This window comes from Salmo trutta, chromosome 12 (assembly GCF_901001165.1).
Source record: "Salmo trutta chromosome 12, fSalTru1.1, whole genome shotgun sequence".
NCBI lineage: Eukaryota > Metazoa > Chordata > Actinopteri > Salmoniformes > Salmonidae > Salmo > Salmo trutta.
Window position 1 is genome coordinate 7,706,698 of NC_042968.1, and position 576,716 is coordinate 8,283,413.

At 42.3% G+C, this 576,716-nt stretch overlaps 12 protein-coding genes, 1 non-coding gene and 1 pseudogene across 28 annotated transcripts; 6 read left to right on the plus strand and 8 right to left on the minus strand.

Moving 5' to 3' along the window:
* The first annotated feature begins 5,363 nt into the window (after positions 1–5,363).
* Positions 5,364–111,096, plus strand: LOC115202850 (tetraspanin-4). 3 transcript variants are annotated; one of them, XM_029766926.1, is made up of 8 exons: positions 5,364–5,751; positions 28,680–28,759; positions 71,150–71,341; positions 80,151–80,225; positions 100,105–100,206; positions 104,341–104,472; positions 106,876–106,959; positions 110,592–111,096. In XM_029766926.1, exons 2-8 carry the CDS (start codon positions 28,697–28,699, stop codon positions 110,658–110,660), a joined length of 717 nt encoding a protein of 238 aa, XP_029622786.1. In that variant the 5' UTR covers positions 5,364–5,751; positions 28,680–28,696; the 3' UTR covers positions 110,661–111,096. The 3 variants fall into 3 exon arrangements, with proteins under 3 accessions (XP_029622786.1, XP_029622785.1, XP_029622784.1); XM_029766924.1 differs by lacking the exon at positions 5,364–5,751 and having other exon boundaries at positions 27,154–28,759; XM_029766925.1 differs by lacking the exons at positions 5,364–5,751; positions 80,151–80,225 and having other exon boundaries at positions 27,152–28,759.
* Positions 111,097–123,437: 12,341 nt separating this feature from the next.
* Positions 123,438–156,665, minus strand: LOC115202851 (DNA damage-binding protein 1). Of its 2 annotated transcripts, none has more exons than XM_029766927.1 (26): positions 156,513–156,665; positions 155,439–155,587; positions 155,099–155,215; positions 154,720–154,941; positions 154,296–154,410; positions 153,956–154,053; positions 153,643–153,801; positions 153,192–153,275; positions 149,329–149,548; positions 146,496–146,571; positions 143,394–143,502; positions 141,887–142,065; positions 134,850–135,010; positions 133,826–133,933; positions 132,959–133,166; positions 132,563–132,658; positions 130,664–130,775; positions 129,988–130,111; positions 129,633–129,797; positions 129,040–129,134; positions 128,229–128,399; positions 127,781–127,890; positions 126,934–127,103; positions 126,021–126,123; positions 124,127–124,250; positions 123,438–123,939 (listed from the first exon to the last, which is right to left on the minus strand). In XM_029766927.1, exons 1-26 carry the CDS (start codon positions 156,571–156,573, stop codon positions 123,856–123,858), a joined length of 3,420 nt encoding a protein of 1,139 aa, XP_029622787.1. In that variant the 5' UTR covers positions 156,574–156,665; the 3' UTR covers positions 123,438–123,855. The 2 variants fall into 2 exon arrangements, with proteins under 2 accessions (XP_029622787.1, XP_029622788.1); XM_029766928.1 differs by lacking the exon at positions 156,513–156,665 and adding an exon at positions 156,324–156,421.
* On the minus strand, positions 124,891–124,998 carry LOC115204804 (uncharacterized; annotated as a pseudogene).
* On the minus strand, positions 128,606–128,740 carry LOC115204822 (small nucleolar RNA SNORA5). Its single transcript, XR_003880490.1, has one exon. It is a non-coding gene; the product is annotated as a small nucleolar RNA SNORA5 (small nucleolar RNA).
* Positions 156,666–157,805: 1,140 nt separating the features above from the next.
* LOC115202854 (transmembrane protein 138) lies at positions 157,806–177,149 on the minus strand. Of its 3 annotated transcripts, none has more exons than XM_029766933.1 (5): positions 177,086–177,149; positions 160,440–161,118; positions 159,956–160,127; positions 158,916–158,991; positions 157,806–158,533 (listed from the first exon to the last, which is right to left on the minus strand). In XM_029766933.1, exons 2-5 carry the CDS (start codon positions 160,631–160,633, stop codon positions 158,415–158,417), a joined length of 561 nt encoding a protein of 186 aa, XP_029622793.1. In that variant the 5' UTR covers positions 160,634–161,118; positions 177,086–177,149; the 3' UTR covers positions 157,806–158,414. The 3 variants fall into 3 exon arrangements, with proteins under 3 accessions (XP_029622793.1, XP_029622794.1, XP_029622792.1); XM_029766934.1 differs by lacking the exon at positions 177,086–177,149 and adding an exon at positions 176,805–177,061; XM_029766932.1 differs by lacking the exon at positions 177,086–177,149 and adding an exon at positions 171,379–171,584.
* Positions 177,150–177,178: 29 nt separating this feature from the next.
* LOC115202853 (CD151 antigen) lies at positions 177,179–226,656 on the plus strand. The gene is made up of 8 exons (XM_029766930.1): positions 177,179–177,379; positions 188,052–188,142; positions 198,016–198,207; positions 221,637–221,711; positions 222,812–222,916; positions 223,296–223,454; positions 224,948–225,034; positions 226,583–226,656. Exons 2-8 carry the CDS (start codon positions 188,053–188,055, stop codon positions 226,640–226,642), a joined length of 768 nt encoding a protein of 255 aa, XP_029622790.1. The 5' UTR covers positions 177,179–177,379; position 188,052; the 3' UTR covers positions 226,643–226,656.
* Positions 218,508–310,308, minus strand: kcna4 (potassium voltage-gated channel, shaker-related subfamily, member 4). Its single transcript, XM_029766929.1, has 3 exons — positions 306,995–310,308; positions 277,006–277,254; positions 218,508–218,819 (listed from the first exon to the last, which is right to left on the minus strand). Exon 1 carries the CDS (start codon positions 310,096–310,098, stop codon positions 308,143–308,145), a length of 1,956 nt encoding a protein of 651 aa, XP_029622789.1. The 5' UTR covers positions 310,099–310,308; the 3' UTR covers positions 218,508–218,819; positions 277,006–277,254; positions 306,995–308,142.
* Positions 310,309–327,978: 17,670 nt separating this feature from the next.
* On the plus strand, positions 327,979–333,551 carry fshb (follicle stimulating hormone subunit beta). 2 transcript variants are annotated; one of them, XM_029766935.1, is made up of 3 exons: positions 327,979–328,103; positions 331,467–331,688; positions 333,204–333,551. In XM_029766935.1, the coding sequence occupies exons 1-3, from the start codon at positions 328,020–328,022 to the stop codon at positions 333,429–333,431; spliced, it is 534 nt and encodes a 177-aa protein (XP_029622795.1). In that variant the 5' UTR covers positions 327,979–328,019; the 3' UTR covers positions 333,432–333,551. The 2 variants fall into 2 exon arrangements, with proteins under 2 accessions (XP_029622795.1, XP_029622796.1); XM_029766936.1 differs by lacking the exon at positions 327,979–328,103 and adding an exon at positions 331,173–331,205.
* A 612-nt stretch (positions 333,552–334,163) lies between these two features.
* arl14ep (ADP-ribosylation factor-like 14 effector protein) lies at positions 334,164–336,209 on the minus strand. The gene is made up of 5 exons (XM_029766937.1): positions 336,022–336,209; positions 335,678–335,867; positions 335,437–335,580; positions 335,219–335,280; positions 334,164–334,934 (listed from the first exon to the last, which is right to left on the minus strand). The coding sequence occupies exons 1-5, from the start codon at positions 336,090–336,092 to the stop codon at positions 334,706–334,708; spliced, it is 696 nt and encodes a 231-aa protein (XP_029622797.1). The 5' UTR covers positions 336,093–336,209; the 3' UTR covers positions 334,164–334,705.
* An 8,120-nt stretch (positions 336,210–344,329) lies between these two features.
* Positions 344,330–382,428, plus strand: LOC115202857 (oxysterols receptor LXR-alpha). Of its 5 annotated transcripts, none has more exons than XM_029766938.1 (10): positions 357,054–357,265; positions 362,426–362,509; positions 363,920–364,159; positions 371,251–371,517; positions 371,820–372,022; positions 372,414–372,593; positions 372,935–373,034; positions 375,026–375,187; positions 378,672–378,766; positions 379,035–382,428. In XM_029766938.1, exons 2-10 carry the CDS (start codon positions 362,467–362,469, stop codon positions 379,179–379,181), a joined length of 1,437 nt encoding a protein of 478 aa, XP_029622798.1. In that variant the 5' UTR covers positions 357,054–357,265; positions 362,426–362,466; the 3' UTR covers positions 379,182–382,428. The 5 variants fall into 5 exon arrangements, with proteins under 5 accessions (XP_029622803.1, XP_029622802.1, XP_029622798.1 ...); XM_029766939.1 differs by having other exon boundaries at positions 375,026–375,154; XM_029766941.1 differs by having other exon boundaries at positions 375,026–375,139.
* A 1,441-nt stretch (positions 382,429–383,869) lies between these two features.
* Positions 383,870–471,037, plus strand: LOC115202858 (MAP kinase-activating death domain protein). Of its 5 annotated transcripts, XM_029766944.1 has the most exons (40): positions 383,870–384,199; positions 411,836–412,052; positions 412,182–412,820; positions 417,084–417,387; positions 422,459–422,590; positions 423,056–423,169; positions 423,836–423,916; positions 426,445–426,501; positions 427,396–427,568; positions 429,441–429,676; positions 433,527–433,686; positions 433,940–433,975; positions 434,224–434,324; positions 434,687–434,907; positions 435,143–435,396; positions 435,666–435,805; positions 436,182–436,295; positions 437,479–437,517; positions 438,838–438,897; positions 440,836–440,950; positions 441,268–441,454; positions 441,574–441,724; positions 443,508–443,717; positions 445,233–445,289; positions 446,993–447,096; positions 447,441–447,524; positions 448,064–448,222; positions 448,444–448,576; positions 453,906–453,968; positions 454,596–454,716; positions 454,821–454,926; positions 455,066–455,176; positions 456,175–456,282; positions 456,521–456,685; positions 456,864–456,936; positions 457,211–457,317; positions 459,936–459,944; positions 460,535–460,604; positions 467,335–467,381; positions 469,304–471,037. In XM_029766944.1, exons 2-40 carry the CDS (start codon positions 411,994–411,996, stop codon positions 469,415–469,417), a joined length of 5,214 nt encoding a protein of 1,737 aa, XP_029622804.1. In that variant the 5' UTR covers positions 383,870–384,199; positions 411,836–411,993; the 3' UTR covers positions 469,418–471,037. The 5 variants fall into 5 exon arrangements, with proteins under 5 accessions (XP_029622804.1, XP_029622806.1, XP_029622805.1 ...); XM_029766946.1 differs by lacking the exons at positions 426,445–426,501; positions 433,940–433,975; positions 437,479–437,517 and having other exon boundaries at positions 443,511–443,717; positions 446,996–447,096; positions 447,441–447,521; XM_029766945.1 differs by lacking the exons at positions 426,445–426,501; positions 433,940–433,975; positions 437,479–437,517 and having other exon boundaries at positions 383,871–384,199.
* Positions 471,038–475,432: 4,395 nt separating this feature from the next.
* LOC115202859 (gamma-butyrobetaine dioxygenase) lies at positions 475,433–501,650 on the minus strand. Of its 2 annotated transcripts, none has more exons than XM_029766949.1 (8): positions 501,543–501,650; positions 499,989–500,471; positions 496,538–496,652; positions 488,541–488,739; positions 478,163–478,268; positions 477,642–477,838; positions 476,238–476,404; positions 475,433–475,970 (listed from the first exon to the last, which is right to left on the minus strand). In XM_029766949.1, exons 2-8 carry the CDS (start codon positions 500,412–500,414, stop codon positions 475,810–475,812), a joined length of 1,371 nt encoding a protein of 456 aa, XP_029622809.1. In that variant the 5' UTR covers positions 500,415–500,471; positions 501,543–501,650; the 3' UTR covers positions 475,433–475,809. The 2 variants fall into 2 exon arrangements, with proteins under 2 accessions (XP_029622809.1, XP_029622810.1); XM_029766950.1 differs by having other exon boundaries at positions 499,989–500,428; positions 501,543–501,648.
* A 984-nt stretch (positions 501,651–502,634) lies between these two features.
* LOC115202861 (fin bud initiation factor) lies at positions 502,635–504,661 on the minus strand. Its single transcript, XM_029766951.1, has one exon. It carries the CDS (start codon positions 504,197–504,199, stop codon positions 503,570–503,572), a length of 630 nt encoding a protein of 209 aa, XP_029622811.1. The 5' UTR covers positions 504,200–504,661; the 3' UTR covers positions 502,635–503,569.
* Positions 504,662–535,505: 30,844 nt separating this feature from the next.
* Positions 535,506–547,947, plus strand: LOC115202862 (flocculation protein FLO11). The gene is made up of 4 exons (XM_029766952.1): positions 535,506–535,626; positions 537,049–537,900; positions 547,455–547,628; positions 547,772–547,947. Exons 2-4 carry the CDS (start codon positions 537,072–537,074, stop codon positions 547,891–547,893), a joined length of 1,125 nt encoding a protein of 374 aa, XP_029622812.1. The 5' UTR covers positions 535,506–535,626; positions 537,049–537,071; the 3' UTR covers positions 547,894–547,947.
* Positions 547,948–576,716: the final 28,769 nt, after the last annotated feature.

Consider the following 576,716-nt stretch of genomic DNA (forward strand, 5'->3'; position numbering starts at 1 on the left):
GATATGGATTTATTGACCAAAGGTGTAATGATTGAACTTGGTAATTTTGCCAAAGAAGTATGTGGAGTTTACAAGCAAATTGTCATTGATGTCGTAAAGCACAATTTTGATCATGAGTTGCCTATTAAGAAAACCAAGCTGTCTACATATATTATTGCAAAGTTGAGACTAGTTGTTAAGAAAATGACATGCATGGTGCATAAAAAGAGACCTCCGTATTTAAAGGAAATATTCTCACTGGGGGTTGGTGTCACGACTTCCGCCAAAGTCGGGCCCTCTCCTTGTTCGGGCGGCGTTCCGCGGTCGACGTCACCGGTCTTCTAGCCATCGCCGCTCCACCTTTCATTTTCCATTTGTTTTGTCTTGGTTTTCCGCACACCTGGTTCACATTCCCTAATCAGACTAAATGTATATTACCCTCTGTTGCTCCTATGTCTGTGTGCGGAATTGTTTGTTTGTTACGTGTGGTTCGCATCAGGCTGGTTTGCACCGGGTATGTGTTTGACCCGTGTGTTTTGTTTATTGTACCGTTTGTGTACTTTGGGTGTTATCGCTGTTTTCCTTCGGCATGAATAAAGTGCGCCTGTTATCACCCATCTCTGCTCTCCTGCACCTGACTTACCTTCAACCAGTTGCGCACATCGTGACAGTTGGCACAAGACAGAAACCTGCAGTGATTTACAGTAAAATGCAGGTCATTAACTCAATCAACTCAATTGTATGGAAATATCAAGGACTGAAAAAAGTAACAGAAAGAAGACAATTAGATTTGAGAAGGAAAAGGGGAGAAAGAGCCACTTGCAAAGCAAGAGAAATTAAGGCAGAGAAATTTCATAGAGCTCGACAAGTAGACCTAGTTCTTCAGTCTGTGAAGAAATAGACCATCTCCAACGAGAGTGAACTCACAAAGGTCCTGGTCAGCAACATTAAACAGGCAAATGTGATGCCCTTTGCAGAGAAAGTGGTGAAAAACTGCTACCCCTTGTGCAAAAAAGTAGGTGTGGAACTTGATGTGAAATCCAAACCGGCATCCAAAACAAAACTTGACTCACAGTTACTGACTAATGTTGTAATGTATGAGGTTCATAAGTTTGCAAAAAATACAAAAAGGGGATATACTGGATGTATACTGTCTATGATATTCTGGATTATAATTTTAATCTAGATTTGCAAATAAAATAAAAACGCTGTCAACTTGCCATAAATATTTAATCTAAACTGAAACAAATGGCTAAACGGAAACATGTCACAAATTAAGAATTTTAAAAGTAAGTGTTTATAATACCTCTTGTGGCTATAGAATGCAAGAAAAAAGAAGCTACTCCACCTGCAAGATTGTCAAAAAGATTGGATTCGAATAGGATACAAGAGGCAAATGATACAGAGGAGAAGATGGTTAGCAAGATCGGTTTGAAATATCTGGTCGTTGATGCAGGAACTGTATGGTCTCTGTATGCTGAAGAGACCATCTCTATCGAAACAGATGAAACAGTCAAGCTTGGCCAGGATAATAGACCCACTGACTTCTGCTTAAAGGTATTGGGACTGGTTCTGAAAAGAAATTTGAACAAATCCTCGCTGAATACAGATCAGACATCCTACCACTGATAGTTGAGAAACATGTTGCCTTTAGTTCCACTGAGAAGACAATGATGTCCCTTGTAAGTCAAGCTATTCTGTGGATTACAATGGATTGATGGCTCAGTTCATTCACCAGGCAAAAACGACTCTTGTACTTTGGGAAAATATGATTTTAGGAGATAAAGAAGTAGGAGTCCATAGCTCCCCTAACATTGGGACAACAGAGTTGGAGTCTGGAACAGTGTGTTTGGTGAATTATGTGTGTGATGCTGTGCAAGAGCTTGGATGGGCAGAGGACGGTCAGCTCGTTGCGTTCCAAACCTTTTTGACCAGCAAAAGAGAATTTGATGAAGTTCCATTGTCTCTATCCATTGGACACAGAATTGATGGCCTGTTTCATAATTATGCTGGGGTGTATAGCATCCATGATGATTTGGTTGAGTTTACCAGTACGTACGGAGCTGAGAGTAGTTTGCTGACTTGGAGGTTCAACAGTTCAAGGCCGGATGCAGAGCTCTGGGTCTGGTGTCCAAGCTTATCATTGATCCTCTCTGGAGAGCCTTGACTTTGAAGGGAAATGTGTTGGAGACGGAAGAAAGATACCAAACCCTTGTTACCAAGCTCAAGGAATGGCAGGAAGATGGGAGAGACCTTGTTGAAGGAAATGCATGCTTGTTTGATGACATTGAGGTACCCAAGAACCTTGTGTTTGACAGGCTTACCATGTGGTCAGACACAGACTTTTTTGAGTCGACTGTTCAGATTGTTGAGTTGATCCAAGACAGTTTTCTGAAGGTATGCTGTATGATGCTTCCAGTCGATCTAGATCTCCTGTCAAAGAAAATGTATCGATTTAGGAAGGATTTGGCAATATTCGATCAATTAGAAAAAGCTAAGTCAAATGCAGTCAGTATTGCCATTGAAGGCATGGACATGTGCAAGAAGAATCACACTTGGGAATGGCTGTCCTTTTTGGATGAACCAAAAATTGGGTCAATGATGAAAGCATCCCAGACAGTGTAGGCAAAGGAAGAAGAAAAGCTCACTGCCACACCTGCAGAAGAATGGAAATTGTAAAGGAATGGACATGACAGACAGGATGAATGAGTCTTTTTTTATTTGTTTGTTATTTATTTATCTACTAATTAACTACTAATGAACCACAGTACAGAACATTAAATAACATGGCATTGCATAGACAGCTCTTTCAAAAAATGTGCATGAATATGTTTTTCTTTCTAGCACCTTAGCTTTTGTGTTCAGACTGGTGAAAGATAAATAGCAATGCAACCTCAGACAAGAGTTCAGACAAGAAGAGATGCAAGTTTAATATAGTTACATTACATACCTATTTTATGATCTACTGTATAGCCTAATGATGTTCAAACGTAGTGGCAGTAAGTGTTGAACGTCGAATAACGCTTGTCCATTTAGTACCACATGTAGTTGGGAATGTGAATGGTTCCACGTGCTTACCTGTTTTTATATTGTTTTAAAATCCAATACAGAGGTATTTCACGAAGTGTGCTGTCAGGAAAAGTGCTGGGGCTTAGTCTCAATAATTTGTAGATTCCCTTGGCCTTCTATTCACTTTTGATGCCTGGTCTTGTTTTTGAAAAGACTAATTGAATGAAAAAAAGAAAATGATCATTTTGAAAGGAGACCAGTCAATATTTAGTGTTGTTAGCTTATTTCTGGACATTTTTTCCCCTCACTTTTTTTGTATGAACATTTAATTTCCTACTTGAACGATCAACTTAAATAGAAACAAGATGGAGAGCAAAGCTCTGAAAGTGGTCAACTTTCTTTTCCACTGTCAAAATGAGAGAATCAATCTTTATTTACATTTTTTATGATTTTTTTTTAATCATATTTTGGTCATCCATTTTTGAGAGCTTGTTTATCTCTATATTTTTGTTGGAGATAAAGATGTTTTCATTAGGACAAATGCACAGTGGACTGCAGTGCTTTTCTATTTGCTGCAGCATTCAACCGTGCACATTACTGTAGACTTCTTGTCACTGTATCAGACTAAGCAGAGGTGATTTGATGTTGAAATGTTGAAGTTGAAATGGTGCTGGAATGGTGATAGTGGAGGCAGCTCCTGTTTTCTTCGCGACTTGCTGTAACTCTCTGTGGTTCAAAATCAATAGTTGTTTAGTGGTCCGAAAATGTCAAAAACTTAAACTTGCTTGACCATTCTGTAGGTCATGTACCTGTTCGTTACTGTACGTGCAATATGCTTTGTGGACTTCACTGGAAAGAGGTTGCTATCTGGTTTTGTGATAAAACAAAGGTGTGGTATAAGAATTGATTCTGCCACGGTTTCTTCTTATTGTCTCTGCTGTAGGCCTATATATCACAGTCGCAAGGCATATGAATTAACAGGTTATAGAGCAAACAACACAATTATCACAACACATAGGTTGTAATATGGGGGGCTTGACTTCCCCAGTGATTTTACCCACGCACCTCTACTGCCCAATAGAAACTCTCATTGTGACGGTTGGACTAATGATTGCACCCTGGTAGTGGTGGTATTGAATGTGTCACTGTCTGCCACCTTGATTACTCAAAATTCTTTCGACCTGTCTACCTACGTTGTAAACTTTCATTCATGGGCTAGGTTGTAGCAACCTCATGATGGGTACAGGGAAAATGAAGTAGCCTAAACCTATCAATGTTACATTGAGCTGGGCAAATGAATGACAGTCATCCAACATGCTGTAATAGAAATAAGGCCATGCTCATAAAAAATTTAAAATAAATCATCCTCCCTCATTTTAAACGGCACCGACCACCACTGAGGTGATTTGCATTGTGGCCAATGTAATGGGTGGAGTAAAAGGCCAGCAACACTCCGTATTATTATTGAAATGAAACCATATATAGAGTCTAGCTACCATATATAGAGCTACTGAGTATTCCCCACCCCACTTTTTTTACATCGGCACAAAGAATAGTTTTTCATGTACAGTGCTGTATTTGTATCATATACTGTCCAGGCACCTCATTTGACCACAGTAAAAGCCCAGCAACACTTCCTATGACTTAGTTTTTTTGTTCAAACTAATCTGATTTGTATTCTAGGGACTCTAGTGAGTAGACTGGACCCGAGTTTTATAGACACACAATCTATTGTTTTTCCTGTACAGTGCAATTTGTTTGTGCAATACAACAAATAGACAGACTTTTCATAAACATTACATTTCAAAATCTCATCCTTTAACAACAGCACCAGTAAATAAACACGAATCATACAATGCAAATAATGATTTATTTAAAAAATAATTAATTGCATATTTTTTTACCAGTAGGCTTTTATTATGCCATGATCACACCTACAGTTTTATTGCACAAAATGCTACACAGCATCATCTGGATATGTGTGCAACAAAAGTTGAACATTCAACTTCTGCTACCATTTCTGTCTTCACATACAGTTTGACACATATGTTCGATAAATCCAACGTACGCACCACAGAGAACGCAATGTAACTGCCTCTGCAAAGCAATGATGCAAGACAAACGCAGAGTTCCATCAGAAATGAATGTATTTCTGGTCGAACCAAAATGCAAAACACTGTCGGTGTGATACGAGGCGTAAGGGGGATACGGGTGTGTTCATACAGGAACCAATGGGATGCAATAGCATACACATGGCGTTTACAGCGTACTTTTATTTTGGAGGCTAAATCCAAAAACCGGAAGTATTAATGGTGATCCAGCTAGTGTTGCTAGCACGACGGTAATCAACACTTCCTGGAACTGCGTCGAGAACCACAGAGTAAAACAGGGGAACAGAAATGGTGTTACCGACACCTTCTGTACTGGAGAAGGAGTGCATGTGAACTGATTGAAATGTACTATTGCGGAGCTCCATAAACGTGTTCGCCCAAAGGGAATTCAAATGTGTAGGCTACTATTTCTACAGTACTGATATATTTTAAAGCGGTTCTAGTTTTACAACGGGAACCTCACGCACGAGAGAGAGACAACTAGAGAGAGAGAGAGAGAGAGAGAGAGAGAGAGAGAGAGAGACAACGAGAGAGAGAGAGAGAGAGAGAGAGAGAGAGAGAGACAACGAGAGAGAGAGAGAGAGAGACTGAAAGTTAGCCTACTCACCGAGTATCCTACAGGGAGGACCATTATTGACGTGAAAAGATAGAGGTAAGTCTACATTTCCCTGGCAATATAGCTATTTTCAGCCAATTTACAGATTACAGACCTAGCTAACATACTAATTGATGCTAATGTGCTGGGCAAACTATGTTAATTTTATATTTTCTGACACACACACATACAATAACTATTTATTATTATGACTGCAGCTTTAGTACTTTTTGGGAAGAGTTTTGGATACATGGTCATGGCAACAAGCAATTTCTTATCCTCATGGCAACATCTTCAAAATCACACCAATATTCCTTAGGAGAGTTAGCATTATAGTGGTATCTTTCCTTCACATAGTCTACTTAGGGCTACTAATTTACTAAGTCAATATTTATCCAATTCCATAGCAACCACGTGATGATTAAAATTTATTTCATGTATTTTTTTATTTTCAAATCAAAATCAAATCACATGTTATTTGTCACATGTGCTGAATACAACAAGTGTAGAGTGCTTACTTACAAGCCCTTAACCAACAATGCAGTTTTAAGAAAATATTTAGCAAAAAAAACAAAAACACAATCAAATAACAATAATGAGGCTATAATATACAGTGGGTACCTGTGGAGTGAGGAACAAGAACGGGTGTCAGAGAGAAACTTTCCCCTGGTTCCAGATAAAAGACAGAAATAAACTTTCCCTAGAGAATAACATTTCAGAATTCCAAGCATTCCTGGAGCTGTTCCCTCCCTTGTATTGGCTTTCCTTCTTTTGGAAGAGGAACATTGAGCCTCACTGACTGCCCAACTCATACCCACAGATAAAGGCAGGCTGATCAGCCCTACAGTACAATTTCATCATAGGACAAGAATACTTTATGTGGTCTTACAGGCTGGTATAGGAACGTAGGATTTTTTTCTATTACAAAGGTGTTAACTTCAATCTCTACAGTGCATTCGGAAAGTATTCAGACCCCTTGACTTTTTCCACATCTTGTTACGTTACAGCCTTATTCTAAAATTGATTTAAAAAAAAACAATCCTCATCAATCTACACACAACACCCCATAATGACAAAGTGAAAACAGATTTTTAGATTTGTTTTCAAACGAATTAAAAATTTAAAAAACAGAAATACCTTATTTATATAAGTATTCAGACCATTTGCTATGAGACTCTAAATTAAGGTCAGGTGCATCCTATTTCCATTGATCCTCCTTGAGATGTTCCTACAACTTGATTGGAGTCCACCGGTGGTAAATTCAATCGATTTGATTTGTTTAGTGTGTCCCTTTCCATCATTTGGAAAGGCACACACCTGTTTATATAAGGTCCTACAGTTGACAGTGCATGTCAGAGCAAAAACCAAGCCATGAGGTTGAAGGAATTGTCCATAGAGCTCTGAGACAGGATTTTGTCGAGGCACAGATCTGGGGATGGGTACCAAAACATTTCTGCAGCATTGAAGGTCCCGAAGAACACTGGCCTCCATCATTTTTAAATGGAAGAAGTTTGGAACCACCAAGACTCGTTCTAGAGTTGGCCGTCCATCAAACTGAGCAATCGAGGGAGAAGGAGGTGACCATCGGGTTCTTGGTCAGGGAGGTGACCAAGAACCCGATGGTCACTCTGACAGAGCTCCAGAGTTCCTCTGTGGCGATGGGAGAACCTTCCAGAAGGACAACCATCTCTGCAGCACTCCACCAATCAGGCCTTTATGGTGGCCAGACGGAAGCCACTCCTCAGTAAAAGGCACGTGACAGCCCGCTTGGAATGCCAAGCATCACGTTTGGAGGAAACCTGGAACCATCCCTACGGTGAAGCATAGAGGTGGCAGCATCATGCTGTGCGGATGTTTTTCAGCGGCAGGGACTAGGAGACTAGGCAGAATTGAGGGAAAGAAAGTACAAAAAGTTCCTTGATGAAAACCTTCTCCAGAGCGCTCAGGACCTCAGACTGGGGCGAAGGTTCACCTTCCAACAGGACAATGACCCTAAGCACACAGCCAACACACGGCTTCGCGACAAGTCTCTGAGTGGCCCAGCCAGGACTTAAACCCGATCGAACATCTCTGGAGTGACCTGAAAATAGCTGTGCAGCGACACTCCCCATCCAACCTGACAGAGCTTGAGAGGGTCTGAAGAGAAGAATGGGAAAACTCCCCACCTACAGGTGTGCCAAGCTTGTAGCGTCATACCCAAGAATACTGTAATCATTGCCAACAAAGTACAAAAATGTCTAAAAACATTTTTTTGCTTTGTCATTATGGGGTATTGTGTGTAGATTGATGAGGGGGAAAAAAACTATTTAATCAATTTTAGAATAAGTCAGTAATGTAACAAAATGTCTAAAAAGTCAAGGGGTCTGAATACTTTCCGAATGCACTGTATGTTTTGACCAAACAACTGAGGACCATCAAAGTGACTTGTCATTCAAATCAATGTAATTCTTGTTGTTGATGTTGTATATTGCAGCAATGTGCTTAAGAATGTGTTGGTGTTATACCAATGCCGAGCTTAGTAAACGTAGTGAGAGCGCAGACACAGCCTCCTCCATATGCGCTCCCACGCTTCAACAGGCCAATGCGGATGAACTGATGAACTCTGACTTCGCAGTTGGCTGTAGCCCACTGTTTACATTGACTTGCACAAGCCGAGAGCAAATGGAACAGGCGTACCCCAAGTTTGGGCTTTTATATTTAGCCGTGTTTTTCCTGTTGTGTTCACTAACAAGGCCAAGGTTTAGCGGAGGGAGTGTTTATGTTTTACTCCTGCAGCTGATGTTTTTTTTGTCCCTGAGAGTTTGGTGTGCGACTTGTGGCTCCCTCTTGGTGTGCCAGCATTCTGGTCGGGATAATTATCACAAACACTGGGTCCACTGAGAGTGGACATACCAACCCAACTCTGTATAGTGTGTGTGTGTGTGTGTGTGTGTGTGTGTGTGTGTGTGTGTGTGTGTGTGTGTGTGTGTGTGTGTGTGTGTGTGTGTGTGAGTGTGTGTGAAAGAGAAATAGAAGGTCTTAATAAATAATACATGTTTTGTATCATCAATTGCACACGAGGTCCAACCGAAACTTGACTTCTGCTTTCAACCGAACCCCTCTGAATTGGAGAGGTGCGGGGGGGCTTCCACATTGGGCGCCCGGGGAGCTGTTGTTGTGGGGGGTTAACTGCCTTGCTCAAGAGTAGAACGACAGATGTTTCACCTTGGGGATTCAAACTAGCAACCTTTTGGTTACTGGCCCAACACTCTAACCACTAGGCTAAAGATTGTAGAGCGTTTGTCTGTGTGCATACATGTGTGTGTGTGTGTGTGTGTGTGTGTGTGTGTGTGTGTGTGTGTGTGTGTGTGTGTGTGTGTGTGTGTGTGTGTGTGTGTGTGTGTGTGTGTGTGTGTGTGTGTGTGTGTGTGTGTGTGTGTGTGTGTGTGTGTGTGGTAAAAGCCCGTGTAGTGAGTGTGTGTGTGTGTGTGTGTATTCCTGGACAATGCACAGAGAAGCCCTTTTAAGTGGAAGGAAAGATTTGTACATACAGGTGCTGCCTTCTAAATGGAAAATATAAAGGGTGTGGGAGAGGGAGAGGGAAATGTACAACTAGCACTAGACAGGCACTGTACTGCATACATACACTTCACAAAATGTACCATTGTGCCTCTTGTCAGGTTGGTTGTGAGATCAGATGCAGATGTGATCAAGGCCATGTTGGACCGATTTTGAAGTGTCTTTTGTTTGTTTGCTATTGTGTGGGAGAGTGCTGACGTTAAGTGGAGGGAAAAACCAAATGCCTCAACCACACACTCTTCCTCCCTCTCAGTCTCACCAACACACCCTTAACACAACAATAACAACATCTGTCTCTTGTTCAGTCTCTCTTCTTTCACTCTCTATCTCTTGTTCAGTCTCTCTTCTTTCACTCTCTGTCTCTGGTTCAGTCTCTCTTCTTTCACTCTCTCTCTCTGGTTCAGTCTCTCTTCTTTCACTCTCTCTCTCTGGTTCAGTCTCTCTTCTTTCACTCTCTCTCTCTGGTTCAGTCTTCTCTCTCTCTCTCTCTCTCTCTCTGGTTCAGTCTCGCTTCTTTCTTTCTCTCTCTCTCTGTCTCTCTCGTTTTCAATTATATTTATTTTGTATTTCAGTGAGACTACATTGATTTACTCTTTGCTGCATTTCGAACTCTGTTGTCCAGAATGTCATGAATGAATGGTGGTTTGCCAACCATTCTGTGGGAAGTTCCCTCAAAATGAGTACACTTTGCAATCGAAGGCTCATTAATATTTTGATGGTTTACATGGGGCTATTTAGACCTCTGGAGAGTGACAGGGTATCAAGAGCTTATCTTGATACCCTGTAATCTGGCAGGGTAGTGTGATTGAGTGCTTGTAAAGATGGCGGCTTCATTCAGTCCACAACTCAATACTCCTATGGTAAAACTCTGTCACACATGAATGTGTAATCAGCTGACTGAGGAGATTTCTTGCATATCTGATCGATTTGATAAGGTGGTATTGTGTATACTGTGATAATGCTCTTATGCTATATTGTATAGCGTCTTTAATGAGCAAAAAGCTCTTTACTGTATGACATTAAGTATTATAACACTGAAAAAGCCTAACACGCTGCTGTGAATTTGAGGGATTGAGCCAGGAGCTGGACTTGAACCAGGGACCTCATGCATGTCAGCACAATCCACAAGCACTTTGTTGAAGAGCCTGCTCTTGATAGTCAGCAGGCCGCAGAGTGCTGTATTTAGCGACATGGTTGCTGCATTATCTATTTATTGCAAATAAGTCCTTTTTAAAGACTCATTTTCCACTCCCCTTTTCACCTCATCCTCCCCGCTGCTCTCCAGTTCGCAAATATTATAAATACAGCTGAAGTGTCACAGTGCAGCTAATATGACACTTCCTCATTGAACAAATATCCATTCCAGTTCAGGGTGTTTGATGTAATTATATCTTCAATTAGCTCCCAGTGTCTGTCGCACGTCGTTGGCATATAAGCATATTATACTGAACAAAAATATAAACACAACATGCAACAATTTCAAAGATTTTACTGAGTTCATAGAAGGAAATCAGTCAATTTAAATCATTTCATTAGGTCCTAATCTGTGGATTTCACATAACTTGGCAGGGGCGCAGCCATGGGTGGGCCTGGGAGGGTATAGGCCCAACCACGTGGTAGCCAGGCCCAGCCAATCAGGATTCGTTTTTTGTAGAAGCACCATTTAGGCGATTACAGTTTTGAGTCATTATGGGTATGTCTGTATCAGCTTTGCACATCTGGATTGGGGGATATTCTCCCATATTTCCATGCAGATTTTCTTAAAATCTGTTAAATTAAATGGGGAGCTGCCGTGAACAGCAATCTTCAAGTCTTTCCACATATTTTCAATGGGATTCAAGTCTGGGCTTTGGCTGGGCCAATTAAGGGATTTCACATTCTTGTTTTGAAGCCATTCCAGCATTGCTTTGGCTGTGTGCTTGGGGTCATTGTCCTGTTGGTTCTTATCAAGGATTTGCCTGTATTTGGCACCATTCATTGTTCCCTCTCTCCTTACCAGTCTCACAGTCCCTGCCACTGAAAAGCATCCCCATAGCATGATGCTGCCACCACCATGCTTCATGGTAGGGACGGTGTTCGACGGGTGATGAGCTGTGCCTGGTTTTCTACAGACATAGCGCTTTGCATTCAGGCCAAAGAGTTACATTTTTGTCTTATCAGACCACAGAGTCTTTTGCCTTATGCGCTCAGATGCTTTCACTTGCCTTTTTGCAAACTCTAGGTGTGCTGTCATGTGTCTTTTTCTCAGGAGTGGCTTCCGTATGGCCACTTTCCCATAAAGCCCAGATTAGTGAAGTGCTGTAGAGACTGTTGTCCGTCTGGCAGGTTCTCCATCTCAGCCAAGGAACTCTGTTGTTCTGGCAGAGTGGTCATTGGGTTCTTGGTCACCTCCCTGACCAAGGTCCTTCTTGCCTGGTTGCTCAGTTTGGTTGGATGGCCAGCTCTAGTCAGAGTCTGGGTAGATCCATACTTTTTCCATTGCCCAATGACGGAGACCACTGTGCTCTTGGAAACTTTCAACACTAGACATTGTTTTATACCCTTCCCCAGATATATGCCTCATCTCAGAGATCTACGGACAGTTCCTTGGACTTTGTGGTATAGTTTCTGCTCTGACATGCACTGTCAACTGTGGCACCCTATAGACAGGCGTGTTTCTTTCTAAATCATGTCCAAACAATTGAATTGGCCACAAGTGGACTCCTATCAAGTTGTAGTGACATCTCAAGGATGATCAAAGGAAATTGGATGCACCTGAGGTCAATTTGGAGTGTCATAGCAAAGGGGTGTGAATACTTATGTAAATGAAATGCAGTCTGTCATCTGGGGCTGAATTCCAAATGGCCCAGGCACACAAGGAAGATACAACGGACAATTCCCAAGGATCAGTCAACCCATCCCCCCTCTAAGGGGCCAAAATATATATCTCTCTCTACAGTATCCAGAGGACCGATTTAATGTGATATAATAATTCTACAGCAGCCATGTCTGGTATCTATCTAAACTTGTCCTCTGAGGATAACTTTTATTCCATCCAATATGGATGTAGGATCTCTATGGTAACTTGTATCTGTACCGGTGGAACTCTAAATTACTCTATACAAAGGGATTTTATTGTCTTCTTAGGAATTCTGTCTTATTTACGTTGGTCTCATCCCGCCACACAAGCCTTTATATGCTGTGACACCCTGTGGAGATTGGGCCTGGGTGTTCAGGTTACTGTAAACTTGGTATCCTTTGATTGGCCTTCAGATGTTAAAAATCGTTTGACCTTCAGATGTTATAAATGGAATGAAACACCTTTGTTCTGTCTCTTATACTATATCTAGTCCACGGAGGAAGGTTGTATGATCAATTCTAATTTCCTAGGCCTCTGGCCTAGTGGGGATCTCTTTGTTCATGCTTTGTCTTGTCAGTTAACCTTAGGATCTACAGTGCATTTGGAAAGTATTCAGACCCCTTGACTTTTTCCACATGTTGTTAGGTTACAGCCTTATTCTAAAATCAATTACATTAAAAAAAAATCATCAATCTACACACTGTACCCTATAATGACAAATCAAAAACAGGTTTTTATGAAAAAAATTCAAATGTATAAAAATAAATACCTTATTTACATAAGTATTCAGACCTTTTGCTATGAGACTCAAAATTGAGCTCAGGTGCATGCTAATTCCATTGATCATCCTTAAGATGTTTCTACAACATGAGTGGAGTCCACCTGTGGTAAATTCAATTGATTGGACATGATTTGGAAAGGCACACACCTGTCTATAAGGTCCCACAGTTGACAGTGCATGTCAGAGAAAAAACCAAGCCATGAATGAGGTTGAAGGAATTGTCCATAGAGCTCCGAGACAGGATTGTGTCGAGGCACAGATCTGGGGAAGGGTACCAAAAAATGTATGCAGCATTGAAGGTTCCCAAGAACACAGTGGTCTCAATCATTCTTAAATGGAAGAAGTTTGGAACCAGCAAGATTCTTCCTAGAGCTAGCCGCCCGGCCAAACTGAGCAATTAGGGGAGAAGGGCCTTGGTCAGGGAGGTGACCGAGAACCCGATGGTCACTCTGACAGAGATCCAGAGTTCCTCTGTGCATGGGAGAACCTTCCAGAAGGACAACCAGCAGTATACTTGCTTTGATATTCGTTTCTCATGACCATTCCTTGATCTTAGTCAGCTAAACGCATAATACTTGATTACACATGGTTTTTCTAGAATGTTAAATTTGGTCAGCTATTCAGTTTAATAGACTTTGTTGACATACACGTTACATAGTCTTATCATTTAATTTTTAAAATGTTACCTTTATTTTAACTAGGCAAGTCAGTTAAGAACAAATTGTTATTGACAATGACGGCCTAGGAACAGTGGGTTAACTGCCTTGTTCAGAGGCAGAACGACATATTTTTTACCTTGTCAACTCGTAGGTCGCATGTGAGGTATACAGTGCCTTCAGAAAGTATTCATACCCCTCGACTTATTCCACGTTGTTGTTTTACAGCCTCAATACAAAATTGATTAAATAGTGACTTAGTAGTGACTTAGTAGTGTGTGTCTACAGTACATTTTCATATGGGTGGCCCCAGTGGGACTCAAACCCACAATCATAACTCAGCAAGTGCCATGCTTTTCCAACTGAGCCACACCAGACTCCATGTAGGCTACATGCAGATCACCCGTCATGGATTGGTGTTTTATCTTGCGAAGTTGCTAGATGGTGATTTGCTGTCTTCAGAGAGGTAAATAGAGATCCATGGTTGAACAAATAAGCACACTAACACAACAAATCAATCAACCAAATGGAAACTTATGTAAATGTATTTGCTTCTATTAGTTTCACCCCTAACAAGGTCTTCCATTATATCATTAGCATGCATGGTCCGCCACACCACAGTCTACAGTGACTCGCTCTCTCATTGAGAAGTTCACAAGGTGCTGTTTAACTTGCTCAGCCCGGGTTTAGTTGCCATGGCAACTAATCTGTTGGAAATCGGGAAGAGTGTGTTGATGCTGAAGCTTCCCTTATCTCTGCTTTTCTTTCAAAAATACATTCCGGGTAAAGTTTGCGACACGGTTCACACAGCCATAGATTTTCCTAGATCAAGTATTCCCTCTGTTTTAAAAAAAAATTGTGAGCCTGATCAGAGTCCCAGGGCACAGTCTCTCATTCCTCCTTGTTCTCTCTCTCCTACTCTGACTCTATCTATCTACCTCTGTCTACTGCTTACTCTCAGTACCTCTCCTGCTCTCTCTGTCTACCGTTCTCTCTCTAACTTTCAGTCTCTCTCTTTCCCTCTCTCTCTCTGCTATGTGTTATACAGTATATGTGTTCTCAATTGTTTTCCGAACATTTAATACATTAGCCTGATTCGATATTGTTAATCTGCAGTAGTTGACTGACTCTCATTGTTTTTTTTTGTGTGCAGTTGAATTACTCTTCCTGGTGTCTTTTGGAGAGAGTGAAGATGCAATTAGGGATAATGACATGCCGGCTGTCAAGCGTTCCTACGCTAGGAGAGGGAGGCAGGGGACGTTATTTATGAAACAGACACATATATTTTGTGCTCACTCTGGCATTGTTTACTTCCTGGGTGACAGTGGTGTTATGGCTACTTTGATTTAAAAGCTGAATGAGGCCACAAAGGACTTACTGCATCAGCAGGTTTGACACTGTTGGGATATAGTGTACCATTTCTGTGAACGTGCGGTGTTTAAATTGACCACCAGTGGGAAAGATAGTCAAACAGAAGTGTGTCTCGCCTCGTCTAAACATTGTCAAGAAACATCATGGTAGTGTGTGTGAATGAACTAGTCTGAGGGATTGTATGTTTGGTAGTTATTTAGTGTTTTGCCCTTTTTGTCATTACATCAACTACTGGAGTTGGTTCCCTTGTCCCACAATTACCCTCTTGTCGATCTCATTCCCCAAACATAAATAGGTGTTCTACTCTACACTCCCCCTCTTTTCTCGCCTACTTTCATTTCCATATGTGCTCCAGTTTTCTTTCCTGCTATTTCTTTTCACCAGTCACCAGAACATTAGCATAAGTCAAATAGATATGCAGAAAAAAGAAAAAAATAGACCGACCAGAGAAATAAGCCAATTGGGACGTATTATGACTATCGATATTCTGTTGTAGCAAACTGTCTGCCGATTAAATAAGTTGTCCATCCTCCCCACCTCTCCCAGCCACCACTGTTGTGTAGGCCTACTGTTTAACATCTTTGTTTTTGAGTCATGTTGGACAGCAATGTCCTGGGAAATGTTCTTGTTACTTACAACCTCATGCTAATCACATTAGCCTATGTTAGCTCAACCGTCCCGCGCGGTTTTAAGTAACAAGAAGATTTCCCAGGACATAGACATATCTGATATGGGCAGAAAGCTTAAATTCTTGTTAATCTAACTGCACTGTCCAATTTACAGTAGCTATTGCAGTGAAATAATACCATGCTGTTATTTGAGGAGAGTGCACAGTTATGAACTTGAAAATGTATTAATAAACCAATTAGGCACATTTGGGCAGTCTTGATACAACATTTTGAACAGAAATGCAATGGTTCATTGGATCAGTCTTAAACTGTGCACATACACTGCTGCCATCTAGTGGACTAAATCTAAATTGCGCCTAACCTGGAAAATAACATTTTGGCCTTTCTCTTGCATTTCAAAGATGATAGAGAAAAAAACCACCAAAAAAACACATTTTTTTTCTTTGTAAACTCAGCAAAAAAAGAAACGTCCTCTCACTGTCAAGTGCATTTATTTTCAGCAAACTTAACATATTTGAATGAACATAACAAGATTCAACAACTGAGACATAAACTGAACAAGTTCCAAAGGCATGTGACTAACAGAAATGGAATAATGTGTCCCTGAACAATGGGGGGGTCAAAATCAAAAGTAACAGTCAGTATCCGGTGTGGCCACCAGCTGCATTACGTACTGCAGTGCATCTCCTCCTCATGGACTGCACCAGATTTGCCAGTTCTTGCTGTGAGATGTTACCCCACCCTTCCACCAAGGCACCTGCAAGTTCCCGGACATTTCTGGGGGGGAATGGCCCTAGCCCTCACCCTCCGGTCCAACAGGTCCCAGACATGCCAAATGGGATTATGATCCGGGCTCTTCGCAGGTCATGGCAGAACACTGACATTCCTGTTTTGCAGGAAATTATGCACAGAACGAGCAGTATGGCTGGTGTCATTGTCATGCTGGAGGGTCATGTCAGGATGAGCCTGCAGGAAGGGTACCACATGAGGGGGGAGGATGTCTTCCCTGTAACGCACAGCATTGAGATTGTCTGCAATGACAACAAGCTCAGTCCGATGATGCTGTGACACACTGCCTCAGACCATGATGGACCCTCCACCTCCAAATCGATCCCGCCCCAGAGTACAGGCCTCGGTGTAACGCTCATTCCTTTCGATGATAAACGTGAATCCGACCATCACCCCTGGTGAGACAAAACCGCGACTCGTCAGTGAAGAGCACTTTTTGCCAGCCCTGTCTGGTCCAGTGATGGTGGGTTTGTGCCCATAGGCGACGTTGCCGGTGATATCTGGTGAGGACCTGCCTTACAACAGGCCTACAAGCCCTCAGTCCAGCCTCTCTCAGCCTATTGCAGACAGTCTGAGCACTGATGGAGGGATTGTGCGTTCCTGGTGTAATTCGGGCAGTTGTTGTTGCCATCCTGTACCTGTCCCGCAGGTGTGATGTTTGGATGTACTGATCCTGTGCAGGTGTTGTTACACGTGGTCTGCCACTGCGAGGACGATCAGCTGTCCGTCCTGTCTCCCTGTAGCACTGTCTTACACGGGACCCAAACCGGCTGCGCGCCATTGTGCATAAATGGATTTTGCGACACGCAGGTTAAACGACACGTTCACGTTCACGACACGCAGGTTAAAATATCAAAACAAACTCTGAACCAATTACATTAATTTGGGGACAGGTCGAAAAGCATTAAACATTTATGGCAATTTAGCTAGCTAGCTTGCACTTGCTAGCTAATTTGGCCTATTTAGCTAGCTTGCTGTTGCTAGCTAATTGTCCTGGGATATAAACATTGAGTTGTTATTTTACCTGAAATGCACAAGGTCCTCTACTCCGACAATTAATCCACTCACAAAACGGTCAACTGAATCGTTTCTAGACATCTCTCCTCCTTCCAGGCTTTTTCTTCTCTGGACTTTCATAAATTAGGTGCATTACCGCCACCGACCTCATTCGTCTTTCAGTCACCCACATTTATTTTGCAACTACAGCGGTGTAGTCAGGGTATTAGGCGTCTCACAGTATGGACATTGCACTTTATTGCCCTGGCCACATCTGTGGTCCTCATGCCTCCTTGCAGCATGCCTAAGGCATGTTCACGCAGATGAACAGGGACCCTGGGCATATTTCTTTTGCTGTTTTTTAGAATCAGTAGAAAGGCCTCTTTAGTGTCCTAAGTTTTCATAACTGTGACCTTAATTGCCTACCGTCTGTAAGCTGTTAGTGTCTTAACGACCGCTCCACAGGTACATGTTCATTCATAGTTTATGGTTAATTGAACAAGCATGAGAAACAGTGTTAAAACCCTTTACAATGAAGATCTGTGAAGTTATTTGGATTTTTACGAATTATCTTTGAAAGACAGGGTCTTGAGAAAGGGATGTTTCTTTTTTTGCTGAGTTTATTATCTTTTTCCAGATCTAATGTGTTATATTCTCCTACATTAATTTCACATTTCTACAAACTTCAAAGTGTTTCCTTTCAAATGGTATCAATAATATGCATATCCTTGCTTCAGGTTCTGAGCTACAGGCAGTTAGATTTGGGTATGTCATTTTAGGCGAAAATTGAAAAAAGAGAGGGTTTTTAATGCAACTCAGGTTGTGAAGATATGAGTTATCTCACAAGCTATAGACCTGCCGTGCAGAGGTAAGATCAATGTTGGACTCACCACTTTTTTGTATTATTTCAAACTGAATCACACTCTTTTATATCATATGAAAATATATGCCATTTAGCAGATGCTTTTATCCAAAGCGACATACATTCATACGTGCATAATTTTTATTTTTACGGGTAAAGACAACATGACTGAAATGGTACTATATGTTTATTGGAAAAGATGTGTGGAGGAGTGGCCCACAATCTGTTGGAGTGCTTATCTCTCTATATTACTAAAAGTTACATATAAAAAATAAAAAATGCCCTTATGTTGATGACTTTTTTTCAAATCCAATCAGTTTTCCATGTTGATTGAACATCATCACATTAACTTTTCTTTTTTTGGGGGGGACACACTTTAATTCAACCTTTTTTTTTGCCCAGTGGGAAGTGTATTTGATTGTCTTCTGTGAGTAACTTTTTCGGACTCCTTTGAGTTAGTCTATTTTGTTATATATTTTTTTTAAGCGAGCTAAATTGCAAACACTCGCTAACTGAAGTGAACATAATTAGGGCTGGAATCTATCAGACCACTACTGCGAAACAAACATGATGTGTGTTTCGACCAGTCAGTCTGTTAGGAAATGTGGGGGAGCATATGCAGAGAACTATAATATAATTCCTACATTTTCAAACATGAATTACTTACCATCCGGTGTGTTTCAACTAGTAAACACGATCGTCCGGGTTACGGCACCAGAACACTTTTATGTTCCCACAGCGGGGAACATAAAATGTTCCCACATGACTAATTATATTTCTACGATTATTAATTCTATATGGTGAGAACCTCAGAGGAACTCTGCATTTCCCACTTAACAGTTTTAACTCAATGTCTCTAAGCTTGCACTGATTATAATGAGGCCAGCTTTACCACAGTTGAGCTACACCTGCAGTGAGAGTTTGATTGAATTCTACACTCTTAGATAAAGAAAGGGGCTCTCGACAACCTAATGGGTTCTTTGGCTGTCCCAATAGAAGAACCCTTTGAAGAACCCATTTTTGGTTCCAAGTAGAACCCTTTTCACAAATGAACCAAGAGAAGCAAAAAGGGTTCTCCTATATTCTGAGTGTGTAGCCCTATGCCATTCGCCATGTTGTTTGGCCTTAGCTCACCAGCAACACTGTCTGCATCAGGAAAGGCTTTCTAAGCTAGTAGCTACCGTAATCAAACAACAGCATATTGGTTCTCATTCTTTATACTGCCAGGTTAAGTGGATGATTATGTACCCTTGGGAACCGGGAATCCATTACACGTGAATGCAAGACAGATATGAGGCAGTAATGTGTTTGCGTCTGCTGAACTATCTAGTGCAATCTAACGTGGAGAGGGTAATGAGGAATGATCCTTTGGAAAGAAATGGCTTTGGTTATAATCAAAGACGAAGCAACGCACGTAACTGATATGCACACACACACACAACTGCCCGCTGACCTGACCCGACATGCGCCCCCAATACTCTCTGTCTTAATCTGCATTTACCACTCTCTTTCACCAGTGTCACTTTCCCACTTTCCTTGCTTCCCTCTTAATCAAGTTCCCTGGCTGTCGCCTACACCTGTCAGAGAAAGCTAGTGACGAGATTACTCATACTGCGATTTCAGTCCCTTCACCGTTATTCACCTGCTATACTCTGTTAACGCCATGATGTAAGTGAGCCCAGTGGCTTGTGTAGGTGTGTGTGGGGCTGTATGCATGCTTAGATGTGTGCTAGGTGCGTTCTGAATTGGCTTTCTGCATTTGTGTAAGATCCCTTTCATACTAAGATGTTTTTTCTGCCAACTTTACCATACCGCCAACTTTTCCTTATATCTGAAAGGTATTGCCGGGATCAAAGCTGAAACTTTTATTTCGACCTAACAACCTAGTAATCATCTGAATACTTCCCATCTGAAACAGTTAGAAAAAGTTTGTGCATATATTGATTGACGGCCTTTATGTGATGTTTTGGTCTGCAACAAGGGTTTTCGGGCTGTTCGTGCACACACAATTTTTTTCTCGCGGCAAGCCGAAGTAGGTACGTCCATTCGTTGGTGATTGGTCAACAGTAGGGATTATTCACCAAACATTTTAGTTAGATGTAAAATTACGCGACTAAAATCTCCTTGGCAAAAACGTCAAAATTAATAGTATGAAACATAGCCTTAATGCTGAGGTGGCATTGGCACGCACTATGCTCTTAAATGGTCTCTTGATGGTTGCTACGCAGCACCAGTTAACCATCCTCCTGCCAGTTCTAAACTTTGTCAAGCATGTCATGTCTCACTGCATAGCCCACCACTAAGCATGCACTGTTTTCTTAACCCCAACTGGATGGATCCATAAAGAATTACAGTGGGAATAAATATCACCGAATGGCAAAAATATTGGAATAAAGTAGGCTATTGAAATTCAAGGCATGTATCAAATTGTTGCTTACTGAACCTCCCGAAGTCATCCAAGCAATAGTGTGGTCAACTAGATGATGATTTCAGCACCGTTTTAATTGGGACAGATCCATCGTGCTGCTTTGAGACAAGCATGGGGACTGAATCTCCATTTTCATGTTGGTTAGGCTACAGTTACGCTGGGGAAATGCTAGCTAAGTTGAGGTGAGTGCTGCTCATGATCATCTTGTCTAGTTGGCTCATCTACTTGAACATTTTGCCAGCATGTTATGTAGTTTAACAAGTGGATTATTTTACTCTTCAGGCGCTTAGTAGCCTAGGCCTACTCCTGACCAAAAGCCTGAGACCACTGACTTGTCTCAATCAATGTGAGTTTGTTTCACTGAATCTCTGTCTGTATAGGCTATTTGGTTCATTGGTTTCTGGCTGGGCAAAAAATGGTTTCTGGTTGGGCTCCCGAGTGGCGCAGCGGTCTGAGGCACTGCATCTCAGTGCTAGAGGCATCACTACAGACCCTGGTTTGATTCCAGGCTGTATCACAACCGGCTGTGATTGGGAGTCCCATAGGGCGACGAACAATTGGCCCACTGTCGTCCGGGTTAGGGTTTGGCCGGGGTAGGCCGTCATTGTAAATAAGAATTTGTTCTTAACTGACTTGCCCAGTTAAATAAAGGTTAAATAAATAAAAAAAACAAGTGGAGGTGGTGTAGCTCATCTATTCGTTTGTTCATCTATCACTGCTCAGAGACTTTCAGCATGCAATAATGTAGCCCAAATCAAGTTTAGGCCTTTTATTTTGCTCGATCGCACATAGGCATCTACACAAGCCCGCGGAGGTTGAAATATTAACTCCAGAGTCCCATGCTTTTGAAAATAGGATTGCTATTATTTTCTATCAGTATCATGATGAAGATACTCTCAATGTAAGACCGTACGCCTGCTCCCTAACAAAGTGGGTAGGAAAAAGATGAGACATGGGCTTTTTATCACTTTTTTTATATGAAAGCTGTTCCACACCTTCCCGTGACACAAGGTGCATTTTATTCTGTTATGTTCCATTACATTCTTACTACAAAATATGTGTGTTCTGTGATCGAGGTAGGTGTGCCTTGTCTGTTTTAATGAACAAAATAATGAACTATTGATTTCATTCATTTGAACGTAACATAATTCAATTCAAAATATACTATGCTATTGTTTTAAAAATACATTTTATTAGTCTTGTAATGTTTCCTAGGACCCACCTAAACAAATTAATAATGGATTTATTACAATGAACACCCACCCACATCTGCTCACCACTACTACCACTTGTCACAGGCATACACACGGGAGGTATAAAAGGTGTATGCAGGCAAGAATGTAGTAAAAATGGGCCTGTTTGTAAGGGGGTCATATAAACATTGCCCAATTTTTTTTTATAGGCAAAATACCATAAATCCTATGTAAAAGCAGTATAAGTGTGTGCGTGTGTGTGTGTGTGTGTCAGGTGTCTGTCTGTGTGCATGTGTGTGGGGGGGAAGGATCTATGAGTGTGCGTATGTTTGCTAGATGGATTATGTGCTGCAATCCTTACACCCTGTCCTCAAAAGGGATTTTCTCCCCTAATCTCATCTAATTCCTCTGGAGACAATGGCTGCAGGATTAGACTTGCGATGAGCCAACACCTCCCCGAACCCCAGTTTTGTGTCTCTGTGTCAGTCTCACATACACCTCTACCCCGTCTCAACACCCATTCATTACAAACTCACTCATTCTCAATAATGTTCGTAATCTGCATGTGCTGATGCATAAAGAAAGCATTCCTCGACTCTGCATAGAAATTGAGTGGAGAAGATTATTATCATATAACAGGGAAATAAATCTGACGTTGGTGAATATGGATTAGGCTCATAACATCACTGAGAGATCTGACAGATATGCATACATCCTGATTATGGCGGGTGAAGAGGTTTTCACAGGGGCTGTTAGAAGGTGTGACGAGATCAGCATCAGGCTGGCAGCTTTTGACACTGTCCCCGGGCTGGGAAGTGTGATGGATGGATGGCAGGTGCCCTCTCACATATCACTATAGTTTATTTAGGGCCGAGACCGATGTTCTGTTTTGATGTTTGTTTCACTATTAGCTGTAATTAAGATGAGATAATAGACAATGTGCTCACTTACAAATTATTCTTTAAAAAAAGTTGGGTGCTGGATCCACGTTTGTAAAATTTAGTGCAGTGCATGGTTTCCTGCAGTGTGAGTTTGATTGAATACCACCCAGTGTTGATATACAGTTGAAGTTGGAAGTTTACATAGACTTAGGTTGGAGTCATTAAAACTCGTTTTTCAACAACTCCACAAATTTCTTGTTAACAAACTATAGTTTTGGCAAGTCGGTAAGGACATGTACTTTGTGCATGACACAAGTAATCTTTCCAACAATTGTTTGCAGACAGATTATTTCACTTCTAATTCACTGTATCACAATTCCAGTGGGTCAGAAGTTTACATACACTAAGTTGACTGTGCTTTAAACAGCTTGGAAAATTCCAGAAAATGATGTCATGGCTTTAGAAGCTTCTGATAGGCTAATTGACATTATTTGAGTCAATTGGAGGTGTACCTGTGGATGTATTTCAAGGCCTACCTTCAAACTCAGGTTCTCTTTGCTTGACATCATGGGAAAATCTAAATAAATCAGTCAAGACCTCAGAAAAACAATTGTAGACCTCTACAAGTCTGGTTCATCCTTGAGAGCAATTTCCAAACGCCTGAAGGTACCATGTTCATCTGTACAAACAATAGTACGCAAGTATAAACTCCAAGGGACCACGCAGCCGCCATACCGCTCAGGAAGGAGACACATTCTGTCTCCTAGAGATGAACGTACTTTGGTGTGAAAAGTGCAAATCAATCCCAGAACAACAGCAAAGGACCTTGTGAAGATACTGGAGGAAACAGGTAGAAAAGTATCTATATCCACAGTAAAATGAGTCCTATATCTACATAACCTGAAAGGCCGCTCAGCAAGGAAGAAGCCACTGCTCCAAAACCATCATAACAAAGCCAGACTATGGTTTGCAACCTTACATGGCGACAAAGATCGCACTTTGTGGAGAAATGTCCTCTGGTCTGATGAAACAAAAATAGAACTGTTGGGCCATAATGACCATCGTTATGTTTGGAGGAAAAAGGGGGAGGCTTGCAAGCCGATGAACACCATCCCAACCGTGAAGCACGGGGGTGGCAGAATCATGTTGTGGGGGTGCTTTGCTGCAGGAGGGACTGGTGCACTTCACAAAATTGATGGCATCATGAGGAAGGAAAATTATGTGGATATATTGAAGAAACATTTCAAGACATGAGTCAGGATGCTTGGTCGCAAATGGGTCTTCCAAATGGATAATGACCCTAAGCATACTTCCGAAGTTGTGACAAAATGGCTTAAGGACAGCAAAGTCATTGTATTGGAGTGGCCATCACAAAGCCCTTGACCTCAATCCTATAGAAAATTTGTGGGCAGAACTGAAAAAGTGTGTGTGAGCAAGGAGGCCTAGAAACCTGACTCAGTTACACCAGCAATGTCGGGTGAATTTTGGCCCATTCCTCCTAACTTATTGTGGGAAGCTTGTGGAAGGCTACCCGAAACGTTTGACCCAAGTTAAACAATGAATTTAAAGGCAATGCTACCAAATACTAATTGAGTGTATGTAAACTTCTGACCCACTGGGAATGTGATGAAAGAAATAAAAGCTGAAATAAATAATTCTCTCTACTATTATTCTGACATTTCACATTCTTTAAATAAAGTGGTGATCCTAACTAACCTAAGACTAGGATTAAATGTCAGGAATTGTAACGGCCGTCGTCAGAAAGAGACCAAGGTGCAGCGGAGGATGTGTTCATCATAAAGGATTTAATGAATCGCATGAACACTACAAAATAAACAAAACGACCAGCAACAGTTCTGTCCGGTTACACACTAAACAGAAAACAATCACCCACAAACCCCAAAGGAAAAACAGGCTGCCTATGTATGACTCCCAATCAGCAACAACGAACTACAGCTGTTCCTGATTGAGAGCCACACACGGCCAACCAAAGAAACAAACCAACATAGAAAAATAAACATAGAACGCCCACCCATGTAACACCCTGGCCTAACCAAAATAGAGAACTAAAAACCCCTCTCTATGGGCAGGGCGTTACAGGAATTGTGAAAAACTGATTTTAAATGTATTTGGTAAACTTCCGACTTCAACTGTAAGTGTGGACTGTGTGGAACTGTGTTTAGATACACACTGCCTGGTATGACTGCAAAGCAAATACAAATAAATTCTATGGAGGCTGTGTGTGTGTAGCCTTTGTGGTAGATTTGATGAATTATTAAAGTTTCATTTCCTTTTGTCGTTTCACACTAGGAGAGGTAATCTACCATTGCTCTTCAGAGGGGCACAAATATAGATGTCAACCGTTGTTTTTCTCTTGGTTTCTTTTACTGGGTTCGCACAGCGTTTGGTATCTGGTAATTGTACTGATCTCCGCTGTGTGGAAAGTCAACATTTTCCCCTGTCTCCTTCCAAAATAAAACCCTTGGATCTTCGTCCAATTAACATTTTCCACTACATGGGACTCACCATATTTTTTTTGTGCAGCTGAAAAACAGAGGCAATGGAAAAATAATATGTAGTAAAATAAATGAATCTTTGATGGAAAATTTGGACATTTTAAGGACATCTTTTGGCCAGTTTGAAGGAATTAACTACATCGTCGTATTTTTTATTTTTTTAATCCTTCAACCAACCTATACTCCAGTCATGATCCACCACTGGGTCTCCGACCCACAGTTTGGGACCACTAATCTATATCCTATTGAGACAGTCCTGCTCTCAATATTCAAGCGTTGATCATTAACATTGATCTAGCCTGCCGTTGACTTGGCCTCAGCATGAAAGTATTGATGTCACTCCACAACCATTATCATTAGTTCACTTCACAAAATAATAACTCCACGTCCCAGCGGTATAGACTACTCCTCCTCTATTAAAGAGTCCTTGTCTAGGACGTAGGGGGTCTGCTAGTCTATGATGACTACATAAGAATGTAGCCTCAGTCTTTTCCCCTACTTTAAGAATATTGTATTTCCTGGTCATTTAGTCTGTTTATTGAAGGTGGCTTCTAACGTATAGCCCATTTAACCACCTGCTGAGCCTCAGGGTTTCACTGTAAACTGTAAACGAGCCAACTGACCGACTAAGCCACATGTATAATAGGCTGGTACTCATTCATTCTCTGTGGGTCTGAAATAAAGCCAAGCCTACAATAGCAAGGTTATAGAGGTAGGACATTAATGTGTCTGTATGTGTATAGTATTTACGTTAAATTATCCATATTGTTGTCTAAATATGTTTTATGTATTTTCCCCAAATGTACAAAAGAGGTCAGTTTGCCCCTTCTCACCTGGACCAGCCTCCACTGCTATTTTAATGTATCATTCAATTGTGTTAATGTAGTTTATCATTGCTTGCTTTTGTATTTGAGATGGTGCTACCAGGCATGGTTCTCTAAGCCTGTAGAAGAGAGATTGTGCTGTAAACCTGATGGCCTGATAGGCATATCTACAGGGAACTGTGCTACATTCCAGGACGTTTATGCCTTCCTTATTTTGTATGTTCAGCAATATGTGAGGATTATGGAAAATCATTTTGAATAGGTATATTATACAGTATAAGATAGAGCTTTAAATCAACACAAACTCTATTTTTAGATGATCCACACAATTACCAAACATCAATAGCAAGCAATAAACAATTATAGGCTTATCGGTAACTCGCTGCCTTGCAGTCTAACATGTGCATGCATCTAAGAACAAACTGAAAGTTCAATATTCCGCTACTGGCATCTCGGTGAGAAAAATACAAGTTCAATCATAATTGACCTTTTTGTTATTAAAAACCAAGCCTTCATCACAATTCATTGTTTTGACCCAGATGGTCCCGGAGTTGTGGAGCGTGTTGTTGTTTAGTCTGATCGTCTGTCAGGTGCAGCAGTGTGAGGCAGTGCGTTTCCCTCTATATTAATGCATATGCATATCTAGGGAGAGTTGCTTGCAGCATGGGATTCTAGCTGCACTGTGTGGGTATGTTTGGTCCTGTCGGGGGATAGAGGTAGAAAACATGACTGTAGTCAAGTGTATATAGAGTGCAGGTTTGAGTGAGAGAAGGACCATAGAATGTGGAATGAGATGAAGAGAGAGAGGGAGAGGGAGCACTAGCTTCTTGCTGGTATGTTAACCAAGGAGCAGGTCCTCTTTTGTGTGGGGTTAATGCTCACGTGTTTGTGTGTGTCAGAGAGAGAGCGAGGGATAGAGGGAGGATGGGATGCAGGAAGCGGATTGGCTCAGCTCTGTAGTAGGGTGTGGCTATAGGCTGTGAATGACTGCTCCAACCCATCTCACTGTCAGGATTTGGGGACAGTTATCAAGGAGTAGAAGGGGAGTGCTGAAATAGTGTGAGTGAATGAGAGACAGTAAGTGAGAGCGGGAGGGAGGGAGGGAGAGAGAGAGAGAGAGAGGGAGGCAGGGAGAGAGAGAGAGAGCTCTAGGCAGGCTGGACGGTTGCTATGACACTGCAGTCTTTTTTTTTCCTCCAAGGAATGTGTCTCTCTTCTTCTTCTTCTTCTGGCCATGACCCTGGCGGATACTTTACTCTCGTTACCCACCTATAGAGAAAGAGGAGAAAACAAACCAAGAGGCGCACAGAAGGGAGGGAGAAAAGAGGAGGAGAGGGAACCTTGCCCTAATACAACGCTCTACTGGCTGGACTGTGGAAATTAAGGAAATGTGTCTACATCAGAACTGATAGACAGAAAGGGAGGGAGACCGAGGTGAAGAAGGAGAGAGGCAGTGAGACAAGTAGCAGGTAGACCTGTGAAACAGCAGCTGCGGGAAGGGGGAACAGAGGAAAAGCAGAGAGGGGGAGTTAGAGAGGAGTAAAAAGAACGAACCAGGACGAACAGGAAAACCCAGACAAGGAAAGTGGTAGAGCGTTCACCTAATGGAAACCAAAGAATGCTCTCTTCATTTCAGTTACCTATCCTTTTCTCGTGCATCTTTTCCCTTCACTCATCCTCACACATTCACCTCAGTGTTGTCTCTTGGTCTGCACATCTTCTCTCTTTTTAACTTTTCTGGTTCTGGTGTAAAAGATACTGATTGGCTAAAACACTGTCGTCGTCAACAGTGGCTGTTTTCTCTGCCAGAGCGCACCTGCTCCGGAATTTCTAATGGAACCAGGTGTGACATATCACTCAGCCGACCGACCAGATTAGAGCAGTTCGGGTAGTGCCAAGCGTCCCTGCGATTATGTGCGTCCGATTGATCTAAAGATTAGCAGGAATTGTAAAAACTAGAGCTTATTTTTTCAGGTGATAGACAGCTGTACAGTAGCTGTGGGATTCAGGAAAGGAACATATAACGAACAGGTATTGTAGGATTAAGCAAAGGGAAACCGGAATATACAGGTGTTGTAGGATTAAGCAGTGTAAAAAATTTGAGGTGATGTGTTTTAATCTTAGCTGGTCTATCACTGCAGGGGCACAGTTGGACTACATGCCTGATCGCGCTTCAGTTTCTGTGGTGAAAACACTGTAGGCTGGTTAGCTTAGAAACTATTGGGAACAGTTGCTATTCCACATTACTGGCACCACAACTCTGCACATTTGTCCCCTGAGGACACGTTATTTGGACTTTGTGTCTCTGTTCAGGTCTTAAGTGACTTTTTTTGTGGTGGGCTCTCAAAGATCTCTTGAAGGAACGGATTGAATTAAAACTTCAGCTGTTGCTAGCGTCTCACCTCCAGTTAGTCCATGAGGCGCTCGAGCACGGACGAGACGCCGTACCGGCGCAGTCCCTCACTGGACAGCAAGCCCGAGACGCCGCCCTTCACCTCGGGCTTCCACAGCTACAGTGGCGAGTACGAGTATAAACGTCCGCCCTTTGCGTTCGGCTTCCACACGGCGCCGGGTCCGCAGGCGGCTAAAGGCCGTTACACCACCTCGCAGGGGAAGAAGTATGTGGTGTTTTACCTGGACCTCTCCTTCATCTTCCTCCTAGAGCTGCGGCGCTGCAGGATGGCCGAGGGCTGCATGAGGGGCCTGCGCTACGGCATGGTCTTCTTCAACCTCCTCTTCTGGGTGAGTCAAGCTTTTTAGTATTTGGAGTGTGTGTGTGTGGTGGGGGTGTTTTTCAATGTGTGTGTGTCTGTCTGACTGTGTCTGTCTGTCTGTATAGGTGTTATATGAGTGATTGTGTGGGTGTGCTTCATTAAGTTTAGTTTTTGTATGTGGGTATATTTCTGCCTGTTTGTGTTCAGAATATGCATGCGGAAACCTGTTTGTATCGCGCATATCACTTTATTGAAATAGTCACACTCTAATTCGTTATCACATCTATCTTACTCTTTTGCAAAAGTGGCTGCTGTGAATTCGGTCCTTCTACTACACAATCTTATCTTTTTACACTTGGGGGCTCTCGACTGTCTGTGTCTGTTTGATCGTGTCAGTCTCGCGGTGATAACATCCGTCCCCTCACTCCTTTTTGACGCCTGCACAGCTGTCAAATGTGACCATTATGCTTCAAATTCACAGATGTCTATCTCTTCTTTAGCATTCTCTCTATACTCGCCCTTGATGACCTTCCTTTATCCTTTTCTCTGCATGCTCTGGGAATTTGGGTCTCTACAATGTGCTGATTCTATGGTCCCCTTTGACTAACTAAAAGTGCCTGTCCCCTTTGGTAATAAAATGAGGCCTTGTACATTGGAATGCAATCACTGCCAAGGCCCACTCCCTCCTGTGACCTCCAGACCCTTTTTCTATCAGCTTCCGCCAGAAAGGGGTCAATGTATTTGTGATTAGCAGCTGGCGTGTGTGTGTCAGTGTGTGTGTGTGGGAGAGTATCACTTACATGTGACAGAGGTTTTGTCATGGGGTATGCTTTTTACCTCTTCAGACAGCCTTAAGGTATTTATGCTCCTAATAAGATGAAACTGGCAGAGCTTTTCAACTGGAAATTGTTGGCCTTTTAAAAGTCTGGAAAGTCACTTGCCTGGTCCTTTGTCAGTACCCAGACAGTTATTAGGTCCATTGCTTGAGTATTTAGATGTAGGTAATAAGCTGATTCTACCCCTCCTTCCCCATAGAAATCCCATGCAACGTCAAAGTCCATCATAAATGCCTCCCAAACACACCGCTCTGGCCTCCCATGACCGCAGCAGCCTTTGTAATGACTTTCTCGGCCCAATTGTTCAGATAACTTAATTCGGTAGGCACATTTTATTTATGTATTTTGTTATTTTCGTATTGAAATCCAAGAAGTTGATTCATGCGAGTCGGGACCTAGGTCGGCGTGGCTGAAGGATGTAAGCAATAATTTTCTGTTCTCACTCCCTCACAGTATTTGCTGCCCTCGTCCAATTTTATTAGAGTGAAGAATGTCAGATCGAGAACCAAGAGGAAATTGGAGACCTGCCTTATTTTCAGAATGGTACTGTAGTGCCATATCGGTTTGAGCCCGGAGTATACTAAGGCTGAGTTGTTCCGTTTGCGGGCTGACCGAGAGAAAGAGAGAGACAGGAGCGAGCAGATGTTGAGGAAAACGCAGGCTCTTCCCAGAACGCACGGTGACTGGTGGTGCAGTTGCTGGACATACCAACAGACCGTGAATGTCTCGGCTGTCGAGAATGGGACCAGCCTTTTCCGATAATGGAGGAAATAGAACATCAGACTGACGATCCAGCTGAAGATGGCGTGTGTGTACGTAACTAAACTACTACGATTTCTTGTCTCGCATCAATCCCGGTGTGTTGGAGACTTTCTTCAGAATGCCCAGGATCACCTGGAAACGCCGTGCCACACTTCACGGTCCAAATGGGAAGCTCTCTGAACCGTAAGTGTTTTGGCCAATATTACTCACAGGATATATTTATATTACTCTCTTAAGATGAATATAAATAGCTGTATTTTCGAGTATCCTGCCTACACCCCATAATGTAACTGCATACTGTAGTCCCCTTCAAGTTTGTCTGACGATGATGACATGCTGGCTAGGTAAACAGTGTCTACAACGAGTGGATGTGCAACATAGAAAAAGAATGTATGGGACACGCACTTCAGAATCTGGGTCTACGTAAACTTGAATATATATTACGAAACAGTGTACTAAGTATAAAGTCAATAGTGGTAGTAGAGGAGAACATGTTGCTTGCAATTGCCAGTCTAGCTTTTATACCAATAATATCCTAATGAACCTGTAAACCCATACACAAGAGGAAGAACAACAGCCTCACACTATGACCACTAACACCCTTTGAGCAATGAGTTGGCTATACATTCTTCAAGTATACAAGACCAAGAGAGCCATCAATAGTATTGTGGCAGGTAGCCTTTCGGTTAGAGTTTTGGGCCAGTAACCGAAAGGCTGTTGGTTCGATATCCCGAGCCGACAAGATGAAAAACCTGTCTATGTGCCCATGAGTATTGCTCTTAATCTTAACTGCTCCTGTTAGTCGCTCTGGATAAGAACGTCTGCTAAATTACGTAAATGTAAATATATTGTGCCATCATCAATACGGCTAATTATCCCTTAGCCTGTAATATTTGATGTTTTATAGACCTAGGCCCATTTATTTTCTGAAATTCACTGAAGAGGATGGTCCTCCCCTTCCTCCTCAGAGGAGCCTCCACTGATGCCTATCCATGTGGTAGGCCCACCATTTTGTTAAACAGGCTGTTGCATTGGCTTTTCTTTGTCCAGATTCCTGTGACTAGTCAATTTGGCTATTTAACGCTATGATCAACTTGTCAAAAATTGTCGGATACAAACTTGAAACCACTGATAATGACAATGGGATGAAACTCCTGGACAACAGCTGTGATTGTCTATTCTATACTGGCCGTTTTACTTTGACCTGTCCTGTTGTTAGGATATGTTGTTTGTTAACATGACAGCGCATTTTTTATTTGATTGCGTGCCATTTAGATTAGGCTATTTGATCGGAGAAGCATGATGTTCAAAGTGTCCGCCTCATTACATTGTCATACATTTTATGTCCAGCCTGTAGGCTACAGAAAAGGCCACATACTCTTTCTACCATATCCCATATCTGCTACATGATTTATTATAGATATTATTTTTGACGGAACGTTGGTGGAGAGCCGCAGCGATGCATCTCTCCAACAGCGCCCTTGAGAGGAGTGCTGGGAACGGAGAAGCAAAATATTTTGCACCCATGCCTTTGACAAAGTGGGCAATGCTTATCACAGGGCAGCATCAGCGCTCACCTAAAAAGTCCATTTGCCACTGGTTGAGAGAAATTGTCATTGTTTTTAGGCAAAATTATGTGAGGTTTCATGTGTTGTTCGAGGTGCGTCTTGGTCAGTTTAGCTCAGAAAATGATGCCCTCGTCAATCAGCTGTCATATGCAGATTGACAGGATACGCAGTAGGAAAGGATAACATAACGCTAAGGACTGGGTAGAGAAGAGTGTCTGAACTGAAGACGTTCAACTTCAGAACACGATTGGTCCAGCAGGCGGGAAGATTAACAGGTCATATACAAAGTTGCCACACCAAACCAACCTCCCAACATCGCCACGGTTGAAAAACCAACCAAAGAGGAGCTGGTGGCAAAACCTTTCAGCCTAACTTTGGCTAGCCTAATGATGGCAGTGTAACATTGTGGAACGCCATCAGTAACATGTCATGCAATCATTGAAAATTCCACAAAATGATGTCATGGCTTTAGAAGCTTCTGAAAGGCTAATTGACATAATTTGGATGTATTTCAAGGCCTACCTTCAAACTCAGTGCCTCTTTGCTTGACATCATGGGAAAATCTAAACAAATCGGTCAAGACCTCAGAAAAAATGGTAGACCTCCACAAGTCTGGTTCATCCTTGGGAGCAATTTCCAAACGCCTGAAGGTACCACGTTTATCTGTACAAACAATAGTACGCACGTATAAACACCATGGGACCACGCAACCGTCATACCACTCAGGAAGGAGACGCATTCTGTCTCCTAGAGATTAACGCACTTTGGTGCGAAAAGTGCAACTCAATCCCAGAACAACAGCAAAGGACCTTGTGAAGATGCTGGAGGAAACAGGTACAAAAGTATCTATATCCACAGTAAAACGAGTCCTATATCGATATAAACTGAAGGGACGCTCAGCAAGGAAGAAGCCACTGCTCCAAAACCACCATAACAAAGCCAGACTGTGGTTTGCAACTGCACATGGGGACAAAGATCGTGGGGTGGCAGCATCATGTTGTGGGGGTGCTTTGCTGCAGGAGGGACTGGTGCACTTCACAAAATAGATGGCATCATGAGGCAAGAAAATTGATGAGGATATATTGAAGGAACATCTCAAGACATCAGTCAGGAAGTTAAAGCTTGGTCGCAAATGGGTCTTCCAAATGGACAATGACCCCAAGCATACTTCCAAAGTTGTGGCAAAATGGCTTAAGGACAACAAAGTCAAGATATTGGAGTGCCCATCACAAAGACCTGACCTCAATCTTATAGAAAATTTGTGGGCAGAACTGAAATCGTGTGCGAGCAAGGAGGCCTACAAACCTGACTCAGTTACACCAGCTCTGTCAGGAGGAATGGGCCAAAATTCACCCAACTTATTGTGGGAAGCTTGTGGAAGGCTACCCAAAATGTTTGACCCAAGTTGAACAATTTAAAGGCAATGCTACCAAATACTAATTGAGTGTATGTAAACTTCTGACCCACTGGGAATGCGATGAAATAAATCACTCTACTATTATTCTGACGTTTCACATTCTTAAAATAAAGTTGTGATCCTAACTGACCTAAGACAGGGAATTTTTACTAGGATTAAATGTCAGGAATTGTGAAAAACTGAGTTTAAACGTATTTGTCTAAGGTGTATGTAAATTTACGACTTCAACTGTGTATTGTGTATCCTTCACTATCTATTCTTTACTATCTATTGCATCTTAACCGCTCTGTCACTGCTCATCCATATATTTTATACTTATCCCATTCCTAGATTGTGTGTATTATGTTTTGTTGTGTAAAGCAACATCTCAAGACATCAGACAGGAAGTTAAAGCTTGCAAATGGGTCTTCCAAATGGACAATGACCCCAAGCATACTTCCAAAGTTGTGGCAAAATGGCTTAAGGACAACAAAGTCAAGATATTGGAGTGCCCATCACAAAGCCCTGACCTCAATCTCATAGAAAATGTGTGGGCAGAACTGAAATCGTGTGCGAGCAAGGAGGCCTACAAACCTGACTCAGTTACACCAGCTCTGTCAGGAGGAATGGGCCAAAATTCACCCAACTTATTGTGGGAAGCTTGTGGAAGGCTACCCGACACGTTTGACGCAAGTTTTAAACATTTAAGGCAATGCTACCAAATACTAAATGAGTGTATGTAAACTTCTGACCCACTGGGAATGTGATGAAAGAAATAAAAGCTGAAATAAATCATTCTCTCTACTATTATTATATGACATTTCACATTCTTAAAATAAAGTGGTGATCCTAACTGACCTAAGACAGGGAATTTTTACTAGGATTAAATGTCAGGAATTGTGAAAAACTGATTTTAAATGTATTTGGCTAAGGTGTATGTAAACTTCCGACTTCAACTGTATTTAGCAGTCTTATGGCTTGAGGGCAGAAGCTGTTCAGGGTCCTGTTGGTTCCAGACTTGGTGCATCAGTACCGCTTGCTGTGCATGATGCAATAATTTCCATGGTAATGTGGAATGTTTATTCAAATGATGCTAACTCATGTGGCTCATGCAATGGAATATATTTTCTGTAATGTCAGTTGAGTTGATTAAACAACCCACAGCACAGATTGATGGGTGCACTTCCTGCTTTTCCTTACCACACTGCTCCTATGGGTACATTTGCAATAGCCGGCAGTCCACCCATTATGCCATCGTTGTCTTGAATGGGATCACCGTTCTATTCAATGAGGGGATTAGATTAATCTGGCCCGAGCGTGTAGAATTCTGTGGGAAGATCTCAATTGCATACTCCTTGCGTCCTCTCTCGTCTCTTTATTTGGCAATTCGATGCCGAGACACCAGTCATTGTTTATGTAACATTATTAAATACACATCATTTTGTATGCATTTTTGTTAATTTCAGGAAATTCAGCATTTTGATATATAAATACAGAAATCGAAATACTCAAACAATGGAACTAGAGACTGTCTGGGGTACTGACAAACAGCAAGGCAAGTGTTTTATAAAGGACCCGTAAGTGTTTTGTGGTGAACTTCACCTTTAACGCATGGCTGTTTGTTTATAGTGTTGACAGTTGTAATAAACAGACTTTCACAGAAAAAAAGCATGCTCATTACCAGCAGACAGAAACTCAAACACGCACACATGCTTGCTCTCGCTCGCTCTCTCGCTCTCTCTCTCTCATATAAACACACACTACACCTAATACATTCTTATGAAACATATTTTCCTCATACACAGACAATAAAAAAAAGTCACAGCCAAGGTTATTATAGTTTGGGGTTTTTGTATTTGTTTTTATTTCTAATAGTTTTAAGAGTTTTATTTGAAATTATGTTTAGTTTCACTTAGATTTCAGAGCCTCTTTACTAGTTCCTATTTAGTTCAAGTTTTATAAAAACAAATGTATATTTCGATTTTATATTATTTAGTTTCAGTTTTAGTTTTCGTGTTAGGGACAGAAAGTAACCTATGCCTGGGAGGATTTGGGATGTATTTTGGGAGGCTTTTGGGATGTCACTTCTTGCCATTGTGGGGAAGTAATACATAAAGTGATGGGTCAGGTCATAGGTTAGGTTAAGTTTTTAAAGGTTTTTTATTTTTTTTATTTAACCTGTTTACTGGCTTGCCTTTCAGAGCCACTTTACTAGTTTCGTTTTATAAAAACAAATGTACATTTCGAGTCAGTTTAGTACTAATTCTTATTTACAATGACAGCCTACTAGGGAACAATGGGTTAACTGCCTTGTTCAGGGGCAGAACCACAGATTTCTAACCTTGTCAGCTCGGTGATTCAATCCAGCAACCTTTCGGTTACTGGCCCGACGCTCTAACCACTAGGCTACCTGCTGCCCCAAAGGTAGATTCAGTGAGGTGATGTAATGTACGAAGTAAACAGTGGTAGCGGTTCAATTTCCGCAACAACCAGGAGCGTTGAAGCGCGCCTCTAAACTTCTCCACTGTTTTGGTCCCGTAGCTACCACGTTGTAGCAGAATGAAGCACACCTGTGTACATGTGCAGATACTCTGTGGAAATGTGAAATCAACCCGACTGGGCACAAACTGGTTGAGTCAATGTTGTTTTGACGTAATTTGTCAACGTATTGTGATGTGGAATCTATGCTGGAAATTACATTGGATTTATAAAAAGTCATCAATGTAGTTTTGAGGGTTACATGTATGTTGAATTTGTACCTTTGAAAAAACGTCAGATCTTCAATGTAATATCCACTATAAGAAAATATAGGCAGGGCAGCACCCCCTACTGGAGAGTTGAACTATCTACAGCAGTGGTCACCAACCGGTCGATCACGATCGACTGATCGATCGACAAGGCATTCCTAGTTGATCACCAAACATTTCTGTAAAACAAACAACGATAAAGTCTTGCGTTCCAATTTTTTTTTTTACATTCGTTTCGCGCTGTTCGTGGTAGGTGCACTTGATTCAACAGCCCTAGCACCGGGAAGGCAAAATGTTCCCAATTCGAACCATTTCATGTGTCTGAAGGTAGAACTCCGCCCACCTGGTAGGCCCAGAGAGCAAATCAAGTGCACCTATAGGCATACCGCTGGCCAATCAGATAGCTCATGTCTGCACAGTTTTCTTTAGCCATAGACTGCAAAAAGAAGCCTCAAACGCACAGCGAAGTTGATACTGTAAGATTTCGAAACTTTTAAAACCATGACTAGAGAGTAAAAAGCATCTGTTTTATGTGTAAATTCATGTTTAAGTTGTTATTCACTGTCAACACTTTGTTCAACACCTTTATAAGCCGTAAAATGCGCATTCTCCCTACTTCGACACGCTACAACCAGCACTTCAGTGGCAGTGAATGAGTATAGCATAGTGTTAGCACAACTTTATGACCTTTGATCACATGAGTTTTGTACATTCAGTCGACATGAGGTGCAAGTCGGACAATTTTCTTACCCACGATGCAACACACTTTTAAAGGCGGTCACCAACTTGAACGTCCCCAAACTCAATGTGACCCACCAGATTCAGAAGCTTGAAAACCCCACTAAACCCATTAGGTTTTTGTCCCCCCAAAAAACTTAAACTGAACAGAATTTATGGTGGTTTTCATTTATTTTTAGTTACTTTTGGAGTCAAAGATTATAGTTTCAGTATAGTTTTAGTTTTTCAAACAGGATTGTTCATTATTTTAGTTCAGTGTACTAAATAGTTTTTTCATGATTAGTTTTAGTTTACTATTGTAAAAATATTTTAAGATAATACACAACACAGAGGACTAGAGGTCAATAGGGAATTAACAATCAATGGAAATAGTTGTTTTTCAGTTCAACATCTGTTTAGAATCGGTGTAGGAGTTTCAGTCCTGGACTCAGCTACATGTGGCAAGTTTTCATTGGTTCGAATGGTCTATACATTGACCCTGAAACAGGATACATGTTATTTGGCCATTGGCCCAATTTTACTGCATGGAATTCTAATTGGTCAACCACAGGCTAGGGTTGGGGGTTATAAATTGCATAATGTCGCTTTATTCTGTGGAGAATCACTGAGGACAGGGAAGAATGAACATCTACTTCCCAGCATAACATCTATGATTTGTTCTCATTGAATAAACCTATATTTCTCCCCCTGATTTGCTTTGGGGTCTGTGTTATTGAAGAATAACATCAACTGCTAACACTTGGTGCCATGACCCGGATGAATTGGTCGTGACCAACAACAAGGAACAACTCATCAACTGTGCGTTGATCCTGGGGAAAGAGAGAGGGCTGACGGAAACCCACCACGGGAGTCAACTCTTAATCTACTGATTGTTGACATATCATATTCCTGGGTGAGTCTAGACCTATGTAATTTAAAAGAACCAAAGCAGGTTAAAATTAGTGCATGCAATGAGGGATACGTATCTGTGATGTATAGGGGTTTGAGTCCTCTATTAAAGGTTAGTCCTTTTCTCTATTGAAGGTTTGAGTCCTTTTGTTAAAGCCCTATCAGTTAAATAAGCCATAATTGATTAAGGGTGTGAAACCTTCTTGTTGCATAGAAGTGAGTTGCTATTTGAGTAGCAAGTTTTTATGGTTAACCAGGCCCTACAGAAACAATTAGTGTTCTAGAAGATAAGAGGTTAGAGTCCTCAAGGGGTTGTATGTATGTATGTATGTATGTATGTATGTATGTATGTATGTATGTATGTATGTATGTATGTATGTATGTTGGGGTTAAATAAGTCTATAAGATATATATTATACAACTTGTAATGTAATGCCATTTTTAAGTGAGAAATCCACTCTGGAGAAGGGCGGAACGGCTGATACGGATGTGAATATAAAAGAGATTTTGAATTCACTGTCTAGTGATATAAAGAACCATTTCAAAGTAGAGGAGAGTAGGCAAGAGATGATACATTAATATTCTGTCATTGTTGACAAAGATGGAATATGTCTGATATACAAAAAGCTTGGGGAAAAATACAGAGAATATCTAACTCATTGACATTGCAGAGAGATAAAGAGAGTTTGAGGGCTCTTGGTGAACAGATAAAAACCTTAAAAGGAGAAATTCAACTATTGCAGGAGGAGACACGGGTGAAAAAGTAAGACTTGACCCCCACCTGTGGCCTCTCTGTTCTCTCCATCTATCCTCACACTGAATTGTGCAAGGCGGATCAGGTTTCAAGCATCTGGTCAGCACTACCTGGCTTTGAGTCAACAGATTCTGACAGCGGTGACGAACCATGTCTTAGGCCAACCAGAACACAGGCTGTAAAAGGTACTAAAGACAAACCCCCCAGTGACAGTAATCACACATAAATCAGCATCTCCAAAACAGTTGGATGAATGGTCAAAGACTGAAGCATCCAGGAGACGTCGGTATGAAGACGTGGCATTTGAAGCGATATAAGAAACTCTACAATCTATATCCTTTTGATGGGTTACAGTTATTAGCCTTTGTTTTGAACAGCCCGTGAACATGGTGTACTTGAAGAAAAGGTTTATAGAGCTGAGGTGGTTAGACATGGAAGATGAAGATGCACTCAATTCCTCCAAAAATGGGGCAATCACCCATCAGCTGGAAGAGACAAAACTACGGAAACATCATCGACAGGCTGTCACGACTGGACAGGGACATCAATCAACATAATAAACCAGCTGTCATCAGAGTTGTGCAGGTTCCGAGTGAAACAAACAACATTATTCGTTCAGCCAAAGAGAAACCTGGTATATGTCATTATTGTGGGATTTCTGGTCACTGGCAACGAGATTGTCGGGAAAGGAAACGTGTCCTTATGAGGAATGGACAGGAGAAGCAGGGTCCATTTAAGGGAAAATGGAAACAGGACAACAGCCCAAACGACACAATGCTGAGGCAGAAATATAAGAAGCTCTCTCCGGCTCAGCAGTAGAGTTTGCTGGATGCCATGGAGGTAAACTAACAGACCCCCTCTCGCCCTAAGAAGGCCCAACTCATGCAATCACAGGTTGTCTACCTTGGCCAACTGGTCTCACAGGGAAAGAGAGAGACGACACAAAGTCGTATGGCTGCCATACAAGCTGCCAAGGAGCCCACTACTATTAAAGAACTTCGCTCCTTCAAGGGCTTGTGCAACTATAACAGATGCTGGGTGGACCCCTTCGCCGAAATTGCACAACCCCTTAACGACCTCCTTAAGAGAGGCCCTGATTCAAAAGACTCTGTAGCCTTCACGGAAGAACAGAAAAAGGTTTTTGGCAAGTTTAAACTAGCTCTGTCATCAGTGCCGGTTTTGGGCATTCCGGACTCAGGCCAACCGTTCACCCTCTTTGTTCCTGAAAAAGATGGCTACATGACCTCAGTGCTGACACAAGACCATGGTGATTGTCAGAATCCTGTAGGCTACTATTCGAAGAAACTGGATGATGTGTGTTTGGGATGGGGTCCCTGTCTCAGAGCTATGCAGGCTACTTACGTCTCTGTGTCGATGGTGGCATCGCTTGTTCTCGACCAACATCTTACCATCAAGTGACCACATGCTGTTCACACTCTTTGACAATGAATCGAGCTGCACAGGTCACAGCTGCTCGTTGTAACAAATGGTCCATTTCCTTGGAGGCTCCTAACATCATCATACAACGTGGCACACCATGTAATCCAGCTACTCTGATGCTTCTTCCAGACACCACATTACTTGAACACGACTGTTGTGAGTTGGTTTTGGATCAGCTCTCTGATGGGTTTATTAAGAGTCATCCGTTGGAAAACCCTGAGTTTATCTCAAACACAGACTGTTCAAGCATTGTGAGGGGGGTGTGAAGAAGACAGGCTGGGCAGTTACTACAATGGACAATGTGATAGTGACAGGCACGTTACCTGCAGGAACATCAGCACAGGTGGTGGAATTGGTGGCTTTGACAGAAGCATGCAAACAGGCTGAAGGAAAAACAGCTAATATCAACACAGACTCAACGTATGCTTTCGGTGTTACCCATGATGGTTAAAAAAATATGTAACACACATTAGGGCCAAAATGGGAAGGTCCTTATCTAGTTTTGCTCACAACGAGGTCAGCATATTAGGGAAATCTATGTGAAATATCAATTTCTCTTGAAACCCGGACATGTTGCTTTCACTTTTTTGTTTCCTTCGTTTATAGATTATGAGAATCTACTGTCTGAAGCTGAAGCAATATCCCTTAACCCAAGGACTGTACTTGAAACGATACAAGATCACTGGTGAAGTGTTCATTGGAGACGTCCTCATCAACCAGTGGAACGGAAGAAGACTTCCTCACTACCGGCAGACTGTCAGAACATAATTTCTAATAGTTATCTATGTGGGACTGATACCAGTGTGGAAGAGCTGGTCACTTTTAAAGGACTATGTGAATGATTACCTTGACAATAGGACAATTGAATATTATTGTCTTGCAGATAAGGGAAAGATGTTTGAAATTATTTTCCTTGCGAGTTTCCTTCTAATACAGGATGTGTGTGGTGTTTCCAATTCGAACACAGAGATGCATCAGCAGGATGAGGGACACTCGGGCGTCAGTACGTTTCTAGCTCTTTCTCTACACTATGCCGCAGACAAACATGGGGTACATGTGCTGTTATTGGTGCCGAATGCTGTACTTACATTCCTGATAATTCTGAGGAAATAACTGACCTAATCCAAAAGATCCGGACTGAGGTCGCTAAATATCATGATTACAATCCAGATGATTTAGGTTCAGTCATGTGGTTGTCTTCCACATTTGGAACATGGGGAAGTTTTTTGGTGAGCATGATACTTCCAATAGTGGGAGTTGTTTATTTTTCTTATCCTCATCCAGGTTATCAAGTGTGCTATTGCCCGATGTTTGTGTGCTATTGCCCGATGTTTGTCTGCTAAAATCCGACGGTTACGTGATAGGGGATATCATAAGATTCATCAACCGTCGTTGTTATTAAAGAATAACATCAACTGCTACCACTATAATAACCTTGGTAACAGCAGAGATTTTTGTCCTTTTGACGTTGAAAGTATGTTGAAAAGGGGATTGTGTCAGGTGTGTGTCGAAGAGGAAGTGTATAAGAGAGACTTTGTGTGTGTATGGCCTTTCTGGCACTAAGACACTCCATTCAAATTGAAATCCAATAAGCATTCACTTACTCCGGGGCTAAATTCAGTTATCCTTATGTTAATTTTCTCCATTACCTTAACTGACTGAAATAAGCTTAATACATTCTCATTCTACCCTGGACTATTAGTGTCTTCTGAACTGCAGCGAGGCGCAAGGGGTATATCAGTCCTTCCCAGACAAGCTGTAGAAAAGACAGGAAAAAAAGCGACGAGCCCCCAAATGTTGCCAAAATGACTTCACAGAAGAATTACAATAACAGTGGGCCTCCCAAAATACGCCAGGATGCACGGCGCTAATCATATAGCTTTCGGCAGCCTCAGCGCACTTGAGCCACAAAGGGCACACACACACACACACGTACAGTAGCAGAAAAGTCCCCAATAAGTCACTTAATTACCGTCACTATGTAATAAATCTCATTAGTCCTGACTTGGTGTACTCATACTGCGGGGACCCACGGGTGAGACCCAGGCCTGGCGCCACGAGGGTGCAAAAAGTTGGAATATTGTGCCCCCTCAGTTTTGTACCCCTATTCTGTCCCACAATATGCCCCCTCCGTCATGCACAACCGATGTGTTGTGTATGCTTCATTCATGCAACTCCCTTGCGTGCATCATACGTACGTCATACACATTTTACCGGTTGAAAAAAACAATTGGCTTTGACAGTAGAAGGGCGGGGTCAATTTGACTGTTTAGGTTTACTTTCAAAGTTACTTACTACCAACAACAACAAAACAGTTTCACCGCACAGCTGGATGGGATTTAGCTAATGTTAACAGATAGTTAGGTAGCTGATAGCATGATGGATATTAGAAAGCACGACGGCAGCATCGGATCAAGGCGGCGGGGAGGAGGAGAAGCCTGCCACAGAGGCCAAGGCCGCTGAGCCGACGCTAATCGCCTTGGCCAAGGCCGTCGAGCCCAGCAGCAAAGGCACCTGCACAAACGTCTTGCAGCCTGGTGACATAGGAGGTAACCAACCCGAGGAGGGGCCTGCAGCCTCCAAGATACCCAACCCGCCTATACTGTGGGAGAAAACTGGCATTTTGTAGCACGTGGTTTAAAGGCAGAGTGGCTGGAATATTCCTGCAAGGAAATACAAGCACACGGACACCCCCGCTCCAAGCAAATGGCAAAGAGTAGGGAGTAGTAATCTGAAAGAACATGTGGTCGAAACAACAATGGGCCAGCAAGAAGAGGATCATGAGAGGGAGTGCAAAATACTGTTCATCAGCACTCTGGATGCTGTACTGGGAGAAATGTCAGCAAGATTTAACGAACGAAACAGCCAATTTGTTGAGGCCCTGTGTGCCTTGCACCCAGAGAATGAAACCTTTTATGGATGTGGAAAAGGTGAAACCACTGCTGGACTTCATCTCTGGAGATTTTGTGGAAATTGAGTTTACTGTCGCACGCCAGTTTCTACAGACTGAAATAGCCCGATCTGGAGAAGAAAATTGGACTAACATTATGCAGAGCATTTTGGATAGATACTCCGGGCCTCTAACAGCTATGCCTACTGTGATGATGGCATTGAAGCTGGGATTAACATTTGGAGCATCCACAGCAATTTGCGAGAACTCTTTTTCAACATTGAAAAATGTATTCAGTGAGCACAAACAGAGCATGTTGCACAGGAGGAAAGCACATGCTGATTCAGCTGGCATTTCAGAGGGATCTTACAAGCAAATTCCGTGGGGAGTGGAACGAGAGACTTCTGAGGAGGTTGAACACAGCGTCAAGGAGGCTGCAAATATTTTGAATCTGGGTAAGAACAGGCAGCCTGGCTGGCCTAGTATTATCTTGTAATTTGCTAGCTTTCGGAAAAGTGTGGCAAATGTCAGAAATGGGTGTAGACGTGATTTTCTTTATTGGCAGGTCTACTGCTTAATTTCTGTGATAGGATTGGAAATGTTTGGTTTATAGTATAATCGGATTGTTTTTAATGTTGTTTTATATAGTAGAAGAGGTGCTCTGCATTACATTGATGAGGGGTAGGCAGACCTTGACCAATGGTTGAGTAACAGTGTAGCTATAGTGTTTCTAAAAACAACTCGTTGCTATGGAATACACATTTCTCTTATCATATGCTGCATAGTACGGCACTCTTGTGGGAGGACAGCTTGGTAGCTGTGTCCAAGCTCCATTGTACTGATAAATCGTGGCAGTGCATTGCACATTGGAAATGCAATGTATTGGCATGTGGAAGTGTTATTGCGGTAATTAGCAACTGTTTTGCATTGCATTGATGGGTATTGTGCATGTAGCGTTGTCATAACTTGCAATTTCTCGAGACGCTTATGCATTTTTGTAAAGCGGTGCAGTGTTCTTGTGACAAGACAGCCGCGCGTGGCTGCAAATACATTGTGTGTAATTGTACTTTCGATTATTATCCATCCTGTGTTATCAGCAAGCGAAAATAGTTGTGCCCCCTTAGTCATTTCTAATGCGCCCTTGCCGAGTTTATCCTGCTGCCGGGCCTGGTGAGACCCACACGGAGAGAAAGGGAGAAATGGAGTAGGGAAAATGAAAAAGAGAGGCATTGAAGTTCCTAGTACTCAAAAGTTGTTTTTTTCCTGTGTTATGTAGGTCAGAACCCAGCAGTCTACAGGATCCATAGGCTCCGAATTCCTGGAGTTCTGATAGTTCTTAGCTCCACTCTGTCTTCCTTGATTTAGTCAAATCAATGGGAATCTCCCTGCCTTGTGAGCTGAGTTTCCCCTCCTCCAGGCCATCGATCATATTCAGTAGGAACATACAGTACCTTGCATTGTAGCTCAGGCTTTTATAGACCGCAGTTTGCTGTCTTGGTGGAGGTTGGTATGTTTGATGTATGCATCTGCATCTGTATGCGTTTTAAGCCAATCTCATGAGAAGAAAGACATCTCCTGGGTTGCATTTGTAAAGTGGAAATGTAAAAAATGTGTAGAGATGATTGTTGCAGCGCTGTGGTGTCAATGATCCAGAGCATCCCAAACTTGCTCAATGGGTGACATGTCTAGTGAGTATATAGGCTATGAAATAACTGGGACATTTTCAGCTTCCAGGAATTGTGTAAAGATCCTTGCGACACGGGGCAGTGCATTATCATGGTGAAACATGAGGTGATGGCAGTGGATAAAGGGCACGACACTGGGCCTCAGGATCTGGTCACGGTATCTCTGTGCATTAAAATTGCCATTGATAAAATGCAATTGTGTTCATTGTCCATAGCTTATGCCTGCCCATACCATAACCCCACCGCCACCATAGGGCACTCCGTTCACAACGTTGACAGAATCAAACCGCTCGCCCACACAACACCATACACGCTGTCTGCCATCTGCTCGGTACAGTTGAAACCAGGATTCATCCATGAAGAGCACACTTCTTCAGCATGCCAGTGGCCATCGAAGGTGAACATTTGGCCACTGAAGTCGGATCATGACGCCAAACTGCAGTCAGGTCAAGACCCTGGTGAGGATGACGAGCACGCAGATGAGCTTCCCTGAGACAGTTTCTGACAGTTTTTGCAGAAATTCTTCGGTTGTGCAAACCCTCAGTTTCATCAGCTGTCCAGGTGGCTGGTCGTATAGACGATCCCGCAGGTGAAGAAGCCGGATGTAGAGGTCCTGGGTTGGCGTGGTTACACGTGGTCTTCGGTTGTGAGGCTGGTTGGACATACTGCCAAATTTTAAAAAATGCCGTTGGAGGCGGCTTATGGTAGAGAAATTAACATTACATTTTCTGGCAACAGCTCTGGTGGACATTCCTGCAGTCAGCATACCAATTTTATGCTCCCTCAAAACTTGAGACATCTGTGGCATTGTGTTGTGTGACAAAACGGCACATTTTTGAAAGTACTTTTATTATTCCCAGCACAAGGTGCACCTGTGTAATGATCATGCTGTTTAATCAGCTTCTTGATATACCACACCTGTCAGGTGGATAGATTATCTTGGCAAAGGAGAAATGCTCACTAACAGGGATGTAAAAACATTTGTGTACAACATTTAAGAGAAATAAGCTTTTTGTGCATATTGACAATTTCTGGGATCTTTTATTTCAGCTCATGTAAAGTGTTGGTTCCATGTTTCACGTTGCGTTTATATTTTTGTTCAGTCTAGATCTGAATCAGATGGGATATGTATATGCCGTACGGTACAACTCGCTAACAAAAACTAGTCTTTAGGATTGATTGCCTTAATTTTGTCAGGATGTTATGTCAGGCAACATTATGTCAAACCTCAAGTTTCCTCCTGTTTACTTAGAACAGTGTGGTCCTGGACCTGGGTCCCAAAAGGATGCACATTTTTGTTTTCCCCCCTAGCATTACATACCTGATCCCACAAATCAACTCATCATCAAACCATTGAAGGGGACTGATTGTACTGCACCGTACGAATCTCTGGATGTCCAAACAAACAAGCCATGGAGTAAAAGTTATATCAATTTGAAGAGAAATTAGACAGCTGTTCCAGCACACTCGTTCATCTTTGGACGCGTAAAGGCAGACTCGTTTTATATTGACATTTCTCACCCCTTGTCGCTTTCCATTACCGCTGGTAGAGAAATTGTCTCACATTCTTACATTTTTTTTTTAGATCAATTGTTTTATTATATGTTCAAGCAATAGGCAGAATAAAAATAATTGGACAAATATCAATTGGCTTGTCAGCGGACGTCCAACACGAGATCACATCATAATCCATAATGCGGTATATTCATAGTACATGCACAGATTTACCATGCACAGACCTACCACTCTTGGTGAGCAAGGGGGTTTACTCCACCCAAAATCTGTCTACGTTAAGCAGATCATTAATTATTAAGCAAGTGAGGAGTTTTTGGATGGGGGGCAATGAGAGTGTGTCGAATTTAGTCATGATAAAAATGATTTGCTATTTTGATACATGAGGCTTATTTGATCTAATAGAACTGTATTCATAAGTTGTTACGGGTGTACTGATATACACTGAGTATACAAAACATTTCCCTCAGAACAGCCTCAATTTGTCGGGGCATGTACTCTACAAGGTGTCGAAAGCATTACACAGGGATGCTGGCCCATGTTGACTCCAATGCTTCCCACAGTTGTGTCAAGATAGCTGGATGTCCATTGGGTGGTGGACCATTCTCAATACACACGGGAAACTGTTGAGCGTGAAAAACCCAGCAGCGTTGCAGTTAACCCTCTGAATGGAACACACACAATCCATGTCTCAATTGTCTCACGGCTTAGAAATCCTTCTTTAACCTGTCTCCTCCCCTTTATCTACACTGATTGAAGTGGATTTATCAAGTGACATCAATAAGGGATCAAAGCATTCACCTGGTCAGTCTATGTCATGGAAAGAGCAGGTGTTCTTAATGTTTTGTACACTCAGTGTAAGCGTGATGCATTGTGACATCCCGGCAACTTTGAGAAGAAGCATTTTATATCGGAGTTGTCGCTGTTGAAATTTGTTGACGGTCTACACTCTTTGAAAAAAAGGTGTTATCTATACAGGCATTTGACATCAACACCCCTCATCGAATATTCAAAAAGGTATTCAAATAATGAGATGTATCCACTAATCCAAAGAGAGGAATAGGTGGGAGCTTGACAGCCCGCCGTTCTGCTCTGTCGACATTGTTAGGGAGGAGACACAAGCATCTCTTCACACTGGGCTCCCGAGTGGAGCAGCGGTCTAAGGCACTGTATCTCCGTGCTAGAGGCGTCACTACAGACACTGGTTCAAATCCAGGCTTTATCACAACCGGCCGTGATTGGTAGTCCCATAGGGCGGCGCACAATTGGCCCAGCGTCATCCAGGTTTGGCCGGTGTAGGCCGTCATTATAAATAAGAATTTGTTCTTAACTGACTTGCCTAGTTAAATAAAGGTTCAATTAAATAACCAATGAGACATGTTAGGGGTCTGTGGCCTTGGATTACACATGGTAAAGCTACAGACATACCATTGCTACTGGGAGCCAGTGGTAAAGGTACTGGTCCCCTTAATAATCCTACAACAAAATTACATCACTAGGGTTTACAGATAGTATTGTGTGTACTATACCTCCTCTAAACAAGAGCAAGAGCGACCGTGAGAGTAAAAAGAGAGAGCTGTTCCAAACGAACAAGCCATAGAGTAAAAGTAATGTCAATTTAAAGATAAATGGATTCTCTTTGATAAATGGGGTGGCTGTTCCAGCACACTCGTTCATCTCTGGACGTGTAAAGGCAGACACGTTTTATATTGAAATTTCTCGCCCTTTGTCGGTTGCCATTACCGCTGTAGAGAAATTGAGTATCCCATTCTTTTTTGGGGGGGGAATCAATTGTTTATTATATGTTCAAGCATAAGGCAGAATAAATATAATTGGAAAAATAACAATTGGATTGTCAGCACATGTCCATCACATGATTATCAATAATACGGTATATTCATAGTACATACACAGACCTACCACTTTTGGTCAGTCTCCCATTGTAAATACATCTGGTCTCTGGAAGTTGTGGTTTAGGGCTAATTCAGTGGGATTGGTTTCAATGTTTCACATAGAAAGGTAAATGGATAGAGTGGATGCAAATCTCCATTCTACACAACAGAGAATCATGGCTGATCTATACAATACATCTCTATCTGATCCTTCTATAATGTTCCATTCTGCTGAATAAGTACTATGGTTTGATTTGCTAATGTTAATCACACATTTACAACCTGAGAAAGGTTCTTTGTCACCGGCGGTTTCTGAACAAACCTTCACTGTTGTCACGGAAATACGTCAACCGTGATTGAATTATGCCAACGACATTCACCTCATGATTACATCCATCCAGCACCTGCCACGGTTGAGCTATTCTCCTGTCGCTCCAAAATCGCAGTGCTTTGGAGTCATAATGGAATGTACAGGCAAAAAGACCACTCCTGAAAGTGATTGAACTGGGATGCAGTGCCTAACTTTGTACTTTTTAAGGCCCTATGGAGAGAACAGTTTTTATATAATGACTGCCCAGCAAGAATGATTACCCCCCCAAAAATTGAATATATTTCTTGAAGGAACTCAGGCCGGCTTTCAACTTACTCTTGAAAATTGTAATAGTAGAAATTGTAACGGCTGTCGTTGAAATGAGACCAAGGTGCAGCGGAGGATGTGTTCATCTTGTAAGGTTTAATGACCGAAAGAACACTATACAAAACCAAAAAACGACCAGCCACAGTTCTGTCAGGAAACAAACTAAACAGAAAACATTCACCCACAAACCCCAAAAGAAAAACAGGCTGCCTATGTATGACTCTCAATCAGCAACAACGATCTACACCTGTTCCTGATTGAGAGCCATACACTGCCGAAACAAAGAAAACCACCAACATAGAAAAAGAAACCTAGAACGCCCACCCATGTCACACCCTGGCCTAACCAAAAATAGAGAACAAAAAACCCTCTCTATGGCCAGGGCGTTACAGAAATTGGGTAGTGCATAATCAGTTTTCCTCTTGTCACCTTAGAGAGCTATTTTTTTGCCCATAGATTTTGTTGTAATGTTTGAGTCACTCAAATATCACATGAATAAATATTAGACACGGCAAAATGTATAGAATTGCAAGAAAATGAGCTTTAAAACTGCAACATTTTCTCAGCACCCCATGACAAAATGTATAGAATTGCAAGAAAATGAGCTTTAAAACTGCAACATTTTCTCTGCAGCCCATGACAAAATGTGTAGAATTGCAGGAAACCTGCAAAAATGTTCTCTCCACCAACAAGAGGGGTGTGAACGGTTTGTGTCATGAACAGTGCTTGTGCCCATAGAAATAGTTGTGGCGTGCAGGGTGTTGCAGGATGTTCCCCAATGCTGGAATGGGGGCCTGAGTGGAAAAAGTTTGGAGACCCCAAACTTAATGGGTAGTCGTTTTGGAATGCATTGTGGTTTGTAGATCAGCTAGTCTGCCAAGGGTCTTGCTCAGGCATACCCTCTCGAACATGTTTGATTACCTTACTGGGTTTAACAGATGTCAACCAGGTAATGACATATGTTGAGCATGAGGCAAAGACTGCTAGTGGCTTGGTTGTAGGATAGAGCATATATTTGAGCAGCTTAGAGTTGTCAGAGCGTAGTGAAGAATCAGGCTTCTAATCAAGCAGGGAGTAGGATCGTCTGCTGAGCTTTGGAACATACGGTACAGTACCAGTCAATAGTTTGGACACCTACTCATTCAAGGGTTTTTCTCTATTTTTACTATTTTCTACATTGTAGAATAATAATGAAGACATCAAAACTATGAAATAACACATATGGAATCATGTAGTAACCCAAAAAGTGTTAAACAAATCAAAATATACTTTAGATTCTTCAAAGTAGCCACCCTTTGCATTGATGACAGCTTTGCACACTCTTGACATTCTCTTAACCAGCTTCACCTGGAATGCTTTTCAGGAGTTCCAACATATGCTGAGCACTTGTTGCCTGCTTTTCCTTCACTCTGCGGTCCAAACCATCTCCATTGGGTTGAGTTCGGGTGACTCTGCGTCTCAAAAGACACAGCAGTTGGAACCAAAAATCTCCAAATTTGGACTCATCAGTCCAAAGAACAGATTTCCACCAGTCTAATGTGTTTCTTGGCCCAAGCAAGTCTCTTCTTATTATTGCTGTCCTTTAGTAGTGGTTTCTTTGCAGCAATTCGACCATGAAGGCTTGATTCACGCAGTGTTCTCTGAACAGTTGATGTTGAGATGTGTCTGTTACTTGAACTCTGTGAAGCATTTATTTGGGCTGCAATTTCTGAGGCTGGAAACTCTAATGAACTTATCCTCTGCAGCAGAGGTAACTCTGGGTCTTCCTTTCCTGTGGCGGTCCTCATGAGAGCCAGTTTCATAATAGCACTTGATGGTTTTTGCGACTGCACTTGAAGAAACTTTCAAAGTTCTTGAAATGTTCTGGATTGACTGACCTTCATGTCTTAAAGTAACAATGGACTGTCATTTCTCTTTTCTTATTTGAGCTGCTCTTGCCATAATATGGACTTGGTCTTTTACCAAATAGGGCTATCTTCTGTATACCATCCCTACTTTGTCACAACACAACTGATTGGCTCCGCATTAAGAAGGAAAGAAATTCCACAAATTAACTTTTAACCATGCACACCTGTTAATTGAAATGCATTCCAGGTGACTACCTCATGAAGCTGGTTGAGAGAATGCCAAGAGTGTGCAAAGGTTTCATCAAGGCAAAGGGTGGATACTTGATATAAAATATATTTTGATTTGTTTAACACTTTTTTTGGTTACTACATGATTTCATATGTGTTATTTCATAGTTTTGATGTCTTCACTATTTTTCTACAGTGTAGAACATTTTTTAAGTTATGAAAAACCCTGGAATGAGTAGGTGTGTCCAGACTTTGACTGGTACTGTAGATATTTGTGTATGTTGCCTTCCTTTTCCCCTCTTGCTTTATTTTGTCTCTCGCTTTCTCAAAACTCGCGCACACACACACAAACACACTAGCAGAAGACATGGACCCTACTCCCCAGCCAGGCTATAAAAATAAAGGGTTTATTAACACAGATTAAAATTCCATCTTCTTCTCGAGAAAGGAAATTGAGAGATAGAGTGTTTTTTCCGGAAAGAAATAAGAGGGGCAGGGAGAGGGGAAAACAGAAAGAGAGAGGAAGCTGGAGTGGAGGGAGAGGGGAAGCAAGTAGGCATTAAAGTTTTATTCCAAGCAGGGGGAAAATTGTAAAGAAAGAGCAGGGGATCAGGGATGTAGTTGGGAAGTGGCTCAGCGTGGAGTGGGCTTTCAGCTCTGTGATTCTCCTGCCCTCGAGAGAGACGAAGCCTGGTTTTCGTCCCTAATGCCCTTGTTCAGTAATTGAGCCAGCCTGGTTCTGCAGAGCAGAAGTCCACAGAAAGCTGCCTTGCCTTACTGCCTGAGCAGTAAACACTGAGGCAGACAGCCCAGCCCGTGGGAGAAAGGTGACTCGTATTAGAAAGACAAACACTAAGCACACTGTGGCATAAATGAATTAGGACGACCCAAGCTATATAACGATAATGCATTAGGTTCAGCAGGGAGTCCTAATGGCATCGATATAGAAAGAGCAAATCTGTAAACACCGCGGGACCTGTGAGCGGAATACAGGGCCGGCTGCCTCGGGACGAAGGGAAAGAAGAGGGAGGAGACGAGGGATGAGAGAAGGATGCAGGGATGCATATCGGTGGGTCGAGGGAACAGGTGGAGTAACAGCAGGAGGCGTAGGGGGAGGGGGAAATTATGGAACGGGCCAGGCCAACTGATTCACAAACCACCTTGATGATCATGTTAGGACCGGAATGAGATTGTTAATTGAAAATGAGCTCCATGCTGTAATAAATGGAAGCAGACTCAATATGGATACAGATTTCTGTAGGAGTTTGCACCAGCCCATCCTAATAGCCGAAGCGCTGTGTTATTCATAATTAGTTGATGCGTCTATTGATCAGTATATCTAGTAGCGCAGGTATGAAATAATAGACAAGCATTTTGGTCTGATTTATTATTTATTAAAACCCATGATATATTGATACAATTATACATTCTGGGGCTATACACACTAACAGCATGCAGTAAACACTTAACATGAACTTGCTGGCTGCCACATAGGGAAGGTTTCTAATATTTAGTGGTCCCCTCCTAAGTTATGCAGTGTATCTTTCTACTCATTGGGAAGCCTCCCTTTCTCTCAATCTGTCTGTTTCTGCTTACATGGATGGGGCTCTGTCTGGCCTTACAATAATGTGCTTCAATGCTGGAGATAAAGAAACATGTTTTTCAAGGAGACTGGTCGATTTAATCATAACACATTCTTTTGAGATCCTATAATGATTTCAGGATGCTTGAGTCACAACTCAAAATACACCTCCTTTGTGGTTATCACAATGAAACAGTCGAGTATTGCCTCTTTTCCAAAATAATATTTTAGTTGAGGAACATAAAGAAGAATACAGCTGCCCATTTTTCAAGAGTCTGCACCAGAGAGAGATAATTACAGGGTCAGCCACGATGCAGCAGCTTTGGAGCGATGTTTAGTGGAAGTCGGAAGTTTACATACACCTTAGCAAAATACATTTAAACTCAGTTTTTCACAACTCCTGACATTTAATCCTAGTAAAAATTCCCCGATTTAGGTCAGTTAGGATCACCACTTTATTTTAAGAATGTGAAATGTCAGAATAATAGTAGAGAGAATGATGTATTTCAGCTTCTATTTATTTTATCACATTCCCAGTGGATCAGAAGTTTCATCATTTTCTGGAATTTTCCAAGCTGTTTAAAGTCACAGTCAACTTAGTGTATGTAAACTTCTGACCCACTGGAATTTTGATACAGTGATTTATAAGTGAAAGAATATCTGTAAACAATTGTTGGAAAAATGACTTGAGTCATACACAAAGTAGATGTCCTAACCGACTTGTCAAAACTATAGTTTGTTAACAAGAAATTTGTGGAGTGGTTGAAAAACAAGTTTTAATGACTCCAACCTAAGTGTATGTAAACTTCTGAATTCAACTGTAGCTGTTAGCCTAAGTCATTTAGGTGTTAAGTGCCTAATGGCAGCAGGGTAGTAGACAGTAGGCTTTCTAAGATTCGGATTCTGATATTTGTAGTCTTTTGCTTTTTCCCAACCCCAGTCCGGGCTTGAAAGACACCATGTATTGGTTGGAATCACAGGGTCAGCAACAGTGCAGTGCCACATAAGCAATTTAGGTGTTAAGTGCCTTGCCTTAGGGCAACAGATGTACTGTACATGGTAACAGCAACCATCAGCTTGTCAGTTCATGTCTCATTCCCACTGTTGCCAGGCCTGAGATTCAACTGGCAACCCTCTGACTGATCTAACCTCTAGCCTAGGCCTTGTTTTTGTGTGTTTTTAAATAGAGAATAAAATGGAAAGTACTCACTAGTGGCTTCCTTTTCTCTCTTCAAAATATTTGCTAGCAATGACATGGCTAATGTTGTTTGGTTAGCGAGTCGCTGGCATACACTAGTAGAGAGGATACTGCCAAGTATATTCCCTCAGCCTTTTACTGCCAGTCAAATGCCATGTACTCGAAGCATGCGCGGACCAACTGGCAAGTGTCTTCAGTGACATTTTCAACCTCTCCCTAACCGAGTCTGTAATACCTACATGTTTCAAGCAGACCACCATAGTCCCTGTGCCCAAGGAAGCATTGGTAACCTGCCTAAATGATTACCGCCCCATGGCACTGACATCAGTAGCCATGAAGTGCTTTTGAAAGGCTGGTCATGGCTCACATCAACAGCATCCACCCGGACAGCCTAGACCCAGTCCAATTCGCGTATCGCCACAACAGATCCACAGATTACGCAATCTCAATCGCACTCCACACTGCCCTTTCTCACCTGAACAAAAGGAACACCTGTGTGAAAATGCTGTTCATCGACTAGAGCTCAGCGTTCAACACCATAGTGCCCAAGAAGCTCATCACTAAGCTAAGGACTCTGGGACTGAACACCTCCCACTGCAAATGGCATCTGCCCGTCAGGCGTTACAGTGGGTAATGCGAACTGCCCAGTACATCACGGGGGCCAAGCTTCCTGCCACCCAGGACCTATATAATAGGTGGTGTCAGAGGAAAGCACATAAAATAGTCAGAGACTCCAGTCACCCAAGTTATAGACTGTTCTCTCTGCTACCGCATGGCCAGCCGTAACGGAGCGCCAAGTGTAGGACCAAAAGTCTCCAAAACATGCTTCTACCCCCAAGCCATAAGCCTGCTGAACAATTCATAAAATCACCACTGGACAATTTACATTGACCCTCCCCCCTCCCTTTTGTACACTGCTGCTACTCTCTGTTTGTTTGTTACCTATGCATAGTCACTTCGCCCCCACCTACATGTACAGATTACCTCAACTAGCCTGTACCCCCGCACACTGACTCGGTACCGGTGCCCCCTGTATATAGCCTTGCTATTGGTATTCTTATTGTGTTACTTTTTATTATAACTTTTTATTTTATTCTACTTGGTAAATATTTTCTTCTTCTTGAACTGCAGTGTTTGATTTGATTTGAAATGTACTGGCTCCCCCGTGGCTAGCTAGCTAGTTGATGCAGCAGCTGGTGATAGGGCTGTTAATTATGTATGGCTTTTCTAAATGCTTAGCAAAGTAAGCAGCCATGGAAAGTGATTTGTAAGTCAGACTCCAGCTGCGCACGTCCCCTATGCAGTCTCGTACTCATCCGCCGGGTAGCCAATGATGTGTCATTGTGACATCCTTAAGCTGTGACCGTGACAATGTTGATTGTTTCGTGCCGTTTAGATCAGCTCGTGAATTATGCTAGCTAAGCCAACCACCTGCCATTCCGCTTTAATAATGACTAGTTATTATCATGATAGCCCTAGTATAGCTCTGATGACGGTGGCTATAAGTGAAGTGTTATCATGGTTATTGATCAAATGTTATATTTTAAATCAATACACTACTATTAAGACGATTGGACAAATTCTGTCATTACAGTTCATCTGCGGTGTCTTGCTCAGTTCCGCCAAGAGCCACCTACCGCTTGTGTGTATGATCACTGACGGAGAGGAACGGAGTGCGTTTGATCAAGTCACATCTTCCGATGCGCTGGTTTTGTTCCTTAGCCGACACAAAGTTGTTTGATAAAGTGGAATGCAACCCCTCCCTTGCCATTTTGCTCCCACCTCATTCCGTTTTGATGCTGAACCCTGTTGAAATGTTCAACACTAACTAACCTCCCACTAGCCTGAAACCCCTTCTATAGTAATCCTCTTCCCATGCCACTCTCTTCAGAGCGGCATTGGCTGGTGGAGCTGCCCCTGCTACTTTATAAGCTATTCACCCAGGGCAGATTTGCCATTTGGGAAGAAAAAAATTGTGAACGTGGGATGATTAAGGCTGCAGTGGGAAAGATGGACTACCATAGGGTGGAAGAGAGAAAGGGAGGGAGAGGGAGCGAGGGAAAGAGAGAGGGAGGAATGGAGAGAAAGAGAGAGAGAGGGGAACAGGAGGAGGAGGAAGGAAGGACAAGGGAATTATGTCCAGTCTCACTCAAATTGAGCGTTAACGCACACACACACACACACACACACTCCCGAGATTGAACAAGGGAATATTAGCTGTCTGCACGCACAGAAACAGGCACACACACAGTGAGGTGTCGTGGTGGGGGTGTTTGATTGCTAGCTTATGAGTTGGAACACATTTTGACATATGATTTTCTTAGGCGCAGTGATTTAGTGCCTCCATGGAAGGGGCCCTTGGGGGAGTGCATCCATTAACTGTAAATGTAGGAAAATTGACCCATTTCAGGATAGTCACCAGCCTAATGAAACTCCAATGTGTGCTCTTCAGATTCGCTGAGTCCATTTTTCCTCCTGTCTTAACTCGCTCTCTAGCTTCCTCTATTTGAACCTATTTTTCTTCCCCTGTTCCTTCTGTGTTGCACCTGCTCTCTCTTCATCTTCTTCCTCCCTCCTTCCCTTCCTCTCACAGATTTGCTATGCTGCTACAGCCAGGCTGTTGAATAGTTCTCATGGGTCACTGTTTGCTTCTTTGTCTCTTTGCTCTCTCTCGTTCTCTTCTTCCTCCCTCCATTATTCATGTGTTATGCAACTGCCATTCTGCAGTACACTTCTCATTGGCAGTGGCGTGTATTCATCGATGTCAAGGGAAGCCAGGCTCCCACAAAACATTTACCAAGAAAAATAACATCCAATTATTTGATTTAGTGTCTGTGTTTCATAATTTTCCTTTTGAGTTTGGGTCCTTGTGCACCCAAAAAAGTGTCAAGGGAAACCAATTTAGATTTGGCTTCACACCAATTACATCACATCAAAAGCAAAAAGCCATTGACAGAAGAAAATGTGAATTGTTGCATCTCGTTGTGTTGTTGTCCTCCAGTGGCTAGCTAGCTAACTAAAATTGTCCATGTCCTAAATTAGCCATGGATGGAGATAGGGATTTGGACTTGTGGTTTTACTTAATTTTCCATACTAGCCAATGGTTATAACGGCGATTCTGATCGAACCATTAATTCATACATTGCTGTGCCCCTGGCCTGAGTGGATGGAAGGTCAATATGTAGCAAGATGTAGGCTACCATGGACAACCACATGATATTTAGCTTACGTTGATTGGACTAAATTGTTTTTGGTATCTTTTAGTTGTCACTGTATTAGACTAAGCACAGGTGATCTGATGATGTTGAAATGTTGCTGGAATAGTGGAGGCAGCTCCTGTTTTCTTTGCGACCTGCGGTAACTCTCCGTGGTTCTAAATCGAAATGTTGGAAACATTAACTTGCTTGACCATTCTGTAGGCCATGCAGCTGTTTGTTACTTGCAATATGCTTTGTGGACCTCACCGGACAGATGTTGCTCTCCGGTTTTGGGATGAAACACAGGTGTGGTTGAATTTATTCCCGGTGCGATTACATATAGTGTAGAACCCCTATTAATTTAATAGGATCTCTGTGGGCCTAGTCATAAAGATTTGTCACTAAACTTTTAAAATATATATTGTGTCATAAACACAAACAGTCAGGTCAAACAATCACTTCAAAGGGATCCTTTACTAGGCTGCCCATGCACGTTCATCCACTCACAAACTATTTCCAGTCTCCAGACAGTGGTCAATGGAAAGAGACATCTGTTACACTTTTCGATGAACCACATCACTGGACCGCCTTACCTTCACCCCTGCCTACATCACGATGGCAAGGCATATGAACTAACAGGTAATAGGGCAAACAACGCAATTATTTGAATATGGCTTTTTTCGCTTCCTGGCTTTCCCAATGATTTTCCCATGTACCGCTAATGCTCATTGGTCATTGTTAGCAAATCTTTTTTATAACTAAGAGCCTGACGTGTCCAATGGGAGCAAATTAATCACAATGGGCAGAACAAGCAAGGAGGTGGGCAGAGCCAAGCATGAGCTAGCAAGAGCGCATTGGTATTTGCATATTTCCGTTAGGGAACGTCTACTCTGTGAAGTTGCGCATCTTGCACTCCTTCTAAACAATGCAATTCTTTGAAACTTTGGCAAAGGGTAAAGTCTACACAACTTCATCCACTCTGTAACAGATTCAAGTTTTGTAAACAGAAAACTGTATTGAGTCCAAAATGTTTAATCGTTGAGAAAATTTGCAGAATGTCGGCCAAAATCCATCTCGGTCCATCATCTCCCACTTCCAGCCACTGGGGTTCCTCTCACCACCATATTTGGTAGTGAGTGGAAACGGAAACCAGATGATTCACATTTAAACATCTGGGGAAATATCTTGACTCATTGTTCTATCTGTGCTGATACTTCTTTCTTTCTTTCTTTCTTTCTTTCTTTCTATCTGTGCTGTTACTTCTTTCTTTCTTTCCCCCTTCCCTCCTCCTCACTTTCCTGCCTCCTCCTTCCTCTCCCACCTCTCTATCCCCTCTCTCTTCCCCTGCTGTTTTATCTCATACTCTCATTGTTGGCTCAACCCTGAGAAAATCGCATCCCCACCCCCCCTCGTCATGTCACTAATGTGTGTCATCCATGATGCCTTTATCTCTCAAGCACACAGAGAGTACGTCTGAGTCTGGGCTATATGGAACCATTATCCAAGAGGATGAAAGAAATATGGAAAGAAAGAGTGTCACATTTGTGTTAGAAATTGATTGGCAAGCACAGTAAAATAGCTTCTGATGTTACTTTTGTTTCGGGTTTTATTCAGTGTTGCTGGGTTTTTTTTTGTATGATTATTATTTTTTTTAAGGTTGTGTGGTAGACTATTGTAGACATTCTTCCATTCTTGGTGGGAAAAGATAATACGAAACGTCTAAAAACCTTGACATTGCAGACTTCTGTAAAGTGAACTGTGACGCTATACATGTACATCAACGGTTTCCCAGGCATTCATCATACATACCTAAACACCAGTCAAACGTGAAATAACAGCTCTGCGACAAGTTGTCGAAATGGACTAGCCTAGCATGCCTATGAAAAATGTTCGACACAGCACCGTTGGTTACTTGCGGCTGCTGAGTTGTTTGTGTGTATGTAGCGCTCATGTACGGTATACTCAACAAAAATATAAGCACATGTAAAGTGTTGGACCCATGTTTCATGAGCTGAAATAAAAGACCCGACAAATGTTCCATACGCACAAAAAGCTCATTTCTCTCAAATTTTGTGCACACATTTCTTTACTTCCCTGTTAGTGAGTATTTCTCCTTTGCCAAGATAATCCATCCACCTGACAGGTGCGGCATATCAAGAAGCTGATTAAACAGCATGATCATTACACGGGTACACCTTGTGCTGGGGACAATAAAAGGCCACTCTAAAATGTGGAGTTTTGTCACACAACACAATGCCACAGATGTCTCAAGTTTTGAGGGAGCGTGCAATTGGCATGTTGACCCATTCCAATTTGCATGCCGCCCCAACAGATGCGCATATGATGCAATCTCTATTGCACTCAACACTGCCCTTTCCCACCTGGACAAAAGGAACACATGTGAGAATGCTATTCGTTGACTACAGCTCAGCGTTCAACAACATAGTGCCCTCAAAGCTAATCGCTAAGCTAAGGACTAAACACCTCCCTCTGCAACTGGATCCTGGACTTCCTGACGGCCGCCCCCAGGTGGTAAGGGTAGGTAACAACACATCCGCCATGCTGATCCTCAACATGAGGGCCCCTCCTGTACTCCCTGTTCACTCATGACTGCATGTCCAGGCACGACTCTAACACCGTCATCAAGTTTGCTGATGACACAACACTGACAACGATGAGACAGCCTATAAGGAGGAGGTCAGAGACCTGGCCATGTGGTGCCAGGACAACAACCTCTCCCTCAAGGTGATCAAGACAAAGGAGATGATAATGGACTACAGGAAAAGGACGCCTCCATTCTTGTCGACGGGGCTGTAGTGGAGCAGGTTGAGAGCTTCAAGTTCCTTGGTGTCCACATCACCAACAAACTATCATGATCTAAACACACTAAGACAGTCGTGAAGAGAGCACGACAAAACCTATCCCCCCTCAGGAGACTGAAAAGATTCGGCATGGGTCCTCAGATCCTTAAAAGGTTCTACAGCTGCACCATCGAGAGCATCCTGATTGGTTGCATCACTGCCTGATACGGCAACTGCTCGGCCTCCAACTACAAGGCACTACAGAGGGTAGTGCGTACGGCCCAGTACATCACTTGGGCCAAGCTTCCTGCCATCCAGGACCTCTATACCAGGCGGTGACAGAGGAAGGCCCTAAAAATTGTCAAAGACTCCAGACACCCTAGTCATAGACTGTTCTCTCTGCTACCGCACGGCAAGCGGAACCGGAGCGGCAAGTCTAGGTCCGAAAGGCTTCTTAACAGCTTCTACCCCCAAGCCATAAGACTCCTGAACAGCTGGTCAAAGGGCTATCCAGACCCCTTTTTTACGCTCCTGCTACTCTCTGTTTATTATCTATGCATAGCCACTTTAACTCTACCTACATGTACATATTACCTCAATTATCTCGACTAACCAGTGCCTCCGCACATTGCCTCTCTACCAGTACCCCTTGTATATAGCCTCACTATTGTTATTTTACTGCTGCTGTTTAATTATTTGTTACTTTTATTTTCAATTTTTACTTATCACTTATTTTTTTCTTAACTTCTTAATGCATTGCTGGATAAGTGCTTGTAAGTAAGCGTTTCACTGTAAGGTCTACACCTTTTGTATTCGGCGCATGTGACGAATACATTTTGATTTGATTTGACATCAGGAATGGCCACCAGAGCTTTTGCCAGAGAAATTGAATGTTCATTTCTCTACCATAAGCCGCCTCCAACATCGTTTTAGAGAATTTGGTAGTGCGTCCAACCGGCCTCACAACTGCAGACCACATGTAACCACGCAGCCCAGGACCTCCACATCCGGCTTCTTCTGAGACCAGCCACCAGGACAGCTGATAAAACTGTGGGTTTGTGCAGAAATTCTGTGTCAGGGAAGCTCACCTGTGTGCTCATTGTCCTCACCAGGGTCTTGACTGGACTGCAGTTTGGCATCGTAACCGACTTCAGTGGGCAAATGCTCACCTGTAACTCAGTAAAATCTTTGAAATTGTTGCATTTTGCGTTTATATTCTTTTTCAGTGTACTTCCAATGGTTTACGAGCTAGCTTAAACACAACGTTAGCTAAATTAACCTAGCATATTAATGCCAGAGACCCGGGCCTTTGCTGAGTGACATGACTGTGAACAGAGTTGATTGCTGTTAAGGGGGAGTGTGACAAGGACTGATGAACTTGGCAGCTACAACAACAAATCACTCTCTCCAAGCAGAGTCGATATAATGAGCCTAGACTCTGGGGTACCTGTGTGTGTGTGTGTGTGTGTGTGCGCTTTTGCTTTTGCTTTTGCCATGTGTACAGTACATGCTATTGTGTGTGTGTGTGTGTGTGTGTGTGTGTGTGTGTGTGTGTGTGTGTGTGTGAGCCGTGAATGTGTGAGCCATGTGTGTTTGTGTATGGTATCTGCTATTGGAACAAGGGAGTAGGAGTAGGAGGAGGAGGAACAAGGGAGAATCCCCTAGAGATGCATTATTGATTACCATTTGCATGCTTCTCTCTTTCTCTCCCTCCCCTCTCTTTCCTTCTTTCCCTCCCTCCCTCGCTCTCTTTCCTTCTCTTCCCATCTCTCTCTCCATCTTTCTTCCTCTCAATCTCTTTCGTCCTCGCTCCCTCTTCCTAACAGCCACAGTTTATTTATAGGGTTTTGCAGGGGCTGTGTTATTTTGTTTGGTGCTGTGCTCCAAAGAGACAATCGTACCCCGCCTTCTGTAAACCATGCTTGCTGGAGCTCTTCCCATGTGCCGAGATCACAGCATCAGTGTAAAGAGATGAGCTTTCTTCTCGAATAGGCCTACAACCAACCACTGCATCAACGCAAAGAAGCTGTAGAACTCGGTGGAATTTCACCAGAGGCTTGACACATATTATGTACCACCGTTGTATACTTGTGTTCACAGAACCTGAAATGGTCTAACCACATGTACACCGTAGTGAAGAAGGCACGACACCGACTCTTCAACCTCAGGATGCTGAAGAAATGTGGCCTGTCCCCTAGGGCCCTCACAGTGTTCTACAGGATCACCATCAAGGGCATACTATCGGGCTGCATCGGAGCCTGGTATGGCAACTCCACCGCCGCGGACCGCAAGGCTCTTCACAGGGTGATACGTGCAGCCTAACGCACCATTGGGTGCACAGTACTTGCCCTACAGGACACCTACAACACCAGATTTCACAGGAAGGCCAAGAAGATCATCGAGGACCCCAGCCACAGCCACCTAAGCCATGACCTGTTCTCCCTGCTTCAATCACTCAGACGCACACAGTACAAGAGCATCATGGCAAAAACTGAAAGACTGGCCAATAGTTTATCACATCCGGCCGTGATTAGGAGTCTTATAGGGCGGCGCACAATTGGCCCAGCGTCGTCCGGGTTTGGCCGGGGAAGGCCGTCACTGCAAATAAGAATTTGTTCTTCATTGACTTGCCTAGTTAAATAAAGGTTACATTACATTTTTTTAAATTCTAGTCGGTTAGGACATCTACTTCGTGCATGACACAAGTCATTTTTCCAACAATTGTTTACAGTCAGATTATTTCACTTCTAATTCACTGTATCACAATTCCAGTGGGTCAGAAGTTTACATACACTAAGTTGACTGTGCCTTTAAACAGCTTGGAAAATTCCAGAAAATGATGTCATGGCTTTAGAAGCGTCTGATAGGCTAATTGACATCATTTGAGTCAATTGGAGGTGTACCTGTGGATGTATTTCAAGGCCTACCTTCAAACTCAGTGCCTCTTTGCTTGACATCATGGGAAAATCAAAAGAAATCAGCCAAGACCTCAGAAAAAAATTGTAGACCTCCACAAGTCTGGTTCATCCTTGGGAGCAATTTCCAAACGACTGAAGGTACCACGTTAATATGTACAAACAATAGTACGCAAGTATAAACACCATGGGACCTCGCAGCCGTCATACCGCTCAGGAAGAAGATGCGTTCTGTCTCCTAGAGATGAATGTACTTTGGTGCGAAAAGTGCAAATCAATCCCAGAACAACAGAGAAAGACCTTGTGAAGATACTGGAGGAAACGGGTACAAAAGTATCTATATCCACAGTAAAATGATTCGACATAACGACATATCCTGAAAGGCCGCTCAGCAAGGAAGAAGCCAGTGCTCCAAAACCGCAATAAAAAAGCCAGACTACGGTTTGCAACAGCACATGGGGACAAAGTTTGTACATTCTGGACAAATGTCCTCTGGTCTGCTGAAACAAAAATAGAACTGTTTGGCCATAATGATCATTGTTATGTTTGGAGGAAAAATGGGGAGGCTTGCAAGCCAAAGAACACCATCCCAACCAAGCGCGGGAGTGGCATTATCATATTGTGGGGGTGCTTTGCTGCAGGAGGGACTGGTGGACTTCACAAAATAGATGGCATCATGAGGCTGGAAAATTATGTGGATATATTGACACATACATCATCTCAAGACATCAGTCAGGAAGTTAAATCTTGGTCGCAAATGGGTCTTCCAACTGGACAATGACCCCAAGCATACTTCCAAAGTTGTGGCAAAATGGCTTAAGGACAACAAATTCAAGGTATTGGAGTGGCCAACACAAAGCCCTGACCTCAACCCTATAGAACATTTGTGGGCAGAACTGAAAAAACGTGTGCGAGCAAGGAGGCCTACAAACCTGACTCAGTTACACCAGCTCTGTCAGGAAGAATGGGCCAAAATTCACCCAATTTATTGTGGGAAGCTTGTGGAAAGCTACCCGAAACAACATAAGTTAAACAATTTAAAGGCAATCCTACCAAATACTGATTGAGTGTATGTACGCTTCTGACCCACTAGGAATGTGATGAAAGAAATTAAAGCTGAAATAAATCATTCCCTCTAGTATTATTCTGACATTTCACATTCTTAAAATAAAGTGGTGATCCTAACTGACCTAAGACTAGGATTAAATGTCAGGAATTGTGAAAAACTGAATTTAAACGTATTTGGCTGAGGTGTATGTATACTTCCGACTTCAACTGTATTTATTCATCACTGCCACAGTTACTGTTATGTGTATATAGTGCAATTTCTATTGTTGTTTGTGACCATTTTCATTATTTTATTTCACTAGTCCTGCATGTTGGAGCTCGAAGCCTAAGATTCTCTCTGTCTGCTGCAATTACACCCTGCCACCCTGTGACTGTCAAACCCTCCGAATCAGTTTCAAACCCCCACTTGGCTATTCTCTGAAAAAGCTATGGTCTCAAGATGCAATGGTCTCAAGATGCACTGCATCCTTCTTCTCCTGGATTGCGCTCTTGTTAAAGACAAGCGTTTAGATTTAGATTGAATTGGGACCACAGTCTTGATCGAACCGCCGACCTGAGTGATAAATTGCATTTTACGTTCGACCAAGGTCTCAAAACGCTTTACATTGTATGTAAAGGTAAATTACCCCATCCACCGCCAATGTGTAGCACCCACTGGAATATGGTGATGAAGAGGCTAGCTACCAGCTGAGAGCTCTCTATTCACCATGAAGGGGAAACGTTATAGTACTGGGGATGAGAGCATCTTAATATTCAAGACCCTTTAGCTTTTCAAGACAGTAGTAGGGGGATGTAAGCAAGCTCACCAGCACTACCAGGGAATGTTCAAGAGCTCCATTGGTTCTCAGGCTGTGTATTCATCAGATGATCTCCTGTGTGCCTCCATTTTTATTTTGGGGGGGTATGATTATCATAGAGTATTATTATTTATGAACCTTGGCTCTACTCTACAGGGAGTTACTGTATATTACTTTGCAACAACTGCAGAGTCTGTATAGTCATTGTTTTTTGTTTAAAACATTAAAATGCTGAGAGAGCTTTACTGGCTTTGCTTTCTTCTGGCATAAATTACCACCACACTTTTTTTTTGTATGACGACACCAAATCACATCCTGAAACACGTGCTCCTTCGGTGCTTTCTTACTTTGCTTGAGAATAGGAGTGTCTAAATTCCAATATCTGAGACCTGGATTTAAATGAGTGATTTACCCATTAGCACAACAAACCATAAATGCATACTTGAAAGCATTTTCCCTTTATCTATTCTAACTCCCACATATACAAACCGATTGTGGGAGATGTCACAGAGCGGAGGGCAACATTTGGCAGATAATAGAGCATTACTGTGGGGACTCCTGGATAGAGATCTCTAACACAACATCTGGAGGATAGAGATGATGTTATGATTACTGATATGTAAGAAGATACAAATCAGTAGCCTGGTCCCAGATGTGATTGTGCAGTCTTGCCAACTCCTATGGTAATTGTCATATAGGAGTTGGCAAGACCAAACAAACAGATCTAGGAAGAGGCTAAAAAAAACTGTTGTTTGGCCCAAGTCTTAGCTATAGACACCAGAAGGCCTCAGGGCGATTCAGCTCCCTCTTCCAACCCACTTAACAAATAATGAACAATCTGCTTAGACTCACTAATCATTTGTCTTAGTTTGGTGTTGAACCAACTCGCTGCTGGTGAGAGATTCAAAAAAACGAGTCCCTTACTGAGTTGATAAATTTGTCCAATTAATCACCGTTAATTGTGCAGAAGTTCTCCATAATTACTTAACACCTTTGCAATATTTTCCATGCCGAAAATGGAATAAACAATTAGTTTTAATACACATCTAAATCTGATTATAAGTGTACTATGTTTCTGTTGAAGTTACAGAACTGCTGAGATGTAGCCTGTAGTCTTTAAGTATGGTGAATTGTTCTTAGCTGCTGACAAGAAACGACTTCCGGTGATCAACAACTTCGACGTTTCATCAAGTTCAGATTGAACCTGATGATGTGGGACCCAACCTGTCCCGAATTGAATAGTCAATAAAAACCTTGATGTCATCTCGCATTGGGCTGTAAAACAGGCTATCATCCAATTCATTTATTTTATTTTTTATTTAACCTTTATTTAACTAGGCAAGTCAGTTAAGAACAAATGTTTATTTACAATGACGGCCTACCCCGGCCAAACCCAGACGACGCTGGGCCAATTGTGCGCCGCCCTATGGGACTCCCAATCACGGCCGGATGTGATACAGCCTGGATTTGAACCAGGGACTGTAGTGACACCTCTTGCACTGAGATGCAGTGCGCCACTCGGGCGCATGATGCATAATACCCCTCTGTAAAAATACTAATTGTTTAGACATGAATAGGGCCACATTTCAGTGCTGAGACCCTTTTGATATGCAGCTCGTTCACTTGCCACAACGCCTCTGTGATGTTATGTAAACAACAAAAACTCCCTACTGAAATTGAACTGAAAATCCGCCCATATTTCTTAGTGATGGGCATTCCGAGTCTTTTCGAAGAGCCGCATCATTTGGCTCTGTTCACGTAAAATAGCCACATCATTAGGCTCCCAACCGACTCGTGATTCAAAATTCTTGAAAATCTGTCATGTAAAGCACAAAAAGTAGGCTACCATTATGCCAGATTGTGATATGCACGTTCAAGTACATTTTTACCTGGACAAATTATTTGATTTTTAAATTTGTTTTTACACATAAGCGTGGACCAGAATGACTTGTTCTCTCACTATTTATAGTTTCTGCAGTGAGAATTTACAATCTTCACGTAATGATTTTGTAAGTTATTTGCAGATAATCGTTGTTTGAAGCTCAAAAGGCAGTAGTAGCAGTAAGTAAATCAGGGAGCCACATGAACGGCTCTTTCACGGATGCGATTCGGTTCCCAAAGTTCAGCAAAAAGAGCCTTTAGTTCGCAAATGACCCATTACTAGTATTTCTCCCATCAAACATTTTTGTCATGCCAATGTGAGTAGAAAAGTGGGCCAGTGTTTTAATAGTGCCATATTTATGCAAATGTCTGGAATTAAGTTGTCTTGCCAATTGGGACGTTTAATTACATACATTTGCCATGGGATATGATCTAGTTAATTGCCGATAGAGAGAGCGAGATGGTACACCATGAGGGAAGGAAGGAGACATGTTGGAGCTGATATTTTTTAAGCTCTGGCAAATTATGAAAGTATATCAACATTTTTAAACTGTCCTTGCTATCTAGAATTTAGCTTAATTCATTTAATCAATATTATGGTGTTTCTATTCCAAGAAAAAGGGGTTTCCGTTAGGAAAATATGGCGCTGTACAACGTGACCGGTCGGGAGTAGGCTACAGTACTAAGAGCAAAATAATCCTAACATTTCCACATCCTAATTGTAGTCTAACCAATACCCAAACGGAGATTCAGTGAAAATAAAAATCTCATTGATTTACAGTTGAAGTTGAAAGTTTACATACACTTAGGTTGGAGTCATTAAAACTTGTTTTTCAACCACACAAATTTCTTGTTAACAAACTATAGTTTTGGCAAGTCGGTTAAGACATCTACTTTGCGCATGACACAAGTAATTTTTGTTTACAGACAGATTATTTCACTTATAATTCACTGTATCACTATTCCAGTGGGTCAGAAGTTTACATACACTAAGTTGACTGTGCCTTTAAACAGCTTGGAAAAATCCAGAAAATGATGTCATGGCTTCTGATAGGCTAATTGACATCATTTGAGTCAATTGGAGGTGTACCTGTGGATGTATTTCAAGGCCCACCTTCAAACTTAGTGCCTCTTTGTTTGACATCATGGGAAAATCAAAAGAAATCAGCCAAAAAACAAGTCTGGTTCATCCTTGGGAGCAATTTCCAAACGCCTGAAGGTACCACGTTCATCTGTACAAACAATAATACGCAAGTATAAACACCATGCCAGCCGTCATACCGCTCAGGAAAGAGACGCATTCTGTCTCCTAGAGATGAATGTACTTTGGTGCGAAAAGTGCAAATCAATCCCAGAACAACAGCAAAGGACCTTGTGAATATGCTGGAGGAAACGAGTACAAAAGTATCTATATCCACAGTAAAATGAGTCCTATATCGACATAACCTGAAAGGCCGCTCAGCAAGGAAGAAGCCAGTGCTCCAAAACCGCAATAAAAAAAGCCAGACTACGGTTTGCAACAGCACATGGGGACAAAGTTTGTACATTTTGGACAAATGTCCTCTGGTCTGCTGAAACAAAAATAGAACTGTTTTGCCATAATGACCATTGTTATGTTTGGAGGAAAAAGGGGGAGGCTTGCAAGCCAAAGAACACCATCCCAACCATGAAGCACGGGAGTGGCATTATCATGTTGTGGGGGTGCTTTGCTGCAGGAGGGACTGGTGGACTTCACAAAATAGATTGCATCTTGAGGCTGGAAATTGATGTGGATATATTGAAGCAACATTTTTTTTATTATATGTTTTTATTTCACCTTTATTCAAGCAGGTAGGCCAGTTGAGAACAAGTTCTCATTTACAACTACGACCTGGCCAAGATAAAGCAAAGCAGTGCGACAAAAGCAACACAGAGTTACACTTGGGAAAAATAAACATACAATCAATAACACAATAGAAAAATCTGTATACAGTGTGTGCAAATGAAGTAAGGAGGTAAGCCAATAAATAGGCCAATAGAGGCGAAGTAATTACAATTTAGCAATTTACACTGGAGTGAGATATGTGCAGATGAGGATGTGCAAGTAGAAATACTGGTGTGCAAAAGAGCAGAAAAACTAAAACAAATATGGGGAAGAGGTAGGTAGTTGGATGGGCTATTTACAGATGGGCTGTGTACAGCTGCAGTGATCAGTAAGCTGTTCTGACAGCTGACGCTTAAAGTTTGTGAGGGAGATACAGTTGAAGTCGGAAGTTTACATACACCTTTGTCACAATACATTTAAACTCAGTTTTTCACAATTGCTGACATTTAATCCGAGTAAAAATTCCCTGTCTTAGGTCAGTTAGTATCACCACTTTATATTAAGAATGTGAAATGTCAGAATAATAGTAGAGAGAATTATTTATTTCAGCTTTTATTTCTTTCATCACATTCCCAGTGGGTCAGAAGTTTACATGCACTCAATTAGTATTTGGTAGCATTGCCATTTAATTGTTTAACTTGGGTCAAACGTTTCGGATAGCCTTCCACAGGCTTCCCACAATAAGTTGGGTGAATTTTGGCCCATTCCTCCTGACAGAGCAGGTGTAACTGAGTCAGGTTTGCAGGCTTTCTCGCACACGCTTTTTCAGTTCTGCCCACAAATGTTCTATCGGATTCAGGTCAGGGCTTTGTGATGGCCACTCCAATACCTTGACTTTCTTGTCCTTAAGCCATTTTGCCACAACTTTGGAAGTATGCTTGGGGTCATTGTCCATTTGGAAGACCCATTTGCAACCAAGATTTAACTTCCTGACTGATGTCTTGAGATGTTTCTATTTATTTCTATTTCTACTTTGCACCTTCTTCCACTACAAATCTACCATTCCAGTGTTTTACTTGCTATATTGTATTTACTTTGCCACCATGGCCTTTTTTGCCTTTACCTCCCTTATCTCACCTCATTTGCTCACATTGTATATAGACTTATTTTTCTACTGTATTATTGACTGTATGTTTGTTTTACTCCATGTGTAACTGTGTTGTTGTATGTGTCGAACTGCTTTGCTTTCTCTTGGCCAGGTCGCAGTTGTAATTGAGAACTTGTTCTCAACTTGCCTACCTGGTTAAATAAAGGTGAAATAAAATAATGTTTTAGGGAAGACCCAGATGCAAACAAAAGTGTATTACTAGAACAGGGGGCAGGCGAAATGACAGGTCAAGGGCAAGCAGAGGTCAGTAATCCAGATCAGAATCCAAAAGGTACAGAACGACAGGCAGTCTCAGGGTCAGGGCAGGCAGAGGTCAGTAATCAAGTGTGGTGTGGTGGGGCAAGGCACAGGATGGCAGGTAGAATTGTCGAAAACAGGAACTATAGAAAAGACAGGAGGCAGCAGAAAACCACTGGTAGGCTTGACAAACAAAACGAACTGGCAACAGACAAACAGAGAACACCGGTATAAATACACTGGGGATAATGAGGGGAGATGGGAGACACCTGGTGGGGGGTGGAGACAAGCACAAAGACAGGTGAAACAGATCAGGGTGTGACAATTTCTACACCACTAAGACATAGACTGGCAGATTATATTCCAAGCAATGAAACACCAGTTGAAAGTAATTTTATGGTGTGTTCATGATGCCATGCCCTTATCAAAACTTGAGTTGGCACAGCTCATCTGCTGGCTAAAATATGTCATAATGAAGGTTTCATCATTATTCTTTCTCTCAAGCATGTGCTTTTCAATTTAAAAGATTGTAGGCTACATTGACATTCTTTGGAAATAGATATAGAACTGCCATCGTTTACTTTTGATAGTTACTTTTTTTGTTGCTTTTTCCCATTTTACCACAAGGACGTCAGACATAGCATAACACCGTCAGCAGACCAATTTAACAAAAGTAAGTGCTCGAGTATAACCAACACACTGAATTATACTCATCTATTGAAAGGGATGGCAGTCTGGCTTCACAATGAATAGACTAGAGCCTTGGAGAGTTGTATTTTTCTCAGCAAATAAACTCTTGAAAGGATTACGGCACTGAGGTCGCATCGCAAATGGCACCCTATTCCCTATGTAGTGCACTACTTTTGACCTGGTCACATAGAGCTCTGGTCAAAAGTAGCGCACTATATAGGGAATAGCGTGCCATTTGGTGCGCAAGACGCGTCTCACATAGAACACCCATGGATTCATGAACCATGAAAAGAGGGAAGTGTAGTCTCATAAGGAGGGCAGACGGGAGTTCTTCGAAGGCTCCCGAGATAATTTCCCTATCATCCCTCTGGTGCTGTCAGGCGTTCTGATCTGTACATCTCTCTAGTCTCTCCATCACTGTTCAGGGTTAGAGGGCAGCCCACATACTGTAGATGTCAGTCTGAGGCCCTCTCAGCAACAGCATGTTATGGAGATGTTGTACTAACTGAGGCACAGAGCATGTGATATTTTAAGTATGACATTGTACCAACTGAGGCACAGAGCATGTGGTATGTACGTATGTAAAGCGCTATGTGTCGATAACATAGGGCCTTGGAGCATGTATCATATCCGTTTTACCTTGTCATTGTTATTTCATGTACATTACTGCAGTACCCTTGTCTGTCTGTCTGTCTCTGTGTCTATCAATTTCTTTGTCTTTTCTTTCCTCTCTCTCTCCTTTCTCTCTCTCTCTCCCTCTCTCTGACTATGATTCCCTTCTGACTTCTCTCTCAGGGGTATGATGATAGGCTTGTATGAGGAGAGACAGCCGTATAATCATCCTCTAATTTCCAGCTGTTCTAGTATTCTGATCATGGTGGAGGGTGATGGATGACTTGCACCAACCTGTCTAAGTGATTGGAGCGGCAGCACACAATGCTTCAGAGCAGTTTTATTCATGACCTGCCCTACTTTGACCTCAAGAGCTGATTAAAACAGATCTGGTGTGGTTCTACAGTTGGGATAGAAGTTAGGGAGAAAAACAATCACATATTTAACCACGCAAATCGAGCATGCCGGGCAATGCATTTCCTGGCATCGCCTTGGGATTTGTGTGTGTTGTGTTGTGTGTAAATGTATATGTGTGCACCAAATAATCCCAAAGTATTTTATGTTGTGTGTTTTTTTTATATGCTACTCACTTTTCTATTTTTTCTTTCCTTCTTCCTTTGTCTATCTCTCTCCTTTTTTCTCTGACAGTTGGGGGGTTGTGGAATACTGGGCGTGGGGGTATGGCTGTCAGTGACCCAGGGCAACTTTGCCACACTCTCCTCATCCCTCCCATCCCTCTCAGCAGCCAATCTACTCATTGCGGTAGGGACCATCATCATGGTGATTGGTTGCCTCGGCTGTGTCGGAGCTGTCAAAGAAAGTCGTCCGCTGTTGCTGAGCGTGAGTATCTGCCACTCTTGATGACAAAAATACCCTTGATAATTAGTATTTATAAACATTCACATTTCTGCTGTAAGCATCATGTTATATTCACACTTTTAAAATTTAGCAGATGCTTTTATCCAAAGCAACATACAAATGACAACATCAACAGACAGTGACACATTATGTATATTTGTCAAGTCTCAGGAGAAGACCCAGATGCAGACAGTTTTGAAGTAACAATGTTTTATTACAAAAACAGGGGGGCAGGCAAATGACAGGTCAAGAGCAGGCAGAGGTCAGTAGTCCAGAGCAGAGTCTGAAAGGTACAGAACGGCAGGCAGACTCAGGGTCAGGGCAGGCAGAGGTCAGTAATCCAGGGTGGTGTGACAAGGTACAGAACGACAGTCAGGGTCAGGGCAGGCAGAATGGTCAAAAGCCGGGAAAGCTAGAAAACAGGAACTAGAGAAAGACAGGAGCATGGGAAAAATGCTTGCCGAAACAAAACGAAATTGCAACAGACAAACAGAGAACACAGGTATAAATACACTGTGGATAATGAGGGGAGATACCTGGTGGGGGGGTGGAGATGAGCACAAAGACAGGTGAAACAGATCAGGGGATGACAATATTCAGTATATGTGGCCCATGCGGGAATCAAACCCACAACCAGCACAATGCTGCCAGCACCATGCTTCAACCCAGTCATTGGAGCCACACATTCATAACTCCAAACTCCATCTTCCCATTTAAAAACACTATTTCAAGTCAAAATTGTCTCTGGTTGATAAGAACAAGTCTCACATCGTATAACAAACCATATCATTTCATTTACTTCAAACGACTAACAGTCTGTTAATTTAGCCTTTAAACCTAGCTTTTAAATAAAGTTTATGACACCAGCGCAGCAGGTGGCTCAATTACTGGCCCCATGGGACCGACCATCAAACGTATCGCAGAGCTAAAGCCCATCATTAGAATCAGCCTTGACATTCTACCAGAACGCCTAGCCGGTTGGACCACTGTGTCGATGTGATTGGAAGACGATGTTCGCAAAGGCTTTTTCGTAGCGACTGACGAATCATCTTGAGCCTTCACATCGATTTCAAAAGAGACAGCTCTAACCCTCTGTTTTCATTACAAAAGCAATTAGGGGCCTCCCGAGTGGCGCAGTGGTCTAAGGCACTACATCGCAGTGCTAGCTGTGCCACTAGACATTCTGGGTTCGAGTCCAGGCTCTGTCGAGTCCAGGAGAGACCAATGGGGCAGCGCACAATTGGCCCAGCGTTGTCCAGGTTAGGGGAGGGTTTGGCAGGCAGGGATGTCCTTGTTCCATCGCGCACTAGCGACTCCTGTGGCGGACCGGGTGCAGTGCACGCTGAGTTGGTAGCCAGGTGCACAGTGTTTCCTCCAACACGTTGGTGCGACTTCCGGGTTAAGTGGGCATTGTGTCAAGAAGCAGTGCAGCTTGGCTTGGGTTGGGTTGTATTTCGGAGGACGCACGGCTCTCGACCTTCGCCTCTTCCGGATCCGTACGGGAGTTGCAGCGATGAGACAAGACTGTAGCTACCAATTGGATACCATGAAATTGGGGAGAAAACAGGGTAAAAAAAGCAATTACGGATTTGATAACAGAACTGATCATTGAGGGGGAAATATATGAAGATTTGACAGTGCGTGCTAATTGCTGTGGTGTTTCGTGCCTGATGTGTTGTGATTCAAAGTAATAAGGTTGAGTGGTAATTTGTAACATTGGTGGCATTGTTGTGGGTGGCATTTTACAACAGTTGTGTACTAAACGTCTTGTAAGTCTATTAGTGAGGTTATGTTTTCATGTTTTATTCCATTATCTCCATGAGATTCATTGGAGAATACAAAGCTTTTTTCCAATAGCCACACTAGCATATCACAAAAATATGTCATAATGGTTTCATCATTATACTTTCTGTCAAGCATGTGCTTTTCAATTTAAAAGATTGTAGGCTACATTGACATTGTTTGGAAAAAGATATAGAACTGCCATCGTTTACTTTTGATAGTTGCATTTTTTGTTGCTTTTGTTAGTTTTCATTTTACCACAAGGACGTCAGACATAGCATAACACCGTCAGCAGACCAATTTAACAAAAGTAAGTGCTCGAGTATAACCAACACACTGAATTATACTCATCTATTGAAAGGGATGGCAGTCTGGCTTCACAATGAATAGACTAGAGCCTTGCAGAGTTTTCTTTTTCTCAGCAAATAAACTCTTGAAAGGATTACGACACTGAGGCTGCATCGCAAATGGCAAATTCCCTAGATCAAATCAAATTTTATTTGTCACATACACATGGTTAGCAGATGTTAATGCAAGTGTAGCGAAATGCTTGTGCTTCTAGTTCCGACCATGCAGTAATATCTAACAAGTAATCTAACAACTTCACAACAACTACTTTATACACACAAGTGTAAAGGAATTAATAAGAATATGTACATAAAAATATATGGATGAGCGATGGCCGAACGGCATAGGCAAGATGCAGTAGATGGTATAGAGTACAGTATATACATATGAGATGAGTAATGTAGGGTATATAAACATTATATAAAGTGGCTAGTGATCCATTTATTACATCCAATTTTGAATTATTAAAGTGGCTAGAGATGAGTCAATATGTTGGCAGCAGCCACTCAATGTTAGTGATGGCTGTTTAACAGTCTGATGGCCTTGAGATAGAAGCTGTTTTTCAGTCTCTCGGCCCCCGCTTTGATGTACCTGTACTGACCTCGCCTTCTGGATGATAGTGGGGTGAACAGGCAGTGGCTCGGGTGGTTGTTGTCCTTGAGGATCTTTTTGGCCTTCCTGTGACATCGGGTGGTGTAGGTGTCCTGGAGGGCAGGTAGTTTGCCCCCGGTGATGTGTTGTGCAGATCTCATTACCCTCTGGAGAGCTTTACGGTTGTGGGTGGAGTAGTTGCCGTACCAGGCGGTGATACAGCTCGACAGGATGCTCTCGATTGTGCATCTGTAAAAGTGTGTGAGTGTTTTTGGTGACAAGCCAAATTTCTTCAGCCTCCTGAGGTTGTAGAGGCGCTGCTGCGCCTTCTTCACCACGCTGTCTGTGTGGGTGGACCATTTCAGTTTGTCCGGGATGTGTACGCCGAGGAATTTAAAACTTTCCACCTTCTCCATTACTGTCCCATCGATGTGGATAGGGGGCTGCTCCCTCTGCTGTTTCCTGAAGTCCACAATCATCTCCTTTGTTTTGTTGACATTGAGTGTGATGTTATTTTCCTAACAACACACTCCGAGGGCCCTCACCTCCTCCCTGTTGGCTGTCTCGTCGTTGTTGGTAATCAAGCCTACCACTGTAGTGTCGTCTGCAAACTTGATGATTGAGTTGGAGGCGTGCATGGCCACGCAGTCATGGGTGAACAGGGAGTACAGGAGAGGGCTGGCCCCAGTGTTGAGGATCAGCGGGGTGGAGATGTTGTTTCCTACCCTCACCACCTGGGGGCGGCCGTCATGAAGTCCAGGACCCAGTTGCAGAGGGCGGGGTCGAGACCCAGGGTCTCAAGCTTAATGACGAGTTTGGAGGATACTATGGTGTTAAATGCTGAGCTGTAGTCGATGAACAGCATTCTTACATAGGTATTCCTCTTGTCCAGATGGGTTAGGGCAGTGTGATTGCGTCGTCTGTGGACCTATTGGGGCGGTAAGCAAATTGGAGTGGGTCTAGGGTGTCAGGTAGGGTGGAGGTGATATGGTCCTTGACTAGTCTCTCAAAGCACTTCATGATGACGGAAGTGATTGCTACGGGGCGATAGTCATTTAGCTCAGTTACCTTAGCTTTCTTGGGTACAGGAACAATGGTGGCCATCTTGAAGCATGTGGGCACAGCAGACTGGGATAAGGATTGATTGAATATTTCCGTAAACACACCAGCCAGCCGGTCGCAAGACTGCCGGCCCAGACAGCATCCCTAGCCGCGTGGTTAACACGTTTAAATGTTTTACTCACGTTGGCTGCAGTGAAGGAGAGCCCGCAGGTTTTGGTAGCGGGCCGTTTCGGTGGCACTGTATTGTCCTCAAAGCGAGCAAATAAGTTGTTTAGTTTGTCTGGGAGCAAGACATCGTGGTCCCCGACGGGGCTGGTTTTCTTTTTGTAGTCCGTGATTGACTGTAGACCCTGCCACATACCTCTCGTGTCTGAGCCATTGAATTGTGACTCTACTTTGTCTCTATACTGACGCTTAGCTTGTTTGATTGCCTTGCGGAGGGAATAGCTACATTGTTTGTATTCGGTCATGTTTCCGGTTGCCTTGCCCTGATTTAAAGCAGTGGTTCGCGCTTTCAGTTTTGCTTGAATGCTGCCATCAATCCACGGTTTCTGGTTGGGGAAGGTTTTAATAGACGCTGTGGGTACAACATCACCAATGCACTTGCTAATAAACTCGCACACCGAATCAGCGTATTCATCAATGTTATTGTCTGACGCTATACGAACATATCCCAGTCCACGTGATCGAAGCAATCTTGAAGCATGGAATCCGATTGGTCGGACCAGCATTGAACAGACCTGCGCACGGGCGTTTCCTGTTTTAGTTTCTGTCTATAGGCTTGGAGCAACAAAATGGAGTCATGGTCAAATTTTCCGAAAGGAGGGCGGGGGAGGGCTTTGTATGCGTCGCGGAAGTTAGAATAACAATGATCCAGTGTTTTGCCAGCCCGGGTCGCGCATTCGAAATGCTGATAAAATTTAGGGAGCCTTGTTTTCAGATTAGCCTTGTTAAAATCCCCAGCTACAATAAATGCAGCCTCAGGATATGTGGTTTCCAGTTTACATAGAGTTCAATGCAGTTCTTTCAGGGACGTTGATGTGTCTGCTTTTGGGGGATATACACGACTGTGATTATGATCGAAGAGAATTCTCTTGGTAGATAATGCGGTCGGCATTCGATTGTAAGGAATTCTAGGTCAGGTGAACAAAAGGACTTGAGTTCCTGTATGGTGTTATGATAGGTAGCACCAGAATATTAGATTTCTTTAATTGATTGAGATACAGTCTATATGAATTCTAGCTACTTTAAGCACATGTTGTTCCCTAGAAAGAAGAAACTATCCACTGGGCACACTGGTTGAATCAACATTGTTTCCATGTCATTTCAATGATTTTACGTGGAATAGACGTTGAATTGAGGTCTGTGCCCAGTGGGTAATATGTGACACTGTAAAAGCATTTGTTTATTATAAAAGCTCAAATGTTGATACGAATACCTGTCATTGATATTAAAGTCGTTTGTGGAGTATTAGGTTTCTGCATTGTGTAAAAGCACTGTTTTCCTATTGCATTACATTGACAATTGTACACGGTCTCTTTAAAAACGTCAGGTTGGTGACGAAGAGATGCAAGCGATCTGTCATTTATTCATTGCTATGACCTTTTCCTTTCTTTCTTTGCCCCCAAATGTTTGGAGATACTGGTAATGTTACCAGGTTGTTAGCTAGCTAGCCAATGAGATGAAATGACTGAATAAAGTGTAAACGACGCGCGGGTTTTTAGAAATGCCCAAGACATGGCTTAGGAATGTAAAATGTGGTCTCTGCGATCCACTATAGGTAGATAAAAATATTGTGCCGGTAATATGGGTCGGATCTTTTGACCGAATTGGGCTATAAGCAAGCCGTTTTCGCTGTAGTAATGGTGCAACCACAATGCTATCGAATTTGCACTCGCCTTATCTGGGAGATTTTTTCCTAGGTCCACGGTTCTCCCAAAATAAAACTCTCGGTCGCACAGAAAAATATTTGGTTGCATATGCGAACAAATTGGTTGCACTTAACAGCCCTGCCTGCAGCTAAAAACAGCCTCTCTGGAAGCTTCTACCTCTACCGCAGACTCACTGCATTAAGTCACAGTCCAGGAGTTAAATCTCTACTAAATCTCTATGGGTGTAAAATGCGACGTGCAAGACTGGCCCTAGATCAAAGATGATGAGCTGGAGGTTGGCTTTTAGTTAGTGCACCAAGGCCAGATTCCGGCCCAATCTTTAAAAACACCACCGCATTGCTTTCGACCTAGCCAGTCCTTTCAGATCAGTGGTTACACAACAAAGCAAAGGGGCCGCCATTCAAGAGTAATTTGGGACCTAGCACAGCTGTAACCTCTCCGCCACCCCGAGTTAGTTAGTTACCGGTCCGACGCAGCTGAATTCCTCAAGGTATTGATTTGGGAGGCACCGTCTAACAGTGGCACGCCTTCAGTTTCTCCCTTGTCCGTCTATCAACAAAGAGCCTCGGTAGCTTTCATGCTGAATGGGAATCACAGAGAGTTGATAACCCCCCCCTCCGAGATCAATGGCAGACCAGCAGTTTGATTATAGTTCTCCTCATCGCTCTCCCTGACAAGGCATTGATCTCCACTAAACTGGGATATCAGCAAAGCCTGACGAGAGGAGAAACAAGTCATAACATAAATAACAGGGCTGGTTTGGCTAGTGTAGTGGGGGCTTCCCTCACAGCTACACGTCAATGTGCACACAGTACCAGTCAAAAGTTGACACAGCTACTCATTTCAGGGTTTTTCTTTATTTTGACTGTTTTCTACATTGTAGACTAATAGTGAAGACATCAGAACTATGAAATAACACATATGGAATCATGTAGTAACCTGAAAAGGGTTAAACAAATCAAAATACATTTGAGATTCTTCAAAGTATCCAACCTTTGCCTTGATGACAGCTTTGCACACTCTTGGCATTCTCTCAATCAGCTAGGCTGCCTGCCGCTCCATTTTTCTTTCTCTCTATGACCCCTTCAGCCTTGTGTTTTTAAAATGATTGTTTTCCCACACGGTTGCATAACGGTAATGCAGCATTTCCCAAACTTTGTCCTGGGAACCCCAATGGGTGCACATTTAGATTTTTGCCCTAGTACTACACAGCTGATTCAAATAATCAAAGCTTGATGATTAGTTGATTATTTGAATCAGCTGTGTAGTGCTAGGACAAAAAAACTAAATGGCCCCGAGGACTGAGTTTGGGAAACACTGGAGTAATGCATTAATCAAGCTGGCACACGCGGCCTGTGTATCTGGAAACAAAGGACAAGCTCATAGAACAGCTTCTTCCTGGTTGAGTCGAGGAGAGAGCAGAGGTAAGGTCTTAACTAAGTCAGCCATTCTTTTATAGTATAGATTTTTTTTTTATCCTCCCTGCTTTGATCTCCCATTCAGACAAGCTCTGCCAAGCAGTCCTTGAAGGCGACATCCGTCCAAACCTGACGAGGACTCTGAGAACCACTCTAACTAGATTTTCACATTTAGAAAGGCCTGAAAGTTACGCTTTAACAATTAAAAAAGATAAATGCACCATACACCAAGACTGCAGTAAACCAAAGTCTGTCTTCACAGACTTAGTCGCACTCTTAAACTCACACTTTCACTTCCTTTACATTCTAAAACTCGCCGTCATTCCATCACCCTCCCATGTTCTCTCCGTTTGAGATTAGTCAAGTATTTTTCTGCGAGAGGGACGGAACGATTGCTTTGCAAAAAAAATATCTTTTTCGAGCGCTCACGTGAGGCCCGTAGGGGGGAAACGTATTACTCAGAACTATCTCATCTAGCAAACGATCAAGGACGTACGGTTTGTTGATTAAAATATGTGAGCGTTTTCAAATCCGAAAGGCATACAGGTTAGGTTATATATCACGTCAAATATTGGGACAGTGACATTTTTTGTTAGTGTTTTGGTTCTGTACTCCAGAACTTTAGATTTGAGATGATCAATGACTATGAGGTTAAAGTGCAGACTGGAATCTTTAATGTGAGGGTATTTTCATCCATATCGAGTGAACCGTTTAGAAATTACAGCACTTTTTGCACATAGTCCCTTCATTTTAGGGGACCAAAAGCAATGACAAATTTATTTATGTGTATTAAAGCAGTAAAAAGTTAAGTATTTGGTCCCATATTCATAGCACGCAATGACTACGTCGAGCTTGTGACTCTACAAATTTGTTGGATGCATTTGCTGTTTTGGTTGTGATTTAGATTATTTTGTGCCCAATAGAAATGAATGGTAAATAATGTATTCTGTCATTTTGTAGTCACATATTCTATTCTTATTTACAATAAAGGTATCTAAACATTTCTACATTAATGTGGATGCTACCATGATTACGGATAATCCTAAATGAATCGTGAATAATGATGAGTGGGAAAGTTGCAGATGCACAAATATACACCCAAGACATGTTAACCTCTCACCTTTACAATAACAGGGGAAGTTAGCATTATTGGGGGGGTATGATATTTGTAGAGTCACATGATGTAGTCATTGCGTATTATGAATATGGGACCAAATACTTAACGTTTTACTACTTTAGTACACATATAAGTGAATTTGTACCAATACTTGTGGTCCCCTAAAACGGGGGGGACTATGTACAAAAAGTGCTCTAATTTTTAAACTGTTCACCTGATATGGATGAAAATTCCCTCAAATTAAAGCTAACAGTCTGCGCTTTAACCTCATAGTCTTTGTATCAATTGAAAGTGCTGAAATACGGAGCCAAAACAATAATAAATGTGTCACTGTCCCAATACTTTTGGATCTCCCTGTATCACGGCCCAACCTGTCTCTCTGAGTATTACTGTCCCACTCCTCTCCTTCTCTGTCAGTCATAAATATATATAAGGCGGAATGATCCAAAGGCGTTCGATCTCCCATGTCTCTTCAACTCACTCTTCCTGACACTTTGTCTCTACCGCTCTTTGTTTCTCAAGTTAAAGTTCTAATGCACGCTCTCTCCATCGATCTCTCCTCTCTCTCTCTCTCTCCACAGTTCTTCATCCTCCTTCTTCTGATCTTCTTCTTGGAGATTCTGTCCATCACGCTCTTCTTTGTTTACCAAGACCAGGTAAGGCGACGTCTCGCTCTTATTTATTTTATTGTGGTTGATTCCGGTACAGTTTTTAAGTATCACAGAATAATAATATAATATATATTGATTTAAACTAATCCAAAATGCTTTTCCCCCTGTACAATAAGCAAGTCTGATTGAAAAGCAGAGGAGCAATGGCTTTTCAACATAAATAAATCTCTACACATCAGAGCATTTCCAACTTGGGAAGGGATTAATAATACAATTCGCGCACACATCCTGCTCCTACATACGCACGCATACGCTGGCACGCACAGACACAATAATACAATTCACGGCATTCCAAATTCAATCCGTCTAAACAAGCCTTGCTCCAATGACGGGACACCCTCCAATTTATCGACCACGCCACTCCATTATGCATGACTTGTGGTGTCCTCGCTACCCCAGGGGCCAGGGCCAAGGCCGTTGGTGTCTACAGTCTCTGCCTGTACCTTTTAGTAAATAATGATCCTACCCTTTGATATTTTTCTCCACCCTCTTTATTTCCTTTGAGTGTATTACATTTTTCCCACTCTCGTACTGTGTATAGCCTTTTATCTGTGGTTATGTAATAAAACCCATACAGGCTCTGTTAAATCTGAATCCTCTGCCCCACAGCCATTATAATGCTTTGGTTTGTCTCACTCGCTGTGTAATTCTAGAAGAGTTCCTGGATTGGTAGCATCTTCCTGGGCTCTCAGCCAATATATCCCATCCGTTATGAATGTTCACTTACCTCAGTCCCCACCCTAGTCCCTATGTCTAACATTCCCCCGTTTCCCTATCCTCCATTCCGTGTCTGAATTATTTCGTTTCAGTTCTTCACTGTTCTACACGAAGCAGTGCAACGAGAAACTGAGTAAAAGAGCGGAGCACTGTAAGAGTCAGGCGTACTGTAGATGTACTGTAGATGTACCGTAGGACCTGTTAGGAAGGAAGACAAAAGGGCAATGGTCCTCTAGTGGCTATTTTAAATGGACTCTACGATGTTCTTGACCAGCAGGGAGTCATTCCACATGTACATAAGAGAGCTATATGTTAATGATATTGTTGGGAAGGCTATGTTATTTTTTTTTTTAAACAGTGTTTTCCATTCTGGGGAATGGAAGGGAGATGTGTGTGTGTGTGTGTGCTGGCTTTTATGGCAGCACTAACACACATGATTAAGCACAGTCTTGGTGATCCGATGAGTTGGTACGTGACGTTAATGGTTATGTCAACTTGCGTTATAGCCAAATGCATCAGTTCCCACTGCAAATCTGTTACAAAAACAGTGTACATTATGTTGTTGCCTTTTTCAGAAATATTCAACCTACCAGCAACATTGATTCAACATGATTGAGAAAGTACGAAATAACGAGGAAACTTTTCCCAGAGAGCCGATTCCCTGATCCTTCATCAGTATTCTGTTGCCGGGTCTCATTCCCACAACTCTGCTGCTCCACTGATGGCCTGGAACACTCCCAGCTGTCTCATCACCACATAAGCCCGTGCCACCTAATGCCAGCCAACAGCTGCCAACCTTGCCATCTTTGACTGACTTCAATCCCTGTAACTCCAGGCAGTCATGCCAGTAACACCTGTATTTCGAAATCCTGGTCCCGGGGACCACAAGGGGTGCATATTTTTATTTTTGCCCTAGCATTACACACCTGATTCAAATAATCAACTTATCATCAAACATTTGATTATTTTAATAAGATGGCGGCAGGGCAGCTTTGCTGAGCGTGTTGTGTCACACTGTTTGTTTCAAGTGTTACAAGTTTTTATTTCTTAGCAAAACCATTATAGGCTGCATTAAACAACAGGCGAAATCTCAAATCCTACAGGATCAAAGCAATTAAAGCATTAAATTGACGTCTGCTGGTTTCTACATGAGGAGATAAAGCCGGTGTGGTGCCCTCCCTGAAAGCCGAGAGAAGATACATCTGTGCCGTGACTGACGGTCTAGACACGTTGAGCCGACTAGCCTTAGATACTCTTCGACGGTCAGGTTTTTATATGTGTTTCGCCATTCTACCAGAGTCTCCTGACTCCTCTCCTGCACCGCTGTGCGGTGGAAGCCGGAGGTTGGTGCGCTGGGCTTCCCAGCCCAGGATACCCCTGCCGGGTGGACTAGCCACCAGTGATTGGCCGGTCTACTGGGCCCGCTCTGCCTCACTGTGTGGTAGCCTACTGCAAGGTGACTGGGTGCACTGACCAGACCCACACACTGGGCAAAATCCCTGTCAGTACATTCCTGCACCGGTTGTTGAACACGCTGACTGCTCTAACTAAGGCAACAATGCTCGGGCACACTTGCTTTCTAACTCTAGTAGACCTATACATTTCTGGGGAATTTTAAGGTTTCAAAAGATTGACTCAGTATATTTTAATTTTGTTTTCCTTTTGTTTTAGTGAACTGTTGGATTCAGTGGTTAGAAATGGGTATTTTTGTACAAATGGTTTTAATTGCTTCCTACATGGGTTATGGCATAGTCTAAATGATCAAAAACAAACCTCATCTCCCTAACCCAGAGATACCGCTAAACCCTACTTTGACTGATGGTATAGCAGCTTTTATCTTTCAGAGGGATCAGATTGTGTTACCATTTGACTCCTACTGTGACATGCACATAAAACGTTCTCATCTACAGGGTTTGGTTTGGCTAGAAACTGTTTGCTGTATCAGATGACTGTAGTTTGGATTATTTTAAATCATCTAAGTGCAGAGAGATTTTAGGAAGAAACAAATCGAGCTGTTTTATTATTCTTCTGGTGTCAGGAAACATTCACCCAAACCCAGGCTCATTGGCTATGGATCAGGAAACGTTCACCCAAACCCAGGCTCATTGGCTATGGATCAGGAAACGTTCACCCAAACCCAGGCTCATTGGCTATGGATCAGGAAACGTTCACCCAAACCCAGGCTCATTGGCTATGGATCAGGAAACGTTCACCCAAACCCAGGCCCATTGGCTATGGATCAGGAAACATTCACCCAAACCCAGGCTCATTGGCTATGGATCAGGAAACGTTCACCCAAACCCAGACCCATTGGCTATGGATCAGGAAACATTCACCCAAACACAGGCCCATTGGCTATGGATGAACTTCCCACTCCAAATGATTTAAAACTAGATCAGGGTTGGGACTGATGCATATTAATGTGAGGAGTTTGATGCCGAAATTGGACATGATAAAAGTCTGGGTTCACACTGCTGACCCAGATGTCTTAGTACTGTCCGAGACCTGGCTTAAGAAATCTGTTCTGAATCAGTCTATAGGCTTGGATGGTTAAAACATTTATCAATGTGACTGACAAAGTAAGGGGGGAGGTATAGCCATCTATATTAAAGACAGATATGTGGTTACTGAACTAAGGTCTTTATCTAAACCAAAACAGTGAGTTTTTAGCATTGAAGCTGCAGTTATCAAAAGCTGTGAACTTAGATTTTATAGGATGTTATAGACCTCCATCTGCAAAAGTAGAATCCCTAGATTCTCTGGCTGAACTGATGCGTGGTTGGGGGAAAAATGAAATGGTCCTTATGGCCGATTTTAAATTGGGATTGGTTGTCATAAGAGGACTGTGCAATACATTACATTTACATTTTACAATACATTACATTTTACTCAAATTATAAATGCGGTTACAAGACTCAATCCCAAAGACATCTCTAAGTCAACACTTATTGATGTTATTCTAACAAACAATCCGCATAAATACTCGGCCTTTGTGATTTTCGCTAATGATTTTAAGGTGATCATTGTGCAGTTGCTTGTATTAGAGACACAAAAATCCCCAAAGTGGCCTCTCGGTTCATAGTCAAACAAAATTTTAGGCAGTTCTGTAAGCATGCATTCCTGCATGAACTTTATGCATACAACTGGGACAGGATTGCGCTTATTCCAGATATCGAAGAGGCATTCTCCAATTTTCATTCTATGTTTTCTACTATCTGTGATAAACATGCCCCTCTCAAAAAGTACCGGGTAAGAGGTAGAGACAATCTCTGGTTTACAGGAGAATTGTCTGATTTGATCCATAAACGAAATACACAATGGGCCAAAGCCAGAAAGGGTAATTCCCAGGCTGAATGGCAGTTATTCAGGGCACTGAGAAATAAGTGCACCTTGTTAATACGAAAATGCAAATCTAGCTTCTATTACGAATCTACCAAGGAAAACCTCTAACCCGACAAAAGTATGGAGAACAATTAAATCCATGAATGTTAACACAAACTCCACTGGTCTTCTGCTGAAATTGACCTCAAATTCAATGGATGTGACTAACAAGAATAAACTGCTTGACACGTTTAATGAGCATTTTGCTAAAGCTGGGCATTTATTTGATAATGAACTCCTTCCAAACATCTCAAATTAGGTTGTGAACGAAACTGCCACATGCCGGCCTACGGTTCATTTATTTCATTTTACCGAGACTGAGCTTTCAGAAGTTGTAAAGGAACTCAAATCTAATGATATGAAGAAAGCAGCTGGCCTGGATGAATTGGTGCAGAGATCATTGCTGCCCCTCTCCCTCATATATTAAACCTTTCATTGGTGAGTAATACCATTCCAAAAGTCTGGAAAGCAGCCTATGTCACGCCTTCACATAAAGGTGGAGATCCGTCCCAGTTGGATAACTATCGTCCCGTATCTAAACTGTCTGCACTGGCAAAAGTTTTGGAAAACCTGGTGGACTCACAGTTCAAAGACTTTCTTTTATAATAACTCAGTTTTATCTCAATTCCAGCTGGGATTTAGAGCCAAGCATAGTACAATTACTGCTGTAAGTAAGATTGTAGGTGATATTCTAGCTCAGGACAAGAAAAATCACTTTCACTTTTTATTGACTTATCGAAGGTCTTCGACACTGTTGACCATGCCATGCTGTTGTATAGACTAAAAAGGTTGGTTTAAGTGTTGATGCATTGGATTGGTTCCAAAACGACCTTTCTGACAGAACAAAGTGTGTAGCTCAGGAGGGTATGAAATCTGAGTTTCGAAGATTTACAAAAGGAGTTCCCCAGGGCTCTATTTTAGGTCTGATCTTTTTTACACTGTATATAAATGATATAGGGAAGACTGTTGACTCTGCAAATCTCCATCTTTATGCTGATGACACATTTATTCTAGCGCATCTAATATTGAGAAGGCTTTTCAGGACTTACAGTTGGCCTTTGATGTTATTCAAAGGCAACTTTTCCAATTGAAACTTGTGCTTAATGAAAGGAATACAAAGATGATGGTTTCCTCTTCCCTGAAAGTAAACAGATGGAGTCACTTGCAGATTTTAAGTATAACAGGCCAGCAAATTGATAGGGTCACCTCCTATAAGTATCTTTGGATTTGGTTAGATGAAAAGTTGAATTTTAAACAGCACATTGATACCTTGACCAAGAAACTGAAGATGAAATGTGGTTTCTATTACGGGAACAAATCTTGCTTTTCAATGTTAGTCAGAAAATATCTTGTTCAAAGCACGTTTTTTTTATCAGTGCTGGATTATGGTGATATTGTCTATCATGGTGCTTTAAGATCTATTACAAATGCTAGATCACTCATCCATCACTGTGATCTGTATGCTATGGTGCAATGGACCTCTCTCTCCACCAGGAGGCGAAAGCACTGATACACTTTTGTGTACAAAGCATTAATGGGACAACTCCCTTTGTATCTCTTGTTCTTTACTGGCCAGATCAGTCTCTCAATATAGTCTTCGTTCACAGTCGCTGCTGACCTGGTCTGTTCCTAAGGCTAGAACCGATTCTTCTTTTTTTCTTTTTTTTCCCATAATGCCCCTTCATCCTGGAACATGCTTCAGAAGATTTTAAAGTTAGGGGAGGTAGTGTCTTTGCCTGTTTTTAAGACTGATCGACAACACTGTTTGTGATAACTGCAGTTGTTTCTAATCTCCAATTGTAGCTTTAACTTGTGACACTTTGTCTCTTGTGTGTATTCTGTATTTTCTGTAACGTTTTATGGACACGGTTTTATGCTGCTATTTCCCTGTTTTGCTTTCTTGCCAGGTCACCCTTGCAAAATAGGTTTTTCACCTCAATGGGTTTTACCTGGTTAAATAAAGGTTAAATACATTTTTTTTAAATAGGACAGACTCACATCAATGGAAGTTGTCAGTCATTTTCAGTTAGTTTACACATTATAAAATAAATAAATTATAAATTAAATTTCTCAATTCACTGAGACACCTGCCAATATTATTCTCATATATTTTTTACAATATGATTTAATGAATGAATATTTGTAAAAGCTTAAATGATGGCAACATCAGAATGTGACTTAAATGAAAGACAGTGATGTTTTCTTCAGTCACTGTTTCTTTTAGAATTGACGTTGGCACAACTCAGTTTGTTGTATTTAATCTTAGTATGAATCATATTTCTTAGATAAACAAGGTGCGCATTTTACCTCCGCAACATGGGACTTCTGAGGTTCAATGTAGCAATTTGAAATTGAGTCATGTAACCACTGCCTGAATGAATTTCAAGCATGGAAAGGTTTCATTTCACGCTGAGAGAAATGTTTCATTGGTAAAATGCACCACTAATCACATTGATTCACCCATTAAATGAATGGAAACATGAAATGACTAATTAATTGGACTACCCACAAAACATGTCAAATGTTCAGCTCTTTATGTGAAAAGGAGAAACCCATTGGTGAAATCCTGTAGTGGTGTTGACAGTAAAAAAAAAAAAAAACACCTGGGTTCAAATGGTATTTGTTTTGTTTCAAAAGCTTTAGCTGGACTTCTGGCACTCCAGGCAGGATTAACTGGCAGGCAGGTTCAACCAAACGCGCAAAGTACAAATACTAGCCTATTTGAACCCACATCTGGTAAAAGTAACTGTTGATTCAAACTTCATAGGCATAATGTTTTTTTTATTTTACTAGGCAAGTCAGTTAAGAACAAATTCTTATTTACAATGATGGCCTACACCGGCCAAACATGGACAACGCTGGGTCAATTGTGCACCACCCTACGGGACTCCCAATCACTCGGGAGCCCCATAAGCCAGAATGAGGGTCGTGTACAAACCGTCGGCTAGGAACACAGGGATTTTAGGTAACAGTCTAATTCAATATTGCAATCAGGTTGAGATAAAGAAAACATAATACAAGAACTAAAAAGGAGCAAAGCAGCATTGAGGAAAATAGGCTGTGGATAACAAAATGTGAACAGCTTCTGTCAATGTTTTCCTATGAATACATATGAATGAACATACAAAATTAAGGGGAATGACTCCAGAGAGAATAGAACCACAAAAAGGCCCCATTTTGACACTATTCACCCCTTGTAGGGGGCTATCACAGACGAGCATAGATAAGCAGTTTGCCATTTTGTAACGATGCACAGAGCCTTCCCTTTCTCTTTATATTTCCTGATTCCTTGTCCAATAAATATGTCACACGGTACAATGTCGGAAGTACAGTGCCTTCGGAAAGTATTCAGACTCCTTGACTTTTTCCACATTTTGTTACATTTTAGAATAAGGCTGTAATGTATTAAATCGTTTTTTCCGCCCATCAATCTACCCACAATACCCCATAATGACAAAGAGAAAACGGGTTTAGAAATGTTAGCTAATTTATTAAAATAAAAAACATAAATACCTTATTTACATAAGTATTAAGACCCTTTGCTATGAGACTCGAAATTGAGCTCCGGTGCATCCTGTTTCCATTGATCATCAAATCAAATGTATTTATATAGCCCTTCTTACATCAGCTGATATCTCAAAGTGCTGTACAGAAACCCAGCCTAAAACCCCAAACAGCAAGCAATGCAGGTGTAGAAGCACGGTGGCTAGGAAAAACTCCCTAGAAAGGTCAAAACCTAGGAAGAAACCTAGAGAGGAACCAGGCTATGAGGGGTGGCCAGTCCTCTTCTGGCTGTGCCGGGTGGAGATTATAACAGAACATGGCCAAGATGTTCAAATGTTCATAAATGACCAGCATGGTCAAATAATAATAATCACAGTAGTTGTCGAGGGTGCAACAAGTCAGCACCTCAAGAGTAAATGTCAGTTGGCTTTTCATAGCCGATCTTTGAGAGTATCTCTACCGCTCCTGCTGTCTCTAGAGAGTTGAAAACAGCAGGTCTGGGAAAGGTAGCACGTCCGGTGAACAGGTCAGGGTTCCATAGCCCCAGGCAGAACAGTTGAAACTGGAGCAGCAGCACGGCCAGGTGGACTGGGGACGGCAAGGAGTCATCATGCCAGGTAGTCCTGAGGCATGGTCCTAGGGCTCAGGTCCTCCGAGAGAGAGAAAGAAAGAGAGAATTAGAGAGAGCATACTTAAATTCACACAGGACACCGGATAAGACAGGAGAAATACTCCAGATATAACAGACTGACCCTAGCCCCCCAACACATAAACTACTGCAGCATAAATACTGGAGGCTGAGACAGGAGAGGTCAGGAGACACTGTGGTCCCATCTGATGATACCCCCGGACAGGGCCAAACAGGAAGGATATAACCCCACCCACTTTGCCAAAGCACAGCCCCCACACCACTAGAGGGATATCTTCAACCACCAACTTACCACCCTGAGACAAGGCTGAGTATAGCCCACAAAGATCTCCGCCATGGCACAACCCAAGGGGGGGCGCCAACCCAGACAGGAAGACCACGTCAGTGACTCAACCCACTCAAGTGACGCACCCCTCCTAGGGACGGCATGGAAGAACACCAATAAGCCAGTGACTCAGCCCCTGTAATAGGGTTAGAGGCAGAGAATCCCAGTGGAGAGAGGGGAACCGGCCAGGCAGAGACAGCAAGGGCGGTTCGTTGCTCCAGAGCCTTTCTGTTCACCTTCACACTCCTGGGCCAGACTACACTCAATCATAGGACCCACTGAAGAGATGAGCCTTCAGTAAAGACTTAAAGTTTGAGACTGAGTCTGCATCTCTCACATGGGTAGGCAGACCATTCCATAAAAATGGAGCCCTATAGGAGAAAGCCCTGCCTCCAGCTGTTTGCTTAGAAATTCTAGGGACAATTAGGAGGCCTGCGTCTTGTGACCATAGTGTACGTGTAGGTATGTACGGCAGGACCAAATCGGAAAGATGGGTAGGAGCAAGCCCATGTAATGCTTTGTAGGTTAGCAGTAAAACCTTGAAATCAGCCCTTGCCTTAACAGGAAGCCAGTGTAGGGAGGCTAGCACTGGAGTAATATGATCAATTTTTTGGGTTCTAGTCAGGATTCTAGCAGCCGTATTTAGCACTAACTGAAGTTTATTTAGTGCTTTATCCGGGTAGCCGGAAAGTAGACCATTGCAGTAGTCCAACCTAAAAGTAACAAAAGCATGGATACATTTTTCTGCATCATTTTTGGACAGAAAGTTTCTGATTTTTGCAATGTTACGTAGATGGAAAAAAGCTGTCCTTGAAACAGTCTTGATATGTTCTTCAAAAGAGAGATCAGGGTCCAGAGTAACGCCGAGGTCCTTCACAGTTTTATTTGAGACGACTGTACAACCATCAAGATTAAATGTCAGATTTAACAGAAGATCTTTGTTTCTTGGGACCTAGAACAAGCATCTCTGTTTTGTCCGAGTTTAAAAGTAGAAAGTTTGCAGCCATCCACTTCCTTATGTCTGAAACACAGGCTTCTAGCGAGGGCAATTTTGGGGCTTCACCATTCATCACTCCTCCCTGCTCCATTATCAGATAAGTTAACAATGTGGGTCGACACACAAGTTAACTTCTCTATCTTAGTACATGCATTTCACACTTACGTCAGTAACCGGTTATGGTATAAAGAAATAAACAGACAAGTGTTCATATTTAATATAAGCAACATTTATTATACTTAGATGTTATGGATGAGCGCGTTGTTTGTTTGTTTTGTTCCTCTCTCTCTCCATCTCTGTAGCTTCCGGGTATGCTGGATAAGGACCCGAGCTAAGGGAATTGGGCTTACTTTGTAGTGTCTGTCCGGAATGGCTCATTAATGTAAATGGGCATATTGAAAGACACTGTCAGTAGTGATGTAATTTTGTAAATGTTATATTGTGATATTGTTTCATAAAACGTGTTGCAATGAGTATGTTTAGTTGAATGGAAAATGTAGGTTTGAATAGGTAATTGCTTAACTTGCGGGACACAGCCAGTGAAATATCAGGGCAGCAAATTCAAAAACAACAAAATGTCATAATTCAACTTTCTCAAACATACAACTATTTTACACCTTTTTAAAGATACACTTCTCCTTGATGTAACCATATTGTCCGATTTCAAAAAGGCCTTACAGCGAAAGCAAAACATTAGATTATGTTAGGAGAGTACATAGACAAAAATAATCACACAGCCATTTTCCAAGCAAGGACGTGTCAATAAAACCCAAAACACAGCTAAATGAAGCACTAACCTTTGACGATCTTCATCAGATGACACTCCTAGGACATTATGTTACACAATACATGTATGTTTTGTTTGATAAAGTTCATATTTATATCCAAAAACAGCATTTTACATTGGCGCATGATGTTCAGAAAATGTATTCCCACCAAAACTACCGGTGAATGTGCACATCAATTTACAAAAATACTCATTATAAACGTTGACAAAATATATAACAATTATGTAAAGAATTATAAATAGACTACTCCTGGATGCAACTGCTGTGTCAGATTTTAAAATGGCTTTACGGAGAAATATTCTGAGTACATAGCTCAGCCATCACAGCGAGCTATACAGACACCCGCCAAGTTCGGGCCACCTAAACTCAGAATTAGTATTAGAAATACTCTCTTACCTTTGCTGATCTTCGTCAAAATGCACTCCCAGGACTGCTACTTCCACAAGAAATGTTGTTTTTGTTCGAAATAATCCATATTTATGTCCAAATACCTCCGTTTTGTTCGTGCGTTCAGAGCACTATCCAAAGGCATAACGCGCGAGCGCGGTACCAGAGACGAAAAGTCAAAATGTTCCATTACCGTACTTGGAAGCATGTCAAACGCTGTTTAAAATCAATCTTTATGGTATTTTTAACGTAAAATTGCTATAATATTCCAACCGGACAATAGCGTATTCATTCAAGGAGAAAAAGAAGGAACAGCGCGCTCGCGGGATCGAGCATATCCAATCCCTTTGTCCACTCAGTAACTGAGCTCCTATACTCTGCCCAGTGACAGGAGAATGCTGGAACAACTTTCTGAAGGCTTTTGACAGCCAATGGAAGCCTTAGGAAGTCCAACGTAACCCCACAGATACTGTAGTTTCGAAAGGGACTAGAAAGAACTACAATTCTCAGATCCTCCACTTCCTGGTTGACTTTTTCTCAGGTTTTTGCCTGCCATATGAGTTCTGTTATACTCACAGACACCATTCAAACTGTTTTAGAAACTTCAGAGTGTTTTCTATCCAAATCTACTAATAATATGCATATTCTAGTTTCTGGGCCAGAGTAGTAACCTGTTTAAATTGAGTGTTTTTCATCCAGCCGTGAAAATACTGCCCCCTAGCCCAGACAGGTTAATTAATTAGTGTTAATTGTTCTGAGGGGAGGGGCTACCCCTACAAAAGGAGCCTCTCTTTCTGTTCATCGAGAGGCATTTTGGATTGAGCTGTGGATGGGGCAGCATTGTTTTTAGCGGTCCCATAAGATATATGTTTGATGGCAGTACTGTTTTTGTTCCGGAATCACTATGTAAATAAACACCCTTGCACAGAAGAACTTTTGCCGCTCCGCCATCTTTTTATTTTGATAGACGTTAGGTTTTCCAGTTTAGCCTTCTGGCCTACTCTGTGACAACGAGGGAGCTAGTTTCTTATGACAAATGTTTTTAGTTTTTAGGGGTGCAACTGCATCTAGGGTTTTGCGCAAAGTTAAATTGAGTTCCTCAGTTAGGTGGTTAACTGATTTTTGTCCTCTGATGTCCTTGGGTAGGTAGAGGGAGTCTGGAAGGGCATCAAGGAATCCTTGGGTTGTCTGAGAATTTCTAGTACGACTTTTGATGCTCCTTGGTTGGGGTCTGAGCAGATTATTTGTTGTGATTGCAAACGTAATAAAATGGTGGTCCGATATTCCAGGATTATGAGGAAAAACATTAAGATCCACAACATTTATTCCACGGGACAAAACTAGGTCCAGAGTATGACTGTGGCAGTGAGTAGGTCCAGAGACATGTTGGACAAAACCCACTGAGTCGATGATGGCTCCGAAAGCCTTTTGGAGTGGGTCTGTGGACTTTTCCATGTGAATATTAAAGTCACCAAAAATTTGAATAGTATCTGCTGTGACTACAATGTCCGATAGGAACTTAGTGAGGAACGCTGTATATGGCCCAGGAGGCCTGTAAACAGTAGCTATAAAAAGTGATTGAGTAGGCTGCATAGATTTCATGACTAGAAGCTCAAAAGACGAAAACGTCGTTTTTTTTTTTTGTAAATTGAAATTTGCTATCGTAAATGTTAGCAACACCCCCGCCTTTGCGGGATGCACGGGGGATATGGTCACTAGTGTAACCAGGAGGTGAGGCCTCATTTAACACAGTAAATTCATCAGGCTTAAGCCATGTTTCAGTCAGGCCAAGCACATCAAGATTATGATCAGTGATTAGTTCATTGACTATAACTGCCTTTGAAGTGAGGGATCTAACATTAAGTAGCCCTATTTTGAGATGTGAGGTATCACGATCTCTTTCAATAATGGCAGGAATGGAGGAGGTCTTTATTCTAGTGAGATTGATAAAGCGAACGCCGCCATCTTTAATTTTGCCCAATCTAGATCGAGGCACAGACACTGTCTCAATGGGGATAGCTGAGCTGACTACACTGACTGTGCTAGTGGCAGACTCCACTAAGCTGGCAGGCTGGCTAACAGCCTGCTGCCTGGCCTGCACCCTATTTCATTGTGGAGCTAGGGGAGTTAGAGCCCTGTATATGTTCGTAGATAAGATGAGAGCACCCCTCCAGCTAGGATGGAGTCCGTCACTCCTCAACAGGCCAGGCTTGGTCCTGTTTGTGGGTGAGTCCCAGAAAGAGTGCCAATTATCTACAAATTCTATCTTTTGGGAGAGGCAGAAAACAGTTTTCAACCAGCGATTGAGTTGTGAGACTGCTGTAGAGCTCATCACTCCCCCTAACAGATGTTTCTACAACTTGATTGGAGTCCACCTGGGGTAAATTCAATTGATTGGACATGATTTGGAAAGGCACACACCTGTCTATATAAGGTCCCAACGTTGACAGTGCATGTCAGAGTAAAAACCAAGCCATGAGGACAAAGGAATTGTCCGTAGAGCTCCAAGACAGAATTGTGTCAAAGCACAGATCTGGGGAAGTGTACCAAAAAATGTCTGCAGCATTGAAGGTCCCCAAGAACACAGTTGCCTCCATCATTCTTAAATGGAAGACGTTTGGAACCACCAAGACTCTTCCTAGAGCGGGCCGCCTGGCCAAACTCAGCATTTGGGAGAGAAGGGCCTTGGTCAGGGAGGTGACCAAGAACCCGATGGTCACTCTGACAGAGCTCCAGAGTTCCTCTTTGGGGATGGGAGAACCTTCCAGAAGGACAGCTATCTCTGCAGCACTCCACCAATCACGTGTTTATGGTAGAGTGGCCAGACGGAAGCCACTCGTCAGTAAACGGCACACAACAGCCCGCTTGGAGTTTGCCAAAAGACACCTAAAGGACTCTCAGACCATGAGAAACACAATTCTCTGGTCTGATGAAACCAAGATTGAACTCTTGGGCCTGAATGCCAAGCGTCACGTCTGGAGGAAACCAGGCACCATCCATATGGTGAAGCATGGTGCGGCAGGTAGCCTAGTGGTTAGAGCGTTGGACTAGTAACGGAAGGTTGCAAGATCAAATCCCTGAGCTAACACGGTAAAAATCTGTCTTTCTGCCCCTGAACAAGGCAGTTAACCCACTCTTCCTAGGCCATCATTGAAATTAAGAATTTGTTCTTAACTGACTTGCCTAGTTAAATAAAGGTAAAATAAATAAATGGTGGTGGCAGCATCATGCTGTGGGGATGTTTTTCAGCTGCAGGGACTGGGAGACTAGTCAGGATTGAGGGAAATATGAACGGAGCAAAGTACAGAGATATCCTTGATGAAAACCTGCTCCAGCGAGCTCAGGGCCTCAGACTGGGGTGAAGGTTCACCTTCCAACAGGACAATGGCCTGTCCTTGTGTGGCCCAGCCAGAGCCCGGACTTGAACCCGATCGAACATCTCTGGAGAGACCTGAAAATAGCTGTGCAGCGATGCTCCCCATCCAACCTGACAGAGCTTGAGAGGATCTGCAGAGAAGAATGGTAGAAACTCCCCAAATACAGGTGTGCCAAGCTTGTAGCGTCATATCCAAGAAGACTCTAGGCTGTAATTTTTGCCAAAGGTGCTTCAACAAAGTACTGAGTAAAGGGTCTGAATACTTATGTAAATGTGTATAAGTTTATTTTTTATTTCTGACAACCTGTTTTTTCTTTACCGGGTATTCTGTGTAGATTGAGAAGGGAAAAAACTATTAAATCAATTTTAGAAAAAGGCTGTTACGTAACAAAATATGGAAAAAGTCAAGGGGTGTGAATACTTTCCGATTGTAATGTCTGAAATAAAACTTGGTTTTCTTCTCTCCCTTCACTGCACTGACTGGAAAAGCTTTGAAAGGGGGGAAAAAATATGGTGGAAGCTCGTCATTTGCGTGGCTTTCACCAGGTTCATTCTGTCAGATCAGTGCAGATGAAGGAGCAGAGGCGAGGACTAAGGAGAGGACAGATTTTTAGACAATGAGAAAGAGCAAGGGCTGGATTCAGACCTGGGACGCCATAATTAACTACCAGGAAGAAAATAAACATGACTAAACAGCAAACCTTAAGGCCTGGAGAAAAATTTGAATAGCTCTACTGCTGTATAATGAGCTGCTTTTGGAAGAGAGAGGTGTTTCTACATCTTCCATTTGATTACAACATGATTCAGGCTAATCCATAACGGTGTGTATAAAACAGTAGCTTCCTATAAGCAGCACCAAGTTGATTAGAATCACTCAAACCAGTGACATTCAGACTGTGAGGCCGCTGCGGTTGCCAGTTGCTGAAAAATGATTCAAAATCCTTCCTTGAATCTCTAATCTTATATGGCAGGTTTAGTTGTCTTGTGGTGACCCGGCATATTATGAGTCAGTGTGTTCCAAGGCAATACACAGGGGATATGCTAATGTCTCTCCCCCTACTGTATTTAAAGCCCCTTTTCCTTTCACTTATCTCTCACTTTCTATGTTTCTTCCTGACTTGAGAGAAAATGTTTATGTTTGTCTGTAGGGCTGGTTTCACTGGAAAGATACTTTTTCCACAAGTTCTCTCCTGTTGACACATTTTACATTTTAGTCATTTAGCAGACGCTCTTATCCAGAGCGACTTACAGTAGTGAGTCATACATTTTTTTTCCCGTACTGGTCCCCCGTGGGAATCGAACCCACAACCGTGGCATTGCAAACACCATGCTCTACCAACTGAGCCACAAAGGATCTGGGGCCTGGAAGATGATTGCTAGCTAGCTGGCCTAGCTAACCTATAGCCTGCAGGAGCTGTGTTAATTTTGCTTTATTCCGGGACAATGTGGACCGTCAGGACTTTCAATGTAGCAACTATTTGCTTGCAGAGGACTACAGGGGCGAAGTGGCTACTCTTAGCAAACAAGTGGCGAACCTACACAAGCTACTGGGGAATCCACGCCCTTCTACTTTTACTTTCTCTTCTAACCCAGTAGCCGGACGCCACGCTGTCCTGGTGGAAGTGTCGCCGCCGTGTCAGCTCTCCACAGCCGACTGGCCGGTACTCTGCAGGGATCCTTCCCCAAAAGGGTCTCTCCCTTCCCTGGAGAATGGAGTTAGTAGGATGCTCCTGGTGACTTGGTGGATTTTCCTGTTTTCGATCCTACCAACCAGCTATGGAGATATGTCACTCGCCGTGGAAGTCGAAAACAGCGACCTTTGGCAATGGGGGCCTCCTTTGCGAAGGTAAGCCCAGACCGGATACTCACTAGAAACAACTTCGCTACCCTGGATCCAGAGGTTCCGGTGCATTCCCCTGGGGGCTTCCGATTTGAGATTGGATCAGATCCTCAGAGTCAGGTGGTGCATTGGAGACTGATGTGTTCCTGTCCTGTCTTTTCACAATACTATTGCAGATCAACATAAAAGCCTAAAAGACAGCCGTGGTGTCGCTCTTCATTTCTTGGTTCTCCTGTGGTGCATAAGAAACCCGCTACACTGAGGCGGTGTGCCCTAGTAGTAAGTACACTGTTAGCACTGAGGCGGTGTGCCCTAGTAGGAAGACCACTGTTAGCACTGAGGCGGTGTGCCCTAGTAGGAAGACCACTGTTAGCACTGAGGCGGTGTGCCCTAGTAGGAAGACCACTGTTCGCACTGAGGCGTTGTGCCCTAATAGGAAGACCACTGTTAGCACTGAGGCGGTGTGCCCTAGTAGGAAGACCACTGTTAGCACTGAGGCGGTGTGCCCTAGTAGGAAGACCACTGTTAGCACTGAGGCGGTGTGCCCTGGTAGGAAGACCACTGTTAGCACTGAGGCGGTGTGCCCTGGTAGGAAGACCACTGTTAGCACTGAGGCGGTGTGCCCTGGTAGGAAGACCACTGTTAGCACTGAGGCGGTGTGCCCTAGTAGGAAGACCACTGTTAGCACTGAGGCGGTGTGCCCTGGTAGGAAGACCACTGTTAGCACTGAGGCGGTGTGCCCTGGTAGGAAGACCACTGTTAGCACTGAGGCGGTGTGCCCTGGTAGGAAGACCACTGTTAGCACTGAGGCGGTGTGCCCTGGTAGGAAGACCACTGTTAGCACTGAGGCGGTGTGCCCTGGTAGGAAGACCACTGTTAGCACTGAGGCGGTGTGCCCTGGTAGGAAGACCACTGTTAGCACTGAGGCGGTGTGCCCTAGTAGGAAGACCACTGTTAGCACTGAGGCGGTGTGCCCTAGTAGGAAGACCACTGTTAGCACTGAGGCGGTGTGCCCTAGTAGGAAGACCACTGTTAGCACTGAGGCGGTGTGCCCTGGTAGTAAGTACACTGTTAGCACTGAGGCGGTGTGCCCTAGTAGGAAGACCACTGTTAGCACTGAGGCGGTGTGCCCTAGTAGGAAGACCACTGTTAGCACTGAGGCGGTGTGCCCTAGTAGGAAGACCACTGTTAGCACTGAGGCGGTGTGCCCTAGTAGGAAGACCACTGTTAGCACTGAGGCGGTGTGCCCTAGTAGGAAGACCACTGTTAGCACTGAGGCGGTGTGCCCTAGTAGGAAGACCACTGTTAGCACTGAGGCGGTGTGCCCTAGTAGGAAGACCACTGTTAGCACTGTTAGCCCTAGTAGTAAGTCCTTTGTGTGAAGCTCGCCCCCCCAAAAAACATTTTTGGGGTGTTACTACATGATTCCATATGTGTTATTTCATAGTTTTGATGTCTTCACTATTATTCTACAATGTAAAAAATAGTAAAATTAAAGAAAAACCCTGGAATGAGTAAGTGTGTCTAAACTTTTGACTATTACTGTATGTGACATCAATAGAGAAGTATATTTTCTGGGTGATTTAAACATTGACTGGCTTTCATCAAGCTGCCCACTCAAGAAAAAGCTTCAAATGCTAACCAGTATCAGCCAACCTACCAGGGTATTTACAAACAGCACAGGAATTATTATTTTAATTAACTAGGCAAGTCAGTTAAGAACAAATTCTTATTTACAATGACGGCCTACCGGGGACCAGTGGGTTAACTGCCTTGTTCAGGGGCAGAAAGACAGATTTGTACCTTGTCAGCTGAGGGATTCTATCCAGCAACCTTTTGGTTACTGGCCTAACCCTCTAACAACTAGGCTACCTGCCGCCCCTTAATCATCAAGATGTATTGATCACATCTTTACTAATGCTGCACAAATTGGCTTTAAAGCAGTATCCAAATCCATCGGATGTAGTGATCACAATATAGTAGCCATATCTAGGAAAAGCAAAGTACCAAAGGCTGGGCCTAATATAGTGTATAAGAGGTCATACAATAAGTTTTGTGATGATTCCTATGTTGATAATGTAAATAATATTTGCTGGTCTGTGGTGTGTAATGAGGAGCAACCAGATGCTGCACTTGACACATTTATGAAAGTGTTTATTCCAGTTACTAATAAGCATGTACCCATTAATGAAATGACAGTAAAAACTGTTAAATCCCTGTGGATTGACAAGGAACTTAAAAATGGTATGGTTGAGAGGGATGAGGTTAAAGGAATGGCAAATAAGTCTGGCTGCACAACCGATTGGCAAGTGTACTGCAAATTGAGAAATCAATCAGTGGTATTGTTAACAAATACGCCCCCATAAAGAAAATGAGAATTGAAAACTGGTTCGACCGTGATCTTGCAGAGTTACTCCATCTCAAGAATTGCATTTGGCGAAAGATTCGGCACACGCATACTCAGGCTGATTGGCTCTCGTTCAGGCAAATGAGAAATAAGTGCACTCAGGCTATCCGGAAGGCCAAAGTTAGTTACTTTAAGGAGCAGTTCTCTCTCTGTGGATCTAACCCCAAGAAGTTCTGAAAAACGGTTAAAGACCTGGAGAATAAACCCTCCTCCTCACAGCTGCCCATGTCCCTTATTAACGTTGATGATGTGGTTGTTACTGACAAGAAGTACATGGCTGAGCTCTGACCCGATGCCATGAATGTCTCCATTGAGCGTTTTTGTTTTATTGAAATGGAATTTACCCCGCCTATGACAATGCGTTTTTTTTACCCACATAATGCCAACTTTGTTTATGTTTACTTTCAGGTCGCAGCTGCAAAAGCAGTAAATGGTCTTCCGTATTGGTTTTGGGGATTTTTTTGTGTACCTTGTCTTATGCTGCCTCTGCTATTAATTTATTTCCTGCTCTCTCTCCCCTTTTTCTCTATCCCATTCTCTCCTTCTCCCATTCTCTTGCTCTCTCTGCCCTTCACCTACACTCTCTCTCCTCCTAAGTAATTGATGCCTCCCTCCTTACCTTGCCTGGTGTAGTCAAGGAGGCGACGGCAGTCCGAAGGTCAACATCGATACTGAGCTAACAGTGAAACAGCAGTTCACACTCCCTACTAATGAGAGCCTATTAGGCTCAGCTTGAAAAGTCCAACTTTGAGTAGAAGTAAAAAAAAATATCAGATTCGATTAGTCTTTCGCCAGACATATTTGATCATGAATTTTTTAAGTTACAGCAGTGTCAGCAGAGGCATGATTGGAAGTCTGAGACAGTATCTGCTTCAGGGCCATATTCTGACTTGAGATAGCACTAAACTCATTTGTCTCCCATTAATGTCAATGAATGACGCAAAAGTCAGAGTTAAGTTGCTCCTGTTATTTTCAGAAGGGAATACAAGACGAGAACAAAGCTAAAATCATGAAATTGTAATTTTAGTAACTTCCCCTGAAGGCCTTACTCATGCTGTTTTATCCTTTGTGTTACCTTTGTGTTCTACATTGTACAAGTATATTATATTGCTCAGAAAAATATCAGGTATAGAGTCTATTATTTATGCTACATTGCAGCTGTGTTGAAACGGATGTAAACAGATGTGATTTAGTCGAGTGGGAGAACCCTTTTGACAGTGGCTTGAACAGACCACTGATGGTGTCAGCCTGTAGCCCTCTACACAAACATGCCAAAATACTACATTACCCTACTGGCACAGTTCTTGAGAGAGCAATGGCGATCAATCAGATTGATATCTTGTTTGTTGACTGTCTGAATGTGTAAATAAGGATAAGTCGTGTTTCGGAGACAGAGAGACAGAGAATGTGTGTGTGTGTGTGTGTGTGTGTATTTTGCATGAGTAAGGTGATTTATGTCTTCACCTTGATGTCTTTGTGTGTCTTGTATCCAGATTGATCACTATGCCCAGAGGGATTTGAAGAGGGGACTCCAGCTCTTTGGCACCGAGGGCAACGTGGGCTTGACCAACGCCTGGATGATCGTACAAACGGATGTAAGTCCTTAAGCAGAGTGTTTGTGTGTGTGTTCACAAGATGGTGCCGATAGAGATGGCAATGTCGCTTCTAGTCCTTAGGAAACTGTGCAGTATTTAGTTTTTTTATGTATTATTTCTTACATTGTTAGCCCAGAAAACTTTCAGTTTTCACGCTTCAAGATTGCTTCGATCACGTAGACTGGGATATGTTCCGGGTAGCCTCCGAGAATAACATTGATGCACATGCTGACTCAGTGAGCGAGTTTATAAGGAAGTGTATAGGAGATGTTGTACCCACTGTGACTATTAAAACCTTCCCTAACCAGAAACCGTGGATTGGATGGCAGCATTCACGCAAAACTGAAAGCACATACCACCGCATTTAATCATGGCAACGTGACTGGAAACATGGCCGAATACAAACAATGTAGTTATTCCCTCCGTAAGGCAATCAAACAAGCAAAGCGTCAGTATAGACAAAGTAGAGTCGCAATTCAATGGCTCAAACACGAGACGTATGTGGCAGGGTCTACAGACAATCACGGATTACAAAAAGAAAACCAGCCCCGTCACGGACATCGATGTCTTGCTTCCAGACAAATTAAACAACTTCTTTACGTACTTTGAGTACAATACAGTGCCACCGACGCAGCCCGATGCCAAAGACCTTGGGCTCTCCTTCTCCGTGGCCGACGTGAGTAAAACATTTAAACGTGTTAACCCTTGCAAGGCTGCCGGCCCAGACGGCATCCCTAGCTGCGTCCTCAATGCATGCGCAGACCAGCTGGCTGGTGTGTTTACGGACATATTCAATCAATCAATCCCTATCCTAGTCTGCTGTCCCTTCATGCTTCAAGATGGCCATCATTGTTCCTGTTCCCAAGAAAGCTAAGGTAACTGAACGAAATGACTATCGCCCCGTAGCACTCACTTCTGTCATCATGAAGTGCTTTGAGAGACTAGTCAAGGATCATATCACCTCCACCCTACCTGTCACCCTAGACCCACTCCAATTTGCTAACCGCCCCAATAGGTCCACAGACGATGCAATCGCCATCACACTGCACACTGCCCTATCCCATCTGTACAAGATGAATACCGATGTAAGAATGCTGTTCATTGACTACAGTTCAGAATTCAACACCATAGTACACTCCAAACTCATCATTAAGCTTGAGACTCTGGGTCTCGACCCTGCCCTGTGCAACAGCATTACTCATCTTATATGTACAGTTGAAGTAGTTTTGGCAAGTCGGTTAGGACACCTACTTTGTGCATGACACAAAGTCATTTTTCCAACAATTGTTTACAGTCAGATTATTTCACTTATAATTCACTGTATCACAATTCCAGTGGGTCAGAAGTTTACAAACACAAAGTTGACTGTGCCTTTAAACAGCTTGAAAATTCCATAAAATGATGTCATGGCTTTAGAAGCGTCTGATAGGCTAATTGACATAATTTGAGTCAATTGGAGGTGTACCTGTGGATGTATTTCAAGGCCTACATTCAAACTCAGTGCCTCTTTGCTTGACATCATGGGAAAATCAAAAGAAATCAGCCCAAAAATTGTAGACCTTCACAAGTCTGGTTCATCCTTGGGAGCAATTTCCAAACGGCTGAAGGTAACACATTCATCTGTACAAACAATAGTACGCAAGTATAAACACCATGGAACCACGCAGCCGTCATACCGCTCAGGAAAGAGACGCATTCTGTCTCCTAGAGATGAACGTACTTTGGTGCGAAAAGTGCAAATCAATCCCAGAACAACAGCAAAGGACCTTGTGAAGATGCTGGAGGAAACGGGTACAAAAGTATATATATCCACAGTAAAACAAGTCCTATAATCGACATAACCTGAAAGGCCGCTCAGCAAGAAAGAAACCACTGCTCCAAAACCACCATAAAAAGCAGGACTATGGTTTGCAACTGCACATGGGGACAAAGATCATAGTTTTTGGAGAAATGTCCACTGGTCTGATGAAACAAAAATAGATCTGTTTGGCCATAATGACCATCGTTATGTTTGGAGGAAAAAGGGGGAGGCTTGCAAGCCGAAGAATATCATCCCAACCGTGAAGCACAGGGGTGGTAACATCATGTTGTGGGGGTGCTTTGCTGCCGGAGGGACTGGTGCACTTCACAGAATAGATGGCATCATGAGGTAGGAAAATTATGTGGATATATTAAAGCAACATCTCAAGACATCAGACAGGAAGTTAAAGCTTGCAAATGGGTCTTCCAAATGGACAATGACCCCAAGCATACTTCCAAAGTTGTGGCAAAATGGCTCAAGGACAACAAAGTCAAGGTATTGGAGTGGCCATCACAAAGCCCTGACCTCAATCTTATAGAACATTTGTGGGCGGAACTGAAAAAGCGTGTGCGAGCAAGGAGGCCTACAAACCTGACTCAGTTACACCAGCTCTGTCAGGAGGAATGAGCCAAAATTCACCCAACTTATTGTGGGAAGCTTGTGGAAGGCTACCCAAAATGTTTGACCCAAGTTGAACAATTTAAAGGCAATGCTACCAAATACTAATTGAGTGTATGTAAACTTCTGACCCACTGGGAATGCGATGAAATAAATCACTCTACTATTATTCTGACATTTCACATTCTTAAAATAAAGTTGTGATCCTAACTGACCTAAAACAGGGAATTTTTACTAGGATTAAATGTCAGGAATTGTGAAAAACTGAGTTTAAATGTATTTGTCTAAGGTGTATTTAAATTTACGACTTCAACTGTGTATAGTGTATCCTTCACTATCTATTCTTTACTATCTATTGCATCTTAACCGCTCTGTCACTGCTCATCCATATATTTTATACTTATCCCATTCCTAGATTGTGTGTATTATGTTTTGTTGTGTAATTTGTTAGATATTTGGTTTTGTTGTGGAATTGTTTGATATTACCTGTCAGATACTGCTCTTCTGTCGGATCTAGAAGCATAAGCATTTTGTTACACTCGCAATAACATCTGCTAACCATGTGTATGTGACCAATAAAATGTTATTTGATGCAAGGCACTTAACCCTAATTGCTCCTGTAAGTCATCCAAAGCGTCTGCTAAGTGACTAAAATGTAAGTCAGCTTGTCCTGCTTAGACTGCCCCCTGGTGGTCAACATTAGAACAGTACAGTCGTCTTAAATGAGTCTGGTCCTAGATCGGTTTATGACACTGAATGACAATGACCATAGGAGTTTGCAAGACTGCACAATCAGATCTGGGGCCAGGCAGTTCAAGCTTGGAGAAATACAGTACTGCAGGCTAATTACATTATCATATGTACCACTTCATAGGGACAAAGGATTATGCAATCAAACCTGATTCCAACCAATAAGAATAGCCTTCGATTCTTTAAATAGGCTGTCAATCAGTAAGACGAATGCAAATTGGACCGCACGGCTCCCCGAAGAACAACACTGTTTGTTTCCACACTCACTTTGATGTGCTTGGCTTTGTATTATTCATGACCAAAATCCACAGCTCAAGTCATGGGCAAAGGAAAGTAGGAAACACAAGGTGAGGAAAGATAGTAGAGGAAAGATTGAATAAAAGGAGCTCGTAAAAATGCTGCAGGCACTGCTGGTGAAAGCTGCCGATAGACATCAAAAGATACCAGATACAAGATATCAGACTTTGGGCTGTTTATCACAGAAGGGGCCACTTTTACATTATAGAGTCCAGTTTGGTTGTTTGTAGTGGGCATTAGTTGTGTGACTGACAGCACGTGTGTGTGTGTGTGTGTGTGTGTGTGTGTGTGTGTGTGTGTGTGTGTGTGTGTGTGTGTGTGTGTGAGAGAGAGAAAGACCATGGGTTCAACGTGAAATTCTAGATTGAGTCAAATGTCAAAACCGCAGCAAGAAAAGTTCTCATTCCATAAAACCATGCTTACCCTCTCCACACCTCACTGAATCCATTACCACACTGCAAAATGCTAATCTATTTTCAATTCAGTAATGGCCACTTTGGAGTGATGAGGGAGAACTATCTAAATAAAAGATGTGACAGATATGTTTAACATGTCAGTGCCTGAGAACGATCTCTGTTTATGAGTCATGCATAATGGTTTTAGTGTGTAGCGTGTTCGCTTTTCCTCTCTGTTCTGTCATTGACGTGCAGTGTCCTTGTCTGGTGTAGTTCCGCTGCTGTGGCGTGACCAACCACACGGACTGGTTTGACGTGTACAACGCCAGCCGTGTGCCTGACTCCTGCTGTCTGGAGTACAGCGACAACTGTGGCCTCGAGAACCCAGGGACCTGGTGGACTGCGGTAAGATGCACAGAATCAAACATGCACGAACACAAACACATATGCGCACACACACACACACTCTCTCTGACATGAATACGCACACGCATGCACACTAGTTGTTCCCAAATGTTATTTTGTTGTTTTTGGTGCCCAAATGTAATTTTCTTTTTTTGTTCAAAAGCCTCCCTTGTGACCAACCAGGTAAACAAAACATTATACTGTGAAAAATCTCCGACAATCCACACAGTCCACTGAGCTTTTGCTAAAACCCTACCCACGCTTTGGGAAACACTGCTCTGCTGTGCTGAGGAGAACTACCTGTTTTCATATTCCTTATACCTGTGGTACAAGGCATATTCAAATATAAGGGGTATTTAATCCCTAAAAGTGGGGGGGAGCTTTACTGCACAAGTAATAACACATTCTTAAATGGCAAAACAGACAGTCAAAAAAATGTATCATAAAGAATAAGGTTTAGATCTAGGAGAAAGCTTAGGAATAATTGTGTATTTTTTTGGGACACGTTTAACCCCTTTTTTGGGGGCACAAAACTACTTCCATACTTTCATTCATTTTTTTAAACTGGTACCGGGTTACCTTTAGACTAGTCCCGTGACACTTGTGGGAGTCGTAGGAAAAAAATGGAGAACACCATAGTGGGGTCATAGACCGATTTTCGGGATGCCTCCTCGTCTGACAAACAGAGTAGTATCTCCGCCACTTTCCACAGATATATCTCTAGTTTAGACACATTTTGATGGAGATTTGTTTATGTTAATCAACTCTATGGGGTTTTTAAATCTAGGCTTTGAGGTCTGCAGCAGCAGTGCTGATTTTTCTTTCGCCCCTGGTAGTTAGTTAATATATAATTACTTGATTAATACCCGTGTTGGGCGAGAGAATCCACTCAACTGGTGTCCCAGGTCTAAATCCCTGATTCTAGGGAAGACTGAAAACCAGCAGTGTTATAGACTAACAGGCTGACTACACCACTCGCGTCGCGTGCGCGTTGCAAAATAAATAGAAATCTATGTTATTCAATTATTCAGCGCGCCAACGTTGCCAAGGGCTAAACTAGAAATCAGTTATATTTGTGACGCAGATCGCGCTGCAAGTCCTGCCTCTCCCATCTCCTCATTGGTTTATAGAAGCAGGTATCCACGTGCCATCTCCTCATTGGTTATACCCACATGGGTGACTGAAAGACGAACGAGGTCAGTGGCGGTAATGCACCTAATTTATGAAAGTTGCCGGTCGCAATATAAAGTCAAGAGAAGAAAAAGCCTGGAAGGAAGAGAGATGACTAGAAACGATTCAGTTGAACGTTTTATGTGTGGATTAATTGGCGGAGTAGAGGACCTTGTGCATTTCAGGTAAAATAACAACTCAATGTTTATATCCCAGGACAAATTAGCTAGCAATAGCAAGCTAGCTAAATAGGGCAAATTAGCTAGCAAGTACACGCTAACTAGCTAAATTGCCATAAATGTTTAATGCTTTTCGACCTGTCCCCAAATTAATATAATTGGTTCAGAGTTTGCTTTGATATTTTAACCTGCGTGTCGTGATCGTGTTTGGTGTGGGGGGACAAAATACATTTATGCACGATGGCGCACGCGTGCAGCCAGTTTGGGTTTCGTGTAAGGCATAAATTCTTTCTGCCGTGTACCATGCCAGGCTCATACAATCTGTGCCAGTCCCATCACTGTCTGCCATTGTCTATGCCACTATCTTTAATTATTACAACAACCACTTTGAGGATATACAAACTATTCACAATTATTTTTACATAAAGACTTGTAGGTCTCTAGTGGTACATCATCCTTTTCACTGTGTTACACGTAATGAATGTTGAAAAGGGAGAGTTGGATAAACTTTATACACTAAGTGTATATCCTGTTCGTGTTGGCCATGAAAAATTCAGCCCACTCGCTTGTTTAAATGTTGTCCCAGCACAGAGCGACGGTATCTGCAAGTCACTCCCATCCTTCTGCCCATTTCGCTAGATAGGGATGTTAGCTATCGCAGGGAACATTGGTTCAAAAGAGCAGAGGTGGGCGAAATGTGGAAGGCATCCATATGGGACCCACTTAGCTAACATGACAAGGAGCTGATTTGCAGAGTAAAAGGCATGTATGGGATGTGGGCAGTGTAGAAAAGGGTCTGGGCCAATACTCTTGTAAGTCCACCAAGACTAGCACCAGATGGAGTGAATGAGGAAACACATTAAATGTTTGTTTTTGTTTTCTCTAACCTTTCAAATAAAATCACTTTTTCCATGGCTGTTCTATTGACTGAAATGAAATGGAATTGATCCCAACCCTGCTGTAGGCTACACTTCGGGCACCTTATGCTATAAATGAGGGGGTTTTGTATAATGTGCTTTAAAATATTTCTTTCCATTCTTGTGTGTCTCCACAGCCATGCTACGAACGGGTGAAGGATTGGCTACAAGAGAATCTGGTGGCATTGTGGATCTTCGCCCTGTGTACGGCACTCACACAGGTACAGACACTGGTGGCACCATTGTACGGTTTACAAGCATTTCGCTACACCCCCAGTAACATCTGCTAAACACGTGGATGTGACCAATACATTTTATTTGGTCGATTTTGAAGTGCACATTAAAAGTCCTTTTGAATGCTTATGTTTCAGTGGGTAGCGTTTTATAGTGATGTCTATTGACAGGGAACCACAGCATCTTAGCTTGGCACCAGAAGATCGGCATTTTGCTTTTCCAACTTTGACCATTGTTGTCATTGCTATACATTCCAAATATCTGCACATATGAACGTTTTACGGTAGCTTGCATTGCATTGGGGTCAGACTGAATGGCATGATGACATATTGTACAGATCTGGAACCAGGCTAATATCGCTAATAATTGATAAGAAATTAGATGATTTGAAAGTAAGCCACTATTGTTAACTATTACAGTGAATTCAAATTCATGGAGACTGGCCGTGTCTGAATACCCATACTAGCTTACTACATACTTAAACTGCATACTATTTAGCACGCAGCATAGTAAAAAGTATACAGTATGCCGCGACCGCACCGTAGTAGTGGATCCTGACTGGCTGAGTACGTGGGGCGGGGCTGAGTGTGGGTGAATTTTTCTTGCATCGCATTATCCAACGGTAGTGGTGCGTGGGTAAAATAACTGTGGACCCATAGTTCTGATTTCTGTGTGCGTTTGTGCAAATAGAAAAACGTGTTGACTCACTCTACTTGTAGAGAAACGCCAATGTCATCCTCCTCTCTCATGTTGACGAACAGTCTACCACTCTGTCATAAAGTACACGCTTTTATTTTTTGTTGTCCTAGGCTACCTGGCTAAAATGCTTGCTCGCTAGCCTAACTTCCATTCATGGGCAACGTTAGCAAGTTAACATTAGCCTTTTACATCTAGCTACCTATTGAACTTCCATCCTCTCAGGCCAGGGGCACAACAATGTATGAATTAATGGTTGGATCAGAATCTCCATTATAATCATTGGCCAGTACCGAGAATTAAGCAAAATCACAAGTCCAAATCCCTATTTCCATCCATGGCTAATTTAGGAAAGGGACAATTTTAGCTAGCTTGCTATCTAGCCACCCGGAGGACAACAACACAATGAGATGCAACAATTCAAGTTTTTCTGTCAATGATGCAAGTTCTCAATGGGATTTGATAGCAGTGATGTCAAAATCCAAGCTAGTTTACCTTGGCATTCATGAATACAAGCCACTGTTAACCAGCCTGATAATAGCTAACTTCCAATTAGATTAATTTGTCTACACTCAATGGAGCTATAGGCCTACTCAGGGTGGTTATAGGCAGACTATCACATTCCACCTATACCGTAGCCCATATAGCCCTTCTATCCTATTTAAAAAGGACTGAAGACAGAAACAAATAATTTGGTCCCATTTCAACATATTTGTTAGTAAAATCAACTGAATCATATACATTAGCCTAGTACACACACCAAAACTTTTCAATCAAAAGGCTATTGCACAGAAAAATGTGGATAGTTGGGTGCATGGCAAATTCAGAACCGCTGGACAGCAACATAATAATCTAAAGCACTGATCATTGGGAAGGAGTTAAGGCTTGATCCATACATTAAATAATTAAACAGGTAGCCTACAAAACTAAAACAATCCATATGTTAAAAACAAAAAGCCTGATTACATGACATCAATAACGCAGCCACATCCCGAGTCCCCGGTGCCGACACATTCAATAAATCAAGATGTTTTAGTATTTAGTTTAAAAGCTCTGATGAAGGCCAAGAGAACAATAAACACTTTATGAGAAAACAGAAATCCACTTTGGGTAAAAAAAAATGTTTTTTAAAGATGCAGCCTACGATGCAATACTCGCAAGTTTTTGAACACCTACTCATTCCAGGGTTTTTCTTTATTTTTTACTATTTTTGACATTGTAGAATAATAGTGAAGACATCAAAGTTATGAAATAACACATGGAATCATGTAGTAACCAAAAAAAGTGTTTAACAAATCAAAATAATTTATATTTAAGATTCTTCAAATATCCACCCTTTGCCTTGACAGCTTTGCACACTCTTGGCATTCTCTCAACCAGCTTCACCTGGAATGCTTTTCCAACAGTCTTGAAGGAGTTCCAACATATGCTGAGCACTTGTTGGCTGCTTTTGCTTCACTCAATTTGGTTAAGGTTGGGGGATTGTGGAGGCCAGGTCATCTGATGCAGCTCTCCATCACTCTCCTTCTTGGTCAAATAGCCCTTACACAGCCTGGAGGTGTGTTGGGTCATTGTCCTGTTGAAAAACAAATGATAGTCCCACCAAGAGCAAACCAGATGGGATGGCGTATCGCTTCAGAATGCTGTGGTAGCCATGCTGGTTAAGTGTGCCTTGAATTCTAAATAAATGACAGTGTCACCAACAAAGCACCCCCACACCATCACACCTCCTTAATGTTTCCCAGTGGGAAATACACATGCGGAGATCATCCGTTCACCCACACCGCATCTCACAAAGACATGGCGGTTGGAACCAAAAATCAAATGTCCACCGGTCTAATGTCCATTTCTCGTGTTTCTTGGCCCAAGCAAGTCTCTTCTTCTTATTGGTGTCCTTTAGTAGTGGTTTCTTTGCAGCAATTCGACCATGAAGGCCTGCTTCACACAGTCTCCTCTGAACAGTTGATGTTGATGTGTCTGTTACTTGAGCTCTGAAGCATTTATTTTGGCTGCAATTTCTGAGGCTGGTAACTCTAATGAACTTATTCTCTGCAGCAGAGGTAACTCTGGGTCTTCCATTCCTGTGGCGGTCCTCATGAGAGCTAGTTTCATCATAGCGCTTGATGGTTTTTACAACTGCACTTGAAGAAACTTTAAAAGTTCTTGACATTTTCCATATTGACTGACCATGTCTTAAAGTAATGATGAACTGTTGTTTCTCTTTGCTTATTTGAGCTATTCTTGCCATAATATGGACTTTGTCTTTTACCAAATACGGCTATCTTCTGTATACCACCCCTACCTTGTCACAACACAACTGATTGGCTCAAACGCATTAAGAAGGAAAGAAATTCCACAAATTAACTTAAGACACACCTGTTAATTGAAATGCATTCTAGGTGACTACCTCATGAAGCTGGTTGAGAAAATGCCAAGAGTGTGCAAAGCTGTCATCAAGGCAAAGGGTGGCTATTTGAAAAATCTTAAATATATTTTGATTTGTTGAACACTTTTCCGGTTACTACATGATTCCATGTGTTATTACATAGTTTTGATGTCTTCACTAGTATTCTACAATGTAGAAGGAAGTAGGTGTTCTAAAACCTTTGAGCGGTAGTGTATAAACTATAAAACTTTCTATTTCCGCATACTGAGAATGCGTCTTATGCGATTGCATTGTTTTGTCTGATTGGTTCATTTCTGTAGCAAATCCCCATATCTTGATTATCAGCTGTTGTCAAAGCCGAAATGAGTATGACATCCGGGCATTTAAAGTAAACTAGATTTCAAATGTAAAAACATTTGCGTACTCAAACGGCCTACTATTTAGGACGCAAGTATGGGTATTCGGACACGACCACTTTTATTGATGATGTAGTTGTGTCACATTGATTTTGATTGTGTATGTGTTCCCTTTGTGTAGATTCTGGGTTTGGTCTTCTCTATGACGATGTTCTGCCATGCAGTCAAAGTGGAGACCTTCTACGCCTAGCTTTGCCCCAAAGGACTCTGGGAATGAGGAAGGCACACACACCCCTCCCCTCCCACAGACCCTCTCCCTCCACTCTTTCTCAGCGACACCCTCGCAGACCAATCCTCATGTAACATCTTCACAACAACCTGTACTGTTAAACAACCACCAATGTCATATCGGGAGCCGATGGATGGTTTTTGCTCAATAAAATGTTATTCGCTCATTTTGTGCTCAGCATATACATGTAATATATAGAAATACACATAGAGCTGTAATCCTTTTTTAAAGATGTTTTAAATTATTTTGAATCATTCTATAATCTTAAGTGTTTTGAAATGAGAGGAGAGCTAAGGAATGCAGGTCAAGAGGGCATTTAGTAAAACAGCCCATGCGAGTACTAAAAGGGCGTGGTTCTTATGATGGTGTTTAATAAAATGTTTGGCTCGTCCAAATCGATTTATCCTCGAGTTTTTTTTCTTCCACCATCAAGAAATACAGTAAATTAGAATCCATTGTTAACAGTGAATTCATAATAACTTATTTAATGAACTAGTTAATCTGGAGGGATTTATTACATATAAATGAATAGAAGTAGAGCAACTTCAATACGAAGAATGTCTGGATGTTCACAAAACCCATGAAAATAGACAATGGTCCCTAGGCCCATCTCGAGTGTTGCACAGATCAACGAGTCATCCTAGGCTACTAAATGTCTCGATCTCACAGAATCTGTCAAGATCCTCGACAACGTCTCCCTGCTATGGCCTAGGGGCATTTCTTTCTCACAGTTCTCATCAATGTTATTACATTCACATTCACCCAACATCTGTGTGACCCCCATGAATAACCATTCCTTTTTTACCCCCGTCTACAGTCGTTTAGCTATTTCTAGCTTGGTAGATCAGTCTTCCGTACCAAATGCATGAGAACATCAGAACTCCAAAACAACATTTGATTAGAAATGTGTTTGTGGTCACAACCGGCTGTGATCGGGACAATTGACCTAGCGTCATCTGAGTAGGTGAGGGTTTGGCTGGGGGGGGCTATACTTGGCTCATAGCGCTCTAGCGACGGGCCGGGCGCCTGCAGGCTGACCTCGGTCATCAGTTGAACAATGTTTCCTCCGACACATTGGTGCAGCTGGCTTCCGGGTTAAGCAGGCAGTACATTAGTGTCTAGTTTGAGAATCAGATGCCTCACAAGTCCTCAACTGGCAGCTTCATTAAACAGTACCCGCAAAACACCAGTCTCAACGTCAACAGTGAAGAGGCGACTCTGGGATGCTGGCCTTCTAGGCAGAGTTTCTCTGTCCCGTCCGTGTCTGTGTTAATCTTTTATTTTTATTGGCCGGGCTGAGATATGGCTTTTTCTTTGCAACTCTGCCTAGAAGGCCAGCATCCCGGAGTCGCCTTTTCACTGTTGACGTTGAGACTGGTATTTTGCGGGTACTATTTAATGAAGCTGGGTGTAGTAAGTTATAACACGCTTTGGTGATTACATTTCACTTCCTTAAGTTAAACTATATTTTGTTAAAATGAAACAATAAAAAAAAATTGGAGTTACAATTCATGTAAGTAAATCTGTCAATTGAAATAAATTCATTTGGCACTAATCTATGGATTCCACGACTGGGAATACAGATATTCATCTGTTGGTCATAGATACTATACCTTAAAAAAAAGGTGGATCAGAAAACCAGTCAGTATCTGGTGTGACCACCATTTGCCTCATGCAGCGCAACATCTCCTTTTGCTTAGAGTTGATAAGGCTGTTGATTGTGACCTGTGGAATGTTGTCCCACTCCTCTTCAATGGCAAAGTGGCTGGGTATTGGCGGGAACTGGAACACGCTCTCGTACACGGCAATCCAGAGCATCCCAAACATGCTCAATGGGTGACATGTCTGGTGAGTATTCAGGCCATGGAAGAACTGGGAAATGTTCAGCTTCCAGGAATTGCGTACAGGTCCTTGTGATGTGGTGCCGTGCATTATCATGCTGAAATATGAGGTGATGGCGGCAGATGAATTGCACGACAATGGGCCTCAGGATCTCATCACAGTATCTCTGCATTAAAATTGCCATTGCTCATGAAATCAACACTTTTACATTTTGCTTTTATATTTTTGTAAAGTATACATTTACTTTAGGGCCTCAACCCATTGCATGACCACCAAACTACAGTACGCCTAAACCACCCCCAGTCACTACAGGCACCCTAAAGGTCATACTAAAATGTTTCACATATTAAAAGGGCTATATGTTATTTCCTTTGAACAAGTGTCCACACATGCTTTTCTCCCCCCTACTCTCGCCACCTCTTGGAGACCGCTATTGCGCCTCGAGTTCATCATAGACCTACTTTCTGCAAACTTCTCCCTCCACTCAGCGGATCCATAATTCATTCCCATGTTCGCTTACTTTCTCCCTTCCCGCACTTGATCAATAAAACATATACGTGCGCTCGCGGTCATCCTCTTTCACCTCTCCACTCCCTCGTTTTCTCGTCTCTGAAGCCGCTGACAGTTAATGAAACATTAAAGACGGAGAGCTGACTCGGGAGTGCAAACATGACAATGGTTGAACTGGAGATATTTCACAGTCTGCTTGTATCTACGAAGATGATTGGCCTGGGAGTACATCCGCTGTATGGTCCTGGAGACTGAGGTCATCTAGTAAAGTTGCTTTCCCAATCTTTTGTCAGTGTTCGTTAATTACAACCACTTCATTTGTAAAAAGGTGTCTAAAGGTAGTATAGCCCTAAGCTACATGGCGCACAGCTCTGTTCCTTGATTGCTGCATGCAGATTTCCATCATTTGTTTTTTATAGGGACTGATTTATACATTGGAAACAGTGGTGCACACTCTCCGACCAATCACAATACAGTACCAATTAAGTACCAGATAGAAACTAAAATCACGATTTTGGAAACTAGACATATGTTATGTAGAACAAACATGCCTCTGACATGTAGAACGAGGAATCATGTCGGCTCTATTCGTGGCATTTCTATCGACAACGTTTGGCAATTGTACATGGTGCAGCCCTTGAGGATTTAAGGGTCTGAGTTGTGCACCCCTGCTATAGAATAATGACATTTCCAAATTAAGGCTTTAACCAGCAGAATATCTTATTGTCAAAATGTATATAAAATGTATATATTGCCATGGCTGAACTTCTGTAGTAAAATCCAGAGTGAAGTCTCAAAAGGTATATGGCAAGGTAAGCGAGATAAAATGTAAGGATTATTTAGGTCTGTAATAAAGCCATTTTGTGGGGAAAAACTCATTCTGATTGGCTATGCCCTACCAGGCCCAGCCATGTGAATGCCATAGATTAAGGCCTAATGAATTGATTTAAATTGACTGATTTCCTTCTAAGAACTGTAACTCAGTAAAATCTTTGAAATTGTTGCATGTTTACATTTGTGTTCACTATATAAATCTCAACACATACAGTGCCTTCTGAAAGTATTCATACCACTTGTCTTATTCCACATTTTGTTGTTACAGCCTGAAATCAAAATAGATTTCTCTCCCATCTACACACAATAACACAAAATGACAAAGCGAAAATGTGTTTTGACATTTTTGTAAATTTCTTGAAAATGAAATGCAGAAATATCTAATTTACATAAGTATTCACACCACTGGGTCAATACATGTTAGAATCACCTTTAGCAGCGATTACGGCTGTCTTTCTGGATATGTCTCTAAGAGATTTGCACACCTGTATTGTACAAAATTGACACATTATTTTTTAAATTCTTTAAGCTCTGTCAAGTTGGTAATCGTCATTGCTAGACAGACATTTTTAAGTCTTTCCATAGATTTTCAAGCCGATTTAAACTGTATCTAGGCCACTAAGGAACAGGTTGTCTTGGTAACCAACTCCAGTGTATATATGGCCTTGTTATTGTCCTGCTGAAAGATGAATTTGTCTCCTAGTGTCTGTTGGAAAGCAGACTGAACCAGATTTTCCTCTAGGATTTTGCCTGTGCTTAGCTCTATTTTATTTATTTTTATCAACAAACAAAAAAACATACCCATAACATGATGGCGCCACCACCATGCTTTAAAATATGAAGAGTGGTGCTCAGTGATGTGTTGTGTTGGCTTTGCCCCAATTTTTTTGTACTTTAGTGCCTTGTTGCATGTTTTGGAATATTTGTATTCTTTCACTTATCTTAGCATTGTTGTTGATCCATCCTCAGTTTTCTCCTATCGCAGCCATTAAACTCTGTAACCGTTTTAAAATCACCATTGACCTCATGGTGAAATCCCTGAGCGGTTTCCTTCCTCTCCGGCAACTGAGTCAATAAGGACGCCTGTATCTTTGTAGTCCCCCATATTATTTTTTGTATATATACAGTATCAGTCAAAAGTTTGGACACCTACTCATTCAAGGGTTTTTCTTTATTTGTACTATTTTCTACATTGTAGAATAATAGTGAAGACATCAAAACTATGAAATAACACATAAGGAATCATCTAGTAACCAAAAAGGTGTTAAACAAATCAAAATATATTTTATATTTGAGATTCTTCAAAGTAGCCACCCTTTGCTTTGATGACAGCTTTGCACACTCTTGGCATTCTCTCAACCAGCATATTCTGCGGTCCAACTCATCCTAAACCATCTCAATTGGGTTGAGGTCAGGTGATTTTGGAGGCCAGGTCATCTGATGCAGCACTCTATCACTCTCCTTCTTGGTCAAATAGCCCTTACAAATCTGGAGGTGTGTTGGGTCATTGTCCTGTTGAAAAACAAATGATAGTCCCAGTAAGCGCAAACCAGATGGGATGATGTATCGCTGCAGAATGCTGTGGTAGCCATGCTTGTTAAGTGTGCCTTGAATTCTAAATAAATCACAGACAGTGTCACCAGCAAAGCACCCCCACACCATCACACCTCCATGCTTCACGGTGGGAGCCACACATGCAGAGATCATCCGTTCACCTACTCTGCATCTCACAAAGACACAGCTGGTGAAACAAAAATCTCAAATTTTAACTCATCACCCCAAAGGACAGATTTACACCGGTCTAATGTCCATTGCTCGTGTTTCTTGGCCCAAGCAAGTCTCTTCTTATTATTGGTGTCTTTTAGTAGTGGTTTCTTTGCAGTAATTCGACCATGAAGGCCTGATTCATGCATTCTCCTCTGAACAGTTGATGTTGAGATGTGTCTGTTACTTGAACTCTGTGAAGCATTTATTTGGGCTGCAATTTCTGAGGCTGTTAACTCTAAGGACTCTAAGGAACTTAGAGTTATCCTCTGCAGCAGAGGTAACTCTGGGACTTCCTTTCCTGTGGCAGTCCTCATGAGAGCCAGCTTCATCATAGCGCTTGGTGGTTTTTGCGACTGCACTTGAATAAACTTTCAAAGTTCTTGAAATTTTCCGCATTGACTGACCTTGATGTCTTAAGGTAATGATGGACTGTCGTTTCCCTTTGCTTTTTTGAGCTGTTCTTGCCATAATATGGACTTGGTCTTTTATCAAATAGGGCTATCTTCTGTATATCCCCCTACCTTGTCACAACACAACTGATTGGCTCAAACGCATTAAGGAAATAAATTCCACTATTTAACTTTTAACAAGGCACACCTGTTAATTGAAATGCATTCCAGGTGACTACCTCATGAAGCTGGTTGAGAGAATGCCAAGAGTGTGCAAAGCTGTCATCAAGGCAAAGGGTGGCTACTTTGAAGAATCTCAAATATAAAATGTATTTTGATTTGTTTAAAACTTTTTTGGTTACTACATGATTCCATATGTGTTATTTCATAGTGTTGATGTCTTCACTATTATTCTACAATGTAGAAAATAGTAAAAATAAAACCTTGAATGACTAGGTGTGTCCAAACTTTTGACGGTTACTGTATATAGTGACTGAAGAAAGTATTTACACCCCTTTTACTAATAAGTCAAGGGATATGAACACATTCTGAAGACACTGTATATACTGTTTTACTTTCTTTGCTTTCAGGCCCACAGGGAAGGGGTGTTAAAATTATAATAATCAAAAGCTGTTCACAACAAACATTTGTTTTTCACCTAGGAGAATATAGGGACTTTAGGTTTAATAAAAATCTACTTACAGTTGATATGCCAGCTTGTGAGGATTAAAATAGCCCACAGAATGCTGCTATTGTAACACATACAGTTGAAGTCGGAAGTTTACATACACCTTAGCCAAATACATTTAAACTCAGTTTTTCACAATTCCTGACATTCAATCCTAGTAAAAATTCCGTCTTAGGTCAGTTAGGATCACCACTTTATTTTAAGAATGTGAAATGTCAGAATAATAGTAGAGAGAATGATTTATTTCAGCTTTTCTTTCTCTCATCACATTCCCAGTGTGTCAGAAGTTTACATACTTACTGAGTGTATTTAGTAGCATTGCCTTTAAATTGTTTAACTTGGGTCAAACGTTTCGAGTAGCCTTCCTCCTGACAGAGCTGGTGTAACTGAGTCAGGTTTGCAGGCCTCCTTTCTCGCACACGCTTTTTCAGTTCTGCCCACAAATGTTCTATAGGATTCAGGTCAGGGCTTTGTGATGGCCACTCCAATACCTTGACTTTGTTGTCCTTAAGCCATTTTGCCACAACTTGGGAAGTATGCTTGGGGTCATTGTCCATTTGGAAGACCCATTTGCGACCAAGCTTTAACTTCCTGACTGATGTCTTGAGATGTTGCTTCAGTATATCCACATAATTTTCCTACCTCGTGATGCCATCTATTTTGTGAAGTGCACCAGTCCCTCCTGCAGCAAAGCACCCCCACAACATGATGCTGCCACCCCCCTTGTTCACAGTTGGGATGGTGTTCTTCGGCTTGCAAGCCTCCCCCTTTTTCCTCCAAACATAACGATGGTCATTATGGCCAAACAGTTGTATTTTTGTTCCATCAGACCAGAGGACATTTCTCCAAAAAGTATGATCAGTTGCAAACTGTAGTCTGGCTTTTTTATGGCAGTTTTGGAGTAGTGGCTTCTTCCTTGCTGAGCGGCCTTTCAGGTTATGTCGATATATCATTATGGATAGTTTGATGTTGGGGGGGGGGGGGGTCAAAAATCTTGTACACAAAGCTGAAAAAACCCTACATCAAATAGATTAGATAGATCATAATCAAACTCTAAAATTATGGGTGTCATTGAGGATGTTTAAAAAGAAACTTGATACAAGCGTGGTAAATTCTGAAAATATGCCTATTATAAAGTGAGGTCCAAAAGCATTTGAAATGATAGAATTTATCGATATCGAGTGAACCGTTTAGAAATTACAGCACTTTTTTACATAGTCGTCGTTCCCCCATTTTAGGCAACCCAAAGTATTTGGAGAAATTCACTTATGTGTATTAAAGTAGTCAAACGTTTAGTATTTTGTCCCATAGTCCTTGCACGCAATGACTACATACATCATGCTTGTGACTCTACAAACTTGTTTGATGCTTTTGCAGTTTGTTTTGGTTGTGTTTCAGATTATTTTCTGCTACCATGATTACGGATAAACAAGAACTGTGAATATTTGTATTTATTAGCGATCCCCATTATCTGCTACTCTTCCTGGGGTCCAAACACATTAAGGCACTTACATCACACATAAAACAAAAGATAAAAACAGTACATCACATAACATTATTACGCCACTAAATATCTACAATACAAAATGTATAATACCACCATACAACAATATTACAATGTACGTGTGTGTAGAGTGGGTGTGCTAGCTTGTGTGTGCGTATTGTATGCGTGTGTCTATTCTTGTGTGTGTGCATCTCTTCACAAAAAAAATTGGATTCTACTTCTTGCATCAGTTATCTGATGTGGAATAGAGTTCCATATAGCCATGGCTCTATGTAGTCTGTTCTTGACTTCGGGATTGTGGTATGCATGAGTGTCCGAGCGGTGTGCTAGTAGTTTAAACAGATACCTCGGTGCATTCAGCTTGTCAACACTTCTTACAAAAACAAGTAGTGATGAAGTCAATCTCTCCTCCACTTTGAGCAATGAGAGATTGACATGCTTATCATTAATGTCAGCTCTGTGTACATTTAAGGGCCAGCCGTGCTGACCTGTTCTGAACCAATTGTAATTTTCCCGAGGTCCCTCTTTGTGGCACCTGATTACACGACTGAACAGTAGTCCAGGTGCGACAAAACTAGGGCCTATAGAACCTGCTTTGTTGTTAGTGTTGTTAAGAAGGCAGAGCAACATTTTATTATGGACAGACTTCTCCCCATCTTAGCTACTGTTGTATCAACATGTTTTGACCATGACAGTTTACAATCCAGCGTTACTCCAAGCAGTTTAGTCACCTCAACTTGCTCAATTTCCATAGTATTTATTACAAGATTTCGTTGAGGTTTAGGGAATAATTTGTCCCAAAAACAATACTTTAGTTTGAAATATTTAGGACTAACTTATTCCTTGCCACCGATTCTGAAACTAACTGCAGCTCTTCACTCGCTGTAGTAGCTGACTTGTATAGTGTTGAGTCATTAGTAAAGATTGAAACAAGTAAGGGGCCTAGACAGCTGCTCTGGGGAATTCCTGATTGTACCCGGATTATGTTGGGGAGGCTTTCATTAAAGAACACCCTCTGTGTTCTGTTAGACAGGTAACTCTTTATCCATAATATAGCAGTGGGTAGGCCTCCCGAGTGGCACAAGGCACTGCATTACAGTGTTGAGGCGTCACTACAGCCTGATCCCAGGCTGTGTCACAGCCAGCCATGACCGGGAGTACCATAGGGTGGCGCACATTTGGCCCAGTGTCGTCTGGGTTAGAGGAGGGTCTGGCCGGTGGCTTTCCTTGGCTCATCGCATTCTAGCGTCTCTTTGTGGCCTGCAAGCTGACCTCAGTCGTCAGTTGAACAGTGTTTTCTTCGACACATTGGTGCAGCTGGCTTCCAGGTTAAGCGAGCAGATGTTAAGAAGCAGCGCAGCTTGGCGGGTCATGTTTCGGAGGACGCAACCTTCGCCTCTCCCGGGCCCGTTGGGGAGTTGCAGCGATGAGACAAGATTGGATCGCAATTGGATATCATGAAATTGTGGAGAAAAAGGTGGTCAAATTTCAACAACCCCCCCCCCCCCCCCAAAAAAAAATGTACAAAATAATTGCAGGTGGTGTAAAGCAATAACACATACATTTTTCCAGCAGCAGACTATGATCGATAATGTCAAAAGCTGCACTGAAGTCTAACAGCTCCCACAATCTTTGTATCATCAATTTCTTTCAGCCAATCATCAGTCATTTGTGTAAGTGCCGTTCTTGTTGAATGTCCTTCCCTATAAGCGTGCTGAAAGTCTGTTGTCAATTTCTTTACAGTAAAATAGCATTGTATCTGTTCAAACACCATTTTTTCCAAAAGTTTACTCAGTGTTGGTAACAGGCTGATTGGTCAGCTATTTGAGCCAGTAAAGGGGGCTTTACTATTCTTGGATGGCGGAATTACTTTTTCTTCCTTCCAGGCCTGAGGGCACACTTCCTAGTAGGCTTAGATTGAAGATTTGGCAAATAGTAATGGCAACATCATCCACTATTATCCTCAGTAATTTTCCATCCAAGTTGTCAGACCCCAGTGGCTTGTTATTGTTAATAGACAATATTTTCACATTTTCCACACTCGCTTTACGTAATTCAAAATGACAATGGTTGTCTTTCATAATTTGATCAGTTATACTTGGATGTGTAGTGTCAGCGTTTGTTTTCTAATCTCGCCAATGCAAAAATCATTAAAGTAATTGGCAATATCATTATATATAGGTTTTGTGATGAATGAGCCATCTTATTCAATGAATGATGGAGCTGAGTTTTGTCTTTTTTGATTTCTTTTTGTTTCATAATATCATTTCTTCATTTTATTCAGTTTAGTCACGTGATACTCAATTTGCAGTACATTTGTCAATCGGTTGTGCAGCCAAACTTATTTGCCATTTCTTCTGCCTCATCCCTCTGAACCATACAATTATTCCTCATCAATCCACGGGGGTTTAACAGTTTTTACAGTCATTTTCTTTATGGGTGCGTGCTTATTAGTAACTGGAATAAGCAATTTCATGAATGTGTCAAGAGCAGCATCTGGTTGCTCCTCATTTCACACCACAGAACTTTGATTTCCCTAGATATGGTTGCTAGATTGTGGTCAATACATCTGATGGATTTGGATACTGCTTTAAAGCAAATTCCTGCAGCATTAGTAAAGATGTGCTAAATACATGTTGATTGCATTCCTTTGCTGTTTGTAACTTCACTGGTTATATTGACTGATAACCTGAACCAGTTTGAAGGTTTTTATTGAGTGAGCTTGATGAAAGCCAGTCAATATTTAAAATCACCCAGAAAATATACACTATATATACAAAAGTATGTGGACACCCCTTCAAATCAGTGGATTCAGCCATTTCAGCCACACCCATTGCTGACAGGTGTATCAAATTGACACAGCCATGCAATCTCCATAGACAAACATTGGCAGTGGAATGGCCTTACTGAAGAGATCAGTGACTTTCAACGTGGCACCGTCATAGGATGCCACCTTTTATGAAGTCAGTTCATAAAATGTCTGCCCTGCTAGAGCTTCTCCGGTCAACTATAAGTGTTGTTATTGTGAAGTGGAAACGTCTAGGAGCAACAACGGCTCAGCCGCAAGGTGGTAGGCCCCGTTATGTGAGCTTGTGTGACCACCGAGTGCTGAAGTGCGTAAAAATTGTCTGTCCTCAGTTGCAACACTCACCTCTGGAAGCAACGTCAGCACAAGAACTGTTCGTCGGTAGCTTCATGAAATGGGATTCCATGGCCAAGCAGCCGCACACAAGCCTAACATCACCATGCGCAATGCCAAGCGTCGGCTGGAGTCTTGTAAAGCTCGCCGCCATTGGACTCTGGAGCAGTGGAAACGCATTCTCTGGAGTGACGAATCTGGTTTTGGCGGATGCCAGAAAATCGCTACCTGCCAGATTGTGCCAACTGTAAAGTTTGGTGGAGGAGGAATAATGGTTTGGGCTAGGCCCCTTAGTTCCTGTGAAGGGAAATCTTAATGCTATAGCATTCAATGACATTCTAGACTATTCTGTGCTTTCAACGTTTGGGAAAGCCCTTTCCTGTTTCAGCATGACAATGCCCCTATGCACGAAGCGAGGTCCATACAGAAATGGTTTGTCAAGATCGGTGTGGAAGAATTTCACTGGCCTGCAGAGCCCTGACCTCAACCGCATCGAACACCTTCGGGATGAATTGGAACGCCGACTCCGAGTCAGGCCTAATCGCCCAACATCAGTGCCCGACCTCACTAATGCTCGAGGCTGAATGGAAGCAAGACCCCGCATCAAATGTACAAAAAGTGCTGTAATTTCTACGTTTTAGTCATTTAGCAGATGCGTTTATCCAGAGCGATTTATAGGAGCAATTCAGGTTAAGTACTTTGCTCAAGGGCACGTCAACAGACGTCGTTTCGGGTGATTCGAACATTTCAGTTACTGACCCAACGCTCTTAACCATTGCCACCCGATATGGATGAAAATACCCTCAAATTAAAGATGACAGTATGCACTTTAACCTCATAGTCGCTATCATTTCAAAGCCAAAGGGCTGCAATACCTCAATCAAAATGGATCAGTTCCGATTGCTTTCATCGGATGATAGACGCAACAAGGATAGGATCACCCACTCCGCATGTAACATGTAAAGCATGCTCGTCATCAAAACGAAGCACTGACAGACAAGGGAGAACCTGCCTAGAGAGAAAATAAATGAGGGATGCTGTTTGATTTAACAAGAGGTTTGGTCCTGGCAGAGGATGTTACGGATGTTCTGGTGTACAGCTGACATCGGCAGATAATGCCTCTCCGGGGTTTCCTAAGAGCCTGTGTAACTACATATACACTTAAGTGCCTCTGTTCAGCTACAGCGGACATGTGGTCCAGTTTCCTCTCGTGTCGGCAGTAGTGCGTCTCTGCTCTATGGCATCAGTTGGTTGCTGGCAGTCTGGCACCACCATCTTTCTAGATGTAATTCCGGCAAGGGTCTAGCCTGCATCAGGGACCGTATGTAATCAAGCGTCGGAGTGCTGATTTAGGATCCGTTTTTCCTTTTAGACCACATCAAAAATAGATGAGCCAAAATGCTATATGAATACGAGCCAAGTGCTAGTGCTATTCAATTCCAGCCTTCTCCCTGGCAGTTAATTAATCATTGGATTGACCAGTTACCACCTGGTAGCCCAGAAACTCTGTAGATAACCGTCATGTAATAATTATAGCTAAGTACTTATCTCATTGACTGAGCACAGCTCATTCTGGTTCCTTTGGAACCCCGAGGTCTCTTGCACACTGTCACAATATGCACCATGACTAACTACTTCTACTCTGACTTTGCTAATACATCTTTCACCCTTTTCTTATGCCTTGTGACATACTTAGTCAAAACAGAGTTAAGAGAAGAATTCAACTATAGGAGACAATGCAACAACAACAAAAAGTTCATATAGTGCATTGTGGTGATAATTTAGCACAAATGACCATTACTGCACTCAGTGACATCGTTTAAGTCACGCAGTGATGCAGATGCTCTAATCCAGAGCTATTTACAATAGTGAGTGCATACATATTCGATAATAGAATATATGTCATTGTTGGTTGGCATGTGCGCTTCTATGAATTGCTTTTGAAATTATACTGTGGTGTAGGACTTTGGACACGCTTTGAAACCGACTTAAGTTAATGCTCAGAAGTGAAAATGAAATGAATATCGTCATTCTGTGGAAAGATCGGAGACCTGAACTCAAGAGGTACACAGTACTAAAGCAACCTTTATTAAAATAAACATGGAGAAACGCCAATGACAAAATAGCGAAGAAGGTATCGTTATCCTACTTTTGTGGATCCCTGTCAAATCCATGAGCCATCTTTCCTCGTACTGCAGTGATTTGGCCGCCACACCCCCCCTCCCTCTCCTCCATAACTTATTGCCTTCTAACCAGTCCCTTTGCTTGTCATCGTTATGGTCGACAGGCCATTTTGTTTATCCAAGCATCTGTGAAGTATTTGTGATTTTAAAAAAACATTGTCAATTAATTTGAAGTCCGGAGGACGGTCATGCAAACACCTTTATATTTATTTATAAGTATTTACAGAGCCCTAGCCACCCCTCCTCCCGGTTCCCTCCCTCCACCCCCCTCCGTAATGGCCGGAGTCTGAGTGGGAGGGGCTAGTGGATCCTTGTCAGCTCCTCCACAATCTTTATGACCTCGTCCACGGTGGCCTCGCGCTTCATGCCGCTGCCGTCGTCAATCTGAAATGCAGAAGAGGGTGTTATGTCGGCTCACTGTCCCAGTAGTTTGCATTAACCCGCACGGCTATGGGACACATGCATCTAAGTGATACCTTTATCAAGCGTCACTGCAGTCCAAGAAGTGTGAGCGAGCGAGCTCGTGTGTGAGAGAGAGAGTGTGTGAAAGAGTGTGTATGCGTGTCCGAACCTGTAGCGTGCTGACCACCTCCTGCATCTTGGCGCGGCCCAGGTCCAGGAAGCTCTCGATGAGGTCCCCGTCGATGAAGCCCGTGGCCTGCTCAGTCTTACGCTCCGTATGGAAGGACCTCCAGGTGCCAGAGTCAAGGAAGACAAATAACACACCCCCCTACAGCAAAGCCACTCCTCTTACTAGGAACTCTGTCCTTTTGAGTACCATAACCTGCATTTTTGGGGGTTTGAGTACTCATAGAATGTTCACTCTAAAATATGAGCACCTGTACGGAATAATTTAAATGAGTAGCAGCCCCTAAAATGTGAACTGCACCTTTTTCAAAGGAAAGTACAGTGTAAGTGATTTTAGACCACTATAAGATTCTCTCAAACGTGTGATTCTTAGGGCTGGCACAATTACTGTATAACCGTGAAACTGACAGTTATGGATGAAGACTGTCTTGAAAATAAAACAAGTCATAAGAACGAACAGCTGACTGAAGACGGGACAGCCGGGAATTTGTGCGGTTGAGTCCGTTTCTGTGGTAACATGGACTCCAAACATGATGGAACTTTGTTGATCCTTGCTGAAACAAGCAAGTGTTGTAGCAAACAAGTATTTGGTTGCCTAGGCAACAGCCCCTCCCTGCAACAGCAGCAGGACAGAAATAGTGAACAGAAGTCAATATAACGGGCTTGGAAGCTCTAACCCTTGCAATTTGACTGGTAAAATGATGGGTACACGCAATGGCTGCCTGGTATTTTTTTCTTTTCTTTTTGAGCTTAGAGCACCTGGTATTCCCAGGCGGTCTCCCATCCAAGTACAAACCAGGCCTGACCCTGCTTAGCTACTGAGATCAGGTGTGTTCGGGGTGGTATGGCCAAAGCATTTATTGTTTTTACTCCATTTTCGCTCCGAATTACAGCCTTTGGCTCATTGCTGCAACTCCCAAATGAGCTCGGGAGAGGCGAAGGTTGAGTCAAGCATCTTCCAAAACATGACCTACCTGGCCGCACCACACCTTATCACACTGACCTGAAGTCAGCTGCACCAATGTTTCGGAGGAACACCGTTTGACTGAAGTCGGCTTGCAGGTGCTCGGCCCTGCCACAAGGAGTCACTAGAGTGCGATGAGCCAACAAAGGCCCTCCGGCAAAACCTTCCCCTACCCCGGACAGCTTTGAGTCAATTGCGCACTGCCCTATGGGGCTCCCGGTCACGGGATCGAACCCCCGGCTGTATTGGCACCTCAGCACTGCAATGCAGTGCTTTTGACCGCTGCGCCACTCACTGGTATTGTGATGCAATCATTTCCATGGTAATGTAGAATGTTGATTCAAATGATGTTAACTGATGTGGCTCATGGAATAAAATGTCATTTTTGTAATGTCAGCTGAGTTTAAAATCAACAAATCACAGCACATATTGATGGCTACACTTCCTGCTTTGCGCCTCACAATGGCCACCAGTCCACCCATTATGCTATCATTGACTTGAATTGGGACGCCCGTTCTATTTTTATGGCAGCACATGCAGTCAGGAGCGAAGGAGTGGCTATTCAAATGGTTATTACAGTGACAGCGGTCATTTGGCTGGCCAATTACCGTTATCCAAAATTCCAAGGCCGTCAACCCTATTGTTACTTCCCCGTATCACATACACACGGCTACTTGTCAACTTCAGGCCGTCGCTTCATTCACGCATGACACGGTAAAACACGGGGCCTTGTAATTCATTCATTCACGGGCTCGGCATGTTATGACAACCATTACCATAATGACAGCGAACGTCAAGGTTGGTGGTACCAAGTTCTGCCACCCATGACAGTACTGCTCACCGGTTCTGAAAAGGCACTTTCAATGTGATACACAGGGGCAGGGTCCACACACACACCACGAGGAAAGGATATAAGCTGTGCTCGATCTTGCCCACGCTCTTGATGACCTTGTTGAGTCGGTTCTGCAGGTCCAGCAGCAGGCTGTACCAGCCCTCGGACAGAGAGGTCACAAGACCTAGAGAGATAAGACAGGTGGCTTGTCATTTATGGGAGAAAATAAAAGGAGAACCGAAATAGATGTGTGCAGATCCGTACGCTCGTGGTGCTCGCCACTCATGCCTAGTGAAAGAGAAAAGATGGAAGATGAGAGGGAATTTGAGTCTGGGTTGTCTGACTGAGGGAAAGTGACATTTTTTTCTCTCTCCAATTTGTGCCTACTGAACATGTTGTCGTCCACGAACACAAATGTGTTGTGCAGCTTTTTGCGGGGGAATAGTCATTGCAGAACTTCAGTGAACACTCCAATCATCATTCCCCTTTCTTTAATATCACAGCTATGAAAGAAATTGAGAAAGTAGATTGACTTTGATTTTGGAAGTCACTTGGAAATGACTAAGAGATGCGCCCCCTCTCCACTGCTTCCCACCTCTCATCCTTAAGATGGGTGCTGACGTAGTTGAGGAAAATCTGTAGAGCAGACCACTTCACTATAACAGTACATAGCCTGAAATGGGCATCAGTACCGGTTCAGTAGGCACCAGGAAAACAACATTTTGAAACCCAAGTGCTGCTACAGAAACATGTCCAATAAGAACACAGATGTCTCTCTCGCGGTCTCAAAATGTTTCGTGCTAATGCATGCTCTACGACCCTGGGGTATATTCATTACGGCAAACTAACAAACCATAGCTAAATGTTTTGCAATGGGAAAAAAAACAAGTGTTTCTTATTGTACAAATTCAGGTTAGGCCCTCCCGGTTTCATCCCGTTTGCTTTCTAGTGAATATACCCCTAGCATGTGGCACTGGGGGGGGGGGGGCATTACCGATCATGCCGTTGACGGTGCCGAAGAGCACGGAGCCCTGCGTGGGGGTGGAGCTCTCGCCCAGGTTCTGCAGCACCAGCGACCCATGGGAGAAGACATTGACAAACTCCCCCAGGTGGAACACGCCCACCTCCTGCAGATGTTGTCGCTCCTCGTCTGTCGTGGCCGCGCTGCCAAAGGGAGAGAGAGCGCAACTTCTATTTTGGTCCTAATTATTTCATGCGTTGGCAATGTGTACCCATTCATTTCATTCTAAACGAAGCTGTGAGTGAGTGAGTGAGTGAGTGAGTGAGTGTGTCCCATTTATTTATACATTTCTGCTTTGGCAATGTGTACCCATTTATTTCATACCAATAAAGTAGCAGTGAATTTATTATAATTGAGAGAAAGTGATGAGAGAAAGAGATAAAGCGAACGATAGAGGCAGAAAAATATAGATGGGGAAAAGCAATAGCAACAGATGTAGATGAGCGGCAATGAGTAAGAAAAATAACGAGCGCGTGAGGGAAGAGGTAGTAAGAAATAAGATGGTGACAAACAGAATGCAAATGTGACGACAAAGCGAAACAGCACAGGAGGAAGAACGAGGGAGAGGAGACAGAAACGGTGGCGTCAACAAACACGTGAGGGAAAGATAAAGGTCAATGGAATTCAGTGATCATGGATGATTAACATGACGGCTTATGGATGATGGCGGTGAGAGTGTGAGGACATGTCTAGGCCGGGCTCCATCTCAATGTCTTTTTGCGATTCTATGCATGCTACTTATTTGCCTCCTAAACCGTATTAGAGGTCTCTTCCTTCTGAGGTGAGAGGATTCCAGAAAGAGGTCAAGACTCCACCTCACCTGTCTTTTTGACACACAAAGAGGTTGAAGGCATTCTCCGCCCCCAGGAAGTTGTCATCGTCCAGGATCTCCACAGCACTCATCCAGTTGGGATTGAAGTCACGGGCGATCTGAGAAGAGTGACAGGTGAAAAGCAGGCGTATCACCAGTGCCTCAATTCAATAAACTTTATTCATCCAAGAGGTGCAATTATTGATAACAAACAATGGTTCCAACTCATCACTCAAGTTCTTATTCATTGCAAGTGTTTGGTGTTGAATCCTCCTTAATAAAGCCCATGAGAAATGAGGGCGACAAAATAAAAGCATTCAAATCTATATTTTGGAGAATGCTGTATTCCAAGGGGGAAAAAACCTGTATATGAGCAAAATCAAACAAATCGTCATTTAGACCTTATAAAGCCTGTCCCCAGTCTGTGTTCCAATTCTCTCTTAGGATCATTCCTTACCTCCTCAAAGTTGCCCTCCATGGGTTTATAGGCCAGCAGCAGCACAGACCTCATCAGGTCTCCCACCAGGATGAAGTCTCCTTTGGTCTTTAGGTAGAGTGCCATGATGTTGTTGTAGTGGTTACACTCTGTCCTCAGCTCCTTCTCAGCGGTCCACTCGTACAGACGCACCTGGGGCGGGCGCACATTGATGATGCGTTGATATTGACATGCACAATTGTCGAGGAGTAGAGTGTGGACGCCGCAGTGCAGTTTCGGAGTAACAAGGACTCGAAAGCACCAAGGTTGTTTTTGTAGGAGACATGTATATCATACAATTACAAGAAATACCCCCTTCAACGTTCCTTTAGATTCCAACGTTCCATTGGAATGAATACTACTGGATGGACTTATATTATCCCTAACACCCTTTCTGTATGGTTGTGGGTCCCATAACTACAGTTTCACTGTGGCAGCCATTACGGGTCAGTACGGTCCATTGTAGAGGAAACACTGAATTTGACAAGGCAGCGACACCAAAGTGTTTCCAACTCATTTTAACGTCAGGATTGAGAAATAAAACTTAAACCGCGGAATGTCTCCTTAAATTTTTTTTTTTTTGGCCAAGTACCATGGGGCGAATCCAAACTTTCACTTAAATCAAATATTCACTTAGTGACGCATCAATGGCAATGAGAGACGCCGTGAAAGTTTTAATTTAAGTGGACGTAAACATTTCCCCTCCATGTGAGTATCTACAACTGCAGCCTGTAAAATAGGAGCTGGCCTTAAAAACATCTACTTTCAAAACCATCAAAGGTGAAATGCTCACTGTGCTGTTGATGCTGGCCAGCAGTTTGCCATTGAACTCCACCATGGAGTAGACGGCTCCCTTCACCTCCTTCTCTGCAACCGTCTGCAGCTTACCTGCACAGAAGAAGGAGAAATAACAGTCTGGGTCAGGGCTGGTGTCACAGTAGCCTGAAATCCAAACTGATATGTTTTGTTTAACCATTTGTTTCACTGTGAAAGAACGGTGAAACTGAGCATAAATGGTTTGGATTCCAGGCAATTCTTTTAAACAAATGGTGAAAAGCAGCACATCGGTTTGGTTTTCAGGCTCTTCTGACACAGTATTTCACAGCATCTGTTCACTCGGAGTGATTCGTCTTCATGACTGAGATGATTAGCGATAGGAAGGTGCTATCAGGCACCATCAAGGGGAGGAAGAGGCATGGAACGAGTGAGGAAAAGGTGAGAGAACGAGTGAGGAAAAGACGAGGGGGAGAAAGACACTGTAGAAGAAAGTGTGAGAGGGCGAGCAAAAAAAACATGAGGGGGTGAGAGAGAATAACAGGAGAAGAATGATGGGAACGAGAGAGCGAGAACAATGAGAATGGAAGAAAGAAAAAGGTTAGCCCTCACCGTCAGTGTAGTGGAAGACGATGATGCGGCCTTGCTTGGGCTCCGCCTCCTCTGGGTAGACCATCGCTGTGCCAACGATAAAGTAGACCGAGAGGTCCCTGCCCAGGCGGCAGGACACCATGCTAAGGGCGTACTCACTCTGGAGGAACTGGTGGGCGTGGAGCACTGGGAGGACGAACACACGTGAAAAATCACGCTATTGAGGACAAATCGCCACAAAAAGGCGAGAATTTTGTGTGCTCCTCAAGAGTACAATCACCAGCTTATCCATCACCAGCATAGCTACCAGTAACAGATCACATTAACTCACTTCAAATGTTCTCTTTAATCAAGACGTTTTAAGGGGGGAACTTACCTTCGAAGGTGTGTTGGTCGACCACCAGGAGGCTGTGCACCTCCACCTCCTCCCCGAAGGAGGTCTCGTGTGGGGAGGTGCTGCTGGGGAACAGCTTACTGGAGCTCACACTGCTAGACAGAGCCTGGGGAGAGGTAGGGAAGAGAGGAGATATGAAAGGTAGAGAAAGTGGGAAAATATGAAAACCCAGACTATGCACACCCACAAGGCTAGGGGAAAAAGGGAGTAGGTTCTTCCTCACCTACAAGTTCTTGTAAATAATGTCTCTTTTCTTATTTTTTGTGCAATAAACCTAGACTAAACTAAATCATCTGGACACATTGTCAGCCAAGCGATGTGCACCACTACCATTCAAGGCATTTCCCCCCCCCAAAAAAACATAATTGCACTAAAACGTCTAAATAAAATACAGTAACTCTGAATGCTGATGCTTCAGTTCATATAGAGCGAAGTTAACAGATATATCCGGACTGTTCTTCTACAAAACACGCAGTTGCACTTAAGTCACGATGCATCATGAAAACACCGTTGAATACGGGAAACAAGGCTCATGTCCCATATTCAAAAGGTCTTAATCCTTGATCAGCACTCCAACTCTGAGATTATTTATGACTACAGGCCCAGAACAGGAGATCTTGGCAGTGGTACACTGAAATACCAGATGGTGTGCAGCTACCTGAGTGCTAGCGCTGGGGCGCACTGCTGCCGTGGTCCCGCTGGCATCCTGCATCTCCACGCGGCTGGATAGCACCCCAAAACACTGAGATACTTCCTGGTAACAGATCCTCCTGAGAGGGATAGAGCGAGAATAAAATGGAGAGATAGAAGGGGGGAGTGAGTGAGTGACAGAGCGAAAGGAAAGAGTAAAAAGAAACTGAAGTAAATATTTCACTCTCGATTTACCTGAAGGTAAATCCATCGGATAGATATACAGTGGGGGGGAAAGTATTTGATCCCCTGATGATTTTGTACGTTTGCCCACCGACAAAAGAAAGGATCAGTCTATAATTTTAATGGTAGGTTTATTTGAACAGTGAGAGACAGAATAACAACCAACAAATCCAGAAAAACACATGTCAAAAATGTTATAAATTGATTTGCATTTTAAATGAGGGAAATAAGTATTTGACCCCCTCTCAATCAGAAAGATTTCTGGCTCACAGGTATCTTTTATACAGGTAACGAGCTGAGATTAGGAGCACACTCTTAAAGGGAATGCTCCTAACCTGTCCACAGAAGACACCTGTCCACAGAAGCAATCAATCAATCAGATTCCAAACTCTCCACCATGGCCAAGACCAAAGAGCTCTCCAAGGATGTCAGGGACAAGATTGTAGACCTACACAAGGCTGGAATGGACTACAAGACCATCACCAAGCAGCTTGGTGAGAAGGTGACAACATTTGGTGCGATTATTCGCAAATGGAAGAAACACAAAAACTGTCAATCTCTGCTAATATCCCTCGGCCTGGGGCTCCATGCAAGGTCTCACCTCGTGGAGTTGCAATGATCATGAGAACGGTGAGGAATCAGCCCAGAACTACACGGGAGGATCTTGTCAATGATCTCAAGGCAGCTGGGACCATAGTCACCAAGAAAACAATTGGTAACACACTACGCCGTGAAGGACTGAAATCCTGCAGCGCCCGCAAGGTCCCCCTGCTCAAGAATACATATACATGCCCGTCTGAAGTTTGCCAATGAACATCTGAATGATTCAGAGGACAACTGGGTGAAAGTGTTGTGGTCAGATGAAACCAAAATGGAGCTCTTTGGCATCAACTCAACTCGCCGTGTTTGGAGGAGGAGGAATGCTGCCTATGACCCCAAGAACACCATCTCCACCATCAAACATGGAGGTGGAAACATTATGCTTTGGGGGTGTTTTTCTGCTAAGGGGACAGGACAACTTCACCGCATCAAAGGGAGGATGGAAGGGGCCATGTACCGTCAAATCTTGGGTGAGAACCTCCTTCCCTCAGCCAGGGCATTGAAGATGGGTCATGGATGGGTATTCCAGCATGACAATGACCCAAAACACACGGCCAAGGCAACAAAGGAGTGGCTCAAGGAGAAGCACATTAAGGTCCTGGAGTGGCCTAGCCAGTCTCCAGACCGTAATCCCATAGAAAATCTGTGGAGGGAGCTGAAGGTTCGAGTTGCCAAACGTCAGCCTCGAAACCTTAATGACTTGGAGAAGATCTGCAAAGAGGAGTGGGACAAAATCCCTCCTGAGATGTGTGCAAACCTGGTGGCCAACTACAAGAAACGTCTGACCTCTGTGATTGCCAACACGGGTTTTGCCACCAAGTACTAAGTCATGTTTTGCAGAGGGGTCAAATACTTATTTCCCTCATTAAAATGCAAATCATTTTATAACATTTTTGACATGCATTTTTCTGGATTTTGTTGTTGTTATTCTGTCTCTCACTGTTCAAATAAACCTACCATTAAAATGATAGACTGATCATTTCTTTGTAAGTGGGCAAACGTACAAAATCAGCAGGGGATCAAATACTTTTTCCCCCACTGTACTTCTACTCTAACTATTTCTACTGGTGTTGCTCCCTCTTACCTGGGAGACTCGTAGAGGGGAACCGTGCGAATGTGGAGCTTCTGGATCTCGTCGATGGTCCCGATGGTGAGAGTGCTGTTGTTGGCCAGAGCCAGACTGTCAAAGACACAGAAGCGCAGGTTACAACCACACACACCGACGACAGATAAGTTACATATTTATTTCTAGCTTTGCAATCACTCCTGTTCTTTCTTTAGAGTCGTTGAATGAGAAAAATAATCAACGCACGACTCCGTCTCCTCTCCACCACGTGCACTGGTCTGAAAACACAGGACAGGTGACAGGGGAAAAAAGGGTTCCGTTTAAACCTGTTGAATTCGTCCCACATCAGTCCAAATGGAGAAGATGTGCTAAGGATGCCGCTTTGGACTACTGAGACGCGCGTGACTGACTGACCTGTCGGGGTAGCCCTCGGAGTTGAGCGGACACATGTAGTTGACCTCCTTGAGGTTGACATTGGAGAAGACCAGCTTGTGGTTGGAGGAGTAGATGACGGTGGGCCGGTCGGAGCAGGCAAACACGTTGGAGGTGGACAGGGAGCGGAAGGTCCTCAGCACCGTGGGCTGGGTGCCCAGAGTCACCTTCTTCCGCTCGCTCAGCACGCCTGTTGGCAACACAACAGGGTCGATGCCAACAGTTTAACAATGTTTGCAAACCTGCCAGGGTTAAGTGCACTTTCAATTCAGTCTATTCAGGAGATAAGTGGGAATTCCAATCCAAAACCCTTTCCATGTTCAATATACACCGAGTGTCAATAACATTGGGAACATCTGATCTTTCCATGACATACACAGACCAGGTGAATCTCTTATTGATGTCACATGTTAAATCCACTTTAATCAGCGCACATCAAAGGGATTGTGTATTTGTCCCATTCAGAAGGTGGAGTGAACATGAGCCAGCATCCCTGCGGAACGCTTGACACCTTGTCGAGTCCATGCACCCACCAATTGAGGCTGTTCTGAGGGCAAAAGCGGGTGCAACTCAATATTAGGAAGGTGTTCCTAATGTTTTGTACACTCATTGTATTTCAAATTTCGAGTTTGACATTTTTAATACATTTTCAGAATTCTGAAACAGAATCGAACTGCAGCTGTGAAGACACAATGAACAGGCCCTTATTTGACATATCTTAACCTAATTTGTTCTTTCAATGAATTAGATGATGGTGCAGTTAACTGTCTGGATTTCTTATTACAATTTGACTCTTTGACAATTTGACTCAAAAGGCAACAGCAGTATGTGTTTCTCCAGCAGTCTGACCTGAGGTCAGGTCCAGGCCGAAGTAGAAGAGCGCTCCGTCTCCCAGGGCACACAGCAGGTAGTAGCTGGCCTCGAATGTCGTCATCAGGATGGAGCGAGGGATAATTTCTGCACACACACACACACACACACACACACACACACACACACACAATTGTGTCAAATGTGTGAAAAGCTTCAGAATAGCAGCAGAATTCCACTGTCAATTCCAAACAACTATTATTCATCCTCCGAGAACAAATAAGAAGGCATTGACAGCTAGGTCCCACAATAACATCTTCCACATGGTTGTGCAACATTGCAAATGGATCTAGGACGTGTGGATCCAGCAATAGAGTGCTTCTGTCCCTTAGGATTCCCTCCCCCTTTCATGGCCAAGTTACACAGGCTTTGAATAGGAGGGGTTTATAAACACATCCAAAAATAATAACAGAAGGACAAAGAGAATGTCCAATACAGAGAAAAAAAAAAAAAAGAGAACGTGTGGCCAATTCTTTGCTGATCCCAATCATGATATCTTTATAAAAAAATGTTGATATTTGAGAAGCTTTATTAAAAGACCATGTTCGGGAGCAACAAAACAGGGATGGGCATTTGAAAGAACGTCTGGGTTCGAGTACTCTGGAAAATCATGTTGCATACTGGCATGTTAGCGTGAAATGGGGCTGCAATAACAGTTGCTCCAGTTACTGGTTGTTCTGATACTCAACTGAAAACTAAACTAATATTTTCAATGACAGAATCCAAACAACAAACGCATCGTAGCATTAGAAATGTTGTCAGCGCTTGTGAATTGAACCTGCTAAATAGTTGCATTTATTAAAATGTTATCAATTAATAGTTACCAAATACAAAACCTTGAACCGAGTACTCGTACCCATCCCCAGGGGAAATCGACTTTTTCTCAAAGTTACACAGACTTACCTGGCAACACAAAAGGTTCAAATCAGTTGCTCCATCTATCCATCCATTCCTCCCTCACTATCCCTTTAAGTACACTGTTGAATCTCCATCCCCCTCTCACCTCCTCCGAGCATCTCCTTGTGCAGGGCGGTGAAGCAGGGCAGCTTGAGGACCCGGGCCGATATGTCCGTCCACAGGCCCACGGCGCAGAGGGGCGAATCGCCGCCCTCCCCCAGGGGCGTGATGTCTAGGCAGGCCACCTCATGCTCCATCTCCACCGTGCTGAGGGGGGACAGTGAGAAGGGCATGGGATTGGATTCATTTTTGTATTTAATTATTTCAACAACAACAAAAGTGACTATAGCTAATATTTATTTATTTTATTTTTTACTCCAAATATAAAACAACTTACAGACACACACAAACAACGACTACATCTCACCTGGCCAGGCCGACAAGCTCACACCACCCCCATCCCTAATGTCTGCATTAGACACCTTAAATTGTACCAATTTGTTTTCCTCGGTCGCTCATGCAATTTCAATAATAAATCATTGGATTTTTCCATTGTGTTAATGATGCCGGATTGATTATTTTTTTTTAAATCAAGATGAGTGATTAAGAGAAAAAGTCCAACCCATCGGGTATCTCACTACATCCTCATATGGGATTGGATTTTTGAAGTGCTTTTATAGGTGCTCAAAGCACTTTAAGTTGCGTAGCTGAGTTTTACTTAATTGGAAAAAAGGAACGGCTTTTGCTGCAGCTCAGCATCAACAGTGTTGGCTGGACCAGACCACATCAGTAGAGCCTTCCTTGGCCAGCAGTGTAAGACTAGCTCAGGCATGGCGATGGCCTGTAGAGCTGACTCCAACTGGGTTCAATGTGGTGCGTGTGTACAGTGGGGGAAAAAGTATTTGATCCCTTGCTGATTTTGTACGTTTGCCCACTGACAAAGAAAGGATCAGTCTATAATTTTAATGGTAGGTTTATTTGAACAGTGAGAGACAGAATAACCAAAAATATCCAGAAAAACATGTCAGAAATGTTATAAATTGATTTGCAATTTAATGAGGGAAATAAGTATTTGACCCCCTCTCAAATCAGAAAGATTTCTGGCTCCCAGGTGTCTTTTATAAAGGTAACTAGCTGAGATTAGGAGCACACTCTTAAAAGGGAGTGCTCCTAACCGCAGCTTGTTACCTGTAAAAAAGACACCTGTCCACAGAAGCTATCAATCAATCAGATTCCAAACTCTCCACCATGGCCAAGACCAAAGAGCTCTCCAAGGATGTCAGGGACAAGATTATAGACCTACACAAGGCTGGAATGGGCTACAAGACCATCGCCAAGCAGCTTGGTGAGAAGGTGACAACATTTGGTGCGATTATTCGCAAATGGAAGAAACACAAAAGAACTGTCAATCTCCCTCGGCCTGGGGCTCCATGCAAGATCTCACCTCGTGGAGTTGCAATGATCATGAGAACGGTGAGGAATCAGCCCAGAACTACACGGGAGGATCTTGTCAATGATCTCAAGGCAGCTGGGACCATAGTCACCAAGAAAACAATTGTTAACACACTACGCCATGAAGGACTGAAATCCTGCAGCGCCCGCAAGGTCCCCCTGCTCAAGAATACATATACTTGCCCGTCTGAAGTTTGCCAATGAACATCTGAATGATTCAGAGGACAACTGGGTGAAAGTGTTGTGGTTAGATGAGACCAAAATGGAGCTCTTTGACATCAACTCAACTCGCCGTGTTTGGAGGAGGAGGAATGCTGCCTATGACCCCAAGAACACCATCTCCACCGTCAAACATGGAGGTGGAAACATTATGCTTTGGGGGTGTTTTTCTGCTAAGGGGACAGGACAACTTCACCGCATCATTTGACGGGGCCATATACTGTCAAATCTTGGGTGAGAACCTCCTTCCCTTAGCCAGGGCATTGAAAAGGGGTCGTGGATGGGTATTCCAGCATGACAATGACCCAAAACACACTGCCAAGGCAACAAAGGAGTGGCTCAAGAAGAAGCACATTAAGGTCCTGGAGTGGCCTAGCCAGTCTCCAGACCTTAATCCCATAGAAAATCTGTGGAGGGAGCTGAAGATTCGAGTTGCCAAACGTCTGCCTCGAAACCTTAATGACTTGGAGAAGATCTGCAAAGAGGAGTGGGACAAAATCCCTCCTGAGATGTGTGCAAACCTGGTGGCCAACTACAAGAAACGTCTGACCTCTGTGATTGCCAACAAGGGTTTTGCCACCAAGTACTAAGTCATGTTTTGCAGAGGGGTCAAATACTTATTTCCCTCATTAAAATGAAAATCATTTTATAACATTTTTGACATGCGTTTTTTCTGGATTTTTTTGTTGTTATTCTGTCTCTCACTGTTCAAATAAACCTACCATTAAAATTATAGACTGGTCATTTCTTTGTAAGTGGGCAAATGTACAAAATCAGCAGGGGATCAAATACTCTCCCCCCACTGTATATACAGTCCATTCGGAAAGTATTCAAACCTTCACTTTTTCCACATTTTGTTTCGTTACAGCCTTATTCTAAAACGGATCAAATAGTTCCACCCCCCCTATCAATTTACAAACAATACCCCATAATGACAAAGCAAAAACAGGTTTTAGAAATGATGGCACATTTTTTTTTTTTATAAATAAATAAAAATCACACATACATAAGTACTCAGACCCTTTACTTTGTTGCAGCACCTTCGGCTGCAATTACAGCCTCGAGTCTTCTTGGGTATAACACTACAAGCTTGGCAAACTTGTATTTGGGGAGTTTCTCCCATTCTTTTCCGCAGTTCCCTTCAAGTTCTGTCAAATTGGATCGGGAGTGTTGCTATACAGCTATTTTCAGGTCTCTCTAGAGATGTTCGATTTGGTTCAAGTCCAGGCTCTGGCTAAGCCACTCAAGGACGTGCCACTCCTGTGTTGTCTTGGCTGTGAGCTTAAGGTCATTGTTCTGTTGGAAGGTGAACCTTCGCCCCAGTCTGAGGTCCTGAGCAGGTTTCTCATCAAGGATCTCTCTGTACTTTACTCCGTTCATCTTTCCCTCAATCCTGACTTGTTTCCCAGTGCCTGCCGCTGAAAAACATCCTCACAGAATGATGCTGCCACCACCACCATGATTCACCATAGGGATGGTATTGACCAGGTGATGAGCGGTGTCTGGTTTCCTCCAGACGTGACACTTGGCATTCAGGCCAAAGAGTTCAATCTTGGTTTCATCAGACCAGAGAATCTTGTTTCTCATGGTCTGGGAGTTCTTTAGGTGCATTTTGGCAAACTCCAAGCGGGCTGTCATGTGCCTTTTACTGAGGAGTGGGTTCCTCAGTAAAAGGCTGGACACTACTATAAAGGCCTGATTGGTGGAGTGCTTAAGAGATGGTTGTCCTTCTGGAAGGTTCTCCCATATCCACAAAGGAACTCTGGAGCTCTGTCAGAGTGACCATCGGGTTCTTGGTTACCTCCCTGACCTTCTCCCCCGTTTGCTCAGTTTGGCCGGGTGGCCAGCTCTAGGAAGAGTCTTGGTGGTTTCAAACTTGGAGGCCACTGTGTTCTTGGGGACCTTCAATGCAGCAGAAATGTTTTGGTACCCTTCCCCAGATCTGTGCCTCAACACAATCCTGTCTCGGAGCTATGTCAATTCCTTCGACCTCATGGCTTGGTTTTTGCTCTGACATGCACTGTCAACTGTGGGACCTTATATAGACAGCTGTGTGCCTTTTCAAATCATGTCAAATCAATTGACCACAGGTGGACTCCAATCAAGTTGTAGAAACATCTCAAGGATGATCAATGTTAACAGGATGGGCCGGAGTTCAATTTAGAGTCTCATAGCGTCTGAATACTTCTGTAAATAAGGTATGTTGTTTTTTTTTTATTCTAAAAAAAAAAAAAGTTTTCGCTTTGTCATTATGGGGTAGTGTGTGTAGATTGATGAGGAAAAACATTTCTTTAATAAAGTTTAGAATAAGGCTGTTATGTAACAAAATGTGGAGAAAGTATTCACACCCTTTGACTTTTCCACATTTTGTCTAAGACAGAATTTAAAATTGATAAAAATGTAGATTTTTTTTGTCACTGGCCTACACACAATATCCCATAATGTATGTCAGTGGATTTTTTTTTTATTGGATTTATTTTTACAAATAATAAAAAATTAAAAGCTGAAATGTCTTAAGTCAATAAGTATTCAACCCATTTGTTATGGCAGTCCTAAATAAGTTCAGGAGTAAAAACAAGAAACATAATAAGTTGCATGGACTCACTATGTGTACAATAATAGTGTTTAACATGTTTTTTTGAATGACTACCTCATCTCTGTACCCCACACATACAATTAGCTGTAAGATCCCTCAGTCAAGCAGGGATTTTAAAACAAAGACCAAAGAGGTTTTCCTAATGCCTCGCAAAGGGCACCCATTGGTAGATGGGTAAAAAAAAAGAAAAAAAAGCAGACATCGAATATCCCTTTGAGCATGGTAAAATTATGAACTACACTTTGGATGGTGCATATATACACCTAATCATTAGAAAGATACAGGCGTCCATCCTAACTCAGTTGCTGGAGAGGAAGGGATTTCACCATGAGGCCAATAAGGACTTTAAAACAGTTACAGAGTTTAATGGCTGTGAATGGAGAAAACTAAGGATGGATCAACAACATTGCACAACACTAACCTAATTGACAGAGTGAAAATAAGGAAGCATGTAAGTAACACAAATACTCCAAAACATGCATCCTGTTTGCAACAAGGCACTAAAGTAATGTGGCAAAGTAATTAATTTTTTTGTCCTGAATACAAAGTATTATGCTTGGGGCAAACAACACATTACTGAGTAGCACTCTCCATATTTTCAAGCAGAGGTGGCTGCATCATGTTATGGTTATGCTTGTAATCGTTAAGAAATTGAGTTTTTCAGGAGAAAAAATAAAAAGAAGAAACCGAATGGAGCTAAGCACAGGCAAAATGCTAGAGAAAAAACTGGTTCAGTCTGCTTTCCACCAACACTGGGATATTAATTCACCTTTCAGCAGGACAATAACCTAAAACACAAGGCCAAATCTACACTGCAGTTGCTTACTTACCAAGAAGACAGTGAATGTTCCTGAGCGGCCGAGTTACAGTTGTTGATTAAACTTTTATAGGGACTGATTTCTACCTTGGAAACAGGTGTGCACACTTTCCAGCCAATTAAGTACCAGGTAGAAACTAAAGCCAAGTGTGCATTCAGCAGGACTCACCATTTTGGAACGTTCGTAGAGAAATATGTTATGTAGAACAAACATGCCTCTGACATGTAGAACAAGCAATCATGTCGGCTCTATTCGTGGCATTTCATGGCAACTCAATATGGCGCAGCCCTTGTGGACTTGAGGGCCTGAGTTGTACACCCCTGCTATAGAATAACGACATTTCCAAATGAAGGCTTTAACCGACAGAATATCTTATTGTCAAAATGAATATATTGCCATGGCTGAATTTCTGTAGTTCAATGCTTCCCTTGTCTCCCCCTTCTGGCTATTGGGATAAAATCCAGGGTGTGGTCTCAAATGTATATGGCAAGGTAAGCGAGATAAACATTTTAAAAATTGCAAAGAGGGAAAGAAGTAGGAAGACTATCCATACCAAACTATAAATTGTATTTCCAGGCACAAGCATTTCTTCCCATCCTAAATTGGTTTAGACATGATTCTTCTGCCCCCCACTGGCTGAGTATGGAGAGAAATATGATGTCTCCAATTGCACTGGAAGAGGAGGTCTTAACTGATATTTCCCTTAAACAATGTTAAACTACGCTTTATTATTGCTCACACAATTTCTCTTTAGCACAAACTTGAAAAACAATGCAACTGGTAATCGAAATGGCACGCCCATAGTCAATAACGCCTTGCGATCTGGAGGGCAGCATTTTGCATCCCCCCCAATGTTTCAAATGTGGAATCCGTACCCTTGCAGATATCACGGATAGCAATGGTTAGAGAACATTCAAAGATTTGTAAGACATACATTAACAGGTAACCCCCCCCATATTTTAAACTTAGGTCAGCTATGCTGGCCTATGGAGTCCCTTGGGAAACCCAACTACCGGACCATCCAATTATGGAATTTATAAATAATGTATCTAGTCTCCTGAAAGGACCAATCACTATAATATATTAAAGAAACTTTTGGAAAGCTCATATGCTGAGCTAGCCAATTTAAAAATAATAATTGAGAAATATGACCTTGGCATCCCGTAATACGAACCATCAACCTTTTTTAAAATTTGTTCACAGACCGTATTTAACACCAAGGAAAAGTTTCAGGATGAAAATGGTCCCAACTCCCAACTGTTCACTGTGTCCCCTAAATCAGGTAGGCACATTCCTTCATATTATGTGGGAGTGCCCTGCAGTTAAACGCTTCTGGGACAAAGTTACAAAATTCATTTTGAAATGAGTGAATGTAAATATTCATTGTGTTGCATCTGCTGTGTTACTTAAGATGATAGCTCCTTGAATAACCTAAAACACAAGGCCGAATCTACACTGGAGTTGCTTACCAAGAACACTGTGAATGTTCCTGAGTAGCCAAGTTACAGTTTTGACTTAAATCTACTTGAAAATCTATGACAAGACCTGAACATTTTTGTCAAGCAACGATCAACAACCAATCTGACAGAGCTTGAAGAATTTTTAAAATAATAAAAAAAACAGGCAGATGTTGCTCAATCCAGGTGTGGAAAGCTAGAGATTTACCCAGAAAGACTCCCAGCCGTAATCACTGCCAAATGTGCTTCTACAAACTATCAACTCAGAGTTGTGAATTACTTTTACTTACTTATATTTCATTTTCAATACATTTGCAAAATAATTATACAGAAATGTTTTACTGTCATTATGGGGGTGTTGTGTGTCGATCAATTTACACACAATACCCCATTCATTTAAATTATTTTGAATTTCAGGCTGTAACAAAATGTGGAGTAAGTCAAAGGGTATGAATACTTTCTGAAGGCACTGTCATTTCTTCTGTTGATTTAACTTTAATTCACACGTATTTACAATTCAGTTGGTATGGGGCTCACCAAGTCTCTGGTGCTGTTTAACAACACTGTAAATAAAGTTGAACTGGATTTGAGTTGTGTGTACCTGATCTGTTTGAGTTCCCCAGAGAGGATCTGGAGATAGTAAAGGGCGCGGCCCACGGCCAGCACGACCTGGGAGGAGTTACATGCGGCCACGCTGATGTTCCGGCCCTGCGGCTCCTTCCACTCAGACACCAGGGCCTTGCTGTCCTGCATTACCAGACGCACACCGCCCGACGTGATCTGAATCACACACACAAATATATCAGCCCCTTTGTACGATTCACTATTTGAAAACTTTGTGTTCACACGTGTATTTGCTTGATTTACAGCACATACAAAATAGATTAGATTTTTCAAAGTAAAAAATGATGTGGATTAAATTATTCAAAATTCTAATTAATTTGGTTTATGGCAAATGATTCTTGTCTATGTGTAATTTCTCACTTGTGGTAAGTGTCAGGTGCCTCTTGGGTAAAAGAAATTGCCATTCAGTCAGTTTTGCAGAGAAAACAGAAGATTCTGCTCCATTGAAAAATTGCAAGGGTGCCCTTGCATTTGTGTGCGTGCGTGGCACAGGTTTGTGTGTGTGCGTGTCTGTGGCAGACGCACGATGGAGCAGTGACTGTCTGATGAAGAACGGGCTGTCTTACCGTAGTGAGCTAGGTTATAGGCCTACATAATTGGCTGGATAGATCAGTCTGCAGTACTGGATAACATTTGCTTTATTTGCCTCAAAATAATAGAACAATAAATAATATTGTTTGTCCATCTCTCATAAAGCTGTGATTGAGAATAGCCTATTCCTAGGTTGAGGCAATCGACTTCCATTCTTGTTATTTTTGAAAGTCACAACTTTAGGGACATCTTCTTGGCTCGAATATTTGGGAAATAAGCTACTGTTCATAACTAACATATCTTTTACGATAGGCCTAGTAAGAGGATAGGTTATTGGCCATTTGGTGTTCAACCTCTCGTGGAGGATTTTTCCCGGCCAGCACGGATCCCAAATCCAGATGTGCAAAGCTGATAGACATACCCGAGATGACTCAAAGCTTTAAAACGGCACCAAAGGTGCTTCTACAAAGTAATGACTCAGCAGTGTGAATACTTATGTAAATGCGATATTTCTGTAATTCATTTTCAATAAATTAGCCCCAAAAATGTAAAACATGTTTTCACTTTGTCATTATGGGGTATTGTGTGTAGCTGGGTGAGAAAAACAATCAATTTAATCAAATTTGAATTCAGGCTGTAACAACAAAATGTGGAATAAGTCAAGGGGTTTAAATATTTTCTGAAGGCACTGTATTGCGAATCAATACTGCGATTGTATTGCGTTTCGATGTTCCAAACATATTGCTCACCATACGTCTGCCTCAGAGGGATAAGAGAGCTATGAGAAAAGTTGTGATCAGTCATGGAAATAAGAGTTTTGGTGCAGGTACATCCAATTAGCGAAAAAATTATATTGCGATAGTCAAAATTATACCATAAATTGTCAAAAATAGTATCCCAATATGTAACTAACAATTTGTTCCCTCATAACTAGTATGTGAGTGTGTGTATACCTGGATGAGCTGCTGGTGGGCCACGTTGCCACAGTAGAAGGTCTGCAGGTTGTCCACAAAGCCAGGCAGCTCAGTCTCCTCCACTTCCTCCCCGCTTAGCATCAGCACCCTGAGGACACACGCAAACACGGTAAACGTGTTGGAACCATGTTTCATGAGATGAAATAAAAGATCCCAGAAATGTTCCATACGAACAAAAAGGTTATTTCTCTCAAATTATGTGCACAAATGTGGAATGTCCACCAGAGCTTTTGCCAGAGAATTTAATTTTAATTTCTCTACCATAAGCCACCTCCAATGTCATTTTAGAGAATTTGGTAGTACGTTCAACCGGCCTCACAACTGCAGACTACGTGTGACCACGTCAGCCCAGGACCTCCACATCCAGCTTCTTCACCTGCGAGATGGTCTGAGATGAGCTACCCAGGCAGCTGACGGGTTTGCACTACAGAATAATTCCTGCACAAACTGTCAGAAACTGTCTCAGGGAAGTTCATCGGCATGTCCATTGTCCTCACCACGGTCTTGACTTGACTGCAGTTCGGTGTCATAACTGACTTCAGTGGGCAATGCTCACCTTCGATGGCCACTGGCACGCTGGAGAAGTGTGCTCTTCACGGATTACTCCCGGTTTCAACTGTACCGGGCAGATGGTGTGGGTGAGCAGATTGCGAATGTCAACTTTGAACTGAGTGCCCCGTGGTGGCAGTGGGGTTATGACATGGGCAGGCATAAGCTACGGACAACGAACACAATTGCATTTTATCAATGGGTTTTAAATCATCGAGGTCTGCAGAGCAACTCTGCTGTCGTCAGAACTTGATAATTATAAACTGATTCCCATTTTTACCTCATCCTCCTCTCTTATTAGGCCTAGACTACTATATGTGTTGTTGTAGGTTGCACATTGCTAGAATAATAATGGAAATTGGCCAACTATGCATTTCTTTCATTAGCATTCCTCAGCTGTAGCCTAAGTTTCCTTTTGACTCCTCATTTGATTTCTCCATCTTGTTATCGTTTGCTCAATTTCACTTCTTGTGGCCTAAAATATTTGTAATTCTAAATAAATATGACAATAGTATAGACTCCAAATTTCATAATTATTCACATTTAAAAGCTGCAAACTTTAGGACATGAAACACTTTTAGAATAATTCAGAAAATACTCTTCACAACTTTAATTTGTCTTAATTGTTTTATGATATTTCAGTTAGTAGGATTAGGCTTTTGTTCATTTCACATATATATTATTCTCTTGCTTTGTGTAAATATAACATTCATTGAAATGGGATATAGCAAATAGGAATATAGGCAATTTACTCAGAATGCCTAGCACGCACTGCCGCCGCCTGATCCAATTATGATCAGAGTAATTGTTTGATGTTGTGATTTTTTAACTTGTCCATCCGGACAACTGACATCTACATTCTGGTTGTCCGACTATTTATTTTACTGACCCCGGACAAAACTTAATGTCGAGCTCTGCATTCAACCGCTGCCATCACCTCATGTTTCAGCATGATAACGCATGGCCTCATGTCGCAAGGATCGGTACACAATTCCTGGAAGCTGAAAATGGTCTGCACACTCACCAGATACGTCACCCATTGAACATGTTTGGGATGCTCTGGATTGACGTGTATGACAGCGTGTTCCAGTTCTGGCCAATATCCAGCAACTTTGCATAGCCATTGAAGAGGAGTGGGATAACATTCCACAAGCCATAATCAACAGCCTGATCAACTCTATGCAAAGGAGATGTGTCGCGCTGCAGGAGGCAAATGGTGGTCACACCAGATCTACGTCGCTACTTTTTTTTTAAAAGGCATCTGTGTTCCCAGTCATGTGAAATCGCTAGATTAGGGCCTAATTCATTCATTTCAACTGACTGATTCTTAAATTAACTGTAACTCTTTGAAATTGTTGCATGATGCATTTATATTTTTATTCAGTGTAAATAAGCTATATACATTGTAAAAATGGCTGGCTCACTCAATATGATTAGCTTTCAGGCATGTCAATCATTTGGCTTTTCCAACCAATAAGGATGCTTGGACGCAATGCAGGGCTCCGCCCTAGACACCTCAAGTTAGAAAGTGTTTACATGCTGTTGCAAGAAAGAGGAAGTGCTGAACAACTGTTCACATGCTGTTTCCTAACTAAGTGTTGTGTGCGTCCATTGCAATTACAGTAGTTCTGTTATTATTTTTGCCACAAGTGTTTATTGAGTGCAACTAGCATAATCATTAGTATTGTATTAGCAATGTTTATATTACATGCATACTACCACTGCAATGTTTATATCTGCAATATATTTAGCCTTGTTACTTGTGTAGTAGCTGGTACCATTCTACAGATTCTAGAAGTTTCCAGCTCTTTCTGTACCCCAGCACATGCGCAGTAGCCCTAAATTAAGATCCAAGCCAGGCATGAAGCTCCATGGCCTTAGGCCTTCTACCTCTCTTGCCAAGTATATTCTTTAATGATGTCTAGATGCTATCCTATTGAATTCATTCATACGTTTATATTATGCCACAGTTTGCTCGTCTGCTTATTGTTATATTGCATATGTATTTTAATATCTTCTAATGATTGTATTGTTTCCCCTTTTAGAATCAGCTGTGTCTGTGTTTGCGTGGTGGTGACCAAGTGTTCAGTATGGGCCTCAACATGTTCTGACCAGACAGCACTATAGTAGGAAGATCTTAGTGAATCAGTTTAATTGTAATAGTAAGTGAGGACATTCACAGTCGACCGCTCAGACAAGATCCAGCTGCCTGATTTTTTCACGGTCCTAGTATTCGCCGGATTTAGCGACCAACAGCTTCTTCATGCATTCGATCATTTCAACCTTTGTAAACTTCTTATTTGTTATAATTGGTATAAAAATCAATCCATGTCGACAATGTCTGACGCTCGAAATTAAATGTTTTGTCTGTCTATTCTCCCTTTTGTTATAATAGGTGTCAAATCAACAACTCGATCATATAAACGAGATACTGTGGCATTAGGCAAGACTTCACCGTACTGGACAGGGAGTGATTGCATTGTGGTCAACACGTGCAGAACCTTTCTATAAGGCCACCACTGGTTGTCTCACCTTGTCTGGCCCACGAAAGACAGGACCAGCATATCGTCTGTCTCCCTCCCAGCCTCTGAGCGAAGGGGCCACAAACCTGGGAAGACAACAACAAAAATATGGAGGAAAATAAATGTCAAGTGTTCCACTGAACTAGAAAACAAGCAGCACTCTATTATCTAGGTGGTGTTTCATTAGGGCAAACAACAGAAAATGTTTCAAAGTATTTTGCAACAGAAAACAAGAATGAGCTTCTTATTTGGACTACTGTTGGATATTAAGTCCAGGTAGTCCCTCCCGGTGTTAGTCTGTTTTCTTCCATTTAGCTGCCTAGTGAACAGGACCCTGACCTAGAAAGGAGTCAACGCTGTAGCTTAATTGATCCGGGTCGTGGCCACAGTCCTGGTGGGCCACGATAGTTTCTTAAGGTTTTTGTTCTCTATCCGGGCCTCATTTATTGCCCAAGTAAACTAATTGCGTCTCATCAGCGTGTTCACGAGTAAGAGGCCGATAAAAAAAAAACGGCAAAGATTAGACAGATGCAAACAATATGGAGAAAATCCCACCGAAGCCCCATTTCCATTGGCACTTTGAAGTCAACCCAGGTTGGGCTGGCCTTGGTGGGTTAGCTCAAATTGCGTTTCCACTGCCTGCAGAAATTAGAAATGATGTCATGTTGCTAGGTAGCCAATATGTGACTGCAGCTGGCTTCGCTAATATTGCTTGCTAGCAAGACATTGAAGAATTGAATTCAGCCCCACCATGCTGTAACTAACATTATCCCATACTCCTGACAGTGCCAGCCAGACTCAGAGCCATGTATTTAGCTTGCTGATGTTAGCTAGCTAAACGGTTAGTGTCTTCGCTAGCATAACAGGCTAGCCTCTTAGATGTAATGGGAAAATGTATATTTCTGCATACATTTAGTTTTTTTTAAATCGACATACCCAAAAGTAACTGCTATTCATGTGTAATTACATGATTCTGACGTGCCAAAACTTGGTGTATTTGGAAAAAAGACATCTGGGAGATGAGGAAATGATCAGAAGATAGGAATTACATAGTTCAGAATACACAAGATCAAGCACATAAAATACAAATAAAAGTTTATTTTTAAACTAATCTTTCATTGACAAGCTGTAAGTGAATTATTGAAGCCCAGAGCTGGAAAAACATCACATGGCTTCCAAATCATGTGAACAATATCAGAAGAAAATGGGATTGATAGACCTAACAACTAGAAATGGGCAGATATTTTAGTAAGTGGTGTCAGGTGTGGTCACGGGACATTTCCAAGTGTCCCTAAACCTCTCCAAAGTGGCATATGTCTGTAAATGAGATAATTCCAGTGCTATTACAGATTTGTAATCCCTAAATGCTATTTGTTAAGTATAAAAACACAATTGCTACTGTATCAACCTCACTCAAACATTGTGGTGGTGTTATGGGGTATCAAGGGTACAAGTGTCCAAATGTGGTAATTGTACTTTTTTGGCACACTGGATGCACCTAAAAGCGATTGTTCACTATAAAAAACTACATTTCTAGAACAGCAACCTCTCTTAAACATTGTGGTGGTGTCAAGGGACATACAGGGGATATCCAAGTGTTTATCATATTTTTTATAAACAAAGATGGCAACATCGAATGTCCGAGTGACTATTAAGTCATTCATCATCAGATACCATTGGCAATAAGCTAGATTTGTTCCTACCAACCTAAGGATTAGTGTCATACCCCCCAAGTAGCTATAGCTCAAACACAGACAAAATCGAAGCTGATCTTGTAAGATGTCTCTCGGGGCTGGTGATCAATAACGGTAGGTCACAGGCAGACAAATAAGACATCCTCGTGAACTGTGGAGTCCCAGCTTTTGGTGTGAATCAACGTATTCCGTGTGTATTTCGTTAATGCTTCACAACGCTAACCGGATTCTAGGTAGCAACCATCTTGAAATGAGGTCATTGGCACAACCTGCCCTTATACATTTGTATGCTCATATATGGTAGTAAGTCACACCAAAGATTTTAAGGCATAGATCAATAGTCAAGATACTCAGCTTTCCGCAGACACCCTTATTTTGCAGATAGGGGCTACCGTTCTAATACCAGACTGAATTACATTTAAAAAATCTAATAGGGTCCCCAAATATATGGGATTTACATACAAGAGGCTAGTTAGCTAGCTAGCTTGCTTAATTCATACCTTGCTTACCATGGCATTGGCTATTAGCTAGCTAGCTAACCAAGCAAACCAGACGACAGCTTTGATATGATGTAGCTAACGAGCATTCAATACGACCTGGTCGGCTAAAATTCCTGCTAGCTCACGTTAGCTAGTTACAACTGATTTGCAAGCTAATGCTTTAGGTAGCTGGCATTCTAGGGCTGACTGTTCTCATAAAAGTTTGTGTAGTGCAAAAATGAATGAAGGATCCAGCTATGGTGGTAACTCGTCATGTCTGACTACTGCATGTCTATGTGCTAACTAACAGCAACAAGCCCAGACAAGCTAGCTAAATGTTGTGTCAGCATCAGGCAGTGATCAGCTTGGTGGTTGTATAGTAAAGGCGTCACCAGCCCGGATTCTAATTGAGCTGGCACCAGTTGTGAAACTGGGCTGCGCTGGCCTGGGTTTCCCTCTACCCAGCTTGAATTTGAGAATTCCATTCAAGCCAGCTCAAATTTGACCCTAATGTATCAGAGGTAGAGGCACTTCCATATATTGCTTATAACAATTCAACTCCTTCAACTGTCTAGGGGGATTAGGGGCTAGGGGTTGATTGGGTATTGATCCAGAGAGAGCAGCGTCCTCTTTTTTTCCCCCCAGAGGGCCCAGAAGCCCTCCTACTGACCTTTGATCCCTGGCAGGTCAATGCTGGCGTGCTCGTGGATTCCGATACCATTCCGGATGATCCTGAGGGAGCCCTCCTTGAATGCTCCAGAGCAGGTGACCAGCTGGCCCTGTCCCTGTCTCTCCAGGTCCACCACACACATGTCCACGATGGGCCCCAGGTTGGTGAAGGTCTCCATCACCGCCACGTACGACCCCGAGTCATTACTGTCCACGTTGAGCTGAAGGTGAATGAATAATAATTTCCATTACAAGCCATAACAATAATGTGACAACTCCAGATAAACAACAAGTGGACTTTGACCATACTTGTTTTTCTTTGAAACAAAGGGGATGATGTCCACCACTCAGTACAGAAAAAGAATAGTGAGGCTTGCTTATCCTTTCTTATACTCCTGATTTTCAAAACTGGTTTGATCTGTACCTTTCGATTATTGAGTTACTGAGGCCATTTTATTTTACCTTTATTGAACCAGGTAGGTTAGTTGAGAACAAGTTCTCATTTACAACTGTGACCTGGCCAAGATAATGCAAAGCAGTGCGACAAAAACAACAGAGTTACACATGGGATAAACAAACGTACAGTCAATAACACAATAGAGATAATCTGTATACAGTGTGTGCAAATGGAGTAAGGAAATAAACAGGCCATAGTGGCGAAGTAATTACAATTTAGCAATTAACACGGAGTGATAGATGTGCAGATGAGGATGTGCAAGTAGAAATACTGGTATCCAAAAAGCTGAAAAACAAAAACAAATATGGGGATGAGGTAGGTAGGTTGGTTGGGTAGGCTATTTACAAAAATGGGCTGTGTACCGCTGCAGCGATCAGTAAGCTGCTCTGACAGCTGATGCTTAAAGAGGGAGAGAAGTCTCCAACTTCAGTGATTTTTGCAATTCGTTCCAGTCATTGGCAGCAGAGAACTGGAAGGAAAGGCGGCCAAAGTAGGTGTTGGCTTTGGGGATGACCAGTGAAATATACCTGCTGGAGGTCGTGCTACGGGTGGGTGCTTCTATGGTGATCAGTGAGCTGAGATAAGGCAGAGCTTTACCTAGCGAAGACTTATAGATGACCTGGAGCCAGTGGGTTTGGCGACGAATACAGTGAGGGAAAAAAGTATTTGATCCCCTGCTGATTTTGTTTGCCCACTGACAAAGAAATGATCAGTCTATAATTTTAATGGTAGGTTTATTTGAACAGTGAGAGACAGAATAACAGCAAAAAAATCCAGAAAAACACATGTCAAAAATGTTATAAATTGATTTGCATTTTAATGAGGGAAATAAGTATTTGACCCCCTCTCAATCAGAAAGATTTCTGGCTCCCAGGTGTCAGGTAATCAATCAATCAGATTCCAAACTCTCCACCATGGCCAAGACCAAAGAGCTCTCCAAGGATGTCAGGGACAAGATTGTAGACCTACACAAGGCTGGAATGGGCTACAAGACCATCGCCAAGCAGCTTGGTGAGAAGGTGACAACAGTTGGTGCGATTATTCGCAAATGGAAGAAACACAAAAGAACTGTCAATCTCCCTCGGCCTGGGGCTCCATGCAAGATCTCACCTCGTGGAGTTCCAAGGATCATGAGAACGGTGAGGAATCAGCCCAGAACTACACGGGAGGATCTTGTCAATGATCTCAAGGCAGCTGGGACAATAGTCACCAAGAAAACAATTGGTAACACACTACGCCGTGAAGGACTGAAATCCTGCAGCGCCCGCAAGGTCCCCCTGCTCAAGAAAGCACATATACATGCCCGTCTGAAGTTAGCCAATGAACATCTGAAGGATTCAGAGGACAACTGGGTGAAAGTGTTGTGGTCAGATGAGACCAAAATGGAGCTTTTTGGCATCAACTCAACTCGCCGTGTTTGGAGGAGGAGGAATGCTGCCTATGACCCCAAGAACACCATCTCCACCGTCGAACATGGAGGTGGAAACATTATGCTTTGGGGGTGTTTTTCTGCTAAGGGGACAGGACAACTTCACCGCATCAAAGGGACGATGGACGGGGCCATGTAGCGTCAAATCTTGGGTGAGAACATCCTTCCCTCAGCCAGGTCATTGAAAATGGGTCGTGGATGGGTATTCCAGCATGACAATGACCCAAAACACACGGCCAAGGCAACAAAGGAGTGGCTCAAGAAGAAGCATATAAAGGTCCTGGAGTGGCCTAGCCAGTCTCCAGACCTTAATCCCATAGAAAATCTGTGGAGGGAGCTGAAGGTTCGAGTTGCCAAACGTCTGCCTCGAAACCTTAATGACTTGGAGAAGATCTGCAAAGAGGAGTGGGACAAAATCCCTCCTGAGATGTGTGCAAACCTGGTTGCCAACTACAAGAAACGTCTGACCTCTGATTGCCAACAAGGGTTTTGCCACCAAGTACTAAGTCATGTTTTGCAGAGGGGTCAAATACTTAATTCCCTCATTAAAATGCAAATCAATTTATAACATTTTTGACATGCGTTTTTCTGGATTTTTTTGTTGTTATTCTGTCTCTCACTGTTCAAATAAAACCTACCATTAAAATTATAGACTGATCATTTCTTTGTCAGTGGGCAAACGTACAAAATCAGCAGGGGATCAAATACTTTTTTCCCTCCCTGTATGTAGCGAGGAGCAGCCAACGAGAGCATACAGGTCGCAGTGGTGGGTAGTATATGGGGCTTTGGTGATAAAACAGATGGCACTGTGATAGACTGCATCCAATTTGCTGAGTAGAGTGTGGATGCTATTTTGTAAATGACATCGCCGAGGATCGGTAGGATAGTCAGTTTTACGAGGGTATGTTTGGCAGCATGAGTGAAGGAGGCTTTTTTGCGTAATAGGAAGCTGATTCGAGATTAATTTTGGATTGGAGATGCTTAATGTGAGTCTGGAAGAGGAGTTTACAGTCTAGCCAGACACCTAGGTATTTATAGTTGTCCGCATATTCTAAGTCAGAACCGTCCAGAGTAGTGATGCTAATCGGGTGGGCAGGTGCGGGCAGCAATCGGTTGAAGAGCATGCATTTCGTTTTACTAGCATTTAAGGGCAGTTGTATGGCATTGAAGCTCATTTGGAGGTTTGTTAACACAGTGTCCAAAGAAGGGCCAGATGTATACAGAATGGTGTCGACTGCATAAAGGTGGATCAAAGAATCACCCGCAGCAAGAGCGACATCATTGATATATACAGAGAAAAGAGTCGGCCTGAGAATTGAACCCTGTGGCACCCCCATAGAGTCTGCCATAGGTCTGGACAACAGTCCTTCCGATTTGACACACTGTCTGAGAAGTAGTTGGTGTACCAGGCGAGGCAGTCATTTGAGAAACCAAAGCTGTTGAGTCTGCCAATAAGAATGCGGTGATTGACAGAGTCGAAAGCCTTGGCCAGGTCGATGAAAACGGCTGCACAGTACTGTCTTTTATTGATGGCGGTTATAATATCGTTTAGGACCTTGAGTGTGGCTGAGGTGCACCCGTGACCAGCTCGGAAACCAGATTGCATAGTGGAGAAGGTACGGTGGGATTCAAAACGGTGATCGGTGATCTGTTTGTTAACTTGGCTTTCGAAGACTTTAGAGAGGCAGGGCAGGATGGATATAGGTCTATAACAGTTTGGGTCTAGAGTGTCTCCCCCTTTGAAGAAGTGGATGACCGCGGCCGCTTTCCATCATCCCCTTTGTTGTCGGCAAGTGCTATAGTACACTCTACCATACTCAAAAAGCACCTCGTAAAACCAGTTTTCTGGAGCTGTACAATTTTTACCCACTGGAGCACGCAACTGTTTTCTTCGAATGTATGTTTTTATTGTTAAAACCAACACTTTACGGGGGTTACATTCATCGAGGTGTTTCCTATATGACCGGTCCAGCCTTACCTTGACCAACTGGGAGTCGCCCAGTCTGGAACCCACAAACACCACACCGTTGTCCAGGTAGGTCAAGCACTCTGCAATGGACGTCTGGAGGGAGGGACGCACACAGACATTACTCGAGCCCATCTCATATATCATCAACTTACAAAAAGTGCCCGGTGTACACATTTTTTTTTACAATACACACTCAAGGATAATCCTGCCATTGAGACTCAATTGTGTAATGTAGAGGTTGAACGTCAAACAGGAAAGAAGCAGAGAAAATAGAGAGAGTTCGAGACATCATTGAAAGCAAGATATGAGACGACAGAGCCAGATAAAAAGAACAAGAGATCATAGGGAAACAAAAAAAGCAAAAAGCAAGAGATAGAAATGAGACAAAAAATAGAAAACAACCAGAAACACAGAGAGGAGACAGATCACGAGAAAGAGACAGAAGGCCTACGACACGTACCTCTCCAAGCAGCTCGACGCGGAGGTCCTTGAGCACCACGGCCCCGTCCATCAGCTCCTCCTTCTCCAGCAGCAGCATAAACAGGCGGCCCTCCATGTCCCCCAGCAGGTAGCGCGAGCCGTTGGGGTCCACCCGGTTGTGACAGACAATGGTGCTTTGCTGTTGGGGGAAACGAGAACAGAGGTGGTGGTTTGTGCTTTGAGCATCTGGAGAAGTGACCTAGTCTATATCCAACTCATCATTGCTATGAAGGTGCATGATGATGGAAAAGAGTTGAAAGCCTCTGCATTGTTTTGATTTAGGTTGACCTTACCTTGATGGTGGGAGGTGCGATGGCCAAGTATTTATCCCCGTTGTGGTAGGTGATGGATTCTTGTCCAATGATTATAGCCCCCCCAAATGGTTCTGGGACTAAAATAGATAGACAAATACATAAACAACCAAGTCAATCAACCAACAAGGGAGTCACATTCAAAAACGCTAGAAGAGGAAGAAGTAGAAGAGGAGCCTTGGGCGCTGCAGTTCCAGTGGAAGTGATCTTTAAACACTAATCTAAGAGTTTCGAAAATCAGAACACAGCGAATCTCCTGAGGATTGGATCACGGCCCTGATGATCATCGTCTAAACCCTGCCTGGACATTCTCTTTCCTCACCTGGGATGACCATAGAAGCCTCAGCCTCCACGTTCTCCTGTTTCCACGGCCCCTTGTTGAACTCCTTCTCCCTCAGCGACACCTCGTAGGTCTTTACATGCCGTCCCTGAGGATCCTACAGCACAAGCACACAGATACAAATCAGACTGACATTCGCAGATATTCACAAAACATTTCTGCTAACTAAAGCACACATTCCCCCTTTCACCGGAAAAGCACTACTGTCTCATATACACATCCCCTCTGACTCCCCAATGTTCTCCCAAACAGCATGAAATTCAGACTCGTGCATTTTTTCAACTCCTCCCCAACCACCCCTCAACATCCACCCATATAAATGCATACACTTCAACATCGTACCCCTTTCATCCACCACTTCCTACCTGTCCCTCCCCCACCCTATTTTACCTCCTCCCCTCCCTACCTGATAGATGAAGCAGACTGTGGGCGCCTGACAGCCATACAGGAAGTGGACGTCGATGACCTGCAGCTCCTCCAGGCGGATGTTGAAGGCCTTGAGTTCTCGGTTCTCCCGGTCCAACGGGATCACCTTGAATAGGCCGTCGTACAGCCGCAGGCCGATCATGCGGCACTCGGGGTCTACAATGCCGATGATGCCCGTCTCCGAGGGACGCCCGATGCGGTCCTATGCAAAAAATAAACAAGTTGGTCAAGTTAAGAGGAGTTTCACGGCATTCTATTGTTTCAGTCTGCAGAATGTTCCTGTTGTAGTTTTGCAGAACATACTTTGATCTCCAACAGTTCAAAGACACTGGCTACGCTCATATTTATTTTTCTCCTACCTGCACGTTGCCGTGGGCACGGGTGATGATGTCGATGCTCTCCCCATTCTGTTTGTACTCCAGGATGCAGGCGTTGTATTTGGCAGTGAGAATGAACAGCAGGTCCTTGCTTTCGCCCTGCAGTCAACACAGACAAAAGGTTCCTCTCCAATGAAGCCAGTGAAAACATATGTCCATGTTCAAGTTCTGCACCGAGATAAGTTTACAACTTGTATGGCAGTTACATAATTCTGTGTTCTTAATGAACAAGTTCAGGTAGTACCTCCCTGTTTCAAAATGTTCTCTCGCTATTGAAATGACTAACATGCACACACAAACATACAGGTAGTAGTACACTCACCTTTGGCCTGAAGAGCTCCATGACGGCGATCTTGCCGTACATGCCCACCTCTTTGACAGGCCGGAGCCCTTCCGCTGTGACCACATAGATCTCCAGGCGTGTGTTTTTAGCTATGAGCAGATTCAGGTCCTCCGCAGAGGTGAAGTGGCCTGGAGAAGAGAGGGGGGTCTAGTCAGTCGGACTAACTTTTTCTAATAGTTAAATGAGTAGTTCTTGGGAGTGCTTTCCGTATGACTAGCAGATCTCGTTCCTGTATTTTGAAAAGGCACATTTCTGGAGTTCAAGTATTTGTTTTTCTATCTACTAGGAATACAACTGGCATACTTATCTAGCTAAGCAGACCATTTTTACTCACAAAATATGCACAAAGTTGCACTGCATTGCCAACGTGATTTATTAAATTAATAATATGGGATTTGTTAGCCAGTGTCATAACGCCTTAAATTAAGTTTTGTTTTTAATCACACGTGATTTTAACCTAAAAAGCAATACAATAAATAGTTACCTAGCTATCACCAATATATTGCCAATCAAAATAAATGCAGGCAGTTAAAGGATAACGTTAGCTAGCTAGCTAGTTAAGTAAATGTCCCTACATCCCTAACTATGCAGTGTCCCTGATTGCATACTTTGCCAATGTATTATTTAGGTGGACATATTGACAGGCACTGCAGTGGCCTGTCTACTACCTGTGTAATTTAGCAACACTGAAGTTCCAAACCTGTCTTAAGATTCTTGGCAAACTGATAAAGAAGATAGCTAGCATTGGCTTCAAAACATCCTGGCTAAGCAGGAGCACACACTGGCCAGTGCTATTTAGTGTTGACTTGATTGACAATTGATAACAAGCCATATGACATTAGTCGAGCGAAACATGTCCCATACCGTGGATGGTTATTCAAAATTGAACAAAGCGCTATTTAACGAACTTGATAAGACTTGCTGGCAAAACAATATCAAAAGGGGGGGGCCTGTAGCTTGGCTTCTCGCGCGGGAGCTTAACGTTCTCGTGAGTGAGGTCGCTACGACATGTTGGTGCGCGAAGCTAACAAGAAACAAGAACAACACATTTACCGGTGATGCAGGCATTGACTGCCGTCGGTTTCTGCGCTGTTACCACGTAATTATACGACATGGCGTTCAAAGACAGAATAAGAACGCCAGCGATCACCAGTATCAGTCCTTCTCAAATGTTGAAACCATGGATATTAAAAATGATTATTTAAAAAAAACAAGCGGAAGTGGATTGCTATAAAGCTCTAGATCGATATTTACTTTCACAGCGCCCCATGTGGCTCGGAAGTCGATTTTTGTCGTTGGTGCATTTATTTGTATAATACGGTGCACTGTCCATCTGCATTGGACAGAAGAGGGTTCCATAACTTCAATTATTTGGCTTACTCCACTGTGATATGACGTTTTTTCACATCAGTCTTTAAATTGTCAACCTCAGCAACAGAGCGCCAAGTGACTGTTGAGGAGGACTAGAGAGCTTTCAGAGCCATGGGATTGTTGCTCACGGTTGATCAAGCAAAATGCCCCTGTAGGAGACACAATCTACTTACTGTATCAATTCAAATCGATAATGGTCAAAGTGGCAGGCATTCTAGTACTGTGTATGTGTGTGTGCACGCAGTTAGGTTAACATAGGACTGACACCAGAGATGGTAGAGAAAGCGAGACACCTCCCTCCTTAATTATTTCGGGGAGAGGCCACTCCGGTCTACTTATTGCCCCTGCCCCACGGATGGGATATCAGAAGCGAGACATCTCCCTGGCAAATTTTTTCTACTCAGGGTGTATGGGGAGAGCGGGGAGAGGACAATAAGTAGACCAGAGCCATTGGTCTCACACGGGAAAGTATACTCACGCGAGAGAGGGAACACCCACGTACACAGAAAGGAACCTTGACCATTTTTTCCAATGGTAAACTGCCTTAGTAAGACATCTTGGTTTATCCACCATCCTTGCTGACACCATCATAAACACGAGGCCTGAGGTGACATCACTGCTGTCAAAAACACTGGCCTGTGGACTGTAGGCTAAAGACTAAATCCCTGATTAATCCCAGGTATAAGAATAGAGCCCTGTCTGTGGCTCCTTGAAAGCAAGCATGCGTACTGTGTATTGGTGTGTATTTTTACTGCAGAGCACTATTTATGGGGTGGGTTAGGAGGCATGTCAATGCAATGACTGCATAGGGTCATAAGAAAAAGGTAAGCTCATTCACAATGCTGAGAGCTTGTGACGTAAATTGATGTGTCACATAAATGTGTGCTTATGCTGAGCGCATGTGTGTGCATGCGTGTGATATAGGATTAACATTGGAAGTATTTACCGAAAGGAATACTGAGCACATACAGGGTGTATCAGTGTATGCACTGTCTGGGTTTTGTTTAATACATTTGTACAAAAAACAGGAAAAAGTAAGCATTTTAAACACATAAAACATCATTGGTTTTTCTTTCCAGTCATCTTCACAAGAAAATATGTCACACAAACTCACAAATCATCCCACATAAAAAAAACAACACATAATAACTACATCGATAGATAAATGACACAGACAAACCCAGTTTCAAAGTGTGAAAAAAAAATACACCGTGTTGTGTCAATGCCACATCAAACTAGGAGTTCTCACATGTTAGCATCAAAGTCATCTTGGTATAGCATTCTGTCCATCAAGGCCCTAAACCAGTTTGCCTGTACATCTGGCTTGCTCTGCAAAGTGACTTGCTGTATCCAAGCAGAATCTAATTTCTGACCCTCCTTGTTAAAGTTGACCCATGTCTGATAGAGCACAGAGGTCTTCCCGCTGTTTTTTTCCCCTCCATATAAGCTCAGGCCTGTGCACTGTAGCGTCTATTTCAGCTCTGCACGTACTGTAGCAGTGTCTCTCTGTGTCCGGGGGACGTGGGAGGGGTTTATTTTGGATCTGTCCATACCAGTTTCATGTCCACACACACTGCTCTTTGCTCACTGGCGGGCCCTGGCGTTGGCAAAGGCGTCTCTGAGCCAAGGCGAGTCTTCATAGAGCCGAGGGTCACCCAGGTACTCCGTGGTGCGCTTGTAGAAGTAGTAGTACAACACGGACGCTGCACACAAACACACATCACACGCCAATGAAATACTGAAGTCATTTGGTTTTGAAACAGAAAAGACAACAACAATCAATTAATCCTCTTAACCAATTAGGACATAAAGGGAATGAAAATCAGACCCATATGGCCCTCAAGGGTCAACTTGGTACCTATCTACTACGCTATATAAATAAACAGTGTGAGAGCTGGGTGTGTGTGTGTTTGTGCATGTGTGTATGACTGATGTAGTACTACACACCTTCAATAAGTATTTACCATGTAGGGCTGATCTCCACCTTATTTGATTCAATGAAGGCACCCAAGATGGATTGCGTTTCAGGCCTAAAATGTTTCCTAAAATGTGTTTCAGTAAGTGTGTGATCAAAGACAGCCTCACCTATTCTTTGGAAGACAAAAAGCACTTGGAGACCATCAGTCCACACATAGCGGTTTGATTTTAGCCAGCGTAGATTCTGCAGAGATAGACACAACCCAATACACCATAAAGTGAGGGATAGCATTCTTTCACTAAAACATATAATAAACCATAATTTGATAGTAATACACATGTAATGTAGTAATACACATCCCAATACACATGGAATAAATGATTGAGGCCTACAGAAAACTTGAAGCCATTAAGCTCGTCATCTGGTCAACTGAGCCACGGACTAGTCACTCTGTGACCACCTGGCAAGCGGTATCGGAGCATCGGGTCTCAGAACAACAGGCTTTGAGACAGCTACTACCACCAGGCCATCAGACTGCTGAACAGCTAATCCTAGCTGTCCACCTGCCCAGACCTGCACCTTAGAGACTATTTTCACCTCAAAGATGATCTGCACTTTAGAGATTATTTGCACTGACTACCCACACACTCAACCCTTACACAAAAACGTACACACAAACACATCCATAAACACACGCACAAGCACCCACGCACACACTTGATATTGGTATATTTGAGTCATTTAGTAGACGCTCTTATCCAGAGTGACATACAGTTAGTGATGGTGGGACAACCACATATGGTGGGACAATCACATATCTCAGTAATATCGCAATCATAGTAAATACATTTTACCTCAATAAAGCAGCTAATCACAAAGTCGGTGCTAGTAGGGGGGAAGAAAGTCAAGTGCAACACACACACAGTCAATGCTGCTGTTCTATTAAATACTATTTATTCCACTGCTAGACCAAGTCCCTCACTGCCCACTTTATATTTGTAAATGCAGTATAAATACAGTCCATTATTACTATGCATATTATCTCTCTTACTTGTTATTTCTGACTTGACTCTTTTTGTTGTTGATATTGACTAATGTACTGCATTGAGGGAGCTAACACATAATCATTTCGCTGCACCTTTCATGCCTGCTGTAAACTGTGTATGTGACAAATAAACTTTGATTTTAATTGACACACACAGCGTACCATGATCCAGGAGTGTAGGGAGATGCTGAGGGTCAGGTAGAGGGCAGAGAGCAGCAGCAGGGCCCTGAAGCGCTCCAGCAGCAAGGACACCAGGCCCACCTGGAATACGTAGGTGTTGAACAGCATCAGCAGAATGATGATCAGGTTAAACAGGATGGCTATGTCCTGGATACTGAGAGAGAGAGAGAGAGAGAGAGAGAGAGAGAGAGAGAGAGAGAGAGAGCAGAGAGAGAGAAGAGAGAGAGAGAGAGATAGCAGAGAAGAGAGAGAGCAGAGAAGAGAGAGAGAGAGAGGAGCTTCCATTTAGTTACAGTCACGTTAAACAAATGAAGACACACAAATGAACACACACACACACTGCTTTTTACATTGTGTCAATCCCCTCTTTCTCCCACCCTTTTTACCTCTTAAATGAAGAAGCTTTGAATAATTCATTTACATCAGAGTCTACCCCCTGGCTCTCCCATCCTTCCCCGCGTCTTACATGAAGAGCACCAGCTGGACGACGGGCGCGGCCCTCAGCAGCTCGCTGAAGGAGTTGACGAACAGGTCAAAGGTCAACAGGCTCAGCTGGATCAGCAGCACCAGGGAGTAGTTGTTGGTCTGCAGCATCTCCGGACCGAAGGCTGGGCGCCCGGGCTGTGTGTGGCTCCGAGCAGGATCCAAGGTGGCGCACATTCACACACACATGCAGACAGGGAAACATACACACCAACTATACAGACACTGGTGCACACATGCAGAAGTGCCAGCTGCCAGCTGCCAGCTGCCGGCTTGAGCTTCTGCACGGCAGCTTGATGTGTCCAATAGATCTGTTTATGTGGAGCAGATGGCGGTGCAGTGCGTTTGTTGTTCCTAATTAAGGACTATTCCACTGACTGAGGAGCTCGGAGGCCTGCTATCGGCCAGAGACAATGGAAGAGCTCTCTGAAAATGCTATTGTTAGCTATCAGCATGTTGAAAGTGGAGAGGGTCCACTTTCCAGCCCAAAAGAATAGTTCTAGCCCACAGTAAAATTGTTGTAGCACACAGTTCTTTATGGCATGGTGTTAGCTTTGAACACCTACAGGCAAAGGTGACAGTCGATTTCCAATAGGGTGTTCTACCCGCATCATCTTTCTACTGGCTGTAAATCCATTCCACAGCTATAGTCAACAGAGACTCTGTAGTAGAGAAAAACAGAGTGAGCAGAGAGTAAACAATATACAGTGGTAAAAAATAAATAAATCAGTAATACCTTAAAAGAGCAGAATCAAATGATCCAGGTACAGTTTATATATATATATATATATATATATATATATATATATATATATATATGGAGAATGGAAATCTATCCTCCTTTCCAGATGTTTTTTGTGGAAATAATGTGAGAAGAAGACAAATGAGTGTAGTCAGCTCAGCGATCTCCACTGAGACCGTGTCTGTGCCTCGACCTAGGTTGGGCAGACCTAAACATGGCGGTGTTCGTCTTAGCAATCTCACTGGAATAAAGACCTCCTCCATTCCTGCCATTGTTGAAAGAGATTGTGATACCTCACATCTCCAAATAGGGCTACTTAATGTTAGATCCCTCACTTCCAAGGCAGTTATAGTAAATTAACTAATCACTGATCATAATCTTGATGTGATTAGCCTGACTGAAACATGGCTTAAGCCTGATGAATTTACTGTGTTAAATGAGGCCTCACCTGGTTATACTAGTGACCATATCCCCCACGCATCCCGCAAAGGCGGAGGTGTTGCTAACATTTACGATAGCAAATTTCAATTTACAAAAAAAAAAGAAGAAGTTTTCGTCTTTTCAGCTTCTAGTCATGAAATCTATGCAGCCTACTCAATCACTTTTTATAGCTACTGTTACAGGCCTCCTGGGCCATATACAGCGTTCCTCACTGAGTTCCCTGAATTCCTATCGGAGCTTGTAGTCATGGCAGATAATATTCACATTTTTGGTGACTTTAATATTCACATGGAAAAGTCCACAGACCCACTCCAAAAGGCTTTCGGAGCCATCATCGACTCAGTGGGTTTTGTCCAACATGTCTCTGGATCTACTCACTGCCACAGTCATACTCTGGACCTAGTTTTGTCCCGTGGAATAAATGTTGTGGATCTTCATGTTTTTCCTCATAATCCTGGACTATCGGATCACCATTTTATTACGTTTGCAATCGCAACATATAATGTGCTCAGACCCAAACCAAGGATCATCAAAAATCGTGCTATAAATTCTTGGACAACCCAAAGATTCCTAGATGCCCTTCCAGACTCCCTCCACCTACCTAAGGATGTCAGAGTACAAAAATCAGTTAACCACCTAACTGAGGAACTCAATTTAACCTTGCGCAATACCCTAGATGCAGTCGCACCCCTAAAAACAAAAAACATTTGTCATAAGGAACTAGCTCCCTGGTATACAGAAAATACCCAAGCTCTGAAGCAAGCTTCCTGAAAATTGGAACGGAAATGGCGCTACACCAAACTGGAAGCCCGACTAGCTTGGAAAGACAGTACCGTGCAGTATTGAAGAGCCCTCACTGCTGCTCGATCATGCTATTTTTCCAACTTAATTGAAGAAAATAAGAACAATCCAAAATTTATTTTTGATATTGTCGCAAAGCTAACTAAAAAGCAGCCTTCCCAAGAGAGGATGGCTTTCACTTCAGCAGTGATAAATTCATGAACTTCTTTGAGAAAAAGATCATGATCATTAGAAAGAAAATTACGGACTCCTCTTTAAATCTGCGTATTCCTCCAAAGCTCAGTTGTCCTGAGTCTGCACAACTGTGCCAGGACCTAGGATCAAGGGAGACACTCAAGTTTTTTAGTAATACATCTCTTGACACAGAGTCTCTGTTGACATGGCCTCTACATCTTCAAGCTGTATACTGGACCCTATTCCAACTAAACTACTGAAAGAGCTGCTTCCTGTGCTTGGCCCTCCTATGTTGAACATAATAAACGACTCTCTATCCACCGGATGTGTACCAAAATCACTAAAAGTGGCAGTAATAAAGCCTCTCTTGAAAAAGCCAAACCTTGACCCAGAAAATATAAAAAACTATCGGCCTATATCGAATCTCCCATTCCTCTCAAAAATGTTAGAACTGAAGACAATGTATACGAAATGCTTCAGTCTGGTTTTAGACGCCATCATAGCACTGAGACTGCACTTGTGAAGGTGGTAAATGACCTTTTAATGGCGTCAAACCGAGGCTCTGCATCTGTCCTCGTGCTCCTAGACCTTAGTGCTGCTTTCGATACCATTGATCACCACATTCTTTTGGAGAGATTGGAAACACAAATTGGTCTACACGGACAAGTTCTGGCCTGGTTTAGATCTTATCTGTCGGAAAGATATCAGTTTGTCTCTGTGGATGGTTTGTCCTCGGACAAATCAACTATAAATGTTGGTGTTCCTCAAGGCTCCATTTTAGGACCACTATATATTCACTATATATTTTAGCTCTTGGTGAAGTCATTCGGAAACATAATGTTAACTTTCACTACTATGCGGATGACACACAGCTGTACATTTCGATGAAACATGCTAAAGCCCCAAAATGTCCCTCCCTGGAAGCCTGTGTTTCAGACATAAGGAAGTGGATGGCGGCAAATGTTCTACTTTTAAACTCGGACAAAACAGAGATGCTTGTTCTAGGTCCCAAGAAACAAAGAGATCTTTTGTTGAATCTGACAATTAATCTTGACGGTTGTACAGTCGTCTCAAATAAAACTGTGAAGGACCTCGGCGTTACTCAAGACTGTTTCAAGGACATCTTTTTCCCCATCTACGTAACATTGCAAAAATCTGAAACTTTCTGTCCAAAAATGACGCAGAAAAATGTATCCATGCATTTGTCACTTCTAGGTTCGACTACTGCAATGCTCTACTTTCCAGATACCCGGATAAAGCACAAAATAAACTTCAGTTAGTGCTAAACATGGCTGCTAGAATCTTGACTAGAACCCCAAAATTTTATCATATTACTCCAGTGCTAGCTTCTCTACACTGGCTTCCTGTTAAGGCAAGGGCTGGTTAAGGTTTTACTGCTAACCTACAAAGCATTACATGGGCTTGCTCCTACCTATCTTTCTGATTTGGTCCTGCCGTACATGTACGCTACGGTCACAATACGCAGGCCTCCTTACTGTCCCTAGAATTTCTAAGCAAACAGCTGGAGGCAGGGCTTTCTCCTGTAGAGCTCCATTTTTATGGAATGGTCTGCTTATCCATGTGAGAGACAGAGACTCGGGCTCAACCTTTAAGTCTTTATTGAAGACTCATCTCTTCAGTAGGTCATATGATTGAGTGTAGTCTGGCCCAGGAGTGTGAAGGTGAACGGAAAGGCACTGGAGCAACGAACTGCCCTTGCTGTCTCTGCCTGGCCGGTTCCCCTCTCTCCACTGGGATTCTCTGCCTCTAACCCTATTACAGGGGCTGAGATACTGGCTTACTGGTGCTCTTCTATGCCGTCCCAAGGAGGGGTGCGTCACTTGAGTGGGTTAAGTCACTGACGTGATCTTCCTCTCCGGGTTGGCACCCCCCCTTGGGTTGTGCCGTGGCATAGATCTTCGTGGGCTATACTCGGCCTTGTCTCAGGATGGTAAGTTGGTGGTTGAAGTTATCCCTCTAGTGGTGTGGGGTCTGTGCTTTGGCAAAGTGGGTGGGGTTATATCCTGCCTGTTTGGCCCTGTCCGGGGGTATCGCCGGACGGGGCCACAGTGTCTCCAGACCCCTCCTGTCTCAGCCTCCAGTATTTATGCTGCAGTAGTTTGTGTCGGGGGGCTAAGGTCGGTCTGTTATATCTGGAGTATTTCTCCTGTCTTATCCGGTGTCCCATGTGAATTTAAGTATGCTCTCTCTAATTCTCTCTCTCGGAGGACCTGAGCCCCAGGACCATGCCTCAGGATTACCTGGCCTAATGACTCCTTGCTGTCCCCAGTTCACCTGGCCGTGCTGCTGCTCCAGTTTCAACTGTTCTGCCTGCGGCTATGGAACCCTGACCTGTTCACTGGACATGCTACCTGTCCCAGACCTGCTGTTTTCAACTCTAGAGACAGCAGGAGCGGTAGAGATACTCTGAATGATCGGCTATGAAAAGCCAACTGACATTTACTCCTGAGGTGCTGGCCTGTTGCACCCGACATCCACTGTGATTATTATTATTTGACCCTGCTGGTCATCAATGAATATTTGAACATCTTGGCCATGTTCTGTTATAATCTCCACCTGGCACAGTCAGAAGGACTGGCCACCCCTCATAGCCTGGTTCCTCTCTAGGTTTCTTCCTAGGTTCTGGCCTTTCTATGGAGTTTTTCCTAGCCACCGTGCTTCTACACATGCATTGCTTGCTGTTTGGGGTTTTAGGCTGGGTTTCTGTACAGCACTTTGTCACATCAGCTGATGTAAGAAGGGCTTTATAAATAAATTTGATTGATGAGAGGGATTAATAGTCTTGGTTGATCCAACTTTGTTTTTACATATTGTAGTGTTACACAAGGTCACTGGAGGGGAAAGACTGTTACATAGACAGACAGGCAGTCAGGAAGGCAAGCCGGCAAATGACAGGTGTAACCCACTGAGTGGAGAAATCTTCACTGTCTGAACTATTCCCCTTCTTACGGTCACTACCTGGCGCGTAGGTCTGTTTCCCAAACATAAACAGATGTACACACACACACGCACACAAAGGGTTACTCAAAATACTTGATATGACTATGTTCAGTGGCGGATTTAGGTATAGACAATATGGGCAGCCGCCCAGGGCGGCATCTTGCCAAGGGTGGCAAGATGCCAGGTTGACCTCAGGTCTCCCCACTGGAAGCCCGAGATAGGTGGAGCGGGTAATCTATCAAATAGCGCACCTCTAACTTTGTACAGTACTAATGCAATTAGTCAAATCCATCACACTACGAAATGCTACCAAATAAACCAGGTTCTCTTCTTTATAAGTGTGTTATTCTATTTGTGTATTTGTGTGATATAGGATTTGTGAAATTTAGTTATATTTGTGTGTTTTTTGTTAGCAATAGGGTAATAGTGTAATAATTCAATTCGCTTTTTCATTTGTATTTATATGCTACAATTTGTTCCTATTTGTCTTTGCTACTTCTTTTTGATATTTACGAGTCTTAATTTTGTATATATTTTTATGTTTATATAGTTTTAAAATGTTAAGATTATTTATTTGTGTTGTTCCAAATGTCTGAATAAAAATCACAGTTAGTGCAGAATGGTGCTGAAGGGGGGGTTCGCCCAGGGAGCCATACAGGCTAGGACCGCCACTGACTATGTTGCATGAACATCCAGGACAGTATCATTGAGTGGTCCAATCATACGCATCTTAAATCAGTCAGTTTTTAATTTCGCAAAATATGAATACCCTAAACTGGCCTAAATGTGACATGACATGTGTGGATGTAGAGCTATAAGGCCATGTCTAGACTTGACAATTCATGCAGCTTTAGTATTCTGATCATCGCGCTCTGATCACGGAATTCCGAACGTCATGCATCTACACCTATATTTAAAATGTGTCTACCGCGTCCAGATTCCCTTTTCCCGCACTATTTTCAAATGCCAGTATGCATTCTACAAATGGTGGAATAGGCTAAATACGATAATAACACAACAACTGATGGCAGTAGCTAACTACTGTAGCTAAATAGCCAGCTAACCTATGTAGCTAGCTAGCAAGCTAGCAATTCTAAAGGGATCGCAACAGGTTAGCATAACTCTAGCCAAACAAAACTTTTTTTTTTTCTTCTAAATATTCGCTAGTATTTGAGGCCAGCAAACACATTCCTCACACGCTAGGAACGTTTTTCCCAGAGAGATTAGTTGGCTACAGTAGTTAGCGGTACCTATCAGTTGTTGTTGTTATTATTGTTATATTTAGCCCATTCCACTGATGACGTCGCCCACTGTATGCGCTTTCGATAGCCTGATTGCATCCAGACTGAGGAGAAATCCACACACAATGCGTCCCTGACCAACTCCTGATGTGGTCAGCCAGATCTGAACACAATCAGACCACAAAGCGACTTTCAGACATGTCTTTTCAATGCAATCTTCGTATTCTAATTGCAGATGTCGCATGTAAGTGTCAAATGTAAACACGTGAGATACATATATGGCAAATACTTTATTTTGACGATTTGGCCCTAAATATTCCATGGCTGACAAGATACAAATAACAAGAACTGGCATCATATTTGGGTCTAAATTATGCTGTATTTCCATAGGTGTGTACAATACTTTAGGTGTGCCTGATTTGGCTTTCCAGGCACAATAGCACCCATGGGATAGTTCTAAATGTGCAAACCCTCCCCATCCGACACGGACTCCAGGTAAGCTAAACCAAGTGCACCTAAAGTAACTGAAAAAAAAAAATAATACAACTGACCCAGGTCTGACTGGCACTGTCTGTCAAAACTAAGATCACTTCTTAACAGGGTTGGTTTAGGCACCGCATACTGTAACTTAATTAGTTAAAGTAAACTGGCCCATCTCGACACAATTAACAAGGCCTGACCTTTTGCACCTTGTAATTGTCACTTGTCTGGTCTGAGTGGCACAATGGCAACCTCACCGCCGCTGTCACCCGCTGGGTGTGGTTCACACAGGTGAAAGGATTGTGACTGTGTGTTAAGCTGCCCAATGCCATGTTCCCAGAAGTAAAGCCCTGTCCAATACAGACACCGGGGCCTCAGAGACTCAATCAGTCATGCTGTAACCAGTCATTTCTGTAACCAGTCATTGCCATTGCCAGTCATTGCCTTTGCCAAAACTAGTCATCGCCAAAGCTAGTCATCGCCATGCAGTCTAGTTTACTTCCACCATGGAAACTGGAGTTATGGCCTTGAGTGTTTCGACTTAGAGATAGTGTTTAGTGCCTAAATTGGATGCCCCATTGAAGGGGAGAAGTAGTCCAGAAGTGGGAGCTTTCTTTTTTTGACTGACGATTAGGCAATTCTTATATCTTTCTCCTGAAGTGTGCACTCCTGCACTCCTCCCCACACATTTAAAATAATTGGATTGGTGTAGCTAGATAGGTTTCCTCCACCATTTTCTTACACCAGTTTCCCTTCAAAATCCATTAACAGAAGTGATCTAAGTGCTGAACATCATTGGGACTCAGAGATGGTCTGCTTCATGCTATAGCATGGCCTACTGGATTAAAACCATTGACCTAGCCTAGGCCACTCCAGCTCCATGACCCCATTGACCTATACATTAGTTATCCCTTTAATCAACGCCTTCGGTTAAAATGTGCAACATAATGATGATGTTGGCATATGACCTCTTACTTTACATAGTCATGACGTTCAGTACAATGATACCTAGAGTAGTGCTATTTAACTAGGATTTACACTGTAGTCTTGCATTCACTCTGCCTGGGAATCAAGGCTTCAAGTATTGTGGCCTCCAAGAGTAATAATAATGACCACACTGAGTCCTATCCATCACAGATTGACTGCTTGGCATAAATTGTGATTTAAACTGGTATGTTGCTGGCAGCAGTGGGACCAAGTCCACAGGCCACAATCAACAGCCTGATCAACTCTATGCGAAAGAGATGTGTCGCGCTGCACGAGGCACGCCAGATATTGACTGGTTTTCTGATGCAGGCCCCTACTTTTCTTTTTAAGGTATCTGTGACCAACAGATTCATATCTGTATTCCCAGTCATGTGAAATCCCTAGATTAGGGCCTAATGAATTTATTTCAATTGACTGATTTCCTTATATGAACTGTAACTCAGTGAACTCTTTGAAATTGTTGCGTTTATATTTTTGTTCAGTATAATAAGCCATTTCAGCATGGTATACCATGCCTATGACTTCACTCTACAATTGTCACTGAGGCTTCATGACCACTAACTCTATTGCCTCGATCAGACCAACAGCGCCATTGCATCAATGCTGCGTAAAATACATTTGTACATTTGTAATCCAACATTCTTACTGGATATGTATGCAACAGAAGTTCAACATTCACCTTTTGCTACTACTTCTGTCAAATCTACACATACCATTTGAACACGTTGGATAAATCCAACATATGCACCACACAGAACTCTGCAATGCAATGCTGCAAGGGCAAACACAGCGTTCCATTGAAAATGAATATACTTCTGATGTACCAAAACGCAATGACGCTGTTGGTCTGATGAAGGTGTATCTGTTTGTCTGTCAATTAGTCATACGTGTGTTTTACGCAATGTCTGGATTTTAACCTTTATTTATAGCTTTTCATGAAACTGTCCCGTATTCTTTTCAGACAATTGCTTTCGTTTTGTGGATAATTTCTGGATAAGGCTTAAAATACAGGATAACATTTTGCTATATCACATGATTGCGCAAAACACAGGGCCCTAGTCATATCACTCTTGGCCAGTCAAAAGCTGCGTTTACACAGGCAGCCCAATTCTGATCTTTTTCCCAATTAGTGGCAAAATAACCAATCTGATGGGACAAAAGACCAATCAAGTAGCACAAGATCAGGATTAGTCTACCTGTGTAAACAAAGCCTAATTGGTCTTTTGACCAATCACATCAGATCTTTTCAAATCAGATCTTTTTCGGAGCTGATCTGATTGGTCAAAAGACCAATTAGTGAATAAAATATCAGAAATTGGGCTGCTTGTGTAAACGCAGAGATGTCCGCTTGTTGAGTAGACAGGCAGCGTCCACTGTCTCTGTCTCATACAATTTACTGAGTGTTGGTGCTACTGCAGCTTGTGACAAAGCCAGGTAGAGTACTATAGTCCTTACACTTGCTGTGATGGCATCCTGTGAGGCTGGCTCACTGTCCCAACAAACTTCCTAATGACTCCACATGGACTTTAATGACCTGAGACGCAATCGACATATTTATAGCCTCACACTGTGGCATGTGTGATGTGGATTAGGACTAGTTTCACACACTGAAGACTCTAGGCCAAGCCTTGCTGGTCCGATGCACAAACTGTTGCTATAGTTGTAACCTAGTAAACTGACTCACAGTAGCTCTTGAACAGTGACATAGTCTAACTTCCAATAAACTGTGCCCAAGAATAATAATAGGCTGCACTTTGTATCATCATTATAATTTTATACATACGGAAAGTTGACGCCATAAGACAAAGATTGTAATTACATATTTGATGTATTGATTTCATTTATTTTCCCTTCTGATTGGAAGATGAATAGCAACTCTCATTCAAACAACCAAACATTTGACTGTGTAAATAGGGAGCCAAAAGCTGCTGGTTACAAGCCAAAAAACAAGCCATCTAGCCAAGCCAAGTAAGGTTTACTATTGTCATTGTGCTGTTAAACTATGTCGATGTATACTGAACAAAAATATAAATGCAACATGCAACAATTTCAAAGATTTTACTGAGTAACAGTTCATATAAGGAAATCGAAAATAAATACATTTGACCCAAATCTATGGATTTCACATGACTGGGTAGGGGTGCAGCCATGAGTGGGCCTTGGAGGGCATAGGCCCACCTACTTGGCAGCCAGGACCACAGACTAGGGAACAAGGCCCAGGCAATCAGAACGAGTTTTTCCCCACAAAAGGGCTTTATTACAGACAGAAATAATCCTCAGCACTCCCCAAACCTCCCCTTCCTAAAACAATCCCGCAGGTGAAGAAGCCAGATGTGGAGGTCCTGTGCTGGCATGGTTACACGTGGTCTGCGGTTGTGAGGCCGGTTGGACGTACTGCCAAATTCTCTAAAACGATGTTGGAGGCGGCTTGTGGTAGAGAAAATAACATTAAATTCTCTGGCAATAGCTCTGGTGGACATTCCTGCAGTCAGCATGTCAATTGCACACTCCCACAAAACTTGAGACATCTGTGGGATTGTGTTGTGTGACAAAACGGCACATTAAAAGTGGCCTTTTATTGTCCCCAGCACAAGGTGCACATCTGTAATGATAATGTTGTTTAATCAGCTTCTTGATATGCCACACCTGTCAGGTGAATGAAGGATCTTAGCAAAGGAGAAATGCTCACTAACAGGGATGTAATCAAATTTGTTTCCCTAAAACATTTTAGAGAAATAAGAGTTTTGTTCATATGGAAAATGTCTGGGATTTTTTATTTCAACTCATGAAACATGGGAACACTTTACATGTTGCATTTATATTTTTGTTCAGTTTAGTATATTTGAGTTAGTTAGGCCAACAACCTTATATTGACATTGTACCTGATAATGATGCTGTCAAATTTTGCTTTTCGGCTTCTGCCGTGTTTTCAAAGCCTTAGCAACAAAAAGATTGTGAGGGCTAGGTAGTTAATCTCCTTAAGAAGCAACCTGACAGCTTGTTGTCTACAGGAAATGGTGAGCAGTAGTGTCAAGTTTAAGATATTCTGAAAAGCACGATATTGAAATTAAAACATGATAAAATGAAGCTAGTACCTGAAATGTCCCTTTTTGAGATGTTGAAGATTTCTCTACGTAGCGTCTACCCACGCGTAGTTCTCTCCAAATTACGCAAGCTCTCCCGACCATCCACAACACAGCAGTACACAGACCGTTGGCACATACGCAACCTCCGCGTCTCCCTTGGTGACAGGTTTTTTCCGCGCTACATCCATAATAGAAGGGCGTGATTTTTTGTCCAATGGAACAAACCTCTGCAGCCTTTTTCTATTGCAAACATATTGCGCACCCTAGGCCCTTTTGTATTGCAACAGGAATAATTAGGCTATTATCATTTAATAGATCAAAATTAAAGTAAGATAAACAAAAGGGTATCTTCATGGGGATTTCAAATGTGATTTGGTATTTAAAGGTCTGTTTGCAAATATCTAAAACGTCATATCCTTACATTTCAGATGATGCTGACAGTAACTTTGCATATATAGCCGGCCGATATACAATATTACGGTAATACATAACATGAAACCGACCCAAAGGTAAACAATTGCCATCTAGTGGTAATACAACGTTTAGACTTGACGATTAGTAGGCTGTGTACAGTGCATTTAGCGTTCAAACATTGTTGCACATAGGAAATAAGTTACCCCATTTCAAGTCAGTCTAATTTTACAATAAAACAAAACAGTCAATCTGTCTCTTTCGAAATTAAATGAACATAGAGCATAATGATATGATATGGGATGTCAGCCTATAAAGAAAAAATAATGTGCACAAGGTCAGTCCCAATAATTATGAAGATGCCATCATACTCAGTTCCAACTGTTGGCTCCCATACCCGCTTGTATAATTTTCTTTATATGGTTAGGTGCATATGCTTTTTCGATTGATAGAAATGTATTTTGTGTTTGCCTGCTTACGTTTAGTATATCATTTATTTGTTTTATTTTACCTTAATTTAACTAGGCAAGTCAGTTATGAACAAATTCTTAATTTCAATGACGACCCAGGAACAGTGGGTTAACTGCCTTGTTCAGGGGCAGAACGACAGACCTTGTCAGCTCGGGGATTCGATATTGCAACCTTTCGGTTACTAGTCCAACACTCTAACCACTAGGCTACCTGATAGTATATCATATTTTGTTACCTTTTTGAAAGATCATAAATCAGTAGCAAGCAATTTCCATGTAAAATGACCCATTAGCACCAACACGTGAAGTTCCTAGGAGCATGTCAAATTTGGGTGTCAAATGAAGGCTACGAGTCTATATCATTAATAAATTAATAAATATACATTTTTCAACCATTTTCCATCCTAAAAATGTGGAATAAGCAAAGGCTTTGATTTCTGGTCAAACAGATGGAAACGGGGTCATAGAAAACATCTACCAGAAAAAGTATATACATTGCATTCGGAAAGTATTCAAACCCCTTCCCTTTTTCCACATTTTGTTACATTACAGCCTTATTCTAAAATGTCAGCTTTCCCCCCTCATCAATCTACACACAATACCCCATAATGACAAAGAAAAATCTGGTTTAGAAAATTTTGCAAATTTATAAAAAATAAAAAACAGGATAATGAAAGTTCACAGAAGTAACAAGTAAAGGTAGAACTATCAATTAGTTATAGTGTTTTTACTGATATCAATTTTGTTTATAAATTAATTAGTGATTAAAACTCAAACCAAAACGGTAATCAAATTTCCGAAAAATCTGTAATGGAATATCTGCAGTTAAATTGGCTACAATGGGAAATCATAGTAGTCACAAGCCACAGTTGTATTCACAAGTTTGGACAGCACAGTACAGTAAAATACTGCAAAGTAGAGTTCAGTAAAGAAAAGTAGAGTGTAGTTCAGTACAATAGAGTAGAGTTCAGTACAGTACACAGCAGGGCACACTGGAGTTGAGTACACTATAATGTACTGTATTGTACTGAACTCTACTGTACTGAACTCTACTGTACTGTTCTGTGCTGTACTAATCAAATCAAAATGTATTTGTCACATGCGCTGAATACAACTGGTGTAGACTTATCCGTGAAATGCTTTCTTACTAACCCTTCGCAATGATGCAGACTTAAAAAATAATAATGAAAAGAAAAATTGTGCTACACTGAACAAAACTATAAACACAGCATGTAAAGTGTTGGTCCTATGTTTCATGAGCTGAAATAATAGATCCCAGAAATGTTCCATACCGACAAAAAGTGCATTTCTCCATTGCCAAGATAATCCATCCACCTGACAGCTGCGGCATATCAAAAGCTGATTAAACAGCATGATCATTACACAGGTGCACCTTGTGCGGGGGACAAAAAAAGTGCAGTTTTGTCACACAAAACAATGCCACAGAAGTGTGCTCTTCTTGGATGAATCCCGGGTTCAACTGTACTGGGTGTTGTGTGGGCGAGTGGTTTGCTGTCAACGTTGTGAGCAGAGTGCTCCATGGTGGCGGTGGGATTATGGTATGGGCAGGCATAAGCTACGGACATCGAACACAATTGCATTTTATTGATGGCAATTTGAATTCACAGAGATACCGTGATGAGATCCTGAGGTCCATTGTCGTGCCATTCATCCGCCGTCATCACCTCATGTTTCAGTATGATAATAATAATAATAATAATACATGTTGCAAGGATCTGTACACAATTCCTGGAAGCTGAAAATATCCCAGTTCTTCTATGGCCTGCATACTTACCAGACATGTCACCCATTGAGCATATTTGGAATGCTCTGGATCGACGTGTACGACAGCGTGTTCCAGTTCCCGCCAATATCCATCAACTTTGTACAGTCATTGAAGAAGAGAGGGACAACATTCCACCGGCCACAATCAACAGCCTGATCAACTCTATGTGAAGGAGAGGTGTCGTGCTGCATGAGGCAAATGGTGGTCACATAAGACATTGACCGGTTTTCTGATCCCTTTTTTTTGCAGGTATTTGTGAACAACAAATGCATATCTGTATTCCCAGTAATGTGAAATCCATAGATTAGGGCCTAATGAATGTATTTAAATTGACTGAGTTCCTTATATGAACTGTAACTCAGTAAAATCTTTGAAATTACAGGGAATACCAATACCAGATCAATGTGCAGGGGCATGAGGTATTTGAGGTTCGGCTATTTAGCAGTTTTATGGCTTACTGTTTGCTGAACGGCAGCAGAGTGTACAGTATATGGCTTGGGTGGCTACCGTCTTCGCCAATTTTTCGGGCCTTCCTCTGACACCGGCTGATACAGAGGTCCCGGATGGCAGGGAGCTCGGCCCCAGTGATGTACTGGGCTGTCTGCATCCCCCTCTGTAGTGCTTTGCGGTTGAGGGTGGTGCATTTGCCATACCAAGCTGTGATGCAGCCAGTCACGATGCTCTCGATGGTGCAGCTGTAAAACTTTTGGAGAATCTGATGGCCCATGCCAAATCCTTTCAGTCTCCTGAGGGGGAAGAGGAGGTGGTTGAGACTTCTTCACGACTGGGCAGGTGTGTGTGTGGACCATGTTAAGTCCTTAGTGATGTGGACAACAAAAAACAAAGCTCTCGATCAGCTCCACTACAGCCCTGTCGATGTCGATGTGAATGGGGGCGTGCTCCCCCCTCTTTCTCCTGTTGTCCATGATCAGCTGCTTGGTCTTACTGACGTTGAGCGGTTGCTGTCATGACATCCCACTGCCAAGTCTCTGACCTCCTCCCTGTAGGCTCTCATCACCGTCGGTGATCAGGCCTACCACTGTCGTGTCGTCAGCAAACTTGATGATGGTGTCGGAGTCGTGCGTGGCCACACAGTCATGGGTGAACAGGGAGTACAGGAGGGGACTGAGCACACACCCTTGAGGGGTCCCCGTGTTGAGGGTCAGCGTGGCGGATGCGCTGTTGCCTATCTTCACCACCTGGTCCATCCAGTCAGGAAGTCCAGGATCCAGTTACAGAGGGAGGTATTCAGTTACATGTTCCCCAGGTTGGTGATGAGCTTGGAGGGGACTATGGTGTTGAACGCTGAGCTGTAGTCAATGAACAGCATTCTCACATAGTTATTTCCTCTCTTGTCCAGGTGGGAGAGGGCAGAGTGAAGTGCAATTGAGATTGCGTCATCTGGGGATCTGTTGGGATGGTATGCAAATTGGTGTGGGTCCAGGGTGTCTGGGTTGATGGTGTTGATGTGTGTCATGGCCAGCCTTTCAAAGCACTTCATAATTATAGACGTGAGTGCTACAGGATGATAGTCATTTAGGCAGGTTACCTTGGAGTTCTTAGGAACAGGGACAATGGTGGTCAGCTTGAAACATGTTGGAATTACAGACTGGGACAAGGGGAGATTGAAAATGTCCATGAAGACATTTGCCAGCTGGTCTGCACATGCTTTGAAACCGCACCCTGGTATTCCGTCTGCCACGGCGGCCTTGCAAGTGTTAACCGGTTTGAAAGATGTACTCACATTGGTCATGGAGAGCGAGATTAAACAGTCATCTGGAACTCAGTGGCTTTCACGCAACACTCAGTGTTGTATTCCTTGCATCGAGCATAAAAGGCATTTCGTTAATTTGAGAGTTCTGCATCACTGGGCATCTCACGGCCAGGTTTCTCTTTGTAATCCGTTATCGTCTGCTAGCTCTGCATGAATCCGGATGAATCTCGGAACATGTCCCAGTCTGTACTAACAAAACAGTCTTGTAGCCTTGCATCTGCTTCATAGGACCACTTCTGTATTGCGCTTTTGCTTGTAAACAGGAAGCAGGAGAATATAATCATGGTCAGATTTGCTGAAGGGAGGAGGAGAGAGGGCCTTATATGCGTTTCTGTGGGTACAATAAAAGCGGTCTAGAGTTTTAGTGCCCCTAATGGCACAGGAGACGTGTTGGTAAAAGTGAGGTAGAACGGATTTGACTCTCTGCATTAAAGTCTCCGCCCACCAGAAACACTGCTTCTGGGTGAGCGGTTTCTTGTTTGTTTATACAGTTTGTTGAGTGCCAAAGTGGTGTTGGCTTGTGGAGGGATGTATACAGCCGTGATGAATATGGATGACAACTCTCTTGGTAGATTAAAGGGGCTGCAGCTTACCACGAGGTATTCTATATCAGGTGAGCAAAAGGTTGTGATTTCCTTCACAATGTGTTTCTGAAGAGACACACTGTACTCTACTTTGCTGTACTTGGATGTCCAAACTTGTGAAACATAGATGTGTATCATTGGTTCAGATTTGGTCTGAACCAGACCAACCAAATTTGGTCTTGTTTGGGGGCAGAGCTCATTAAAATAATAGCCAGGGTGTAGAATAATACCCAAACATGCAAAGGAGGATATTGCATATTTTTACTTTTGTGTACCTATTTAGGATACATCACCATTAAGAGAATGACATTCATTCATAACTATGCATTTCTGTGTAGTACAGATCAGGGACCCATGATGAAATTCAGTTACCTCAATTATGTTACTTGGTGAAAATCCAGTTCACTTACTGTAGTACAATAAGCAAAATAGATTTTTTTCAAAGTAAATGCGTCATGTCACAGCCCGCGGACACCCCATTCCTTCTGCAGACATCCTTGAATCTTAATTCAGAGCAGATATTTAACAGATTTTTCAGAACAACGCAACACACAGAATGGAGTACACAGCTCTTCCAGTAAATATGTTTAAATAACATTTACAGTGAACATTATTAAAAGTAGTCCTTGTGCATAGAGTTGTAGCCCATGGTTTGTTAAACTTTGAAATCAATGTTTTTTGTTTGGCATACCTTTAAGTGAAAACTCTAACTCAGCGCAAATCCGTTTCCCGTTCGCAAAGCAGCAACCAGGAACAGAACTGCCCCAGGGCAGGAAAAAAAAGCAAGGTGATTGGGGTGGAGTCGACACGACCTACTGTTTAGTCATAGACTCTAGTGGACTTGCTACTCACAAGTTTAGTATTTTGCCCTTCCTCTCTTTGGTTTGGACAATTGAGGGAATCCCTGAAGAATAGAGTTTTAAACGTCTCTATCTATTATTTTGGATACGTCAACGCCTTGCTACTTGTAACAACACAGCCGCAGGTAGGTACGGAGCAGCAGCTTCACGCTTGTTACTTTGTAAAACATTAACATGTTCGACAGCCACAATGTTGCAATTCACAGAAGTTCATTTAAACGTTCCGTTTTGGATTATAAAGCAACCTATTTCTTTTTTCTTTTAGTGATACCAAGCAGGGTTTAAATGTCAATTTGAACGTATTGCTGCGGGAAAGTGATTGTTGTCTAGCTAACATGTAGGCTAGCTCACAGGAACACACTAATTATATTATTTGTGAATCGGAGATACGCAGTCAACTGCTGTGATTAGGTACGCCAAATATTCTCTAGAACAGGGATCATCAACTAAATCTCCCCCTGTCAGACTTGCTCGTTAGTGGAGATTTCCGCTCTTCACTCCGTTGTCAGTTTAGCCTACATTTCACTCATCTTAGTAGCACAAAGCATTTTATGTGTGTGTCCTTCAAGGCAGCTGTCAATGATCACGTTAGGCTGCGTTTCATTTACATTTTTTATGTCGGTTTGATCGCGGTGGAGGCACTAGTAATGTCTCCAGTTTTCGGTTTGGCTATTTGTTTCAAGTGTATTAGTCTATAAATAAATCTCGTCATCTCTCCCATGTCTTATTTGACTAGTAGTTGTTCTGAAATGTTTATTGCTTGCCTACATTTGAGTCCCTCCTCTATGGGCGGAACGTATAATTCGTAGACTGCAAATTGACCGCAAAAAGCCCAAACGGATATAATATTTGACTAAAACATTAAATCATTTCAAACCTTGCTCACATTTTGTATATGGTCACATACAGTGCCTTGCAAAAGTATTCACACCCTTTGGAATTCTTTCCATTTTAACGTGTTACAAAAGTGGGATAAAGATTTATATTATTGTCTTTTTTTTGTCAACAATCTACACAAAACAATGTAATGTCAAAGTGTAAGATTTTTTTGTTTGTTGGTGGGGTAAATACACAATTCATAACTAAAATATTGTCGTTGTGTAAGTTTTCAGCCCCTTTGTTTAGGCAAATTTAAATTAGTTCAGGAGTACAATGTGGCTTAACAAATACATTTGAATCCCACCATGTGACACAATAGAATGTGAAGAAATCCAAAGGGTCTGAATACTTTTGAAAGGCATTGTATATCTCTCTATTATGCGTGGTAATACTTTGGAATAGATTTCCAAAATAAAAATATGAGAACTTGGGGGGCCAAATAAAATCACCCGCGGTCCGCCAGTGGTGGAACTTTAGAACACTGTTTATTTTCCGACCTATTTTCTTTTGTTCTTTGTCATGTAGCCTATTTAGTATGACAGTCACAGTTGCATGCAATTCAAATGCTATGTTAAGTTATGGAGTTTCAATGAGGTGTTTCATTTGAATTCCCTACAACCCCCATCAAAATAAATATGTTTAGAATTGTTAACAAACTATTGTACACTACAATAAGTATCAAATCCAATTTTATTTGTCACATGCGCCGAATACAACAGGTGTAGACGTTATAGTGAAATGCTTACTGACAAATTCTTAACCAACAATGCAGTTTTAAGAAAAATACATTAAAAAAATAAAATAAAAGTAACAAATAATTAAAGAGCAGCAGTAAAATAACAATAGCGAGGTTATATACAGGGGGTACCGGTACAGAGTCAATGTGCGGGGGCACCAGTTAGTCGAGGTAATTGAGATAATATGTACATGTGGGTAGAGTTATTAAAGTGACTATGCATAGATAATAAACAGAGTAGCAGCAGAGTAAAAGAGGAGGGGGACAATGCAAATAGTCTGGGTAGCCATTTGATTAGATGTTCAGTAGTCTTATGGCCTGGGGGTAGAAGCTGTTTAGAAGCCTCTTAGACCTAGACTTGGCACTCCGGTACCGCTTGCCATGTGATAGCAGAGAGAACAGTCTATGACTAGGGTGGCTGGAGTCTTTGACAATTTTTAGGGCCTTCCTCTGACACCGCCTGGTATAGACTTCCTTGATATCAGGAAGCTTGGCCCCAGTGATGTACTGTGCCGTAGGTACTACCCTCTGTAGTGCCTTGCGGTCGGTGGCTGAGCAGTTGCCATACCAACCAGTCAGAATGCTCTCGATGGTGCAGCTGTAGAACCTTTTGAGGATTTGAGGACCCATGCCGAATCTTTTCAGTCTCCTGAGGGGGAATACATTTTGTTGTGCCCTATTCACGACTGTTTTGGTGTGCTTGGACCATGTTAGATTGTTGGTGATGTGGACACCAAGGGACTTGAAGCTCTCAACCTGCTCCACTACAGCCCTGTCGATGAGAATGGGGGAGTGCTCGGTCCTCCTTTTCCTGTAGTCCACAATCATCTCCTTTGTCTTGATCACGTTGAGGGAGAGGTTGTTGTCCTTGCATCACACGGTTAGGTCTCTGACCTCCTCCCTATAGGTTGTCTCGTCATTGTTGGTGATCAGGCCTACCACTGTTGTGTCATTGGCAAACTTAATGATGGTGTTGGAGTCGTGCCTGGCCGTGCAGTCATGAGTGAACAGGGAGGACAGGAGGAGACTGAGCACACACCCTTGTGGGGCTTCTGTGTTGAGGATCAGTGTGGCGGATGTGTTGTTACCTACCCTTACCACCTGGGGGCGGCCCGTCAGGAAGTCCAGGATCCAGTGGCAAAGGGAGGTGTTTAGTCCCAGGGCCCTTAGCTTAGTGATGAGCTTTGAGGGCACTATGGTGTTGAACGCTGAGCTGTAGTCAATGAATAGCATTCTCACATAGGTGTTCCTTTTGTCCAGGTGTGAAAGGGCAGTGTGGAGTGCAATAGTGATGCTTCATCTGTGGATCTGTTGGGGTGATATGCAAATTGGAGTGGGTCTAGGGTTTCTGGGATGATGGTGTTGTGAGACATAACCAGCCTTTCAAAGCACTTCATGGCTACAGACGTGAGTGCTACGGGTCGGTAGTCATTTTAGGCATGTTACCTTAGTGTTCTTGGGCACAGGGACTATGGTGGTCTACTTGAAACATGTTGGTATTACAGACTCAGACAGGGAGAGGTTGAAAATGTCACTGAAGACACTTGCCAGTTGGTCAGCGCATGCTCGGAGTACACATCCTGGTAATCCGTCTGGCCCTGCGGCCTTGTGAATGTTGCTCGCTGTTCTGATTTCTAGAAGCTGTTTTCGGTCATAAGACACGGTGGCAGAAACATTATGTTCAAAATAAGTTACAAATAACATGAAAAAACATGCACAATTGGTTACGGGATCACAAAACGGCAGTCATCTCCTTCAGCGCCATTTCTTAATATGCCAGTGGTTTGCAAAATACCCCAAAACCGATGTATTCATTATTATAATGGCTTTCATTTATCTTTAATCTAATTAATAATAGTTTGACTAAACACGTATAGGCCTATAGCCAATATGAAAGTATACGAATGTGAAGGAACATGGTTTCTTCTGCCAAGTCCTAAACATGTCTGGAACTGGAAGGGTTCAAGGCCTTCAAATACTTGAATGATCTGTCATGCACAGGAGACAAGTCAGTGATTACTCATTGGGGGTAAGTTGTGAGCCTATTTCATACAGGTGTGGTATGTCTGGGGTATTTCTGCTCGTCAGCGGTCTTGTATTGAGCGGTAGGCGACTCAATTAAGATTTAAGGAAAAAGGGGATTTCAGTGTTCCAAACTTGAACATTAATGTACGTTTCCAGTGTTGAACCCTGTGTATTGAAAGAGCCTTTGATTTTGTATGTCTCAGTTTAGGAATTTAAATTGGACCTCGTTAGTGCATTGTGTTCCTCCTGTACACATTTGTTTTCTTTACTCAGCTGCACCATTTATGTACATAATACAAGGATGAGTTCCTGTCAAAGGTTTGTTTGAATTTAATCGACAGGGACACACTAAAGGGGTGCACCCTAACAGATGGTCAACAGACACAGGGCAGGTTCAGTCGACAGACCCCCACACAAATATAGGTCCTGCACACACTGTAAAACCATGAATGCTTGATGAAGTAACCTCCATTGTCTGCTAACGCCAAATGTAAGCATGGTGTGCTTACTTAATGATTTGCTGGATATGGAGTTCTCTATATTAGATGCCAGAAAAGTTATTCCACCAGAAATAGCTTTGGCTACTGTACATATAACATTTTGTTTTTGGACACACACAAGTGTAATAGGGATGTTAATGTCAGCAAGTCCTATTCATGCCCACATCATTTTTGTGGGCCATGTGTGACTATTTTTTTTTAACTTTACCTATTTTTTTTTTGGTGACCATGAGCTCCTTTTGCCTGTGGATATAAACTCTGTATGATCTCACTGGTTTTATGCTCCTCAACCCAGCTGAAAGGGCATCCACAGACACGAATGAACTCAATGACTAAGCGTGTAACTCATTGGGGTGTTGACTATATATGTTCAGGCCAACTTTTGATCTCGTATATCGAGAGATAATGTTATAGATATTGCCTTTTCTAAAATAAATCCCCAAAATATTATTGGTCACATGAATGAAGTATGCCCTCTCAACAGTAAAAGACGGTAATGGTCGGATCATGCGGCATGAGAACGCATGACGCTGCTGTGCTCAGTGTTCTAGTGAATATAAGCCCATTCAAACAGTTCAGTACAGCACAATGCAAATGCGTCTTCATTCCACAGCTGTTGTTTGCTTTGTAACCTCTTCCCTTTGCTGGCTGGCAGTAGTCTGTTACAGTAGGCTCGAGAAGGCTGTCTTGCATTTGTATTAGTGTGTGTGTGTGTGCATGAGTGGTGTAGAGAAGGCAGTGAAATTACAGTAGAGAAGGCTCTTATAATAGTATTACAGAAAGCTTAGACTAGTACACTCTGGTACGGCCTGTGTGTGTGGGAGAGACAGACGGAGGAGGAGGAGAGGGCAGGTCAGGACTTGACTGATGAGTTAAAGGTGCTGTGTGGTCAATCCAACGTCTGCTTTGGCCGTGCAGCATTTACAGTGATACGTCCTAGGCAGAAGTCACGGTATTCATACTTCTTGCTCCTTCGGAGCAGCGCAGAGATGTTGTGAAGGAAGTTGTCATGAAGGTGAGTTTGTGTTTATACAGGACCTTCCGCCCCCACCTACCGTCAAACAATCATGTCAATGCGGAGCCCTCCGCGTTGTTACAAAATTTGGGAGGCGCACGGCGATGCGGTACGGAGCTCAATTTGGCCTTTGCATGCCTCCGGAGGCTCCGCAATTGCATCACACCCTCCATACGGAGCATCGAACTTCATTTTCGGATCAAGCATAAATTGTCTCGTAGCCTGAAAGGTTGGGTAGAGAGAGGATTATGTTGAACTTGAAATTAGTTTTTTGTCAGATTTTTGTGAATGTGCAATGCTTACCTTTTTAATTTTCTAGCACCATGGAGACAAACATGTGCACAAGCACATACAGTTGAAGTCGGAAGTTTACATATACCTTAGCCAAATACATTTACACTCAGTTTTTCACAATTCCTGACATTTAGTCCTAGTAAACATTCCCTGTCTTAGGTCAGTTAGGATCACCACTTTATTTTAAGAATGTCAGAATAATAGTTGAGAGAATTATTTTTTTCTGCTTTTATTTCTTTCATCACATTCCCAGTGGGTCAGAAGTTTACATACACTCAATTAGTATTTGGTAGCATTGCCTTTAAATTGTTTAACTTGTGTCAAACGTTTCGGGTAGCCTTCCATAAGCTTTCCACAATAAGTTGGGTGAATTTTGGCCCATTCCTCCTGACAGAGCTGGTGTAACTTAGTCAGGTTTGTAGGCCTCCTTGCTCGCACACGCTTTTTAACCTCTTATGGCTAGGGGGCAGTATTTTCACGGCTGGATAAAAAACGCACCCGATTTAATCTGATTATTAGTCCTGCCCAGAAACTAGAATATGCATATAATTATTAGCTTTGGATAGAAAACACTCCAAAGTTTCTAAAACTGTTTGAATGGTGTCTGTGAGTATAACAGAACTCATTTGGCAGGCCAAACGTGAGAAGATTCTGTACAGGAAGTACCCTGTCTGACCATTTCTTGCCCTTCTTTGTCATCTCTATTCATTACAAAGGATCTCTGCTGTTACGTGACACTTCCTACGGCTCCAATGGGCTCTCAGAGCCCGGGAAAAGCCTGAATGACGTAATTCAAAGCCCTGGCTGAAACACACGAACGCTTTTGCTAAGTGGTCTATCAGCAGACAAAAGGCTTAGGCTCGAGCACTGGCCGCCCCCGCCTTTCTGTTTTTCCCTCTGTTTACCGAAACGGAGATTCCCGGTCGGAATATTATCGCTTTGTTACGAGATAAATTGCATAAAAATTGATTTTAAACAGCGGTTGACATGCTTCGAAGTACGGTAATGGAATATTTAGAATTTTTTTGTCACGAAATGCGCCATGCGCACGACCCTTATTTACCATTTCGGATAGTGTCTAGAACGCACGAACAAAACGTCGCTGTTGGAACATAACTATGGATTATTTGGGACCAAACCAACATTTGTTATTGAAGTAGAAGTCCTGGGAGTGCATTCTGACGAAGAACAGGAAAGGTAAGACCATTTTTCTTATAGTAAATCTGATTTTGGTGAAGGCTAAACTTGCCGGGTGTCTAAATAGCTAGCCCGTGATGGCTGGGCTATGTACTTAGAATATTGCAAAATGTGCTTCATCCGAAAAGCTATTTTAAAATCGGACATATCGAGTGCATAGAGGAGTTCTGTATCTATAATTCTTAAAATAATTGTTATGCTTTTTGTGAACGTTTATCGTGAGTAATTTAGTAAATTGTTAGTAAATTTCCCGGAAGTTTGCGGGGTATGCTAGTTCTGAACGTCACATGCTAATGTAAGCTGTTTTTTGATATAAATATGAACTTGATTGAACAAAACATGCATGTATTGTATAACATAATGTCCTAGGTGTGTCATCTGATGAAGATCATCAAAGGTTAGTGCTGCATTTAGCTGTCTTCTGGGTTTTTGTGACATTATATGCTAGCTTGAAAAATGGGTGTCTGATTATTTCTGGCTGGGTACTCTGCTGACATAATCTAATGTTTTGCTTTCGTTGTAAAGCCTTTTTGAAATCGGACAGTGTGGTTAGATTAACGAGAGTCTTGTCTTTAAATAGCTGTAAAATAGTCATATGTTTGGAAAATGGGATTTTTCGGATTTTAGAGGAATTTGTATTTCGCGCCACGCCCATCATTGGATATTGGAGCAGATGTAGGAGGTTAAGTTCTGCCCACACATTTTCTATAGGATTGAGGTCAGGGCTTTGTGATGGCCACTCCAATACCTTGACTTTGTTGTCCTTAAGCCATTTTGCCACAACTTTGGAAGTATGCTTGGGGTCATTGTCCATTTGGAAGACACATTTGAAACCAAGCTTTAACTTCCAGACTGATGTCTTAAGATGTTGCTTCAATATATCCACATAATTTTCCTACCCCATGATGCCATCCATTTGGTGAAGTGCACCAGTCCCTCCTGCAGCAAAGCACCCCCACAACATGATGCTGCCACCCCTGTGCTTCACGGTTGGGATGGTGTTCTTCGGCTTGCAAGCTTCTCCCTTTCTTCTCTAAACGGCCAAACAGTTCTATTTTTGTTTCATCAGACCAGAGGACATTTCTCCAAAAAGTACGATCTTTGTCCCCATGTGCAGTTGCAAACTGTAGTCTTGCTTTTTTTATGGTGGTTTTGGAGCAGTGGCTTCTTCCTTGCTGAGCGGCCTTTCAGGTTATGTCGATATAGGACTCGTTTTACTGTGGATATAGATACTTTTGTACCTGTTTCCTCCAGCATCTTCACAAGGTCCTTTGCTGCTTTTCTGGGATTGATTTGCACTTTTCGCACCAAAGTACTTTCATCTCTAGGAGACAGAATGCGTTTTCTGTCTGAGCGGTATGACGGCTGCGTGGTCCCATGGTGTTTATACTTGTGTACTATTGTTTGCACAGATGGTACCTTCAGGCATTTGTAAATTGCTCCCAAGGATGAACCAGACTTGTGGAGGTCTACAATTTCATCACTAATCTTAGGGCCCTGGGTCTGAACCCCTCCCTGTTCAACTGGGTCCTGGACTTCCTGACGGGCCGACCCCAAGGGGTAAAGGTAGGCAACAACACCTCCGCCTCGCTGATCCTCAACACTGGGGCCACACGGGTGTGTGCTCAGCCCCTTCCTGTACTCCCTGTTTCGAGAGACAGCCTACAGGGAGGAGGTGAGAGCCCTCGCGGAGTGGTGCCAAGGAAATTACCGCTCCCTCAACGTCAACAAAACAAACGAGCTGATCGTGGACTACAGGAGACAGCAGAGAGTGCAGTCCCACCATCGACGGGGCCGCATTGGAGAGGGTCAAATCTTCAAGTTCCTTGGCATGGACATATCTGATGACCTGAAATGGTCCCTTCACGCCTCAGAAGGCTGAAGAAATTCTGCTTGGCCTCTAACCTCTACAGATGCGCCATTGAGAGCATCCTGTCTGGCACCGGTGTGACAGGAAGGCCAAGAAGATCATCAAGGACCTCAGTCACCTGAGCTACAGCCTCTTAACCCTGCTACCATCTAGAACAGGTATGCAACCCTAGTCATGTTTTTGATTGAACTGAGCTAGAAGATTAGGCGTGTTGAATTTAGGCAATTACTGAACTGATCAATTGGCTCAGTTTGGAACAGAACCCGGTTCCAAGATTAAAGTGATCACTGCACACGGACAACTGCAGCTGGTGGATCACTTCAGAGTTCGTATCTCCACCATAATCAAGATGTCGGATGGACTGCAGCTATGCCTGACACAAAGCTCTATCGCGGACAGGAAAAGAGTGGAAATTGGACGTTATTGCACCTGGATACAATGCACCTCATTTTGGCCAGATATTCTGCTTACTTACTTCCCTAAAGTGACTCAGACTCGACTACTATTCCCCTGTTACTTTACTTCAGAGATTGGAAACCACTAGCCTAGCTACTTGTTACTTTGTTTACGTCCTGTTGTCTTGACTTCCTTTCTTGAAGTCCAATAGTAATACGCTCCTTCATCCCGCCTCTTGTAATTATCAATCTTAGAACCACGAAGCAGCTTATCAACGGCTTACACACAATATGGAAGACCTTTTGTGCTAGAACGAAGTATGTCTTTTTTTACATTTTACATTAAACAAATTTATTTGGCAATTCAATGCAGAGACACCAATGGTCCCTCTCTGATGAATAAACATTGTTTGTAACGCATTTTAAAAATACAGAAACCTAGAAACTGTCTTGGTTAGCGTTACTGACAAATGTCCAGGCAAGTGTTATAAAGGGCCCAGAAGTGTTTTTGGGTCAACTTACTCTTTAAGCCCAGTTTGCATTGAAACGTTGGGATAGTGTGTTGATATCCCTAACATTTTAATGAACACAAGCATACATGTATTTTTGTTAAGATTTAAGTTGATTCAAACACAAACTACAGTTATGCATATTATGCATCTAGCCATCTGCCAAGATTAGGAACAATTAGAAACTTCTGTACTCCAAGACGTTTGGAGTGGATAGGTAGTAGTTGATGCAGAGAGAGAATAATTAGATCAGGGTTCAGGGAAATCAGGGATAGATGACCTACAAGTGGTGGACAAAAATGCAAACAAATGAGGGACAAGAAGATGACTATTGGATGACAACGCATGCACTTTTCCGGGTGATTCTGGTTTTACCTTTGTAACAGTAGAGAGGGAAAAGTGTGTGTGTGTGTGTGTGTGTGTGTGTGTGTGTGTGTGTGTTATGGTCTTTGTGTATGGCCTCTTATCCAGAAAGTATTTATTTTTATTTTTACCAAGCAATAACACCCAATTCAACTAATAATTTATTGATTTAAGTCTATGATTAGTTGAATCAGATGTGTACTGGTTGGCAAGAACAAAAGCCTAAGTCCACATTGATCTCTGCGGATACGATTGGACCCTGTTATGAGTGCTACTTTCATGATAAAAGTACTGATCAGTTTATTTTAGCTTTAGAATATAATCTAATTGTACATAAGAAATGTCAGTTTAAGTTTTGAACATTTGAAAATGAATTCAAATAGATTATTTAAGAGGTGGGCTTATTTGGAACACCCATGGGTTTAAAGCCCATTGCTGACTTTTCATATATTATTATCAAATATTTGTATGTCTTATTAAATAATATTGAAAGTAAAGGCACAACTTCCCACGAGGGCAGTATATATTTAAAAATAGATTTTGGTTGGCTTAAAAGGCACTCTTATACCCTATATTGCTCCAAACCTTGTCTAAAAATAAGCGAAATCAAAAAGGTCACTTTTGCGCTATTAATAATAATACTTTTTATATTGAATAAATCAATTTGACATGTTTTATTTCATAATATAGACATACTTCATATTTTAGAGTATACATAAGGACGCCAAGATGTTGTTCCTACCATGTATGGTTCACGGATCATAGGGCCTTAAAGGAGGCCTGTGTATGTCAAAAAAGGGATTTTCTCAATAATGGTTTGTGATACAAATGTAAAAAGCATGTTAAACATCCATACTCCAATAAAGTTTTTATTTGAGAATTGCCAGAACGATCTGTGATAGCAAAAATAGGATTATTCTGTGTCTGGGGAAACTGGCCCTAAAAGAAACAACAACGGATATAAGGTTAACTGTTTTGAACATTTTCAAATCCACCTCTCTCTTTCTCCTACAGCATGGGGGCAACAGAGTACGACGAGAAGAAGGAAACATGCGGGACCGTCTGTCTGAAGTACCTCCTGTTCACATTCAACTTCCTTTTCTGGGTGAGTCTGTCTGCCTGCATGTGACTTTCATGCTGGGAAGACAACCCCTCTGAGAAATATGGTCTTTTGTATCTTTCCGGTGTCCACAGACCAACACAACACCACCAGGTATTCCATCCCACGTTTCCTATCACACAACTGTGCTCCCCAGCCCGCTAGACTGAACAGCTAGTCAGCCACACTGGGGGGAATCCACTGGGAAATTGAGATTCCACCGGGAAATCTCAAATTCTACTACAGTTATGATTCTCTTCCTTTATAATGTTGTCAGTGTCAAGATAACATTATGTCGGGGCGATATTTAAGTTGGCAGCAGCTACTGTATTTCCTCTGTAAAATCTTATTTAATATATCTAATATATCTTCACACAGTATTCACACTCCTTGATTTTAGTTGTTGTTACAGCCTGAATTTAAAATGGATTCAATCGAGATTGTGTCGCTGGCCGACACCCAATACGCCATAATGTCAAAGTGGAATTATGATATTGGACATTTTTACAAATATATTAAAAATGAAAAGCTGTAATGTCTTGAGTCAAGTATTCAACCCCATTGTTATGGCATGCCTAAATAAGTTAAGAAATAAAAATGTGCTTAACATGTCACATAATAAGTTGCATGGACTCACTCTGTGTGCAATTATAGTGTTTAACATTACTTGTGAATAACGTCCCCATCTCTGTATCCCACACATACAATTATCTGTAAGGTCCATCAGTCAAGCAGTCAATTTCAAACAAAGACCAGGGAGGTTTTCCAATGACCCGCAAAAAAGGACACCTATTGGTAGATGGGTAAAAATATAAAAAGCAGGCATTGAATATCTCTTTGAGCATGTTGAAGTTATTAATTACGCTTTGGATGGTGTGTCAGTTCACCCGGTTACTTGATAGATACAGGCGTCCTTCCTAACTCAGTTGTCAGAGAGGAAGGAAACCGCTCAGGGATTTCACCATGAGGCCAATGGTGACTTTAAAACAGTTACTGCGTTTTAGTGGCTGTTAGGTTCTAATTAAAAAGAGTAAAAAAACTCACGGACAACTATGAAAAGCTCAGACCAAGACATATTCACACAAGTGCTGGTATTTAACCCGTTCTCCTATGCTGTCTCCCCTTACACATCTGAACAGCAATACACCTCTGTTGCTTGACAGAACTTTAGTGATATCTGTTCTTCCTCACTTCATCTGACCTGACCAAGTTCCTCACTACTCCCCAACACAGCTGTCCTGTTGACTTGTACCAGACTGTTGCCATTCTCCTTCCCATAGGATCCCTGATGTCTTAACAATACCATATTCTGACAGAACCCATCACTGTGATGGGAGAAAACTGAGGATAGATCAACAACATTGTAGTTACTCCACAATAACATCCTAAATGACAGCTTGAAAATAAGTAAGCCTGTACATAATAACATGCATCCTATTTGCGAGGCACTGAAGTAAAACTGCAAAAAAAAATGTGGCTAAGAAATGTACTTTGTCCTGAATACAAAGTGTTACGTTTGGCGCAAATTCCACACAACACATCACTGAGGACCACCCTTCATGTTTTCAAGCAGGGTGTTGGCTGCATCATGTTATGTTCATGCTTGTCATCGGCAAGGCCCAGGGAGTTTTTTGGGGGATAAAGAGAAACGGCATAGAGCTAAACACAGGGAAAATTCTTAAGGAAACCTGGTTGTCTCCTATCCAACAGACACTGGGAGACAAATTCACCTTTCAGCAGGACTTAAACCACAAAAAAAAAGAATAATGTGATAATATTGTTCAATCCAGGTGTGGAAAGCTCTTAGCGAGTACCCAGAAAGACTCACAGCTGTAATCGCTGCCAGAGGTGATTCTAATATGTATTGACTCGGGTATGAATACTTATTTAAATGAGAGATTTCAGTATTTCACTTTCAATAAATTTGCAAAGATTTCTAAAAACATGTCCTCACTTTGTCATTCTGAGTTATTTTGTGTAGATGGTTCAGAAAAGAATACATGTAATCAATTTTGAATTCAGGCTGTAACACAACTCAATGTGGGATAAGTCAATGTGTATGAATGCTTTCTGAAGGCACAGTAAATATTTATATTTAGGCAGTTTTCAACCGGAGAATAATTTTTGGTGGTTCAGTTCCTCTTTAATCTTCAAATGGTATTGATATTAAGCACTGTGTGTCCAAGACACTATCTTATTAAGCATGTGTTTATGCTTGTCTAAAATTACCTTTACTTCCAGTGCATGTGTGTGTGCCAGGAGAGAACAACTGCCCCCCCTCATTTAAGCCACAAAGTTCTAGGCCGACCGTGGTATTGCAGGCATTGTTTACAGAAAACAGGATCCCCCATAATAGTGAATGAGAAAATGGCAATCTTTGTGTACATAATTAAAAATAATTTAAGACAATCATGGTAGCAATAATTGCTTCTATTACATCAGGTGTATGTCCTTGAACAGATTTTATTTTAAAATCGCACACTGAAGAAGTTATAAGGATAATTTAGTTTCCAATGGCAGCCTGCAGTACCCCAGTCGGCCTTCAACTTGAGATACTCAATGAGAGGGGGCAGCACTGAGCTAGCCTGCAACGTCACTTACTGGAGTAGCTCAAACCGCACGTTATGTATCTATGAGACGACATCTTAACCCTACTTCAAATGTGCAATTGAGACTTCACGTAGGAATGAATTGTCACGTGATTGATGACTTTGACTATTCCTATATACAGTCGTTGGTGTGTGCGTGCGTGCGTGCAGGTATGCTCATGTGATTTCACATGCCCAGTCATGTGAAATCAATAGATTAGGGCCTAATGAATTGATTTCAATTGACTAATTTCCTTATGATTTGTAACTCAGTAAAATCTATACTGTATCTGTAAAACAACTGTTTTGTGACAGTTTTTGTAAGTGTGCTCCATTTAAAAAGTAATAATAATTTTAAAAAATGTACCGGTAGCCTACAGACTTCACGTGTGTAGCTTGTTATTGTTGGTCACCCTGGGGAAGAATGAGCCAGTTGGAAGCTGGGGATGATTAGGTGGCCATGATGATATGAGGGCTAGATTAGGAATTTAGGGAGTCAGGACAGATGCCCATTATTGTGTGTGTGTGTGTGTGTGTGTGTGTGTGTGTGTGTGTGTGTGTGTGTCAAAAGTTTGGACAGCTCATTCAAGGGTTTTTCTTTATTTTTACTATTTTAGTTTGATGTCTTCACTATTATTATATGAAATAACACAGATGGAATTATGTAGTAACCCAAAAAATTATTGTTGGCTGCTTTTCATTCACTCTGCGGTCCAACTTATCCCAAACCATCTCAATTGGGTTGAGGTCGGGTGATTGTGGAGGCCAGGTCATCTGATGCACTCTCCTTGGTCAAATAGCCCTTACACAGCCTGGAGGTGTGTTGGGTCATTGTCCTGTTGAAAAACAAATGATAGTCCCACTAAGTGCAAACCAGATGGGATGGCGTATCACTGCAGAATGCTGTGGTAGCCATGCTGGTTAAGTGTGCCTTGAATTCTAAATAAATCACTAAGTGTTACCAGCAAAGCACAATCACACCACCGCCTCCATGCTTCATGGTGGGAACCACAAATGCGGAGATCATCCGTTCACCTACTCTGCTTCTCACAAAGACACGGCGGTTGGAACCAAAAATCTAAAATCTCAAGATTGCTCGTGTTTCTTGGCCTAAGCAAGTCTCTTCTTCTTATTGGTGTCCTTTAGTAGTGGTCTCTTTGCAGCAGTTTGACCATGAAGGCCTGATTCGCTCTGTCTCTTCTGAACAGTTGTTGAGATGTGTCTGTTACTTGAACTCTGCAGCAGAGGTAACTCTGGGTCTTCCGTTCCTGTGGCGGTCCTCATGAGAGCCAGTTTCATCATAGAGCTTGATGGTTTTTGCGACTGCACTTCAAGAAACTTAGACATTTTCTGCATTGACTGACCTTCGTGTCTTAAAGTAATGATGGACTGTCATTTCTCTTTGCTTATTTGAGCTGTTTTTGCCATAATATGGACTTGGTCTTTTACCAAATAGGGCCTCAAACAGCAAGTATACAAAGTCTGTCTTTACATCCATTGCGAATGACCGTAGATCCTCAATGTAGCCTATTTGAACAATCTTTCCAGCTCTCTCCTTTTCGATAACCACTCAGCATGAACGCGGAAAGAAATGTCATGCTCTGAACAGTTGGAAACCATAAAATAGGACTAGCTGATTGCTTCTTATCCCTTGCGCAAATAGTCTACTGCTGTGTCTTTCTGTCTGGAACTCACTGGTGCAGGAAACTCTTTGAGGGCCCAGAATATTTTATACTATGTTTCAAGTTCCTTGAAGACAGGCCATGCATAGCCAATGTGATTTATAGAATATTTTATTATTGGGATATTATCTACCTGCAGGCTGCAATGTTCTATTTGTTGGCTTTATGTAGGCTATTTTTACATATTGACAATTTGCTCCCGAGTGGCGCAGCAGTCTAAGGCACTGCATCTCAGTGCTAGAGGCGTCACTACAGACCCTAGTTCGATCCCGGGCTGTATCACAACCGGCCGTGATTGGGAGTCCCATAGGGTGGCACAATTGGCCCAGCGTCGTCCGGGTTAGGGGAGGGTTTGGCTTGGATAGGCCGTCATTGTAAAATTAGAATTTGTTCTTAACTGTCTTGCCTAGTTAAATAAAGCTTAAAGATTTTTTAAGATTTTCATCGTTTTCATTTAGATAGGATTTTGATTAACCACATGAAATTGATTTTGAGATATGAAGACTTTATTCTAAAATAAATGAAAGTGTTCAATGAAAATGGGGCAGCAGGTAGCCTAGTGGTTAGAGCGTTGGGCCAGTAACCGAAAGGTTGCTGGATCGAATTACCAAGCTGACAAGGTAAAAATCTGTCATTCTGCCCCTGAACAAGGCAGTTAACCCACTGTTCCCCGGTAGGTCGTCATTGTAAGTAAGAATGACTTGCCTAGTTAAATAAAGGTCAAAAAATATAAAAAATCTGAACTTGCACTCCGATAACTAGAAATTGTACGATGACTTGGCACTCGAAATGGAAAAGTTGCCGACTGCTGGTGTAGCCTATTATACCGGGCAAATTCAGGAGCTTAATGGCAGAATCTGGAAGGGCAGTGGGAGGAGGGGGGTCGGGAACAGTCTTACAGTGTACAGTATCTAAACATCAGCGTGACTGACTGCGCGTGTGTTTGTGTATGTTTCACAGACTGAAAGTCATTGACATCGAGTGTATTGCCATCCATCTCCTCTGCTCCCTTCTTAGTGAATGAATGACCCTGCATTACAAAGAGATCAGTAGCTGTGTAAGTGATTGAGTTGGCACAGGGACACGTTTTCTGGCGCAGTGCTGCAACATCTGCTGACTGCACAGTACAAGTGTACAAGTGTAAATGTACATTATATAGTCGATTTTAACCGCTTGTCGTAATATTCAAACTGTGGATGAGGATGTATTTTCTAAGTTGATATAGGCCTACACTTCTAGAGGAAATGATTATGTTGCGTTTTAAAGAATACACACCAAATACTGGCATCTTAGTTAACACTCATGGGAACTATTCCACAGAATTTAATACTGCACAAGGATGAATGGCTATAAGGGTTGAAGGTGGCAGTGGTTAATTTGTTTGCCACTGTAGGTGGTGGGCTGTAGCAAGCTATCTGCCTTGGGTTTTCGAGATGATCGAGCTATGTTAAGGGAGGAGCTGGTTTTTACATATTGTTTATAGGGTTCATCCCATTTAGTCGGCTGGTCGATTGTTTGGTCAATAGGCTATTGGTCGACCGAGATTTCTTTAGTCAAGCAGTAGTGGACTGTTCCATTGTGAAGGTCGTGGGGATGGCATTGTTCATCAGTCTGAGACATGTATATGGTTATATTACATAAGAACAATGGTGCAACACTAATACAAATAATATATTTTTTTATAACAAATGCACTTTCTCCCGCAATGGATAGTGGTCGCTGTTGATTTGCCGCCTTTTCCTAGACCATGTTGCTACAGCGGCAAGAAAAAGTATGTGAACCCTTTGGAATTACCTGGATTTCTGCATACATTGGACATCAAATTTGATCTGATCTTCATCTAAGTCACAACAATAGACCAACATAGTGTGCTTAAACTAATAACACACAAATTATGGTATTTTTCTTGTCTATATTGACTACATCATTTAAACATTCACAGTGTAGGTTGGAAAAAGTATGTGAACCCCTAGGCTAATGACCAAAAGCTAATTGGAGTCAGGTGTCAGCTAACCTGGAGTCCAATCAATGAGGTGAGATTGGAGATGTTGGTTAGAGCTGCCCTGCCCTATAAAAAACACTCACAAAATTTGAATTTGCTATTCAGAAGAGGCATTGCCTGATGTGAACCATGCCTCGAACTAAAGAGATCTCAGAAGACCTAAGATTAAGAATTGTTGCCTTGCATAAAGCTGGCATGGGTTACGAAAGTATCTCTAAAAGCCTTGATGTTCATCAGTCCATGGTAAGACAAATTGTCTATAAATGGAGAAAGTTCAGCACTCTTGCTACTCTCCCTAGGAGTGGCTGTCCTGCAAAGATAACTACAAGAGCACAGCTCAGAATGCTCAATGAGGTTAATAAGAATCCTAGAGTGTCAGCTGAAGACTTACAGAAATCTCTGAACAGGCTAACAACTCTGTTGACGAGTTTTCGATACGTAAAACACTAAACAAGAATGGTTTTCATGGGAGGACACCACAGAAGAAGCCACTGCTGTCCAAAAAAAACATTGCTGCACGTCTGAAGTTTGCATAAGTGCACCTAGATGTTCCACAGCGCTACTGGCAAAATATTCTGTGGACAGATGAATCTACAGTTGAGTTGTTTGGAAGGAACACACAACACTATGTGTGGAGAAAAAACGGCACGCACACCAACATCAAAACCTCATCCCAACTGTGAACTATGGAGGAGGGAGCATCATGGTTTGGGGCTTCTTTGCTGCCTCGGGCCTGGACAGCTTGCTATCATCGCCGGAAAAATGAATTTCCAAGTTTATCAAGATATTTTGCAGGAGAATGTTAGGCTATCTGTCCGCCAATTGAATCTCAACAGAAGTTGGGTGATGCAACAGGACAACGACCCAAAACACAAGAGAAAATCAACAACTGAATGGCTTCAACAGATGAAAATACGCCTTCTGGAGTGGCCCAGTCATAGTCCTGACCTCAACCCGATTGAGATGCTGTGGCACGACCTCGAGGGCAGTTCACACCAGACATCCCAAGAATATTGCTGAACTGAAACAGTTCATCCTGACCGCTGTGCAGGTCTGATCCTCAACTACAGAAAATGTTTGGTTGAGGTTATTGCTGCCAAAGGAGGGTCAACCAGTTATTAAATCCAAGGGTTCACATAATTTTTCCACCCTGCACTGTGAATGTTTACACGGTGTGTACAATAAAGACATGAAAATGTATAATTGTGTGTATTAGTTTAAGCAGACTGTGTTTGTCTATTGTTGTCACTTAGATGAAGATCAGATCAAATGTATGCAGAAGTCCAGGTATTTCCAAAGGGTACACATACTTTTTCTTGCCACTATAACTCTGGGTCTTCTTTTCCTATGGCGGTCCTCATGAGAGCCAGTTTCATTATAGCGTTTGATGATTTTTGTGACTGAACCCTGAAAGAAAATGTCGATGTTCTTGACATTTCTGCGTTGACTGACCTTCATGTCTTAAAGTAATGATGGACTGTCATTTCCCTTTGCTTATTTGAGCTGTTCTTGCCATAATATGGACTTGGTCTTATACCAAATACAGACATTTTCTGTATACCACCGCTACCTTGTCACAACACAACTGATTGGCTCAAATGCATTAAGAAGGAAAGAAATTCCACAAATTAACTTTTAACAAGGCACACCTGTTAATTGAAATGCATTCTAGGTGACTACCTCATGAAGCTGGTTAAGAGAATGCCAAGGCAAAGGCTAGCTACTTTGAAGAATCTCAAATATAAAGTATATTTTGATTTAACACTGCTTTCTACATGATTCCATATGTGTTATTTCACAGTTTTGATGTCTTCACTATTATTCTACAATGTAGAAAATAGTAAAAATAAAGAAACCCCTGGAATGAGTTGGTGTCAAACATTTGACTAGTACTATATATTGTTGTGGAAATTCATGTATACTGAGAGACACTTGGACAATTATTCAAACAATACATTTTTTTTTATCATCGATTTGATTATTGCAATAATGAAGCTGGTCGCCCGCACACTCTGAAGTGTGTGTTGGCGAGAGCTTAACCTTCCAGAGGAATCCTGGTTATTATTTATCTGACACTAAAAATGCTTAATAATGGCTGGTCATAAGCCACTGGGTTCATCTCGTGGTTATCTGCACTTCGTGTTGTTTTACCCCCAGCCCAGGTACCAGGATGATTAGGAACAATGAGGGTTTTGTTCTTCTCCTCCAGGTTATCTCTATCGCAGTTCCACCCACCACATCTTGTCTATGGAATGCGGACTTTAGGTTTTTAACACCAAGTCAACTATCAGCTCAAGCCCCAGAGGCCCAACTCAGTCCCACAGACACAGATGAGTACTCATCATAGCTATTCGATGCATAAACGGTATTAAACAATATTCTAATAATTCTATTACAAATGCAGCTGTCGTTTTTTAAACCTCCATTCTAGCATACAGTGCATTCGGAATGTATTCCAACCCCTTTTTCCACTTTTTGTTATATTACAGGCTTATTTAAAAAAAAAAAATTTTTTAAATTCCCTCATCAATCTACATACAATACCCCATAATGACTAAGCAAAAACAGGATTTTAGATCTTTCAGCAAATGTATTTCTCACATTTGCAAAAATGGCCCTTGAATGTTTAGGTACACCTATTGGAGAGCACTTCTTTGTCTACACCCATTCACCATCGTTCACACCCTCTAAAGCTTTAGTCCCACACATCTCTTTAAGTATTCACATCTGGCCCAGGACTAGAATTGATCCAAGCATTCTGACCTAACGACAGCAGTCAAGCACCCAAGCTAACTGGCTGATGTTGGCTAGTTTGCTAGCTACTTCCAGACACAAATGAGAGAACAGCTCACTCTGACCATTTTACTCACCCTAGCAGAGCTTGTTAGGCTGTTTTTTTGTTATCCAGAGCGTTGGTGACTGCAACTGCTGCTGGCAACAATTTAATTACGCTTTTTTGGCCAACGTTTACCGACACTGGCCATATTCAATGGATGTTGATCGTTCGTAAATTTGTCAGTTATTCTGCGCTCTGGCACTCAGAAGAGAGTGCTCTGTAATCCAGAGTAGATAGCTAGAGCGAATTTACCAGCCACGTCTATCGGCAGTTGTCACAGTGACATCATGAACATTCTATTTGTATTAAAATGGTTACTTGCATAGTGGCGTCTTTTATTTAGACATGAACCATAATCCCAACTCATAACGTTAGTACCCTGCATGAATCTGCAGGTAGCTAACCAACCAGGTTCAATGTTAGCTAGCTAACATTAGTCTGTAACTAGCAATACAAATGGCTCTGAGATACGAATAATATAACTACACAGATCATACATGTAACTTTAGCTAGCGAGCCAGCCAGCTAACTTTAGCTAGCTAGGTAATAGTCGTTTTCATTTCAAGTTAAAGTGTACTATCTTAACTGTATACATGGATGGACACTTCTCCCACTCTGTCAGGGATGCCATGGTTGCCCTTAGTTTGAAGATATAATCTGGAGACAATCAAACGCCAGAATTTTGATTACATTGATTTCATAACTCAGTCTTCCAGAAAGTGGAGAGCAACACTTATGCAGTTCTACAACGTGATATCTTTGTCCTCCCAGCTGGCAGGGGGCGTAGTGATGGCGGTGGGCATCTGGACGCTGGTGGAGAAGAGCGACTACATCAGCCTGCTCTCCTCCGCGACCTACGCCGCCTCCGCCTACATCCTGATCCTAGCCGGGGCCATCGTCATGGTGACGGGAGTGCTGGGCTGCTGCGCCACCTTCAAGGAGCAGAGGAGGCTGCTGAGAGTGGTGAGTCTTGACCCTCAAATATGCACAGACATTTGCATGCACACACATTTACACACACACACACACGTGTGACAAGTGGAAATTCTGTCCCAACCTGGACGCAAACTTCCAACCCTCCACACCGTAACACATAAAAGTTTATTTGCCGCATGCACAGGATACAACAGGTGTAAAATTCTTACCTTGAGAGCTCTTTCTCAAAAATGTAGTGATAATGGTTTAGATAATAATCAAAAATATAATAAACACGTAAGAAACTCAAGAATGCAAGTATATACATGTCAGAGCCAGTACCTTATTCAATGTGCAGGGAGACTGGGGTGGTTGAGGTAGGTTTATACATAAGTGTCTGGTAGTAGGATATACATAGAAACAGGTCTGAAAAGCATCAGTAATGAGTGTGTGAGTATGTGAGTGACAGTGAACGTGTGTGTGTCTAAATGGGTAGAGACCTGTGGATGGTCATAGTAAGTGGGGATAGGCTGTGGGAGAGGGAGAGCAGTAGTTGTTAGCCATTTAAGTCTTGTGGCCAGGGGATAAAATCTGTTGGTCTGTGCCTTGATGCAGTGATACCGCCTGCCGGACGGGAGCATGGAGAACAGTCTCAAGTGGCTGGAGTCTTTGGCAATTTTTCAGGCCTTTTTCATATTTCACCTGGCATGTGCGTCCTGGATGACTGGGAGATCACCCCCAGTGATGTGCTGCGTCGTTCGCATCACCCTCTGTTGGGCCTTCCGGTCGAGGGCGGTGCAGTTGCCAATCCAGACGGTGTTACAACCAGTCTTGAGGATGCTGTCGATGGTGCAGCTGTAAAAGTTCCTGAGGATCTGAGGGGCCATTTCAAATCATGTCAGCCTCCTGAGGGAGAAGAGGCAGTGCTTTGCCTTCTCTACAACTGTGCTGGTGTGAGTAGACCATGTTAGGTCCTCAGTGATGTGGACACAGAGGAACTTGAAGCTCTTGACCCTCTCCACTGCAGCCCTGTGGATGGGGGTGTACACCCCCACTGTTACCTGTAGTCCATGATCAGCCCCTTGGTCTTGCTGACGTTGACAGAGAGGTCACTGACCTCCTTGCAGGCTGTCTCATGGTGATCAGGCATACCACCACCGTGTCATCAGCAAACTTGATGTTGGAGTTGTGCGTGGCCACACAGTCGTGGGTAAACAGGGAGTACAGGAGGGGGCTAAGCACACACCCCAGGACAGGCCCATGTTGAGGGTCAGCATGGCAGAAGTGTTGTTACTAGGACTGTTTTGGTGACCGTATTACCGCCACACCGGTCGTCATGAAGGCAGTCAAATACCACGGGATCGTTTAATTATGGTAATTAGGCTTCTCCAAGCTCTGATGCTGCTGATGGTCATTAGTAGCCTACCAAACTTGCTAACTGCCTAGTACTCAGCACTCTTGTCCTTCTAATCACTCTGACATCAATGCAAATGTCCTCGAAAATCGAATCAAACACTTCATGAGAGTCCATAAGCTCAGGTTGCGCAACATTTCAATAGGCTATGCAATTGTGGGAGAAAACAGAGTGATGGCCTCTCGTAAAAAGAGGAGGATCCGCTTTCTATAGGCTAGGACTACAATATTTATTTTTCAACTTTCCTAATATTAAGCACATATATTTACAAGAGGACTATAGCCTACCTGGCTGGCATGAAATAAACCAGGGGGAAAACCGTCCTCCATTCGCTATTTAACTGCATAGAAGACATGTATTTTTTTCCCGCAGCCCCTGTTTTGATACAGGTGCATGATAATGGTCCATTCTAAATCAAAACAAATTGTATATGTAAAGACACGATTAAATCAAGAATAGTCTGATGGGTGACAATATTAGCCTATCACTTGTGAATTATATATTATCACTTGTGAATGATGCCCAGCATAAGAAATAATGCCTTTTTTGCAACTTTTTCTAATCATAGTCACACACCTCATGTAGCCTAGCCCATAGGCCTCTGTTTTAATAAGGTTTGTATCACAACTAAAGTGGCCAAATAACTTCTTAAAATTAAGCACATTAATCTGCTTCACAAGGGGTGTTTTGCCTAACTGGCATATGTAAGCAGTGAGTGAGTTTGAAGTTTGGGGAAGATCATTTTCACCATTAAAATGCGCTTTTTAATAAGTATTACATGCATAATTGCATTTGCGGTCACTTTTGATAATGGTGTTTTGCGCTAATAAAACATTTGCACTTATAGCCTACTACCATGTGCGCATTGCAATGTAAAGAAATAGTTTATAAACATTTCAAGCTAAAAGTTCAGATCTGTTGCGTCAGCCACATTGCATATATTTTTTTTGGGTGCTTGTGGTTGTATTAATTTGGGATCTATCGCATCCCACAACTGTCGGTAGCTCTGTCCTTTAGCTTAGCACTTAGCCCTTTGTTAATCGAGGGCTTTTGATTGGGGAACTATCGGACCTTCACTGTGGGGACAACGTCGGCGATGCATTTCCTAATGAAGCCGGTGACCGAGGTGGTTAGCTCGTTGATGCTATTGGTGGAGTCCCAGAATATGTTCCAGTCAGCGATAGCAAAGCAGTCCTGCATCATAGCCTCCGCTTCGGTGGACCATTTCTCTACGGAGCGCATCACGAGTACTTCCTGTTTGAGCTTCTGTTTGCAAACAGTAAGCAGGAGTATAGAGTCATGATCTGATTTGCTGAAGGGGGGACGAGGGAGGGCCTTGTATGCTTGCTTGTGGGTTGAGTAACAATGGTCTAGGACTATATCACCCCTAGTGGCGAAAGAGAAGTGTTGACAGAAGTTGGGCATCATCTGTCTTAGTGATGAGGAATTAAAATCAATGGTAACAAAAAAGCTGCCTCTGGGTGCACGGTTTCCTGTTTGTTTATAGCCTCAGACAGTTTAAGTGCCACCTTGTTGTTGTCCTGAGGTGGAATACTGTGTATACAGCAGTCACGATAACAGATGAAAACTTTCTCGGGATTTAGAAGGATTGTGATTTGACCATCAGGTATTCCAAGACAGGTGAACAATGGGTCAAGACTGAACAACATATGTTGTTTATGAAAATACATACTCCTCCTCCCCCTCTGCTATCGGAGGTCATCCATTTTATTACCAAGTGACTTATTGGCCAATAGAAGGGAAGGAAGTGTTGACCGGTTTTCCCTTGGACTTAGTTTCATCAGGACGCCCTCTCTCCTGCGTTTCGTCTTGGCTAGCCTGAAGATTGGGTCGTAGGTACACAAAGAGCCCAGGGCAGATGAGTCGAAGTTGAAGCCTGAATTGAGGTTAGTAACTTCCCATCTGGTGTTCGAGTTGTTGTCGGTCATAAGAAATGATAGTGGATAACGCCGGTAAGCGACATATCGACCCTTCAGCCATCGGAGAGGTGCGTCAACTGCTGAAGCTTATGTGCAAACTCCTAGAATAGGCAAAAGCCAATGTATTGGACCTTATCAGAAAACATTCATTCTATAAGCTAAAATGACATGTAGATATAGTCAACACTTGTCACATATGTTATAATTTTATTGTTGACTATTTATATCATTTTTCTTTCCTGCTACCGAAGAATGCTCTTTGTTGAAACACACACAGCACATTTACTCTTGCGTTGGGCATGGTTGGTGAGCTTAGTCTAAGTATTGTGGGGGTGCATCAACCACACACTTAATACAAGAGACATATCATACTTAATATATCCTCTGAAACATCAACTGCTGGAAAACACACATATACCTCCCCCCCACACACAACCCTTTTTGTTTTATTATTGTTTTTATGTATTTCACACACACACACACACACCACAACCTTTTTTATTATTATTATTCCACACACAGACCTTTTTTTAACTTTTATTATATATATATATATATATACATACATACATACATACATACATACATACATACATACACACACACACACACACACACACACACACACACACACACACACACACACACACACACACACAAAGATTCTGTAGTTTTTTGGGGGGTTTCTCACACACACATTTGGATTGTCCTGGTATATATTTGCTTGTGTATTATTTTCCTTGTGTATTATTTTCTTATGGACTTTACTCTAACCAAATAATATATAGATATACAGTGCCTTTGGAAAGTATTCAGACCCCTTAACTTTTTCCAAATTTTGTTACGTTACAGCCTTATTCTAAAATGGATTAAATAAATAAAAATCTACAGCAATCTACACACAACACCCCATAATGACAGAGTAAACAGGTTTAAAGATTTTTTTTTGCAAATGTATTAAAAATAAAAAACATACTTTACATAAATATTCAGACCCTTTGCTTTGAGACTCGAAATTGAGCTCAGGTGCATCCTGTTCCCATTGATCATCCTTGAGATGTTTCTACAACTTGATTGGAGTCCACCTGTGGTACATTCAATTGATTGGACATGATTTGGAAGGTACTCACCTGTCTATATAAGGTCCCACAGTTGACAGTGCATGTCAGAGCAAAAACCAAGCCATGAGGTTGAAGGAATTGTCCATAGAGCTCCGAGACAGGATTGTGTCGAGGCACAGATCTGGGGAAGGGTACAAAAACATTTCTGCAGCATTGAAGGTCCCCAAGAACACAGTGGCCTCCATCATTCTTAAATGGAAGAAGTTTGGAACCACCAAGACTCTTCCTAGTATTGGCCGCCTGGCTAAACTGAGCAATCGGGGGAGAAGGGCCTTGGTCAGGGAGGTGACCAAGAACCCAATAGTCACTCTCACAGAGCTCCAGAGTTCCTCTGTGGAGATGGGACAACCATCTCTGCAGGACTCCACCAATCAGGTGTTTATGGTAGAATGGCCAGACGGAAGCCACTCCTCAGTAAAAGCCACATAACAGCCCGCTTGAAGTTTGCCAAAAGGCACCTAAAGACTCTATGAGAAGCAAGATTCTCTGGTCTGCTGAAACCAAGATTGAACTCTTTGGCCTAAATGCCAAGTGTCTCGTCTGGAGTAAACCTGGCACCATCCCTACGGTGAATCATGGTGGTGGCAGCATCATGCTTTGGGGATGTTTTTCAGCGGCAGGGACTGGGAGACTAGTCGGGATCGAGGGAAAGATGAACGGAGCAAAGTACAGAGAGATCCTTGATGAAAACCTGCTCCAGAGCACTCAGGACCTCAGACTGGGGCGAAGGTTCACCTTCCAACAGGACAACGACTCTAAGCACACACACACACACACACACACAGAAGACAACGCCAGAGTGGCTTTGGGACAGGTCTCTGACTGTCCTTGAGTGTCCCAGCCAGAGCTCGGACTTGAACTCGATCTAACATCTCTGAAGAGTCCTGAAAATAGCTGTGCAATGACGCTCCCCATCCAACCTGACAGAGCTTGAGAGGATCTGCAGAGAAGAATGTGAGAAACTCCCCAAATACAGGTGTGCAAAGCTTGTAGCATCACACCCAAGAAGACTTGAGGCTTTATTCACTGCCAAAGGTGTTTCAACAAAATACTGAGTGAAGGGTCTGAATACTTACAGTACCAGTAAAACGTTTGGACACACCTACTCATTCAATGGTTATTTATTTTTACTAATTTCTTCATTGTAGAATATTAGTGAAGACATCAAAACTATTAATAACACATATGGAATCATGTAGTAACCAAAAAAGTGTTTAACAAATCAAAAAATATTTTGGATTCTTCAAAGTAGCCACCCTTTGCCTTGATGACAGCTTTGCACACCTTTGTCATATTCTCTCCATTAACGTCAGCTGGAATGCTTTTCCAACAGTCTTGAATTTTCCACATATGCAGAGCACTTGTTGGCTGCTTTTCCTTCACTCGGCAGTCCAACTCATCGCAAACAATCCTAATTGGGTTGAGGTTGGGGGATTGTGGAGGCCAGGTCATCTGATGCAGCACTCCATCACTCTCCTCCTTGGTCAAATAGCCCTTACATAGCCTGGAGGTGTGTTGGGTCATTGTCCTGTTGAAAAACAAATGATGGTTCCACTAAGTGCAGCAAAGCACCATCACACCACCACCTCGATGCTTCACGATGGGAACCACACCTGCGGAAATCATCCGTTCACCTACTCGGCATCTCAAAGACACGGCGGTTGGAATCGAAAATCTCATAAGGACAGATTTCCAACGGTCTAATATTCATTTCTCGTGTTTCTTGGCCCAAGCAAGTCTCTTCTTATTGGTGTCCTTTAGTAGTGGTTTATTTGCAGCAATTTGACCATGAAGGCCTGATTCACGCAGTCTCTGAACAATTGATCTTGAGATGTGTCTGTTACTTGATCTCTGAAGCATTTATTTGGGCTGCAATTTCTTAAGCTGGTAACTCTAATTAACATATCCTCTTGTGACGACCCTCCCGGCTCCGCCCACCGACATCCTAATAAGGAAAACAAGAGCAAGGAGAGACTACGACAGACCGAGCGGGAGGGTCGTCACACTCTGCAGCAGAGGTAACTCTGGGTCTTCCTTTCCTGTGGCGGTCCTCATGAGAGCCGTTTCGTCATAGCGCTTGATGATTTTTGCGACTGCACTTGAAGAAACTTTCAAAGTTTTTGAAATCTTCCATATTGACTGACCATGTCTTAAAGTAACGTTGGACTGTTGTTTCTCTTTGCTTATTTGAGCTGTTCTTGCCATAATATGGACTTGGTCTTTTACCAAATAGGGCTATTTTCTGGACACCCCTACCTTGTCACATCACAGCTGATTGGCTCAAATGTGTTGAGGAATGAAATTCCACAAATTTACTTTAACAAGGCACACATGTTAATTGAAATGCATTCCAGGTGAAGCTGGTTGAGAAATTTCCAAGAGTGCAAAACTGTCAAGGCAAAGGGTGGCTAATTCCCTGTGGCTCAGTTGGTAGAGCATGGTGTTTGCAACGCCATCATGGTGTGTGCAACGCCAGGGTTGTGGGTTCGATTCCCACGGGGGGCCAGTACAAAAACAAAACAAAAAAAATGCATGAAATGTATGCATTCACTACTGTAAGTCACTCTGGATAAGAGCGTCTGCTAAATGACGTAAATGTAAAATGTAAATGTACTTCTAGAATAATTTCGTGGTGATTATAGATACTCAATGTCCTTCAGGCTATAGGGAAGTTCTACTTCCATCATTAAAACTTAAAAACATCAAACGGGGCACGGACTCGGGAGGAATTATCATATGGAGTAAACAGGACCTTTCACGGAGCCAAATCAAAAAGGGTGACACCCACATTTGGTTAACTCAACAAAAGAACAATCCTTAGTGACAATTATTTATATACAGTTGTGGTGTGTGCTTCCCCCTGATGATATTCACCAAAGAGAGACCAACCAGTTTTAAAGCTGAGGGAAATGTGCTTTTGTCTGGGGAGTTTAATGCTAGAACAGGTTCTGAACCTGAATGTGTAAACCCTGAGTGTAATAGACATACTGTATATTTGGACATTCCTCCTTATACCCAATTCCCATCCCTAGTAATGAAATAGCCCTGACCAGGTAGTGAACAAAAATGGAAAGGCGTTAGTGCATCTATTTATTTAGATCTTTGTCAAATAGAAAACATCACCAGCTACAAGATAGAGACGTTCGGCAACAATATTGTGACACATTGAAAGAATACAAATAAAACCTAAGATGTAAAAAACTTAAGAATTTTGAAAACAGTCAGAAAGAGGTTTGAAGACTCCATTGATGGAAACCAGTTCTGGGAGAAATGGAATGGTGAAAATGGAAAACAGAGAAATGACCTAGCTATTCAAAATGGCAACATTTGGAAAGATCACTTTGAAAGTCTCTATGGAATAATTCCATCAGAAGACTTTACTTTAAACCAAAAAAGTATGCAAGAAAAACTCGGCTCCCTAGAACACACAATTAAATAACAACAAGAACCAATTTGACCACCTTTTATTTGACAAATTTGATAATTTTTACAAAAACACAGAATAAACTAAATTGCTCAAAAGAGAATACAAATTGGAAGAATATCTCTACTATGTCACAGATACAAAATAGACGTCAACAGTGAAGAGGCGACTCCGGGATGCTGGCCTTCTGATCAATTTGATGTTATTTTAATGGACAAAAAATTTGCTTTTCTTTCAAAAACAAGGACATTTCTAAGTGACCCCAAACTTTTGAACTGTAGTGTTTATACTGTATTCTATACTATCTATTGCATCTTAGCCTATGCCTAGAGAGAGCTTGCAGAAGGAGAGCACAGAAGGAGAGAGAACTTGCAGAAGGAGAGAGAACTTGCAGAAGGAGAGCGAGCTCGCAGAAGGAGAGCGAGAGAGAGAGAGAGAGAGAGAGAGAGAGAGAGAGAGCTCGCAGAAGGAGAGCACAGAGAGAGCTCGCAGAAGGAGAGCACAGAGAGAGCTCGCAGAAGGAGAGCACAGAGAGAGCTCGCAGAAGGAGAGCACAGAGAGAGCTCGCAGAAGGAGAGCACAGAGAGAGCTCGCAGAAGGAGAGCACAGAGAGAGCTCGCAGAAGGAGAGCACAGAAAGAGAGCTCTCGCAGAAGGAGAGCACAGAAAGAGAGCTCTCGCAGAAGGAGAGCACAGAAAGAGAGCTCGCAGAAGGAGAGCACAGAAAGAGAGCTCGCAGAAGGAGAGCACAGAAAGAGAGCTCGCAGAAGGAGAGCACAGAAAGAGAGCTCGCAGAAGGAGAGCACAGAAAGAGAGCTCGCAGTAGGAGAGCACAGAAAGAGAGCTCGCAGTAGGAGAGCACAGAAAGAGAGCTCGCAGTAGGAGAGCACAGAAAGAGAGCTCGCAGAAGGAGAGCACAGAAAGAGAGCTCGCAGAAGGAGAGCACAGAAAGAGAGCTCGAGCTCGCAGAAGGAGAGCACAGAAGGAGCTCGAGCTCGCAGAAGGAGAGCACAGAAGGAGCTCGAGCTCGCAGAAGGAGAGCACAGAAGGAGCTCGAGCTCGCAGAAGGAGAGCACAGAAGGAGCTCGAGCTCGCAGAAGGAGAGCACAGAAGGAGCTCGAGCTCGCAGAAGGAGAGCACAGAAGGATAGAGAGAGTGCTCACAGAAGGAGAGGGAGGGGTTTGGTATGAGCACAGTTCATTGTTCTGGGGCAGAATTGAAAGGGAGGTGGCACAGAGAGTGGAGGGAACCTGTTTCCCTTCCAAACAGACACAATTTATACCACGGCTGAGTCAGAAAACCCCAGAGGCAGTGAATGGAGAAACTGACCTCATACTCTCACTGACCAGAGCCCGCAAGGCTGTCATAGACAGAGCTGAACTTAAAGGGGTAGTGCACCCAAATGACATTTGTTCTTCTTTTCCTCACCTTTGAAGTAATTCAATATGAATGACTGTAATTTACAATAACACTTTCATTAATTAGCCTGTGGTGGCCATGGCTAACATTCACATTGATTACTCTAAAGTAATAGTTGGTAAGGTGCCCTTGTCTCAGAATGAGAAGAATACCCTGTAGACTTTTTTTTATTTATTTAAACATGGTGCAAATTACGTCTACACCAATGCCTGCTGACAACATGTTGCCAAATAATTTTATTGGTTGGTGAGGAACAGAACTAGTGTTATGACGTTGCCCTGTTGGGGGAGGTTTATGACCCCCATAAATACCTTTCCCCCTTTTCTCTCCACTCTACAGAATGGACTCTTGGGGATGGGGAAAGGTACAATATTTCTGTAATCCAACCAGTTGAAAGAGTCCGTTGGTACTTAAAAAATATGTCAGATCAGTTGGTGTCTTGGACATATCTGATGATAGGACGACATAAATTGTATCATTGTAACATTCTAGTTATCAGATTCACATGGAATTATTTTGCAATTTAAATGTTTTAAATATGAAACTATTTGTGAAAAGATTAAATGTGATTTTAGCTTCTAAATGAGAGAATTGGTTTCATAAAGTAAACTATGCTCACTCAGTGGCCATGCCCAAGTGAACAGACATTGGTTGAGAACTATGAAACACGCCCTTCTCTCCCCCACTACAAAAGCCGTTGACGGAAGTCAAACCTTAGTTCCCGACGACGTGAGGACTGGTGTCCATACGTTTAAAAGGGCTAATTCCATTGTGGAGGTGACGATCACCACGCTGGAAGGATGAATTTCGACTAGACCAGCCAGAATACAGCACTAGCTGAGTATGGCAAAATGGTATGAACTTTGAACTCTTATTCACTAAAGAAGAATTGATACATCCTAGAAGTTATCAGCTGCAGCTGTAAACGTACGTGGTCTAGGAAAGGACAGACAATCTCCTGAGAAGACAGGGTACAACGTATCCGCCATACAACACTACGACCAGACAGATTCTGGGGGCGATCTCTGCTGGGCAAACCAGTCTTCCATCTTCGACCCATCTATCGAAGCGCAGCTCAGTGTGTGTATATATATATATATATATATATATTGCATTTTCCTTTTCCGCATGGGCGACTATTAGAATGCATAAGATTCTGTATTTACGTCAGCATAGCTTTTCAAGGTCCGATAGAGACCCAAACTCATTTGTACCTCAAGTCTTCCCGCTCTTTCATTCAAACCCAACCCCCTTTCTTTGTGTAACCAGCCTTCATATCGGTTCCATCCGCTAGGGACTTTTTATTTTATGACATGATTAGTAATCGATGTATGATCCATCCTGTGTATATGTAATTCTGTGTGATTTATTTAGGTAGTTAGTAAATAAATAATTAAGCCAATTTTTGAATTGCTGATTCAACTCATTAGACAGGGTTCGTGAAGATAACCAAGAATTTTACGACGTTCAGATGAGACTGAATAAGGTGACGATTAATAATTGACTGCTATTGATATAAAAGATCTTCAAGAGTGGATTCGGGAGATAGCCGCTTTATATAAACTAATGCTTCCGTGGTGCCCCAGGTTATTAACGAGTTAATTGTTGCATGGTTTAATTCAATCACGTAATCAATCAAATGTTAGGTAATCGATTTGATAAAATAGCATGTCGTATAATTTAATCAGTCAGAGACATGACACTAGGGAAACAGAGCCTGTATGTTGTGTATGGTTTTGGCATGCGATGACCTGCATGCCAAAATTTGAATTCAAGTGATATGTAGGTATTCACATAGGACAATCTGTTTTCCATATCAAATTGAACATGGACTTTTGAGGAAACCAATACTAAAACCTCAATGTGTTTAGTTATTTAGTAATAATAGGATCTCTATTCAGTCCTTACCCTGACCTTTTGTGCATTCTATTCCTTAGTGAAGGGACAAGGGAGGAGTAGTTGAAACGCCCTAATCCAGTATTATTCATTCACATTGGGTAAGGCTTCTCAAACTATTGTGTTATCTGCTCCTGTTCTAGATGGGCCTTTGCTGTATGTCCACTTTTGATCCCAAACGTATGCTGTGGCTTTTGTGTGCAAGTGTGTGTGTGTGTATGTGTTGGAATGCAGAGTGCATCCCAAGGAGTTAAGATTAGGCCGATGAATCATGCTGAAGGAATTAACTTGTCAGGAGGGAGGGAGGGGAGAGACGGTGAGGAAGGAGAAGAGGTGTGTGTGTAACTTAACCCTGGCAACGAGAGGCGAGAAGACTGCTGTCGAATCTGTGTGAACTACCTCCGATGTTTGCCTCAACAGCTATATCGGCGTTCTGTCAAACTCCATGTATATCACAGGTGTGTGTGTGTGTGTGTCTCTCTCTGTGTGCGTGTTAGAGTTGGCCAATATCAGTCTTTTCCTATCATGATTATGTACCAAAAAAACATTGATATACGATGCTATCGCCCCCTATTGGCCAACCTCCCCAAATTATATATTTATAAGTATGAAAAAATACTGCTAAAATTAACATAGGGCTACAGTGAGGAAATCGAATGCAACTGGACGAAAGAGAATGTTGTTGAAAGCCTGGGCAGAAGCTAAGTGCAGGCACATCTTTTCTAATGTTGCTTTCTGGTGGAGGAGTGTGGCACACTGTGATGGAGCAGTGACCGTCTGATGAGGAATGGGCTGTGTTACCGTAGTGATGTGGGCTGGATGGAAGCAATCTACCGCAGACCCATATCTACAGTATATATATGACTGGTCTACCGTCTTCAGAACTGGATAATAATTGCTTTATTTGCCTCATAAAATATATATATATTTTAAATATTGTTTTCAATAAGAAAAGAGAACCACATTTCTGGGATCTTTTATTTGAAACATGGGACCTACACTTTACATTGCGTTTTATTTATGTTCAGTGTATGAAATGTATGGCTCGCCAATTCTGACTATTTGGCCCACTTCTTCTATTCAAGGCTAGAACTACTTATTTTTTCCAGTGGTTCTAATGCTTCTGACCTTGATGTGCATTTTGATAATGTATTTTTTCACTTTTGAATGTATAGTGTTGTTTACTAGGTGTTGTGTAATGAATTTTGGCTGTTCTGTGACCACTCCCTCCCTCAATCAGGGGTGGAAAATGCTTTGTTCGAAAGAAGACTTTGTTTCATCGTATGTTCGGCCATGCAGCCGAACCGCGCTGGAGTTTTTAAATCTTTGTTCCATTGAACATGCCATACAAGTAAAGATATTTTAATTCATTATATGAAGTGCCTTGATTCTCCTTTCTTTTTGTTGACAAATTGACCCCTTTTACCAAAAAGCACCTTCTATCTACGAAGACCTATTATTGTGTACCCTAGCAGCACTTTCCTTATTTTTTTTCTACAAATAATTTAGTTTGTCCTATCATAAAGCTTTTATTGATAATAGCCTAGGCTATAGACTTTCATTGTTATTTTTGAAAGTCACAATTATAGGCTAGAATATTTGGGAAATACGCTACTGCTCATTGGGCTTGGGCGGTATGGAGATTTTCATATCGTCATACTGTCCTTTTCTCATCCCGGGATTTATGTTATTACCGGCATAACACACAAGGGGGCTCAAATAATGCAAGAAAAGTCCATTGTGCCTCTATTACCAGGATGCTAACAGAATTAACACAAACTAATAGCGAAATCACATAGACGCTGTTAGCTAAATACTAACGAGCGTAAACGAACATAAAGACAGGCAAATCCATCTCATAAATCCAGCTCAAAGTTATGCAAGCATAGCTAGTAGCTGCTGAATGTCATTTTCGGTGAGTGTGGACATTTTACAAATGAAATTGAAAGAGATACTGTAAATGATAAAGCTTTTCTGAAGGAAGCCCAGCATGTGTACAAGGAGCAGAGGAGAAAAGAACGGAGGAGGACTAAAACGCTAGTTGGAAGCACAGGGAAAGAATGGCAGCTGTGCAGAACTCATCCAGAGCTCTTTGACTTCTGGCAGAAAACCTTACAAGTGTAACTTCATCACCTCGTGCGCTGCACAACTGACTCCGCCATCTCCCTTTGTGCTATCTACAAGTCTCCCTTTGTGCTATATACAAACAAACATGACTGGCTCAACTGTTCTGGTGAACTATGGTAAACTTAATAATATAAAATACTGTGACAGGTGAAATGAAGAACGCAATCTGATTTATCTACTAACTTATTGCACAAATTGACTGGAGGTATTAACTTAAAGTAGCTACAAATATTCCAATTTATTGAAAAACTTCAAATAAGTTGTCTTGATAGTTTTGAAAAACTATCCCGTGACTTAAAAAAAAAAAAAACCCTTGTATAAGGTATATACGCCCTACCGCCCAAGCCAACTGTTCATAACTTTGACATGAATTAAAGCTTTTATGATAGGCCAGTAGGAGAAATGAGGATAGGTTATTGGCCATTTGGTTTTCAACCACACTTGGTGGGATTTTCCCAGCCCACAACTTGATTAAACTTGTCATTAGATTTTTCTATAGGCTATTGCTATTGTTTGTTCTCTACCATTATTAGTCCCCTGTCTACGTTACGTTTTTAGGCTATTCAAATAACTTTTGGGGAGAAAGCCATGCATAAAACGATGAAGCGTAGCCTTCAGTCATATTCATATAGCCTATCAAAATAATTTTGATGGCTTAACACAAGAGGGTTAAGGAGTGTCCATTTATATATAATAAAAAAAAGTTTAGGATGCATGGGCTTTAGACTATAGCCAACAGAAAGAGAAAGGAACAATATTTTCTGACTGGACATTTTGCGCTTCTTTGGTGGAATTCTCCGCTCTGTCTGGCCTACATTCCTCTCTAGCAATCTGTATCACCTTTTACAAAGGTAATAGCAAGTAGGAATAGGCAAATTACTCGGAATGTCACTTGTGTGCTGCCCTACTTTGCACTGCGAGACACCGTTCTTTACTGCAGGGCGCCAACCATCGTCTGGCATATCACGATGTTGTCACCATCGACGATGATTGACAGCCATTGTCAATGGTGACGACATTGTGAGATGACATGCGATGGTTTAGTCTATGCTATCGTAATATCGGCCAACCCTAGTGCGTTTGTGTGTTTCTTCAACACCATTGTGACCGCATCAACAGGCATTGATCAGTCTGCTTACTCAGCATTCAAGATCAGAGCCACTTTGAGAAAAGACAAAGACCAACTCCACTTAACACCAAAGATCAGCGGTGAGCCAGGAGATTTGGGTCAAGGTTTTCCCAGATTTTTATCTCCCTGTCTGTCTAATGCTAAAGGAACTTGGCAGCGAATGCAGACCTGCCCATGCCCTACCTCTGTGTCTGCTTAAATCAGATGGGAGATAAAACTGTAATCTAACTCTGTGACTGAAAGGAAATGGCCTCCCTTAAAGTACAAGGCATCCATACAAATTAAATGTAGTCCATTTGCAGGGCAAATGCAGAACATTGAAGGACCACATACAATATACTGCCACAGACCCCCTAGGATCTTACCCTTACCATCTTGGCTCTTGGGTAGATTTGATGGGTATCAAGAGAAAATTCCACTTAGCCTTTTAGAGGGCAAGGTAGAGCTAGAAACGTATTGCTAGTACCTAATCAATCCTTCCAGAGCTACACACAAGTTGATGGGATATTTTTTGTATCTACATTAAGCACTAAGGATTTAAAATTGTATTGGACCGCTACATCCCTAAATGAACAGACAAGGACTGTGCTTCCTTCTTAAAAGGGACAGGGGATTTGATTTGATTTATTTTTTTATTCCCCTATTAAGAGGGCAATCTGTTATTGCTACAGTGCCTTCAGAATGTATTCACACCCCTTGACTTATTCCACAGGTAATCTTGGGTTGCACAAGATGGCGACCGGCAAGTTCGGCATGGTGGTAGCACTTTTACTTTGTTTGTTTTAAATGTTACTGGAAATAACTGCATCTGCTATTTAGATGAAAGAATAGTAAATTCTCAGCAACTTCTCAGTCATGCAAACACTTTCGATGGCATCCAGCACTTCGGATTTGGAAGGAATGTTATATACCAAACTTTCATAGCACCTTGGCACAAACCAAAACGATCATCAAAATCCAGTCTGAAATCGCAAATTAATGGTGGAGATCTTATAATAACTCTATTCCATCTCTTATCGGGTGATATCCATCAATGCCCTGGACCTCACTTTATCACGAACCCCATCAAACGGCCTATCCACCCATGCTCCTCTTGCGAACGTTGGATAAAGAGTAACAGCAAAGCTTTGGTATGTTTGAAATGCGCGCAGTGGATTCATCTAAAATGCAGCGATTCTAGCTTTGGACACGGGGTCAATGAAGCTTACCGTTGCTGTCGGTGTGCTGTACCCGCGGGGTGTGTGAGCATTGAAGGTGGAGTGGGACCAAAGGACTTACCGAGGGTGGAGAGTGCACTGGAGGAGGGGGGGTCCACAGCGGAGCGGAGGCAACCAGAGGCGAGTGACGGGGGACACGGTGGTGAGGACGATGGAGTGGCACCTGGGGAGGGGTACTCCATGGCGACAGAGAGGCCACCGGACGCAGGGCAGGGGGAAGATGGCAGCGCAGTGGGAGGCGAATTACAAGTGGATCGGGAATTCAATGAGGCCTTTGGGAAGAAGGGCTTACATTTTGTGCACTTAAACGTCTGAAGCCTACTACCGAAGATAGATGAGATACGCCTGTTGGTTTGCAAATCAGAGGTGGGTGTCTTATGTTTTACTGAGACATGGTTGGATTCATCTGTTTGGGACTCAGAAATTGAGATAGGTAATTACTCTGTTGTCAGGAAGGATCGGAACGGTGGGGGGGGGAATATGTGCGTTGTAAGATCAGACATTGCTTTTAACGTCAGATTGGATTTAAATGCTGATCTGGAGATTGTCTGGCTGGATATCTGCCTTCCCAAAACCGAGCTGATTTTGTTGGGGTTGTGTTATAGGCCGCCCAAGCAGAATGCATTCTATGAAGGTCTTGAAATTGTGTTGTCAAACTGTAATGATTCGCTGTTGAAGGAAATCATTTTGTTAGGGGATACTGATGTCTGCAAAAAGAATAGCCCAACCCACAATGTATTTATGCACTTTTGTAGATCACTTGCTCTGACCCAAATGATAAAAGATCCCACCAGGATATGTGAAACAGTGCAAAGTACAATTGACTTAATATTGGTGTCTGATAAATCTAAAATATTGCAGAGTGGAGTAATAGTCTGTGGAATCAGTGATCATTTTATTACATTTTGCACAAGGATGATTTTTAAAGATATATTTAAGTGTCACAAAGCCGTTAGAATCAGAGGACTCAAAAAATACTGTGTTGAAAAGTTTAGGGAGGTAGTGGGTAAAATTGACTGGTCACCTGTGCTAGATAGTGTAGACAGTGCCTGGGAAGTCTTTAAATGTAGATTCCTTGATGTGGTGAATGTGATGGCTCCCATTAGACGGGTCAGGGTAAAGTAGAGATCCAGCCCTTGGTTTAATCATGAGATTCTAGAATCTATACAAGCAAGGAATAAGGCCTTTAAGAAATGTAAGAACTCTCAAGAGAAGCATGATTTGTCCTATATAAACGTCACAGAAATGAAGCACAGAGGAGGATGGATGAAGCTAAGAGGGGTTACTATGCTGAGAAAATAATTGAAAACAAAAATGACCCTAAAAAGCTTTGGAAATCATTTAAGGAACTAGGCTGTAGTAGTACTACCAAAAACAAACTAAACAGTATTGGACTGAACATCAGGGGGGAGATGGTATATGAAAAAGCAGAGGTTGCCAATGAATTCAACACTTTTTTTTTTTTACTTATGTTGCCAGCAAGCTGGTTAGCAAGCTGCCCACCAGTTCTGGTTTGTATGTAAGCAACCAAGTCAAGAAGTATTATGTAGAGTTAGGGGTTCAACCAAACGTTTTCTTTTGCAAAGGTAGCAACAGCCAAAATAGTCAGTATGCTGGCAGAGCTTAAATGCTCCAAAGCCACAGGCCTGGATAATATTCCTGCAAGGTTTCGAATAGATTCTGCTGAGCAAATTTGATGTTTTCTTTTTCCCCTCATCAATCTACATACAATACCCCATAATGACAAAGCAAAAACTGTTTTGTTTTTTTGTTTTTTTTTTGCAAATGGAAATATCACATTTACATGAGTATTCAGACCCTTTACTCACTACTTTGTTGACGCACCTTTGGCACTGATTACAGCCTCAAGTCTTGGGTATGGCGCTATAAGGTTGGCACACCTGTGTTTGGGGAGTTTCTCCCATTCTCTGCAGACCCTCTCAAGCTCTGTCAGGTTGGGTGGGGAGCATCACTGCACAGCTATTTTCAGGTCTCTCCAAAGATGTTTGATCAGGTTCAAGTCCAGGTTCTGGCTGGGCCACCCCAGGACATTCAGAGACTTGTCCCGAAGCCACTACTGCGTTGTCTAGGCTGTGTGCTTAGGGTTGTTGTCCTGTTGGAAGGTGAACCTTCGCCCCAGTCGCAGGTCCTGAGCACTTTGGAGCAGGTTTTCATCAAGGGTCTCTCTGTACTTTGCTCCATTCATCTTTCCCTCGTACCTGACTAGTCTCCCAGTCCATGCCACTGAAAAATATCCCCACAGCATGATGCTGGCACCACCATGTTTCACCGTAGGGATGGCGGAAGGTTTCTTCCAGACGTCACGATTGGCATTCAGGCCAAAGGTTTCAATCTTGGTTTCATCAGACCAGAGAATCTTGCGGGCTGCCATGTGCCTTTTACTGAGGAGTGGCATCCGTCTGGCCACTCTACCATAAAGGCCTGATTGGTGGAGTGCTGCAGAGATGGTTGTCCCATCTCCACAGAGGAACTCTAGAGCTCTGTGAGTGACCATTGGGTTCTTGGTCACCTCTCTGACAAAGGCGCTTCTCCACCGATTGCTCAGTTTGGCCGGGCCGGCAGCACTAGGAAGAGTCTTGGTGGTTTCAAACTTCTTCCATTTAATAATAATGTAGGCCACTGTGTTCTTGGGGACCTTCAATGCTGCAGAAATTGTTTGGTACCCTTTGCCAGATCTGTGCCTCGACACAATCCTGTCTAGGAGCTCAACGGACAATTCCTTTGACCTCACGGCTTGGTTTTTGCTCTGACATGCACTGTCAACTGTGGGAAGCAGGTGTGTGCCTTTCCAAATCATGTCCAGTCAATTGAATTTACCATTGGTGGACTTTAATTTGCAAACATTTCTACGAACCTGTTTTTGCTTTGACATTATGGGGTATTGTGGGTAGATTAAAAATGTAAAAAAATTCAATCCATTTTAGAATAAGCCTGTAACGTAACAATGTGAAAAAAGGGAAGGGGTCTGAATACTTTCTGAATGCACTGTATATGCATACAGAAGGTGGCTAATTCTAGTTTTTTATTAGAATATTTAATAACGATGAGCATTATATTGTTAGATTAAAGGAGTAGATCTGGTAGGCATAAAACATGTTTCCTCAAGTTCAACTGTAGGAGTCAGTTAGAGCGCTGGTTCGCACTGCCTTCATAGGCCTGCAGTAGTTAAGCCTAATAGCTGTACCACACCAAACTTTCACAAAAGTTTCTTACTTTTGATATTACCCTAATAAAATGAAATTGGGACAATAAGAACAGGTTATTATATTTCAGCATTAAATAAAGTTTTGCATCTCGCCATCTTTGTTTTTTTTCCCTTTTCATTACAGCGGGAACTTAATTTGGCCAAAGGAAATGGCTCAAGAATGAAACAAAACAATTGTTCCATATTTAAAGAACTGGTTTAAACCTTCACAAAAGTTTTGAACAGAGGCCTATATTGCAGCAATTAAACAAAGGCGAGTGCCTATAGGCCTACCCCACAATGACAACAATAGGCTAATTATAATTATATTTACAACAGGCCTAACCTAAGTACGTAGCACAAAATTAAAAAGACTGTTCAAACTTAATTTAGCCACAAATGTTTCGACAAAATAAAACAAAACACTTTTTGCATATTTAAAGAACTGCTTTAGTTTCTTAAATAGGCCTATAATAATGATAATTGATAGTAATAAAATAGAGTTAAATTGCATCAAAGCTGAATAGCGAGTTGCACACAATCCATTTGCCCACGCCAACATTCTTCTCATCTTTGTTCATCATAGTCACTTTAAGTATAGTCACTAACTATACATTCATGTACATACTACCTCAATTAGCACGACTAACCGGTGCCTGTATATAGCCTCGCCACTGTTATTTTTCACTCTTTTTACTGTTGTTTTTATTTCTTTACTTATCTATTGTTCACCTAATACCTATTTTTTACTTAAAAATTGCACTGTTGGTTAGGGCCTGTAAGTAAGTAAGCATTTCACTGTAAGGTCTACACCTGTTCTATTCGGCGCACGTGACAAATAAACTTTGCTTTGATTGTCCACTGCAATATTAAAACTTGTCCCTTACACAGGACAGGCCTCTTGTCTGCTTCTTTTCGCTATACTCTTTCTCTAATTTTTGTTTCACTTCAGTGAAAAAGAAGTCCATATTCACAATCAACAGTAACCTAGGCCAAGGCTCCTTTCACTCTCGTTCTCTCAATCTTTCCTCAGCAGCAGGCGCATGTGAGGTGAGCAGCCGGAACCAGTTTAAGCTGGACATAAGCTATGCGTTTTATTGAGTTGCAATTGGCTGACACAGACGACAAGCTCGCACAGTTCTCATCACCTCACACATTAAATTAACTGAGGATGGGTCCAGTCGGTAAATACATTTCAATTGCACATACCCGAGACCCGTGGCAATTATGGCAGACCCGATCCAGGTCTGAAACAAAAGTCATAATTTAGGACCCGGACCCACTCGGCTCCTGGGTCTGATCTTGGAATTTTGGGTCTGTTGGAATATGAGCCCAAGCTAACACCAAATATGTTCATACTTTAGCAATGATTTTACTTTTTTCAAATTACAAGGGGTCAATTCATTATTAGCCATATGGGCCTATATTGCATGAAAAAAAAAATTGTATAAAGAAGATGAGCGAATCCATTTAGTTTTTATTCAAAGTATACAGATGCACAACAATAGATCATCAACCCTCCACCACCTACAACTCAACATCCTAGTATTTCTGACTGTTTAGAAATGTTCTGTGCTAGCAGTAACATTTAGTCTTCCTGTCCCTATTAGTGTTGTTCAATGTGGCAGTAGATCTCCTGTCCTTGGCATAGGTTTGGCCTAGGCTTCTTCTTGGCATCTCCTGGTCAGATGTTCGCCAGCTCTTTTGGAGGTCTATGGTGTAGATGTAGTTATTTTGTCTTAGATGCATATACCCTCTGGTCTTCTGGACTGAAAGAAGATAAAACATATTTGGTGAAATATTAATTGAATCAAGGAAATGTCAATACCTTCCTTATGATTAGTTTCCATTGGAATTTTGCCTTGAGTCAGCAATAGTTTTGTTGCATGGAGTTCGGATTGCATTCAATTCGTAGGAATAGAATTTTATACCCAATAGCTTAGAGAGACATTTTGAATTCTATGTGGCTGATCTGTGGTGGTTATAATTCAACAGTGGCAGCAGTGAGGATAGAAGGCAAATGCAAACATTTAACACTTGCATAGCCAACATAGGGATCTGATTCTGGAATAAATAAATACCGACTCAAAATTGAATTACATTACTACATAGATCATCTCTTCACACATCAACACTTGCTATTCATGGCTTGCACGTTGGTCACAATGAATGTTATTTTGAAGACTGATGCCCGACTGAATGTTTGATTCAATGTAGATATTTCAAAAGGAGGAAAATAATATGAAAACCTTTTGTCATCATTGGGATGTTGCAAGATTTTCTGTAGATGCAGTATAACTTTAGCTAGCTTATGTTAGCGTTGCTAGCTATTTTTGACACACTTTGCCATCTCTCTAAAGTACATTTGACCACATCATAATGATGGCAAAGTTGTTTCCTATTCATTATTTGCATTCTTCAGCAATGTCATTGTATTTCCAGACCACTATAGCTAACTAGTGTAATTAGCCCCACTTGATTTTCATGCACCACTATGGCTGAGGCTAAGTATAAATGCTGAAGCTAGCTAGCTAAATACATTGCATGGGCTGAAATTGACCTAATGAAGATACAATTTGTCAACATAATTACACCGCAGACTGCATAACGAATTCATGTGGTGCTAAGCAAAGTAGGCTGGCTAACTTTCTACAAACTCAAAAATCACTCAACGTGTAAAGAAATGTATAGCCTAACGCTTTGCTGAAACAGTAGATGACTAGCTCGACATCTACACAGTGTACCAAACATTAGGAACACCTTCCTATTATTGAGTTTCTAAAGCGTTTCACATGGATTCTGGCACATATTGACTCCAATGCTTCCCACAGTTGTGTCCAGTTGGCTGGATGTCCTATGGGTGGTGGACATTTTTTTATATACACGGGAAATTGTTGAGTGTGAAAAACATAGCAGTGTTGCAGTGTTGCAGTTCTTGACACAACCTGGTGTTCCTGGCACCTACTACCATTCCCCGCTCAAAGGAACTTAGTCTTTTGTCTTGCCCATTCACCCTCTGGCACACATCCACAATCAATGTCTCAATTGTCTCAAGGTTTAAAAATACTTCTCTAACCTGTCTCCTCCCCTTCATCTACACTGATTTGAAGTGGGTTTAACAAGTGACGTCAATAAGGGATCATAGCTTTCACCTGGATTCACCTGGTCAGTCTATGTCATGGAAAGAGCAGGTGTTCTTAATGTTTTGTATACTCCGTGTAGAAGGTATGATTTATAACAGAGAGGAATAGCTAGTAAGCACTAATGCGCTAATGTTAAGGTCCATCAGTTCCCGACCGAAGTAGCTATCCACTCCATCCGATCACACCCTGGTCTTTCCACAACCTTCATCAAACTACCTTTTGGATGACCAAACCTTTTGGATGACCAAATTTTTCTGCAGATTATTGCTCTCTGAAGCGGCAGGTAGCCTATGATTAGGAGTATTGGGCCAGTAACGAAAAGGTTGCTGGTTCGAATCCCAGAACCGACTGTGCCATTGAGCAAGCTACTTAACCCTAATTGCTTTGCTAAATGACTAAAATGTAAATGTCTGTCTGATGTTGACAGCATAGTCCTTGGTTAAACTTTTTTTCCATCCTCTCCATAGCTAATGTCGTCCATGCTTGTTGGCCATGGCCGTCTTGATCTGGGGTCTAAAGATATCATGTTATCTTGAAAGCGTTTTATCCTCTAATCCTTGCCACTTTATTATGGCCATTTAGAGCTATTTGAATGAACAATATTGTACCTTTTGTCTTGGGAACAAATACACGCCCATTCAGGCAAAGGAATGTTCGCTCACACACTCCTTTGCGTAGTAACCCTGTGCACTTCCAGCCCGATAAACAGATGTTTCCCATGATTCTAACCATAGCTTGGACCCAGAAGGGTTGTGGTAACTTTATTCTTTTTCATAACTGATTTTGGATCATCTCCCTACCAACTTGTTAAACTTAGCTAATCATTATCATCAACTGTCTGGGCCAATTGTTCAGGGATACTTTGGGATTTTGCCAATGAAGATGAACTCATGGATACAATCTTTACAGTATGGCTCTGCATCCAGTGTGAAGGAAGTTGAGGCAATGACTGGAAGTCTAAGCTAGCATGCTAGCTGTTACCATCCATTGATTTCCAGTCATTGCGCTATAAATGTTACCATTGACTTCCTGTCATTGCGCTAACGCTAGTTAGCAGTTGCGCTAATGCCAGTTAGTTACTTCAAACTGCACGTAGGGACATAAAAATTGTATCCACAAGTTCATCTGGCTTTGGATCTTCATTGCCAAAATCCTGAAGCATTCCTTTAAGGGTGGCATACTGTTTGTACAGCTCCGTTGACATTTCACCACATAATCAATACGCCACAAATGAAAACTATGATTGACGAACATTCTTTGTCCATTTTCTCAAAATAACAAAATGACAACGGTGACCCCACTACCACCAATCGACTGCTCTGCTAAATTGAACTCCAGCTCGTCTAAATGAGATTTGCCTGTTTTAACTGTGAAGTCCATAAACAGAGGGCCAGGGGATATCCATTTCAACCTAATCCCCTACCTTTCATTGTCTCCCCACAGTACTTTGTCTTGCTGCTGTGCATCTTCCTGCTGGAGATCCTCGCCGGTGTCCTGGCCTACATCTATTACCAGCAGGTAATGAATGACTTGATTCACCACCTGATTCCACCGCCAGGAACACTATCTATACCCAGAGCCTGCCCAGAGACAGAAGAGTGTCTGTTTGTAAAAACTGAAACCCTAACAAGGGTAATTCCCAACTCTCGGATAATTCCCGACTCTCTTTCTCCATCTGTTGCATTTCTCTCTCTCTCCCGCTCTGCTTTCCCATGCCTGCCACATCTTGTTGTAGCATTTCTGTATTGTGATAATATCACTAAGATGTGATTCCCACTACTATCCTTATCACTACCACATACCCCTGCTGTGTAGATGTTAGACCTGAAGGAATGTTATCCTACCAGCTTGTTGTGTCATTTGAACTCTCTCTGTGTAATTGTCTGCTCATGTTCCTTTGGCCTTTCACCCTGTTTTCATCTCACTGCTGCAGTGTTTCCCACGCTGTCAACAGGTCAAATAAAAACCTATTATTTCTCTCTCTTCCTCTCCCTCCCTCGTTCATTTATTCCCTTTATCTCTCCTTTACGTTCTGACTTGGCTCTACATTCTGTGGTTGCCATAGAAACTGTGGACCAGCTAGATATAGGCCTATGCTCTTGCCTAAGTTGTGTGCTACTGTTATAAATGAATGAAAATGTACTTCTTCTTACCTTTAGGTATATCATTTCCCCTTTCAAGAGGAGTTCCTTCTGTAATTACACGTTTAGCTATTCTAGACCTTTGATACAGTGGCTCATTCCATTCGATTAAATCGACAATGAGAGGCATTACATTCCTTCAAGTATTATTTTACTGATAGAAGATTCACAGTCATTGGTGAGCTTACGTCTGCTTCTCCCACTACCTTCTTCTCAATGTACATGCTTCCTATTCAGAAAGACAATGTCCCTTTTTGTTCTAGCTTAGTGCTAACATACCTGATTTAAGTAATCAACAGGGTGTGTTAGAGTTAGGCTAGAACAAAAGCCTGTGCTCAAATACCATAGTTTCCCCTTCCTCGGAATTGTATATGCTTCTGTTTCTACCGTCTGCTGGATAGCTGTGTTGTAGTCTGACCAAGGTCATGTTTACTGTGTCCGTTCTCTCATATCCTGTGTCCTTGTCTTCCTCTGCAGCTCAATGAGGAGCTGAAACAGAACCTGCGGGAGACCATGGTGCAGAAGTACAGGCAGCCAGAGCAGGAGCACGTCACCAAAGCAGTGGACAAGCTGCAGCAGGAGGTAAGAGAAGGCACCGTCAGCAGACTTGAGGAGTTTGGTTGGAAGTTTTTGGAAATATTCATGTGGGAATTTGTCGATTTTCTCCAATGTGCATTAATATTCAGCTTTTTTATGTTTACTCCCATTGAATCTACTGTTATTTACACTGGCACTGTTATGTGTTTTCATTATGCATGGTTGCAGTATGTTATAGCCCTACATGTAACTCGTCGTTATGAAACCTTGTGATTTGAAAGATAACCCGTTGTTTCGTGTAAGGATTTGGTTCATGAACTGAATAGCGTTCAGCTCGTCTTCTGAAACAACTGCAAGACGACTGGAAAAAACATCCACCGCCCTGTTTGTGAAATGCCCTCTCCTCCTCTCCCTCTCCCGCCAGTTTAAGTGCTGTGGCAGCAACAGCTCGTCCGACTGGGGCGAGAGCGTGTGGATCCGCACCAATGAGGCGGATGGCAGGTTGGTGCCGGACAGCTGCTGTAAGACCCAGACGCTGGGCTGCGGCCACAGGGACCACCCATCAAACATCTACAAGGTGGAGGTGAGTGTCCGATACAGAGAGCAGCTGGTGTTGTTGAGTGTTATTGTGCTTGAAATTCATAGTGCAAATTCAGGTTTGTGTATCAAGATCATAGCTGCGGGAAGTAGTTTGGGGGTTGGTGTGCTGTCATTTTTTTCATTGGGTGGGGTGGGGGTTAAATATACCTAAGAATCAAAAGTAAAGGTATAAATAATTTCATATTCCTTATATTAACAAAATCAGACAGCACTATTTTTTATTTTTACGGATAGCCAGGGGCACACTTCAACACTTAGACAGTCATTTACTAACGAAGCATTTGTGTTTAGTGAGTCCGCCAGATCAGAGGCAGTACAGATGACCAGGGATGTTCTCTTGATAAGTGCGTGAATTGGACCATTTTCCTGTCCTGCTAAGCATTCGAAATGTAACAAGTACTTTTGGGTGTCAGGGAGAATGTATGGAGTAAAAAGTACATTATTTTCTTTAGGAATGTAGTGGAGTAAAAGTTGTCAAAATATAAATAGTAAAGTACAGATACCCCCAAAAAACTACTTAAATTGCACTTTTAAGTATTTTTACTTAAGTACTTTACACCACTGTAATCTGATAATACTTGTGGAATATAAAAATACTTGCCTGATATATGTTTTCCAGTTTCTTGAAATACTTTGCAAATGCAGCTTATTTCTATTTGTAAAATGAAATGGTCTATTCAGTCCTTTTTCATTTTAGTAGATGCTCTCATCTAGAGCAACTTACAGTAGTGAGTTCATACTTTTTCGTACTGGTCCCCCCCTGGGATCGAACCCACAATCCTAGCGTTGCAAGTGCCATGCTCTACCAACTGAGCCACGTCATCACAAACCACTTGATGTCTCATTGTACTCAATTTCTCTATTGTGCATTGTTCATGGTGATACAGGTACACACCTAGATGACCAGCCTATATAAAATACAGTAATTTACTTTAAGTGGTTTGTAAGGATGGTAAATTAATACTGCATAAAACGTGGTTGTTTTCCATGTTATGTGATCCTAGAAAAATATTTTATTCGATGTGGATGTTTTGTGTCTTTTGCCTATAACTTTGCACCTTTTGATGTAAACGTTTGAGGACAGGGCTTTGTTCTTTCTGGATACCATTAGAATGACAATTGCAGAGAAAGGGACAGGGCAATGACTATTACAATTCCAACTATTGAAACCTGCAAGATACTGTTCTTAATTATACAACCACCTTTTTTGACAAATCCCAGATGCTGAAAATATGTTTTTGCCCGCGCTACAGACATCTATATTGGTCCGCTAATACTAGTAAAGGCCCAGTGCACTACTTTAGTAAAACAGAACAGTTCTACAGTACCAGTATATCTTTTTTTAATGTTAATATATCTTTTTAAGTCAGATTTTTCAGGGGGGGCTGCAGCACCCTCAGCTCCCCTACTCCCCGCGGCTATAATCAAGATTGAAAGTCTTCTTGAAAGTCACACACGCCTTTCCTCTCTCTCCAGGGGGGTTGTATCACTAAATTGGAGAACTTCATTTTGGACCACCTGAAGATCATTGGAGCGGTGGGCGTGGGCATCGCCTGTGTACAGGTTAGCAAAAAGTAGCCATTTCACTGTTTTACAGCACAGAGATAAACCAAGATTGCCACCATAAACATCAGAATCCTTGCCCTGGTCTCTGGAAATTCAGGGGTAATGGTAGAAGTGTAAAGCAACCAAAAGTAATTTTTGAGTTTAGTTCTGAATTATGTGGACACTGAAACAGAGTGGGTCAGAAGTTTCCATGCACTCAATTAGTATTTGGTAGCATTGCCTTTAAATTGTTTAACTTTGCGTCAAATGTTTCGGTTAGCCTTCCACAAGCTTCCCACAATAAGTTGGGTGAATTTTGGCCCATTCCTCCTGACAGAGCTGGTGTAACTGAGTCAGGTTTGTAGGCCTCCTTGCGCGCACATGCTTTTTCAGTTCTACCCACACATTTTCTATAGGATTGAGGTCAGGGCTTTGTGATGGCCACGCCAATACCTTGACTTTGTTGTCCTTAAGCCATTTTGCCACAACTTTGGAAGTATGCTTGGGGGTCATTGTCCATTTGGAAGACCCATTTGCGACCAAGCTTTAACCTCCTGACTGATGTCTTGAGATGTTGCTTCAATATATCCACATCATTTTCCAGCTTCATGATGCCATCTATTTTGTGAAGTGCACCAGTCCCTCCTGCAGCAAAGCAGCCCCACAACATGATGCTGCCACCCCTGTGCTTCACGGTTGGGATGGTGTTCTTCGGATTGCAAGCCTCCCTCTTTTTCCTCCAAACATGATGATGGTCATTATGGCCAAACAGTTCTATTTTTGTTTCATCAGACCAGAGGACATTTCTCCAAAAACTACGATCTTTGTCCCCATGTGCAGTTGCAAACCATGGAGCAGTGGCTTCTTCCTTGCTGAGCGGCCTTTCAGGTTATGTCGATATAGGACTCGTTTACCTGTGGATATAGATAATTTTGTACCTGTTTCCTCCAGCATCTTCACAAGGTCCTTTGCTGTTGTTCGCACCAAAGTAAGTTAATCTCTAGGAGACAGAAGTCGTCTCCTTCCTAAGAGGTATGATAGCTGCGTGGTCCCATGGGGTTTATACTTGCGTACTATTGTTTGTACAGATGAACGTGGTACCTTCAGGCATTTGGAAATTGCTCTCAAGGATGAACCAGACTTGTGGAGGTCTACAATTATTTTCTGGGATCTTGGCTTTCTTTAGATTTTCCCATGATGTCAAGCAAAGAGGCACAGTTTGAAGGTGGGCCTTGAAATACATCCACAGGTACACCTCCAATTGAGTCAAATTATGTCAATTATCCTTTCAGAATCTTCTAAAGCCATGACATCATTTTCTGGAATTTTCCAAGCTGTTTAAAGGCACAGTCAACTTAGTGTATGTAAACTTCTGACCCACTGGAATTGTGATGCAGTGAATTTTAAGTGAAATAATCTGTCTGTAAACAATTGTTGTGGAGAAATGTGTGGAGCGGTTGAAAAATGAGTTTTATTGACTCCAACCTAAGTGTATGTAAACTTCTGACTTCAACTGTGTGTGTGTGTGTGTGTGTATTTATCTCCTCTCTCTCTTCTCTCTCTCAGATTGTGGGGATGGTGTTTACTTGCTGTCTATATCGGAGTTTGAAGGCAGAGCCGTACTGAGAGTAGAACGCGAAGAGAAGGAAGAGGGAGGGGTCTAGTCTCTGCCACCTAGTGTCATCATATTCCAGCGACCCGTTTAGCCATGGGGTCTACCACTGTGCCATGCAAACAGAAGAGGACGATATGTGTAATGGTCTAGGATGCACTTATGATAGTGTCTCTCAATCCATTTCTTTGGGGGACCCATTTGGTTCTAGGCTAGCACTAACTCCCCTGATTCAACAAATCAAGGGCTTGATTTGTTGATTCAGTTGTATTGAGCTAGAATTCCTAGGGGGTCCCCACTTGAAATGGAGAATCAGATTTATGCAAGCCGTTACTTGCTGTCGGATCCACAATGCTCTATATTTTGGTAGTGTGCAACAACAGAGCAGTTGGTGTAACCTAGTGTGATGTAAAGATCAGTGGACCAAAATGGCCCGTGTATGAGAACAGCTTGCCTTAACATTGCAATATTCATGACTGGGGCTTAATGAGCGAGAACTGACCTCTGGGGCCGATTACCATAGCAACACATGTTCTTTATACATCAAGTAGTTATTTATACATCTATACACGCCTTTTACACTGTTTCTCTCTCAACTTTTTAATTGTTAGTTTATTAGAATTTTTTAAATTTGTTTTAACACAAGGGATTTCTACACTTATGCCAAAGTTGTCGTCAACACTGACTTTGTGTAAAATCATATCAAACTGACTACTCCTGCAAGCCTTTTTCATGTGTACTGAACAAATATATAAATGCAACAATTTCAAAGATTTTACTGTGTTACAGTTCATAGAAGGAAATCAGTCAATTGAAGTAAATTCAACAGACCATAATTTATTAATTTCACATGACTGGGTAGGGGTTCAGCCATGGGTGGGCCTGGGAGGGCATAGGCCCATCTACTTGGTAGCCAGGACCACACACTGGGGAACAAGGCCCAGGCAATCAGAATGAGTTTTTCCCCACAAAAGGGCTTTATTACAGACAGAAATAATCCTCAGCACTCCCCAAACCTCCCCCTCCTGAGACAATCCCACAGGTGAAGAAGCCAGATGTCGAGGTCCTTTGCTGGCGTGGTTACACGTGGTCTGCGGTTGTGAGGCCAGTTGGTCGTACTGCCAAATTCTCTAAAACGATGTCTTATGGTAGAGAAATGAACATGTAATTATCTGGCAACAGCTCTGGTGGACATTCCTGCAGTCAGCATGCCAATTGCATTCTCCCTCAAAACTGGAGACATCTGTGTCATTGTGTTGTGACAAAACTGCACATTTTAAAGTGGCCTTTTATTGTCCCCAGCACCTGTGTAATGGTCATGCTGTTTAATCAGCTTCTTGATATGCCAAACCTGTCGGGTGGATGGATTATCTTGGCAAAGGAGAAATGCTCACAAACAGGAATTTAAACAATTTCAGGGATCTTTTATTTCAGCTCATGAAACATGGGACCAACACTTTACATGTTGCATTTATATTTTTGTTCAGTATATATTCTGATTGTCTTTGTGCCTTTGAAGATAACATTTTTTATGAAGTTTTGCTTTTATTCAAACCATGTTATTTTATTGTGTATTTAACAGACCAATAGGAGGATTTTATTATAAGCGTGCCTCAAAGACGCCACAAATGAATAAACTGCTGTGTTTCTGTCGGTTTTCCTCTATACATGGAAGTATTTAGCTGAAATAAACACAATTAAACCTGTTTGACTATGTTTTGGGGTAAATTCACAAGGTGTAGATAGCTATGGTATGTCAAATGAACTGCCAAAGGGAGTTATACATATATCGGTAGGAGCTACTGAATGTAATTTTTGGTGAGTTTGGACATTTACAAGCGAATGTGAACGAGAGACATTGAGCAAATGAACAGCACAGGCTCTGGAGCAGCATTTCTACATGCTGTGTCTGTGTGGAGTCTGGAGTCGCTAGGGAAAGGGGGGAGGTGCAGACAGGCTGAAAAGATAGCAGTGGCAGCTGTACAGATACCTCATCCAAAGAGCTTTGACTTCTCAAACATGGCAGAAAACCAACACAATATGATTCCCCCGTCACCTTATTAATCCAGCCACTTATAACTTAGTTTAACTTTCAGAATTAAAAATGCTTATTGTAATTTCTAACTTTAAGAAAAACATTAGGAAAAGTAGCTGGTTACATTCTTTCTATGATAAACAGAAATATGCAAAAAATACCTTGCTTTTTCATTGTAATCTAATTTAGCCTACTTGTGTGGCTGCCAGCCAAATAGCGTTGCACTTCTGTTGTAATCTGATAACTGAAGATATTTTCTCTCCAATGTGTTGCACTAATGTATTTTCTGTGAAGGAAAACTATAGTTGCATGTCCCTGATGACACGATGGAAGCGAAAACCGCTGGACTGTCAATACACAGCTGGACTCACCAGCTCCCGCTTTCTCCAGTTGAGATATTTACAAACAGACGTGACTAACTCAACTCTTCTGGGGAACTATGGTAAAATTCATAATGTATAATAATGTGACCAGTGAATTGAAGTACGCAATCTGCTTTATCTTCTAACATAATGCACAAGTTGACTGCAGGTATTTACTTAAAAAGTAGCTACAAATATTAAATGTATAGAAAAACGTTTTTTTTTTTTTTTTTTAATAGTTTCAACAGTATTGACGGTATTGAAAAACCATCCTGTGGCGATTTCCAAGTACCACGGTATACCGCCCAAGCCTAGTATGCGATGATAAGTTGACTGAAAATATATTTATTAGTCTTCTTTTTAAATGAAAGGTGCTGAGTTCCGGACCCCCCTTGGCATAGCAGCCTTCTTGTAGTTGAACCAGTTTAGCCTTTAGCCCTAATATCAATAAGCTCATGTGACTGCATTGTGCTTGTGTATTATTTGGCATTTAGGCCATGTCCCTCTTGTCTCCTCTGACAAGAGGGGAACTGACATGTAAGCCTACGTTGGCTGTATTACAAGTTGTTGACTCTTTCAGGCCATGCGATTTACTTGTACGACTCATAATTCATAACTGTGTTACTGTGGATGCGTTTACACAAGCAGCCCAATTCTGACATTTTTTTCCGCTAATTGGTCTTTTGACCAATAAGATCAGATATTTTTCAGAGCTGATCTGGTTGGTCAAAAATACAAATTAGTTACAAAAAATATCAGAATTGGGCTGCCAGTGTAAACACAGCCTGTGGGTCTCTGTAATGAACTCAGCAGCAGCCCAAAAAGCAATCACTCTTTCCAAACACCAGGAGGCAGCACTTGCCAGATAATTATCCTGGAATGGACTGTATTATTCTCTAGCTTTGTCCCTTGTGACACAGTCTGATGAAAACAACTGGAAAGATTGCCTCAATCTTCAATAAGAATCCTGTAGGTGAACAAGGATTTCCTCTGTTGAACCTACCCCCTGCGTAATATGACAAAACCTTAATTAAAGGTCAAATTACACTGCGCTAATGTCCAGAAAAATAACATCTGTCCATTATAAGCCAATTATGAGTCGAGGCCTTTTGAATAGCACACATTCATGTGAACACCGCAAGGTGAGTCATCGTTTGCTAATCAAGACTATAATAGTTTCTTAGAGGCAAAGCGTGTAAAGGGGGGAAAAAATGGTTTTACATTTTCATTGGATAGAAAGTAATGCAGCACATGGACCAATGTAGTTTAACAGGAAGCCTTCTGAGGCTGACCATCTGTAGAACCAGCCTGGACTCAGAGCCATACGAAATATCAGGGGTGCAACTTTGGTTTTAGAAGTGGGGGGGACATACAAATAAAAGGTTATTTTATTAAGTCCGATAAACACTCCACAAACAGCCTACCGGACCGCTCAGAGTCATCCGCATGGTCCTAAAGCATACCATTGCCTCGCTTTGTATCACATTCTAATGATAAAACTTGGGGGGGACAAAAATGCAATTTCGGTGAAAGTTGCACCCCTGCGGAATATACTATACATACAGTATTTCTGAGCACCTACATACAGCAAACGACTAGCAATCCAAAGGTTGCGTGTTTGAGTCACATTGGGGACAACTGTAGCGTTTTAGCTAACCCTTCCATTTTCACCAAACCTGCAACATAAATTCTACTATAATACTATACGTCACCAATTTATATGCTATTGTACGACCAGGTAAGGTGTGGTACTATACCTCCTCTAATTCGTATGATATTGTAAGACCACTATTCAATTCATAATGTGACCTAACAAATCATACTAAATTAGTGGTATTCAAAGGTTGGGTTGGGGGTGAACTGCAGTGTGTTCACCCACCCCCCTCAAAATAAACAAATCAGGAATTTGTTCCGGGAACAAAAAATTAACAGAACAGATTACTGAATAGGACAAGATACAAATGTTTTTAAGAAAGAATATTTAAAAAAAATTGAATTTGATTGAGTAAATGTATTTATTGGTTTCTGTTAATTTTGAAAATAGATTAGAAGGTTATTTGTTGATGTAAAAATTTACAGATTTTTAGGTTGTCATTAGATTTGGGATGGGGTTGAGAGTAATTCTTGAAGTTAAAATGTAGGCCCCAGAAATTCTGCCGGGAAAAATTGGGTCCCTGCTGAAAAAGTTTGAATTACACTGTACTTAATGGAGGGAAGAGATTAACATACCAAATCCTACGAATTGCCCTGAGACCAGGTTAGTGCTCACCATCCATGGGAGCTGCACTGAAACTGATCCTGTGGCTATCAAAATGTGTATCTGTCTGTCTCGGGATGTTGTGGAAAAGGAAGAAGACAATTGTCCATTCGATTCTATCTACAGTTGAAGTCGGAAGTGTACATACACTTAGGTTGGAGTCATTAAAACTTGTTTTTCATCCATTCCACAAATTTCTTGTTAACAAACTATAGTTTTGGCAAGTCGGTTAGGACATCTACTCTGTGCATGACACAAGTAATTTTTCCAACAATTGTTTACAGACAGATTACTTCACTGTATCACAATTCCAGTGGGTCAGAAGTTAACATACACTAAGTTGACTGTGCCTTTAAACAGCCTGGAAAATTCCAGAAAATGTCATGGCTTTAGAAGGTTCTGATAGGCTAATTGACATCATTTGAGTCAATTGGAGGTGTACCTGTGGATGTATTTCAAGGCCTACCTTCAAACTCAGTGCCTCTTTGCTTGACATCATGGGAAAATCAAAAGAAATCAGCCAAGACCTCAGAAAAAAAATTGCAGACCTCCATAAGTCTGGTTCATCCTTGGGAGCAATTTCCAAATGACTGAAGGAACCACGTTTATCTGTACAAACAATAGTACGCAAGTATAAACACCATGGGACCGCGCAGCCGTCATACCGCTCAGGAAGGAGACACATTCTGTCTCCTAGAGATGAACGTGCTTTGGTGCGAAAACTGCAAATCAATCCCAGAACAACAGCAAAGGACCTTGTGAAGATGCTCGAGGAAACACGTACAAAAGTATCTATATCCACAGTAAAAACGAGTCCTATATCGACATAACCTAAAAGGCCCCTCAGCAAGGAAGAAGCCACTGCTCCAAAACCGGCATGAAAAAGCCAGACTACGGTTTGCAACTGCACATGGGGACAAAGATTGTACTTTTTGGAGAAATGTCCTCTGGTCTGATGAAACAAAAATAGAACTGTTTGGCCATAATAACCATTGTTATGTTTGGAGGAAAAAGGGGGAGGCTTGCAAGCCGAAGAACACCATCCCAACCGTGAAGCACGGGGATGGCAGCATCATGTTGTGGGGGTGCTTTGCTGCAGGAGGGACTGGTGCACTTCACAAAATAGATGGCATCGTGAAGCTGGAAAATTATGTGGATATATTGAAGCAACATCTCAAGACATCAGTCAGGAGGTTAAAGCTTGGTCGCAAATGGGTCTTCCAAATGGACAATGACCCCAAGCATACTTCCAAAGTTGTGGCAAAATGGCTCAAGGACAACAAAGTCAAGGTATTGGAGTGGCCATAACAAAGCCCTGACCTCAATTCTATAGAAAATGTGTGGGCAGAACTGAAAAAGTGTGTGCGAGCAAGGAGGCCTACAAACCTGACTCAGTTACACCAGCTCTATCAGGGGGAATGGGCCAAAAGTCACCCAACTTATTGTGGGAAGCTTTTGGAAGGCTAACCGAAACGTTTGACCCAAGTTAAACAATTTAAAGGCAATGCTACCAAATACTAAATGAGTGTATGTAAACTTCTGACGCACTGGGAATGTGATGAAAGAAATAAAAGCTGAAATTAATCATTCTCTCTACTATTATTCTGACATTTCACATTTTTAAAATAAAGTGGTGATCCTAACTGACCTAAAACAGGGAATTTTTACTAGGATTAAATGTCAGGAATTGTGACAATGGAGTTGAAATGTATTTGGCTAAGGTGTATGTTAACTTCCGACTTGAACTGTATGATTGTATTGCCATTCTGCAGTTTCTCTGGATGAAAGCCGTACTAATGAAAGGTCTCCCTTCTTCTGGCGTAAGCCTGCTAAGCCCCCTGCCAGTAGAAAGCTGGTTACTTGTCCAACACTTTGAAGCCCTAAATCAATCACCATCAGCACGCTAGAAATGCCATGCATGACAATTCGCAAATATTTCCTCCGGAGAGAAGCATACCTCACTGGGCAGTTGTCCAGTAATTTGCTCCCACCACGCCAAACAGTGTATCTTGACCTGTGGGTCCAACGTGTTTGGAAATTATTTTTCTATACTTTCTATACTCCTCACCTTTGACCCTTATTGGAAGGTGTTTTTGTTTCCATAGCGACAGGTGGTGAAACAATCAGTGGTCGATAACATGCTTGTATAATTTGTCCTGGGGTTGTTGTCAGGGGTTGGTAACAGGGACAGAGACTCGGTGTCCCCACAGGCATTGCCCCTCAGGGTAACTCACCAGCAAGGGGGAGGGGTCTTGGGTTATGGTGTGCAAGAAGGTCGACGCAGAAGTGTGTGTCACCTAAGCACATCTTCCATCTTATTCAAAATTCTAAAAGCATTGTATTTTTTAAATGTATTTTTTTATATATACAGCTTCATGAATAGACCGTTATGAAAAAGCTGGCCATGTGTTAATTTATTTAGGATTTCTGGAGTTAAGGCCTACTGTTTAAGATACAGTACGTTTGCATAATTCAGTGGGGACTTGTGTATGGTTATCTTATGCCCTGTAGATGGCAGCCTTCAGTCTATAAAATGGGAAAAAAGGATGCTTTTGTTTTGGCTGTCGAGCTACAGACTTGAAATTGAAATTTAATTGAAATATCTAGCGTGAAGAAAATCTATTTCAACCTTAGTCGTGAAATAAATCTACATATCTGCAAGGCTCAGCCTGTCTAGCCTCATAAAATACATTCACATTGTACACATACATCACCCAAAGAGACGTTGCCATTGCTATTAATAGACACACACACACACACACACACACACACACACACACACACACACACACACACACACACACACACACACACACAGGCCCACATACACATGTGTTTATTATAGAGGCACACTATCCATCATTAAAAAGTTGAAATGTCCCTACATGTTATTCAGAACATACTCTCAATGTCCTATACTTAAAAACATACCAAATGCATTCACACACATTTAAAAACAAACTTAAATCACCAACACATAAACACATAAACAGACACACACACTAAAACAATCCCAGTAAGGGGTCCACTACACAAAGTGGATGATGAACATGAGACCGGGAATAGGATAAGCTTCATTATCCCTGAAAGAAGATACATCAGTTTCCTTCCACTCTGTCTGGTCCAGCTTCAATTGACTGCCTCAACATTAGGCCGACTTATTATATTTGGACTATTTTTACACTGTTATCAAGGGTGTTGTGAAGCGCTGACTTCACGTTTTGCTGCTGATTATGTGACTTGTTTACATTTCACCAATTGGAGAGTGACTGGTTCTGCTAAGTGTTCGAGTTTGAGCCATGATGGCAGCCCTCAAGCTCCCTGCAGACTAGCCAAAACACTGCTACAAAGAGGGTAGGGTGACATGAGGTATTTTTGTCTAGTGTGCCCTAGCCAAATGTGGCATAACCCTTATGTCACCTATGTATATGATATTTAATTATATTGTGAAATGTTCTGATTTAATGATTTGTGAAATATTTTGCTCATGAGTGGTGTAGTCTGGCCCTTTCTGTCCAATGAGGTAATTTCTGGACAATATTTGTGTCCATTTCAGAGTTTTGCAAGAGCACCCTCAGAGACAATAATTGTTCTTTATAGTATGTTTAATACAGCCTTCATAAGATGTACTTAAAGATGTTTAAAGTGCGACTCACTTTTCGAATTTACCAACTATTTATTATGAGAACTTCAATATTTCAGATGTTTTTTTTGACCTAGGTAGCAGAGAGCTGCTGAGATCTGACTATAGTGCTTCCCTTCTCTGTGCCATTGAGGGAGAAAGCGGAGGGGAGAGCGAGAAAGCCGCTGGGGCAGAACCCGTCCGCTTCTGTTTGTCACCGCCGACTCCCATGGCCGGCAGTGAGACGACTTGCGTCCGCCCGTTCTACCCACTGCTCTGCCCGAATGGACGCTGGGTTTCAGGGTTTCTGGGAGCCCGCACCTCCACCATTGTGTATCTGCCACACAGAACCCGGGCTGGGCCGACCTGTTGCACCATGATCACCCAACCCTAACCCTCTCCCCCCTTTTCACACACACATGCCAACACCCCACATGGGCATGGTACATGGGTACAAAGAAGGTGGTGAGGGGAAATGAGGGAGGAGGGGATTGGAGGTTAATGTAGTCAAGCAGGGCAGGCTGGCAAGGAGGGATGGCTGGCGGAAGGGAGGGAGGGAGCCCGCCTGCCTGCCTGCCTGCCTGCCTGCCTGCCTGCCTCCCCCTTACGCCAGTTCCTCCCCTTCCACATGAGTCACTCCCGAACACACAGGTCATCGGCTCCCTCAACATGGTAATGAATGAATTCCAAAGCATGCTGAATTAAACTGCAATCACAAGATGGGCCCGTGATGTCTTAGTCAAGCTGTCTCTTGCATTAAGGTTATATAATTGAGGCAGTGGGAGATGGAGGGCGACCGGGCTGTGTGTAGGAGGTGTAGGGTAGGCCTATAGACTAGCTCGACTTCTATCCCTCGGTTTATGGTTACGCCCCGATATTAGCATGCCCATTGGAGGGTTTCAAAGAACAAGATCAGAGGAGGAGGCAGGAAGCAACATAAATGGGATATTAGTGTTGATAATTTAATTGTTTCATTAAAGTCATTTTTTTAAGTTTGAGTTTTTTCAAGATGGTAGTGTATATATTAAATCTGTGATATTATATGTAAACAGACCATATTTTTGAATGGAGCAGCAGAGTGCATTTGAAAGATGAAAGAGGGTGATTTTCCATTCATACATTGGAAGCATACGATTTGAAAGGAAATTCAGTACAATCAAACTCCTAAACTGTTCCATGGTCTGAATTCAACCTATGGTAACTGAAAAGAATGGCAAGCTAGAAAAATGCTGGTATCTTTGTGTTGCACACAAAACTGTCTAGACACACTCCAAATAACAGCATTAGAAAACGGAGCAGTACGGTTCTTGTCATCTTCTGCTTGGAAAGCAGACAACAGATAAACACATGATATTCATTGGATAACGCCAACTCAATAGTGATGATGAGACATTTTAGATAGACCACAAACCATTTATCACGTGCTTATGTCCATAGCTTGGTTGCTGTAGTAGGGAGTCTGTCTGCAGTCAATGCAAGGCCCATGCTCACTTGTGCAGATGTGTTGTTGTTTGCGCCATTTGTCGTTTTCCTAGCTGGGGGGCTGGAAGCTGCCACTGCTCTGACTGCTATCAGCATAGACTGTGTGTGTGTGTCAGAATATGATATAATACAACTTTATTATCCAATGTGTGTATGTGTAGGGTATATGAGGTGACTGGGTTAGTTTAGTGGTCCACCTTTTGTAATGTGAATTTTGGACGAGATGCACAATGGAAACGCGACCACAGTTCCCCCAGATTTCATTTCACTCGGTCATGTGGCCTCCAGCACTCTACTCATGCTTGGTTGAAACTCATTTTTCTTTTTCAAACAACCTCGCTGTTTCCAACACAGTCATACCCTTCTATCGTTTTGGAGACCTACTTCAAAATGGGGGGAATGTCTGTTGTGAGTGCCTATTTTTATTCTTGAATAAGACAATTACTCTAGTAGAGTGAGCATACTGCGATGTCAATCAGTCAACGATGAAACACACTCACGCAAAGAAAGACACACAGCATACACAGGCTGTGCACCGGGGGAAGCATGCAACATGTTTGTCCTCGGCATACATCGACCCACACGCCTGGCTCATTAGGATAATTCATCAGGCATTATTTGAGTGTGCTCTTCAGGGTCCTGAGGGTGCAGGCGAGTTCTCACGCCTCTCTGTTTTATTTGCGTTTATTTTTTTAATGTAATTGATCAGTTAAATGAAACGAATTGCAACGTTGTGACAATTTCTCTGCGTATGCAGAAGGGGAATGATCTTATACATTTTTTTGTTGTTGCTGATTTTGATATTTTCCAACTCTTTGGCATTTAAGGTACAGTATTTCATAGAGGATCAAATCCTTACTTGAAATATGCACCAATTGACATTTGATGCATTACCATATTTAAGTTGGGAGTGAGTGAGCTGATCTCAAGTTAGATTTTAGACTCCCAAGAGTGATATTGTCGAGACTGCCTCTAAATGTTAATTGCATTTGAAAACAAGGTCTTCTCACATGCTATCTTACATTTTGAGTTGATTTGTTTTTGTAAAAAAAAAAAAAAATCATATTCCGACAATCAATCAGATTTTTAACTTGCAATGGTCATATTAATTTGGTACCAAATGGAAGAGAACGGACTGAAACAGGGCTGGATTACATTTCAAAGCGCTTTTCCATTGCCTGCGCTTTTACACTGAATACGACCCTGGTGATGGAGGATCTGTTGGCCTGCTGTGTTGGTTTGTTCCAGAACAGACTCATGGAATCAGCCCCTGGCGTCTCCCTGGAGAAGCCAAATTAGATGGCTGTAATTTTGAACAAGTGGAAGAGAGCAGGCGCTAATGATATCTAATGTAGGTCAGGCTGATTCATACAGGAATCAGCCTTGCAAAACAAAATCGCTCTGGCTGACTATATGGAAACGCCAGACATGTGAGGGCTGACTCTGACGGAGCAGCCTGACTGCCATCCTGTCGTCCGTCCCCAGCTCATTGAACTCTCCCTCCATCCATCCATCCATCCATCCATCCATCCATCCATCCATCCATCGCGTAGTGTTGTGCATCCTATCTGCACTGACAGTATAACTGCCTAGCCAGACACATGACTCACGTCATTATGGTTTTATGGCTAATTCAGTGGGAGATATTTAGATGCATTAACATTGTGCAATGCCGGTGCAATGCTGCAATGTTGTTGTTCATGTGTGTTTGATCAGGATTCAAACCTGGGTCTCCTGCTTGCCACAAGACTGTGTTAGCCTGCTGAGCTACAGTAGGTATGTTTTTAGGTCCCAGCCACGGTTACTCATCACCGGGTGTGGTTCCGCAACAAACCCCGCTATAATTCACCTTTGAACTTCTTTTTCATTTGCAACGCGTGTTGTGTGATTTGTAGGTTCAGATGAATAATTTGCATCATGATCACGATGAAAGCTCCATTTTTGACCAGACTCCTACCTTTTACTAAAGGCTACTGTCTCATGGAGTCAATGTATAGGATTCAACATTGTTAATGGACAAGTAATGTGAGTAGGTTGACAGCGTCGACTGGTTTAAACATAACAAACCGTGTTTTGATATGACAAAAAAGGAGCAGTTGGGATGTGCTAAATGATTTCTGGAGGTACAGGAAGACTGCAGTGCAGGTTTAAATAAATCCAGACGATAGTCTATGGGGCTTGTAGATTATACAGTACTTTGGTGAAATTTGAATTCATGCCACTTTTCTTTGTGCTATCAGATGTTATTGGCCCTGGAAACCAACATGTGCGATGATGCACGGTTGTCCGCGGAGTTTGTCTAGCGGGTGTGGTTCAACCAATGCATTCCTCTCACTGAAAAACATAATTGTCTGGTTTTTTTTTTACGAGTCATTTCTGTATTTAGGGGCCCTTGTCCTGTCTGCTCGTTTGTAACTTTTAAGCAGGGCAGCAGACTATTCTATGAACACCCCTGTCAGGGTCCATCAAATCAATTCGGCGTGTAGGCATTGTTTCGTCCCCAAAATACAGAGATGGCATCATCGTCGTGCAAAGTACAAGGGATGACTCTGAACGCCTTTGCTTTGTGTACATTTGCTTTTAGGGCATAGACAGCCAGAGGTTAGTATCTTTTTGACTTTGAATGTGAAATGTTTTTTTTTTTTGGAATGGATGCAGATCATTCAGTGTTAATATCATTTATTTCGAATTTTGTAAATCTAGGTGAAGGGCCTCATTTTTTAAAGTAAAGGAGTATGGGGCTTTACTTACTTTTCTCTTTCTCACTCACTCACGCAGGCGTGCATGCCGAACGCACCCATGCAGACACACACGCACGCACGCGCGCGCACACACACACACACACAGGTACTGTATATGCATCTCTGTGACCCTTAACCTGATCCTTTCCACTGAGCTCATTTTAAGCATCCCCTCTGACACTGAGCCAACCTGCACTGCTCAATATCCCTCTCAGCCTATGACCTCTAATACCTATCGCTCTCCTTTCCAGAGTGACCCCTGTCCCTTTGTGTACTGTATCCAGCTCATGGGATGTTTGAAGGACAGGCTTTGTGACAGTTATTTTAAGGGTTTGGTCATGTCATGCACTGTGAGGGCCCCGATCCCAAAACGGTTACACAAGCCTTGACCATCCCCGAAGGGATCATCGAACTGTAACCAAACACGTTGTTGTGTGTGTGTCTCTGTGTCCTTTGGTCTCACGAAACACAACAACACACAGTCGTCTCCTAATGCTCTTATTGTGATGCTGTGGATGACAAACGGATTTTGGTCACACCATACAAAGCTGCTTACTACGAATAAAACTGATCTCATCCAACAAGCAGCCTAGAGACTTAAGAGATGGCTTACTGTATAAATGTCTCTGAACATGCTTTGAAAAAGTAACCTGAAAATATTTATTTAGTTTGTACTCTACTCTTCGTGAGAGAGACCACTGAGCCTAAGGACCACCTTAAATCTGTCAAATCTGAAAGCCTGTGAGACATAGTCCTTCTCTGCCAGTACATACTACAGTCAACATATTGTATACATTAAATTACATCTTGTGTTATTAAAAAACACCTATCAGGCGCCTTGGCTAAAGAAGGGCTGGCATCACTAAGAATGGGGAGGAAGGATAATGGGGCCATCCATCACCTTCTGCTGCTGTTAGGTTAGACAGCAACTGATATATTTAAGCAATAAGGCCAGAGGGGGTGTGGTATATGGCCAATATACCACAGCTAACGGCTGCACTTATGCATGAAGCAACGCGAAGTGCCTGGATACAGCCATTTGCCTTGGGATATTGGCCATATACCACTAACCCCCGAGGTGCCTTATTGCTATTATAAACTGGTTACCAACGTAATTAGAGCAGTAAAAAGAAAGGTTTTGTCATAACCTTGGTATACAGCCATTTGGCTGTCAGCCAATCAGCATTCTGAGGTCGAACCACCCAGTTTATAATGGCAAATGACCAATATTGGTTGATTGTATCAGAAAGACTGATGATCGCATCTGCTGGCCGGCTCCCTTGGGGTGTTGGCAGTCCCCTGAAGTGGAATTTGTATCTCTTTCCTCCAAGATTTGAATGGCACTCCCATTTAACTTGGCAGTGGGCAATAGGGATGGGCATGGTTAATCGAATATCCGGATATCCGAGTGGACGTTAGTACTCGATTACTTGAGAGTGTTCATAAAGAATTATCCTTGTGACATTTTTACTGACAATGACATACCATAATATTTGAAATTTTTAATTGAATAAAACAACAAACTTTTGAATGTAGTTGTTATACTACCTTCCCTCCAGGCTGCCCTGACATCAGTATGCTATTTCCCCCACTTCAAATAGCAATTACAGGACGCTCACCTAACAGAGTTTCCACAAAACTTGACACAATGCAAAACACTCACCAGAAAACATTTTTGTAACAGAATCAGTTATATCATGGCGAAGATCAGACTTCTCTTTCGCTGTTGCTTTTCAAACTACCGTAAAAAAAATAAAAAATTATTGGTCACATACACATGGTTAGCAGATGTTAATGTGTGTGTAGCGAAATGCTTGTGCTTCGAGTTCTGACAGTGCAGTAATATCTAACAAGTAATCTAACAATTCCCCAACAACTACCTAATACACACAAATCTAAAGGGATGGAATAAGAATATGTACATATAAATATATGGATAGCCGAGCAGCATAGGCAAGGTGCAATAGATGGTATAAGGTACAGTATATACATATGAGATGAGTAATGTAAGATATGTTAACATTATTAAAGTGGCATTGTTTAAAGTGACTAGTGATCAATTTATTAAAGTGGCCAGGGATATGAGTCTCTATGTAGGCAGCAGCCTCTTTGAGTTAGTGATGGCTGTTTAGCAGTCTGATGGCCTTGAGATAGAAGCTGTTTTTCAGCCTCTCGGTCCCAGCTTTGATGCACCTGTGCTGACCTCGCCTTCTGGTAGCGGGGTGAACAGGCAGTGGCTCGGGTGGTTGTTGTCCTTGATGATATTTTTGGCCTTCCTGTGACATCGGGTGCTGTAGGTGTCTTGGAGGGCAGGTAGTTTGCCCCCGGTGATGCGTTGTGCAGACCGTACCACCCTCTGGAGATGCAGTTGCCGTACCAGACGGTGATACAGCCCGACAGAATGCTCCTTATCGAGGTGTGCATGGCCACGCAGTCATGGGTGAACAGGGAGTACAGGAGGGGGCTGAGCACGCACGCTTGTGGGGCCCCAGTGTTGAGGGTCAGCGAAGTTGAAATGTTGTTTCCTACCTTCACCACCTGGGGGCGGCCCATCAAAGGTGGAGGTGATGTGGAGGTGATGTGATCTTTGACTAGTCTCTCAAAGCACTTCATGATGACAAGTGAGTGCTACGGGGCGGTAGTCATTTAGTTCAGTTATCTCTGCCTTTTTGGGTACAGGAGCAATGGTGGCCATCTTGAAGCAAGTGGGGACAGCAGACTGGGATAGGGAGCAATTGAATATATCCGTAAACACGCCAGCCAGCTGGTCTGCGCATGCTCTGAGGACGCGGCTAGGGATGTCGTCTGGGCCAGCAGCCTTGCGAGGTTTAAATGTCTTACTCACGTCGGCCACGGAGGAGATGGGGGGGCGAAGTCCTTGTTAGCAGGCCACGATGGTGGCACTGTGTTATCCTCAAAGAGGGCAAAGAAGGTGTTTAGTTTGTCTGGAGGCATTATGTCCGCTGTTTACCTTTGCTGTGTGCATTTACAGTACATTATTCTGATTGCACGAGAGTCAGTAGCTATTTATTTATGTATTTTTTTGAATTTATATCCCAAAAAATGCAGTGGGCCAACTAGAGATATGTCCTGAAAATCAATATTGGTACAGTCTACTATTTTTAAGGCACTCCCAAGAATTGACTTGTATAATTCTAACCTAAATGTATTCCTTGTGACCAATATGTAAATAACATTACAATAACACGGAGTTCAGGTGGGCCTTCGCGCTTCAGCAAACAAAGGAAAGGAGGGGTGCTCAACAACAATGACAAAAATCATGAGAAGGGCTTACCAAGAAAAACTTCCAAAAGGACAAATTTGAGGTAAAAAGGAGTTGGAGCACTCAACACACAAAAAAAGGCAGAGATTGATTTCTTATTGCTCACTTTAATCCATTGTACAGGATGTGGACAGGTGACTGACGTTTCGATGTCTTCCTCGTCTTCCTCTGGGAGTCAGGAAGCAGGTGCAGAAGGTGAGTTAATAAAGAAACGATATCAATGAATAAACATGAGAAGCGGACAGAACGTGAGAGATAACAGTACTAATGACTGATGTCAACTTGAGGGCTAAATAAAGGGGGAGTAATCACGGAGTAAATGATGACCAGGTGTGTGTAATGATGGGGAACAATTGTGTATATTAATAGTTGCCAGGACCGGTGGTTAGTAGACCAGTGACGTCGAGCGCCGGAGGGAGGGAGGGAGCAGGAGTAAGTGTAACAGTACCCGCCAGGGGAGGCAGAAGGGTGTCGCGGGGGACAGCATCAGCCAGGGGACCAGGAACCACCGGCCTGAGGATGGAAACATGAAAGGAGCGTGAGATCCGGTAGTTTGTGGGGAATTTTAGGCGATAGGTTACCTCATTGACCATCCGAAGGACCTTGAAGTGCCCCGCAAACCAGGGGCTTAGCTTCCGGCAGGGCAGGCGGAGCAGGAGGTTCCAGGATGGAACACGGGAGCCTCACTGCAGTGGCGGTCCGCCTGATCCTTCTGCACTGGAAGGGAGTCAGCTCGGTGGAGGAGTGATGAAGTGCGTTCTGGGCGTATTCCGCCAAGGGAAGGAACTGGGCCCACTTCCCCTGCCAGTCCTGGCAGTGACTCTTTAGGCTCCTGGTTGTTCCTCCCCAGCTCCTGGTTGGTCCTGTCCCGCTGCCCGTTGGACTGAGGCCGATACCCGGATGTGAGGCTGACCGTGGCCCCCAGTTTCTCCATAAAGGCTTTCCAGACCCGCGACGTGAATTGGGGACCATGGTCGGAAATGATGTCCTCCGGAAGGCCATAGTGCTGGAAGACCTGCTGGAATTGTGCCTCAGTGACCTGGAGAGCGGTAGGTAGACCAAAGAGAGGGATAAAACAGCAGGATTTAGAGATTATGTCAGCAACAATCATAATAGTGGTAAAACCAAAGGGGGAGATTAATTACAAAGTCTATGGACAGATGTGACCAAGGCCGCTGATGCACGGGAAGGGGAAGTAGCTTCCCTGCTGGAGCGTGCAGGGGAGACTTTGATTGGGAACATACGGAGCATGAGTTGACACAGTGCGTGACGTCCTGCGCCAAGGAGGGCCACCAGTATTTGTCGGAGAGGGATTGGATGGTGCCGGTGATACCTGGGTGTTCAGGGGTGAGAGATGTGTGTGCCCAGGTCAACAGCCGATCTCTCACCTCATGGGGATGTAGATGCGCTCTGGAGGGCAGGTAGCAGGAGCGGGATCCCTCTCCAGAGCCTGGCGGATGTCCACATCTACGTCCCAAAACACGAGGCCAACTATACAGGAGGACAGATTGATGAGCTAGCGGACACTCACAGGACCCTCCACCAACGTGGAACCACAGGGTGTGGGCAAGCAAGTCCTCCGGCATCCTGGTCCACAGGCGGTGATTCTCATCCTTGACCAGGAGATGGTGGGGTTATGAAATTGAAGCCATGGGAGGCTGAGGATGATTTGTACGGGTGCGGTGATGATGAGGAAGGGAAGGCTTTCCTGGTGCATGAGCCCTACCATGAGGGTGAGTGGAGGTGTGATGTGCCGGATCCCAATGATCACTTATCTAGGGCTTGGACAGGAAAAGGAGAGGAGAGAGGGTATGAAGTTATGTTCATGGAGGAGGCGAGGGCCTGGTCGATGAAATTCCCGGCGGCACGGGAGCCCACTAGAGCTGTAGAAACAACACCTGAGGGACAGCCAGCCAGTGAAATGGGAACCAGAAAGGGTTTGGCGGAAAACGATGATGTTGAAATACTCACGCCTGCCCTGGGAGACGGAAGATCACAGGGCCGCCCCTCTGCTCTAGTGGACCCTGGGTTAGGACGCACTGGACACTGTTGAAGCTGGTGCTCCTTCTGGCCACAATAGGGACAGAGCCCCAGCTGTCTCCGGCGACGCTGCTCTGCCGCGGAGAGGTGTGTGTGGGCCCTACCTCAATGGGTTCAGTATCCGGACAGCCAAAGGAGGGAGGCGAGTGGCGAGGTGGGCACCGGCGCTCCCCGAAGAAGATTATCCAGACAGGCCATCGATGAGGGCGTCCATGGATAGGTTGTCATCCCGACATGCCTACACCGTCTGGACCTCTTCACGAAATCCTCTCCGGAATAGAGTGCGGAGCGCCGGCTCATTCCATCCTCTGGAGACTGCCACAGTACGAAAGGTGAGGGCGTATTCCGCAGGAGTTGGAGAAGTCACTCACCTCCCTCTCTGCCCTCTGGAGACCGCCCTGAACAGAGCCATGAACCTCCAATAGGAAAACAGCTCCTCCTCTCTCCCAGACGGCCATAGCCCACTCCAATGCCCACCAGGTCAGCAGGGAAATGACCGTGGCAACCCTAGACTTTCGGTAGTGGGGGCTCCCGTCTGATAGGCGAAATAGAGAGAGCACTGGAGTAGGAAGCCACAGCATTTTGATGGAGTACCGTCATACTTCTCCGGAAGGGACAGTCGGGCATCGCTGACCTGGACGGAGGGCTGGGTAGGCTGGAGGACTGGCTCACTGTGACGACTCGTGGTAGGAGGCCCTCTGTTACGGGTATGGAGAGCCTTGCTGGTGGTGTCGAGGCAGTGCAGAACGCAGAGGGCTTCCTCCATGGCCGTAACCAGTTGCGCCAGCTGGTTGTGGTGTTTGTGGAGTAGATGACCATGTTCCTTGACTGTCTGGAAGATGGTGTTATCCTCTTCTGCTTCCATTTTAGAGGTAGTATTCTGTAACATTTATGCTGTCAGGAAGCAGGTGCAGAAGGTGAGTTTAATAAAGAAACGATACCGATGAACAAACATGAGAAGCGGACAGAACGTGAGAGAAAACAATACTATCTAATGACTGATGTGATCACGGAGTAAATAATGACCAAGTATGCATAATGATGGGGAACAGCTGTGTGTAATAATAGTTGCCAGGACCGGTGGTTAGTAGACCGGCGACGTCGAGCGCCGGAGGGAGGAAGGGAGCAGGAGCAGGCGTAACATCCTCAGAGTGACCTGACCATTGCACTTAGCTCCTATTTATCGCCTAGTGGCTCATTGAGACACAACAATGTAAGAAATTAATAATCATGGGTTTCAAAACATGTATAATGATAATATGTTTCAAGGTTAAATGGCAAATTATAGCACAAAATAAAAATATAAATAATGTGTCTTGTTAATCAAAAGGCCATGTGAAAATATACATAGCTGATATTTGGGTGACTGTGAATCCGGAGACACAGAGACCCCAAAGAATCAAGGCAACACCATTATAGAAACGAGGACAGTGAAAAATCATTGTTTAGCCCTTTTGGGTCCACAGTGTCTGAGTACTGCCGGAATGCCTCTCTTTGTTTTAGTTTACGTACGATATCACCTCGGTGAAATGTGGATGTGTTCTATGGCTACAAAGCGCAGGGAGGAAGGTGGGCCTTGGTTGACTTTGATGAAGTGGCACACAATAGCATATTCTGTGTATTTGTTTCAAATAGCAGCCTTATGTTCTGCAATGCAAAGTTTAATTTGACCAATATGAGCATCCCCACAGTTGCATTTGAGGATGTACAGTATATGACATTTGTGGTGCTAAAATTAATGCAGCTTTGGATTTTGTATTCTTTACATTTACATTTACATTAAATTTACGTCATTTAGCAGACGCTCTTAACCAGAGCGACTTACAGTAGTGATTGCATACATTTCATACAATTTCATACATTTTTTCATACATTTTCTGTGCTGGCCCCCCGTGGGAATCGAACCCACAACCCTGGTGTTGCAAACACCATGCTCTACCAACTGAGCTACAGGGAAGCTTTACCTGTTCTTGTTTGGTTAAAAAAAACGTTTGTATTGGTCATACTATCATAATGTACACAGTGGCAACATTTCATTACAATAACACACATAGGTTAACAATTCAGTGTTCTTATTACTGTGTAATTACTCTCGTAAGTACTGTGTAACAACTACTGTAAATACTCATTTTCACATACAGCTGTAACCATAACCTGAGCTCTAACCCTTACCCTACCTAGTGTAAGGCAAGTGCAGTGTAACGAGTGATTACAATACTTTTTACACTGTACAAGAATAATAACACAGTAAAAAGAACACCGTAAAGTCTGACCCAGTTTATTCATCATTTAAGAACATGATACAAACCCCTACACTCAGAGCTGAGTGACAGAACCACACATGGCAATACACAGTCTGCATTGAGGAGTAATGCTTGTGTCACATCTACTCCCGCTCCCTCTCTCCAGCACTCGATGTCGCCGGTCTACTAACCACCGGTCCTGGCAACCCATCACTACGCACACCTGGCAACCCTCATTACGCACACCTGCGCCCCATCTTGAGGCACATCCGGACTCCATAACTACCGAGATTACTACCCCTTTATCTAGCACTCCCTAGCATCACTCTTCAGGCGGTATTGATTATGTTTCCTTGTCAGCCGTTTCTCTTGTTTCGTATCGTTCTACGTTCGTTATTATTAAACTCACTAACTGCACCGGCTTCCTGACTCCCAAGTCAAATCTCATTTTATTGGTCAAATACACATGGTTAGCAGATGTTATTGCGAGTGTGGCGAAATGCATCAACGTCACAGCTTGACTGTCTGTAACGTCCAACTAACACTTTGTGTACATAGGTTTAGCTCTTGCACTACACCCTGGACAGAAGGCAGATTTTGGGAGTGTGCCTCAATGGACACAGGACAGGGAATGTAGTTGGACATGTGTTGTTAATTGAGGCCATAATAAAATGAAATACAAAAATTGAAACATTAACCTCATTGTAAAGTTTCATTTGAATATTTCAGGCCTGTCCTATTCAATTATGGTAAACACGCCTGGGAATTGTGGGAAAGCCAAGCAGCTGCAAAACTAGCCAAACCCCCCCCCCCCCCCCCCCCCCCCCCCCCCGTGTTTAAAAGCCTATTAGTAAGTTTGTGACGTTTTCCCCATTGCCAAGTGTGGCTTTGGTGAAATAAAACTAATACGTCTTTTGTGTCTGGGGTAACAAGACACTAAGTACATAAAGGCACAAAACAAAGACCACAGATTATCCCTCATTTCAACAGCACTACTACTGACTCTTTCCAAAAAGTATTGACAAAAACAAAGCCTCAAATCTCCCCAAATACCGGCCAAAGTACACTGTGGAGAAAACACAGATTTTCTTGTTAGACCGATTCTGATTCACGCCACTTGAATGTATGTGCGTACTTGTAGAAATAACATTCAGGAGGACAGGTAAGGTCTACAGCTTAGACTAATCAGATGTAAGCATGGAGAACATCATGCTGGTCGATTCGCCCTTGAGCTAACACCCATCTTGAAATCAACGGACCGTGAACAATATAATGTGTTCTATTAATCCTAAACCCAACATCTGTAAACAAACACAACAAACATTTATTTGAGGTATAATGCACATCAATCTGTGGCATGTGGTGTTTTATTAAAGGATGCTTGAAAACCCTAAGAACATATGGGCAGATTTTGGCAGGAATTTTACAGCCCAGCAAACAATACCTCACCTCCACCCCTCCTATTCGACATCACTCATTACCTTTGTATGTGGACTTAAAACCATTATCCTAACATATTTTGCATTGTTCTACAGTAAGTTGTTGTACATTTTACAATGGGCAAAGCTTGTCATAAGTCAAACCTATGGTATAGAAAGGACTCCCTCAGCAGGTAAATCTACTTCCTCCCCTCCTCCTCCTCCCACCATGACATTGCAGGACTTGTCCTTAGGCCAATCAGAAACCCATCAACCTGGTCTCGCAATCCTTCACATTACATTTAGGAAAACACCTATTCAGTTTGATCTATTCAAAGGAATATGCTTGTTTTCCCTAGTAATGTTTAGTGTTTAGCGCGTCATATACTGTATGTGGTTCCTGCCGTTGACGTTCATTTGAGAGTCAGTACCTGACTTTGTCTCTAGTCTCCTCCACACACAGTAGTCATTGACAGGTGGTGTTTACCTCTCTCCTGCTTTACGGGCCCGCTCAAGTACTGCCAGGGTCCACGGAGTAGGAGTGGAGAGCGCTGGATGAGTGTGCTTCGTAGGAGGACACATTCGCAGCTAACTGCGCCTCGCAACGTCCGTCCATGCAGCCCTCTCTCTTTCTTCCAACAGTGTTGCATAATGAAGATTGTTTTCCCATGTTACATCTACAAATGTAGCTGAAGTAACAGTCACTATTAATCACATAATCAACACAACAGTGTTGCATTGTCAACACAACAGTCATGAGCTGTTAGGAATGTTTCTAGCAAGGCTCATAATGGTCTTCACCACCTAGGGGCCATGCACTAAGTGCATATATAGCTATGTGTTTATAAATGCCGTTAAAACAGCAACAAGCATTACGACTGCTTATAGCAAGCCGAATAATGCATGACGGTGTGCCAGAAGATGCTATTAATCCATTCACAATACATGATTACACAGATGGTTTGATTCGCAGAAATTGTTACCATAGAAAGTGCACCTAGTGAGAACACACAGGGTGCATAGCAGGTCAAGAAACATCAGAAGAGAAGCACTCAGTCAAGACAGAGAACATAATAAACCTGAACAAGGCCACATTTCATTAGATGGGCTACGCATATTAAGCCTGGTTAAACTAGACTAAACTTACCACTGTGAGCACAGCATTCAGTCTTGTTTAACCAGGCTAAGCACATAAGCAGCAGGCGTATTAATCCTCATGCAAGACCAGCCAGAGGGGAATTGAGCTGGACTTGGACACGATGAGGCGCTGCTGCCATTAACCTGTCCTGCCTTGTAATAAATAGCTGTGAGCATATGGCAAGATGCGTGCACTCAACCACTTTCATAGGCTGCCAACTCATTTCGTTGGGTATTTTTTTTATTGCTGGCTTATCTGCCTGGCCCTTGCTATAACACTATTCCTCAGCAATGAAAACAAGGAAACATTTATACTCGGATTGCTGGGCTGGACAACAAAAAACAACATACATTTTTTATTATTTGTTTTGGCTTTGGTTTGTGTTCTCGTTTGACAGCCACTTTGTGGGAAGAGACGGAAATCCAACTGCAGGATGGAAGGATGTCCTGGCCCAGCTTTGAAGAGTTGATTGATTAAAAGGATGTGACGTGAAATTGTCACTACGAACTAACACTTGTCGCCCTATGTGAATACGTTCCCCTTTATTGGCAGCAGGGCTAAAAATGAACAGCTTTCCAATTTGCGAATTGAATTTAGATTCATTTTCTAAACTGACATTGGTTCAAGTGGAATCGACACAAACTCTGCAACAGTATTTTCCGAGAGAGGGAGAGTTCTGTTGTTGAATGATGTGGTCAAATTCGGGGGAATTTTCAATTCCAATTGACCACTTATTGGTTTGGAATAAATTGGAAAATTCCAATAAGTTACTTAATTTTAGGTCTTGAAATTGAAATTGAACTGGATCGCTGTATATTAGATTCTTTTACTTATTTAATAGGCCAAATATTGTAGTTTGTATGTTTTGAGAGAAAATCCAAGACATCCTAGGCAAAAGCCCAAAGGTCCTATTCATAGATATCTAACTTAGGATAATTACACTTTTGGGTGGTATGTAATGCTGGCCTGATTGACAACTTGTGCCAGTTTACTCCTGTTCCTGATCAAGAGGTTCCCATACCAGGAGGAGATGTTGAAAGTGAGAACATGGACAGTGCGTGTTTGCTTGCATTAAAACTCCTAAGCTTCCCAAGTAGGAAGAGATGCTGCCTTGCTTTCTTGAAGAGGAGGTCAGTGTTTTCCTGCAAGTTAGGTTTGTGGTCTAAAATTGTCCTTTCATTGTGTCGAGAGAGAGAGAGGGGCTTCCGTTATTCCCCAGCTTACCAACAAGTTATAGTTCTTTAGTCTTGGACATTGAGGTCAAGGAAGCTATTGTCAAACCATGTTATGAGGCTGTCAATGAACTGGGAGTAGCTTAAACTGGATTTGCCCACCAGGCAATCAACCAGAGCCATGTTGTTCGCATATTTGATGCATGCCATTTCATGTGTGTATATGGAGAACAGGAGAACAGGAGATGTGACATGAGGTCTCTAAAAGCTTCGCATACCTGGATTGTACAATATTTTCACAATATATAGTTTTTTAAATTCTTCAAGCTCTGTCAAGTTGGTTGTTGATTGTCACAAGACAGCCATTTTCAAGTCTTGCCATTGATTTTCAAGACGATTTTAGTCAAAACTGTAACTAGGCCATTCAGAACATTCTATGTCGTCTTGGTAACCATTGTATATTTGGCCTTGTGTTTTAGGTTATTGTCCTGCTGAAAGGTGAATTTGTCTATCAGTGTCTGTTGGAAAGCAGACTGAACCAGGTTTCCTTAAGGATTTTGTAACTGCTTTAAAGTCACCATTGGCCTCATGGTGAAATCCCTGAGAGGTTTCCTTCCTCTCCGGCGACTGAGTTTGGAAGGACACCTGTGTCTTTGTAATGACTGGATGTATTAATACACCATCCAAAGTCTAATGAATATCTTCACCATGCTCAAAGGGATATTTTGTAATCATGCTTATATCATGCTCATATCGGAAGTAAAATGTTCTGGTCATTTGCCAAGTTAAGGGGGTCTTCACAATGAATGCTTGTTTTCTGTGGCCTGCCCATCATCGAGTTTAGTCCTCTCCAAGCCTCTCTTGCATTGCCAACACTGAATTTCTCCTCAACCTTGTTTTTGAAGTAAATTTAAGCAGTTGTTATCTTGCATCTGATGTCCTTTCCATTTCCCTGTGCCACCCTGGGCAAAGGTTATTCTCTTGATATTAGGACATTGTTTTGATTCTTTGTTTACCCATGTTTTGTTGTTGTGGAAAATTCTAACATCCTTCGTTTTGATGAAGGAGAACACAGAAGTTAACGTAGCAGGTTCGTGTCCAATAGTAATTATTGGTTTAGGGAACAGAGTACTCAGATCACTTACTTTTTATAGACAGGGGGAATGACCAGATAACTTTCTTGGACCCCCCCAGATAACATTTTTAGACTATCACAGATCACATCTAGTGACTGAGAGTTCATCAGGAAAACAAGTCTCACAGATCACATTTTTTAATCCCCATGGAGGTCTCAAGTGTCTTTTTGTAATCTTACCCATTTATATGTATGACCGACTGGCTATTGAGCCCAGGTTTTTAGGTAAGGTTAATTTGATGAGTGTTATGTTCACCCTTAGGCTTACAGTATTCCCCACTTCACATTGTCTACCAAGTCTCTTTAATTCCTTTTGAATTAGTTATTCAGTTTGCCGCAGATCATTTATAAACAAACTCTCAGAACTTCGGCTTCCTCATTGCCTGTATGTCTTCATGAATATTTGCATGCATTTGCATTGAGAGAAAGTAGCACATGTTGAAAGAAATATGGAATAACTGTAGGGGTGCATAAAAGCACAAATTGCTTTGAATATCTTGACAAGAAAGAGTATGTGACATGAAAAAGGAAATCAGAGCACTAAAAAGCTTCTCCTTGCTTTGTTTTTATGTAGGCCTACTCTTCCATACAAAAGAGCACACAGCTTCCACGTCGTTGTTCATCCTTTACTTGTACCAAAGATGTTTATAACTAACCCAAGATACACCACACTCTGTCGTTTCCAATAGGAACAAAGTCATAGTGGGCAGAACAAGAAAGGATGGGGCAGAGCCAAGCACGAGCTAGTAAGATCCTATTGGCGTATTCTAGCATGTATTTGCATTTTTCCGTTAGGGAACGCCTACTCTGTGAAGTGTGAGTTTGCAATAACTCACTTCACCCTTGCTCTCATTCTAAACAATGCAATTTTTTGAAACCTTGGCAAAGGTTAAAGTATACAAAACTTAGTCCACCCTGTTCGTAACAGATTCGAGTTTTGGGAACAGAAAACTTTGAGATCAAATGTTTCATCGATGAGAACGTTTGCAGAATGTGTGGCAAAATCATCTCGTTCCATCTTCTCCCACTTCCGGCCACTGGGCTTCCTCTCACCACCAAATGAAGTAGTGAGTGGAAATGCCAAGCGGATGCTTCGCATTTATACATCCGGTGTAATATCTGTCTCATTGTTCTATCTGTGCTTATACAACGGGTGGGTCTAATCCTGAATGCTGATTGGTTAAAACCAGATTCCAGCCGGTGTCTATTCCACAAGTTACCACTGGCTAAATCTATGACGTTAAAATTCCTATTTACTCTGTTCCATTTGATTGTGCATTCCACTGTCTCATCAGCCCAGCCAAGCAATTTATAAACTTGATCTCCACTTTAAAAAGTATCTAGACATTATCTCACATTTCTTTTAGACTAATATTTAGTTTTCAACAGCGGAGATTTGTATAAACCTCGCGGTCTGTCTCTCTGACATTTGCAACATTGTTTCAATATTGAAATTCGATCTCCAGCTGTCCCATAGTATTGAACATGTCGGGACGCGACAGACAGGCATGCAACGTTTCTCAGCAGGCATCATTTTTATGGATATATACAAAGAAATGTCAATTGAAAAAAGGTAAAACGAAACAAAATGCAGCTAGTTTGCAGTCTTTCCAGCTTCAGTTTGAAGTGATTGTGTTAGCTGTGTTGTTGGCTAGCTCCTCTGAACAATAGTGTGCTGACGAGTGAGCACATTTTCTATGCCGGGCGAAATCGTGCCTCATTAGCTCATTGTTATGGATGTATCAAATAAATGTCACTAGAAAACAGCATAAACAAATGCAAATGCAGCAACTTTTCTGTTATTCTGGCTGCACTTTTGGAAGTGACTGTAAGTTAGCCTTAGTTGGCTAGCTAGCAAGCAAGGGATAAGAACGTTGCCAGCCAGTATGGCAATGGAACATTTAGAGCGAACGACTACCTGTCTGTCTCATCCCAACTACCAACCCCTACACGTTCATTACTATAGGACTGTAGATCGAATTTCAATACTGAAACAATGTTGCAAATGTCAGAGAGACAGATGGCAGGGTTTATACAAATCTCCGCTATAGAAAACCAATTGCTAGTCTAAAAGAAATGTGAGATCATGTCTAGATGCTTTTTACAGTGGAGATCAAGTTTATAAATTGTCTGGCTGGGCTGATGAGACAGTGGATTGCGCAGTGAGATGGAAACAGAGGAAATAGGCATTTCAACGTCATAGATTTAGTCGGTGGTAATTTATGGAATAGACACCGGCTGGAATGCGGTTTTAACCCATCAGCATCCAGGATTAGACCCACCTGTTGTATAATTCCCTATAACGCAAAGTATATCAGCACGGTGCAATTCAATTAATTCAGTTCATTATTTCTTAAGCTGCTTTTGAAAGAAAAAGTTGAATTGAATTGTTCATGGTTTGGTTAGCTAAACTAGCAAGTCTGTTTGTTTGGTTACCAAGGCAAATACTGTCGCTATCTAGTAAACTACCTACTTCAGTGGATGTTGAACACATTTCTACCTGCAAATGAAAAAAATTTTTTTATGGCAAATGTGTTAAATTGTAGCCATGGTATGAAAGGGATAATCAACTCGGGGCTCTAAGCATTCTCTGGAAAATAATGCAACTCCGTGGAAGGTTAGAACCTTGTGTAACTAGCTAGCACCTTGTGTAACACACCTTCCACGTCGTTCATTATTTTCCATAGAATGCATTGCCCCTAGTTGATTATACCTTACATAGTGAATTCATATTGCATTACACGCATGGCAGTTAATATGAAGTGTTAACTTGCATTTGAGTATTTCAACACGAATCGTAAACAGTATGCGACAGGCCCACTTAATGTCATTTGGAAGCAGCATCTGCTGAAGCCAGAGGTCATGAGGCTTATGTACCCAAACATGTGGTGAAAAACAGAAAGGAAAGACATTTCCCCATCACATGTAATTAGAAACTCATTATGAAAGTGTGGCTTTTGGGAAAACGTTTCCATCTGTCTGAAAGAATTTGACATTCCGTGTCCTTTAAAATGCATCAGACCGCTTGGAGTGGCAAAGACGGGCTGCCGCTGCAGTGTTGTACTAACGTTTGAGTTGAGTTCATCTGGCACTTGGACTGTGTTAGAAAAACTTAAAGGTGAGTTAGGACATTGTGGTGTCATCATTTTCGTCTGAGTGTCATTTGATTTTGTGGACATTCATTTGAGCAGTGGGCATTCTAAAGCGATATAGTTTTTTTGACACCATTTTGACTTTGTTGTTGCCAAAAGGTTTTCTTACATCCTCCATCATCCTACTATTAAAATTGTCTTGGCCAACAGGATGAAGTGAATTGAATGACAGGAATGTGAATATTCGGTGGAATCGTTAGAATTTTTGGTTTATATCTTTCTTTTTGCTTAATTTACCCCAACATTTGAGCCTGTTCTTGCATGTGGGAAAGCCTGGAATACCAGTTCAAGCAGTTTTTCTTTTTTCGATATTATGTGCAATGAGAAGTGTTTGTGTTTTAGATTCGCTTTAATGACTCACAGTAGCATTCTACAAGCTTCAAACTTGTGGAAATTCTAAGAAACTAAATAATTCAAATGTGTAGCAAGGTGTGATAACATATGGCATATGTCGAACCATGTACAAGTGACTCCAAAATAAAACATCATGCTTGGTTGATTCACCCTTGCTTGAATCTTATCTCCATTCTCTACAATTTTCTTACAGGGCTATAGAATTGCTGAACAATAGGCGATGATAAGGGCCTTGGCTATGGAAGTCCCATATGTCCAAATGCCTATGCATTGCCCCAGATACAACTCCCATTCTTTAACGTTTGGCGCAGTGGTCTAAGGCACTGCATCTTAGTGCTAGAGGCGTCACTACAGACACCCTGGTTCAAATCCAGGTTGTATCACAACCGGTTGGGATTGGGAGTCCCACAGGGCGGTGCACAATTGGCCCAGCATCGTCCGGGTTTGGCCGGTGTAGGCCGTCGTTGTATATAAAAATGTGTTCTTAACTGACTTGACTAGTTAAATAAACGTCAAATAAAAACATTTAAAAAGAAAATGTATCCCATGTTGCTGCGGCCGCAGTGGAGCAGTTGGCATCTCTAAGAGAATCATTAAGGAAGCCTCCGCTCCTCCGTTTCCTGGCAGAGGCTCGGGGCTGGGCCACTGGGTATGAGACGACTTGCCATCTGCTGCATAACGCCAAACCTCACACGAGTCTCGTTAAGTCTTGCTAAGACTTCGAGCCACAGCCTCTCGGTATCACCGCTCAGTACTCAATATAGGGGTGTTCACAACTGGATATCCCTAAACACAAACACACACACACTCAGATCACTTTCCATTTGTAATAGAAATATCTACCAAGAGACTCATACGAAAACAAGCATCCTTTGTTTCTATCTCCGTTAAGTTCATGCCTCATCTCTCGAGTGACACAGTGGTCTAAGCCACTGCATCGCAGTACTAGCTGCGTCTCTACAGATCCTGGTTTGATCCCAGGCTGTGTCGCAGCCGGACGCTACCAGGAGACCCATGAGGCGGCGGACAACTAGCCCAGCGTCATCAGGGTTAGGGGAGGGTTTGGCCGGCCGGGTTGTTCTTGTCCTATCGCGCTCTAGCAACTCCTGTGGCGGGCCGGGCGCAATGCACGCTGACACGGTCGCCAGGTGTACGGTGTTTCCTCCGACACATTGGTGCGGCTGGCTTCCGGGTTAAGCGAGCATTGTGTCAAGAAGCAGTGTGGCTTGGCGGGGTCGTGTTTCGGAGGACGCACGGCTCTCGACCTTCGCCTCTCTCAAGTCCGAATGGGAGTTGCAGCGATGGAACAAGACTGTAACTACCAATTGGACATCACAAAATAATACTTTTTTTTAAAGTTCCTGCCTCATAAGTAGCCCTGTATAATCCACAACTCATTTGACTTCTGCTGTAGGCATTCCTCCTCCCCCTTCCCCAGTCCAGATTTGATAAGGGGGGTGGTCATTTTGCCAGGGGAACATTGGAAGAACCTACTGCGTGTTTCTTAGTCAAGATGGGGATGGTAGGGAGGATGAGTTGAACAGCAAGGTGACATGCAAGCGAGAGGTCATTTGAATATGTTTATTGGATCCTGGGTGATAATGAGGAAGGCTGACATTTACTTGGCGGCCATTCTGTTTCAAACCTTCTGGTCATTTTCCAGCAAGCACAGACACAAAGCAACTGTCTGCTCTTCTATTGACATTGTCTTCATTCTTCCTTTGATCTAATAGGCAGTTGCGACTTCAGCGTGTATATTTTGGAGGGGCAAACTCAACCAATTTTTTTGTAGATGCATGCCAGCGAAGCCACTACACAACACAACACTTAACAATACATGAAATGCAGTATAACGGTGACAAACGGTATCCACAAACTGTTACGGCCTACAAAAAGCTGTTCTGACAGCTGTGCTTTCCTTTCAGCATCATGGAGTGAATCATTACCACCACTACACCTGGCTATCAGTGGAGCCTCATCTGGCAATGAAACAGTTCATTCAGCTTGACTTCCTGCCTTTTTAAAAAATCATAGCTGATATGGCTGACTTGCTTAAATAAATATGGTTTCTACTGGCTCCTTGTGGATTTGTGTAACTCGATAAGAACCGCATTCTCCTTCAATAATAACGAACGCTGACATGAGTTTTGACTTGTTTTGAACCATACACAAACATTATTACATGTATGTTCAGAAAATGCATAATGTTTGTTCTTATATCATTAACACGGCCCTAATTTAAAAGCAAGTGCAAGCAAAAGAGCTGTGACGAGAGAGAGAGAGAGAGAGAGACGCGGACTCAGCGGTTAACCTACCATTTGAAAGGAAGGAAAATACAATCAAGAGGGTCCACTTTAATAGACAATACTGGCGCACAGACAGCGCATTATGCAAAGAAAAAAGAAACCCTCGCAACATGAACTGGAATTACATGGGTCTATTACTGAACTTTTTGTTAAACACAAATATTTGAATGGGAAGAGACTGTCACTGGCAAACATGGTTACAGACCCAATAACATTATATAGTATCCCCTCCTCGTGAAGAAAAGCACAGGAGCTAATTATAATACACAAAGTAAGGGGCATGGACTCTTCAAGGTATCGAAAGCGTTCCACAGGGATGCTGGCCCATGTCGAGCGAGAAAAACCCAGCAGCGGTGCAGTTCTTGACACTCAAACCAGTGCGCCTGGCACCTAGTACCATGCCCTGTTCAAAGGCACTTAAGTATTTTGTCTTGCCCATTCACCCTCTGAATGGCATCCATGTCTCAGTTGCCTCAAGGCTTAAAAATAATTATTTAACACATTCGTCTACACTGATTGAAGTGGATTTAACAGGTGATATCAATACGAGATCATAGCTTTCTCCTGGATTCACCTGGTCAATCTATGTCATTGAAAGAGCAGGTATTCCTAATGTTTTGTACATCCAGTGTATATACGCAATATAACAATAGAGATGTACAAACTATGGCATAAGGGAGCGATGAGCGGATAAGAGGAAAGCTGTAATTTCAATTAAGATATGAGTTAGCTGAGACGGATGTAGCCTATATGACTATTCGTTCAGCAATTTTGAAATGGACAGCGGGAGAATCCTGGACATGAGCCGTTCTTAAAGTATTCTCCCTGTACACCAAGTCAGAACAGTAGGCTAAATAACGGGTACACATAAGCAGACAATGAAATCTCTTACAATATTTGATGATTTGATTTCTCTAAAACAGGCTAAAGGCTACATGTGCACCACCAAGTCAAAACAATAGTTCTGAGGGGGAGAGGGACCAAATTCTTTGGGTGAGACACAGCTTACTACACAACATTCGGAAAGTATTCAGACCCCTTCACTTTTTCCACATTTTGTTACGTTACAGCCTTATTCTAAAATGGATTAAATAAAACATGTTCCTTATCAATCTACACACAATACCACATAATGACAAAGCGAAAACAGGTTTTTAGAAATGTTAACTAATTTATTACAAATAAAAAACAATACCTTATTTACATAAGTATTCAGACCCTTTGCTATGAGACTTGAAATTGAGATCAGGTGCATCCTGTTTCCATTGATCATCCTTGAGATGTTTCTGAAACTTGATTGGCGTCCACCTGTGGTAAATTCAATTGATTGGACATGATTTGGAGAGGCACACACCTGTCTATATAAGGTCCCACAGTTGACAGTGCATGTCAGAGCAAAAACCAAGCCATGAGGTCGAAGGAATTGTCTGTAGAGCTCCGAGACAGGATTGTGTCAAGGTAGAGATCTGGGGAAGGGTACCAAAATATTTCTGCAGCATTGAAGGTCCCCAAGAACACAGTGGCCTCCATCATTCTTAAATGGAAGAAGTTTGGAACCATCAAGACTCTTCCTAGAGCTGGCTGCCCGGCCAAACTGAGCAGTCGGGGGAGAATGACCTTAGTCAGGGAGATGACAAAGAACCCGATGGTCACTCTGACAGAGCTCAAGTTCCTCTGTGGTGATGGGAGAACCTTCTAGAAGGACAACCATCTCTGCAGCACTCCACCAATCAGGCATTTATGGTAGAGTGTCCAGACAGAATCCACTACTCAGTAAAAGGCACATGACAGCCTGCTTGGAGTTTGCCAAAAGGCACCTAACGTACTCTCAGACCATGAGAAACAACATTCTCTGGTCTGATGAAACCAAGATTGAACTCTTTGGCCTGAATGACAAGCTTCACGTCTGGCGGAAACCAGGCACCACTCATCACCTCTGCCAATATCATCCCTACGGTAAAACATGGCCATCATGCTGCGGGAATGTTTTTCAGTGGCAGGGTACTGGGAGACTGGTCAGGATTGAGGGAAAGATGAACGGAGAAAAGTGCAGCGAGATCCTTGGTGAAAACCTGCTCAGGACCTCAGACTGGGGCGAAGGTTCACGACCCTAATCACACAGCCAAGACAACGCAGGAGTGGCTTTGGGACAAGTCTATGAATGTCCTTGAGTGGCCCACACAGAGCCTGGACTTGAACCCTATTGAACATCTCTGGAGAGACCTGAAAATAGCTATGCAGTGAAGCTCACCATACAACCTGACACAGAGCTTGAGAGGATCTACAGAGAAGAAAGGGAGAAACTCCCAAAACAGAGGTGTGCCATGCTTGGAGCGTCATACCAATGAAGATTCGAGGCTGTAATCGCTGCCAAAGGTGCTTCAACAAAGTACTGCGTAAAGGGTCTGAATACTTATGTAAATGTAATATTTCAGTACATTTTTTTATATATTTTTTTGCTTTGTCATTATGGGGTATTATGTGTAGATTGATGAGGGGAAAAAACTATTTAATATAATTTAGAATACGGCGGTAATGTAACAATGTGGAAAAGGTCAAGCGGTCTGAATACTTTCCGAATGCACTGTACACTTAGTGTTACTTTCTTAGCTACACTATACACATGTATCTCCCTGGCATATTACATCACTTCTGCAGCAGCAGCATACGAGACATATTTCTGGACTCAGCGTTGTTGTGCTGTGCTTGAACAAGAAGGTGGTGCGACAGTCCTTCTTGTGGGCAAACTTCTCAATTACTTTGTCATCAAAGTCTGGCATTCTCTGGGTGAAGTCATGCTAGTTTGACAGCATGGCCAATACATTTAACCTTTTCTGGCCTATGGTGTAGCGTGTGGGTTGGTCGTCATAATGCCTTTGTAGCCTGTAATCACCTTCACGCATGGTCTAAAAAATTCCCCTGAAAATGCCTGGGCAGGTATTGGCCGACTCGTCATTGCCCCGCTGTGCTGTCTCACAATTGCCACACAATTTAATGCATGCTATAATTCTGGCAAGCATGTACCTATTATCCTCCATTCTTGGTTGTGAAGGTCAATGTTTGATTTCCCCAGTAATCTAAGTTTAACAGCGTTGTCTACATGTGATGCACAATTCTCATGTTTTGAGACCCTTTCAGACACGTTTTAAATCCTTAAACCTACTTGGATCACACACCCTCTCCACCGAATAGAAGGCAGGGGAAGCAAAATGGTGATTGCTTTGCGACGCTCGCACTGCTTCCTTCCAAACCACTCAATGTTGAATTACAAATTTCCGACTTGTTGTGTAATGTTTATGTCCAATGGCCGATCTTTAATTTCTCTTCATATTACAAGGATCAAAAATGATTTGCTAGTAGATTGTTGACATGATTCATGATGATGACTGCTTATCTAGCTAGCTAGCTTGCTAGCTAAGATTTAGAAAGTATGATGTTGACATGATCAGTTCAATCAAAGCTACAAGGAGATACAGCGATATTTGACCTCATTTTATCTGCGGCTAATGACCTTGCACTTCTACTGTAAATCTATGGCAGCACCCAAAGGGGTCTTGAACTGCCTAGCTCTCCCGTAGGTTCTGCGGTGATGTAGTGTACCCATGAGTGACAGAACCATGAGCCAATCACAGCGCTACCAGAGAAGATTAACAACGCCTACACTCTGTGCTTTCGCTGGCTGCCCCTCCACCACAGAAAGCACTGAGATAGTTTGAAACAGCTGCATTTTGGAGCTGCCTTACTCAAGAAAGAAAGGGAAAGGAAAAGGTCATACCTAGTCAGTTGAACAACTTAATGCACTCAATCGAAATGTGTCTTCCGCATTAAACCCAACCCCTCTGAATCAGAGAGGTGCGGGGGGCTTAAGAGACCAAGTTTGTATACTGCTTTATTAACTCAAGGATTTCTTTCTTTACATTGTTTGCTATTATGTGACAAAAATTTATGACAGAATTACATGCAAAACAGGACAACTTGTATTTATTTTAAACAGGTGTCATGTGTAATCCCTCTTCGGCCTCTAGGTCACCAGGCTGCTCGTTATGGCGCACACCTGTCACCGTCGTTACGTGCACCTGCGCATCGTCAGACTCACCTGGACTCCATCACTTCCTTGATTACCTGCCCTATATCTGTCAGTCCGTTTGGTTCCTTCCCCAGGCGTCATTGTTTCTGTTTCATGTCTGTGCGTTGTTCGAGGTTCTTGTTTTGTATTATGCTATGTTTATTTTATTAAAACACTCACTCCCTGAACTTGTTCCTGACTCTCAGCGCACATTGTTACAGAATGACACCTCACCTAAGCAGTGGCGGTTCTAGACCATTTCAACTGGGGGGCCAAGCTGGGGCCAGTTGTACTGTTAGAGGGGCCAGTTACATTAGACATTATTGTTGTCATATCGTTTTGTATGTGGTACGATACTGTTGTGTTCCGCCTAAAGCCGTCCCTCTACAAAATGTGTGGGTTAAATTAGTGTTCCGCGTTGCCACTGTCTAATAACGGATGTAAAAAAAGAACAATAGCAAAAATGAGTTATGTAAAAATTATTTCATACTTCACATTTATGGGGGCCACAAGGGGGTCCAAAATTGTTGTCACAGGGGCACTGCCCCCCCCCCCCCCAGAACCCCTAGTGCACCTAAGGGAAGCATCAGGGAGTGTTTTTTCGGGGGGGGGGGGGTTAGGTGGGAATGATGTTGGATCCGGGAGCCGCTACAGGCTCCATGCCTCAGCCGGATCGACAGGTTCCCCTGCCTCAGCCGGCTCATCGGGCTTTCATGCCTTCGCCGGATCGTCAGGCTCCCCTGCTTCCACTGGCTCGTCAAGCTCTCCTGCCTCAACCGGATTGCCAGGCTCCCCTCAGCCGGTCTGTCAGGTTCCTGCATCCCAGCCGGCAACAGGTTCCCACGCATCAGCGGGGGTGACCGGTCCGCTCATGATCCCCGGGATTGTCCCTTGGGTTGGCGTCCTGCAGCTGGAGCCGAACGCGCCGGGGAGGGGGTACCGTCAGTTACGCTCTCTCTCTGGCGCTCTAGGTCGCCATGCTCCTGCGTGTCAGCCGGATTGACAGGTTTCCTGCGCCTCAGCAGAGGTGACCAGTCCGCTCCTGTTCCCCGGGATCGTCATTTTGGTCGGCTTCCTGTGGCTGGAGCCGCGCGGTGGGAGGGGGTACTGTCACGTGCACTCCCTCTCCGGCTTCTAGGTCACCAGGCTGATCGTTATGGCGCACCTGGACTCCATCACTTCGTCAGACGCACCTGGACTCCATCACTTCCTTGATTACCTTCCCTATATATGTCACTCCGTTTGGTTCCTTCCCCAGGCGTCATTGTTTCTGTTTCATGTCTGTGCGTTGTTTGAGGTTCTTGTTTTGTATTATGTTCCGTTTATTTTATTAAAACACTCACTCCCTGAACTTGCTTCCCGACTCTCAGCGCACATCGTTACACTCTGCCCTGAATGGCGGGTCTACAAAAATAGAATGTCTATGTCTGTATTAATCATCAAACCTCTGTTAAAGGTTAAGATGAAGATTTGGACATCGTATTTGGGATGAATAACTGAGTTGCTGAAGACAGTTTCTGGGCCCCCCGGGTTAATTTGGTCTTGGATGCATGTCTTTTTCCCATCATGCATCAATGATTTGGAGCCTATATAGCCTCTGGATGTAAAGATGGAGAAAAAAGACCTGTCCTCAGAAACTGGCGCTGGATCCGTCTGGTAACTTACTTTGGTAAAGTTAGGTACATGTGCGCAAATGTAGATCCTATCCCAGTGCTTCGTGCGTACGTACCTGTTTAGGTAGGCACCTTCTCCCCGGATTTAGGAGCTTTCAGAACAGATGCTGAGAAGGCCAACAACGTCGAAGGCAACGTTACCATAACAGCATGAGTCTATCAACTTAGCTGCTCCCCAATGCCAGCTCCCTGTCAAGCGCGTCGCTGTCAACGCCGTGTGTCACGTCTGCAGCTTTACTGCAAATTCATTAGCTGAGCAACTCTGAGAAATTAAATACGTTTCACGTTTTTTTCTGCTTCTTCAGTATGTTTCAAATCGAGCGTGGTTACGTAAGTCCAAGCTAAATTTATCAATGCTCATTTTATGTAAAGCCTGAGCTCAGAAATTTCTCTGAACCAGAGGATTCTTTTTTGTTTCCCTTCGAGCCATTTCGTTTCTATTTTGGTCTGTGAGAAAAACAAGATTTAAAAAGGTCATGCTAATTTTAGTATGGGTTCTTGGAGGAGGAATGTGTATGACTTTCGGTTCACGCTCGTGCAAACAATCAAAGCAGACCTCAATCGTGTTACAGCTGTGCAGCGGATTACAGTCGAGTATGAGTGAATGAGGTGAACGTTACATCTGCATATGCTGCATGCCTCTGTGTGTGTGTGTGTGTGAGGTCTTTGATGAATGCATTTATATTCCTCTAGTGCGTGTGACTTGAAGAAGAAGTGCTCTGATTCTGCAGGAGCTGTTAGCATCCCTCTCCTCTCTTTCTCTCCTCCGCTTCTCCTCGCCAGTGAAGTCGGGACGATGTTAGACTGAAATGTATCTCAAAACAAGCAGTGACAGCAAACAACTGTGTCTCAGTTTAGCCAAGACTAGCGCAGACTGCTATCACTCTTTCAGGTGTTCAGTCAGTGTGCCACTCAATGGCCATTCAACTCTCTCTTTTTGACAGATTGCCAATCACAATTCCCAAGTTATCCACATTAAGGACATATATTTATTGATATATTTTTGTGAATAAGGTTGGACCATATGTTGCTTTTCCACTGTCATTTTCCACAGATAATGTATCTATTTAGAAGGACTTTCCTGATTATTTTACTGTCCTGTTCCCCTGTAAAGGGAATTAGCAGGTGATCAATGTCCAGATACTTCTCTTTTGTCGGGCTCATGCCATGGACTGAGAGACACCTTCAAAAGGCTTAATGCATTGTGCAAACCAAAGAGCATACAACAAGAATGGTGTGTTGACATGGTGAGTTGATATGCTCTGACATAAATGCAAGGGTACATATTGTATTCCCATCATTCAAAACATGTAGTTATTTACCATTTATGGCAGTTTAAAAGCGTTATTTGTCACCAAGGATCATCAACTAGATTCAGCCGTGGGCTGATTTTCTTGAGCGGATGGTCAGGGGCCGGAACATAATTATAATGATAAATAATTTGTAGACTGCAAATTGACTGCAAGAAGCCCAAACAGATATAACATTTGACTAAAACCTAATCATTTCAAACCTTGCTTACATTTGTATACGATCACATATACAGCATCTCTCTATTATGCGAAAAAATACTTTGGAACAGATTTCCAAAATGTAAATAATTTGGATCTGATTTTCTGGTGTTTTTACAGTCTTTTTTGTCACAAAAGTTGGGGGGGCAAACAAAATCACCTGTGGGCCGTCAGTCGGGGAACCCTGCCATAGACGGTGACAACTTGATACACAGGAGGATGGATTTTTATTGTTGCCCTGCTAACAATAATGAGTAGTTAGGACATCGCGAAATGGTCGCCTAAAGTCATCAGGACATTGTGTTATGAACCCGTGGAAGTTTTGTCTAGTTCCCGGTTGGTCCCGAGGACGTTTTTAGGACGTTTTTAGGACATTCTTGGGAAGTTGTGTCATGTTCCCCTTGAGGTTTTTTCTAGTTCCCGGTTTGTCCTGAGGATGTTTTTAGGACGTTCTTGGGGCATTATGTCATGGTCCCGTAGAGGTTTTGTCTAGTTCCCGGTTTGTTCATTTCGGACGTCCCCAAGAACAAACCGGGAACTAGAAAAAGGTCCCCCAGAGAACATTCCCTTGTGATCGTCACACGATGCCCTAAAGACTAGTCAAATGAACCTCCTGAGAACGTTATATAAAGGTCCTGACATGGTCCTCAGTGATGTCCCTGGGAACTTACAGGGAACTAGACAAAGGTCCCCCAGAGAACGTTCCCTTGGGACCATTATGCGACGTCCTAAGGACAAGCAAAATTAACGTCCTAAGAATGTCCTAAAAAGGGCCTGACATGGTCCTCAGTGACGTCCAGGGAACTTACAGGGAACTAGACAAAGGTCCCCAAGAAAATGTCCACCAGAGTGCTGGAATCAGGACGTTCTCAGGATGTTCATTTTATTAGTCCTTAGGACGTTGGAACTTACAGGGAACTAGACAAAGGTCCCCCAGAGAATGTTCCCATAGGAGCATCCCACAACGTCCTCAGGACTAGTAAAATTTAACATCCTGACATGGTCCTCAGTGACGTCCTGGGAACTTACAGGGAACTAGACAAAGGTCCCCCAGAGAATGTTCCCTTGGGACCATCACGCAAGGTTCTTAGAATGTCAGTCGAAACCTTTAAGGGACCTAATGGGAATGTCACTGCATGTCCTCAGGAAATCCCCTGTTTGCTGGGTATGCACTTTACCTGGAAATCCAGTTCCATGTTTTGATTGAACAGGGTCTTAGCCTTTAGTTCTTTAAATTCTGTGCACAATAAAACGTTTAGCCTTTTCAATAAGATGAACGTCTCTTTCAAAATGGAGGATATGGAGGAGAGCTCTCCTCTGAATCAGTGCTGGAATCAGACTAGCCCCTTGCCAGGGTATGTTTTTTGCTCCAGACAAACCATACCGGCAGTTACCATGACAACAAACAGAATTTTCCCTTCACACGTCACCCAAATGCATTTCGCTGCCAGAGCAACACAGCGCCCTCTCTCTACGCACAAACCGTTTCACTCCTGGCAGCGTCCTCAAGAGACAAGGGGATAAGCTCAGACAGAGCTCCTACAGACAATTGGAGCGAAACATCACGTGTTACATAACGCCTACTATCAAACTGATGTCTTATTTGCAGCCATTTCATTGACAGGCTGTGACGAGCCCAGAATATTACATAGTCATGGGTAAGTGCACACATGAATGGCTAAACATTTGGATCAACTACACTAGATCCTACACAGGCTCATTCTGTAGGTAACTGCTAAACATATAACTAGCTCAGCAAGGTGATCAGAGTGTAATGTATCATGATGTGTGTATTGAATATGCTTGTCTTTAACATAGATCTTTAATGATTTGCTTTTGTAAAAAGTCTGGTATATAGTTCAGCGAAGTTCATTTATTTGCCTTATTCAAGCCGCCATATATAAAAAAAAGGATCTTCTAAACATCCCTTTTTACTCCCTCTTTTCTTTTGCAATGGTAGACAGGGGGTTAAAGGAGTAAAGCTACCTCATCATAAGCACTCCTCACATTACCTAACAAAACATGCTTTTAATCCATCCAAGAATATAATTCTCCCCAAATTTGTGGTTATCTTGGATATGGTGGGATTATAGAACAGTAAAGACATAGCAACATGCTCCAAAGCTCTGGCTGGCATATCAATGCAATAGGCCAAGACCTCCTCACTGGAACTTGACCTCCCTTTGGCAGTTGACCTGTGACCACCTAACCCCAAACACACAGAGGTGCCATGATGAATGTACTGTTGTGAGTTGATTACAGATGTTATGAATTCAGTGTCATGGGTTCAACCACAGATATTGTACATTACTGGGCTTAACTGTCTGCCTGTTCACCCCATAGTACCAGTTTGTTCCAACTTTATATGAAGGATCACAATTTGTAAGTACTAGCAAAATACCAATTAACAATGTATACTTACAATGTCATTTAAATGTACTGGTTTATATAACTACCCTGTAAATGCATGATTTTAGTGCCATAAGGTGGGAGCACATTATTGTCTGTTATCTTGGGTACCACCTCTACCAAGTTAGGCGGTCCCAACATAAAGCAATTTCTCCCCCCCTCCCCCCACTCAAATTCAAGTCTTCTATTACATTTTGTGACACTTCTCATCTTCTCTCAAGTTTGCATTTCAGTATTCACAGTGCAGTACGTAAACACGGGGGAAATGCTTCCACTTCTCAGAATTAGACACGTGCAGGGTTAGCAGTCGTGTCAACAAAGATAATGCATGAACATTGCTAAAGCAGGTGTGATTAAATTCACCCTTAGGTTTGGTAAACAAACTTCTATTTAGTCTTTGCAGAAAAAGCACCTCACCGCAAACACTACCGCATCTCAAAACTTCCTGTTTACGTTATTCAGATGAAGGCGTTTAATGTGCTCACCTTAGCCGTCATACATTTATTAAATCACTACATTTGGCGAGTTGAGAGAGAAAGACAAATGCTATTGCTCCACATCCAAGGTCAGGGCCAGTCACGCTGTCTGCAGTGCTTTGTAAACACACCCTTAGGGAAGGTTGGTGCGTGAGTCATAGCACGGTTGTCTTTGACTATTATCGTTTTCAAAACAGTACAAGGACATCTTATCCATCAGCCTTATCCATCAACGTGACATGTTTTTTTGTCACCTGTTGACATGAGGGGTGATTTTGTAGGACATATACATACGTTATCTTCATGTCTTTGACAACCTGCTGTCCAATTGTACAGACCCCTATTGCAAATGGTAAGATAGCTCGTAGGAGGGAGGGATAGGAAGGAACAGTGGTGTGTAGAGTAGTAGACAGGTACCGTCGGGGATTTGGGGTGTCCCATTTCAGGGGCCGGTACCGTACAGAGGCGTTTTGTTTCCCAGTGCTCCGAGTGGAAGGCGGCAGAAAAGATGAGCGTCACATTTGCTGGCATGGGAACGTAGCGTTGGGCCTACCATGTACAGGGATATTGTTCCCTGTCGAGTCTTGTGTTACGCCTTTGAGTGATGGAGCCTATTCCTGGAAGACAGTGGCAGGCGCTAACAAAAGCTATGGAACCAACAACAAACATTACTCTATATGCGGTCTGGGGGTGTTTCTGTATGTGTTGCGCATGTGTGTCCTGGCATGTGTTTGTGTGCGCAGCAAGTGTATGTGGCCAGAACCTTTTGTATCCCCCTCTGCAGGTTCACCCAGTTTCAGAGGACAGCTGTGATGGGCGCCCGGCTATATATAACTCCACATAGGTCTAGTCTACGCACCCGTGGTCTTGCCCCAGTGTCACACACTGACCTTTGAGAGAGAAAACTATCACACACAATGACAAGTACATTATTTCCCCATTCCCTTTCTTAAAGGGGAGAGGACATTTCAAATACACCTGAAGCAAGGGTAACAAAATAATTGACTCCTTGATGATCAGTATGATAAGAATCCAGAATCATCAAGGAGACAATTATTTTGTTACCCTTGCTTCAGGTGCATTTCAAATGTTGTGTCCCCTTTAAAAAATGTAATGAAGTAATAATGCACTTATCAACATTTCAAATACTTTAGGTATTTGTAAGATTTTTGGCTTCAGTGATATTTTTCTAAAAACAGCTGGGTAAAATGTCCCTGTGGTGATGCGTGTGGTTTGGCTGCTGCGAACAGTGGCTGCTGCTGTGGACGTGTCCCTATGGAGCTAATTGTGAGAAGCACAGAGAGCAGGTACAGCTCAATGCCTTTGTCGAGGGCTTGACTGATGCGGCTGGCGCTTGTCCAAGAGTCAAGTAATTGCAGCACGACAGACCCATTTAAAATATTTAAACAGTGCCAAACATGAATGACTCGAGCATCAGGTTTCAAAAACAACAACCTAAAGACGCCTTTGGAAGAAAACGTCCTGTTATTGTGATCCTCAATCTCTAGTGACGGAGGTGAGCTGACATTGAGTGAGAGACAAAAGGGGCCAGTCATAAAAAAACATGCTGGATCCTTTTATCTAACTGAACAGTAACTGAGGGAGAGACTCAGAGCCAGCGAACCACTGGTTGGCGTCAAATGTTCCATGACATTAACATCCTGCTTTTATAATAAATAAATCATTAGGTAACCAAAGGGACAGTTCACATTCATTCCAACCAGCAACAGTTGATGGCTTACTTGCTGAAGTTGTGGACGATTATGAAAAACATGATTTCATATTTAGATGTGAGTTTAAGAGATTACACTGGTTATAGTCTCGCGTTGCCATACCTTCAAAATCACATCGTTGTCATGCCTCCCTTGGAGGACTGGACAATTATGTATCGCAAAAACAGTTTGAATGTTTATTGGATGTTACGTTTCAAGAACCCTCCCCCCACACGCCCATAGAAGGGGTGCTGTGTGTTATGTGCATCACTGTTTTCCATCCAGTAGGACACATTTTGTAGAGAGGAGTTGCTAGTTTCAAGTGCCCGCTTTGAAGTTCTCAAGTGTGGCCGATAGTCTGTGATTTATGTTTCTAGAAACTGAAAGTGGATTATGCTGGTAAAGTCAAACATCAAAACACATTCTAAACCTCTCTGGTGACAATTCCATTCATCCATTTGGCTGCTGGCTGCACTTTGCTATCACTGGAAAAATCTGGAAGATTATTATTTTGTTTTTTTAAGGATTCAAAAAACGGAGGAAGTGGAAGAACCTATTCAAGTAAGTAAATACATTTTGAAAATGTTAAACAATGTATTTCAGTACTAGTAATAGGCCACTTTGTAGGTTAACTCAAATAAGCTGCTTGCTAGCTAACTAACTTTATACACTGTTTAGCTATGTGAAATACATACATAACAATGGCTAACTGTAAACTTTAACACATTCTCACAAAGCAACTGTGCATACCAGCGGTATTTTTGTATAGAACATTTGCTAACATAGGTAGGTCTACCAGTTTATTTGATACACCACCCCGTTCACTAAATTTTGCTCCACGTAGCCGTGGCTTGCTATATAAAGCAGGCAGATAAGGCATTCAGTTACTGTTCGATTGAGTGTTAGAATGTGCAAAACGAGCGACTTTGAGCGTGGTATGATCGTCGGTGCAAGGCGCACCAGTTGCGGTATCTCAGAAACGGCTGACCTCCTTGGCTTTTCAAGCACGACAGTGTCTAGGGTTTACCGAGAATGGTGGGACAAACAAAAAACATCCAGTTTGTTGATGAGAGGTCGAAGAAGAATGGCAAGAATCGTGAAAGCTAACAGGCGGGCCACAAACAGGAAAATAACGGCACAGTACAACAGTGGTGTGCAGAACGGCATCTCGGAAGGCAGAACTCATCGGTCCTTGTCACTGATGGACTATTGCAGCAGACGACCGCAATGGGTTCCACTCCTATCACCTAGAAACAAGAAGAAGCGGCCCCAGTGGGTACGCGATCACCAACACTGGACAATTGAGAGTATCGCCTGGTCCGACAAATCCCGGTTTCTGTTGCGTCATGTCTATGGTAGAGTCAGGATTTGGCGTAAACAGCATGAGTCCCATCCTGCCTGGTGTCAACAGTACAGGCTGGTGGTGGTGGTGTAATGGTGTGGGGAATGTTTTCCGGGCACACGTTAGGTCCCTTGATACCAATTGATCAACGTTTCCATGCCCTGAAGAATTCAGGCTGTTCTGGAGGCAAAGGGGGTTCCGACCCGGTACTAGATGGATGTACCTAATAAACTGGACATTGAGTGTATATGCCATGGGTTATATGTGTATTCCTACCTAATGTAAGCACATGTTGTATACAGAAATACAGTTAAACATCATACATAATGTATAAACCTATGACAATTGGAGCAGGCCAATCCTGCTGGAGGTCTGCTGGGTTTGCAGGGTTATGTTTCAGCCCAGCAATAACACACCTGATTAAACTTATCCAAACTAATGAGTTGATAATCAAATGTGCTATTGCTGGGCCAGAACACCCAGTAGATCAGGGATCAGTGGAGCAAGGTTGGCCACCGCTGGTATGGAGTTGTATTTGTTCACCTGAAATGATGCTTTAGTAATAATAGCCTACTTGTTACTACTCAATGATCTATTGTTTTGTAGACCAGGGGTTCCCAAACGTTTTCACTCGGGGCCCACCTTCCAGCATTGGGGAACATCCGGCGCCACGTCTATTTCAATGGGCACAAGCACTGTTTACACCCCTCTTGTTGGTGGAGAGAATTGTGTAGGTTTAAAGTCATTTTCTTGTCTGTGTTTCTCTGTTGTATTCCCAAATTAACATTTCCTTTTTGTCTAGTTCTCCAATCTGTTTTGTTTGATTGTAACTGTCTCAGTATATCAGCTATCTGAATTCATTTAGCAGCTTATCATATGACATGCATCACCAATGCAACCATAGGCCTACAGTATGGAGGCATTACTGGCCTTATGGGGATCTGTCATCTGAAACAGAGAATAGCTAAACTTTACATGTTGAGCTATATGTTCTCAATTTAAAATGATACCAGCAGACAGTGTATATGAGGCAAACCATATACCAGATTTTTTAAGTGTTGACATATAAAAATGTTTAGTACAAATCCAACCCTTGTAATTTAGGTACAATATAAAAATAAGGAGATGACAATTTGGGTACAGGAGGTTAGCATTATAGGTAACATATTATGAGGTTTAATTTAATTCATTTTAGCAGTGTTGGTTGCAAAAAGGTTGCGGTTGTTCCCATAGTAGATAGACCAGGGGTATTCAACTCTTATCCTACAAGGTCCAGAGCCTGCTGGTTTTCTGTTCTACTTGATAATTAATTACATCCACCTGGTGTCCCAGGTCTAAATCAGTCCGTGATTACAGGGGAACAAAGAAAAAAAGGCTTCGAGGTTTGAGGGAGATAGACAGTACATGGTTGCTCTATGTAGGTCTATCACTGACCCTGGATAAGCTAGATACTGGGCTCACAGCTAACCTTTTATGTCAATAACATTCTTTCTTTTTTTTTTTAAGGGCTTTCTAATCGTGACAGAAATTGAACTAGCTAGTGGCTAACAATACAAGGTTAGCTGACTTTTCTCAAAGTGAACCTCATAGTGGCTAGCTACTTCCTGTCCCTCATGCTAGCCTGCACAGCCAAATATCACTCCAGAAACATATTTTTTAAATTATTGATATGGCCAGTATTGTAGACCATTTCTCCCGTGCTGCAGCTTCAGCTCATCTCGAAATAAAATATAAATTCCGTGAAAACCAGCGTGCTAAAAAACGTTCTAAAATGTTTTGTCACCAGTGCTTGTATTGTAGACCTCTTACATCCTCACAGCATTAATCTGGTGAGCACCTTTGGAGCTCTGCCCGAGCAAGGCATTTGAGTGGTTTGACGTGGTTTGACCCCTCTTTAGCTCATTTCTGCCATGGAACTTGTTTTCGGGAAGCCTGGTTCGCGACGAGGCTACACTGGTTATAGTCTCGAGGAATCCATGCAGCTCTAAGATTTTCTGAGGACATTGTTGTGGACTAACATATTTTAGAAACGGTGTACAAGGTCTTGTCAAGAATATCTTTCAAATGATGAGATAAGAGTAAAAGAAAATTGTCAAGAGTGGTTTATTCAGAATATTTCTAGTTATTGGGAAGCCTTCGAGGCAACTGGGTGACAGACGTAAGAAAGCTTGGAACATTCTAAAAGACCCTGGGTGACACTGTCTGTTTTCAAATTTGCAAAAACTAGGATGAGTCACAGAATGCCTACGGCAGCAATAAAAAAAAATTGGGAAACATCTTATTCCGAATTGAATTCATAAAGTCCTTATTTATTGTAATTGTCATATGCGTCTTTGGATTTTGGAATATTTTTGTACTGGTCAAGCAATGCTCTTGATGATGAAGTGCTCCTCAATGTTGTTAACATTGGAATCCTATGTCATTGTTTTAGAACTTTTGGTGCCAACATGGGTCCTATTACTGTAAAAGTCTAAATCTTGAATCCTGCCAAACACTATATATCAACGGCTATGGGAGAGAAAATAAGGCAAAACATGTCCAACGTGCTTCTTGCATAAGGACATAACCAGTAAATTACGAGGTGACATAGGAATACCACTCATAGATCACGTTGTTGCAATACCTTCGAGTCACTCTCGCAGTTGTTTTTATTTCATATATTATATTTTTCTTTATTCAACATTGCACATACTCCGTTTGATCACATCTCATATTGCTGCCTACAAAAATGATATTAATGTAGAAAATCAAAAAGTCTGAAGATTTACCTAAATAAAAAATAAATAAAAATATAGGTAGGAAATGAACGAGCTCCAAAGATAATACACAGAGAAGAAGTAACCGCAAGAAAAGAATACAAACATCTCAGATTAGGATGCACTTTTCAAAAACAAAGCATCATGCAGAAGAAAAGCAAGGCTGACCAAAACATGGGTACTTTATCACATTTGGACTGTAGAAATATTATACACTTCCTGAAATACACTTCACCGGAGTTGTTTTAATATCAAGTTCCATTTTGATTTCACTCCCTTAATGACCCTCCAGTGTTCATGAAAATGAATGGTTCAGACACACACACACACACATACGCAGACTGCATTAACATTGAGTTCCATTTGAACAGAAAAATAACCCATGTCATTATCCATGTAGATGTTCACGGTAAACGTACTTAGTGATGGTACAATGATTCCATGGCTGAAACATATTACTGTAACAAACACACACACCCTACATACGTCCACACGCACATAACATGCACACATATGCATACTGACGCAACACACACACACACTCACCACATACGCATGCTGCTACTGTATATTATCTATCCTGTTGCCTAGTGAATTTGCCCCTACCTATATGTACAGCACATAGCTACCTCAATTACCTCGTACCTCTGCACATCGTCTCGTTACTGGTACTCCCTGTATATAGCCATGTTACTTTTACTCTTTATTTTTATTTGTTATTCGCTGTGTATTAACTCCTTGTGTCACTATTTAAATGTCGTATTACATTTTTTATCTTTTAACTCGGCATTGTTGGAAATGAACCCGTAAGTAAGCATTTCACTGTTAGTCTACACCTGTTGACTATGACGCGTGTGAAAAATAAAACTTGATTTGATTTGTATATTTTTGTTATATTTATATATACACAGTGGACCCTTAGCAGCTCCCCAGTCTATACCTAAGAAGGCACTACTTTCAAATGTATACAACGGTTAAACATGTCTTTATAATGATATTGAAGTGATGAACTTGATTTGATTTGTATATATTTGTAATATTTGGGGCTGTATGTATCAAGCGTGTCAGAGTAGAAGTGCTGATAAAGGATCCGTTTTGCCTTTTATATTACAACGAATAAGATAACCTGGACAGGGGAACTGATCCTAGATCAGCACTCTGAGACACTTTGTGTGAGTACGGGCCCAGGTTAGTGTTCAAAGACAGACTAGCTACATGTACATTTTTTTGACCTTTTCACTGTAACTAGCCACACCTTGAAGCAGGCCTCATATCTATACTAAGGATACGTATAGATACTGTAGACAGGGCTAAGCCCCGTCTTTGATATTAGGGCATTGTAAAACGCCTTTTCTTTAACTTTGTCTTTTCAGTTCAGTCCAATCACAATTAGGCCATTACCATAATATGCTACCATAATGTAGTCAAATATCATTGTTGGGTTCTCAGGCTATACCAATTACTTAGAATGATTTTAGATTTTTTTTTAAATTTTCATCATTATGCAAAGTGCTTTAGGCCGGGACATAACACTGACTGATATTTTCAAAAGAAGCCACCACTTCGGAGTTGTACTACGGATTGGGTAGTTATCTAGGAAGAAGGTCAGCTTTGCTAACAGTATACACTATCTAACAGTATAGTGACATCGTAATATACTAGAAAAACTGGATTTTGAAAGATACATCTTTCTCTTTGTTTTCCCTTAAGTTACTGCTTATTCAACTACAATTTGGGAATCCAGAGTATTTTAGCTTAACTATGGCAAGACACAGCAACTTCTTGCTAGGCACACTAAATGATACCATTAATTGCCGAGGGATTTAGTTTTAAACTTATACACTGATTGACAGACATCAATTATCAGAATGTGCATTCGCTTTGTGTTTGCTTCAAAATGTAGAACAACGGGACTATGGGATCAGGGAATAAACAGCACTTACTCTTTCTGCAATCAAGGGTAAATAGCCAATGATGCTTAAGAATTTGATAACAAAGTCAATTTTAGCAGAGGCTAGCATGGTAAGTTTGATAGGGTTTTCTGAACATTGAGGAAAATCTTGACTACAGACCTCTAACTATTTTGTAATAGAGGGATATATCATAACCAATAAAAATAGACACATATTGGTGGAGTGGTGGTGGTGGTGTGTGTGGGGGGGGGCAGACACTGATATGAGAGGAATTTCCTTCTCCAGATTAAAATGTTCTGTCTTTTCAGACAGTACAATGAAATATGTTCATTTTCTTTTTATGGAAGAGAATAGAAATGCAATACATTGCCTATGCAAATAATACAGTATAAAATATTAGGTTGCACCCCTTTCAATAACATAAAAGGATTAAAGAACTCTGTAGTTGATGTTCTAAAGCACAGTCATCATGGGCTGACCTCACAATAATAGACAGTACGCCCAGGAGCGAGCATTACTAAGTTCTTGGCTGTTGACTGAATGTAAGAAGGATGGGGTTAAACATAACAAACATAAGATGGCGTTTATGTTTCAAAAAAGCAAACACTTGATTTGTCGGCCAAAGCTGCATAAAGCAAGCAGTGCAAAGAAATCTGTGTCTTTGAAAGCAGGCCAAAAGAGAGTGGGCGGATTTTCTACGAGCAGTTATATGAGAACTAGCACAAAAAAGAAATAGCCCACTTGTCAAAAAACTAAATTGAAGGGGAAAATCATGGACCTTGTTGGCGCAGCATCCACAACATGTTCAATGTACATGTAAATAAAAATGGAACATGACTTCTCAAGATCTGAACATTGTTAACAGTCAAACGAAATAGAATTGTCTCGAATGTCATGATTTGCGACACATTGTTGGACACAGAAATATAAACATCAGCATATGTTCTATTCAATGTGTATCTATTTTCACAACATCTCCAGAGGAAGTGTCCACCACGTACAATAAAATCAGGGTTTAAACTTTGGTTAAGTAATATAGTCAAGGCTAGGTTTAAAAAAATATATAACACACTTCCATGTTACTTTGCATACAGTTAACTTTAAATGGATCGAGGTTTGCGTCAACAAAGCAGCTGGTCAATTCTATCACTAACATAATACAATTTGCATCTTAGGGAAAACCCTTTGTGTCACTTCGGTAGATCATTCTGTGTGTGTGTGTGTGTGTGTGTGTGTGTGTGTGTGTGTGTGTGTGTGCGTACCTGACATCTTTTGTGTTTGAGAGTGTGTTAACAGATGCTTACAGTATGTGAAAAAAAAGAGGAGAAAAATAATCAGATATGTCATTTTGTCTAATTTTTGACTCCTTACTCCTTTCTGAGTTGGAATATAGTTGTCATAACACGATGTTGTGAATTGAAAGACATTGTAGCTGGTAGCTGAGTGAGCAGCTCCGCCTCAAGCCAGCCTTATTTTGGTTGACAATACGAAACGAGATAAAAATAGATCAACTCATTCTGCTGGCTGCAAGTAAGCAGAGAGCAGCTCCACCATTTGGTTATCAATGACACTTACAAAGCAGACCCAACTAAAACATTGTCGACATTACAACCAAACAATTTTTCTCTATCTTATTAAAATATTCACATCTGTTCCTTACAAGACACTGTTTCACACATAAAGAAAAACATATTTGAACTCAGATAAGTCTCTAGTTTCATCACTTCATATATAGGTATATATGTAATAATTAAGGCAATCATTTGGGCCATGACTTACTCATTTCCCTGCCTCCAGGTTTACTAGGAAAGATTTTCGTTCCTTGTGCACTCCGTATAGTGTCCCACTGTCTAATTTGTCCATTCAAACTTCCGATGTCCGATCGCTGGGTTCACTCTTGCAGTAGATCTGTGGTTATCGATGTCCGTTGTCTCACCCCCAGATGACCAGTCATAATATTTGCTCTTTCTCTGACAATTCCAAGAGTACCAGCCAGCACATCCTCTCCTAAGCCATCAACTGACAGCACTGTAACAAAAGATAAACAGCACATGAATACCAGGTTATCATTCCAGGTTATCTACAAATGGCAGGTTATCGTCCCAAGCTATCTTTCAAGGTTATCTACAGATACCAGGTTATCAGAGACCATTCCAGGTTATTTATGAAAACCAGGTTATCATTCAAAGTTATCTACAAATACCAGGTTATCAAAGACCATTCCAGGTTATCTATAAATACCAGGTTATCATTCCAGTTATCTATAAAGACCAAGTTATCATTAAGGTTATCATTACAGGTTATTTATGTGGGTACCAGGTTATCATTCCATGTTATCTACAAATACCAGCTTATCATTCCATGTTATCAACACAGTATATACAATATCTATCAGGTTAGCAACTGGTGTCAGCGTTTCTGAACATGAAACCATTCCCATATTAGAATCTCACGGGTACCAATACACTGCAGTCTCTTCTTTATTAAGGTCCAGTGGAATATCTACAGCATACCATAACAGATAACAATCGCCCTATCTCAGCCATTAAGTCTGAGTTATTGGGTCCCTGACACGCTTTTGCACGCCGTTCAGCTCGGGGCCAAACACCTCATGCAGTTCCAAGACATTAACCTGGACTGCCAGTGCCATGGGGTGGGAACTGGAGGTCAACGTGGAGGGGTTGCGTCGTGACATCCTGCCGACATCAGTTCCACTGCTGGTGAACTGCATGCTCCCTCTGAGGCTAGGGCCTCATTGGGAAAATAAACCCAGATTTAAACATTTGGATAGATTAAATGTATTAAAGATATTTTTTATTGCCCCGAGCATATTGTGAAAGTGGACACGTCTCATAATATCTATATATGAGACATTGAATGAATTAGCAGTACAATTCCATAGCATTTCTCTTCCTTTTCTATGTAATGTCAATGTACCTGATTTCATGTGTATTCATTTAATAGTAAAGACATTATCAATTCAAGACAGCCCTCTTCTTTGAATGAAATAGCTGGTGTTTCAGTATATCAGTAATTGCAGGATTCCCAGATTTCTCACACTATCTAGGCCTAGACCCAGACGTGCTGTGTTAACTCCAAGCTATGCCAGAGACTAGACAACTACAACTTTCTTACTGAGTGGTTGTGTTGTGAATGGTCAGGTTCAAGGACAGTCATGTCTGTCTTTAGGCTGCTCTCTGAAATAACTGAATTAGCATTGCATTTATGTGACATGTCCTGCTGTCTCATTTTACAACACTGAAGCCAGAACCACTAAATAGAAATAGGCTCCCATATTGACACATACAGACAATACATGAAACTCCTTCACATTCTCCTGCTGCATTTTGTTGAATTCAGGTGTCAACAATCAACATTTGTTAGCTTTTAATAAGTGAAACATACAGTAAGCTATAGAGAATGTTGTAGAGAGTTTCTTCTGATGACTTTACGGCTATTTTATGACGACTTTATGGCACTTATAGTACGGTTCGAAAAGTTTGTGGTCACTTAGATATGTCCTAATTTTTGAAAGAAAAGCACATCTTTTGTCCATTAAAATGCTGATTAAAGAAGCAAAAAACTGTCCTTCTTTAGACTAGTTGTGTATCTGGAGCATCAGCATTTGTGGGTTCGATTACAGGCTCAAAATGCCAAGAAACAAAGTACCTTCTTCTGAAACTCGTCAGTCTATTCTTGTTCTGAGAAATTAAGGCTGATCCATGCGAGGAATTGCCAAGAAACTGAAGATCTGGTACAACTGTGTACTACTTCCTTCATAGAACAGCGCAAACTGGCTCTAGGAGTAGAACATAGAACGTAGGAACATATGAGTAGCAAAAGGGCTTTTCACAAGTTGCACACTAGCTAGTGTAAATTATACAATGGATTATACAGTATCTCCCCTGTCTATACCTAAGAAGGCACTACTTTAAAATGTATACAATGGTTAAACATGCCATTATAATGATTTTCATGAGTTTTATGAGTGTATTCACTAATGTTTATGTGTCTCAAATCTTCAATACTGCCACAGGAGTTAGCGTAAATTAGAAGTGGAAATCCCAGTCTCAATTGAGCTAATTGTGCGTCCACAATACTATCATACAGCTACTGTATCCCCTGCCATGATATACCATCATTGTTGATGACAACACTTAAAACTATTCCCCTGAATAGGTAGAGGAGAGGGAACGTAAACCTCTGACATCACAGACTACTTTGTATTTTTCTCTGTGTTCCTTAAGTGTTGTATGTGACAAACCGATGCTGGCACTAACGTCGCACTCAATGAGCTGTATATGGCCTAAGGCAAACAAGAAAATGCACATCCAGAGGCAACGCTTCTCGTGGCCGGTGATTTTAATGCATGGAAACTAAAATTAGTTTTACCAAATGTTTACCAGCATGTCACCTGTGCAACTAGAGGCGACAAAACTCTAGATCACCTTTACTCCACACACACAGAAAAGCATACAAGGCTCTCCCTCCCTTTGGCAAATCTGACCATAACTCTATCCTCCTGATTCCTGCATGCAAGTAAAATCTCAAACAGGAAGTAACAGTGACGTGCTCAATACAGAAGTGGTACGATGAAGCGGATGCTAAGCTACAGGACGGTTTCGCTAGCACAGACTGGAATATGTTCCGGGATTCATCCGATAGCATTGAGGAGTTTACCACATCAGTCACCTGCTTCATTAATAAGTGCATTGACGATGTAGTCCCCACAGTGACAGTACGTACACATCCCAACCAGAAGCCATGGATTACAGGCAACATCAACACTGAGCTAAAGGCTAGAGCTGCTGCTTTCAAGGAGTGGAAAACTAATCCGGATGCTTATAAGATATCCTGCTATGCCCTCCGACGAACCATCAAACAGGCCAGCTTTTACCCCCAAGCCATCAAGATAGTATCCTACTACAATGGCTCTGAAGCTCGTCAGATGTGGCAGGGCTTGCAAATTACCACGGATTACAAATAGAAACCCAGCTGCGAGCTGTACATTGACGCAAGCCTACCAACGAGCTAAAAGGATTCTATGCTCACTTCGAGGCTAGCAACACTGAATCATGCATGAGGGCACCAGCTGTTCCAGACGAATGTGTGAACACCCTCTCCATAGCCGATGTGAGAAAGATCTTTAAAAATGTTAACATTCACAAGGCCAGACGGATTACCAGGACGCGTACTCAGAGCATGTGCTGACCAGCTGGCTAGTGTCTTCAGTTACATTCTCAACCTCTCCCTGACCCAGTCTGTAATAGCTACATGTTTCAAGCAGACCATCATAGTCCCTGTGCCCAAAAACGCCAAGGTAACCTGTCTAAATGACTATCGCCCTGTAGCACTCACATCTGTAGCCATGAAATGCTTTGAAAGGTTGATCACAGCTCACATCAACACCATCATCCCAGACACCCTGGACCCACACCAATTCGCATACCGCCCCAACAGATCCAATGATAATACAATCTCTGTTGCACTCCATACTGCTCTTTCCCACCTGGACAAAAGGAACACCGACATGAGAATGCTGTTCATTGACTACATCTCAGCGTTCAACACCATAGTGCCCTCCAAGCTCCCCACTAAGCTAAGGACCTCCCTCTGCAACTGGATCCTGGACTTCCTGACGGGTTGACCCCCAGATGGTGAGGGTAAGCAACAACACATCCGCCATGCTGACCCTCAAAACGGGGGTCCCTCAGGGGTGCGTGCTTAGTCCTCTCCTATACTCCCTGTTCACTCACGACTGTGTGGCCACGCACGACTCCAACACCATCATTAAGTTTGCAAAGGACACGACTGTGGTAAGTCTGATCACCGACGACGATGAGACAGCCTACAGGGAGGAGGTCAGAGACCTGGCAGTGTGGTGCCAGGACAACAACCTTTCCCGCAACGTCAGCAAGACAAAAGAGCTGATCGTGGATTACAGGAAACGGAGGGGCAAGCACGCCCTCATCCACATCGACGGGCTGTAGTGGAGCAGGTCCAGAGCTTTAAATTCCTTGGCGTCCGCATCACTGATTAATGTGATTAATGTGCACTATCCCTGTAAAAATAAAATAAATTCAAATTCAAACTAAGAAATGATCATGGTCCACACACCAACAGAGTTGTGAAGAAGGCACAACCATGCCTTTTCCCCCTCAGGAGGCTGAAAAGATTTGGCATGGGTCCTCAGATCCTTAAAATGTTCTTTGGCTGCACCTTTGAGAGCATTTTGACTGGCTGTATCACCACCTGGTATGGCAACTGCTTGGCATCCGACCGCAAGGCGCTACAGAAGGTAGTGCGGACAGCCCAGGACATCACTGGAGTCGAGCTCCCTGCCATCCAGGACCTCTATACCAGGTGGTGTCAGAGGAAGGCCCTAAAAATTGTCAAAGACTTCAGCCACCAAAGTCATAGACCGTTCTCTCTGCTACCGCACGGCCAGCGGTACCAATACAACAAGTCTGGAACCAACAGGACCCTGAACAGCTTCTACCTCCAAGCCATATAATTACTAAATAGTCCGGGTAGCTAATGGTTAACTCTTTAACTATCTGCATTGACCCTTTTTGGACTAACTATTTTGACTCATCATATGCGCTGCTGTTACTGTTTATTATCTATCCTCTTGCCTAGTCACTTTACCCCTACCTGTTTGTGTATATAGCCAAGTTATCGTTACTCACTGTGTATTTATTCCTTGTGTTAATATTTGTCTATTTTTCTCTCTTTCTGCATTGTTGGGTAAGTAAGCATGTCACTTACAAAGCATCTGACAAATACAATTTGATTTGAAACATACATAATAAATTATATCAAATATACCAATAAATGTGAGGAGCAACATATATCTCTGACTGGAATTCCCCTTTAAGGGTTCCCTTTACATTTTGTTGAAAATGAACTCTGTATTTGCAGGAAGTACAGGACTGAAGGTGACTAACGAGGGAAATGCAGGGCTAAAATACCTATCGTCAGTCCCTTTACTCTGACAGAGATTGATATGAATATTTTGCCAAGGGCACAAGGTCAAACAGGAGCCTATCAGCATGCAAAGAAGGGTGGATCGGTGTGCTCAACGACTTCAGAACCAAAGCTGATGCCATAAATATATCCTTAAGCACAATACCACAAATTCCACTTTGGTAACAGTTTACTTAAAACCTGCAGGTATAATGCACTATGATGCAGTTATCATCATTCACCACAGAATACACATGAACTGTGACACTTTTTTGTGTTTTCTTTTTGATTCTTCACTTTATTTATTCTTAGTTATTTTTATTCTGATGTTTCTCCCCTGTGTACTGCTTGTCTGTACTGCTTCTACGTTACCTTATACTTAATATAATACAAGATATTCGCTCACCCCAAAAAATATGCAGTTATCACGAGCATGAATGAACCCCACTTAAATCTATTCTAATCATCTCATAATAAACCCCATTAAATACCAGCCTGGTATTGGAGTAATCATTTCAGTAGTTCTAACTTCAAATATGAGACATTCTAAACTATTGGCATGTGTTTTATGATGCAGGCTAACTCCCAAACATAGCTTTCCAAGCAACGATGTAACCGCAGTAACACTGTAGCAGCTCCTTTTTAAATTGCTGTGGAAAAGGTCATGCATGGGCTCTCGTTGAGCTGCAGCAGTCTCACACAAAATGCTCCAAATAACACTAATAAAAAAGGAAAAAAACATTTCCTGGCCAGAGGAAAATCAAATAATAGCTTAATAGAATGTTTTCCCTGTGACATTTTATTTACAACATTACTTCCTACTTTCGGGAATCTGCAATACCAACAGCATTCTTCTCGGATGTTTCACCTGAGTCGAAAGTGTGTTGAATGCTGATTGTTTGTTAGATTTTATGGAATGGGCTTGAAGTAGGCTAGTTGTCATAGAAATGGAATGTGAATCAGGAAGTGTCAGAGTAAGGAGGGGTTTGGGGGGGTTAATAGATTGGAGAGGCCCCGCATGACGCATCACAATTTAGACAAAACTCTCATGTGCTTTCCAGTGGACTGTTAAACATTTTAGAATGCTAAAAGTAGTCTACAGTGGCCCAATAACAATTCTGGCTCCAAAGGTAAGTTAATGACTTCATGAAACGCTCGCCATCTTTTTACTAACAGACCAAGAAAAAAGCTTGTAAGGTGCATGAATGGAGTATGAAAGAAAAGCAGACCTTTGGTGAACCAAGTTCTGCCCAGGCATTGTGAATTCTGTCAGATCCGTGCTAGCCAACACCCGCATATCGGTTGTTTGGGGGTGTGGAACTGCATTAGAGATGTGAAATCATTGGATTACAGTTGTAACCCCGGTTCCCTGAAAGAAATGAGTGAGACCCCTCACTATGGGACACGAGCTCATGCGTGTCACTCGCTGAAGCCAATTCAATCACACCTAACAGGCTAATCAGAGCTTTGCCTATATAACCTCTGCAATGCTCTGGTTTCCTCCTTCTAAGAACTACCTCTTACACGAGTTGTGCAAGAGGGGCAATCTGGTTAAACGTCTCCCTCATCTCCTTCAGAGAACCAGAGGTAAAACCGTAACCCAAAGTGCTTTCAATTGACTCGGTTCGACATCTCACTATGGCACACTTGAAAAACGCCCCGATTGCCAATTGATCATTTCCTTAGAAGCCTGTGTGGTGGTACGTACAGTTAAAGTCGGAAGTTTACATACACCTTGGCCAAATACATTTAAACTCAGTTTTTCACAATTCCTGACATTTAATCCTAGTAAATATTCCCTGTCTTAGATCAGTTAGGATCACCACTTTATTTTAAGAATGTGAAATGTCAGAATAATAGTAGAGAGAATGATTTATTTCAGCTTTTATTTCTTTCATCACATTCCCAGTGGGTCAGAAGTTTTCATACACTCAATTAGTATTTGGTAGTATTGCCTTTAAATTGTTGAACCTGGGTCAAATGTTTCGGGTAGCCTTCCACAAGCTTCCCACAATAAGTTGGGTGAATTTTGGCCCATTCCTCCTGACAGAGCTGGTGTAACTGAGTTAGGTTTGTAGGCCTCCTTGCTCGCACACGCCTTTTCAGTTCTACCCACAAATTTTCTACAGGGTTGAGGTCAGGGCTTTGTGATGGCCACTCCAATACCTTGACTTTGTTGTCCTTTTTGCCACAACTTTGGAAGTATGCTTGGGGTCATTGTCCATTTGGAAGACCCATTTGCGACCAAGCTTTAACTTCCTGACTGATGTCTTGAGATGTTGCTTCAATATATCCACATACTTTTCCTCCCTCATGATGCCATCTATTTTGTGAAGTGCACCAGTCCCTCCTGCAGCAAAGCACCCCCACAACATGATGCTGCCACCCCCGTGCTTCATGGTTGGGATGATGTTCTTCAGCTTGCAAGCCTCCCCCTTTTTCCTCCAAACATAACGATGGTCATTATGGCCAAATAGTTCTATTTTTGTTTCATCAGACCAGTGGACATTTCTCCAAAAAGTATGATCTTTGTCCTCATGTGCAGTTGCAAACCGTAGTCTGGCTTTCTTAATGGCGGTTTTGGAGCAGTGGTTTCTTCCTTGCTGAGCGGCCTTTCAGGTTATGTCGATATAGGACTCGTTTTACTGTGGATATAGATACGTTTGTACCGGTTTCCTCCAGCATCTTCACAAGGTCCTTTGCTGTTTTTCTGGGATTGATTTGCACTTTTCGCACCAAAGTACGTACATCTCTAGGAGACAGAACGCATCTCCTTCCTGAGCGGTATGATGGCTGTGTGGTCCCATGGTGTTTATACTTGCGTACTATTGTTTGTACAGATGAACGTGGTACCTTCAGGCATTTGGAAATTGCTCCCAAGGACGAACCAGACTTGTGGAGGTCTACAATTTGCTTTCTGAGGTCTTGGCTGATTTCTTTTGATTTCCCCATGATGTCAAGCAAAGAGGCACTGAGTTTGAAGGTAGGCCTTGAAATATATCCACAGGTAAACTTCCAATTGTCTCAAATAATGTCATTAGCCTATCAGAAGCGTCTAAAGCCATGACATCATTTTCTGGAACGTTCCAAGCTGTTTAAAGGCACAGTCAACTTAGTGTATGTAAACTTCAGACCCACTGGAATTGTGATACAGTGAATTATAAGTGAAATAATCTGTAAACAATTGTTGGAAAAATGACTTGTGTCATGCACAAAGTAGATGTCCTAACCGACTTGCCAAAACTATAGTTTGTTAACAAGAAATTTGCGGAGTGATTGAAAAACAAGTTTTATTACCTCCAACCTCTGACTTCAACTGTAGTAATGTACCTGATCCATCCTACTCAGTTCCAGCGCCGAGGTCTGTGTGTGCCAGGAAGGGCGCAGTGACATCCAGACGATAGAACCTCCCAAAGGTGTGATGGGAAGCCCAACTAGCAGCCAAACAAATCTCAGAGACGGAGATACCCCTGAACAGTGGCCATAACGTAGCAATTTCTCTAATGGAAAGCGCCTTGACACCCAGAGGAGACTGCAGTCCTCGACAACTGTAGGCCTTGGTGATAGCCTCCACTACCCAGGCGTTGTTTGGACAAAGCCCTACCCTGAGCAAGTTTGGTACAGCAAACTAACCGTTGGTCACACCCGCGGAATGGCCACGTCCTGTCCATGTAGATGTGCAGGGCTTACAGTGGACACAATGTGTACAGGCGCCGCTGCTCTGGGGAAGAGAATGGAGGCGGATGGAAGGGAAAGAGATTAATGGCTTGACTACTATATGTCATTTAGGGCATATTGTAACCTTGGAGTAGATGGGGGCAAACTGAGCTCGTGAAGGATAAACTGAGAGCACATGAAGGTCGCTAACGTGCTCAGTGGCCACGGTGAACAACAGTGCCATCTTCTAAGATAGATTCTTAACTTCGGGATCAGTGTCCCTTACACGATACGGTTGAGCTAACGTAGGCTAATGCGATTAGCATGAGGTTGTAAGCAACAACAACATTTCCCAGGACATAGACATATCTGATATTGGCAGAAAGCTTAAATTCTTGTTAATCTAACTGCATTGTCTAATTTACAGTAGCTATTACAGTGAAAGAATACCATGATATTGTTTGAGGAGAGTGCACAATTAATATACAAATTAGGCATATTTGGGCAGTCTTGATACAATTTATTTTACAGAAATGCAATGGTTCATTGGATCAGTCTAAAACTTTGCACATACACTGCTGCCATCTAGTGGCCACAATCTAAATTGCACCTGTGCTGGAATAATACATTATGGCCTTTCTCTTGCATTTCAAAGATGATGGTACAAAAAATACATTTTTTTTTTTTTTTTAACGCTTGTTTTTTATTTTTATTATCTTTTACTAGATCTATTGTGTTATATTCTCCTACATTCCTTTCACATTTCCACAAACTCCAAAGTGTTTCCCTATAAATGGTACCAAGAATATCCATATCCTTGCTTCAGGGCCTGAGCTACAGGCAGTTAGATTTGGGTATATCACTTTAGGCAAAAATTTAAAAAAGGGGGCTGATCCTTAAGAGGTTGATGCACCGTCTCCAGGGATTCAAAACCAGCGGAAAGTGGCTTGGAGACCAGACGGATACCTTTATAAAACAACAAACCAGGGGGTGAGTCCTGGGGGGCGGGGTCAGGCCCATGGGAGGAAAGGCTATTGGCGCAGCGGTCTAAGGCACTGTGCTAGAGTCGTCACTACAGACCCTGGTTCGATCCTGGGCTGTATCACAACCTGTCGTGATTGGGAGTCCCGGGTTAGGGTTTGGCCGGGGTAGGCCGTCATTGTAAATAAGAATTTGTTCTTAACTGACTTGCCTAGTTACTGTAGAGGAGCGCAGTGATCTCTCATCGCGAAGAACAAGCGACAGTGTGCATTGTCCTGCGATGCCTACAGATCTGCCGTAATGTCCCCACACCTCCTCGACAACTTCAGGATGAAGTCGCCACTCCCCTAGTAGGAGGTTTCCCTTTCCATGTACCTTGCTCTACGTTTAAGGACACCTGAGCCCAGCTGGGCGCAATGTGCACATCTAGCGTGGTCCACGAAAGCTGCCATAGTGTGGTCCACACCGAGGCAGGCAGCACATAACTGATGGGAGGGGGGGATGGATACCCGCACCACAAGCTGTTTTCAACAAGTAAGTCAGACGAGGTAACATTAGCTGGAAGTCAGGTAAGGAGAAAAAGAGAGCTTTATTCACCAAGGGAGTGGGAAATAAAGTCATTCTATATACTTCCAGGTTAGTGAAAGTAGCTCTAAGAGTGATGCTACCTAATTAGCTGGCTATAACCACCACCATAGGTAGCTAGCCAAGCCAGCGTGTGTTAACACCATGTGCCGACTGTGTTTAAACCAATTAACTTGAGGTAAAATGCACTGCTAGGCTTATCCTTTACAAGGGAATCAAAAGGGGGATGGTGATTCAATGGCTGGGTAACAACTTTGAAGAAACAGCCCCGCTCCTTGTTAGCCAAACAAAACAAATGGCGGCTAAGCACGAGAGGTTGCTAGCTTTGACACGTGTGGTGCCGTTCGCTATCCATCTAGATAGGACACTCAACAGTTCAGCTAGCTAACTCTGAACGGTGGGAACCAACCCAATTTGAGCATCATTATTTCTATATAACCTACACTTTCTCGTTCTGAACTTCTAATGCGAGTGGGACGGGTGTGGCTTCGTGACAATGATCACAAGAGCAGCTGCTCACTGATTTAACACCTTCAACATTGCCAATGCCTCAAATTAATCAACAATACTATTTGGGGCCATACTTTCGAACATTAGAAATTGTTTAAATTTAAACCTTTTAAACCATCTCAAAATGCACATCAGCGAATTAAAGTCATTGACGTAGTTGCATGTGTGATCACACGCTATATGTTAGCTATTACCATCAGATAACCTGGCAGACAGATGGCTGTGATTATATCTGGTTCAAATTCCGTATCAGCCAATTAAAATCGTTGACCTAGTTGGATGGGATCCAACACTTGTTCATGAAAGCGTCCTTAAAAGAAGTCCAAAGGCACGTTCTGATAATCAAAGCAACTACAATATATCATGTATTTGACTGACTGGTCAAATAGCTCTCTGTGTGGAGTACCTAACTCCATGTAATTGTCGCAGATTGTGCCAAGGGTTTGATCTAATTTTTTCTCCCTTAGAAAATATAGGATTACATTTATTGTGTTAGTGTGTTGAGAAGAAAAGGGCAGGAAAACCTTAGAAATGAAGATTACGAATACATTTAATGAGGAGCTTCTAGTTGGAATACCTCTTGCAGGCTACTGGCACTGCTACTGTCACGACTTCCGCCGAAGTCGGTTCCTCTCCTTGTTTGGGTGGCGTTCGGCGGTCGACGTCACAGGTCTTCTAGCCATCGCCGATCCACCTTTCATTTTCCATTTGTTTTGTCTTGTTTTCCCACACACCTGGTTTACATTTCCCTCATTACTTGTCGTGTACCGACTTTACACTTGTCGTGTATTTCCGTTGGTGGTAGCACCAACGGAAACCCCTAAACACCTCCCCGATCACTCTCGCGACCACCTCGTGAGAGCCCTCTGTTGCCATGAAATGGTGGGGTCATGCCGAGCTAACCAGGGAAGGCCTTGTACCACGGGAAACGCAGGAGAGTCAATGAGGAAGAGACTGATTCTCTCCTCGTGACCCCCCTGCGTCACCATGGCCAGGGAGATGGTGGCTTCCCTGATTAGCCTGGACCCTAATGGTCGACTATCCAGAGCGTGTACCGGGAAAGGTCTAACCACAGGAATAATGGGGATCCCTAAACTAAGGGCGAACGCTCTGTCGATAAAATTCCCAGCCGCGCCTGAATCGACGAGCGCCTTATGCTGGGAATGCGGGGAAAACTCAGGAAAACAAACAGGTACAAACAAGTGGACAACAGAGGACTCTGGATGAGAGTGGTGCAGACTCACCTGGGGTGACGCCAGAGTGCCCTGCCTGCTGTCTCGACTCACAGAGGGACCGACCGGCAGTGTGCCCTCTGCGGCCACAGATGGTGCATGTGAAGGCCCCTCCTCCAGCCTCCCTAAGCGCAGCCCCTCCCAGCTCCATGGGCACCGGAGCGGGCGTGCTAGGAGATGGAACTGACAGAGCCCTCTCTGGACGTCCGCGGGTGACCAGCAGATTATCCAACCGGATGGACAGATCCACCAGTTGGTCAAAAGTGATGGTGGCATCCCTGCAGACCAACTCCCATCGGACGTCCTCGCGCAGGCTGCATCGGTAGTGGTCGATAAGGGCCCTGTCATTCCATCCTGCTCCGGCGGCCAAGGTCCCGAATTCCAGTGTGAACTCCTGGGCGCTGCTCGTCCCCTGCCTCAAGTGGAAGAGCCGTTCCCCCGCTGCTCTACCCTCGGACGGATGGTTGAAGACGGCCCGGAGGCGGCAGGAGAACTCCTCGAAGTGGTCCAACGCCGCGTCTCCTTCTCCCCACACGGCGTTTGCCCACTCCAGAGCTCTCCCCGAGAGGCATGAGACGAGGGCGGACACCCTCTCCCTTCCCGAGGGTGCTGGGTGAACGGTGGCTAGGTATAGGTCCAGCTGTAACAGGAACCCCTGGCACCTTGCTGCCGTCCCATCATACTCCCTGGGAAGGGAGAGACGCATCCCACTGGGACTGGATCCAGGAGGGACGGGTAGAGGTAACCCCGGTTGCGCTGGTCGAGGCGCTGGAGAGACTTCCTGTCTCTCCCAGCGGTCCATGGTCTGGACAACGCGATCCATCGTGGCACCGAGATGTTGCAGCATTGCCGAGTGTTCCTGGACTCCTCTGACCGGGGTACCTGCTCCTGCTGACTCCATGGGTGGCGTGAAATTCTGTCAAGGTTGTGCGCTACTGGTGGAGAAGTCAGGTGCAGGAGAGCAGAGAGTTGTGAACAGGCGCGAACAGGTAAAAAGTGCAAGGCGCGAAACAGTCACAAAAATAAGCAAATGTTTATTCCGTATACCACGGAATACAGGGGAAAAACCAGCCTGGCGCGTAACACGAAACACATATCAAAAATAATTTCACACAAAGACATGGGGGGGAACAGAGGAATAATCATTCCCACATGCAATGTGATTAGGGAATGTAAACCAGGTGTGCAGGGAACAAGACAAAACAAATGGAACAATGAAAAAATGGAGCGGCGATGGCTAGAAAGCCGGTGACGTCGACCGCTGAACGTCGCCCGAACAAGGAGAGGAGCCGACTTCAGCGGAAGTCGTGACAATTACTTCATTATAATCATCAACTTTGCGTTATTTGAATCAAGCATCGAGGACCAGCAGTGAACCGTGTTTTCCTTAACAGAAATGCTTGATGCGAGTGAACCACTTTAGCAGTGTGTGCTACCAGAATGCAGTGATGAAGTCGGTAAATTACAGCTATTTGACAAGTCCATAATGCTCTTCAAAAATGTTTTTAGGATGTATGATAACCTTAAATGTTGTAATAGACTTCTATCTTTTTTCCATTAAAGCACATGGATGTGTGTGAAATGGATTAGCAAAAATTGGGGATTTTTTGTCATAAGCTGTAGGTTTCCATCCAATTGGCGAGATATTTTCATGTGAATATTCTAAAATCCGCATAAAGGAAATATGCACATTTTCCCACCAGTGGTGTATTTCCAACAAACTGACTTGTTGCAGATAAAAACTGTGTGTGATGACGTGGTGCACACAAAATGTACCTACACAAGGCTGGAATGGGCTACAAGACCATCGCCAAGCAGCTTGCTGAGAAGGTGACAACATTTGGTGTGATTATTCGCAAATGGGAGAAACACAAAAGAACTGTCAATATCCCTCGGACTGGGGCTCCATGCAAGATCTCACCTCGTGGAGTTGTAATGATCATGAGAACGGTGAGCAATCAGCCCAGAACTACACAGGAGGATCTTGTCAATGATCTCAAGGCAGCTGGCACCATAGTCACCAAGAAAACAATTGGTAACACACTACGCCGTGAAGGACTGAAATCCTGCAGCACCCGCAAGGTCCCCCTGCTCAAGAATACTTATACATGCCCGTCAGAAGTTTGCCAATGAACATCTGAATGATTCAGAGGACAACTGGTGAAAGTGTTGTGGTCAGATGAGACCAAAATGGACCTCTTTGGCATCAACTCAACTCGCCGTGTTTGGAGGAGGAGGAATGCTGCCTATGACCCCAAGAACACCATCTCCACCGTCAAACATGGAGGTGGAAACATTATGCTTTGGGGGTGTTTTTCTGCTAAGGGGACAGGACAACTTCACCGCATCATTTGACGGGGCAATGTACTGTCAAATCTTGGGTGAGAACCTCCTTCCCTCAGCCAGGGCATTGAAAATGGGTCGTGGATGGGTATTCCAGCATGACAATGACCCAAAACACACGGCCAAGGCAACAAAGGAGTGGCTCAAGAAGAAGCACATTAAGGTCCTGGAGTGGCCTAGCCAGTCTCCAGACCTTAATCCCATAGAAAATCTGTGGAGGGGGCTGAAGGTTCGAGTTGCCAAACGTCAGCCTCAAAATCTTAATGACTTGGAGAAGATCTGCAAAGAGGAGTGGGACAAAATCCCTCCTGAGATGTGTGCAAACCTGGTGGCCAACTACAAGAAACGTCTGACCTCTGTGATTGCCAACAAGGGTTTTGCCACCAAGTACTAAGTCATGTTTTGCAAAGGGGTCAAATACTTATTTCCCTCATTAAAATGCAAATCAATTTATAACATTTTTGACATGCATTTTTCTGGATTTTTTTGTTTTTATTCTGTCTCTCACTGTTCATATAAACCTACCATTAAAATTATAGACTGATCATTTCTTTGTAAGTGGGCAAACGTACAAAATCAGCAGGGGATCAAATACTTTTTTCCCTTGTATGTAGCTCATTGAGTGCGGTCTTAGTGCCAGCATCGGTTTGTGGTGGTAAATAGACAGCTACGAAGAATATAGATGGTAAATAGACAGCTACGAAGAATATAGATGAAAACTCTCTAGGTAGATAGTGTGGTCTACAGATTATCATGAGATACTCTACCTCAGGCGAGCAAAACCTAGAGACTTCCTTAGATATCGTGCACCAGCTGTTGTTTACAAATATACATAGACCGCTGCCCCTTGTCTTACCAGAGGCTGCTGTTCTTTTCTGCCGGTACAGTGTATAACCCTCCACCTGTATGTTATTCATATCGTTCAGCCACGACTCGGTGAAACACAAGATATTACAGTTTTTAATGTCCTGCTGGTAGGATATACATGCTTTTAGTTTGTCCATTTTATTATCCAGCGATTGTACGTTGGCCAATAATACCGATGGCAAAGGCAGGTTAGCCACTCGTCGCCTAATCCTCACAAGGCACCCCAATCTCCTTCCCTAAAACCATCTCTTTCTCCTGTGAATGACGGGGATGAGAGCCTGTTTGGGTGTCTGGAGTTAAAGAAAAATGTAAGAAAAATTATTAGTCCAATTCAAGGTGAGTAATCGCTGTTCTAATGTTCATAATCTCTTTTCGATCATAAGAGATGGTAGTAGCAACATTATGTAGAAAATAAGTTACAAAACAAACAAAATAGCACGTTTGGTTGAGAGCCCATAAAACAGCAGCCATCCTCTCCGGCACCATCATTAATTATGATAAGTGTACTACTATATTACGTAATGGATCACTACAAAATACAACTTCTACATTACCATGTAGTTTACCAATAAAATGGTCTGATGGTGATGTGGATATACTCGGTATACATATCCCAAAAGAAATAAATGATCTCACTCCAATCAATTTTAATAGAAAGTTACAAAAATGTATAAAATCTTGCAACCATAAAAGGCAAATGCCTTTCTATTTGTGGAAAAATCTGGTTCTCTAGCAAATTAGTAAGAATGTCTCACCCTATGTTCAAGAAAGGTATTTTTCCCTTTATTCAGATTACAACCTCTCACTTTCAGTTATTTGAAAAGGAAATCATCTCCCAAATATTGCTATTTTTAACACAAGCCATAGAAAGTTGGCTGCAATTTCCATTTAATCCACCAGAAAAGACAGAACAAATAATACAACAAATATTGTGGTTAAACTCAAATATACAAATTGATTAAAATAATAATTTAAAAAATAATAATTATGTTTCTTCAAGTGCAGTCGAAAAAAACATCAAGCGCTTTGATGAAACTGGCTCCCATGAGGACCCCCACAGGAAAGGAAGACCCAGAGTTACCTCTGCTGCAGAGGATACGTTCATTAGAGTTACCAGCCTCAGAAATTGCAGCCCAAATAAATGCTTCACAGAGTTCAAGTAACAGACCCATCTCAACATCAACTGTTCAGATGAGACTGCGTATATCAGGGCTTCATGATCGATTTTCTGCAAAGAAACCACTACTAAAGGACACCAATAATAAGAAGAGACTTGTTTGGGCCAAGAAACGCAGAGTAGGTGAACGGATGACCTCCGCATGTGTGGTTCCCACCGCCAAGCATGGAGGAGGAGGCGTGATGGTGTGGGTGTGCTTTGCTGGTGACACTGTCAGTGATTTATTTAGAATTCAAGCCACACTTAACCAGCATGGCTACCAAAGTGTTCTTCAGCGATACGCCATCCCATCTGATTTGCACTTAGTTGGACTATCATTTGTTTTTCAACAGGACAATGACCCAACACACCTCCAGGCTGTGTAAGGGCTATTTGACCAAGAAGGAGAGTGATGGAGTGCTGCATCAGATGACCTGGCCTCCACAATCACCTGACCTCAACCCAATTGAGATGGTTTGGGATGAGTTGGACCGCAGAGTGAAGGAAAAGCAGCCAACAAAGTGCTCAGCATATGTGGGAACTCCTTCAAGACTGTTGGAAATGCATCCCAGGTGAAGCTGGTTGAGAGAATGCCAAGAGTGTGCAAAGCTGTCATCAAGGCAAAGGGTGGCTACTTTGAAGAATCTCAAGTATCAAATATATTTTAATTTGTTTAACACTTTTTTGGTTACTATATGATTCCAAATGTGCTATTTCATAGTTTTGATGTCTTCACTATTATTCTACAATGTCGAAAATAGTAAAAATAAAGAAAACCCTTGAATGAGTACGTGTGTCCAAACTTTTGACTGGTAAAATACATATATGAGGGATTGGAAATGATGCAGACTCGTACATTGATGGAAGCTACAATTTATCTGCAATATTAAAGCTGATCTACGTCCTAAAAAAATGGAATAATTATAATTCTCTACAGCCGCACTCAGATTCTTTGAATTAGATCTCTATTGATGTTCAAATGGCATGCATTTCAAGTGGCTACAGACCGATATGGAGAGGATTGAAAACCTGAACTAATGGAGAGGATACTGGCTGTCATGAAGGGCTTCAAGACAATCGAGAGACTATAATGGAACGCTATGTACTGTAGTATGGAGAGAATTCAAACAGACAGCTTTAGAGACCCAACAGACACACGTAGCTCAGGGGGGGAAGTGCAGCCTTCGCTTCCTGCACACTGACACTAATCCAAAGGCTGGGGGATTCTTGCCTCATTCCCCTGCAGGCACTGCTCTCAGATCAGTCCTGACATTCACAGTCACACAAAGCAGACTATAAATATGCAGGCCACACACGCACATACAAATAATCAACATTCGGTTCACCATTCTCAAGCTCGTTTTAAGCCCACAGCCACCAATTGTCAACTGAAAGTATTCATACGTCGTTTTGCTACGGTTCATCTATGCAGATTTATCAGCAATGTACTTTTTGCTGGCACGGTTGAGTGCCCACACAGACGCTGTTGTTTCTTTTTCTCATTGGCTGTGCTGGTCAGCTGTGCTGGCCAAGGCAGCCCATGCAAGCAAGCGTGGCGTATGTGACGGTTGCGCGCCTCAAGTTGATTCATAGCGACAAAGGGGGGGGGGGGCTCCACTCAGAAAGCACATGTGCAATGCACTGTGAGTCATTTTACACCATGACAGAACATCACAGCAAATTAAAGGCATGGCGCTGGCGGGGTGGCGGCGGTCAGAAAACATCATTAATGCAAAGACGCCCTCGTCCCCTCTAAACGAGCTCTGTGCACACGGATGGCAGGACTGGCAAGAACAGATCTACGAAATACGGTGTTTACGAGTGGATTCCCTGCAACTCAAATCACTTCAGTCCCACCAAAGCTTTTTTTTCTTGGGACATTGCTGTGAGGTTGAAGCACCTATGTTTAGACCCTATTCTACTGGCTTACAAGTGGAAAGCAAGCCTGGCTGCGGTTGTGATAGGTTGCTAGGCAGTGAGAAACGCCTCCAAAATGCACCGTGTTTATGGGACTTAGGGAGATCATCGCTGGTATAATAGAAGTCCATAGCAAATATATTGAAATAATCGCAAATAATGACACCTATACATGTGCAATTCTACCGTGATTTTGCCACATTGTACAAGTCCACAGACAACTTTTTAAAGGATCAGGGCATCATTACTGCCACAGAGCGAGAGGTTCAACCATGAATAACTAATCATTATTTGTGCACCAACTCACAAGGGCAAACAGTAGAAACAGTAGAATTACTTTGCATGTCTAACTTGTAAGCTTAGGAAGGATATACTACTAAAAAGGGCCATATTTATAAAGTGTTGACAACCAAGTACAAAGTTTACACTAATTTGCTCAGTTGGGGTTAAAACACCTCCCTAAAAACTAGAAACAAAACATCAAAATGTGAGGATAGAGGATGCACTAGCAGGACAACCCTGCATCGTGTGAAACCACAGCCGAAATGGGAAAGTCCAGCTAGCATGTCTGATTTTCAAGCCCCTACATCTAAAAGCAGGAACGGTAACGTGTCTGTGACTCCCTAGCAGAGGAGAAATGCCAGAGCGGTTGATTTATAGCCTCACTTCCTACATAATAAATCACACAGATACATCTGAAACAAAAATGATATCAGCTGTCATCTCTACCCAGTCTCCCATCCCTCCTCTCCGAAGGAATTCATACTGTCAATGACCTTCATCCATATGAGAATGATAAAGCCATTTGTTTCTAATGGATTGCGGCTCATGCAAATGATCTGTCCGCGAATGCCGTTGTTTATGTGTGTGTGTATATGTGTGTGTCAGCAAAGTATTGAGTTAGCGTGCAGTAGGTTCCTGGTTTTATCCCAGTTACAGTTAGGTAGCAAACCGCCCAAATATGCTACACTGGTGTCAGAAGTGGGATGGATGGCCGTGGCCAGGTATTTTACATGAGTGTTAGGTAACCAATTATGCCATGACCTTACTGAAGTCGCAAGGCTGAATCTTGGCTCACACGAGTGGCATGATCGTTATTGCTTTTCCATTCCTCTTCATTACCACAACTCGGACTGCCTTTTGGATCCTATTACACTGTGGTCACTAGACACAGCTTTCTTTCTAACGCCATTGGCCACAAGTGCCTTTCCTGACCGCACGGCACTGCTGAAGCTCCTTTGCCTAATCTTACCATAACACCTGAGAACAACTTAGTCCTCTTTCCTTCCCACAATCGCCTACCACAGAAGGCCAATGCAATTAACAACCATTTCTGTTAGTGATTCCAGTTGGTCACACTGTACATTAAGCATAACTTACAGTAAATAAAGCATGGATGTCTCTTCAAGAAATGGATGGATGACCCACCTACACGCATTAAGTAAATAGTTTGGGTCAAGCAAGAAACTCATAAGACATGACACACGTAAATAAAGTCAAATGCAAATGAAAAGTGCTTTGCACACTCCATTTGGCACGAAGAGTGAAAAATCGCATCACATAATTATCTTGGGCCAGGAATCCAGAAAGCCAGGGAACGCTGCCCAGGCTTCTGGAACTGACTGAAACATTTGGACTTCATTAATGAGAGGGAGAAGGTGGATGTGTGTGTTGGGGGGGGGGGGGGGGGGGGGGAAAGGGGGTGCTGAGAATGCGAACAGCTGAGAAAAACACAAACAGTTGGTTTGCTCTCTTTCTTGTCTTTTTCCATTGGTTAGCCAGTTTGGGTTAAATGCAAATGGACTAGCCAGTGTGATTGATTACACGATGACCGTTCACACAGGAACGTTCTTGAATTTTCTGTGTGAACGATGTGGTCTCACCTAACTATCTGAAGATGGATGCACCAACTGTAAGTCGCTTAGAGCATCTGCTAAAGGACTAAAATGTCAAATGAATCCGTTGCGGAATAAGTACCCTTCCCTCAACAGTAGCCCTTTGTAACAACCAAATGCTTTTGCTGTTTTACTCTAGAACTTCCCAGAAGTGATCCTGTTTGTCAGAACCACAGGTCTCCGGTGGCTATCCTATTTCCAAGGAACCAATCTGAGCAGCATTACTTGATTGATGGGCGGTAAGGAAAGTCGATAAAGGAGTGAACGAAGACATTTTGAAAACCAATACAAATGTCAATGTGGGTGATGATAGTATTCGTGATATCCCAATTAGGAGCTCAAAAATACAGACAGCCATGTGCAAGGAGGAGGTCAATAGGTGTTGACAGTGCCATGTTCAGGAGCTTTGGGATAGTTAGAATAGGATAGTTCCATCAGCCAGAGTGCAAAACACACTACATCGATATACTGTATCCCTAGGCCTAGGGAATACGGTTATTATTCCACTGTTACTACACCGTTACTCTAACCTTCCAATTCACAAATGTTGTGGGGGATACATGGGCAAAAGCAAAAACAAACACAAAGAAACGCAGGTACACACCCAAACAAGAACAAACGCACACTTCCTTTGCGTCCATAACTGTGCGGAATGTTGTTGCGCCACATTGAAATGATAGCAAAGTGCCACATTTTAACACGTGGCGTTGCAACTGGGAAAGTGTGATGAATAATGCAACCCCGCACTGAGAGTTAAACCACGCTCCCCAGTCAGAGGACAGAAACCACTTAAGGGCACAGCATGTAGCACATCAAAATGGACCAGAAAGGTGATCCGACGAGTTTCCCCCTCTATTGCTGACTTGCAGTTGGATTTCAGACTCAAACCCACAGGTGCTGTAAATGCCAGATGGAGTCGCAAAATAAATCTCTCGTATTTTAAGCGTTGTAGTCTGCCAGCGGTTTGTTTAGGGGAAAACTGCACTGTGTACTACCCAGACACATATTTTCCAAACAGAGGGTGAGAGTTGGAAAAACAGACTCTCAAACACTTAAAAATACACATATACAGATGAGCGTACACACACAAACACACACACGCACACACACACTTTACTAGCATTAATCACTCCACACTATGCATCAAAACATTTCAGTCACGGTTGCTATGACAATGCTTTCATTTACCACAAACATTCTCATCTGCAGCTTATCGTGGCCCCTGGCACCCTTGGGAAAAGTGTTTTTTAACTTTTATGCCTGGGAAAGCAACAATGGAAAAGCATAAGCCTTAACTGATTGATCAACTCTGATTTCCCAATCTGGGTTCCAAAGCTACACCGGAGAGCCTGGTATACAGTTAAACCTTCCAGATGTTAATATTCCCAATTATTTCAATAAGAAATTTGGAAATGACGTAATACTTGTTGATGAAAGTATGAAAATGTCATTTTGTTGGCATATGTACTGAGAGAAAAGCAGGACTCTCGTTGAATTGAATAGGAGCTCTTACAATGTATTACAGATCTTTATCCTCCTCTTTTGAACTTAAATTAAGACAAAGGTCATCTCGTGCCACAAGGTTCTCTCTGTTCTCTGTCATGACACCTCTTGGTGTGTCTATACAGAATAAAAATAGGCAATACAACAACAAATGGCATCAATACAGGTTATTTTCAAAATACAAAATCTCTCCCCAGTACAGCAGGAAATGCTATCAGCTATTTATAGCCTCAAACGTGCTGTTTTTGATCCGGCACTCAAGGGAGGGCACAAAACCCCAATTAACTCACCGGAAACTCACCAAGGCAAACAGTGAGATTACTAATGATAAGGCAGATGCTAGAATATTTCTATTTTCTCTCACAAGGCTGCCAATATCACCGCCTTGCAGATGTGCCGTACAACGAAGGTATTTGGCAATACTATTTTTAATCTCCTAAACAATAGCAGTGATTGAACAATAGCAGTAAACAACAAATGATTGTTGTTTAGTAGACTAAGCGTAATAGGCTGCGGCGAGGAAATTTGACAGTTTTTAAGTGGATAATGTGGAGAATGGAGAATCCTTTGGTGGCCTAGAGTGGGAAAATTGTTAATGAACAGCACTTAAGCCACTTTGTTCAGGATATTGCACATTTTATCATTTCTTTACAGCTCAGTAATGTTGTTAAATGCAGTTGTTTTGTCACTTTTGGAACATTGAAAGAGTAGGCCTAATTCTACGTAGGACATAGAGGGGCAGTTTCCCGAACACAGATTATGCTTAGTTCTGGACTAAAAATCCGTGTCCAGGAAACCAACCCAAAGAGCACTCTGTGCATCTTCAGTATTTCTTGACATGCAGTGAAAAGTACAGCAGACTAGCTATGTGATCAGTTAATCGATCTCAAATGGTTAGAACGTATTGCTAAAACCATTAACATCAATACACTTCAACTAACTACAGTACAACCAGCTACCCAGTATACAATAAAAAAACTGCTACGTTATCTGGAATTAAGGATCGAAGATCCCTTTTATAAAGCAACAATAAAGAAGAAACAAATGATACTTTGTCTCACATCATCGCTCGATAAATGTAGTTGCTGTATAATCATTTACACTAGAGATCCATCTTTAATCATTATCTTTCCACCTGCAGGTGCAGCAGAGTTGTTTCTCAAGTATGGGTAAAAAGGATTACGGAAGAAAATAAATAAACCATTTGTTATTTATAAAAACGGAGAGGGAATTTTCCATCACTTCCGAGCAGTGTTTTAACGTGCCAGCTGACGAAAGAGCAGAAAACCATGACTGTATAAAAACCAAGACTTGGCTTGAGGGAGAAAGGACTTACTGTTTGAGAAGTAAAACAAAATCCTAAAAGAGAACTTTGTTGTTTCCTGCTTAATCCACCAAAAAAAAGTGAAAGCCTTCCCAAAATAATTCTGTGGATCTGGTCCAAATAAAATTAAAAGACATACAAAGCCCTTGAGCACTGACTGTTACTTTTAAAGAGAAGTAGGATGTTTTTGCCAGTGGGCAAATCTGCAAGTCTCCATCAAAACCTCTGTGAGGAATCCAAAAACCAATGATATTTGACCATTCAAGGGCTTCCCGGTACATTTTTGTAACATTAGCTTTTATAAAATCAAAGACTAGGATAATAGTAAAGCAAAGATTCCACAATGGCTCCTTAGGAAAATATATCCCAAACATTTATGGTTGGGGTAACGACATGTCTATGTTATCAAACGAAGCCGTGAGAGACTCAAGAAGGGAATAAATCATTCAATTATGGATGTTATGACGTCAGCAATATAAAGTAAACAACCGCATTCTCCACCCCTCAGCAGTATTTCTGTAAATATGTACCTCGGTCGCTTTAAAAACAGCTCCCTTTGACTCTGTACTAGACCAATTACAACCATGAGTTTCAACTTTTTCTTTAAAACGGCCAATTGATTTTGGGTAACACTACATTTAAGCCTACTTTATAAAGGGTTTATAAAGGGATTATAAATAGCTTGTGGACTGTTCATGATTCATCTATAGATATAGATAATAAGCAGTTATAACTAATATTGGTCTCACAATTTGTCAATCACAATTTCAATGAATGAGTATAGCTATTTATTATAAACCAGCTATAAACGTAAAATACATAGTCTATAAACCACTTACAAACCCTTTACAAAGCACACCTTGATGATGTAAAGTGTTACCTGGTTTGAATCATTTCACGTTGAGAAAATATGATTCTGCTTGCTTCCCTTGACCTAACAATATATTTGAACAAAACCACGTGGCATGTCAAGCACTATAAAAATAAGGGTACTCTTTCATTTATCAGAATGTTCATCATTTTTTACTGAACAGCAACTCCCATGCACTTTATGCGGGGGATCTTGGTCTTTGTAGTCCTCCGGGCTGCCTTCTGAGTCATCAACAGTGAGTGGAGGCCCCTGTAGGCTGGCTCCTTGTGTCCAGCACACTCGCATGCACTCACACACGCACGCACACATGCACCGATACACCCAGGGCCATGGAGAGCTAGCATTAATCACTCCACATAAAAGCTTCCAGTCACCCCAAAGCAGGAGAGCACAGAGAGGGAGCGGGAGAATAGGTCTACGGGGTCTTCATTTATGGCAGCCATTTTGGCTCCACCTGGACTAAAGATGCCACTGCTTTGATTTTGGGAGGCTCTGATCATGTATCACGGCTCATCCAGGATTGATTGTTTCAACGTCCATTGGGGGTGGCCTTGATTAGTCATGAGTGAAAAAATTTGTGTGCTTGATTACATATATCCCTGACTAGGAACATGATCATGTTGCTCATTACATTTCATTACATATGGTATCCAATGCACAATGTGTGCTTTTAATCAACTTGTAAACCATGATTTTACTTCGGATCGAATCATGGAAAAACAAATCAATTAAGTGGTTTACATTCTTCACATATTTTGTCATTTTGTGGTTGGATTACACAAATAACCTTGTTGCATTATCTATAGGCCTTCAGTATATCAACTACTATTCAAAACTCCATCTACTTTACCTTTTTGCCTTGTTACTTTACCAGATTGTTCAACCTTGCATCTGAACATCACATGAATAGTTTACACTGTACAGCTCACATGATGTTGCTCGTTAGGTGTTAACGACAACCAGCGAAACTCCGCTTACTCATTCCTGACCTATCTCAACGCTCCGTTCAAGACTCCCACAGCTGATGACACATCTGGAGCCCTTAAAGTTTACCAGCAGGCCGCGAGCCTTCCAGTCACCAGCCCGCGTCGCCAGGAAGAAAAAGTTTCACGGTTGAGCAGCTGTTGCGTCGCATTAAATCCCCAGCTTGTTAATACACTACCGCTGCATCTCTGCAGGGCCTTCGCTTGCACCCCTAGGGACAACCAAGTCTGAGTAAGACTCCATGTGACATCTCTGGGAAGTGCTTACCTGTCTGTCCAGCGGTGTGCCGGGATTTAATTTCCTCCTGCCCCACTTATGTGTGTGACTCCAAACTTGAGTCAATTCTGTGGACTATATACTCACTTCCAAGCTCCTCTCACTAAGACTACAAATAATCATGAAGACAAAGACTCGTAGTCTACAAAGACTTGGTAGCGTTTTACGTCCCCTTACCATGAATCATGCTTTTTCATTCGTCTGTAATAAGAGTGTAACTACTGTCATTACACTGCGACTTCACGCGACAACCGTTATCTCCATACGCGTGGGTCAGGAAACCCTGAAACCCTACACTAAAGCGTATGTGTAACTAGCACAATTATCTACACGTCTAGAATGAGGTAACATAATCGACTCCTGTGCGCACTTGTCAGATTAATTCAGCTCATTGGAAATGTCGTGTTGTTAACAAAGACTTGGGTTGCTATCTTTCAATGGAGGCATATTATGTGACTTCAACATTAAAACCTCGAGGGGGGAGTTCCATTTACACAGAGGTCGGTCTCCTAAAGCTCCCACGTGTACATTAGTCAATCTCTTCCGCAATCGAGAACTACAGTAGAATTGTTTCCATACAGATTAGCCTTTCAGTTTCCATGCGCACGCAATATCTGTGTAACTTGGAATTGCAATGCAATACGACATAGCATAGTCTATAAATATGTCAGACGGAGGCCCAGACATACTGCACATGTCCAAACAGTTCGCTGTAGCTCAACTGGTAGAGCATGATGCTTGCAACACCAGGATAGTGGGTTTGATTCCTGGTACCATCCGTACGTAAAATGTATGCACAAATAAAAGATTTCATGCCCCTCGGATTTCTTCACATTTTATTGTGTTAAAAAGTGCGATTAAAATAGATTTGTTGTAATTGTTTTGTCAACAATACACACAAAATACTCTGTAATGTCAAAGTGGAAGAAAAATGCAAAAAATAAATACATTTGATTCTTAAAAACATAAAAATAGTTGTTGCATAAGTATTCAGCCCCTTTGTTTAGGCAAGCCTGAATTAGTTCAGGAGTAAAATGTGGCTTAACAAATCATATAAAAAGTTACATGGACTCACTCTGTGTGAAATAACTTCTCAGGGATGTTATCATGGGGCCATTTGTGATGTTATAACAGCTACAGAGTTCAATGGCTGTGATGGGAGAAAACTGAGGATGGATCAACAGAGTGAAAAGAAGAACACAAAAATACCAAATAAAAATTCCAAAACATATATCTTCTTTGCAACAAGGCCATAAACAATACTGCAAAAGGCAAAGGAAAACCTTGGGCTCCTGAGTGGCGCAGCGGTCTAAGGCACTGCAGCTCAGTGCTAGAGGCGTCACTACAGACCCTGGTTTGATCCTGGGCTGTATCACAACCGGCCGTGATTGGGAGTCCCATAGGACGGCGCACAACTGGCCCAGCGTCTTTAGGGTTTGGCCGGGGTAGGCCGTCATTGTAAATAAGAATTTGTTCTTAACTGACTTGCCTAGTTAAAAGAAGGTTAAATGAAAAGCCCTATGTTTGGGACAAATCCAACATCACTGAGTAACTGTTTCCTTATTTTCAAGCATGGTGGTGGCTGCATCATGGTATGGGTATGCTTGACATGCTGGGGAGTAAAAATAAATGGGACAGGGCTAAGCACAGGCAAAACCCTACAGCAAACCTGCTTCAGTCTGCTTTACACCAGACACCTTTCAGCAGGACAACAACCCGCAACACAAGACCAAAATCTAAACTGAAGTTGCTTACCAAGAAGACAATGAATGTTCCTAAGTGGCCAAGTTACAATTTTGAACTAAACCTGCTTGAAATACTATGGCAAAGACTTGAAAATGGCTGTCTAGCCATGATCCCCAACAATTTGACAGAGCTTGGAGAATTTTTAAAAGAATAATAGGCCAATATTGCACAATTCAGGTATGTAAAACTCTTAAAGACTTATCCAAGAAGACTCACAGCTGTAATTGCTACCAAAGGTGTTTCTAACATGTACAGTATGGACTCAGGGAGCTGACTACTTATGCAATGACTATATTGTATTTATACATTTTTCATTCATCTTAAATAAAGTTATAATTGTTCTTCCACTTTGACATTCCAGAGTATTTTGTGTAGATTGTAAAAAATGTTTTTTAATTAAATCCATTTTAATCCCACTTTGTAACACAATGAAATCCAAGGGGTCTGAATACTTTTGCAAGGCATTGTACATTGCTTTGGATAAAAGCATCTGCTAAATGGCATATATTGAACTCAGCAACCCTGTCTTTCAAAGATCATTTGTAAAAATCCAAATAACTTCTCAGATCTTCATTGTAAAGGGTTTAAACACTGTTTCCTATGCTTGTTCAATGAACCATAAACAATTAATGAACATGCACCTAGACACTAACAGCTTACAGATGGTAGGCAATTAAGGTCACATTTATGAAAACTTAGGACACTAAAGAGGCCTTTCTACTGACTCTGAAAAACACCAAAAGAAAGCTGCCCAGGGTCCCTGCTCACCTGCGTGAACGTGCCTTAGGCATGCTGCAAGGAGACATGGGGACTGCAGATGTGGCCAGGGCAATACATTGCAATGTCCATACTGTGAGACGCCTAAGACAGTGCACACGGAGACAGGACGGACAGCTGATCATCCTCGCAGTGGCAGAACACGTGTAACAACACCTGCACAGGATCAGTACATCCGAACATCACACCTGCGGGACAGGTACAGGATGGCAACAACAACTGCCCGAGTTACACCAGGAACGCACAATCCCTCCATCAGTGCTCAGACTGTCTGCAATAGGCTGAGAGGCTGGACTGAGGCCTTGTCCTTACCAGACACCACCGGCAACAACGTCGCCTATGGGCACAAACCCACCATAGCTGGACCAGACAGGTCTGGCAAAAAGTGCTCTTCACTGACGAGTCGCGGTTTTGTCTCACCAGGGGTGATGGTCAGATTCGCGTTTATCGTTGAAGGAATGAGCGTTACACCGAGGCCTGTACTCTGGAGCGGGATCGATTTGGAGGTGGAGGGTCCGTCATGGTCTGGGGCGGAAATGCCCTGGAACTTTCTGTTAGTCACATGTCTGTGGAACTTGTTCAGTTTATGTCTCAGTTGTTGAATCTTGTTATGTTCATACAAATATTTACACATGTTAAGTTTGCTGAAAATAAACGCAGTTGAGTGAGAGGTGAGAGGACGTTTCTTTTTTTGCTGAGTTTATATTGTATTATACTGTTGACTAGAGAAGGCCCGAAACATACATTTACTATGTTTTTGAATCAGAGCAAAGTTTGTACCTATTATTCTCCCAATGGAATAAAACATAAAAGGAAGAGATAACTTTGTGCTAAGTGAAGTGTTTTTATCTTTTTGATCAGATCTGACCCACTCTGTAGATTCACAGTGTTCCACACATGTAGTATGTAGCTTCAGTCAGATTGGTTGTAAATACAGCCTCAATGGGAAAATGCACTAAACCAAATTCAGTGTACACAAATTGACTTGCCAGGGTCACCAAATGTCGCCTATAGCAACAGTCACCCATATGAACAATGAATCCTTTGAATTGAATCCTGGAGATGAGGAAACCCCATGCAAATCGGAAAATTTTACACTAATTTATCCTACTCATCATATGAGGTGAGTGTATGATAACAATTGACACCGCAAAGACTGTCTTGCACGTGACATCAGAGGTCAAACACACTCATAACAATGTCAACTTATGACATCTGACTTAACATTGCCATGTGACGTCCCCAACCTCTTTTTAACCAAGCTTGATGGCAAGCAGTATCCGTAGCCGACACAGGCTTACCATTTCGTTGTCATAAGTCGGGTAGGGTAACCATTATGACTGCATGTGTCAAGTAAAACAAGTTTAAATTGAAGGCATTGATGCCATGCTGGGGACACCGCAAGCAGATGCCGGGTAACCTTTTTGATGAGGATTTGCTACGCAACAACTTTTTAACATAACTAATTACAGTGTATTGATGCAGTAACAAAACACATTAAGCCCCGCCGCTTTGTGTGTCTGGATGTACTTTCAAAAGAACAGTGAATACCAGTGAATGCATTTGTCTGACAGGCGATGACAGGTTTTCTGGATAAAGACACAGAGCTCTTGAGTGCAGAGAATATACAAATATTGCTTTGCACAACTCAGTTTTAGATATTTTATTATTATATCAGGCAGAATGTCAGGGCCCCAAAAGTATCAATGCTGTCAACATCAAGAGTGTGTGTTTGTGTGTTTTGTGCGTGTGTGTATTGGGGCTGTACAACCAAGTAGATTCCTGTGCAGCACATTATCGTTTGTTTTGATACAGTTGGCCTAGTCTATTCATATTTAATGGCATCACTGCCGTCAATGAAAAAAGCGCGTCAAATTATCCCTTTAACCACGCGCATATCTTACTTTTTGGATTGTTGCGTCATTGAATATAGTTCGAAATGTATGTATATCTTTCTATAAATGTGGGTGTAGTATGACAGTACCTGACCTGATTCAAAAACATGCAGCAAGCAACTAAGTCTTTCGTCACTTCATTTGGAACGTCTCCAAAAGGTTCCAGAGTGCGTCACATAATGTGTACGGTGACATCAGCGTGTGTATGTGTGTGTGTGTGTGTCAAGCTCATATACAGAAAAACCCACATCACATGGTGATTGTATTTAAAAGGTGAACATACCTTGGAAAACAACCGCCTGCTGGAGATCTTGGTGCTTTCTGGGATGACCAACAGACCTTCCTTTCTCATTTTAGAGAAATGTGCACTAGGTCCAGCGAACAAGAGATTAAGTTCACAAACCCAAAGTTTCCATGATGACAGTCATTTTTTTCCCCAAAATAAGTTTCAGTCAACGTCCGTGTAAAGGGATATTGTCCGTTAGTTTGAGGTGGTTTTAAAGGGACGGAGTTGTAGTCGCACGAGATATCCGTGCAGGACCTCTCGTGACTGCCAGTGTGGAGCAATTTCTCATGTCAGTCTGCACTGGAGCTAGTGTGATTCCTGTGCTTCACCTCGGTGGTCGGTCAATACAAGGCTTTATTTTGTCCTAATCGTTGCAAAGAATGTTGTTTGCCAAGCGTCTCGCTTGTTGACCTCAGTGTGCTGCCAAAATAGGCATCATGCTCATTTACTCAAGAATCTCACACATGATTTCGCTATTTCAATGTTTCCGATCGATATTGAATGATTATTTTATTGTGGACACAGAGGGGTTAGACCTACACCGAAACGCAATAACATGTGATTCTTGTTCAGAATAAAAACATCTCAATACTCATTATGTCAGACGAAGGGTGTCTAGGTTGCCATATGTCCTACAGTTTCTGTCTCTCAATATAACTTCCAAGTCGATCTCTCTTGAAAGTCAGCGTCTCAAACAAGCTTTTACAATAGTGCAAACTAGGCCTACTATAAACGTTGACTTTATCGCATAACAGCAAAACAATAACTTTATCTCCCCTTCCATTATCGACAAATGAAACTCATAAAGTGCATATGCATTAGCTTGTCCCTTAAATATTTTCGATTTCATTTGTAGGTTTACGAGGCCCATATAGGTAGCCGATATCTGATATCATCTGATTACATTGGTCATAATAGTTGTAAAGCTTTTGATTTGGGCGTCTATTTTCCGTGGGCCTATATTCCTCTAAGCAGCCACATGGCAAAATAAAACACCCATGTTAGAGCTTCCCAAGATCTAGCTAAATATAAAGTGTGTGTGTGCATGCGCGCAAGTGCGCACTTGTGTGAGTCTGACCACCTATGTGTGTGCGATATGACAGCATATCTTTTCTTCACGAGAATCATCTTCTTTTTTTGTGTCATCACACGTCAGTCTGTTGTGACTTTGAACTTGTACTGTTTTTCCTGCCAATGTCTGTCCCGTTTCCTTTACTCAGGCTTGTATCCACCCCACACAGCGACTCCGTTACCCCCTCTTCCATCTCCATGTACTCCGCTTTATCACCCAGCGAAGAGCCAGAGGGGGACCCTTTGAATTTCTTTAGAAAGTTGGGGAAATAGGGGCAGGCGGGTGGGGTTTCAACAACCGGTGGCGGGTCCGCTTCATTATCAGTCTCCCTGTGGTAGAAGTAATTGAAGTTGGATACAATGACGGGCACTGGGAGAGCTATGGTTAACACACCCGCTATGGCACAGAGCGAGCCCACTATCTTCCCACCGACAGTAATTGGTTTCATGTCTCCATATCCGACCGTGGTCATAGTGACGACAGCCCACCAAAAAGCGTCGGGGATACTCGTGAATTGAGACGCGGGTTCGTCTGCCTCGGCGAAGTACACTGCACTTGAGAACAAAATGACACCGATGACGAGGAAGAAAATCAGAAGCGCTAGTTCCCTCATACTGGCGCGGAGGGTATGTCCGAGGATCTGCAGTCCTTTGGAGTGCCTGGAGAGTTTAAATATGCGAAAGACTCTGACAAGGCGGATTATTCTCAAGATTGCAAAACTCATTGCCTGGTCCCCTTTGCCTTGCTGTTGGGCAAGATCTGTGCCGAGCGTGATGAAATAAGGCAAAATCGATACAATGTCTATAGTGTTCATAATGTTTTTAAAGAAATCCGTTTTACTTGGACTTGCAAAGAAGCGCACTATAATCTCAAATGAAAACCAAATAATGCATACCGTCTCCACAATGAAAAAAGGGTCGTTAAAAGGGGTCTGTCCATGAGGTTCTGTCGAATTGTCTCGTGGTTTAAGGTATTCTTTTTCGTCCCTGAACTCTGGCAACGTTTCCATACAGAAAATGACTATTGATATAACGATGACTAAAACGGACACGACTGCAATCCCTCTCGCAGGTTGTGAGCTCTCTGGGTATTCAAAAAGAAGCCACACTTGGCGTTTGAACTCGTCCTCCGGTAAGGGTTTCTCTTCCTCTTTGACAAAACCCTCATCCTCCCGAAACTTCAGTATTGCCTCCTCTCCGAGTTCATAGAATTTCACCTCCTCGGAGAAGATGTCAAAAGGTACATTTTGGGGTCTCTTCAATCGCCCCCCTGACTGGTAATAATAAAGAATGGCGTCGAAGCTTGGTCGGTTCCTGTCAAAAAAATATTCGTTCCTTAGAGGGTCGAAGTACCTGATTCGTTTGTCCGGGTCTCCCAAAAGAGTGTCAGGAAACTGTGTGAGAGTCTTAAGTTGAGTTTCAAACTTAAGTCCGGACACATTAATAACAACTCTTTCGCAGCACCCATACTCACTGTAAACATTTGCGTATCCTGATTGGGGACGTCTGTCTGTGAGCGAGACAGTATCTTCATCATCCATATTACAGAGAAAACTGGAACTCTTGCTTCCCCTGTCCTCCTCTTCTCCGCCTTCCGCCTCGTCCTCCTCTATCATATCCTCCTCGGATCCAAGTAGCGCCAACTCCGAGTGGCGCAAGTCCCCACCGAGAGTCTGGCGACTCCTTCTCCAACGTCCTACGCCGCGTTGCTTTTTTCTTTCTCGGAGAACCTGCTGCTCGGACTCATGGTGGTGCTGCTGTGGCTGTTGCGAGGAGGAGGGGCGCGAGGCGGTACTGCCGCTACTGTTGTTGGCATTTGATGAGGAGGCGGTGCGAGACTGATGCTGCTGGTGGTTGTTAAGGAGATGGCCAGAGGACTCTCCTCCCTCTCCACTTGCTGCACCTTCCGCAGCGGCTGTTGCCTGCTGTACCTGTCTCTCCCTCTCGTGCTCCCTTTCCCGTGCGCGAGCATACCCGTAAGGCAGTCGAGTTTTGCACCCATTATCTGCACCTATCATGGCAAACTCCATTTTGAGGAGGGTGTAGATTCAGTTCCCGGTGAATGATATAATCCCTTTAGCGACGACTCGTGTAGGACAATGGAAAGGAGCAAATTGTAGCAAAGGGCTCACAGGTTGGTTGATGCTGCTTTGACAGATAGCAGGCACCTGTTATTCAGTGAGTCTTAGGTGAGTTAAGAATGCGTAATTAAAAGTCCATTTTTGGAATATAGTTCACATTGTCTTTGACATAGAACACATGAATATATTTTTGTAAACGGACTCCTTATTTTATGACATCATTATTACAGCCAAGTGAATATAGGCTGTGGATGGGTAGGCCTTTTAGGCTTTTCAAATGTATAGCCTATTCAATCACCAGATATTGGACAATATATTGACAAAACCACCTAATTTGTCCCTCAGGTGTTTAACTCCAGTGTGAGTACTTGCAGAAATACGGCATTTTTGCCTTTTCGTGGTCCCTCCTGGTTGCCATTTTAGGTGATGAGAAAACCGTCCCTTTTATGCTGTACACCTTCAGTGATTCTGAATGACTTTATTCCGCTGACGTCTTCAGCAGCTGCAAGGGAGAAACAGCAGTTCGATTAGACAACCTACAAATGTATGTATTCGAATGCATGGCCCCTGTTTGGGCGATGCATGCACTGTAGCCGACGTACGCATCACCAACTTAATAAGAGCAGAAAACACAAGTCTAATAATAACAGTAATTATAACGACAATATTTATAACACGAATGAATAATTAATCATACTAATAATAACAACTAACATGGCAACAGGAGACAACGCATGATAACTGCAGCCTGTGTAAACATTCTTTAAATTACGCACGAAATTGTGTTCACTCTGTTAAAAAAAAAAAATGCCCCACCTTCGTTCATTTAGACATTCCACTTACATTTGATAAAGGCCGAGCGAAATCGTCTCAGCACCTTACACAATGTGCTGTAGGTGAGGATGCAATTCCTTGGTTTGCCCAATTTCGCATCTTGTTTTGGGAATATTAAAATCCCTCGACGTATCCAACCGGCGAACATATCACCTATACATCTGTGGTCGATTGCACTCGAGGGATTACACTTTTTGGACGCGTCTCGGCGTTGCCTTGTCTCAATTCAACAGGATCTATCTATTGAGTATCACCCCCATTCCCGAAAAAAATATCCACCGCTGCAACGGTGCTGACAGCAACAAAAAAAATATATAAAACGCAGGTCTAGCGAGTATCAATAGCTCAGCCTGGTCAAAGAAGCTGCGTCGGAGAGAGGACAAATTAAAGTTTATGTTGATATGTGAAATCGCCCACGGTTAAGTAAGCGCATCACACATCTGTCCGTTGCCTCTACCTCCCCAATTTCCCATTGTGCGTGTTATTGAGGAGTTGTGCCTCGTCCAAGTCGAGCATGTGCCGCAGCGCAGGCAGAACTCGATCATCCCCCAGTGGATAGAGCGGGTCACTACGCACCTTAGCCACCACCACTTCTAACACTGGGATGGTCAAATGCAACTGTTGCCATCTATCAAAGGTAACCCTCCAAAATGCCATTGATATCATTTGACCGTCTACTATGCAACCAGATCGAAAGACACATGGGGCACATGCATCCTGCACCTGATGAGCACCTCACCTAATAACATCTCAAAGCGAATGCAAAGCAAACAACTAATAAAACAGGCATAACAAATTATATAAAATGGAAAGCAAATCTGTGTCTCTATTCAGATTCAGATAGAAGTACAGGCAGATTTTGACCTGTCTTCAAAGTATTGACCTAATGGACTACTTGCAATTAACTTATGCCTACATTTAGAGAATTCCATTATCGAATAGAATAGTATATAGGCCAAAGTTAACCTGATGTTATGGTAACTGTATACTGATATTCTAATGGTTATTATTTATATATATATATATACAGTGCCTTCGGAAAGTATTCAGACCCATTTACTTTTTCCACATTTTGTTACGTTATAGTCTTATTCTAAAATGGATTAAATAATACAAATCCTCAGAAATCTACACACAATACCCCATAATGACAAAGCGAAAACAGGTTTTTAGAAATGTTTGCAAATTTATAAAAAATAAAAAAAATAAAATACCTTATATACAGAAGTATTCAGAACCTTTGATATGAGACTCGAAATTGAGCTCAGGTGCATCCTGTTTCCATTGATCATCCTCGAGATGTTTCTACAACTTCATTGGAGTCCACCTGTGGTAAATTCAATTGATTGAACATGGAAAGGCACACATCTGTCTATATAAGGTCCCACAGTTGACAGTGTATGTCAGAGCAAAAACCAAGCCATGAGGTCGAAGGAATTGTCTGTAGTGTTCCGAGACAGGATTGTGTCGAGGCACAGATCTGGGGAAGGGTACCAAAAAAATGTCTGCAGCATTGAAGGTCCCCAAGAACACAGTGGCCTCCATCATTCTTAAATGGAAGAAGTTTGGAACCACCAAGACTCTTCCTAGAGCTGGCCGCCCGGCCAAACGGAGCAATCAGGGGAGAAGGGCCTTGGTCAGGAAGGTGAGCAAAAACCCGATGGGCCCTCTGACAGAGCTCTGGAGTTCCTCTGTGGATATGGTAGAACATTCAAGAAGGTCAACCATCTCTGCAGCACTCCACCAATCAGGCCTTTATGGTAGAGTGGCCAGACAGAAGCCACTCCTCAGTAAAAGGTACATGACAACCCGCTTGGAGTTTGCCAAAAGGCACCTAAAGACTCTCAGACCATGAGAAATAAGATTCTCTGGTCTGATGAAACCAATATTGAATGATTAGGCCTGAATGACAAACGTCATGTCTGGAGGAAACCTGGCACCATCCCTACGTTGTAGCATGGTGGTGGCAGCATCATGCTGTGGGGATGTTTTTCAGTGGCAGGGATTAGGAGACTAGTCAGGATCAAGGCAAAGATGAACGGAGCAAAGTACAGAGAGATCCTTGATGAAAACCTGCTACAGAGCACCCAGGACCTCAGACTGGGCCGAAGGTTCACTTTAGGACAACGACCCTAAGCACACAGCCAAGACAACGCAGGAATGGCTTCGGGACAAGTCTCTGAATGGCTTAGGCAGAGCCCGGACTGGGAGAAACTACCCAAATACAGGTGTGCCAAGCTTGTAGCGTCATACCCAAGTAGACTCGATGCTGTAATCACTGGCAAAAATGCGTCAACAAAGTACTGAGTAAAGGGTCTGAATACTTATGTAAATGTGACATTTCATTTTATTTATTTGTTTTATTAAGAAAAATGTCTAAAAACCTGTTTTTCCTTTGTCATTATGGGGTATTGTGAGTAGATTGATGAGGGGGATAAAACTAATGAATCAATTTCAGAATAAGGCTGTAACATAACAAAATGTGGAAAAAGTCAAGGGGTATGAATACTTTATGACAGTGAACTTATTTTTTGACATTTTTACGAATTTTTAAAAATGAAATACATTCATATTTTATTTACATAAGTATTCACACCCCTGAGTCAATACTTTGCAGAAGCACCTTTGGCAGCGATTACAGCAGTGAGTCTTTCTGGGTAAGTCTCTAAGAGCTTTCCACACCTGGATTGTCCAACATTTGGCCAAAATTATTTTTTAAAATCTTCAAGTTCTTTCAAGTTGATTGTTGATTATTGCAAGACAACCATTATCAGGTCTTTCCAGAGATTTTCAAATATATTTAAGTCAAAACTGTAACTTGACCACTCAGGATCATTTACTGTCTTCTTGGTAAGCAACTGCAGTGTAAATTTGGCCTTGTGTTTTAGGTTATTGTCCTGCTGAAAGGTGAATTAATATCCCAGTGTCTAGTGGAAAGCAGTGTTAACCAGGTTTTCATTTTGTCTGTGCTTAGCTTCATTACGTTTATTTTTTAACTCGATGACAAGCATACTGTAACGCCAGTTGAAAGGAGAGGACCAAGGTGCAGCGTGGTGAGCGTACATATTCTCTTTATTAGACAAGACGCCGAACAAAACAATAAACTCTACCCAACAAACCGTGAAGCTAAAGGCTATGTGCCCTAAACAAAGTCAACTTCCCACAACCCAAGGAGGGAAAAAGGGCTACCTAAGTATGGTTCCCAATCAGAGGCAACGATAGACCGCTGTCCCTGATTGAGAACCATACCCGGCCAAAACATAGAAAATAAAGAACATAGAAAAAGGAACATAGAATGCCCACCCTAGTCACACCCTGGCCTAACCAAAATAGAGAATAAAACCCTCTCTATGGCCAGGGCGTGACACATACCCATAACAAGATGCAGCCACCAATATGCTTGAAATTATGAACTGTCATACTCAGTAATGTGTCGCATTGGATTTGCCCCCAAAATAAAACGTAGTATTCAGGACAAAAATTGAATTGCCTTGCCACATTTTTTTGCAGTATTAATTTAGTGCCTTGTTCAAAACAGGATGCTTGTTTTGGAATATTTGTATTATGTACAGGCTTCCTTCTTTTCACTCGATAAATTAGGTTAGTATTGTGGAGTAACTACAATGTTGTTGATCCATCCTTAGTTTTCTCCTATCACAGCCATTATACTCTGTAACTGTTTTAAAGTCACCATTGGCCTCATTATGAAATCCCTGAGCAGTTTCCTTCCTCTCTGGCAACTGAGTTAGGAAGGACGCTTGTATCTTTGTAGTGGCTGGGTGTATTGATACACCATCCAAAGTGTAATTCATAGCTTCACCATGCTCAAAGAGATATTCACTGTCTGCTTTTTGATTTTTTTTTTACCCATCTACCAATAGGAGCCCTTATTTTTGAGGCATTGGAAAACTTCCCTGGTCTCTTTGGTAGAATATTTGTTTAAAATTCACTGCTCGACTGAGGACCTTATACATAATTGTATTTGTAGGGTATCCTGTTAAACCAGCATTTCCCAAACTCAGTCCCCGGGACCCCAAGGGGTGCACGTTTAGTTTTTTGCCCTAACACTACACAGCTGATTCAAATGATCAAAGCTTGATGATTAGTTGAGTATTTGAATCAGCTGTGTAGTGCTAGGGCAATAACCAAAACTTGCACCCCTTGAGATCCCGAAGGACCGAGTTTTGGAAACCCTGAGTTAAACACTATAATTGCACACAGCATGAGTCCATGCAACTTATATGACTTTTTAAGCAAATGTTTACTCCTGCACTTATTGAGATTTCCAAAAGGCACCTAAAGGACTCAGACCATGACAAACAAGATTCTCTGGTCTTATGAAACAAAGATTGAACTCTTTGGCCATGAATACCAAGCCTCACGTCTGGAGGAAACCTGCCAACATCCCTACGGTGAAGCATGGTGGTGGCAGCATCATGCTGTGGGGATGTTTTTCAGCGGGAGGGACTGGGAGACTAGTCATGATCAAGGGAAAGATGAACGGAGCAAAGTACAGAGAGATCCTTAATGAAAATCTGCTCCAGAGTGCTCAGGACTTCAGACTGGGGTGAAAGTTCACCTTCCAACAGGACAACAACCCTAAGCACACAGCCAAGACAACGCAGGAGTGGCTTTGGGACAAGTCTCTTAATGTCCTTGAGTGGCCCAGCCAGAGCCCGGACTTGAACCCGATCGAACTTGCTGACGGAGCTTGAGAGAATCTGCAGAGAAGAATGGGAGAAAGTCCCAAGAAGACTCAATGCAGTAATCACTGCCAAAGGTGCTTCAACAAAGTACTGAGTAAAGAGTCTGAATACTTATGTTAATGTGATATTTCATTTCATTTTATTTATTTATTTTATTCACAAACATTTCTAAAAAACCTGTTTGATGAGAAGAAAAAGGTTTTAATAAATTTTAGAATAAGGCTGTGACTTAACAAAATGTGGAAAATGTCAAGAGGTCTAAATACTTTCCGAATGCACTATATACATACAGTACCAGTCAAAAGTTTGGACACACCTACTGATTCCAGGGTTTTTCTTAATTTTTTCTATTTTATACATTGTAGAATAATAGTGAAGATATCAAAGCTATGCAAATCAAAATATACTGTTGAAGTCGGAAGTTTACATACACTTAGGTTGGAGTCATTAAAACTTGTTTTTCAACCACTCCACAAATTTCTTGTTAATTAACAAACTATAGTTTTGGCAAGTCGGTTAGGACATCTACTTTGTGCATGACACAAGTATTTTTTCCAACAATTGTTTACAGACAGATTATTTCACTTATAATTCCCTGTGTCACAATTTCAGTGGGTCAGAAGTTTACATACACTAAATTGACTGTGCCTTTAAACATCTTGGAACATTCCAGAAAATGATGTTATGGCTTTAGAAGCTTCTGATAGGCTAATTGACATCATTTGAGTCAATTGGAGGTGTACCTGTGGGTGTATTTCAAGGCCTACCTTCAAACTCATGAGAAAAACAAAAGAAATCAGCCAAGACCTCAGAAAAAAAATTGTAGACCTCCACAAGTCTGGTTCATCCTTGGGAGCAATTTCCAAATACCTGAAGGTACCACGTTCATCTGTACAAACAATAGTACGCAAATATAAACACCATGGGACCATGCAGCCGTCATACCGCTTAGGAAGGAGACGCTTTCTGTCTCCTAGAGATGTACGTACTTTGGTGCGAAAAGTGCAAATAAATCCCAGAACAACATCAAAGGACCTTGTGAAGATGCTGGAGGAAACCGGTACAAAAGTATCTATATTCACAGTAAAACGAGTCCTATATCGACATAACCTGAAAGGCCGCTCAGCAAGGAAGAAGCCACTGCTCCAAAACCGCCATGAAAAAGCCCCACTACGGTTTGCAACTGCACATGGGGACAAAAATCGTACTTTTTGGAGAAATGTCCTCTGGTCTGATGAAACAAAAATAGAACTGTTTGGCCATAATGACCATCGTTATGTTTGGAGGAAAAAGGGGGAGGCTTGCAAGCCGAAGAACACCATCCCAACCGTGAAGCACAGGGGTGGCAGCATCATTTTGTGAGGGTGCTTTGCTGCAGGAGGGACTGGTGCACTTCACAAAATAGATGGCATCATGAGGGAGGAAAGTTATGTGGATATATTGAAGCAACATCTCAAGACACCAGTCAGGAAGTTAAAGCTTGGTCTCAAATGGGTCTTCCAAATGGACAATGACCCCAAGCATACTTCCAAAGTTTGTTTTACTAGGATTAAATGTAAGGAATTGTGAAAACTGAGTTTAAATGTATTTGGCTAAGGTGTATGTAAACTTCCGACTTCAACTGTATATATAAAATCACAAAACCCTTCAGATTGCCATTCCACGCCAATAACCCTGCAAAATGTATCAAAACCATTTAAACAAAGAATCCATCCCCTCCATGACAAGTTAGGACACAACAGTCTGCCCTCTCCACTCAATGTTAGACCCGTGACTGAACGCAGCGGTGTCTACCACTTAAACCCTCCCAATACCCCTGAATGTCTCACTCCATTGCCTAAATATCTTGCATTAACTGACACAATGGAGATATAAGAACGGCAAGAAATGCTCAATTAACTGAATGATTAAGCCTTAAATTAACGTAGCAAAAACGTGGAGTACTAACTTGCAAAATAATTCAGCGATGATAGTTGACTTCTCTAGCTACATAGTTGTTGTCATAGCAACATGAGACAAGTTAGCTAGCCAGCTACCACCAGACAAAGTTATCACACAAACATTGTAAACGTAACTTAGTTGTAAAATAAGATTTTAGTTTATAGAAGCTAGATAAACATTCAACAACATGTAGGTTATACTGAACACTAAATAGATAATCAGCTAGCTAGCTAACAGTTGTGATGATGACTTACTTAGCTAGCTGCTAACGCTATTAGCTGTAACATTTCTGTCCCAATCAACCAGCTAGCTGGAAAGCTAGTTCACTTGCTAGCTAGCATGCTGGTGCTCCGTTGATGAAGTTCATAATGATCACAAGTAATTAGATCAAATGTTCCTCAAAACTCCTTGGAGTTGTTGATAAATCCTCTTGACCAGCTGACTTATTCCATTGGTTCCGCGGTGCTTGCATGGCCCCGTTGTTGAGTCTTCTTCCTCACAACGGGACCACAATCACACCTCCTACTCCATGCTTCACGGAAGGGAACCACACATGCAGAGATCATCCGTTCACCTACTCTGTATCTCACAAAGACACGGCGGTTGGAACCAAAAATCTCACATTTGGACTCATCAGACCAAAAGACAGATTTCCACCAGTCAAATGTCCATTGCTCATGTTTCTTGGCCCAAGCAAGTCTCTTCTTATTATTGGTGTCCTTTAGTAGTGGTTTCTTTGCAGCAATTCGACCATGAAGGCCTGATTCACGCAGTCTCCTCTGAACAGTTGATGTTGAGATGTGTCTGTTACTTGAACTCTGTGAAGCATTTATTTGGGATGCAATTTCTGAAGCTTGTAACTCCAATGAACTTATCCTCAGCAGCAGAGGTATCTCTGGGTCTTCCTTTCCTGTGGCGGTCCTCATGGGAGCCAATTTCATCATAGCGCTTGATGGTTTTTGCGACTGCACTTGAAGACACGTTCAAAGTTCTTGACATTTCCTGGATTGACTGATCTTCATGTCTTAAAGTAATGAGGGACTTATTTGAGCTGTTCTTGCCATAATAGGGACTTGGTCTTTTACCAAATCTTCTGTATGCCAACCCTACCTTGTCACAACACAACTAATTGGCTCAAATGCATTGAGGAAATAAATTCCACAAATGAACTTTTAAGAAGGCACACCAGTTAATTGAAATGCAATCCAGGTGACTACCTCATGAAGCTGGTTGAGAGAATGCCAAGAGTGTGCAAAGCTGTCATCAAGGCAAAGGGTGGCTACTTTGAAGAATCTAAAATATATTTTGATTTGTTTAACACTTTTTTGGTTACTACATGATTCCATATGTGTTATTTCATAGTTTTGATGTCTTCACTATTATTAGAAAATAAGTAGAAAATAATAAAAATAAAGAGAAACCCTGAAATGAGTTGGTGTGTCCAAACTTTTGACTGGTACTGTAAATGCATGTTTATTTTCTTTCTGCCAGGACTGATGGAATGTCCGCTACCATTTTTTTTACATATTTATCAATGATTCTGTATCTCTTCCCTTTGAAAATGCTTTCTGAGGCAGGTGCTTTCTGAGGCAGGTGCCTCCCTTAACAACCCGGATCGGGTTGTTAAGGGAGCTCCCAAATTAAGTAAGGCCTGGCCATTTTATTTGCTTTTACCTGTTATTAATATTTGTTAGTGGTGTTAATACTGATTTATTGTGTGGGGTCTTTTTATTTTGGTTTTAGTGGGTTTTTCACGGGTTAGAAAGGATGCACCTTAAGGGGCACACAAATGAAATGTTCGGAAGTATCTAATGGCCGAGTTTTGGTTGCACACATTCTCTTGATAAGAAATGTACTGAAAAACCCAATATAAACCTGGTACACAAAATCTTGGGAATGTTTGAAATATCTTTATATAATGTCTGAAGTACAGGGAAAGAAAAGGGAAAGAGACACTCACTTAATACGGTTGACTGACCTCTCACCTCTGTTATGACTTTCTGGTGAGGCCTGATCACCCTCACTGGAAAGACTAGAGACATTGGGTGACATTTAAATGGGCTATGTAAACACTAATACTTAGGAAGAAGTTTATAATGTATCAATAGTCCTATGTGTGATTCGGACCACAAGAAGGACAGAGAGAGAGCCCTGCCCCTGAATGAGGGACACCTGTCGTCGGAAGAAGACCAAGGTGCAGCGGAGTTAGTGTTTATCATAATTTAATTCAGAAAGAACACTCTACGACTACAAAACAAGAAAAACCCGACAGCCAAACAGTACTGACAGCTAACACACTGAACAGAAACAATTACCCACAAAACCCCAACGGAAAAACATGCACTTATGTGCGACTCCCAATCAACAGCAACGAACATCAGCTGTGCCTGATTTGGGAGCCACACACGGCCCAAAACAAAGAAATACAAACACATAGACAGAACATAGAACGCCCACCCAATGTAACACCCTGGCCTAACCAAAATAAAGAACAAAAAACCCCTCTCTATGGCCAGGGCATTACAACCTGTCTCTAGTCTATTTTACTATTCCTTACCTTATGGGATACAATTAAGTTAAGATGGAGTTATCAATTGTTGGAATTCTAGTTTTATTTGTTATTTTGATTTAACAGGCAGTGTAGTTGTTTTTTTGGGATGCATGAATCACGATGTGAGTCGTATCCAAAGGGGGAATTACCAGCCCCCTGGGGCCTTTTTGTAAATATGCAAATTGGTTTTCTTCATATGCCTGCCTGTAAATGGAAAAAAAGGTATGTTGGTAATGGTTGACAGTTACTCCAAATGGATTGAAGTTTTCCCCACCTTGAGTGATATATGAAGAAGTGTATTGCTGTTGTTGTTTTGTTTTTGTCTTGTTTCAATACAAATCTCACCAGATTGGGTCTGCTGGATGGTTGGGATTTCTCCCTAAGGATTAGCCCTCTGACTTCCTGACCCTGTAACTCTGAGGTGAGATCGCCAAGATGATAGCTAATTTGGGAGAAAATAAAATTGTTTCAACTGTGTGTTGTTATTCTCTTTGACATTTGTCTTAGACATTTGTATTAAGAATATTGGTAGTAGTAATAATTTTTCATACAGTGAATAATTTGTCATTTTTCATACAGTGAATAGTTTGTCGGGATTTCCTGAATCAGAAATGCCCCAAACTAAACTGTTGTTCTGGTCTGTCCTCTCTCGAGGTTATGGTGAAGGTGACCACAGATGGTATCTAGATTTATGGAAGGGATAATTTGACCAAGAACAGTGTAAACCTCACCCCCTCTAACTGGCTGAAGTAATGGCAACAATGGCGTTCACTATGGCCCTGTCCGTCTCCACTTCTACCATGAGACTTGAGTCCGAGCCAGCAACCTGTACACAGCATTCAGTCGAAGCTATCAACTGCCTTTTCTCTCTTGTCTTTTCTCTCAGGAGTGCGACATGAGTCCACATGGAGTGAGCATGGAGAGAGATCCCGTCCAAACGTCTCTCATGCTGCTGGTGTACTGGTAGGAAAATGGACAAGACATAATGGACTGTAAAGGAGGGTGGCGGCTCAGGTGAGAGATTCGTCTGCTTTGAAATCGGGACATTGTCAAGGGCCATCCACTTTGAACATGTGCCATTGGGAGGACGAACTAAAACACTATCTGAAGAAGAAAATGAAGTAACGGCAGAAGAATGAGTGCCGTGAAGGAAGGGGGTGGTCAACCGTCCCCATAATTGATTGAAGCTTGTCCAAAATTATTTATTTGGGGTATCAGGTTGATTAAGGAGGTCTGCACACTGATAAATGTGTAGTAATTTAGACTAAGAACGCATTGAGATACCGATCTGTCATTACCACAAATGGGGGCCGTGATTAGAAAAGTTAATGATGAATATGGGATGAATATACTGTACGTCAATGTAAATGTACATTCTGCCAGTATCGGTGTGTGCTAAGTTGAGGGTCTTAAAATTTGAGTGAGAGAACCAACATGACGCACTAATGACTGTCATTCTAAATTTGGGTTGGATAATTTATCAATAGTTCTAATTATGATTCGGAAAGGCGAGGCTTCTAGAGACAGAGAAATGCCCCTAAAATGTGAGGAGAGCCACTAGATTGTAGCTTGGGCTAACCTTGCACCAATCTCATTCTTATCAAGGTTGGCGTGAAAGTGTTCTCTCATGTTCTCTCTCTTCCCTGTGAAAGTCAATATGGTTTCTAGGTCGTATGGAACATGTGAGTGATCATTGTTCCAGATGAGGGATTGTTGGAAACTGACACATTTTGTAACTGGCTAATTGACTTGAGCAAGTTTTTAGTAGGTTTCTAACTATATAAGTGGAGCAATTCATGTGTTATGGGTTAGATGGAATCATTTATGTGCAAATGTATTTGTATTTGGCAAATGTATTTGGCAAAGTAGAAGGAGTCCTGAGCGAAAGGGACCAATGCCGGCAAGGAGTAGAGGCCCAGAAGTAGATAGTCATCGTGGAAGGAGAGCCCTGCTGGGCCCTGAGTTGGGTCTGGTTAAGTGGTGAACTTAACAAAAATACTCTAGACAAATTCTGGAGATCTCTAGAGACGTAGAGAGAATTGGTAATGCTAAAATAATTTACTCTGCAAAACAAAGAGGCTCTTGACTATATTTTGGCAGATCAAGGCGGCACTTGTTCAATCATTGGCCCTGAACATACTTTTGTTCCAGATCACTCTTCTAATATGATTGATTTTGCCGAATACATTGTCACTGTTGCTAAGAATAATTCCCCACAACCAGAGTGGACGCCTGCAACTTGGTTGGAATCCCTGTTTGGAAGTTGGGGATCCCAAATTGCCAAAATGTAACATTCTGTGTACGTGTGTGTGTTTTTGATGAATTCACTCCCATTAATAGAAGTATAACCTTTATTATGATGACAGTATTACCATACTAATTAGATTGTATATGTCACAGTATCCATCGTGGATTTGAAAGGAGGACCAAGGCGCAGCAGAAGTGTGGACACTCATGTTTCTTTAATTAACAAAAACAAGTAAAGTATCCACTGGGAAAAACAATAAACAAAACAATGAACAGTACTCACGATACGACAGGGTAGCAGGCTAAACCAAAAAAAGCAGTGCTCACCACAATTCCCCACAACCCCAAGTGACAAACATACTCCTACATATATGACTCCCAATCAGGAACAACGATCCCCAGCTGTTCCTGATCAGGAGTCACAAGACACAGAGAACATTCAAACACACACACACACGACTGCCACGTCCTGACCCCCAAACTACTACAACAGCTCCATCTGCTGGTCAGGACGTGACAGTACCCCCCCCTCAAGGTGCAGACCCCGGAATGCACCTAACCACAAAACAAAACACCAACAAACAAAATCCCCAACAAAACCCATAAACACTAACCCTTAAACAATAAGGGAGGGAAGGGAGGGTGGCTGCCGTCACCGACGGCACTGTGCTACACCCTCCCTCCCCAACCCACCTATCCTGGAGGTGGCTCAGGTGCTGGCCGTTCCAGGCTGTCGGGGCGGTCTGGCAGCTCGGGGCAGTCTGGGCGGTCTGGCAGCTCGGGGCAGTCTGGGCGGTCTGGCAGCTCGGGGCAGTCTGGGCGGTCTGGCAGCTCGGGACAGTCTGGGCGGTCTGGCAGCTCGGGACAGTCTGGGCAGTCTGGCAGCTCGGGACAGTCTGGGCAGTCTGGCAGCTCGGGACAGTCTGGGCAGTCTGGCAGCTCGGGACAGTCTGGGCAGTCTGGCAGCTCGGGACAGTCTGGGCAGTCTGGCAGCTCGGGACAGTCTGGGCAGTCTGGCAGCTCGGGACAGTCTGGGCAGTCTGGCAGCTCGGGACAGTCTGGGCAGTCTGGCAGCTCCGGACAGTCTGGGCAGTCTGGCAGCTCCGGACAGTCTGGGCAGTCTGGCAGCTCCGGACAGTCTGGGCAGTCTGGCAGCTCCGGACAGTCTGGGCAGTCTGGCAGCTCCGGACAGTCTGGGCAGTCTGGCCACTCCGGCAGTTCGGGCAGTCTGGCCACTCCGGCAGTTCAGGGCAGTCTGGCCACTCCGGCAGTTCAGGGCAGTCTGGCCACTCCGGCAGTTCAGGGCAGTCTGGCCACTCCGGCAGTTCAGGGCAGTCTGGCCACTCCGGCAGTTCAGGGCAGTCTGGCCACTCCGGCAGTTCAGGGCAGTCTGGCCACTCCGGCAGTTCAGGGCAGTCTGGCCACTCCGGCAGTTCAGGGCAGTCTGGCCACTCCGGCAGTTCAGGGCAGTCTGGCCACTCCGGCAGTTCAGGGCAGTCTGGCCACTCCGGCAGTTCAGGGCAGTCTGGCCACTCCGGCAGTTCAGGGCAGTCTGGCCACTCCGGCAGTTCAGGGCAGTCTGGCCACTCCGGCAGTTCAGGGCAGTCTGGCCACTCCGGCAGTTCAGGGCAGTCTGGCCACTCTGGCGACTGTTGACTGGCGGGCAGCTCTGGCGACTGTTGACTGGCGGGCAGCTCTGGCGACTGTTGACTGGCGGGCAGCTCTGGCGACTGTTGACTGGCGGGCAGCTCTGGCGACTGTTGACTGGCGGGCAGCTCTGGCGACTGTTGACTGGCGGGCAGCTCTGGCGACTGTTGACTGGCGGGCAGCTCTGGCGACTGTTGACTGGCGGGCAGCTCTGGCGACTGTTGACTGGCGGGCAGCTCTGGCGACTGTTGACTGGCGGGCAGCTCTGGCGACTGTTGACTGGCGGGCAGCTCTGGCGACTGTTGACTGGCGGGCAGCTCTGGTGACTGTTGACTGGCGGGCAGCTCTGGTGACTGTTGACTGGCGAGGCTGGGTTCACGCACTTGAAGCCTGGTGCGTGGTGCTGGTACTGGGCGTACCAGATTGTGAACACGCACCTCCATGCTAGTGCGGGGAGCTGGCCTGGGGCTCCATTCTTGCCCCGCAAAACTCCCCTTGTGCCCCCCCCCCAAAAAAAATATTGGGGCGGCCTCTCGAGTTTCCTAAACTCCTCCATCGCCCTGGAAACGCTCCTCCTTAGCTCGGCCCACGTCCATCCTTCCTCCTCGTTCCTCTGCTGCTTGGTCCTGGTGAGGTGGGAGATTCTGTCACGGTATCCATCGTGGATTTGAAAGGAGGACCAAGGCGCAGCAGAAGTGTGGACACTCATGTTTCTTTAATTAACAAAAACAAGTAAAGTATCCACTGGGAAAAACAATAAACAAAACAATGAACAGTACTCACGATACGACAGGGTAGCAGGCTAAACCAAAAAAAAGCAGTGCTCACCACAATTCCCCACAACCCCCAGTGACAAACATACTCCTACATATATGACTCCCAATCAGGAACAACGATCCCCAGCTGTTCCTTATCAGGAGTCACAAGACACAGAGAACATTCAAACACACACACACACAAGACTGCCACGTCCTGACCCCCAAACTTCTACAACAGCTCCATCTGCTGGTCAGGACGTGACAGTATAACCCAGAATGAAGGGTTTGAAATGAAGTGTCTAGTTTTATGTGTTGATTTCCCTTACTTTAATAGAAGTATAGAACGTTTTGATAGAAGCTATAATCTAATGCTTACCTTAAAATGTAATAATAATTATCACAGATTCAGTGATAAGAGGAGGATGTGATGGAACATTTTATGTTTGTGCTTTTCTAATAACGAATTTCTGTGTTCTATTTTTGTGCTATTCTAATAACCAATTTCTGTGTTTATGCAAGTGACTGATTGAATGAATCCTCACTATCAGTATCAGCAATTTGGCAGTATGCCCAGAATCTTGTTTGGAGAACGAAAGAATATCTCAGTTTCAAGGTCTCAGCTTGGAGAGAAGATGCCTTGTGAGGTATTGGTCTGTCACATGCATGAACCAAACGTTAAGGATGAATTAATTATGATCAGCTAAATCATGCAAATTGTCACGTTCGTCGTAGGAAGGAGACCAAAGCGCAGTGTGGGTATCGTTCCACATCTTTATTATATTGTAAAACTTAGCCAAACAAACAATAAACAAACTATAAACTATAAACAAACAACAAACCGTGACGACAGAGGTGCAACATGCACTAACTGAAAATAATCTCCCACAAACACAGGTGGGAAAAACAACTACTTAAATATGATCCCCAATTAGAGAGAACGATGACCAGCTGCCTCTAATTGGGAATCATACAAAAACCCCAACATAGAAAAAATAAATTCGAACACAACATAGAAAAAATAAACTAGATAAACCCCCGTCACGCCCTGACCTACTCTACCATAGAAAATAAGAGCACTCAATGGTCAGGACGTGACACAAATATAACTTGTCTGTGTGTCACTTCAGACCAGTACTTTATGCATCTAAGTTTGACTGTGACTTCTCCAGTTAGGTGTTAATAAACAAGGATAATTTAAGATTGACTTCGAGTGTACCTGTGTAGAATTTCCACAACAGTCGCTACAACATGATTGGACTCCACCAATGGCCAATTCAATTGTTTGGACATTATTTAGAAAGAAACACACCTGTCTATATAAGGTCCTATAGTTGACAGTGCATGTCAGAGCAGAAACTATACCTTGAAGTCCAAGGAACCTTCTGTACAAACCATGGCTGCTGCTCAAAAAGTTACTGTTATTAGGCTGTGGTGTGTTTTCATGTTGAAACCTCCAGGACTGACTTTACTGAATGCAGCACAGCCTGGCCAGCTAGGGACATGGCTAACTTTCCCTACCATTGCTTCATTGGCAACATAAGCTCCATATATCTTTGCACCAGTGCAAAGTGTACATTTTGGTAACAATTTATTTGACAATATGGTTAACAATATGGTTAACATATTGTTTAGTTATTGTCCATCAGCAGACCTACGGACACTAGCCACCACCCTTCTTAGTTTGGTCCATCCAGTGTTGTAAAGCACTTTAGTAAAAGTACTTTAAAGTACTACTTAAGTAGTTATTTGGGGTATCTGTACTTCACTCATTTATATTTTTGACAACTTTTACTTCACTACATTCCAAAATAAAATAATGTAAGTTTTACTACATACATTTTCCCTGACACCCAAAAGTACTCATTACATTTTGAATGCTTAGCAGGACAGGAAAATGGTCCACCTCACTGACTTATAAGGAGAACATCCCTGGTCATCCCTACTGCCTCTGATCTGGAGGACTCACTAAACGCAAATACTTTGTTTGTATATTACGTCTGAGTATTGGAGTGTGCCCCTCGCCCTGGCTATCTGTAAATTAAAAAAATAAGAAAATGCTTTGCTTAATATAAGGGATGTGAAATGATTTATACTTTTACTTTTGATACTTAAGTATATTTTAGCAATTTCATTTACTTTTGATACTGAAGTATATTTCAAACCAAATACTTCTAGACTTTTACTCAAGTAATATTTTGCTGGGTGACTCATTTTTACTTGAGTCATTTTATATTAAGGTGTCTTTACTTTTACTCAAGTATGACAATTGAGTACTTTTTCCACCACTGGGTTTATCTTGTGTGAGCATGGTTGGTGAAGGTGTCAGAAATTATAAAATACTAGAGTCATTCACTAAGCATATTCCCCTAGCAAAGGATTTATAATTAACTGAAGAATGGCTTAGTCAGATTATTGCACTTTCTCATGAAAAATGACCTATGACAAATAAGATTCTTTAGAGATATGCCTCGAATTTACCCATTTTATGCATTGGGAACTTATAAAGGGAGCCAATGGTTCAGCGGGGAATGCAGTAATGATGATACACCACAGAATGGGATTGTCAACCAAGTGCTTTCATAGGCATTGGTCAAATAGACCAGAAGTGTTATTGTCAACCATTGGAGGCATTGGTCAATTACTGTATTTGTGACCGACAGAGTTTAAACCCGGGACTTCTACAAGTCTAGTCACACCACCATCTCTGTTACATATTAATGTATCCAAGGAATATCTATAGTGCGGACAACACTGTCCGAATCTTTGAAATGACACTGAAGATTTGGAGTGCTATCCTCTTTCTGAGAGGGGGCTGACAGGCACCTACAGTATGGAACATGCAGGCGTTATATGGGTTTTCCATGCGTTGGCAGTGTTGCATGTTGGTTCTAGTGGGAGCACACACATTGCTGATCCATTTAAGCCATTCTGCCTTGTGTTTTGATACAGATACTCTAAATACGTGAACTTGCTCCCCTTGTGTGGGTGTATTGACCTTGAGTTACAGACCTGAGCCTATCCACGTACCAAAGGAGCTAAACCACTATATTTACACTTAGACAGACAGGTAGGAAAAACCTCACTATTCCAAGGCAACAGAGCTTAAGAGATTTGAGTCCACCCCCATGCAAGGTTTAAGAAAGGTCCTTGTCGGATGAAAGCAATCAAAGATGGAGCAATACCCTTATGATAATATTTATAGGTGCAGAGAGGATAAAAGAGCTGGGGCAACCCTTCTTCATCACTAAATCAAAAGGGAGAACCCAACAGGTGAGCATGTTGGCTTTGCAGACTTCTGTGTACACTGCTGATTTCATTGACTATCTCTGCCGGTAAATTTCATTCCTTAGTGTGTGTGTGTGTGTGTGTAGCCTAGTGTATATCTGAATGGCGTGCGTGTTTTCCCTGAATCTTTATGTTTGACAGTAATGTTTGTATTTGTCATGCTCAAAATAGATGATGCAGCTTGTGGAGAGAGGAATAACTTGATCTGGAAGGGTTCAAAGACCGTATGCACTTAGAATAGTTAGAAAGCATTTTCATCACTTACTGAGATCTTTTCAACGTGACTAATCTGAATAGAAGAAAAATATGGGAAAACTACCATTGATAAATTGATATTGTAATGCTCATTTGAATTCTAATGGTTTTAAATTGCGTGAATGTTAAATTGTTACTATTGTTGAAAAGTTGAAAGCCTTTAACGAGATTGGATATTTAAACTAAGATTCTGATGTAATGTCATCTCTTAATTGTCTACCCTTTTCACCTTCTAATTTAATTTGGTACCAGGGCTGTAGCTGTTTCTAATACAATAATATAATAATATCAATACATTTTTCCTAATTTCAAAAGACTCAGTCTAGCACATTATTTTAGGGCGTTACAGATTATTTGATAAACTAATTGATGATTTAATCTGAACATTTAATGTAATCTAATTCAACATCATTTTGGTGATAAATTTGTCCTCCCTTCTTCCCTCCCCTGGATGCCTGCATTAAATTACATCAAATTAAGTTTTATAGACAATCTTATCTTGTCCATGGCAGAGTAACAATAGCCTTAAGCTCATTCCATTCATCCTGGCCACAAAGGTCTAAGAGGGCTATGTTGATGTAGAATAACATCTATTCTCTTTCTCAATGAGCGAAGTAGCTTCCAACGGCATACTATCTTTTTCCTCCCAAATCTACTATTGGTTTTGGCTCGTGACCAAATAGAAAATGACTCATCTGACCTTGTCTGTATTCTTTAGGTGATTTCAGTATATCTCAGATTTTGACGGCATTATCTCTGACAAACATCTTTAACAGATCAACAGCAATTTAATTATTTTTATTACATTTTTTACATTTAACGTTTATTTAACTAGGCAAGTCAGTTAAGAACAAATTATTATTTACAATGGTGGCCTATCCCGGTCAAACCCGGACGACGCTGGGCCAATTGTGCACTGTTCCAAACTCCAAATCACGGCCGGATGTGATACAGCTTAGATACGAACCAGGGACTGTAGTGATGCGTCTTGCACTGAGATGCAGTGTCTTAGACCACTGCGCCACTCGGGAGCAATGTCCTCTGAGTGGTTGTGAATCCCTGATTGAAATGGTAGATAAAATATCCATTGGGAGACCAAGAGGGAACGTTATGTGGTCTGAGAAAATCTCCGTAAGGAAAACATCCATTATGGCCATAATCATATTCAGGTTGTAAATGAATAAATAAAATGTACCATATAATAGAAGTGATACAACAGGTGAGGTACTTTGTCTGGTGCTTTGGCAAATGTGGTACACATAACCCTATATGCCACCCTTCATATAGGATTACATTTCCTTAATGATTTGGGGTGGCCTTAGAAAGGGAGTCTGAAGGCCTTATAAGATATACTTTGTTTAAAGTGTGACCTGACATGCTGACCAGACCGATCGCGCATGTCTATGTGCTCCATCGCACGCATGTTGATTTTGTCCACCCACACCAGACGTAATCAGCACATGCAGGTTGAAATATCACAACGAACTCTGACCCAACTATATTAATTTGGGAACATGTCGAAAAGCATTAAACATGTATGTCTATTTAGCTAGCTAGCTTGCTGTTGCTAGCTAATTTGTCCTGGGATATAAACATTGGGTTATTATTTTACCAGAAATACACAAGGTCCTCTACTCCGACAATTAATCCACAGATAAAAGGGTAAACCAAGTTTGTTTCTAGTAATCACTCCTCCTTCAGGGTTCTTCTTCTTCTTTGGACTTTATATGGCGGTTGGCAACCAACTTTAAGATGCATTACAACCACCAACTGGACTGGAGTGCGGACCTCAGTTCATCTTTCAATCACCCACGTGGCTATTTGCTCCTAAAAACCAATAAGGAGATAGGAGAGGCGGGACTTGCAGCGCGTCAAGCGTCACAAATAGAACCAAGTTCTATTTTAGCGCCTGGCTACGCAGACGCGCCCGAGCAGTGTGTGTGTGTGCAATGATTGAATAACATCAGTGTAAATGTATTTTGTAACGCTCGCGCATGTGCTGAGAGCGGTGTGGTCAGAATGTAACATGCCGACCAGAGCGCTAGCGCATGCACCATCGCAAGCATGTTGATTTTGTCCACCCACACCAGACGTGATCAGGACACGCAGGTTAAAATATCAAAACGAACTCTGAACCAACTATATTAATTTGGGGACAGGCTGAAAAGCAATAAGTATTTATGGCAATTTAGCTAGCTAGCTTGCTTTTGCTAGCTAATTTGTCTTGGGACTGGACTGTGGACCTCAGTTCATCTTTCAATCACCCACTTGGGTATATGCTCCTAAAAACCAAGGAGATGGCACATTGGTAACATGCTGACCACACCGCTCTCTTTACAAAATAAATGTACACATACATGTTATTCAATCATTGTAGCCAGGCGCTAAAATAGAACTTGGTTCCATTTGTGATGCTTGATGCGCTGCAAGTCCTGCCTCTCCCATCTACTCATTGGTAATATGCTTACCACACCGCTCGCGTCGCATGCGCGGGCGTTGCAAAATAAATGTACACATACATGATATTCAATCATTACACCCACACTGCTCGTGCACGTCTGCGTAGCCTGGCGCTAAAATAGAACTTGGTTCTATTCTGCTTGACCCGCTGCAAGTCCCGCCTCTCTCCCATCTCCTCATTGGTTTTTAGGAGCATATACCCATGTGGGTGATTGAAAGATGAACTGAGGTCCACACTCCAGTCGGTGGTGGTAATGCACCTTAAAGTTGGTTGCCAACCGCCATATAAAGTCCAAAGAAGAAGAAGCCTGAAGGAGGAGACAATTAATCTGTGGAATAATTGTTAAGAGTGGAGGACCTAGTGCATTTCAGGTAAAATAACATCCCAATGTTTATATCCCAGGACTAATTAGATAGCAACAGCAAGCTAGCTAAATTGCCATACATTTTTTATGCTTTTCAACCTGTCCCCAAATTAATATAATTGGTTCAGAGTTTGTTTTGATATTTCAACCTGCGTGTCCTGAACGCGTCTGGTGTTGGTGGACAAAATCAACATGCGAGTGATGGCAAACGCGGGGGCACGCGTGCGAGCGGTCTGATCAGCATGTCTCTTTCCCTGCTGTCCAGCAGATTCCTGAAGGGACCTGTTCTCCTTGTGGAAGCATTATGTACTGCACCCGCTTAAGGACGCTGCAGCTGGTCGTCATGGCAACGCTGTGGGTGACGCCAGTGTGGGCGGGGACAGACTGCAGGTATGGCTGCCGACTAAACAACATGACCATCACCGTGGAGAGAGAGGACTGTCACGGAAGCATCACCATCACCACCTGCGCCGGCCTGTGCGAAACGACGGTAGCTAAATAGGGATAGACAGTACTTATTTACGGTTGTGTGTTTATTAGGTACCAAACTGGACAAGACTGACTGAAACAGGGAGGGCCTACTTGGCCAATAGGACACACATTTTTATTTTCTGATGTACAACGTTTGTTGAGTGCCCTAATGAACACACCCCTGTTGTTTATAAAAAAAGGTTACAATTGTTTTTCATTACATTGCGTTATATATATTTTTGGTCTCAAGTGGCGCAGTGGTCTAAGGCACTGCATCTCAGTGCCTGGTGCCTCAGTGCCTGGTTTGAATCCAGGCTGTATCACATCCGGCCGTGATTGGGAGTCCCATAGGGCAGCGCACAATTGGCTCAGCGTCGTCCGGGTTTGGCTGGGGTAGGCCGTCATTGTAAATAAGAACTTGTTCTTAACTGACTTGCCTAGTTAAATAAATAACAAAATATATATATTCTGTTGTATGTGAGCTGTTGTGTAATATATTGTAGTGCAGCCATGCTACAGTTTCTGCTGTTTAATTTAATTGACTAGGACTATGTGCTAAATCATTAATTCTACTATTTGACGTTGCATCAGCAGGCCTTTAATATATACTGAACAAAAATATAAACACAAAATGCAACAATTTCTAAGATTTTACTAAGTCACAGGTCATATAAGGAAATCAGTCAATTGAAATAAATTCAATAGGACGTAATCTATGGCTTTCACATGCCTGGGCAGGGCTTAGGCCCATCCACTGAGGAGCAAGGCCCAGCCAATCAGAATTAGTTTTTCCCCACAAAAGGGCCCCCCCAGACGATCCCGCAGGTGAAGAAGTCAGATGTGGAAGTCCTGGGCTGGCGTGGTTACACATGGTCTATGTTTGTGAGGCCGGTTGGACGTACTCTAAAATGACGTTGGAGGCAGTTTATGGTAGAGAAATTAATATTCAGTTATCTGGCAACATTCCTCCAGTCAGCATGACAATTGCATTCTCCTTCAAAACTTATGACATCTGGTGGCATTGTGTTGTGTGACAAAACTGCACATTTTAAATTGGCCTTTTATTGTCCCCAGCACAAGGTGCACCTGTGTAATGATCATTCTGTTTAATCAGTTTCTTGACATACCACACTTTTCAGGTGGATGGATTATCTTGGCAAAGGAGAAATGCTTACTAAGAGGGATGTAAACAAAGTTGTGCATAACATTTGAGAGAAATATGCTTTTTGTGCATATGGAACATTTCTTGGATTTTTTTATTTCAGCTCATGAAACGTGGGACCAACACTTTACATGTAGCATTTATATTTTTGTTTTGTGTAGATCACAACGGCAGCAGAAGAGTAACACTATGAATCATGCAATCATTTAAAAATATGGTTTCCATTAGCCGAATCCCAGATCGGTTTGAGTTGTCTTGCCAAGCCATATGGTTATTGTCATGCCATGAGTTGACTATACATTACAACAGATCTGGGACCAGGCCAGTGTTCAGATGATTTCAACTTACCGGTATGAATGCTGTTGTTGGCAGGATCTGAACTATCAGAGCACATGGCTGCCGCGCTCCCAGGGGGCGTGTAACTTCAAGGAGTGGTCCTACGAGAAGGTCTACCTGGAAGGATGTCCATCCGGGGTCGACCCCTTCTTCATACCCGTTGCCAAGAGCTGCGATTGCATCAAATGCAAGACGGACAACACCGACTGTGATCGCATAAGCATGGCAACACCCAGCTGCTTAGGAAGCCCACTAGAAATGTAATACTGTAGAGTTAGGCTGTTGCAGCAGCCACAGTTTATGTTAAGCAACGGTTTGACTATTCTATGGTACCGTTTCCATTGTTGATGTGCTATCACAATAAAACACTACGGAAGTCTAAAAGTATTTGCTTTTAAAATATACTTAAGTATCAAAAGTAAATGTATAAATAATTAAACAAACCAGACTGCACTCACTTTTTTTATTTACAGATAGCCAGGGGCAGGGTCCAACAAGATAATTTACAAACGAAGCATGTCCTTAGTGAGTCCACCAGATCAGAGGCAGAAGGGATGACCAGTGATGTTCTCTTGATATGTGTGTGAATTAGACCAGGGATGTTCTCTTCATAAGTGTGTGTGAATTAGACCATTTTCCTATCTTGTTAAGCATAAAAAATGTAACAAGTACTTTTGGGTGTCAGGGAAAATGTATGGAGTAAAAAGTAGTCAAAAATATTTTTAAAAAGTACAGATAACCAAAGAAACTACTTAAGTAGTACTTTACACAACTGTGACTATAGGACATTTATCATTACCCAAAAATAGACCTAATAGGTCACAGAAAATAATTGTGAAATTGCACAGAAATACCCTGTAATGGAGATTATCTGTGGTAAAGCAGAACACTTGTTTTGACCGCTTAACACCTCGTGAACATTTCTAGGAAACTGTTGCAAAACCACACACATGATACTGAAGAAGTCACCAGTCATCACCGGTAATTATTATAAACTTTTTGTAGGGCTCACCACAAGGGTTGGAATCTGGACACACATTTTTTTATATGAATTAAGACCAATGTAATTGACAGCTGTGGGCACAAAAAAAAAAGATGTAATCACTAATCAAAACAAGTGGAGAATTGCAAAAACCATAATGAGGAAAGGCAGAAAATGAAACATGGAAAATTCTTCAGGCATTCATACTTTCTAAAAAAGGTGGAAACAAATCTCCGTCATATACCTCTTTTTCCTTGCATGAGTTCTCGTAGCGAGGTACCGGCGTAGTGCATGCGCACACACGTTCTTGAATTGATCCTCTCGGTACAGGAACTAAACTACATATACAATGTTTAGAACACTTGGTTGAAATCATTGTGGGAGTATTATTTCTTATTCATTTACTCTTGATACATCTTGTGATAACTTGATTTGATTATGTATCTTTTGGCAACTTCAGACCATTTCTTATTCTGTCCCTTCTCTCTCTACAGAAAATAAAAATGAGAAAAATAATTGACAACAGTCATAGTTCAAGGCCTAAGGGTGGGGGAGACTAGCCAGCGTACTTGTTGCGGATGATCTCTCCCCCCTCCACCTCAACCTGCTCGTAGAGCCACTTGCGGTCACAGCGGCACTCCACGCCACACCTGCGGGAGCTGCACTCGGGGCAGGGGTAGAAGCAGCCCATGCAGTCCGCGTCCAGGCAGTCACACATGTCCTTGCCGCAGGAGAGCAAGCGGCCTTTGTTGTCATACACTTTGCTCTTCGCCCCAATAGTCTGTCTGCAAATACACAAAAACAACGGGAACGTCTGACCTGTCGCCTGTACGTGACTATCGTCTGCGTCTTGCTTACTTGGTTGTGCATCATTTACGGAATGACACTGCTTTCTGCTGGTTTACCTTCTCCCAGATACACATTTTTACTGACTTGTCTCTCCAGTAAAAAAAAGGCAACCATTTGAAATGCAATAATGAAAACAAGCATACGTTGCAGCCTTCGAGGAAGGTAGCAGAGCAGTGCACCCATGCAGTGATGGATTCTGGAAACACGTTTCCACTCTTACCGGTCAGTGTTGGAGGAGATTCCTCCTCGTCCTCCACCTCGTTTTTTGCCATCACCTCTTCCCTGCCCAAAAAAATAGATAACTTTGAGTGAATGTTGATAGAAGAAACAGGGGAAGTATGCTCTTGTGCACGTGAAAAACAGCACTTAACTGTGCAAAAATTCACCAAAACTCTGCAACAGGATTTACACTAACATTCATTTAGAGGGGCGACACACCTTGCCAGTATCCCGGGTACTATGTCGTTTCTCCTTGACCTTGCTCTTCTCCAGCGTCTTAGCCCTCTCCCGGTCTGACGGTGCCCCGAAGCGGTTAGCCGCATTTGTGTCCTTGGTCATCATACCCCTTTTTCGTAATTCAGGCTGCAATGTTTTTAACATACATCTTGTAGTCTAGCTGAATAAAAACAAAAAGGCAGTAGGCTAAACTAGGTTGAGCAACTATGAAACCATACATTACCTTCGATGAATCGGCACCGAAAATGGTGGGCACGGCATCTTCCCTAAGAAATTGTTTGCCATTGTAGTCTCGGAAACAATCTGGGTTAAAATGCTCTGAGCAGAGGCAAGTGTTAGGTGTAGGGATGAAGTTTTTCATCCCCAAACTTTGTACCCATTGGTTGGCAAGCTGAGGCTTACTGATGGGGAACCTGAGAAGAATAGGACAAGAAACACTGCTTAACACAAGCATGCATTCTCTTGCGCACGCATAAACGCACCAAATGTAGCTAGCTTGCCAACTCAATAGCGGCTAGCTGACAACAACATTTGAAGAACGTTACCTTGTAGTCCTTTACTCCTTACCTGTAAAATCTTATTTCTGACCCCTTGATAAACTTGTTGGAGCAGCCGTTTACTGCACAGGTGACAGGCATGATGAACTTCGTGCTTGTATGGTCTGACGTCAATTTATTTAGTAGCAATATCAACTATCCGAAGCACCGCGTCCAGTCCAACGCCTGTGTTGGTTCTTCTTCTTTTATGATAAAATTGCGGTCTGCAAACCAACGTTAAAGGTGCATGCCGCCACCTACTGTGCTGGAGTGTGTCGTAAATCACGGTTTACAAGATCAGCTCAAAATTTCTAAATCCTCTTACCTAACTCAGTACTTCTGAGAAAATAAAAAATGAGCCCTACTAACTTCCAATACACCCTCCCACATCACCAAAATCCCTTCCAAACCCCACCATTCTCAATAACTCTACACTTCCATCTTTCCATCTCTGTTCCTCTGCATACACATCACAGACAAACTGAAATGGTCCACCCACACAGTGTGGTGAAGAAGGCGCAACAGTGCCTCTTCAACCTCAGGAGGCTGAAGAAATTTGTCTTGTCACCTAAAACCCTCAAACTTTTACAGATGCACAATTGAAAGCATCCTGTCGGGCTGTATCACTGCCTGGTACGGCAACTGCACTGCCCTCAACCGCAAGGCTCTCCAAAGGGTGGTGCGGTCTGCAGAACGTATCACCGGGGGCAAACTACCTGCCCTCCAGGACACCTACAGCACCCGATGTCACAGGAAGGACAAAAAGATAACCAAGGACAACAACCACCCAAGGCACTGCCTGTTCACCCCGCTTCCATCCAGAAGGCGAGGTCAGTACAGGTGCATCAAAGCTGGGACCGCGACACTGAAAAACAGCTTCTATCTCAAGGCCATCAGACTGTTAAACAGCCATCACTAACACAGAGGCTGCTGCCTACATACAGACTTGAAATCATTGGCCACTTAAATAAATGGATCACTAGTCACTTTTATAATGCCACTTTAATAATGTTTACATATCTGCATTACTCATCTCTTATGTATATAATACCATCTATTGCATTTTACCTATGCCGCTCTGCCATTGCTCATCGATATATTTATATGTATATATTCGTATTCCATTACTTAGATTTGTGTGTATTAGGTAGTTGTGGAATTGTTAGATTACATGTTAGATATTTTTGCACTGTCGGAACTAGAAGCACAAGCATTTCACTACACTCGCAATAACATCTGCTAACCATGTGTATGTGACCAATAAAATTAGATATGATTTTAACATACAACAACATTACAACACATGCGCCACCGTTTCATTGAACCTACACTCCAGACACATACCATTCACATGCTTGCCAACCAGCTGTAATGACGAGTTCAATGTACAATGTCCTAGGCACAATGAAGAAAACACCACCTCTTCCTTCCTAGTCTGACCTATGAATCTTGGTCCACCGACCTTTCTTTTGAGGACATATACTGTAAATGCCGGCCCTTTGGCTCAGAGTACCATCTCGTCTGCCACACATCTATCAAAATGGCTCTGATCTTACATTTCACCTCACCTCTAACCAGTGGAACATTAATATCAATTATATCTTGTTTTAAAGCTCTTTTGGCTAACTGGTCTACAATTTAATTCCATTCCACACCCGAATGGGCTGGGACCCAGCAGAATCTCACATCTACATCCAGCCTCTCAATTCTGCATTATAACCTTAATACCTCCAATAGTTGGTCACTCCTTTTAGATTTTCCAGATGATGAACTATTCAATACACAAAGGGAATCTGAGCCCACTATAATTCTGACAGGTTGTATGTCCTCCACCCACTGGAGGGCAACTACTATCGCCAACAATTCAACTGAGTATACTGACAGTTCTCTGTTAGTCTTCTACATATCTGCACATCAAATTCAGGAAGGTAAACACCTGCTCCTGTGCAACTCACTATTTGGGTCCTTGGATCCATCTGTGAAAAGCAGTAAAAATGCATAAAAACTTTTACCAATGTAATTGTCAACCAGTTTCACTATATGACTTCTGACCAATCTTTCCCTTTCTCTACCAAGGTTAGATCAACAACAGGATCTGGGAGTAACCATGGAGGAACATTCCCTATCACCACAGAAGGTCCAACCTCAAACCACTCTCATCAGCAAGCTTTCCAACTGTCCAACCAAAACCACTGCCTTGTCTACTAGTATATTCCCAACAGTCATCTAGAACAGTAGCAGTTGGATGGTAAACCTCACAGCCTAACCCAATAAGCTAATAACAATTTTTTCCCACTGTATATCCAAAGGAACCTCACCTCCCTCCACTAGTAAGGCACATACAGACGTTGATTTAAATGTACCATTACATATCCTTAAAGCTATATATAACACTATATACTGGATTCTGTCCAGCCTCTGAAGCCAAGTCGTCGCCACTGTTCCATAAACTATACACCAGTAATCAATTGTCGTCCTGATCAGAGCTCTATAAATATCCATCAACGATTGTCGGTCATCACCCCATTCATAACCAGAGACCGAACGCATAAGATTCACCACCTTCTAACACTTTGTTTGAACATTTATGACATGCTCCATGTAAACTCAGCAAAAAAACTGCGACAAAAGCACTTTTTGCCAGTCCTGTCTGGTCCAGCGACGATGGGTTTGTGCCCATAGCCGACGTTGTTGCCGGTGATGTCTGGTGAGGACCTGCCTTACAACAGGCCTACAAGCTCTCAGTCCAGCCTCTCTCAGCCTATTGCGGACAGTCTGAGCACTGATGGAGGGATTGTGCATTCCTGGTGTAACTCGGGCAGTTGTTGTTGCCATCCTGTACCTGTCCCGCAGGTGTGATGTTTGGATGTACCGATCCTGTGCAGGTGTTGATACACGTGGTCTGCCACTGCGAGGATGATCAGCTGTCCGTCCTGTCTCCCTGTAGCGCTGTCTTAGGCGTCTCACAGTACGGACATTGCAATTTATTGCCCTGGCCCCATCTGCAGTCCTCATGCATCCTTGCAGCATGCCTAAGGCACGTTCATGCAGATGAGCAGGGACCCTGGGCATCTTTCTTTTGGTGTTTTTCAGAGTCAGTAGAAAAGCCTCTTTAGTGTCCTAACTTTTCATAACTGTGACCTTAATTGCCTACCGTCTGTAAGCTGTTAGTGTCTTAATGACCGTTCCACAGGTGCATGTTCATTAATTGTTTATGGTTCATTGAACAAGCGTGGGAAACAGTGTTTCAACCCTTTACAATGAAGATCTGAGAAGTTATTTGGATTTTTACAAATTATCTTTGAAAGACAGGGTCCTTTTTTTGACTTTATATTGCTCATTGAAACATAGACCCAAATATTTGTACTTAAAAATGTGTACTTAAAAACTCTCCCCATAGGCTGTCCATACAGAAACAACGGTATATTATCAGCAACTTTCTTCTTTGAGAAGAACATACAGCAAGACTTCGCCACTGACAATTTAAAACTCTTAATCAATTTAAAATATCTTTCAACATCCATTATAGCCTGTTGAATAGAAGTTCACATGAGAGATATTCCTTCTCCTCTTCCAAATAGCGCCATCCTCAGCATATAGGGAAGCCCCAATACCCCTACCTACATTTGAAAACACATCGTTAATCATAATGTTTAACAAAATAGGACTGATAGCACTGCCTTGAGGAATACCGTTGTCAATTCCATAGGCATCAGATATATTGGATCCTATTTTAACGCAAAGAGCAATTAAATAAGGCCAAAACACAGTTATATAGTCTCCCACCAAAACCAATTATTTCTATATTAATCAGTGGGGCTCCCGAGTGGCGCGGCAGTCTAAGGCACTGCATCTCAGTGCTAGAGGCGTAACTACAGACCCTGGTTTGATTTCAGGCTGTATCACAACCGGCTGTGATTGGGAGTCCCATAGGGCTTTGTTCTTAACTGACTTGTCTAGTAAAATAAAATAAAATGCAAAGAGCGATTAAATAAGGCCAAAACTCAGTTATATAGTGTCGTGGATATTGTGTTACAGAGACACTCAAAGTCAATCTTATATGAATCATTGTTTATTGTCAGCGAGCTGGAGAGGTTCCAACCAACTCAATGCACCATAGTACACATCAATCAGGAGCTCTTCCTGGGCTGACCCAGCAGTTGTCTTATATTTTGGCTATACACAGACAAGTTATATTTGCATGATTTAGCATAACTAATGAATCATTACCGTTTTGTTTCATTCATGTAACCGACCAATACTGTTTCATAACATGTGACAGACCAATACCTCACGAGGCTTCTCCTCTCTAAGCTGAGACTTTGAAACTGAGATATCTTTAGTTTATTCTCAAAACAACGTCATTTGTTTTCAAAACACAGTCTAGGTGTACTGCCAAATTGCAGCCACTGATAGGGGTGATTTGTACAGTCAGCCACTTGCATAAACACAGAAATTGGTTATTAGAACAGCATATGAATAGAACACAGAAATGTGTTATAAAGAAAAGCACAGACATTAAAATTCCCATTACAATAGTCTCCCACCAATACCAAGTCTTTCTATCGTAATCAGTGGGGCCCCCCATTGGCGCAGCAGTCTAAGGCACTGCATCTCAGTGCTAGAGGCGTCACTACAGACCCTGGTTTGATTCTGGCAGGTAGCCTAGTGGTTAGAGCGTTTGGCCAGTAACCAAAAGGTTGCTCAATCAAATCCCCGAGCTGACAAGGTAAGGTAAAAATCTGTTGTTCTGCCCCTGAACAAGGCACTGTTCGTAGGCCGTCATTGTAAATAAGAATTGGTTCTTAACTGACTTGCCTAGTTAAATCAAATAAAGTAGGCCTGCTCTCCACATGGTGTCATTTGCCTTTCAATGCCAAAAACAGACAGTAGCCATTCATTCTTTCATAACCAGAGTTTTTTCAATTGAATTGCTCACCTTTACTAATGCATCCAAAGTAGATCTACCTTTACGGAATCCACTTTTACATTAACTCAATAAACCTCTATGTTCCAGGAAACATGACAATCTGTAGACTATCCCCTTTTCCATCAGTTTACACAAGTTAGAGGTCAGCACTATTGGTCTATAACTACCAGCACATGAAGGGTTCTTACCAGGCTTTACAAAAGGTCATATTACTGCACGCTTCCAACCAGAAGGTATAACCACCTCACATGAAATCATTCCAGAACGTGTATGACCTCATCAGGTAGATACTTAAACATCACATAGAACAACTGTTCATGAGCTGGATATCCAGAGCCTTTTAAGACTGAACACATCTCATGTACGGTAACAGTATTACATTTTAGCAGACAATCTTATCCAGAGCGACCTACAGTAGTGAATGCATACATTTCTTTCTCCGTACTGGTCCCCTGTGGGAATCGAACCCACAACCCTGGCATTGCAAACACCATGCTCTACCAACTGAGCCACACGGGACCACAGTATCCCTGTTCTTAAACACATTAACATGAGCATTTAAAATCTGACACGCTGCTTATACTTAATCCAAAGTAACCCCCACAATGTGCTCAAGCAAATGTCTTCCCCAACAAGTCAGCTTTTTCTTTATCATTTACAGACATTTTTTGACCCACAAACAACACCGGAATTCGAGTGGACTTGCTTATTTCAGTCATCTTCTTTAACATAGACAATACATGCCCCAGCTCAGTACCCCTGCCTATTGTAGAGCAGAACTATCGCCATGCATTTCTCTTGACAGACTTAATGACCCCACGTACTAAAGCTCTCTTCCTTTGGAAATCAAGTTGATTCTCTGGAGTCATATTCCTACACAACATTGTAAGCCCTATTTATTCCTCGAATAGCAGCAGTGCACTCTTCAGTCCACCAAGGAACCACCTTCCTTTTTGCTCCCGTTTGTTTTTCTTCAGAGAGGAAGAGGAGAATCAATAGGGTTTACTCCGCCCAAAATCTGTCTACGAAAATAAGACCATGAAGTGAGTAAAGGTCCATTAGTGTCGAAAATTATTAAACAAAAAATGTAATTGCTAATTTGTTCGAATAGAAGTTTCGTAATGGTTAGGTTGTTACGATTGCACTGATCTAAGTGGACACACACGTGGCATTTCGCCAAACCGACTTTATATCGGAGTTGTGCCTGTTCACACGAGCCTCCTCCCGCCTGCCTTCCATCTTTGAGGACATGTATTTCCATTGTTGGATCGGTCACTACTTCTTCTTCTTCTTCTTCTTCTTCTTCTTCTTCTTCTATGTTTAACGGCGGTTGGCATCTAATTTGTTACGTTACCGCCACCTACTAGACTGGAGTACAACTCCCTTATACTTGCTTGAAAAAATAACTAAATAATAACTAAATAAATACCCTACCATCTAAGACTACACTCACTCATTTCAAAAATGATCAAATAAAATGAACACCACCCTACTCCACTAATTAAATGTATTTATTCCTACCTCATGCCATCACCCTGAAAGGATGGGACATCACCACTTAACACATCCTGTAACTCTTCTGCTGTCAAGTCTGGCACATTCAAATACCTCTCTGCAGCTGCCACCACAACCTCCATTTTCTGAGACTTCAGATCCATGCCTGCAGTAAAATTAATAACCATTGTTATAAGTGCTATAAATCCAATCTTACCGAAACTTATTTCACTGTTTGGCCTATTCATCTGTACTGGTATATCTCTACTACTCTCACCACTCCTCCCCCTTAACCCATCTTCCTCTACTTTCTTCACTGCCTCATCATATGACAACTTCTGCTCTACTCTAACCATGGAAACCTTAACCTGCCTCTCTCACACGGGACATTTCTAATCCCCAGCTCCATGGACACCCCTACAGTTAACACATTCTACTTTCCCCAATGCTACACATTCCTTTGTCGCATGCCCTTCTGCACATTTCTCACACCTTGGACCCTCCCTCCTACACACTGCTGCCACATGCCCATCAGCTTGACACCTGTAACATGGTAATGTCTTCGGCACATAGGCTCGTAAAGGATAACTTATATATACTAACTTCACTTTGTCAGGCAAAGACTCAACTTTAAAAGTCAAAAGAACAGACAATGACTCTTCCATTTACCCACTCTCGCCACCCCGTCTGCGTCGCATCAAACGACGACCATCATGTACACCGGGAATCTTTGCCCTCAGCTGGTCAACGTTTATATCTACCGCTACCCCAGTTATCACTCCTTTCATTGGTGCCCTTTTCTTGAGAACGAAACGATTCACTTTTATTGCCCCCATTCGTTTTACTTCGAGCGCATTCTCCCTCTGCCCAACTGAAACACAAACAATTATCACTAGACCACTTCTAGTTAACCTCACCGATTCCACATGACCCGACTCTTTTTTCACCCACCGTGAAACCACAAATGGATCAAGCCAAAAGGCAAGGGTTCACTTTTTCCATAAACTTCACTCCTACGGTGACAGACTCTTCTTTATCCAGATCATCGGTGCATACCTCGGTCTCCGATAACTTTACCGCATTTACCACCTCTGATACGTCACCCTCATTCACTTCATTTCTCCTCCTGTCTTCAGCTCCCTCTGCTTACACTTTCTCCCCTTCTTCTATAACAAACCATCTCCATTTTCCCCACCATTCTTACCCGACTCAATCTCACCCTCTCTTTCTCTGTTAGACCTTCTCTCCCTCTCAATTTCCCTTCATTCCTCCTCCGTTTTTCTAGTATAAGTCTCCTCATGATAAAACTGCACTACTCCTGACCGCCTTCTCCAGGGACTCCATTCCATTTCCTCACCTAAGAGCGGTCACTCGACTATTTTATCAATCGAATAGATAATATTTGTTTCCTTTAGTGTGCACAACCAACCGGAAATGATATCGTTTATTCTCCATGGCCAAAATCTGTTCCAACTTCTATTCCAAAGCAGCAAGAGAAACATGGAAATACATTCTTTATGACCGTGTTTTCTTTCGGCTTGCATTTCTATTTTCTGTAATTTATGTAATCCAGGGCTCATATGTAAAAGAGACATTGGTCTCAGTATGACCCCCCGATAACGGTTAAATAAATAATGCATGAATGATATCGTTTGCAAAAGTGCCCACATCTTCCAGAAATACTGCCGCGCTCAGAACAACTGGGAGCTTGGAACTCCGAAATATCGGACTTCAGTGCGTTCGAAACAACTGGGAACTCTGAAAAAAACGAACTCGACTTGAACGAGCTCGATTTGAACGGTCATCCAACTTGGAATTCCAACTCCAGAACTCGGGCCTAATTCTAGATCTCCGACTTTCCGACACGGAGATCACCGAGGTCATGATTTGACCGTATTTGTCCGAGTTCACAGTTGTTTTGAACGCAGCATATATTGCGATCCCGCTTCAAAATGGAGCGAGTTTACAAATTGCCGTCGTGACGTCATGTGCAATCGATCAGATCAGTTTTGGTCAAGGCCGGGGGTGGTGCAGTTAAATATGTGGCATTCGCAATAATGTATTCCTTTTAGTCGTATCTATCTATGTGTGTCAACACTGACAAATATGTGTGGCTTCGGCTGAAATGTATTTAGGCCTAGCTCTACCTAGTTCCTGCTCAAGTCACATGATTGACTACACCGACCGTGCAGCAGGACTTCGTGGGATCTGTCTGGCTAGTCGCTACGAAACGGGGTGACTATCGTTTACAAACTCAGGCAAGCCACCCAATCTGACTTTTTGTGTTGCGTTGGATAGTTTTGTTTTCTTGAAATGCCAGTTTGGACATGATACAGTTGTCTTTTTCTACTTATGTCTACTGGAATAGCTAGCTGACGAACTTGGTAGCTAGAATCCACCACCAGCCAGAGTTAGCCCCTGTGCCATAGCCAACGTTAGCGTGCTAAGCAGGCATGTATTTGTTTACCGATGGAGCTAACATTAGCTAGTTAGCGCTTCCCATTAGCTAGTTATAGAAGAACAGCGTACGAGCCACATAATAACATGGCTAAAGCAATGCCTAACAGTTAAAATGTGAAGTGTTTATGAAGTTTAAATGAGTTGTGGCTAGCTTTCTGCGTTAAACAACTTGCTAACAAGTTAGCTAGCTACTAGTTACCTAGCAAACGCTACCTAGTTAGTTAGCTAACTAACGTCAACATCACTTATGGCATCAGAAAACAATATAGTTTGCTAGCAGTTAGCTAACTCCTTATCTAACTACCCCAATGGTCATGATGCCATGATTGCGAAATAATAAATTGGGATCTTGCCATAAGATTGCAACATAACTTCAATAGCTGGACAGTGACAGTGTTGTCACAAAGGCACATCGACTGATTGTTCACCTAGTCGGCTATGGGATTCGAACAAGCAATCTTTAGGTTACTGGCCCAACGCTCTTCACAGCTGGGCCACCCTGCTGCCCCGTGCTACATTTGACAACTTGATGGCGACTAATGAAGCCTGTGCTCAATTTGTCAGACTCAAGAGTTTTTACAAATGAGATTAGTTTTGTTTTTGATCATGGTTATTCAATGTGATTGTGATACATAGCTAGCAGATTACAACGGGCTAACAATGTTGTGATGTTCCATTTGCGGTAACAGGATAGGTACTGTTTGGCTTAGCACAGATACTTTGCAATCAACCTTAACTTGGCAACACTGTCTTAGTTCTCGATTTGGCCAAACATGTATATTTTAACATTCCAGGTGGTTCGTTTTGAATTTCGAAAATGCTCTGTTAATTTTTCTGGGCTCCATGAAGTAATCCAACAATGTGTTCACTGCCATCGTGTCTATTTCAAATCTTCTCTCATCAAATCAAACTTTATTGGTCACATACACATATTTAGCACATGGTGTAGCAAAATGCTTGTGTTCCTAGCTCCAACAGTGCAGTAATATCTAACAATACACACATCCAAAATTAAATAATGGAATGAAGAAATATATCAATATTAGGATGAGCAATGTGGGAGTGGCATTGACTAAAATAGAAATGTGTAAAGCAGTATGTAAACATTATTAAAGTGACCAGTGATTCCATATCTATCTATATAGAGCAGCAGCCTCTAAGGGGCAGGGTGGAGTAACCGGGTGGTAGGCGGCTAGTGATGGCTACTTAACATTCCTGATGGCCATGAGATAGAAGTGGTTTTTCAGTCTCTCGGTCCCAGCTTTGATGCTCCTGTATTTACCTTCTGGATGATAGCGGGGTGAACAGGCCTTGGCTCTGGAGGTTGATGATCTGTGACATCAGGTGCTGTAGATGTCCTGGAGGGCAGGTAGTGTGCCCCCCGGTGATGCGTTGGGTAGACCGCACCACCCTCTGGAGAGCCCTGTGGTTGCGGGCGACGCAGTTGCCGTACCAGGCGGCGATACAGCCCGACAGGATGCTCTCAATTGGGCATCTGTGAAAGTTTGAGGGTCTTAGGGGCCAAGCCAATTTTTTTTTTCAGCCTAATGAGGTTGAAGAGAGCTCTGTTGTCTTCTTCACCACACTGTCTGTGTGGGTGGACCATTTCAGATCGTCAGTGATGTGTACACCGAGGAACTTGAAGCTTTCCACCTTCTCCACTGCGGTCCCGTCTATGTGGATATGGGCATGCTCCCTCTGCTCTTTCCTGAATTTCACGATTAGCTCCTTCATTTTGTTGATGTTAAGGGAGAGGTTATTTTCCTGGCACAACTCTGCCAGGGCCCTCACCAATTTCCTGTAGGCTGTCTCGTCATTGTTGGTAATCAGGCCTACTATGGCTGTCATCTTTAGACTTGATGCTTGAGTTGGAGGTGTGTGTGTGGCTACGCAGTCATGGGTGAACAGGGAGTACAGGAGGGGGCTGAGTACGTACCCTTGTGGTGCCCCTGTGTTGAGGATCATTGAAGTGGAGATGTTGTTTCCTACCTTCACCACCTGGGGGTGGCCCGTCGGGAAGTCCAGGACCAAGTTGCACAGAGCGGGGTTCAGACCCAGGTCCCCAAGCTTGGAGAGTACTATTGTGTTGAAGGCTGAGCTATAGTCAATGAACAGCATTCTTACATGGGTATTCCTCTTGTCCAGGTGGGATAGTGCATGGTCTGTGGATCTATTGGGGCGGTAAGCAAATTGAAGTGGGTCTAGGGTGTGAGGTGGTTATGATCCTTAACTAGCCTCTCAAGCACTTAATGATGACAGAAGTGAGTTCTACAGGGCGATAGTCATTAGTTCAGTTACCTTTGTTTTGTTGGGTAGATGTGAAGGGTTATTGAGGTTGGACAGCGATGAAAGGGATTTTGGGATGGGGTTGGGTTTCTTGGGTACAGGACCAATGGTGGAAATCTTGAAGCATGTGGGGACAGCAGACTGGATTAGGGAGAGATTGAATATGTCCGTGAACACTCCAGCCAGCTGGTCTGCGCATGCTCTGAGGATGCGGCTATGGATGCCGGCAGCCTTGCGAGGGTTAACGAGCTTAAATGTCTTACTCAGGTAGGCCACAGAGGAGATCCCACAGTCCTTGGGAGTGGGCTGCGTTGATGGCACTGTGCTGTCCTCAAAGCTGGCAAAGAAGGTGTTTAGCTTGTCTGGGAGCAGGACGTCGGTGTCCGACGTGGCTGGTTTTCCCTTTGTAATCTGTGATTGTCTGTAGACCCTGCCACATACGTCTCGTGTCTAAGCCATTGAATTGTGACTCCACTTTGTGTCTCTACTGACGTTTTGTCTGTTTGATTGCCTTACGGAGGGAATAATTAAAATGTTTGTATTCAATCATGGTTAAATGCGGTGGTTTGCACTTTCAGTTTAGTGCAAATGCTGCCATCTATCCATGGTTTCTGGTTTGGGTAGGTTATAATAGTAATTGATTGAGACAGGTGTGTCCACCCCTTCTATAAGATTATGGCGGTCCGCAAACAAACGTTAGAGGTGCATGCCGCCACCTACTGTACTAGAGTGTGTAGTCAATCATCTATCCCTGTCCAACCTCAATAACTCTAAACATCAATCTATCCCTCTCTTCCACATACCGGTACTTAGAACAATACATTAACACATGCTTCACTGTTTCATCAGGGGGTACAAAAATGATCAGATTAATATTGCCATTGAGAAAATTCAAAACAAAACATGACCTTTTTCAAGGTCAGTCTCGCAAAAAGATGCGTTCTTCAAAACGCTCTGAACAAATGAAGGGAATCGTTCACAACCATTGGCACATTCTAAAATACGATGATAGTCTCGGTAATATGTTTTCGGACCTTCTCTTGGTCGTATTCTCACGGGGCAGAAATCTCAGAGACCAATTGGTACACTCTGATTTACCACCCCAAGATATTCCTGAACAACGTCTATTTGCGCCCCTACTGGATGGAAATTACCAGTGTAATGGCTATGCTCAATGCAATGGCACTTATAAATGTAGATCCTTCAAACACCCACAAACGGTGTTATTACGTGCTCCACTAAGGCAGTTATTTATCTTATAACTTGTCCTTGTGGTAAAAATGATGTGGGTAAAACAAAGCGTGAATTAAAAGTACGTATCTCAGAGCATCGTAGCACCATTAGGTGCAAAAACTTGACTTACCCAGTTATGGCCCACTTTTTGGAAGCAAACCACTCGATTTCGTCTCTGTGTTATATTGGCATCGAACATGTCACCCTCCCTAGGAGAGGGGGTGACCTTGATAATTTATTGTTAAACTGGAGAGGCTGCCTGGCTCTAACTTAAAGACCCTTGCTCCCTTCGGTCTCAACATAGACTTTGATCTGAAGCCATTCTTGTGATTGTGACTTTGCCATTGTAATTGTTTGTAAGCTTGTGTAGTCTAAAATGAATCTATGATCGTATGCTATCCATTTGTTTTTTTGTATGCTGTTCTTTGTATGCCATTTTTATATTTGAGAATTAACCAATGATATTAGGCCACACTTGGCCATGATTACAGACACCTGTGTGTCTTTTGACACTATATAAACGAGTCATCCCGCAGTGTTTGATGATACCCTGATGAAGACTGGATATTACATTTTTGCATCTGAGCTCCTAGAGTGTGCGGCTCTCCCTTATTTTCACTGTTTCATCAACCATAAAGTCCAGTGGGTCCACCCCAAAGTGCAGTATGTCATTATGACACTCACCTGTCTCGATAAATGAGAGAATATTTTAAATGGACAAGATGGCGGCGTACACATTGTTGGATTACTTCATGAAGGAAAACATGGATTTATTTTTAAATACGGAGCCTTTTCTAAATTCAAACTAACCACCTGCAACTGGATACTGACTTTTTAGAAGATACAGTGCATTGGGAAAGTATTCGGACACCTTGACTTTTTCCACATTTTGTTAACAGCCTTATTCTAAAATGTATTTGTTTTTTCCCCCCCTAAATCTACACACAATATCCCATAATGACAAAGCAAAAACAGGTTACATTTACGTAAGTATTTAGACCCTTTACTCAGTACTTTGTTGAAGCACCTTTGGCAGCGATTACAGCCTGGAGTCATCTTGGGTATGACACTACTAGCTTGGCACACCTGTATTTAAGCAGTTTCTCCCGTTCTTCTCTGCAGATCCTCACAAGCTCTTTCAGGTTGGGTGGGGAGTGTTGCTGCACAGCTATATTCAGGTCTCTCCAGAGAATTTTGATCGGGTTCAATTCCGGGCTCTGGCTGGGCCATTCGTTGTCCTGTTGGAAGGTGAACCTTCCAACCTCCAGTCTGAGGTCCTGAGCGCTCTGGAGCAGGTTTTCATCAAGGATCCTGACAAGTCTCTCAGTCCCTGCCGCAGAAAAACATCCCCACAGCATGATGGTGTAAGGTTTCCTCCAGACATGACGCTTGGCATTCAGGACAAAGAGTTCAGTCTTGGTTTCATCAGACCAGAGATTCTTGTTTATCGTGGTCTTAGAGTCCTCCAGGTGCCTTTTGGCAAACTCCAAGCGGGCTGTCATGCACTTTTTACTGAGGAGTGGCTTCCGTCCGGCCACTCTATCGTAAAGGCCTGATTGGTGGAGTGCTGCAGAGATGGTTGTCCTTCTGGAAGGTTTTCCAATCCCCACAGAGGAACTCTGGATCTCTGTCAGTGACCATCAGGTTCTTGGTCACCTCCCTGACCAAGGACCTTCTCCCCCCCGATTGCTCAGTTTGGCCGGTCAGCCAGCTCTAGGAAGAGTCTTGGTGGTTTATAACTTCTTCCATTTAAGAATGATGGAGGCCACTGTGTTCTTGTGGAACTTCAATGCTACAGAAATGTTTTGGTACCTGTCCCCAAATCTGTACCTCGACACAATCCTATCTCGGAGCTCAACGGACAATTCCTTCGACCTCATTGCTTGGTTTTTGCACTGGCAACTGTGGGACCTTGTATAGACAGTTGTGTGCCTTTCCAAATCATGTCCAATCAATTGAATTGGACTCCAATCAAGTTGTAGAAACATCACAAGGATGAAAAATGGTAACCGGATACACCTGAGCTCAATTTAGTCTCATGGAAATGTGTCTGAATACTATGTAATACCTTATGGAAGTAAGGTATTTCTGTTTTATGTTTAATACATTTGTAAAAATGTCAAACCTGTTTTTGCTTTGTCTTTATGGGGTATTGTGTGTAGATTACTATTTCTTTTATTTAATCCATTTTAGAATAAGGCTGTAAGGTAACAAAATGTGGAAAAAGGGAAGGGGTCTGAATATTTTCAGAATGCACTGTACATGTTTGACCGACTCGAGAATGAAGAATTTTTGAGCAACCATAAAAATACTTTCGGTGCTTCGCCAAACAGTACCTATCCTGTACCGGCTAATGGAGCGTCGCATTAGCCCGTTACTAGCTAGCAACGGTAATAATTGTGTCCATGTCCAATTCTATATGTGTGTGTGGGGGGGGGGGATGGTGAATTTTAATTTGAGGTGACTTTTCTTTCCTCAGTGGGTCATTAGAGGCCAAACTCATATAAATATAATGACTAGAACTCATACTAGTTCTGTACCCAGAATTCCTTGAAGTGTGATTATGGGTGGTCAGAATCTGCTAACGTTACTGCATCTTCCTTTCACACGCTGTTGTTGGTGCTGAGTATGGAAGACTTTTTGCTTAACCAGTAGAGTTACATCCGCTGATGTTGTGACATTCAGGAGAAAAAATAAAAGTTACACCCAATTTGCTTACTGGCACTAGATGTTCTACTGTGATGGAACTCGGTCTCCTGCTGCCTTTCACTGTGAGATTGTACGTACACACCCACTCCCATGCATGCTCACCATCAAAGGAGGTACTGAAACTTGGGCATAAGCAACATGAGTTTTCTTAAAGCTTTGTATGGCATCTTCACCATTGTTGAGTAACAATCCTATGTTTACAAATGAGGGGACCGTTCCCTATAGCTCTCATGACAGGCTTCGAAGAAAGTACAGAATAAAATGGGTTAAAGGGCATATTACTAATTTCCTACCTCAGAATGTCTGCTCCCCCTAGCCATGGAAATAAATGAATGTAATCTATTTATGACCAAAAGGATATTTTTAAGTAAGGTTTTTTAAATTAGGCCTCTTCAGGAATCAATGGGTGTATATCATGAAGAATAAAAAAAAAAAATGGATGTAGAAAATGCCAATATCCCTTTATTTTATTATTTAAAAAAATGATTTTATAATGTATTGGGAATGCCTCCTCTGATTTAATTCCACCAGTCTTTGAGAACAGTAGCACCCATTTCCTGGACATAGATTCCTGATGAGCTCTACAGAACAAGGGAGTGATAAGCTCACTCCCTTAATGAGTAAGGGAGTGAGGTTACTTTAGGTCAGTGGCCCACAGCCCAAAGATCCTCATTCACCCAGTCAACTCGAGCTTTCAAACCAGCTGCAGCTTTCATGTCCTCTAAAGTGGAAAATGTTAGCCTAGGACATAGTACATTTTAAATTGTCAAAAAGTAGTTTAAAGGAACACTCCTTTAGTTTTTCATCAACGGCAGCCCAGGCACTTGTTTTGCCATAACGCTAAGAAATGGGCCTGGAGAAATGTAGGCCTAATCTCACTTATATTCATAGATAGTACTATGGATACAACTGACAGTCCATGATATCAAAAATATAGTTTTAAACTTATTTTGAAGCTTGTTTACAAACAATGGAGTTGGGGTTGTGGGTAAAATCAGTAGTTACATATCACAATATTATATTGATAATTTGACTCCCAAGAATCGATTTGTAAAAAGCAGTGGTCTAATGTACTTAATTAAAAATACTTTAAAGTACTACTTCAGTAGTTTTTGTACTTTACAATTAATATTTGACAACTTTTACTTCACTACATTCCTAAAGAAAATATTGTACTTTTTACTCCATACATTTTCCCTGACTCCCAAAAGCACTTGTTACATTTTGAGTGCTTAGCAGGACAGAACAATGGCCTAATTCACACACTTATCAAGAGAACATCCCTGGTCATCCCTACTGCCTCTGATCTGGAGGACTCACTAATCACAAATGTTTTTGCTTGGTTTGTATATAATATCCTAGTGTTGGAGTGTGCAGTCTGGTTAGCTTAATATAAGGAATTTGAAAATATTTTTTACTTTTGATGCTTAAGTATATTTTAGAAATTACATTTACTTTTGTTTCTTGAGTAAAAGTATTTGGTTTTAAATATACTTAAGTAGGATTTTACTGGTTGTCTTTTACTGATTTTTTTTTGAGTCATTTTCTATTAAGGTATCTTACTTTTACTCAAGTATGACATTTGGGTACTTTTTTCACCACTGGTGCTAAGTAGCATTAGCTAACACTGGTATTTTTCATCCTATAGCTTGTTACCCATCCTCCTTTTTAAATAGAAAGCCAACACATTTTCAGCACTTTTACTTCCATGACTGATCAAAATACATTTTCTTATGCTCTCTTGTTTCTCAGCAGCAGAAATCTAGTCAGCAATATGGTTGGAACATCAAATTGCAATTAAATCGCAGTATCTAATCGCAATACATCTAGAATTCTGAGAATTGAAATGCATATCGCATCGGCACCAAAGTGTCTTGATCATATCGTGAGGTCCCTGGCAATTCCCTAGCCATCTTGGTAAGACGGTTGCACTAAGCTCATGCGGAGTCTAGCGTAGCTGTGGTTCTTCAAGAATCAATGAATTTGGAACAACTGATTCTCATGAAACCAGCTTTAACCATGGCTTAGCAAATGGAGTTAGAAAACCATGATGCAACGGTGAACTATAATTCTGAAGACTAAGATGCCTTATTTATGGCACTGTCTTTATTATAATAAAAAAAAAATGTCACCCCAAAGTCTCATGACCAAAAAGCGTCCGTATTAAATCTCCAGGTCATTTTATAAAATGTTACTTTAGAAAAACCTAAGTTTGGCCATAAATAGTTTACATTAAACTATAATATTTATTACTTAAACACCCGTGGACATGTTTCTCATTTAACACTTTTTGAAGTTGCTGTACAAAGTCTATTTTATTTTTTATTTTTTTTATACATTTTTATTCACCCATGATGCATCATCCATTGGAGTAGTCCTTAGTTGAGCACAAATTCATTTAATTTCTTCACTTATGTTTTCAGAATGAGGATATTTTTCTCAAAAATAACCTTTACGTCACTTGACCTTCTCAATACCGAAATTACTAAAGTTCCAATTGGGAAAAACTTAGAGAACCACCTTACTGAGATGGAGGCATGACACTAGTGATGCTGTCTCCTATTACTTTCCGTTTTGGTAAGGAGAACCTTCATTTTGGTAATGATGATTTACATTAACATTTAAGTCATTTAGAAGACGCTCTTATCCAGAGCGACTTACAAATTGGTGCATTCACCTTATGATATCCAGTGGAACAACCACTTTACAATAGTGCATCTAAATCTTTTAAGGGGGGGGGGGTTAGAAGGATTACTTTATCCTATCCCAGGTATTCCTTAAAGAGGTGGGGTTTCAGGTGTCTCCGGAAGGTGGTGATTGACTCCGCTGTCCTGGCGTCGTGAGGGAGCTTGTTCCACCATTGGGGTGCCAGAGCAGCGAACAGTTTGGACTGGGCTGAGCGGGAACCGTTCTTCCTCAGAGGTAGGGGGGCCAGCAGGCCAGAGGTGGATGAACGCAGTGCCCTTGTTTGGGTGTAGGGCCTGATCAGAGCCTGAAGGTATGGAGGTGCCGTTCCCCTCACAGCTCCGTAGGCAAGCACCATGGTCTTGTAGCGGATGCGAGCTTCAACTGGAAGCCAGTGGAGAGAGTGGAGGAGCGGGGTGACGTGAGAGAACTTGGGAAGGTTGAACACTAGACGGGCTGCGGCGTTCTGGATGAGTTGTAGGGGTTTAATGGCACAGGCAGGGAGCCCAGCCAACAGCGAGTTGCAGTAATCCAGACGGGAGATGACAAGTGCCTGGATTAGGACCTGCGTCGCTTCCTGTGTGAGGCAGGGTCGTACTCTGCGAATGTTGTAGAGCATGAACCTACAGGATCGGGTCACCGCCTTGATGTTAGTGGAGAACGACAGGGTGTTGTCCAGGATCACGCCAAGATTCTTAGCACTCTGGGAGGAGGACACAAGGGAGTTGTCAACCGTGATGGCGAGATCATGGAACGGGCAGTCCTTCCCCGGGAGGAAGAGCAGCTCCGTCTTGCCGAGGTTCAGCTTGAGGTGGTGATCCGTCATCCACACTGATATGTCTGCCAGACATGCAGACATGCGATTCGCCGCCTGGTTATCAGAAGGGGGAAAGGAGAAGATTAATTGTGTGTCGTCTGCATAGCAATGATAGGAGAGACCATGTGAGGATATGACAGAGCCAAGTGACTTGGTGTATAGCGAGAATAGGAGAGGGCCTAGAACAGAGCCCTGGAGGACACCAGTGGTGAGAGCGCGTGGTGCGGAGACAGATGGGTCTAGAAGGATGAGAGCAGAGGAGAGAGAGTTAGCTTTAGCAGTGCGGAGAGCCTCCGTGACACAGAGAAGAGCAGTCTCAGTTGAATGCCCAGTCTTGAAACCTGACTGATTAGGATCAAGAAGGTCATTCTGAGAGAGATAGCAGGAGAGCTGGCCAAGGACGGCACGCTCAAGAGTTTGGAGAGAAAAGAAAGAAGGGATACTGGTCTGTAGTTGTTGACATGGGAGGGATCGAGTGTAAGTTTTTTCAGAAGGGGTGCAACTCTCGCTCTCTTGAAGACGGAAGGGACGTAGCCAGCGGTCAAGGATGAGTTGATGAGCGAGGTGAGGTAGGGGAGAAGGTCTCCGGAAATGGTCTGGAGAAGAGAGGAGGGGATAGGGTCAAGTGGGCAGGTTGTTTTAGCAAAGAGCAATGCTGCCACATAAAGGAGGATATCCCCCATTTTGACATTTATACCTGTTTTAGCACTTACCTATACTGCGTGATATGCCAAGACAGTTTTTGGTCCGTATCCTGCATATTTAGATACTTTTTATAGGAATATCATGTTATGCCATTTGCCCATAGGATCTCATTCCATTTAGAAATGCATCTAAAATACCTTAGAACCACATACATCCACTTACTAATGCACCAATATTACCCTTCTGTAAAGACCTTGGAAAGTCACTTTTGAAAATACATACATGTAATTACAGTATGTGTGTTTTATGCTAAAATAAGGGGTGTTTTAGTAAATTGCATTAAGATTAGTGATTTTTAGTATTATGCAAGGCATTTGCAAGTCATGACACAGTCTAATTATTTATTGGGTTGCTGAATCTCTAGTAGAGATCAGTGCAGTTTTTCAATGGAAAATTATGCAACACTCATTAGTGAAACATGCATGCTCACCTCTGAAACCTTATTATTATATATATATTTTTTTACCCCTTTTTCTCTCCAATTTTGTGATATCCAATTGGTAGTTAGTCTTGTCCCATCGCTGCAACTCCCGTACCGACTCGGGAGAAGCGACGGTCGCGAGCCACGTGTCCTCCGAAACCCGCCAAGCCTCTCACTGCTTCTTGAAACACTGCTCGCTTAACCCGGAAGCCAGCCACACCAATGTGTCGGTGGAAACACCGTACAGCTGGCGACTGAAGTCGGTGTGCCTGCGCTTGGCCCGCTACAAGGAGTCACTAGAGCGCGATGGGACAAGGACATCCCAGTGGGCCAAATCCTCCCCTAACCGGGACGTCACTAGGACAATTGTGCGCCGCCTCACGGGTCTCCCGGCTGCGACACAGCCCGGGATTGAACCCAGGTCTCTAGAGACGCCTCTAGCACTGCGATGCATTGCCTTACATTCACTTATGTTAAAGCTTAGACCCTACTTTACATCATGAGGTTTTTGTGTTGTGCCTGCCATCGGTTGAGACATGCTCTTGAATACAAGGTGGGTGTCATTTCAATTATAGAAACATAATTCATAGAATGGACCTATTCTTCAGACCACTGCAATTTAGCTGGTACACCATTAACATTTCTATTGAATTGAAATGTGAGTAAAATGGTTGCACTGTGGAGCCCTGAAATGTGTCAACATGCCTAGGCTATTCTCGTTGAGCGTGGCGACGTACTGTTGACGTTTTATCCACCATCTGTCCATCGCTGTTGTAATCTGGGAAGACAATGTTCCCAAACTGGAGATTTAAACTAGTTCCTGGCTGCGCCTCACAAAAGCACAGTTTCAAATGTGCCAATTAAGATTAGAATTTTTACGGAATAGCCTGAAATGTTTTTCAGCTTAGATTTACTTGAGGCATAGGCCTACGTGGCATAGGTCTACAATATCTTATAGGTCTAGTGTATTTTTATTTTGTACATTTCTTTTTTTTAATGTGTTCAGTGCAGACAGACCTGAGGTCCCCATACCGAACGGTTCAGTACAAATAGTGTACTATTACACCCTAACTTGTGATTTTGTTAGTTCTCTGTTAACTAGCCTACTTTAGACTTTGAGAAGGCCCCTTTTTTTTGTATTGTATTTGTGAGAAGTGGCTGGTTAGATACACTCCAAGATGAAAATATTTGAGCAGCACAAGGCCCTGTGGGGATTTCAGAACCATGCAAACGACCAATAGTTACCTCGCCTGTGTTCCTGTTTTCACCTTGCTTCCCCTCCCTTTCCTCCATCTCTCTGTTTCTCTCTGTCTCCCACAGGATATTGGCTAGCAGAAGGTCTTGCGTTTCTCTCAAGATCTTCTTGAGTCATAAAACTTCCACGAGACAGAGGACAGAGGGATGTAGTATTTGTGGAACACAGGCCTGTTCTTAAAGCTGTTCGCCTGTCAACGCCAGGGTAGCAGCCACATTGAACGAGGTTTCAGTCTCACATGGGCAAGATGGTCGGATCATAACAAGACATTACTTCAAAGGTATGTTGAACACCAGATGGGCCATCTCTTAGTAACTTGTCAGTGTGTTTGACATGCAATACACTTGTGCCGCTCAGACGAATAACGGGACTATGCTAAGTAAATCTGTTTCTTTAATTTTGTACATTTTTTATTATGCCTACATTTGCCAAAATGGTTGAATTGAGTCAATGAAGGTAGGGCAGACGGCATTTTACATTTACATCGTAGGAATTTATCAGACGCTCTTATTCAGCCATTTACAGGAGCAATTAGAGTTAAGTGCCTTACTCAAGGGCACATCGACAAATTTTGGGCCAAATCGGCTCGGGGATTCAAACCAGTGACTTTTCGATTACTTGCGCAACGCTCTTAATATAGGCCATGTGCTGCCCTGCTTTTTTCTTAATTGTTCACGTTTGAACAAAGCTGATGTAGGACAAATACTGGCGTTTTGTTGCAGGTACAGCCAACTAGTTCAAAAATAAAATTGTGCCATTGTCAAAATTATACGATATCTCAAAAACAATATACTTAAGTATACTTATAACTAGCGATCTCTCCCCCCCCCCCCCATCAGTTTTGAGGCTATACAGTTTGTTTACACTTACGTTGTTTACAAACATTGGAGTAAAGCAAGCTTATTTTAGGTTCTGATGGGGACAGTTGGACTAAGCTCATGAGGCATTTATAAGTTATGTTCTTGAAAGAATCAATGGGTATCAGTCGTTCCACAAAGAGTACTCTTTGAATCCCTTGGATATTTTAAAGCCTGTTATAAGTTATTACGAAGTGCCCTTTTAATATAGACCACATGGACATTTCAATAAATCCGATTTAAAAAAAAAAATATTATATTTTTTTAAAAATATGAATAAAGACTAGCGAAAGTGCTAAAAAATCTGCATTTGTCATTTTTTTCCAACTTCTTCTAGGAAGATTTCAACCCACATAACCACAAAATGTCTCCTAGCTATGGACAATTCCACTGTAATAGAATTGCGCTGAAACACTTAAAATGTATACCAATCAATAACCATTTGATTTCAAACTCTATGCACAGACTACTTTTAAGATTTGACCCAGAACATTTTACAAAAACACATTTACTCGAAGAACTGTGGAGATGCAAAGTTTGGTAGCAGAATTTCAGCCCCCCCCCCAAAAAACAGTTAAATATCGGATTCAAATTAAGATTCAAAGATGTCTGCAGAAAGAATGGGGTGTCAACTATGAGATGTTGCGTTTGAAAACATCTAATTTGGTTATTAACCTCTCTGGGTTATGTCCCACCTGCGGGACACACTATTCAACAGCCAGTGAAAATAGCAGGGCGCCAAATTCAAAACAACAAAAACTCATAATTCATATTTCTCAAACATACAACTATTATATCCCATTTTAAAGATACACTTCTCGTTAATCCAACCACATTGTCCGATTTCAAAAAGGCTTTACTGCGAAAGCTTGACATTTGATTATGTTAGGACAGCGCCGAGACAAGAAAAACCACACAGCCATTTTCCAAGCAAGGAGAGGCGTCACAAAAACCATAAATGCAGCTAAAATTAATCATTAACCTTTGATCTTCATCAGATGGCACTCATAGGACTTCATGTTACACAATGCATGTATGTTTTGCTCGATAAAGTTCATATTTATATCCAAAAACCCCATTTTACATTGGTGTGTAATGTTCAGAAATGTTTTGCTTCCCAAAACTTCCGGTGAATGAGCACATCAATTTACAGAAATACTCATCATAAACGTTGATAAAATATTCAACTGTTATTTGAAGAATTATAGATACACTTCTCCTTTAATGCAACCTCTGTCAGATTTCAAAAAAGCTTTACAGCGAAAACACACTTTGCAATAATCGGCGCTCAGTCACAAAACCAAACCCGCCATTTTATGGAGTCAACAAAACTCAGAAATAGCATTATAAATATTCACTTACCTTTGCTCTTCATCGGAATGCACTCCCAGGAATGCCAGTTCCACAATAAATGTTCATTTGTTTCGATAAAGTCCATCCTTAATGTCCAAATACCTCCTTTTTGTTTGCGCGTTCAGTCGAGTAATCCAAATCATCTGTGCTCGCGCAGTGAGTTCAGACAAAGTCAAAAGTTATATTACAGTTCGTAGAAACATGTCAAACGATGTATAGAATCAATCTTTAGGATGTTTATCATAAATCTTCCATAATATTCCAACTGGACGATTCCTTTGTCTTAAAAAAAAGGAACACAGCTAACTCTCATGTGAGTGCGCGCCACTGAGCTCATGTCATTTTCTCAGTCATCTGATTCCAATGGCTCTTATTCCCTCCCCATTCACAGTAGAAGCATGAAACAACGTTCTAAAGACTGTTGACATCTAGTGGAAGCCTTAGGAAGTGCAAAATGACCCCACAGACACTGTATACTGGATAGGGAATCACTTGAAAAACTACCAACCTCAGATTTCCACACTTCCTGGTTAGATTTTCTCAGGTTTTTGCCTGCCATATGAGTTCTGTTATACTCACAGACATCATTCAAACAGTTTTAGAAACTAATACTATGCAGTTTTAGAAACTAATACTATGCATATCTTAGCTTCTGGGACTGAGTAGCAGGCAGTTTACTCTGGGCACCTTTGTCATCCTGATGTCAAAATACTGCTCCCTACCCTAGAGAAGTTAAACTACAGTAAGTGTAGTAGATTAACACCTGGTAACAGAATTGTGTTAACGGAATTTCATCATGGGTCCCTGATCTGTACTACACACACATGTATAATTATGGATATGAATGTCATTCTCTTTATGGTGATGTATCCTAAATGGGTACACTAAGGTTGAAATATTTGGGTATTATTCTATACTGGCTATTATTTTAATGAGCTCCACCACCAAACAAGACCAAATTTGGTTGCTTTGGACCGGACCAAATCTGAACCATTCATAGATGTCTGTTGCACAAGTTTGGACATCAAAGTACAGCACACTATAGCTCAGTAGAGTATATTCAAGTAAAGTGTACTACATTATATTGTACTCAACAGAGGTCGTGTTAATGTAGAATTCTGCATTTTTCAGACTTTTATTTGCAACACAAAGGGCATTTTATCAGCAGACCATGCTCTGACTAATGTGTAGCTACTTTTTTCAGTGTAACCTCCTTTTCTCTGGTAATATGCTAGATTAACTTAAAGCGAAAATTAGGAAATGTAGCTGGCTACATTATTTTCAAGATAAACATTAGAAATATGATGGCCATGTATCATTTTTGCAAAAAATACCTTTTTCCATTGAGCTCATTTAAATGTGGCTGCTATAAATAGAATTGCACTTTGGTTGCCATCCTGATGAAAAGGAAGCTATTTTCTGCCGAATGTGTTGCGCTAATGTATTTTCTTTGAAGGAAAACTATAGTCGTACGCCCCTGATCACTCTATTGAAGCAGGAAAAACACTGACTTTCAATATAAAACGCAGGCGATTATTTTTTTTAAATTTTTTTTTTAAAGGTCTGTTTTTAAAATGCAAATTTCTGCACTGCTCAACTCTAGTGTGCTCTACTGTGTATTAAACTCTACTCCATTCAATTGTACAGGACTGTACTGTTCTGATCTATACTCTAATACAGTAAAGAAAAGTAGTAAAGTACTATACTCTTACTGTGCTGTACTGTCCAAACTTTCGAAACCTAGACGTCGATGATTGGTTCAGATTTGGACCGGACCAAATCTGAACCAATCATCGACGTCTAGTTTTGGGCCAATTTAAGGACCAAAAAACGTTTGTGGACGTGGAAATTAAGGCCAGGTGACGGACCGACAATTTCAATTACAATACCTTCAGAAAGTATTCATAACCCTCGACTTTTTCCAAATGTTGTTACAGCCTGAATTTAAAATGAATTAAATTGAGATTTTGTGTCACTGGCTTAAACACAACACCCCATAATGTCAAAGTGGAATTATGTTTTTAGACATTTTTTACAAATTAATGAAAAGCTAAAATGTCTTCAGTCAGGTATTCAACTCCGAAAAATTAGCTCAAGTCTCATGGACTCACTCTGTTTGCAATAAGTGTTTTAACATGATTTTTGAATGACTACCTCATCTCTGTACCTCATACATGAAATTATCTTTGTAAGATCCTTCAGTCGAGCAGTGAATTTCTAACAGATTCAACCACAAAGACCAGAGGTTTCCTAATGCCTCGCAAAGAAGGGCACCTATTGGTAGATGGGTAAAAATGTAAAATGCAGACATTGAATATCCCTTTGAGCATGGTGAAGTTATTCATTCCACTTTGGATGGTATATCGATACACCCTGTCACTACAAAGATACTTCCTAACTCCGTTGCCAGAGAGGAAGGAAACCACTCAGGGATTCCACCGTGAGGCCATGGTGACTTTAAAACGGTGTTAAAGGCTTAAATAGGAGAAATCTGAGCGACAGCGTTGTACTTACACCACAATACTAACCTAAATGACAGAGTGAAAACAAGGAAGCCTATACTGAATGAAGGGTGAAAACCGCAGCCCTGGTCCCAGCAATTTTGCCACCTAGTGTACATTTCTAATAGGCTATTTTTTTCACAAGAAATAGGTTAAAATACTAGAGGTTCTTAAGTGGCCAATTTTCATATATTAGGCTAGCTGTCTTTTTGGGCTATCTCAGCCAATAGTGTAAATGTAGTTGGGGTGTAGGAGAGTGGACACTTACTTGACTAGAGCTACGTTTTGCATAACTTTTAGGAGCATTTTGTATAAGTGGTGGCGGCAGGTAGCCGAGCGGTTAGTTGGGCCAGTAACTGAAAGGTTGCTTGTTCGAATCCCTGAGCCTACAAGGTGAAAACTTGTCTGTGCCTTTGAGCCCTTGATAAGAGCATCTGCTAAATGACACATGTGAGCCGGATGATTTTTCAAGAACTGTAAAATGTATTTCCAGTCGATGTTGGAGTCTAAACTATAGCCTATCACATTTAGGAAGTTAAAGACGACTGCGCCGTGCTTCCCCGTCCCACAACCTAGTCTACAGGCTATTTAATTGAGACCACACGTATAGGCACACTTGATATGGCACGTTTTCTACCATTTCACTTCTTTATGGCGTTTTAAAGTACGGTCTATTGTGTGTATTGGCTCTCATATTCTAGTTCTATGATATTATTGTATTAACCCCAGGTGCGGATTTGATTTCGTAATGACAAGCTGCTGTGCAGAAGATGTCCACACTGTCTGGGACTGATATCACAGATGTTGGCCATGGTAAGAGCCCCGTGTTGTTTTAGTCATGATCTGACTGGGCACTTGTCCTTAACTCCAATTCATCAGCTGGGTTCTCAGTCGACCCCCCCCCCCCGCTTGTCATGACACTGACATTGTAGGTCACTCCACATAGTACACTACAGAATTAAAAAAAATTGTAGTGACAATTTTAAATAAAACAATCTGTATTCTTAAAAAAAATATTTGAACTGGCTTAGTCATGTATTGAAAATATTAAATGTTTAAAGAAGTGAATTAGCTTAGTATTACTTTTTTACCTTGTCGTAATCCAAAACCCATCCGTTTCAGGGATGTGAAGTATTATATTGTTTGTTTTCGACCTCCTAGAACCAACAGTGTAACAGGAAGACGTTGCTGTTTGTATACATTGTCATAGAACCAAGCGTTACCAGCCGATCGGCAGTAAAACATCTACTTTTCTAGCTTCAAGTTGTTCCAATTATAATTTTATTCTTTTACTACTACAGATAGGCCTATATCATGGACATTTTAGGACTGTTTTCAGGTGTAATTTTTGCATGTTGTCAGAGCACATTTAGGCCTAAAAGTGAACATCTCACAGTCTTGTCTTCAATATTAGAACTGAGTGTCATATTTGAAAGGTGATGTGGTCATGTATGATTTCAAAATTAAAGCCACCGTAAGTGACCGTAAAGTGGTCTAACATCTCAATGTGTAGGTTGTCCACCCACTCTGCCTATAGTGGGCGAAATGTTTTCTTGTGGTATAAAATACATTTTACCAAGGCAAATATGATTATTCTTGTTCTGAATCGTTCAGTGGGAAAAAATGAAAAGCTTGGCATACGCTCAGTGCTCGGTTGACATTTCAGAGATGTGCTCGTTTTTGTAAGAAATCTTTAAAAAAAAATGATAATGAACTTACATTAGGGAAACCAGGTATGTAGAATGATAATGAACTTACATTAGGGAAAAAAGTATGAACTCTGTAAGTCACTCTGGATAAGATAAATGACACTTAGATGTTTTAATAATTTAATCTGAACAATTGTTCATTCACAGTATTTTCAATATAGTGCTATTAGCAGTGCTATTTTTGGTAGATTATGGTCTTAAACCAGTGAGTTCATCAAGAATATGGGGAAATTGTATCCACAATGAGAGGTGGAAAGGTTGTTCCCTTGTCATATGATTGCTACATTTTACTATCAATATAGCATATAAAAAAAAGTTTTCCAGAATGTATTTTGGCAACAAAAAAATGTGTTATTGGGTCACGGCTGAGACAACCTGGTTCAATTTGGGTCCTGAGGCAAAACCCAGTTGAGAACCACTGATCTACACAATTAACATTATTATTTTACCCATTGGTCAAATGGGTAAAAAATGTGTTTTTGGACACTCTACAATGTGTGTTTCTGTATCACAGGTGAGGTGTTCGACGGGGCCCCAGAGCTGCAACTGGACTGTCTCTGCAGTGGTGACGACCACAGTAGTGCAGAAATGAAGCATGAGGGAAACCTCCTCCCCCTGGAACCACCCCGCCATGCAGGGTTTTCCAGCCCCCCCCAGAAAGGGCCTTCCTCATTAGCTGAGAAGAATAGCCCGCTGCTCATGGAGCCCAGCAACATCAAGGCCGACCCCGCCGGCGACATGCCTGCCAACACAGGTGCGCATGTTTTTGTATTTATTTAACCTTTATTTATCCACAAAGTCCCATTGAGGTCAAGATACCGATTTTGTGAGGGAGACCTGGCACCTGTGTTTTCAGTGATGTCATCAAACCAGTCGGACTGGTCCAAGCGTCAGGCTAATCCGTTTGTTTTCGACGAAGTCTCATCTTATACATTACCAGTCCAAAGTTTGGACACCTACTCATTAAAGGGTTTTTCTTTCTTTGTACTATTTTCTACATTGTAGAATAATAGTAAAAGACATCAAAACTATGAAATAACACACATGGAATCATGTCGTAACCAAAAAAGTGTTAAACAAATCCAAATATATTCTTCAAAGTAGCCACACTCTTCAAAGTAGCCACACTCTTCAAAGTAGCCATCCTTCTTTGCCTTGATGACAGCTTTGCACACTTTTTGTCATTCTCTCAACCAGCTTCACCTGGAAAGCTTTTCCAACAGTCTTGAAGGAGTTTCTACGTATGCTGAGCACTTTTCCTTCACTCTGCGGTTCGACTCATCCCAAACCATCTCAATTGGGTTGAGGTCGGGTGATCGTGGAGGCCAGGTCATCTGATGCAGCACTTCATCACTCTCCTTCTTGGTCAGATAGCCCTTAAACAGCCCGGAGGTGTGTTGGGTTATTATCCTGTTGAAAAACAAATGATAGTCCCACTAAGCGCAAACCAGATGGGATGGCGTATCGCTGCAGAATGCTGTGGTAGGCATCCTGGTTAAGAGTGCCTTGAATTCTAAATAAAGCACCCCCACCTCCATGCTTCACGGTGGGAACCACACATGGAGAGATCATCCATTCACCTACTCTGCGTCTCACAAAGACACGGCAGTTGGAACCAAAAATCTTCCATTTGGACTCATCAGACCAAAGGACAGATTTCCACCGGTCTAATGACCATTGCTTGTGTTTCTTGGCCCAAGCGAGTCTCTTCTTCTTATTGGTGTCCTTCAGTAGTGGTTTCTCTGCAGCAATATGACCATGAAGGCTTGATTCACACAGTCTCTGAACAGTTGATGTTGAGATGTCTGTTACTTGAACTCTGAAGCATTTATTTGGACTGCAATTTCTGAGGCTGGTAACTCCAATGAACTTATCCTCTGCAGCAGAGGTAATTCTGCGTCTTCCTTTCCTCATGAGAGCCAGTTCATCATAGTGCTTGATGGTTTTTGCAACTGCACTTGAAGAAACTTTCAAAGTTCTTAATGTTCCGTACTGACTGACCTTCATGTCTTAAAGTAATGATGGACTGTTTTCTCTTTGCTTATTTGTGCTGTTCTTGTCATAATATGGACTTAGCCCTATTTTGTAAAAGACCATCTTCTGTATACCACCCTTACCTTGTCACAACACAATTTAAGAAAGAAATTCCACAAATTAACTTTTAACAAGGCACACCTGTTCATCGAAATGCATTCCAGGTGACTACCTCAAGAAGCTGGTTGAGAGAATGCCAAGTGTGTAAAGCTGCCATCAAGGCAAAGGGTGGCTACTTTGAAGAATCTCATATTAAATATGTTCTGATTTGTCTAACACTTTGTTTTTTTTGGTTACTACATGATTCCATATGTGTTATTTCATAGTTTTGATGTCTTCACTATTATTCTACAATGTAGAAAATGGTACAAATAAAGAAGACCCCTTGAATGAGTAGCTGTGTCCAATCTTTGGACTGGTACTGTATATTTAGAGTACATGCCTATATTTTCCCAGATAGTTCCATGTAGTATATTAACTAGAGGTCGACCGATTATGATTTTTCAACACCGATACCGATTATTGGAGGACCAGATAAAGCCGGTTGAAAAAAAAAAAAAAAAAAAAAAAAGTCTTCAATATTCCCAGGTAAGAAGTTTTAGGTTGTAGTTATTATAGGAATTATAGGACTTTCTCTCTATACCATTTGTATTTCATATACCTTTGACTATTTGATGTTCTTATAGGCACTTTAGTATTGCCAGTGTAACAGTATAGCTTCCGTCCCTCTCCTCGCCCCTACCTGGGCTCGAACCAGGAACACATCGACAACAGCCACCCTTGAAGCATCGTTACCCATCGCTCCACAAAAGCCAAGGGGAACAACTACTTCAAGGTCTCGGAGCGAGTGACGTCACCGATTGAAACGCTATTAGCGCACACTCTGCTAACTAGCTAGCCATTTCACATCGGTTACACCAGCCTAATCTCGGGAGTTGATAGGCTTGATGTCATAAACAGCTCAATGCTTGAAGCACAGCGACGAGCTGCTGGCAAACGCACCAAAGTGCTGTTTGACTGAATGCTTACGAGCCTGCCTACCACCGCTCAGACTGCTATATCAAATCATAGACTTAATTATAACATGATAACACACAGAAATACAAGCCGTAGGTCATTAATATGGTCAAATCCAGAAACCTATCATTTCGAAAACAAAACATTTATTCTTTCAGTGAAATACGAAACCGTTCCATATTTTATCTAACGGGTGGCATCCCTAAGTGTAAATATTGCTGTTACATTGCACAACCTTCAATGTTATGTCATAATTATGTACAATTCTGGCGAATTAGTTAGTCTTTGTTAGGAATAAATGGTCTTCACACAGTTCGCAACGAGCCAGACGGTCCAAACTGCTGCATATACCCTGACTGCTTGCACGGAACGCAAGAGAAGTGACACAATTTCCCTAGTTAAGAAATTCATGTTAGCAGGCAATATTAACTAAATATGCAGGTTTAAAAATATATACTTGTGTATTGATGTTTATGGTTAGATACACATTGGTGCAACGACGGTGCTTTTTTTGCGAATGTGCTTGTTAAATCATTACCCGTTTCGCGAAGTGGGCTGTGATTCGATGAGAAATTAACAGGCACTGCATCGATTATATGCAACGCAGGACAAGCTAGTAATATCATCAACCATGTGTAGTTAACTAGTGATTATGTTAAGATTGATAGTTTAAAAAAAAAAAAAATAAGTTTAATGCTAGCTAGCAACTTACCTTGGCTTCTTGCTGCACTCGCGTAACGGGTAGTCAGCCTGCCACTCAGGATCCCCGTGGAGTCAATAATCGGCCACAATCGGTGTCCAAAAATGCAGATTACCGATTGTTATGGAAACTTGAAATCGGCCCTAATATTGACACTACATATATGCATTTACTTTCTCTGATATTTGTATATAATTTTGACAGTACATGTTCTTTTTTTAAAATATTTTATTTGAAAGGTTTTTCTTTTGCAATTTAGTACAAAACAAAAGCACACAACAAAAAACACAGCTGCCGACATATGAAATTAAGTATTGCTTAGGCAAGACATGGAACAAGAATGACAGTTACAACAACAGTAAGTGTTCCTCGTCAGTTTTCAGTCAGTCTCTGTCCAGAAACAGACCCCAAATCTTGAGAAATCTGCTGGAGGAGTTGGTTCTAAAAAAAACAACTAATCTTTTCTAAGTTAATGGTGTTAAACATTTCTGCTAGCCATCTACTGAAGCAAGGGGAGTGGGTGACTTCCATTCTGTGGAACTATTTAAACATTTTTTTTAAACTTTTTTTTTTACCCCAAGTCTCCTTGAGATGACCAGTAAAGGCCTGTGTGTAGTTGGAGAAAAAGGAGACAAACTGAGATGAGGTGTTTTGAATTGGGAGGGCGCTGTAGCAAATCATAAAATAAATGTTGTACAGGGAGGGTGTCAGCATTTTGACTTTTCCCTTTGCTATAGTGTCTGTCTTGTAAGTAATGTAAAAAAAGGTGAATGGGGGAGTGAATGTATTCTTTAATTGGACGAATGATGCGAATTGCTTATCTATGTAGAAGTCTTCAATTGTGGCCAGTCCCTTCTCCCTCCATTCAAGAAATACCTTATCAGACCGAGATGGAACAAAATAATGATTAAAGCATATTGGGGTGTATAGAGGTATCAAGCACCTTACAAACATGCTTAATCTGGTTTAAAATTCTTTAAGAAAAGTTGTCAGTTTGTTTGGGCACTCTGCTTTGGAGAAAAATAAGGCTGGAAGAGAGGAATTTGTGACGGACTTTAGTTGCATATTTAGCCACAGGGGGGAACAGTGTCCAACTTATCAGGGAAACCCAGTTGCCATTATGTTAATGCCCTGGCATTTGCAGCCCAGTAATAATGCTTAAAGATGGGTAGGCCTAAGCCGCAACTTTCTTTGGGCTTTTGCAAGTGGGCCTTATGAATACGGTGGTTTTTGTAACCCCAGACAAATGACAAGGTTGTTGAGTCCAAAGTCTTAAAAAATTGATGTAAGAATAATTAAGATTCTGGAAAAGATAAAGGAACCTGGGAAGAGAAACCCCATCATGGAAAGAGGCAATACACTCGTGCTCTGTTTTTTGTTGTAGCTTTGCAACCAGCTCACTGTAGTTAAGCTTGAAGATGAGCTTTGGATTTCTAGGTATTTTTAGTGCCAGGTAAGTTAAGTGGTCATGCACCACTAAATGGTATACTCTCTAGCTCACTTGTAACATTATCTGAAATGCACATGAGATCACTTTTTCCCCCAATTTATTGAATAGCCAGATAGTTTGCCAAATGAATTGATTATAAGTCTAGTGGGTTAGGGACAGAGGCTACTGGGTTCAAGATGTATAAAAGTCGCCTCACAAGTCCTCAACTGGCAGCTTCATTAAATTATTACCCGCAAAACATCAGTCTCAACGTCAACAGTGAAGAGGCGACTCCGGGATGCTGGCCTTATAGGCAGAGTTGCAAAGAAAAAGCCATATCGCAGACTGGCCAATAAAAATAAAAGATGAAGATGGGCAAAATAACAGACACTGGACAGAGAATCTGCCTAAAAGGCCAGCATCCCGGAGTCGCCTCTTCACTGTTGACGTTGAGACTGGTGTTTTGCGGGTACTATTTAATGACGCTGCCAATTGAGGACTTGAGGCGTTTGTTTCTCGGCCTCCCACTCCTCTTTCTATTCTGGTTATAGCCAGTTTGCGCTGTTCTGTGAAGGGAGTAGTACAGCGTTGTACGAGATCTTCAGTTTCTTGGCAATTTCTCACGTGGAATAGCCTTCATTTCTCAGAACAAAAACAGACTGACGAGTTTCAGAAGAAAGTTCTTTGTTTCTGGACATTTTGAGCCTGTAATCGAACCCACAAATGCTGATGCTCCAGATACTCAACTAGTCTAAAGAAGGCCAGTCTTATTGCTCCTTTAAATCAGGACAACATTTTTCAGCTGTGCTAACATAATTGCAAAAGGGTTTTCTAATGATCAATTAGTCTTTTAAAATGAAACTTGGATTAGTCGGAAGTTTACATACACCTTAGCCAAATACATTTAAACTGTTTTCCACAATTCCTGACATTTTAATCCTAGTAAAAAGTCCCTATCTTAGGTCAGTTAGTATCACCACTTTATTTTAAGAATGTGAAATGTCAGAATAATGGTAGAGAGAATGATTGATTTATTTCAGCTTTTATTTCTTTCATCACATTCCCAGTGGGTCAGAAGTGTGTGTGTGTGTGTGTGTGTGTGTGTGTGTGTGTGTGTATCCTATCTATCTATCTATCTATCTATCTATCATTAGTTTTTGGTAGCATTGCCTTAAACAATTTAAACCTGGGTCAAATGTTGCGGGTAGCCTTCCACAACCTAAGTTGGGTGAATTTTGGCCCATTCCTCCTGACAGAGCTGGTGTAACGGAGTCAGGTTTGTAGGCCTCCTTGCTCACACGCTTTTTCAGTTCCGCCCACACATTTTCTATAGGATTGAGGTTATGGCCACTCCAATACCTTGACTTTGTTGTCTTTAAGCTATTTTCCCACAACTTTGGAAGTATGCTTGGGGTCGTTGTCCATTTCGAAGACCCATTTGCGACCAAGCTTTAACTTCCTGACTGATGTCTTGAGATGTTGCTTCAATATATCCACATCATTTTCCTCCCTCATGATGCCATCTATTTTGTGAAGTGCACCAGTCCCTCCTGCAGCAAAGCACCCCCACAACATGATGCTGCCACCCCTGTGCTTCACGGTTGGGATGGGGTTTTTCGGCTTGCAAGCCTCCCCCTTTTTCCTCCAAACATAACAATGGTCATTATGGCCAAACAGTTCTATTTTTGTTTCATCAGACCAGAGGACATTTCTCCAAAAACTACGACCTTTGTCCCCATGTGCAGTTGCAAACTGTAGTCTGGCTTTTTCATGGCGGTTTTGGAGCAGTGGCTTCTTCCTTGCTGAGCGGCCTTTCAGGTTATGTTGATATAGGGCTCATTTTACTGTGAATATAGATACTTTTGTACCTGTTTCCTCCAGCATCTTCACAAGGTCCTTTGCTATTGTTCTGGGATTGATTTGCACTTTTCGCAACAAAGTACGTTCATCTCTAGGAGACAGAACGCGTCTCCTTCCTGAGCGGTATGACGGCTGCGTGGTCCCATGGTGTTTACACTTGCGTACTATTGTTTGTACAGATGAACGTGGTACCTTCAGGTGTTTGGAAATTGCTCCCAAGGATGAACCAGACTTAGAGGTCTACAATTGTTTTTTCTGAGGTCTTGGATGATTTTCTTTTTATTTACCCATGATGTAAAGCAAAGAGGCACTGAGTTTCAAGGTAGGCCTTGAAATACATCCACAGGTACACCTCTAATTGACTCAAATGATGTCAATTAGCCTATCAGAAGCTTCTAAAACCATGACATAATTTTCTGGAATTTTCCAAGCTGTTTAAAGGCACAGTCAACTTAGTGTATGTAAACTTCTGACCCACTGGAATTGTGATACAGTGAAATAATCTGTCTGTAAACAATTGTTGAAAAAATGACTTGTCATGCACAAAGTAGATGTCCTAACCGACTTGCCAAACTATAGTTTGTTAACAAGGAATTTATGGAGTGGTTGAAAAATGATTTTTAATGACTCAAACCTAAGTTTATGTAAACTTCCGACTTCAACTGTGTGTATTTTTTGCAAACTTGGAAATGAAACGGTAACAATTTAAAGATTTCAAAATAAGCGGAGAGGAGATCTGAATGAGCGATTCTACTCCATGCGCACTAGTGCCCCCTCAGTACATACATTTTCTATATTTTCACAGAGGGTCAGCCGGTGAAGAGGAAGAAGGGTCCAGCCCCCAAGATGCTGGGGAACGAGGTGTGCAGCGTGTGCGGGGACAAGGCCTCGGGCTTCCACTACAACGTGCTGAGCTGCGAGGGCTGCAAGGGCTTCTTCCGCCGCAGCGTCATCAAGAGCGCCCAGTACTCATGCAAGAACAATGGCCGCTGTGAGATGGACATGTACATGCGCCGCAAGTGCCAGCAGTGCCGGCTGCGCAAGTGCCGCGAGGCGGGCATGCTGGAGCAATGTGAGTTGTCTCTGAGCTGCAGTTCCCTGTGGCAGCCATTTTTCTTTTACATGTATTTTTTTATATACCCCTTTATCTTCCAAAACACCTGTGCTTTTTAATTTTTTTTTTACCTTGGATATGTAGTGGTTGTGCTAAAAAACAGAAGATGTACTAATATTAAATGTAGAGATACTGATTGGAGATGGCTTGGCAAGGGCTCTATGAAAAGCTGTAGTACATCATTGAAATTGACCTCCCAAACTGTCTTTTTCCTACTTTTCATTGCTTTGCTGATTTTGTGTTCCTCCTGGCGTTCCCAGGCGTTCTCTCAGAGGAGCAGATCCGAGTGAAGAAAATGAAGAAGAACGAGGAAGAGACTGCACGCACATCTGCCGTGGTGACCCCCACCCCGGTGCCGGAGGTGGTCCCGCTGGCGCCCGAGCAGCTGGAGATGATCGAGAAGCTGGTGGCCATGCAGAAGCAGTGCAACAAGCGCTCGTTCATCGACCGGCCCAAAGTCACGGTGATTGTCTCTGAGTGTCCCAATCCTTTTGACGCCACAGGGCAAACTACTAACATATGGCATGCTCGATATCTTAAACAGTTTTGCTTGTTTCGCAGTTGCACGAATGTAGGGATTGGTATGACATCTTGATATAGAGGTGGAATACAACATTTCTGCATTCCACAACACCTCCGCATGTTCAAAGACATGTTTGCCAAGAATACTGCACAAAATATTGTTACTGTTGAATTTTGGGCAAATTAACTGTTTGTCATCTAGCCAATTTTTAGTAGGTCTGCAGCTCTGAGCACATGGTGAAATCTCTGCATTGTATTAGGTGTTAATTTTTTTTATTGAATAATTTGTTAATTCATTAATCTATTGACGTCTGTCTCCATCTAATTTCCAGCCGTGGCCCCAGAGTCAGGACCCCCAGAACAGGGAGGTGCGGCAGCAGCGCTTTGCCCACTTCACCGAGCTGGCCATCATGTCGGTCCAGGAGATAGTGGACTTTGCCAAGCAGTTGCCTGGCTTCCTAGAGCTCACCAGAGAGGACCAGATTGCCCTGCTGAAGACCTCAACCATTGAGGTGAGTCATGGTTTTCCTAGTGTATTACTCTCTCCTCACCGTTTACCTTCTTTCCCCTCATATTCTCAGACAGGTTTGTTAAAGTGGTAAATACAGTAATAAGAAATGCCGGCTTGATATTGTCTTTTGCCTATTTTAAACACTCTTTCACCTATTTAAAAAAAATAAAAAATAAAACCACTTCTAGTCAAGACCACTGGGAAGGGGGGAAATCATGTCTGGCTCTATATCATTATGTTGGTTTTCAGGATCACATGTCTCAATATGTCAAGTAGATTATCTACTTTGCAGGATGTCTCTCAATTGATCCCCAGTCACTGATGTGCCTTGTCTTTCTGCAGATCATGCTGCTGGAAACATCGCGGAGATATAACCCTGCCATTGAGAGCATCACGTTCCTGAAGGACTTCAGTTATAACAAGGAGGATTTTGCCAAAGCAGGTACAGCATCATCTTTCCTTTTGTCTGAGATGTTCACGATTCACATTCAAACTGCAATCAGTCAAAAACAAGCTGCTTGCCTTCAACTCCCTCCTGTTCTGTACCCCATACTCCAGGGTCTCCCACCCTTTTTCCCTCAGGGCCCCCTTTTTAACATAAAAAAAAAAGTCATTTGTTGTTTTTGAAGCTCATTCCATGTAGTTTAACAAGATTCATGACATATTTTAGGTAGGCTATTTGACGATGATAATGGATAAAGAAAATTAAGTTTATACCCAATTAACCCCAAATGTTTTATTACTATAATTTATTTGAACCCTCAATTTATTTATACATATTCTCTTTTACAAAAAAGTGAATAGATTAATTGAAAGCGACAGTCACACACACACACACACACACACACACACACAAGATTACTAATCAAGCAAGGTCCAATTTCTTTGACTCCACTTTAGGTTGTAGCTCAGCTTCTGAATGTCATGGAGACAAACCAAAGATATCCCCGTGTGCTTCAGTTGCGTCTTCCTCTATTTTACAGCTTTTAAAAAAAAGATTATACAGTACTAGTCAAAAGTTGAGACACCTACTCATTCAAGGGTTTTTCCATCTGATGCATCACTCTCCTCCTTGGTCAAATAGCTCTTACACAGGCTGGAGGTGTGTTGGGTCATTGTCCTCTTGAAAAACAAATGCGCAAACCAGATGGGATGGCATATCGCTGCAGAGTGCTGTGGTAGCCATGCTGGTTAAGTGTGCCTTGAATTCAAAATAAATCAGTGTCACCAGCAAAGCATCCCCACACCATCACACCACACCCCCTCCATGCTTCACGGTGGGAAATACACATGCGGAGATCATCCGTTAACCTACTCTGGAGCCAAAAATCTCACATTTGGACTCATCAGACCAAAGGACAGATTTCCACCAGTCTAATGTCCATTGCTTGTGTTTCTTGGCCCAAGCAAGTCTCTTCTTCTTATTGGTGTCCTTTAGTAGTGGTTTCTTTGCAGCAATTTGACCATGAAGGCCTGATTCACACAGTCTCCTCTGAAGAGTTGATGTTGAGATGGCTGTTACTTGAACTCTGAAGCATTTATTTGGGCTGCAATTTCTGAGGCTGGTAACTCCAATGAACTTATTCTCTGCAGCAAAGGTAACTCTGGGTCTTCCTTTCCTGTGGTGGTCCTCATGAGAGCTTGATGGTTTTTGCTACTGCACTTGAAGACACGTTCAAAGTTCTTAATGTTCTGCATTGACTGACCTTCATGTCTTAAAGTAATGATGGACTGTCGTTTCTCTTTGCTTATTTGAGCTGTTCTTGCCATAAATGGACTTTACCAAATAGGGCATCTTCTGTATACCACCCCTACCTTGTCACAACACAGCTGATTGGCTCAAATGCATTAAGAAGGAAAAGAAATTCCTCAAATTACTTTAACTTAACAAGGCGCACCTGTTATTTGAAATGCATTCCAAGTGACTACCTCATGAAGCTGTTTGAGAGAATGCCAAGAATGTGCAAAGCTGTCATCAAGGCAAAGGGTGGCTACATTGAAACATTTCAAACATTTAAAAAAATGTTTTGCTTACTACATGAGTCCATGTGTTATTTCATAGTTTTGATGTCTACACTATTATTCTACAATGTAGAAAATAAAGAAAAACCCTGGAATAAGTAAGTGTCAACTTTTGACTGGTACTGTGTGTGTTTTATACATACATACATACATACATACATACATACATACATACATACATACATACATACATACATATATATGCTGGTGGTGTATATTCGCGCCAAAGTTCATTGAGTGGGTGCGGGACCTTCCTTTACTTCACACCCCTGAAGTCAAGGAAGGTCCCGCACTCACTCAATGAAACTTTGGCGCAACCCCTAGGTAGGGAACCCCTGCCATACTCTGGAGACATTGACCTCTTATCCTTAACCCATATTTGTATCCCTCTCTCGCTCTCATCCCCCTCAGGGCTGCAGTTGGAGTTTATTAACCCCATCTTTGAGTTCTCCAAGGGCATGAACGACCTGCACCTGGACGAGGCGGAGTACGCTCTGCTCATTGCCATCAACATCTTCTCTGCAGGTCAGAGGTCAAGTGGTATGCTAGTGTGGAACATAGCCCATATGCAAGGTACCTTTATTACGAAGGTCTGGACATCAACGTAATCGTTAGGGATTCACTGATGTGGATATTCTGGGGGGATACCAATATTAAATATTTCCTTTGCAATATCGATTTTTAAGCTATTATCGGCCTATACCAATATGGTCACTGACATTGTGCATCCCTAGTAATCATATGAGGAAGCTTCCAAAAACAAACACATTTATGGGAACAGCGTCGTTTTCAAAAATTCTACAGGGTTTGCAGTGAAAATATGAATTTAAGTAAAGGTGGCTGTAGATATTTTGAAAAACTTTTCAGTAAATGGAATGACAGTAAAACAGTTAATGATACGGTGCCTTCAGAAAGTATTCCTACCCCTTGACCTATTTAAAATTGTTACAGCCTGAATTCAAAATGGACTGAATAGATCATTTTTCTCACCCATTTACACATAACTCGCATAATGACAGTGAAAAAGTTTGTAGAAATTGTTGCAAATGTATTGAAAATTTAATACAGATATCTCATTTACATGAATATTCACACCCCTGAGTTAGTAACACTTTCGGCAGCGATTACAGCTGAGTCTTTCTGGGTAAGTCTGAGCTTTGCACACCTGGATTGTGCAAATATTTGCACATTCTTAAAAAAATTCTTAAAGCTCTGTCAAGTTGGTTGTTGATCATTGCTAGACAGCCATTTAAGTTTTGCCAAAGATTTTTAAGTCAAATCTGTAACTAGGCCACTCAGGAATATTCAGTGTCATCTTGGTAAGCAACTCCAGGTTATATTTGGCCTTGTGTGTTTATTGTCCTGCTGAAAGGTGAATGTCTCCCACTGTCTGTTGGAAAAAAGACTGAACCAGGTTTTCCTCTTGGATTTTACTTGTGCTAAACTCTTTCTTTTTATGCCCACAAAATTCCTAATTCTTGCTGATGACAAGCATACAGTTGAAGTCGGAGGTTTACATACACCTTAGCAAAATACATTTAATCATAGTAATAATTCCCTGTCTTAGGTCAGTTAGGATCACCACTTTATTTTAAGAATGTGAAATGTCAATAAGAGGGAATTATTTATTTCAGCTTTTATTTCTTTCATCACATTCCCAGTGGGTCAGAAGTTTACATGCAGTCAATTAGTATTTGGTAGCATTGCCTTTAAATTGTTTAACTTGGGTCGAACGTTTCAGGTAGCCTTCCACAAGCTTCCCACAATAAGTTGGGTGAATTTTGGCCCATTCCTCCTGACAGAGCTGGTGTAACTGAGTCAGGTTTGTAGGCCTCCTTGCTCTCACACTCTTTTTCAGTTCTGCCCACACATTTTCTATAGGATTGAGGTCAGGGCTTTGTGATGGCCACTCCTCCAATATACCTTGACTTTGTTGTCCTTAAGCCATTTTGCCACAACTTTGGAAGTATGCTTGGGGTCATTGTCCATTTGGAAGACCCATTTGCGACCAAGCTTTAACTTCCTGACTGATGTCTTGAAATGTTACTTCAATATATCCACAGAATTTTCCTACCTCGTGATGCCATCTATTTTGTGAAGTGCACCAGTCCCTCCTGCAGCAAAGCACCCCCACAACATGATGCTGCCACCCCCGTGCTTCACGGTTGGGATGGTGTTTTTCGACTTGCAAGCCTTCCCCTTTATCCTCCAAACATAACGATGGTCATTATGGCCAAAGTTCTATTTTTGTTTCATCAGACCAGAGGACATTTCTCCAATAAGTACGATCTTTGTCCCCATGTGCAGTTGCGAACTGTAGTCTCGCTTTTTTTAATGGCCGTTTGAGTAGTGGCTTCTTCCTTGCTGAGCGGCCATTCAGATTATGTCGCTATAGGACTTGTTTTACTATGAATATAGATACTTTTGTACCCGTTTCCTCCAGCATCTTCACAAGGTCCTTTGCTGCTGTTCTGGGATTGATTTGCACTTTTTGCACCAAAGTACGTTAATCTCTAGGAGACAGAACGCGTCTCCTTCCTGAGCGGTATGATGGCTGCGTGGTCCCATGGTGTTTATACTTGCGTACTATTGTTTGTAATAGATGAATGTGGTACCTTCAGGCCTTTGGAAATTGCTCCCAAGGATGAACCAGACTTGTGGGAGGTCTATGATTTTTTTTTTTTTTTTTTTTTTTTAGGTCTTGGCTAATTTTCCCATGTCAAGCAAAGAGGCACTGAGTTTGAAGGTAGGCCTTGAAATACATCCACAGGTACACCTCCAATTGACTCAAATTATGTCAATTAGCCTATCAGAAGCTTCTAAAGCCATGACATTTTCTGGAATTTTCCAAGCTGTTTAAAGGCACAGTCAACTTACTGTATGTAAACTTCTGACCCACTGGAATTGTGATACAGTGAATAAATGAAATAAATCGGTCTGTAAACAATTGTTGGGAAAAGGACTTGTCATGCACAAAGTAGATGTCCTAACCGACTTGCCAAAACTATACCGTTGGAAGTTTATATACACTTAGGTTGGAGTCATTAACTCATTTTTCAACCACTTCGCAAATTTCTTGTTAACAAACTATAGTTTTGGCAAGTCGGTTAGGACATTTACTTTGTGCATGACCCAAGTAACTTTTCCAACAATTGTTTACAGACAGATTATTTCACAATGTTGTTGATCTCCTTACCACAGCCACTAAACTAACGGTTTTAAAGACACCATTGGCCTCACGGTGAAATCCCTGAGCGGTTTCCTTCCTCTCTGGCAACGGAGTTAGGAAGTATCTTTGTCGTGACAGGGTGTATTGATATATCATCCAAAGTGGAATGAATAACTTCACCATACTCAAAGGGATATTCAATGTCTGCATTTTACATTTTTACCGATCTACCAATAGGTGCCCTTCTTTGCGAGGCATTAGAAAACCTCTAGTCTTTGTGGTTGAATCTGTTAGAAATTCACTGCTCGACTGAAGGATCTTACAATTATCTGTATGTGTGGGGTACAGAGACGAGGTAGTCATTAAAAAATCATGTTAAACACCATGCAACTTATTATGTGACTTGTTAAGCAATTTTCTTATTTTGGCTTGCCATAACAAACGGGTTGAATACTTATTTTCAATTAATCTGTAAGAATTTTTAATAACATTCCACTTTGACATTATGGGGTATTGTGTGTAGGCCAGTGACACAATCTTAATTGAATCAATTTTAAATTCAGGCTGTAACACACTAAAATGTGGAAAAAGTCAAAGGGTGTGAATACCTTCTGAAGGCACTGCATGTGTTTGTTGAGGAGTTCACTATGAATGTGTTTATTGTGAACTTTTCGTGCCATTCACTCAGTTATTTTCACTCGCCTTGCTGGTCCCTTCGTTTTAGAATTCTTCCGCATTTATGCAAAGTTATGGGATTTCAAAATATTAATGTCTTGACCTGGGTACTACAGAGACACTTCCTACATATGGGCAAGAACATTCAACAGATATCTATGCATTCTATTGTATTAGGTATAAAACGTTAAGCTGTATTTGTATGTTCCCCAGACCGGCCCAATGTGCAGGACCATGAACTTGTGGAGCGACTGCAGCAGCCGTACGTGGACGCACTTCGTTCTTACATCATGATCAAGAGACCAAACGTGAGTGCTCTAGTTCTGATTTAACTTGCACAAGCCACCATGTGTAGGTTTTGAGGATGTTTCAGTTTTCACATACACACTTGAGTCCGCGTCGAGTTGAATCCTATTTTCAATTCCAGTCCGTACAGAAAATGTATTGAAATTCAGGTCATGAGTGGGAAAATCCAAATTGAAAGTAATAGGAAAATGTTAGGTTTAAAAATACAAAATGTAATGGTCCCCGACCCTGAATGATGAGTGGGGTTACATTAATCTCTCTTCCTTCTAGGATCACCTGATGTTTCCACGCATGCTCATGAAGCTGGTCAGCCTCCGCACCCTCAGCAGCGTCCACTCTGAGCAGGTCTTCGCCCTACGCCTCCAGGACAAGAAGCTCCCGCCGCTGTTATCTGAAATCTGGGACGTCCACGAGTGACTTCGCCGACACCCTTGCGGAACTCTGCCGCGCTCCGCAAACCTGCGTACTGGGATGGACAGAAACATTGGGTTTGTCTTTCGAGTGTCGAAAAAAAGACTTGAATGAAGCGATGCCTCCCAGGATACCCAAACACGGCGGATCAAATCTACAGATCGGTTGCCAGATTGAATCAGTTGCCAGATTGGAGAATTTCTTTTTTTTCTTCTACATCTTCTATGCAGTTTGGGAGGATAATGATGGCCCTCTGTACTGCAGACTGGGACACTGTAATCTCCTGGGGAGGTTGGGGCAAAGAAATAGAATTACCAATTATATTCATTCTATTTCTATGGGTTGAGGATTGTGCACACCTGATTTCTATCCCTCGCCCATTTCGTTATTGAAGGTGAGACGGGCTTGTGGTGAGATTGTGCTGTCATGGTCAGTGTGGCTCAGACTTGCTAGCCAGTGTTCACCATTACATCTACTGATATCTGTTGATAGTCTCGTGATCGGCCTATCTATAATGACAATTGCCATGATGCTTTGAGAAGGTTTTGGCAATGCCCCCCCCGGCTCCCAACCCAAGTCCACATCATGGATGATAACCCCAAATAAACAGAAGACGTTATAGCCCCGTGTTGCAATGGGATAGGATACAGAGGTATGCTAACTGCTGCCCAATGTTAAGCAATGTGTCTTATTGGTGTCCACTGTCCAAATGTATGTTAGAATGGTAGGTCACCTGCTTGATTATTGTTGTGATTTAGCAGTTTAATAGTCAGCCATCTGATTTGTTCTCCTCGGTGAAGGAACAAGAAAGTAATTGTGTTGAATTATTTAAGGTGAAGTGTTGGTATAGAGATGCGTAGCCTACCACTTTCAAGTGCAGGACCCCCACCAACCATTTTGTAAATGCACTCAAACATTGATTTACATGTACAAAGTATATATTAATATGACAAAATATATATTCAGTATGCCCACAAGTGAAGACATCCATACAAAATGACTTGTACAATCACTCACTTACGCACAAGCAAGCAGTGAATTATTTAATTTTTTTAAAGCATCACTGGATATGTGAGGGCCAAGCTGAGGCCTTATACACTGGAACAACCTCAATGCTACGTTAGGGAGTTGTAAGCTTAGGCCAGGGGATAGGCTGGGGGCACAAAAACGGAACTCATCATGCAGTGTGTCTGCGTACCCACAATCTCCCCCGCCTACCTTGCGAGCAAAACATTTAAGTGACCGATTTCCCCCCCCCCCCCCCCCCCCCCCAATTTTGCCATAGGCTGGAAGAAAATGTTTGCGGTTTTTAAGAACTGATGGTCAATGGGCCCCACACTGGTCAGTAATTCGACCATGCTTACTACAAGCTTAGATAGTCTAGCAGCCAGCTAACTTAACAATTTCATTTAGCTGACATGAGCTAATTGACTGCTGATGCATAACCAAATTGCACTTTGTATATTCTATTCTAACTCTCAGCAGTAAGTTGAGACCCCGACTGAAATTAGTCCGAGGGGCCCGCCAGTTGCACATCCCTGGTCTAGTTGTATGTACGGTCCTCCCTTCCCCCAAACCAGCATGGTTCCAGACATCTGAGTGGCAATTTCATCCAGATGTTTAAAATGTGCTTTGCATCCCACAATAGTTGGAATAGCAAAATAAGTAAAACTGCGCTCCTTGTGTGGGCACTGCAGTACTTTCTGCAACGGTAACATTTTTGGGTTACACTATAACTTTCATGAATAAACCATTGTAAATGCTTACAAGTAATAATGAAATACTTAATAGTTTTACACTATTTATAAATGGTTGTTCGTGAATGGTATAGTCTTACCCATTTCTAATAAGATCATAAGATTTCACTCAACAGTCCCCCCCCATGATGCTGTTTCTATCAGTCCTTTGTATGACTTTGCTAATGTGACACTTAAGAAAACAAACGTTCAGAAGGAAAGCTGTTTTTGATGCGATTCCTGACCCCACTTTACAACTCAGATCAGTGTGAAATAGAGGAGAGTTGAGGACTCCAAGACAAAATGGGGAGATTATCATAACAGTTGCACAATATGTCAAAGTAGCACAGAGATAAGGGAGTAAGCTATATGGAACAATTACAAGATGGCGCTTTCAGTTAGAAGAAAATCAATGCAATTATTTAACAAATGTGTTATATTAGGGTTGATGGTCTTCTATTTGTAGTCTGATGTCATCCATCAGGTTTTTATGGCTATTTGTTTTATTCAGTTCGGTTGAGATTGATTGTCTTTGATGGAGCTGACTCATAACCTGAAGATGGTTCTTCTACACACTATGCAAAGGGTTTGCTCTTCCCTGGGCATGCGTGTGTGGAGCCATCTATTTTCAATTACTCTTGAGACTTAAGTTGCAAAACCATACAATCCCAGTTTTCCTATTTTTCCTTTCAATATGTAACTCATACCAGCAAATGATTGTCTACATTGAAATTACATCAGTATTTTCAGTCTGAATAGAAAACCTAAGCATTAACACAAGGTATGGGGTCTAAATTCTGTTTTCAGTTGTTTAGAATACACAATGTTAATACTGTAGGTAACTGAAAGTTGACTGTAATAGCATTTACGACCTTCTGGTGTGCAGAACTCATTTAATTCCCTTCTCTACATCTTAAAGGGTGAATCTGTAAACTATATTGACATAGAAATGCAAACTTATTTGAATATTTTTTTAACACTTTAAGACCATGTATATTCTGCTTTATATGTATAAATTAAAACCTGAAAGATATTGTAGCCTATTGCCAGATTATATATTTGTGTACCAACTGAAACCAAAAACCACTAATATTTCTGATTTGGAATTATTACAATTTCAAAGTGATTTGAGTTAAGCTTATACAAAATAAATGCTTTATTGTAATTAGTTCTCTTAAATATATCACAGCCAGTAAAATAAATGTATTGTGAATTTATTTACCCACTTGTTTGGGTGTTCTGTTGTCAAATAGAGCAGTCAACAGTTGTGGCTATTTATTCATTTTTATCAGAAGAGCTTGGAATCTCTACCTTGGCATTTTACTGCATTGACAAGTATTTACTTTATTACACAGCGGGCTTCATGCAATTTATAGTTCTAGTCCTTTCGGGGTCTATTTTCTTGTCATTTAAATGATATGCTTAGTGACAATTCCCAAATATACTGAACAGAAATATAAACTCAACATGTAAAGTGTTGGTTTCATGAGCTGAAATAAACGTTCCCAGAAATGTTCCATGCGCACAAAAGCTTATTTCTCTCAAATGTTGTGCAAAAATGTGTTTACATCCCTGTTACGGAGCATTTCTCCTTTGCCAAGATAATCCATCCACGTGACAGGTGTGGTATATCAAGAAGCTGATTTAACAGCATGATCATTACACTGGTGCACCTTGTGCTGGGGACAAAAGGCCACTCTAAAATGTGCAGTTTTGTCAACACAATGCCACAGATGTCTCAAGGTTTGAGGGAGTGTGCAATTGGCATGCTGACTGCAAGAATGTCCACCAGAACTGAATGTTCATTTCTCTAGCATAAGCCACCTCCAATGTTGTTTTAGAGAATTTGTCAGTATGTCCAATTGACCTCACAACTGCAGACCATGTGTAACAAAGCCATCCCAGGACCAACACATCCAGCTTCTTCACCTGTGGGATCGTCTGAGACTAGCCACCCGGACAGCTGATGAAACTGGAGTATATCTCTCTGTACTAAAGCCCTTTTGTGAGGAAAAACGAATTCTGAGTGGCTAGGCCTGGCTCCCCAGTGGTTGGGCCTATGCCCTCTGACTCACCCATGGCTGCGCCCCTGCCCAGTCATGTGAAATCCATAGATTAGGGCCTAATGAATATATTTAGTTAATTGATTTCCTTACGGACTGTAACTTAGTAAAATCTTTAAAATTGTTGCATTTATATTTTTGTTCAGTATATGTTGTAACGATGACTAAAGGTACACTAAGCAAGTTTTAGTTGCTAATAAATTCAGTGTTGGCGATGTTTTCTTAAACTATACAATCCTTGAATCAGTCCACTCAGTGACAACTGAAGGATTACACAAATATTAGTCTCGTAGCTCATATTGCGGGACTTTGACTGTGGGAAATCACCTCCCCTGTCAGCCTATTGTGCGTATTCACATTCATATTGTACTGAAGTGATTTCCCACAGTCAATGTCCTGCAATAAGAGTTACACCGCTAAAATCTGTGGCCCTGGATGTCACTGAGCAGACATACCACATTTCATTGATCCACAATCCATAGGTAAGACTGTACAGTGTAATATCATTATGAATATAAATATCCACAGTAGGCTGACTGAGCCCACAGTCAAAGTCCTATGATACTAATATTTGTGTAAACTATTCAGTTGTTCTGTGGGTGTCACTGAGTAGACTGATACCTATGGCTTGTGGATCAATGACATGGGGTAAGGCTGTACAGATAAATAAGTATGCCCCCAATGCAATTATGAAGTCTAATACATCCAGTGTGATTTCAACTGATTGTTATATACATTTAACAATGCCCACCTTGTTTAACATATTGTCCAAATATGACATGATTCAACTATTTGTATCCGTTTGCATTACTTTCAATTAGGGACTTTTATGTTGAAGACAAACCGCAAATTCCACTATTGTGGCTAGCTTCACATAGGTCTCACAATTGTACAGTCTGCCCCCACCCGCGGAACTCCAGTCCCTGCAGATGATCTGGAGGAAATGTTATGAAGACGGGGTTTATGCCAATAATCATACGTGTGCAAGCAAACTAGCATTTCACAGGCTAAAATTAGGTGTGGATTTAAAATACACATTGGAGAGGTGTTGAATCACCATCTCTGGAAAATGGATCCAGGATACTTATTACATCTCGCTATTTGAAATACGTCTCAATTCATCTCCTCACTGGCTTTCTTTCTACCACCAACAACATACCAGCCCGACGTCGACGACAGCTAGCGGGTATTGCTAGCCACCTAGCTAACACACTGCTAGCTACTGGTAAGATGGTCTTGCATTTTCCATTCGTATCTTGGTTGACCATTTCACAACTATCACAAATATGACAACGTCAATGAGTACAGATCGATCAAATATTGTTACTTGCCATGGTAAACAAACTTAAAGATCCAGTCAGCTACTTATGATAGCTAGCTACTTACGATAGCTGTTAGCTAATGCACTCGTGACGTACGTATAAGTGATGGTGTTGGGTTGATCTGTACCTGTCCAGAAGGACGCTGAATATAGATGGTGCTAAACACTGGAACAACAATTACATGCGGGTCGTTGTAGATAGAATATCCCACGTCCTTATTGTAATTAAACATGGGACTTGTCAACCATTTGGAGGTAACTTTCCCGTATCACATAATTAAGTCACCTTCACCACTGTCTTCCTTATTCCGTCAAGACAGCGTGAGGTAGTGTCATAGCCTGGTTTGCTGGCTAGATAGAGCTAAACTGTGTCGCTAGCCGAGAAGGGTGCCATTGCGACCCGCATTTTGAGGCGTTCCTGCATCAGCAGCACCCCTCTTTATACTTCTATTGGTCCGTTTTTTAAGCTAGGACTTTAGTTCACAGGAGGGAGTCGGGGGCGCTCCAGTACAGTAGGTGGCGGTAATGCACCATAACATTGGATGCCAACCTCTGATAAACCCCACGGAAGAAGTGACGGGGCAACAATCAGTAGCTAGTGATGGGGAAACTAAGCTTCCTGAAGCATTGAGGTTTTTCACCAAATTCTGTCAGATAGGTCCATTACTCGAGTCTTTGACCAACATGGTTACTATGGGCTGGTCAAAAGAATTTAGAGCAGCCAAATTATTCTAGGTGATGTCCCACATCCCGTAGCCTTTTTGTCTTCTACCAAACCGATCAGGTGGTTGTTTAACGAAACAAAGCTTCGGATGTCATTGATCACATGCTTCTGATAAATTGATACAGGCATCGGCACCCTGCTTTGAAGTACACTTATCTATTTCGACGTGTGCCTCTGAGCTCCAGTATCAAACATAGCATCACTAGGTAGACCGTGTCCTTTGCCCCGCCTATCGGCAGGGATGCAAACTAGTCACCTTTTGGCAAAATTCGCCGTTTAGAATCCAAAATAGGTGACCTACAGTGGGGGGAAAAAGTATTTGATCCCCTGCTGATTTTGTATGTTTGCCCACTGACAAAGAAATGATCAGTCTATCATTTTAATGGTAGGTTTATTTGAACAGTGAGAGACAGAATAACAACAAAAAAATCCAGAAAAACGCATGTCAAAAATGTTATAAAATGATTTGCATTTTAATGAGGGAAATAAGTATTTGACCCCTCTGCAAAACATGACTTAGTACTTGGTGGCAAAACCCTTGTTGGCAATCACAGAGGTCAGATGTTTCTTGTAGTTGGCCACCAGGTTTGCACACATCTCAGGAGGGATTTTGTCCCACTCCTCTTTGCAGATCTTCTCCAAGTCATTAAGGTTTCGAGGCTGACATTTGGCAACTGGAACCTTCAGCTCCCTCCACAGATTTTCTATGGGATTAATCAAATCAAATTTATTTATATAGCCCTTCTTACATCAGCTGATATCTCAAAGTGCTGTACAGAAACCCAGCCTAAAACCCCAAACAGCAAGCAATGCAGGTGTAGAAGCACGGTGGCTAGGAAAAACTCCCTAGAAAGGTCAAAACCTAGAGAGGAACCAGACTATGAGGGGTGGCCAGTCCTCTTCTGGCTGTGCCGGGTGGAGATTATAACAGCACATGGCCTAGATGTTCAAATGTTCATAAATGACCAGCATGGTCAAATAATAATAATCATAGTAGTTGTTGAGGGTGCAACAAGTCAGTAACACAAGAGTAAGTGTCAGTTGGCTTTTTCATAGCCGATCTTTGAGAGTATCTCTACCGCTCCTGCTGTCTCTAGAGAGTTGAAAACAGCAGGTCTGGGACAGGTAGCACGTCCGGTGAATAGGTCAGGGTTCCAGCAGGTCTGGGACAGAAGGTCTGGGACAGGTAGCACATCCGGTGAACAGGTCAGGGTTCCATAGCTGCAGGCAGAACAGTTGGAACTGGAGCAGCAGCACGGCCAGGTGAACTGGGGACAGCAAGGAGTCATCAAGCCAGGTAGTCCTGAGGCATGGTCCTAGGGCTCAGGTCCTCCGAGAGAGAGAAAGAGAGAAAGAGAGAATTAGAGAGAGCATATTTAAATTCACACAGGACACCGGAAAAGACAAGAGAAATACTCCAGATGTGACAGACTGACCCTAGCCCCCCGACACAGAAACTACTGCAGCATAAATACTGGAGGCTGAGACAGGAGGGGTCAGGAGACACTGTGGCCCCATCCGATGAAACCCCCGGACAGGGCCAAACAGGAAGGATATAACCCCACCCACTTTGTCAAAGCACAGCCTCCACACCACTGGAGGGATATCTCCAACCACCAACATACCATCCCGGGACAAGGCCGAGTATAGCCCACAAAGATCTCCGCCACGGCACAGCCCAAGGGGGGGCGCCAACCCAGACAGGAAGACCACGTCAGTGACTCAACCCACTCAAGTGACGCACCCCTCCCAGGGACGGCATGGAAGAACACCAGTAAGCCAGTGACTCAGCCCCCGTAATAGGGGTGAGTCAGAGAATCCCAGTGGAAAGAGGGGAAACCGACCAGGCAGAGACAGCAAGGGCGGTTCGTTGCTCCAGCCTTTCCGTTCACCTTCACACCCCTAGGCCAGACTACACTTAATCATAGGACCTACTGAAGACTTAGTTGAGACTGACTCTGCGTCTCTCACATGGGTAGGCAGAATATTCCATAAAAATTGAGCTCTATAGGAGAAAGCCCTACCTCCAGCTGTTTGCTTAGAAATTCTAGGAACAATTAGGAGGCCTGCGTCTTGTGACCATAGCGTACGTGTAGGTATGTACGGCTGGACCAAATCGGAAAGATAGGTAGGAGCAAGCCCATGTAATGCTTTGTAGGTTAGTAGTAAAACCTTGAAATCAGCCCTTGCCTTAACAGGAAGCCAGTGTAGGGAGGCTAGCACTGGAGTAATATGATCAAATGTTTTGGTTCTAGTCAGGATTCTAGCAGCCGTATTTAGCACTAACTGAAGTTTATTTAGTTCTTTATCCGGGTAGCCGGAAAGTAGAGCATTGCAGTAGTCCAACCTAGAAGTAACAAAGGCATGGATTAATTTTTCAGCGTAATTTTTGGACAGAAAGTTTCTGATTTTTGCAATGTTACGTAGATGGAAAAAAGCTGTCCTTGAAACAGTCTTGATATGTTCTTCAAAAGAGAGATCAGGGTCCAGAGTAACGGCGAGGTCCTTCACAGTTTTATTTGAGACGACTGTACAACCATCCAGATTAATTGTCAGATTCAACAGAAGATCTCTTTGTTTCTTGGGACCTAGAACAAGCATCTCTGTTTTGTCTGAGTTTAAGAGTAGAAAGTTTGCAGCCATCCACTTCCTTATGTCTGAGACACAGGCTTCTAGCGAGGGCAATTTTGGGGCTTCACCATGTTTCATTGAAATGTACAGCTGTGTGTCATCCGCATAGCAGTGAAATTTAACATTATGTTTTCGAATGACATCCCCAAGAGGTAAAATATATAGTGAAAACAATAGTGGTCCTAAAACGGAACCTTGAGGAACACCGAAATTTACAGTTGATTTGTCAGAGGACAAACCATTCAGAGACAAACTGATATCTTTCCGACAGACAAGACCTAAACCAGGCCAGAACTTGTCCATGTAGACCAATTTGGGTTTCCAATCTCTCCAAAAGAATGTGGTGATCGATGGTATCAAAAGCAGCACTAAGATCTAGGAGCACGAGGACAGACGCAGAACCTCGGTCTGACGTCATTGAAAGGTAATTTACCACCTTCACAAGTGCAGTCTCAGTGCAGTCTACCAGACTGAAGCGTTTCGTATACATTGTTTGTCTTCAGGAAGGCAGCTTTTTCAATTTTTTTTGAGAGGAATGGAAGATTCGATATAGGCCGATAGTTTTTTATAATTTCTGGGTCAAGATTTGGATTTTTCAAGAGAGGCTTTATTACTGCCACTTTTAGTGAGTTTGGTACACATCCGGTGGATAGAGAGCCGTTTATTATGTTCAACATAGGAGGGCCAAGCACAGAAAGCAGCTCTTTCAGTAGTTTAGTTGGAATAGGGTCCAGTATGCAGCTTGAAGGTTTAGAGGCCATGATTATTTTCATCATTGTGTCAAGAGATATAGTACTAAAACACTTTAGTGTCTCCCTTGATCCTAGGTCCTGGCAAGGTTGTGCAGACTCAGGACAACGGAGCTTTGGAGGAATACGCAGATTTAAAGAGGAGTCCGTAATTTGCTTTCTAATGATCATGATCTTTTCCTCAAAGAAGTTAATGAATTCATCACCGCTGAAGTGAGAGCCATCCTCTCTTGGGGAATGCTGCTTTTTAGTTAACTTTGCGACAGTATCATAAAGAAATTTCGGATTGTTCTTATTTTCCCCAATTAAGTTGGAAAAATAGGATGATCGAGCAGCAGTGAGGGCTCTTCGATACTGCACGGTACTGTCTTTCCAAGCTAGTCGGAAGACTTCCAGTTTGGTGTGGCGCCATTTCCGTTCCAATTTTCTGGAAGCTTGCTTCAGAGCTCGTGTATTTTCTGTATACCAGGGAGCTAGTTTCTTATGACAAATGTTTTTAGTTTTTAGGGGTGCAACTGCATCTAGGGTATTGCGCACGGTTAAATTGAGTTCCTCGGTTAGGTGGTTAACTGATTTTTGTCCTCTGATGTCATTGGGTAGGCAGAGGGAGTCTGGAAGGGCATCTAGGAATCTTTGGGTTGTCTGAGAATTTATAGCACGACTTTTAATGCTTCTTGGTTGGGGTCTGAGCATTTTAATTGTTGAGATTGCAAACGTAATAAAATGGTGGTCCGATAGTCCAGGATTATGAGGAAAAACATTAAGATCCACAAAATGTATTCCATGGGACAAAACTAGGTCCAGAGTATGACTGTGGCAGTGAGTAGGTCCAGAGACATTTTGGACAAAACCCACTGAGTCGATTATGGCTCCGAAAGCCTTTTGGAGTGGGTCTGTGCACTTTTCCATGTGAATATTAAAGTCACCAAAAATGTGAATATTATCTGCGATGACTACAAGGTCCGATAGGAATTCAGGGAACTCAGTGAGGAACGCTGCATATGGCCCAGGAGGCCTGTAAACAGTAGCTATAAAAAGTGATTGAGTAGGCTGCATAGATTTCATGACTAGAAGCTCAAAAGACGAAAACGTCGTTGTTGTTTTTTTTTTTGGTAAATTAAAATTTGCTATCATAAATGTTAGCAACACCTCCGCCTTTGCGGGATGCGCGGGGGATATGGTCACTAGTGTAACCAGGGGGTGAGGCCTCATTTAACACAGTAAATTCATCAGGCTTAAACCATGTTTCAGTCAGGCCAATCACATCAAGATTATGATCAGTGATTAGTTCATTGACTATAACTGCCTTTGAAGTGAGGGATCTAAACATTAAGTAGTCCTATTTTGAGATGTGAGGTATCAGAATCTCTTTCAATAATAGCAGGGATGGAGGTCTTTATTCTAGTGAGATTGCTAAAGCGAACACCGCCATCTTTAATTTTGCCCAACCTAGATCGAGGCACAGACACGGTCTCAATGGGGATAGCTGAGCTGACTACACTGACTGTGCTAGTGGCAGACTCCACTAAGCTGGCAGGCTGGCTAACAGCCTGCTGCCTGGCCTGCACCCTATTTCATTGTGGAGCTAGAGGAGTTAGAGCCCTGTCTATGTTCATAGATAAGATGAGAGCACCCCTCCAGCTAGGATGGAGTCTGTCACTCCAACAGGTCAGGCTTGGTCCTGTTTGTGGGTGAGTCCCAGAAAGATGGCCAATTATCTACAAATTCTATTTTTTGGGAGGGGCAGAAAACAGTTTTCAACCAGCGATTGAGTTGTGAGACTCTGCTGTAGAGCTCATCACTCCCCCTAACTGGGAGGGGGCCAGAGACAATTAATCGATGCCAACACATCTTTCTAGCTGATTTACACGCTGAAGCTATATTGCGCTTGGTGACCTCTGACTGTTTCATCCTAACATCGTTGGTGCCGACGGGGATAACAATATCTCTATACTCTCTACACTCGCCAGTTTTAGCTTTAGCCAGCACCGTCTTTAGATTAGCCTTAACGTCGGTAGCCCTGCCCCCTGGTAAACTGTGTATGATCGCTGGATGATTCGTTTTTAGTCTAATATTGTGGGTAATGGAGTCGCCAATGACTAGGGTTTTCAATTTGTCAGAGCTAATGGTGGGAGGCTTCGGCGTCTCAGACCCCACAACGGGAGGAGCAGAGACCAGAGAAGTTTCGGCCTCCGACTCCGACTCGCTTAATGGGGAGAACCGGTTGAAAGTTTCTGTCGGCTGAATAAGCGACACCGGTTGAGCATTCCTACAGCGTTTCCCTCCAGAAGCCATGAGAAAGTTGTCCGGCTGCGGGGACTAACGTTACTATCTGTACTTACTGGTGGCACAGACGCTGTTTCTTTCCTAACGATTGCGTCTGAAGCTGGGCTTGCAGCACAGCTATCTTCGCCGTAAGGCGATCGTTCTCCTGTATATTATAAGTACAACGACTGCAATTAGAAGGCATCGTGTTAATGTTACTTAGCTTCGGCTGTTGGAAGTCCTGACGAACCATGTCCAGATAAAACCTCAGGGGTGAAAAAGTTGAACGAAAAAAGTTGAGTGAGGGAAAAACTAAAAATATACGGTAATGAAAAAGTAAAAACCGTGAAGTTGTCAGGTAGCAAAGTAAGATCGGCAACAAAACGCACAGCAGCACGTAAACAAGTCTGCAAGTTGTGACCGGAAACAGTATTGACTCAGTGTAGAGGTTTTGCGGGGGTGGAGAGTTTGGATTAAGGTCTGGAAACTGGCTAGGCCACTCCAGGACCTTAATGTGCTTCTTCTTGAGCCACTCCTTTGTTGCCTTGGCTGTGTGTTTTGGGTCATTGTCATGCTGGAATACCCATCCACGACCCATTTAATGCCCTGGCTGAGGGAAGGAGGTTCTCACCCAAGATTTGACGGTACATGGCCCCATCCATCGTCCCTTTGATGTGGTGAAGTTGTCCTGTCCCCTTAGCAGAAAAACACCCCCAAAGCATAATGTTTCCACCTCCATGTTTGACGGTGGGGATGATGTTCTTGGGGTCATAGGCAGCATTCCTCCTCCTCCAAACACGGCGAGTTGAGTTGATGCCAAAGAGCTCCATTTTGGTCTCATCTGACCACAACGCTTTCACCCAGTTGTTCTCTGAATCATTCAGATGTTCATTGGCAAACTTCAGACGGGCATCTATATGTGCTTTCTTGAGCAGGGGGACCTTGCGGGCGCTGCAGGATTTCAGTCCTTCACGGCGTAGTGTGTTACCAATTGTTTTCTTGGTGACTATGGTCCCACTGCCTTGAGATCATTGACAAGATCCTCCCGTGTAGTTCTGGGCTGATTCCTCACCGTTCTCATGATCATTGCAACTCCACGAGGTGAGATCTTGCATGGAGCCCCAGGCCGAGGGAGATTGACAGTTCTTTTGTGTTTCTTCCATTTGCGAATAATCGCACCAACTGTTGTCACCTCACCAAGCTGCTTGGTGATGGTCTTGTAGCCCATTCCAGCCTTGTGTAGGTCTACAATCTTGTCCCTGACATCCTTGGAGAGCTCTTTGGTCTTGGCCATGGTGGAGAGTTTGGAATCTGATTGATTGATTGCTTCTGTGGACAGGTGTCTTTTATACAGGTAACAAAATGAGATTAGGAGCACTCCCTTAAAGAATGTGCTCCTAATCTCAGCTCGTTACCTGTATAAAAGACACCTGGGAGCCAGAAATCGTTCTGATTGAGAGGGGGTCAAATACTTATTTCCCACATTAAAATGCAAATCAATTTATAACATTTTTGACATGTGTTTTTCTGGATTTTTTTGTTGTTATTCTGTCTCTCACTGTTCAAATAAACCTACCATTAAAATTATAGACTGACCATTTCTTTGTCAGTGGGCAAACGTACAAATTCGGCAGGGGATCAAATACTTTTTTCCCTCACTGTACGTGTTTGTGTAGATCCGACGAGTGATGTGCCTTTGGTGCAACACAAGGCTCAGCCAATCGTTCACATAACAGCAGAATGCAGCACGCGACTGAAGAGGGAAGAGAACCAATTTGCTACAGTAGTTACAGCATCAGCGCGTGCTCTGGAAAGACAGCAGAGAGTAGGACGGCAGTTTGCCATTTACAGCAGCACGTACCCTGAATGATAACGAAGAGGTAGGTGTAAAGCCTGTCCATGTAGACAGGGGTGAGAAGGTGATGAAGCGTACTTCATGAGCTGTAACTGAAAAACAACTGGCATTTGGAAAGTTTGAGCTGAGGGAGAAGGTGTAGTGGAACAAGTATTGTTAGCATTGTTAATTATCCTGCTAGCTGGATCAAATTCTCCGTTAGCTAGCCAGAGAAATGTTGAGCAACATTAGCCAACTTAACTGATCAAATAATTGAGTTTATGGTGTGAAAATTAGCTGGCTAATGAAGTCAGACAGCTAACGTTACAACATCAGATGAGCTAACATTAGTAACCTAACCATTTAATTAGTGACCTGCACTTAATCGATATCTACTCTAGTGGCTACTATAATAGAGCAAAAATAGAATGCCTGTTTGTTTCATTCTACTTTAAGACGTTTTTTCCCCAAGTGCAATATTTAGATGTGTGTGGTCACAAGCGTTATATTATAAAGGCTGTCATGGCTAACTGCAATATTAGTGTATTGTTTGTTCTCAAGACGTGAGTGTCATTTGCAGTAAAGTCTATGCAACAAATAACATTTGGATTACTTTCTTTACATTTTTCAGCTGTGAGTTAGGTTCACATTACACACACAGACTGAGCATGTAGACCATATTCTTTGTTGTTTAATTAGCTAAAACCTGCATTTCTCCCTAGCAGGTATTTTGTTTTTGCATGTTTCAGTGCAACAACAAAAAAAGTGTCACCTTTTTGGGCCCTCACCAGTTTGCATCCCCGATCGGGCACTCCTTTCCGGCAGTTTTGTTATCGACGGCGAGGGCAGGCGGGAGCGAAGGACACCGTGTGAGCCCTCTAGCTAGCTAGGACTCCTGTACACAGCAGGTGGGAAAGGTAGCTAGCTAGCACACCGGTAGACTGTACTTCACTCCCGCCTGTCTGGCACTGTTTTCCCGCAGTTCTGTTAACAAAGGCGAGGGCAGGTGTTTAGTGAAGGACACTGGGTGCTACCTAGGTAGCTAACAATAGCTAGGACACTAGTAGAAGGTGTATTTGGCCGCCGTCTGTCGGGCACTGCTTTCCCGCAGTTCTGTTAACGACGGCGAGGGCAGGCGGGAGCAAAGGACACGGTCTTGCACTGTCTAGATACAGATGCACATCAGGCAAATTATGATGACATTGCAAGAATGAGAAAGAAGCTCAAGCCTATAGCTTAAATATTTGCATGAGTACAACTCAAGCAGTTTTGCTTGAACTAGTCAGTGTCTTCTTCATTTGATAGAAGGCATAATATTATGTATATTTTTTATTTAACCTTTATTTAACTATATTAGGCCTATGTCTGAATGCTGACACACTAGCCACAACATCAAGATCTGTCCCTTTAGGGACCAAGAGAGAGAGCCACATTTGTTTATTTACTGTACAGCACTTTTGTGTGCCTATGTTTAATGTTTCTAGGTGTCTTTCCGCAGTTTTAGCTTTGTTCACAGCAAAACTATCGAGACATTGTCTTGTCCAATAAAGGGACAATCTGGCTATTTTAAAAATGTGAGGCCACTGCAATAGGCTACATCCTTTCCATCTTGGTTGCAATTCAGTGTAACTGGTACTAGTTGGTTTGCATGTTGTGTGAATCATATCTCCCCTCCATGCTTACATAACCAGTCAGTGCCTCCTGGAGAGTAGACCGCTCAGACCAGATTCAGCTGTTGCCTTAACCTGGGCCATTATTTAGCCTGTGAAGATGATTCGATTTGTGGGGGCCTGCTTTCTCTCACATGGCTCAGTCATTACGCTAGCCTACTCTGATTTCCTGTTCTCCGAGAAAGGAAGGCTTTGATTGCTCGACCCAGATCTCACCTCTTGTCAGATGAGGCAGCTGAGAGGTTTACAGTGTATCTTGTGTTTTGCCAGTGTTGCTGTTGCATTGGTAAACTTTGACCTGGAGCTCTAGCTCTGTTACCCCTACCCTAAAATGTGTATTTTCAATAACTCTATTTCAATATGTCACAATGTTAAAATTGTGTAGCTATTGAAACCTGGCATGCAACGCATAGTGTACACAGTGACGTACACTATGCATAGTGAAGAAGGGTTATTGGTTTTGGTGGGGAAATTGTGTATGTTGTCAGCTCTGTATGTTTATGCTCACGTCCGGGGCAGATATAAAAACTCTGGTGTTGTCATTAATGTGGCATGCTGAAGGTGGCAGTTACAAATGTTTTGCTATATATTGGACAGAAATGACCGTCCTAGCTAGGCCCTAACTGCAAACATAAAACAATAAATTGCCCAATCAAAAGGACATTTCTTAATCAGTTTGGCTATGTGGCATTTCCAAACAGAATTTGCTAGTGATGGGGGGATTGATATTATTTTGGACTAATTTATATTGATACTTTGACTCCAAGTATCGATTTATTTTTATATACACTGAACAAAAATCTAAATGCAACACGTAAAGTGTTGGTTGTATGAGTTGAAATAAAGATCCCTGAAATTTTCCATATACACAAAAAGCTTATTTCTCTCAAATTTTATGCACGAATTTGATGACATCCCTGTTAGTGAGTATTTCTAATTTGCCTAGATAATACATCCACCTGACAGCTGCGGCATATCAAGAAGCTGAGTAAACAATATGGTCATTACACAGGTGCACCTTATGCTGGGGACATGATAGAAGGCCGCTCTAAAATGTGTGGCTTTGTCACGCAACACAATGCCACAGATGTCTTTTAAGTTTTGAGGTAGCGTGCAATTGGCATGCTGACTGCAGCAATGTCTACCAGAGCTGTTGCCAAATAATTTAATGTTAATTTCTCTGTTAATAAGCCACTTTCAACGTTATTTTAGATAATTTGGCAGTATGTCCAACCGGCCTCACAACCGCAGACCACATGTAACTACGCCAGCCCAGGACCTCCACATACGGCTTCTTCGCCTGCGGGATCGTCTGAGTGGGGAGTGCTGAGGATTATTTATTTCTGTAATGAAGCCTTTTTGTGAGGGAAAACTAATTCTGATTGGCTGGGCCTGGCTCACAAGTTGGTGGGGCTATGCCCATCCATGGCTGCGACCCTGCCCAGTCATATGAAACCCATAGATTAGTGCCTAATGAATTTATTTCAATTGACTGATTTACTTATAGGAACTGCAACTCAGTAAAGTCTTGCAAATTTTTACATTTTTGTTCAGTGTGTGTGTGTGTGTGTATATATATTTATTTATATTTGCTAGCGAGCGTTAGCTAGCGCTAGTCAGCTGTACCTGCTCCAGAACTATTTTTCATCTTATACCTTGTTATTCATCTTCTTTTTAAATGGTTAGCCAACATGTTTTCAGCACTTTTGTTTCCGTGACTGATCAAAACTCATTTTGTCATGCTCTCTCTCTCTGCAGCAGACATGCACAACATTTACATTTTACATTTTAGTCATTTAGCAGACGCTCTTATCCAGAGCGACTTACAGTAGTGAATGCATACATTTCATACATTTTTTTTCATACTGGCCCCCTGTGGGAATCGAACCCACAACCCTAGTGTTGCAAACACCATGCTCTACCAACTGAGCCACACGGGTGACCGAAAGTATGTGGCCACTTGCCCGTCAAACATCTAATTCCAAAATCATGGGTATTGATATGGAGTTGGTCCCCACTTTGCTGCTATAACAGCCTCCACTCTTCTGGGAAGGCTTTCCACTAGATGTTGGAACATTGCTGTCGGGACTTGCTTCCATTCAGCTATGAGCAGTAGTGAGGTCGGGCACTGATGTTGGACGATTAGGCCTGGCTCGCAGTCGGCGTTCCAATTGCTCCCAAAGGTGTTCGATGTGGTTGAGGCTGTTTCAGTCATAGCCACTCCAAATGGCAAACTGTTAGCAAATGAATGGCACGAACAGCCTGTATTTCATGTGTCCATCTCCGGGTACACGTACTATCCAGACGGTCTGGTGCTTTTACTCCATTCTCCGTGGCTATTTCTTTTTGCTGAGCACTTAGGCCTAGTAGGCTAATATTTGAGGATGCCTTTACCCATCAGATCAAACACAACCAACTTCAACATATAGGCTACTGGTAAGCTGATCAGGTTGTGGAGTGTTTGTCTTTCTGGGTGTAGTTTCAAAGGCACCACGTGCAGATGTATCTAGTTTCTAGTGCAGAATGCAGAATGCACTGAGTAGTCCAGATGTAGGCACTGGACTACTTTGTTAAATGATCACGTTGTCTGGCTCTAGATGTAGCCTAAGCCTAGTTTGAATTCTAGATGCTAGGTGGAGCTGACATTTTATCACCATTTTAAGAAGGCTACTGGGAACAAGATATAAGCGTGCACAGTTTTTTACATGGCCACATAGATTTGTTATTTGCTGACTCTTCACTGCTGAGGTCCCTAGTGCATTAGCGCCCACACATTTGTAAGTTAATTATGCTACTCCAAGAAGGAAGGTAAACAAACCAGTGAAGAAGGCTCAGGCAATATTTGCTCTGTTATTGATAGGGGGGAAAAAGCTAGGCCTACGTACATGCAGTGGCACCTTTTTAAAAGAAGATTCTAGACCGTTATAGGCCTAGTTGCTTCGTTGACAGTTCATAGTAGTAAGCCTGGTGGGCCTTTTTTGACAACTGAGAATGACCTTCCATGGACATTTGTTTGTACCAGCCTTTGACGTCTGCATAATATTGTAAGGGCATGACCTGAAATTGAGCACGCAATTAAGCTTTATCAATATCCGAGGCCTGTGGGTAGGTAAATAGGCTTTATTGTGAAAGGAGCAACTAAAGAAATAAGAGGAACTTGAATGAACTAGAGCTGCTGTAATCAAACATTAGGCTACCTTTCAGTGAATGGCCAGTTATGCCTATTTTAGATCGCAGCCTCACTTTTTATGAACCAAATCACATTATTCTTTGGGTCTACTTGAGGTCCTTGTCCTCTTCCGTTCTTCCGTTAATAATTGCCATTTGGTCAGGCCTTGTCCAGAGCCATATATAGGCTACATTCTTCCTGGTTTTTGCTTTGTAGCTGTCATGGTTAATTTCCTAATTTGACCTGATCATATTTTGTAAAACGGCCCATTAGCCTAGATAATAAAACCTTTGGTGCCACTGATAACATTGGTGCCCTGCTCACTAACGTTCTCTGAATAAAGAATAATCCGACACACAGCTGAGCAAGAAGAAAGCAGGGTTTTGGTTACTATGACGACTATGCTGAATGTTATTACCTCAGGCCGATAGGGCTGTAGGCGGAATAAAAAATGATCGACTGGGAAGCAAGTAGGTCACATGACCAGTTGCGCAAGGACGTTAGACTTCCATACCCTTCTATCTTTCTAGAGATTTTTCTCTCAGATCCACCATGTTTTTCACACACTCAGTAGGCTAATATTTCCTCTATGAATTCTGCCTTAAGCCTAGTTCATACCCTATGTACCGACGCATTGAAGAACTACAACTAGCTATACACAATTGTGTTGCGTAGGAAACCTATATGTGCAGCCCCACAATTCATAATTTGACACACGAATGCAGGCTCTCCATTTTGCGTACTGTTTTTGTGTTGCGCACGTAATTTATAAACCGGCCTTAATTTGTTTTAGATGGGAAAGCAAGACAGCTATCAAAGATTTGTGGATGAGTGTGTCATAGACTTTATTTTCACAAGGTATCCAAACGCTTTTTATATCTCATGCCAACGTTCATCAGTAAAGTTTCTCCCAATGCGAAGTTAACCGACATATGTTTAGACAGTGATTTTGAAGTGAAAGCCTAGGCCTAAAACAATGTTGTTGGGGGGGGGGGCAGTCAAATAGGCCTAGGTGCCTATACAGTGGCTTCAGAAAGTATTCACACCCCTTGACTTTTTCCACATTTTGTTGTGTCACAGCGTACATTTGAAATGTATTAAATTTAGATTTTTTTTGTCACTGGCCTACACACAATACCCCATAATGTCACATTTCTACAAAATTAATAAAAAATGAAAAGCTGAAATTTCTTGAGATAATAAGTATTCAACGTCTTTGGTATGGCAAGCCTAAATAAGTTCAGGAGTAAACATTTGCTTCACATAAGTACACTCTTTGTACAATAATAGTGTTTAACATGATTTTTGAATGGCTACCTCATCTCTGTACCCCATACATGAAATGATCTGTAAGTTCTCTCAGTCGAGCAGTGAATTTCAAACCCAGATTCAACCACAAAGACCAGGAAGGTTTTCCAATGCCTCGCAAAGAAGGGCTCCTATTGGTAGATGGGTTAAAAAAAACAGTCAATGAATATCACTTTGAGCATGGTGAAGCTATTAATTACATTTTGGATGGTGTATCAATACACCCAGTCACTACAAAGATACAGGTGTCCTTCCTAACTCCGTTGCCGGAGATGAAGGAAACCATTCTGGGATGTCACCATGAGGCCATTTGTGACTTTTTAAAACCGTTACGGAGGTTAATGGCTGATAGGAAAACACTGAGGATGGATCAACAACACTGTAGTTACTCCACAATACTAACTTAAACGACAGAGTGAAAAGAAGGAAGCCTGTACAGAATAAACTATTTCCAAAACATGCATCCTGTTTGCAATCAGGCACTAAAGTAATGTTCCAAACGTATTGCTCACCATATGTCTGCTACAGAGGGACGAGAGAGCCATGAGAGAACGAGTTTTGATAAGTCATGGTGGAAATAAGGGTTGAAAACAAATTGTGCTTCCTATTTAAAAGGAATATGGAGAACACGCTATGGCGGACAAATACTGGAGTTTTAATATAACATAATACAGAGCTGTGGTAAGTGTCCACTTTGAGAGCGCACACTACTAGATGGGGTTGGGTTGTCTGTCAATTAGGCTATAGTTTACCTTTGTTTGTATTGTCTCCTGACTCCAATTACTCCTCTGATGGATGCTGTAGTACTGGTTTTAGACTACAAACCTCGATTCCACATGTCAGACACACACCTCCATTAAGTTGATTCTGTCTCTTTTAGTATGTTAAAATCTGTCCTGTAGCCTAAACGGTACTTGGAGGCGTGTTTATGTCATGCGGTGTTTACTATCCAATTGGCCCATTACTGGTAACTTACTATGTCAGCCCAGCTATCAATCTCTGATCTCTGTCCACAGGTTGATTTGTGAGATATTTTGACTCTTAGCAAAAACTGCTTTTCGAGCAGAAGTGTCTGCTCTAATCACTGAATCATGCCTTCATTTCCACCTCATTGCCAACGAGGCAGATTGATAGTTTTGCTGGTTCGAGAGCTGCGAGAGACTTGCAGCCCGAGCGATTCTCCACAAGCAGGATCTAATCAGAGTATTTCATTATAGTAGTATTGATCTTATCAAAAGGTGTTGTATTGGAAGAGGAGAACTAGGTGTTTGAATGTGGCACAATGTGACCTATAGCCTATGATACAAAATAAACTCACTGGTCCATTTCCTGATTTTATGTTGAATTGCAACGTGTATTTTGAATTCCTACATCTTAGTCATGGGTTGTTAAGGTGGATGTGGAGAAAGCTTATTTCCACATTTCATTTCCCCTGTCCTTTGGGCTACATCTCCATAAATCCTTAGCTAGATTACTTCTCATGCTCTCCAAACACTTGAGTTTGCAGTCCTCACTACAGATTATTTGACAGACCTGATCTGTCTTCTGTGAGATAATTGCAGTACTGTAGCTCAGAAAATGCCCTCTCTAGGGTTAGATAAGTACCTCATCAGATGGGCCTATAATTCAACATCAGCACAGTTTTTCTGGGAATATCAGATATCTGTTAGGCATACCAGAATGACACGGGCCTTGCAGGCATCACTTTGTGGTTTCATGCACAATGAATTTAGCTCGCTCTATGAAATTTACAATACGAGTGAAATAGTTTTCCTTCCATTTACATATTTTTTTGTTAAACAGCTTTTCTGTGTTGGAATGGTGAGAGCGTACCACAACAACAGAATGGTGTGGGTGTACAACGGTTAGAAAAAATGCGAATGCGACTTAGCCCCCCCCCACACACACACACACACACACACAAAAATCCCCCAACCAAGAGTCTTCTGTTCTGTTACCGAAATCCTTCATTTGTTTAGGAAAAACATTCCCTATTCCCTCAACCCTTGTTCTTTTTAACGTGACAAATGTATGCATCACAAATACAAATTCGCGCAGGACAAGTATTACTAGCGAACGATTATAGATACAGTATTACAGTATATGTCCAGGTGATAGGGCTACACTGATAATTATTCCAGAGAAGACAAACAGCAGGACAATGACCCTAAGCATACTGATAAAGCAACACTCGAGTGGTTTAAGGGGAAACATTTAAATGTCTTGGAATGGCCTAGTCAAAGCCCAGACCTCAATCCAATTGAGAATCTGTGGTATGACTTAAAGATTGCTGTACACCAGCAGAACCCATCCAACTTGAAGAAGCTGGAGCAGTTTTGCCTTGAAGAATGGGAATAAATCGCTGTGGCTAGATGTGCCAAGCTTATAGAGACATGACCCAAGAGACTTGCAGCTGTAGTTGTTGCATAAGGTGGCTCTACAAAGTATTGACTTTGGGGGGGTGAATAGTTATGTACGCTCAAGTTTTCATTTTTTTTTGTCTTATTTCTTGTTTCACAATAAAAAATATTTTGCATCTTCAAAGTCGTAGGCATGTTGTGTAAATCAAATCATACAAACCCCTCAATCTATTTTAATTCCAGGTTGTAAGGCAACAAAATAGGAAAAATTCCAAGGGGGGTGAATACTTTTGCAAGCCACTGTAAGTATTCAGACCCTTTACTCAATACTTTGTTGAAGCACCTTTAGCAGCGATTACAGCCTTGAGTCTTCTTGGGTATGATGCTACAAGTTTGGCACACCTGTACTTGGGGAGTTTCTCCCATTCTTCTCTGCAGATCCTCTCAAGCCCTGTCAGGTTGGATGGGGAGCGTTGCTGCACAGCTATTTTCAGGTCTCTCCAGAGATGTTCGATCGGGTTCAAGTCCGGGCTCTGGTTGGGCCACTCAAGGACATTCAGAGACTCCTGCGTTGTCTTGGCTGTGTGCTTGTTATCCTGTTGGAATGTGAACCTTCGCCCCAGTCTGAGGTCCTGAGCGCTCTGGAGCAGGTTTTCATCAAGGATCTCTCTGTACTTTGCTCTGTTCATCTTTGCCTCGATCCTGACTAGTCTCCCAGTCCCTGCTGCTAAAAAACATCCCCACAAGCTTGGTTTCATCAGACCAGAAAATCTTGCTTCTCATGGTCAGAGTCTTTAGGTGCCTTTTGCCAATACCCAAGCCAGCTTTCCTCCAAACGTGACGCTTGGCATTCAGGCCAAAGAGTTCAAGCTTGGTTTCATCAGACCAGAGAATCTTGCTTCTCAGAGTCTTTAGGTGCCTTTTGCCAATACCCAAGCGGTCTGTCATGTGCCTTTTACTGAGGAGTGGCTTCCGTCTGGCCTGATTGGTGGAGTGCTGCAGAGATGGTTGTCCTTATGGAAGATTCTCCCATCTCCACAGAGGAACTCTAGAGCTTTGTGACATTTTTACATTTTAGTCATTTAGCAGACGCTCTTATCCAGAGCGACTTACAGTAGTGAATGCATACATTTCATAAATTATTTTCTCCGTACTGGTCCCCCGTGGGAATCGAACCCACAACCCTGGCATGGCAAACACCATGCTCTACCAACTGAGCCACACGGGACCATTGGGTTCTTGGTCATCTCCCTGACCAAGGCCTTTCTCCCCCAATTGCTCAGTTTGACCGGGCGGCCAGCTCTAGGAAGAGTCTTGGTGGTTCCAAACTTGGAGGCCACTGTGTTCTTGGGGGCCAAGGATGATCAATGGAAACAGGATGCACCTGAGCTCAATTTCGAGTCTCATAACAAAGGGTCTGATTACTTTCTGAAGGCAGTGTGTGTGTGTGTGTGTGTGTGTGTGTGTGTGTGTGTGTGTGTGTGAGAGAGAGAGACTACGAACACTTACTGTTGTTGTAACTGTCATCCTTGCTCTATTCTTGTTCCATGTCTTGTCTAAGCAATACTTCATTTCATATGTCAGGCAGCTGTGTTTTTTTTCTTGTGTGCTTTTGTTTAGTACTAAATTGCAAAATAACATTCTTTCAAATTAAATATTGTAAAAAAAGAACATGTACTGTCAATATGATATACAAATATCAGAGAAAGTAAATGCATATATGTACTGTCTATATACTACATGGAACTATCTGGGAAAATATAGGCATGTACTCTAAATATGCAGTACCAGTTTGGACACAGCAACTCATTCAAGGGTTTTTCTTTACAGTGAGGGAAAAAAGTATTTGATCCCCTGCTGATTTTACGTTTGCCCACTGACAAAGAAATGATCAGTCTATAATTTTAATGGTAGGTTTATTTGAACAGTGAGAGACAGAATAACAACAACAAAATCCTGAAAAACGCATGTCAAAAATGTTATAAATTGATTTGCATTTTAATGAGGGAAATAAGTATTTGACCCCCTCTCAATCAGAAAGATTTCTGGCTCCCAAGTGTCTTTTATTAAGGTAACGAGCTGAGATTAGGAGCACACTCTCTTAAAGGGAGTGCCCCTAATCTCAGCTTGTTACCTGTATAAAAGACACCTGTCCACAGAAGCAATCAATCAATCAGATTCCAAACTCTCCACCATGGCCAAGACCAAAGAGCTCTCCAAGGATGTCAGGGACAAGATTGTAGACCTACACACGGCTGGAATGGGCTACAAGACCATCGCCATGCGGCTTGGTGAGAAGGTGACAACAGTTGGTGTGATTATTCGCAAATGGAAGAAACACAAAAGAACTGTCAATCTCCCTTGGCCTGGGGCTCAATGCAATATCTCACCTTGTGGAGTTGCAATGATCATGAGAACGGTGAGGAATCAGCCCAGAACTTCACAGGAGGATCTTGTCAAAAATCTCAAAGCAGCTGGGACCATAGTCACCAAGAAAACAATTGGTAACACACTACGCCGTGAAGGACTGAAATCCCGCAGCGCCCGCAAGGTCCCCCTGCTCAAGAAAGCACATATACATGCCCGTCTGAAGTTTGCCAATGAACATCTGAATGATTCAAAGGACAACTGGTGAAAGTGTTGTGGTCAGATGAGACCAAAATGGAGCTCTTTGGCATCACCTCAACTCGCCGTGTTTGGACAAGGAGGAATGCTGCCTATGACCCCAAGATAACCATCCCCACCGTCAAACATGGAGGTGGAAACATTATGCTTTGGGGTTTTTTTCTGCTAAGGGGACAGGACAACTTCACCGCATCAAATACTTTTTTCCCTCACTGTATTTGTAACATTTTCTACATTGTAGAATAATAGTGAAGACATCAAAACTATGAAATGACACATGGAATCATGTAGTGACCAAAAAAGTGTTATACAAATATATATTATATTTGAGATTATTTAAAGTAGCTACCCTTTGCCTTGATGACAGCTTTTGACAGAGATTTCTCTTATCACAGCCAATATACCCTAACTGTTTTAAAGTCACCATTGGCCTCATTGTGAAATCTTTGAGCGGTTTCCTTCCTTTCCGGCAACTGAGTTAGGAAGGACGCCTGTATCTTTGTAGTTACTAGGTGTACTGATACACCATCCACAGCTTAATTAATAGCTTCACAATGCTCAAAGGGATATTCAATGTCTACTTTTATTTTTATTTTACTTATCTTGCAATAGGCGCCCTTTGCTAGGCATTGGAAAACCTCCCTGGTCTTTGTGGTTGAATCTGTTTGAAATTTACTGTTCAACTGAGGGACCTTACAGATAAATTATATGTGTGGGGTACAGAGATGAGGGTAGTCATTCAAAAATCATGTTTAAAGTTATTATTGCACTCACAGTGAGCCTGTGACTGACTTTCTAAGCACATTTTTACTCAACTTATTTAGGCTTGCCATAACAAAGGGGTTGAATACTTATTGAATTTGTAAAAATGTCTTAACATAATTCTGCTCTGACTTTATGAGGTATTCTGTGTAGGCCAGTGACAATCTAATCAATTTTAAATGCAGCTTGTAACACAACAAAATGTGGAAAAGTCAAGGTGTGTGAATACTTTCTGAGGCACTGTATATAAATGAAGGCATGGCACATTGCACAAGCCCTGCGGTTTTAAAATGGCTGTGTTCCTATCTGAATTTGCGCATGTTTTGAGCGCCGCCATTAGGTAAAAGATCAACAACAACAAAAATCACTTTTTTTTGTCCTTTTGAACAGTAATTGGCTTCCAAATCTCTTGTCTCTCTTAATTAAGACACAAACAAAACAATTTTTACATCTTAGTTTTGCGCTTTGTAGTAATCCTGTTGTTTCTGACACCTTTATCAGAATCTCACAGTTCTTCCCTTTCTAAATGTACTAGGCAGGTGTTTGTAGAAATTATAGTTTTGAAACTGAAGTGTACTTTATGAGGGTAGTATAGAATATTGGGGCTCTTGCTTTGTTTCTAGAGCAAGGCTAATCCCTGCAGGCTTGATTGCGTCCGCCCAGTTGACTGAGTGTCTCATGCTGATGCCTCATCCACTTCTGAAGGGTCTTGCCAGATTCGCTGGCTGTGCGCTCCTGAGCTAATTATCCACCAGTGGTACCTTTGGGGTAACGGGGTAACTAAAGGACACACACACACACACACACACACACACACACACACACACACACACACACACAGCAGTGTAGGTCTGTCATATGAGGATATAACACAGCCACAGAATCGTGCCTTTTTATTGGTTAGTTTGCCTCTATCAGTCACCATTGTTAGTTCTCAAAGATTTTATTATTTTCAAGTGTGTGTGTGTGCAGTTGAAGTCGGAAGTTTACATACACCTTAGCCAAATACATTTCGACTCAGTTTTTCACAATTCCTGACATTTAATCCAAGTAAAAATTCCCTGTTTTAGGTCAGTTAGTATCACCACTTTATTTTAAGAATGTGAAATGTCAGAATAATAGTAGAGAGATGTATTTATTTCAGCTTTTATTTCTTTCATCACATTCCCAGTGAGTCAGAAGTTTACATTCACTCAGTATTTGGTAGCATTGCCTTTAAATTTGTTTAACTTGGGTCAAATGTTTCGGGTAGCCTGCCACAAGCTTCTCAAAATAAGTTGGGTGAATTTTGGCCCATTCCTCCTGACAGAGCTGGTGTAACTGAGTCAGGTTTGTAGGCCTCCTTGCTCGCACACGCTTTTTCAGTTCTGCCCACATATTTTCTATAGGATTGAGGTCAGGGCTTTGTGATGGCCACTTCAATACCTTGACCTTGTTGTCCTTAAGCCATTTTGTCACAACTTTGGAAGTATGCTTGGGCTCATTGTCCATTTGGAAGACCCATTTGCGACCAAGCTTTATCTTCCTGACTGATGTCTTGAGATGTTGCTTCAATATATGCACATACTTTTCCTCCCTCATGATGCCATCTATTTTGTGAAGTGCACCAGTCCCTCATGCAGCAAAGCACCTCCAGAACATGATGCTGCCACCCCTGTGCTTCACAGTTGGGATGGTGTTCTTCGGCTTGCAAGCCTCCCCCTTTTTCCTCCAAACATAACAATGGTCATTATGGCCAAACAGTTCTATTTTTGTTTCATCAGACCAGAGGACATTTCTCCAATAAGTACGATCTTTGTCCTCATGTGCAGTTGCAAATCGTAGTCTGGCTCTTTTTATGGCGATTTTGGAGCAGTGGCTTCTTCCTTGCTGAGCGGCCTTACAGGTTATGTCGATGATAGGACTCGTTTTACTGTGGATATAGATACTTTTGTAACTGTTTCCTCCAGCATCTTCACAAGGTCCTTTACTGTTCTGGGATTGATTTACACTTCCTGAGCGGTATGACGCCTGCGTGGTCTCATGGTGTTTATACTTGCGTACTATTGTTTGTACAGGTCCATAATTTTTTTTTGTCTTGGCTGATTTTTCTATTTTTCCCCAATGATGTCAAGCAAAGAAGCACTGAGTTTGAAGGTAGGCCTTGAAATACACCTACATTTGACTCAAATTATGTCAATTAGCCTATCAGAAGCTTCTGAAGCCATGACATAATTTTCTGGAATTTTCCAAGCTGTTTAAAGGCACAGTCAACTTAGTGTATGTAAACTTCTGACCCACTGGAATTGTGATAAGTGAAATAATCTGTCTATAAACAATTGTTGGAAAAATGACTTGTGTCATGCACAAAGTAGATGTCCTAACTGACTTGCCAAAACTATAGTTTGTTAACAAGAAATATGTGGAGTGGTTGAAAAATTTGTTTTAATGACTCCAACTTAAGTGTATATTAACTTCCGACTTCAACTGTGTATGTATGTATGTATGTATGTATGTATGTATGTATGTATGTATGTATGTATGTATGTATGTATGTATGTATGTATGTATATGTATCTTTGAGAATTATCTGGTTTTAGTCATTTAAGTTTACACTGAAAGCACTTTTCCATCTCAGAAATTATCATTATTATTATTAACACTTAGGCCCAAGGATTTAAATGGTAGAAAAACATTGAAATATTCCCAACAATATCAAAAAGACTTTAACGTTATCTACCCACTAAATAAACCGCACAGCAGACCTGGGATAACTATATAGTTTTAACTATGCTTTATGGAAAGCGTATTTAACCTGGTGTGGAACAAATAGTTACAGATCTCAGAAAGTGAATACTTAAAAAGAAGAAGAAAAGTTTTAATACAGCTCTCAGGAAGTGACTACTTTTCATGAACTATTGGATTGGCTGCCTTCAACTAATGAAAGGGCCGTATCTGGATCTGCATGTTGAATGGAGCGCACACACAATGTCTTAAACTATTTACATTTACGTCATTTAGCAGACGCTCTTATCCAGAGCGTCGTCCATCTGACAGACATATTTGAGCTACACAATACATTTTCTATTTAAATATTCTGTAAATGTCCATTCAACCGACTGTCCATTGACCAAGGTGTACATTATCAAGTCAAACCAGTTATATTTATATATAATTATAAACAAATTGTGACGCTCAACTACTGTATGACTTTTTCAACATGCCACTGAATGTCGACGGCTGTAATTATTGTTATGATACCTGAAAATACTACAGAGAAAATGAAAGGCATTTGCAAACAGCAGCTTGGATGCTTAGCAAAAACAACGTTAACCTCTTTGTTCATCTGAGGGTAAGTGCTCTTGTTTCGATCACACTATGACATCTTTAAAGGGATAGTTCACTCAGAATACAAACTGACATTATTGGCTGTAGTTCAAGATGGCAGTTTTTGGATATTTAGTTTCTTTTCAACACTTAATAGACATTTTGTTAGCGTTCTCAGTAACACAACATGAAATTGTTATTATGCCTGTGTAATAAAATCAATTACTTTTGGAGCATCATTTTATTAACATGTTCCGTAATACTTTGGTAATTGCATTTTAATTGCGTAGCACTACTGTTCACGAGGAATAGTGGCTGTTCCTTATTCCACTTATGTAATAACTCCATTATTATGCATTATAAAGCAACTTCCAAAGGCCTTTAACAACCTTTTTGCTATTGTAATAATCAGTTACTACACATTAGTTACTACAAGAACTGGATGCCAAGTGTTACTCTATTACCTTATGTCTTGCTCATTATGAAAATATTTTTTGGGTCATTTTGAAGCTGCAAAAGTGGTGCTAGGTTCTTATTATCAGAGTAAGAACTTGACGGACACTATGAAAGCTTAAACCAAGTTTATTCTTCCCAAAGGATCGAACAGCTGAATCGACAAAAACATGTTAACAATAGTGCCGGCATTTGTATCATCTCCTTTGTTTTGTTGACGTTCAGTGAGAGGTTATTTTCCTGACACCACACTCCCGAGGGCCCTCACCTCCTCCCTGTAGGCCGTCTCGTCGTTGTTGGTAATCAAGCCTACCACTGTAGTGTCATCTGTAAACTTGATTATTGAGTTGGAGCAAAGAAGTTATTTAATTTGTCTGGGAACGAGACGTCGATGTCCGCGACGGGGCTGGTTTTCCTTTTGTAATCCGTGATTGTCTGTAGACCCTGCCACATACGTCTCGTGTTTGAGCTGTTGAATTGCGAATCTACTTGGTCTTTATACTGATGCTTTGCTTGTTTGATTGCCTTGTGGAGGGAATAGCTACACTATTTGTATTCGGTCATGTTTCCAGTGGCCTTGCCGTGATTAAAAGCGATGGTTCGCGCTTTCAGTTTTGCGCGAATGCTGCCATCAATCCACGGTTTCTGGTTAGTCACAGTGGGTACAACATCGCTGATGCACTTTCTAATAAACTCGCTCAACAAGTCAGCATATACATCAATGTTGTTGTATTAGCCTACCCGGAACATATCCCAGTCCACGTGATCGAAGCAATCTTGAAGCGTGGAATCTGATTGGTCAGACCAACGTTGCATAGACCTGAGCACGGGCGTTTCCTGTTTTAGTTTCTGTCTATAGGCTGGGTGCATCAAAATAAAGTCGTGGTCAGAATTTCTGAAGGGAGGGCTTTGTATGCATCGCGGAAGTTAGAGTAGCAATGGTCGAGAATGCTACCAGCCCGTGTCGCGCATTCGATATGCTGATAGAATTTAGGAAGCCTTGTTCTCTGATTAGCTGGAGATTTTAACAAAGCTACAATAAATGCAGCCTCAGGATGTATGGTTTCCAGTTTACATAGAGTCCAGTGAAGATCTTTCAGGGCCATCGAGGTATCTGCTTGTGGAGGGTATATCCTCGGCTGTGACTATAATCGAAGAGAATTCTCTTGGTTGATAATGCGGTTGGCATTTGATTATAAGGAATTCTAGGTCAGGAGAACAAAAGGACTTAAGTTCCTGTATGTTGTTATGATCACACCATGAGTCGCTAATCATAAGGCATACACCCCCGCCCTTCTTCTTACCAGAGGGATGTTTGTTTCTGTTGGCACGATGCGTGAAGAAACCAGGTGGCTGTACCGACTCTGATAACATATCCCGAGTGAGCCATGTTTCCATGAAACAGAGAATGTTACAATCTCTGATGTCTCTCTGGAAGGCAACTCGTGCCCTAATTTCGTCCACCTTGTTGTCTAGAGATTGTACATTGTCGAGTAATATGCTCTGAAGCGGTGTATGGTGTGCTCGCCTTCTAAGTCTACCAAGAAGGCTGCTCCGTCTGCCTCTCCTGCGGTGACCGCTTTGTTTTGGATCGGCCTCTGGGATAGGATCCCACGCCCAGGGTGGAGGTCCGAACAAAGGATCTGCTTCGGGAAAGTCGTATTCTCTGTCGTAATGTTGGTAAGTTGACGTCGCTTTTATATCCAATAGTTCTTCCCGGCTGTATGAAATAACACTTGAGATTTTCTGGGCTAACGATGTAAGAAATAATACATAAAAAAACAAATTACTGCATAGTTTCCTAAGGAACTGAAGCGAGGCGACCATCTCTGTCAGCAGTGGGTGATGGTCATGGTTACTCCTGTTTGCTGAGCCTGCCTTGTAATCATACTTCCATGTGCGACGTAGGAATCAAGCACCGGTTCGCACTATCATCAGTCACTAATGTCGTATATAGCCTTGGCCTTGTATTTTTTCACACAATGAAATGTGATTTCTTTCTTGCAATATTAGCTAGCTGTCTATAAGCGCTAAACATCATGCATTCGCCATTGAAAGTGCAGTGTTGATAGCTAATACTAATCAAATTAGAACAAAAGGCGAGTATATCTAGCTTTCTGTAGTGATTACCAATGTTAACAGACCTCTAGCTATGCTATGCTAACAGTAGTTGCTATCTAGCTACAGAGACAACTGATCATTAGGACTTAGCCTAAAGGCCATGATTAATTGTTGTGAAGATCTACATCATAGACTGCGTTTCTTGCACATACCCTCATCTTTTTTTATACATAGAGCACATATACTGAGTATAAAAAACATTAGGAACACCTTCCTAATATTGAGTTGCGTCCCTGCCCCTTTTGCCCTCAGAACAGCCTCATTTCGTTGTGGCATGGACTCAAGGTCATTAATAATACATCCTTTTTTTTAAACAATGGCAATGCTAGCTATTCTCTCTTGGAATTTGAAAGGCCTGAACTGTCCTATTAAATGTTCCAGCTGTCTTGATATCCTAGCAAGAAACCATGTTGATATAGCAATGCTCCAAGAAACACACCTTGTTCAAAAGGACTCGCATAGAATAGAGAACCATTTGTACAAACTGGCTGCTTTTTCCATCAGCCCCAAACAAAACTAAATGTGTAATCATAATGATGCATGAAGGTTAACGAACTAAAAAGTTGGTCACAAAAAAGAGACAACTGATCATAGATTCTTAAGATATTTACCCGGGGTCGACATATTTCAAATGGCAATTGTCCGCACTGCTGAGGTGGGGTGGGAACTCTCTTTTCTGTCTGTGAAACTGCATGGCGCACACTACCTCAAATTAGTCATTTTTAACAGATGTGTTCAAGTTGTCATAGCAGTATTAGCTAGACGAGCTTGAATTACAAAAAATGGTTAAACAAATAAGCCTTGTGTGTTTTAGCTGCTTTGTCAATTTACCGTCAGTTTTAGGCAATAGATTTCCATTCAAAACATTTACAATTACCCTTGCTACTTTAGCCTTGTTCACACTGCAGGCCTTAATGCTCAAATCAGTTCAGTTTTTCAAATCTGTTTTGGAATGCTGACTGTTCAAACAGTAAGTTTACAAGTGATCAAATTGCATTTGTGTGTATTCAGACCTCAGTCATTTGCTGACGTGGCTATGCTAGTTGTCATAGTAACGACGGGTGTGTGCGCAGTGTTGTAGGTTGATTGGTGGTGGTGATTGTGATTCCCATCACTCACAAGTGATGTAGCAAGCTAAGCTAACTTTCAAAACGAGTCCTTTTTTGCTAACCACTGCATTCAACTACCTAGCTAGGTAGCTGTTCAGCTTTCTAGCACATTCACACATTTTTTTGTAAACAATTAACAAGCAAGTTAGCTTCTGTTCTTGTCAAACTGTCAACAGAGTAGCTAGAAAGCAACAACATATGCCAAATAACAATCTAAAAAACACTTGAGGGCAAATAAATCGCATGGCCAGGAATCAGATTTGTATGTGGCTTGAAATATCCCATTCCATGGGCTTTTTGGCTGTTCAGACTGCAGGAAAAATAAAATATTTGAGTTGGATGTACCAAAAAATAGGTTGAGAGTCACTTCAAACTGCCAGTGTGAACAAGGCTTTAGTGAACGAATAAAGCTGAAAACCATAACCGTAACATACTACATTTTCTTGTTTTGCAGGTTTCCCCATTTTCTTTTCTCAGATGTCCACAATGACAGCGAAGGTCCTGCATGCTCTTCCCACACCTAGCCCTTCCTCTTCGTGATTGAACAGCTGCTGACTGACCAGAGAGGTGAAAAATGTCTGTGTTGCCATGACTTAAAGACATCAATCAAAGATGGAGAAAAAGAAAATGTGCCCCCGTCTACTGGACTACCTGGTGGTGGTCGGAGCCAGGTGAGGACTTAACAGTCCAATCCCAAACTGATTCTTACTACCTCACATTATATCGTTAGGACTTTGTTTTTTTGTTTTTTAATTCAAGACTGTTTCTGATGCCCATTCTCCCTCCATCCTACCTTCCAGGCAGCCCAGCACTGACAGTGGGTCCCAGACCCCCCAGCTCCTCCGCCGTTACCCGCTGGAGGACCACCCAGACTTCCCTCTGTCCCCGGACGTGGTCTTCTTCTGTCAGCCTGAGGGATGCCAGAGCATCCGGCAGCGCCGAGTCAGCCTGCGAGACGACGCCTCCTTCGTCTTCGCACTCACTGACAAAGACTCGGGCATCACACGCTATGGTATCTGCGTCAACTTCTACCGCTCCTTCCAGCGAGGGGGGCACCGCCGCGACAAGGCGGGTAGCAGTGGAACGGCGGCGCAGACAGTGGAAGCGAACAGCGAGAGTTCCGATGGCAGCGGTGGCTGCCCCACTGCCTCCACGTTGCCGACACCTGCCAGTGCTGACACAACGACCACATCTGTGCCAGGCACGGAGCCGGGACCACCCAGTGGCGAGCCAAATGCCGGCAGGTCCCCTCGGCACAAACGCAGCACTGCCAAGATGGTCAGTCGGAACCGCGACAGCACGCTGACCTCGCTGTGCATGATCAGCCACTACCCCTTTTTCTCCACCTTTAGGGAGTGCCTGTACATCCTCAAGAGAATGGTGGACTGCTGCAGCCACAGGTTGACCCAGCGCGCCGGCCTGCCCCGCGGAACTCAGAGGTGAGACCTATGCATAGTGCCAGGCGTATCAAACGATGGAGCCCCCTGGTTTCCATTTCTTTCAGGAGATTTAGTTGAGCAAACTCACAACGTTGCTAAAACGATCCTAAAACTACCCAGGCCAGAACACTTCCAACCGTAGTACTAACCCCACTCATGATATTTAATGGACAAGATGGAATTGCCCCACTCATTTATATTTTAAAACAACACTGTGGTCTGAAATGCCGGAGGATTCAATTCTTGGAGGTGAAATGGGACACTGGACAGTGAGGACCTTGTGGTAGTGTCATCAGTGAGTCAGCAGGGCTTTGCCTTATCCCCTATTGTGGGGTCTCCTAACAAATGCTGCAGGAAATGCACCACCCTGCTCTCGAAGACACACACACACACACACACCGGCACATGGCCTATCATGCTGCTGTCGGGTGGTGTTCATATAAGGCAATTGATGAAGATCTGTGAACATTGTGTGCATGCATCTTTACACACACGGGGTATTGAGACATTCCCATGCAAAAACATTTTACGTGCAATAACGTTTATTATTTTCACGAGTTCTATGATGTTTGCTTAGAGATATATATTGAAAATCATTATTTGAATAATTTTTACTTATTACAGTAACTTATTTATTTGCTTCAATTGGAAGTTTTCAAAAAACAACCCTGTCTCCTTTCCTCTATAACGATCAACACCACAATGGATCCATATATTGTCTGCCCAGACAATAGTAACAATTGTCCCTCTAGTAACAATTGTCGCTCAGCTCCAGGAAAAGCACAGTATAGCCAATTCCTGTGTGTAGTAGTAGCAGCAGATGTCGGTAAACAACAGTACCCTGTCAGAAGCAGAGGGGAATAAAGCACAGATAGAAGCTGTGAGATGCTTCTGCTTCGGGTTAATGAAGACCTCACTCGCTGTCGTGACATTTTCCCTGGTCTGTGTATAGCGCGGTGACGGAGACCGAGAGAGAGACCCAAGGATCGTGCTCAGGGATCTAAATTAAATGAATTAATTGGTAGCACTTGTGCTCCTAACTTCAAAAAGTTAGGAGCACCACATAAATCTTGGAAGCACCAGAAAAATAGATTTGTAATTTTTTTTAGATATAGCCTGCATTGGGCCTATATGAATCCTTACTTTTGAAGCACAGCTCCTGAAAAAGATATCACTTTTTCTTTCTTTCTGTGCAACCAAATGTTTGCATATACTGGTAAAGTTACCAGGTTGTTAGTTGGGCCGCACGATAATATGGGGCGAAAAAATATAATTGTGCTTTTTCAACCGACTCTTGTAATTTGACTTGCGATATACAGTGGGGGGGGGGAAAGTATTTGATCCCCTGCTGATTTTGTACGTTTGCCCACTGATAAAGAAAGGATCAGTCTATAATTTTAATGGTAGGTTTATTTGAACAGTGAGAGACAGAATAACAACAAAAATATCCAGAAAAACGCATGTCAAAAATTTTATAAATTGATTTGCATTTTAATGAGGGAAATAAGTATTTGACCCCCTCTCAATCAGAAAGATTTCTGGCTCCCAGGTGTCTTTTTATACAGGTAACGAGCTGAGATTAGGAGCACACTCTTAAAGGGAGTGCTCCTAACCGCAGCTTGTTACCTATAAAAAAGACACCTGTCCACAGAAGCAATCAATCAATCAATCAGATTCCAAACTCTCCACCATGGAAAAGACCAAAGAGCTCTCCAAGGATGTCAGGGACAAGATTGTAGACCTACACAAGGCTGAAATGGGCTACAAGACCATCGCCAAGCAGCTTGATGAGAAGGTGACAACAGTTGGTGCGATTATTCGCAAATGGAAGAAACACAAAATAACTGTCAATACCCCTTGGCCTGGGGCTCCATGCCTCGTGGGGTTGCAATGATCATGAGAACGGTGAGGAATCAGCCCAGAACTACACAGGAGGATCTTGTCAATGATCTCAAGGCAGCTGGGACCATAGTCACCAAGAAAACAATTGGTAACACACTACGCCGTGAAGGACTGAAATCCTGCAGCGCCCGCAATGTCCCCCTGCTCAAGAATACATATACATGCCCGTCTGAAGTTTGCCATTGAACATCTGAATGATTCAGAGGACAACTGGTGAAAGTGTTGTGGTCAGATGAGACCACAATAGAGCTCTTTGGCATCAACTCAACTCGCCGTGTTTGGAGGAGGAGTATTCCAGCATGACAATGGCCCAAAACACACGGCCAAGGCAACAAAGGAGTGGCTCAAGAAGAAGCACATTAAGGTCCTGGAGTGGCCTAGCCAGTCTTCAGACCTTAATCCCATAGAAAATCTGTGGAGGGAGCTGAAAGTTCGAGTTGCCAAACGTCAGCCTCAAAACCTTAATGACTTGGAGAAGATCTGCAAAGAGGAGTGGGACAAAATCCCTCCTGAGATGTGTGCAAACCTGGTGGCCAACTACAAGAAACGTCTGACCTCTGTGATTGCCAACAAGGGTTTTGCCACCAGGGTACTAAGTCATGTTTTGCAGAGGGGTCAAATACTTATTTCCCTCATTAAAATGCAAATCTTTTTATAACATTTTTGACATGCGTTTTTTCAGGATTTTTGTTGTTGTTATTCTGTCTCTCACTGTTCAAATAAACCTACCATTAAAATTATAGACTGATCATTTCTTTGTAAGTGGGCAAACGTACAAAATCAGCAGGGGATCAAATACTTTTCCCCCTTACTGTAGATCAAAACACTTGGGTGAACTGTTGGAATCATAAAAATACTATTCAAAATTCTATGGTTGGTGTTGTTTGGCATGACAACAAATCAAAAAGCCAGCTAGGAGTTATGACAGGGTGGGAACCAATGTGTTGGTCAGTGTTTCCCAGGGGACCCTAATCACATTTTAAATAGATGCTGCATTTGGACAAAGATTTTAGAATGGGCTATCTGATTCAGAACATGGCGTTGCACAAACAACATGCTGATCTACACCGCCACTGGTAAAAACCTGTATGAAAGCTAATGTTTGCTTTGCCCTAGCTTGAGCTTTTAGCTAAATGGCATTTTAGCTAGCTAGTTAGCGATCAGCATTAGCATTATTTTAGGCATATGCCAGCTTCCTTAGACTAACTTGGGTTTTGCAGAGAGCAAGATGCACAAAGTAATAGTATAATAGAGAAGACCTGTAGATTCATATTTAGAAACAGCCTGGAGAGCGCCATCGTTCTTGTTTTGGAAGAATATGTTGAGTGTATGAATTGACACCATGCTGAGGGGAAAAAAGGCTGTGGAGGAACCAAAGACAGTAACTCTGTGGAGGAATTGTGTGCTCTCTGCTTGATTAACAGGGGCCGGTGCTTGGCGTGTGTGTGGTTCGGGAACTGGAAGCAAGCAGATGCAGGAGGCAGTCTTATTTGAGCAGTGTAGAGAAGTGTTGCGGTGAAATACTGCTAGACATTTATTCATTTCTGATTTTCTTATAGTTGCGCTGGTGCTCCCAAAATAAAACCCCAGGTCGTACAGCAAAATATTTAGTCGTATATGTGTCCAAATTGCTCACACTTTAGAGCCCTAGCCGTGCTGCCTTACATAACTGTGAGGGTCTACTGCGTTGGAGGCTGCTGCGGCACACACACACACACATACACACAGGCGCACAGACAAACACGCACACAGTCACACTTACACACTCCCTGAAGCCTATGACATGCGCACACACATTCACACACAGCGCTCGCCTGACAGATTGAGGTCTCTGACTGCCTTCAGGGAGCAGCTGCAGTGGGCGGCGGCCCAGGGCGAGCTCTGACGAGCTAATGATTAATCTCCCTCCCTAGCCAACAGACGCCAGGCAATTGCAAAGAGGGTTTAATGCCGCCACGTTGTGTGTACAGGTGTGTACGTTCAGAGTGGAGGGCTGTCGACATATCGGCGGCTCATATCGGCGATCTTGTTTGCTCATTACACATTGACAGCGTACAGTGGAATGCAGCGGGAAGGGTGTTTTGGCTGTGTAAATGTAGTTATAAGGCTTTGATGATGTAGCACTCGCTTAATATTAGAATAATGTATGTGAACAGGTGGCGTCGCTGTGCGGTTTGATTGGGCGGATTATCTCGCAGGATATTATGCTTGAGCTTTTATCACCTGTTGAGAAGTATGATTGTAATATGATTTGTTGACTGTCTCCTGTCAGGGACACCATTTTCCTCTGCATGTAACAGAGGCCTCTACATGTGTATCTAAACTGTCAGTTTGTTGACTGACTTGTCATTCTGCCACCAGGGACACCATGTGGCGCGTGTTCACAGGGGCCCTGTTGGTGGAGGAGAAGGGCAGCCAGCTGCTGGCTGACCTGCGGGAGATCGAGTCCTGGGTCTACCGCCTCCTGCGCTCCCCGGTGCCCGTGGCAGGCCAACGGCGCGTAGATGTGGAGGTGCTGCCCCACGAGATGCAGCCGGCACTCACCTTCGCCCTGCCCGACAACTCTCGCTTCTCCATGGTGGACTTCCCCCTGCACCTGCCCCTGGAGTTGCTGGGTGTGGACGCCTGCCTCATGGTGCTCAGCTGCATCCTGCTGGAGCACAAGGTTAGGGGAAAGGGTGGGCGTTTTGAATGGAGTTTACCCTGAGAACTGAGTAGTTATTTAGGATGCAAAATGATTTGCAAATCAGTCAGTTGGTGCAGTCGGTGATCAGCAACTCAGGAGAATTTATGTTCTCAAACAACTCTGGGCTCCTTCGACATTTCTGCCGACTTTAAAGGCAAGTCGAGACTGACTGATCTACAAATCACCTTGCATCATAAATAACTGCTCAATATTATTTGTAGATCAGTCAGTCACAATTAACCCATGATACATCAAGCTTTTGACACTCGAGCACGGCCTCTGCCTTAAATAACGCTATTGCTCAGTCACAAATCAACCCATTTGCCTCCTAGGTGTGTCAGTGGAATGAGTACTGTTGTGTGTGTGTGTCCCTGTCCTCAACAGCTAAACTCAGCAAAAAAAATAAAAGTCCTCTCACTGTCAACTGCGTTTATTTTCAGCAAACTTAACATGTGTAAATATTTGTATGAACATAACAAGATTCAACAACTGAGACATAAACTGAACAAGTTCCAAAGACATGTGACTAACAGAAATGGAATAATGTTTCCCTGAACAGGGGGAGGGGGTCAAAATCAAAAGTAACAATCAGTATCTGGTGTGGCCACCAGCTGCATTAAGCACTGCAGTGCATCTCCTCCTCATTGTCTGCACCAAATGTGCCAGTTCTTACTGTGAGATGTTACCCCACTCTTCCACCAAGGCACCTGCAAGTTCCCGGACATTTCTGGGGGGGAATGGCCCTAGCCCTCACCCTCCGATCCATCAGGTCCCAGATGTGCTCAATAGGATTGAGATCCGGGCTCTTCGCTAGCCATGGCAGAACACTGACATTCTTGCAGTGTCTTGCAGGAAATCTCGCACACAACGAGCAGTATGGCTGGTGGCATGGTCATGCTGGAGGGTCATGTCAGGATGAGCCTACAGGATGGGTACCACAGAGAGAGAGGAGGATGTCTTCCCTGCAACGTACAGCGTTGAGATTGCCAGCAATGACAACAAGCTTCAGTCCGATGATGCTCTGACACACTGCCCCAGACCATGACGGACCCTCCACCTCCAAATCGATCCCGCTCCAGAGTACAGGCCTCGGTGTAACGCTTATTCCTTCAACGATAAACGCCAATCCGACCATCACCCCTGGTGAGACAAAACCACGACTCATCAGTGAAGAGCACTTTTTGCCAGCCCTGTCTGATCCAGCGACGGTGGGTTTGTGCCCATAGGCGACGTTGTAGCCATTCTTATTTTTATTTTTTTTTACCTTTTATTTAACTAGGCAAGTCAGTTAAGAACAAATTCTTATTTTCAATGATAGCCTAGGAACAGTGGGTTTACTGCCTTGTTAAGGGGCAGGATGACAGATTTTTTACCTTGTCAGCTTGGTGATTCGATTTTGCAACCTTGCGGTTACAAGTCCAACGCTCTAACCACTAGGCTACCTGGCAGGCTGTTCAAAACTTTTATGAGATTTGTTTTATTCAGTGTAATTTTCTTTGGCCAAATTAAATTCCAACTAATGCTGTTTGCTGCAATATAATATCCTGCTTGTATTTTCCATATAAAAGTTTGAGTGACTTACTTTTGATACAGTATTACATTAATGGAGTTTAGAAACTTTTGTGAAGGTTTGGTGTGGCTATTAGCCTTCAGGCCTATGATAAGAAGGCAGTGCGCACCGATAATCCAACTAACCCTTGACAGTTGAACTTGAGGTGAGGAAGAATGTTTTAGGCCTACCAGAGTTACTTCTATAATCTTACAATATAATGCCTATCTTTATTAAAAATATTGTAATAGAATATTACGAATTGGCCGCCTTCTGTACGCCTATACTGTGTAGCAGATCTAGTAGCCTAGCTTATCTGACAAGGATAATGAAATGCATGTGAACAAGCATTGTGATTGGTTGACAGGCTTTCTAAGCCAAACTAAAGATCCTGTTTGGTAAGGGTTAACCTATGACGCAAAAATGGGAATATTGCTTTCTGTTCAATCTGAGAAAGTAATTTCGAAGCGCCACTGAACGGGCATTTTACTTTAACCGCCATTGATAAAAAACAGTACTGTGCAGCCGTCTTCATCGACCTGGCCAAGGTTTTCGACTCTTGTCAATCACCGTATTCTTATCGGCAGAATCAACAGCCTTGATTTCTCTAATGACTGCCTCCCCTGGTTCACTAACTACTTCTCAGATAGTTCAGTGTGTCAAATCAGAGGGCCTGTTGTCCAGACCTCTGGCAGTCTCTATGGGGGTGCCACAGGGTTTAATTCTCGGGCCGACTCTTTTCTCTGTATATATCAATGATGTCGCTCTTGCTGCGGGTGATTCTTTGATCCACCTCTACGCAGACGACACCATTCTGTATACTTCTGGCCCTTCTTTGGACACTGTGTTAACAAACCTCCAGATGAGCTTCAATGCCATAACTCTCCTTCCGTGGCTTCCAGCTGCTCTTAATTGCAAGTAAAACTAAATGCATGCTCTTCAACCGATCGCTGTCCGCACCTGCCCGCCCACCTAGCATCACTACTCTGGATGGTTCTGACTTAGAATATGTGGACAACTACAAATACCTAGGTGTCTGGTTAGACTCTAAGCTCTCCTTCCAGACTCATATTAAGCATTTCCAATCCAAAATTAAATCTAGAATTGGCTTCCTCTTTCGCAACAAAGCCTCCTTCACTCATGCTGCCAAACATATCCTCGTAAAACTGACTATCCTACTGATCCTTGACTTTGGCGATGTCCTTTACAAAATAGCCTCCAACACTCTACTCAGCAAATTGGATGCAGTCTATCACAGTGCCATCTGTTTTGTCACCAAAGCCCCATATACTACCCACCACTGCGACCTGTATGCTCTCGTTGGCTGGTCCTCGCTACATATTCGTTGTCATACCCACTGGCTCCAGGTCATCTATAAGACTTTGCTAGGTAAAGCTCCGCCTTATCTCAGCTCACTGGTCACCATAGCAACACCCGTAGGACGCGCTCCAGCAGGTATATTTCACTGGTCATCCCCAAAGCCAACACGTACTTTGGCCGCCTTTCCTTCCAGTTCTCTGCTACCAATGACTGGAACGAATTGCAAAAATCACTGAAGTTGGAGACTTATCTCCCTCACTAACTTTAAGCATCAGCTGTCAGAGCAGCTTACCGATCACTGCAGCTGTACACAGCCCATCTGTAAATAGCCCATCCAACTACCTACCTCATCCCCATATTTATTTTTGTTTTTCTGCTATTTTGCACACCAGTATTTCTACTTGCACATCCCATCTTAACATCTATCACTCCAGTGTTAATTGCTAAATTGTAATTACTTCGCCACTATGGCCTATTTATTGCCTTACCTCCTACTTCATTTGCACACACTGTATACAGATTTTTCTATTGTGTTATTGACTGTACGTTTGTTTATCCCATGTGTAACTCTGTGTTGTTGTTTTTGTTGCGATGCTTTGTTTTATCTTGGCCAGGTCGCAGTTGTAAATGAGAACTAGTTCTCAACTGTCCTATCTGGTGAAATAAAATGTAAAAAAATCTGTAAAGTAATGTAGCTTTTGAAGTTTGACCAAGGTCCATAACTAGAACTGTCAATCAAATCTCTAGCTGCCTACCTGCTGCCTGCCCACAAACCACTCTCTCCAAAAAGTACTTTACAGTTTGCTAAATACCGTGACTTACCATGACATTTAGTAGAAAGAAAACACATTTTCATCTAGGAATCGACTCCAAAAATCCAGTATCCTTGGAACGAAGGAGACTGATTAGTTGGCTTACTTTCGAGAATATAAACACTCGCTTCTTTCATAGCTAGCTAGCGAGGGACGGAGAGAGGCACAGTATAGGAAGGTCGGCTACCAGGCAGACTGTTAGAACCGTGCACTAGGCCTACCAGCAATCAAAGCTGTATCTCACTGGAATGCTGTATCTCGCAACTTCAGTAAAGCAGGGCCTATCATCAATGAATAGGCTAGGATATTCTACACGCAACAGACTGAAGGCTGAACACACACCTGCACCATTAGTGAAGAGAAATAGCAGGCGAGCCAGCTGCACTGTGATTTTAATTTTGTAGAAAAAAATAAAAATAAACATTGTTTTTCCGTTGGGATCCTTAACGTTAAGAAAGAACCCTAATATCTTTTTAACGTTTAAACATTCTCACCCTACTATATATCCAACTCTTGATATTGAATAAAAGGGCCTACTCAAACATTTTGTTCAGTCTCACTAGATTATTAAAGACCAAGTCCCACACTACACATACACGCATTTTATATGTAGCAGGGGTATTCAACTCTTGCCCTACGGGGTACAGAGCCTGCTGTTTTTTCTGTTCTACCTGATAATTAATTGCGCACACCTGATGTCCCAGGTCTAAACAGTGCCTGCTTAGAGGGGAACAATGCGGAACAAAGCAGTAGAACTGGCTTTGAGGTCCAGAGTTGAGTTTGAGGGATATATAGTATACTACTCTTTACTTCTAAGCTAACATCCTGTGTTGTAAACTGCTTTAAAACTCAACTCTCATCCATTCTCAGTTCTTAACCCACCCACTCATTCAGTCACTGCTGGAACCCTCCTTGGGTTGAAGTCACCACTGTAATCGTCACACTCCCTTATTCAGTCCCCTTGTTTCGCTGTCTGAACACCTGCAGTGACTACGCTCTACCCCCTTCCCATTTACTGTAAGAACAATATGTCAGGTTAACCTTGAAGGACCTCGTTTCGCTGTTCAAGCTTAAACATGCCACTGTTTGTAGAGTGAAAACAGCAGATTTTGGTCTTATGTGGCTGTTGAAACAACCACACAACTAGTCAATGCTACATCTCTTATTGTGAAGGAATACAACTCTTTGGGAGAAAAATGAAGATACTTTCTCGGGTGGTAGTCAATGAATGTTATTGAATTTATCTTGTATGGAATAAACAGCATGTGATCACCTATGCCCAACAGTCTTCTCTCAGTATTTATTGTACATTTACAATTGAGACGTTTAAATGCACATCAAATAGTTTGTTTTGATTTGTGTCTTCCAGGTGGTCCTCCAGTCGCGGGACTACAATGCCCTGACCATGAGTGTCATGGCGTTTGTAGCCATGATCTACCCCCTGGAGTACATGTTCCCTGTCATTCCCTTACTGCCCACCTGCATGGCCTCTGCTGAACAGGTACATCAATCAAACCAATAACTGCAGTACTGGTAGTTGTAGTACTATTAGGAGAATAAATGGAGGGCTTTTTAATAGCTGGAACCAGAGGTTGTGGATGGATTTTCTTTTAAAGGGATGCACTTCTACACCAATGTTTTTAAAAAATGGAGGAATTCCTGCGGCGTAATTGATTGCCTTTGAAAGTTTCACTTTTTTATTTGGTTCATTTTGTCAGTTTTATCATCCATTGCTTTTGTTTTGTCAAGGCATTTGTGATTGTAGTTGTTGAAGAAGAGATTAGTCCCTGTATTATGTTGGGGGGTTTTACCTGGGAGTTGAATCCATGCCTAGTGGAGTTCTAGCCCACTAGCTTTAGTTCTATGGTGTGAGGCTCCTCCTTATTGGAGCTATTCTTGCTTGTGTGCTGGTTTGATTTTGTCTGATCGTGACGTCATACAATGTCCTTTCTCTCTCCTTTTGTAGCTTCTCCTCGCCCCCACCCCATACATCATAGGTGTGCCTGCCAGCTTCTTCCTCTACAAATCCGATTTCAAAATGCCCGACGATGTGTGGCTCGTGGACCTGGACTGTAACAAGGTAAGTGCCCCAAATTGGAGGTGCGCTTCAGCGTCCCCGCAAACGGTCTCTGCAGATCTTTGCTATTCTTTGGCACATCTATGCTATTATTCTGCACATCTATGCTATTATTCTGCACATCTATGCTATTATTCCGCAGAGCTATGCTGTTCCTTCGCAGACAAATGCTGTTCCTTCTCAGATCTATGCTGTTCCCTACTCCATTTGCGTTCCATACAGCATTATCTCTGATTTGGAGACAAGATTCTAGACACTTGCTTGAGATGTCTTTATTTTCACTGCTAAATCCCTTTTGGGGTTCAGTTCTCTCATTGTGACCGATATTGTGTTAGGCTAGATATCGACTTGATGCAGGAGGGAAAGGCCTGGCTCTTGTCATCCTCATTTCAGACCTGTGCAGAAACTGACTTCAACATAAAAGTCCTCCCTCTCTGTGAGACAGAGAGGGCATCAGTGTTTTCAGTGCTAAAACACCCACCCACATCCCAGTCTGTCTTTCTAGGGGCAAATTCCTTCCCTCTCATCTACTATTTAGTAGGTAATGGCGACCGATGTATGCTTTCATCATTTGAAGGGGTATTTGTGTACTCTTGTATGTGTGTAGTGTACATGTTTTGTTTTTTTTGCTAACATTTGACAGTTTGAGCATGCTTTGTTGCTCCACAGGTCAAAGCACCCACCAATGCAGAGCACCTACCCCCTCTTCCCGAGCCAGAATCCACAGAACTCAAGAAACACCTGAAACAGGTAAATATAGCATATAGCCTGTCGCAACAGCACTATTTTCAGGGGTCGTTCATTAAGCGTGTATGTTAGCACTGCCAACCGTTAACTCTGTTTATTTCTACCTCCTTGTATTGCTTTATTACATAAAAAAAACCTGCGATATTACCGTATGTGTTATGTTAACTATTTGTTTTCAAGTGATCACCTTCTCTTCTTCCAGCTTTTAGATATGTTTCAAGAGAGGTTTGATGAATTGCGCCAGGCACATCAGTGTCCTTGTTCTCTTACCGTGTTCTATGTACTAACTATGCATATAGTGTGGGAGCATTGTGGCGTTAAGCATCGTAATGTCCTAACGACAAGTGTTTTATTTTTTTATGTATTTTTTTCCCCCTCTCTCTTTTCTTTGCATGCGCTAGCTCTTGGAGGTAAAAGCAGCTACTAGGTCTTACTCCCTGGGACCTCAGTAACAGCTGTAGCAGTAGAACTAACCAAATCCTCTAAGCCCAGAACCTCAAATAACAATACGTTGATTCGAAGCTGGTTCTGATTCACAAACCTCTCTTACTCGTGTTGTGAAATGCCAATCAAACGTTCCACTCTAGTACCACGTCACAGCTTAGCATTGGAACTAAAACCACCTTGAATTATCAGCGAGTATCTAGTTACCCCCAAGCTATCATTAGTACATTTTGCCATGAACTATTCCTACCCAACATTGTCATCGTCTAAGTTTTGAGTTTATTTGATTTGAAAGTGTATATTAAGCACAAGATGCTTTATGAAGAAAAGTTACATGAAAAAAGAACAACAAAACATAAATCCGCCATATGAACAAATGTCGCATTTAAACATTCTAGGCATAATTCCTCATCGCCATTTAAAATGCGTCTCAACTCGTCACCAAATGTTCTTCAGCGGTTGTTTTTTTTAACATCCAAACCCAGTAACCCCAATTTGAATCCCCAGTCATACCTCATCATGTTGAAAATCCCTGCATATCATAGTATGTTGATATGCTTTGAATCAGAACCAGTGTAGTTATTTGTGTGTGATACACTTGGCCCTATCCCAGAGTGTGTGTGCGATTGATTAAGATAGACCTGTGTGTTGGCAGAGCCAAAAATCTGTTGTGGTAACAAGCCATTTGAGTGAAAAGATATGGGTAAAGGTGAGTTATCATAGGTTCTATTGTTGTAAGGGTTAAAGCAGTCCTCAAAACAGTAACAAACAAGTGGTAGCTGGTAGGTCCTTGCAGTCCCACACAGAGAATGGGTTAGTATACACTGAGTGTACAAAACATTAGGTATACCTTCCTAATATTGAGTAGCACCCCCTTTTGCCCTCAGAACAGCCTCAATTCATCGGGGCATGGGATGCTGGGCCATTCCAATGCTTCCCACAGTTGTTAAGTTGGCTAGATGTCTTTTGGGTGGTGGACCATTCTTGAAAAACCCAGCAGCGTTACAGTTCTTGACATACTCAAACCTGTGCGCCTGGCACCTACGACCATACCCCGTTCAAAGGCACTTACATTTTTTATCTTGCCATTCACCCTCTGAATAGCACACATACACAATCCATGTCTCAATTCTCTTACAGCTTAAAAATCATTCTTTAACCTGTCTCCTCCACTTCCTCTACACTGATTTTTGAAGTGGATTTAACAACTGACATCAATAATGGATCATAGCTTTCACCTGGATTCACCTGGTCAGTATATGTCATGGAAAGAGCAGGTGTTTTTGTAATGTTTTGTACACCTAGTGTATGTCAGAATCTCACAGGTTAAGAGATGGGAGAATTTGAGTCGAGGGGTGGGGGTGGGGGTGTATGGACAGTGTAAACAAAAAGCCAAAAGGTTTTTAATTTAAAACAATTATTGTCAAGAGATCTGCTCCCTTCTGTGTCTCAGTGTCACCTCTCCATCGCAGCCACTGGTTATCCTCCCAGTTGGTAACCATCGATAGGCTCTTAAGTCTTCAGTGGCTAACTTGTGTTGTGTGGTGAATTACTGTTCCTTTTTGTGTGTTGTGTTGTCGCACTCATGTTTGTTTGTCTCTCTCACTTGTCTCTGTCATGGTTTGTTCTCTTCCGCTCTTGCACCTCTTCTCTCTCTCTCTCTCTCTCTCTCTCTCTCTCTCTCTCTCTCTCGACTTCACTACATCATTCTCTCTTGTTCTCTGGCTATGTCCCAATTCTCTAAAACTGCCCCTTTCCTGTTCTCCCTTCTTTTGCAACCACTTAGCTGAAAGGACTGTATGTGAAAGCAACAAGGAGGCATCTCCATCTCCCCCACTAGCCCACTTATTGGCTAGTCAAGGTTCCGACGTCGCTTTCAAGCATCCCGTCCTTTCAGCTGTTTAGTAGTCAGGATTGAGAGGAGATGAGGAAAGGAATCCATTTAAAGGGAATTGGACCACACAGCCTCCTATCTTGACCCTTTTTGTCATGTGTGGTTTCAATTCTGCTCAGCAATTGGTCAGCTCAGCCTTTTCATGTGATCCTCTTCCTGGCATCTCTCTTGTCCCCCTCCTCCCCTTCCCTAGTGTCTGGTTAGGTTGACCGTGATCACCCAAAAGCAGATCTTCTCCTCTGACAATAAGGTTCCTAATTTCTCCTTCTGCGGAATGTGCCCATGCTCCTTGCACGAATATTCTTCCTAACCAAACTTAAATATTTTTGTTGCTGCTTGTTATTGTTTCAGTTTTCTCAAGTGTCATACACTATTGTTGAGATGTTGTAACATGGCGGCGTAGAGAGATATTTCGTAAGACCCGCCACTGGCTGCTTAGTTTTGGCTTGATCATGCCTGAATGTATGCACATCTATCTTGTCATCAGTGAGTGTTTTTGTAAGCAAACAGTGGATATGCAGATTTTTGCTGTAACTCATAGGTTGCGCCCAGGACTGAACCTGGCCATCAAACGATCCGCTGTGCTAACATCGTGCAAAACCCTGAATGAGTCTGCAGCAATCCCAGAGTGCTAGTGAATTCCCTCTGCTGTTACTTCTTCCGCCGACCTTCCCGAAATGACGCTCCCATTTCAGGCATCTGCAAAAACATGCACTCTTCATATTCATTTGCTGGGGAAACGGGCTTCCTCATTTTATCCCCCACACTCACCTGTCAGCTAATAACATAGTCACATTGTGAGTCCTCCTAGCTTAGTCCTCGTGTTTTATTAATGATTTATTCTCAAATGAGAACTTACATCATACAGACAAAAAAAATATAAAGCAGCACAATACATAAACAAATAAATGATCAGTTGTAACTCATTTTTATCCAATTTTGAGGTCTCCGAAACCCTGTACTATTCTCTTGCTCTGTTTTGAACCTCAAACAGACAGTTCCACACTGGTCCTAGTGAGACCATTCTGTTGCACTACCCTTCAGCTGATGCCTGAGGTGAGAGTGCCCCCTAGTGGGGCTGAGTGACCCATCATCTCCACGACAGTGTGTTGATTAAAACCTTCCTCACCTCTACCCGCTCCAGGCCCTGGCCAGCATGAGTCTCAACACCCAGCCCATTCTGAACCTGGAGAAGTTCCAGGAGGGCCAGGAGTTACCCCTGCTCCCCCCCGGCCAGAACAAGGCGTCGCCCTCCTCCACCGAGTTCAACCCCCTCATCTACGGCAACGACGTGGACTCTGTGGATGTGGCCACCAGGCAAGGCTTGACAAAGTTTCTCTGTCCCTTTTTAAGTAGATCTCATATTATCCATGCAAGGCAATTTGTGAGATTGGTTCAATTTGAACTTTGAGCCTAGCAGAATAATCCAGTCAGGACCTAGACACTCCTCCATTTGATTTAGTTCCTGAATATTGTAGACAGTCAATAGATGGATATGAAAGGTTATTTACATAGGCACAATTTATGGATTGACCCCCATTCCCACTTGAAGTTCCTAAAATCTGTAGTGTCTATTTCTATTTGTATTTATTATGGGTCCATCAAAATTAAGGCAGTTAGTTATATATCATAAAAACGTTACAATACATTCATAACAGATTTCACAACATTGTGGGCCCTCAGGCCTTTACTCTACTACCATATATCTATGACACAAAATCCATGTGTACATATGCGTATGTTATCGTGTGTTTGTATGCATGTGTTTATGTTTGTTGATTCACAGTCCCTGCTGTTCCATGAGGTGCATTTTTATCTGTTTCTTAAATCAAATTTTACTGCTGGAGTTACTTGATTTACTGCACGAGTTACTTGATGTGGAATAGAGTTCCATGTAGTCATGGCTCAATATAGTACTGGTCGTCTCCTATAGTCTGTTCTAGACTTTGGGACTGTGAAGAGACCTCTGGTGGCATGTCTTGTGGGGTATGCATGGGTTGTGTGCCAGAAGTTCAAACAGTGCATTAAACATGCCAATACTTATCATAAATAAAAGTAGTGATGAAGTCAATCTCTCCTCCACTTTGAGCCAGGAGAGATTGACATGCATATTATTAATATTAGCTCTCTGTGTGCATCCAAGGGCCAGCCGTGCTGCCCTGTTCTGAGCCTGTTGCAATTTTCCTAAATCCCTGAAGATCTTGTACAACACTGTATACTACTCCCTTCACAAAACAGCTCAAACTGCTCTAACTAGAATAGAAAGAGGAGCGGGAGGCTCCGGTGCACAATTGAGCAAGAGGACAAGTACATTAGAGTGTCTAGTTTGAGAAACAGACGCTTCACAGGTCCTCAACTGGCAGCTTCATTAAATAGTACCCGCAAAACACCAGTCTCATCGTCAACAGTGAAGAGGCGACTCCGGGATGCTGGCCTTCTAGGGAGAGTTGCAAAGAAAAAGCCATATCTCAGACTGGCCAATAAAAAGAAAAGATTAAGATGGGGTAAAGAACAGACACTGGACAGAGGAAATCTGCCTTATCAGAAATACAGCAAAAGGGTTTTCTAATGATCAATTAACATAATTGCAAAAGGGTTTTCTAATGATCAATTAGCCTTTTAAAATGATAAACTTGGATTAGCTAGCACAACGTGCCATTGGAACACAGGAGTGATTGTTGCTGATAATGGGCATCTGTACGCCTATGTAGATATTCCATAAAAAAATCTGTTTCCAGCTACAATAGTCATTTACTATATTAAAAATGTCTATGCTGTATTTCTGATCAATTTGATGTTAATTTAATGGACAAAAAATGTGCTTTTCTTTAAAAAGCAAGGACATTTCTAAGTGACCCCAAACTTTTGAACAGTAGTGTATATTTTGATTTAACACTTTTTTGTTTGTTCCATATGTTATTTCAAAGTTTTGATGTCTTCATTATTATTCTACAATATAGTAAAAATAAAGAAAAACCCTTGAATGTGTTGTTCTACAACTTTTGACCGGTAGTGTATGACTCAACAAAGTCATAATGTCATGTGAAACAATGTGATTAATTTGAGCCTCATATCAAAGACGCATGTCTCTCGTATGTAAACTTGATAAACAAGAAAGCTTTTTGAATTGAATTAAATATGACTCAATTGAAGCGTTAACACACTCACCTTTCCTTCTTTCTCCAACAGAGTTGCCATGGTGCGGTTCTTCAACTCCCCCAACGTGCTCCAGGGTTTCCAGATGCACACACGTACGCTGCGCCTCTTCCCCCGGCCTGTGGTGGCATTCCAGGCCACGTCCTTCCTGGCCTCACGGCCCCGACGCTCAGGCTTCGCTGAGAAGCTGTCGCATACCCAGGCCGTGGAGTACTATGGCGAGTGGGCCCTCAACCCCACCAACCTGGCCTTTCAGAGGATCCACAACAGTAAGTCCCTTACCCTATCCTACACACCTGCTGTACTGCATATACCATGCACTGACTGACAATTGGTGTATTTGTGTTTAGAGCTGACCCGAACCATACTGGGCTAGCTTGGATATTTATAGTGTGAAGTAAAGTGTAGCCCTTTACACTCGTACCCGTATACGAGTTGAAAATTGCAGATTTGTGCACTAATTGTCTAAATTGGAACATAGTACAGTAACACGCTATATATGAAGTTAGAGCTCTGACTCTGCGCTTCACAGATGACGCGGATGCTACACTACAGGACTGTTTTGCTAGCACAGACTGGAATATGTTCCAGGATTCATCCAATGGCATTGAGGAATACACCGCCTCAGTCATCGGCTTCATCAATAAGTGCATCGACGACGTCGTCCCCACAGTGACTGTACGTACATATCCCAACCAGAAGCCATTGATTGCAGGCAACATCCGCATCGAGCTAAAGGCTAGAGCTGCTGGTTTCAAGGAGCGGGAGAACAATCCGGACGCTTATAAGAAATCCCTCTATGCTCTCAGACGAACCATCAAACAAGCAAAGCGTCAATACAGGATTAAAATTGACTTCTACTACAGCGGCTCTGAAGCTCATCGGATGTGGCAGGGCTTGAAAACTATTACGGACTACAAAGGGAAACCCAGACGCGAACTGCCCAGTGACGCGAGCCTACCAGACGGGCTAAGTACCTTTTTTATGCTCGCTTCAAGGCAAGCAACACTGACGCATGCACGAGAGCACCAGCTGTTCTGGATGACTGTGTGATAACGCTCTCGGTAGCCGATATGAACAAAACCTTTAAACAGGTCAACATTCACAAAGCCGCTGGGCCAGACGGATTACCAGGATGTGTACTCAAACCATGCGCGGACCAACTGTCAAGTGTCTTCACTGATATTTTCAACCTCTCCCTGACCGAGTCTGTAATACCTACATGTTTCAAGCAGACCACCATAGTCCCTGTGCCCAAGGAAGCGAAGGTAACCTGCCTAAATGATTACCGCCCCGTGGCACTCACGTCGGTAGCCATGAAGTGCTTTGAAAGGCTGGTCATGGCTCACATCAACGGCATCCTCCCAGACACTCTAGACCCACTACAATTCGCATACTGCCCCAACAGATCCACAGATGACGCAATCTCAATCGCACTCCACACCGCTCTTTCTCACTTGGACAAAAGGAACACCTATATGAGAATGCTGTTCATCGACTAGAGTTCAGCGTTCAACACCATAGTGCCCACAAAGCTCATCACTAAGCTAAGGACTCTGGGACTAAACACCTTCCTCTGCAACTGGATCCTGGCTGTAGTGGAGCGGGTCGAGAGTTTCAAGTTCCTTGGTGTCCACATCACCAACGAACTTTCATGGTCCAAACATACCAAGACAGTCGTGAAGAGGGCACGACAAACCTTTTCCCCCTCGGGAGACTGAAAAGATTTGGCATGGGTCCCCAGATCCTCAAAAGGTTCTACAGTTGCACCGTCGAGAGCATCCTGACCAGTTGCATCACCGCCTGGTATGGCAACTGCTTGGGCATCTGACCGTAAGGCGCTACAGAGGGTAGTGCGAACGGCCCAGTACATCACTGGGGCCAAGCTTCCTGCCATCCAGGACCTGTATAACAGGCGGTGTCAGAGGAAAGCCTATAAAATTGTCAGAGACTCTAGTCACCCAAGTTATAGACTTTGCTCTGCTACCGCACGGCAAGCGGTACCGGAGCGCCAAGTCTAGGACCAAAAGGCTCCTCAACAGCTTCTACCCCCAAGCTATTAGACTGTATTAGAACAATTCATAAAAATCGCCACCGGACAATTTACATTGAACCCCCCCCCCTTGTTACCTATGCATAGTCACTTCACCACCACCTACATGTACAGATTACTTCAACTAGCCTGTACTCCGCACACTGACTCGGTACCGATGCCACCCTGTATATAGCCTCGTTATTCTTATTCTGTTACTTTTTATTATTACTTTTTATTTTAGCCTACTTGGTAAATATTTTCTTCTTCTTGAACTGCACTGTTGGTTAAGGGCTTGTAAGTAAGCATATCACGGTAAAGTCTACACTTGTTGTATTCGGCAAATAAAGTTTGATTTGATTTGTATGGGTTTTGACTGACAGACGTTCTGAACTTGAGCATCAAGCGACTAGAAGTTGCTCCCTTCCCTCCTGGTAATTGGACAACTTTAGCACATTTTTGGTTGTCTTAGTGAGGGAAATGCTGTAAATAAAGATGACTCGATGTGTTTTGAAAGATGAGACGTTGAGGATTATAATAAGTACCGCTTTAGTGTCATAAAAGCAACCCAAACAACCGTGAGTCCAAATGTGCATATCACATTTCCAAATTCTAAAAATCATATACGGTGTCAATGTTAATGGTCACTATGTTTGATATGAAGACATGGCATCATCCCCTAGGTTGTTCTGATCAGAATGAGCCTACGTTTGTTTATTGTCAAGGAAATGTCCTTTCTATGCGCACCAAAATGATACTCTGTTTCTTGTGAAAGCCTGATTAGTATTTTAGAACTTAGCTAGTCATGTCGGCAATGGAACAAGCTTTCAAATAATGCACATCTGGCCCAGATTGCGATTTTTATAACGGGCTGTTTCTGCATTGAGTTAACAACAACAGGAATTGTGTGATTGCAGGGGTTGCGTTCCATGCGATATGACTACCAGGGTTCTTGCTACAGTTCCTCAACAGCACAGCAGGAGAGCTCGAACAAAGTACCTGTATAGTTGAAGGCTCTTCTTTTGAGTCTTAAAAGTGCATTGAAATTGCTTAGGAACTGTGCACACTTTAGAAAGGTGTGTAGCCACTCAAACCCTTGTCATTTTTTTTGTCTTACAGTATGTTGGACCTACCCCACATTTTCCAGTAATAGTCTCATGTTACTGAATGTATCCAGAGTGTTTACAAATGCGGCAAAAGTACAGTAAATGTAAAATGCACATGAAATCAACAGTGTTATGTTTGGATTCAGTCTTATGAAGTGAACTGTTGTGTACTCACCTTTCGTCTCATAATTTTCCAATTATCTCCAAACTGTTCCCTTTCAATTGCTCCCATTGTTATGTATATGCTTGTCATATTTCTTCTGTAAGAAACATTTCAATTTAGCCCTATCCATAAAAGCCAATTTCCACGTGTAAAGGGGTTAAGTAAAAAGTGAATTATGTTATCAATTATTGCACTTTCTTTAGGTCAAATGTGAATATACTCTGTGTACAAAACATTAGGAACACCTTCCTAATATTGAGGTGCACCCCCTTTTGCCCTCAGAACAGCCTCAATTTATCGGGGCATGGACTCTACAAGGTGTTCGACGCGTTCCACAGGGATGCTGGCCCATGTTGACTCCAATGCTTCTACAGTTGTTGGCTGGATGTTCTTTGGGTGCTGGACCATTCTTGATACACACAGGAAACTATTGAGCATGAAAAACCCAGCAGCGTTGCAGTTCTTGACACAAACCGGTGTGCCTGGCACCTACTACCATACCCCGATCAAAAGCACATAAATATTTTGTCTTGACCATTCACTCTCTGAATGGCACACATACACAATCTATGTCTCAATTGTCTCAAGGCTTAAAAATCCTTCTTTAATCTATATCCTTCCCTTCATCTACACTGACTTGAAGTGGATTTAATAGGTGACATCATTAAGGGATCATCGCTTTCACCTGGATTCAACTGGTCAGTCTGTCATGGAAAGAGCGGTTGTTCCAAATGTTTTGTGCACTCAGGTATAGTTCAATGAGCGATACAGGCAGTTTGAAGGTTTCATGTTTCTGAGCATACCTCTGTGTTCTACAGACGTGTATGACCCATCTTTAATCGGAGACAAGGGCAAGTGGTACGCCCACCAGCTGCAGCCAGTGTTCTACCGTGTGTACGACGGCAGCTCCCAGCTGGCCGAGGCCATGAGCGGACCCCTAGAAGATGAGGCCAACGACTCGGACCCCACAGACGACAGGTAAAAAACAGGACCTCCACAGTTGGAAGGTATAATGTGTTTTTTGATACTACTGTGATAATATAATTGACAATGTTAAATTAAAGATTTTTTCAGTGCCAGGTACTGTCAACGGTCTAAAAGCAATTTTACAATGTGGAAAACATGTTAGTGCGCCATTTAGCTGCATAAAAAAACTAGATCTGAAAGGAGGTCCTTTCCAGTGTTTGATCTGTGTACGTGTGCATCATTTGTGTGTTTGTGTGTGTGCAAGTGCGGCCGACGGAGACATAGCAGAAGAAACAGCATGGTAGGCTATGGAATGTTGATAGACAACACATTAGCCACTAGATGGCGAACTCTAAACATTAACCAGTAGATTTGCTGGTTCGCTCAATAGTTAGCTTGCTAGTCTTGCTAGAAATGATGTATGAGTTGAGGTTAATTTTAGTCTGAGAAAGGTTTAGTTAGCGTTTTTCAGTTAGCCTTCTGTAGACGTGTAAGATGTCACCAAGATGGTGTCCGGGGTAATGCTACTCTGTTTTGTCTCCGTGACAGCGACAGTGAGGCTGGCTACGATGACTCCAGCTCTTCCTACTCGTCACTTGGAGACTTGGTGAGCGAAATGATCAAATGTGACATCCAAGGGGACACGCCAAGTAAGTATCTGTGCCATTTCACCAAGGCTGCATTTACCCAGGCAACCCAATTCTATTATTTTGCCCAATTTATTGGCAAAAGAGCTGATCTGATTGGTCAAAAGACCAATAAAGTGAAAAAAAGATCAGATTTGGGCTGCCTGTGTAATTGCAGACCAAGAACCACCCAGCTTACACATACTTATTGTTATTACAAAAAAACGGTAAATTCCCCTGATTATAATAACCGACAATTGTTTTCATCTTGAAAAATGGCAACCTAAAATGACCAATTCCTTTCAGAAACAGTCACTAGCTAAACATTCTGTTTTGTGACCCTTTGGCCATCAATACTAAGTAATATCTGTCTTTTGATGTCGTAGACCTGGATCCCCCTACCCACGCTGCACTGGGAGACGCCAGCGAAGTGGAGTTCCAGGACTTCCAGGAGTTCAAGGGAGGAGACGGTCCCCTCCCCCAAGAGAAGGCACTGCCCGAGGGGGGCGACGGAGCTCCTGAACCTCCTGATGGACAAGCCCTCCGCTCAAGCTCCAGCACAACCGCCAGCTCCAGCCCCAGCACAGTCATCCAGGGAGTCAACATTGTCAGTGAACCGTTCAATTTACACCAGTTTAAAATTATGCAGTTAACACGATATATGTTTTTAGCAACTGCCATTTTTGGCAACTTAGGGTTTGAATTTGAGAACATGAGAACATATTGGCAATAATTATATCTTTGCTTGAGTTTTTTTTTTCTTTTTCTGCCTCATAAAGTGGCAATCTCATGTATTTAATATCAACCATTGGTGTCCATTGATTGATGTTCATTGTGTCCAGGAGCAGGCAGAACCAGTGGAAATGGAGGCATTGGCCAGTGCAGCTCTACAGAACCCTGTCCCGGGATTGGGAGCTCCGCCCTTCTCCAGACCTCCCTTAGACGCCGCCCCGGTGGGACCAGCCAATAAGAAGGGAGAGTACGACAACCCCTACTTTGAGCCTCAGTATGGCTTCCCTGCTGAGGAGGACCCTGAGGCAGAAGACCAAGAGGAGACGTACACGCCCCGGTTCAACCAGAACCTCAATGGCAACAAGTACATTACAACACACCTACGTTACAACACACCTACGCCATAACGATGTACACACAAACAAGCATCATAAGCCACACATTCTGCAAACATAGTTTTAAAAAAAAACCAGTGATTGTATACATCTCTTAAACACACACACCCAATTAAGTCTCAGCTTCTGAATTCTGCATCTGTGATATGCCTCTGGTGTAGCAGTCGAAAAACTAAGCTAACAGAGCGTGACAGACCTCTTACAGACCCAGACCTCGAACACTTTTTCTGCTCCACAGAGTCCAACGCCCCCTGAGGCCCAGCAGCCTAAAGCTGCCCGGAGAGTCGGACGGAGAGGGCGACTCCCGCAACAGTTCTCCAAACTCCACCATCTCCAACAACAGCAGCGATGGCTTTGGGGGCCTCATGTCCTTTGCCAGTGAGTCTCCTTAACCAGGGTCTATTTCAGTTGTGTGATAATCACAGATCTGAAAGGGCTGGATAGGTGACGGTTACACTTTGTCCTCCAAAGCGGAGCTTTTTTGCCCTTCTGCTCGTCTATCCTGTCCTATGGGATCTTTGAACACTGAAGGGGGGAATGTGTAAGGGTTACCCAGCGGGGAATACTGGTTGCTGGTCTTCTCAAACAGGAAGACAACCAGAAATGTACAATATTTGCCAGCTAGGTAGGGACTGAAATGGAACTTGACGTTGGGCTGCTAATCATCATAGGTAATACTATAGGATGGTGAGACATGGTCAAATGTTGGTTTCTTTGATCGACTTCATCAGTGACTCTCTCTCTTTCACTGCAGGTAATCTGTACAAGAACCACGGCACCAGCTTTAGCCTCTCCAACCTGTCTGTACCCAACAAGGCGGGGCTGAGGGAGAAGGCCGCTGGGGCTGGGCCCTTCCCCAATCTCAAAGGTACAGGACTAATGCAGCCCTTTGCCCTGTTTTGTCCACCTTTCACGTTATCGTCACTCATCCTTCATCTCTCTTTCTATCTCTGACTTTTATCCATCTCATCTCCTTCTCCATTTCACTCTCTGGGGCTGTATTCCCCTCTTATCTGTTTTCTGTACAATTTTTGTGCCCTACAGCCGATTGTGATCAGGTTTGTCAGTTGAAGGCAGTAGAGGCAGGCTGTCTACTAAAACAATGCCCTTTCAAAGTTCAAAGGGTTGTCATACAGCTCTTGCAGTGGTTACAAAGTGTAAATGTTTTTGTTTAGTCATGGGCATTAAAAATAATATTTGGAGTGCAAATTTCTACAATATTTTATACACCGTATCGTGTCTGCTATTTATCTTGATAAGACACATTGCGCATAAGCTACAGTAAACTTAATCATTTAAAGTAACTGTCCAGTGTTTCCAGATTTCTTAGAAATTTGACCAATTATTAATTACAATATGAGTGAAATAGTTTTCATTCAGTTTTTTAAAATGTTATTAAGTGTGTTTTAAAAGCAGCTTTTCTTTGTTTGAATTATGTGGGCTTACCCCAACAACAGAATAGTGTCGGAGTATACAAGTCATTAAAACCACTGTAGACCACTGATTGGCCAGCTCAATGAGCCGACATGATGTCATGTTCTATGAGGAAATAACAGGCATTTTTTGAAACGCCAAACATTTTTTAAACTGTTTGACTTTGAGGTGGGGTTTTTGAAGTGTTTTTTTCTCCTCCAATGTATACTTTGGCCACAAATACAAGTATGGGATGTGTTAACAACATGATTCGGGTATAAGTTAACAGAATATTACTTTTAAAAGTAAGATTTTCACTGGACAGTTAGGCCTACTTTAACCTGGTGTGGAGAAGGAAGGAGAGTAGATGACATAATAATGTGTAACTCTGACTGACATGTTGAACTTCTTTAACATCAGCATATTTCTTCCTCAGAGACTGTTGCTTTGTTTGCACTAAGTAGAGTTAGTATTGACAGTATGTCAAGTAAGCATTCAGTGCTCATGCTGAAATGTCTGGCAAGCCAGTTTAGGCTGGCTACACAGTATTAGCATTTATGCAACTTTACATTGTAGATTTTTATTTTCTTTCCTTTTGCCTTTTCCCCTCTAATTATTTTTAATTTACAAAAATATAGAATATTTTAATTTTGACATAGAGGAGGAAATTGAGGAAGGTTTGTAGAAATCTTTAAATTGATTTTTTTTTAGAATGAATAGACTTTCATTCTAAATTTGTATTTGTCCGTCTGTGGACTGTCATGTTGATGTAAGTCAGGCAATAGGTGGATATTGAGGACCCCGTTTTCAATGTTCCCAATCCCACATGGTTGCCTGATTTTGTTATGGGAACATTTGTGAAAGAAAAGAAGAAATGCATGTGTTAAATTCAATAGCTCCACGCTGTGTGGGACAGCTGCCATAGCAACCCAACGTTTGTTTCCTTTTTCCTTTTGATGGTGGTTTTGTTTCGTCTTGACTGTTCAGATGACAGCCCGGCTAGTACCCCGGGTAGCCCGGGTCCAGACAGTCCGGGTATGTTATTGTCTGGTGTGGTAGTTTGTTTTGCCCTACAACTAGCTCCACCTTTGACCCTTATTCGATCCTACCTATCTGAGTCCATGTTACTCAGGTTGCATACTAGGAGATATACCTGTGTTTTCATTTATGTATATCCATATCCTTCCCTCTGTTTCCTTGTTATTCCTCTCTGTTTGGTGGGAGTCTGATGCGCTACGATGCACACATTTATATACGACAGATCTCTTAATTTGCATACATATTAGCCCCTTTTTATGTGGCATTTTCACATTTTGTGTTTTTCTCTTGGTTTCCCAGCAGGGTTGGGGTCAAGTCCGTTTTCAATTCCACTCAATATTTGAGGATGAATTGACATTCAGTTCCTGAATGGCAAATTACCCATTGCTTTCGATGAGGCTTTTTCATTTCATCGACTGAAGTACAATTGATTACCCAAGTGGACTGGAATTGAAATGAAACTGGCATGACACCTGATCTCCTTGCTTCTGTGCAGTCTGTTGCCTTGCTTGCTCGCTTGTTCGGTGGCTCTTCATCGTTCTTGTGTGTTCTCCGTCGTTCTTGTGTGTTCTCCGTCTGAGGTCTCTGTGGTCCGAGAGCCCGTAAACTCGCTCTCTTCTGGACATAGACACTTAAAATTGGCAAATGCTTTCTCCCACCCCTAGATGGTCTAAAAAGATATAGGGGTCCTAACAATCACCACATGTAAGATTGGTCATGAAATGTAATGGCTATAACCTTTTTGAGATTAAGTCACAACCTTTTTTTTGTAAGAAATGTCTGTCTCCCTCGTTCTTTGTTTTTCTTCCTCTTTTTATTTTCTGCACTCTGTGCGCTCTGTCAATGTGTTGCTGTGCATGTGGGTTGTGGGTTGATGTTCAGACTGGTTCGGTCTGGGCCGGTGTCCCTCTCTGTCCCTCTTTCCACTTCTCTGCACTAATTCTGGGTTTTGTGTCCAGTATTTGGACTAAATTCTCTAATGGAGATTATTACAGAGGCCGGTCCGGTGAGTGGAGAAGGTGGGTTCCGCCCTTTTAAAACTGCGTGGGCTGCATGCTTCTCCTAGCCAGTCAACTACATCTCCCAGCATCCTCCTCGCTCACCCTCTCACTCCTCTGTCACCTGACGTGCACCATCGAGAGATCATTCATCGTCATACGTCGAGTCTGTCCTGTTGTCTTTCGCCATCCACAGTGACTGTTCCCCCCCAATCACTAACCTTTTGCCGAGTCACTCCACCCATCCACACGTCTTTGTGTTAGTTTGGGTTGGGCCTTCACGATCTTAAGCTTGTTAGAAGCTGTGCATCCCATATTGACAATTGTGAAGATGCCATTCTTTTTTTTTGTGTGTGTGCCAGTCTAAGTCTCTGCATTCTACAGTATTGTATGGGACCTGACACGATGTTGATTCGAGTTGGTCAACATCAGCTTTCCCATTATTCTCCAAGCCAAGCAAGAAGCTATATTTGCTTGTTTGGCCACCTCTTTGGTCTCACACATACACACCTAGACCTCCCATCACTTTGCCAGTGGAGGCAGGCCTTAGCCAATCAAAACTGCTAACCTGTAGGTAAGGCATGACATCATTCTTCCAGTGCTGTGAGTTAGTTTTAAACACTGTTTCATTGATAATTGAATTAAGGAGTGCGGTCTCGCAGCACCAAGAGTGTTGTTCTGTCTTGCTTCCAAAACTCATAGTCACCCGTTTTGATTGGAGTTGTCATTGGACACTTAGCTGGCTTTGTGGTTACTGAGCATCTGTACCAGTACCACAGTGATCAACTGGAATGGAATTGTTTGAAGTGCTTTGATGCATGTTGTACAACTTATGGACGTTGCCTCGGAAAATGTGGGGCAAAATGGCATCGTTGTCAGGTGAGGTCTTTGGTAACATGCGGTCATAGAGCCTACAATAAGGCCTACGTAATGCCATGGCAAAATTGGATATACCGGTAACAGCCGGTGTCTGTTTATGACAAGGACCCAATGCATTTTTGGTGGATGTATTTATTTGTATCCTCACATTCCAGACATTAGCTTAAATGTTCAAAGTGTCAAACAGGCTACCCACTGGGCAAAAACTGGTTGAATCAACATTGTTTCCACGTCATAAAAAAAAAGTGTGATGTTGAATCACCGTGGAAAACTGATTGGATTTGCAAAAAGTAATCAACGTAAGGGGAATACATTTTTTGTTGTTGATTCTCTTTAGTTGACAACTCAACCAAATGTAAATCAAAAATAGACATTGAACTGAGGTCTGCCCAGTGGGTAAGCTACGTAGGCGCAACAATATTATAATCAGTTTGATAATAATAGTGTTCACAGGCCAAATCTCTGCAGGGGATCCACCATACTAATGTATGCCATGGCACTGTGTGTTCATGTGAGTGTCTGTCAAACTGTACAAGGTGACTAATAGTATGAACACTACAGTGTGGAGCTCTCCGTTAGCCGTGTGTGTGATTGTCGACCCATCTTTCTTTTTTGTTCTTTTTCTGCATGACACACACCTTGTCTTGTTGCCATGCAGATCCCGCTCCAATCTGACCTCGCCTCTGTTCTCTGCCAATGTGTGATGCCCAAACGCAGCGCCATTTTGACTCCTTCTGTGTGACGTCCCAGTTGATCTGTCCCTCACCTTTTAGTGTCTGAATATGAAACCTGTAGCTCAGCTAGTCATTAGCTAGTGTCCCTGCCACTGAAATTGTATGTGTGTGAGTGTGTCCTTTCATGTATGCAGGATGTGTCCCATCTTTGTCTGTTAGTCTTTGATGTGGTTTTCTAATTAGTACATCGTAGACTGTGATTTGGGGGCTTTGTAGTGAAGTGTATAAGCTCCTCCTGTATCAAGTCGGCTAGTATTTCTGTTTGTATGTCTCCGACTTGTCGTTGGTTTTGTGTTTTCCATGGTATTTACTATAGAGACCTCACTGTTCTATATGGCTCCTGCAGGAGGCTCCCGCGGTCCCCCCAGGGCCCTTGTTGACCAGAAGTCATCAGTCATTAAGCACAGTCCCACGGTCAAGAGAGAGTCCCCTTCGCCCCAGGGTCGTGCCAACAACACCAGGTAACAGACCCCTATGAGACTGTATTACCAGGACTTTGCTGTCATGGCATTCTTTGACAACTCACGCTGACTGCCATATTTGAATTAGTTTACCACCTTCATGGCATAATGTCTTCATGGTATCACGTTGGCCATCAAAAAACAAAAGCTGGTTGTCATCAACTTTCTTGCCAATATAATGTCCAATGACAGACCTGGATAGGTGATATATCAATCCCCCTTTAGGAGAAGGGTTGTCTAACTTAAGAGCCAATGGTGACATATACAAAAAGGGGAGTGTGATCGGAGTGACTGAACCAGAGCTTTGTCTGTCCCAGTGAGAACCAGCAGTTCCTGAAGGAGGTGGTGCAGAGCGTGCTGGAGGGCCAAGGCGTGGGCTGGCTCAACATGAAGAAGGTGCGCCGCCTGCTGGAGAACGAGCAGCTGCGCGTCTTCGTGCTGAGCAAGCTGAACCGGGCCGTCCAGTCAGAGGAGGATGTCAGGCAGGAGGTCATCCGTGATGTGGTGAGTGTAGGAAGGAATTGGGCATGAGAGAAGTTGTAATTGTGTTTTTAACCTTGATTTTGAATTAAAGCTGAATAACACCTTTCAATTAAACTGTGCGTGTGTGTTCTGCTCTTCAGGAGATTAGCAGGAAGGTTTACAAGGGCATGTTAGACATACTGAAGTGCACCGTTTCTAGTCTGGAACATTCGTACACCAATGCCGGGCTTGGAGGCATGGCCAGCGTCTTCGTTCTGCTGGAAATCGCACGCACCCACTACCAAACCAAAGGTAACGTTCAGAAAACCTATACTCGACTGAAAGTGTCAACATTTTCTCTCAAAGGACACATTCAATCAGCATGTCATGCCCCCTCCCAAAACTACGACTTAACTATTTCCTCTGAAAAAATGAAAGTTACTGATGCTTGATTCTTGTTTGAAACCGAAGAAGTGCTTAACAGCATTTCATATACTCCACTTAAAGGCAACGTAAGTATTGGATAGGAAAAGGAGTGCAATCTGGATAATTTCTGGGGCCAGCCTTTTTTGTCTTTTTCTTTTATCAACTCATCTGAAAAGTAAGCAATATGTTTTTACAGCAGTGAGTTCAGGTTTAATCTCTCTGAGTCAGTACCGCCAACGCATCCCTCATTTTTAGGTGACCTTTGCAGTTTAATTAAGCATTCACTGAGCGAATTTGGGTCATAAGAGCAGACAACTAGGGATGTGACAAACAATAAAAAAAAACTCAAATTAAAAATGCTGCTTTGCCACTGCCAGCAACGGGTTGGGTCTCGGTGCATCCCTTTTAGATGGGTAAGCATTGCACCTCTACTGCCATTACTGTACCTCAATTCCACCTTGCAAAGTTGACATTTCCTTCCTCACGTAACTTCTTAAAATATTGCAATACAGGACTTCGCTGCTGTTGCTTGCCTTTCTCTGCCATTTTTCCAACCGTTAACGACGATGACGTAGTGTTAGAGCATCGACTCCAAAATAATCGATTCTTCCACTCCTTGCATGTCGACTCCCATTTCTAAGTGCTAAGATTCGATTCCGCTAGGAATCACTCCTAAGATTACCATTTTTTGGAACGGAAGAAACGGATTAGTTGCCGTACTTATGAGAATACAAACACTCACATCTTTCATAGCTAGCTAGCAAGGGACAGAGGGAGGGGAGGGGCACAGTATAGGCATGTCGATCACCAGGCAGACAGTCAGAACCGTGCACTAGGCCTACCTATCGTCAATCAAAAGCTGCATCTCGCAATTTCTTGGCTTACAATGTCTCGCAACTTCAGTAAAGCAGGGCCTGTCGTCAATGAATAAACTAGAATAGTCTAAACGCAACAGACCGAAGACTGAACACGCACTCGCATTGCGAAGAGAAAGAGCAGGGGTGTGTGTAATCATTAGTCTAAATAGTTGCAAAACGTTTTGCGGAATGGGCATAATGAATACGCCCCCAGGCATCCAGAAGAAAACATGTGCATAGACGGGTTGGTTGTTTAGCAACAACGCCGATGCGTGCGCAGCTATGGGGCTAAACAGACTGGGCTGGCTTAGATTGTTGACATGTAAACTATATTTGGTCTCCAATGTTTATCGAAAACAAACACATTTGCACAATGAGCACTTGCTGTCTCTCAAATACATCTTTACAGTTGTTGATTAGCTAGCTAGTGAATTATTGCCATATTAGCATTGACATGAAATCAGTCAAAATACCTCAAAACAAAACCTGGTATCAAGAACAAGATGAAACTAGCTGAAATGTGTCACTTACGATTCCCCACATGGCAGTTTCTTGTCAGTTTTGGTAGCTATCTGGCCATCCAGGATCACAACTCACGGACTTCTGCCCAGCTGATGTATGCATATCATTTTCTTAATGTTAAGGATCCCAATTTCGTTTTTAGCGTTTGAACGTTCACACCCCTACAAACAACCGTCTATTCTAACCTTCAAACCTCCTACTGCAACTCTACACTGTTTCTGTCTTCTCTCGCTACTATCTCTTTCCCTTCTTCCCTATTCTTCTCCCTTTTTCCTTCTTGATGGCCCCAGTAGAGCCAGAGAAGCACAAGAGGAGCCCCAGTGATGCTGCAAGCAGCCCGGGCAGCAAGGAGAGCCCATCTGCCCGCATGGAGGGCACCAGGCCCCCGGTGCTCCTCCTGGTGCCCCGTCTCCAACTGCCGCACCCCACCTCGGGGGGCAAAGGCACCCACCACTTTGACACCCGGAGTCTGAACGAGGAGAATTTTATTGCCTCCATTGGTGTGTAGCCCACCCCATCCCCCCCTTGCATGCGCTCTGAGAGCACCCCTTGCCCCCCTGCTCACCAGTCTAAACCCTGCCCTACCCCTTGACCCACCTCTCTCCAACCAGGCAACAAGGGGAGTTCCCCTTCCTTAGAAAAAGAGCCTCTTATGATATTCCATCCACTTTGACCCACACCACTGATGTGGGCCCAATGGGTCAGCATTTAAAGCTGTAAAACTGAAATATATTTACAACATAAATACACTATGCTGGTTTGCCGTAATATTTGTACACAGGTTGCATATTTGCACATCACGCAACTCCAACCAAATTTGACAAATAACCACATTTGAATTCCAGATCTGGCCTTGGATAATATGTTGCGTGAGATTGGAACAGCTTTGAGCGGTGTAGGCGTGTGTGAAATATTGCATTGAGACACCCCCCCCCAGCCTGGATGTGTTATGTGTTCCTCCCACCCTTCTCTGAATGTTGAGTGCCCCTGTTTGCCCGCCACCTCTCGTGGAGTCCTCCTTTGTTTGCCTTCTAGCACCTTGACTGTGCATGTCTTCGTTTTCTGTTGTCTTCTCGGAAACTCCAAATCTGCAGTACCGTGCTAAGGAGTCTGACCACCTGTCTCTGCCTTTACTGCAGGTTTTCTTAAAGCGTGCTGTACAAGTAGAAGTTCTCTCAGCTCTAGCATGGAGGGTGGAGCGTCACTCCCCAGTAAACAGGCCCAAGGAAGAGACAAATGTCATGCTCACCGTTAGCAAGCCACGGTTGGCATTTAGCTTAGGGATAGGGCTAATTTAACACTGAACATCGTGGAAAAGGAGTGAAGCATTGCTTCTCCTTTCGACCACCATTCTACTATCTCAAATGTTACTTTGGGTCTGTATACAGGGGACAGATTCACCCAACTCCCTCAATCTCCCTACCTACCAACCTACCCTCACTTCACCAGCCCCTTTTCTCTCTTTGGGAAGATGCAGCTTCAATTCTACAGAATGTCTTTTTGAGACTTGCACCCCTGCTTCTGCAACAGCTCCATTCAACCTGCCTGCTAGCTGGCTGGCCACTCCATCCCCATTCCATGCCCTTCACCAAGCCCTGCTGCCTCTGTCACCCTGGTTCTGGAGAGCCACACACTGCTAGCCAATAAGTTAACGCCTCGGTCACAGAACATTTTCAAGGAACCCCGGTATTCCCCCCTTGTGTGGTTCTCCAGGACCATGGTCCAGGAGTGTTGGGTGTGTTGTAATGTTACACCTCAGTAGCAGTAACTGGCAATGGATCAAACTCTGCATACAGATGAATTATGTCATAGTGTTCCATATTGCCAAGCTGAAATGTGACTACTCTCAGACATTACAAAACATCCTCAATTGTTAAAATAACATATTTTTTTTATGCTTAATTTTGTTTTATGTTATGGTTTGTCTAATGCTCATCGTCCATACCTGCCTACTCAACCAGCTCTCTGACACTCTCTCTGTCTTTCTCTCCTTGCTTGCAATGCATCTTGGGTAGAATTGTGGAGCAGGCACCATGAAAAGGATAAGCAAAAAGCTATGGAAAAACAACAGAGTAAGATATTTTTTCACACACAAAAAAAGACTGGGGTATTGCATAACTGCCAGCTCTTTAACATTTCCACGCCCTTTTCTCCACCTTTCCCCAACCTACCTGTGTTGATTAGTCACAAATGATTTAAATAGTTAATATAAGCGATCATGTTGACATGGATAATGATTCTAGGACTATAGGTCTGTAATCTTGATTTGAGGTGTGTACGTAACGTTTTGTAAATTTGGGGTGAATCATGTCTTGATATCAGTGGAATAACTGAGTTACGCTTGCATATCTCAAATCGGGAGTCATAATATAGGGAGTTCCTCTTTCTTTCCATAGAGCTACTCTGTCATATGTTTGCCAACAACTTTTTCCATTCCTATTCACTGAGTTGTGAAATAGTCATTGGAAACGTAGTCTGTCAGACCCATACCTACTCCCAAACATTCTCTATTTTCCTGGGCTCTTGAGGTTCTATCGAAGTTAAGACAGTTGTGGCATTTTAATTTAGCAAATGTGCTTTTCTGGAAAATCACTACATGGCAAGAAGTTAAATTGTACAACAACAACAAAAACATAACCGAGCCATGAATGAATACACAATAGTTTGTTAGAGTACAAACATCTCTTGCAGGTTTGTTGGCTGTATGACCAAATGTATCACAGAAGTCAAGTCATGGTTACATTTGCATTGAACATTTGTACATTTGCACCATTGTAATTGACTGTACTTTCTTCCAATGTAAAGGTTTGATATCCTGGACTCTTCAAAATGTACAGATTGCAGGCCAGCATTTGTTTAATTGTAGTAACATTTTCCTAGAGGTGCATTATGTGAGTCATAACAAGGTGTTTCTGCAACAACTGACTGGTATATTAACAACAGCGCTGTTGGTCAATGCTTGTCTAAAAGCAAACTTGTGCAGAAAATGGTCTCCTATTTTGACTGTCCCTCAGTTTGTCTGCATGCCTAACTGCCTGAGTCTGTATGTCAATTTTTGTGACTTTGACCTCTTTTATATTGGCATCTGCCTTTGTCAATTACAGTTTGATGTACTATCTATCAATATTCCTACTGATTTTGCGCTCTCCACTTGCCTCTGAATAGTCACATGCTTGGTCTATTGAAATCTGACAGCTGGGTCATGTTCATTAGGGCACACATAACAATGTTTTGCAACAGAAAACAAATGAGATATGATCTCTCTGTTTTGAGCCATTTTCTTCTGTTTTGGCCTACTGAACATGACCGATTTATTGTACATTTTTTTTGCTTCCTGAATATGAAAAAACAACATAGCTGTTGTAACTGTTCATTGAATTCCACAACAAAAAAGGAAAGGCAAGATCCTCTGGCTAAATGAAGTGTCCCTATTGTAAAGGCCAGTATTTCCTGTCAATCCCAAAGTGATGTTATTAGAGGTCAAACACACCAATAGCGTTTGCTGGCCGAGAGTACCTTGCACATCTGAACGTAATTTGCGAACCGAGTGGGCACCAATTTTACATGGAGAATCGTGTGAAAAGTGTCGTCATTCAGATCGGAAGATGAACGCTAAATCCACATTCAGTGCGATGTGTGCGAGCCTTTCAATAGCAGTTAGGTCACCAGCCCCCTCCCCCACTTTTCTGCCAGTTGCCAATCATGTGACACTCAGTAAGGGGGCAGTGTGGAAGTGCGTATGGCACCCGTGCTGACAGCAACATGTATCCTGCAGGAGCGGAGGGGGCTAAGAAACAGCACCCTGAGCTGACTGACACAGAGGAGAAGAAGTCCCAGATCAGTGCTGACAGTGGCCTCAGCGTCACCTCTGGATCCCAGGTCTGTTCTTTTCCAAAGCCAGCTCTTGTAACTAAGTGAAGAATGCACACGTTGAATCTGACACTTGTTTCACGTTGGTTATCCCCCAAATCTGGTGCTTGTCTGCTGGTTCTCATTCTTGTCAAAATGTCGGACATTTTCCTGTCGAAATGTAACGAGTACTTTTGGGTGTCAGGGAAATGTATGGAGTAAAAAGTACATTATTTTCTTTAGGAATGTAGTAAGGTACAAGTTGCCATAAATAGTAAAGTACAGATACCCCCAAAAACTACTTAAGTAGTACTTTAAAGTACTTGACACCACTGTCTGTCTGCTCACCTCTCTTTCTCGGTCTTGCTTTGCAGAAGAGTGACACAGAGTCTGTGACCGGCACTGAACCGCCAGTCCTTACCAGAAGCACCAGCCAGGATTCAGAGGCCAGCACAGTGGTAGGGCGCGGCCAACACAGCGAAACAATCTCAACCCAATCCTCAGCCCCTCTCAACCTTACCTCAGTGTGACTCATCCCAAGGCCCGCTTATCCCAATGCTCAATTTTTATCCTTAGTCTTACAAGGTTTACACTCAAGGTTCTACAGACTCATTTAAGCTCAAGCCATACATCCCCAGTAACACTTACCCCAAACCAGGTTGCTTCCCAATCTTACTAAATTCTGAGCTTGATTAATTTCTAGTCTTTGCTAACTTTAGTCCTACTCATCTCTTGTCTTGCTTTGTCTCAGCCTGGCACAATGGCTGTTGCCAAAACCGTACGTGTCATACTAATCTACTTCTTCCCCAGTGGTTCTTAGCCTTAGTGTAACTCAGTGATCCTCAAAAAAACCTGTAGTACTTGAGCTCTCCAAGAGCAGGGTTGAGGAGTACTGATCTAACTCTTCTCTTTTAGCCTTAGTCAGTGTGAGTTCTCTGTGTCTCAGTATGCCTGATATTCACTAGTCTCCTGACACTTTGACCCCTGACCCCTCCAGATAAGTAACAGCTCAGGGGAGACGCTGGGAGCTGACAGTGACTTGAGTAGCACCGCTGGGGAGGGCTTGGGTGGCAGGCAAGCCCCCCACCTCAACCTCTCCAGGGGAACACTGTCCGACAGCGAGATTGAGACCAACCCGGCCACCAGCTCAGTGTTTGTGAGTGGAAAGTCCTTCCTGGCTGATCACACTGCTTGATTCACCAGTTAATATTAGTGCAACTGTTTTATTTTTTGGGGCGTTTTCGATAAGTGCAAATGCATTCGCTGCGGGACATGAAGTCTGCCCGTGGATGTCAATTTTGTGAATGCAGGAAAATCTTGAAAATCTTTGGCAAGACGAATTTATCCCGTGATTTATGTTTTTTGGTGTTTTCCCAGGGTAAGACCCAAAAGATGAAGCCTGGTGTGAAGGAGGCGAAGGCTAAACTTGTGCCTGTCGTGGCTAAGGGGCCTCCCACCCAGCCCTTGGAAGACATCAGCATGAGGATTTACCTGTGTGACGGCCTGCTGGGTACGTTCCAGATGACTGATGTTTTAGAAAGGCTGTGGTTTAATATCTATTCCAGTGCCGCCTTTAGTCTCCCTCTGTTCAACTTTGTGGTAAAAAGTTACAGTAAATATCTAGTAGCCTCAGCGAGATGTTGCATGCACAAAGTAAACACAATATCAGGTCAATTTCCCCAACATCAAAAGAACGTTGAAGTGCGAGGCTAAATGTCCCTGCTGTCTTGCATTGTGCTCATCTCACATTTGCGGTGCTGCTCGGTGTAATGTCATCTTGCTGAGTGAATCCTTCCTACAAGGCTACATACATACATACATACATACATACATACATACATACATACATACATACATACATACATACAGTACCAGTCAAAAGTTTGGACACATTTTTTTTCGTTGTAGAATAATAGTGAAGACATCAAAACTATGAAATAACACATGGAATCATGTAGTAAGAAAAAATGTCTTGAACAGATAAATATATTTTTGATTCATCAAAGTAGCCACTCTTTGCCTTGATGACAGCTTTGCACACTCTTGGCATTCTCTCCGTCAGCTTCACCTAGAATGCTTTTCCAACAGTCTTGAAGGAGTTCCCACATATGCTGAGCACTTGTTGACTGCTTTTTCTTCACTCTGCGGTCCAACTCATCCCAAACCATCTCAATTGGGTTGAGGTCGGGTGATTGTGGAGGCCACGTCACCTGATGCAGCACTCCAATCTCCTTCTTGGTTAAATAGGCCTTACACAGCCTGGAGGTATGTTGGGTCATTGTCCTGTTGAAAAACAAATGATAGTCCCACTAAGCGCAAACCAGATGGGATGGCGTATGACTTAAGAATGCTGTGGTAGCCATGCTGGTTAAGTGTGCCTTGAATTCTAAATAATCACAGACGGTGTCACCAGCAGAGCACCCGCACACCATCAAAACTCCTCCTCCATGCTTCACGGTGGCAACCACACATGCCACGTCTTGCTTCCGGACAGGCTAAACACATTCTTTGCATGCTTTGAGGATAACACTCTCCTTCTCCGTGGCCAACGTGAGTAAAACATTTAAATGTGTTAACCCTCGCAAGGCTGCCGGCCCAGACGGTATCCCCAGCCGCGTCCTCAGAGCATGCGCAGACCAGCTGGCTGGTGTGTTTACAGGCATATTCTATCTCTTCCTATCCCAGTCTGCTGTCCCCACATGCTTCAAGATGGCCACCATTGTTCCTGTACCCAAGAAGGCAAAGGTAACTGAACTTAATGACTATCTCTCCGTAGCACTCACCTCTGTCATCATGAAGTGCTTTGAGAGACTAGTCAAGGATGATATCACCTCTACCTTACCTGCCACCCTAGATCCACTTCCATTTGCTTACCGCCCCAATAGATCCACAGACGATGCAATCGCCTGCACACTGCCCTATCCCATCTGGACAAGAGGAATGCCTATGTAAGAATGCTGTTTATTGACTATGGCTCAGCATTCAACACCATAGTACCCTCCAAGCTCATCATTAAGCTCGAGTCCCTGGGTCTGAACCCCGCCCTGTGCAACTGGGTCCTGGACTTCCTGACGGGCCGCCCCCAGGTGGTGAAGGTAGGAAACATCACCTCCAGTCCGCTGATCCTCAACACTGGGGACCCACAAGGGTGCGTGTTCAGCCCCCTCCTGTACTCCCTGTTCACCCATGACTGAGTGGGTGAACACGCAGTCATGGTTGTGTCGTCTGCAATCATCAAGTTTGCAGACGACACAACAATAGTAGGCTTGATTGCCAACGATGACGAGACAGCCTACAGGGAGGAGGTGAGCGCTCTTGGAGTGTAGTGCCTGGAAAACAACCTCTCACTCAACGTCAACAAAACAAAGGAGATGATTGTGGACTTCAGGGAACAGCAGAGTGAGCACCCTCCTGTCTATATCGATGGGACCGCAGTGGAGAAGGTGGAAAGTGTCAAGTACCTTGGCGTACACATCACTGACAAACTGAAATGGACCACTCACACAGACAGTGTAGTGAAGAAAGCCCAACAGAGCCTCTTCAACCTCAGGAAGCTAAAGAAATTTGGCTTGTCACCTAAAATCTCACAATCTTTTACAGATGCACAATTGAAAGCATCCTGTCGGGCTGTATCACCACCTGGTATGGCAACCGCACCGCCCTCAACCGCAAGGCTCTCCAGAGGGTGGTGCGGTCTCCCCAATGCTTTACTGGGGGCAAACTACCTGCCCTCCAGGACACCTACAGCACCCAATGTCACAGGAAGGCCAAAAAGATCATCAAGGACATCAACCACCCGAGCCACTGCCTGTTCAACCCGCTTTCATCTGGAAGGCATGGTCAGTACAGGTACATCAAAGCTGGGACCGAGAGAATGAAAAACAGCTTCTATCTCAAGGCCATCAGACTGTTACACAGCCATCACTAACACAGAGAGGCTGCTGCCTATAGGCATAGAAGAGAAATCACTGGCCACTTTAAGGAATGGAACACTAGTCACTTTAATAATGTTTACATATCTGGCATTACTCATCTCATATGTACAGTTGAAGTCGGAAGTTAACATTGCCTTTAAATTGTTGAACTTGGGTCAAACATTTCAGGTAGCCTTTCACAAGCTTCCCACAATAAGTTGGGTGAATTTTGGCCGTTCCTCCTGACAGAGCTGGTGTAACTGCGTCAGGTTTGTAGGCCTCCTTGATCGCACACGCTTTTTCAGTTCTGCCCACAAATGTTCTATAGGGTTGAGGTCAGGGCTTTGTGATGGTCACTCCACTACCTTGACTTTGTTGGCCTTGAGCCATTTTGCCACAACTTTGGAAGTTTGCTTGGGGTCATTGTCCATTTGGAAGACCCATTTGCGACCAAGCTTTAACTTCCTGACTAATGTCTTAAGATGTTGCTTCCACATTATATATATATCCACATTATTTTCCTCCCTCACGATGCCATCTATTTTGTGAAGTGCACCAGTCCATCCTGCAGCAAAGCACCCACACAACATGATTCTGCCACTCCCGTGCTTCACGGTTGGGATGGTGTTCTTCGGCTTGCAAGCTTCCCTCTTTTTCCTCCAAACATAACGATGGTCATTATGGCCAAACAGTTCTATTTTTGTTTCATCAGACCAGAGGACATTGCTCCCAAAAGTACAATCTTTGTCCCCATGTGCAGTTGCAAACTGTAGTCTGGCTTTTTTATTGTGGTTTTGGAGCAGTGGCTTCTTCCTTGCTGTGCGGCCTTTCAGGTTATGTTGATATAGGACTCGTTTTACAGTGGATATAGATACTTTTGTACCTGTTTCCTCCAGCATCTTCACAAGGTCCTTTGCTGTTGTTCTGGGATTGATTTGAACTTTTCGCACCTAAGTACGTTCATCTCTAGGAGACAGAATGGGTCTCCTTCCTGAGCGGTATGACGGCTGCGTGGTCCCATGGTGTTTATACTTGCGTACTATTGTTTGTACAGATGAATGTGGAACCTTCAGGCGCTTGGAAATTGCTCCCAAGGATGAACCAGGCTTGTGGAGGTCTGTAATTCTTTTTCTGAGGTCTTGGCTGATTTTCCCATGATGAAAAGAGGCACTGAGTTTGAAGGTAGGTCTTGAAATACATCCACAGGTACACCTCTGATTAACTCAAATTATGTCAATTAGCCTATCAGAAGCTTCTAAAGCCCTGACATCATTTTCTGGAATTTTCCAAGTAGTTTAAAGGCACAGTCAACTTAGTGTATGTAAACTTCTGACCCACTGGAATTGTGATACAGTGAATTATAAGTGAAATAATCTGTCTGTAAACAATTGTTGGAAAAATTACTTGTGTCATGCACAAAGTAGATGTCCTAACCGACTTGCCAAAACTATAGTTATTTAACGAGAAATGTATAGAGTGGTTGAAAAACAAATTTGAATGACTCCAACATAAATGTATGTCAACTTCCGACTTAAACTGTTTATACTGTGTTCTATTCTATGGTATCTTAGTCCGTTCCGCTCTGACATCGCTCGTCCATATGTATATAGTCTTAATTCATTCCTACTTCGATTTTTGTGTTTTGGGTATATGTTGTGTAATTTGTTACATAATTCTTGTTAGATATTACTGCACTGTCGGAGCTAGAAGCACAAGCATTTCGCTACACCCGCAATAATATCTGCTAATCATGTGTATGTGACCAATAAAAGTTGATTTGATGAGATAATCTGTTCACCTACTCTGCGTCTCACAAAGACACGCGGTTGGAACCAAAAATCTCAAATTTGGACTCATCAGACCAAAGGACAGATTTCCACCGGTCTAATGTCCATTGCTCGTGTTTCTTAGCCAAAGCAAGTCCCTTCTTCTTATTTGTGTCCTTTAGTTGTGGTTTCTCTGCAGCAATTCGAACATGAAGGCCTGATTCACGCAGTCTCCTCTGAACAGGTGATGTTTAGATGTGTCTGTTACTTGAACTCTGTGAAGCATTTATTTGGGCTGTAGTTTCTGAGGCTGGTAAGTCTAAGGAACTTATCCTCTGCATCAGAGGTAACTCTGTGTCTTCCTTTCCTGTGGCGGTCCTCATGAGAGCCAGTTTCATCATAGCGCTTGATGGTTTTTGCGACTGCACTTGAAGAAACGCTCAAAGTTCTTGAAAGTTTTTCGGATTGACTGACCTTCATGTCTCTTTGCTGATTTGAGCTGCTCTTGCCATAATATGGACTTAGCCCTATTTGGTAAAAGACTATCTTCTGTATACCACCCCTACCTTGTCACAACAGAATTGATTGGCTCAAACGCATTAAGAAGGAAATACATTTCACAAATGAACTTTTAACAAGACACACCTGTTAATTGAAATGAATCCCAGGTGACTACCTCATGAAGCTGGTTGAGAGAATGCCAAGAGTGTGCAAAGCTGTCATCAAGGCAACGGGTGGCTACTTTGAAGAATCTCAATATAAAATATATTTTGATTTGTTTAACACTTTTGGTTACTACATGATTCCATATGTGTTATTTCATAGTTTTGATGTCTTATCCTACAATATAGAAAATAGTAAAAATAAAGAAAACCCTTGAATGAGTAGGTGTGTCCAAACTTTTGACTGGTACTGCATATCTATCTGATTCATCTAACTCTTTCTCACTATTTGACTAACAGTGCATGAACTGTACTATAAAGCGTGAAGGTAGGTCTGGAGTGAATGAGGTTGGGTCTATTTATTTGTGCTTTCACCCCTTCCTGTGGTCTGTCTCTCTTCTCTTGGTTTGTCATTAACCCACTCAGCTCTGAGCTTAACCCTCTTTGCTCTGCTGCTCCTCTTCCTCCCTACTGCGTGTCCCGGGAACACCTTGCAGGGCGCGACAAGAGCTCCATGTGGGACCAGCTGGAGGATGCTGCCATGGAAACCTTCTCTCTGAGTAGGGCAGACCTCTTTCACCTTTTGACCTTCTATGTTTTTGCTTGAATGAAATGCCCACCTGGGCTCTGGTGCTCACTTATGTATTGTCTGGTGCTTTGATGTGCTGCTTTGATCTTTACCTCCACTGGATTTCCCATCACACTGAGTGGTTGGTGTTGTAAACAATGTAGCAAGGCTCCTATGGACAAGTAAACAGGAGACAATGTCTCTTGGTTGACAAAACATTTTCAACAGTCACATGATCAGGTGTGTGTGTTCGTATGGATGTGTGTTCGTATGGATGTGTGTTCGTATGGATGTGTGTTCGTATGGATGTGTGTTCGTATGGATGTGTGTTCGTATGGATGTGTGTTTGTTTGGATGGGTGTGTTCGTTTGTGTGGGTGTTTATGTGTGTGCAGTTATGTAAGGTCCTGTGGGATCATGTGTATGTTAATGCATGTCTACTGGTGAGTGTGGGGTGACATGTACAGTAGTTGTCAGTGTGAAGGTGATTTTGACCTGGAGATGATTTTGTAGACTAGTTTTGTGTTTTTGTGTGCCCTTGTGATTGTGGTCATGATGTGTTTTGTGTAAGTGTGTGTCCTTTTGGACACAGATAAGCAGTGTGTGTTGTATTTATGTAGGTAAGGAGCGCTCTACACTGTGGGACCAGGTCCAGTTCTGGGAGGATGCTTACTTGGATGCTGTCATGTTGGAGAGGGAGGGGATGGGCATGGACCAGGGACCTCAAGAGATGATTGACAGGTACAGGTTGCCTATTAGAGTGGATCTGTATTTTTGAAATGACAGGCATCCTTGTATAGCTGTGTTTCCTGTTTAGAGGCTGATGGTTACCACTGTTTACACAGATACCTGTCACTCGGGGACCACGACCGTAAGCGCCTGGAGGACGATGAAGACAGGCTGCTAGCTACTCTACTGCACAATATGATCGCCTATATGCTAATGGTTAAGGTGGGTCTATCACACACAATGTTTCACTCCGTAACCCCCGTATGTCAACTGCAGCAACTACGAATGTTCAGATAAGTAGGCATCGCATATTTTCTGACATCTCTTGCTAAGTTTGCCTGTATATCCTCTGTCTGTCCAGGTGAACAAGAATGACATCAGGAAGAAGGTGAGGCGTCTGATGGGGAAGTCCCACATCGGCCTTAGCCACAGCCAGGAGATCAACGAGTGTCTGGACAAACTGGCTAATTTGGTAAGAAAGAACCAAGGGTTCTCTCTCTTCAATAAAATAGGAGCCACTAAGGCAGTCAACTGTTCTACCAAGTGGCATAAAGATTCAACGTTTTATGTGGTCCTTCGAGCCGGATCCTTTTATGCAACACATGTTTTTAGTGTGTGTGAGAATATCAGTGTTGCTGATACAGTATCTCTGTTTAACCCTCTAGATTCTAAGCCCTGTCTAAGCCGGGGGTGAAACATTTGATTTGGCATTATTGCTATTAGCCCATAGAAAAGCGTTGAATAACAGATTCAATACATGGAACAACAATCCCCCCCCCCCCCAAAAAAAACATCTAAAGGAAATTCTGTCGTATATCGGAGAGATATAAGAAAGATCATGAAATGTATTATTATATTTTTTCACATGTATTTAACCCCTTATTCAAGGCACTAAACAATGTCCATATATACTTCCATAGATTTTTTGTTTTAAAACTGGTACCGGGGACCTTCAGATGAGTCTTGATGCCTTGTGGGTATCCTAGAGCAAAACAACCAACATGAACGTGTTTGTGAGAGACTCGCCTTTCCACAGAGAGGGGTCATATTACTGTGTAGCCCAAACTGTTCGGAGGCTACAGACAGAAAGAAGTTGGCAGAAGGGAATGTACCAACTTCGTAGAGCAAAACGGAGAACACCATTGGGTTCATGAGTCATCTTTCCACAGAGGGGTCATAATAGTTTTATAGGCCAAACCGTTCAGATGTTAGACGTTTTTGTGAGAGGACCGATTTTCTGGATATCTCATGGTCTGACAAACACCGTTCTTCTAATTCTGCCACCTTTCACCACAGATATGGGAGGGCGATCACGGCGGATGCGGTGGATTGAGACGCAGCCCATGCAAAAAAAAAAAAAACATCTCTAGCTTAAACGGATGCATTTTGATGGGGATTTATTATGTTAGATTTCCACGGGGGCCGCAGAAATTGTAGAAGGGTAAAAAGTCTTGTTCACTCACATTTCAGAATGGCCGCGAGCTGTCCATCAGACCTAGCGGAAGCCGTCACATCAAGAAGCAGACCTTCGTGGTGCACGCTGGGACAGATACCACGGGGGACATCTTCTTCATGGAGGTACTTTCAGCGTTCACTTTCCCAGCCCTTCCTTGTACATACAGTAGGCCTAGTTCATGTTTTTTTTATTGTGCCCCCAGAAGATGGCCTGACGAGTATCTGAATAGATCAAATTTACAAATCATCGTCAAGAACTGTCAAAACTCTGCAATTTGTAGTTTTAGTAGATCTAGCATTTAGCTCTACAGTGGATATCAAATAATTGCATCCTTTGCCTCTGTCCATTTCCCCCATTCAGGTGTGTGACGACTGTATAGTCCTGCGCAGCAACATCGGCACAGTGTATGAGCGCTGGTGGTACGAGAAGCTCATCAACATGACCTACTGCCCCAAGACCAAGGTCCTGTGTCTGTGGAGACGCAATGGCCAGGAGACCCAACTCAACAAGTTCTACACCAAGAAGGTGAGCCCCTACCGTTAGCGCTTCGAGTACTGAAAAGCAACTAGCAATTATGAACACCATGATATCCGTGTTAGTGGAACCTGTGATTAAGGTGACTGTAAATTGTGACTTTCGTGTCAGACTTTGTACAGCCACTTTTTGTATTCTATAATCTGAATTCAAATGTTTTGTTGTCTAGTGTCGCGAATTGTATTACTGTGTGAAGGACAGCATGGAAAGAGCTGCTGCCCGACAGCAGAGCATTAAACCAGGTATGTGGGTGTGCACGTTGGCTGGAGTCTCTTTCTTTGAGGCAGCACCAATGTATTCTTGCTCTGCGTTTTGAAAATGGATAGCCCTAGGGCAGTGGTATTCAAAGTCTGGGTCGAGACCTAGAGGAATTGCAGTGGGGTCAGCAAAATATATTTAAAAAATGAAGAGTACAGATTCTGTCTGTCATCACTAACACTTTTCGAAAGAAGATGTACAGCGGAATGGATAGGGGAGGGATCCTTTGGTTTGAGCGATCTGCCCCTCTCTCCGTAGGGCCAGAGCTGGGTGGAGAGTTCCCTGTGCAGGACATGAAGACTGGCGAGGGCGGACTGCTGCAAGTCACCCTGGAAGGCATCAACCTCAAATTCATGCACAGCCAGGTAGGAGGCCTGTATTACCACATATACACATACACATACACACACACACACACATACACACACACACACACACACACACACACACACACGCAAAACCATTTAACCTCCTCCCAACCACCGCAATTCTTCTCCTCGTTTTCTGTTTTCTTTCTCTCTCTCTCACACACACACACAACAGTGGCTCACTTCCTCTAAGGTCCCTTTTTAAAAAAAAAAAAGAGAATAGAAGGCATTTATGGTTGTTTCTTTGACATTGATACATTTTTATAGCCTACTGAATTGAGTGAAAAAGCAGAGTACATTTTAAAGGTACTTCAGTCACTGTTTTGATCAGGACCTTAGAGGAATAACTCATTTTTGTGCTTTGTCTTTCTATGATTTAAAATATGTTATGATTTATTTGTGTAGTCACTAAGATGTATGTTTCAAGATGAAAACACATATCCACTTCTGTTAAAGGCCTCCCGAGTGGCGCAGTGGTCTAAGGAATTGCATCGCAGTGCTAGAGGCGTCACTACAGATCCGGGTTCAATCCCGGGCTGTGTCGCAGCCGGCTGCGACCGGGAGAAACATGAGACGGCGCACAATTGGCCCAGTGTCGTCCAGATTAGGGGAGAGTTTGGCCGGCTGGGTTGTCCTTGTCCCATCGCGCTCTAGCGACTCCTTGTGGCGGCCGGGGGCATGCACGCGGACTTCAGGTCCCCAGCTGTACTGTTTCCTCCGGCTGGCTTCCGGGTTAAGGCAGCAGTGTGTCAAGAAGCAGTGCGGCTTGGTAGTCGTGTTTCGGTGGACGCGTGGCTCTCGACTTTCGCCTCTCCCGAGTCCGTATGGGAGTTGTAGCGATGGGACAAGACTGTAACTACCAATTGGATACAGTCTGGGGAGAAAAAAGGGGTACATTTTTTAATGTTTTATATAATCATAATTGGACATAAAAAAATATATATATATAAATACTAAAATATTCTGTTAATACTTAGCATTCTTAGTTGTGGTGCCCAAACCTTGTCGTTTGTGGGGGAAGGCGAGTGTTCTGTTTGTGTAAGAGAGATTTGTGCATCAGAGGTAAGACAGATGACCTTGTGCAAAGACTTTTCATTAATAATTGCCATTTTATTTTACCCTTCTTTTAAAGTTTTGTCCCCTTGACCTGTGTATTAAAGTTAGATGGAAAAATACCTCAAGTATTCACAACTTTTGGGGTTGGGGCAATTCCATTTCCTGAATCAACTTGAGTAAGAATATACTTGACCTTAGTCCTCACCACTGTCACAAGTAGATATTTTTGGACCCAAAGGAAATGCTTGGATCTGAAATAACAATTATACAATTGCTCCACCAATGATTGAGGGTCATAGGAGTGGCACTCATTTAATATAACCATAGTGAAGAAACACACTGGACATATCACACTAGGATTGAGGCAAAAACGCATTGAATCAACACATGGGAATGCCTACTCATAAAGTAATACTCGATTGTAGTAGAATAGAAAACAATGTTTTTGACCACTACATTCTTTATGAAAGGTCCTAGCTCTTTGAACTGCTTTCTTGATTTCTTTAGATTACGCAGCGTACCTAATTGAAAGGAATTAAGGCTAGACATTGCAGTGGCCAATCGAGAGTGTATTTGATTGTGCCTTCTTTTTGAAGCAACACCAACCGGTTTGAACACATTGCTATGGTTGAAGAACAGTTACATCATCATATAGCATTTAACAAGGGTACAACAGTAATACCCTTTCCCTACTACAGACACTTAGCCTAATTCGCGTTTTAGGAACAACACGTATGTTTGTGCAACCTGATTGTACGATAATGGTCATAGTTCTCATTGAGATGCTGCTTGGAGAATTCAAACCACCTCTTTTTCCACCGTCAGCTCTGCAGGAGCTTATGCACCCGTAGTAGATGTCATATTCATAGACCTCATTCATGCAATAAAACACTTAACTGTCTTGTTGTGAAGAACTTTTTCATATAATAGTTAATGCCAACCCATTACATTTTGCCAGTGCAGGCCCACCCAAGCTTCCAGTGACAGACATGGGTCACCGTAGGGTTAAATACGTGGGCATGTTACAGAGTGGTGAGGTTGTAATAGGTGGCAGCCTGTTTTGTTGGGGAGGCGATGTGGCTGACTGCCCTCTTGTACCTGTACTACTGAGCTGTTGTTGCCAGCCCTCGTTGCTGGAGGAGGGGGCATGGAGGGCATTGGGGGCGGGAATGGGTTCCCAGCAGTCAAAACTGGTTGAAATTATGTAATTACAACCAGAGTATTGGTTTTGGTAAACTGGTAGTAATTATGTCATTTCTGGGTTAGGCCCAGGAACGAACCCCCAAAAAAGTCCAGCTGTTTAAAGTATAGACTAGACCAACTTTCAGTAGTTATTTTTCCACCTTTACTAGTTTAGTTTAGCACTTCATCATTCCAGTAGAATTTTCTGTGACAGGTATATTGGCATTGATAGCTGTTAATACGTCAAGTCCTGTCCATTAGGTTGATTGTATTTGGGGGACAGTGCAGCGCCCTCTTTGAGCGCCGTCCAGTGTTTGTGCTCTTCTGTCCGATAATAATCCAAACCGTTTCTCTTCCATGCTCTCTCCCCCTGCAAGGAGCGGAAGGTACACAACCTCTGCCGTGTTTGCTTGTTAGCGGTTATGACTTTTTTTGTTGGGTTCTTTTTCCTCAATTTCTTTAGCTGTGTGTGGTAAACTTTATTTTATGTGTCCTCATCTCTGTTTTCATATGGAATTTCCATGTATGCTAAGCATTACATGGGCCAAAGTGCATTTGCATTAGTAGGGAAAACAGAAATTAATTAGCAGTCGCCATTGCTTCACTGTTGACAACAAATGGCCACAATAGCTTTGCTGATGCACACTTTAGCTAAGGCACTATAGTGCGAACAAATTGCCATATTATAGTTTCATTCAGCAAGTAATCATTAATAGCACTCACTTCATCATAGACCTTCCCACAATGCATTTCTACTCACCTAACCCCAGCCCATGTAAGCATTCAAACATGGAAACTTCTGTTTTGTGTTTTCCTATTTCATTTTGGTAGCGTTTACCATCTTCTGTATTTTTTCCCTTTTAGTATTTACTAGATGAGAATTTGACGTTGTTAATTTTCTCTCTGAAATGTTTAATTTCAGCATGTTGTCATTGAGTTACTAATGTTCTGTCTTGTTGTTTTTTGTTTGTTTTAGGTTTTCATAGAGCTGAATCACATTAAAAAGTGCAATACTGTGAAGGGAGTCTTTGTCCTGGAGGAATTTGGTAATTACCACATCTATTGATTCTAGGTCTGTACTCGACACGGCAGTAACTCAGCTTCACGACAAACGCAACGCTGACGCACAGAGTTAGCAACGGCAACGACTCAGGGTTCAGTGGATTCACAACAGCTCTTGCTTTACCTCAGGGCAAATATAATCAGTGCTAGAGTTAGCTAGTTTCATTTGGCAATTTGAGAAGTACAGCCCTCACAAATATGAATGTTTGCTTATTTTCATATTTATTGCGGATTTATAAAATAAGACAAAACAGCCCTATTTGTGAGATTTCTGTCTTTATTCGCTGTGTTTTTAGTTTTCAACCATGAGGTCTTAGGAGTCAGGCCTGCTGTGTTAAGATGGAAGACTTGATGCGCAGCTTGTTTTTGCATCAGACTTTTGTAAGGATCAAATGTTGGAAATTAGAGCTTTAGGGTAGGAAATCGTTTTAGGGTTCACTCGACCAAATAAGATGCTATGTGCATGAGAGGGAAATTCATCAAAGCCCAGAGCAGCGAGAAGCGGACCCACAGATCGTATTTGAACTGTTTTAAACGCTATTTAAGAATAAATGACACATACGTTAATATCTGAATTATCTTCCTCGATCTTCAGGATAGAAGGATGCTAACTTGTTGGAAATGGCCACATTTGGGTTGCGTTGAGTAGGCACAAAAAACATGTTTTCAGAAAGAAAAGGAAAATGTACTTTCTTAGGCACGTTCGGGTAGTATCTCAGCCATTTCAAAACGTTCTCTCTCAATGGTGCCTACTAAATGGGATTGGGGATTCCTTTCCTGAGACCAGGGCTAGAATTTAGATATTTAGAACATTTCCTTCAAGATGTGTACAGTAGATGGTTTATCGTGTCTGTTTATAGTGTCATATTTGAAACAGACAACCAGTGACCAATGAGATTGTTAGGAGAGGCCTAGATCTGTGAGGTTATAGCCCCCATTTATATCAGCGCTGGACTGGGTTACTGCCGTGTCTCTGTGCTGCTTTTGTAATACGTTACCCTCATCCTTGCCGCTATGAAAACCTTCATTCTCCAGCAGGTAAAGTGCTGTCATCTTTCTCTTCTCCTTTCCTTACATATGAGCATTCCTCCTCTCCGTTCCCACCTTCTCTCATGCCCCTCATTCTTTATGCAGAATCCCCCTCGTTCCTTTCTTGTAAACCTTGGCTGAGTTTCTTCCTGCCCTGACCGTTTATTAAACTGAAACTTTCTGCTCCTCTCCATCACTTTAAAAAAGCAAACCCCTCTAGTGTTGTTTTTTCCCTCAAAGCTTTGTGGTTTTGAGGCCAAGAAACCTGGCTACTTGACTTGACAATGTGGGGAGCAGAGGGCTTTGACTGCCCCTAGAAGGCCAGCATCCCGGAGTCGCCTCTTCGCTGTTGACGTTGAGACTGGTATTTTGGGGTACTATTTAATGAAGCTGCCAGTTGAGGACTTGTGAGGTGTCTGTTTCTCAAACTAGAGTCACTAATGTACTTGTCCTCTTGCTCAGTTGTTCACTGGGGCCTCCCGCTCCTCGTTCTATTCTGGTTAGAGGCATTTTGCACTGTTCTGTGAAGGGAGTAGTACACAGCGTTGTACGAGATCTTCAGTTTCTTGACAAATTCTCGCATGGAATAGCATTCATTTCTCAGAACAAGAAGAGACTGACGAGTTTCAGAAGAAAGTTATTTGTTTCTGGCCGTTTTGAGCCTGTAATCGAACCCACAAATGCTGATGCTCCAGATACTCAACTAGCCTAAAGAAGGCCAGTTTTATTGCTTATTTAATCAGAACAGCAGTTTTCAGCTGTGCTAACATAATTGCAAAAGGGTTTTCTGATCAATTAGCCTTTTGAAATGATAAACTTGGATTAGCTTGCACAATGTGCCATTGGAACACAGGAGTGATGGTTGCTGATAATGGGCCTCTGTACGCCTATGTAGATATTCATTAAAAATCTGCAGTTTCCAGCTACAATAGTCATTTCCAACATTAACAATGTCTACACTGTATTTCTGATTAATTTATTGTTATTTTAAATGGACACAAAAAAATAGCTTTCTAAGTGACCCCAAACTTTTGAACTGTAGTGTATATATTTTTTAATCAGGTGAGAAACTGAGCCAGCTCATACAGGTATACTGTTTGACATGTACCACAAGGATAAAGCTGGCGGCAAGCTAGAAGCGAGGTCGAAGTTTGGGTGGTTCTCGGAAACGAAGCTAAATAAACAAACTAGCCAGCTGTTTGTCAGAGCTGTTTGCAGTTGGCCGCTTGCTGTGGACTGGGCAGACTAAATTCTCTAACTTTGCGAACTCATCTCAGGTGAACTATGCAGACAGTTATCAAGATGGTAGTCCGGTATGCAGACATGGTGGAAACATAACCAAACTGTCCCCAAGTTATATTCACACAAGCAGTTTTCCATAGTTAGCTTGAAAGATGATGGCTAGCTACCTAACGTAGCGTTGGCTGTTTGCCAGTCAGCATAGCTTGTAGAATACTATGTGTGTTATGCCCTGGGAGTGCGACCCTAGCCCCTGTGTCTTCGGTCAAAAAGACGATGAAAGCTGTTGATTCACTGTGAACACTTTAATTCCACAGTAACCAGAATAATGGGGAATATGTAGTAGTACAAATTTCTACCAGAGAAAAGGAAGGATAATACAATATTAGTAATGTATAGTAATTCTGTAGTTATACAATAGGAAATAAGCAGGGGAAATATGCATAAACATACAGAAAAGAATATGCATAAATAGTCATAAGAAATGTACTCAAACATAATGCAAGAATACCTAAAGAATATGCATACATGATAAGTGGTTGGAATATATACATAATAGGTGATACACATGTAAACAATATGTATATATTGTTTGCAATAATAAACTGTGCCACTAGGCAGCAGGCGAGCCCTGTATTAGCTCTAATTGCAAAGGCTGACTGACATCCGTGAACATGCCAGAAAGGGCGGTGCTAGAAAATGACAACTCTTTAACGGCTGCGTTTGAAACTCAAAGTAGACAGCCCTCGGCCCTGAACTCTAAGCCCTTGAATGGCATTTTACATCGTTACGTCCGAGTGTTCCTTAAATGTCCCTTGCCCAAGCGAGGGAGAGTGTTGATCGAAGAGGCAACGTCCTTGGTGGAAATCTTGAAGTTGAGCTTAAAAACAACCAACCTAAGGCTATTAATGTTAACGACGCTGGGCCAATAGTTCGTTGCCCTATGGGACTCCTAATCACGGCCGGTTGTATATACAAATTTCATAATTCCCAAAAATATGTTTATGAATCTACGGTTTTATAGGCTCCTCACTATGAGACTAAGCCAATTTTACAACGCTAAAATCAATGTTGTCTAGATATAATTTTTATCAAGCTAGGTTCATAATTTTTTCTGGCATGCCGAAAATGCAGCCTTGTTGATTAAATGTAAAACTTTGCGGCCACCAGAGTTTGACATGTGACTACAGTTTGTATTGAATTGTGGGTCATATCAACCCTGCAAGTGACAAGTTCTTCACTCGCTCCGTCGATCAAAATCGAGGGCAACGTTTGTGAATTGGACCTCCATTTAAGGTAGCAATAAAACTACATCCGGTTTCAATGAGGATTCCCAGAGGGAAAGTTACTAGACCAAGGGCTGAGGGGTAATAATCATGTATTTGGACTGCAGCCTAGTGAGTGCCTTATTTCCCCATAGAGATTAACAGACACAAATGGTGAACTGCCTAAATGGCCTACAGGTACATACAACAGGACTGTACAGGCACAAATAACATGCAGGGTGTAAGCATACATGGTAACAAAAGAGATAGAAGTAAGATCGTCTGCTAAATGACTTAAATGTAAACCTGTACATGGCTGTAATAGATATAACAAAATTCTGTTCTGACCACAGTTTACCGCAACGGTGAATAGACCAGTCAGAGGAACAGTAATGGAAGCCTACATAATATGCAGCTAAACAAGGAACGTGAACTATAGGTTGTAACCGAATACTGATATATTAATTTGTAATAGACAATATATAAAGGTGAGTAGCAAGGCTATATTAACTGGGAACTAGCATAGGCTGACTGGGATAAGTTAGCAAGGCAAGATGGCAATGACGCAGTAGAAAGTTATCTGTGGGGATATACAACAGGCATAGCAAAAATATTGTAATCAGATTGTAGATACTTTTTGGATTACATGTAAGGTTATTTGTAGGGGGGAAAATATGACACCGTTTTCTCTCAATTCAGCTTTGGAAAAAAGACACATTTAAGTTTGTTCCACCTGAGTGAGTCTGACTACCAGTCAGAGACCACTATGATAATCACCAAATGCATTTGGAAACTTTTTGTCTTCTCAGTAGCGGTGCATGGGTAATATCACTGGGAAAGCCAAGCCAGGACCATGCGGACTCCTCCGAGCGATCGGGTAGGCTGTTTTGGAATATTTATCCGACTGGAATAAAAAAAGTGTCACCCCTACTTCTAAAACCAAAGTTGCGCCCCTGAATTCAACCACACCTTTGTTTCATCACAAAACCGGAGAGCAACATCTGTCCGGTGAAGTCCACAAAGCATATTGCAAGTAACAAACAGTTACGTGACCTACAGCATGGTCAAGCAAGTTAATGTTTAATACATTTTCGGACAACTAAACGACTACAACTAAACTATTGATTTAGAACTAAGTAGAGTTACCGCAAGTCACAAAGAAAACAGGAGCTGCCTCCAATATTCCAGCACCATTTAAACTTCAAAATTTCAACATCATCAAATAATCTATGCTTAGTCTAATAGTGACAACTAAAATATACCAAAAACAATATAGTCTGATCAACATGAGCTAAATATGATGTGGCTGTCCATTGTTCTGATTTGTGTGTGCATGCAGGAAAAAAAAACATGTTGACTCACTCTACTACAAGCTTTTCACTACACCCGCAACAACATCTGCTAAATATGTGTATGTGACCAATACAATTTGATTTGATTTGTAGAGAAACACCAATGCCTTCCTCTCATTCATGTTGACGAAACGGTCTATGACTGTCATACAATATACACTTTTTTATTTTTTGTTGTTCTAGGCTACCTGGCTAAAATGCTTGCTCGCTAGCCTAACTTCCTTTTGTGGGCAACATTAGCTAGTTAACATTAGTCTTCTACATATACAGTAGCTACATAGCTATTGAACTTCCTACCTCTCAGTCCAGGGGCACAATGTCTGAATTTATGGTTGGATCAGAATTGCTTTTATAATCATTGGTCAGTACGGAGAATTAAGTAAAACCAAATCCCTATCTCCATCAATGGCAAGGAAAGGGCCAATTGTAGCTAGCTAGCTAGCTAGCTAGCCACTGTAGGACAACACGAGATGCAACAATTTAAGTTGTTTCTGTCAATTACATATTTTTCTTGAAGCGATGTGAAAGGAGTGAAGCCAAATCCAAACTGGTATCCCTTGACACTTTTTTTTGGTGCGCCAGGAGCGTTCACAGTTGAGCTCACTCAGTTCAGCGCAACGCTGATTGGCTATTATTTTCTTTACAATATTATCAAGGGAGGCCAAATGCTCGCTGGCTTCCCTTGCGTTCAATGCTACGGGGTGGCAACAATGTCATACTCTTTAAGACTGTGTAACTGTGTTGTTTTTTGTCGCACTGCTTTGCTTTATCTTGGCCAGGTCGCAGTTGTAAATGAGAACTTGTTCTCAACTGGCCTACCTGGTTAAATAAAGGTGAAATAACATTTTTTTAAATGAAAAAGACCAGACAGCATCAGATAGATGGCCTACACATATGGAGACAGAGGGGCACTGTGTTGCTCTCTCGGATGCTTTCTCCATGATATACATTCAGCCTCTTGCGAATTGAAGGAAAATTATGGAAACACAAAGAGACGAGATATATATATATATATATATGTCAATTTTTCAAGGAAGCCTGGCTTCCCTTGGTATCCATGACTACACACCACTGCTTCTAATGCCTCATAAGGGGTAAGTAATCCAAAAGTAACTGAAAGTAATCAATTATGTTACTGAGTTTGGGTAATCCAAAGGCTACTTTACTGATTACAACTTTGGACAGGTAGTAACAGATTTCATTTAGAAAGTAACCTACCCAAACCTGCTGGTGACTGAGTGAGGGAGAAGGGGATTCTTCACCTAGCTAGAGCACTAGCTAGCTTATTAGCTGGCTAGCTACCTACAGTGGCATTGTTAGCGCATTATTGAACTTCGCTTTGCAAAGACTATAATTTGAGATGGTTTACGAAGAATGTATTTTGCCTGCAAGAACCACCCAAAGTTGCACTTCGATTCTACTGTCCTTCCCCCTTAAATATCAAATATATTTGCTAGACCTAGCAGTGGCAGAAAGGTAATTTTGAAAATGCCACACATTTTCCGACAGTATATGAGAGTATCCACCATCTTAGACTTGAGATTTTCATCATGCCCAAGTGAAGCGTGTCCGTGTTTTTGATTCAGTGCAATCTAGCATATGCCCAAAGCAAATCAGGTAGCATCATTTTCGAGCTAAGTGTGAACTCTGAACTGGTTCAGTGCTTGTGTGGACTCTTGGCCCACAGCCTCTTTTGCGTACCCTCTCATAGTCTGAAAACTCTTATCACATGCTACACCCGCTGCAACCCCCAGCTCTAACACTCTTTCTTAAAGGGGGGTTTCAACCTCTTGAATCCTTTGTTTTGTCTCTTGCACCTGCACTTGTAGTTCCTGAAACTAAAGAAGTGGTGATCCACAAGTACAAGACACCCATGGTGAGTTAAACTCTTCCGCTCTTGTAGCTAACGCCATACTCTTGGCATTCAATAGTTACCAGATCTGTTTTAACAGTACTGCATTGCATATACAGTTGAAGTCGGAAGTTTGCATACACTGGAGTCATTAAACTCGTTTTTCAACCACTCCACAAATTTCTTGTTAACAAACTATAGTTTTGGCAAGTCGGTAGGTCATCTAATTTGTGCATGACACAAGTCATTTTTCCAACAATTGTTTACAGACAGATTATTTCACTTATAATTCACTGTATCACAGTTCCAGTGGGTCAGAAGTTTACATACACTAAGTTGACTGTGCCTTTAAACAGCTTGGAAAATTCCAGAAAATGTCATGGCGTTAGAAGCTTCTGTTAGGCTAATTGACATCATTTGAGTCAATTGGAGGTGTACCTGTGGATGTATTTCAAGGCCTACCCTCAAACTCGGTGCCTCTGCTTGACATCATGGGAAAATCAAAAGAAATCAGCCAAGACCTCAGAAAAAAAAATTGTAGACCCCCACAAGTCTGGTTCATCCAAACGCCTGAAGGTACCACGTTCATCTGTACAAACAATAGTACGCAAGTATAAACACCATGGGACCACGCAGCCGGCATACCGCTCAGATAGGAGACACGTCTCCTAGAGATGAATGTACTTTGGTGCGAAAAGTGCAAATCAATCCTAGAACAACAGCAAAGGACCTTGTGAAGATGCTGGAGGAAACGGGTACAAAAGTATCTATATCCACAGTAAAACGAGTCCTATATCGACATAACCTGAAAGGCCGCTCAGCAAGGAAGAAGCCACTGCTTCACAACCGCCATAAAACAAGCCAGACTACGGTTTGGGGACAAAGAAGATCGTACTTTTGGGGACAAAGATGATCGTACTTTTTGGAGAAATGTCCTCTGGTCTGATGAAACAAAAATAGAACTGTTTGGCCATAATGACCATCGTTACGTTAGGAGGAAAAAGGGGAGGCTTGCAAGCCGAAGAACACCATCTCAACCGTGAAGCACGGGGGTGGCAGCATCATGTTGTGGGGGTGCTTTGCTGCAGGAGGGACTGGTGCACTTCACTTCATAAAGCTTGGTCGCAAATGGGTCTTCCAAATGGACAATGACCCCAAGCATACTTCCAAAGTTGTGGAAAAATAGCTTAAGGACAACAAAGTTAAGGTATTGGAGTGGCCATCACAAAGCCCTGACCTCAAACCTATAGAACATTTGTGGGCAGGACTGAAAAAGCGTGTGCGAGCCAGGTGGCCTACAAACCTGACTCAGTTACACCAGCTCTGTCAGGAGGAATGGGCCAAAATTCACCCAACTTATTGTGGAAGCTTGTGGAAGGCTACCCAAAACGTTTGACCCAAGTTAAACAATTTAAATGCAATGCTACCAAATACTAATTGAGTGTATGTAAACTTCTGACCCACTGGGAATGTGATGAAAGAAATAAAACCTGAAGTAAATCATTCTCTCTACTATTATTCTGACATTTCACATTCTTAAAATAAAGTGGTGATCCTAACTGACCTAAGAGAGGGAATTTTTACTAGGATTAAATGTCAGGATTTGTGAAAAACTGAGTTTTTAAATGTATTTGGCTAAGGTGTATGTAAACTTCCGACTTAAACTGTATGTCCTGACATGATCATGAAGAGTAATCCCTTTGACATAACTGCAAAAATGCATGTAATATAAAAAATTTTCAAGGAGCCTTTTTATTTAATCTCTAAGTATTTTAAAATAATGTAATCCCCTTTTTGTTCATAATATGATTAGTGTAAGTTCTACAGAGCCATGACACCAAATAATAAAGTGAAAGGCGGCAGAAGTAGTATAACTACGCCACAAGTAGATTGGTCAAAGCTACACTTTCCTCATGTTCCCTGTTTTTTTTCTTGCTCTCAAACAGGCACACCAGATCTGTTACTCCGTCCTTTGCCTTTTCTCCTACGTGGCTGCAGTGAAGGGGAAGGAAGCAGAAGGCAAGCCCAAGCTTCTATCTCCAAGACCCCTGGCCAGCTAGTCTACGACCCCTCCAATCTACCCCCCCCCCCCCCCCCCCCCCCGTTCCTCTCACTCTGCAACAGTGAAATCTCGGTCCTACTATGACATTGAGTTCTGACAATCCTTGATCCTACACACCTCTTTACTCCTCTTTGCACCCTGTAAGTACATCTCCAAGAAATACCCTCTACTCTTTGCGCCTTGCCATGTAAGTAAAATCCCTATGGTGTGTGTGTGTGTATGTATGTACATGTGAACCCTGGTCTGTGGCATCGTGCGTACACCCTTCCCAACCATGGTCACGTCCACTAGGCTCCTCTCCTCCTCCCCTTCCCAACCATGGTCCTCCCATGTTTTTAATGGGATGGAGACAGCAAGGGGGAGGGATGTGAGGCACAGCTCTGCAAGTCGATAAGAAAGCAACCAACCGCCGCGTCCACTCTCTGCTCCACTCCCTATGACTGTGTGATGAATATTCTATGTGCTACTACTGTAAAACTCCAGTCTGTCCAAGTCCAAACCGGTGAAACGTTTAAAAAGCACTCTAGTACTGACGGTTGTCACTTTGTTAATAAATGCTACTTCTGCATGGTACATCAAACACTGCACGTAAAAGCTTTTAAGGTTTCATTCCTTTTGATCCCAAAATATCTTGTGTGGTCCAAGATGTGTGCATCTCTCTTCAGCTTGCCCAGTGAGGCTAAACTACTGTAGTAGTTCAACTGTCAAATGTCTTGTCTGTGGTCCTCTGTATTGAATTGCATGTTGCTATGGAGAGATAAAAATGCTGTACATTTCACCATGAGAAGATGTTTTGCAAAGTGTGGTTTATTCACTAGATGTGCAATACTTTACGTAGTTAGCCAGAGGCAGATCATTGTTCTGATTTGAAAAAATCTTGGCAATTCTGGCTTACACAGAGCAAAGATTGTAAAAAAGGACTTCATTGTCGTACATATTGAAGTAAATAAATATGATGACCTATTATTTATATGTGCGAAATCACTATTTGGAAATTCTAGAGATGTGTAATCCTACTGCTGTTATGGTTTTGTCTGTTGGGGAGGTGTGTTAAGTCTTCAAGTTGTGTCTGTATTGTAGTAAGATAAATAAATCCAATCTAGCCCCCATTTCAGCCCAACTGTAAGTGGTGTGTATCTGAGTGTATACATGCAGTGTAGTGTTTTGCCAGATCAGCAATACATGAATAATACAGCTATATGATCAGGATATTGTTTTTAATGTTTGTGGCTTTTATTTTTTTAGAGATGAAATGCGTGTGTAAGGAACATATTGTTACAACTTCCATGAGAGGTAGTTATTTAAGGTATTTCATTCTTGACAATAAAAACACTGCTGTAAATATGAGAGTAACTGGATGAGGAGCGTCTCAAAACAGTTTGAAGACGGTAACAGAACATAATAGTATAGTTTGTTAGACTAGTTACATATAATGAGAACATTACGAAACGGGAGTCTGAAACCAACCAACCCTATTGTGCTAGCTCGCCTACTGCTGTTGAGAGAGAAAGTGATGGAATAATTGAAATCGTTGTAAATATTTGTGTTTGAAAAAAGTATTTATAGAACATGTACAGCTTTGGCAATATCAAAATAAAAGTTGTCAAATAAAGCCCTCCATTTTGTCTCAAATCATTATTTTGCCACAAAGTTTGGATGAACACCAAAATGATGTAGCACATATCCAATGTGCATACATGTATTTGGAAAACATAAGAATGAAATCTAGAGTAATATTTGTGAAGATTTAATGCAATACTAGCATGGTCTAAGACAATACCCTTTTATTAACACATTTGTCAAGGCACTGATTCACATATCACCACAAATTATTACAATGAGTCCTGTTAGCATTAACTATATATGTGATAAAGAATAGACAATTGTAACTGAATAGCAAATATTTGTTTGTACTGGAACTACAGTAAATGCCAAGTTGCACAATGCGGCTTTCAACATGCACATGTACTGAAGAGGACGAGTTGTTATTGAATGTTATTTATAATAAGGGTTACATGGAGAAAATCAAACCTCTTTAAAATGAAAATGGATGGCCCTCCCTTCAGCAAAATATATTGTACCTGATATGCAGTTTTACAAACTGTTCTTCATCCTGTAAGCATTACATGGCAACGCCAGAATTTTGATATCGCACTGGGCTGCAGGCCAGAAGCTTGCAGACCACCATGGACAAGAGTAGCCTAGGGGTGGAAATATCTCCTTTATAGTAAAAGCATTGCATTAATCGATCATAATTGCCGGTAAAAAAAAAGAAGCCTTTTATAAAAATGTCATTAAATTCATAATTTCACATATATTTTTAAATACCACACAAATTACCGAAATTACATTCTAAACATTGACAGAGAGATAGGCTTAAGTGTTAATCTTACAATATTTCTCCAATGCCAAATCAGTGTCTTGTTTGCAAATAATTACATCTGAGACGTCATTAGGAATCTAAACATGGTACTTTCAAAAGTTAGGCCTACCATTCCACCCCAGACAGAGTAGGCTTACCGACGCATAAAAATGTAAGCTTTAACTGCTGGCTTCTGCACTTCCGTGGTTTTATGTTTAATCCAACAAGGGAAGGTCAAGTGTTTCCTTAAAAGCTGTCTGGGTTTAAACATGATTTTAGCCTACAGAAAGTGAATAGCTTAATCAATTGATAGTGACTTCTTCTCAATTGATAGTGTTTCTAGAAACAAGCATAAAGCATCTCGGGCCAAGGCACTGTTATACATCACTTTATATACTGTCCCGTGTGGCTCAGTTGGTAGAGCATGGTGTTTGCAACGCCAGGGTTATGGGTTCGATTCCCACGGGGGGAAAAAGTATGAAATGTATGCATTCACTACTGTAAGTCACTCTGGATAAGAGCGTCTGCTAAATGACTAAAATGTAAATATAAATCGGATCAGTTAAATTTTATTCCAAATCTTAATTAAGCGAACAAAAGTTGGTGCTTTTTGCCATTTTCTTTAATAAAAGGTAGGCCGATGGCATCCCCTTTCATATCCCGTCAATTCGAGTCTTGGTTTTAACTTAACAGCCTGTCATTGACATGGAGGTTGGATATTTAAAGAGCGGGTGGAGGAATTGAGCGACAAATACAGTGCCTTGCGAAAGTATTCGGCCCCCTTGAACTTTGACCTTTTGCCACATTTCAGGCTTCAAACATAAAGATATAAAACTGTATTTTTTTGTGAAGAATCAACAAGTGGGACACAATCATGAAGTGGAACGAAATTTATTGGGTATTTCACATTTTTTTAACAAATAAAAAACAAAAATTGGCTGTGCAAAATTATTCAGCCCCTTTACTTTCAGTGCAGCAAACTCTCTCCAGAAGTTCAGTGAGGATCTCTGAATGATCCAATGTTGACCTAAATGACTAATGATGATAAATAGAATCCACCTGTGTGTAATCAAGTCTCCGTATAAATGCACCTGCTCTGTGATAGTCTCAGAGGTCCGTTTAAAGCGCAGAGAGCATCATGAAGAACAAGGAACACACTAGGCAGGTCCGAGATACTGTTGTGGAGAAGTTTAAAGCCGGATTTGGATACAAAAAGATTTCCCAAGCTTTAAACATCCCAAGGAGCACTGTGCAAGCGATAATATTGAAATGGAAGGAGTATCAGACCACTGCAAATCTACGAATACCCGGCCGTCCCTCTAAACTTTCAGCTCATACAAGGAGAAGACTGATCAGAGATGCAGCCAAGAGGCCCATGATCACTCTGGATGAACTGCAGAGATCTACAGCTGAGGTGGGAGACTCTGTCCATAGGACAACAATCAGTCGTATACTGCACAAATCTGGCCTTTATGGAAGAGTGGCAAGAAGAAAGCCATTTCTTAAAGATATCCATAAAACGTGTCGTTTAAAGTTTGCCACAAGCCACCTGGGAGACACACCAAACATGTGGAAGAAGGTGCTCTGGTCAGATGAAACCAAAATCAAACTTTTTGGCAACAATGCAAAACGTTATGTTTGGCGTAAAAGCAACACAGCTCACAGCATCATGGTTTGGGCCTGCTTTTCTTCAGCAGGGGCAGGGAAGATGGTTAAAATTGATGGGAAGATGGATGGAGCCAAATACAGGACCATTCTGGAAGGAAACCTGATGGAGTCTGCAAAAGACCTGAGACTGGGACGGAGATTTGTCTTCCAACAAGACAATGATCCAAAACATAAAGCAAAATCTACAATGGAATGGTTCACAAATAAACATATCCAGGTGTTAGAATGGCCAAGTCAAAGTCCAGACCTGAATCCAATCGAGAATCTGTGGAAAGAACTGAAAACTGCTGTTCATAAACGCTCTCCATCCAACCTCACTGAGCTCGAGCTGTTTTGCAAGGAGGAATGGGCAAACATTTCAGTCTCTCGATGTGCAAAACTGATAGACATACCCCAAGCGACTTACAGCTGTAATCGCAGCAAAAGGTGGCGCTACAAAGTATTAACTTAAGGGGGCTGAATAATTTTGCATGCCCAATTTTTCAGTTTTTTATTTGTTAAAAAAGTTTGAAATATCCAATAAATTTCGTTCCACTTCATGATTGTGTCCCACTTGTTGTTGATTCTTCACAAAAAATTACAGTTTTATATCTTTATGTTTGAAGCCTGAAATGTGGCAAAAGGTTGAAAAGTTCAAGGGGGGCGAATACTTTCGCAAGGCACTGTATATGGATATAGCATTCTATTGCCTCATTTCATCTATCTAACAGGTAGGCCTACCTCATTTCTTAAATGGGAAGAAATAGGTTCCAACGCAAAGTCTCATTCAAATGAAGACTGCTGAAATGAATTGTCTACTTTCAGCACCATGAGCTGTCTATTTCTGATTGATTGTGCCGCGGCTGCTGCTTCAAGTTTCAGCAACACGATGTAAGTTACTAGAGTTACTCATTCTTGTGAGGTCAATGACTCTGATAAATACATAATGGGTGAGAAACATATCTCAAACTGAACATAGGCTAGTCCATGCGCAAGATTTTTGTGGGACATTTGTCGAAGCCTCCTGAACTGCCACTGTAGCCCTACACAGCACAGCCATTGGTTAGGCAGCACACAAAACGTGTTTGATCAGCAAGAGCAGAGCAGGCAAGGGCTCCGGGTTGGAATATCCATTGCGGTGTGTAACGCAGCCAAGTTGTATTTACACCATCATCAGCTATCTTAGAAATATAACTGTGCTCTGTGCTTCTCTGAGCATGCACTTCGTAGCCTATAGACTATGGATCATTTGGTTGAGACTACACTAGAGTCTATATGCACACTTGATATTGAGCAAAGGGGCGGCATCCGGCACACATCAAAATAGAGCCTAATAAGCAACTCATTCTAAAACATTGATAAATATTGAAATTTCATAAATTACAAAATTACATGACCCTCCCCCTGGACTAGATAACAAAAAAATACTAAACCCTCCCCTTGACTGAAATTGAAAAAGCAAGACCCTACCCCAATTTCCTCCAGGTAACCATTCTGTACATTTAGATTAATCCCTTAGCAGATGCTTTTATCCAAACGTGCATGTGCATACATTTTACGTGTGGAGAGTAACTGTAAAGAGAGTTATTAAAAAAAGGATTGATTTGTGGGGCTGATACTAGTGCTATACACTATTTGTTTCTTAAGGTTAGATGGCTGAAACTGAACTATACTACTGGATACAAGAGGTAGAAAATGTCAAAACCTTCATCACCTCTTGTTGACGTGCCACCCTTAAGACATTGAGAAGTAGATGTAGTAAAGTGCTACCCAAATTTTGACCAGCAGAACACAGGCCGATAGAAAAATAGATTAGAGCAAAGGGAAAGATAGCGCAATATTTTCGCTTACGCAACCCTAAGAACAAAGGCACTATAGTCTACCGGCTTCATACAGTAAAAGACAGATTCTTCATAGCTATGCTACTCATAAACAGCTTCTATGTCTCTGTTAGCACTTATAAAGGGGAGTGTTTATCATTTAGGAAAGTGCTCAACCCTTTTCCCCATCTTCTTGCACTTTGCCCACTTGTCACTCTGTTCAAAAGACTGGCAGCCATCTTGACCCACACACGAGTAGCCGTAGCCCACTAGACAATTAGCCTCTGCCTCTTTTGGCCGCTCAGAAATTCTGTAGATCAGGGCTCTCCAACCCTGTTCCTGGAGAGATACCCTCCTGTAGGTTTTCACTCCCAGTTGCAACTAAACTGATTTCATTCAGCTTATCAACAAGCTAATTATTAGAATCAGGTGCACTAGATTAGGGTTGGAGTGAAAACCTACAGGTCGGTAGCTCTCCAGGAACAGGGTTGGAGAGCCCTGTTGTAGATTGATGCGGTTCTATATAGTTGGAGGAGGCTTCGATCTGGGAGCTTGGCGGGTCTAGCTCTCTCCGTGGACAGACTTGCAGAGTATCCGCAGGCGAGACATGACTTCGTCCCAGTCCAGGTAGGCTCCCTCCAGGTGTCTCACCCGGTCTGGGTGGCTCTGAAAGCTCTTCCGCCCATGGAGCAGGCGCCAGTTGTCAAAGGTGACCAGGTCGCCTGCAGGAGGAGGTGGAGGGATATGCCGACTCAGTACTCGAGATGAAAGTTAAAAGGAATAGGCTACCTCTCATGTGCTAGTACAGTATGTCACATAGATAACGAATAGTTATAGACGGTAAGTCTACCACCTCTACAACATTTGTAACTACAATGAATTAAATATTTTACAATACAATCCTATTCATATTGCCAACTTCTTATCCAGGGAAGCTTCACTTTAACTGCTAATGTTGAAGGGGCACACTCATGCACACACACACTAACCAGGCTCCATCTTGTAGGTGAGCATGTTTTCTGGTCGCGTCATCAGCTGGACGTAGGCCTTGAGGGAGCTGTAGAAGGCCTGGACCTGGTGCAGGGGAAGGTCCAGCACAGAGTCCCTGGTGGCATTGTTGTAGTTGATCCGGACCACCCGCCCATCACTGTCAACACTGCTCAGAGAGAGGAGGGGTGCGTGTCAACCTTATTTCAACTTTAGAAAACGATGAAAAGGGACTGCATGTTGGACATCTAGGTGTTGTTGCATAATAAGACTCAGCAGTTGTCAAGTGTCAGATGTACATATCTGATACAATCTTATAAGAACGATCAGTAGCAGTATATATCAATTCCCACAGTGACCTTGCTTGCTCACTTAAAATTATCTTCTTTCCCATCAGTTGCAGGCTATGTTCCCTCAAAGAATGTTGGGCACTGAGCAACATTCTGTGCAACTTCCGGGGCGCGTTTATGGTGAACAGAGGCTGTACCCGCTTTAAGTTACAGTTTTAACAGTGGCCAAGTAGGCTACTGTGGCTATTTGATCATAATGTAGGCCTGCTAGAGTGGCCTACCGTCAAAAACAATGAAGAATAATGCATCCCATAACAGCCTACAGTAGCAGCAAATGTGTGATGTACAAAGTAGGTCTACATTCCATGAGACTTTTGAACAAAAAGGCTTGATATTAACCTGTTTAGCGAACTTGTCCTTCAGACAAGGAGGTGACTGAACATGTTGTGTGATTTGATGCAAGAATCCACAAAATTCATTATTATTACCTGACTAGCTTTTCAAAGATGGCTAGAAATGCACACATTTTGTGGTCTTGTAGGAAGCAACCACTCCACCATTGTTGACAAAACATATTAGCTATAACTGGGCTAATAACTCACTAACTAGCAAAGAATATGAACAAATGTGCACAGGTGGCTACATGCAGCCCTCGCTTTGATCTCAAAACAAGCGCATCTACTCACAACCACTCACGCTGTAAACACTGTCCAGTTCAAAGTGAATGGCACAGATCCATATATGGTAATGCGTGGGCTGATATTTACTCTGCGCAGCAGTGCAAGGGGAGCTGCGCGCCTGCGCATAGCTTAGAGTGAACATTGGTTGAAGGTTGTGTATTATACATTTGTACTGCCGTTTACATTCTGAGCAGCAGATGGCGACACATATCCATCAAGCTCCTAAATCACATCCATGTAGCTTTAAGATAATCCTGAGAATGTGACAGACAGTCAGTCAGTCAGTCTGTCGGTCCATGTGCTACCTGGAGCAGTTCTAGACTGACCTCCTGTCAAGTCACATTAATATGTAAGCTGAGTGATGGCTCTTATGTGTGCAAAAAACAAGCCAATGCATCCATGTCTTATGTATTTTAATGGAGTGGCGCTCACTCACTCTATGATGTGGTTCTTGGACTGCACCATGAAGTCGCAGTAGTCGGACCCTGTGTCGGTGAAGTCCACCCGCAGGGAGGTGAGGGTCTTGAAGGCCTCGGGGTCTTCTCTCCTCAGTTGATCTGCCATGTGGAAGCCGTCCACTGCTTCACTCTCCCCGCCCTCGCCAGCTTGGCTCAGGCAATGCAGGAACTGCACCTGCAAACAGCCATACAGGATATTAGTACCGTTGCTAACAGCCATCCCATACAGGATACATACATCTTACAATATGGGGGGTGGGGACTGTGTGCAGTAAACTACTTACACACGTGTGTGTGTGTGTGTGTGTGTGTGTGTGTGTGTGTGTGTGTGTGTGTGTGTGTGTGTGTGTGTGTGTGTGTGTGTGTGCGTGCGTGCGTGCGTGCGTGCGAGGGCGCAAGAGTGTTTTATCCAGATATGACTCAGGTGTCTGACTGATAGTGGGAAAGTAGAGGATTAATGTAGATTTCATGAAGATGACGGTGGATCCTGTCTACTCACTCCAGGTGGGTAGTGCAGTGCTGGATAGTCAGTGTGGAGACCGAGTTTGCCAGAGGTGTAGGCCACATTGTTAGCCTGGGATTTGTCCTGCACCTGCCATGTGTGCCTGAGGAAGGAATGAGAAAAGTTGAGAAAGGTCCATTATTAATGATTATTAACTAATTATCTAATCACAAAGGTGTTGAGCACTAATGACCAAGGCATTCTCTTTGGAAACATTAAAAAGGTTCAAGAGCAACAGGACATGGAAAAAGTTACTCATCGTCCTACATTTCTAGTATTTTGTTAAATGGATACTGTTGAAATAGTATGTCAATTGTGACCCGATTCAGGAAACTAGGCGTATGTCGCAAGTCACGACTTCACAGGAGAGCCGTTTGAACGTAAAAATGTTTTTAAATCAAAATGCGTTTTCAGCCAGAAATGCCTTCTCGAACATGTGAACTTTCATGCCATCTGTAAATACGAATAAAGTTGTTAAATTAAGAGCCTAGTTGGTTTAGCCAAAGAAAAAGTCAGGAACCTTCCCGCTAGCCAGGATTGGCTGAGATAATGAGTGGGCTGGACATACCGAGAGATGAGTTTCAGATTGTTCTGCGGTGTAGCATCTTGTGTCTATAAAATGAGCTGATCGTTATGTGTAGATAATCCTTTCTACTGCAGTTTTTTTCTAAAGATATAACGTTAGCCATGGAGAACTGCAAATATGTTGCTACTGCTCAATAACATTGCTGCTCTGAATTTATCAGGTGCTATCGACAAAGGTCAGTGGGAAAAAGTTGTGAAGGACTACTTTCTGGAGGACGATCGTGCCATGCTGACTCTCCCGGACTCAGAAAATGAATCAGACAATGAAGAAATCCCTGATTTAGGTAAAAACATTTTCATTGAAGAAGACATTCTAGAGTCTTCTGATGACAGTGATGGCGAAGAAACGGCGATCAACAGTGTTGTTATCACGGAAGAAGAATGAGTTTTGAAATCAGTGGAACATAACGGGCCAAACAAGCTGTGCAAACTAAACGGAAACGACACAGGACGTCTTATTTAATGAAACGGGTTGCAGTCTGCCGTGAAGGTCTCATCCTACCTCGTCTATCACTGATTTTATTTGATTTATTTTTTATTTCACCTTTATTTAACCAGGTAGGCAAGTTGAGAACAAGTTCTCATTTACAATTGCGACCTGGCCAAGATAAAGCAAAGCAGTTCGACAACATATAACAACACAGAGTTACACATGGAGTAAAACAAATATACAGTCAATAATACAGTAGAAAAAAATAAGTCTATGTACAATGTGAGCAAATGAGGTGAGATAAGGGAGGTAAAGGCAAAAAAAGTCCATGGTGGCAAAGTAAATACAATATAGCAAGTAAAACACTGGAATGGTAGATTTGTACTAGAAGAAAGTGCAAAATAGAAATAGAGATAATGGGGTGCAAAGGAGCAAAATAAAATAAATAAATACAGTAGGAGAAGAGGTAGTTGTTTGGGCTAAATTATAGATGGGCTATGTACAGGTGCAGTGATCTGTGAGCTGCTCTGACAGCTGGTGCTTAAAGCTAGTGAGGGAGATAAGTGTTTCCAGTTTCAGAGATTTTTGTAGTTCGTTCCAGTCATTGGCAGCAGAGAACTGGAAAGAGAGACGGCCAAAGGAGGAATTGGCTTTGGGGGTGACCAGAGAGATATACCTGCTGGAGCGCGTGCTACAGGTGGGTGCTGCTATGGTGACCAGTGAGCAGAGATAAGGGGGGACTTTACCTAGCAGGGTCTTGCAGATGACCTGGAGCCAGTGGGTTTGGCAACGATTATGAAGCGAAGGCCAGCCAACGAGAGCGAACAGGTCGCAGTGGTGGGTAGTATATGGGGCTTTGGTGACTGTGATAGACTGCATCCAGTTTGTTGAGTAGGGTGTTGGAGGCTATTTTGTAAATGACATCGCCAAAGTCGAGGATCGGTAGGATGGTCAGTTTTACGAGGGTATGTTTGGCAGCATGAGTGAAGGATGCTTTGTTGCGAAATAGGAAGCCAATTCTTGATTTAACTTTGGATTGGAGATGTTTGATGTGAGTCTGGAAGGAGAGTTTACAGTCTAACCAGACACCTAGGTATTTGTAGTTGTCCACATATTCTAAGTCAGAACCGTCCAGAGTAGTGATGCAGGACAGGCGGGCAGGTGCGGGCAGCGATCGGTTGAAGAGCATGCATTTAGTTTTACTTGTAATTAGGAGCAGTTGGAGGCCACGAAAGGAGAATTGTATGGCATTGAAGCTCGTCTGGAGGGTTGTTAACACAGTGTCCAAAGAAGGGCCAGAAGTATACAGAATGGTGTCGTCTGCGTAGAGGTGGATCAGAGACTCACCAGCAGCAAGAGCGACATCATTGATGTATACAGAGAAAAGAATTGAACCCTGTGGCACCCCCATAGAGACTGCCAGAGGTCCGGACAACAGGCCCTCCGATTTGACACACTGAACTCTATCAGAGAAGTAGTTGGTGAACCAGGCGATGCAATCATTAGAGAAACCAAGGCTATTGAGTCTGCCGATGAGGATGTGGTGATTGACAGAGTCGAAAGCTTTGGCCAGGTCAATGAAAACGGCAGCACAGTATTGTTTCTTATTGATGGCGGTTACGATATCGTTTAGGACCTTGAGCGTGGCTGAGGTGCACCCATGACCAGCTCTGAAACCAGATTGCATAGAGGAGAAGGTGCGGTGGGATTCGAAATGGTCGGTAATCTGTTTGTTGACTTGGCTTTCGAAGACCTTAGAAAGGCAGGGTAGGATGGATATAGGTCTATAGCAATTTGGGTCAAGAGTGTCCCCTCCTTTGAAGAGGAGGATGACAGCAGCTGCTTTCCAATCTATGGGAATCTCAGACGACACGAAAGAGAGGTTGAACAGTCTAGTAATAGGAGTTGCAATAATTTCGGCAGATAATTTTAGAAAGAAAGGGTCCAGATTGTCTAGCCCGGCTGATTTGTAGGGGGTCCAGATTTTGCAGCTCTTTCAGAACATCAGCTGAATGGATTTGGGAGAAGGAGAAATGGGGAAGGCTTGGGCAAGTAGCTGTGAGGGGTGCAGTGCTGTTGACTGCAGTAGGGGTAGCCAGGTGGAAAGCATGGCCAGCAGTAGAAAAATGCTTATTGAAATTCTCAATTATAGTGGGTTTATCGGTGGTGACAGAGTTTCCTATCCTCAGTGCAGTGGGCAGTTGGGAGGAGGTGTTGTTATTCTCCATGGACTTTACAATGTCCCAGAACTTTTTTTAATTTCTGTTGCAGGAAGCAAATTTCTGCTTGGAAAAGCTAGCCTTAGCTTTTCTAACTGCCTGTGTATATTGGTTTCTAACTTCCCTGAAAAGTTGCATATCACAGGGGCTGTTTGATGCAAATGCAGAACGCCATAGGTTGTTTTTGTGTTGGTTAAGGGCAGTCAGGTCTGGGGAGAACCAAGGGCTATATCTGTTCCTGGTTCTAAATTTCTTGAATGGGGCATGCTTATTTAAGATGGTGAGGAAGCCATTTAAAAAAAATAACCAGGCATCCTCTACTGACGGGATGAGGTCAATATCCTTCCAGGATACCAGGGCTAGGTCGATTAGAAAGGCCTGCTCACTGAAATGTTTCAGGGAGCGTTTGACAGTGATGAGTGGAGGTCGTTTGACCGTAGACCCATGACGGATGCAGGCAATGAGGCAGTGATCGCTGAGATCTTGGTTGAAAACAGCAGAGGTGTATTTAGAGGGCAAATTGGTTAGGATGATATCTATGAGAGTGCCAGTGTTTACGGCTTTGGGGTGGTACCTGGTGGGTTCATTAATCACTTGTGTGAGATTGAGGGCGTCAAGCTTGGATTGTAGGATGGCTGGGGTGTTAAGCATGTCCCAGTTTAGGTCACCTAGTAGCACACGCTCTGAAGATAGATGGGGGGCAATCAGTTCACATATGGTGTCCAAAGCACAGCTGGGGGCCGAGGGTGGTCTATAGCAGGCGGCAACGGTGAGAGACTTGTTTTTAGGGAGATGGATTTTTAAAAGTAGAAGTTCAAATTGTTTGGGTACAGACCTGGATAGTAGGACAGAACTCTGCAGGCTATCTCTGCAGTAGATTGCAACACCGCCCCCTTTGGTCATTCTATCTTGTCTGAAAACATTGTAGTTAGGGATGAAGATTTCAGAGTTTTTGGTGGCCTTCCTAAGCCAGGATTCAGACACGGCTAGGACATCCGGGTTGGCAGAGTGTGCTAAAGCAGTGAATAAAACAAACTTAGGGAGGAGGCTTCTAATGTTAACATGCATGAAACCAAGGCTATTACGGTTACAGAAGTCATCAAAAGACAGCGCCTGGGGAGTAGGAGTGGAGCTAGGCACTGCAGGGCCTGGATTCACCTCTACATCACCAGAGGAACAGACGAGTATGAGGATAAGGGTACGGCTAAAAGCTATAAGAATTGGTCGTCTGTGACGTCCGGAATAGAGAGAAAAAGGAGCAGGTTTCTGGGGGCGAAAAAATAGCTTCATGGTATAATGTACAGACAAAGGTATGGTAGGATGTGAGTACAGTGGAGGTAAACATAGGCATTTAGTGATGATGAGAAAGATATTGTCTCTAGAAACATCATTGAAACCAGAAGATGTCATAGCATGTGTGGGTGGAGGAACTGAGAGGATGGATAAGGTATAATGAGCAGGGCTAGAGGCTCTACAGTGAAATAAGCCAATAAACACTAACCAGAACAGCAATGGACAAGGCATATTGACATTAAGTCATGCTTAGCCGAGTGATCAAAGGGTCCAGTGAGAGTTAGATAGCTAGCCGAGCCATAGGTAGCAAGCTGGTAGAAGATGGAGGAGGTCTGTTTTTAGCCACCTCGTGCGATTCCGTCTGTAGATTAGTGGGGTTCCGTGTGGTAGGGGGGACCAGTCCAATTGGCAAAATAGTTAGTTATAGTGGCCCAAGAAAATTGTCCGATAGACCTATTCAGATAGCAGCCGATAAGACAGCTAACGATTAGCGGGCCGCAGATGGGCATTCGGGTTACGTCGCGACGGAGGGGCCAGTTGGATAACTCCCTCGGGCAGATAACGTCAGTGGTCCAGTCGTGAAGGCCCGATGGGGTCCGCATCGGCAGTAAAACGGGTCCGGATAGGTGATTGTAGCCCAGGAGAGGCTGATGGAACTCTTCAGCTGGCTAGCTCCGGAATAGCCCAGGAGTGTCTGATGAAACGCTTCAGCTGGCTAGCTCCGGAATAATTTATGTTAACTCCGGGACCAACGTTGCCAATAGTCACTCAGGTAGCAGCTAGCTAGCTGCAAGATCCAGGTGTAAATGTCCAGAGCCTGTGGTAGAAATCCGGGGATATGGAGAGAAAATAGGTCCGATAAGCTCTGGTCTGAGTCGTGCTGTACAAAAATTGGCGATAGCTTTTCGAGCTAATGGATAGCTGAGGACCGCTAACCATGGGTAGCTGAACTACAACGTTAGCCAGTGAACTGGAAGGAGACGCCTTCTGTCTCCTAGCGATGAACATACTTTGGTGCGAAAAGTGCAAATCAATCCCAGAACAACAGCAAAGGACCTTGTGAAGTATCTATATCCACAGTAAAACAAGTCCTATATCGACATAACCTGAAAGGCCGCTCACCCAGAAAGAAACCACTGCTCCAAAACCGCAATAAAAAAGCCAGACTAGTTTGCAACTGCACATGGGGACAAAGATCATACTTTTTGGAGAAATGTCCTCTGGTCTGATGAAACAAAAATAGAACTGTTTGGCCATAATGACCATTGTTATGTTTGGAGGAAAAAGAGGGAGGCTTGCAAGCCGAAGAACACAATCCCAACCGTGAAGCACGGGGGTGGCAGCATCATGTTTTGGGGGTGCTTTGCTGCAGGAGGGACTGGTGCACTTCACAAAATAGATGGCATCATAAGGAAGGGAAAATTATGTGGCTATACTGAAGCAACATCTTAAGACATCAGTCAGGAACTTAAAGCTTGGTCACAAATGGGTCTTCCAAATGGACAATGAGCCCAAGCATACTTCCAAAGTTGTGGCAAAATGGCTTAAGGACAACAAAGTCAAGGTATTGGAGTGGCCATCACAAAGCCCTGACCTCAATCCTATAGAAGATTTATGGGCAGAACTGAAAAAGCATGTGCGAGCAAGGCCTACAAACCTGACTCAGGAATGGGCCAAAATTCACCCAACTTATTGTGGGAAACTTGTGGAAAGCTACCCAAAACGAAAGACCCAAGTTAAACAATTTAAAGGCATTGCTACCAAAAACAAATTGAGTGAATGTAAACTTGACCCACTGGGAATGTGATGAAAGAAATAAAAGCTGAAATAAATAATTCTCTACTATTATTCTGTCATTTCACATTCTTAAAATAAAGTGGTGATCCTAACTGACCTAAAACAGGGAATTTTTACTAGGATTGTCACGGCTGTCTTCGTGAAGAGAGGACCAAGGCGCAGCGGGTTGCGTGCTCAACATTATAATTTATTAAATGTGAACACCAAAAAACAATAAACAAAGAAACGACGACAGGAAACAGTTTTGCAGGCTACACCAACACAATGCAAAAACAACTACCCACAATAAACAAACAAAACACATCCCTAATTATAGGACTCTCAATCAAAGGCAACTACAAACACCTGCCTCCAATTGAGAGTCCAACACCCAATTACCTAACATAGAAAATACTAAACTAGAAAGAACATAGAAATACAAAAACATAGAACATAACCCAAAACCCGGAAATAATAAATCAAACACCCTTCTAAACAAACCACCACCCCGAACCACATAAAACAAATACCCTCTGCCACGTCCTGACCAAACTACAATCACAAATAACCCCTATACTGGTCAGGACGTGACAAGGATTAAATGTCAGGAATTGTGAAAACTGAGTTTGAATGTATTTGGCTAAGGTGTATGTAAACTTCCGACTTCAACTGTATGTATGGAATTCTATGTGATAAGTGTGCGTGTAACAGTATATAAAGTATGTTAATGTACACAGCATTTTGGCAGTGGTCAAAAGTACTTTAAAGTATTTTTACTTAAGTATTTTTTGGGGGTATCTGTACATTACTTTACTATTTATATTTTTGGCAACTTTTACTTCACTACATTCCGAAATAAAATAATGTACTTTTTACTCCATACATTTTGACATCCAAAAGTACTTGTTACATTTTGACAGGAAAATTGTCCAATTCACACACTTATCAAGAGAACATCCCTACTGCATCTGATCTGGCAGACTCACTAAACAGAAATGCTTCGTTTGTAAATTATGTCTGAGTGTTGGAGTGTGCCCCTGGCTATCTGTCAATAATACAAATTAAAAAACATCTGGTTTAATATAAGGAATTTGAAATGATTTATACTTTTACTCAAGTATGACAATTTAGTACTTTTCCCACCACTGGATGTGGCTGGGGGTTATAGCATTTATTTCACATCAATTTGTGAATGTGTGATCTAATATTTATAAAATATTTTTAGCATCTGGACACTTTCTGTTTACCTGAAATCTTTCCTTATTGTAGGCTACTACCACTTTTAGTCTTACTCTCTACTACACTACTCACTGTTTAGCACATGACCTCACATGTGAATCCTTAAAGAGATGGGTGGGGCTGGCTTAAGAGGGTGTGAACAATGCTGAATGGGTGTAGACCAAGTATTCCCAAACGCGCAAAATAAAAAAATTATTCACATTAAATAAAAAGTTCCAACGGGGCTATACATTTGGGTGAGGTTTTTTTCTTGTCTGAGTAGCCTCGTTTCACTGACAAAAGTAAAATTAAACCATCTAGTGTTCAGCAAAATAACAACACAATGTCAAATACAGGTAGCCTAGTCAAATAATTAACATCCATGCACATTAACAATTACTCTCTCGCGGGAATTCCACTAACGGTCTGTATGTAGCCAAACGTAGCTGCTGCTCATGTTGGTATCTGTAGTGATGGCGCAAAAGCCATGACAGGGAGACATAGTGGAATGGTAAAGCGCGTGCAAGTAGTTGCTCCCGACGCCACTTGGGTACACTGCAGCATCCACCGAGAGGCTCTCGCTGCCAAGGGAATGCCTGACAGCTTGAAAGACGTTTTGGATACTACAGAGAAAATGGTTAACTTTGTTAAAGCAAGGCCCCTGAACTCTCATGTATTTTCTGCACTATGCAATGATATGGGCAGCGACCATGTAACGCTTTTACAACATACAGAAGTGCGCTGGTTATCAAGGGGCAAAGTATTGACAGGTTTTTTTTTTTTTAATTGAGAGACGAGCTTAAAGTTCTCTTTACTGACCATAATTTTCACTTGTCTGACCGCTTGCATGATGACGAATTTCTCACACGACTGGCCTATCTGGGTGATGTTTTTTCTCGTCTGAATAATCTGAATCTAGGATTACAGGGACTCTCCGCAACTATATTCAATGTGCGGGACAAAATTGAGGCTATGATTAAGAAGTTGGAGCTCTTCTCTGTCTGCATTAATAAGGACAACACACAGGTCTTTCCATCATTGTATGATTTTTTGTATGCAAATGAACTCAAGCTTATGGACAATGTCAAATGTGATATAGCGAAGCACCTGATGGTGTTGGGTGCACAATTACGCAGGTACATTCCCAAAACGGATGACACAAACAACTGGATTCGTTATCCCTTTCATGCCCTGCCTCCAGTCCACTTACTGATATCTGCGCAAGAGAGCCTCATCGAAATTGCAACAAGCGGTTCTGTGAAAATTTAATTTAATCAGAAGCCACTGCCAGATTTCTGGATTGGGCTGCGCTCAGAGTATCCTGCCTTGGCAAATCGCGATGTTAAGACACTGATGCCCTTTGCAACCAGGTACCTATGTGAGAGTGGATTCTCGGCCCTCACTAGCATGAAAACTAAATACAGGCACAGACTGTGTGTGGAAAATGATTTAAAACTGAGACTCTCTCCAATACAACCCAACATTGCAGAGTTATGTGCATCCTTTCAAGCACACCCTTCTCATTAACCTGTGGTGAGTTATTCACACGGTTTTATATGTAAGATGGTGAAATAAAGAGCTAAATTATTGATTATTATTATATTATTATTTGTGCATTGGTCCTATAAGAGCTCTTTGTCACTTCACACGAGCCGGGTTGTGACAAAAACTCACACTCATTCTTATGTTTAATAAATGTATCGTATAGCGTGTGTGTGGCAGGCTTACAATGATGGCAAAACAAATTTGAGAGTGTACTGACCCTGGTGCTAGAGGGGGTACGCAGCTGGAGTTTGAATGTTTGAAGGGGTACGGGACTATAAAAAGTTTGGGAACTACTGGTGTAGACAAAGGAGAGCTCTCCAGTAGGTACCAAAACATTCAAAGGCCCTTTTCTCAAAAGTGAGTGTATCAACTTTCAAAGCAGAATTACTTTCCCATTGTTCCTCAAAAATGCTGTGTATGATACACTATTTTGTTGCACTGAGTCTCTACTTTTATCCAATGTAAAAAAAACAATTTCAAATGTTGCTACATAAGACCGAATCCAGCTGATGAATCACAATTATACTAGGTCTCTTCTTTGCTCTTGGCATGGAGTATCTGTGCTCAAATATATGCAAATATGTGCCCTGGTATTTTGTTGTGTCTCTTGGGTTGTTATTTGTGGAAGACATAAATACTGCAGCTTCTTTGTTTTTTTATATATAAACAAAAACTGCAGCTTCTTTAATGACATGTCTCTTGCTTTGGTTCGCAGCTGTTAGCTTCCACCGACCTGGGCTTAACTGCTGGCTGTGGGATGCTTGTTGTTCCAACCTCAGCTTTGATTATTGACCAACATGCAATCATTGGAAAACTAACTGGATGATCTACAATTAAGACTATCCTACCAACGGGACATTGAAAACTGTAATATCTTATGTTTCACCGAGACGTGGCTGAACGACGACACGGAAAATATAGAGCTGGCTGGCTTCTCTGTGCATCGGCAGAACAGAGCAGCTGCGTCACCTACCAACAGTCAATTAGGTTGCATGTCCATAAAACCTCTAGTTAATCCAGACTGAAGGTAACAATAGTAAGTTTAGCGTTCAGTCTGGTTTAACCAGGCTGCCCATGTTATCCTCAGTATACAAAGGAGCAGATAGCTGAGAGTAGCAATGGTTTCTATAATTAGGATGTTTAGGAAAAATTGGACATGATGGCAAAGTTCAACAAACGCACCTTAGTAAATCTACTGCGGTGGAAATATAAAGCTGTGTGGAAAATGCAGATCTTTTAGAAATGATATCACAGTGGTTTGGTTTAAGATTATATGACGCTAATAAAGTCAGATGGCATGGTTTCTCACCCATAGAACGTCAGTCGGAGGTATCCGATCCTCTGGCTGAGGCGGGCCACCTGACCCTGCTCCACCGGCGCCCCCTTCAGGTAGACAATGCCCACGCGGCGTAGAGCCAGCAGCCAGGCCAGGGCGGCCTTGTCGTCGTGGAGGACCTCCTCGAAGTTGGCCGTGGGGATCCGCAGCTCTGAGTCCCAGTACGCACGCTCTGAGAGAGCCAAGGAGATAGATGCACTTCATTAAAGTATTGTATCATCCTGTATGGTCTGTATCATACCGTCCTGTATAGATAGTATCAGTTTGTCAAAGTTCCCAGGTTTTTCCGAAATTCCAGTTGGAGGCTCCCCAGAATCAGGAGGGAATAAGCTGGGAGGGAAGGAATCCTTCAACTGAAAATCCTTGAAGCAGGATTTCTGAAAAACCTGGTAAATTTCCGGAATTTTGCAACGTCAGAATTTTGCAATGCATAGAGAGTGCAACTTCTAACTCTAGAGATACAAATTTCGGCCATTTTCTACCAATATTGACAACTGACAGTTTCTGCTCTGTGAAGTGATTGAACTGCCTGGGGTGCAGGTCGGGGACAAAATAACATGTCCTGGTTTGTTTGCCTTGGTTTCAGGACAGCTCAGGTTGTCATAACCACATGGACAGACACCACAGCCTGTCAATGAACAATGGACTCTAATGGCAATATGTGTAACGCTCCCAGTCACAGTCTGTACTGTCTGTATATAATGTGTCTGTGTGTCCATGAAACGTTTCCTCCAAGGGATAGGAGGGAGGGAGGCCAGCTCGCTATGGTTGAATACTCTGTGAGGAGGAAGGGGAAGGGGGAGAGAGGGGTGAGAAGAGTACATGTCTCGACTGACAGCAGTGGAAAAAGCCTCCCACTGCTTCGCTTTGCACCAAGCTGGCTTCAGCCCTTTTTCCATAGAGGCTCTCTCCAGTGGCTCCTGCATTGCAGACGCAGCTGCCGAGCTCATTTAGTGTGTGGCTGTGTGTATGTGTGTGGGGGGGGGGGGGGGGGGGTTACAACAAACCTCTTCAGTAGCAATTCATCAGGATTAAGTGGAGAGAAAATCCAAGTCAGATGTTAGAAAGCTTCACTTTGCATCAACTCAGTTGATGTAATTATTTGTGTGGCGTAGTCAATGGATTTTAATCCGTGAGTACAGCTATGGTAACACATGGAGTCTCTACGTGTCTAGGGGCTTTACAGGAATATGCTGCAGCTTGATTGTCACTCTGGGGGATGACCCTGACCCTTTTCACCTGCAACAATGAGTCATCGAGATACAATGATATCTTTCACTGATATTGATGACTTAACCCACAGCAGGTTTTTACATCCCCTTTCGCGCTGTCATCTCCAAAACAACTCTCTGTCAAAAAGTCAAGAAGAACCCCCCTCCCCCAATCCAAACTCTGTAAATGAAGAGGGTTGAACAATGTTTGGAAGGGAAATAAAATCTTTATTAAAGGCTTGCTATTCTTGAGGGTCACCGACAAAGAGAAGGTTGAAGTATGAGGAACTTCTATAATAAAGGCTAGTTCCTTCTGTTACAAGTACTCCCATGAAATCAGACTAGCCCATAGACACCATTTGACCAGCCGGTATGTATCTGCACACAAAGGGGGACATAAAGTTCTTGGCTAGAGGCAGAACGGTGCTTCAAGGACAGAGCCCTGAGGTTTTGGATATCACACATGACGGAGTAAGCCATAACAGCAGAGGTAAAAGCATGTCGTATCGAATTAGGGGTTTTGGCTGAACTTGCCTTCCCCCTGTAAATTGACATTTTCTTGTCTGGTAAACTTGTCATGTTCGGCTAACATCACTGGTTATCTCCTGATTGACTCAAGATCAGTATTAACTACCGTCACTGTTATGTTTTAAACCAAGGACCGTTATGTTTTGAACAAATCGATTTTCAATCCTTGAGGGCCAAGAAAAATGTAGAGAGCGAGAGTAAGGAGAGGAAAGGATAGGAAGGCAGAGACAAATGGAGACAGAGAAAAAAGCGAGAGAAAACGGAGAGTGGAAAGGAGCATAGAGAGAGTCAGAACAGATAGCGCTAAACCCGGGTAGGCCCTTTAGTGGGTGATGGATGGGGTAAGAGAGCGGCTGGCTGGGCAGTGGGCCCGGGCTGGAAGGGTTCAGATGGTGCAGGGCCCAGAACATTCGGCTTGGTTATTGGTGTGTAATGCTCGACACTCAAATTCTCACCAAGCGCAAAAATCGCTGCTCCGATTTCCTGGAACGTGTAGCGTTAGTCCACCAAGCCAGTCAGCGATTAGTCTCTCTGACTCTTGCATCGTTTCCAGCCGGGGTTAACTGAGATACGATGTCAGGCTGTGTGTGTGTTTGAGAGAGAGCTAGTGCCTGTCCTAGTACGTATGTGTCGAAGAACGCAGGAGTTTTAATGTGACACTATTAAGCTTGTGTATGTACGTGTTATCTAGTCTGTTTGATGGGAGTGTGTATTTGTAATTCCTTTCCTCCCTTCCGTTGGTCTTCTGCGGCTTTTCCAGACGAGGAACTCTCTCTCTCTCTCTCGTTGTGGAGTTCCCCAAAAAGCTGCTCTGTGTGTAAACAGGGTCTTTCACAATTCAATTACACTAGATCAACTTCCTCACAAGGTCAACTGTGGAGGTCAGTTCTTTTCGACTGGAGGTATTAGACGCCGTATTGTATTTGTTGTGAAGGCCTTCACAAACATGGTGGCATTCATCAGTGCTTTCATTGCAAAGGGGGCTGATGCCAGTGAGTGTGCCCACTACAACAATCAGGACAAGCCTGCAGCGGAACTGAAATTTTAGATGAATGGAATTGGGTGTTATAATCAGCCAGAGAAATGTTATCTAGTTGAATACAGAGGTTTCCGCAAAATAACTACAATCCTGTATCCAATCATGTGAGAAGTGAAGTCGCATAAACACACACACACACGTCACCACATTGTAGCTGTTGAAGTCCCGTTTACAAAGAGCCTGTGTCTTAAACTGACGTGGCACAGCTAGTCCTTCTCTGGAGAAGGCTTCTCACCCTCCATCCAGTACAACAAACTAACCTTTCTCTGTTTAATGGAGAAACCTGCACCACAGAGCCACCTCTGCCTTCTCATCTTTAATAAGGAGTCTGGTGACCAATTCCAAACCGACCCCCTAATCCCTACCTCTACCCCATAGTACTTTTCATAGATCTGGAAGACTTGGATAGGAGTCATCAATAATAGCTTTCCCCTCGTTATAGCTCGACCTAACCCTCAGATGGGCTGGATGGAATTTCCCCATGTTGCTTACACCTATTCAATCTATTCAGATTTTGAATATCATCACTCTCCTGAGCAGTAAAGCTGAACTGAGCTGTGCTGTGCTGGCCTGGTTACACATCCGCCGAAGCAAACCATACGCATCCAAGTGTGTGTGTCTGTGTATGTCCATGCGTGTGTGGCGCTGTGTGTGTGTGTGTGTGTGTGTGTGCGCATGTGCTCAGCGGGAGAGATTCATCTCCTTGATCGACAAATCAGTGTGTGTACATGGAAATGGTGAGGTTTGGGGGAAAGATGCGTGTTTTTCCATTGATGCACCAGGGCAGCTATGTTTTTAGGAGCCTTGTTTTTTTTCCAAACTGATCTGTTCTCACGTATCGGCCACAAGAGCACGTAGGTCCAGAGGGTGTCTAAATTCATACCAGATGAGTCAAGGAAGACACAGACTCCCATTAAATCAAAGGAAAGACATATCAGCTGCTGCTTGGATGAGCTGGAACCAATCAAGTTCCATTAGGACTAACTGAGGCCAATTTGGGGCAAATTAACGTAACATTCAGACAGTTTGCTAGTTGAGCTGATGAGAGTACTTTAGACAGCGAACCTAGCGAATGCAATATGTATGCCGTTAAGTAACTATTTAAAAAAAAAGAATTCATACTTGTGTTCATCTCTAAGCCAAGCTAGTTATCAATTAGGTCCTCATTAAAAAGTGATAAAGAATTCTATCCTATTTTATTACGATTTACAAACATGGCTTGCTTGCTAAAACTACATCAGAGCAAAATGTTCCATTCCTTGGTGGCCAAACAGGGACAGTCTTAAGTATCTATCTCATTATACCACTAACAACTGGCCCAGAGTCAGATTAGGCCCGTTTATCTCATGAAAGGATGCTTTAAACTGATGCAAGGCGAGCTGATCCAAAATCTGCGCCGCAGGGAAGAGAGTGACTCAGTAGGCACTATGGTAGTGACTAAGCAGACAGTGAGTAAAGGTGTTGACACATATCAAATCTTATTTGTCACATGCGCCGAATACAACCTTACAGTGAAATGCTTACTTACAAGCCCTTAACCAACAATGCAGTTTTAAGAAAAATAAGTGTTAAAGTAAAAAATAGATAAATAAAAAATACAAGTAAAAAATAATTAAAGAGCAGCAGTAAAATAACAATAGCGAGGCTATATACATGGGGTACCGGTACAGAGTCAATGTGTGGGGGCACCGGTTTAGTCGAGGTAATTGAGGTAATATGTACATGTAGTTAGAGTTAAAGTGGCTATGCATAGATAATAACAGAGAGTAGCAGCAGCGTAAAAAGGGGGGGGGGGCAATGCAAATAGTCTGGGTAGCCATTTGATTAGCTGTTCAGGAGTCTTATGGCTTGGGGGTAGAAGCTGTTAAGTATTTTGGACCTAGACTTGCCGCTCCGGTACCGCTTCCCGTGCGGTAGAAGAGAGAACAGTCTATGACTAGGGGGCCTTCCTCTGACACCACCTGCTATAGAGGTCCTGGATGGCAGGAAGCTTGGCCCCAGTGATGTACTGGGCCGTACTCACTACCCTCTGTAGCAGTCGGTAGAGAAGAGTCCAGAGGAAGATGTGTGAGAAAAGACTGTGGCCTCTTGGATAAGCCAGCCAACACTGCTTCGTCACCTCACGGTAGGTAAAAGGCTCAAAGTACGCTAGCCAGAAAGTGAGAAAACACCACGTCATTCACCGAGGATAATCCTCATCCTCCTCAAGCATTCAAAGAGAGCTTAAGGACACGGTAGTGACAGTTTACAGGCTTTATTACTGTTCACAGGATGCGGCGAGTTGGAACAGTTGATAAACATACAGAAGATAATGACTACTACACTTAGAAGAAAAGGTGCTATCTAGAACCTAAAAGGGTTCTTCGGCTGTCCCCATAGGAGAACCCTTTGAAGAACCATTTTTGGTTCCATGTCGAACCCTTTAGGGTTCCATGTAGGACCCTTTCCCCAGAGGTTTCTACATGGAACCCAAAAGGGTTCTGCGTGGAATCAAAAAAGGGTTCTCCTATGGGAACAGCCGAAGAACCCTTTTTTCTAAGAGTGTACTGATAATGTTAATAATGTAGGCCTAGAAAGATAATGCCTAATAATAATGGGAATAATAACCACACTACTGTTGGAATATAACGAGTGCTATCCGATATTTCTCATGGAGGGGTGATTGAAACAGATCCACAGCCCCCCAAAGCCACATCTCCCAAGACAAGGGTTTTAGAAACCGAAAATGACTATAGTACCATTCCTAGAATGCCATTGGAATAAGAAGGCAAAACAACTCACGGTTGCTAAGGTCCTCGGTAAGATACACAGGAAGTGGAAACACTAACAAATATAATGATGACAAACACTCCTTGTAGATTCCAATCTCCCTGTGCACAAAACAAGTCTTTGAGTGTTTGCTTGTATACTACACACACTATGGCTTCAAGCTCCAGCCTGGACGATTTAAGTGAGGTCAGAACCAGACCTGGTTTTAAAATAGTACTTGAAAAATGTAAATACTTGTGCAACCCCACTCGCCTGGCACTCGAGACAGGCTCAAAAATGCCAAATAGCCTACTATTTGAATCCAAGACTGGTCAGAACAAGGTCCCCTCAGTTGCACGGGGTGGATAAACAACAGGGCAAATTGGTTCAACGACTTGAGTTTGGCTTAAAAATGGTGTCTCTAAACATCCACTTCCATTCAGCTTGCCTTTAATTAGTATTCCATATGGCAGAGGCGGGGGGTTGAACAGGACTGCACACAGACTCCACACCTTGCCGAAGGTCTCAAGTTATTAAGCTATTTCACATACGGCCACTGCATACCTCAGTGATGTAGTCTGGTCTATATGTGTGAGAGCGACATCCTCTGGGCTACAGATTGACAGGCTGCACACTTTGACAGCAGCAGTGTCTGGGGAACCCCATACAATTACAATTGATTGGAGGCATGTGGTCCTGGAGGTGGTCAGCACAGCCGCCTCCGGACTACACGTGCCCCCCAACAGCGGGGGTTCAAATCCGTTGTGCCAGTTTCTGTACTGTCCCTTCTCCCACTCATTTCCATGCTTTTTTTTTAGGTAAATGGTTAGGGGGAAACTCCTAATTCCTACAAACCTCAAAAGGCAAATAACAAGTGAGGAGTGATTCAACTCATATTATCATATTAACCTCGGCATCTCCCGCGTGTGCTACACTTTGACAATCTGACCGGTCTTCTGGGAAAAAAGGAAAACTTTTACAGATATTCCAAACTAGGTCTGTCTGTGAGTGGAATAGAGAGAGAGAGAGAGAGAGAGAGAGGGAAAAAAAGAGAGGGGCCTATAGGGAGCTAGGTAGGGATGTGAACAAAACTTGAGTAACAAAACTTCCAGATGTGAACATTGTTTCACCATCCATTCATCTAAAAGCGTAAACTTTTCCAGGGTTTTTGGCAGGAGGAATTTCAGACCAGACCTCAGGAGGATATAATTAAACCCAGAGACAGGGGGCCTGGTGTGTGTGTGTGTGTATGTGTGTGCGCGTGTGTGTGAAAGAGAGAGCCAGACAGAACATGAGCTAAACTCTGTCTGGTAGGAGCACTCCTGGTGCTGAGCTAGCAACAGTTGAAGAACAAAAACCCTGCACGGACAAAGTGTGTGTGTGTGTGTGGGGGGGGACCTCTTACACCTGTACTAAAGGAGAGAAGGAAGGGGTGGGTGGGAAGGTAGCTATCCACACACACTGTCTTTAATCACTCTAGAGTGGAAACAAAGCAGGAGCCACTGAAACCTGTGGATCCTTCAGGACCAGGTGCAGAAACACCATCTAGTCTCTCCTCAGTTGAAATGCAGCTAGAGCCTTCATTTCACCTTCAATACTGCCTTGTACACTGCTCTTTCCATGACATACAGTAGACTGACCAGGTGACAGCTATGATCCTTTATTGATGTCACTTGTTAAATCCACTTCAATCAGTGAAGGGGAGGAGACAGGTTAAAGAAGGATTTTTAATTACGACACGGCATGTGGTGCATGAAATTTATTCTTGGATGTTACACATATTCAAGTTTAACAGTCTGTGCTCAACACTTAGCTAACCAGCTGGCCATTTAGATCACTTGTAACAAGCAAATACTGATATACAGTAAATACGCTTATTGGTATCAATAATGTTTTTCTAAAGTACTTGTGGCCTGCAGCATATGTTTTCTTTAAAGAACTGAAAATTCAGTTAGTGTGGCACAAAGAAAATATCAATCAAAAAGTAACATTGGAATTTGCACAACAGGATGCTTGGTTTAAGTACTGTATGAGGGCACAGAATCATACTTTTTTTCAGATAAATTCTTCAGGGACATTTTCAAGAACAAAAAGCATTTATCTCATGGGTCTTCAGAGCACTGTAGCAGTCAGCTACTGTTAGACTAGACAAAAATAGAATGGACACTGTCAGCATGGGTGAATTGGCATTGTGTGTGTGTGTGTGTGTGTGTGTGTGTGTGTGTGTGTGTGTGTGTACTGTAGCAGTGAATTTCAATATACAGAGACACATGATCAACACAAACTAAGGGCTATGAAACTACGTAGGCCCTACCAGTTTGGGATTGGATCAAATTCAATAATTACATTTAAAAAAATGATTTATCCTGATTTATTCCAGAATTTCTACTTTCAGCGACAGTGGGGAAATTTCCATATAGCAGTTCTTGGCATAATAGTCTTACCGTTTAGGAAGAGCTCCTCTTGTAGGGCTTGTCTGGCAGCAGGAGAGAAGCACCGTTTCCTCAGCCATTCTGGGTCAAACTCGCTGGTGTGCTGGTCCGGCCACACTATGGACACCTGAGGACAACCACAGAGGTTGGTTAAGGGTTTGCGTGAGAATCCCAAACCTTTCCCAAAGGCAGCTCACACTAGTGTAGCACATGTGGATGTGTGAAACTTGCTCCTCAGCCTGAAATGTCCCCACTTGCACCAGCTAATAGCTAGCTTTTCACGTGGCGGCGACTGATAAGACGCTTCAGGAAGAGTTCGCGCCAGGTATGGGCTGAAAGTGGTACTCGCTAAGCAGCGTGGTGTCCTTTACACTCAACAATATTGCCATCTACACTGAACAAAAATATAAAAGCAACATGTAAAGTGTTGGTCCCATGTTTCATGAGCTGAAATAAAAGAGCCCAAAAATGTTCCATAAGCACAAAAATCTTATTTCTCTCAAATGTTGTGCACAAACTTGTTTACATCCCTATTAGTGAGCATTTCTCCTTTGACAAGATAATCCATCCACCTGACAGGTGTGGCATAGAAGCTGATTAAACAGCATGAACATTACACAGGTGCACCTTGTGCTGGGGACAATTTTATTTTTATTTTATTTATTTCACCTTTATTTAACCAGGTAGGCAAGTTGAGAACAAGTTCTCATTTACAATTGCGACCTGGCCAAGATAAAGCAAAGCAGTTCGACAACATACAAAAACACAGAGTTACACATGGAGTAAAACAACATACAATCAATGATGCAGTAGAAAAAAATAAGACTATATACAATGTGAGCAAATGATGTGAGATAATGGAGGTAAAGGCAAAAAAATGCCATGGTGGCAGAGTAAATAAAGTATGGCAAGAAAAACACTGGAATGGTAGATTTGTAGTTTGAAGAAAGTTAAAAGTTAAAATATAAATAATATGGTGCAAAGGAGCAAAATAAATAAAATAAATAAATACAGTAGGGGAAAAGGTAGTAGTTTGGGCTCAATTAAAGATGGGCTATGTACAGGTGCAGATAATAAAAGGCCACAATAAAGGCAGACAATAAAAGGCCACTCTAAAATGTGCAGTTTTGTCAGAGAATATAATGTTAATTTCTCGATCATACCTTACTCCAACGTCGTTTTAGAGAATTTGGCAGTACGTCCAACCGGCCTCACAACCGCAAACCACATGTATGGTGCTGTGTGGGCGAGAGGTTTACTGATGTCATCGTTGTGAACCGAGTGCCCCATGGTGGCAGTGGGGTTACGGTATGGGCAGGCATAAGCTACGGACAATGAACACGATTGCATTTTATCGATGGCAATTTGAATGCACAGAGATACAGTGACGCGATCCTGAGGCCCACTGTCATGCCATTCATCCCCTGCCATTACCTCATGTTTCAGAATGATAATGCATGGCCCTATGCTGCAAGGATCTGTACACAATTCCTGAAAGCTGAAAATGTCCCAGTTCTTCTTTGGCCTGCATACTTACCAGACATGTCACCCATTGAACATGTTTGGGATGCTCTGGATCACGCGTACGACAGCGTGTCCCGCCAATATCCAGCAACTCTGTACAACCATTGAAGAGGAGTGGGACAACATTCCACAATCAACAGCCTGATCAACTCTATGCAAAGGAGATGTGTTGCGCTGCATGAGGCAAATGGTGGTCACATCAGATACTGACTGGTTTTCCTATCCACACGCTTACCTTTTTTTTAAGGTATCTGTGACCAACATAATCATATCTACAGTACCAGTCAAAAGTTTGGACACATTCTCATTCCAGGGTTTTTCTTTATTTTTTACTATTTTCTACATTGTAGAATAATAGTGACTACATCAAAACTATGAAATAACACACATGGAATCATGTAGTAACCAAAAAAGTGTTAACAAATCAAAATCTATTTTATCCTGTTGAAAAACACTAAGCGCAAACCAGATGGGATGACGTATCGCTGCAGAATGCTGTGGTAGCCATGCTGGTTAAGTGTGCTTTGAATTCTAAATAAAATCATTGACAGTGTCACCAGCAAAGCACCCCCACACCTCCTCCTCCATGCTTCACGGTGGGAACCACACATGCAGAGATCATCCGTTCACCTACTCTGCGTCTCACAAAGACAAATATGGACTCATCAGACCAAAGGGCAGATTTCCAGCAGTCTAATGTCCATTGCTAGTGTTTCTTGGCCCAAGCAAGTCTCTTCTTCTTATTGGTTCCCATTAGTTGTGGTTAATTTGCAGCAATTAGACCATGAAGGCCTGATTCACGCAGTCTCCTCTGAACAGTCGATGTGTCTGTTACTTGAACTCTGTAAAGCATTTATTTGGGCTGCAATTTCTGAGGCTGGTAACTCTAAGTAACTCTGTGTCTTCCTTTCCTGTGGCGGTCCTCATGAGAGCCAGCTTCATCATAGCGCTTTATGATTTTTGCGAATGCACTTGAAGAAACTTTCAAAGTTCTTGAAATTTTCCAGATTAACTGACCTTCATGTCTTAAAGTAATGATGGACTGTTGTTTCTCTTTGCTTATTTGAGCTGTTCTTGCCATAATATGGACTTGGTCTTTTACCAAATAGGGCTATCTTCTGTATACCACCGCTACTTCGTCACAACACAACTGATTGGCTGAAACGCATTAAGAAGGAAAGGCACACCTGTTAAGTTAATTGAAATGGATTCCAGGTGACTACCTCAGGAAGCTGGTTGAGAGAATGCCAAGAGTGTGCAAAGCTGTCATCAAGGCAAAGGGTAGCTACTTTGAAGAATCTCAAATATAAAATATATTTTGATTTGTTTAACACTTTTTTGGTTACTACATGATTCTATGTGTTATTTCATAGTTCTGATGTCTTACTATCATTCTACAATGTAGAAAATAGTAAAAAATAAAATAAAAACCCTTGAATGAGTAGGTGTGTCCAAACTTTTGACTGGTACTGTACATTCCCAGTCATGTGAAATCAATAGATTAGGGCCTAATGCATTTATTTCAATTGACTGATTTGTGCAAAGGCACTGCATCTCAGTGCTGGAGGCGTCAATACAGACCCTGGTTCGATTCCAGGCTGTATGACAACCGGACGTGATTGGGAGTCCCATAGCGTAGCGCACAACTGGCCCAGCATCGTCCGCTTTAGGGTTTGGCCAGGGTAGGCCGTCATTGTAAATAAGAATTTGTTCATAACTGACTTGCCTAGTTAAATAAAGGTTAAATAAAAATAAATAAAAAATATGAACTGTAAATCTTTGAAATTGTTGCATGTTGCGTTTATATTTTTGTTCAGTATAAATTAACTTAAGTGGAGTAGGATGAGTGCCATTAGATTGACACGGATATAAGGTCAGTTTTACATTTCCCTCCTTATGGTTAAATTGAGGGAAGATAAGTTCATCCAAGATATGTTACCTTGTTGTTGTCAGTGACCTGGACCCGGTCGACCCCAGTGTGGATGTCCAGCTGGGAGAGCAGCAGGCTGCGAGCCTGGGCCGACTGCAGGGTACACAGTGGGCATTGACAGTTGTCCCTAAGCCATGTGTACGGGTACAGGCTCTGTCCGCTGCCCTCCCACTCAACCTCCAGTAGCCTTTCCTGCTCCAGCGCCCGGACCTGCCTCACCCCAGGGCTGTCCCCCAGGGCGGTGGAAGCGAGCGGGGCGGGTGCCTGGGTCCCGTGCCCACGGAGCTGCCTCCAGGTCAGGTGAAGAGAAGGAGATGAGGAGATGGCGGCTGCCCATCCAGGCCTACCCCCAGCCCTCAAGACATGGCAGGCCAAGACGGAGCTTCGCTTGAGCATGGTCGGCAGGGTACATCGTGCTATAGTGGTCGTCCACATCCTCGAACCGAGACCTCCGGATGAGAGCCGAAGGGTTGTTGGAAAGGACAGTACACACTGGGATCCAAGTCATCATAAATATGCCAACAGTTAATAACAGTACAGGTCAAGACACATGTATGCATGTATTACTTGGTTTTTTAAAACTTTTATTTGGAAGTTATTTTTTAATTATTGTTTTAAATGTATTGTATTATCTAGACATATTTCACCATAAATGGAATTGAGATGTTTAAAAAAAAGTCACTAATTCAAATAGTTCTATTTAAATAGGCTAGTTTGAGGCAAAAGGTGTAATAATACAAAATGCGCCTTGCTACCACACTGATGAGGAGAATAGGACCTTGCTATTTTTTGTATCCAAAATTGCTTTCATTTGTTATTTACAAGCGCGACAACATTAGGTCGTCCCTAGACACCACAGACAAAGTCATAAACCCCGCCAAGTTCTACAATTTATCTTCTTAAAATGTGATTTTAAACATTACCCTAACCTTAAAAACACAATGCTAACCCTAATCTGGAAACCACAACATTGCGCGATACAATTTTTGTCGTAGTTGTTATTATACTGTTCCGTGATACTTTGCATGTTTCCGCTTTGGAATCTAGATGAAAGGTCAATACATGGGCAAGCGTCCCGGAAGCAGCTCGCACCACAGCTTTAGAAAAAGGCTAATATATATAATAGATTGCCTTATTTTGTGAAACCTTACAAACTATATATATTTGTTGAACTATTTGTACTTATGCGAGTCTGAACTGCTAAGCTAGGTTTACTGTAGCTATCTGCCCAGGCTAGCTCTCGTTCTACTACTAGCTAACGTTACCGTAGCTAGCTACGATTACCATTTAATTTAGCCTCCAACGACAAAATAGTTGACATTAGACGCTCCCTTGCTGATATTAATTGAATGATTTACGAAAAGCCAGTGTTTGTAGCGAGCTAGCTAGCATATATCCCATTCATTTATGTGGAGACAGCGAGCTAACGTTACTGTATAACTTATTTAACGTTACCTTGCTTTCCCAACGCAACCAGACATTCCAGTCACAACACATGCTATATTTACCGGCAACATTACAATATGTAGTATCTAAAAAAAGAATTATGAAAAATGGATATACCTGTATTATTTTGGTAGGCTTCTAAACTTTTGAATGTTCTTTGTCAACGAAGCGTCTATCAAAAATGCAGTGCCGACTGTCAAACTAGGGGAAAGGTTAACACGTGGGTGAATGACATAACCACTGTGGTTGTGGGAGAGTCGGTGGACTTTGCTGACATGATATCAACAGACCAGGGTTATAGTGTCCCAATATCAAGGCTGGGAACTTAGGAAGTCGATCACAATTACAATAGCTATTCATCATTCTCCCACTCCATATTACAGAATATGGCAGAGCAATCTCTTACCTCTCAACTCTTCAGTTGTGTCAGTGAGACAGTTTGGATTTGTCCAGTGTAGTTGGTCAGTAACAGGTTGAATTAAACTAGCCTGTGGTCTGGAACTGGGTGCAACAACTGCTTAAAATGATATTCACACTACTCAGAACCCTGTTAGTGGAGAGTGACAGTATTCTAATTATTTCCTTAATACTGTCTGCTACTTACCCGGTATTGACTTAGAAAATACTTTTAAACAATAATAGCTACATTGTAATAGAATACTAATTATCTTCCGATACAATCTGTTGCCAGGTAGTTTTCATTTGTGTTGAATTATTTTATGAAAGTGCTAGATGATTAACTGTTACCACATGAGTAGTGTAATTCTGCAAGGGAACATGTTAACTAATCTCCCCTCTAACCTACTCCTCAATGCCACAGCAGACAAACTATGTAATCCAAGGCACATGACTGTCTGTGAGACCAAGACTGCTTTAGTCCACTGAGCAAAAGCCTAGGCGTTTGATCTGGAAGCTAACACAAGTCTTCAGGTTACAGTTATGAGGTATCATTTCCAGCAATTCTAGGCTATTCCTCCCTCTTGCCTGGCTCTCCTCCTTGCAAATGCACAGACTACTTCCTCATGGGAAAACACAGTGGTGTGTGTGTAATAAAACACTTATTGTTGGGCATGTAGGGACACTTTGAAGTATGTCCTTAGAATCTTTGTAAAGTTGCTAACTACCGTTTGTCCTAGAAAGCTGTGCAAATCACTGGTTTCACCAGCTGTAGTTCAGTCTTGTCTATAATGAGGTGTCCAAACCCCTGAGTAGAATGTCAAACACAAAATCTTTATTAAAAAACGGAACACACAAAACCTGTTAGGAACATTGCCACAGACAGTGTTTGAAGTCCATGAGTGCTGCCTGCAGTCTTAAGTGTTTATCATACTTGTTGCCACACATATATATCATTTCGAAAAGAAAAACAATAGATATTGCAGATATTGAAACATATTAGCCTAAACAAAAATAACGAGTACAATTAAGCTCTTCTGTCACATAGATATTGACATGCACAGCATTTATTCCCATAACATGCTCTGAACATTTCCCCAAACTATATTGCATCCACAAAATGGCAAAGGGATACACACATTATAACTCACAACCTTATACGTTTAAACAAGGCAAACATTGTTCCAAGTATTATTTAAAACTCTTGTTCAATGGCCTTACTGTAAAAAGAAAAATGCAAATTGTTATGCATTGTAAACATTTCAATAATTTCCAGCCAAATTCACTCAACTGAAGGCAAGATCTCAGAGATACAAGCTGCCAAGTGGATTCTGTAGGTAGGCCATGACACATACTCTATAAATAACACCTGTTGCGACTGTTAAGACAACGTCATCGCGATGAATGAATAGTCATCTTTGAAATCCCGCGTCAGAGCAAGGCATCGACAATTATCAATTGCAAAAGCATTTTAACGCAATATTGCAAATGCCCAATTTTTTTTGCCACAAGTAAACCACAGGCAAACCCAAAATGAACTGACAACATTGTCAATGAATTACATTTCACCCGACATGCGAAACCCCACTAGGCTTATTGTATTATTTTTTTAAATAAATAAAACACTGGTATCATTTCTATCTGCATGTTTTATCTCTCCGTTAATATAAATATGCAATGAAATACGACATGATTTCGCCACTATTATTTTCCTCATAGACTACTTTTAGAACTCGGCTTAAACTAATTTACCCGAGTTTAACCTTCATGTATTCATTTTTCAATCGGCTCAATCTGGTCCCGTGACTTCGAATTATGAGAGAAAGAAGCTCGTGTTTATCCTTCAACCCCACCGATGTGTACAGCGTGTCCTTCAGCACGTCTCTTGTGTGGACCACCATGTTCAGAAAGTCGTCGTTGATGCGGTGCTCCTCCTTCAGCTCGTTCTCCTGACTCTGTTTGAATTTCACCTCCAGTTCTAACAGAGACTTTTCAGAGTTTGTAAAAGCCTCGCCAATCTGAGTGGTCTCCCTTCTCAAATATTTCCCATAGCTGTCCTCTCCGTCCAAATCAAAAGAAATGCTTTTCCCGATCCCCTCTAGCACCCTGGCCGAGTCTTCGATGTGTCTCTTGATGATCGTGAAATCGTCTCGGATTACCGAATCGTGGTCCTCGTCGAGACCGCATTTTCGGTCGTCTGTCATCTTAAAAAGCATTTGACATTTTTCCGGATCATCGTTATCCTCATAGTCGCCGTCTGGCACAAAGTAGTGATGGAACGTGCCGTTAGACATCTCGGGATACAGAGGTCCGCTAAAAAACGCACCGCAGAGCGGCAATGAAAAGATCCCAATAGCGAGTAAGTGTAGAAAAGCCATCCTACCCACTTATTGGCAATGCGTGAGCAATAGAAGTTACTTTCCTTTATAGCGCTAAAAAAATATTATTTCATTCGCTCACCAATCAAACATTTCCAAACGTGCAATGCATGTGGTATCCATGAGGTAATATACCGAAAGTAACTAGGTGTCCAGGCAGGCTTTGTGATATCTGTAAATCTTCTTTCAGGTCGCTCCTCGTTTAGCCTATGCAGCAAGTGTTGCCAACTATTTTTCAAGGAAAGTAGCTGTTGGTTCAGCCACAGACAGTCACGTGAAGGTTTGAAATACTTTCCCTTAGTTTTACACATAGAAACCACAAAGATTTCACGCAGGAGTAGCCTATCAAACGCATCAAACAGAGAAATTTGAAAGTGCCTGACCGTAGCTTTGTGACTCAATTTCAAGTTCAACATCTGGATTGCTCAAGCACCGCGTTTGGTTTTGACTAATGATAGCCTACCCCCTCTCAACTCTCAAATTACATCCATGCTCCGTTACTTAAAAGGAAGCGCAGTTTCAATTGACTGCAGGCCCGGTCCTGGCCGAAATGCAGCCTAGACAAGACAAAGTAGAATACAGTCTCGGCCCACAATGCATTTTAATGAATGCCTATCCATCTGGTAGCCAACTTTTGTAAAACAGGCACGTTACATTAGCTTTATAGTCCTGATACCTGACAGACTGGAGACTAATTATACTGATCAAAAATGAAATGCAACATGCAACAATTTCAAAGATTTTACTGAGTTACAGTTCATAGAAGGAAATCAGTCATTTGAAATAAATTCATTAGGCCCTAATCTATGGATTTCATTCATTAGGCCCTAATCTATGGATTTCACAACTGGGCAGGTGTGCTGCCATGGGGAGCAAGGCCCACCCAATCAGAATCAGTTTTTCCCTACAAAAGGGATTTATTACAGACAGAAATACTCCTCAGCACCCCTGCTCTCCCTCCTCAGACGATCCCGCTGGTGAAGAAGCCGGATGTGGAGATCCTGGGCTGGCGTGGTTACACATGGTCTGCGGTTGTGAGGCCGGTGGGATATACTGCCAAATTCTCTAAAATGATATTGGAGGCGGCTTATGGTTGAGAAATGAACATTAAATTCTCTGGCAACAGCTCTGTTGGACATTCTTGCAGTCAGCATGTCAATTGCACACTCCCTCAGGACTTGAGACATCGGTAACAAACTGCACATCTCAAGGTGTCCCAAAAACAATGCACTCGCCCTCCCCAACTTTTAAAATATTTTCACATGACACTCCCCTTGTACTGTGAAATACATTGAACACCCCCCCCCCCCATATAGAATTAACTGAAAATAATGTTTACAACCACAAATAATAACTTTAGTGACCCTGTGTTAATAAACATGGATAGACTTTGCCACTTCACCATGCTTTTGTGGCAGTCGACATTACTACAGGCCAGAAGGTTGAGGGTTCACGGACTTATGTTCCCCAGCAACAAAACCAAAAATGTTGCTCAAACAGAAGGGGGAACCAAGAATGAGTCACTGACAACAACCAGAACGAAACAGGTGGGGTTTTAGGAGGGGATCTAAAAGACACTCATGGGTCTTTCCACTGAAAGTTGCATAGCAACAACAACTGGGACCTAAAAGACACACACCATATGGGTGCCCACTAAGAGGCAAAAAAAAGAAAAAACACACCAAACTTAAAGACAGGAAGCAAACCAAAAAGGTAGAGCAAAACAACATCATTGTTTGTCTAGAATTCAAAATAGGGAGAACCAACTAAAGGTGTTAACCCTCTGCATCTATCAAGACAATTGGAGCACTGGGCAGCCACTCTTGAATAGATCCTGGGCCAGCACAGGTGAAACATCTTCCCACGAACAAGACGGCAACCAGCACAGGTGTAACACATACTGACTAACGAGGTGACGCCAATCGGCACGCCCTACGTGCTAACAAGTTATATGTACGAAAGTCCAACCTCAAAACATAAATGGAGCCGGCAAGAGACAATGATCAGCTTGGAGCATCAGATTTTCAACATTTTTATGCCATATTTATAGTTATATAAAATACAGTATATGCAATGACTATTCCACCAACAGGTTTCTGTGCCAATGCACCACACAACCAATAAACAAAGCATATCAACTTCGGGCACTTAATATCATGGTTTGCGTTTTCAACACCACAATAAATAGACTATGTCAATCTCGACAAACAGAAAATACATCCCTCCCTACCTTGTTGGCTTGTTGGCTTGTTGGATTGTTTTGACAATCTCGGAATGTCATTAAACTTTTTGGTGTTTTGTAACAGATGTCTCTTTCCATTCATCAATTGGCCACTGCACAGTTTGGATTGATTGATTGATTTATTGGTTGAATTTTTCAGCCAAAAAAATACACCTTTCCTTTTTTGAAGTGACCTGGATTGCACAATAAAGTCAGGGACTTTCCATTTCCATTGTGGTCTCTTTTTATATAAATACATATACAATTACACTGAACAAAAATATCAACGCAACATGTAGTGTTAGACCCATGTTTCATGAGCCGAAATAAAAGATCACAGATATTTCTTGCAAAATTGCACAAATCTGTTTAAATCCCTGTTAGTGAGCATTTCTCCTTGCCAAGATAATCCATCCACCTGACTGGTGTGGGATACTGAGAAGCTGATTAAACAGCATGATCATTACACAGGTGCACCTTGTGCTGGGGACAAAAAAGGCCACTCTAAAATGTGCAGTTTTGTCACACAACACAATGACACAGATGTCTCAAGTTTTGAAGGAGCCTGCATTTGGCATGCTGACTGCAGGTCAGAGCTGTGGCCAGAGCTGTTGCCAGAGAATTGAATGTTAATTTCTCTACCATAAGCCGCTTCCAACATTGTTTTAGAGAATTTGGCTGTACATCTAACAGACCTCACAACCGCAGACCACGTGTAACCACACCAGCCCAGGACCTCCACATCCGGCTTCTTTACATTCGGAATAGTCTGAGACCAGCCACCCGGACAGCTGATGATACTGAGGAGTATTTCTGTCTGTAATAAAGCCCTTTTGTTGGGAAAAACTCATTCTGATTGGCTGGGCCTGGCTCCCCAGTGGGTGGGCCTATGCCTTCTCAGGTACACCCATGGCTGCACCCCTGCCCAGTCATGTGAAATCAATAGATTAGGGCCTAATACATTTATTTCAATTTACTGATTTTCTTATATGAACTGTAACTCAGTAAAATCGTTGAAATTGTTTCATGTTGCGTTTATATTTTCGTTCCGGTGGAGATGTGGAATCAGGAGCAGGAGACAGAGGGCCGGAGCAACAGTGTTTTAATGATAAATGCAGAACGCAATAGCCGTAGGGCACAGGGCGCGTGACGAAGTCCGCCAGGGCATAACACATTCCCCAAAAAATAACACTTTGGAAAAAGCGCACGGGGCGCAGCCCGGCAATACACTGGACAATAATCAGCGAAAAAAGGAACAGCTACACTCAGACTGTCTAGAGTAGACAATAAACAATCCCGCACGAGAATCCCAACTGAAAATACACACTAAATAACCCCCCACTAATTACAGACACAAAACAGGTGCGGGATAGACAGACAAAACCAAAAGACACAGAAACAACGATCGGTGGCAGCTAATAGGCCGGCGACGACGACCGCCGGGCACCGCCCGACCGAGGAGGGGCGCCACCTTCGTTAGATACTGTGACAGTACCCCTCCCCTGAGCCGCGCGCCGACGCTGGCCTCGGGGACGGCCCGGAGGGCGAGGCGCCGGCCGATCCAGACAGCGACGGTGGAATTCTTGTAGCATGGGTGGATCTAGAATGTCCGCCGCTCTTCAGAATGTGTTCAGCTTGTCTCCCGCCAATTCTTGCACATTGTTTCACAACCAAAACAAACAGCAAATGCATCCAACAAGTTTGTAGAGTCACAAGCTTTATGTAATCATTGCGTGCTAGGAATATGGTACCAAATACTAGAGCTCTGTAGAGCTCCAAGACAGGATTGTGTCGAGGCACAGATCTGGGGAAGGGTACCGAAACAGTTCTGCAGAATTTAAGGACCCCAAGAACACAGTGGCCTCCATCATTCTTAAATGGAAGATGTTTGGAACCACCCAGACTCTTCCTAGAGCTGGATTGAACTCTGAATGCCAAGCGTCACTTCTGGAGGAAACCTGACACCATCCCTGTGGTGAAGCATGGTGGAGGCAGCATCATGCTGTGGGGATGTTTTTCAGCGGCAGGGACTGTGAGACTAGTCAGGATCGAGGGAAAGCTGAATGGAGAAAAGTACAGAGAGATCCTTGATAAAAACCTGCTCCAGAGCGCAGACTTGAACCTGATCCAACATCTCTGGAGCTACCTGAAAATAACTGTGCAGTGACACTCCCCATCCAACCTAACAGAGCTTGAGACAATCTGCAGAGAAGAATGAGAGATTTTCCCAATTACAGATGTGCCAAGCTTGTAGCGTCATACCAAAGAATACTCGAGGCTGTAATCTCTGCCAAAGGTGCTTCAACAAAGTACTGAGTAAAGGGTCTAAATAATTATGTAAATGTGATATTTCAGTTGTTTTATTTTGATAAATTTGCTAAAAATTCTAAACCTGTTTTTGCTTTGTCATTATGGGGTATTGTGTGTAGATTGAGGGGGAAAAAACAATTTCATCCTGTTTAGAATAAGGCTGTAACATAACAAAATGTGGAGAAGGTCAAGGGGTCTGAATACTTTCCGAATGCACTGTAGGTGAATTTGTCCTAGTACTTTTGGTCCCTTAAAATGGGGGGACTATGTACAAAAAGTTCTGAAATTTCTAAACGGTTCACCCGATACAGATGAGAATACCCTCAAATTAAAGCTGACCATCTGCACTTTAACCTTATAGTCATTGTATCATCTCAAATTCAAAGTGCTGGAGTACAGAACCAAAACAACAAATATCTCCCTGCCTAATGCGCGGGCCGGTCCTGATTGACTGTCTGGCAGGACTTGTCATCATAGCGGGAGAAGCCAAGTTCTCTTGAAAACCTAACAACAAATTAATATGCACCGTCCAAAATAGTACACAGGGTAAGATGTATAACATCAATAATTTGCAATGTAGCCTTGGTCAAAAAGGTAATTTAGCAACATATTTTTGTTAAACTAGAATTGGTCTTTTTTTTAAAGAATAGCCTATTTTAGCCTACATGATTTTGTAGGGAACTAATTCACAATATGTGCGCTTTGAAGTGGAACATTGAATGTGCCAGTCTAAATGAAAACATGTAGGCATGCATGTCCTTTTTATGACGGCTAAATTGAAGTGGCCACAATACGTGTTATAGCACAAAAAGTTAAATAATAGATAGGCTTACATGAAAACCACATTTTAAATGTAAGCGTTAGTGCTGAGCGATTAGTTCTTTCTGAGGTCGGTTCGGTTTCGGATAATCACGGTTTTCAATTGCATTAGATGTACTATGTATTATGTGGGTTGAATGCTGTAACAACAGAGAATAAAAGTCCCATGGTGGTAGTGACTGCCCATTACTGCTTAACACTTATTAACCATCATTTGTTCACATTTACTTTAATGAAATATTTCAGTTGTTGTATTTATTACGTGTTTAATTTGATGACTTTATTATTTTATTCCAAGTCATCATCTCATCTCTATAGAGCTGCTGCCTCTGCTTTCTGACAAAATCTCTATTTTAGTAGTTCTTCAAAGTAAATAAGGCCTACTTTTATGACTGCTTGAATACCAACTATCGAAAAGAAACACAGACTGGACAAGTAGGAGCGCAATGGATTATGGTCATTGTTGTTAATTCCCACATTTTATGAGCTAAACTATGCAGAATATTGGCCTGTTGGAAACTACATCTCCCTACTACATCGCACAGTTCGGGCTTGATCTGATTTATGTCTAGAGAGATGTGTGCATTGCACCTGTCAGTACTGCACATGTAGCCTAAAATGGGCACAACTGGTTCCTATTTTTGAGTGAGTGTAATAAGACAAAACAGTTTAGTTTATGCTTGTAATACATGTTACATAAAGAGTACATCTGACAATAATTGTGTACATTTTGAACGTTGAGTAGTGTATGAAAGGTTTTTGTTGACATACTGCTCAACATTTGATGGCAAGTAATCTATATTTGAAGACAGTTATCCTCAACTATACACTGTTCCTCTATCACTTTCCTCAATCCTATTTATGGTAGTATTGTTTTAGTAAAATTTCTACACAAGGTGAATAGACCCATAGCAGCCTGGCTTTATTTCCTTCTTATAAATCAAATCAAAGTTTATTTGTCACGTGCGCCGAATACAACAGGTGTAGACCTTACAGTGAAATGCTTACTTACAGGCTCTAACCAACAGTGCAAAAAAGGTATTAGGTGAACAATAGGTAAGTAAAGAAATAAAAACAACAGTAAAAAGACAGTGAAAAACAGTAGCGAGGCTATATACAGTAGCTTAGCTATAAAAGTAGCGAGGCTACATACAGACACCAGTTAGTCAGGCTGATTGAGGTAGTATGTACAGTAGATATGGTTAAAGTGACTATGCATATATGATGAACAGAGAGTAGAGGTAGCGTAAAAGAGGGGTTGGACGGTGGTGGGTGGAGGTACACAATGCAGATAGCCCGATTAGCCAATGTGTTGGAGCACTGGTTGGTCGGGCCAATTGAGGTAGTATGTACATATGTACATGAATCTATATTATATTGGTAAAAATATGTACGATAAAAATATGTACCATATTAGACTGTGCAGATTCTAATCAACAATGTCCAGGGTTTTTCAGTTAAAAACATGCTGAAGCACATTATGGTGTTTCAAAGACTTTTTTATTTTGCCCAAATGTTCCAGCTATAGGCCTATTAATTGAAATAATATGGAACCACTCCTCTCCAAAAATGTGTGCTTTGTGAGGGAGAATTAGGAGTGGAAAAGTGGTGAACCACAATTTTTCAAGTTGGAACATTTTCATTCAACATTTTTGTACCAAGGTGTCATTCACTGAAAGTAGCATTGTCAAGATGGCTGTAAAGCCTTGACCTATGGCTAAAGGTGGTCACAGAACTTGAACCCAACAAGTCCTATTCATGGTGACATGGTATTTAAGGAAATTCCGACTGCTTATTGCTTATTTAAAGCAGGAAATTACTATACATGTAGCACCCTTTGTGCCCCAAAAGGAATCCAAGATGGGGTGCTATTATTGTATTTGCAAACTTAGTGAACGGTCTTGATTGAACAGAGTATGAATATATATAGTATTTAGCGCTACCTAAGTCCCTTCGCTTTATACTGAAGAAGTCCTTCTGTTTTTTTAAACGTCATATCCCTGTGCAGTCTAAGCCCTCCACCTGATGATATTCTAGACAGGCCTAGTGAGTGATGACTTCGATGTTATGATCCCCAGGAATGGAGCCTGAACAGACCCTGGTCTTGCATTTACATCACCACGTCTTTGCTATGGCCTCTCACTTCATATCCTCCACGAGAAAAAGTGTCAATAGTGGAACTAAAAGGGGGTCGCCAAAAAGGCGAATTCATATATTCCAGCAGATGTTTAGTTTAGCGTGAAGTTTGTCTCCAGTCCAAATTTCTCATGGACTTTGAGAGGTGTTTGAGGCTGCCACTACTGCACAATGATAGAGGCAGATGTATTATTTTCACACAAATGGGTAATTTGTATTATAACATTCTATTATCATCTGACAAACAGCTTATGGGTGATTTTGAAATTACGGGCACTTTTGGCATTTCTATTTTTTTTCTGTTTCTATAAGAAAATGTATAGGCACATCTCAGAAATACTTTTCTCATTTTGTCATGAATCACAAACTGGTATTGGCTGTGACCATTTTAATCGACAATACATGGATTTTACTCAGTTTTCTAATACCACCTTCTGCAGATGTGGTTACCATCAAATCCTAAATGTTTTTTGTTTAAAACTGATTGACATACCCAATAGTTTTTTTGATTATTTGGTTAATCTGTACATACCACATTAAGGAGTAATTATTTGAATTCCTTAATCCATAAATATGGGCCTGTGCTGGCATTGCTGTATACCTGCACGTAGGCTACCATCAACAGTGCAAGTTTCTTGTAAAAATGTATATATGCTAAACAAATATATAAACGCAACAATTTCAAAGGTTTTACTAAGGAAAATCTGTCAATTGACAAATTCATTAGGCCCTAATCTGTGGATTTCACATGAATGGGAATACAGATATGCATCTGTTGTTCACAGATACCTTTATAAAAAAGTAGGGGCATGGATCAGAAAATCAGTCAGTATCTATCTGGGGTGACCACTATTTGCCTCATGTAGCGCGACACATCTCCTTTTGCATAGAGTTGATCAGGCTGTTAATTGTGGCCTGTGGAATGTTGTCCCACTACTCTTCAATGGCTGTGCAAAGTTACTGGATATTGGTGGGAACTGGAACACGCTGTCGTACACGTCGATCTACAGCATCCCAAACATGCTCAATGGGTGACATGTCTGGTGAGTATGGACATTTTCAGCTTCCAGGAATTGTGTACGGATCCTTGTGACATGGGGCCGTGCATCATCGTGAGACATGAGGTAATGGCGGCGGATGAATGACACGACAATGGGCCTCAGGATCTTGTCACGGTATCTCTGTGCATTCAAATTGCCATCGGTAAAATGCAATTGTGTTCGTTTTCAGTAGCTTATGCCTGCCCATACTGTAACTCCACCACCACCATAGGGAACTTTGTTTACAACGTTGACATCAGCAAACTGCTCGCCCACACGACGCCATACACGCAGTCAGCCATCTACCCAGTACAGTTGAAAGCTGGATTAATCTGTGAAGAGCACACTTCTCCAGCGTGCCAGTGGCCATCAAAGGTGAGCATTTGGCCACTGAAGTCGGTTACGATGCCAACCTGGAGTGGTTATATGTGAGGCCGTTTGGACGTACTTCCAAATTCTCTAAAACAATGTTGGAAGTGGCTTATGGTAGAGAAATTAACATTAAATTCTCTGGCAACAGCTCTGGTGGACATTCCTGCAGTCAGCAATTGGCATTGTGTTTTATGAAAAAACGACACATTTTAGAGTGGCCTTTTATTGTCCCCAGCGCAAGGTGCACCTGTGTAGTTATCATGCTGTTTAATCAGCTTCTTGATATGCCACACCTGTCAGGTGGATGGATTATCTTGGCAAAGGAGAAATTGTCATTAACAGGGATGTAAACAAATTTGTGCATATGGAACATTTCTGGGATCTTTTATTTCAGCTCATGAAACATGGGACCAACACTTTACATGTTGTGTTTATATTTTTGTTCCGTGTAGAATTGTAAACTTAAGTTTACAAAAACAAATTTGGTTCTGCAATGTTGACAATCCAATAACAATTTGTGGGGGACCCAAAGTTATTTTTCTATTTGAACTTGTTTTAGAAGAAATGGGGAATTATTTAAGAAAAGTGCAAGTGTGCCAATATATTTGTATATGTAAAATAAAAACATCTAAATTAATTGTGTTTGTCTTACCATTCTACCCCTTGAGACACAAAAAAGGCTGTTATTGCAAAATTGCCCTGAGACAATGCAATAAGATGCATTACATCATTTTCAAAATCCGGTCACACATCCCGATTTACTTAGTCCCATTATGGTGGAATAAATGTACTGTATAATGAGATTCAAGGTTGTGTCCCTCTGCCTTTTTATTTATCCAAACCCTACTGTGTGCCACTGTAAGGTAATGGCAAAACCCCTTATAAGTCTGGAGAAAAACAACAACTTCCACTCGAAAGGCTTAGTCTGGCAAAGGAATTCCAGTCTGGTGTCTGTCAAGATGAAATCCCGACAGGAACATTTGAAAAGGGAGTCACAAAATACAAGGGTGTGTCTGCTTAACCTCGTTAGAACCCTGTTGTGGCACACAACATATTGCATATGAAGCATTCAGGATTGACTCATAAAATCCTACAAAGTGGCACATGACCTCACTGTCATTATACTGCAGAGAGTGGAAAAGAGGTTTGGGGTGGGGATGTGTTGTCCGTGATGAGTTTTGCAGTCAGCCAGAGTGGCCTCCTCCAGAGACTCTTTTGAACTTTTATGATAGAGCTAAACACAAGATACCCTTTGGCCTCTTTACTTCCCTTTAGGTCCGGGCCCCTCCTGAGATGTCCTTGTATCTGTGCAAAGAGGAGGTCCTGGCCACACTTACATTATATAGGCCTTAGACCAGAGTAACCACCATACCCGTTAAATAATCTATTTAATAATCCTGGAACAAGTTAGAGCGTTCATGCAGGTAAGGAATACTTACAAAAATATAACATTACTGTAGTTTGTAATTGCCTGTAGGCCCTACTGCCTGTACATACAAGCATTTCGCTACACTCGCATTAACATCTGCTAACCATGTGCATGTGACCAATACAATTTGATTTGACATTACAAGTTACCTTTCTTGGGTAAATACATTTTGAGAACCTTCAACATATCTAAATTCAGGATTTATAGTCTTGACTGAAGTTACAGTACTAGATCAATGGACACTTCCAATGTTTCTACTTCACCAAGCGTTCTTCTCAGCAAAATGTCACTGACTGACGCTTTACAAAATTATGATGCACCCACATCTCTGTACAGAGCCCAGTGTGAGGTGTGTGGCGAGGCTGTAAATCCAGCCTTATGCAACACCAATGTGAAACGTACCAACTTTGATCTCCTTCCCTCGCAGATGGCCATGAAAATGTATTTTGACTTTAATATACTGTAGTCTCAAGCTCACCTCACCACATCCTTATTGGTCACCTCCTCTATATAATATTAAAGACCATATGACTAATCAAGTTTTGAAGGAAACACTTGTAGAACCAGTTCAATGCATCAGAGGTTGGACCGATCTCACACAAGTTACAACATAGCATCTCAGGAGAAGCAGGCAACATTTCATATACTCACGAACTTCACATGAACTTGTACCTATGCCAGTTGAACTGATCTGGACTACATTTATCGTTATTTATATGGAACCCGATAAAGCATACTGTAGCTGTTTTCAGCCTCGCAGAATTTTCCTTGAAATAAAAGTTTCAATTATTTGCAGCTCTCTTTTAAGCACCATCGTATTGGACGGCAATGAAATCCTTAGATGCCAGAGAGGCTGTCACTGGAAATAAAAAGGCCAATGAAACCCAGCAGGACCTCTTTGGGCTTTATTTACTTTGCCTTTACAAGATATGATGGAGATTAAGTCGTTTTAGGATTTATTGGTTTCTCGCAGTCGTACACCAATTTACAATCATAACATCAATCATGAATAATGATCAAATAGTAAAAACCTAAACTACCAAATCACTTTTAATATAACACAACGCTAAACATTTTTATAATAAAAAACAACAATACTACAAAGACAAGGTTTGGGGTGGCAACTTTAGAAACTACATCTTTAGAGTTCTTAGGAAGGCATTCTAAGGCCCCTGGGCTATATGGTGTGTGCGTTGATCAGTTTAGTGAAGAATGGAATGGGAGAGTTCTGGTAGCGGCCTGTGCGTGTCATGGGAGTGTTCAATTCGTGGCTGTTGTGGGTTGCCCGTCTAGGAATCTGCTGTCTGGTTTAGGGGAGCCAGTCTGCAAACTGGGAGTTCTGCAGGGATTTAGCAAATGTCAGGCAGATCTGTTCCCGTCTTGCTCTCCAAGGACATGATTCTGAGGGTTTCGAGGGCTTCCTGGTAGCGAGTGTATAACCAGCCCAGAATTATTCTGCAGGCTCTCTTCTAGACACGCTCCAGCTGAGCAGTCAGGGTTTGAGTGAGGCCACGGTGTCAGGCAGGGACAGCATGCTCCAGAACTCGTCTGTCATAGCCAATGTACACTGAGTATACAAAACATTAAGAACACCTGCTCTTTCCATGACAAGGACTGACCATGTGAATCCAGGTGAAAGCTATGATCCCTTATTGATTTAATTTGTTAAATCCACTTCAATCAGTGTAGATGAAGGGGAGGAGACAGGTTAAAGAAGGATTTTTAAGCCTTAAGACAATTGAGACATGGATTGTGTATGTGTGCCATTCAGAGGGTGAATGGACAAGACAAAAAAAATGGGGTATGGTAGTAGCTGCCAGGCGCACCGGTTTGTGTCAAGAACTGCAACGCTGCTGGGTATTTCCACGCTCAACAGTTTCCCCTGTGTATCAAGAATGTCCACCACCCAAAGGACATCCAGCCAACTGGAGTCAACATTGGCCAGCATCCCTGTGGAACACTTTTGATACCTTGTTGTGTCCATGCCCCGATGAATTGAGGCTGTTCTGAGGGCAAAGGCTGGGGGTGCAACTCAATATTAGGAAGGTGTTCCTAATGTTTGTTATGATCAGTGTAGATGGATTGTAGATCTGCTGTGGTTACATAGAGCCGCTTAATGTACTTGAGGAAGAACAGCTTCCTGCTGGTGCTTGTGGTCATGGTGTCAACCTGGCTGCTCCAGCGCAGGTCCTGCTGGACAGTGAGACCCAGCACAATGGCCTTTGATGTCTCTGACAGGGGGACACCATTGATGAAGAGGGTTGGTGTAGGGGGTGGGTTTTTAGAGATGGTGATATACATCACTAGAAATTGTTAAAACGAGTGGCTGCCTGGATCTTTAATTTAAAGACTCTTGCTCCCTTCGGTCTCAACGTAGACTTGGATCTGAAGCCATTCTTGTGACTATTGTGATTTTGCTATTGTAAATGTTTGTAGGCCTATGTAGCCAAATTGTATCTGTGATCGTATGCTATGCATTCATGTTTTTGGTATGTTATTTTTATATCTGAGAATTAACCAACGATATCAGGCCACACCTGGCCATGATTACAGATACCTGTGTGTGTCCTTTGACATTATATAAACTAGTCACCCCGCAGGTCTGTCATTATACCCTGATGAAGACAGCTTGTCTGTCGAAACGTTTGTTATCAGGTTATTAAATTATTGCATCTGAGCTCCAAGAGTGTGCGGCTCTCCTTTCATTTTTTCAAGTGTTTCCCGCCGCTAGCCAGCACCTCGCCTAAATTGGTGTGCGTTTCTTTCGCCTCTAGATATGCATCACTAAACATTTATTTTCATTAAAGAGCATGTCATTGGTAGCAATCCAGGTGCTGAGCTCGTCCAGTTGCTTCTGCATTGATGATGGTTGCTGCAGTTTCCTGGTTTCAAGCGGATTCATGTCATCACACAGGGTTGGCAGCTGCATGTGCATCATCATTGATGGGGGAAAGAAAAAGGACAGGTCCAAGGGGGGTCCCCTGTGAGGGACTCTCATTTATATAGGGCACCACGATTGCGCACCCACCAGTTGTCTCCTGCTAGAGATAAAGTCACAAATCCATGGGACTATTTCAGACCTCACCCCTATTGATAGGATATTTTTGATGACAGTAAGCTAGACATGCGAACACACACGTTTACACATTAAACACACGCTTAGAGAATGCCAAGGGTGTGCAACGCTGTCTTCAAGGCAAAGGGTGGCTACATTGAAGAATCTCAAATATATTTTGATTTGTTTAACACTTTTTTGGTTACTACATGATTCCATATGCATTATTTCATAGTTTTGATGTCTTCACTATTATTCTACAATGTAGAAAAACCCTTAAATGAGTAGGTATGTCCAAACTTTTGACTGGTACTGTACACACACACGTTCTCACACACAACTACATAGGCTACACGACATGCTACATGACATTCAACAGCCATACAAGCACTTATGGATAAATGCAAACAAATTTTACAAATCACATGGTAGAAACATGATTGCTATGTATGAGCAATTAGAAAGTGGATACCATTAAAAGGGTTAAATCAGACCGTTAACAACAGTGAGCTTGTACAACACAAATTATAGTAGATTGCACCACTGTTTGCTTTCCTATACAATATTGATGTTTACCCGGAAGATTCAGCCTGGCAGCCATTATAATTACAAATGTTGATGTTCAAAGAGAAGAAGCATGATCCATCCCTACTGTACCTATCCCCCTTTTGCAGAGGATGCATGTGTATCCTTTGTGGAAGCAAAGAATGCATAGCACCAATATTGATGTCTTCAAAATGTATCAAAATTGAGTATGCTTAAAATGTCAGGATACATTTTTTTGTCATCCACTCTATTCCACATTTCAGCAAAGGAACATTGGTTCACAGTGAAAGTGTTTCACTGAAACAATGTGTACATTTCCCCTGGGGACAGGTGTGCACAGAGACAGCTTGATCGTGTCCCAAAAAATGAGCAAATTTATTACAGGACAATAAAAGGCCTTTTCGTTGGGGTAGTTGAGCGGAAAATGGAAGTCGGGTGATTACTCTGGTAACATTTGGCTAGCAAAGCTGTCAGACAGCATTCCAAGCTATAAATTTAATAAGATGTGTGTTTTTTACAGCGCCAGATCTCTTACATAAATTGATCCATAGCACAGAACGCAGGCATTGCTGCAAATGAAGCCCGACAAAACCCTCTTTATGGGAGCTTTTAAGAAGCCTGGTACAAGTCAAATTAAACCTACGTCACCATCCCGTCGTTTTCTTCTAATTATCAGACACATGTGCTCAATGTGCACTGTCCAATGGTGATCTCAGCGGCCTTTGCTGTCAGATATGATGGCCACTATAAAACGTGACCAGAGGGACTTTTACTGGATCACATTGTTGGATAGTGCAATGACTTTGGGAGTAAACTGGGGTGTTTGTATATATATACAGTTCCACTCAAAAGTTTGGACCCACCAACTCGTTTCTTTATTTTTTACATTGTAGAAAAATAGTGAAGACATCAAAACTATGAAATAACACATATGGAATCATGTAGTAACCAAAAAAGTGTTCAACAAATCAAAATATATTTTTGATTTGAGATTCTTCAAAGTAGCCACCCTTTGCCTTCATGACAGCTTTGCACATTCTTGGCTTTTTCTCAACCAGCTTCTTGAGGTAGTCACCTGGAATTCTTCAGTTAACAGGTGTGCCTTGTTAAAAGTTAATTTGTGGAATTTCTTTCCTTCTTAATGCGTTTGAGCCAATCAGCTCTGTTGTGAGAAGGTAAGGGTGGTATACAAAAGATAGCCCTATTTGGTAAAAGACCAAGTCCCTATTATGGCAAGAACAGCTTGAATAAGCAAAGAGAAACAACAGTCCATCATTACTTTAAAACATGAAGGTCAGTCAATCCGGCAAAATTTCAAGAACTTTGAAAGTTTCTTCAAGTGCAGTCGCAAAAACCATCAAGCGCTATGAAGAAACAGTCTCTCAGGAGGACCGCCACAGGAAAGGATGACCCAGAGTTACCTCACTGCAGTGGATAAGTTCATTAGCTACCAGCCTCAGAAATTGCAGCCCAATGATTCACAGAGTTCAAGTAACAGACATATCTCAACATCAACTGTTCAGAGGAGACTGCGTGAATCAGGCCTTCATGGTCAAATTGCTGCAAATAAACCACTACTAAAGGACACCAAAAATAAGAAGAGACTTGCTTGGACCAAGGACACGAGCAATGGACATAAGACCGGTGGAAATCTGTCCTTCTCAGCAAATTTGAGATTTTTGGTTCCAACCGCCGTGTCTTGACGCAGAGTAGGTGAACGGATGATCTCTGCATGTGTGGTACCCACCGTGAAGCATGGAGGAGGTAGGTGTGATGTGTGGAAGTGCTTGGCTGGTGACACTATTAGTGATTTATTTACGCACACTTAATCAGCATGGCTACCACAGCATTCTGCAGGGATACGCCATCCCATCTGGTTTGCGCTTAGTGGGACTATCATTTGTTTTTCAACAGGACAATGACCCAACACACCTCCAGGCTGTGTAAGAGCTATTTAAACAAGAAGGAGAGTGATGGAGTGCTGCATCAGATGACTTGGCCTCCACAATCACCCAACCTCCACCCAATTGAGATGGTTTGGGATGAGTCGGAACGCAGAGTGAAGGAAAAGCAGCTAACAAGTGCTCAGCATATGTGGGAACTCCTTCAAGACGGTTGGAAAAGCATTCCAGGTGAAGCTGGTTGAGAGAATGCCAAGAGTGTGCAAAGCTGTCAAGGCAAAGGGTGGCTACTTTGAAGAATATAAAATATATTTTGATTTGTTTAACACTTTTTTAGTTACTATATGATTCCATATGTGTTATTTCATCGGGGATACCTTCCAGGGGTTGCTGGCTGTCAATGATCCCAGTCAACAAGTCTCCCAGCTCATCTGTCTCTGGTCTTACTGGAGGTCTGCCACCAGTCTTGAAACACTCCCTACGAGCAACAGCATTTGTCTTCTTTAAAACTTCTTTGGGATGGGGGCAGTATTTTGGCATCCGGATGAAAAGCGTGCCCAAAGTAAACTGCCTGCTACTCAGGCCCAGAAGCTAGGATATGCATATAATTGGTAGATTTGGATGGAAAACACTCTAACGTTTCTAAAACTGTTAAAATAATGTTTGTGAGTATAACAGAACTGAAATGGCAGGCGACACTCCGAGGACAAACCATACATTTTTTAATAAAAATCAGCATACAACTAATTTCAATGCCTGGCACTTTTATAATAGGGCGAAATCGTCCCCGATTGCAGTTCCTAGGGCTTCCACTAGATGTCAACAGTCTTTAGAAAGAGTTTCAGGCTGGTTTTTGGAAAAATTTGGGAGAAGTTGTAGTTTTTCTAGTGGCTCCCATTTTGGCTGTAGTGTTTCCAAGTGCATGGCCGAGAGAGCATGTTCTTTTTGTTTATCTCCGGTAAAGACAATAATGATTCTCCGTCTTAAATTGTATTGTTTATTTTAGTATTAGGGTACCTAAGGATTGATTATAAACGTTGATTGACTTGTTTGGATAAGTTTACTGGTAACGTTTGGGATTCATTTTGTATACATTTTGAAGGAAGGAAACCGAGTGGATTATTGACTGAAGCGCGCCAGCAAAACTGAGTTTTTATGGATATAAAGAAGGAATTTATCGAACAAAAGGATCATTTGTAACGTAACTGGGACATTTTGGAGTGCCAACAGAAGAAGATCTTCAAAGGTAAGGCATATATTATATCGCTATTTCTGACTTTCGTGCCGCAACTCCCTGGTTGAAAATTATTTGTTATGCATTTGTGTGCTGGACTCTGTCCTCAGAAGATCGCATGGTTTGCTTTCGCCGTAAAGCCTTTTTGAAATCTGACACCTTGGCTGAATTAACAACAAGTTAAGCTGTATTTTGATATATTGCACTTGTGATTTCATGAAAGTTTAATATGTATACTAATTTAATTTGAATTTCGCGCTCTGAAATTTCACCGGCTGTTGGCCACGTGGGACGCTAATGTCCCATCTATCCCAAAGAAGTTTTAAGTAGATTTGAATGTTTTTCCATAGGACCTTAGAAAGACAAGACAATTTAGAAATTATATTAGTAATTATGTATGATATTGTTTGGGTTACATTTCTGTCACACAAATATATTTAGGCACCACTGTGTAGTGTTACGCAAGAAAACAAACATTTAAAAGTGACTCTGATTTGTAAAAGTGGGCCAACAATAAATACAGTATCTTACCTGAAGTTGTTGTAGCGTCCTTTTGTTTACTTTTTCATTTGAGTTGAATTCATTACAAATGGTAGTCCAGGCATTCTTTTTCTTGTTTTCTGTTGATGAATCATGCTGTTTGTTCTCAATGATTGTTTGGTTTGACACAATTCGCTTCAAGAGGGTTTTTTCACTCACTGAAATTCTTTGAACGTTTTCTTTTACCTACGTCCATTGTTTGGTTTACGTGTTTTGCTCCAATTCCACACAATACTTATGTATTAGTGTCCCATCCCAGTTTTTTTAAAGCATCCTCAGGTCAGCACCAAGTGTACATCGTTAATCTGTTTAGGCTTCACAAAGATGAACTGGTTACTCCTTACTTACCTTAGTCTGGGACTCCCTAGTCTAGAACTAATTAATCTGAAGTTAAGCAACATTTAACTTTTTTTTTGTCATTTTAGCAGACGCTCTTATCCAGAGCAACTTACAGTAGTGAATGCATACATTTCATTTCATGCATTTTTTTTTTATTTTTTTGTACTGGCCCCCCATGGGAATCGAACCCACAACCCTGGCATTGCACACACCATGCTGGTGTTGCAAACACCATGCTCTACCAACTGAGCCACAGGGAAGTCATTTTTTTAAATTTGGATTAATTTAAGTAGAATTAGTCTATTCCGGACTGAAATTAAACTCTGTCTCCGAAACCGCCCCATAGTGTGGAAACGTACATTATAACACAGGAAATCCCGTTTTTGACTACACTGGGCCTTTAAGTGAGGATGCTGCGGGATGTGTAATTGGTGCGCATGTTGCACACCCTCCTGTTCTTATGTAGCTACAATAGAAAGATTGGGTTGGAACTTGCTCCATTTTCTTGATTATGCAATCACTTTAGTAAATACAAGGATCCATCTTCATCTTACCTACTTGAACTCCTTCTTTCCTTTCACACACACACACACACACACACACACACACACACACACACACACACACACACACACACACACACACACACACACACACACACACACACTTCCTGTGACATAACCATGACTTTGAGTGGTGATGCACAGGTTTAAGAATTCTGCTTCGGGATATATGACTCACTGTCATTATGGAAACATTGGAAGAAAGTTCTATCTTTCAAGCTGAACAGAATGTTTCTCATGTAGGGCCACTCAAAGCAAAGCAACATTGAAGCAATTACACTACCATTACCCTGCAGGAACAGAAAGGACACAACACAATTACAATATCATTATCCTAAAAGGATGTGGAGGGAGTATGATTACCTCTCTTACTCTTTGAAAATGAGTTTCACATTGCTGAGAGGAAAAGAGACAGAGAGAAATGGAGAACCTTAGTTTTACCACTTTACCCCCAAAAGATTACCTCATTAGTGAGACTAGTAACCCTTAACCATTCTGTTTCTTTGGGAGAGCCATAATCATAAAAATATAATGGTTTGCATATGGCTGTCTTTAAAGGATGTCATCGCTCTGCAATGTGACCTTTTCACAATCATTAGATGACAAGCGAACAAGCGTTGTGGCATAGGAGTAAGAAAAGCCAATAAAGGACACAATGACTTCATTCACAGCAGGAGAAAAGGAGAACATTTTATAGTTTATAGTCTATTTTAACATAGATCTCTAGAGATTATAGGCATTAATCATGCAGCCAGGTGTTGTTGTTGTGCCAAACTACAGTATTAGTACATTTGCATTTGAGTAATTCACAGTAAGAAAAGGTTGACTGGTCACTGATGTGTTCAAAGCTGTGCACAAAGCCCAATCTGTTATTAGCCCATATCAACTACTGGTACTGCTAGGACATCTGTCAGTCAATGAAAAGATAGCCATTCCCCCTACACAACGCAATATTATATAATAGCAGGGAATGGGTCATACCAGTTCACGTTTTTACTGAATGTCCTCCAACAAATATCCACATGCTTTTAAGAGTTCCTTTTAACAGCCTGTTGGTGTTTTATGACCCTCCAGGGCTGCCATGGCGAGAATCCGAGCCCAACATCCAGTTCCAGCCTCCAACATGCCATTTAATATTTAGGGGAGAAGCCATATCTCCCTCTTCGAGAGGTAAAGAGAGGAAAAACAGACTTTAGAACAGATTGTCAGACCCTTTAACAAGGAGCATTTGCTTTGGCCAAGTACCACCAACCACACAACGTGGCTAGAGAGGGAGAGAGTGAATTATCAGACGCCAACTGGTGTTTATAACGACGCTAGACACAGTAGATAGAGAGCCAGCACATTTCAGAATGGAAAGAGCAACCAGAAAAACAAGGCATCCATCTTTTTTTTTTTATGAACTGAATTGTAGGAGTAGCTAGACAAGCAGAATATGATATCCTTAGGAGAAGCACATTTTACATCCCGACTGAGGCTGAGTGGAATCTTTCTTACCCATTCATCATAGTCGACAGAGGGAACAGATTAATCACGAGAACAATTTGTTCTGACTTGTGGATACTGGTTCAATGGTGCACCTGATCTCCCTTCTGATCTTTCAGTTAAATGAAAGCAGACATCAAGTGGACATCAAAAACGCTATAAAAAAAGCTATTAACGACTTTGGCTCTCCCATGATCAAGAGGGATATTTCTACTTAAGTTCCCTAGGCACATAGCTTATAGCATGTTTAAATACTTATTCTACAGCAACATCAATACCCTTTCCTTAATAGTCCCAATTGATATGTGAGAACTAAATGGGTGCATGTGATGATAAATACAGTGGGGTCTGAAATTGACACCCTTGATAAAGATGAGCAAAAATGACCTCATAAAATAAATAATAAATACATACATTTTATACTAATACAATTGCTCAGAGAAATGTATATATTTTTTTCAAAAAAGGTAGGTGCCAAAGTTATTGACACCTCGGTTTTCAATACCTTGCCTTTGGAGAACACATTATAAGGGATCTTAGTCCATTCCTCCATATAGAATCCTTCCAGATACTTGATATTGTTTGTCTATGCTTATGGACTCCGCTCTTCAATTCAAGCCTCATATTTTCAATGGGTTTCAAGTCCAGAGACCAAGATGGGCATTGCAAAATGTTGATTTTGTGGCCAATTAGCCATTTATTTGTGGATTTTGATGTGTGTTTGGGGAAATTGTCTTGCTCCAGGATCCACTTGTGGCCAAGTTCTCTTCTGGTTATGCATTCTAAATTCGACGCAAAACCCACCACTGCTGTGCACGGCAAAAGAGCACTATCTTCATGTCATCTGACCAAACCTCAAGTTTACATCCCTGCTCCTTCTTCTCCCATCTCCTCAACGCCATGGAGAGGAACTACGATGTGAGGAATCATGTGCTTCTCGCGGTGAAGATGGCGTTGGAGGAGTGGAGGCACTAGCTGGAGTGAGCGGAACATCCATTCATTGTTTGGACGGATCACAAGAACCTGGAATATCTCCGCACCGCCAAGCATTTCAATTCCAGGCAAGCTAGGTGGGCCTTGCTTTTTACCCGGTTCAACTTCTCCCTCTCATACCGACCGGGATCCAAGAATGTCAAGCCGGATGCACTGTCACACCGCTATAGCCGCACGGCTACAACCCCGGAACCCGAGACCATCCATCCCACCGGGTGCCTGGCGATGGCACTCAGCTGGGGAATAGGGAAGCAGGTTCGTGAAGTGCAGCGGAACCTCGGTCCTGGAGTGGGCCCAACCCTCCAGGCTTACCTGCCACCCGGGCTCCTGTTGGACACTGGCCTTTGTGCAACAACGCTTTTGGTGGCCTACCATGGTTCCTGACGTCTCCGCGTTCGTCGCCGCATGCATGGTCTGTGGGCAGAACAAGACTCCTCGGCAAGCTCCAGCTGGTCTCCTTCAACCTCTGCCTGTCCCTCACTGTCCCGCAATGCGTCCAAGGCTAGGTCGTGACGTTCGGCCACAGCCTGGAACCCTTCCATCAGACCGTGAAGCAACTCTTCGTGCCTACCAACGGTGGCTCCTTGGGAGGAGATGGTGTTGCGGAGCTGGTCCTGGTCTGCTGGGTCAGTCATGGCCAGTTCGTACTATCAGGTACCAAGGTAAGACCCAAGTGTAGACTGTGTGAAGTAACAATGTTTATTGTAACAGGGGCAGGCAAACGACAGGTCAAGGCAGGAAGGGGTCGATAATCCAGAGTAGAGGCCAAGGTACACGACGGCAGGCAGGCTCAAGGTCAGGTCAGGCAGAGTTCAGTAATCCAGAGGTGGAGCAAAGGTACAGGACGGCAGGCAGGCTCGGGTACAGGCAGAGTTGTCAGGCAGGCGGGTACAGGATCAGGACAGGCAAGGTTCAAAAACCAGATGGACGAGAAAAGAGAGACTGGAAAAAGCAGGAGCTGAGACACAAACCGCTGGTAGGCTTGAACAAACAAGACGAACTGGCAACAGACAAACATTAAACACAGGTATGAATGCACAGGGGATAATGGGGGAAATGAGCGACACCTGGAGGGGAGTGGAGACAAGCACAAGACAGGTGAAACAGATCAGGGTGTGACAATCTATTGATAATAGCACCTAAATACAACAAATCCTTGAAACAGTTATTGCATCTACAGAATGTAACATACGACACACATTGTTCTCTAATTTTACTGTGCTGTTCCCAATTTCATGAAAATTCTCAGGAAATTGCAATGCCAATTGGACAAATAGACTAATGTTAAAGACTTGGTAAATGCGAACTGAATTCATATGTTAATAATTTTAAGTAACATAAAAGAAGAGCCATTTCACATTCTGTTAATGTTTTGTTCTTCAAAAGGTTTGCAAGTTAGGATATTAGTACTGTGGTAGCCATCCCTCCATGGTCATTGAATCCCAACACCTGAAAATAGGCTGTAATTGCAGACCAAACTGTGTCCTTTTAAAAGTGTAATTCAGACACACAATGGAGTGTTTGAGTGCCTTTTGAAACGCAGCCACGAGGCATGCTTATTTTAGCCCGGTGAGTAGTGAGCACACATGCTTTCCATATGCAGTAAGCATTTTGTGTGGTAGTTGGCAACACAGCTGAGCCGGTGCGGTAATCGTTGGACTGTTCTGTTGGTGAATTGTGGCAGTGGTGCAAAACTCTGTGCTGCCAAAGTACCCACCACAGGAACGGACTCGTGTCCTCAGCGTCTGCTGGCACCATTAATACCCCTATTGTGCCCTGATGCTGGTCCTGGCATCTTTATGGGCACAGAAAGCTCTCCTGGGCAAATGTTACTCAAGAGAAAAGGTGCTAACTGAAATACAGTGGGTAGTTTCCTGATTGGAGAGACCTATTGGAGATACTTTCATGGTAATAATACCATTCCAAGTAAGAGAAGTCTTTCTCGCAGACTCTCTGCGGTGATGCTCTGATGGACTGTATTTGAAAAATGTCATTTCAGAGTATTTTGCATTGTCAAGAGTCAATGTGCAGCAGGTGGGACGGAGTCAGGCGCAGGACACCGAGAATGAGTAATAAAGGTCTTTACTCAACAAAACAACAAAATATTCCACGTAGGGAAACAAACTCGGCTCACAAACATACGCGACAGCTTAACACGGAACAAACACGCACAAAACCAATGGGGAAAATAGAGGGTTAAATAGGGAACAATAATTAAGAAATGGAAATCAGGTGTGTACAATGAAGACAAAACAAATGGAAAAAGAAAACGTAGATCGGTGGCAACTAGAAAACCGGTGAAGACGACCGCCGAACGCCGCCCGAACAAGGAGAGGGACCAACTTCGGCGGAAGTCGTGACAGTACATAAAATAACATATGCGCAGAACGTGATCCAGATCCTTAACTTTGAGAAAGAGATTTCTGGAGGGAGGGAGGGTGCGGGGTGGTGGAAAAAAACTGTATTCGCAGCCACGTGCTTAAAAATAATAGAGCCTGCATATCACTTATAAGTTGTCACGACTTCTACCGAAGTTGATGCCCCTCCTTGTTCGGGTGGTGCTCGGCGATCGACGTCACCGGTCTTCTAGCCACCATTGATCAGTTTTTCATTTTCCATTGGTTTTGTCTGGTCTCCTTACACACCTGTTTCTTATCCCAGTAATTACATGTTGTGTATTTAACCCTCTGTTTCCCCTCATATCCTTGTCGGTGGTTGTTTGTTATGTACGTGTTGTTTATGTATCGGTGTGCGACGGGTTATTTGTTTACCCAGATTATTTTTCTACGTTGGTTTTGGAGTTAGTTTATTGTTAATAAATACTCCATTTTTTAAACCACTCTGGTTCCTCCTGCACCTGACTTCCCTGCCACCTACATACACGGATTATGACATAAGTACACACATTTATTTGACACTTCTCAGTTTAACTGCTGACCACATACCTATACAGTGGTCAATTTAACCTAATGAACCTTTAGTTTTTTGTAAAACCACCTTAGTTACATTGACATTTTGTGGTTGTAGTGCCTTTCACCTTTTTAAATCCACCTTGAATCCACCCTTCCAGATTTTTGGCATCAAGACAATCCTAATCACTACCTGTGAGTTTTGAAAAATGCAAAAATTGACATTTAATCCTAATTAAAGGCCAGATTCGATTACCAAATCCGAAAAAAATAAAAAAAGTGTTAAAAAATAAAAACATTTTATATTTGAGATTCTTCAAATAGCCACCCTTTGCCTTGATGACAGCTTTGCACAATCTTGGAATTCTCTCAACCAGCTTCATGAGGTAGTCACCTGGAATGCATTTCAATTAACAGGTGTGCCTTGTTAAAAGTTAATTTGTGGAATTGCATTCCTTTTTTTAATGCGTTTGAGCCAATCAGTTGTGTTGTGACAAGGTGAGGGGGGGTATACAGATGATAGCCTTATTTGGTAAAAGACCAAGTCCATATTATGGCAAGAACAGCTCAAATAAGCAAAGAGAAACAACAGTCCATCATTTCATTAAGACATGAAGGTCAGTCAATACGGAAAATGTCAAGAACTTTGAAAGTTTCTTCAAGTGCAGTCGCAAAAACCATCAAGCGCTATGATGAAACTGTCTCTCATGAGGACCGCCACAGGAATGGAAGACCCAGAGTTACCTCTACTGCAGAGGATAAGTTCATTAGAGTTACCAGCCTCAGAAAATGCAGCTCAAATAAATGCTTCACAGTAACAGACACATCTCAGCATTAACTGTTCAGAGGAGACAGAATCAGGCCTTCATGGTTGAATTGCTGCAAAGAAAACACTACTAAAGGACACCAATAATAAGAAGAGACTTGCTTGGGCCAAGAAACACGAGCAATGGACATTAGACCAGTGGAAATTTGTCCTTTGGTCTGGAGTCAAAATTTGAGATTTTTGGTTCTAACCGACGTGTCTTTATAAAACGCGTGTGGGTGAACGGATGATCTCCGCATGTGTATTTCCCACCATAAAGCATGGCGGAGGAGGTGTGATGCTGTGGCGGTGCTTTGCTGGTGACAATGTCTATGATTTATTTAGAATTCAAGGCACACTTAACCAGCATGGCTACCACAGAATTTTGCAGCAATACACCATCCCATCTGGTTTGGGCTTAGTGGGACTATCATTTGTTTTTCAACAGGACAATGACCCAACACACTTCCAGGCTGTGTAAGGGCTATTTTACCAAGAAGGAGAGTGATGGAGTGCTGCATCAGATGACTTGGCCTCCACATTCCCCCGACTTCAACCTAATTGAGATTGTTTGGGATAAGTCAGACCGCAGAATGAAGGAAAAGCAGCCAACAAGTCCTCAGCATATGTGGGAACTCCTTCAGGACTGCTGGAAAAGCATTCCAGGTGAAGCTGGTTGAGACAATGCCAAGAGTGTGTAAAGCTGTCATCAAGGCAAAGGGTGGATATTTGAAGAATCTCAAATATAAAATATATTTGTTTAACACTTTTTTGATTACTACAAAAATGTATTATTTCATAGTTTTGATGTCTTCACTGTTATTCTACAATGTAGAAAATAGTACAAATAAGAAAAACCCTTGAACGAGTAGGTGTTCTAAAACTTTTGACCAGTAGTGTAGGACGTACACTTCAAAACACTTCCTTTTGATACATTTCTGTACTGCCATGTATGAAGGACAGTGGAAGTAAGGCCAAATTCAATGTTTCATCAAATAATAATAATAATAAAAAAATGTATACCTCCTAAAATTCAAAATCAAATAGCTAAATGATCCATGGTATGACCGTCTTAAAACAATTCCGTATGTTATCTTAGTAGATATCGCCTTCTAAGGGCTTAGACCTGCAGGGGTTAAGCTTCATCTTCAGAGTGGTGGACCAACCCATTGACTTGAGAGATCTTATACAATTTCTTTATGACATTATATGCCTCAGAGATATGACGTATTCTCAAAATAACCCAAATGGGAAAAGCTAGAGTGAAAATTTGCCATGACTTTCCATTGTAGTTACGTGCGCTCATACTCCAAGCCTCACAAACAAACCCTTCACAGTCCAACTTGTCCACAATGCATTAGGAGCGGTGCCTATTACACAACTCTTTCCACATTGCCGTTGACACAGCGGTGTTGTCATTTGCAGCATCACTTGAATCTAGTTTCAGTTGTGATGGAAAGGAAGGACCCTTCTGCAGCGTACATTGCAGTAACCTAACAAAGATCTAAGAAACGGTGCCAGTCACGGCATGATTGGGTCAGCCCAATCATGCCGTGAAGACAAAGCTTAGGCATTGTTGTCAGGGCCAACACAAGTCTACAGGTCTCAGGCAAGGTTACTCATCACTTAGCATTGTTCACCGCCCCTCTTCTGTTATATCTGCAAGGGTAAGTTAGGTAAAACACTGTCCTGTACTAAACTGCATTGAAGTATCCAAAACACATTGTATTTGCCAATACTCAAAATCTCTGATCATGTGGTGAGGAGTAGAATAGGGAACCAGTGACTCACTTCCACAACAAGAGAAATATCTTCACAAAATAATTTTGAAAATTAGGTCACTGGAATCCTTTGCTGGATAGTTTGTCATCTTTCCCATCTTTCAAAATCACTTAATCCCTTTTCTTAATGTTTTGACTCAGTTTTCCCTTCATCTCTCTCTCTCTCTCTCTCTCTCTCTCCCTCAAACGGTCTGATTTCAGATAATGGCTAGGCGGTGATGTCATCGCCGAGGAATTCCTCTCCCTCTCTAGTCCTCTCTCTCTCCAGGCCTCTCTCTCCAGACCTTGCTGCTCCACTCCACATGTTGTTGTTGCTTAGTGGTCTGTTCTCACCATGTTGACAGGCCTGCTCTGTGTCTGCTAAAGTCCTTCTGGAGAATCCTGGGTCGTATTCATAAGGCACCATATGGAAGAAAACGGACTGAAACAGGGAGGAACTACCTATACCTATCCAATAAGAAACACTCATTTTTGTTTTCCGTTGCAAAATGTTTTAAAACGTTTTCCATTGCATGCCCTTATGAATAGGACCCAGTTTCATCTGCTCTAAGATCACCACAAGCTGTTATATGAAGACATCCCAGGAGACACTCCAAAACACAATAAACAGGATATTAATTTAACGGTTGTTTATTTTACAATGATATTTAGATGTTTATAATGATTGTAACTCAACATGTTCATAATGCTACAGTTAATCGCAGATCGGGGACTTGTGGAGCTTAATACTTAGCCTATGATGTTTCATTATATTTACCCACAGAAGTTGAATTATGTTATATGAGGATAACACATTAGTCTTACAGCAACAAAAACACTATTGTTCAACAGGAAGACTGAAATGTTAGATATAACATCAGTCTATTTTAGACTGAAATATGTTTAAAAAGGAATTCACAGCATGCTTCTACTAGGAATATCAATCCAAAGGGTGTCATTCAATTGAAGAAAACATTTGTGCATGACTGACTTAGTAATAGCGCAAGCATATTACTTCTAGAGAGCCATGACCATGCGTAGAGCACCAGCGAACAGTTCTACTCAAAAACATTGGGTGATAAGTTATCTATTAACTCTTTCAAAGACATGAATCTAACCGAAAAGTTATTTGTTTTCCTTTGAAATGTGAATAGGAAATGAAATGGATCAATGCGTTTGAAAAGTGTACAGTATGCTGACGTCCAGCTAACAGATATTTCCCTTGTCTATTAGTACATTGTTTAGTGCTGACATCTGGTGGCAGTATAGAATTTCATACTGGTGAGACTTGGGAAAGTAGGCATTCATACTGCAGAGGACATGGAAAATGGTGACAGTTATTATACAAAGAGACTATGTAGAAAGCAGTAAACGCTTAGAAACTGTATAATAGAGCAAGCCAGTATTTCAGGACACCTTATACGGGATCGGTCCCCCCGCGGGACGGTTGAGCTAACGTGCGCTAATGTGATTAGCATGACGTTGTAAGTAACAAGAACATTTCCCAGGACACAGACATGTCTTATATGGGCAGAAAGCTAGATGTGTGAAGGTTAGTGTCTTTTCTGTAGCAAATTATCCATAATTTATGAAATTCCTGGGAGTGTGTAAACTAAACATTTTTATTACCTTATCATTTCTGTATGTTCTCTCTAGTTATGTACTTGAAAATGTATCAATTGACCAATTCGGCACATTTGGGCAGACTTGATACAACATTTTGAACAGTAATGCAATGGTTCATTGGAGCAGTCTAAAACTTTGCACATACACTGCTGCCGTCTAGTGGCCAAAATCTAAATTGCACTTAGACACCTAAGTGATATAACGGCCTTTCTCTTGCGTTTCAAAGATGATGGTGTAACATCTGCTTCCAACTCACACCCTCAAACACCTAGATCCCCTGAACGCAGCTCACTCTCCAGATCCCAATCACCTGAATTCTAATCATGTGTTTACACACCTGTATGTCATTATCACACACTATTTAGTTCAGTTCTTTGCACCCCATCACTGTGAGGTATTGCTTGTTTTGTGACACACGTCTTTCGGAGCTCTGTTTTCCAGTGATAGTTTTTGCCTGCCTCACTGATGACGCCTTTTGCCTATTCCCTGCCTGTACTTTAGCCTATTGGATTTCCTGTTATCAACCTATTGCCTGATCTCCCGGACTACATTACTAGCCATTTCCCTGCCTGTACTGTTGCCTTTTTGGACTCCCTGTGTATGACCTTCTGCGTGCCCCTGGACCCAGCTACCTGCCTCCTCCTGTGGTCCTTTACAATAAACACCTGCTGCGCCCTGCGCTTGAAACCAGCTCTCTGTCTCCCCTCGTGTTCATTACAGATGATTTAAAAAAAAAATGAAAGCGCAGGTTTTGTCTTTGTATTATCTTTTACCAGATCTAATGTGTTATATTCTCCTACATTAATTTAACATTTCCAGAAACTTAAAAGTTTTTCCTTTCAAATGGTATCAAGAATATGCATATCCTTGCTTCAGGTCCTGAGCTACAGGCAGTTAGATTTGGGTATGTCATTTCAGGCAAAAATTTAAAAAAAGGGGCGGATCCTTAAGAGATTTCATCAGGTAAACTGTAAATGACACGCCTTCACATACATACATGTCCATGCACACAGACACCCACCCACACAAAAGTCAATGAGTCAATGGAAGGGACACTGACTCCATGGTCAGTTCTTCATGATTGTAGACATTTCCACATGATTTCAGATGGTTGCCTAATGTCCAGGTTCCAGTTACTCCAGTCTCACTTTATCCTACATCTAACCTCTCTATCGTGATGCTTAGCAACGTCACTTTGGTGATGCTCATTTTGATTGAAATCACTATCTTTTAACCTATTGCAATATTGTTGTATTATATGATTTGTATTATGTGATATATTTCATGTGGAAGCCTCAGCACTAAGACAAATGACCCCTCAGGGACAATAAAGTGAATCTTATCTTATCTTTATCTTTGGGTGAGACAAGGCTGAAAAATTCATCCCACCAACCCTTTCATTGATTCCATGCCACTTTTCATCAATACTGACATGGAAATCATGTGAGGGCAGTTTACGGAGATAGGTGGGATGGACTGAGAGTAGGTGAGGTGTGGGTTTAAAAGCTCATGTTCTGTAACAGTTCTGACTTAAAACCCGATTTATAATGTATAAATACTATCTATCTAGATGTAATGTATATCAAATTACTTTATTCTTGCCATGTAACTACTGTAAATAAAAAAAGCCATGTAAGTTAAAATGTGTGTAGAATGTATACGTAACAACATCCCATGGCAGGGTTATGAGATATTTCTGCTTCATAGTTGGACTATAAACGTCACGTGACTTCCAAAAGCAATTTACAGCTCAAATTGAACATATTCACTTTCACTGACTATATGCCAGATGTTCAAAACCTTTATAAACACACTTGACAACCCTTGGATAAGGCTACTATTGTGAAATTATCTTACCTCTAATATTCTTCATTTTATTCTATTCAACAAAAGCATATTGATTTGTAATTACACTCTTTGTTACACTTGTGTAATAAGCTATACTCTATTACTTAAACTCTATTACCATGCAATAATAAAGCTATTATAACTAACTCCAATGTTGTTGCTACAGTTATTACTGTGTATTTACATAGGTATAATAATGGCAAATTAAGGTGTTACCAGAATATTATTCACAGGCAGTATTTAAATATAGAACTCAATGTACTGCCTGTTTCCTGAAGCAGTCTCCTTTTGTTGCTGAATGTTTTCAAGTAAATATGCCGCTTAGAACTTATGAACACAGTCTGGGGCGTCATGCTCCCCAAAAATCTTATCAATGGTTGTGGCGTGGTCCTGAGGGAGAATTTAGTATTTTCCTGCCCTAATCATTATGCTTAATGTAAAAAAATGTGTGTTTTTCTGCATATTTTTATTTATTTTCTAGGCAAGTCAGTTAAGAACAAATTCTTATTTTCAATAACAGCCTAGGAACAGTGGGTTAACTGCCTGTTCAGGGGCAGAACAACAGATTTGTACCTTGTCAGCTCAGGGAATTGAACTTGCAAACTTTTGGTTACTAGTCCAACGCTCTAACCACTAGGCTACCCTGCCACCCCTTATCTGAGCATACCTCTTGTGCTGTCTACATCCTCCTGACTCGTGGTTATTTTTTTAAAGAAACAAAATATGCTTCTCTGCACAAATCAGGGTAAAAGATTGAAAGGAAAGTGAATGTTTTTTTAAATGTAGTTATTGCTTGCTTTTCTAGTCTACCAACCTTGCAAGCAGGCATGCCAGCTAAAATAGTTAGACTAGCTACTAGCTACTCTAGGTTCTATTTGCTCAGTTAGCAGAGGCCTACTGTATGTTCCGCCGTGTTCCTCCCTGAATAAAACGACAACAAGAATACCAGGTTGTGACGTACAGAACCTGTAACGACACAAGAATAGCCCTACACCAATTGTTGCCAAATATAAACCAGAGACAAGGCATGGATGAAAGCTGTACTGTCCTTTTGTATCCGTGACGACAGCAGACATTCCAAAATCACAAGGGAGGAATGTTCCGAGGACCTGGGGGCAGATGCTCTGCCCAAAGGGGTAATTCAGGTGCTGCATACCTGGAAACCGAACTGAACTGAAATAAACTGATGTGTAATGTACATCTCAGGAACACAGAAGATAAACCGTAAAACCATGACATGTCTAAATAACCTTAGTTACCCTAGAGCCAGTACCATGTTACCATTTAGAGATTGGCTGGATGACAGGGTGTTTGTGTCAGGTGTAAAATCAGGTAGAACAGGTTCCTGGTTATTCTGATCTGAATTCCCTGCACTGCACTGCCCCTTCCCTGGCCTATTGTTCCCTCTCTCTCATACTCTGGCTGTTTCGCGGAGAGATCTCACTGCCTTCCTCACACCTGTTAGCTGTAACCACCTGACCGAGCACCAGAAAAAGGTATGTGGCGATGGTGATTTTAGTAACGTAGCGCTATTTCACCATTTCTTATGTGTAGGAGATGTACGGTAGACGTTGAGTTGTGTGACACTTATATGTGTTTGGTATTTTTGTAAGGTTACAGTCTTGCCAGAAATCTGATTAGTTCAATGATAACGCCACAAAATCCGATTTGTTAATGTCATACCACTTTCAAATGAAACAGAATGATCATATTGGGGTGTCGGGGTTTAAAGTTGCTCTTAGTAGTTGTCCACCAGTCAGGCAAACCAATATACATGTGTCATCCCATCCAGACTATTCTTTTATCAATGCAGATTCAAGGAGTTGTCAAGCGTATATGTTTTTTTTTTGCTTAATTTCTGAGGGGACTCAAATGGTGTTATTAACCCAACTTTATTTTTACCAAACCAAATATGTAAAGTTGGAAGAGGACACAAACCTAACAAAAAGATGCTCAGAGTGATTGAAGGAGGATAACATTTCACCAAATGGATGATCTACAATGGTGGTCATGACACTTTCTCTATGCTTAAATTTCAATAAAATAAAATAATGTAAGATAAGTAGTCCGAACGGACGGAATACATTATTTCAGATATGTTATTTTATTTCTATCATGCTATCAAAACCTATTCAACCCTTGGCTTTGAGGATATTTCTGAAGGGGAAATGCTAGCCAGACATTCATGTGTGCTTTGACAACCCTGCAGAATGCATATTTAGTATGCTAACAGGAAATATCGCTGTTCATCCCCAGATTGACTCAACTAAAGTACATGGGAGTCTCCCCATAGTTACACCTTGAATGATTATTGCATTGACATTAATTTAGTCTATTGTCCCCAAAACTGAGTTGGCAGACTCTTATAATACAAGTTCTGGGAGATTTGATTACAAAAACATTGGGAGTTTGCTTCCATTCAGGGGAAATAATTGTTCTCCTAACCCTGACCAGGCCTTATAAAAATTGAGGTCAAAGCCAAACTGATAGCATCAACACTTTATCTCCTGGATTGGTATGAATAGATTATAATTCTATTAAAAGATAACGATAGAGTCAAGTCAGCCAAACCCCCATTGAGAGCTTGCTTTTTTTGTATTACAGGGTGAGCATTTATTTCAGAACATGGGGAATATGAAATACTTTATGGGAATCTTGGAAATTCATAAAGTCCTTGTCTCGCCTTAATCAATTTAACTATTCATACATTTAATTCATTCTTGGTGACTGGTTGCCTAAGAAAAATGATGTACAATACTGTATATTCTCTACTTATAATCAATGGTGGCCTGCAGACCATGGGACATTCGAGGCCAAAATGGGATAATTTTTTGTTGTTGTTGACATTTGTGCAGAACCAACCTTGACTCAATGTATCTAACAAAAATACTTTTGTTTACGTGTTGATTGTTGTTTAGAACACGAACGAGAGAGACGGGATATGGACCTTTATTCAATCATCACTGCTGTTTTGCTTCTGCAACTGCAAGGTTTTCATGTGGCCTTGCTCCAGGCACCAACAAACTCTCCAGGACGGACGATTGATCAAAGTTGGCTTCGTCGATGGTTCAAATCCAATCTCAACAAGACGTCACAAGCTCAGTCCAATGGCATTGTTGATATGAACCAGGAGGGTACTGAGTCAACAGATAACTCTGCTTGGGGTATCGCAGATGGTTCCATGTTCTTTAGTGGGGAACAGGACACAAACGAGACTTCAGGTGATGTGACGATTGGCACCACAATGCCACCAGGGTTGCCAGATGCTACAGCAGAGGACCCTGAATTGCCAGCGACCGCTGTTGAATCTCCAGAAACCACTGTTGCACCAGAACCCCCAGTGAGTGTTGCCTTAAACTCGAGCCAAGTTTCCAACGCGACTGGAGAGGACAGTGGACTCCAAACTACCACCACCACTCCAATCACAGAAAACTCAAATGGCTCTAATTCCATGTCCAATGACACTGAATTGAACGAGACAACCACAGCTCCAGACACCAATAGCACAGAGGAGGCCGGTCCAGATCCTGATGCTGAGAACCGGGTAACCAACAGTACAGAGGACAGCCATAATGTAACGACTGCAGTACCAGAAGGACCAGAGTCATCAAGTGAACCATCCACAGCTTCCCCCACCACAGAGCTCCCCTTGGACTCACCTGGGACTACAACTGCCAAAATCATCCCAGAAACTACAACAACCACAGGTCCCAGCACAACGACAGACATGATGGAAACTGGTGCCGCTTCAGGGAACAACTCTGCGAGAGGTGAGGAGACAGTGTCTAAGTATCTGGTACATTCTTTGTCTCAAGGGTACTGCTGTGTGCACCTGTAACCTACTTACTTGCTTGGTCAAGGGAGCCTGTAACAACTTTTAGGGAAATACCAAGAGACCACAACAATGTTTAAATTTGGGTGTGTTCACTTCACATAACCATTGTGATATTGTTTTAAATGTTTTGGGAGAGGCACTAATGAATGAGTCAGCAGCCAGACAAAGACAGAGCAGTCAAAAAGTTACAAATAACCACCGAGTATCAGATTTGAACATCGGAGGGACCTAGTTAGAAGGTAACACAATATCCAACAACGCTCAAAGGGCAGTTATGTTATATCACCATCGTCTTTTTTACAAACCGCTCTCTTTCCGGTCTCTCCCTGACCCACATTTGACAGATCTCTATTTTTTTTCATTGTCAAAGCACAAACTCCCTTTCTTTCACCGGCTGGGCTGGGTTGAGTTTCAGACACTATCTGCATGCCCATAAGTGGAGGCTTCCATTACAAATGCCTTCTCCAGGGGACAAAATATCCCTTGTGTTAGCCTGTCTACAGGAAGGAGGAGGTCAGTAGCTGAGGTTCATTACCGCAGTACAGGGCGTGAGAGTACTACTCTCCAGTTTCTAACATACTAAACGAGGGAATTTTTGAGTGGGTGATTGGTGACATTCATTAAAAGGAGGATATCCCCAATTTTGAAAGCTTATACATTATTTACGAGTATTTCTTCTTGTAATTCAAATTCAATTGCATCCTTTTCAAAAACGTACACATGATTTGCCAGGTACAGTCATGGATTTGAATATGTAGTAACTACTTCTGTCAAACTTGACTATAAATACTTGGAAAAGTGTGCTGAAAAACATTGTTACCATTGGGAAAAACCTCATACATTTCAGCCAGTGATTAGTTTATACTGTGGCTTGTTTGACCTGTTTGTTTACCTCATTTGCATGTTGCTTTACATATTTTCCATAGTTAGTACAGCATGCTAGTTATGCATCGCAGTCTTTTTATGCAATACTTATTCATCAATTGACAACACGTACTGGCTATTACCTTTTCTTTAGGGAACATGGAGAGAAAAGGTGTAGAGTTTCACACAACCATGTAACACAAAAGTACACAATATCTGGACCTAGATCATATTTTCTCTATTCATGGGTTGCACCGCCGTCACTTGGTAGTGTCACGCCATTGTTACACTAAAAATAAAAGATTCCAGGAGGATCCTTTAGGGATTCTTCAAAATGAAATTGTAGGTTAACCCCTATAAGTTATTCGAAGAACCCTTTAAAACGAGTCTGGCGTGTTGCTGTTGATGTCCTCTGTAGGCTATGAATAGCCAGAATGATTTTGCAATGCATGGTGATCTAACAGGTTTCCTGTTATATTCATCAGAGGTGTAGGGAAGGTGAAGTCTGTGAATACAATAAATATATAATTATACAGATGATTAACAAAGTGTGCACACAACAGTATTCATACCATGGTTTTTGTGGTAAATGTGAATGAAAAAAAACCGGTTAACTTTTGACAAAGGTTTTCATACACATACCTTGTCCATAATGAAGAGGGCTCTGGGATCTTCATTGGAGAGGTAAGGGAGGAGGAAGATGGCTGCTGTGACAGAGTCCTATGAGGTTTTAGAGAATTTAAATTAGCTGTTGAGCATACATGTGATCTGCATATCATTATGAGGCAAACCACTACTAATTGTACATACAAAGGCACACACAAATAACTGAGCAGTTCAGGCATCTGCGCACAATGCAGCTATTTTTTAAGATATTTTTACCTCTTTGTTGATGGATATCCATTGAATTGTGTCCATTTTCTGTATTAGAAAGAATTGTAAAAAGGGACAAAGTGCCCAACAACAGCCATTTGAACAAATATGAAAGATAGATGGTATAATCATGAAACAATATCAATTTAGATCATACAAGAGAGAAACCTGACCTTAAATTGAGGAGATCTTTCAATTTTCCAGTTAAATGCCTGCACCTGCTGTCATCTCAAATGCAAATGTTTCAGTTGGGTAGTTAGGTTCCTGCAAGAACCACCAAGAACTAAAAAGGTTCTTCGATGAACGTTCTTCGATGAACTTTGACGATCTTAGAAGAACCCTTGATGAACCCCACATTTTTAGAGTGTACATTCATTCTAAAGACACCTCAGCCACAGTAGCCCCCAAAAGTTGAGTGGTGCCGAGTCATTCCAAACGGTGACTAATGACTGTTTCATCTAAATTACACTACATTCTTAGAAAAAAAGGTGCTATCTAGAACCTAAAAGGGTCCTTTGGCTGTACCCATAGGAGCACCACTTGAAGAACCCCTTTTGGTTCCACGTATAAATAACTATTTTGGGTTCCATGTAAAACCCTTTCCACAGAGGGTTCTACATGGAACCCAAAAGGGTTCTACCTGGAACCAAAAATGGTTCCCATATGGGGACAGCCGAACAACCCTTTTGGAACACTTTTTTCTAAGAATGTATAGTGGCCAGGAAATACGATGACATTGCGTAACAGTCGGAAAATAATTAGTAGGAAACAACTTTGCCATTGTTATGATGTCGTCAAATTTGTCCTTCAATGCACACAGAGGGCTAATGTCAACAGTATGCGTGTCAGTCTTTCTTGGCTCAAAGTAGAGAAGAGATTGACTGGATCAATTTCTGTTTTTGTGAGAAATATTAATGTGTTAAATTCCTAATTGTCTGTATAATCAACTTACATAGCTCTGACAGACGTACTTACCCCACCAGGGGTCTCTTCACAGTCCCCAAATCCAGAATGAATTAAAGGCAATACACAGTATTATATAGAGCCATGATCACATGGAACTCCATTCCGTCTCAAAATGTTCTTTAAAAAACAAATAAAACACCACCTCACAGCACAGTGTTCTTATTTTGTTCTTATTTTCTTATTTCAAAATAGTGTAGTTCAGTCCTTGAGCTGTTCTTGTCTATTGATGTTCTGTATAATGTCATGTTTTGTGTGTACCCCAGGAAGAACTAATGGGGATCCTAATAAAATACAAAAAAATTCCAAATACCAAATTTACTTTAGACAGATGGCAATGTTGCCATTAGTTAGCAGTTCGTAAAAAATACCTATAATTTCTAGAGTTAGCTAGCTAAAATCCGATGCTCTCCCCACAATCGTAGCTAGCTAGCTAGCTAACGTAATACTACAGTGCCTTGCAAAAGTATTCGGCCCCCTTGAACTTTTCGACCTTTTGCCACATTTCAGGCTTCAAACATAAAGATATAAAACTGTAATTTTTTGTGAAGAATCAACAACAAGTGGGACACAATTATGAAGTGGAAAGAAATGTATTGGATATTTCAAACTTTTTTAACAAATAAAAAACTAAAAAATTGGCCGTGCAAAATTATTCAGCCCCCTTAAGTTAATACTTTGTAGCGCCACCTTTTGCTGCGATTACAGCTGTAAGTCGCTTGGGGTATGTCTCTATCAGTTTTGCACATCGAGAGACTGAAATTTTTGCCCATTCCTCCTTGCAAAACAGCTCGAGCTCAGTGAGGTTGGATGGAGAGCGTTTGTGAACAGCAGTTTTCAGTTCTTTCCACAGATTCTCGATTGGATTCAGGTCTGGACTTTGACTTGGCCATTCTAACACCTGGATATGTTTATTTGTGAACCATTCCATTGTAGATTTTGCTTAATGTTTTGGATCATTGTCTTGTTGGAAGACAAATCTCCGTCCCAGTCTCAGGTCTTTTGCAGACTCCATCAGGTTTTCTTCCAGAATGGTCCTGTATTTGGCTCCATCCATCTTCCCATCAATTTTAACCATCTTCCCTGCCCCTGCTGAAGAAAAGCAGGCCCAAACCATGATGCTGCCACGACCATGTTTGACAGTGGGGATGGTGTGTTCAGGGTGATGAGCTGTGTTGCTTTTACACCAAACATAACGTTTTGCATTGTTGCCAAAAAGTTTGATTTTGGTTTCAGGCTTAAACATTCAAAACAATATTGTGATGAAACGTGTAAGCCAGGAATATGAATGCTCCACTTTACGCTAATGTAAATGCAGGGTGTGCTCCTTTAACATTTTTTTTAAAGTGTTGTGAGAAAATAGAAACGCAACTGAGGTTAACAAGCTTAGTCTTCAGATAAGGAAATGTCAGGGAAGTAAACATTTGAATTTCCAAATGTGATGACCGAGATTATGAAAGCTTATTCGAAGAGGGGAAATTGTTGTTCGTGGTAAACATGTTGTTACTCTTATTAGCATATTGACTAGTCTGGTACTTTTCATTTAGTTGTATAAAGTTCTATCAAAACTGCCTTGGAGTAGTTAGATCTCGTCTTTGCATACCACAAACCACATTACAGTGCATTCATAAAGTATTCAGACCCCTTGACTTTTTCCACATTTTGTTACGTTACAGCCTTATTCTAAAATGGATTAAATTGTTTTTTTTCGTCATCAATCTACACACAATACCCCAAAATGAAGAAAAAAAATGAAATATCACATTTACATAAGTATTCAGACCCTTTACTCAGTACTTTGTTGAAGCACCTTTGGCAACGATTACAGCCTCAAGTCTTCTTAGGTATGACGTTACACGCTTGGCACGCCAGTATTTGGGGAGTTTCTCCCATTCTTGTCTGCAGAACCTCTCAAGCTCTGTCAGGTTTGATGGGAAGTGTCTCTGCACAGCTATTTTCAGGTCTCTCCAGAGATGTTCAACTGGGTTCAAGTCCGGGGTCACTCAAGGACATTCAGAGACTTGTCCCGAAGCCGCTCCTGTGTTGTCTTGGCTGTGTGTTTAGGGTCGCTGTCCTGTTGGAAGGTGAACTTTCGAGGTCCTGAGCGCTCTGGCATAGGTTTTCATCAAGGATCTCTCTGTACTTTGCTCCATTCATCTCTCCCTCAATCCTGACTAGTCTCTCAGTCCATGCCACTGAAAAACATCCCCACAGCAAGATGTTGCCACCACCATGCTTCACTGTAGGGATGGTACCAGGTTTCCTCCAGACGTGATGCTTGGCATTCAGGCCAAAGGGTTCAATCTTGGTTTCATCAGACCAGAAAATCTTGTTTCTCATGGTCTGAGAGTCCTTCAGGTGCCTATTGGCAAACTCCAAGCAGGCCGACATCTGCCTTTTACTGAGGAGTGGCTTCTGTCTGGCAACTCTACCCTAGAGGCCTGATTGGTGGAGGGCTGCAGAGATGGTTGTCCTTCTGGAATGCACTCGCATCTCCACAGAGGAACTCTGGAGCTCTGTCAGAGTGACCATTGGGTTCTTGGTCACCTCCATGACCAAGGCCCTTCTCCCCCAATTGCTCAGTTTAGCCGGGTGGCCAGCTCTAGGAAGAGTCTTGATGGTTCCAAACTGCTTCCATTTAAGAATGTTGGAGGCCACTGTGTTCATGGGGACCTTCAATGCTGCAGAAATGTTTTGATATCCTTCCCCAGATCTGTGCCTCGAGCTCAATTCCTTCAACCTCATGGCTTGGTTTTTGTTCTGACATGCACTGTCAACTGTGAGACCTTATATAGACAGGTGTGTGCCTTTCCAAATCATGTCCAATCAATTGAATATTTATGCAAATAAGGTATTTGTTTTTTATTTGTAATAAAATGGTAAACATTTCTAAAAACCTGTTTTCACTTTGTCAAGGGGTCTGAATACTTTCCAAATGCAGTGTATGCCCAAGGAGACAGGGGTTTTATGTTAATCAGGTTTCCATGGGTAACAAACAATCCTTAGTTCTCTTTGATTTATCTTTTAGTCCAAAAAGTAATGAATACAACCTGGATGCTGAATCCAAGGCTTAAGGAAGGTATTTCTCCACACTGAATTGAAACAGTACATTATCAGAACTAACGCAACCTGGAACTGCATTTTAGCCATAATCCTTTTCCTCTTACAGGGGTTGGTTAACGTAATTCAATCAGGGATTCTGGGAGAGCAGGGATTGTCTCCCAGTGTCTGGTGGAAAGCAGACTGAAACAGGTTTCCTCTAGGATTTTGCCTGTGTTTAGCTCTATTCCATTTATTTGTATCCTTAATAACTCTGTAGTCCTTGCCGATGACAAGCATACCCATAACATGATGCAGCCACCACCATGCTTGAAAATATGAAGAGTGGTACCCAGTGATGTGTTTTGTTGGATTTGCTCCAAACATAATACTTTGTATTCAGGACAAAAGCTAATTTCTTGACCATATTTTTTTCAGTATTACTTTAGTGCATTATTGCAAACAGAATGCATGTTTTGGAATATTTGTATTCTGTACAGGTTTCCTTCTTTTAGCTTAGTCATTTAGGTTAGTATTGTGGAGTAACAACACTGAACAAAAATATAAATGCAAAATGCGACAATTTCTTATTTAGGCTTGCTATAACAAAGAGTTTGAATATTGACAGTAAAATGGCGCCAACAGATAGGGCAGCCGTGCTTCTAGTTGCTAGAAAACTTTGCAGTATTTTTTTTTTTTCTGTGTTATTTCTTACATTATTAGGAAGATCTTTTGGATATCAGAGTGCCAGTAACTCACCAACATTACCACTATTATGACCAGGAATTAGACTTTCCCCAATCGGATCCTTTGTTCGTACCCCCAGGGCAATTTAATTGATTCCAGAGCCTGATCCAAAACACACTCGGCGGAGAAGAGGTATTTGGAGTGGACTTCTAGTCCGACTCAGGAGGCGCGCACACCACCCACTGCTTCCAAGTATAGTACTCGCTAATGTTCAGTCTCTGGATAATAAAGTTGACGAGCTCAGGGCAAGGATTTCCTTCCAGAGAGACATCAGGGATTGTAACATACTCTGTTTCATGGAAACATGGCTCTCTCTCAGGATATTCTGTCTGAGTCCGTACAGCAGTTGGGTTCTCAGTTCATCGCGCAGACATTAATAAATATCTCTCCATGAAGAAGAAGGGCAGGGGTGTATGTTTCATGATTAACTGGTGTGATTGTGATAACATACAGGAACTCAAGTCCTTTTGTTCACCCAACCTAGAATACCTCATAATCAAATTCCGACTGTATTACCTCCCAAGAGAATTCTCTTTAGGTACAGTCATAGCCATGTATATTCCCTCTCAAACCGATACCACAACGGCCCTCAAATAACTTCACTGGACTTTATGCAAACTGGAAACCACATATCCTGAGGCTGCATTTATTGTAGCTGGTGATTTTAACAAAGCAAATTTGAGGAAAATGCTACCAAAGTTCTATCAACACATTGACTATAGTAGTCACGCTACTCCAACTTCCGTGATGCCTACAAGGCCCTCCCCCGCCCTCCCTTTGGCAAATCTTATCACGACTCCATTTTGCTCCTCCCTTCCTATAGGTAAAAACTCAAACAGGAAGTACCCGTGCTAAGGACTATTCAACGCTGGTCTGACCAATCAGAATCCACACTTTAAGATTGTTTTGATCACGCAGATATGTTCTGGGTAGCCTCTAAGAATAACATTGGCGAATACACGGATACGGGGACTGAGTTTATCAGGAGGTTTATAGGAGATGTTGTACCCACTGTGACTATTAAAATCTACCCTAACCAGAAACCGTGGATAGAAGGCAGCATTCACGCAAAACTGAAAGCATGAACCACCACATTTAACCATGTCAAGGTGACTGGGAATATGGCCGAATACAAACAGTGTAGCTATTCCCTCCGTATGGCAATCAAACAGGCAAAACGTCAGTATAGAGACAAAGTGGAGTCGCAATTCAACGGCTCAGACACAAGACATACTGTATGTGGCAGACAATCACAGACTACAAAGGGAAAACCAGGCACGTCGTGGACACCGACGTCTTGCTTCCGGGCAAGCTAAACACCTTCTTCGCCCGCTTTGAGGATAACACAGTACCACCGACGCGGCCTGCTACCAAGGACTGTGGACTCTCCTTCTCCGTGGCCGACGTGATAAGACATTTAAGCATGTTAGCCCTTGCAATGCTGCTGGCCCAGACGGCATCCCTAGCCGCATCCTAGCGTGCCACTTCAAGCCGTGCCACTTCCTAGCTGTGCCACATCAAGAAAAGAAGGTGGAAAGCTTCAAGTTCCTCAGCATACACATCACTGACAAACTGAAATGGTCCACCCACACAGACAGTGTGGTGAAGAAGGTGCAACAGCGCCTCTTCAACCTCAGGAGGCTGAAGAAATTTGGCTTGGAACCTAAAACCCTCACAAACTTTTACAGATGCACAATTGATAGCATCCTGTCGGGCTGTATTACTGCCTGGTACGGCAATTGCACCGCCTGCAACCGCAGGGCTCTCCAGAGGGTGGTACGGTCTGCACAAAGCATCACCAGGGGCAAACTACCTGCCCTCCAGGACACCTACAGCACCTGATGCCACAGGAAGGCCAAAAAGACAATCAAGGACAACAACCACCCGAGCCACTGCCTGTTCACCCTGCAATCTCCATGAAGGCGAGGTCAGTACAGGTGCATCAAAGCTGGGACCGAGAAACTGAAAAACAGCTTCTATCTCAAGGCCATCAGACAGTTAAATAGTCATCAGTAGCACCTTAGAGGCTGCTGCCCTATATACATTGACTTGAAATAACTGGCTAATAACGGAACACTGGTCACTTTAATAATGTTTACATATTTTGCATTACTCATCTCATATATATATATACTGTATTCTGTTCTACTGTATCTTAGTCTATGCCGCTCCGACATTGCTCATCCAAATATTTATATATTCTTAATTCCATTCCTTTACTTTGGATTTGTGTGTATTGTTGTGAAATTGTTAGATATTACTGGTTAGAGCTAGAAACACAAGCATTTCGCTACACCCGCAATAACATGCTTAACACGTGTATGTGACCAATAAAATTTGTTTTAATTTGACTCAAGACATTTCAGCGTTTCATTTTTAATTCATTTCTAAAAAAAAATAAAAATGTAAATCCACTTTGACATTATGGGTAGATCAGTGAATTTAAATTCCTTTTAAATTCAGGCTGTAACAGAACAAAATGTGGAAAAAGTAAAGGGGTGTGAATACTTTCTGAAGGCACTGTATCGATTGCGTGATAATTTCACAAATGACGTGAAACGACAATGAAATACTGATACATAAATAAACACACATTTTCGCCTCAATTATCGGAAGAATGGTACTTTATTTGGTTAGTACCAAGTATATGGTTTGTACTGTATATGATTTGTAGATGTTCAATAACTGTCAACAACATTTCAACTTACTGTCCTCTAACCCTAACCTTTATTCTTACCCTAACACTTATTCTTAACCTATCCCTAACGATAACCGTAACCGTAAGCACTTGCCTGTCAACAGATACTTTGTTAATAGTATGACCATCTGTAGATAATCTATATAGAACAGTCCAAATAAAGTATGACCGGAAGAATATTTTGCGATACATAAATATGTTATTCCAGACAAAATGTATTGCACCATATATTAGAATTGCACCAATATTAGAATGTTGTATTTGCAATGTATTTTTTTGTGATGAATGTATTTATGTTTTCAAAGGCTTGGCCTCAGATGCAGTGCAGAACAAGAAGAGTAGTGAGGCATGGGGTGCCATCCTGGGCACAGGAGTGGCAGTGTGCTTTGTAGCGATGGTGGTCTATGTCATCTGGAGAAGGAGAGGCCGACGGGATTTCACACACAGGAAGCTTGTTGAGGAATTCCCCTCAGACCCAGGTAGGCAGTTCCCTTGGAGATATTTCCCTTTTATGATTTCCTGGCATATTTTCTATCTGATAGGACTGAATAAATTAATAGGAAAGCACCTGTTATCATAAATCGGCCATGCAAAATGTCACATCTCTGTTTCTCACTCCTAGTTCAACGACTGGACAACAGTGAGCCTTTGGATTTGAAATATGATGGTTCAGCTTACTACAATCCTGGATGCCAAATGGACAACATCCAAATGGCCAACTTTCCACGAGGACATCAAAATTGAAAAGGACTCCAAGTCTCACCTTAAACACGTTAAAGAAGACTTTCATATACAAAATACTTATTGAGACCCAACATATGCAATAACGTGCATAAATATCTATAACAGAATGTTAAGTCATAGATTTATATTATTATTTTATTTTTTTTCCTTCTAAGGGGTGGATCAGCTTAATATTGAGGAAAGATTGTTGCTTCCATCAATGTAATTGTCTGCATCATTTCTAATCCCCCATATTATCCATATACATACACATATGCATACATATACACATATATATACATAAACATACCTATATAGACATACATACTTTTTTTTAGTATATACCTTTATTCCCCGCAAACCCTACCGCCCTTCCCCCAATTGGAGTAAACTAATTATCAATAACACTTAGGCTTCTACCTTCAGTATAGGCATCTTATACACATTTTTACAGACACAATCTATTTTACAATAGTTATATTTTGTTTGTTTTTAGTCCTTCCTCTATTTCTGATGTCCATCCAGTTTGATTTCTATTTGTAACTGTGCTATTTCACAAACGTTCTGAACCTATATACATTTTACAGACCCCGTATGTTTTACATTGTTTATCTTGTTATTGGTCCGACCCTTCAGCTCCATTCAACCCCTCCCGTCTGTCTCTCAACACCATCCATTTTGGATTTCTATTTGCCATATATTTTTCAACTGCTTGACAAAAGTACTGAACCTTTCTATTCTCATAGCTTCTACAGATTGTAAATTAAAAATACATTTTTTTGCTAAAATAATTATGATATTATTGATTGATTGATTATGGCTTTTCAAATGTTAAGTCATAGATTTACTGCACCCTAATGCATTGGTTATGTGGGCTTAGGGGTGTAAACCAATAAACTGTGGGAATTTGAGAATGTGTTTGGAGTTTATTTATTATTATCTTGGAAAATTGGAATTATATGTTTACACACCTGATTTAAGGTGTTGTTGTGTTTTTATTTCCAAAATTACAACCACTAGAACAAATACACTTAAATCTTGCATTGATCTCAATGGAAAAAATATAATGCATGGATCTCAAGTTAGGATTCAGTCTATAATAGAAGCAGCAAAAGCCAAAAATGAAGACTTGATTGTCTGCTATATTTCCAAGATGGTTTGACAAAGGGAACTAAAAATGTCTTAGACATGAAGACCTGCACTCAAATAAGGTTATTTCTGTACCTTATTCTAATTCACAATTTAGCCACAGGTCAACTCAATATAAACATTAACATAATGTTTAATCATTTTAATGCATTTGAATCAACCCAAATTAGAAGTTATTATTATACTGTACCTCTGTCTATTACATCCTTTCTCAAGGTGCTTATGTGTAAAGAGCAATTGCCACTGCTGTTATTTTTAATGGCTGACTATTAAAGCCAGGGTCGGAAGACCTTTCGAGTAATCAAGAAACCTTTGTCACTTAAAGCTGGAATCCTTAATTGAAAGAATAAAAAGCGCTCACTCCACCTTTATTCATGTAAAAAGCTGAGGTATGGGCATGGAGAAGTGTAACCAGTCTGAAATTCAAACGGAGAGCTATGTATGCAAGGAGTAACCATCCATGATATCACAATTATAGTTTTAACCATGCTTTGAGGCTAAAGTGTTTGTTTAGATTTACTTTATTTATCTTTTGGGTTCTGATGTGGTAAGACAGTTGAACTAAGCTCATGAGGCATTTATAAGATATATATTTCAAGAATCAGGTCCATAATTATTGGCATCCTTGATAAAGTTGAGCAAAAAATACTGTATAAAATAAATAATACAAATCCTGAGCAATATATTTTATACTAATACAATTGCGCAGAGAAAGAGATTTTGTTTAACAAGTAATACAAATAAATCTAAAAAAGACAGCAGTGCGGAAGGTAGCCTTGCGGTTTAGAGCGTTGGGTCAATAACCAAAAGGTTGCTGGTTTGAATCCACAAGCTGACTAGGTAAAAAATATGTCGATGTGCACTTGAGAAAGGCACTTAACCCTTATAGCTCCTATAAGTTGGTCTGGATAAGACTGTCTGCTAAATGACTAAAATGTAGATGGGGTCAAAATGATTGACACCCCTGTTTCAGAACTCTAGCATCCTTCCCTTGCGAGGATAACGGCACCTTTTTGTCAGTGTAAAGTGCTTAAGGAAAAATACTTTAAAGTACTACTTAGCCATTTTTGGGGGTTTCTGAACTATACTATTTATATTTTTTACAACTTTTATTTTTACTTCACTACATTCCTAAAGAAAATGATGTACTTTTTACTTCATACATTTTCCCTGACACCCAAAAAATACATTTTGAATTCTTAACAGGACAAGAAAATGGTCAAATTCACACACTTATCAAGAGAACATCTCTGGTCATACTGTCTCTGACCTGGCGTACTCACTAAACACAAAATGCTTGGTTTGTAAATTATGTCTGAGTGTTGGAGTGAGCCCCTGGCTATCCGTAAATAAAATAAAACATTTAATTGTGCCATCTGGTTTGCTTAATGTAAGGAATTTGAAATGATTTATACTTTGGGAGGGATTCAGGGTGGCCCGCTCGTTAGGCAGGATTAGGCAGCAGCCTATGGTGGCAGATTGACAAGGGCGGCATTTTCTGAGCTAAACTGACCAAGACGCATCTCCAGCAACACATACAACCTTATATATACACTGAACAAAAATATAAACGCAACATGCAACAATTTCAACAATTTTACTGAGATAGAGTTCATTTAAGGAAATCAGTCAATTGAAATAAATTAATTAGGCCCTAATACATGGATTTCACATGACTGGTGTGGTAGAATTACAACATTATGTTAATCACATTACTTTTATATTAGAATGTATTCCTATATTAGTACATTCACAATGTCTGTTTTTCTGAGGCAACAGAATAGGGTTCTTAGAACTCTCATGTGTCTGTGTGAACTGAGAGGAGCCTCTGAGATTTAACGCTGTCAGTCGATTTACAATGGCTTGGTGATAAGACAACATTTCATTCCATGATTAGTGTCTGTGTGCCTGTCCGTCGGTGCCAGGGAGACTCAATTTCCAGTTTATTTATCCCATATGGAAGATGAACACTTGACTAAATAATTTGAGGGAAGGACCTAGTGTCCTATGTTACGTTAGTATTTTTGTATGATCAAGTAGTAAATGACCTAGATACAGAAACCTGGCGCAATGTGAATCTTGCTGTCTGTTGCTTGATATCACAATGTACCTTTGTATAATTCTACACATCTGTCGTTTGTCATGAACATCCTGGAGGATGGACTTTGCCATAAAATGCTGTAGCTTAGTCCTGCTGGTTGGGCTCTCAATGACTCACCTACGGGTGGGTCGTTGACAAGCTCCATTACTGCAGTAATTAATCGATAATAAAGTTTCATTGTTTTGAAAAATCTAAAAGCCTCTCTCCTTTGATTAGAATAATTACCATGACACTGGGCAGTAAGAAAGATTTTTTCCCCACAAAAGGTCTTTCTTACAGACAGAAATATGTCTCAGTTTCATCAATTGTCCGGGTGGCTGGTCTCAGATGATCACGCAGGTGAAGAAGCCAGATGTGGAGGTCCTGGGCTGGTGTGGTTACACGTGGTCTGTGGTTGTACTGCAAAATTATCTAAAATAACGTTGGCTGCGAATGGTAGAGAAACGAACATTCAATTCTCTGGCAACAGCTCCGGTGGACAATCCTGTAGTCAGCATGCCAATTGCACGCTCCATCAAAACTTGAGACATCTGTGGCATTCTGTTGTGTAACAAAACTGCATTTTTTTGAGTGAAATGTTATTGTCCCCAGCACAAGGTGAATCTGTGTAATGATCATGCTGTTCAATGAACTTCTTGATATGGCACACCTCTCTCTAAATTTGAGAGAAATAAGCTTTTTGTGTGTATGGAACATTTCTGGAATCTTTTATTTCAGCTCATGTAACACGGGACCAACATGTTCAATTCTGCCCCAAAACAATGACAGTTTCTCTCAACTAGTGCCGCCCATTGATAAGCAGTGCCTACTTTGTCAAAGCCAGGGGTACAAAACATTTAAATTGTCCATTCCTAGTGCAACTCTCCAGGTTGCTTTTGGAGAGATTGCTGCGGCGCTCGGCCAACGTTCTGTCTAATAAATTATCTAACATAAATAATGTAACAGATATAGCCTATGGTAGAAAGAGGATGTAGCCATATCTGTAGCTTACAGGCTGGAGATAAAATGTATGACAATGTAATGAGACGGACACTTTTTACATCATGCAGGTTTCTCCAATCAAGTAGCCTAACCAAAATGTAATTTTTTTTTGGTGCAGTCTGGACCAGCCTTGATTTCCACATCCACGGACGTTGGTTTTTGGTCTGGTCGAGACCAAATCTGAACCAATCACAGACGTCTATGTTTGGTTCAGATTTGGTGCGGTCCGGACCGACATTGATTTTAACGTCCACGGACATAGATTTTTGGTCCGGTTCAGACCAGCCTTGATTTAGCCCAAACATAGACGTCTATAAATGACGTCTTTTCAACTTTCATTCAGTACTGAAAATGAACCTGAATTCAGTGTGTGGAAAATATGTATTTTAGACATCTTTTCAACGTAATTTTGCTTGCTGGGACTATTCTAGTTTGTCTTGCCTAGTGTGGTAGAACGGCCAGGACCGGGCCTGGAGGGATCTTAGATCATTCCTCCATACAGAATCTTTCCAGATCCTTGATATCCTTCGTCTGCACTTATGGACTGCCCTCTTCAATTCAAACCACAGGTTTTCAATAGGGTTCAAGTCAATTAACCATTTCTTTGTGGATTTTGATTAGTATGCTTGGTGTTATTTTCTTGCTGGAAGATCCACTTGCGACCAAGTTTCAGCCTCCTGGCATAGGCAACCAGGTTTTTGGCTAAAATGTCCTGATACTTGGTAAAGTTCATGATGCCGTTGACATTAAAAAGGACTCCAGGACAAGTGGAAGCAAATTAGCCCGATTATATCGAAGATCCCCCCACCATATTTTACCGTAGGTATGAGGTACATTCCTGCATATGCTTCTGTTTTTCGACGCCAAACCTATCACTGGTGTGTGTGGCCAAAGAGCTTTATTTTTATGTAATCTGCACCATATCACCGCCTTGAGTTTGATAAACGGCATTGGCACTTGGATTGGAACCAATCACATCACACTCAGTTTATCGACTTACAAAAGACACATTCAGATGTCTTGGTAATAGAGTTGCAGGTTGGCTACTGTACTACTTCTTTAAAATAATTGCCGGAACGAGCAGCGAAGGACAGTTGCAATAGGTTTGAATGTGTGCTCTAGATCCACAGTGATCCAGCTCGTGGATCTCGATGAAACACTGAGAGGAATGGCAGGCATGCCTTACTCTCTAACTGCAATTTGGGTCAGTCCTGATAGAGCTGAGAGAGGTGCAGCTGCTATCACAGAGGGTGTTCAGGAAGCGACTTTCCTCACTTCACCCCCACCAACCTGCTCAGTTGATTTTGATAAAGAGAAAACTGTCCTCTTAAAAAAAAAATGCTTCATGACAGTGTATTGCATCTCCTTCTCAAAAGGGGGCGCCATAGCACAAGTAATACTATAATACTGCTCGTGCTGAGAGATTTGGTTTAGCAGCTGCCTACCTGCTGCTTGCAGCGTTACAGATTCTGTGATAGAAATGTTAAGGTCATTTCCAATTGAGCCGACATATGCAGAATTTACCGTAAATGCAGTCTCCGCTGAAAAGCTGAACTTCCGCAATGTGGATTGAATAGAGCCCTAGGTGTTAGCCATGCCTGGGTAGCTGCTAGTTGCAGGCCAGACAGCACAGGACGGAGGAAAACAAAACACACATCAGCATTGATGAGGTCAGCTAAATTCCCTTCTTTTGTAAGGGAACCAAGCAGCTGTCAAGGAAAGGCTTGCATGCCTTATTTGCCCTGCTGGAGACATATTGCGCAAAGGCAGCCTCAAAGCCCATAGCACATCCATTGAGACAGAGGTGAAATGAACAATCACGTTCCGGAGGAAAAATGGCAGGTTTCCTCTTTGCAAAGACAGATTAATGCGAATCTGGCACCATGCATGTATGTATTTGTTGTTTATCCACTGTGCAGTTTGGACTCCCATGAATACGTGGTATGAATGACTATGCACTGTGAACAAAACATTAGACACACCTTCCTAATATTAAGTTGCACCCCCTTTTGCCCTCAGAACAGCCTAAATCCGCCAGGGCATGGACTCTTCAAGGTGTCGAAACCGTTGCACAGGGATGCTGTCGCATGTTGACATGTTGACCCAAGTTGGCTGTATGTCCTTTGGGCGGCGGATCAATCTTGATACACATGGGAAACTTTTGAGCATGAAAAACCCACCAACATTGCAGTTCTTGACACACTCAAACCGGTGCATCTGGCACCTATTACCATACCCCGTTCTAAGGCACTTAAATATTTTCTCTTGCCTGTTCATCCTCTGAATGGCAAACATACACAGTCCATGTCTCAATTGTCTGGTCTCAGAGCAAAGTCTTAAAAATCCTTCTTTAAGCTGTCTCCTCCCCTTCATCTAATGAATAAAGGTGAAAAATCTACATTGATTGTAGTGGATTTAACTAGTGACATCAATAAGGGATCTTAGCTTTCACCTGGATTTACCTTGTCAGTCTACATCATGGAAAGAGCAGGTGTTCCTAATGTTTTGTACATTGTGTACTTCATGCATAAAACTCAGAGAGATAGGAGCGCTCCATTCGATTTTTAAGAGCCACTTTAAACATGTTTTATATATATTTCATACACTTTTCATCATATTTATATTTCATACGATATCAAAGTGATGTGCTTATACACACTAATTAACCCTCAAAACAGACTGCCCTTTACTAGCCCAAGAACCCTTCTAGACCAGAAGTGTCTATCTCATTCCATTGAGATCCTAGTGTCTGCAGTTTTTGTGTTTTTCCTTTCAATTAAGCCCTAGACAACCAGGTGTAGGGAGTTCCTTACTAATAAGTGACCTTAATTCATCACTCAAGTACAACCGCGGAGCGAAAACCTGCAAGCCCTCCGTGGAATGAGTTTGGCACCTGTGTCCTAGACTTTGGAGGTCCTTTTTGATGTACTGTAATTATGAAATAAAAATTAGTGTTGTTTTCCCCTCTACCTCCTACCTCATGTTGACCAGTTGGGAATGGTTTATATATAGTTCCTTGAGCAGATTTCCCTCTGAGTACAAAGGCATCCACACAATTCATGAATTTATTTGCGCGTACACATGGTTAAAAAATTTATTTCAATACCAAGAGTGTTGAATGATTTATTTATATTTGTTTGCCAAAAGAAGTGTTGAACTGAACAATTAGTGCCCTTCAAAAGTAAGAGGACAATGAACAAAACTGCTATTACGAAATACAACATGATCTGAAAGAAGCAGGGCGACTAATAGCTAATAATATTGAATTACATGCATCCAAACACACAATACACAATCTAGAGAAAAGTAGGCACTATTCGCTGTCTGGCAGCATAATCAGAAACCAATGAAAACCAGACTGGTTTCTGGAGAGAATTTCACTGTCCATTAAATGGATTCCTAAACAAACATGGTAGTTTAGTGCTGTGTCTGAAATCGTTACTAGCTGTCAAATCCTTTCATTCTTATTTCGTCAATTTCTCACCACTCTCTCAAAGTGCAGTGGAAGAAAAGGAGGTCTTAGGGAAGGGACCTTCAACCTTCTCTTCGAATGCGCTTGAAAAGGAGGTGAGGAAATGAGGGTAAACAAGGACGGTGGCAGCAAGGATTCGACAGCTAGTAATGTTTTGAGACAGCTCAGTGCTGTTTATGGCCTCTCTGTTGGGAAGGAGTTAATTTGACTTCATGCTGCTCCCATTGTGGGAGGCCTCATTTCTCCTCTAAGCTCCATCGCCTTTAGATGTGCAAGGCAGGCAAAATCCTGCCACGGTTTCTCACATCTCACATTGCCCTCTCCTCAGCACCACAGCTGGATGCTCTTAGCCTATTGACAGGGTCTCGGACTGTTCTCCTGGAGACGACACCTGAGGCCTTGTTCGACAAACAGCTTTTATTTTATAACCACTTCAGGAAAAGGAAGGCCTTCTTAATTCGAGACTGACAGTTGGTTCAGGCGATGGAATTCATTAGCAAAAGCTGACGATAAGAAAATAGTTTGATGATCCCATGAATACCAATATTTCACATCAAAACAAATGTGTGCTGCATTTTAAGCCAGTGGGACCAACACATACAGACAGTAGGTATATCTGAAAGTAAGTAAGACTAAATAAATAAATGAAGATTTTGGCCAAATAGTAGGCCTACTGTATAAGACAACCCCCACAACAAAATCAACACAGACTTCTACTAATGTGCATTATATCCTCATATCGCTTCTAACCAAATGCAATGTGTGCAAGGAGCTCACCTCAGCACCTCCGCTCAACAGCTCAATGAAAAATGAGGGGGTAACGCACCAGCGGAACTCCCTGGGGAAAATGTAGAACAAAAGTAATCAATTATCACACCTCTCACTGCATTCCCTTTGCTGTGGCCCCCTTGATTATGTAAGGGAATTAGCTATCGATCAGCTAAGTGAGCCAGCAGGACGGTCACCAGTCAGCCACACAACTCAACGCCATTCCGCCAAAGTAGAGCGTTGCTAGTTAATCATGCCACATTTCACTTGGGTTGCGCCTGAGTTATGACGAAGGAGGAGTGAGTGAAAGAACACCCGCCTAATTATATATGGGAGGGAGGCTAATACCAAGGTCAGCAAAAGTGAGGAAACAAGGCAAGATCTCACACCATATGCCACACTTTGAGATGCACCGTGCATGCTGCAGCTCTCTCAACGCACCGCTCATCATTACAACTATTATCCATTATCCACCCGCGAGGACCTCTAGGTTTTCACTGGACGTGAGACAGATATTTAGAAACAAAATCCAATCTATAAAAAAAGCCAACAGGTAGATTCGATACGATACTCGATAAGCAGTGACCGGAATAAGCAAAGAAAAATAAAGTGTTGTATTGAATGATTTTGTGCTCCATATGTGAAATGGACTTTCCTGTTCCCAGATACCATTGTGCTCATGAAAGCTAGTGCTCCAGTAAATCTGCAGGGAGAAGCTACAGTACAGTAATGGTGGCCTAAGAGCAACCGATCACTTCATGTGTTCACGGTTATGAGAATTTAGGACACTGGGAGAGGAGATGTCTGTTGCCGAGATAATAAAGATGCAGACGCATACAGTCTATGTGTAGCCTATCACTGTACTCTACTCCATTGACAATAACACTCGCTTACTACTTCATAACATCACACATGAGATTGAGTCATTCTGACTCACTTGAGGGCTACACTGGGTGACCTGGTCTCAGAGCAAAACGTATTACAATAAAAGGTTCAGAAATCTTGTCAGCCCTATGCACTTAGCAAGGCAGAGTGAGTGGAACGATAAACGTTTAACAAAATAAAAGCACTTTAGAAATTAAGGAATGATAGCCTCACACTTTTACCACAGCATGCATGAACAGCTAAATTAGTAGCTGTAAATATAGCTGTAAAAGGCAGCTAACTACTAGCGCTTCTCAGTTGCCACCTTTATTACAGCTGATTAGGTGACTCACTTGAGGGCTACACTGGGTAACCTGGTCTCAGAGCAAAACTTATTATATTTTACTAAAGTCTGTGCCACTCCATTTAGTATGATACAGAATGTTACTTTACATTAGGTTACATTACATTGGCCTACCAATATATAGTGAGGGAAAAAAGTATTTGATCCCCTGCTGATTTTGTACGTTTGCCCACTGACAAAGAAATGATCAGTCTATAATTTTAATGGTAGGTTTATTTGAACAGTGAGAGACAGAATAACAACAAAAATATCCAGAAAAACGCATGTCAAAAATGTTAAAAATTGATTTGCATTTTAATGAGTGAAATAAGTATTTGACCCCCTCTCAATCAGAAAGATTTCTGGCTCCCAGGTGTCTTTTATACAGGTAACGAGCTGAGATTAGGAGCACACTCTTAAAGGGAGTGCTCCTAATCTCAGCTTGTTACCTGTATAAAAGACACCTGTCCACAGAAGCAATCAATCAATCAGATTCCAAACTCTTCACCATGGCCAAGACCAAAGAGCTCTCCAAGGATGTCAGGGACAAGATTGTAGACCTACACAAGGCTGGAATGGGCTACAAGACCATCGCCAAGCAGCTTGGTGAGAAGGTGACAACAGTTGGTGTGATTATTCGCAAATGGAAGAAACACAAAAGAACTGTCAATCTCCCTCGGCCTGGGGCTCCATGCAAGATCTCACCTCGTGGAGTTGCAATGATCATGAGAACGGTGAGGAATCAGCCCAGAACTACACGGGAGGATCTTGTCAATGATCTCAAGGCAGCTGGGACCATAGTCGCCAAGAAAACAATTGGTAACACACTACGCCGTGAAGGACTGAAATCCTGCAACGCCTGCAAGGTCCCCCTGCTCAAGAAAGCACACATACATGCCCGTCTGAAGTTTGCCAATGAACATCTGAATGATTCAGAGGACAACTGGTGAAAGTGTTGTCGTTAGATGAGACCAAAATGGAGCTCTTTGGCATCAACTCAACTCGCCATGTTTGGAGGAGGAGGAATGCTGCCTATGACCCCAAGAACACCATCCCCACTGTCAAACATGGAGGTGCAAACATTATGCTTTGGGGTGTTTTTCTTCTAAGGGGACAGGAAAACTTCACCGCATCAAAGGGACAATGGACGGGGCCATGTACCGTCAAATCTTGGGTGAGAACCTCCTTCCCTCAGCCAGGGCATTGAAAATGGGTCGTGGATGGGTATTCCAGCATGACAATGACCCAAAACACACGGCCAAGGCAACAAAAGAGTGGCTCAAGAAGAAGCACATTAAGGTCCTGGAGTGGCCTAGCCAGTCTCCAGACCTTAATCCCATAGAAAATCTGTGGAGGGAGCTGAAGGTTCGAGTTGCCAAACGTCAGCCTCGAAACCTTAATGACTTGGAGAAGATCTGCAAAGAGGAGTGGGACAAAATCCCTCCTGAGATGTGTGCAAACCTGGTGGCCAACTACAAGAAACGTCTGACCTCTGTGATTGCCAACAAGGGTTTTGCCACCAAGTACTAAGTCATGTTTTGCAGAGGGGTCAAATACTTATTTCACTCATTAAAATGCAAATCAATTTATAACATTTTTGACATGCGTTTTTCTGTATTTTTTGTTGTTATTCTGTCTCTCACTGTTCAAATAAACCTACCATTAAAATTATAGACTAATCATTTCTTTGTTAGTGGGCAAACGTACAAAATCAGCAGGCGATCAAATACTTTTTTCCCTCACTGTAATAGCAGTTCTACAATATTATACAAATTGTAGGACGTGTTGTACGTTACGAACTACAAATCATATGATATGTCATGAATTGCAATTTGTACAATATGTTACACATTTGCAAATACGTATGTTACACATTCCAATTTGTTGTGGCTAACGTTAGCTCGGTGGCTAATGCTAACATTAACTAGATGGCTAACGTTAGCTAGGCTAGGGGTTAAGGTTAGGGATTAGGGTTTTCCCAGTGGCCTCGTTTTCCCAGTGGTAGCCATTTTGAATTGGCCATTTGCTTTAGCTCAGTCTCTCTATGAGGCACGGACTTGTCATGCTACAGTTGTCTGTTCACACTCATTGATTACTGTTACGCCAGCTTCAAAAAAAAAATGTATAGGCTCAGAAATAAACAAAGTATAAATTTAAAAACCTTGGTTTTTGGGCCCTAGTGAATTGTGGTGTCCTGCACCACGGTTGGGAACCAACTAAGTGGCATGTTCTGCTGTCAGTAATTTATGCCCTGCATTATTAGCCCCTTTCTTTTGCATTAAGTGTTCCTCATTGTCAGCCACTGGTTCCTGTGTGTTTCCAGGTCCCCGAGCTCCCATAGTGTGTATCATGCTGTGGCGAAGGCAGGAAGCTTATTAAATCGGCTACATCTGAGTGCACAGAGGACACTGAAAGCTATTCGGAGCCCTGCAATGCAGAGGATAATACTCTTTCAGATGGCATACTGTCATCAAACCAATGTTATCTTCCTTAATGCCATTTTACTCATTCACATCCTCCACAAAGGTGGAAGAAAGACAGACTCTTCACTGACTTCAAAGCAATGTTGAAGGACCTGAATCTGTTTCTCAGAGCAAGGACACATAGTACATTACACACTAAGCTTTTAGAACACAAATCAAAGGGGCCTGTTTTTTCTTTAGAAGTAGCAGCAGTAGCATGTAGCTCAGTTGATAGAGCATGGCATTTGCAACGACAGGATAGTGGGTTTGATTCACGGGATCACCCTTAACCCATAAGTAAAATATTTGGACATTGCTTCTGATAAAAGCGTCTGCAAAATGGCTTCTAGTTGTAGTAGTAGCCGTAGTATTATCAATCCAAATAATTTGTGCAAGTTCCAGAAATTACATGTAATTCAGCTTGCAGCCACAATTCCATCATGTAAGTAATAACTGTGTGGCTGGAAGACTCTATTGAAACGTTGCAATACCAACCAGACCCAAACAATGTAAAACTCAACACCAACCCAACCCAGCTAACCACTTACAGCGCCTTCAGAAAGTATTCACACCCCTTGACTTTTTCCACATTTTGTTGTGTTACAGCCTGAATTTAAAATTGATTAAATTGAGATTTGTCACTGGCCTACACACAATACCCAATAATGTCAAAGTAAAATTGTTTTTAGAAATGTTTAAACATTTATTAAAAATGAAAAGCTGAAATGTATTAAGTATTCAACCCCTTTGTTATGCAAACCGAAATAAGTTCAGGAGCCAAAACGTGCTGTTTTATTTTTTATTTAACCTTTATTTAACTAGGCAAGTCAGTTACGAACAAATTCTTATTTAGAATGACGGTGTCATGACGTTGCCCTCTTTGGGTTTTCTATGTACCATCCCCCTACCTCCCCCTACCCAGGCCCTGTGAGAGCGGTCGTAAATTCCTAAGAAAATGTCCCGCCTCACGGCCACAGTATAAAGAGACAGTGGGTTTCATAGAAATAACCCAGGAATTCTTCCACCTCACAGGACTGGAGAACCGAACGACATTTATGTTCTGGAGAAGGTATAAAAGATCAGTGAAGAATCCAGCTACGAACTGGTCCGTTTGGTACAATTTTGTGAAACTCATGAGAGACAATACGGCCACATTACCATGGCTCTGTTTATATAATAGCCTCAGTTGTGAGACTTACATCTAATGGTTGTATAAAAGGAATGAATAAGGATGGAACTGTTTGTGAAATTGTGTAATGTGATTTTGGACTGTTTAATGAAGGAAACTCCAATTCCCTTTGGAGTCTTAACTAAGTCCTTGGCACGCCCCCAGGGACACAGACAGGACCAGGCGTCATGAGACAGCCTTTTTCTGTATTCCGAATATAACCCCCACCCAGGATTTCTATCACCAGACCAGCTTACCTCGATAACGAGAGGGCCAAGGTTTGACAATGCATTCCTCATTCTGAACTTTAACCATACCACGTGGTTAAACTCTTAGACTATTGATACCGACAGAATAATAACAAGTCTTTGATATTAATTACTAGTCTGCAGCTAGGAATTCGGTATTATTGAATGTGAAGACCGACAACCGCCGAAAACATCTATTCTATAACGACATGAATGAATGTCACTCTGAACTATCCATCCTAACCACGAGAGAGAAAGAGAGAGAGAGAGAGAGAGAGAGAGAGAGAGAGAGAGAGAGCGGAAAACTCTCCAACAGAAACAAACTTTTCAACAAAGATCCCGACGACACACTGAGCGTAAATATATATATATATTGATTGCAATTGTTCCCGAATGAGTGAGCGTTCATGTGCAAAGGATTAGCATTTCAATTCTTAATATTTATCAACTCTGTAGTGTCTTCTCCGCTGACCCCATCCCCTTTTGTCTAATAAGCCGCCATGCCACATTCTCCTATCATTTCCTTGTAACCATATCTGTTTGTTATGCATTTCTGTGAATTACTTAGTTAGTCAATAAATGATTTTAAGACAATTGATGTATGGATGACTCATAGTGAAGACTGGGTTCGTGCAGATAACCAACAACAAAACCAATGACGTTTGGAATGAGACTGGCGTGAGGAAAATACTAATACGTCATTAATCAGAAGACTCATGGATCAGATATTATGATATCTGAAAGTTATATTAGGAAAATTATAACTTTGTAATCTAAATATTTTCCTTGGTGCCCCGACCTCCTAGTTAATTACAGTTACACGATTAATCAGTTTAATCGCATAATAATAATTACAGAGAGTTATTTGATAAACATGTCTTCAGTTTAATGATGCCAAAGACACGACAATGGCCTACCCCGGTCAAACCCAGACGACGCTGGGCCAATTGTGTGCCGCCCTATGGGACTCTTAGTCACAGCCAGATGTGATTCAGCCTGGATTCTAACCAGGGACTGTAATGACGCCTCTTGCACTGAGATACAGTGCATAGACCGCTACGCCACTCGGGAGCCAGAAAGACAGACTCTTAACAAGTCAGATAATATGTTGCATGGACTCATTATGTGTGCAATAATAGTATTTTTTATGATTTTTGAATAACTACCTCATCGCTGGACCCCACATATACAATTATCTGTAAGGTCCCTCAGTCGAGCAGTAGATTTCAAACTCACAGACCAGGGAGGCTTTCTAATGCCTCGCAAAGAAGGGCACCTATTGGTAGATGGGTCAAAATAAAAAAGCAGACATTGAATATCCCTTTGAGCATGGTGAAGTTATGAATTACACTTTGGTGGTGCATCAATACACCCAGTCACTACAAAGACACAGGCGTCCTACTTAACTCAGTTGCCGGAGAGGAAGGGATCTGCTCAGGGATTTCACCATCAGGCCAATGGTGACTTTAAACAGTTACAGAGTTTAATGGCTCTGATAGAAAACTGAGGATTGATCAACCACATTGTAGTTACTCGACAATACTAACCTAATTGACAGATTGAAAAGAAGGAAGCCAGAACATAATACAAATATTCCAAAACATGCACCCTGTTTGCAACAAGGCACTAAAGCAAAACTGAAAAAATGTTACAAAGCAATTAACTTTAAGCTCCCAAAAACAAAGTGTTATTTTTAAGGCAAATCCAATACAACACATTACTGAGTATCACTCTCCATATTTTCAAGCATATTGGTGGCTGCATCATGTTATGGTTATGCTTGCAATCGTTAAGGACTGGGGAGTTTTTCAGGATCAAAAATAAACGGAATGAAGCTAAGCACAAGCAAAATCCTAGAGGAAAACCTGGTTCAGTCTACTTTCCACCAGACACTGGGAGATGAATTTACCTTTCAGCAGGGAAATAACCTAAAATGAAAATAATAATGGGCAAATGTTGCACAATTCAGGTGTAGAAAGCTCTTAGAGACTTACCCAGAAAGACTTATAGCTGTAATCACTGACAAAGGTGATTCTAACATGTATTGTATCAGGGGGTTGAATACTTAACTAATCAAGATATTTTAGTGTTTTATTTTTCCTACATTTTATTTTGTGTAGATTGTTGACAAAAAATTACAACTAAATCAATTTTAATCCCACTTTGTAACACAAAATGTGGAAAAAGTCAAGGGGTGTGAATACTTTCTTAAGGCACTGTATGTCATCATAATTATATGACAATAGCTAGTAGCCTACATGTACCTGCGCAGTCATGAGGAAATAATTAGCTTCAAGCTGGACACAGGAGCAGCTGTGACAGCCATTCCCGAGAGGTTCTTCAAATGGAAACAAGATGGCAAGCTGGCCAAGCCGACCTAGATTCTGTATGGGCCAGGTTGAGAGAGGCTAAAGTACCATATGAAGTTCTGAGCATGTTGGGAGCATGTCGGGAGTGTGTTGGTTGAAATTATCCCGGGGAATCTTCTCTTAATTATTCTTGGAGGTTTATTGGCAGACTACAACCAATAAGGTGTATTATTGCCACTTACTGTATGGGGTAGTGAGCATTGGGGGGGGGGGGGGACAACCTCATCATACAAAATACAAAAATAGACACAACAAAACATCCCACTCCTTCAGTCACAGCCCAATTCAAATCACATCCCTACAGGCTCAGGGGCATGTGAGGGCAGAACATTCTTCGACAGGATTCCTTTCAAGGCCTCGGCTATAAAAACTTTCAAATGCTCTCACAACGATGCCAATTTTCTCAGGTTTCTTCTCCATTTATGCTGTGCAGTTTATGACCATTACAATAAACGATACAAAGTCTACCTTTTTAACATGCGTCATAAAGGGAACCCTCGGTTGCCGAGAAACATTCACTGGTGCAGGCTCTACTACCATTGTATCTTCAACGCTACTCAGTCCCTCAACTCTTCTCACCACCTCCAGATGAATCTCTTGACAATCTGTCAAGGCTCATGTAGAATTATGTGATTACAAGCAGCAGTAGTTCCTGGTTTTGGGTTTTCGTCATTGATTATTTGGACAAATCAGGATTGGGCGAAGGCTGTGCTTAAACCGGTACAGTGATTTTCAAACCCAAACTCAACCACAAAGACAAAATTGGCTATTGTATATCGTAAAAATTCATGAAAAACATTTAGTGGAATGGAGTGGTTTGACTGAGAGTTTCTGTTTGCGAGGGAGGAGACTTTGCTTCCTTCCTTTGCACTGTATTCCCCCCCCCAGAAGTAAAACAGGAAATTACAAACCTCTGCAAGATAATTTTACTTCTGGGTAACCGAGATTACTTTCAGATCGCACACACTGGCCAGACTTCACTCTTGACACCTCTGTCTCCTTCACCCTAACAGGGCAATCCGGGATTTCGGGTGCAATCCGGAATTTCCATCCACCGTACGGGTCAATCGACGTGCACCAACCACTCCACCTACTGTACTTCCTCAGGTATTTCATCTCCATGCACTTCGTGCGCTACATCTCACTTTAAATGTTTTGTTTTTCATTTCCATGTTTATTACACCAGAATAAAAGTAAGTGACAAAAAGTAAATGACAAATGGCAACAGACATAATGTAGTTATTAGTATTTATTTAATATTAACAGCTGATTTTCCAGAGGGAAGCCATTTAAGCCAATATGGAGTAAACTGGAAAAATGTTCCCTGGTCTTTTTTAACAAGACAATCGAGAAAGCTCCTGGAAAATACACAAAATAATCAACATGTACCCATTAACTATTTACATGAAAAAGTACTTTAAAGTTTACTGAAGTCCTAGTACTACATTACCTGTAAACAATAGTGAGTTATTTATGCAATAAGTCCAGAGTGGGTGTGGTATATGGCCAATATACTGTACCACAGCTATGGGCTGTTCTTATGTCAAACGCTCCCTAAAACACTTCAGCGAGCAGGCCTTTCTAATCGACCTGGCTCGGGTTACCTGGAAGGATATTGATATTATTCTTTAAAAGTGCTTTCCTCACCAACTTAAATAAACATGCCCCATTAAAAAAAATTGAACCAGGAACAGATATAGCCCTTGGTTCACTCCAGACCTGACTGCCCTTGACCAGCACAAAAACATCCTGTGGCGTACTGCATTAGCATCGAATAGCCCCCATGATATGCAACTTTTCAGGGAAGTTAGGAACCAATATACACAGGCAGTTAGGAAAGCAAAGGCAAGCTTTTTCAAACAGAAATTTGCATCCTGTAGCACAAACTCCAAAAGGTTCTGGGACACTGTAAAGTCCATGGAGAATAAGAGCACCTCCTCCCAGCTGCACACTGCTCTGAGGCTAGGAAACACTGTCACCACCGATAAATCCACGATAATTGAGAATTGCAATAAGCATTTCTCTATGGCTGGCCTTGCTTTCCACCTGGCTACCCCTACCTTGTAACAGCCCTGCATCCCCCACAGCAACTTGCCCAAGCCTCCCCCATTTCTCCTTCACCCAAATCCAGATAGCTGATGTTCTGAAAGAGCTGCAAAATCTGGACAACAAATCAGCCGGGCTAGACAATCTAGACCCTCTCTTTCTTAAATTATCCGCCAAAATTGTTGCAAACCCTATTACTAGCCTGTTCAACCTCTTTTTCGTATCGTCTGAGATCCCCAAAGATTGGAAAGCTGCCGCGGTCATCCCCCTCTTCAAAGGGAAATACACTCTAGACCCAAACTGCTACAGACCTATATCTATCCTACCCTGCCTTTCTAAGGTCTTCGGAAGCCAAGTTAACAAACAGATCACCAACCATTTAGAATCCCACCGTACTTTCTCCGATATGCAATCTGGTTTCAGAGCTGGTCATGGTTTCACCTCAACCACGCTCAAGGTCCTAAACAATATCATAACCACCATTGATAAGAGACAATAACGAGCAGCTGTATTCATTGACCTGGCCAAGGCTTTCAACTTTGTCAATCACCACATTCTTATCAGCAGACTCACCAGCCTTGGTTTCGCAAATGACTGCCTCGCGCCTGGTTCACAACTACTTCTCAGACAGAGTTCAGTGTGTCAAATCCGATGGCGTGTTGTCCTCTGGCAATTTCTATGGGGGTGCAACAGGGTTCAATTCCCGGGCTGACTCACTTCTCTGTATACATCAATGATGTCGCTCTTGCTGCTTGTGATTCTCTGATCCACCTCTACGCAGACGACACCATTCTGTATACTTCTGGCCCCTCTTTGGACACTGGACACCGATCGCTGCTCGCTCCTGCCCGCCCATCCAGCATCACTACTCTGGACGGTTCTGACTTAGAATATGTGGACAAATACAAATACCTAGGTGTCTGGTTAGACTGTAAACTCTCCTTCCAGACTCACATTAAGCATCTCCAATCCCAAATTAAGTCTAGAATTGGCTTCCTATTTCGTAACAAAGCAACCTTCACTCATGCTGCTAAACATACCCTCGTAAAACTGACCATCCTACCGATTCTTGACTTTGGCGATGTCATTTACAAAATAGCCTCCAACACTCTACTCAGCAAATTGGATGCAGTCTATCACAGTGCCATGCGTTTTGTCACCAAAGCCCCATATACTACCCACCACTGCAACCTGTATGCTCTCGTTGGCTGGCCCTCGCTTCATATTCGTTGCCAAACCCATTGGCTCCAGGTCATCTATAAGTTTTTGCTAGGTAAAGCCCCGCCTTATCTCAGCTCACTGGTCACCATAGCAACACCCACCCGTAGCACTCGCTCCAGCAGGTATATTTCACCGGTCACCCCCAAAGCCAATTCCTCCTTTGGCCGCCTATCCTTCCAGTTCCCTGCTGCCAATGACTGGAACGAACTGCAAAAATCACTGAAGCTGGAGACTCATATCTCCCTCACTAATTTTAAGCATCAGCTGTCAGAGCAGCTCAGAGATCACTGCACTTGTACATAGCACATCTGTAAATAGCCCATCCAACTACCTCATCCCCATACTGTTATTAATTTCTTTTTGCTCCTTTGCACCCCAGTATCTCTACCTGCACATTCATCTTCTGCACATCTATCACTCCGGTGTTTAATTGCTATTGTAATTATTTTGCCACTATGGCCTATTTATTGTCTTACCTCCCTTATCCTACCTCATTTGCACATATATATATATATATATATATATATATATATGTCACTCCCTTTGGTTCCTTCATCCAGGCGTTATTGTTTCTGTTCCTGTGTCATGTCTGCGCGTTGTTTGTGTTTCTTATTTTGTATAATGTTGTGTTTATTTACTAAAACACTCACTCCCTGAACTTGCTTCCCAACCCTCAGCGCACATCGTTACAGTGAGGTTAGGAGAGGGACTAAGATAGAATATTGAGTTTTAATGGGCTAAAAATAAACTGCTCGTCATGCAGTTTCTGACAGCTGATTTGTAATAACTGTCAATTTTGAAACATATCACAATATAATATAATCTGATTGGTTACTGGAATCTTACTAAACTCAGCAAAAAAATAAACGTCCTCTCACTGTCAACTGCGTTTATTTTCAGCAAACTTGACATGTGTAAATATTTGTATGAACATAACAAGATTCAACAACTGAAACATAAACTGAACAAGTTCCACAGACATGTGACTAACAGAAATGGAATAGCGTGTCCCTGAACAAAGGGGGGTCAAAATCAAAAGTAACAGTCAGTATCTGGTGTGGCCACCAGCTGCATTAAGTACTGCAGTGCATCTCATCCTCATGGACTGCACCAGATTTGCCAGTTCTTGCTGTGAGATGTTACCACACTCTTCCACCAAGGCACCTGCAAGTTCCCGGACATTTCTGGGGGGAATGGCCCTAGCCCTCACCCTCCGATCCAACAGGTCCCAGATGTACTCAATGGGATTGAGATCTGGGCTCTTCTCTGGCCATGGCAGAACACTGGCATTCCTGTCTTGCAGGAAATCACGCACACAACGAGCAGTATGGCTGGTGGCATTGTCATGCTGGAGGGTCATGTCAGGATGAGCCAGCAGGAAGGGTACCACATGAGGGAGGAGGATGTCTTCCCTGTAACGCACAGCGTTGAGATTGTCTGCAATGACAACAAGCTCAGTTCGATGATGCTGTGACACACCGTCCCAGACCATGACGCACCATCCACCTCCAAATCGATCCCGCTCCAGAGTACAGGCCTCGGTGTAACGCTCATTCCTTCGACAATAAACGCGAATCCGACGATCACCCCTGGTGAGACAAAACCACAACTCGTTAGTGAAGAGCGCTTTTTGCCAGTCCTGTCTGGTCCAGCGACGGTGGGTTTGTGCCCATAGGCGACGTTGTTGCCAGTGATGTCTGGTGAGGATCTGCCTTACAACAGGCCTACAAGCTCTCAGTCCAGCCTCTCTCAGCCTATTGCGGACAGTCTGAGCACTGATGGAAGGATTGTGCATTCCTGGTGTAACTCGGGCAGTTGTTGTTGCCATCCTGTACCTGTCCCGCAGGTGTGATGTTCGGATGTACCGATCCTGTGCAGGTGTTGTTACACATGGTCTGCCACTGCGAGGACGATCAGCTGTCCGTCCACTCTCCCTGTAGCGCTATCTTAGGTGGCTCATAGTACGGACATTGCAATTTATTGCCCTGGCCACATCTGCAGTCCTCATGCCTCCTTGCAGCATGCCTAAGGCACGTTCATGCAGGTGAGCAGGGACCCTGGGCATCTTTCTTTTGGTGTTTTTCAGAGTCAGTAGAAAGGCCTCTTTAGTGTCCTAAGTTTTCATAACTGTGACCTTAATTGCCTACCATCTGTAAGCTGTTAGTGTCTTAACGACTGTTCCACAGGTGCATTTTCATTAATTGTTTAGGGTTCATTGAACAGGCATGAGAAACAGTGTTTAAACCCTTTACAATGAAGATCTGTGAAGTTATTTTGATTTTTTGAATTATCTTTGAAAGACAGGGTCCTAAAAAAGGGATGTTTCTTTTTTTGCTGAGTTTAGTAATGATAAGCATTCAACATTAGTTGACCTGGCTTATATTAGCTATTTGAGTGGCGCCAACTAGTAATATGCTTTAAGAGGGGGGTCACGTGTGCTACAAAGGCATAGATCCCAAGTTTGTGCCAGGTATGGGCTGAATTGGGGGGAAGTGGTACTCGCTAAGCAAGCAGTGTAATGCCCTTTGCATAGGCTTTCTTGTTCAAGCCCAGTTCTACCACATCTGATTCTACTATTCAAGGTCTCAATGAACAGCTAAGAAGTAGAATCAGGTGTGGTAGCACTGGTCTGCATAACCCTGTGGGTCATCAATAGCAATTTTGGTAACTCCTGGTACAAACACTGTGACAAATGACAAACTGCTAAGAAACACCTGTAAAATAAACATTTATTAGACAAGTACGAAACACTTTTAAGAATACATATGTAGAAATCTGACATTGGATACGTGCTCTAAATACTTTAGCGAAACACGTTCTTAGTAATTCTGTACACAGCTGTCCTACTTCAGTAAAAGTGCACACGTTCCCACATTTATAAATGGCTGTATAAATATGAAAACAGATGGGAGTACCCACAGTTTTGGAACAGAACATTCACTACAAAAATGTTTTAGAACATCTACTCATTCAAGGGTTTTTCTATATTTTTACTATTTTCTACATTGTAGAATAATAGTGAAGACATCAAAGCTATGAAATAACACATATGGAATCACGTAGTAACCAAAAAAGTGTTAAACAAATCCAAATATATGTTAGATTTGAGATTCTTCAAATAGCCACAATTTGCCTTGATGACAGCTTTGCACACTCTTGGCATTCTCTCAAACAGCTTCATGAGGTAGTCACCTGGAATGCATTTCAATTAACAAGCGTGCCTTCTTAAAAGTTAATTTGTGGAATTTCTTTCCTTCTTAATGTGTTTGAGCCAATCACATTTGTTGTGACAAGGTAGGGGGGGTATACAGAAGATAGCCTTATTTGGTAAAAGACTAAGTCCATATTATGGCAAGAACAGCTCAAATAAGCAAAGAGAAACGAAAGTCCATCATTACTTTAAGACATGAAGGTCAGTCAATACGGGAAATTTCAAGAACTTTGAAAGTTTCTTCAAGTGCAGTCGCAAAAACCATCAAGCGCTATGATGAAACTGGCTCTCATGAGGACCGCCGCAGGAAAGGAAGACCCAGAGTTACCTCTGCTGCAGAGATTGCAGCCCAAATAAATGCTTCACAGAGTTCAAGTAACAGACACATCTCAACATCAACTGTTATGGTGTGGGGGTGCTTTGTCGGTGACACTGTCTGTGATTTATTTAGAATTCAAGGCACGCTTAACCAGCATGGCTACCACAGCATTCTGCAGCAATACGCCATCCCATCTGGTTTGGGCTTACTGGGACTATAATTTGTTTTTCAACAGGACAATGACCCAAGGGCTTTTTTTTACCTAGAATGAGAGTGATGGAGTCCTGCATCAGATGACCTGGCCTCCACATTCCCCCGACCTCAACCAAATTGAGATGGTTTGGGATAAGTTGGACCGCAGAGTGAAGGAAAAGCAGCCAACAAGTGCTCATCAAGTGCTCAGAACTCCTTCAAGACTGTTGGAAAGCATTCCAGGTGAAGCTGGTTTAGACAATGCCAAGAATGTGCAAAGCTGGCATCAAGGCAAAGGGTGTCTACTTTGAAGAATCTCAAATATCAAATATATATTTGATTTGTTTAAAAAAAAATGACTACATGATTCCAAGTGTTATTTCATAGTTCTGATGTTTTCACTGTTATTCTACAATGTAGAAAATAGTACATATAAGGAAAAACCCTGGAAGGAGTAATATATATATATTATTTAAAAACATTTTTTTTTTTACATATATACACACTTCTATTATTTTTTATTATTTTATTGTTGGACATGAAAGTCTGTAAATATACCAGAAAATCAGGTATAAAATCAGCTAAATCAGATCCAAGCTATTTTAGTTCTGGAAATCTGTTCCAAAGTCACCCATGCATAATAGAGAGGAGGTGTACAGTATGTCATCGTATACAAATGTAAGCAAGGTTTGAAATGATTCTGTTTTAGTTAAATAGTATTTCCTTTTGGGCTTTTTGCAGTTAATTTGCAGTTTACAAATTATTTGTAATTATGTTCCGGCCCCCCAACCAAAATAAATCTGCCTGCGGCTGAATCTAGTTGATGACCCCTGCTATAGGGAATAGGGTGCCATTTGGTACGCAACCTGTATTTCAAGAGCCCAACATCACTTGTTCTTTGAGGAGGGAAATCAAGGTCACTAAAGCTTGCCCAGTGTGTCTGCCACAAAAACTGGATAACAAACAAGGATTTAGTTATATAACATGTTTGGGTCGCAGCTGGGGATGTTTTGTAATGAAGAATATTTATTGTTCTATTGCAAACATTTTTTGATTCTTTAGCTGGATAGCTGTGGGTGTTTGTGACATGTACTGCACAATGCTGCCCTGTGGGGCACTGCTTCACAGACGATTGAGCTTTTCCCTTCAATGTGGAAGGTTTGGGGTGGCAGGGGTCCTGATCTTAAAATGGTGATAAGGGAGAGGTATATTTGAAGAAAATCAGAAAAACATTGGCTCTTACAAGGCTATTTGCTTGCCAAGTAATGGTTAGGGGAGACGACCTATGACAATCCCACCCATGCTAGGCTACGGAGACGTAATTTATAGATTGGCAGGTACGGCTGCTCTCGAGCAAGTAGATGTTATTTACCATCAGATTTGCCAGCAATGCTCCTAATAGAACACGTCACTGCACTTTGTACTCCATTGTAAACTGGCCATCTCTGTATACCCAACGCAAGATCCACTGGTTGATGCTTATTTATAAAACCCTCCTAGGCCTCAATTCTGCCTATCTGAGATTCTATACCTGCTGTAACCATCATCCTCCACATACAGCACCCGTTCTGCCAGTCCCATTATGTTTAACATCCCTAAAGCACACACCTGGGTCACTCCTCTTTTCAGTTTGCTGCAGCTAGCGACTTGAACGAGCTGCAAAAAAAACATTTAAACTGGACAGTTTTATCTACATCTACATTCAAAGACTCAATCATGGACACACTTATTGATACTTGTAACTGCTTTGCGTGATGTCCTTTGTCTCTACCATTTTGTTCTTCGTGCTGTTGTCTGTGTTTAACAATGTTTGTGCCATGTTTGTGTTGCTACCATGCTGTGTTGTTGTCATGTTGTGTTGCAACCATGCTGTGTTGTTGTCAAGTTGTGTTGCTACCAAGTTGTGTTGTTGTCATGTTGTGTTGTTGCCATGTTGTGATGTGGTGTCTTTTTTATTTTTTATCCCAGAACCTTTGCCCACGGCTAGGCCGCCATTGTAAATAAGAATTTGCTCTCAATTGATTTGTCTGGTTAAATAAAGGTTAATAAATAAAACAAACCAATAGTCCTGCTTTACAAATTCGAAATATGCAAAAAAATGATTTGATTTGACATTTTTTATGCTTAACCACACTTATCCTTAAAAATACAGTGTCAACATTCTGAATGAGCCCACAGTGCGGTTTAATCTGCTTGCAGCTACACCTTTACTTATTTTCCATTTGGCTGCACATTTTCTTTCAATAGGAACCCATTTGGGCAACAAAATTGGGCTTTATCCCCAATTCAGCCAATTGTATTTCATTATTTTCCTCGAGGGATAACCGCAGAAGTTTTTTGAGAGGGACCATTTTTGTCGTTTCGAGTGATGTGCGGGGCTCGATATATCCAATCATTGCACACATGCTCTGCTGTGCTGGGTTGGAACGAAAAGCAGGAACCGCCTAAAACCTACAGCGGGATTTAAAGCAAGCTTTGCATAGCTAAACAGCTAGATCCTTTGAAGCTGACAGTTAGAGACTGCCAGCTTCGCAAATCAATAGCGACATCAAATGTGACAGCAATAGATTTAGCAACTTCTCCCCATCTCAAAGAGAAAGTTCACTTCAGTACCTCACTTAGTTTGTTCCAGTATGGAGCCTCCCAATAAGACACTATTCACTGTGACTACTAGTGTAAACTGGCATTTCAACTCTCTTCTAATCCCCCCTCGGCTGCTTTTTGAAATCATCAGCAGTTCTGACATGTGCCGCTCTTTCCCGGGATATACGACTCTTTGTTAAAATTATAAACACTTAATCTATTGGAAATCTCTCTCTTTCGCTCTCTAAACCTGAATCATCCCGTAATAAAGAAACACAGTCCAGGGGGAGGACACTGGAGCTGCTTGTGGAATTTTAAAGATACCTTATCTCAAACTGGCCTGATTTAATAAGCACTGGGGATATGGCAGTATTAAATCTACCCTTTCTCTAATGAGAATCCACCTAAATTATGACGTTTCTAACGGAAATACTTCCCCTGCTTCCCCAGGTGCAGATTGAACAGCAAGGAGTAAATCAGTGCAGGAATTTCTAGAAATGAGGAAAATTACCCAGGTTTTTTTGCTGATGCAGCGTAGTTTGTGCAGAGATCGTTTTGAAAAGATGTGTTTTTCATGTCATGAAAACTAACGAATTCAGCATCCCATGGCCTCGTTTGAGTAACTTAAATGAATTACCACGTTAATAAAGTGCATCCTTTGTCATTTTGCCAAAATGTGTAAATCACCTGCAAGACAAGTTCCACTTTATATCTGAGCAATAGCCGCAGGTCTACAATCCTTGTGTAGGTTGGCATTTCCCAGAATCTAAGGCTATAGTTTGATAAACAGCAGCAGTTTGTTAAATGTACCTATTGATATTTGCTAATGAAATGGTTCAGAAAATGCTTTTTTGTGCTAAAATAACTATTTTCTGTCAGCCACCTACTTTGACCTAATACAAAGGACCAACGAAGGTGCATGTTTTCTTCAATGGCCACATTTCCCTGTGGTGTAACTTCCTCTGTCTAATCCATAAAGCAATAATTAATCGCACACTGTTACTGAATTAGTGATGGGATATGCAACGATTTCAATTTTAAAGAAAAGGAAATGTTTGATTTTCTGTACCCCTTGGCCTAATTTACATGTATCACTCAGAAGTATTGTAATTCCTAATTCTATTAAAAACATGTTTTAAGTGAGAAGTAGCCATTGGTCTGAAGCCAAAAAAGAAATGAAATTCACATGTGCACCACAATGCCTATTCGACCCATGCTCTACTAAGGTTTTTCAGCACACAGCCTTGACCTACTACAGTAGCTACGTTGGTATTGTACTTCAAACTACTGTATGTGTGGGCAGGTTGCTTAGGATTCAAACCTTCTCAAACAGCCTAATTCATACTCTTAGAGGAAGTGCTTACAGAATAGTGTGATTTGTACCGGATACAAGGTAAAGTATTGGATTCTTCTCACACCACAGGAAGACATTATCCCATTACTCTACCTTGATTTTATACTTACAAGACCATCGAGCTTGATTGAGCTGTTTTGTCTTGTAGTAATGCGGTGCATTACCATATTTCCTTAAACCTTTATTTTAGCAATATATGTCATTACATTTTTTTTATCATAAAAACATAATTTTTTGGTCAGTAGGTGCCCAACATAACAACAGGTGGTGGTGTGTTGGACACAATAGCTCAGATAGAGAGAGCCTGTCTGCATTCCTGATTTCTGTAACTGTTAGCTTACCTGTGCATTATTGACATAAGCGCAGAACCACTTGTGTTTCGAACATGGTCCTGTTTAATCAATTGCTGTGCTGATCATTACCTCTGTCAAAATAATATGTACCGTAAATTCCGGACTATATGCCGCAACTTTTTTCCCAGGCTTTGAACCTCGCGGCTTAAACAATGACGCGGCTAATATATGGATTTTTCCCGCTTTCAATTTTTTTTCTCCAAAAAAACACATTCTGTGACGTGCTCAGTTTTTTGGCGGCATGAAGCTTTCATTAGACCAATGAAATTGCCAAACGGGTTAAGGTCAAACAACTTTTTAGTTTACTGTTTAGATTAAATCGAGCGCTCTCAAACTTCCCATCATTCTGATTACGGTAGTCATTTTGTCACCCTCATCATGGCAAAGACACGGAGAAATGCATATGATGCAGCTTTCAAGTTGAAGGCGATTGATCTGGCTGTTGGAAAAGGAAATAGAGCTACTGCACGGGAGCTTGGTCTTAATGAGTCGATGATAAGATGTTGGAAACAGCAGCGTGAGGAATTGACTCAGTGCAAAAAGCCAACTAAAGCTTACTGCAAATTTTTATTTTTATTTTTATTTTCGTTAAAGCCTATTTATTTTTGTTACAAGCCGTGTTTCGTTAAAGCCTATTTATTTTTGTTACAAGCCGTGTTTCGTTAAAGCCTATTTATTTTTGTTACAAGACGTGTTTCGTTAAAGCCTGTGGAAAGTTCATTTGTTTCAATGTACCGGTAGGCACCTGCGGCTTATAGACATGTGCGGCTTATTTATGTTCAAAATAATATATATTTTTTAAATTCAGTGGGTGCGGCTTATATTCAGGTGCGCTTAATAGTCCGGAAATTACGGTAGCTTAAAAGTTGTTTGTACTTGTATTTCCTTTTGCAATAAAGTTGGTGACGCAACAATAATACACATTTCCAATATAATAATACACATTTACTATATCTAAAAATACATACAGCAAAATTATATATATATATATATATATTCAGTGCCAGTCAAAAGTTTGGACACCTACTCATTCAAGAGTTTTTCTTTATTTTTAACTATTTTCTACAGAATAATAATGAATACATCAGACTGTGAAATAACACATATGGAATCATGTAGTAACCAAAAAAGTGTTAAACAAATCACAATACATTTTATATTTGAGATTCTTCAAAGTAGCCACCCTTTGCCTTGATACTATAGTAGGTCAAAGCTGTGTGCTGGAAAACCATGGTAGAGCATGGATGGAATACGCATTGTGGTGCTCATGTGAATTTCCTTTAATTTTCGTCTTCAGACCAATGCCTAGTTATCGCTTAAAACGTAGTTTTTAATTGCCCTGGTTTTTACAACGGAAGGTGATTATGCAACATTAATACATAACATTATAATATTTGTTTGTATGTATTTATTTATATTTTATTTAACTAGGCAAGTCAGCATAACACAACAATAAAAGTTAAGTAAAAGTAAACAATAATGACAAATGGCATCATAAATAATGTAGTTGTTAGCATTTATTTAATATTAACAATTGATTTTCCAGAGGAAGGCAAAAAACAATAATCTATTTCAGCCAATATGGAGTAAACTGGAGAAAAAAAAATCTCAGATTACTCTTAAGACAATCGAGCAAGAGC

Coding starts and splice junctions, on each gene's coding strand:
- fshb (XM_029766935.1), top strand. CDS start 328,020: ATGATAATATTTATAGGTGCAGAGAGGATAAAAGAGCTGGGGCAACCC. Junction 328,104..331,466: donor CAAAAGGGAGAACCCAACAG/GTGAGCATGTTG, acceptor GCTGTCCAGCAG/ATTCCTGAAGGGACCTGTTC. Junction 331,689..333,203: donor CCGGCCTGTGCGAAACGACG/GTAGCTAAATAG, acceptor TGTTGTTGGCAG/GATCTGAACTATCAGAGCAC.
- LOC115202850 (XM_029766924.1), top strand. CDS start 28,433: ATGAGGCGCTCGAGCACGGACGAGACGCCGTACCGGCGCAGTCCCTCA. Junction 80,226..100,104: donor TCTTTGTTTACCAAGACCAG/GTAAGGCGACGT, acceptor TCTTGTATCCAG/ATTGATCACTATGCCCAGAG. Junction 104,473..106,875: donor CAGGGACCTGGTGGACTGCG/GTAAGATGCACA, acceptor GTGTCTCCACAG/CCATGCTACGAACGGGTGAA.
- LOC115202858 (XM_029766944.1), top strand. CDS start 411,994: ATGGAGAAAAAGAAAATGTGCCCCCGTCTACTGGACTACCTGGTGGTG. Junction 426,502..427,395: donor TCTTCTCCTCTGACAATAAG/GTTCCTAATTTC, acceptor TACCCGCTCCAG/GCCCTGGCCAGCATGAGTCT. Junction 438,898..440,835: donor CGGTCCGGTGAGTGGAGAAG/GTGGGTTCCGCC, acceptor TGGCTCCTGCAG/GAGGCTCCCGCGGTCCCCCC.
- LOC115202851 (XM_029766927.1), bottom strand. CDS start 156,573: ATGTCGTATAATTACGTGGTAACAGCGCAGAAACCGACGGCAGTCAAT. Junction 129,135..129,632: donor CGTCTTCCACTACACTGACG/GTGAGGGCTAAC, acceptor TCTTCTGTGCAG/GTAAGCTGCAGACGGTTGCA. Junction 123,940..124,126: donor AGGTGGTCAGCACGCTACAG/GTTCGGACACGC, acceptor TCTGCATTTCAG/ATTGACGACGGCAGCGGCAT.
- arl14ep (XM_029766937.1), bottom strand. CDS start 336,092: ATGCCTGTCACCTGTGCAGTAAACGGCTGCTCCAACAAGTTTATCAAG. Junction 335,868..336,021: donor TCAGAAATAAGATTTTACAG/GTAAGGAGTAAA, acceptor TATTCTTCTCAG/GTTCCCCATCAGTAAGCCTC. Junction 334,935..335,218: donor ATCTCCTCCAACACTGACCG/GTAAGAGTGGAA, acceptor GTGTATTTGCAG/ACAGACTATTGGGGCGAAGA.
- LOC115202853 (XM_029766930.1), top strand. CDS start 188,053: ATGGGGGCAACAGAGTACGACGAGAAGAAGGAAACATGCGGGACCGTC. Junction 188,143..198,015: donor CATTCAACTTCCTTTTCTGG/GTGAGTCTGTCT, acceptor TTGTCCTCCCAG/CTGGCAGGGGGCGTAGTGAT. Junction 221,712..222,811: donor CCTACATCTATTACCAGCAG/GTAATGAATGAC, acceptor CTTCCTCTGCAG/CTCAATGAGGAGCTGAAACA.
- LOC115202857 (XM_029766938.1), top strand. CDS start 362,467: ATGTCCACACTGTCTGGGACTGATATCACAGATGTTGGCCATG. Junction 362,510..363,919: donor TATCACAGATGTTGGCCATG/GTAAGAGCCCCG, acceptor TCTGTATCACAG/GTGAGGTGTTCGACGGGGCC. Junction 372,023..372,413: donor TCGACCGGCCCAAAGTCACG/GTGATTGTCTCT, acceptor TCTAATTTCCAG/CCGTGGCCCCAGAGTCAGGA.
- LOC115202862 (XM_029766952.1), top strand. CDS start 537,072: ATGGACCTTTATTCAATCATCACTGCTGTTTTGCTTCTGCAACTGCAA. Junction 537,901..547,454: donor AGGGAACAACTCTGCGAGAG/GTGAGGAGACAG, acceptor ATGTTTTCAAAG/GCTTGGCCTCAGATGCAGTG. Junction 547,629..547,771: donor GGAATTCCCCTCAGACCCAG/GTAGGCAGTTCC, acceptor TCTCACTCCTAG/TTCAACGACTGGACAACAGT.
- kcna4 (XM_029766929.1), bottom strand. CDS start 310,098: ATGGAGTTTGCCATGATAGGTGCAGATAATGGGTGCAAAACTCGACTG.
- LOC115202859 (XM_029766949.1), bottom strand. CDS start 500,414: ATGTGGACGACCACTATAGCACGATGTACCCTGCCGACCATGCTCAAG. Junction 496,653..499,988: donor AGGTCACTGACAACAACAAG/GTAACATATCTT, acceptor GGTTGTCCTCAG/GTGTCCATAGTGTGGCCGGA. Junction 478,269..488,540: donor CTCCGACTGACGTTCTATGG/GTGAGAAACCAT, acceptor TTCCTTCCTCAG/GCACACATGGCAGGTGCAGG.
- LOC115202861 (XM_029766951.1), bottom strand. CDS start 504,199: ATGGCTTTTCTACACTTACTCGCTATTGGGATCTTTTCATTGCCGCTC.
- LOC115202854 (XM_029766933.1), bottom strand. CDS start 160,633: ATGTGCGCCACCTTGGATCCTGCTCGGAGCCACACACAGCCCGGGCGC. Junction 160,128..160,439: donor GTCCAGCTGGTGCTCTTCAT/GTAAGACGCGGG, acceptor TCTCTCTCTCAG/TATCCAGGACATAGCCATCC. Junction 158,992..159,955: donor CCCTACACTCCTGGATCATG/GTACGCTGTGTG, acceptor CTATCTCTGCAG/AATCTACGCTGGCTAAAATC.